At 47.1% G+C, this 576716-nt stretch overlaps 1 protein-coding gene across 4 annotated transcripts; it reads right to left on the bottom strand.

Annotated features, from left to right (window-relative positions):
• Positions 1-121953: 121953 nt before the first annotated feature.
• Positions 121954-520369, bottom strand: CLUH (CLUH binding protein of NUMT mRNA). 4 transcript variants are annotated; one of them, XM_085649931.1, is made up of 26 exons: positions 520118-520369; positions 395054-395232; positions 344730-344901; positions 333011-333154; positions 326279-326406; positions 324957-325111; positions 319480-319605; positions 307484-307631; positions 297574-297666; positions 296456-297150; positions 274773-274921; positions 269527-269631; positions 264127-264227; positions 248703-248855; positions 248531-248593; positions 222794-223038; positions 196097-196181; positions 194833-194986; positions 192896-193035; positions 178835-178915; positions 175274-175399; positions 167884-168005; positions 135417-135510; positions 133391-133525; positions 131702-131775; positions 121954-126770 (listed from the first exon to the last, which is right to left on the bottom strand). In XM_085649931.1, exons 1-26 carry the CDS (start codon positions 520158-520160, stop codon positions 126578-126580), a joined length of 3903 nt encoding a protein of 1300 aa, XP_085506057.1. In that variant the 5' UTR covers positions 520161-520369; the 3' UTR covers positions 121954-126577. The 4 variants fall into 4 exon arrangements, with proteins under 4 accessions (XP_085506057.1, XP_085506056.1, XP_085506054.1 ...); XM_085649930.1 differs by having other exon boundaries at positions 274695-274921; positions 520118-520310; XM_085649928.1 differs by lacking the exon at positions 520118-520369 and adding an exon at positions 404964-407771 and having other exon boundaries at positions 274695-274921.
• Between the last annotated feature and the right edge of the window lie 56347 nt (positions 520370-576716).

The following is a 576716-nucleotide window of genomic DNA, read 5'->3' as shown; positions in this document are numbered from 1 at the left end:
GCAAGTTTTATAGTACACTTCGGTGCCTTTTCATGCTGCTTCGGCAACAACGGTTCCCATGGTTCCGCTCCCTGGGGTTAGCCTCCTCTTCTGGATGCTTTTCTTCTTGGGGGTCTTGTCTGTCCCGTTCATGTACTAAACAGTCCCTCTCTTCTGTGGGGTTGAATTTCTCCTCCCGGTCGGAGGTGGTGGTTCCGGGAATCTGAGGATTATCTCCACAGCTCTGCGTGCACTTATGCACAGTTCCTATAGGCACCTTTGGTGCCTCGGATGACGCACCCTTCAGATGTCTTTTTTCCTTCGGGTTTCACCCTTATCCGTGTCTGGTGTCTGCGGGACAGTTCCTCTTCTGAGGGTCGTCCCGGGTGCTGTGCCCTGCATCTGTTTCCCTTTGGGTGCGTTCTTCCCCTTGGCCTTTCAGTTGCCTTTTTGGGTAGTCCCGTACTAGTCTTAACTACATTTTCTTGTGACTGAGTTTTGCACTTAGCGTGTCTTAAGTTTCACGCCTGTGCTTCTGGGACGTTGTTCAGTTCCTGCCTCTTGCCCATCGCCTCCGGCCTCCCTCACGTAGGCCCGCCGGGTAGGCTCAGATTATGTCACTCCATATTGTCCTTTAGATTTTGGTTGGTGCCAACTTGGTGCACCATTGGGCTCTGGAAGTAGTTATTCCTTCCTTCATTATGAACTCTCTTCCATTCTGGGATATGGCCTAGTGCCGTTATTCCATCCCGTATTTACACGGGTGTGGTCTCGTGCCCTTCAGGTAGTCTTGTGGTGCCTTTGGCTCCCATTGTCTTGTGCTCTTCCGAGCTGCTTGGTCGGCTGATTGGCTGCTCCGCCACAGCTTCCTTATAGTCTGTCACCCTGTTGCCGGCTATGTGCTCTTGGGCACTTTTTGTTGTTCTGTCGCAGACCCACCTCCCCCTTGGGATATGGCTGTGGTATCTATTCTAAGTTAAGGAATCTGTGGCTAGATGTCTCTATCAGATGTACGAGTTACTTACCTTTGGTAACGATGTATCTGGTTGAGACGTTGTCTAGCCGCAGATTCCTTAACGCCCACCCATCCTCCCCGTTCTGCGAGGACCTATCCAGGTGGGGTTCTCCACCTTGCCTCCTTTCAGTTGGCGCTGGTCTCCATACAGGGTGTTCAAGTTGGTGCAAGCCTCTCAGACTTTGCCTTCTGCAGCCGCCTCCCTCTGGGTGGCTTCTCTTCCGTTGGAGCGGTGATTTTTGCTTCGCCTTCACAGGGGATTTATTTTTCCCTTTCTCTGTATTCCTCCACTCTGGCCCTTCCAGTGTGGGGTCTTCTATTCTTTCTCTCCCTCCCGCCGCCTCCTTCGGTTTAGGGTTTGTCTCCCCTGCAGTCTCCTTCCTTGGGATCTGTTGGGCTGTGCCTTGGCCCTTCGATCTCTACAGGGGGAAGCGCCATTCCTTGTAGTGTCAACTCGCAGTGGATTGTTCTTCCTGTGCTCCACCCTTGTTGGCCGGCACAGTTCTGCATTGTAATGGCAGTCTTTCTGTTGTCTGTCGGGATATTCTTCCCTTGTTAGCCTCTAGGGAGGGTCTCTGCTTCGCTTTGCGGGGTTGTTTCTCAGAGCGATGCTCTGTCTTTACTTCTTGGTCTATTGGTATACAGTGTCTGACACTGCCTCTTATGATGATGTTATGCATCATCCGATCTTTGTTTTACGTATTTTTTTCCTTCTTCGCACACTGTTCCCATACTTTCAGTTTTGTTGGTGGCTCCGCGTTGTGCTGCGGAAAAGTTTCTCTGAAGAAAACTGACGTCAGCGCGCTGGTAGGGACTTGTATGACCTCACTGACATGTCCGTGGATGTCAGGGTGGGGTCATGTGGCGCCATCCCCCGGCGCGCAGAAGTGCTGCTGCAAAAAACTTTCTGATCCAGTCTGCCGCCTGGAGATAATTCTAAGTTAAGGAATATGCGGCTGGACAACATCTCTACCAGATGCATCATTTCCGAAGGTTAGTAACTCGTATGTTAGGGCTCCCACCTCCATGATTCTGGTCTGTCTACTCCAATGTCTGCCAGCCCCCATAGTGGTGCCATCGACACCAATCGATGCTCCTTTCGATGTTCAGTCGTCGCTTTCTCGACAGGCTTTGGTTACGGTCCAGATGCTTAGTCTAGTTTCGGTCGTACTGGATTTACTTCATTCTGTGTAATTAACAGACCCTTTAATTGGCGTTCTACATCATGACCAGTCTAACGTTCAGTCTTTACTTTCTTATAGTGCTGTCTTTTCGATAGCCTACTTGATGCGTAGGCTTAACCCGAAACAGGGTCCTTTGTGGATCGCTGTATTTCTCACAGGCATTGCTCGGCCACGGGGTATCCCTCCTGTCTCCTTAGACATCCCTCTACTAGGAGATTTGTAGGTCAGGCTGCTTTGGCCACTCAAAATATTGATTTTCTCCCTCCCGCCCCTCCAAAGCAAGAGGCTGGGAAACTTGATGCCTGTGAAAGGTGTATTTTCTCTTCTAGTGCTGCCCTGCACTCTGAACACTCCTTGTGTGTCCGTCTACTTCTCCCACGCATTATGGGATTCAGTGGAACGCCTCTTGCCCTCCCTTCCAGAGGAAACCCAGAATGCTTGTTCCTCTGGTAATTAATGGGCAGCAATCTGCCACTCTTAGCATCTGCTGTGCTATGGATACCACTGATTCTCCAGTATTCAATCTTTCATAGATTCACATGCTTGTATCTTCCCTGTCGTCATGATGGGAGTCTCACGGTAACAGAATGACCACAGCAGTACTAGAAAAAACTGCTTCGCAAAATCCCATAGGGAATCATAATATTTGGTAACCAAACCTCATAATTATTTGGTCCAAAACTCAGCCAATCAGCTGCCAGCCCTGACATCACACTCCCCAGCAGAGCCATCCTACCTCAGATTTCCAACCGCCTTCGTGTGAGGAGGAGTCTCCCTGTGCCTTGCTCAGTTTTGTTCCTGAGTGAGCTTTTGACCTTCTCAACTGAAAGTTCTTTCTACTGGATTTGAGGTACTGTTTCATATTTTGCTTACTATGGCTGAAAGCTCTAAAAAGAGGCCCTGCAGATCCTGTGGGAAACCTAGATTGTTTTCTGAATATCCCCACAAGGACTGCTTGTACTGTCTTCACCCTAAACATGTGCCTAAGGACTGCAAGCATTGCAGAACTTTTTCTGCGAAAACCCTGCGTGACAGGAAGGCACGGCTACTGTTGTGGCTTCAAAAGAAGGTCACTTCAGATTCTGATGAGGAAACTAAATCCCAATCATCTAAAAAGAGAATCTTCTGTTTCTGAGGAGAAGGTAGAGCTTGAAAAGCAGAAAACAAAAGACAAAGAGGGTTCGTCTTCTCTTCCTCATACTCCTCTTAAAAAAATCTTCAGGGTCTAGAGAAGTATCTTCAGCTCCGTCGACGAAGACTGGGGCGTTGCCGGCATTGATTTTAATGAAAACGTTGACAGCTCTGTCGACGACTACTCCGTCGACGACTACCATATCGACGACGACCCCGTCAACAGCAAGACCGGTTACGACCTAGTCGACGACTCCATTGTCAGCGACATCCACGACGACTCCGTCGAGGATGACTTCGTCGACGACCATTCATATTTCCTCGTCGACGAGCACTCTGTCGACGGGAGCTCCGTTGACGGCATCTTTTAAATCTCCCAAGGCAAAGACGACAATTTCATTAAAGTAGATTCCATCGTCGACTGGCTCGTCGACGATGAAGAAATCTTCAGATTTTACCGGCTGGACAAAGATTTCTCCGCTTCCTCCATCTAATCTGCTGGAATTACAGTCAGAAGATGAAGAGTCATCAAGAGTTGTTTATAGCCCTTCTCAACTTCAGATAAAGAGCCAGGAGACTGACGATAAAGAATATCAGGAAGTATCCTCTTTCCAGGATCGTCCAGTGCAAGAGTCAAAAAGATATGTGTCTTTTCAGCAGTCCTATGACTACGAGGAGGAGGAAGAAGCTCAATCTGAGATGTGAGAGAAAACCAAATCAATGCCAATTTCTCTAGTGACGGACTTGCGTCTCATGATTAACGATTATTGACGTTTCTCTGAGGCTAACACTCAAACCTCATCTACTTCTACTCAAATTCAACCACCTCAACCCCCTCCCAACATTTCAACTCAAAAGATTCAATCTCCTCCTATTGTTACTATTAGGGATGATTTAGAGGAGAGTGATGCAGATCAACCAGAAGAAGGGGAACTTCTTCAGGATAATCAGGTTGGGGATGAATGGGATCAGTACATTCTACCTACTACGCCATCACCATCGCCGGAGAACTCTCCGCCACAAGATATTGAAGGTTTCCATGACATTATGGAAAAAGCATCGAAGATTTGAGCTACCGCTTCCGGTACAAGAAGCTGAGTTTTGTCTATGGTTTCAAAGAGGATTCATGGAAATCCATTAGATCAATTACAATTATTGCTCACATTTGGGACGAGGGGATAAAAATGAGGAACCTGCCTTTGGTTGCTGCCTCGGTACCCCGGATAGAGAAAAAATATAGAGCCCCAGAATCTTCTCCTGCTTGTTTAATTGGACATCCGCGGCCGGAATCTGTAGTGATGCAAGCAGCTCAAAGACACTCCAACAATCCGGTTTCCACTTCTGCAGCTACCCTGGATAAAGAAGGAAGGCGAATGGATGGTGCGGGGAAGCGTTTTGCTGTGATGGCATCATCCTCCATTAAAGCTGCAAATGCTTTAGCTCTTATTAGTAGATGTAATAGGCAGATGTGGTCAGATATAGCACCTTTGCTGGCTCATCTACCAGAGGATAAGAAGGAGGAAGCGGCTGCCATTTTACAAGATGCAGCTAGGGCGGTTTCGGAATCCATAGACATTGCTATGGATTTGTCTTCGGTGGCATTCAGGCAAATGGCGGGTGCAATGGCCCTCCGAAGGCAAGGATGGCTTAAAGCCACTTCTTTTAGAACAGAAGTGCAAGCAAAAATAGTGGACATGCCGTTTGACGGAGAGAACCTCTTTGGAAAACATAGATGATGCCCTCCCAAGTATCAAAACTGACACAGACACTGCGCGTACGTTGGGGTCTCTTCCGCAGGGCAGGTTCCAGTCCTTTCGGAGAAGAGGATCTAGAGGTCAGTATAATCAAAGATCTTCTTACCAATCCAATAGATACCAGCTATACAATCAGCAGGGGTATCGCCAATTTTCCAATACTCAACAATTTCGATCCTCAAACACATATCAGCAACACCCCAGGTCTTCTGCGAGAGGTAAATCGCAACAATCTAATAGAAGACAGTGACCACATGTTCAAACGTCAAGAATCTTTACCTTTCTTCCCTTTATCTGGCTTGGCTGTCGATAACAACAGTCAGATGGGTATTGGACGTGATTCAGCAAGGCCATACCCTGGAGTTCATACAAAAGCCTCCAAATCATCCTCCTATACGCAGGAAACCAGAACACCTATCAGCCCTCAAGGTGGAAATTTTATCCCTTCTACAAAAGGAAGCAATAGCAGAGGTTCTGCGCTTTCAGCGAGGGAAAGGCTTTTATTCGCATTTCTTCATAATAAAGAAAAAAGACACATCAAAATGGAGGCAGGTAATGGACCTGCGAGGTTTGAACAAATTCATCAAAAAGAAATATTTTTGAATTTTATCCCTGCAGGAAATACTCCTTGTCTGCAAGGGAGATTATTTGCCATCCCTGGACCTCTTAGATGCTTATTTTCATGTCCCAATTCATATAAATCACAAAGTTTCTTCGTTTTATGGTGGCGGGGCGCCATTACCAATTCAAAGTATTGCCTTTCGGTCTGAAGTCGGCGCCAAGGGTCTTTACAAAATGTATGGCGCCAGTAGCGGCACATCTAAGACTTCAAGGTCACCAAATGTTCCCTTATCTAGACGATTGGCTCATAAAAGGTACTTCGTTAAGGGAAACCCAGCGCTCTCTGCAATGTTGCATGGACCTTTTCAGTCGTCTGGGTCTGAGAATCAATCTAGAAAAGTCACACCTCATGCCATCGCAGCCCTTTCAATTTCTGGGAGCTATAATTCGCACAAAGGAAGCGGAAGCTTATCCCTCAGAGGAGCGTATTAAAAAAATCATAAGCCTGGCGTCGCATATGCAAATAAAGTGCGTTTCAGTGAGAATCTACAAATCATTGCTGGGGATGATGTCTTCCTGTATTCCCTACTTCCCAATTGCAGACTTCACATGAGGCCTCTTCAAGAGCTTCTAGACAAACAATGGATTCAGTCTCAAGGATCCTTCGAAGATCGGATAGTTATCACTCCTCAGATCCTAAAGGCCCTGTCATGGTGGAAGTTCAGAGATCATTTAACAGAAGGTCTGACTTTCGAACCACAATCAGTTTTGTGATGATGACGGATGCTTGCTACAAGGTTGGGGAGCGCATCTCCAAGAACTCGAAATTCAGGGTCAGTGGTCAAAACGCGAAGCTCAACTTCACATCAACTTGCTGGAGCTAAAAGCCATTTTCTTGGGATTAAAAGCGTTTCTCCCCAGAATTCATGTTTCAACAGTACTTGTCAAAACAGACAGCTCAACACCGATGTTTTACCTTCTAAAACAAGGGGGTACAAAATCACAAATCCTGTCGAAACAAGTGCAGGAAATTTGGAAGTGGCTTCTGATTCACAACATATCACTTCAAGTCCAGCACGTTCCAGGAGTGGACAACACAAGAGCAGATGTTCTGAGCAGATTGTCCAATGTTTGTCACGAGTGGGAATTGGACCAAAGCCAGCTTCTCAGAGTATTCCATCTATGGGGCACTCCATCGCTAGATCTGTTCGCGAATCGCCACAACTCAAAATGCAAACACTTTGCAAGCAGGTTTTCACAAAAAGGTTTGTGGTGCACTGCACTTCAGATGTGCTGGACAGGGATGTTTGCGTATGCATTCCCTCCATTTCCGCTAATATCGAAAGTGTTGAGAAAGATGAAATCGGAACCGTGCCATTTGATTCTGGTAGCCCCAGCATGGCCGAGACAAGCTTGGTTCTCCGAACTTCTCAAATTATCAGTGGCACCCAGGATACAGTTTCCATTAGTGCAGAATCTAATCACTATGAACAACGGTCAAATTCTTCATCCAAATTTGAAATTGCTGAACTTTCAGCATGGAACCTCACAAACATGAGTTCCAATCTTTGAATATTCCTCAGGAATACCGGGATATTCTGTCACGATCTCGAGCAATCTCTACAAAAAAAACATATTTGGCTAAATGGAAGAGGTTTTGTCATTGGTGTGCATCTAAAAATCTGCATCCTTTTCACGCCGTCTCTGAACAAATTCTTCCATATCTTTTAAATTTGGCTAAATCTGGACTTTCTCATATGTCTATAAAAGTGTATTTGGCCGTTATCTCAAGGTACACGAGAGTTCCTGACCGCCCATCTCTTTGGTCTCAGAGTTATAAAAGAATTTCTCAAAGGGCTCTTCAGGATGTTTCCCCCGGTGCAACGCCCAGTAGTTGCTTGGCAGCTTAATTCGGTTCTTACACCGCTCATGAAACCGCCGTTTGAACCAGTACATAAGGCGGACTTACAGTTTATCTCATGGAAAATAGCCTTATTATTAGCTCTCACGTCGGCAAGAAGGGTCAGCGAGATCCAAGCCTTCTCAATTGCAGAACCTTTTCTACAATTCCGACAAGATAGTTATCCTTAGAACGAATCCAAAGTTCATTCCTAAGGTCCCTTCCAACTTCCATCTGAATGAACCGGTGGTATTACCTACATTTTTTAAAGATCCTTCATCTGCAGAAAGAGCACTACACTCTTTAGACATTAAACTGTGTTTGAAATTCTACATCGATAAAACAAAATCTTTCAGAAAAACAAACCAGCTTTTTGTAGCCTTTTCTGGTCCCAGGAAAGGTCTGGCACTCTCCAGATCTAGTATTTCAAGGTGAATAACTTCGGCGATCTCCTTGTGTCATGTCAAAGCTGGATAACCTTTACAAGCCAAGGTGCATGCGCATTCTACAAGAAAAATGGCAACTTCTACAGCTCTATTTGCAGGAGTGTCTTTGCAGGACATTTGCAGAGCAGCGACATGGAAAAATGCGCACACCTTCACTAGATACTATTGTCTAGATGCAGCATGGAAAAAGGATGCAGCAGTGGGACAGGCAGTTCTACGTCATCTATTTCAATAAGGTATTTATCAAGATATGTATATATATATATATATATATAATCTACTGGCAGTCGCAAGTAGATAGTTATAGTTAGGACCGAGTTCCTATAGGAAATCTGAAAATTCTATTTTGAATAACTTTGGCGCCGGTTGACTTATCTTCATGAAATTTTCGAAACTAATGGGGCGCTCCGCTCAGCTCCTACCCTGAAAGTCTCGGGGTGATTCGTCAAGCGGGGGCTGAGAAAAAAGGGGGGTCCCAAAACGCGTTTTCCCCATGCATTTTCCCATAGGACCTTTAGTCGAATGTACAGCCTGAACGGCTGAACAGAATTACTTGAAATTTGGCAAAGAGGTAGTCCTCAGGTCAGGCATGTGCCTTTTGCATATATGGTGTCAATCTGTTCAGTAGTTCCTGAGAAAATTGCAGTTAAAAGTACATAAACATCCATATGCGCGCACCAAATGTCCGCAAGCGTAATTCTGATTGGTGGTCAGATGTCAGTCAACATTCCAATCGGCCGAAATCAGGAAGTGTCGGACGCCATTTTGTGTGTGACAGTGAAAAAGAAAGGTGGAGAATGTGAAAAGGGGGCAAGGTTCCTGACCCCCTAGCCTTTGTCAGGGGGTCCCTGAAGGACCCCGAAGGGTGAAAAAAACATTTTATTTTTTTTCAGAAAATCGCGGGGTGCGCGCACCGTGAAACCCTTATAAACAGTTTAAAATGTTTTGTTTTTTTTAGTTTAAAGAAGATATTAACTGCTGTTCAACTTTATCCAAATTAAAAAAAAAAAGAGCTGAGCCATTCCATGTTACAGGATACAGTCAGTCTATAACTATATACATAGGTAGTTTATTGTAAAATAAATATATAAAAAATATAATAGTACATACATAAATTAGCATTTAAAAAACCTTACAAATTCACTAAAAAAACCATAGGTTTCACACCCGTTATAGTTGGAAATTAGCATTTAAAAAACCTTGCAAATTCACTGAAAAAACCATAGGTTTCACACGTTATAGTTAGCTGGACATTTGACTCGTAAAAAACCATTGAAATTCCCCCGTTATAGTTAGTTCAGCTAACTATAACTCTCGCGACCGCAATCCACTGCTGATGACGTCACATATTACATCACTCATGACATGGTCAGTGACATCAATGATATCTCAAATGACATCGCTAATGACATCCAGTGAATGTGTCTTTCTGAAAAATAAATATTTTTTATATATGTATATCTAAAGGTTAATGGAAGAATAAATGGGTAAATAAGTGTCTAAATGGATGGTTTTTTTTTGTAAAATTAATTGTATAACTGACTTATTAACAGTATCTTAGTGAATACAGTGATGTAATATGTGACGTCATCAGCAGTGGATTGCGGTCGCTCGAGTTATAGTTAGCTGAACTAACTATAACGGGGGAATTTCAATGGTTTTTTACGAGTGAAATGTCCAGCTAACTATAACATGTGTGAAACCTATGGTTTTTTCAGTGAATATATATATATATATATATGTTCTGGTATATATATTGCAAATGTATATGTTTTCTTAACTAATTATTTTCTAGAATATTTTGAATACTGTTATGCATGTTAATATTCTAGACAGAAGAGCAGAGCCCACAGACTATTTGGGGTTCTATCCTGGAAACGCAGTTTGGTATAAGTACTGCTCGCTAATCTGATACAAGCATGTGAGTCTATGAAAGATTGAATACTGGAGAAAAAACTAGTTACTTACCTATACACTATTGTTCTCCAGTATTATCTTTCATAGATTCACATGCGGCCCACCCACCTCCCCATTTCTCAGGTAGAACCTCTTTATCTCTAGATATATCCTTGTCTCTCACTTGGGGCTGGAAATCTGAGGTAGGATGGCTCTGCTGGAGTGTGTGATGTTAGGGCTGGCAGCTGATTGGCTGAGTTTTGGACCAAATAATGATGAGGTTTGGTTACCAAATATTATGATTCCCTATGGGATTTTGCTAAGCAGTTTTTTCTAGTACTGCTGTGGTCATTCTGTTACCGTGAGACTCCCACCATGACGACGGGGAAGATACAAGCATGTGAATCTATGAAAGATAATACTGGAGAACCATAGTGTACAGGTAAGTAACTCGTTTTTTCTGTTGGTCGGGTTATGGCCTCTTCTATAGTTCAACGTCGGCGTGCATGGCTGCGTACTTCCAGGTTTTCCGAGGCTGTGCAAACTACTTTAACTGACATACGTTTTGATGGTGCCTTTGTTTTTGGCACGCATGCCAACTCGTTCTTATGCCAGTCAGATATAGTCATGGTGGTGCGGAGTCTTCACTATTTGTTGTACTAAGGTTTTTATACATCTCTGCTAGTGCACCACTCGGATAGTTGTGTCTGCTGTAACAGTTCTATTTAGCTGGGACACCAGTCCCATTGATTGTTTGGATCCTTGTCTGGTATCCTTATTTCACAAGCAGCTGGGTTTCCCTTTTATCTTTCCTCAGGTTTTCGGGAAGCGTTGGTCAGATTGCGAACCAGTTTCATCCTACTTCCTTAAGTTGGGCAATGTGTGATAGTCCTAATCGACTATTTGTTGCTCTTAGTTTACGCCGGCCCTTCGCTTTCCCTGGCAGTTGTTTTCTTTTTCTTTTTTCATTGTGGACTTTTCATCTGCTGTTTGTGCTTTACTTCTCCTGCTGGCACCCTTCCTCAGTTGGTGGTGTTGGTTCCTGGACGGTTGCCCTTATTTTCCTGTAGTAGGCAACGCCTTCCTCTTCCTGCTCCATAAGTCATTGTGTTGTGGTTTCCAAGCTTTGTGTTTTTGTCTCCACCTCAGTTACTGTAGTCACCTTTTCTGTTACTATGGTTTTATGTATTATCTCTGTCCTTCCTTGGTTACCCCTGTTCTTGTAGTATCCATCGTTCCTCCACTTCTTGTCCTCCAGCTCACTAGCAGAGGACAGGAGTTGCCTTCAAAGGAGTAGATATACTGTTACTCTATCTTGTATGACTTGTGTTTATGGGGATTTCTAGGTTTTTCTATATGCATGTTTATAGCTATCTCTTGCATGGATCTCTTGTAGATGTATTTTACTTCAGATACTTACTCACTCTCACTCTCTCACTCTCACATGCTCTCTCATTCTCTCTCTCTCACTCACACTCTCTCTCACACACACACACACACTCACTCTCACACATCTGGACTTCTATACGGTGTATGTTGCTGCATTTTACCTGCACCCTTTTTGGTGACCTGGTTCAACCATCTTAGTTGTACTGGTCTGTTTCCTTCCCTCTCTTCAGTGAGCATCTCCATTGCATTATTTTGGAGGATGCTTTGTGTCTAACAAGGTGGCGGGCGTGTCTGCCAAGATGGAGGACGTGTCTGCCTAAGCCTTCATGTTCTGGCCTGATTATCACCATTCATCTGATGCGGTGGGGCCCCATGGAAGAGCAGCTTGGCGGCAGAACAATAGTGGCACACTAGCAAACCCTGAAATAGTAGGCTCTGGGGACTGAGAGAGAGGTACAATAGCACGAGGTGTCGGCGGCGTACTGCAACTATTACCTTTCTCTCCCTCAAATTGTAAGGCACGGTGATATCTTTTGGGATCATCTTTGCGCTATATAAAACTTTATAAATAAAATAAATCCTCCTCAAATCATGAGGAGACGGTGCTCAAATGTGGGGCCACAGGCTTCAACCTCAACACAAAACTCTTCCCTGCTTCTAATAATCATCACGCAGGTACTGCGGACTCGACTGCCCCTCCATGTCTGACAAACTGGATAGGGTGTTAGCCGCAATAGAACAGTCTAGGGTCACCATGGAAGGTAGATTTGGACCTCTAGGTACAGACCTCAGTCTTTTGCGAGATGACCACGGCAAGCTGGCTGACAAGGTCGAGGAAGGGAAGAAAGCCTTCTACTCTACAGCTCGTAGCTAAAACACACCTGGAGACCATGCTAAAACTCCAATCCCGGGTCTTATTGCTCGAAAGGAGAGCCGATGATCTTGAGCTGCGCTCCCATAGAAGAAACATCCGGCTTCTGAGCCTACCAGAGGGGTTAGACCCTGTTAGCTACGTAGAGGCTTGGCTCAAATCCTTCACATCAGCCTCAGAATTCTCATGTTTCTTATCGTGGAGACAGCGCACAGGTTCTGGTGCGGCGTCCACCCCCGTGGCCCCTGCTGCTGGTGAGGCTCCTCCATTTCTAAGACAGACTGTGCTGCGCGAGGCCAGGTAAAATGGGCCCATTTGCGTGGAGCACAAGCATGTTATGCTTTTTCCAGACTACTCCTGAGCAAAGCAGCGCGAGTCTTCTTCCTGGAGATAGAATGCCACCTCTGCCAAAAGGGGGTACAGTATTCCTTGCTCTTTCCAGCAGGTCTCAAGATAATACACATGGGGTCACCACGTTCTTCACAGACCCAACTGAGGCATACAACTGGATGGAGCTTCATTTGCAGTACAACTCTCCCCTGACACAGACACCTAGTACAACATCCCCCTATGGCTCTAAGCCCTAACGGACATCTTGGCTCGCCATGGGCCACACATTAGCTTTCAGTACACATACAAGCAGCCCCCATAGTACACTAGTACGTTTACAGCATGTTTTGTTTGACCTTCCTGCCGGTAGCGGTAGGTTCCCAGTATTGGGATCATGTCTCATTACAGTTGTCTTTTCCCTGGTTCCTTCCCAACACCCTGATCAAATGCTATCAGGGGGTGGGAGATATTGCCAATAATCATTGGCTGTTCATGTGGCAGAGGTTACTTCTACACGGGGCCTTTTTAACACCCCTCTTCCCCCCCCCCCCCCCATCACTACCAATACCCTATCATGACCTCCACCGCAGATACTGGTTTCACTACTCTGAATGGTCCGGGAATGCACACAGCGTGCAACCGTTATGCCGTTTATGCCTACATTTAAGCATCAACACGTGCAGCTAGCACTACTACATGAAACACATCTCACCACTGAAGAACTAGACCAACAGAGTAAGCACTGGCAAGACACCCTCTGCGCCACTACATACTCTGCATTTGCATGAGGGTGATAATCTGGCTAAGTCCCGGGGTCCCATTTCAGGAAACTCATAAGGCGGTGGTCACTGAGGAATGGTATGCACTCCTAGACGGCCAACCAATACTAATAGGCAGTATCTACGCACCGAACACTGAGCAGGGGGAATTTTGGGACTTCCTATCGGGCGACCTGGCCCAGTTCACATAACCATGGATTCTAGGAGGGAATTACAATTGTGTGTTAGACCTTTCCATGGATAAATCACACACTCCCTTCCCGAACGCCTTGGCCAGTGTGCAGACGGAATGGTACCATACCATACCTGGGTAAATCACTGGTCACTCCTAGACGCTTGGAGAAATAGTTATTTGACTTCCAAACTTTATTCATTCCACGCCGTCCCCCGCAAGCTATGGGTGCATCTCCACCAATTCCTGTGCCTATCGGTAGTTATCCCCTTGATTCAACGTGCACACTACCTGGGCCAGGTCCTACACCTAGTGACCCTCAGGTGGTGGCCTCCCCTGCCACCGGTCCCCACCTGGCGGCTGCCATGAGATTGCCTCAAAGACCCAGTGTTCCGCCATGAACAAGAAAATAGCATTAAGGACTACTTCTCAGAGAACACCCATACAGCATCCTTCAGTATGCTAGAATGGGACGCCTTCAGTGTAGTTACTAGAGTAGCATGTTTCAGACAGATAGCAGGAGCTGTATGACACTAAAACACAATCTACAAACGACGGAGTGCAAGCTAGCAACCCTGACCAAGGCTGTAATGCTGGCACGGCGTCCCCGACTCAAGTCGCTGAGGCAAAGACCGCGTATGTAGAAGCACTAGCAGATCTGCGTACATATAACTTCAAGGTGTACGCAGCCAAGACACACTAGGAGGGGGACCAGTCCGGAGCACTGCTGGCTTGGCTTGTCTGCCAAAACAGACACACAACCAATTAGAGATAGTCCGCCCTTTGGGTGCCGTGGTCAACTTGCAAGCGGATATCCTGCAGATCTTCTATCAATATTATTGCCAGGGTATACAGGACTCCAAGGCAGGACTGTTCGGAACTCGTAGTTTGATTTCTTGCCACCTTGGCCATACCCAAATAACTCCATCTGACAGGACCTCCCTCGATATGAGGATCACAGCAACATGTGAAACGCGCGTTCCAAGCTCTTTCACGCAACAAGGCCCTGGGTCTGTATAGCCTACCACTAGAATATACCAGCACGTTCTTCACACTGCTGATACCTTGGTTGGAGGACATGCCCAGGTCTGTGCTGGAGGGTGGGGAACTCCTGGGCTCACTCCGTGAATCTCTTCTGGTATTGTTCTTAAAGCCAGATCAAGACATCTCACGACTGGCCTCTTGTCGACTGATTGCATTGTTATCCGCATATTGCAAGATCCTCGTAAGATCCTAGTGGACTGATACACCCAAGTCCTCCCAGCATTGGTACACCTGGATCAATGTGGGTTTGTTCCGTGCTGGAATAACTCTAAAAATATCAGTTGGCTGTTACATGTCCAGAACCAGGTACGGGGTCGATACCCCTGTGCCGCTTGCCTGGTTCTGGACCTTGAGAAAGCTTTCGATAACCTGGCTGTACCTTTTTGCAGTGCTTCAGCGCATGGAAAGAGGTCCCACACAAGGTTGCTGTATACGGAGCTCACATCCCGAATACATCTTGGCCGCTATATCTCAGCCCCCTTCCAGGTGCCATGCGACAGGGATGCCCGTTCTCCCCCCTACTCTTTTCCTTTGTATTGGAACCCCTGGCGATTTGCTTTCGAGGGGAGAGTAGGGACTGGGGTGACCCATTAGCAGGCACTATCCACAGTGTGTCATCTGCTGCTATACATACGGGACATCACAACAAATCTTGAAAATCTCTGGGCCACGCAAGCAGATTTCACTGCCGTAGCCGGGTTAAGAGTCAACTGGGCAAAATCTACCATTTCTCCTCTACGCCCAGACTTGCCCCCGCAAGACGTATGCGTCTGAGATGCCTGGCTCACCTGGAGCAAACAAGCCCCTCTATACTTAGGAGTTAGACATAATCACTCTCCTAATGACCATTATGAGGGCAACCATCGTAAGTCACTAGCAGGCTTACGAGCCCCAGTGTGTTTCTGGAAGACCCTACCTTTCGCCCCTGTTGGGAGAATTACCCTAGCGAAGATGGTCACTGTGCCCCGCCTCCTCTACCACTTTGAAAATCTACCGGTTGTTCCTCTCCGCTCTTTTTTTGGGAACTCGACTTCCTGTTTAGTGACCTCATCTGGGGCAATGGTCGACGAAGAATCGCCCTGACCAAGATGCAACTACTGCTTGATCAGTTAGAACTAGGCCCCCCTCTTTTGAAGTGTATTTCTTGGCGTGGCAGCTCCTTTGGCTATCGTGCTGGACAGCAGGGCGCTATCTAGCAGAGGCGAGACCCTTGTCTATACTGGCACTAAGCTGCCTACTCCTGCCAGGAACCCGCCCTGTCTCGACACACCCACTCCAGGTAGCATGGGTAGGTCCTGCATGCTGCGGGTTCAGAGCCTGTCCCAAGGAACTCCTCTGTAGATTCCCCACCTTCTACCTTTGGCCGTCCTACCTTAGGACACAGGTCATTACACTGCCCAGGTCATGCAGACATGGACAGACCACTCGCTCTTCAAGATGGAGTCCCTGTTTGCGGATGGTCAACTTCTGTCATTTAACCAATTAGCAGAGACAAGTGGGCTCCCACAAGGACAATTCCTTTTTCACAGACAAATGGTCTCAGACTGTTGCCAACTCTAGGACCTATCGGAAGGGGAACTTGCAACGTACCCGGTACTCCACACAGTGTTACACATGGGTCCTGGATGTAACTTAATTACCTGATTATACAAAGCCATTCGAGAACTCAAGGCCATGCCACTCGCCCAACTGAGACAAATTCGGAGGAGGAATTCGAGCGGCCACTGCACAACAAGGAATGGGAACACACCCTAGAGTATCCTAAGAAAGTATCCTGAAACATGCTGTTAAAAAATAAATTCAGTTTTACATTCTGCACTGCACATACTTAACGCCGGTGTGATGCAATGCTTCTATCTGGAAACACAGGTTCGAGGCATATGAGCTGTAGATCACACACTTATGCATAGATCGCCATCTAATTTTGGGCCTGGATGTTTGCACTTTGTTGTTGTCCTGGAAAGTCTTTGGAAGTCACGAGATAGGTGGCTCCTCCTTTGGACAATAGTGCGCATGGGCATCAAGTCCATCATCAGATTGTTTTTTCCGCCAGTAGGCTCGGATGTGTTTGTCGCGCTCCAGTTCGGTGCCGCTACCGATCTAACTTTTGACACGCAATCCTTTACACTTTCTCCTGTATTGTCTCGATCGCGTTCCCTATTCGACGCGCATCTCTACAAAATTGAAATCGTCGATTCGGTTCTCGAAGCAGGCCCTCGGGCCTACCTACACCATTAGACCTGGCTCATGGAAAGGACTCCTTTTTAAAAGTGTCCTCAATGTGGATCCAAATTTTCACACACAGATCTACATGAGGAGTGTAACCTCTGCCTTTCGCCAGAGCACGAGGCCAAAGACTGTCCAGCTTGTGCCTCTTTCTGCTCCAAGAAAACTATCTGGGATCGTCGAGCTCAAAAGAACATGGCTCGATCCTCAACATCCATTCCAGACAACATCTTCCAAGAGGGCGTCAATGTACCAGAGCAAGAGAGGGACGAAGAACGCGTCATCAGCGCTTCCGAATCCGACGACTCCGACATCGAATTGATCACTCCAGGGCCTCGGGTCGTGAGTACTGACGGCGACCCCTCCCTTCCACCCACCCAACCCCAAAAAGGCTTCGGTAACACCTTCACCTTTGGGCCTAAGTGCACACCAGGACATAACTTCCCAAGCCCATCCTTTCGGACCCGGCAAAGAAGTCGACAAGCCTTCATGTCACTCTGGATCGAGTCAGCCTGTCGTCCATGCCAAAGCACCATCCCCGGCACCCAAAAAGAAACTGCCGTCCTGTTCCGTGCTGATGGCTACTTCCACATCGGCACATTCGGCACCGAAACCTCCTGGTACCGAACCCTCCACACCGAAAAAACCATCGGAACCGACCAAAAAAATGCTTCCGAAGAGCACAGACACTCAACCTTCGGAACTGTAAAAACCCTCAGTCAAACAAACAATTGGTTTCAAAGACTCCTTCGGAACCAAAGAAACCTCACGATCCCAAGCTTAAGCAATGTAAATAAGCTCCAGAACCGGTGCCACGTAAACATTCGGAACCAAATAAATCGGCACCGAAGCAACAACCTCCACAATAAGAGCTTTTCCTACCTGTCCCTAACCAAAAAACTCTTCTAAAAGACCCAAAAACAGGTCAACTCGTACTCAGTTCCAGGAAAAGGAAAGTGGACACGCCAGTACCGACTCCATTACCACCAAAGAAGAGAGACATTGCCACATCTCCTCTGAGTTCCTTCTCCACCTCCGCCTCCCCTTCCACACCACTCTCCTACCCCATCTCCACTTACCTCATCATCTTCTCCACCCCAGGATGATGATACCTCTGAGGACGGAGGAGACAATGAACCTTTAGAGGAACCCGGTCATCCTAATTCCCCAGGGGGACACATGGGACAACTATGGCACACCAGATGTCCCTGATGTACCACATGAAGATATATTTCCTTCTAGACCTTCCCCTCCAGAAGACACTACCGGGTTCACACAAATCATACACAGGGCTGCACATTACCATGGGGTAAATCTCCACACACACCCTGTAGAAGAAGGTTTTCTAATGGACACATTTGACACATCTCAAAGTTCCACTCCTGTTCTCCCTATGTTAAAGGGGGTAATTAAACACGCACCTGAGGTGTTCAAAGATTGCGTAATAACTAGGGTTATTAACCCCAGAATAGAAAAGAAATATAAATCTGCGAGGGGCGCAAGGTGGCACACGCACAAGATGGCCGCGCAAATGTGAGGCTCCTGCGGCCCGATGAAATTCTACTACATTTATCCTGCTCATCTGGTCTCCCCCCTGCCTGGAAGAGGTGGGGTCTGACACCGCTATGCTGGCTGCTGCTTTAGGGTGAATTGTGGCGCATTTGCAACACAATCGGGCGAGAACTGGCCCCGCGGTTTCCCGACCGAGAGGAGTGACGGAGCGAGTGGTTGCTCCTGGGGCGGTCCTGCTAATAAGAGAGTCCGCTGCTGCACGCGTGGTGACTGGGCCCGGAGGTGCGGCCCGGACAGCAGCGTGGACCGCGGCCAGCGACCACGATCTGGAGCTCCGGAGCAGAGTGTGGTGACTTCCCTGTCGGCGAGGCCCCGGGGTTGTTTCTGCGGCGGCGGCGGGAACAGTGCCGAGCTGTGTCGCGGAGGCCTCAGGCAGCTGGGAGATTGAAGGTAGCGGCGCCGCCATTGAGCCGCGGACGCCTCGGCCCGCATCGGTGGGAGGTACATCGACCCGCGCCGGGGGTGAAAGTTAGTAGTGACCGCAACTGGTAGCGACGCGGGGAGAAGGCGGAGCACACTGGGATACTGTGGATATAGCTACCCGCGGGGGGCTCTGTAGCTTGCTGGGTGCTGCGGGCGCTGTCGCGCGCCCCCGTGGAGCTACCGGGGAGGCGACTTTGTTCTGCACGACGGAAAGAGAGATTTGTGGGACGCTGCTGGCCTGGTGCCCGGGGAAGGCAGGAGCAACGAAGGACGTGTGCCATTGCCTGGAGGATCTGGAGAGCTGCGCAGGAGGCCACACGCATACGATCAGCGATCTGGCAAGTTCATCTCACACTTGTGTGGTTTTTTGTTATTTCTTTTGATCGGACCTGGGGGCCAAAAAGGAGAGGCTCAGAACGCCAGGGGCACAATAAGGGAGCGGGGGCCAGGAGCGACTGTAGAGTCATACGTGCCCTCCTCCAGCTAAAGAACTGATTTGTCGGCCCCTGGACTGCCACCGTCAAGCGCGCACTGGCGAGATTTGAGGTGTGGGGCCTTGAGGGACTCGCAGGAAGGGCACTGAACAATAGCGGAGATAATTGCGGAGCACTGCGTCCTAGCACTTGTCGCTTTGGGGGTGCTGCTGCGTCCTAGCACTTGTCGCTTTGGGGGTGCTGCGGTGCCGGATTGACCTAACTGGTGCTGATTGGAGCTAGTGTGCGTCCTCGAAGAGAGAGCTGCCGGGCCGCCTCGGAGCGGTACGGAGCGGACGCATACTCTGCCCACTGCACTGTCGCCGCCATGGGCAAGTCGGATACTCGACAGCCCAAATTGACTTTTGACACCGCGAAGAAGGTCCCTGGGGCTTCCCAGGACGACCGTCACTCACACAAGGGTTGTGGAGCAGGGAGGTGCGATGTCCCATGATACCGACGTCCAGAGTATACTGCAAGAAGTCAGGCAAGGGTTTGCCACTATAGTGGACAAAGTGGACAGGATGTCCACGCGAATGGATGCTATAGCTCATAAGCTGGAGGGGCACGACGATCGTCTAAAGGAAGCGGAACAACGCCTGTCGAATGTGGAGGACGCGATGACCAGCCACACGACTCAGTTAGCCCAAATGGACAAGTTTCTGAAGATCATCGCCGTGAAAAACGAGGATTTGGAAGCGCGCAGTCGGCGCAACAACATGCGCGTCATAGGTATTCCCGAGTCCACCAATATTGGTAAAATGGAAGAGTATGTTGAGCGGCTGCTGGTGACCGCCATTGGAGCTGAATCCTTTTCCAATCCTGTTCATTGTGGAGCGGGCTCACCGCTCGCTGGGGCCGCGACCGCCACCAGGCAGCAGTCCTCGGCCAATTATTGCACGTTTGCTAAACTACAGAGACCGGGATGCGGCCTTGAGAGTTGCAAGAAGCAAACGGAATTTGACGTATGATGGGAATGCGTTTTCCATCTACCCAGACTTCACGCCAATCGTTCAAGAGGAACGGCGCAAATTCGTAGAAGTAAAGAGCAAGCTGAGGAAGGCATAAATAGACTATGCGCTACTGTATCCGGCGCGGTTCAGAATAACTCATCAGGGGAAACAGCATTTTTTTACGAAGCCGCAACAGGTGGAGGACTACCTCAAGAGAATCAAGCGCACGCATCGCGCGGATAGAGGCGGAGAATCGTCACAGCATTCGTCACCGTTGAGAGAGGGGGAGGACTTGCGGGAACAGTGACTTTATTGTGGAACTGTGATAACCTTATCCTGTATTACACGACTAATATAGCAGTTGGACACATAGACTAGCTCGCTGGTCACTTCTACTGTATGATGGGGGGGGGAACCTGTTTTCTTGAGAATCACCCTATATACATCGGGCACCCCCTGCCTGTGTGGGCCCTGACTGACCGTCGGCGGTGGGCTCCACAGGTGGGAGGTATCTGTGCCGCCACCTAGTAATGTCCCTCTTTGGGCATACCCCGGGGAATGTTTTTTTTAGGCTCATGGTAGGGATGTTATTGGTGTTTTTGTTTAAGATGCAAGTAAGGGAGGGTGGGTGGGAGACTATTTCTGGCAGGTTGGGGTTGCTTCAGTGGGAGGGGGTGGGCGGAGGGCGAATTTGTGTTGGAATTTGTATGATACTCATTTCTCAGGGTATTCTTGTTGAGGCTCGGACAATGTTTTTGGTTGGGCAGCAGTACGAGCACACTAAATGTATGCAGGTAATTTTCTACATTAGTGTCCATGACATGGAGGGCCTTGTGGAGAGTAGCTTGCCAGATGACGATACAGGCAGTGGCATATGTCCGATACCTTCTCAGGTGAGCTGAACATCATCACATGGAATATTAGAGGCATGGGAGACCCACGAAAGAAGAGGCACATTTTAGCATATCTGGATAGGCACAAGATACACATAGCCATGTTACAGGAGACTCATCTCATTCCCCAGAAGCCAAATAACTTTGCGCAGAAATGGGCGGAGTATAGAATTTTCTCCTCATATCCATCGTATGCAAGGGGAACGGCAATTCTTATTAAGAAACAGTACCGTTTCAGTTGGCCGGCACCGCATGTGACGCGCAGGGTAGATATTGTCTGGCGTGGGGGAGATTGGGCTCGGTTTCGGTCACATTAGCTTGTTGCTATGGTCCAAACTCTGATGCACCTGAGTTTTTCACATCGTTGTGGGCTAGGATCTTTGATATTGGCTCCAGTCATATCATCTGGGGCGGGGACTTTAATGTGGCGTATGATCCAGGATTAGATAGGTCACATCCCGCGCCTCACCACTATACCAGGGCGTGCGCAGCTCTCCAGGATATCATAACCACCTATCAGCTGGTAGATGCTTGGAGACATACCCACCCACATGTTCGCGAGGGGACGCATTACACAGCGCAGGCAGCTTCCTGGGTGCGGCTAGATTTCTGGTTGTTGTCTCGAGGGATGGGACCAGCGATAGTTCAAGTACAACACTTTGCACGCACCTGTTCAGATCTCGCCCCCGTCAAGATCACGTTGGCGTCCTCCGAATTCTACATGCCCCGGGGGGCTTGGCGAATGCACGCCCCCATTTTGTTAGACACAGTCTTTCAGACAGAGTTGCGAGAAGAGATTGAGGATTTCTTAGTACGTAACAAAGATTCGGTGAATAGTGTGAGGATCATTTGGGAGGCGTTTAAGGCCACGCTCCGGGGGTTTTGTATTGCAAAAGGATCGGGAGTGCTCAAAGATATCACTAATACCCTGAATAGACTGAAGAGGGAGCTCAAGTCCCTGGAGGCCCAACTTGCCTTGACCCCGAGCAGTGATACCCAACTCAAGTTTCGGGAGACGCTTACGGAATATATGGAGCAGAGGGAGACCCGGTTCCGAGGTAAATATTGGGTGGCGCGCTCTTATGGTGAGGGAGATCGCCCTGGTAGGGCCTTGGCACAGACAATCAGGAAGCCTCGTTATTCTGGGTATGTTCTTGAACTGGAGGATTTAGACGGAGGGGTGTGTCATGATACTGACGGCATTCTCGAGGTCTTTACGCACCACTATACCCAGCTGTACGCCACTCGGGGAGGGACAGACTGAATTTGGAAGATTTTTTAGGAGATGTAACACTGGCCTGGTTAAGTGATAGGCAACGGAAATTTTTATGTGCACCATTTGAGTTGGATGAGGTCTGGGAGGCTATCATGAGTCTGCAGTCTGGGAAGGCTGCGGGATCCGATGGCATTTTACAAAACCTATATAGACCTCATGGCCCCCATTTTGCGGGAGGTGTATGAAGAATCCTTTGAAGTAGGCCGTCTCCCTGCCTCTATGAGAGAAGCTACTATTATCTCTCTTTTGAAGCCTGGGAAATCACCCCGGTAATGTGACTCCTATAGGCCGCTATCGCTTCTTAATTGCGATGCCAAAGTTTTGGCCAAACTCATTGCCACGCGCTTGAGTTTGCTTATGGAAAACTTGATTTTCCCGGATCAATCTGGTTTTGTGCCCGGCAGGGCAACCTCCCATAATTTACGCACGCTTTTCGCTGTTTTGAATAATGTGGCGCCGGAATTGCCCTTGGCGGCTGTATTTCTGGACGCCACTAAGCCGTTTGATTCCCTTGAATGGGATTATATTTTTGGAGTTCTATTGCGAATGGGCTTCCCGCCATTATTCCTGTCCTGGATTCGACTACTGTATCAATCGCCGACTGCCAAGGTGCTCGTTAACGGTCACATGTCTCAGACTTTTCAAATCACTAGAGGCACCAGACAGGGCTGCCCGCTATCCCCACTGCTTTTTGCCATTGCAGTGGAGCCGCTAGCGGCGAAGCTGCGCCAGCACCATAATGACAAGGCCCTGCGATGTAATATGCGGCAAATTATGATATCACCTTATATATACGAGACCCGCAGCAGAATATGAATCCGATATTGCGTGAAGTTATCATATTTGGTGCTCTGTCGGGAATTCAGATTAACTGGGGTAAGTCCTGCTTCTTCCCATTGACGGCGGCAGTGACACGATACCCGCTGGATTACCCATTGGAGTGGTGTGATGACGAGCTGAAATATCTGGGCATCAGAGTTACAAAAGATAAGGAGGAACTCCTACGCTTAAATTATGGCACCGCCATGACACGCCTCTCAAAAAAATGTTAATCGCTGGATAACACTTCCCCTATCTATGGCGGGAAGGGCTTCACTAATTATAATGGTGGTGCTCCCCCAGCTGCTTTATCTGTTCTTAAATGTACCCTATCATCCAGGGGCTTTTTTTTTTACAAGACACTAAAATCGGAGTTGGTACGACTCGTGTGGGGAGGGAAGCAGCCCAGACTACAATGGCAGGTGCTCATTAGGCCGTATGCTCAAGGTGGGTTTGGATTGCCGGATTTTGAGCTCTACTATCTTAGTGCGCAGGCTCATCATGCATGGTTCTGGTTAAAGCAACCAAGGTATATGCCGCAAGTTGCAGCTGAGCACTGGCTCGCGCACCCCACCCTGTTGGAGGGAGTGCTATTTGACCCAGCTCTGTCCAGGGAGCGGACTACACTTACAGGCACGGCGGGGGCTTGGCAGCGTATTGGCCGTATGTTGAATGCCGCCATGCTCTACTCCCCATTGATGCCTCTCCGCTATCATCCGAGTGGGCCCCTGTTGCAGGAAAAAGTGTTTCATCAATTCAGGGAGCGTGCTCGTATCGACACTTGGGGGGACCTCTTCTGTGATGGGCGCTTTCTCACTGCTGAGCACATCTTCCGGGACATGCAACAAACCTCGTTGGATGTCTTCCTCTATATCTGACTTCGATCAGGCATACGGGCGATAATCCTGGACTTCCCGGCGGAACCACAGGCGCTGGCCCCGCTCCAATCCATACTAAAAAATACAACGAATAAACTGCTTGTCTCCACAATATATAAGACGGTGCACGTGCAGAGGAAATTGTCGGCCGCGCTCTCTCGTTCGCGTTGGAGCGCGGAACTGGGTTTTGCACTAACTGATGAACAGTGGGAGTACTGTTGCCTGCAAACTGAGAGTGTTTCGGCTAGTAGCAGGCTTCGTATACTTCACTACAAATATCTTCACAGATTGTACTACACTCCGGTCAGGATGCACAAATATCAGTTGCAGGAATCAGATTGTTGCAAGAGGTGTCAGGCCCCAGGAGCAGACTTTCTTCATCTGGCCTGGGACTGCCCGAGCGTGCACGAATTTTGGGAACAGATTTTTGACGCCCTGCCATTATGACGAACACGCGCATTGAGCCCACGCCGTTGTTGGCGTTGCTTGGATATGTCAAATCAGTACAGGCGACACATTGCAAATACGTCGCTCTTACTTTACTTTTGGCTAAGAGGCGGGTGGCGTGCCGCTGGGGCAGAGGGCGTGCACCTAAATTTAAGGACTGGGTGAATGACTTGGTGGCTTGCCAGGACAAACTCACCACATATGCTGAATTGTTGCCAAGCGCCTCCAGACCTAGAGACATATGGGCTCCCCTAACATGCTACTTACTGTCACGCCCGCGAGGGATGGACCCCCTGATGAGGGGGGGGGCGTGCAGTTAAATTTGTGACAGAGATGGGAATGCTGCGCTAGTCCCTTATAAGCGTCCTATACTTCATACATGGATAGGCGACCCTCCAGAGTGCAGTTGGGGTCTTTGGTGCGGGCCACATACTGGTGACTCGGAATGATGTGTTGAGCCATTGGCTGAGTTACTGAGGGGCGATTGGGGAGGGGGGGGGGGCTGGATCACAGGGGTCTCTATGTTGTGCCTAAGGATATGATGTCAAAGGGGTAGCCTAATAGTCTCATGTATTGAAAATGCAATGCAATACTCTAACATATGCTGAAATGTGGTCTCAGACCTTCCATGCTGGAGAAACATGTCTATAGCTGATGCGCCAATTATTGCCTGTATCGGTGCTTGTGTAATTTGCTGCTGTGTTGAAAAAGAATAAACGGAATTAAAAAAAATATATATATATATAAATCTGCCTCAGCTGACCCTGTTTATATCAAAGGTCAGATCCCATTGGATTCCTTAGTGGTCTCCAACGCCAGGAAAAGGCCAACTCCCAAACATCAGACGATGCTCCACCTCCTGATAAGGAGTCAAAACTATTAGATGCCTCTGGCAAAAGGACAGCGTCACAAGCAGCCAACATATGGCGAATTGCAAACACACAAGCCTTGCTGGCTAGATATGATAGGGCACACTATGGCGAACTAGAGACCGTATTATAACATCTTCCAGATAAGTACAAAACCAAAGCCAATTACCTCATTCAGGAGGTTAAACGCCTAACCAATACCTCCATTTGTTGTGCTCTAGAGGTGGCAGACACCGCCTCCCGAGCCATCAACACAAGTGTTCTTTTACGTAGACATGCATTTAAGGGTTTAAACCAGACGTACAAACTTCCATACTCAACCAACTGTTCGATCAGGAACATTTATTTGGCCCTGCCGTAGATTCATCTTTAGAAAAGATGAAAAGAGACACCGACACCGCCAAATTAATGGGAGCCTTACAATCGCAAGCCCCCAGACGTTCTTTTCGTCGCTCCTCTTATAAAGGCACAGGTTATTCCTCTGACAACCACTCCATTTCCTACAAAAGTCCCACCGAAACAACCTTTACCAGAGGTTATCATAGAGGAGGCTACAGAGGCAATAATAACAAAGGCAGAGGCAAAACTAACAATACTCGCTGCGCCCCCACCCAGTGACTTCCCTCCACTCCCCCTGAACCATTCCACTCCGGTCGGGGGAAACTGCTAAAATTCCTACCTGCCTGGAGCAACATCACTACAGACAGGTGGGTGAGACAAATCATTCAAACCGGTTGTTGTCTAGAACTCACCTCTACTCCCCCCAAAATACCACCCAGACAGCGCCCAATGTCAACAAAACATTTATCGCTGCTAAAGCAAGAAGTCTTTCCCTCCTACAAAAACATACAATAGAACCAGTTCCCCTGCATCAGCAAACACGGGAGTTTACTCCCTGTACTTCCTCATTCCAAAGAAGGACGGAACCCTGAGATCCATCCAGGACCTCAGACCCCTAAACCTTTACATACAATCAGACCATTTTCACATGGTCGCACATCAACAGGTCCTTCCTCTGCGCACACAAGGCGATTTCCTTACCACCCTAGATCTCAAGGACGCATACTTCCATATTCCCATTCACCCCATTCACAAGAAATATCTCAGATTTGTAGTGGACAGTCAGCATTACCAATTTAAGGTTCTCCCATTCGGAGTCACCACAACACCCAGAGTCTTCACAAAATGTCTAGCAGTAGTTGCAGCTCACCTAAGAAGACAACAAATTTACGTCTTCCAGTACTTAGACGACTGGCTCATAAAAGCCAAGTCATACAGCCAGTGTGTAAATCACACTCACGCCACAATCCAACTACTTCACGACTTGGGATTCACCATAAACCTCACAAAGTCTCACCTACAACCGTCTCACATCCAACAGTATCTTGGTGCCACAATAAATACCTAAAAAAGGCCTTGCATATCCTAGTCCACCCAGGATAGCAAGCATACAAAGTCTCATTATAAAATTGAGCTCATAGGGGTGATGGCCTCTTGCATATTCATAGTACCTCATGCCATATTCATAGTACCTCATGCCAGACTCCACATGTGTCCCCTACAGTAATGCTTAGCACGTCAGTGGAACCAGGCTCAAGGTCAGCTGACAGATCTGGTGTTGGTGGACGGCCTCACGCATTGCTCTCTGCACAGGTGGAATACACAAAACCTTTCCAAAGGGTGACTGTTCTTAGAGCAGATTGTACTAACAGCAGACGCATCGCTCACCGGCTGGGGAGCTCATCTATTACATCATACCGTCCAAGGCAAATGGACACCTCACAGGGCTCGACAAATCCACTCGACCGCTCGCATTCATTTGCGAGGTAAATTTTATGAGGTCGAGCTATTTTTAGGTCCTTCACGCCCTTTCTGGCGAGTAGGAAAACGTACTAACTTTTGTCCTCCGTCTTTGAAAACGGAGCAAATGTGACAAGATAAGATTTAAAGGCCTTTTTATTGCTCACAAAGCAAATGAGCAATAAAAATGCCTTTAAATCTTGTTATCTTGTCACTTTTGCTCCGCTTTCAGAGACGGAGGTCAAGTAGGTCACTGTTAGGGCGAGGAGAGTTTTCAAGGTACTAGTCCTGCAGGACTAGTACCATTTTTCAGATTTTTCGAGCCCTGCCTCAGCAAAAATTACTCCACATGAATCACCTGGAGTTACTAGCGCTATTTCTGGCATTAAAATCATTCCAGAAACAAATATCGGGCAAAGCTGTCCTACTCCGCACCGACAATATGACAGTAATGTACTATATACAAAAACAAGGCGGGACACGCTCCCTACAGCTCTTTCAATTAGCGCAGAGCATATGGAGGTGGGCTATTCTTCAAAACATTTGTCTCCTAGCCCAACACGTTCCAGGAGTACAAAACAGCATAGCAGATCTGTTAAGTAATCAGACACATCAGATTCACGACTGGGAACTTCATCCACAAGCTCTTCAACCATTTTTCCAAATGTGGGGGCAGCAACAGATAGATCTTTTCGCCACACATTACAACACAAAATGCCCAAGCTTCGCCGCTAGATATCCACACCCATTGTCCAAAGGCAATGCAATATGGATGAATTGGTCAGGCAGATTTGCGTACGCTTTTCCGACTCTCCCACACATTCCATTGGTGGTGCGCAAACTGCAGCAACGCTCACTGACACTCATCCTGCTGGAACTATCAGTGGTCCCACACCACAAACTACACTTCACCCCACGCCTCTTAACACAGAACCGTGGAGAGATCAGACACCCGGACCCAGCACAGCTCAAACTAGCGATCTGGCTACTGAAGTCTTAGAATTTGGTTACCTTAACCTACCCCCTGACTGTATGAATGTTATCAAAGAGGCTAGACGCCCCACCACTAGAGCCTGGTATGCAGCTAAGTGGAAAAGATTTGTAGTATACTGTAATATAACAGCATCAATCCTTTAGATGCGTCTATTCAGCACATCATATGTTACCTACTACATCTTCAAAGGTGTAATCTAGCATACTCATCTATTAGGTTACACCTCGCTGCCATAGCAGCTTACTTACAAAATAGACAACACTTGTCATTATTCAGGGTACCTGCCATTAAAGCATTTATGGAAGGCCTTAAAAGAATCATTCCTCCTAGGGCACCACCCTCACCAGTGTGTAATTTAAACATTGCCCTCACAAGACTAATGGGCCCTCCATTCGAACCTCTGCATAAATGCGAGCTACAATTTCTTACATGGAAAGTCGCTTTCCTTTTGGCCATTACTTCTCTTAGAAGGGTCAGCGAGCTACAAGCACTAACTATTCAAGAACCATTTTTACAACTCCATCATAACAAAGTGGTTCTAAGGACAAATCCCAAATCCCTCCCTAAAGTTATCTCCCCTTTTCATCTCAATCAGTCTGTTGAGTTGCCAGTATTCTTCTCACAACCACAAACAGTCGCAGAAAGAGCTCTTCATACTCTAGACGTCAAAAGAACACTCCTTTATTATATTGACAGAACAAAACCTTTTTGCAAAACAACTTTTTGTATCCTCCTCCCCACCACATAAAGGCAATCCTATATCAAATTCTGGGATTGCAAGGTGGATTGTCAAATGTATACAAATTTGCTATACCAAAGCAAAGCGTATATTATCTATCCCCTAAAGCCCATTCTACCCGAAAGATAGGCGCTTCAATGGCATTTTTTAGGGAACATTCCCTTAGATGATATCTGCAAGGCAGCTACATGGTCTACACCACACACATTCACAAAACACTATTGTGTAGATGTGCTGGCAAAACAACAAGCTAGTGTGGGCCAAGCTGTACTTAAAACACTATTTCAAACTACTGCAACAGACATGGTAATCGGCGCTAAGGAGGAGTACTGCTATGCAATCTATGCATAAGTGTGTGATCTACAGCTACTATGCCTCGAAGGGAAAATGCTACTTACCAGAATGCATCTGTTCTTGGCATGTAGAGCTGTAGATCCACACACGCCCACCCACCTCCCTGGCTACCTTTATCTGTTCCAGTATTATCTTATTTAGATACAACATACTTGGACATCTTTTCTTTTTCTTACAAAGCTCCATAATTTCCCCTTCTTGGCGAAAAAACAATCTGACGATTGAGTCGATGCCCATGCGCACGATTGTCCAAAGGAGGAGCCACCTATCTCGTGACTTCCAAAGACTTTCCAGGACAACAAAGTGCAAACATCCGGGCCCAACACCAGATGGCGATCTATGCATAAGTGTGTGGATCTACAGCTCTACATGCCAAGAACAGATGCATACTGGTAAGTAGCATTTTCCTTCTCCTTTACCCTTTGGCAGACTCCCAGCACAATATTTCAGGATATGTTCTGGAACTCCCCAACCATACAACCCTATTGGAAGACAGTTCACAGCACTATAAGGGAGATCAAGGGCCCACTGACATTGCAATATGGGAGGCCTGTGCGCTAGGAGGGTTCCAACGCCGGAAACAATGCAAAGTCCAGATACGGTTTGAGTCACTGGCCCGCCTTCTGGCGAAACAGGGAACCACAATGCATTGGTGAGCTCATGCGGGCCCCCGCTGGTGGCCTGGGCGGGAGCGGTCAGTAAATGGGGTACAGCAGAGAACGTGATCAGATATGAGGGGTGTGCCTGCGTCACTTTTCCAAAGACTAGGCCGCACACCTTGAACGCTTCCGGCAACAGACGGAGGAGGCTCTACCCACCCCGGCGTTGCCAACCCTAACCGGGGTACCCGACCGGGAGCCCCCTACCGAAGCCCCCGGTGAGCTCCTACACCACACATGCATGGTCCCGACAGCCCCTACTCGGACAAATCCGTCCAGTGTTTTGCCTGAGCCTGTACACCCCCCAACATTGCCTCTAGTAACAAGTACTTGCCTTCCCACCCACATCTCCATCCCCAATTAGTCACCCCCCAGTTCGACCCCCAAGTTAGCAGTCAGTTAGCTGTTCCTATTCTTCCACCTTTTGGACATACTTCAGGGGAACAACCTCCTACCCCCCTCCCCCCCCCCCCCCCCCCACCCCGAGGGAAAAGCAAGTACCGCTGTAACAATCTTATACCCCAATTTATTATTGAACTCGCCTCTTGCTGACCTGTAACCATGACTCAAAGTTCACGGAATGTTAGTCAGTACTACGTATGTAATCTGGATTGACAACAATGTATAATGATTCTGCAATGTGGAAAACTCAATTTTTTTTTATTATTATTAAATGGGTAAAGCCAATACAGGAAGGGAGAATGTCGCCATGTCTCCTGTTCAATCATAATCTGGATCCAGCCCTAAGGGATACTCTTCGCAGCCAATAGAAACGTCCATATGGGTGAGACAACACTCCACAGGGAACCACTGCAGCCGAAGACTTGTTCCTGATGGGCACTCTCTTTCTTTCTTCTGCAATGGGCACGCACCTGAGCATTAGTCGGTTTATAGAAAATACCTTGAATTCTACATTCTCGAGTCCAAACTAACAAAATTTCATGGAACATTCCGTGAAGCTCAGCTACTCTCAAAGAGGATTATTGGACCAAAGAATTAAGAATTCTTAAAATCCAAATGGGAAGAATTTCAAGCGTAGCCAGAGTGTTCAGTACCCAGAGCTGACTAACCGTCCGGATTTGGCAGACTTCCTGTCCCTCAACAGTCTAGAGACACAGTTTCTAGATAAAATGTTACCAGACGTTAACCTTGGGAAAATGATGAAGTCTGTTCAAGGGAAACTAATGAAAGAGAAAGAACAACGTTTGGAATTACTCATCATAAACTTTATTAGTTCTTGCGATTCCCCAAAACCCAAACCAAGTAGACCAGAGTTGACCTTTGTCAGTCCAACATCTGAAAACATTAAGAAGTTGTTTAATGACTTCTACAAAAATAATGCGAACCGTTCCGAGAATGTAGAAAGGAAGCACATTCAGAACTGCTTCCTTGAGATGGTCACAGTAGAGAGAGTTTACGACTACTTGATATATGTTGGTCGAGTCATGTTTTGCATACCAGACTGGGTGCATCACATCATGATGGGCGGTCGTATCCTGTTCAAGAATACCCTCAAGACTTTGACGGACTGCTACCCGAACAATAAATTAGATCAGCTGGTTAAAGAACACCGTTTGGTTTCCCTGGTTACTCTTCTCGGAGACCTGTGTTCTGTGAGAGCACAGAGCCACGCTCCCAGCAAGAAAGGCAGCATCAGGCTAAACAATTCTTTGAGGAAAAGATGAAGTACATTCCAGATGTTGTAGTATCGCTGGGCACAAAGGAGACACGGACACGGGATCAGCTTTGTGCAGCTTCTTTATTCACGTCTTTCTTCAACCCGGGCTAACGGCCAACTCCTCTTGCTAGCCCTCTGCTCCTCCCTTTCCTACCCGCCCTCGTTCCCACTCAGGCCGGTCCTAGTGCCCGACCTGCTTGGTCAGGGTGCATCATTACATCTCCCCCCTCTGTAAATAAAAACAAAATATAAACAACACAGCAACTGTTTTAAAGTTCCTCAATGAGGCGGGACGGTTTTGTGATGACCCGTCTGGGGCGTGACTGGAGTTAAGGATTGTCACGCTCGTTCTCGTCAGCCAGCTCCATCAATGCCTGACTGTGGTGAGGCAGTGTCTCTGGTTCTCTCTTCTCCATTTTCGGTTCAGTCAGTAGTTCCTTAACGTTTGGTTCGCACTTTTTAAAGTACGTCACATTCCTAGTGAGTCTTCTTCCGTCAGTCTCTGCAGTGATCATTGTTCCTTTTTGTTGTATCACCTTCAGCGGAATGTGATGATACTTGCTATCAGTCTTCCGGGGCTGCTTTTGCCGCGCAAGCACCCAGTCTCCTTGTATTTGAGGGGGCATAGCACGTCGCCGTTCATCAGCATAGTCCTTCATCTTTTCTTTCTTTATTTTATCTCTGGCTGCTAGCTCCTCATGGTCAGAGTCGGGATACTGTTCGTTCGCTGCCATAGTCATCATTGGTAGTCTGGTGCGCACTGGGCGTCCCAGCATGAGGGTGGCAGCACATTTGCCTGTGGTGGAATGAGGCGTGTTTCGGTACGCTCGTAGTACCTCGTCGAGTGCCATTTGAATGCTCTTTCCGGAGAGTTCGGCTTGCTGAATGGCTTTCTTGATCGTGGACATGAACCTTCGACCATTCCATTGGCTTGAGGCCATAATGGTGTGATCTTGCGGTGCTTGAAATTTAGGTGTTGAGCAAAATCAGCAGTCATGGCTGTTGAATGGAGGCCCGTTGTCTGACTTCACCACTAGGGGAATGCCCCATGCGGCAAAAACCTCCTCTAATATTGGTATGGTACTCGATGCCTTCGTTGATGAACACAGTTGTGCTATGGGGAATCTGGAGTACTCGTCCATGATGACCAGGACATATTGGTTCGATTTTATTGGCCCAAAGAAGTCAATGGCAATGTGTTGCCAGACACCCTCCGGTAGTGGAGACATTTGTAGTGGTGCAGGAGGATCCGGACGGCTCACCAGTTGGCATTGCGGGCAATCTTTCAGGGTTGTCTCTACCATCATGTCTAGTGTCGGAAACCAGACTCTTTCACGGAGTGCTCTTTTTGTGGCTACTATGCCCCGGTGTCCTTCATGAGCAAAGTTAATGACCCCTTGTCTGAGTTGTCGTGGGATCACTATTCTGGTGTCTCGTAGGACGAGACCATTTGCCGCTATTGACAGTTCGTCGTGAACATGTTTGAATGCCGCCATTTCTTGGTCGTTTTGTTCATTGCTGTGCGTGTGTCTCCAGCTGTTTGTTTGAATACGACGTTTCACCTCTTGCAGGGTGGCATCTGTTTGCGTTGCTTCACAAATGGCTTCCAGTGGAACAGCTGGAGGTCTCGCTTGGTCTACCACGAAGTGGATGTATTCATCCGCAATTGATTGTTCTGATTTGCTGGATCTGATGGGGTGCCGAGACATGTAATCTGCAGGGTTTGCAGCTTTTCCTGGCTTGTGGACGATGGTGTAGGTGTATTCCTGGAGCCGGAGGCCCCATCGCTCCATTCTTGGTGGCATTTTTGCCCGCGGGTTTCCGAAAATTGTGGTCAAAGCTTGATGGTCAGTCACTAGTGTAAAGTGTTTCCCAAAAATGAAGATGTGGAAGTGTTCACACGCCCAGACAACAGCCAGGCTTTCTTTTTCTGGCTGTGAGTATGCTCTCTCCGTGTCTGTTAAACTTCTGCTGGCGTATGCCACTATGTGTCGCTGATCTTCTTCTCTCTCATATTGTGCTAGGATGGCTCCTAATCCTACAGGGCTGGCGTCTACTGTTAGCTCTGTTTTCTTTTTTGGATTGAAGTAGGCCAGATTTTTGGCCGACTCTACCGTTCGTTTGATTTCTCTGAACGCCCCTTCACATTGGGTGGACCACTGAAAAAGTTGTCCTTGCTTGGTGAGCATCCTCAGAGGGTAACTTAACGTGGTGTAGTCAGGTATGTACCTGGAACAGTAGCTGGACATTCCTAGGAACGATCGTACGTCACCCACGTCATCTGGGCTTGGTGTGTCATTTAGTGCTGCTACTTTGTCTGGGTCTGGTTTCATGCCACTTCCAGAGAATATGTGTCCGAAAAATTTCAACGTTGGTTTGTGGAATTCACACTTGTCTTTGTTGAGTGTGAGGTTGGCTTCCAGGAGTGCATGACAGACCTGATCGAGTGCTTTGTCGTGTTCTTGAGTCGTTGCTCCATATACAAGGATGTCGTCGCTGTAGTTTAGGACATGTGGAATGTGATGTATTGTTCTCCTGATTGCCTCTTGGAATATTTCCGCTGCTGATGACACTCCGAAACTTAGTCTTTTGTATCTGAATAACCCGAGGTGTGTCGAAGGTCGTGATATATCTTGACCTTTCATGCAATTCTAGCTGGTGATATCCTTTGTTGAGATCAAGTTTTGAGAATATCTTCGCTCCATTGAGTGACGTGATCATGTCACTGATGTGAGGGCCTGGATGTCTTTCTCTCTCTATTGCCATGTTGGGCGCCCTCATATCCACACATAGGCGGACTCTGCTCGTTTCCCTTTCTTCAGGACTACCACCACCGGGGAGACCCAGGGGGTCGATCCATCTGTTCGTTCTATGATGCCTGCTTCTAGTAAATCTCGGAGCTCCTTCTCCACGGCTTCCTGCAGGTGAAATGGGATCTTCCGGTGATGCTGCGCTACCGGTGTGACTTGTTCGTTTATGTGCAATCTTATTTGACAGTCCTTCATTTTTCCCAGACCTTGAAATAGTTTGGGGAACTTTTGGATGATAGCTGGTTTGTCAGCCACTCGGTATAGAATATCAACCAGTTTTAGTCGTTCTGCAGTGGCCAGGCTCAGGAGGCAGTCGGCCTCAGGTCCCTCGATGACATGGATGTAGGCTGATATTGTGCGATCTTGGTACGACAGTTCAGTTGCAAATTTCCCCAGACACGTTAGTGGCTTTCTGGCCATCCACGTGTATACTCGTACATGTGCGTTATCCAGCTTGGGAGGTGATTTCATTCGTTGGTATTCTGTGACGGGCAAGTAGTTTAGTGATGCCCCACTGTCTAACACAAACTTGGTGTGGTGGGCCCCAATTCTGATGTCTAATCGTGGGCTCTTTCAGCCGATCAGGGTCAGCTACACAATAAATGTATTCCTTTCGGTCTTGAGAAATCTGTGATGTGGATCGTGATTCTCCTGATGAGGACCATCGAGATTGATATGTCCCGCACGAGCGGCAGCTGGATTGTGACGACCCAGTGGATGAGTCTCGTCTATCCTGGACTGCTCTGACATGGTGACGACTGCTTGAAGGCTGATGTTGCCGGTGCCTTCCTCGTTGATCACCTTTGGGTACCGCCCCGCACATGCTTTCAAAGTGGTTGTCTCTACCACACTTCCGGCATTGTTGTCCTAGTGCGGGGCATGCGTCGGCATGCGGGAAGTCGTAGCCGCATCTGTAACATTTCAGTTGTCTGTCTGATCGTTCTTTGGTGTGGGTTCTGCCTTTGTGTCCTTTGTGTGACTGGTGGTGGTGTCTCTTGGGTCTGGAGGAACGCACCTGTGGTGGTGATCTTCCATGCGTTTGCCGAGACTGCATCCTGAATGCTTGTTCCCGTCTCTCCCCTTTCCCGGCTTCTATTTTCTTCGCATGTTCATCGGCTTGTTCATCTACTCTCGTAATTTCTTCTATCTCTTCCAGTGAGTAGCTTCTCTTGAGCAATTTGCGTCTCAGTGGTTCAGAGAGGCACCCTTCTATGACTCTCAGCCGAAGGGCGTCTTCAGTCGAAAACTTTTCAAAGTCCCAGTATCTCGCCAGTCATCTCAGACGTGTGACGAACACCCCCATTTGCTCACCTTTCTCTTGCGCGGCTAGATTGAATGTGTACCGCTCATAGTCAACGTTCCTTTTGTGTAGGAACTTGCGGTTTAGTGCTTCGCGAACTTTGTCGTAGGCACCAGAGGACTCAGCAGGCAGTTCTTTTATGATCCATCCAACTTCCTTGCCGATCATGTTCTTGAGGGCAAACAGTTGTTCTTCAAGGTCCGTCACCTTGGACGCTTTCATGAAGTCCTCGAAATCTTCTATCCATTCTTGCCATCGCGGACCCATGCCCCCACCCGATTCAAGAACAAGCGGCTCGGGGCGGCGCAGAAATGAGGCTCCAAACATACTCGCGGGGGCTGGGTCAGGCATTGTTCAGCTGTTGTTGCTGATTTTTTATATACTTTGTTTGCTCTCCGTTCCACTCACCAGTGGTTGTTTGTACAATTTGTTGCAATCACCAGTGCTTGTTTGTTGCACCTGTTGCACTCACCAGTGCTTGTTTGTTTGTTTTGTTGCACTTGCCAGTGTTTGTTTGTTACTTCTATTGCATTTACCAATGCTTGTTTGTTTCTTCTCTTGCCTTTGCCAATGCTTGCTTGTTCCTTCTGTTGCATTTGCCAGTGTTTGTTTGATACTCCTGTTTCCTTTGTCAATGCTTGTTTGTTACTTCTGTTTGCATTGGCTAGTGCTTGTTTGTTGTTACTATTGTATTCACCAATGCTTGTTTTTTTGTTTACTTCATCTACCAATGCTTGTTTACTGTTTCGCTCAGCCGCCTGACTTAAAGATGGCTGCCGATGGTCCCTGATAGGAGATCGGGCAAAATCTCGTGCCTGACTTCAAAATGGCCGCCGCGAGAATCTCGTGTGCAACGAGATTTTGTCATTCAAATCACCGGAGGCACCGCGAACAACAGCGCTTGAAACTCACTCACCGGGGCTCTGCTTTTGGGCACCGCTGCCACTCCAGGTGAGGTTCCTTTCTTCTTGGGCTCCTTTCGCTATTGCCGCCGGGGTGGGCTCCCGGTAGGCTCTTGTGATCTCGCGCTCCAGCCCCACACGCAGGGCGAGCTGCTCCGGGCCAGATGCCGCCGGGGTGGGCTCCCGATAGGCTATTTGGATGTCGCGCTCCAGCCCCAGACGCAGGGCGAACTTCTCCAGGCCAGATGCCGCCGGGGTGGGCTCCCGGTAGGCTTTTTAGTATCGCGCTCCAGCCCCCACACGCAGGGCGAGCTTCTCCGGGCCAGACGCCGCCGGGGTGGGCTCCCGGTAGGCTTTTTACTATCGCGCTCACACCTCCACACGCAGGGGTGAGCTCCGGATGCGTTGCCACCGGGGTGGGCTCCCGGTGTGCACTTTTGTCGTCACGCTCCAGCCCCACACGCAGGGCGAGCTCACGTGAAGGTTCTTGACACCTTCGTCGCCAGTTGTAGTATCGCTGGGCACAAAGGAGACACGGACACGGGATCAGCTTTGTGCAGCTTCTTTATTCACGTCTTTCATCAACCCGGGCTAACGGCCAACTCCTCTTGCTAGCCCTCTGCTCCTCCCTTTCCTGCCCGCCCTCGTTCCCACTCAGGCCGGTCCTAGTGCCCGACCTGCTTGGTCAGGGTGCATCATTACAGATGTTATAGGCAAATGCATTGGCGATGAAGCCAAGTATAAAGGCATTCGGCTTTTCTTCCATGGGCTGCATCAGCCAGTGCTGAATAAACAGCTCTCTTACGTTCTGCTACAAATTGTGATTCAAGAAACTGTTCCTGGAACTTAATAAATTTCAGAAAGAAGCCACTTCAGTTCCATCCTGGATATAACCAATTGAAAGACGGGTGTATGGCATTTTTGAACACCTGCTGTAATCTTATAGCTTCTCAAAATGAGGACCATAAGACTTTCTTATTGTATATTTACTGTAAATACCTGTAAAATTAAATGCTTAATTTTATGGTTTAAACAAAAAATAATGTTAACTGTTCTAAAAATAAAATAAATGTATCTATCAAGGTTCTTAGTATGAGAGATTTCTTTTTACCTTTCTTGTCTTTCTAGCGATGCTCTTCGACATTCATTGTTCACTCTTTCACTTTCTCCATCATTCTGTGATTGGATGTCCTGTTTTTCGAATTCTGTTTCTCAGACTAGTTTCCTTGATGATCAGCGGTTGCTCTTTATTCGCTGTATGTGTTGTTGGTGTGGAAATGGTCACGAAATAAACTGATGTCCGTGTGTCGGGGGAGGTCTTGTATGGACTATAATGACATCACATTGGGGGGGGGAACGTTGCTGCGGAGTCGCTTGTTGCCCTCTACCGACCCGGACAGGAATGGTGAAAATATTTCCAGATCCAATCTGGCACCTGGGGAGGTTTCTAAGATAAGGAATCTGCAGTTGGATCCTGTCTACCAGATAAGGCATTACAGAAGGTAAGTAGTTTATCCGTATAGAGTACTTTATGGGAGAGATATATCCAGCACTACCAGGAGTCAGGCACCTGAAAGTTGACTCCTCTCTTGGGTGCCCATAATGAGATACATACTACTCTTTGTACCAGCATCACCCCCTCCCAATAAGAAGCACCCTCATTATAATTTTGGTGATCTAACATTAATGTGGATGCATGCTTGGGATTAGCTCTTCCCTTCTGGTTAACTCTTTGAACTTTATTGGAATAGGTGACTTCTTACGAGGGAGCTAGGAAAAATTCAGGTTGGTCCTAGCACAATTGCCGCCACTCCTGTCCTTCAATTCTTTGATACAACTCTTGGATGAAGAGTCTTCTTTTGACGACACAAGTTGATCTGGACATTGCAAAGTTTTCAAAATCATCAGTCCATTGACAAATATTCATTGAGCAGAAAAAATATTCAACATGTTTATTTGTTTTTACATGTCTAATGCATGTCTGGACTCTGAACTCCATCATGTAGTCTTCATTCAATCCAATTCTGGAACACTCTACAGCTTTTGATTTTTGGAAGAATAACAGTGGCATAGATATAATTATAGCTCGTGTTGAACTCATTTTTTTCTGATGGATACCTCTGTCTGTGTATTCCTCACCTTTTGAACTACCCCTTCCGCAGCATCTACTGAAACTTTTTTCATGGCTCTCCCACGTCATCAATGATGTCACAATGGTACAGCTCTGCCCGTGACTCCTCATGATGTCATCGGAGCCATAAGGAGACCTCGTTGGTGTTTTGACGTCCGTTTCCTTTTTCATGCGCCGTTGACGCATAACGGTTTTTCTAGGACTCTCCATTACGTTATAGGTCAACATTGTTGCAGTCGATCTGTAATCGTAGCAGTGCGATGGCTACGCAGAAATGGTCAGGGTTCAAACCTTGTAGGAAATGTGGGGGACATATATCCATCACGGACCCCCACGATGATTGCCTTTGGTGCCTGTCGTCGGACCTCAACGTCTAGGGATGCTCTTCGTGTCACCGGATAAACTCAAAGGCCCTCAAAGAGAGGGAGGCAAAACTGTTCATGGCTCCAGTGAAGGAGCAGAAGAGGGGTAGGAAGAGGACGAAGTCAAGGTTGAAGTGTGCGACTCCACACACCTCGAAGTCCTCGAGGAAACCAGATGAAGCGGTGTAATGATACCAAGCGTCTCTCTTGCTTGGGGTCCCCAGTTCTACGGCATCACAGAAAGAATGACATCTCACTTTCCCCTCACCACATATGGCTCTGGTGCATTCTCCAACTCTAAGGGACTCTCCGGCATTTAGGGAAGTGAGTCCTTCGCCTCCAACTACTCCGCCTCTGGTGTCTCCGGCACCACAGCCAGAATCAGCCTTGTGACCTCGGACAGTTCCAGATCAGGTGGTTCCAGATCCATATACACCTTTTCCTGCTCCCGGTGCGGATCCTTCACATTTTTTCTTCACATTTTTTAAATGCAATGTATGGCATTTTTTCCAGGGAGGTTAACCCATCCGATGCACCTGGTGGCCCTGTGGGATCACTTTTCCTTTAATATGGCCGTACCCCATCATTATGCCCTAGCACCCTTTCATGCCAATGACTCCAATTTGGTCTCTCCCGACGCTGAGATGCTCAACACCGATCCCGTCCCAGGGAAGGATGAACTATTCTCTGGCACCGCCAGGCTTCGGTCTGCCGCCGCCCCGACTTGGTGTGGCTCCCCCAACTGCACCTGAAGGTCATTCATCGACGCCTGCTCCAAAGTCACCGGCACCTCCGACACTAAAGATATGATTGAGGTGGGAGACTCAGAGGCTTCTGGAAGAGGAGGAATTCCAGGAGCAACAGGATGAAGCAGAGGAAGGGGAGATACTGGCTCCCATGAATGTTTTTGAAGGGCTTCAGGAAGCTAGTGGGCTGGGCACATCGCCAGAGTGGGAACTCTCTTCTCCCAAAGCTCTTCCTTCTCAGGAGGTTTCTTCCTTTCATACAGTTGTAAGGAAGGTTGCTGAACTTCTGGATTTACAGGTGCCCACTGCAGAGGTTAAATCAATTATTTTGACGGAGGTTCTTCACTTCACTTCATCAGTGGTGGAACCTTTTCTTCCGTTCAATGAAGCCTTGACAGAACTCATCTTAGAAGTTTGGCAGAAGCCTATGTCTGCCCCAGCTGTATCCAGAAAGGTGGCAATGCAATACAAAGTTGCACCCGGGGATCCTGCCTTTTTGTCAACAAACCCTTCACCTGAGAGCATCATGGTTCGAGCTTCATGTTCCTAGAAACAATCCTCAGGTTCCATTCGCTCTACTCAGGGGGATAGGGATTCAAAAAAGCTAGAACAGTCAGCTAAAAGGTGTTTTCAGCGGCCAGTATGGCTTTGAAGTCGACTAACATCATGTGCCTGTTGGAACTCTACATTCATGGTTTGATGGACTCGGCTAAGGATGGGCTCATGGGTGACAACTAGGAGGCACGCCAGGCTGAGAGGATCAGGTTTCTCTCGGATGTTCAGGCCATACTGTTTGATCTTCCCTTTGACTATAGAATCTTTGGGAACAAGGTGGACTCTGCTGTGCAACGTTTTAAAGATAGTAGAGCTACGGCTAGATCTTTAGATTTGCAGTCCCAGGCTAGGGTTTTGGATACCAGAGATTTCGGGCCTTTGGGAAGGCTGCTCCATTTCGAGCCCGTCTGCAACAGCAGCAGCAACAACTGAACCCGCTGCATAGAACATACAGAGGGAAGGGAAGAGGTCGTCTGCGAGGGTCTGCTCGTCATCAAGCCTCCTCCTCCTGTTCCCCAAACTGGCTCCGCAAGGAAGCAGCTCTAGATCTGCCATCTTGGAGCATATTGGACCAGTGAGAGGTCGGGTGTCCCATTTTCTACAAAATTAGAAATCTGTTACATTCAATCTTTGGGTTTTAAATCTTGTGGAAAATGGGTACGCCCTTCCTTTCTGGGTGTTTTCCCCTCCTTTATCTCCCCGCCAGGGCTGGTGTTCAGAGGACCATCTGGTGGTCCTGTAGCAAATGGTACACTCCTTGCTACAGAGATACAATAGAGGTTGTTCCGGAGCAGGAAAGCGGTCAGGGATGCTACTCCCAGTATTTCCTGATCCCCAGAAAGGATGGGCGATAGAGACCGATCCTAGACCTCAGGATGTTGAATTTTTACCTCAAACAGGAGAAATTCAAGATGTTGACCCTACGTCAGGTTCCTCTGGTGCAGCAGCAGGAAGACTGGATGGTGGCGTTCGATTTATAGGATGCGTATTTTCACTTTCTTATCCTGAAGTTGCATCGGAAGTATCTCCGTTGTACGGTGGGATCGCAAAACTAACAGTTTGGGGTCCTTCCGTTTGGTCTTACATCCACACCACACATCTTCACAAAGGTGATGGCGGAGGTTGCAGCACATCTCAGAAGGTCTGGGATTCCTGTTTTCCCTTATCTGGATGACTAGCTGCTCAAGGCAAAGTCACCAGAGATGGTGCATCATCATCTGCAAGTAAAAAGACGGCTGTTGTTTGACTGTTTTTTTAATAAATGTCCCTAAATCTCACCTGATGCCCTCTCAGCGCTACCTGTTCATAGCGACAGTACTGAACACTACTGTGAGTCGTGCTTTCCTGCCTCCTCAGAGGTTTCTAGACATCCAAGCTATGATTCCAATGTTTGAAGATGGAGTGGCTGTTCCAGTCCTAAAGGTTCTGCGCCTGCTCGGTCTGTTTGCTTCCTGCATACGGTTGGTCAACCATGCACGCTGGCACATGAGTGCACTCCAGTGGTGCCTCCGCATGCATTGGTTTCAACACAACAGGGATCTCAGGGAGGTGGTCAGAATCTCCAGAGACACTGCCACGGATCTGTAATGGTGGAGTGTTCAAGGGAAGCAGTTTCATCCACCTCCTCCAGTGGCCTAGTGATAACGGATGCCTCCACTCTGGGGTGGGGTGCTCATCTGGGGGATCTGAAGATCAAGGATCTTTGGTCTCCAAAGGAAAGATTGCTTCACATCAATCTTCTACATTTGCAGGCGATACGTTTGGCTCTCTATGCTTTTCTCCTTCCTTTGCGGTCAGTAAGTTCTGGTCCTGATGGACAACATTACCAGGATGTGGTACATAAACAAACAGGGAGGAGTAGGGCCGTATTGTCTCTGCAGAGAGGCTCTGTGACTCTGGTCCTGGGCTCAGATTTATGTAATTACATATCATCTGGACGGGGTGCCAAATGTTCGTGTGGACAGTCTCAGTTGGCAATACTCGGCCAATCACGAGTGGCGGCTTCATCTGTAGGTGGTCCATCACATTTTTAGGATGTGGGGATTCCCTCGGTTGGACCTGTTTGCCACTCTTAAACGCGCACTGCCTGTCGTTCTGCAGTCTCCAGTATCCGATTCGGGTAGGGTTGGGGGATGTGTTCCAGTAAGATTGGGGCTCACAGCTTCTTTACACATTCCCTCCCATACCCTTGATTTCTTGGGTTCTGAGGAAGATTCACCAAGACCGGGCCCAAGTCATATTGATCACCCCGGATTGGCCAAGAAGGGTGTGGTACACAGACCTGCTTCACCTCTCATCGCACCCTCCGCTACATCTCCCTCTCAGGGCAGACCTCTCGCAGTCGCAGGTTCTACACCCCCACCTCTAGAGTCTGCACCTTCATGCCTGGAAAATGAACGGGGCAACCTGAGTTCTTTCTCCCACCGGATGTGATGGGTGTTATTTTATTGGCCAGAAGACACCCCACCAAATCTGTCTATTCTGGTAGGTGGGCCAAGTTTGTTAAATGGTGTGGAGAGAGATCAATTGATCCCTCACAGGCCCTTTTATCTGATATTCTGAGTTTTGCTCTTTCCTTGGCTCAACAGGGTTGTGCTGTAGCAACTGTTAAGGGCTAATTTTCTGCCATTCTTTGCTTACCAGACCAACCCTCTTTGTTTAAGTCTTCGATTGTCATGCGATTCATAAAGGGTCTCACTAACCGGTTTCCTCCCGCTCCATTTATTATGCCTCAGTGGGATTTAAATGTAGTTCTTACTTTCTTGATGGGGTCTCCCTTTGAGCCTCTACTTAGTTCTCCATTGAGGTTCCTGTCATTCAAGACAATTTTTCTGGTTGCGATTACATCGGCTACGAGGGTTAGTGAGCTACAGGCTCTTAGTTTTAAGCCTCCTTCCACCTCTATTCATGCAGATAAGATGGTTCTTAGGACCACAGCTGCTTTCCTGCCTAAGGTGGGCACTCTTTTCCACCTAGGGCAACCTATATTTCTACCCGCTTTCTATCCTACTCCCCCCTCACCTTTCTAAGGAGGAGGAGTGACTTCACTTCCTTGACCCTAAGAGGGCGGTCAGCTTCTACCTGGACAGGTCTAAAAACTTCAGGCTGGACGTCCAACTCTTCATTAGATATGTGGGCAAGATGAAGTACAAGGCTGTCCACTAGCGAACGCTGTCCAGGTGGATCATCCTCTGCATCAAGATCTGCTACATCTTGGCAAAGAAGAAGCCTCCTGGAGGTTTTCGAGCTCATTCCACCAGAGCCAAGTTGTCTTCTTCCGCTTTGGCTAGAGGTGTCCCTGTTGTAGACATCTGCAAGGCGGCAACTTAGGCCTCCCTCCACACTTTTGCGAAGCATTATTGCTTTGATTTAGAGGTGAAAAGGGATGGCCACTTTTCATGTTCTGTGCTGCAGGACTTTTTGGTATAGGTAGGTAGACACCCTCCTCCAAGAGCGGGACTGCTTGGGGATGGGATTCAATTCAATTAAAAAAGGTGAGGAATCCACAGGCAGATGTATCCATCAGAAGAACAAGTTACTTGCCTTTGTTAATGCTTTTTCTGGTGGATAGACTATCTGCCGGTGGATTCTTCACTGGCTCACCAGCCTCCCTGTTGTCTGCCTACTTATACCGAAAAGGATTTTGGCTATGACATTCTTGTATTTCATTGTAATTTGAAATTATATGATGCTTGTCGCTAGGGAATGTCTATATTTTAGAATTAATTTCCAGTTTACTTTAGTCTTGAATAGTATACTGTGTATATTTGTGCCTATGTTGTATACTTGTGATATGTTGTTGGTTCACCCGTTCGCCTCGAAGGCATGGAAAAAATGGGTAGAACGGACGTCAGCACGCTGAAGAGGTCTTCTTATGGCTTTGACATCACGCGAAGTCGCCCACGGATCCATACCTTTGTAACGTTCTAGTCGACGTGGGAGAGCAATGAAAAAAGATTCTATGGAATGCTGCTCAAGGGGTACTTCAAAAGGTGAGGAATCCACTGGCAGATACTGTATCCACCAGAAAAATTGTTACCGAAGGTAAGTAACTTGTTCATCTGTGTTAGATAAAGCTGGGACATCTCTGGAAGAGGAAGAGCCTACATCAGAGTTTCTCAAACTAGGTCGCAAGGCAATTTTTGGTGGGTTGTGAAAGTCAAAGCAAAAAAATGAAGATGCCCTTAAATTCTGTGTTTATCTTCTCATATGCTACATTGCAAAGCTAGAAGTCAAATGTCAGACCGTCTTCTAACATATTTCTGATCATATTTTATTTTTATTTAATAAAAATCACTGGGCTTGGTGTTTACAAACTCCTCATTTTGCAGTCGGAGAAAGAAAAGCAAAGTGAATTATGTCACGGTCTTGCTTGGGTACAGAGACTGTAAAAGGAAAGGCTGTAGGATTTCATTTTATTTTTGCAACACACAACCAAGTGTAAATACCTGCAAATGATCTGTACACATTCAGCAAGTAGGAAAGTGAAAATAAATAAAACAAATCCATAACTCTGAAGTGTGATGGAAACAAGGATTTTAATAGGACTGTAGAAATGTGGCTACTGGTTGGGGGGGGGAGGGGGAAGAAACCCTTCTCAAGCTGCAACTACAATTCTCTGTTAGAGTGAAGTCACTAGCAACTCCAAATTAACCTATGCTTAACCCTCTGGTATCTTGGCACAAAAATAGTCAGGCTGAATTTAGAGACAATGTGTAAAGTATTTATGCAGTACTTCAAACAGTAATAAAGTGCCACAACACAAGAAAAATCCCACACTAATCTAGAAAGATAGAGTGATGTTAATAAATAATTCATGACCAAAATGACAAAAATTCAATCAGTAGAACCAGAGGTATGCAATTTTAAAGAATAAAGTGAAAATAGCATCAAATAGCACAAATGGCCATTTAAGGCAATCTGGTTGTGCGAGACAGGATGAAACGCACAAGTTCAGGCCGGCCAGATACAGGGATCATGTTAGTCCCGCTGAAAGAGTTACTGTTACAGTCCAGCACAGAGAGTTCTGTTCACGGTGATAGAGGCTGTAGGGAGAGTGTCACAGATGGCCGTTGAAGTAGTGTGAAGAGCTGGCCAGGCATTGTGGTCAGTCATCGGTGCCATGCGAAGATCCTGTCAGGCGACATGGCTGGAGTTTCACGTTTGTGGACCCTGTGAGCTGTCGATGCTGTAAAGTAAAGTGGCAATCTCATGCTGCCAGGCGTCATTGGCGGTCTCTGTAGTGCGAAGATTCTGGGTTGCCTGAACTTCGCGTTGGCGGGCGGCAAGATCTTTCTGTGAGCAGGCCCATTTGTGAGGAGCCTAAACACTTCCGGGGAGCTCAACAGAGGCCTCACCAAGGGTCCAGGAACTGAGTGGTAACTCTTGGAGGGACAGGAACTTACTCCCGCAGGGCTTAGGCAGGTCCAAGCAGATAGGCAAGTTGCAGGGAGCCTCTGGAGCTTATGTCACTATAGGTCAGAACAGGGGGACAGCTGACTGACCCTTGAAGTCTCTTTAGCCTAGGATAAAGGATCCAGGTCCAATCTTCCTTTTCAGCAAACAAGGCAGCAGAATTGCAGTCCTGGCAGCAAAGCAGTCCTCCTTCTGTAGCATCCACAGGTCAAGGAGTGTTTTGAATAGTTGGGGTCAAGGACCAATATTTATACCTGGTGCCCACTTTGAAGTAGAAGCTTCTAGAGGTTTTCACCCTCCAGAGGTGCTTGGAATTTCCTACCGCCCTTCCAGAGGCTTATAATTACAAATCTTTAGACACCAAAGTCCATCTGTCTACCTGCTCCCAATTGAAAGTTATCACTTATTTAATATAATGAGGTAACCCAATGGTATCCTATTAGAGAGGTAGGCCTTATGGGAGTGAACAACATATTTAATAGTTTATTCACTACCAGGACATGAGAAACTTAAAAGTACATGTCCAACTTTTTAAATACACTGCAACCTGCTCTATGGGCTGTTCAGAGCCTACCAACCACAGGGGTGACATATGTATTAGAAAGAAAAGTTTGTGTCTGGCAAAAGGTTTATTTTGCCTGGTCCAAATGGCAGTTTAAATTTGCACACACAGGCTCCAATGGCAGGCCTGAGACCTGTTTGAATGGCCACTTAAGGGGGTGGCCCAGTAGTAGCATTTAATTTCCAGTCCCTGGAGAACCACTTTATTAGGTGCTTACAAGTAAATTAAATGTGCCAATTGGGTGTAAGACAATGTCACCATTTTTAGATGCTGGAGCCTCGATTGCTAGCAGTGGTAAAGTGCACATTCCCAAAAAACTGTTGCAGAAAATAGGCGGGTAAAGGCAAAATGTTTGGAGATGACCCTGCAGAAAGGGCCACGTCCAACAAGGATCAAAACAAATCAAGACACTGATAAACAAATGATACATTTGTACTGAAATCTGGTTTCCACACTACTAGTTTCAGGAAAACTGTATATCTATGTGACTTAAGTTGCCATTTTAATGGAAAATGTGCTATCTGCAATTGAAAGTGAATATCCGCTCTGTCGTGTAGTTCCTACTAATCCGTAATATCTGTGCATTTTTTGGACAACATAAACTAGACTGATTCTGGATACCCCCGCAGGATATGTTGGCCTGTAGACCAGCTAGCTCACATTGCCACCGTAAGCCCCCTAACTTTATCAGGGAGCAAATGGTTTCTGGCAACCACTAAACATGACAACCCTGACCTCTCATTGTGGAAACAGTACAGAACCTTTCGCTCAATTACTTGTGCTCACTTATTCTCAGAGAGGTATACAGAGAATACACAGTGGGACATTTTCAGTATATTTATTGAACCAACGTTATTCTTGTATACAATTACGTGTGCTGCAATGAGTACTAGACCGAATCAGATAAGTGATTACAAGAACCAAAAGCATAAATAGTAGATATAGTACTACCATGATGCCAAAACCATGTGTATATGCAGGTATATAAAACAAGGTAGTAATCAAGTGTGCTCCTACTATGCAAACCCTACTCGGTGTGCCTAGAGTATGTGTAGGTGTCGTGCCAAGGGACAATCCAGCCCCATTACCCGATGGGAGAGAATGAAGGGCCCTGTCTTAGGCACAAACTGCATACCCCTCACGAGATGTCGGATCACTGTGTGGTGAAGTCTCAGCATGCAGGGACCCTCCGTGTCCGCTGAAGTGCCTCCTCTACTACTCTATCGGGATGCTATTCTTTTATAATAGAAAAGCTTGATGTGTAGATAAGTTTAGTTTCAGGGAAACTAATCCAACATTGTTGCACACGCACATATGTGCAAAAGGACACTTTTGAAAAACAGGAAAATGTAAGTAATAAGCTGCTTCGCTACATGGGCCCTACCCAGGAATACTATGCCCACTCCTCATACTAAGGGTCACACGATAAAGCTATCTAGAACCATTCTAAAAAGGCAGCAGGCCATGTTAATATGAAAGCTAAAAAGCCCTAAAACTGATGTGAAATCATCTAAAAGCAAGCTTCCCTTAAGAATTTTTCATAAAAGCCTTAAAAGTTAGATGTTTTCTTTAACCAATCTGTTGATTCTTTAAACCTATCCATTGGCCCTTGGACAATATAGAGCAGTCCTGAGATGTGTTATGGCTAATTTGGATAAGAAGTCTGTTATGGACGAATAGGTGAATTTTACTCCATTGTCCATAACTATGGTGGCTGGAATGCCTTCTGTGGTGAAAGTGTCTCACAGAAAGTCAATTAGGGTCTGTGTGGTGATCTGGTTTACCATTCTTGTAACCACCCAGTGAGATTGGTATTTAATTAACACAAATGCAGATCATTTTGTGACTCCTTTTTTGTTGATAGGCCCTACAATGTCTAGTGTGAGTTTTTCCTAAGGCTTATCAGGTATGGATACTGGAGATAACAGAACCTTACTGATGCTTTTGGTCTGATCGGTAATGGCACAGTGTTGGAAAACGAGGCAGCATCTGTGAGGCCTGCGCAAATAACATGACTAGATTTGTTCTTCACTGGGAACCAAACACCCAATTGTAGCGCCTGCTTCTCAGAGGGTAGCGTTGCAGAGCAGTCTGAGGCTTACTCAAGGGAGGTGGTGTGGGCTATTTGCAGGTGCGCAAAAATAACACTCAATAATTGATTGTCCAGTCTGTACTTTGCTTTATAAAAGTAAGAGTACATTTATTAAACACACGCACCACTCAATACTATGCTCCAATTTACAAATATACATAAGCTGTTGGAATTACTTTGTGACATTGCATAACATCTCCACCCCTCCTGCAGGGGGGGTGGGGTCTAGTACCACCACTCCCATGTATGCACATCATCTTGCCCCCAATGCAGTTGGTTGAACATAGCCTGGGGCGAGGGCCCGGCGCACTAGCACCATCCCAGTGGCGGCGCCCCCGCCCTTATCTCCACAAGCATTTAAAATAGGTAACCCTGCCTTGGTGACATATAACCCTGACTGAGCATGTCCTACTGACCATAAAGTATGCACCTCTATATCTTAAGGGTAGCAGTCTGGGTTCTTCACCTAAGCGCAGCAGCAAGAATACATGTTTAAGCAACACTTTAGAATGACAGTTCTCATCACATTTGTGGATCACTAGAATGCATTGCAATTGCAGCCCCTAAAGGCATCACAGATAAAATCATAGGATTATGCATATACAGCCAGACACCCTAGGAGGAATGTCTGGCAACATAAACCCACTTTGCTTATGACATCACCTCACACAAGTACTTCCCATTACACATGTGACCTTCAGTGCCTCTAAAAGAAATAACATTAGTAAAAGCATTTAAGGTGCAGTTACATCTCTTCACCTCCAGGAGATGCCCTTCACTCCATTATACACTTCTCAACCCTCCTCCAGCTGTAGAACGAAACTTCCAGCCCAAGATGAGTTAAAATGCTGGCTGATCCCTTGAGGGGGTATTCCTTTCAAATCCCCAGGAAAATTAGGGTGACTTTTCTCTTCGTGCTGGGGGGAAGACTGCGCATTTCCAGCAGCTCCTCCAAGCACATTTTCACAAGTGAGGGTGACCCCCCCCCTCCTCTAGGAGCCACCGGGCACCAAAAACGCCATATTTCCCCATGCCTTGCAAGGCATTATGGGGCGCTTCAGGCTCCTTTTCCTGTATAACTTATGAGCGGCTCTCCCGCTGTGCCGGGGAGAGCAGCGCTGAAACAAGGGCGGCTTCGCCGCATCTTCAGCCCTCGGTGGGGGGCCCGGGCCCACCCGGACCCCCAAGGTGAGTCCATCTGCGGCTCGGGGAGCCCACCCCCGGCCACTCCGCTGGGTTATGGGGGCCCGTTCCCACCCGGACCCCTGTCGCTCCTCCTTTTGCTGGCGGGGCACGGTCCCACCCGGGCAAACCCACGCGGACTGCTGAGTGGAGTGCTTGTGTTCGGCCGCGGGAGCCGGCGGGTGTATTCTGGTCTGCCTGCTCCGGCGGGCAGCCGTGGAGGCTGCTCCCTCGCTGGCGGTGCTTCGGGGGGAGTACGACGGCACTCCCCCTACCTCCTCCTCACTTTTTTGGGGCCCAGTGATAGGGTCTCGGGCATATCTCCACGGGGGCGCGACGGCGCCCCCCTGGCTTTACTTCTTTGGGGCCCGGTGATGGGATCCTGGGCCCCTCCCCTGCACCCTCCACGGGGAGCGCGACGGCGCTCCCCGGCTTCGGTTACCGCGGGGGCCAGGGTGGGCTCCTGGCATCCTGCGGGCGGGCCTTCACGGGGAGCGTGACGGCGCTCCCCGCCTCCATCTTCGCGGGGGGGTGCGACGGCGCACCCCCGCCTCCATCTTCCATGGGGGCCAGGGTGGGCTCCTGGCCCCCTCTTGGGCACTTCCACGGAGAGCGCGACGGCGCTCCCCAGTTTCCCTTCTTCTGGGGGCAGCCCCCGGGACTTGACCCACCCCTGGGCCTCTCTGAGACCGGTGGAGGAGCCCCACGCGCTTCGTCGTCGGTCTTCTTGGAGGTCAAAGGTCGCGTACCTTCTGGGGGGCATATCTCAGCCCCTAGGGGTCTGATCTCCATTTTCGCGTCTTCTTGCTCCTGGTGGTGCCCCTCAGCCACTGGAAGCACTCTCCTTCGCCCTCCTGGTCTCCAAGAGGGTGGTTCCAGCAGGGAGCTGTCTTCACTGGCTCCCTGCATCAGCCTTTCGCTTGCTCTCCTCCTTGGCCTCTCTTCTCCCTGCGCTGAGGCCACTGCTTCTGCGCACCGGTACTGGGCTGTCCTTCTGGTGCTGATAGGGTCCTGGGGGCAGTCAGGGGTCTCTCCTTCCAACTGCCCATTGCGCCAGGCTCCAGCACCTTCAGCCTCAGCAGACCACACCCCAGAGAGAGCTTCTCTTCCTGTGCAAGCACTTTTTTTTAAAAGTTGAGTAGGGGGCCGGCAGGAAGTCTCTGTTGATCCTATCAAACAGCGACACATCACTTCCCTGCCCCTGCTCCCTCCTTCTTGTCCAGCCTCTGAGCTTGTTCAGAATGGCGTTGTCCAGGGTCTCTGGCCACATGTCTCTGAAGCCTCTTCCCCACACGCTGCCTTCCCTGCTTGGTGCAGCCTGGTGCCTAGCACCCAGTGACAGCTGCTAATGGATGAGCCAGTGGCCCCACCCATCTTCTCTTCGTGGAGAGGAGGCCCTAGCTTGTGGAAGAAAGGTTATCAATCCATCCAGCTGAGGTCAGCCCTCATCCTGGGTCTGGTCATGGCTGGCTCAGAGAAATATGACAGTTCTGGATGACCCAAAAGCAGTACAAATATGACTTTGGATTCTGCAGAATACTTCTTTTCACATCCGCTACAGTGGACTTAAGTGCGTGTCTGGAATCTGTAGGCCTAATGGAAGTTAATCTAGCCCATGGGTTCCACATTCCCATAGGGGAATAATGAAGTAAAAAAACAGTAAGACACACTGACTTTCCCTAGCATGTTTCTTTCCAGTATATAAAGCCTATTCCATGTCACCACCCAATACTGCATAAGTCCTGCCACACCATTCACTTTGTAGCTGCTCCTGGACTGCGCACGCTAGGAATCTCCCCTGCGCAGCCCGTACACGTGTGCACACGCATGTACACATGTGTCTGCATGTAACCAGCCCGGTGTCCCTTACTCCAGCTGCTGCGCAGTGGCCTGGTCAAGCCAGGGGGACACCAGTAAAATCCCCATGCAGTCTCTTAAATCCTGAGTTCACTGTGGGTGAGTCCCAACTTATGAGGCTCCCCCACAGTGAAAGCTCAACAATTAGGTGCTCAAAAAGCAAAAAATCCGGGCGGCCTATAGTGTCAGAACCACCTTCTAACACACGCCGCGCCCAGCTGATTCCTACAGGGAAGAAGTAGCCACTCTACATGGGTACAGTTCCCGTAGTCAGCGATAACTAGTTATAAGGGGTTCTGACCAGACCCCTCCCTTACTGACCAGTTATCCACTCAGACCACCTACTCCTCCCATCCATGAAATCTCCACCCATGACAGGGATCCCAGACTACCCTAAGAACCCTCCGGGCTCTAGGTTATATACCTCTAGGTCACTCATGGTCTACATGGACTCAGCCTAACTAGGTCCACCTTTGCCCTTGGGCATGCAACACTATGTCTACCACTTCTCTGGACAAGGGTACAGTGCCTCAGCACCGATGCGGTCTTCTGGGATAGGTCGACATCCCACCCCTTGGGTCACTAGCTGGTCTCCCTTCCAGAGTTTGTTCCAACCAGTACCCTCTCTCCGTATGGTCCTTGCACCCCAAAGATGCAACCTCTCTGGAGCCTCACCCTGCCACTGAGGTCATTCTGCTGTCACCACCCTTTCGGGATGACTGGCTTCCCTATAGAAAGCACAGCCACTTGTGCTTCCCCACACAGAAAAGCACCCTTTGGCCACTGGACTGGCTCCCTGATAGGACCTCAGACCGGCCTCACCACCACACTGGCAGTGCCAGGGAGGAACACTGAGGGTGCCTAATCAGACATCCTACAGCTTATTCCCCCCATCATTAGTTCCACACGGAAACTACCCCGGGAACCTAGACCCCTTCCTTGTTCTCCGCTGCGAGAACAGGGCCTATGCACCCTTCCCTCCGAAAGGCGCTCTCTCCTCCCGGAGTACCCATAGAGAGCCTGTGGGCCCCGAGTTAGCTAGACCCAGGCCCACCTCTCATGGCTCTCCCCGGTCTCCCTGCAGCGCCTTGGGAGACCACCCAGAGACCTACATGGTCCCTGGATGGCCTGCACCACCCCTTCTGAAGAGCAGGTTCCCTTCACTTAAGATAGGCCCCACTTGCCTTCAGGGTAGTACTACCACTCTCAGCCCAGGACCCTAAAGATCCCGGCTAGGCCTGCACCACCCCTTCGCGAAACACAGGGTCCCATCACTTAAGATAGGCCCCACCTGTGTTCAGGGTGGTACTGCCTGGCAGAAGTTCACTTCCTGCCTCGAGCTAGGGGATCACCCCCATGCTCCTGGTCCCGGGGTTCAAGTCCCACAGGGCCTACATGACTGGTCCCCGGCTAGGCATCGCCCCAGCCACCACTTCAGGTTCACACCACCAGCTCCTGGTCCTGGGGTTCAAGTCCCATAGGGCCTACCTGACTGGTCACCAGCCACCCGACTCTGACACCTCAGGGTCCACCACTAACCCTTCACCTGGAACTAGGGAGCACATCGCCCCCACTCAGATCTCCACTGGGTCAGTTACCTAGCCCACCTAGGGGCTACCACTACACACCATCACTCAAGAACTACCCTCCTTGGGGGCCTCCCACTACCAGGGGCCACCCCTGGGTTGCTTGCCTCCCCACCAGTAAACCTGGGGGACCTGCCGGACACCCAACTCTACCACATCCTCTTCCCACCATGATGTAGGTATCAGTTGCTGTCCCTATCTCTTGAGGAGACACCCTCCTCATGCAGGTGTAGTGTATGTAGTGTTAGGGTTCAAAGGTGTACAATATGGCTTAGAACATTTGTATGCAATCATTTCCTGGAAAGCACCATCCCGCTAGCACATGATAATCAACATAGCGCGGTCATATCAATACAGTTTACATTTAAACCATAATAACTTCGCCGCTAGACACCAATGTTGGAAAACGAGGCAGCATATGTGAGGCCTGCACAAATAACATGACTACATTTGTCCTTCACTGGGAACCAAACACCCAATTGTAGCGCCTGACTCTCAGAGGGTAGCGTTGCAGAGCAGTCTGAGGCTTACTCAAGGGAGGTGGTGTGGGCTAGTAATCGGCTTTTGCAGGTGCGCAAAAATAACACTGAATAATTGATTGTCCAGTCTGTACTTTGCTTTATAAAAGTAAGAGTACATTTATTAAACACACACACCACTCAATACTATGCACCAAATTACAAATATACATAAGCTGTTGGAATTACTTTGTGATATTGTATAACATCTCCACCCCTCCATCAGGGGGGGTGGGGTCTAGGACCACCACTCCCATGTATGCACGTCATCTTGCCCCTAATGCAGTTGGTTAAACATAGCCTGGGGCGAGGGCCCGGCGCACTAGCACCATCCCAGTGGCGACACCCCCCCCCCTGCCATTATCTCCACAAGCATTTAAAATAGGTAACCCTGCCTTGGTGACATATAACCCTGACTGAGCATGTCCTACTGACCATAAAGGTTGCACCTCTATATCTTAAGGGTAGCAGTCTGGGTTCTTCACCTAAGCGCAGCAGCAAGAATACATGGTTAAGCAACACTTTAGAATGACAGTTCTAATCACATTTGTGGATCACAAGAATGCATTGCAATTGCAGCCCCTAAAGGCATCACAGATAAAATCATAGGATTACGCATATACAGCCAGACACCCTAGGAGGAATGTCTGGCAACATAACCCCACTTTGCTTATGACATCCCCTCACACAAGAACTGCACATTACACATGTGACCTTCAGTTCCTCTAAAAGAAATAACATTAGTAAAAGCATTTCTGGTGCAATTACATCTCTTCACCTCCAGGAGAGGCCCTTCTGTAGACATCCCCCACTCAGCCCTTCACTCCATTATAAACTTCTCAACCCTCCTCCAGCTGTAGAACGAAAATTCCAGCCCAAGAGAAGTTAAAATGCTGGCTGATCCCTTGAGGGGTTATTCCTTTCAAGTCCCCAGGAAACTTAGGGTGACTTTTACATGTTTAAGCAACACTTTAGAATGACAGTTCTCATCACATTTGTGGATCACAAGAATGCATTGCAATTGCAGCCCCTAAAGGCATCACAGATAAAATCATAGGATTACGCATACACAGCCAGACACCCTAGGAGGAATGTCTGGCAACATAACCCCACTTTGCTTATGACATCACCTCACACAAGTACTTCACATTACACATGTAACCTTCAGTTCCTCTAAAAGAAATAACATTAGTAAAAGCATTTCTGGTGCAATTACATCTCTTCACCTCCAGGAGAGGCCCTTCTGTAAACATCCCATACTCAGCCCTTCACTCCATTATAAACTTCTCAACCCTCCTCCAGCTGTAGAACAAAAGTTCCAGCCCAAGAGAAGTTAAAATGCTGGCTGATCCCTTGAGGGGTTATTTCTTTCAAATCCCCAGGAAACTTAGGGTGACTTTTCTCTTCTTGCTGGGGGGGAAGACTGCGCATTTCCAGAAGCTCCTCCCAGCACCTTTTCACAAGTGAGGGTGACCCCACCTTCTCTGGGGGCCACCGAGCACCAAAAACCCTGTATTTCCCCATGCCTTGCAAGGCAGTATGGGGCGCTTCAGGCTCCTTTTCCTGCATAACTGATGAGCGGCTCTCCCGCTGTGCCGGGGAGAGCCGCGCGGAAACTGGAGAGGCTTTACCGCATCTTCAGTCCCACCCGGACCCCCAAGGTGAGTCCATCTGCAGCTCGGGGAGCCCACCTCCGGCCGCTCCGCTGGGTGATGGGGGCCCGGTCCCACCCGGGCACCCCGCGTGAACTGCTGAGTGGAGGGCAGCCCGGGGAGCCCAACCCTGCCTGCCCCTGCCGGCTCCCTCCCGGCCCGCACCCTTGTGTGCGGCCGCGGGAGCCGGCGGATGTGCTCCCTCGCTGGCGGAGCTTCGGGGGGGGAGTGCGACGGCAATCCCCCTACCTCCTCCTCATGTCTTTGGGGCCCGGGGATAGGGTCCCGGGCACATCTCCGTGGGGGGCGCCCCCTGGCTTTACTTCTTTGGGGCCTGGGGATGGGATCCTGGGCCCCTCCCCCTGCACCCTTAAGTTTCCGCGGGGGCCAGGGTGGGCTCTTGGCATCCCGCAGGGAAGGGCCTTCACGGGGAGCACGACGGCGCTCCCCCGCCTCCATCTTCGTTGGGAGCCAGGGTGGGCTCCTGGCCCCCTCTTGGGCACTTCCACGGGGAGCGCTCCCCAGTTTCCCTTCTTCTGGAGGCAGCCCCCAGGACCTGACCCACCCTGGGGGCAACTCTGAGACTGGCGGCGGAGCCCCACGCGCTTCATCGTCCGTCTTCTTGGAGGTCAACGGTCGCGTACATTCTGGGGGGCATATCTCAGCCCCCAGGGGTCCGACCTTCTCCATTTCCGCGTCTGCTTGCTCCTGGTGGCGCCCCTCAGCCACTGGGAGCACTATCCTGCGCCCTCCGCGTCTCCAAGAGGGTGGATTCAGCAGGGAACTGTCTTCACTGGCTCCCTGCGCCAGCCTTTCGCCTGGCTCTCCTCCTTGGCCTCTCTTCTCCCTGCGCCGAGGCCATTGCTTCTGCGCACCGGTCCTGGGCTCTTCTTCTGGTGCTGATAGGGTCCTGGGGGCAGTCAGGGGGTCTCTCCTTTCAACTGCCCATTGCGCCAGGCTCCAGCACCTTCAGCCTCAGCAGACTACACCCCAGAGAGAGCTTCTCTTCCTGTGCAAGCACTTTTTAAAAGTTGAGTAGGGGGCTGGCAGGAAGTCTCTGTTGGTCCTATCAAACAGCAACACATCACTTCCCTGCCCCTGCTCCCTCCTTCTTGTCCAGCCTCTGAGCTTGTTCAAAATGGTGTCGTCCAGGGTCTCTGGCCACATGTCTCTGAAGCCCCTCCCCCCCACGCTGCCTTCCCTGCTTGGTGCAGCCTGGTGCCTAGCACCCAGTGACAGCTGCTAATGGATGAGCCTGGAGCCCCACCCATCTTCTCTTCGTGGAGAGGAGGCCCTAGCTTGTGGAAGAAAGTTTATCAATCCATCCAGCTGAAGTCAGCCCTCAGCCTGGGTCTGGTCATGGCTGGCTCAGAGAAATATGACAGTTCTGGATGGCCCAAAAGCAGTACAAATATGACTTTGGACTCTGCAGAATACTTCTTTTCACATCCGCTACAGTGGACTTCAGTGCGTGTCTGGAATCTGTGGGCCTAATGGAAGTTAATCTAGCCCATGGGCTCCACATTCCCATAGGGGAATAATGAAGTAAAAAAACAGTAAGACACACTGACTTTCCCTAGCATGTTTCTTTCCAGTGTATAAAGCCTATTCCATGTCACCACCCAATACTGCATAAGTCCTGCCACACTATTCACTTTGTAGCTGCTCCTTGACTGCGCACGCTAGGAATCTCCCCTGCGCAGCCTGTACACACGCATGTACACATGTGTCTGCATGTAACCAGCCGGTGTCCCTTACTCCAGCTGCTACGCAGTGGCCTGGTCAAGCCCATGCAGTCTCTTACACCCTGAGTTCACTGTGGGTGAGTCCCAACTTATGAGGCTCCCCCACAGTAAAAGTTCAACAATTAGGTGCTCAAAAAGCGAAAAATCCGGGCGGCCCATAGTGTCAGAACCACCTTCTAACACACAGATAATACAATTTTTTACTTTTGCTTTCACTAATAAATCCATGTTGGGAAACCAATAGCATGCCCTGAGTGTAGATTTTGTTAAACTTCTCCCCAGCTGACCTTCATGTACCAGATATATAGATTTGTCTTTCAATTCCTTTGGGAATATTATCTTATCGTTCCTTAAAATAAGGTCCTGGTTCAGATTGATTTCATGATGAATTTCCCCCAAATTTCCTAACTTCCTCATTGACGTTACAGCATGACTTTCGCCAACTTGAAACATGTATGCCCTGAGTTGAACTAAGGTGGCAACATGGGCAGAACTCTCCTCCCACTCAGAGTTTATGGCTGAAGAATGCATTTCCAATATGGGGTATTCAGGTGTGTCATACACTTCCTCTTTGTTTAAAAGTGCTCTGGATAGGAAGTCCACTTCTGCATTGTGATTAGCTGGGACGTATTCTAACTTAAAGCAAAAACTCTCCAACCCTAGTACCCATCTGGCAATGCGTGGTGTGCTGTTAGGAGTGCCCTTGGAACTGAACATGTATGTAAGTGGTTCGTGGTCTGTTTGAACAGTGAATTGGATCCCCCATCAAACAATTTAGTGTTTGATGGCCCAAAAACGTGCCAGGGCTTCTTTCTCCACCACAAGTAACTTTCTTCATATTTATTAAGAGTGCGAGAGTCGAAGGTCATGATGTGTTCTTTACCATTAATGAGTTGAGAGAACGTGGCACCAAGTCCTTTGTTGCTGGCGTCCGTGGTAAGAACTGTTCTCTTGCAGGGATCAAAATTACATTGATGTAGAGCAGAGAGTATAACATCCTTTGTCTTTCCGAATGAGGATTGGTGTTTGTTTTGCCACTTGTATAGCGTATGACGTTTGGTAAGTTCTCTAAGGCTGCTTGTTAAGTCTACAAAATTCTTTGCACATTTTGCCATATACTCTGCAAGTCCTAAAAAGTACAGAAATTCCTTTTTTGATGTAGGGGCAGGTGCTTTCTCGACCGATTCAAGTAAAAACATTTTAGGTTTGAAGCACTCATTGAAGATGGTATGTCCAAGGTATTCTAAAGCTCCAACACCTATGTAACATTTTTCTTCTTTTAATGTTAGACCAGCCTCTTTGAATTTGGAGAGTAGCCACATTATTATGTTGTGCTCCTCAGTGGTGGCACCATATATTAATACGTCATCTTGGCAACATAAAGTTTTGGGTATTCCCTCTAGTATTTGATTTCTGGAAAACTAGAGCCGCCGAGGCTAATCCGAACGGCATCCTGCAGAAAATGAATGAACCCATAGGAGTAGTAAATGCAGTAATTCAAGGGAATCTGGGTGTAGTACCACTTGATGATACGCCATGGAAAGGTCTAGGACACTAAAATAGATTGCCTCCCCCATCATGCATAGGATCTCATGAATGCGAGGTAATGGGTGCCTTTCAACTAAAATATTGTTGTTGAGGTTCCTACGATCAATGCATTATCTAATGTCATCCCCATGAGCTTTTTGAGACATAACCACTGGAGCAACCCAATCAGAGCAATCTATGGGCTGGATGATACCTCAGTCCTTTAATCTGGCAAGTTCTTTTTAAAGTTGTTCCCACATGAGATAAGGTATGGGCCTTGTTTTGTAAACTAATGGTTTGGCATTTGGTCCAAGTCTTATTATATGTTTAAAACAATGTAGGAGTCCCAGGTTGAGGAACTGATTACATACAGATTTACCTGTTATAAAGCTGTCTGTGGTTAAGACCAGTTCAGGGTTTTTAGGATCTAGTTTGATTCCTAGCTCTTTTTGATGTTGGCACCCTAGAAGATTCGAACCTTCCCCTACTACATACACCTTACCAATGGTAGAACGGGCTTTAAATGTGATGCAGGTTTTGATCATGTCTCTAAGGGGAATAGGTCCCTTGTGTATCCTCTTGGTGAAATATCTACTGTAAATCCATTTTTCCCAGATATTCATGGAATTGAAATTGTCAGCGTTAATTAAGGTGAATGGGGAGTAAGAATCTGCCAACATTTTAATCTGTTTGCCATCTATACACACTACACATTCAGGATGTTTTAATTGGTTATTAGCGTTATGCTTTGGTATTTGAAATATTATTTTCTTCAAAGTTTGTGCTTTTTCATCAGAAGCATTATCTTCACCACTGGGCTTCTTGGAGAGGTTCAACCATACCCTTGCTAAATGTCCTTTCTTGTTGCATTTCCTGCACATACTTGATTTGGCTTGACAACAAGGATGCTTAGCAAAGTGGTTAATGCTACCACAGCTGTAATATTTGAGTCTATTGCTTTCCGGATCACAGGCTTAGCGCACCTTCTTGTCAGATTTTATTTTACATACGGTGTTTTCAGCTGATTGGTTAGTGATCTACGGAATTTGCTCAATATTGGAAGGGGCTTTCATTTATTTGATACACGTGGCGGTATGCTCAATGGATTTAGTTATTTCAATAGCATCGCAAAGGTTAGGCTGTTTTTGTAATAGCTTTTCTTGTATCTTGGAATTGTTCGTGCATCGTACCAAATGATCTCTTATGAGAAAATCGTTGAGGTCTCCGAATTCTCACAACTCACTTAAGCCTCTTAGGATTGCAACATAACTAGCAATACTTTCTTCTTTTTTTTTTGGACCGACTAAAAACTGTATAGCGCTCCAGGACTATGTTAATTTCATCACAAAAGTGTTTTGTTTTTTTAACTAAGTAGGGAAACTTCGTATACATCATCTTCGCCATACATTACGACCCTGTAAGGGATCAGGTAGCGTATCAAAAATGTCCCTGCCATGTGTGTCTAGGTTATGAAGTAAATTAAGATTGTTTTCTTATGGGGCTGAACTTTTCTCTTCCAATGGCTATTAGATACGATTCAAAAACTTTTACCCAGTCCTTGAATGTAATGTTCACCTAACTCATTCAGAAAAGGTGCAGGTTGAGCCATGCTTGCTGCCATTGTCAAACCTTAAAAATAACACCTAAGATGACTAAAGACCAAATATAATTCCCAGAAAACCTCTGATCAGAATCTGCCCTCTTTGCCATCTGGGATGACCTGAAGAACACAGTTGACCACAACAGGGTTGCTGCACTACTTCTCTTAGCCCGCTCAGCTGCCTTTGACACAGTTGACCATAACACTGCGATACATTCAAAGACTCTACGAAGTCGGCATAGAGGGGACTGCTCTAGACTGGATAGCATCCTACCTTTGCAACAGAAGTAATGTCATCCATACCCCACCTTTCTCTTCCAAACCGTTCTCCACTAAAGCAGGGGTCCCTCAAGGCTCTATCATCTCGCCCATGTTTTTCAACATCTACATGAAGTCATTACCAGTACTGATCAATACATTTCACCTCATGTGCTATAACTATGTAGATGACACGCAAATACGCCTTCGACTGGGATGCCATGAAGACATTGGAAACGCGCTAATTTTCACTTGTCTCAGAGCCATGGATCAATTGATGATGTGGAGCCATCTCAAATGATTATGAAACTATAAACATACTCCCTTCCTTTAAGATTATTTCCACGCAAAGCGTGTTATTAAGAATTAACATTTCCTGCTGGTTCTTATTTACGTATTTTTTTATTTTGATATAATTGAGAGCATGTCTTATACATCATGAAACACGCTGTGTTTTCAAAAGGTTTATGTTTCACCCTTACCTCGCTTTACCTTAATCCATTCCAAAACCTTAAAATCACCCTTACCTCCCTTTACTCCTACCTGCCCCATCCCGAATATCATATTTACCTCCCTTTACCTCTACCTACCACGAACCCTAAAAACACCCTTGCCTCCCTTTACTTCTAACCACCGACTAAACCCTAAAATAAACTTTATTTCCCTTTACCCACCCAAACTCTAAAATCACTCTTACCGCCCTTTGCCGCTATCAATCCCCGAAATTTAAAATCACCCTTTCCTCCTTTTCCCTCCACCCACACCTGTGCTTTCTTCCTCCTTAAGCTTTGTCTCTTTCTCGTGAAAGCATTCATGAAAATCATGCCTTTCAACCCTCTAAGAAGGTCCATCGTGTGGTGATCCACATTGTGGAGTTGTCCAGATTTCAGTAACTCTCTTTTTTTAGGCATGGACCAAGGCCTCTTGAGAGAACTGCAGAGGGTCCAGAACGAAGCAGCCAAACTGGTCCTCAGACTTCCACGCTGCTCTTTGGTCTCCAGGGCTTAAAAACTCTTTGTTAGCCTCCGATTGATAAAAAGGATTGCTTTCTAGTCTTTGTGTCATGTTTTAAAGCTGTTAAAAACATTGGGCCGCAGTCTCTATCACGAGAATTCATCAACTATACACCCTCTTGATGCTTACATTCCTCAGAAGCCATTTTGCCTCTTGTCCTAGAGTTAAGCAGTCTCGAACAGATGGCATAACATTTTCGCTGAGAGCAACTGATCTGTGGAACAAGCCTCCTGCAATCTCCTTACGATTCCTGTCTTAATGAATTTCAGAAAGGTCTTAAAGACCTGGCTTTTCAGGAATTAGGGTTTCTGTCTATTCCTCCTTGGTTTTTCCAATGCTTAGTCTTTTGGAGCCAGAACACCTCTTGAGGTTATCACGCATTGGACGTTTTACAGCAGATAATTTGAGCCCTAAACTCACACTTTCCTCCCAATAACTCTTACCACGTCCGAGACCTAAATTTATCAGTGCCTCCCTTTACCTGTACCCACCCCAGAAACCTAAAATCACCCATACCTGCCTTTGTCTACCCACCTCTGAACCCTAAAATCATCTTACCTCCTTTACCTCTACCCACCCTTGAACCAAAAATCACCCTTACCTCTACTGTTGGAGGCTGACTTAGTATATGGTGCACACTTATTTAACGTGATGCACCAAGCACTAATCCAGGCAACCCTTATGGGGATTTTAGTGGTCTTAGACAACCATAGAAAGCTTTCTTGAAGGAGTGTTAAGCAGCTTGTTTTTACCAGATCTAATCATGTGGTGTAGGTTAAACGAAAAAGAACCACACAGTGTATCCATAAAAATAGTTCTATTTATTACACAACACTAACACATTGGTATATCTCCCACCTGGAGATCTAAACACAAATGCACAATAATACTTCAACCATATATTAAGGAAGTGGAATGCGAACTGTGATCGTAGTCAGGACTTGGCCTAGGAGACTCAGAGGAGCAGGTGACACAAGGAACACCCAAGGTAAGTACCCAGGCACGGAGGCTGTGTGCACAGTGGAAACACAGCCGCATTTCCAATAAAAGTCAACGAAAAAGGCACGGTTGCAGTTTGGAAGAAAAAGGACCCTTCCCAGGGGACTATGAAGAGACTTTGTGGAAAGCCGAAGGTTGGAGAGTCACCGCACCCGTGGATACACCAGAAACCAGGATGCAGCCACCAGGGAAGCCAGGAGCATAGATGTGAAGTGACATCGGAAACCACCGTAGACCACAATGGAGGACTTCAGGAAAGATGCCGCTGGAGAAGACTGTGCAAGAGACGGGTGGAATCCAAGGGAGGATTCTTGAAGAGGAGAACCTTTAAGCAGAGGGGACAGTGCCTATGCCACCCACAGGTGACCAGGAGGCATGGAAGAGCAATGCCCACAGATGACTGGCGGTTCTAGTGACTTGATGGTGACCTTCTCTCTGCAGCTGTAAGGACCAGGCGATGGTGAGGAAGACCAGGAGCGGTGCACAAGCTGGACTTCGTGAACCAGGGGGTCGGTGTCCGGCAGGAACACCAAAAAGCCTTGACAGCTGCAACAGGCGTGGAAAGCAAAGAAGGATCAACATTGGGATCAGCAAGATCCCAGGAACTCACCAGAAGCAGGAGAGCCATAGAAAGCCCCAAGCAAGCAGAAGAGCCCACTGATGCAGTAGAAGACCATCAGGAGGACCCATAGGTCGAAGGCACAGGAGTCGCAATAGTACCTTGAGCAGCTCACCAAAAAGGAAGTCCCACAATGCAGAGGATGCAGTGAAGACGCTGTACTTGGCAGGAAGAGATGCTAGAGGTTGGAGCTTCTTGTAGCCCGAATATCTCTGGAGTGCAGAGCCAGCAAGCTGTGGCAATGGCAAGTCAACATGGTCCACAGTGGTTTGGTCCCAGCGGTTTTGACGAGGGATACTACCCTCAAAAGGGCAAGTCAGGCTTCGAGTGAGTTGCATAACCACCACCTGTGCTACTGAGCCTTTTGAAGTCAGCGGGATGGCAGGAGCAGCAGACCGGTCAGCTTGATGTAGTGCCTGCAGTTGCAGGGGAGTGACTCCTTCACTCCAAGGGAGATTACTTCGGGTGTTCGTGATGCCCTTGGGTCTGTTGAAGATCCTGGAAGAAGCACAGACGATGAAGAAGATTTGTAGAACAATGATACCAGGAGTATTCCTTGATGCAGTATCGGTTCCAGGTGTGGTCCCGCAAAGTCCAAGTGTCCAGATGGTCAAAGAATGACATGTTTCAGGTTTGAGTCTTGTCCCACGACGAATCTGAGGACCCACCCACTGGTAAGCCCTTAAATACCCTAGGTAAGGGGTTAGGATGACTCAGGGATCTCTCCCAAGAGAAGGGGCTTGACATAGGGGAGAATACTCCCATGTCCTTTGTCGAGTTTTGCACTAGAGCAGGTGCAAAGGCCTCCCTGAACTGGTGCAAACTGGAGTATGCAAGGAGGGAACCAAATGGGCCCTTCAAAGCAGTATGGAGACGCTAGCAAGCACACCCACCCCAGCCCAATACACTAAGGGGCATATTATCAAGCGGCAGCAATAATTATCGCTGGCCGCTCTTAGCGTGAGGATATTTATCGCCTGCTATCGCTGGAAATTATCGCCATGCTAGCGCTGTATTAACAACGCATAGCGCAATGGCGATAATTATTCCAGCAATAGCGGTGTTTTCCATGGAACATTGCTGGTTTTCCAGTGATGTTCCATGGAAAACGGCGATATCCTTGATGATAGGGCCTGTGGTCTTAGCCACACAATCCACCCCCCAATGTTAGGTATGCCTTAGTCAGGAATTTAGCAGACGTTAAATTCCTGCATTAAGGCATACTTAACGCGATTTCAAATATCGCTACCCCTCATTGATAATATCGCGAAGCTGTCTTCGCGATATTATCCCATGTTGTTTTCACAGCCACGCCTCCTTTGCATCTCATTAACGCGGCAAGGCGTGTGGAAAACGGGCGCTAAGTCAAGGAATCACACGCTAGCGTGTCCTTGATGATAATGCGATAAAAGTATTGCCGCTTTTCGCCCGAAAACAGATGCTAAAGCGGCAATAATTTTATCGCGGCCCCTTGAAAATATGCCCCTAAGTTCTTTCTGGGGAGGTGATCACACCTCCCTGGGACAGGAAACCTATTGTTCTACTTTCCCCTGCTTGAGCTTGGCTCAGCAGCAGGAGGGTAGAATCGCGTCTGTGGTCAGCAGCATGACTAGCTTTCTGTTATACCCTGAAAGGCTATAATCTTGAGTACAGAGGGGTACCCTAAGGGAGAACCCCAGTACATGGGCTTATACGTCCAGTGATGGAATCAGTGTTGGGGTAGGATTCCAACTTGTTTGCTAGCGAACATGACCGGGTTTGGTGCAGCCACTATATAGTCGGACATCTCATAATGACTGATGTCCACTATATGTATTAAAATGGCTGACTGCACTTACAAAGCCTGGAGAATTGACTTTGGGGTTTGTAGGGCTGTCCTCCTCATGCAGGGGCACTCTCACACGTATGACCACGGACCCTGCCTTCAGGACTGAAAGGCCTGCCAGAGGGGTGACTTATAGGTTTTAAGGGTAGTGACCTCAGAGATAAGGAAACTTCTATCTGCCGTAAGTGGTGCTAGCACAAGCTCACACAGGCTGCAATGGCAGGTCAGTGGTCTCTCATGGGTGGTACAATACATGCAACAGCCCATGGAAGACCCCTGGTGTACCTGTGCCCTGTGTACCTGAGTACCATATACTAGGGACTAACAAGGGTACACCAGTAGCCAATTGTGAAGGTACAGAGGTACTTACCATGGTCATTTTAGGGAAGAAGTACAGTGACTGGGGTCCTGATTAGCAGGATCCCAGTCAGACTAGTCAGAAAAACATACTGACACCAGCAAAAAGTGGGGGTAACCATGAAAGCAGAGCCTACTTTCCTACATCTACCCACCCCTCCGCTTTACCTCCCTTTACCTCTACCCATCCCAGGACCCTAAATTAACCCCTACCCTAACTTACCTCTACCCAGCTCTGAATTCTCAATTCATCCTTACCTCACTTTACCTCTACCTACCACGAACCCAAAAATCACCCTTACCTCAATTTGCCTTTACTTCTACACTCCTGAACCCTAAAATCACTCTTTACCTCCCTTTTTCTCTTATTACCATGAACCCTTATTTTGCCCTTACCTCCCTTTACCTGTACCCACCTGAATCCTAAAATCACCCTTACCTCTACATGACCTTGAACCCTAAAAGCACCTTTACCTTCCTTTATCTCTATTCAACGTGAACCCTAAAATTGCCCTTACCTCCCATTACCTCTAGTCACCCCTGAACTCTAAAATCACCCTTAAATCCTTTTACCTCTACACACCCCAAACCTTAAAACTACCCTTGCCTCCCTTTACCGATCCGCGAACCCTAAAAACAGCCTTTCCTCCCTTTACTTCTACTTACCCCGAACCCTAAATTCACTCTTACCTCCCTTTATCTCTATCCACTCTCACATCCTAAAATCACTCTTACCTCGCCTTTTAGATCTACCCATCCCGGAACCCTAATCCCTGTCAGGGGTATTTTTTTCCTTTTTCTCTTGCAGCCCTTCCATCCCTCTTCTTTCTGCATTGTTGCTTGCCCCGCTCCCCCACCGTGTACCCCATCCTGCTTCATTGCTTGCCCCTCCCATTCTGCCAGAAGAAAAGCGCCCAAAAACCTGCACGGTTTCGAGATGCTAGAAAAATACAGACAGAGCTGCGCTTCCTGCTCTGCTCGGCCTTTTTGGTGCTGTCTTCATGTTGGGCCAACGCGGTGAACTTCAGGTAGGAAAATTAAACACGCGAGTGTTTTTCCTTGAATTCCTTTTATATATTTGAGTTTCAGACATGGCAGTCATGCCATGATCCTTCTCACTTTTGGCAACTTCGGACCACTTTAAGTTAAGGGTGGGCGTAGTTCGCGAAGTAGCACTTCGCGAAGCTACGCAAAGTGAAGTTCGCACTACGCGAGCTACGCGTAGCACTTCGCGAACTGCGAAGTAACATGTTCGCACTGTGCAAGATGTTGTTTTCAATCATTGCACAGTGCGGACAAGCAACCGGCACTGTGCAATCATTGAAAATGGCATCTTGCACAGTGCGAGCTGTAGTTTTCTGCTGCTCGAGTAGATTTTTACTCGAGCTGCAGCTTTCTCAACGCGAACTGGTAGTTTCTCATCGCGAGCGGTCGCGAGCATACGCGACCCCTCGCAATGAGAAACCTGACCTTCTCGCGTTGGGAATCTCGCCGGGAGGTTTATTTTCCATGCTCGCGATCGCGAACAAGGAAAAAGTCTCGCCAGGATGTCATTTTGCTTGCTCGCGGTCGCCAACTTGACGTTGAGGACCGCGAGCAAGCAAAAAATGACCGCAGCACTACGCAACACTACGCTACGCGTGTTCGCACTGTGCTACGTGCAGTTCGCGTAGCGCGAAGTAGCGCGAACTTCGCAAACTACGCGAGCGTAGCGTAGTGCTTCGCCCAGGCCTACTTTAAGTAGGTTGCAGCCCCTGCACCCGTTTATGGATGGCGATTTGCATTTATTTTTTGTCTTTATTGCTTAATTTATGTTTTGCCCAGCACACTCAGACTTTGTCTCATATTTCCTGCCCCAATAAAAAGATATTGAAGCACAGATGTGTGTTTTAATGTTTTGATATACGTTTGCTGGCAAGGTGTTCCTGAAAGCATTTTTTTATTTTTATGAAGGCAGAAAATAATGCCCCTCGTGGTAAGCACTGGTCAAGTCAAAACGCTTTATTTTCTTCTAACTTTCAGCCACGCTACACAGCAGCTGCTTGCTGTAAAACATGGTTAAAATATATTGACACAGCAAACGGCTCTCACGTAGACACGAGCTATAGGTTTTGCCAATGCTTGTTGTAATTGTCATTCTATGTCCTGTAGTTCATAAACCAGCTTCTCAAGCCCTGTATTGCCAAAAGGTTTTTGTAGTCAGATATTTTACACTAGTGCTTCACCCTTCCCCCAAGTGTGAGCACAGCACGTTTAGCAAGTGAGCACATTAATATTGGTCTCCAGAGCGCGTGCTATGCATTGCATACCCACCCTGCAAGGGAGCCCCAGTCAAATCATGACTGGTGCCTGCCGTCATCCGGCCCTGTAATTCGTGACAACATTGTTGTGTTTCTGTAAAGCCTGTTCTCATTGATCACCCTCTCGCATGATTGACAGTCCTATTTCCCGATTTCTTTAGAATACATATAATGTGTGAGTCATTGGTTGAGTCTTACACCTTAGTGAGACAGCTTGCGTAGGAGCAGTTTGCGTTGTGACTAATGCCTCAAATGTTCTATAATCTTCTCGTGCATGACCTAGTGCCTCACCTCCAAGTATCTATTCTTCTTTCAAGCAACCAAATTCTTCGTTGTGTTGGAGTGTTTTGCTGAGACCCTATGGAATAGACAGCCCACCGCGACACAACCACTCCGCTTCCACACCTGAAACGCCCTATGGTCCATCCCCAGTGGAAAGACAGTATTGCCCAAGTAAGGGATGAAAGGTGAAGGGTGTCAAGTAAAGCGCTCCATAATGCCAAGTTCATCCCAGACTTTCCCAGACTTTCAGGGTAGCGTCAATCACTACACACTGTAGAGAGGGGGAACGGGGAGCTATTAGAATCAAAGTAGGTTCAGTACCATTGCTCCCAAGGACTAACATGGTATACACTGAGGGGTAGCTGTTCCTAAAGAAGAAAAGAGTGGCAACCTATCCGGTTTGCTCATACGTGTAGGAGTTGTCTGTCTCAATAAAGTTTGGATGTTAGAGAAAGGGGGAATTTCTCCTTTTGTATATAGTGCCCTCACACACCCTTGCGAGTGTCATGCTTCATCATCGGGCGTTGCTCCTCGTGGCGGGTGGCGTTGCAGACCCCCACGGGCCCCGCGAGAGGGCTCTTTATCGGAGATCTTTTAACGAGATGCCGCAGTTGTGCATGCGGGTGTGTGGGCCTAGAATAGGGAGTAAAAAGGTGAGTTAAAATTACCAGCCGGTACCCAAAACCTAGTTTTATTCGGGGGTCCGGATGATAAGGTTAAAAATACGATGGATATGGAGCTCCTCTTGGAAAAAATGTAGAGGGGGGATAAATGTAAGTGTAAACCCGTCGCTCTCAATATCCATGAGGGTGTATGAAAAAGAATAGGGTCAACATGTTTCGCGCATCATAAAGGTCCCTAAGGGATCCATGGGTGATTCGTCAGGACCAAAAAATGTGAAAATAATGATTATGAAAGGAAAGGGATCAGGGACAGAAGAGACCCCTGTATACCTGTGATACCTATAATTAGGTGCAGATGCGTCTCAGCGCTAGTAGGAACGTGTACTTCAAGTACCTTTGCCCAACCCCCGATTTGAAAGTGGAGGGCCGCGTCGGCACTCACAGCAGCTAAGAAGGAGAGTATAGCCACTCGTTCCCTCTGATACCCGGTACCTGCCCATCTGTCTGAGGATCGCCTGTGTGCACCTTTCTCTAACATCCCAACTTTGAGACAGATAACTCCTACACGTATGTGCAAACAAGAATAGGTTGCCACTCTCTTTTCTTCTTTAGGAACAGCTAGCCTCAATCACTTCCAGAATATAGAGCTGAGGATCGCCCTCTAGGTTCCAGGCAACAAGTAACCTCCCATAGAGCTCCATCCACCCAGAGGTGTGTGTGGTCCATGTAAAACCGTTCTTTGTGCATCTTGACAAGTGCCAACTCCAGTAACTGTCATTGGTGGGACGACAGACTACCTAAGCGAATAAGGCATTCACAACATATTAGAGGTCCATTGATTCCAACTGACCTGTGCCTGCTTCCTTTGCAAATGTAATTGACGCAGAAATTTTGTAGGTTTTCTATAATCATTTCTTGGGATCGACAGTGTTAGAGCACGAACCAGCTACGATATTTTTGGTAACGCAGGCATCCTCAAGATATTCATCGCACCTACAAGATTCAATGATTACACAACTTAAATGGTTCTGTCTTCATTTGTATGTGATCTTCAGAACGTTTCTTGTGGTCGCCAGTAAGGTTTAGCTATCAATGGGGCATATTTACAAGCTGGCGATAAAAAATTATCGCCACTTTTGCGGCCGTTTTCCGCCGAAAAGCGGCGATAATTTTATCGCCTAATTAGCAAGGCCACGCTAACTCGTGAAACCTTGCTTTAGCGTGAGGATTCCTAACGCCCAGCTTTGCATCTCTAATGAGATGCAAAGTGGGCGTTCCTGACCTATCAAGCCCCACGCTATGAAGCAAAGCGTCAGGAAAAGTAGCGATAACCCCTGTTATCGCTACTTTCCTTACGCCTGCTTCAGGACTGACTTAGCCATGATATCCTATGGAAGGTGGATATCATGGCTAAGTTTGTGAGTCCCTATCAGCAAGCTAACGCCACACTACGTGAGATTATCGCTGGGTTTCCAGCGATAATCTCACGTTAAGCAGTTAGCGTGAGGATTTTTATTGCTGAGGAGATAAGCTTTGCTAATAGCACGCTATCTCAGCGATAAAAATCCACATTACCCGGCGATAATTATCCTCACGCTAAGAGCGCTGAGCGATAGTTATCGCCGGTTGTTGCTGATATGCCCCATTGTTCCCAGGTATTCTAGCCAGGCGCGGTGCGTCCATTGGGGCGTGGGGGCATAGCCCCCACGCCCCCAGAACCCAGAACGCTGCTCACTGAGCCAGCTCCTCACGAGCCAGGAACACTGCTCACTGAAATTGCTCCTCTCAGAGCTGGAACACTGCTCTCTGGATTTTGCTTCTAAGACCCAGAGCCACTCGCAAATTACTGCTTCTGCCCGCAGCTCCCTCCTCGTAAATGTCAGTCAGCATGACGTCGGACCGTGGGCGGTCCGGCGTCATGTTGACTGACATGCATTGTCAGACCCCAGGGAAAGGCAGCACAAGTGCGCATGAGTGGGCATGGAGCTTAATTTTTACTCCGTGCCCAGTCATGCGTACTTGTGTTTTTACTGCCTTGCGCATGCCCATTAGGAGCCCCTCGGTCTCCTAATGGGCAGGCGGCAGGCGAGGAGTAGGCTGTGCCCTCAGCCAATCCTGGCGCTGCAGCAGCGCCAGGATTGGCTGTGGGGTTGCCACGCAGTGCTGACGTCGTGCTGTTCCAGTTCGAAGAGGGAAGAGGCGCCAACGCGGACCAGGAGAAGAGGCGGTCAGGTAAGTGTCTTTTAATTTTAGTTATAGGGTGGTTTGGCTGGGTTGGGGTTGGGAAGGTTTGGCTGGATTTGATTTTGATTTGTTTGGGTTGGTGTTGGGAAGGTTTTCCAGTGGTTTGTCAAAATTCGATCGAGTTTTGGCTGATTTTGGGGTGTTTTTGTGGGTTTGTGGGGGGCGCGTGTTTGATCGAAAAGTCGTAGCCCTTCCACTGGATGGATTTGTGTAATTCTTGGTGAGATTCTTCGCAGTAGGTGGAACTACTGTCCCAGTGAGTTTCAAGAGGATCGAAGTAGGGGAAGTTTGAAAAAAACGCTTATTGTTTTTGAAGGCTCGAAATGCAATGTTATCCAATGGGCGTTTTTGAGGTGGTGGAGAAGTGGTTTTTCGGGTGTTCCAGTTGCTCTAGAGGAACGGGGCTGCTGTGAGTGGTAGGGAGGGGGAATTCATGGGTGTGCAGGAAGTTTGGGAGGAATCCATCAATGGGAAGCGCTATGTAAAGTCACATATTTTGTGCAGGCAACTTGTGCAAGGGTCATGCAAGAGCTCCAGAGATACAATAGATTTGTATAGCACAGGATGTTGATTTTGTTAACTTTTCTACAAAAAAAACAATTTCTGAAACCCTAAAAAGCCCATCAATGTGAGGTGTGTGCTGCAACCTGTTTCTGGCACTCATGCACTGCATTATAATTGTAAAAAAATCTTCATCCAAGTTAAGTGGAAGGCCAATGTAAAACAGTTATATAGTTTCTGCCATGTGTAGGGCCTCAGAGCCCTCAAGTTCCTTTCTGGTTGTCTCTTATGAAGGGCTAAGAGCAAAGAAGTCATCAGGCAGTACAGGTGGCTTGGGGATGTATTTTCTACCTGCAGAGAGAGGAGATCAAGCAGTCCTAAAGTGACAGGAGGGGATTTGTTTGTATGTGTAAAGGACATGTGTGCACTACAGTATGCATTCTCTTGCCCGGAATGTAGGACAGCAGGGCCTAGGGAAAGAGACTGAGGGAGAGCGGGAGCTTGGAGGTGGCAGAGACAGAGGCTGAGAAGAAACTTGAAGGGAGAGACTGGCAGAGGCCATGGGACAGCTGAAACTTGGAAGCGAAGGAGAGAGTGCAGAGACGTGGAAGTGGAGGAGAGAGAAGCTGAGGGGAAGCTGAGGCTTTGAGAAGGATAAGAGAAAGGTTGAGGGAGAGTGGAAGCTCAGAGGTACATTATTAACCTTCTTGCTTTCTCAAATTTGCTTGAAAGTGGCCCCCCTTATGCCAGTAGGGCTCGCTCGTCACAGGCTATTCATCTACAACTTTTACGCCCCACCACTTTCAAATGTCACCAGCCGCCCCTGATTCTAGCTCTCTTTCCTCCTCATCAGAAGAGGGTGATGGTCAACAGGGCACATATCATTGATTCCGGGGAATTGAGATTCAAGTCCTGAATTTAAAACCAGAGAAGACTTGCAACTTATGAGGTTCTGTTATCAGTACCGGGAATGACATTCCTAGGTTGATCAGTTTGAGAAGAACATTGTCCAAAAAAGCGGTCACTGTGAATTCCTCTCTGAGTTTCTCTCCCTTCATTTTTGGATCACCGCGAATTGGCTACAGGAGCTATTTTAGAACCAACGCAAAAAAGTAGAGGAGTTCTGGGACACCCCTGTCTCATCCCTCTCTTCACATCAGACCTGGCCATAACCCTGCCATTGATCCTTGCTCCTGATTCTTTTTTTTGTTGAAAATATTTTTATTGATAAATTCAAACACAAAACAACGTACATTGGCATTGTATACATCAGCATTACGACCGTTTGATTGTGTACAGAGATTCAGAGAACACCTTCACAAGACAGTGGTACATTAGTGGCATCAGCATAGCAATTTATAATCAATTTATGGATAGGCCATATGATCTCAGTGACTCAGTTCCGATTCTGAGGTCTCACGCGGGGGTTCACATATGTTCCCTCTGTATGCATTCCACCCTCCCCATACCTGGGTCCACTTTTTGGGGCAACCTCTGTGAATGTATACTGTTTTTTCGACAACCATTGTGGTGTCCATGTCGCTGCACCATTGGGCGAGGGTAGGGGTCTGCCTAGAACCCCATCTTTGGGCTATATTGCGCTTTGCCAGCAGGAGTCCCAGTGTCACCCAGAGTTGCGCCACGCGGCTAAGATCTGTAGGCTCCCATACATTGAGGACACACCGCCTCGGTTCCGGAAGCGTCGGAACTTTTGTCACCTGGGAGAGTGTGCGCATTATCGCCTTCCAGTATTGGGCAATTACGGGGCAATCCCAGAGGGTATGGAAAAGACTACCGTCCATACCACACTGCCTGAGACAGAGCGGGGAGTCGGTCCGTTTAAGTTTATATAAGAGTGTGCGGGTGTAGTACATGCGGTGTAGAATTTTTAATTGTACCAGCTTCAGTTTGGACGATATTCCCACCTCCTTAGGGGAGGAAAGCGCCGCCTGCCAGTCCGTCTCGTCAAATTCCCCCAGCTCTGTCTCCCATTTAGCCTTAAGGGCTGAGAATGGGTCTGGCTGGTTGTTTATCACCTTCCGGTATGTCAGGGACGTCGCTCTCTTAGTCAGATGCTCCATGAGGAGTCTGTCTTCCAACGGCGAGGACTCCGCCAGCCAAGTCCCGGGCGGGACCGCCGCACGGAGTGCGTGTCGGATTTGTAAGTAGCGGAATCGTTCAGTGTCTGCCAGGTCATATTCTGCTTGTAGATGGGCAAACGTGACTATGTCACCTTTTTTCCAGAGATCGCCGACCCTCGATATTCCAATCAGATCCCATTGTAGAAACCCCTTGGTAGTGCACAGCACTCCCAACTGTTTCGCCTCCCATAGTGGCGTGGCCTGGGTTATCTTCCCATCCCAACCAAGAGCACGTTGCACCTCAAACCATATCTGCAGAGTATGCGCCGTGGGGCCCGTGAGGCAGCGTTTCCTCGTGTGATTATAGAGCGCTCCCATAACCCCCCCGGTCCCCAGCAGTTGACGATCCATACGGTACGCCGGGTCATCCCCTGGCACATGAAGCCACTGGTTTATTACCATAAGCTGAGATTCCCAATAGTATATCTTTATATTAGGGAGGGCGATACCCCTGTCGTACCAGCCTCTGGTCAGCTTATGGAGCGCTATCCGTGGCGTCTTATCTTCCCACAATAGACTAGTTACCTCTGCGTTTATGGCGGTAAAGTATGCAGATGCGACCGGGAAGGGTGTATTCTGAAGCAAGTAGAGAAATCTAGGGAGCGCCATCATTTTAAAGAGGGCGGCCCTTCCCAGCAGTGTCAGGGGCAGAGAACGCCAGTGTTTGACGTCGCTACGAAACCGAACCAGGGGTTTCGCCAGGTTTTCGGCAACAAATTTCGCTCTGTCTGCTGTCACATATATTCCTAAGTATTTGAATCCGTCTTCTACCACTCGAATGTCACACCCCCTAGGGGGCCGCGGCGGGGAGCCCTGAAGCACGTACAGATAGGATTTTTCCCAGTTTATCGTGTAGCCGGACACCCTCCTGTACAAACGCACAGATGTCCAGAAGACAGTGTATCGAGCGCGCCGGCAAGTCTAAGTACAGCAGGACGTCATCCGCATACAGAGAGATGCGGTCCTCCCATCCCATAGTCCACTTTAGGCCACGGATCACCGGGTCCTGCCGCACCCAGGCCGCGAGCGGCTCCAGTGCCAGAGCAAATAGGAGTGGGGAAAGGGGGCAGCCCTGTCGCGTCCCCCGCCCCAACGGAAAAGCGTTCGAGATATGCCCATTTACGACAACCTGTGCCAGCGGCTTGGTATAGAGAAGCTGGATCCATGCGCATAGCTTGGGGCCAAATCCCAGGTGGCGAAGAACGGCAAAGAGGAATGGCCATTCCACCAGGTCGAATGCCATCCGAGCGTCCAGGGAGAGGATGACCGCGTCCTCTTCTATCGAGGAGCGGTGCGCGAGGACCCCGTGCAACCGCCGTATGTTCAGGGCGGTATTACGATTAGGCATAAACTCAGACTGGTCCGGGTGTATCACGGCAGAAAGGTGGGGCTGCAACCTCGTCGCCAAGACCTTTGCAAGAATCTTTACCTCGGCGTTCAGCAGTGAGATTGGGCGATGGGAGGTGCACTCATGCGGTGGTTTGTTAGGCTTGGGGATGGCCACTATGGTAGCCAGTCTCTGATCCCGGGGTAGAATCCCTTTCTTCAGACTATCCGTGTACATATCCAATAGATGCGGAACGATGTGAGTAGTGGCTTTCTTATAGAATTCCACCGGGATTCCATTGGACCCCAGTGCCTTCCCAATGCGGAGGGCGGCTATTGCAAGTGTAATTTCCTCCGCGGTCAGGTCTGCCTCTAGGGCCGCCACCTCGGACGGGGCCAGCACTGGCATAGCAATGTCTCTAAGGAACGCCAGATTGTCCACGACGGTGGACGAGGCCTCCGGAGTGTAAATCTTTTTGTAGTGTGCCGACAGGGCCTCCGCGATTTGCCGCGGCTCCGACGTGAAGTCCCCCGTTTCCAACTGGATCCGTGCCACCCATCTCGCAGCACGTTCCTTTTTTTCCAGCCAGGCTAACAATCTACCCGCCTTATCCCCTAGTTCGTAGATCACATGCTGCGTTGTAACGTGTCTAGCCCGTGCCGCCTCCCAAAGATAGGACTTATATTCTTGCTGCGCCATGAGCACTCTATGTGTGGTGTCGTCGTCCGCATGTGTGGCATGGTCGGCCTCTGCCCCAGTCACCCCCTGTTCAAGTTTGAGTACCGCTAGTCGTTGGGTTTTCTTGTGGTCAGCAACCATCGAGATTGCCTGCCCGCGAAGGACCGTTTTGTACGCCTCCCACAATGTCGTTGGGCTTGTGACCGAGTCCTTATTTTCTGCGAAATACTGTTTGGTTGTTACCAGAAGGGCTTTATTAATTTTGGGTACTTTGAGGTATCCAGGTGTTGCAGGGATTCTGCTTATGCACAGAACTATGCGCAGGAAACCAGGACCTCAGAGAATTGTGGTGTACCAGAAACTCCCCTCAGAACTAAGAACCCCTATCCGACTAGCTTAGTGTCACATTCGTTATCCGAGATTTAGCTCGGCGGTCCCAATGTATAGACAACCCAGAACAAGCGACTTAGATACTCTCAGGAGTGGTGGGAATCCAAAGTACCCGTTGGTAGCTATATATCAGTCCACAACAGAATAACAAAGACACGGTAAAGTTTAAAGAGTTTATTTTATAAACCTCATGTCCTAAGATGCAGTACTTTGGCTAACACAAGCAGACAAATGGTTAGGATCAGCACCATCAGCATTGTTACAATACCATAGAAAATGAAAGGAGCAATCATAATAATAATGACAGTGGAAAGCAACCACCCTCCTTTCTCTAGCAACTAATAAGGTATTATTAGACTAATAGAAGGTCTCTTAGGCTTGCATGGGGGACCCCATACCTTATAGATCAGCTTAGTGGAATCACATCACAGGATCAGCTAGGCCATCTCCTGCAACAACTCTTCGTTTCGAATGTAACAGAAAACATGCTGCTCTGTAATATTAAAGGTCTCGTCTTTCAGGTATTGGCAGCTGTATGTATGTTATGGCTAAGAAGTGATACGATCAACCTGAACACAACAACCTGCCCCGTCTAGTGACCCAGACTCGTTCTCTACACGGTGTACAGACCAAGGTCACAGCTCGCTGTTAAGGATGTTAAACAACAGACGGTTCTCATGTGAAGCAAAGTCGAGTCAGCAGTTCTCGAATGAATAACATGTAACAACAGTGTCGCGTGCAAAAGCAGCAGAAGCAGCAAGCTGGCTTTCTAACAGCCATCGGGGTTATGCTAACTTAGCGTTGTACATAGGGCGTGGTTAACCCACACTACACAGGGTGAATTGGGAATACCCTACGTCTCTGTGGGGCGAAGGTTGCAAATGTAATGAGAACTGGAGAGTGGTCTGAGATGCCTCTGGGCAAGTGTGTGACTTCCGTCATTCCCCTCAACCCCGTGGCCGGTGCAAAGATGTAGTCTATGCGAGAGAGACTGTTATGGATCCCTGAGTGAAATGTGTACTGCCTTTCCTCCGGACTGCGGGTTCTCCAGGTGTCTATGAGGCCAAGTGCCTCCGTAAAATCACGCAGTTTGGGAGTAGCACCACCGTGATCTCTGGTGGACGACCTGTCCATTAACGGATCCATCGTCGCATTAAAGTCCCCACCTATGATTAGTTCCCCTTGTGGTAGCGACAGCAGAAACTCTCCCAACGCCCGGAAAGTATCCTGATGGAGTGTCGGGGGGACGTACACCGTCACTAAGTTATACATTTTCCCTTCCCATTGACAGGTCAGTGCCGCAAAACGACCCTGTTCCTCTCTACGGGAGTCAGCAATGATCAGGGGGAATCGCTTATTAACTAGTATGCCCACCCCACGGGAACCTGGCGTAAATGCGGAGTGTACCACCATTTTAAACCCCCATCTGTCCAGTGCCTTCGTAGTCGTGCCCACTAAATGCGTTTCCTGCAGGAGTGCCACTGCTGGCCCCTTGCGCTTGAGGTATTGTAGAACCAGCCCCCGTTTAATTTTATCTCCCAATCCATTCACATTCCAGGACAGTATTCTGAACAAGGGGCTGGGTGGTTGCGTACTCCCCACATTTGAGCTAGTATTTGCCTCCAAGGTGGGTTTTTGCTTTTCCCCCCGTCATGTAGGGTAGTAGAAAAGTGGCTGAACATGTACACTTATCCTCCGTTCTATAACAGACCTAGCTTGCATCAATCGCCAATGTGTAGTCGCAATACTTATAACAAAACATGAAACAACTTTCCCGTGGTGTCCCCGTCCCCCCACCCCCCTCCCTGCCTCCCTGCCCAGCGGTTTTGGAACTACCTGCCACCCCAACTTAGCAGAGTGCTTAGGTCTCATAACTTGGTACTTGCGTGTGGGGGAGGAGCTGCTTCCTGCCCGTCGCCCGCTCCCTTCACCACATGTGAGTCAATGCGAGAAACCAGTTATTGAGGACATCAAAGTTCAATCTTGCGGCGGCCCTGTAGTGGCCATGCCCCCTGCGACCGCGGGGGCCCATTCGGCACTCCACTCCACATTACCCTCAAAAGTCCAGTCGCTCCCCCTTCTGCTTCAGTCCGGTGGTGTGCGCTCCCTGTCGTCCGAGCCAGCGTCGTCCGGAGCCCTGGGGGACCCAGAATGTTGTCAACGATCACGCCCCGCGCGGCCAGCATCTCTCGGCGGCGCCACCCCTCCAGCCACTCCGTGGCCTCCGCCGGCGTGGTGAAGAACCATGTTCGTCCCCCCGCTTCCACCCGCAGCTTTGCTGGATAGAGCATCGCATATTTGAGTTCACGAGTGCGCAACTCCCTTTTGACAGCCAGGAAGTCGCGACGCTGCTTCATCACTGCTGTGGTATAATCCGGATATAGGGTTACCGTGCAATTGTCCACCTTCAACGGGGGGGCGGTACGCGCCACCTGCAGGATTGCGTCCCTGTCTCGGAAGTTAAATATACGCGCCAGGATCGGCGCGGGGGAGCCCCCGTTTTTGGCCGTCCTCCGGGCACCCGATGCGCTCTTTCCACGGAGAAAAATTTTGACAGCCCACGTGGCTGCAGCTGGTCCGTGATAAGTTTTTCTACGAAGAGGTCCAACGCCGGCCCCCGTTCGCTCTCTGGCACACCCACGATGCGTACATTGTTCCTTCTGGACCTTCCTTCCTGGTCGTCAAGCTTTTCCAACAGCTGCTTTTGGACAAGTTCCAGCGTCTGTATCTTTTTTTTACACTCTGCCGCATCACTGGTACGGGTCGCCGCAGCCGATTCCACCTCCGACAGTCTCGTATTCATTTTAGCGACATCGGCTCTCAACAACGTTATGTCTGTCGAGATCGTCCCTATTGAGACCTGCATCTGGGTCAGTGTGGCCATGACGTCCCGGAGGGTGATCTCCTTAGGTTTGTCGGGGCGGGGGGCGGGGGGGGGGTATGGGGAGAGCCCGCCTGGTCCTTCTGGTATGCAAATTTCTCGAGTTTGGCGTGTGGCCCCCCACGTTGCCCCTTACCTCCCATAGTGGCCAGTGCGAGTGGGATTTCCCCCTATCGGTCCGGGTCTTCAGGAGAGGGGGGGGTGCAGCAGTGATCCGGCGGTCGCCGCCGCCTGCCACGGGATCGTCCACGTGCGGCCTGTCGGTTTCACCGGGGTCCCGCCGCTATCCCAGAGTATCCGAGACTCAACTTCAGGTCACCAGCTGCGTTCCGGTCCACAGCCGGGACCCTCGCTGCCCAGTCCACACCGTTGTGGCCTCTTACAGCAGCCCACCGCGTTCCAGTCACAGGACACCGTTGCAGAGGCCCACCGAGGCTCCAGGGAAATCCTAGCACCCCTCCAGGGTTCCCGCTAATGGTGAAGGCGCCGCTACTCAAGTGCGCCGGCTTTCCGTTCCCGCGGCGCACTCTGTTCCTCCAGGCCGCCCCAGGCAGGTCTCCGGCGCCGAGAGAGAGGGGGGGGACAAGGACGCCCCGGAGCTCCGAGGCACCGTGCCCAGGTGGCAGCGGCCGCCATCTTCTCCCGTACGGGACACCACCGCCAGTCCCCAGGCCGCTCGGCCAGAGCCCCGCCTCCTCACTAGACTCGGCACCAAACGATGCGGGGACCCCCTCAAAGGGCTGTGCGGGTCCCCCAGAGCGTCGCAACGAGCCCAGCTTCAGGGCGCTCTACCTCGCGTCACTGGCAGCCACCATAGTCTTGCCTCCGGCGTCGGTAGTCCGAGGCCTCCAGGCTGAGGCCACGCCCATCCAGGCTCTCTAGGGCCGGCCGGCCACCACCCGAGGCCCCGGCGCCGCTCTCCTCTGCAGGCCGCACACACGTTGTCGGGCGGCCCTCTGCCACCACGTCCGCTGCCAGGCGCGTGTCTTTCCCGGCCGGTGCCTTCGGCACTCAGGGGATGTCACCGAGGATATTTCGCCGGTTTCGGCCAGGATCTGTGTCAGGATGATTGCGGGATCGGGCGTTAGGCACCGGAGCCGCACTAGGCTGCGGCCATCGTCTTCGGCTGCAAGCCACGCCCCCCCTTGCTCCTGATTCTTGATAGTTTGCCATGATTTATATCAATTGACTACCAAACCCCATCCTTCTGGGCATGCAGAAACTTCTGATGGATGAGTCTAATCGCAGATTCCCACCTCCCTGGCATCAGACTGGGAATGGAAGCTCAAAAGCATTACTCCTGCTTGATAATAGGTGACGTTGAATGGCTCTGTGTCAACCGAGATCCACTCCGGAAGTGACAAGCAGGGCCGTACATAAGTGCCACCCAGGCTCGCTGAAGTCAGTTCCTTCCTTTCCGTGGCTTCAGACGTGGATCCGGAGCATGCTACTCTCATCTTTGAGGAGTACTTTTTCTGCAAATTTTCTGTTCCAGTTTGCAAGGTACAATCAAGCTGCTGCTTCAGGAGTATCTCCTGTTCCAGCAACAGAGCAGGACCCTGCACCTCCATGCATGGAGACCGAGAGGCAGCAGCTAGTCTCCTTCAGTCTTCCTCCTGAAGTTGTTGATGTTATTCTGGCAGCCTGCTGTCCTTCAACACAATCAGTCCCCAGGATTTGGAACAAGATTGTGACTTGGAGCAACAACCATCGGATTGACCTACTACAAGTCAAATTCTCTGAAGTGTTATTTGTTTTGTCATTGGTCCAGCAAGGACTGGAGTTGGGCTCTGTTAAAGGCTATTTGTCATCTCCTTTGCATTTTTGATGTTGCCATAAGCCTTCTTTGTTTAAATCACCTGTTGTGATGAGATTTCTTAAGGGTTTACAGCACGTTTTTACTGAAGCCCTTTGTGATGCGACAGTGGGACTTAAATCTGGTTCTCACTTTTCTAATGTAGCAGGCATTTCACACTGGTCTCACAAACGTGATTCAAGACGCCTCTGCAATAAATTGCCTTACCACTACATTCATGGCATCACAGAGTGTTGTTATGCGGACTTCTCCCTCTGAATTGTGTTGAGAACGTGTTCTGTGACCTGGAGGGGCGTACCAATCATGCTCTTCTTAGTAACATGGGACTACTATCCAAGTCATGGGTTGATCACATGAAGCTGTGGTGACAGCATAAAGTGTTTTGTGAATTTTAAGTCTCTGCCAGACATTTTTTCTTTGTCAGAGGGGGTGCGGTCTACTGACCCCACTTGTGTAAAGTGGCCCTGTAGTGTGACCTCCAGACCCTTGTGCTGACATTCCCTTTTGAATTTCCTCAGGGTTACCATGGCAGAAGATGGATTGAGTGTACAAGCTATCCAGACAGTGTAAGTGTATGGACTGCATTCCTGTGGCTAGATGGTGGAGACCCAGACACTGATGTGAGGGAGGATGGAGACAGGTGTACCTTTAGAAATTCAGTACGGTCTATGTTAGCAAAGAGGCACTCATTAGTCCTTTCCTAGCACTGCCACTTGGTCATTAGTAGAGGCGAGGGGTGGGTGAGCAGATTCTTTAATTACAAGTGATAACATCTTTTAGGCAGAACCTGCTCTTTTGTCTGTTAATGATTATTGGTCCCGGAAGGCTAATGACTGTCAGGTGTAGAGATATCACACCTCATTTTGCCTTTGTTTTGGACATCCTTGCTTGGAGCCAGCATCATTGCTACATGCCGAACGAGCTGTCATGTTGCAGAAAGGGTGTAACTGAGCTACAGCCAGAAAATGACGTTGGGAAGGTAACGATCCCAGCCCAATTTCAGAAACTTAGTGTATCCACATCCCCAGTCTGGAAAATGAGTATAAAAGAGGGATTCAAACCACCCACTTTGTTCCATTTTCAAGTTCCTCTAGGCCAAGGAAGGGAGTATGCTGCAGAGTACTAAAAGCTGTGCTATTTGACCAGTGCTGCTGTTTCCATGACGCCCAGTCTCCCATAGGTGAGGGGACATCACTTGAAGTCTGCAGCTTGCTGAAGAAGCTGAGGGGTGCCTAAAGCCTAGAAGCCTGTCTGCTCAGAGTGAGGAGGAGAGTGCCTAGCCCTGCAAGACGATAGACTGTCCAGAACAAGCCCAGTGTGGTCCTGGCATGTGAAACAACCAAAGGTAGCGGACTGCCTTCAGGGTGCAAAGCCGATGTTGACCTGAGCCCAGAGGGTCCCCCATTTTCCCAGTACAGTTCCCGTAGTGAACTGCGTGAAGAAGGTAGCCATATGAATATCGTCATGCTGTCTGATATTCCTGAAGCAGGCAACCGTTGGTTGCCTCTGGTGTTCACCTGTGAAAAAATCTGCTCCGGCCTAAGGCAAGTACATTTCTGCATGGGCCCAGAGCCTACAACTCCTGAAGAAAAGTGCCAGACTGCACCAGCACAGATGCTACAGCTGCTGAAGACAAGTGTCCACCTACACCGGTCCCGCAACAACAACTGCAGACGGGGATGCTGGTGCAGGTTCTCACAGCCAACACCCCCACCATGTGACACTGCAAGACGTAGGAGAGCTTGGGGGTCCGGGGTCCTCTGCAAGGAGATTCTGTGCCTATGGAGTTGACTGGAGTGTCAGGGCATTTCTCTGACCATGAACAACCTGGCAGGATCCTTGAGTGCCAAGGCGGATGATATTAGACGGCAGCATGTGGTGGATTATGAATGGCCCCTACATCCCCACACAGAAAAATCTCTATGAAGATAAAATTGAAAAGGCAGATAATAAGCATTTGAAATTTTTAAGATTGTCAAAAAGTTTCTTAATCCCACTGCATGCCACTCAGTAAAGACCCTTTGGCTACACGGTGTGACCAGCTGGATTCTTTTTTTAATAACAAAATTGCAGACATTTACAGTGGTCTTGCAAAAATGAACTCTTTTGACTCTGGCCCTCACACTCTCGCGGACATTGTGCGCTTTCCTCATTTGACCCAATTTCATTAGAGGAGTCGGGACTTGTCATACTGAATCTGAGCTTGGGATCTCCCGCTGACCCTTACCCTCCATCTGTCCTAGAGAAGGGAGTGGATGTCATTAACCCAGTGCTAAACTCCCGTCTTAACAGATCTTTGGCATCTGGGATCATTCCCGCTACGTGGAAGCAAGGCAAGATTCTGCCACTCTTGAAAAAGTCCAATGTTGATCACAATAGCTTAAGTAACTACAGGCCAATTTCCCCGTAACCAGCTTCATCTAAAATTGCAGAGAAGTTTGTGAATCATCAGCTTTCTAGCTAGAGTCCATCAGGCTCCTTCATCCCAGCCAGTCAGGGTTTAGACCCAAATGTAGCTCCAAAACTGCCCTTTTGGAAGGATCGGAGTAGATCAAATATACCTCAGATGTGGGGGCAAAGCACTCCTGGTTTTATTAGACCTCTCTGCCGCCTTTGATACAGTTCCAAATTCCAGGCTGCTTGCCCGCTTTTGTGATATTGGTATAAGGCGCACAGTGCTGAATTGGCTAAGTTCTTTCCTTGAGGACAGATACCAAGAGGTCTGGATGCCTCCTTTTTTTTTTCTAGTAAGAGTATTGTCTCAGTGGGAGTGCCCCAGGGTTCGGCACTTATTCCTACCATGTTTAACATCTACATGACTTCTTTGACTTTGGGGACGAAATAGTGTGCTGTGCTGATGACACTCAGCTACTCTTCCCATTTAAGAAAGATGAGACATTGGATCAAGAGGCCATCAAACTGCCTATCTGCGGTCTATCAGTGGATGGTTTTAACCAACGCAAACGTAACCCTGATAAGACTGAGGGTCTCTGCTTTAGTGATAATTTTGCTCTGAACTTACAAGCTCATTGGCCAGATAAGACTCCTCCACCTAATGCCCAAGTAGAAGTAGTAAAGAACTTGGGCATTAAGACTGACAAACAGCTGACCCTTCCAACCCAAATCAAAACAGTTGTTGGCACTTGTTTTGGTTTGATGCGCATGGCCAACAAATTCTTACAATTCCTTTCCCTACCTGCTAGGACTACTGTTCTCCTCACCTTGGTAGTGCACAGATTAGATTATGCCAATGCTCCATATGCAGGACTTTCACAGTACCTGCTGCAGAAATTGCAGACTGTCCAGAATGCAGCAGCTCATTTGGTATTCCATGTACCTAGATGAGTGTCGATGACGACCATTTGAATAATCTACACTGGTTACCTGTCAAGGAAAGGATCACGTTCAAAACGTTGACACTCGTGCACAGGGCTCTCCGCCAGTCTGGTCCAGAGTACCTGTCCTCTAGGATTCAATTTTACTTCCTCCTAAGAACTCTGCATTCATTTTCTGGTCACTTTGCCGAAGTTCCTAGGGTAAAGCGAGCTAAAACAGGAGGCAGATCCTTTTCCCTCCTGGGCCCACAAGCTTGGAACAGCTCGCCGGACACTTTATATCAAGTAGTCTATGAATGCTCTTTTAAGAAATAGTTGAAGACCTTTTTTTCCTCTTCAAATGCAACTTTTCTCGTTCTTACTTTTCAACTAGCGCCGGGTTACTCCCGGGAGTAGCCGTGCGCTTTACAAATCCCACTATTTGTTCATTCATCCAACCCAAGGTGGCAATAGGCATTTTCTAGCAATGTGGAGAAACTTATCTAGATCTTTTCACCACTTTTGAGAATGAGCAGTGTCAAACGTTTTGTACGTTGGAGTTTCTACAAAGAGACTTGCTAGGAGATGTATTCCAGCTAGGAAGAAACACATGACTCTTGTTAGCATTCCCACCCCTGAGTCTTTCACCTGCAACTGCACAATCGAGACTTCCATGCGTGGAGATTGAGAAGCGGCAATTAACCCCATGTGTTCTGCCACCCACAGTGGTGGATATCATCATCGCCAGGCGTCCTTCCACAAAGTCCATTTACACTGGGTGCTGGGACAAATTTGTGGGCTAGTGTTCCACAAGACAGATCCTTTAAAAGGCAAACTGTAGGAGGTTTTAGTGTTTGTTTTGTCTTTGGTGGTGCAAGGGCTTGCAGTGGACACTATTAAAGATTGGTTGTTGGCCCGATGTGGCGTTTTTTTTTTTTTTGCCAGAACACGCTTCCTTGTTTAAATCACCTGTTGTGTGTCAAAATGGTAATAAGCAGCATCACATGTTCCCTCCCAAACCATTTGTGAAGTAACAGTGGGCCCTTAACTCTGTCTTGGTGTTTCTCATGTGTACGTCCTTTGAGCATATGAACAGCTGCTCATTATGTCTTCTAGCTCTAAAGACTGTCTCCCTCATTTTGATCATCTCTGCCCATCTTGTGAGTGAGTTTCAGGTACAATTGGTGCAACTGTTTTACACCACCTTTTTTCTCGAGAAATTGGTGATAAGAACTCAGGCTGCCTTTTTACCTTAAGTTGTGACTCCTTTCCATGCTGGGCAAGCCATCACCCTATCAGCGATCTTTGCTTTCCTCATGCCTCGAAAGAGGAAGAGAGGCTGCATTTTGCATGTATGCATTGATTTTGTGCAGGAAGGTCTCCTTTTCTGCACAAAAACAATACAGCCTGTAACGCAGGCAGAGTTGCAACATGGTGCAAGGGTGCCTGCTTTGCTGTAGGGAGCACTCTGTGCACCAGCGCAGGGAGAGAGCCGGAATGCATCCGATCTTAGCAGATATGATGCATTTCTGCTTTCTCCCTGTCAGGCAACACAGGCAGCAAGTTGTTTTGCTGCACTTCATCGTGTGATTTTTTTAAATCTGCCTCTGGGTTCTATCATTTATAACCTGCACTGCCATTTAACCTGGAGTGAATGACCGCTCTGCCAAAGCTCCAAATGTGTGAGTCTCACTCATGATGAGTGACTGGAGGCCTCTGCGTGTTCATGCACTTATTTACCCAATTCTTTCACGTTCTCCAGTACAATTGTCCCTCCATTGCGATATGCATTTCTCAACTTCCCTGGTGCCCCAAAGCATTGACCTAGATTGCAGCTCTGCAATGCTGGCCAGGGGCTTCAGCAGTCGGCATCCAGCAGTGCACCAGTGAGGTGACTTAAGACATTAATTCAGGGCCCGCTTCCCTCTGGCACAGTTGGCCCACAGGTGTCTGCTCCTGGTGGGTTTGGGGGGGACCCTCTCCCCTGGTGATCTTTCCCAACATAGGTTCAATTTCTTTTAAATAGCCATCCAGCATCTGCTTCAATTATTTTATGACAGTGTGCCTTATGGTGGAGGGCCCTCTTTTATGCACTTTGTAGGGGGGTGAGACCCTCAGGTTTCATTACATCACTGAGCAGGGCTTATGTCTGGGATTACTAAAGTGGTATGCCTATCTGATAGTGACTTTAACTCACAGATTCCCTACCTTCCTATGTTCCCCAGGCATCAGACTGGATCCAGGATGTTTTCAAACAGTACGCCTGTGTGCCAGTATGTGGCATTGTTCGGCTATGCATCAGCGTCATTTGCATCGTCCACGCTGGAAGTGTTGTGGGGGAACCTATATAGGTGCCACCCCAGCATGTTGACATCATTTAATTTATTTCCATGCCAGTCAGCACAGATCTGGAGAAAGCTACCCCCAAGTCACCTATGACTGACGTTTTTTCTCAAGAGACATTTTTTCCCAGTGTGTCAGGAATGTCCTCCAGAAACTGGCAGATTTTGAACCTGTGCTGCCTGTCACAGGCAGATGTCTGTGACAGACCCTCTCCTTGTTTGTCTTTGCTGCTTGGCTCTGGATCACTGCTCCAAGACCTGTGAAGACGGTCACTCCATGGACCCAAAGGCATTACGGGATTGGTCTCTGAAGCTCTTGGATGCCCTGCATCAGACGATTCCGTGGTGCTCCAGATCCCGGTCACATAGGTTGATACTGGGACCATTTTATGAGCCGCTCTCGACATTTGTCTTCACGGTCGAAGTCAACATCGGGGAAGTCCCACAAAAAGGAAAAGAAAAGCGTACTTCTACTTCTCCATGGTGGTTCAAGTCTTTGGACGAGGTGCAGGAAGGGCTTCACAATTCGAAGCCCTGCTCTCATGCAAACACTGAGGAGCTTGTGCCTGGGTCTGCTCTGCACATTTCAGAGCTTCCTGGAACCAACCTCTCCCCAACCCAAGAAGTTTTATGAGACTATGCACCTATTCGGGCAGCCCACCCCCTGTAGAGCGCCTGCGGGCCCCATAGGTTTGGGGCAACCCTCACTGGATTTCACTAAAGGGTTCCTCCTCCGTGCCAGTTGGGCCCCTTGGATCCAGTGATGGACCCAGAGCAACTCCACACGCAAGACTGCGATCTCTTTTGAAGCCTGTTCCAGTACCGTCATTTTCGGTGCCGCGGATGCTCCATGACTGGGCCAACCTCTTTGTCATACCTGACTCCCGACATGGAGACAGATGGGTGTTGTCCGATGTCAACTGGAACCAGACCTTCTAAATTGGAGCCAGTGACTTTCTCTTTGAGAGGTCTGGAGAGGGAGTTGATTGGGAGGGGTCTCACGACCCTTATGGTTACACTAACACCCTTGATGAGCATTAAGTCTAGTTGCGCCGCTGGTAATCACTGCTGCTGGACCAGTTAACGAGGTTAGTGACCATATTTAGTTTGAATAATGTGTATATCAGTTTTCTGACTTAGGAGACAGAATACTGGGTGCAGTAACACTTGATGAAGATTCTGAAACCGACACAAGGAAGAATCTTCATGGTTGTCCTCCCATGTGGACTCTGACACAACAGGGGCACAAAGAGGAGAGCTGAATTTTTTCATAATTTCTTTGTATTAAAATTTGACTTTGTCATCTGAGCACCAAAGTGACACATCTCAACAAAAAACATAGAAGTCAATTAAATAAATAAAATAAAAACATGACAATTACAATGTTTTTGTTGAATTGTTACTGCAGACTTGGGATAATTAGAAGGGATGTGGTATACTTGCAATCCTCTGTCACCAAGTCTTTAACATTCACAATGTTAGACACTGTTTTAGACTCAGGAGGGAAGGAAGTGTGGCTGGCACCATGCAATGGGCGTGGGTTCTTTCTTCTTCCAGGAGCTGCCAAGGCAGTCTCAGCAGCACTCAAGTAATTCCATATTACCCAGTCCGCTTTCGTTTGATGTTGTAAAGCATTAGGAAACCCCAAGATCGATTTCATAGCGACGAATATCTTGGCCCAACACGTCTTATCGGCAGGCAGACCCAATAAAATACTTTTTAGTTCTCAATGCACGCCACAACCCCTCCAACACAATGTGCTTGTGGTGGTACTACTGCAGGTTGGTTGGTGGTAAAAACCAGTTGTATATAATCTTATAATCCACCTCCCTGACTGGAACCATGAAGTGTTCCATTGACTATACTCTATGTCTTCCCCAGTGAGTTTGGCCCAGTGTTCTATAGGAGTGTGATTTTGGGGATTCAGCCTGCATAAGGATATTATATAATGTGATCATGCAACCTGCATAAGTATATTATATAATTTGGTGACGCATCCTTTAGTTTCTCCGGCTAATATCACAAATGTATCTACTGGGAGAGGGGGGATACATATCTTCTGAGTACTGCCTTTCTGGTTGGGTGCAGCAACATGAGCCTCATCTGTGTGTAATGAAAGCTTTCACTTTCTTTTGGATGGACTTTATGTTTGCATAATTCTAAGGGAAGTATTTACTGACTCCTCAATAGGTCTGAAACAGGCGGTCCACTAGCTTCAGTTTATCAAAGGGTCCAGGGTGTAAGGATGGAGTAAAGGTGGATTTGTAACGTATGTGTCACGGGGGGAGAAATAGGGATCACCCCTTGCCGCAGAGTTAGTGAAATATGGGCTTCAGACATGAACAGAGACACAGCCCCACTCCGAGGGAGTTGAAAAGATTAGTCAAGTGGGATGCTAGCCTATGGGCAAACGCTTCAGACATTTTTAAGAGTCTATCCATCTGGACCTGGAGCTTTGTGGACTTGACGGAGCGGATCCTCATACTCTATGTGCTTCTTATGTTCGGCATTTTATGCAACAAGTTCAAAATTCTCATTTGGAACTCCCCTGCATTATTGTTTGACCTACAAGCAGCCAGTTCTTGTATGTACTAATATTTGGGTTGCTTTTTCCATTTCTTGCACTTGTGCACAAATCATCTGCCGTGCGCCTTCACTGTGCACTTCACCTGCTGAGCACCTTGGCCAATGCGGATTACGCTGTTTTATGTTTGCATGACAGTGTTACCTATTAGTAGGAGGTGGCCAGGCCTTCCCTGATTGGCCCAAGGAGACCTCTAGATCACCGAGACACACAAGCTCCTCGACCACTTCAAGGTGATGAGCATCAATCAGATGTGTATTGAAATATTTTCCGCAGGAACAACTGTAAGTACACGTTGCTTATAATACCCAGGTTCTGAGGAATACAGGGTTGCCCCGTTCTTCAGGCAGACTGCAATATGCTTCCTGCTTCCCCTCATAGAAAGATCCTTCTGCATAGAGGGCTATGTACAATACTCAGAAAGCTCATCTGTCCATTTCTCATTCTGCTAGTTGACCTGACGTGAGCATTATATCACCAACATAAATACATTCCTGTTTTCAACTTTGTCTTGCTTAATGTGCACTAGGCCCGGACTGGCAATGCCGGGCACCGGGCAATCCCCCGGTAGGCTGCCAGGGGTGGGGGCCGGTTTTTTGGTAGGGGGCCGGTTTCATTCCTAGGGCCGATTTTTTTGGTCCAACGCGCGTACGCGACGACGGCGTTTGTAAGAAAATAAATTGGATAACATAAGACACACACTCGCTACAGCCGCTACTCTCTCCGTGTGGGTGCGGGACAGAAAGCACAATTATATCGCACACATCACTGTTCAAACTCTCAGGCTCAGGCTCTCTACACTGCCTGGGCAGCGCCGCCGCATTCGCCTGCAATCATTATAATCGCCTGCATTAATATTGGGGGGGTGGGTCGTCGGGTCACGCTCGCACGCTTTGCGCAGTCGCAGAAATTTCCGCCGTTGCCAGCCCTCGCGTGTGCGCGGTCTCAGTTCACCCACCTTGTGGTGACATGCGCATTGGGGTTCCAACAAAAGGTGCACGTGACTCGTGACCCCGACCGAGGAGACGGAGCATTCCAGAACAACAGCCAGCTGAGCCACTAAGAAGACAGGGAAGGAACGCATAAGCGGGCACCCCATAATTTATTTCTAGTAGACTGTCCATCCGTCATCGTCTCGTCGCCCGCCGCACACTGAGGTGAGTCAGTGCAATTATGTATTATCAGCAAACATGCAAAATTGGCACTTCTGTGGGCCGGGCCGAGGGGCCGGCCCGGGATTAACAAAGGGTATAGGCCTTTCCCCCGGCCCGGCCGGTTCTGCGCAGCGGCAGCGCACTAGCACCCTGGGCGGCCCCTGACTACCTACCAGGACGGTTCTTGTCTTTACGATCCTCCTGCTGGCTGCTGCAGTGCAACCATTTGTCTGTTGGTAGTTTTTAAATGCAGATAAACTGAATTGTATGGGAATAGCTCAGTAGGTTACGCCTTTGTCACAGATATCCTTGTGTTACTTGCAGTTCAGAAGTTGCTATCATTCATAACATAAGACAGTGACCTATGAACGGTCATCAAAGAACTGCATGCAAACTTCGCTTTTTTGTGTTGTGATGTAGTTAGAACTTCTCCATTCTTTCATTATTCTAATGTTACTAAAAAGAGTTTGGGCAGTTATACATTTTTATTAGTAAAGCCATCCCTGACCACTGGAGTACTCTTTAAATCCTGAGTTTGTGTTTCTCCCGACCAAACGAAATCCCCATAAAATATATTACCCACCAGAATGGATGAATTGATTTCTACACCTTATAATCCTCATTATGACATTTTGTGTAAACCGATTTATTGTCTCTGTATAATGGTGCTATGTAAAGTACTGTGACACCCTACCCTACACTCATATGAGTAGCGCAATACAACGAATGAAATGGATATGAGAGAGGGGCAACGGAGACATGAGGGGCACTAGTGGAGGGTGGCAGTGAGGGAATACCAGGAAGAGGTCATGGGGTGGGGGGGAGCTACGGGGAGATGAAGGGTGCGGGTGGCAGTGAGGGAGTCAGAGGAGGAGGTCACGGGGTGGGGGGAACTACAGAGAGCTGAGGGGCACTAGTGGAGAGTGGCAGCGAGGGAAGCCGAGGAGGAGGTCATGGGGTGGGGCGTGGGGGGAACTACAGACAGATGAGGGGCGCTGGTGGAGGGAGCAGTGAGGGAATCTGAGGAGGAGGTCATGGGGTGTGGGAGCTACAGAGAGATGAGAGGTACTGGTGGAGGGTGGTAGTTAGGGTGTGAGGAAGAGGCCATGAGGGGGAGTGACTACGGAGAGATGAACAGCACTGTTGGAGGGTGGTTGGTAAGTTATCTACAGAGAAAGAGGTCAAAAAAGAGGTTAAAAAGACTTTTGTACCAGCACTAAAGCCGGCCCTGTCATGGCCTTTCTGTTTGTGTTCATTTAATTAACAGTCAGGTGATTAGTACAACTGTTGAGCATACTTTAACATGCATGCTGATTACATTTACTGCTATATTCAATGTTTCAAGTTTGAAGGTGATTTTACTTTAGTTTTTTACTGGGAATAATGAAAGTGGAGCCCGATGGTGCCTGATATGGGGCTGGGTCCCAAGGTCAGCTGTGAGATAAGGTGCAATGGAGAGGGGTGGTAGAAAAGTGGATAATCAAGTCTGTAAGGGAGTGCGCTGCACAGTCATGGGTCAGGTGGAGGTAGTAATGAAGAGGGTTTCTCCCTGAAGGCTCGCACAGAGGGAGCCTGAGTAGAGTCACTTGCTAGATACTCCCACCTTAGAAACCTCCTCTTCCCATCAAAGGGACATTACATGGAAGAAAAGCACTTTTTTAGAGTGATAACATTTAGAAAGAGTGTGTTTTACTGTACCTTGTAAGACTAAGGAGAGATAAAAGTAGGGCCCAGAAGCAGGCCTGGCTAGATATACAAGCGATAAATCGGGCCAGCAGTGGCCCACCCGAATGTACGTTTGGCCCACCCAAACAAAAATTCCTGGAGCTGGGCCTGCTACCTACACCCCCCTTTTGCAGGCAACCCTTTGGTTCCTCCTTCCACCGGCGGAGTCCACTGCTGCCGGAGCGAGGTGGTGGTGGGTGGCTGGCTGCCTGCCTGTGCCTGCGAGAGTCTGGCTATGCTAGTGCAGCACTGTGGATATGTGTGACTGTGCTCCCATTGGTGGCGCTGTTGTGCTGCTTGACTCTTGGGGGGCTGTAACTGGGGCGAAGGTTGGGGTCAGCAAGTCTGCTTAAAATATATTTTTCAGCACAAGCCCCCAACTTGGGGCTTGTGCTGAAAAATATATTTGAAGCAGACAACAGGGCTTTCTAGAGTTTATTTATGTAATTTTTTTTTTTAACACGACTGAGTCCTTTTGTTTTGTTTTCCACTGGCCGCTGCCTGGTGTTGCCACTGGGCTCTGGCACTTGCGCCGCTTAGGCTAACGTGGGGGGCCTTTTTTAGCTCATGTTCAGGACAAAGGCTTTGTCCTGAACATGAAAGATAAGTCTGTTTTTTGGGAAGGAGTCCGAGCCATGTGGATTACCGAGTTTAACAGAACATACTGCCAACACGTGGCAGTCAGCCTGGTCGGCGCCGCGTTCAATCCTTACATCAGGGTGGTTGTTGTAGTGTAGTCCGCATTGTTTCCTGAATTAGGTTAGATGTTTCAATTCGGTGTCAAATTATTGTGTGGTGCACATGGATTTTTCTTGTATCTAGATGTCATTGTGATTGTGCAGTCAGTATTCACGCTAAATAACCGATGTAGTGTGCTGAGAGACAGCGCATCTTAACCGGCTGCTAACACGGTGCCTGATTTTGTATTCGCTGTAGGAAGTGTGCTTCGTATTCAAGGCACACAGCGACAAGATGATGAGCTGCGCACAATATTTACATGCCTTTACTTATCTCAGTAATTTCAGCATCGCATCGACAATATCGGCGAGTGACCTCAACATAGAAGAGGGCATTGCATTGAAACACAGACATAGGCAAGTCAAAGGTGGCAGCTGCTTTTCTTTAAAGATGGTGTTTATTTTAGGGCCACACCCTTGCAGCAACATTCTCCTCTCGCTACCATTATGGGGATACATTAAATAAAAACAGTACTAGACAAATCACATCTCTCGGGAGAGCAGCGTTTTATTAAAGCACTCCAAAGTGTGCCCCTCGTGCACGTTCTTATTAATAAAGTTTTCACCAACTAATGCGAACAGAATTTGAAGCTAGCCTACAAGAAGTGTCTTATGGGCTCCAGGATCATTCGCGATTCTGATATAGGATTGTAATTTAACATCTTATGGTGCAGGTTATAGAGTAAAGGGCTTAGCGCTGCTACCATCTTCTTCAATGTAACTTTTGACCTCTAATGGGTCTTTGTACCCTTGTATCAGTTCCATCTGTTGAAGGTCGCCCTCGGTGCGTTCCCTATGCGCTGGCTCAGTTGCTTCATGAATCATGACCTATATATTGTTTAATTTTCCGGATTTCAGGCCGGATTTCACAAGAAAGGAGTTTGCGCTGGTAAAATGCGCACTTGCGTGTTCAGTGCTAGTGTCTCTTTTGAAAGTCGCCTCCTGCTGCTAGGGCCTGCTCTTTTGCTGTGTGAGGAAACCGAAACGGCCCCAATCAGTTCCGCTTGGCTAGCAAGTTAGCACTTGGCAGCCATGTGCCAAACAACACTCTCCCTCCTGACCCTGGCGCACATAAACAGACACACACTCAGGGAGGCGGTGACGTGCTGGTGGGTGCAGTGAGGGAGGTTTGGGGGGGGCAGGGCGTGACTATACCAGCAAGTTAAAGCCGAAATTGGTCGCTTCAGTGTTGAAGGGGAGGAAAGAAGTAATACCTTTCCAGGAAAGGTATTACTTCTTTGTCATGATAAAACCAATTGCTATTGGACACTTCTCCAAGTAGCCGGGATCGCGCACTTCTATACGGTGCAGCTTTTTATGCGGTTGTACATTCTGAAGCAGCGCATTGATTCAACAAGATAATCTGCGACCTCCCCCAAAACAGTGGCTTCTATTTCCGCGCTGTGTTCTTTATCTCGCAAGTACTGCTACCTCGCTGAGGCCGGCAATCAAATATGTAATCACACAAATATGCGAAATCTATAGCAATTTTACACTGATTCACTTCATGTGGCCTGCCACTACAAAATGATATAAATGGAACATCATGCTGCAGTAAGGAGGAGAGCCTGAGGCCAGATCACATTCATCACTTAAGAGGCATTGATTGGCACAGGTACCGTACAGTAGCAGAAATTACACAGTCTCGTAGAAATAACACCGGCCTTCCGCATTGAAGTTTCTACCTAACTTTTCAAAACATTCCCATTACAGTTTGCATTGCATTGCCTGCTCAACAATCTCGTTGCTATCTCTGAATAATTGTAATACTGATCTGTTGAGAATGGGACCAGATTTACCATACCACACTAAATGTCCACCACTGTGACCCCCCCCCCCCCCCCATGGCATAAGATCACTAAATTGTACTGATAAAGGAGATAATTGTATGTTATGGTTACAAGGCCAGTGTCATATGTTGAAATCCCCCAGTGACGAAATTAAAGCCAGGAAATGCTGGAGAGGAGGGAAAGGAAAGGGGGGGAATAATGGAAATTTGGGGGGAGAAACTTGGAGGAGATAACGAGAAAGACGTCCTGTTCACTCATAAGCTTGATAAAGGATCCATTTTGCCCTTTAGGAGCAGGTCCATGTACACCATAGTACCCCCTAGTAATGGTTGCTCACTGCGCTTGCTCGATACACACCATGTGGGGGCTGGTCTCACTTTTACTTCTCTCTGATTTACTACTTGTGCCTATTTTTGGTGCTCTGAAAGAATGTCTATGGGTACATATGACTGGGTGGGTAACCTGGTGCTCTTGAAGGTCATCATCTACTATTTACTGTGGTTTGAAAGTTGATACAATTGAATATGTAATGAAAAATGTGCTGTAAAATTCACAATTTTGGTCGGTTGTTTTTCAAAATTTTCTGGGGGGAAAACCCCCCCAAATAGCGATCGTGCTCGCTCGCTACGCTCGCTCGCTACGCGCTGGACGGGGGCTGGTCTGCCAAATTTGACGGGGGCTGGTCTGCCAAATTTTGCCAGGGCTGATTTCAGTTCCCAGTCCGGCCCTGATGTGCACCCGCTTTATTGCCCTGAACATACATATGCTTTTTAATTCTCTCGAGTTTAATCCTGCCCTGGTTGAAGCTACTGCATTTAACTTCCTCCTCAATGATATAACCTTAATCTGCCAGTCTGGTAGTATTCTCCTTTTGGTTTGAGTGGGGCTTTCCTCACGTAGAGTGCACTCAGCCCTTCTCAGTTTCCTTATATTCGCAAGGACGCCTCTGCATTTACCCCCATATACAGGCCCAGCTAGAATCATGCAGTACTTCTAATTCTGACCTTAGTACGGAGTCTCTCAACACTGCTGGGATTTAGTATTGCAGGTTATGAATAATTTTTAGCAGCTTGAGCGAATAAGGAAATCTGGTGTATCAAAGCTTTCTACAACAAAGAGATAAGGGCATTGCTAACTAGTCTGTAATCTATTCCACAGTAAGACCTGTGAGTATCTGAAAAGAGTATCATCTGTTCAGTCTACATTGTTGTCTAACTGGGGGTCTTCACATAAAAATCCTTTAATGAGTTTTTGTTAGCTTTTATCAAGAAAGCCCCCCAAGTGTGAGACTGTAATATATCTGTTCACTGGGAGGATCCATACCAAAACTAAAGGTTGCAGTGGAATCAAGCCCCCCAAAACACTGAGAAATGAGAAAAGATAAGAATCTTGGCCTGTCTTGTGGACATACATTTCCCGCCTTGTATGTGGCCTGAGACCACGACATATCTGCAGCCTTGTCAGTAAGCAGTTTGAAACCAGTGACCCACGAAAGAATCGTGCTCTCCCATGATGCTTTGTCTTGGTTGTGAAATAGAAAGCACAGGATATAACTCATGTGGTGTTTCTCTTGTTTCCTAAAATGTGGCTCCTGCAGGGCTATAATATTGTATTGTACTTCCTAAAGCTGGTGCCAGAAAGTGGTTATTTTTAAGGATAATTTAGCCCCTTAGTATTTAAGTGTGATTTTAAGTGGCATGAGTATTTTAGGATATTGGCAGCATCTCCAGCACTGAAATATCAGTCTACTGTCCTACCTTTCGGTTTTACTGGCACATGAAGGTACTGGTCGTCGTTGGTTTATATCCCTTCTCTTTAAAACTTTACAACTACATATGTTTCAAAACCATCTGAAAAAAATTACCTAAAACCTATAATGCATAAGGTGTGGGGCTATCTCAGTTTTTTTTAAGTTCACCAACCTCTCTAGGGCATACTTTATAGCCTCCCACATGTTTGTCAATTACCACATGGGAGACAAAACTGGTGAGGAAGGTTTCGCAGTCAGCTCCCTCTGCCAGGCCTTTGACATGCACCGTGAACGGTTTTCAAGGTCTTCATATTTCAGTTTTCAGAAGAGATATTTCTGTTGTGATGGTCGATTTAAGTACTTTGATTTTTTAATTTTTGGCTTCAACTCTAGTAGTCTGGCGCCTACCACATCCACATCCACCCTGAGCAGGTCAAATCTGAAGGGTAAGCAGAGCAGTGTAATGTTGACTCCACCCTTACACGTCACAGAGATGCAATTACATACGAGCCTCTGACATTATTTTAACTGTGTGCCTTAAATTCTATAAACAGGAGTGAAACATTTAAATGCATTACTGAAATGTATTCACTGTAGAGATTAATAAACGTGCATGCACTAATATTTAGTTTAAACATAAATCACGTAATCTTAATTTCGTTGACACACTTCACATTATATTGCATATGTAAACATTTATTCAGTTAGTCACGTTTTGCTGTTCATTTAAAGTTACATGTGTGCACGGATTACCAAGTATTCGTAGTGCACATTAAATGTTCATTTAAGTTAGCCTGAATGCAGGCCTCAGTTAAGATGCTTTTGCTTCACCAGAATGTTTTCTATTTTTTCCCTTGCAGGTTCTTTATCATGATTTATGTTAGCTATTGAAAGGTTTATTGTCTGTGTTAGACGACTGAGAGATAGGCCTGTTCACCGTGTACAAGAATGGCAAGATGTTCAAGGTTGAGAACGGCCCCTTTAGTACGAGTCATTGGGAATTCAGAGCTATGTTGCTGGAACACATGAATAAGAGTTATGATTGGTGGGGGGGGGGGAGGGGGACAGAGATAATATGTTTGAATCTCATGTTTCTTTTATATTAATGTTCTCAGAGCTTTGCGTTATTTCTGTTGGAGATAGGCTTTAGGAGTGAACCCTTTTTGACTTTGAGAGTTACAGACCTCTCCGCTTGCCCTACTTTTGTAAGTGTGAAGCTTTATGCTAAACGCTGAGGGGAAATATTTATGAAAATTGTGGTGCAGCACAACAAGTCACCTTGCTGCACTGTGTCACTGGGAAAGGGCGTATTTATCCAATATGGTGCATTACTGTCATTTCTCCCTTTCGCTGGTGTCGTTTTAGCAGCCTAGCGCCAACACAAGCCCTCTGCCACCATGGTGCATGGGTACCTGTATTGCAGGCAGGATTGTTTTTGTGCAGGAAGGGGCACCTTCCTGCACAAAAACAATGCAGAGAGGTGTTTTCCTCTTTCTATGTGTGCTGCAGAATGCAGCACACATAGAAAGAAGGAAAATGAAGAGAAATAAAGATATTTCTCCTGGTTACACCTCTCCTGGGGAGGCATATATGTTTTTGACGTATTCCCAGTTTTTGTAAATATGGGAATGCATTAAAAAAAACACATGAGTTGCATGAGAACACCCACCGCAATGCCCATGGAATGCCTCCCTTGAGCAGAGGAGGGCAACACAGCATTTTGCGCTGCATTCTCTTACTCCAGATTTTTTTGTTTCACTTTTTTTTTTTATTTCAAATCGTTTTTTGAAATTTTTGGAGAAGACAAATATCATCACAAATAGCATAGAACACCAGATATGCATTATGTCATTATAAAGGTTCCTACGATAGCAAGAGAGTTGGGCAGTGAGTTGGAGTAATACAATCAGGTAGATTTGAGCTAAGAGAAGGCATCATGCTAAAGCTAGATCATATGCAAGGCTCACGTATCGCAGAACATAAGGCATATTTGGGTATAAAGCTCAGCACTGCACCGGTGAGGCAAGTGCAATGTTCGCAGCAAGTGGTGGAAGTTTATTAGTGATGACCAGATATCAATACATTTGGATTAACAAAGTAACCAGGGGGTGTATCAAAGACAGGGTGGGGGGGGGGGGGTGTTGATGGGGGGCGGGAGGGGAGCGAGCCTAGGGTCTGATCGGGGGGCTGGGTCAAGTGCACTGTTTAGGGAGGAGGAGGAGGAGGGCTTCTATCAGGGTATTTCGTCAAAGATTACCATGGGGGGCCCCCTAGTTTATGGCAAGAGAGTTTAATCGAAAGCTGGAGGGCCTGCAGCTGTGGGGGAGTACAGCGAGAGTTCTCTAATCGGGAGAAATGATGAATGAGCAACTGCCAGGTGAGAGATAATTTGGTGACCGTGAGATTAAGATGGGCAGTCAATAGTTCCAGTGCCATAACATGCCAAAGGAGTAGGAACCATGCCAAGATGGGTGTGGGAGAGGTTTTTTTTTTCCAGTGAAGGGCAATAGTTTGTCTTGCTGCCCCCAGCATCTGTGCGATGAGGTGCCAGTCAGAGTGGGTCATGGCGACTAGCTGCGGCGGTCTGATGCCTAGTATAGGGTCAACATGGGGGAGCTTGGGATGGGGAAGCCCACTATGTCTTTGATACGGCTAAGGCCCTCTTTCCAGAATATTAACAGGTTGGGACAGGTCCATCAGATATGGATAAAATCGCCTACGGCTGCTTGGCATCTCCAACAAAGTGGGGGGAAAGGGTTGGGCAGACTTTCTGGAGACACGCAAGAGTATAGTACCTCCCAGTCATTAATTTATAGACTTGTTCATGTTGGGGATGCTTCTGTAAATTTTTGGAATTTGGCGCCAGAGCCTTTCCCAGCTTTCTGGTGTCACCTCCTTCTCAGTGTCCATCCTCCACTGTTTCTGGTATGTGTGAGGCTAGATTTGGTGTGAGTGTTGTAGTAAATTTTATATGCGGGAGATTAAGCCCCGGGAGCCCTCGAAGGCTCAGACCAGGGCTTTAAAGGGGGTAAGCGATCTAGTTACACCCTGCATGCAGATGAGGGTGAGCAGCCAATGGCGCAGTTGGTAGAAAAATGCGATAAAAAGGAACAAGAAGGCCGTCCGGCCCAGGGGTTTCGCCCGTCGGAAGCTGCTTAAGTGCCCATCGTAGTTCATCTGGAGTGAATGGTTCCTCTAAGAGATGTGCATGTTGGGGACTAATGGGTTCTCAAGGACAAGTGCCAAGGAAGAATGCAATCTCCTCTGGCGCATGAGGGGAGTAACAAAATGCCTGCCCTTTATCGCACTTAGACGTGGCCCAGGAGTTATCAGCGAGTTTAATCTTAGGGATATGGGCTTTAGATGCTTGAGCCCGCAGGCGGCGCACCAAGCATGATTCCCCCCTTGTCTCTCTAAATGAAGAATTTCTGTTTAAGCGACAACAGAGAGCGTTCCACGTTATTAGTACGGTGAAGACGAGACTGTCCCCGGAGCACGGCAAGTCGCTTCTTGTTTAGGGCCTTAATGTCTTTGGCCAAGTTAGTTTCGACCAGGAGAGCTTCTCTGAAACGAGCAATGGCAATAGAGGAGATAACTTCCTGGAAGAGTTGCTTTAAAGGCATCCCACCTAATGGGTACAGGTGGCTCCAAGGTGTTGTTCTTGTTGACGAATGTCAGCTAAGTCTACCTGATCACGTAAAACATGGGGCGGGAGCCACCAGCGGATGTGATTGTCGTGATGTCTGCCTGGGGTGTGGAAGGTTACAGCAATATGGGTGTGATTCGATTTGGAAATGTCGGATATCACAGCGGATTCCAAGGATCAGATCAAAGAGAGTGAGAGGAAGCAATAATCAATCCGCGAATATGAGCAGGGGACTTGGGGAAAAAAGGAGTAGTTTCTGGTGTCAGGGAATAAATATCTCCAGGTGTCAGAGAGGCCGAGCTTAGTAAGATCTCCCTTGAAGGTGGCCCACAGCCCTGGTAGGAGTGGGCGCTGCAATCCAAGTCCGGATCCCATACCAAGTTAAAGTCGCCCGCAAAATAACCACTCCCTCTGGGGAATGCAGCTGCTCCCTCAGAAGTCCCCTCAGGAAAGTGTACTGCGCTTGGTTGGGCGCATACATATTGATAAGGGTTAGGAGTTGGGCGCCCAGGTGTGCCTGGACCTTTAGGAAGCGACCTTCAGCGTCCGAACCACACGGGAGGCCCATTTCCCAGAATGGCTTTTGTTAGAATTGCAACTCCCGCTGATTTAGAAGAAGAGCAGGCCCAGTAGCGGCATGGATATTTGGGGTGCGTCAGCGGAGGTCAAATGTGTTTCTTGCAAGAATATAATGTCAGGGTCGTTCATGTATGAGTAAATGTCGCCAAACCTGTCACCTCTTGTTGGGTGAGTTAAGCCCTTTTACATTGATGGAGAGGAACTTAACCTCTTCAGTGCCCCGCCCTTTCCCCGCCCTGTGCCGGGCCTTTCATTAGCGGGCGGGGTTCATGACGAGATAGTCTCGTCATGGGCACAGCGCAACCGCGCTCCATGACGAGACCATCTCGTCATGGGCACTGAAGGAGTTAATAGGTGGAGCCTCGGTCATCAGGGTCTGAAGTGATAGAGAGCATCGTTGGGGCTAGAAGTGATGGGGCTGTACTGTGCTGAGGATGGAGAATAGAGTGTGGAAGTTAGGAGTGGGAGCGTAATGACAGGTCGCATGTGCCTGGCTAGGTGGAAAGTGGTTTGAGTGGGCTGTGGGGGATTACCTTAAATGAGCTCGCTCCAATTCCAATATAGGGGGGGGGAACAACAGTATTCCCAAAAAAAAGAGCGGCCAACTGGGCCTGTATAGTTCAATGTAATTTGGAATAGCTCATAAGTCGTAAAAGGAGCCATTCTGAAGAAGTCACTCTTCTAGAAGACACGGTAGTTGGGGGGGGTGCGCGGTAGTTAACAGCGGCAGTCGGTCGGTCTCTAGAGTTGCGGTAGAAGACACCAGCTATCAGTCCCCCTGCGTACAGGAAGGGAGGCATATTATTTTGATCTGGAATACGAGATGAAACAGTAGTATCCGTAGAAGCCTCTATATGGACGAGAGCAGGCACGGCGTATAAGTCTCAGTGGGCTGATGCAGTGTGATGTATGCATTAGGTCCCTTACAGTTCCAGAGGCAAAAGGCTATGTATTGGTGGGATCAAAGCAGAGATAGCGCTAAGCCAGGCGTGGTTCAGTCCAAGGCTGAAGCATGAGCGATCAGTCCAGTGAGGGTCATTCATGGTGCAGAGGTGCTTGATAATGTCTTGCTTCGTTTTGGAGGAGTCCTGTTCTTTAGCTCGAGATCTATGCTGGAGGGTTGGGGGTTGGGGGGGTAGTGGACCACTCTGGCCGTGTTGCCTGCCTACGTTGGGCCCGTGTAGAGGAGGGGCTGACACCAAGGTTTCTGTTGAGATTTGGAGCAGTTGCTTCGCATCTCTCAACGAGCGGAGAACCCGACGCATGCCCTCTAAGGAAAAAGATCTGCATAACGGGCTGGCCCGATTGGTATTTGATTTTGAGGTCGCGAAGCTTGTCAGTGACCGGTTTGAAGTCTTTGCGTCCATTAAAGGTAACCGGGACAATGTTTTGAAAGAGCTGGATTGGGAAGCCATTGTAAACTAGGTCTGTGACTCCGTGCACCTTCTGTAGGATAGCTTCCTTCTCCACAAAGAAGTAGACTCGTGTGAGGATATCCAGAGTGAAGTCTTGGCGACCCTGTGGGCCAGTAACTCGATGGGCTTTGTCTATGGCCTCCTGGTGGGGAGGCATCGTCATCTGCACAGATCATCTCTAAGAGGTCTGCCGTAAAAGCCATAATGTCTTGACCCTCCGCTCCGTGTGGGACCCCCTGATGTGCATGTTATGTTGGCTTCTGTTCGATGCTTCATGTCAGCTACATAGGTGCATCGAATCTATTGAGTACAATCTTTGACTACTTGACTGAGAGATCATGTTTGTAAGTCCCAGGACACTCCAACACAAGCTTTTTGAGATGTCCGTTTTAATTGATTCTGCATATGTTGCACAGCAAGAGCACATTTGCAGCGGTCAATTTGGCTATAAACTGTAAGTCAGTCAAGGGAACAGGTGTTTTCAGTCACAGTGTCCAGCAGTTTCTTGGCAAATAAAAGGACAATGTTCCACAAGAGGATGAGCGGTCTAGCAGGCCTTGATTTCACAAGGCTCTCCCTACCAGTGGGGCCCTGCTCTCCTCTGCAGATGACTGTAGGGATTTCCTTGCATTGATAAGTCTCCTGCATGCTTTTGTCACCTCTGCTGCAGGTGTGAAGATATGAACCTTGTTGTTCAGTTTGTTAACCTGGCCCTATATATTGTGGTATACCTTAAACCTTTGGTACAGTGTGCGCCTCAACTGGACAAATTTGCACCTGGCCTCTTGCACCTCAAGTGTGAAGTCTGGATATGGATATAGATATGGATAGATATCTAAACCCTTGTACCAAAGGGGCCTCTTCTGTCTTGCAAGTTGAAGGATTGAGCAGCTATCGTGAAAAACTCGGGAAGTCTCGCCACGAGGGGCTGCCCGGGCCAGGAGCCCAGGGAATAATAGGCCCGCCCCACCAACAAGCCCCTAGGAAAAAGACTGTCAAGCAGCTCAGATAGTTTCCACAAAGGTGTCTGAGTGCCCCATGCTGGTCACCTCGGGAACTCCAATGATTCTAATATTATTGTGGTGTGAGTGTGCTTCCAAGTCCTTATCCGCAGCTGCTATTTTATGGACTATTTTCTCCAATTTGTCAAGGAATTGTTCTCTATGTCAGAAATCAGTCTTTCAGCTCCTTCCCGCTGTCAAGCTCGTCAATCAATTATTTCCAGTTGATGGTCCAAGTTTGGAGGTCACAGAATCAATTTTACTATTGACTGATGTAAAGCTGGCACCGAGTATCTATCAGTATGGCCTCTGTACTATTACTTGGGCCAGAGACCTTCATCTCAGTTATTCCAGTCGCCATCTCAGTTACAGTCAGCGTTCACCCTGGCATCCTGCAATGCTCAAACTTCAACTTACCTGGTTTTATCAGAAACCTCGCTCATTGCTGCCACAATAGGGGTCACAGGCCCTCCAAATCCAGCTCCCATTTAGCGTTGTGTCACCAGTGAGCAAAGTGGTCCCAGAATAACACACAAGGTAGAAGACATGGCTTAGCAGTTTGGGCTGGACTGTTCCCATGAGGCACAGGGTCAGACTGATTTGCATATGGCCATGTCTGAACTGGGGTGGCAGAGTGGGCTAAAGAACGGTGATGGATTAAACCCAGATCAGTTGACTGGGGGTAAGTGCTTGCAATGTTCAACACTCCGTCCATCATTTCCTTTGGTTTTGCTTTGTTCGCCATAAGTTGGCAAGGTATGCTCAGACGTGAGTCCCTTGCTCACTTTGCCACTGGATTCAAGCAAGCCTGGCTGAAGACGGCTCAAATGCCAGAAACCGGTCATAGTAAGCTTGTTTCCGGTCCAGGGAAGACATGGCTTGGCAGTTCGGGCTGGACTGTTCCCATGAGGCACAGGGTCAGACTGATTTGCATATGGCCATGTCTGAACTGGGGTGGCAGAGTGGGCTAAAGAACGGTGATGGATTAAACCCAGATCGGTTGAATGGGGGTGAGTGCTTGCAATGTTCAACACTCCGTCCATCATTTCCTTTGGTTTTGCTTTAACACACAAGTGATCAGGGGAAGCCAATGTGGGTTCAGGGTTCCCAACCTCATCAGAACCCTCCAGTAATGTTTCTTTAATTAACATGGTAAGACCTCAAATAATCTGGAATAGTTTGTGGGTATCAGGCCAGCTATTAACCGAGGACCAGCTGAGTCACAGCGCGGGGAGCCTTAAGTATATGGACAGGGTTAGTTCACATGTAAGGGCTCATAAACAGCCTAACATATCCAAGATCGCACTACGGCAGACAGGGTACCAGAACAACAGGGGAAGCAGACAGATCTTTCTGCAGGGCCCACCGTGTCCATTATCCAACCAGGCAGCCTACCTACTGAGGAAGCCTCTAATGGTGGCCAATCATTACCAGGCAGCTCAGGATTGGAGTGCAATGTAGAGTAGGCCCAGGGGACTCTGTGACCACCTGACTGCAGGCGCACTGTGTGAGTGGCCTCAAGCTCACCGCTGGTAACTGTTGCAGCTGGGCTTTTGAAGCATACCCACACGCAGAGGTTAAATGTCTGATTCACGACCCACACTTAAGGCAGCAAGCCGCTGGCGGAATTCCCCAAGGCCCAGCTGAATCAGGCACCTGTCAGATGCTCATCCCCCAACTCTGATACCCCCCCCATTCACTACAGAAAAGAATGCAGATGGAAAGTCAGGTCACGGAGCTCAAGGCTACATGGCAATCTTGGATGCCACATCCCTCTTTCACAGATTCCTGGCGGCTTAATTTGAATTTTGTATGCTCAAGTTTGGCAGAAGTCTTAGGTTTTTTTGCTGCACTAGTAGAATGTGTTCTTTATCGAAGCATAAGATTTTTCTTTTAATCTTTGAATAATTCTGGATCATATTGAAGTTGGGAAATATCAGTATCCAAAAGCAGCTTGGAATATGTCCCTTTTCTTTATATTGGCTTCATTCTTCTCAATGGTTACAAATTTAATTTTTGAGGGGTTTTGTCAATAGATAAAATTCAAGGTGGTGTTGGACTTTGTTTATCTCTATCTCTAGACAACTCATTTCTACTTCTTGCTTCTGTTCGCAATTGGTTACCATTTTGTTATTTTGACTAAAATGGTGCTTGTTTTCAAGTTTATTTCAGTGTTGTTCTATTTTTGCTTAAGAACATTGCTTTTCTTCTTTCTACTTTGAAATGTATGCAGCAAGATAATGCATATTATTTATCTTCCTGGCCTTGGCGTGCATTTGCTGGACTTGTATGCTCCGTATATAGAACCTAAGACATAGTGAATTAGCGATGAGGACACCTTTACTAGTCCTAATAAAATACAAACTTATACTGTTTATCAAGTTTTAAGTGATCTGACACTGATTTTCTTCTTTTATTTTCTTGATTCATGCATTTTACAAAGCGGTGCATATCCAGTTACTTTTACCGACTATTTCGACAGGTCATTATATTTGTTATTCATTCATGCGCAGTTATTCAAACTCATTAGCAGTGATTCAGTGACCTACTCGTATTCTTCATTACTGTTTAAGAGTCAGCCCAAAAACATTCTCTAGCGCTTTCTTCATCATTACATCATCATTATTTTCTTTTTACATTACCCTTATTTTTCTAGCCCCATATTGGCCTCATAACAGCCTTTTCCACCCTATGGTGCTGCTCTCTTCTCAACGTGCCACATACTGAATGCCTGGAAGCAGAGCAAAGCAAAAAAAAAAAAGTGATGGGCCAATCTAGACTCAACAAAATGAAGAATACTTGTAAGCGATCAGGTCATTAAATATCAACCAGTTTCATCATGACAGTCCTTTTATCTGAGGATGTGCCAGGCACGCCTATACCCTCTTTCTGGCATCCCAGAAAGAAACCACAATTTAAGGTCATTATACTATCCGAGCTCCAGTACTCAGTGGTAATAATAGCATAACAGCTTTATGTGCACATTATGCTGTTCACAAAAGACACAGAACTACCTACGCTCAGATACATCTTACAACGTAAAATGAGAAGACAGTGAGGAGATGCTAACCTGTCACCTTTTTACAAATCTCTGCCCATTGTACTGGTGGGCCTACTAGGAATAAACCATGATGATGAACTGCTGGCTTAGTCCTAGATTTAGAGACTGAAGGTGGTTATAGAAGGCGTTTATCATTTTCCTGCCAGCTCAATGGTAAACAATGAATCTGAGAGCATCAAAGATTGGGTGTGGTAAAAAAACAGACGGGTTTGTGTACATGGCTAGGAAAATGAAGTATTTTATGAGAAACTATGAACATACCTTAGTGGAAATGTGCAGGCTAAGACAGAGAGGGCATTATCATGAAATACAGTCACCCCACAGATTAACTGACAATTGGAAGGATCTGCAAGTAGAAGGAAGAAACTCTACCTGGATTTAGCTCTCGAGGTGGAAAAAAAAAATAAACTCAAGCTAGACTCGGAGATATAAAAAAATCTGCCAGCCTGAAGTCAGCTGTAACCACAATAATTTTATCAATTTACTACTGCAGGCCGCACAGCGTGCTATAGCCTGGTTCCTTACAGTAGCACTCTTTGCCACAGAAAGAACAGGGTATCTATTTTCCAGGGCCTGGAACTTTGGATCAGAAAGCTAGGTAAAGGCAATTCTATAGTGACGCAAAAGATTTTCACCAATGGGCTTTACAACCTGAATACTATTATCTGGAAGGTGTTGGGATGGTGCTGAAAGCCCACTGACATATGAAACATCACAAGAAGTCATGCTGCTTGAACACTGTCCTCTTGTAGCAGGTAATAGGACGGCCAAATGAGTTTGTGTCCATAGGTAGACTGAATAAATCAATTCCACAAGGCTAAGACCCCAGGAATTATTTCTTGGTTTATATGGGCTTCTGCCACTTGGTTGTTTATTCTAATACTAAATGGCCTTGAACAAGCAACAAAGCACGCAGTATTCATAACATTGCTAACAGCGCATTTCAATTGTCCCGAGTCAGAATGGGACCATTTGCCCCGCAGCTCCCAACCCCTCCCCATGCAATCTGCCATTAGAAGGCGGGTTCGGGGTAGAATAATGCTGCCTAGTCCTGACACTATCTGGGCTATGCACAAAGGTAACTTACACTTGTGTGTAATTTACATGTCTAATTTACTTCCACACTTAGAAGTATCTCTACTACTTATCCTATTCACAAAATCAGAGTGCATAGTTACTCAAACGTGTAGACTTGCATATCTTCACCCCCCCACCCTTCCCCCCCCTTAGAAAACAGGGGACGGGGGGCAAATTTACAAGTATACTACTTCCTAAAAAGAAACAGTAGTAAATTCAGCACCACACATGACCAACCACTGATACTGCAACATCCTCCCATAGAAAATAATGGAGTTAGGACCTTAAAATAAAACTCAATATGAGATAATGTTAATTACATTTATTATTTAAAATAGGTAAAAATAAATATGATTTGGTAAAAAAAATCTAAAAATATTAAATGCATTGTACGAAATATTTAAAAATGTAAAAATTAATGTACCACTGTATTAAAATATACATAATTAATTCTGTACATCACTTTTAACAATGGTTATACAAAGAATTCTATTTTTGCATTGAATGGGAATTTTTCAAACTTCATAATAATAATTGTAATTTAAAGTATTAATAATAAAGGTTCAATTTAAAATGAACTTAATGCTGTATCATTTATTTTTCTCAACATCTAAAGTAAATATAAAGGAAAATGCTACTTACCAGTATGCATCTGTTCTTGGCATGTAGAGCTGCAGATTCGTACACTGTGCATTAGATCGCCATCTGGTGTTGGGCTCGGAGGCTTGCACCTTGTTGTTGTCTTGAAAGAAGTCTTTTGTAGTCATGAGATAGGTGACTCCTCCCTTGGACGATAGTGCGCATGGGCATCGACTCCATCCTCAGATTGTCTTTCGCCATGATGGGAAATGATGGAGTCAGTAAGAAATAGAAAAGATGTCCATGTGAATTTTATCTAATTAAGATAATACTGGAACAGATACCTGTCCCGGGGAGGCGGGTGGGAGGGTACGAATCTGCAGCTCTACATGCCAAGAACAGATGCATACTGGTAAGTAGCATTTTCCGTTCGAGGCATACGAGCTGCAGATCGTACACTGTGCATAGACTGTACAGCAGTGCCTCCCCTAGCGGTGGTCACCTGTATCTGTTGCAGTGGTTTAAAAAAGTGTTTTATGAACAGCTTGACCTACAGAAGCTGGTTGTTAAGCCTGCACATCAACACAGTAGTGTTTGGTGAAGGTGTGTGGTGTAGACCATGTTGCTGCTTTACATATGTCATCTAAGGAGTTGTTCCCTAAGAATGCCATGGAAGCCCCTAGTTTGCGTGTTGAGTGCGCTCTAGGGGAATTGTTAATGTGCGTTTAGCCTTTTGGTAGCATATTTGAATACATTTTACTATCCACCTGGCGATCCCAGCTTTGGAGATGGGGTTACTCTTATGAGGTGGAGAGAAGGTTACAAACAGTTGTTTTGTTTTTGAAAGGGCTTAGTCCTGTCGATGTAATATAGTAGTGCTCTTATAACGTCTAGCGTGTGAAGGGCTCTCTCTGCTACTGAGTCTGGGTTTTGGAAAAACACCGGTAACTCAACTGATTGGTTTAGATGAAAAGCAGCGATGACTTTGGGAAGGAATGGTGGATTTGTTCTGAGAACCACCTTGTTACGATGTATTTGTAAGAATGGTTCTTAAATAGTTTAAAGCCTGGATCTCACTTACTCTCCTGAGAGAGGTAATTGCGACAAGGAAAGCTACTTTCCATGTGAGGAATTGAAGTTCACATTTATGTAGAGGTTCAAATGGGGGACCCATGAGCCTGGTAAAAACAATGTTTAAATTCCACACCGGAGAGGGTGGTATTCTGGAAGGAATTATTCTTTTAAGGCCCTCCATAAACACTTTACTTGCAGGCACTAGTGACAAGTGTTGTCTATTTTGTAAATAAGCTGCAAGTGCTGCGAGATGTAACCTTATGGATGAATATGCTAGATTACATATTTGCAAGTGTAACAAGTAACAAATGATGTCCTGGATGGAAGCATCCAGTGGATCAATATGATTGTTGTTGCAGTAGATGACAAATCCTTTCCATTTTGCTGCATAGCAAGCTCTAGTAGTTGGACGTCTGGCTTGTTTAAGAATATTCGTACAGTCCAGCAAAAGGTTAAGATAACTGAACTCTAGGACTTAAGGAGCCATATTGCTAGATTCAGCTGACCTGGGTCGGGGTGTCTTATCTCTCCATGGTTCTGCGTTAGCAATGTTGGGGAGAGGCGTCGTTTTTGGTGTGGAACTACTGAGAGTTCCAACAGGGTCGTGAACCAAGGTTGACGTGCCCATGTGGGAGCCACCAGGGTTATTTTGAGAGACTGTTGTTTGAGCTTGCATACTACTAGGGGAATCAGTGGGAGTGGCGGGAAAGCGTACGCAAATCTGCCTGACCAATTGATCCATATCGCATTGCCTTTGGATAACGGGTGTGGAAACCTGGCGGAGAAGGTTGGGCTTTTTGCATTTGCGTGTGTGGCAAACAGATCTATTTCTGGTTGACCCCACAACTGAAAAAATGGTTGAAGAACTTGGGGATGAAGTTCCCATTCGTGTATTTGCTGTATCTGTCGACTGAGCAGATCCGCAATCTGATTGTGAACTCCTGGAAGGTGTTCTGCAAGCAGTTATATGTTTTGTGGAATGGCCCATCTCCAAATGCTTTGTGCGAGCTGGCATAGCTGCAAAGAATGTGTGCCCCCCTGTTTTTGTACGTAATACATGGCTGTCATGGTGTCAGTCCGGACTAGGACAGTCTTGTGTTGTAGATGTAGTTGGAATGATTTGAGTGCTAGGAATACTGCTAGTAATTGATATGGAGCACTTTTTGTGGAGTGGTCCATCTGCCTTGAATTATATGTTTTAGGAGATGGCCTACCCAACCGGTGAGTGATGAGTCTGCTGTAAGCACTATCTGTGGAACTGGCTCGAGGAACGGCCGCCCTTTGGACAGGTTTTGTATGTTCCACCACTGCAGAGAGCGATATGTGCGGCCATCCACCAACACCAGATCTGTTAGTTGTCCTTGGGCCTGGTTCCACTGACGTGCTAGGCCTTCCTGTAAGGGGCGCATTTGAAGTCTTGCATGAGGTACAATAAATATGCAAGAGGCCATCATTCCTATGAGTTGCATGAATACCCTTGCTGGAGAGGGAGTGCTGTTGTTGAAATTAGGCAACTAGGGCTTGCATACTGGCTAGAGTGGGATATGCCAGAGCTCCGGAGGTGTCTATTGTGGCCCCTAGATACTGATGTATGTGGGAGGGCTGGAGATGTGACTTGGTGTAGTTTATTGTGAATCCCAAGTTGTGTAGCAGCTGGATGGTTTGGTAAGTGTGATGAACACACTGTTTTTGTGACTTGGCTTTTATCAGCCAGTCGTCGAGGTATGGAAAGACATGGATTTGTTGTCTTCTGAGGTGTGCTGCTACTACCGCCAGACATTTTGTGAACACTGTGGGCGCGGTGGTAACCCCGAATGGAAGGACTGTGAATTGGTAGTGTTGTCCGTTCACCATGAATCTTAGATATTTCCTGTGAGCGGGGTGAATGGGAATATGAAAGTAGGCGTCCTTGAGATCTAGTGTGGCAAGGAAGTCACCTCGTTGAAGTAGTGGAAGAACCTGTTGAAGAGTGGTCATGTAGAAATGATCTGAATGTATGTAAAGATTGAGCGGTCTGAGGTTAAGTATTGGCCTGAGGATGCCATCCTTTTTGGGGATTAGGAAATACAGTGGTGCTGTAAGGGAACTGGTTCTATCGCTTGCTTTTGAAGCAGTGAGAGAACCTCCTGTTTTGAGAGCGCGAGATGTTCTGTGGACATTGGACGCTATTTGGGTGGTATGGTGGGTGGGGTTGCTGTAAGTTCCAGGCAGTAACCATACTAGATAATTTGTCTTACCCACTTGTCTGTTGTAATGGAGTTCCAGATAGGCAGAAACTGTGAAAGTCTTCCCCCGACCAGAGTGGAATGATCTGGGAGGAGTGGAGGAAAGTCACTGTTTAGTAGCTGGGGAGGTCCGGGTGTTGTTACCTTGGCCTCTTTCTTTGTTGTTATTTCTCCTGTATCCTCCTCTAAAATACCCTCTATTTGGGGATGTTTGTGTTGTATTTTTGAAAGAAGTGGAGGTATTGTCTGTTCCCATGTTTTTGGATCCTCCTCTATAAAAGGAGCTGTTGAAGATTGCATTAATCTCTTAGCATGAGCTGAAAGCCATTTTGTACTTGGCAGCCATTTTAGTTAGCTATGTGCTGGACATTTGCTGTTTCCCTCTCCCAGAGTCTTGCACATGCACAGATGTGCTTAGCTAGTAGAGTGCACCTGTTCCTAGTATAGAACTGTCAGGCTGTTCTAACGGATATCAGCAACTTATTACTCCTCCTACTTGTTGACTGTGCAGTTTCTGTATGACCATCTATGTGCATAACTCTTCTCATGTGTACTCGTACCGCCTTTTTCAGCCCCTGTGTGGGTATAAAAGGACCATGCTTCTTCTGTTCAGTGTGCTACTTCACTCAACACCGAAGGGTGTTGTGTGAATGTAGTTCCACCTCATGAGGTTTATTAAACTTTGTATTTTCTATTCCAGTTTCTGTGCCATCTTCTTCCTATGTTATGTTATGTTATGTTATATAATTTTATATAGCGCACGGATGCCGCAGCAAAGTGGCGTCCCGGCGCTTTGGAGAATAGTAAACACAACATGACAGAAAAAAAGAAAAAGATGGGCCTAGATTGTGGTGAATAGGAAAGTTTTAAGAGCCTTTCTAAAAGGAAGCAACTCAGGGATGGAACGCAGAGGGGCAGGCAGAGAATTCCAAAGAGTAGCCGCCAACACTGAGAAAGAGCGTCCGCCCATCCTAGATTTTTGGAAACGTGGCACGATGGCCAGATTAGATCCAGCAGAGCGAAGAGCTCTGGCAGGAACATAGTGCTGGATAGTCTGTGCAAGGATGGGAGGGGAGGCTGCTTTGAGAATCTTAAAAGTTAAGCAAAGAGCTTTAAACTTAATTCTCTGCCCCACCGGCAACCAATGAAGATCCTGAATAGTCCGACGGGCCGAGACAAACTTCGGAAGGCCAACAAGCATCCTAGCTGCCGCATTCTGAACTCTCTGAAGACGAGATAACTCGGCCTGATTAAGACCCAGAAACAGGGAGCTAGCATAATCCAGCCTGGTGAGAACCAGGGCTTGGACAATAATCTGTCTGGTCTCCGCATCGAAGAACTTGAAAATAGGTCGGAGACACTGCAGGGTACCGAAGCAGGTACCAGCCACACGTTTTGTGTGGGAAGTAAAAGAAAGCTTATGGTCGAACCACACCCCAAGGTTTCTAACCTCAGTTACAGGGGAGGGAACGGGGCCAAGATCGGAAGGCCACCACTGATCTCCCCATAATTCACTATCCCTACCAAAAATAATAACCTCGGTCTTAGAGGCATTCAGTTGGAGTCGATTGTTCGCCATCCAGCCAGCCACAGCTTTTAGAGCTGACTGAAAGGTAGGGGCATCCATGTTGTGGTCACCATTAAGAGCCACCGCCAGCTGCGTGTCATCGGCGTATGACACTAAGGAGAGACCAAAACTATGGGCTACCTTCGCTAATGGCTGAACATATAGGTTAAACAAGGTAGGGCTCAGGGCCGACCCTTGGGGAACACCCTGGAGTATGGGGCGTGAAGCAGAAACAAAAGGGGGTGTGGAAACCTTAAAGGCTCGATCTTTAAGAAAAGAGCGAAACCACTCCAGTGCCACCTCTCCCACTCCTGCTTCCATCAGGCGGTGTAAGAGAATCTGGTGAGACACCGTATCGAAGGCGGCACTGAGATCCAACAGGATCAGTGCCGCCGTCTGACCCCGATCTAGCAGCTGCCTGATGTGTTCCACCACAGCCAGGAGGGCAGTTTCTGTGCTGTGGCCAGCACGAAACCCATTTTGGGAATTGTCCAATATATTAGCTTCCTGCAAGTGAGAAGATAAAATAGCGTTAGCATGAGCTTCAGCTAATTTAGCAGGCCAGGGCAGAAGGGAGATAGGTCGGTAGTGTTCGGGCTTGGTGGGATCAAGGGCGGGTTTTTTAAGAATTGGAATGACCGTCGCCTGTTTCCAAGCTTTAGGGACACTACCCGTGCTGAAGGACAAATTAATGAGACCATGAAGAGCAGAAAAGCAGCCTTCAGCGAATTCCCGGAATTGAGATGGTCTCATGGGATCATCCGGGGAGCCGGATTTAACTTTAATCGTCAAGGCAGAGAATTCATCCAAGGTCGGACTAGGAATAATCAGTAATGGTTTATGAACCAGTGACGTATGGCTAGTCTCTACAATAGGAAGCTGGGCAAATGACTTATAGATGGCCTCCACCTTTTCGACAAAAAATGAGGCTAAATCCTCACAATGCGTCATAGAGGGTAGAAGGGCAGCAGTATCAGTCCTTTTACTGGTGAGGTCCTTACATATCCTGAAAATGATCTTGGTGGGATTAATGCTATTCTTGATCTCCTTGGAGTAAAAAGCCGCCCTGGCCGCACATATGGCCCGATGATACACTCTAGTGCAAGCCCTATAGGCTGCCTTGAGGTCAGTATCATACGTTTTACGCCACGCGCGTTCTGCCTTTTTACAGGAGATTTTAAGAGTTGTAAGTGAATCATTATACCAGGGGTTAGAAGGGCTTGATCTGGTCTTACTCCACTTAACCGGGATAAGTGAATCCAATGCGTTATTTAGCCACTCGCAAAAGCAGTCATAGCCGCGGGAGACTTCAGAGGGGGGTAGGGGATGAAATTTCATCAAGAGCTGATGGAAATGCTCTAGATTTAAGTTTCTCCAAGGGCGTCTAAGACTGGCTGAGGGATTGTTTTTAGATGGAGAGCAGGAGGTTGTAATACGAAATTCAATGAGATGGTGGTCAGTCCATGCCATGGGTCTGGGATGAAGCACTGAAATATTCGTAGAAAGGTTTGTCAAAACAGGATCCAATAGATGGCCACCTATATGAGTAGAGGATTGTACCATTTGAATCAGTTGGAACGCCTCAAGATCAGCAAGCAGGCTAAGGATCGAGTTGGAAAATGGCGCGTCCATATGCAGATTGAGGTCGCCGACAATCGTAAAATTAGCAGATTTTAAAGCTAAGGAAGAAATTACCTCCGGAAGGCTTTGACGGAAGGCGGCCTCAGGCCCAGGAGGTCTGTAAATTAGAAGTCCCGTGAAAGTAAAATGGGGGTTCACTGAGATGCTAAATAGAGCACTCTCGCAACCGGCTATGGCGATAGATTTCCATATGCAGGGGTAGCAAGATTTTACTGCAACTGCAATGCCGCCACCTCTGGTCTTACGAGGGAGAGAGTGCATAATGTAGCCTGCAGGAAGGGCTAGATTAATGACCGCCATGGACTGGTCGTGCAGCCAAGTTTCCGTAAAGAAAAAAATATCCGGATTATCATCAGAAATCAGCGAAAGGACTTCTTGGGAGTGACAAGACAAAGATCTAACATTCAGATGCATAACTTTGAGGATGGATTGATTAACTGTGCCTATGATAAAAGTTGGTTGAGTGGCCACCGAGGGCCTCCACTGGAGACTATTAATACACATTGGTGTAGGGAGTTTAAAAAGACAAGTGGGGCATTGAAAGGGACCACTGAGAGGATCCAGGGAGCCGGGGCAGCAGTCACATACCTGGTGGCGTAAAAGACGCAAATTCGCAGCAGATATCATCCTGGAAAGTCCGGAGTCCCCTGCCAGGCCCTGCCTAGCGCTGACGGGCAGGACTCTGGCTGGACTCAGGCGCGATGAAGGCGCACCGCTGCGCGTCACCGCTGCACGACCGAAAGAGGCTCAAGTAGGCTCCAAAGGGCAAGATCTCGCGAGATTACGCGAGAGTGCCCCAGCCCAAAGCAAAATGGCGCTCAAAATCGTGGCCCCCGATTCCCCGTGATCCCGGACCCGCCAAAGGCGGTGTAGATGGTCCCCAGGGGGGTTCTATAGTGCAAGAATGAGGCCAGGGAGGTCAGTACTATTAAAAACAAGGTACAAATAACACAAATAAAATGAGATAAAAAACGGGAATTTTAAAATTCGAGAAAGCATCCAAAAAGCGCTGCTAGCGCTAGCGAGGTCTGTGTAGCCGGTCACCTTCTCCTCCAGAGTCCTCAGACCTTCTATTGGTCTGAGGACTCTGTGCAGAGAAGGGCGAACCCCTTGCACTGGTAGGCCTAGCTGAGGTCACCATCAACAGAGCGATGAAAGGAACCACGTGTGGATGGAGACTGTAAGGCTCCCGTGGACTTAGCAGTCTCCGTGTCCTTTTTCATTTTTTCCAGGGTGATGTTTACAGCCGGTCCAAAGAGGTGTTCTTGATTTAACGGCTGGTTGAGGATGGTGGTTTGTACCTCTTGTTCAAAGCCTGAAATGCTTAGCCAGGCATGTTGTCTGAGCAGCACACTAGTGTTAATGGACCTAGAGGCTGTGTCGGCTGCATCAATGGCACACTTGATTGAGGCATTGGTTATTAATTTGCCTTCCTGAATCAAGTCATTTGCCGGAGTCTTGTACTGATCAGGCAAGTGTTGTAATAGGGTTTCTAGTCTGTCATAGTGAGCCCTATCATACCTCGCAAGTAATGCTTGGTTATTAGCTATGCGCCAGTGATTGGCTGCTTGGGCGGCAACTCTTTTGCCAGAGGCATCTAGCAGCTTAGATTCCTTGTCTGGAGGTGGTGCGTCACCGGAGGTTTGTGAGTTGGGACATTTTCTAGCGTTAGACACTACTAGTGAGTCTAGGGGTAGCTGCCCTCCTATTGTAGGCTGGATCTTCGGGGGCAGGTTTGCATTTTTTTTTTTTTTAATCAATCCTGGGATTGAGAATTCTTGTTCTCACTGGGTCCTTGAATATGTCTGGGGCGTTTAATGACCCCTTTGAGCATTGGCAGTATTTGTACCAATTTTTGCTATTGTTTAAAAGTGTCTAGGAGGAAATCCTCCTCTGCAGGGTCTGAATACATGTGAACGCCACGGTAAATAGCAGCTCTGTTAACAAGCTGCCCAAATCCAATATTGTCATCCGGGAAGATGGTTTTGATATGGCTGAGGATCTGGGAGGTCTGGGGGATCTCTTGGGTCGTCATAATCGTCCCAGTCATCCTGTGGCGTGTCCTTATCTTTGTCAGGGTCAGGGAAAGGGTCATTGTTGCCCCACCCCCACATCGTCATCATCATCATCATCCTGTGGTGGTGGTATATTTGGAAGTGGTGTAGGCTGTGGAGGTGAGACTTTCGGCGTCGACTTTTTCGGGTCTGAGCGGGGTTGAGTTTTGTGCTCCAAGGCCTTAGGAGATGTTTTAGAGTCCTTTGGCTTGGCAATGGAGACTGAAATCTTCTTCGGTTCCGAAGTCTTTGGTTTTGGATCCAAAGGTTTTTCTTTTGGCGTCGAGGTGGTTGGAGCCGATTTATTTTTTGGAGTGCGGTGGTCACTTGGTTTCGGTGCCGAAGGAGCTTCCGGGACGGGGATATGCGGTTTGCTCTGTCCCGAGCTACCGGAAGGCTTTTCCTTTATCTACGGAGCCGAGACCGAATGCGGGGCTTCTGAAGTCTGTTTTTGGTCGTGACTGGGGCCAGAAGGCGAAGTCTTGACCAGGGCCTTTTTATTTCTAGGGTGGAGTGGGGGTAGGGGCAGTTGTACTCACTCGTTGACCAGGAGTGATGTGGTCGTCTGAGTAGTCTGCTTCGGACACGATTTCGAGGTCTTCGGAATCTTCTTCTGGGACATCTGAGCCTTTATCTAAGATGTCCGCTGGAGCCGGAGCTGCTTTCTGCGCCATGATGTGTCGTCGGGGCCGACGATCACGGATGGTCTTTTTGGATCGAAAAGAGGCGCTGGCCTGGCAATTGTTCTCGTCGTGTTCTGGTGAGAGACACAGGTTACAGATCTTGTGATGGTCACTGTGTGGGAATTTAGCTCCACACTGGGGGCATTTTTTAAATGGAGTCCTTTACATGAGCTGTAGGCCCGACGGCGTGGATGGGCCCAATGGCCCGCGTCGACGACCGGAATCGAGATGTTGAGTTGCGCGTCGAAGATCACGCGATCGATAACAATACTGGAGAGTTTGCGCGTCAAAGTTTGAAAAGCAGTTTCAAACTCGGAGCGCAAAAGTTACATCCGAACCCAATGGCGGAAAAAAACAATCTGAGGATGGAGTCAATGCCCATGCGCACTATCGTCCATGGGAGGAGTTACCCATCTCGTGACTACAAAAGACTTCTTCCAAGACAACAACAAGGTGCAAGCATCCGAGCCCAACACCAGATGGCGATCTAATGCACAGTGTATGATCTGCAGCTCATATGCCTCGAACATTAATATTAACAAAAATAATTTCATTATTATAATAAAGTTAAATAAACGTTATCAATGTTTCCTCTACTTTACTATAGGAAGATCTTCACACTCGAATGTGGAGTATCCCTATAGTAAAATATAGGGAAATGTAAAAATGAGTTATTTAATTCGGAAAAAAATTGTAAGTTAATAAGTTACACTGTATACATAATCAAGCAGCAAGGTTGGCCCTTAATAGTATGAAACATGATCACATTAGAGCTGTCCATGTACTCCCACTAGAAGACAGGATCAAATTCCAAATTTTATATACCATGGAAACCGTGTACCGGCAAAAGGGCGCAGTATATACAAAAGCAGAGAATCCTTTGCGTCCCATGGAAAAATCAGTGAGCCAAAGCTCATGAGGCTCAAAAACATGGGTAACACCTGCTCATAAGTAAATTACTGTAGCATAACTTTCACTTATTCTCCAGACTGTAAGAGCTATCTGTAAGATAAGCAGATCCCTGTTCTGTGCTGCCAAAATGAATTGTGCATCTATACAAAGACACAGCAAAGGAATTACCCTGACTAAACTAACTCTAATCTATAGCACACTGTGTCCCAAACATAATTGCCTCCTTTATAATGGATTGAATACTTGAAGACTGATAGGGGATGTAAAGCAGCATCATGGTGTTTTATACAACATTATGACAAAATAAATAGCGACTTAACCATCCTCAAGAAGTTATGAGGGCTGTATAAAGATGGCTTGCAAAAGGGACGGTAAGCGCTTCCTAGAACAGCGCCCCCTGGGTACATAAAAAAGGTGCACTGAATCCAGGACTTTAAATCTACAAATGGGTCTCAGCAAGTCCTATATCCTTCGAGGATGTTCACAATAGAAATTATATAAGTGACGCCTTCAATTATTAATTGCCAGATACTGAGTATTTTATGGGGGAACTCCTTACTCAAAGATGATTACTCATTAGCACTCCCTCCTGCATTATAAAGATCCAAAGGATTGAAACAAAAGTGGCCCAAACCTTCATTCAGGCAGCACCTATAACAATTTCTCTTCAGTCCCTGTGCGTCTGTGCCAATGAGGTCCAATAAATAATTTAATGCAGAAATATGTCAGCATGACTGGATGAAATTACTGAATTGAAAGGTAAAATTCATATATAATTCATAAAGAACATGAGCTTGTATTTCTCTATAATAGAAATGCTGTCTGATCATACTGAGATGCTCTAGGAAATATTTGTGTTTTCATATTATGAAAATACAAGAAAAAGACTATAAACAATATTTGCTTTTTAACGATGTATGAATATAAAACATGCCCTATTAGTAACCATTCATAAAAAAACCAGAAATTCAATATTAAATGTCAGTATGGTTATTCGGCGTGGTGAGGAGATTAACTTCATGAATAAAATGAAAATACATGAATGAAGCCTTACCATTAACTGAGTTCTACATACAACAAGCGATTTTGATTGATCCCCAGAAGGAAGTTCTCTACACCTCATAATTTTAAATCCAGATGGCCCTCGTTGATTGTATGATTCATTGTTCAGTCTTCACACTGGATGGGCTTCCAGGTTGCTCCCAATTTCAATTAGTTTTCCAGTCCAGATGAAGACCCGCCTTTGAGGCTTAGACTAGCCCCTATTCCCCCCACTATGCCGGGTCAAAAAGTCAACACTTTCTACAGCCTGGATTGTCATTTGGTTACACAAAGGGGCAATTTAGAATAGTACAATTACCTACGTATAGATGAGACTATGCTTATGCTGTAAAATAAGTATATATACGAACAAGGTACTGTACAAATAAGATGACAGATGTATTGAGTATATCTCCTTTCCTCTTTCTTATCTAAATTACTCCACACGAGCACTTTATCTTGAGCACCCTTTCATGTATTTCTTTGGAGCAACCACATATGTATATAATGTATTACCACTTATTATTTTTCAAAATGAAAAAATCATTACATTCAAATGTGCTTTTGTTCTTGGTGCGTGTGATGAAAAACGTTTACAATAATATAAGAGATTCTCCCTCCTTGTTTTGAAAAATACTTACCCCATCTCTAAATTATATGGTTTGGGCTTAATGTGAAATTGTTAAGTGGACTCATTTGGACCTTATCAAACACACAAAAAGAGCCCACGGGTCCTAATCGTAAGTCTGCTGTGCGCGTGGATTCTGCTTAACATGCTTGGGAGGGGATCCCTTTTAAAGGAAGGTTCACCTCACACACCAGAGGTGTCATGCTTCATCATCGGAGTGCCTCCTCACGTCCAGAGCCTAGTCGTGACGCAGGCTACAGCTCCTTTGCCTTGAGGGAGGAGCTCAGGGATGTTTTCATGTAAAAGAGAATGGTCCTAAAACCCCACGTGAGCGTGGTGTGTTTGAGGTGAAGTGCAGTGCTATAGTGAATGGTGGTTTAAAACTGCCTACAAGGTTAGCTTAGGCGAACTTTATTCTACTACCCTGTGACAGTATTAAAAACATAAAGCTTGTAATGTAGCTGCCTAAACCCAACAACGTCAGTATTTTTGACTTTGTCGTTACGTTTCAGTCTGTCAGACCACGTTTCCCAACATTCCTGGCCTTCCTATGGAAATCGAGTCCCGCCGGACTACGTTTCCCAACTTCACCTGCTACAGGAAATCGGCTCCCGCAATGCCTCTATTTTAGCTGATCGCGCTCCACACGTCCTTCCTCCCCCTGGTCCGCCGGATGTATGCGTTGGAGCACTCTGCTCACCTGGAGTGGTAAGTCTCTCCAAGTTTATTTGTTTCTAAAGGAGCTTGACCGCTTATCGAGCGGTTTTGTAGCGCAACTCACCCGGCTCATTTACTTATTTGAGTTGATGCACCCGCCATTATCGGAGCTGGCTTTCATGAACAAGGTGAATGACCGCCCGACTCATCTCCTTTTGGGATGCCATGTGCTCCTTGCACGCGCAACCTTTATTACTGCATACCGGCCTTTGCAGCTATCGTTTAGTTTGTAGCTCTGCTATGCGCTTGTCCACAATAGGCTTATCCGACAAGCGCAGGGCTATCTTACGGCCATTGCACGGACCCGATTAACTCCTAGTCGGGCTGACACGCGTCTCGCGCGCTGCAGCCCGGGTTACACCCTACCAGCCTCGGCTCCCGTTTAGCTGTAGCTTTGCCCCATGCCTGGCTCCCGTGCAGGGGTCTTCCTACGCGGCCATGCCCTTTCTCTTACCGAACAGTACTGCAGGCACCATACTTCCAGACTGTCTCTGTGTGATACACGCACCCTGCACGTTCATCATGTATCTTCCCTAATGAACTCAGGTGACCAGCCCTGGCCAGAGTTCTGTCCCCTCGTGCCCATTACTGGCAGGAATTACACAGCTTTTTCTGTTTCTAACCGCCATCGAATTACCACGCTGTGTCTCCACTCCTTCTGGAGGTACGCTTCCAGTACATGTTGACCCACCGGCACAGACACCGCATTGCGGAACAGTTGTCCACCATTCTTATCCAGCTTCTGGCAGGATAGCTCACATTTTGCCTCCTCTGTTCAAACTCCTGTTGAACACATTCTTTGCTATTTAAACCATATTTGTACTCTTCTCTCTTGAATCTAACGCCACCAACTTTATCCATTAGGATGGTTGGCGTATATACCTTTGGCTCAAAGCCCAGGACAGATGCGGTATATTCCCCGACTGTTGTAGGTGAGTCTCGCATTTACATCCACTCATTAATAGTTTAGGGTGTTTTGATTGTTTTAATAAAAGCAATGTTTTGGTTTGTCTTTTGTGCTGTGGTCTTACCATGCGGTATATGCTCTCTATCACATTGTTACTGGTATGGAACGCTATCCGTTTTGTTTCATCACAGATTCCACTGACAAATCTACTGAACAACAGGACAACTGGTGTATCTCATACCGGTGTCCATTGTGTTTTCCTTCACTTTTGTTGTATATACTCACCACTTTGGAGTAGCTTTTTTTTTTATCCTGACGAAGGCAACACTTTTATAGGTCTACAGGCCAAAACATGTTGATCGTTTCCGAATGCAGCTGTCTCTAATGCCGGCAGCTACATTACAAGCTATCTGTTTTTAATCCTGTTACAGAGTCATAGTATAAAGTTCGCCTAGGGTAACCTTCAAGGCAGTTTTAAACCACCATTCACTATAGCACAGCACTTCACCTCAAAGACACCATGTTCACATGGGGTTTTAGGACCATTCTCTCTTACATAAAAACATCCCTGAGCTCCTCACTCGCAGCAAGGGGGTTGTAGCCTGCGTCCCAACTAGACTCTAGACGCAAGGAGGCGCCCCTATGATGAAGCACGACACCTCTGGTGAGTGAGGGGAACCGTCCTTTAAAAGGGATCCCCCCCAAGCATGGTAAGCAGAATCCATGCGCACAGCAGACTTACGATTAGGACCCGTGGGCTCTTTTTGTGCGTTTGATATGTGATTTAGTGGGGAGACGGCCCACGCAGGTCCTTAAATCTCCTCATAGCCCCCCTAGTGTACATCCTCATTTGAATCTTACCAAAACAGTGTCATGTTCCATTTGGAACATTGTTGTTGTGTATCAGATAAATGCAACAGCAATAAATTTGCTTTTCAAAGAGATTGCTTCAAGTCCTATTCCTCCAGCGGCCTTTAAGCCAGATGTGAATAGTGTTTTTATGTCTTTGAGTCAGGCATTATAAAATCTTTGCAAATGACTTTACCGCGAGGCAACAAACCTAACACCAAAAAATGTTTTAAAGAGAAGTGAGTTATCTCATCTGGCAGTCTGAAGAAAGAATTTAAACCACATTTTTCAAGCAGCTGCTTGCTAACCATTTGTAATGATTTACAGTAAAGTTTCAGAAGAATAGTACCTCTGCGCAGGCAGCACCACACACCAATAATGTGGTAAAGAACTGAAGCCTGAAGTAATTAATATGGTCAGATCTAGCAATAATTGGGTAATCCAGCAATGTTGTGATAAATGCCCAGTGAGGCTGGAAGAATCCACAAACTGAAAAGGAAAAAAACTCAAAATGTAAGCAAAAAGCACAGGTCTCTACCAGAAGAGCTAGCAATGGCTGTCATTCTATCTAGGTGTGAAAAAATAAGACAACCAATGAAAAACGATTGAAACAATTACTTTATTGGACAACTTTTAGGGAATTTGTTGTTTCATTGCATGGGTGATGCCTTTACTCTTCTCTTAAGTCACAAAGAATTAGATCCCAAAAAGCAAACTGCTACAAGTAGTATAAACAGTGGGACCTTATATCGTCCCCTCCCCACTGTATGACAATACACATTATTACAGACAGAACAAAAACAGACAATTGACAGGAATCCGGATGTTGATATCAGCATTTCAAGTCTGACCAATTTATAATTGCTATGTACCCTTAGCAGCCGCCTGGCTTCCCGATTGCCTGCAGCATGAAGGAGGGCCTGAATAAAGTACTGCTGGAGGGTGGAGGGTTGTGCTAGGTTTTAACTCCCAGACAGTATACACACGCTCTTGGCACTGAGATTGTATATGTATGTGCAGCTTGGCAGTAATTATGACCAGCCATGGGAGAAATGACTGTCCAGTATGGAGCACGATACTGTGTATTGTAAAGCCTCAAGTACGTCCACAGTGCTATGTTCAACACACCAATATACAGAAACTGCCTCAAAAGGGGTGGATGGTCAACACCAATCGCATGAGCATCTATGACATGTAGACATCTGTATCTTTGGTTAGGAGTCTCAACAAATGGGTTAATATTTGCACCAGTAAGAGGTGGGAACAGAGGCTGCCCTTTCTAGGTACAGTTTATAACACAGGACAGACCTCTGGTCTCATTAGATTTCACATTCATAATACTAACTTCATGCAAGACCAGTAACAGCATTGGGGTGCAGCACGAAGTGCTATAGTATTGTTCTGGGGCTTCAGTAATTAATTTTACTGTAGATATAAAATACATTGTTTAAACATCCAAACACTAAAAAATGTTATTGCTCATTTTCTGTTTTGTAACTGGAAGTGATGTATACCTTTAGTGTAGCTAGCTGAGTCTACGTTAGCTAGACTAATCCAGAGCAGTTTATTCAGATTAAAAATGAATAAACATTTCTTTATGAATTAGAGAGTTGTAATGAAAATTGATTAGTTCCCATGGTCACCATCTAATGACTAGATAGGTCACATGCATGACTGTTACAAGGATAGTCCAGTTGTGGTGAGCTCTGCCTTGGTTAAAGAAAATAAGCAGGCCATTTGGGAGAGACCAAAAGGTGGCATGTCCTGTAAGACTGACCAGAATGGGAAGCCATAAGGACTCGAAGACCAATCTCTTCCTGGCACTAATACAACCTTTGAACAATGTGCCAATACAAATTCTTGAGAATCTGTGCATCACACACAAACTGGAGCTGGAGGAGAAACGGAAAAGTGCATTTTTCCATGAGACCACTGCTTTCTTCGATAGCTCACTTAAACATATGATCACCGCTCACTTCTCTTCAGTTGTTCTATTGATGTATTTTCAGTGCAATGAAAGGATTGGATGCATACATTAAAAATATACATTGGAAAGTGCTGATTGTTGAAAGAGAAGTAGAATACGGCAGAGGGAACGAGGCAGCAGACAAGCTCAATGGCGGCCACAAGAGTGTGGATGTTCTCAGGTGTATTGAATTCCATTGCCCATTGGCTCTACCGTCTATCTTCGCACTCAATTATTAAAGCAGCACAGGGCAACAGTAGACTATGCTGCAAGGTTGCAGAAAAATGGCTTTTTGGGATGTGGAAGACTACAGAGAGGAGCACCATGGGCAAAGAAGAAATGTGGGGGGAGACGACTGAAATGGAAAAAAGACTGACACTCAAGAAGGCAAGTAGATTGGGTATGGTGGTAATAGCAGGAACTGGTCTGAGTAGCTAAAGTCGTGAGGATGAGATGGAAGGAAGACTACAGAGATAGAAAACAACGTGGTGTGGTGTTATCGTGTTGGGCTGAGAACCAGGAAGACTTTGACGTGGAGAAGAATCACTGTTGACAAGGTGAAGGTGGAAAAGAGATGGTGAGAACCACAAGGGAAAACCATCTAAAAAGTACAGAATGTTACAGATCATTTAAAAAGGGCGGAACTGTACAATTCATAAATATTTCATCAGCCATATTTGGGTTTTTTACGGTGCAAGATTTGTTACAACATTCATTGCTCCGCCCATCTGTGCTACAACAATAATACCCATTCAGGAGTTAAGATCGGTAGTGAAACTACTCCGCACCAAGATGCTACTAGTTGATATGGCCTACCTCTGCAGTAATTATTGCATAACTATATGAAGGTAGTACAGGGCGGTGGGGTAATTTCTGCCATATGCACGTATTTGATTCAATGCCTACTGAGGGCAGAGATATCCATTTCTCCTCACATTGAAGCTAGTATTTCTGTACTAAATTGTCAATTATGTTACAAACTGTCCACCATCTGTACAACAGCGTCTTGCTACATGGTCACATGACGTGGTGTAACCAACTGCATTATTCAGTTTTCACGCACCATTTTATACATAATGTTTGGAAATGGACATTAACAAATGTATTTGTCAATGAAGTGACAGGCGGAACAATTAATGACTAATGACCAAAGATCAAATATCATCATTTTGTCATTTGCCAAAAGACACTACCAGGAGCAAAGGAAGGGACATCTTTGGTTTAGAAGGCCCGTTATGAAATGACTGCTTCCTTAGGTCAGTTCACAACAAAGACGACAACAAACCCTTGCAGTAACATTGTACTTATAACTGTAATTTTACTACAGATTAAATGGCAAGATTTCAAGCGTTGCTCCAAAAACATTCATCTATATAAACACATTACAAATGGAAAATGAAACGTGGCCCATTTATGAATGTGAAATAACCCACTTAATAACTCTGACAAAGTGTCATCCGAAGAGTTAGACAGTGATCGTGATGTGCCCCTTGCCAGTAATGATCCAATACCTCAACTTCTGCACACTGTCTGGGAAATTCATCGCACTGTCCCTTTTTTTTGTTGTTGCTGTAATTCAGAGTGTTTGAATCATCGATATTGAATGCTGAGAGAAAAACACAGCTACCGTACCTCGACCCATTGCACTTACCCAAAAGCAAGTATAACAATCTGTGAATTCAATATTATAAATTCCCAGGTGAATCTCCATTTCTTTCTCTTTCTATTTCCTGGACAAGTGAGCTCCCTCTCAAACACATCTTCAGCTGCAGACTCAAAGATGTTTTTTGTTTTAGAACAACGTGGTTTGAGAGCTGGGGATATGAGGGTACATTGGGGTCAACAGATTAGAGGCCTTGAGTTGGAACTTCCATGAGGCAATGTTCAGGCTGTCTGCAACATTCAGAATGTAGGCACTAGGGTTTAATGTATAAAGATATTGTCTTTTCTGTGCGCGTTGACTTCTTTCCTGTTGGGTGGTCTCAATCCACTGTTCCAAGAGGATACGAGATTATTCATTCCCTGGAAACGCATGTCCTTTTCTAGTACTCATCCAATGTCTCAAGGATATTTACTCGTGCAAATGGTAAGCAGAGTACAGGGGTTCTACGATCACCCCAAGTTGTTTTCCAATGCAACATTCCAGGTGTATACACACCTCCTAGACTGAAGAAACACTTATATTAAGGACTCAGGTAAAAGTTCCCACAAAAATAGGTTAACTTCAATAAGGTACCCTTTTCGTTTTAGAACAAAAAAGCACTGTAAAATTGTAGAAACCTAAAAACATCCTCTATGCTGCACAGGGCTCAAGAGGCGTTTCTCCAGAACGTAAATACAATGTTCAAAATAACGCAAAACAAATAGGTTTTGTGGAACTGGACGAATGAAACACAACTGTTAATAAAATGGATAACATTGCCACAGTGACCTGCGCTTTATACGTGGCCTTCATCTTTGCCCCGCAAATACTTTCAATTTCCTTTTAGATCTACTGCCACAAAAGAAAGACGTCTCAAGCACATAGCGACAGGGTGAAACACAATTTGGACACACGCACACAAACACATGCCATAAATCCCAATGAAAAATTACAAAACCCCAACTTTTACAAACTGTCGGCCAGCAGAAAAGAAAGAAAAAAATCTCACCGAAGCAAATGGCTATTTCCTACCATAAAACTAGCGTACAAAAGCTGTACATTCCACCACTTTGTAGAAGTTGTCATCCTTTTATTTTAGATCACAAATCTGTTGGCTCTTTCTGCCACTCATTTCCATTGTGGTTAGGTCTTGGGTAAGTTTGCTTTCAATTCACCTTTTGGCTCGGATTTCAATTGTTCCTATAAGATGTCAGTTCTTCTCTTTTGTGGCCACTCCCTTTCCTAGGAAGGGATGGCCTTGCAACAGCATGAGAATGACCTGAGAAATGTTTACTCGTCTGAAGACGAGTCATAGTGAAGTCTGTGTCTAAGTACACCACACACAAGAGGACTTGGTAATGAAGAAATGTGTACCCACTGTAAAGTCAGCCAGAGCCTACAAAGACCTTTTGCCTAGGAGGTTTCCCTGTCCTCTGCTTCACTGGGAATTTCTGAACTCGATGCAGTGGTCACCTGCTTGCTGACACTGATTACACTTGCATTTAATTATTAGGATTTTTCATGTATGTGATATATGAACCAGTGCAAAAACATTGCCAGGAAGAGCTCGTCCCCGGAGATGTCCAAGACCCTTGGATTACAGTTCAAGCAAGGGCTTACACTGCAGGAATAGTGACTGTGGGTGTGGCTGTGCTCTGGGCTGCAGGGGCTTCTGAAGAGGGTGTAATTCGCTCCGTTGGTTCTGGTTCAGTTACTTTGTCGTCATCATGTTCTTGGCTTCCTTTGAAGGCCTCCTGAAGTTGTTGGCGCCGCTGAACTTCAGCCTTGAGGTTCTCCAGGTCCTTTTGGCTAATACAAAGAATAGAAAAATGTATTATCCAGTAATTTCTACACTTTCCTTCTCATGTTACTGTATGGATTGCATTTATATAGTGCTTCATACCCCATATCACCTACTTGTGCAAGTGAAAAATAAGTAACGTTTTGTAGAACAGGCTGTACTACTATTCCTATTTCTGTCCTATTTCTTTGCTCCCCGCATTCTCCAAAATTTTAGAAAAACATATTAACCGCCAATTGACACAATTCGTGAACTCCCAAAACATTCTACATCCGTCCCTATCCGGTTTTAGAACAGGGTTTTCTACCGAATCGACACTCTTGGGAGTCACCAAAATCATCCGTCAGCGACTTGATAAGGTTGACACAGTGGCACTCATTTTACTAGATTTGAGTGCCGCTTTTGACACCGTGTCACATGAGACCCTTCTTTAAGTTCTGCATTCTAAGGGCATTGGCGGCATTGCACTGAAATAGCTGGCGAGCTTTCTAACCAATCGACGTTTCAGGTATTCTCTCCAGCGGCTAACTCCAGATCTCATGTCTCCCCTTATGGAGTGCCCCAGAGCTCTATTTTAAGCTCTTTGCTCTTCAACATTTACATCAGCCCTCTGGTATCCCTAGCAGAAGAAGCTGGGCTAACAATATATTCCTATGCGGACGACACCCAGCTTATCTTTTCCTTATCTACGAAAGGCACCTCTAAGGTATCCTCTCTTCAATCAGGCTTACAAAACATTGCTGGATGGATGCACACAAACAAATTGAAGCTGAATGGAGGAAAAACAGAACTCTTAATTCTCGGTGAAAACAAAGCTCTCTGGGGCCCACAACATTGGCTGCACCAAATGGGTGCCCTTCCACAACCTTCGCAATCTGTTCGCAACCTGGGCATTATTATAGACGATCAATTGTCTATGCGTCAGCAAGCGGTCAATGTTGCCTCAATGTGCTTTGTAATTTTGAAATGGTTAAAAAAGATCTTATGGATGCTGCCTCCTATGGCTCAAAAGACTGTGGTTCAAGCCCTGATCGTGTCCAGATTGGATTACGGCAATGTCTTATATTTAGGTGCCAAAAAGGAGGTACTCCGTAGGCTGCAAGTGGTTCAAAACTCAGCAGCCAGGCTCCTTTATCAGTTACCTCGAATGGCCTCCATTACCAGGACCCTCCGGGACTTACACTGGCTAAAGATTGAAAATCGGTCTAAATTCAAAGCCCTTTGCTATATGCACAGACTCAATGCTGGTACTGCTCCTCGCTATCTTAGCACCTTAGTTCACCAGTACATTCCCACTCACCGTCTTAGATCTTCCAAGCAGGCTAAGTTTGCGACCCCTACGTTCAAACTTGCTTGTATGGGTGGTCGGTCTTTTGCCGACTTGGCCCCCTCTCTATGGAAATCGCTTGCGCTCTCACTTCGTTTTGAACATAACTATGTCAAATTTCGAAAAAGCATCAAACGTGGTTATTTAATCTTTGAGCTTGACCTGCTGTTCTTTTCTTTCTTGCATGGCGCCGGGAAACCTCTGGGTCGCTGTTGCGCCATATAAAGTTAAATATTATAATAATAATAATAATAATGGTAGGCGACTGCTTTTTAGAGTGCTCAAATGACCACATAGCTTATGCTTATACTCTCTATACTTCACTGCTGTACAGGTGCAGCAACAAAAATAAGATAAAAGCACAACTCTGGTCCTCACGCATGGCATCTAAATCAGCCCGATATACCACATCATAGACAACACACTCTTCCTTATGCTGAACTGCCATGGAGCAGTTACTCAGAAAAAAATATTTCAACCATTTTAAGGGCTCTCTATGGTTTGTTGTGCTTCAGAGCTCGTGTGGGAACATGCATATATAGACACAACATATCCGTGCAGACATTCCTGAATATCTAGGGGAACAGTGAACTGTCCAGGTAAGGGTGGTGGTTTCAATCCATACACAGCTTGAACAGGAGCAAGTGAAAAAGGGTTATAAAAAATGAAAGTATATTAATTTCCTATAAGGTTTTTCTAAAGCAAAATTTGCTGAACAATAGCCAAACTCGTGTCCATGTGGTTCTCATCTATGCTTTTGAGTTACCAGAAAAGGAAGGTACACACTGGAAGTACTCCACAGAATTAAATCAACTTCACTACTTTCACTACAATGGAGTTATGGCACATAGGGCATCCACCCCTGCTTGGGGATAGGTCTGATACGAAGAAACACACAGGATAGTGTCTCTAAAGATGGGAGGCGCACTGCCTCATCTGAAGAGCTCTTGTAATGTTGAGAGATCTTAGTTTGCATGCATGCATGAAAATAAAAACAGATTTTAAAATAGGTTTTAATATTAAATTAAAAATGTTTCACGCCCTAAAACCCCATTCATATGAATCTCTAGCTCCTTTGATTTTACCTTCCACTGCTATGCGTATAGACAAATGCTCTAGCTAAAGATGAACAGTAGAATAATCACGATGAATGCCATGACTGACTGTTTGCTATACGGAATTCGATGCACGCTAATATTCTTAAGCTGAATTCTGAAAAGACATCAGTTATGATAGTATGAAACTGTGAGAAGCAGGGATCCACGCTGCTTGGTGTTAGAAACTGGCAAGTAACTAGCATTTCTAAAAAACACATGTTGCCTTTAATTTCACCTGACTTTGAGCAGCGAATTCACTGCATGCGGACCCGGTTTTGCCAGTGCAATTTATGCTGGCTTTCTAGCGTCAGTAACAAACTTCAATAGGGACAAAACATTACGGTGGGGCTAACCGCAGGCCCTCTAAGTCGTATATTGTGACGAGGACTTGCAGATCTTTTACTCAGACTCCCAGTCATTAAACAGATTGAATTTGCAATTATCATTGTGCTTACAGCCTAGGCCCATCCTTTCTGGTTGATAATCTTGTATAACTCAGTGCACTCCAGACACCATCCAAATGTATCCTGAATGTCCATATATTTAGACATACTCAGCTGGCATTGTTCTCACTATTCGCGTCCAAACTTTGGAACATGCTGTACCTATAGCATCTGCATCAGTGAGAAACTACTCTTTAGGAAAAATGTCTCATATTCTGGTAACCAAATATGGCTTTCTCCGCACTTGCCTTATTCTAGCAACCTGATATTCCTGGGTATACGTACACTCTCATTCTCTCTATGACCACACTGCAAATTTCCAAGTGAGATGCAGGACATCAGCAAATGAACAGGCTTCCCATCCCCAACTATTCCTGCTTATCTCTACCTTCATACACTCCTCTTCAACTCTTTTCCCCAGATCTCCCTTTAACCACAAAAACTGTACTGTGAACCAATCCTTTCAGCATATTCTTTTGATCTGTAACACATACATGCACAATCACACTCAGTACAGCGCCTCTTTTTTTCCTAAAAGAGTCATTCTAAACACTCGGATAACTGAACAACGTAGTCACAGACAACACTAGGGGGACTACAGACGAGAGACTAATGAGAGCACTAATGGAGAGACTTCTCTTGTGCCCCCAGTAGATGATCACAAACACCCCTTTCATGTTGAAGATGCCCTAAATGGAGGATGGATGCTGCCCGCACGAAAAACACACATTCAGTCTAACTCCCTGTACTTACTATGTCCTTCTCCATAGAGATGTCCTGATGGGACACGCAAGGGTGCCTGACACAATACTCTTGCCTGGAGTCAAACTGTTGAAACCCAGTACTCTCCTGCTTCAGCCAGGTAGAGAATTATGGAACTGGAAGACAAGATCCCACGAGTAGCTGTTTTAGTCCCAACACCACAGCTAACACCCTAGGGACAGAACCACACTACCCCAACCTACCACTATTACGAAAGACGCAGACTGCTCATAGCTGTACAGCCTTTACTGTAGGGCTTTTGTGTACGCTGAAATACAGCCGTTCCAAGACACAGAGCCTGTGACCCTAATTCTTGGAGTAGTCAACAGCTCCAATTTCTGGACAGCAAATAACAGTTCAAATGATAAAGTGGTTTGTTTTCTGGGCTATCGAGCGGGATGCTACAGATCCAAAAGACAGACTCTTTCACCAGTGACCAGTAGATGACAAGTGATCAGTATCGCAGTCTGGAAACTCCGAGAGGGACCACGTAAATTTAACTATAGACTTCTTTGCCTGAAATACTGAGACTACGTGTTATTATATAGAATCCAACTTTGATAGAACTGCATTTCTGCTTTTTGCCTTTGGATTATTTTACAAAAAATAGATCATAAGAAATTAAATTCAGAGAAGGGGTGAAGACAGGGAGACTCTCACCCAAAGCCACCTTTTAAATCAAACTGTTTTCTGGAAGGTATTCCAGGGCATCTCCTTAGATGTCAATGTTAAATTATTTCAGAACAATACACAGCTCCTAATCTATCCAACAGTAACTTCATAGTGTACTTCAGATGTGGGTCATAAACTACTAATGGTTTGTGCTGCCAACATCTGCGTTTCTTTAAAGTTTTTAATTTCGACTTTTTAAAAACATGTTGTGAAGGAGGTCTTCCTTTTTCCAACTAATAAATGTGGCTGGACATTCCCTCCTAATTGTGTGTATAATATGATTGTTATACTCTGGGGAGCCTAACCTTCACACCACCTCCCACGAGATGGGCCTCTACAGCTCTAGCCAGCTACCCATGGGGTTAAAAGAGGCACTTTCAAGCCTGCAAGGTTACAATGCATCATGTTGAGAAAGGACAAATCAAGTCATACAACATACGATTCACACATCCGGTCAAAGTAAAACTAAGGTATATTTTCGGATAAAATGTCACTTGCTGATGCACACTGTTCTCCACCTCTGGTACTCGATCATAGTAGGGGAAAGCTCACAAAGCATGTGACACAAATCTTTAGAACTGTAAGAGGAACTCTGGACCAGAAGGGTCAGACACAGGCTTCAGGCTCACCATGCTTACCTTAGCGGAATGAAGAGAATGCCGTTGATGACATTGAGCTGTTCCAGCACGCTGGACATACTGGGAGCAGTGAACTGAAAATAGAAGCAAATGAAATGCTATTACTGTTCTATTAACGAAAAGTGGTAAGGTGCCACTTGGGAAAACTTTCAGGCTATCCCCATTTCCTCATGAGAATAAATCCCTAAAAAGGAAGAGCAAGGAACTGGGTTTAAAATTACAATTCCGGATAATATACGGATCGGGGCACAGCAGACAAATCAAAAAAGTGTTTCTGAATTTAGTACGCAAGGACAATGGTCCCAGAAAAGGACAAACATTCATGGAAATAAAAGACAAGTATTCAAAACATTGGTAGTGCTAAGTGTTTTAATTCACACTCGGCATCTTTCTCTTAATGTACATACTCATATCATTATAAATAACAATGTCGCTAGAAAGGAACATGGTGAGGGGGAAGGGAGGATAGGTGTATGTGTTTCGTGAGGATAGGGTAGTGATTAGAAGGGCGGTGTTATTCAGAAACAATACATCACTTTAAACATACAAGGCTAAAACATCAGGCCTGACAGTTCAAATTTTAACAAAAGCGTTAGGCGGCCATGTTCACAACAGTAACATGAATGAAAAATCTGTTGTCTTGTACTGTCTCTTTGTGTAAGTGTCGACGTTTCGACCCCTAAGGAAATGTAGGCACTTTGATTCCTTAAAACGTGGCCTTCATCAGGACTGGATGCAGGGGGTAGGGGAGAGCACGATCGGAAAAAGCCTCTGCACAATGGCTAGTGGCTGAGGTGGGCCTGTAGGCTCCTATGGCGGAGGGAAAAATCACAGCACCTCCACTGGTTCGGAGAGTAGATCCGTATTGATTCGAGCTATTTAGAAATAATCTGAAGGGTGGGCAGTCCGAATGACGCGAACAGGCAAGAGTTTAGGGCAGAAACATGATGATGCAGATGTAGATAAATGAACAAAAACAGACAGAGTAAAGAGAAAAAACTGGGAGGGGATGCCCAGTAGATGGGGATTAAAAAGGCAGGTGGCAGTGAAGCTTCTGATGCAGTTAAAAACGCAACTGCAGATGAAACGGGTGCGAGAAGAGATCTGAGGAATGACGTTTGAAGTATGGGCTATGTGCAAGAAGATCAGAAAGGCAGCAAGATGGAAACATCAAAAACAGATTGGAGACTGAGAAAAAAGGGCACAGGAGTTAAGGGGTCACTGTATAAGAGGTGCTGTGAAAAGAAACAAGGTGAGGATGAGGTGGATTTTATAAACATGAAAGAGACATGTTTACAAGATGGAATATTTGAGGAGAAAGGAAGCAGGATTGAGAATGTTGACCAGACTATGTAGAGCTATATAAATAAAGTAGTAAAAGAGAAGGAGATGAATAAACAACCAGGAACGGAATAAGGATATGCAGCAAGGTGGAAAAAGCAATACCTGCTGGTTGGGGCTATTTTCAAAGTAGTGAGCACAAAGATTTAACAGAGAAAGAAACAAAGTAGCAGTAGCATGCATGCCATAATCTCCCTGCTTCGAGATATCCAATTACTTAGTCTTTCCTGAATGCATACACATGAAATACATCATGGCTGTCCTTTACTGTACTAATGCTCGTCTGGAAATGCAGGATGACTCAGTCTGATCAGGAGATGGACATTTGACCCAAGCAGATGCAGTTACCTTAAGAGGCATGATATTAGCATTGGATCCATTCTTATAAATCTCGTTCATTGTGCGCTGAAGAGACACTGCTTGTTGTGTGAGGTGTTTCAGGTACTCCGAGCTCTCCTTTGTCTTTTCGTGCAGTTCCCCAAACTGAAAACGAAAGAAAAGTATTTTGTTTCACATGAGGGTGAATTCTAGTAATAGGCAATATTAACATTCCAATGCAGGCCACTGAACAAAACTGAGCCCGTCTGTGTTGCCAAGCTGATGTCCGGTATTGGGCAATGTTTTAATCAAGCAATATTTTATAACTTTTGTTTTTCACATCCTTCATTGGAACTTGCAATCAGAAATATAAAAATAATCAATGATTTTAAAATCTGCAAAGGACCAATACTTTTTCTATTCTGAATCTTCCAAACAACCCTGCACTACATATACCAAAGGACAGGCTCCAGGTCTGTGGTTGTGCCTAAATGAAGTTCTGGCCATGCTCTGCTTCAGTGCTCCTCTTGTTACGTACAGACTCCTCTCAAAAGGCTACAAGTCTATAATCAATCCCATAACCTCTGACACTGAGGAACCACCTAGATACCCATTTCCCCTAAACTTCAGTGCAGGCTAAACATACTGTGCAGCATTGCCTTATGGATCCTCTGCCACACCCTAGTAGTTTGACATTTGTTTGTACCCCTTCGCTCAGGTAATCAAAGGGATCACACACAATTCTAGAAGTATGCTGATAAGACTTGTATCAAGGCCACCAGGAAAACAGAACTTGAAGCCAGCCAATATCATAAATCATCTGGAACCAGTCTACTAATAGATGAAGGAAAACTACAACTCTTGAAGAGACCATAACAGAGGAGATGGGCAGAGACTATGGACGCTGAGCAGAATGCAATACCATTCATTTGGCCCATAACCCTGGTAACAAGTCAAGAGTAAGGAAATAGTCTGTTACTTTTAAGGGGGGAGGAGGAGGATTCTGGCCTGTAGTAAGGTATGGAGGCTCGCTATAGCACGTGACCCTGGCACCTTCTGTGGACTCTGGGACATTAACATGGTCTGCGGTGCAGCGCTGACTCCTCCATACAGCAGCATCTACAGGTTTTAAGAGGATATTTGTAATGTGCGAACATATCACCTCCTTAACGGTTTCATGGAGCTGGGGGCCGTTGGGGAGACTAAGTGAGCTATTGCCCAGAGTCACACGATGCGGAGCTGTAGCCGGGGATCGAACTGTTAACCCCACGCTCCAGAGTCAGCATACAGTGACTAGTAAGTTACCCTTCAAGAAGAGGGACTAACATTTTAAAATAAATGGGGGCACATGCAAAAGAGAGCGCAAACAGAAGATTTCATGTCTCCAGTGGGCGCACATTGGACGTAGCTCTGCAGGTGCCTCATGGAGCAGTGCGTCAGCATGGCAGGTTTCACAACCCACGGGAGAGCTACCTGGCCCATACCACTGCATGGAGTGCTAGTGTAGCTCGACCCGACAATATTATTAGTTCGACTGGGCAGAGGCGGATCTCTACATCTTAGAGTAGACTAGGGTGAAGAGTAAGTCCATATGATAAACCTGTGACTGCATAACTGCCGAAAAGAACCTCTGAAAGTGTTTTTTTACTGTCTTTGATTTCAGTTACCCAATCTACATAACTAAGAACATGGTTTAGTTTCTGTTCTCCACTCTTCGATGGACCTCTGCATACTGCATGATAGATCGAATGGTCATTTCCATCCTTAATGGAACCTTAACTGCCACGTATTCACATGGTCTGTGAACTCCTGGACAAGCACGTAAAGAAAGGGACTTATGTTGATCTTGTGTGGCAGCTTTTGAGGCTCTGTGCTTTGAAGATGATGCCTGCACTAGTTAAGAACTGGTACTTCCCATTACCACACATTCACAAGTAACATGACAAAGTAATATGGGGGCACCCTAACTTTGTCCACGAGGCGCTCTCCACTACAATGAAGGACTCCATTTCACAAATCTACAAGTACAAAAGAGCACTGTATGCTGAAGCCAAACCTGAGTTTTGTAGATCGTGTATCCTTCCTTTTCATGCTGTAGTGCTGATCGAAATTCTGCTTTACTCTCATAGACCCGGGCAACAAGATGATGGCTGAAAGCAAATAAACACCCTTTAGGCCTTTACACTGAAGACTAGCACCTGCAAGACAACCCCTTGGTTGCGAGGGTTCAATCCTCCCAAAATGGGTCAGGTAGGACAATAAAAGCGGAAATGTGGTTAAAGTTAAGAGTTTAATTATTAGAGTGAGATGGCTAAATACGTTAACATGTGGTGTATTACATAGATTGTGCAGGTTTTCTGAGCAATGGAGTTAAAAGCAAGAAACTAAAAGCCAATATGAAAACAAAATATTAAACAGCTCTTTCGAAAAGTAGTTGCTAAATGGGGAAAACACTATTTTTCCAAAAGGGGAAAAAGAATCCCAAAGGCCAATATACTCAATGGTAAAGCCATGTGCCAATTGGAAAGTCATGCTTAGGGATCTCAGCAGATGGGAAGATTATCCTACTATGAATAAGGAATTTCGTCTTACACTTTATGGCCTAAAGGAGATATGCAATTCCTTTGTGTCCTACAAGAAATATGTGTTGAGTATAGTGACAACCCCTTCCCCGATAACATACTGTAATGTTTGTGGGAGGATCCAGCATAACAGCTGTAATTCAAATTGAAAGCCACTTCTCAAAAATGAATCGATAGGCTAACTGTGGACCACAATATCCGTGTAGCATTAACAATTTGTTTGTTATTTTACAGTACCACTGGGTTATGGCTTTGGATCACTAATAAAATAAATTTATGAACTGCAAAGTCCCTTTACCGCTTTTGCTGATCAGATAAATAGTTTTCCCAGATCAATAAACCAGTGCCAATTCATAAAGAACTAGTTACTTACCTTTGGTAATACCTTATCTGGTACAGACTATCAAGCCGCAGTCTTTAACTCAGAATTATCCCCAGGCGTCACTTGGTCTGGAAACGTTTTGTGAGCAGTACCCCCTGCACACCGGTAGGGGGCATCATTCGTGTCCACATGGCTTCGTCATCGTCCTAGCCAGAAGTGACATGCGCTGTGCCTATATAGGCACCACTTCAGCGTGCTGACGTCAGGTTTTCTACACCAGGACAGCGGAGAACGAAGAACACTGACCACTGATGTGGAAAAATAGGGCCCTGAAAGGGGAACAAACGTGTTCCTAGAAATCCGTTCACAGAAACGGGAGGATGGATGGGTATGGAATCCGCGGCTAGATAGTCTCTACCAGATAAGGCGTCACCGAAAGTAAGTAACTTGTTCACCTGATAAAGACTTATAGCTGTAAATTCCTTACCTCAGAATAGAGAACCCAAGCAATACTTTCCCAGAGGTGGGTCTGCAAAACTGTTTCACACTACAAAGTCCTGCAAGACCGAACAAGCAACATGCCTGTCCAGACAGACTTGACTGTCCATGATTAATGCTTGGTGAACATGTGTAAAGAAGCCCACGTTGCAGCCTAGCAGATATACAGAACCTAAACTTGCTGAGTGCTAAGCAGTGGCTGCAGCCTTAGGTTTGATCTTAATGCAGAGCACAATCCATCGTCAGATGGTCTGTTTCTGCATGGACTTTCCCTTCTTCGCTTCGACATACCCCACAAACAGTTGGTCGTCCACCTGAAATTTTTTGGTGTGGTCACGGTAGAACGACAACACTCTTTTTGGATTCAGTTGGTGAAGTTGCTCCTTAGAAGGATGTGGTGTAGTATTAAAGTTAGGTAGGGTGATGTACTGGGCTAATTGAAAAGGAGTGACAATGTTCAGCATAAAGGAAGCTCTAGTGGGGGCGTGGCCGAGCCAGCCAAGATGGCGGACTCCTTTTCCTAAGGCTCCTGCTCGGCGGCCCGTAAAACATTTATCCCTACCTGCCCCGGGCACTCATCGGTCCCGCAACGGAGCGCACTGCATCAGACCGCGGCAGCGACACACCCGACGGTCTCCGGAGCTCCGAGATCGGAGCCGGGACGGCGCTGACAGCTCCGTGTGTGTGGCCGCGATCAAGCTGCACATAAGATGGCGGACGGAGCGGACCGCGGCGGCGAAGAGAGGAGGGAGCCGCGGTGTCCCGGACACTATATGTGACCTGGCTGGGGGTCGCGACCGCCCGTGGTGGTGCACTGCGGCGCTGAAGTAGGAGTAGGACCCGGAGGATCCGAGAGCGGGGTGACGAGGGAACGCTGCTCTCCCTGCCCTTCCCCCCTGCGGCAGTGGATAGACGGGACTGCCATCGACCCTGCATACCGGTGCGTCCATCGACCCTGCAGAACAACGCACCGGGTACAAGAACAGCGGCGACCCGCAGGACCGGCCCTGACTCTACGCTGTCAAGGCTGTAACGACGCTAGAGACTCCCTGTGTGACTTCGGATGAGGCTCACACAAGATGGCGGCCAGAGCGGAGAGACACGGCGACAAGAGGGGTGACCCGTGACGTCTCGGCCGAGGTGTGTGGCCGGACAGGAGACCGCGACCACCCGGGAGGGTGCGCGGCACGGCCGAGGCAGGAGCGGGACCCGGAGGGTCGATCTGGGAGCCCCAGCGGCTCCGGGAGAGAGAGGCGGCGTGGATCCCCCTGCCCTTCCCCTCAGTGGCGGCGACCGGAGGATACCAGACGGGACTCGAGCAAGGACGAGGACGACTGGGCGGGACGCCCCACGTAGCAGGTGAGCCCCGAGCGGGGCGCGGGCACCGGAGCGACCCCAAGGGCCCCCCCCCTCAGCGCCATATATAAGGGAGGGAGCTGGAGCAGCGCTGGACGGGGGAGCGAGGGGTGGTCCGGCGTAGAGAACTCGCGACGAGGGACCCCAACCACGACCCTATCGGGAAACCTCGGACTGGAACACCGACGAGGGAGAGAGGGGCGCCCCGACCGTGTGCCGGCGCCGGACCGGTCCTGTCGAGCGGGCCGCGCGACCTCCACGGGACTGGCAGATAGGGAGGTGCGTGCAGCATATGGCCCTGAATTTAAGAGGCCCAGCGGACTCGACGGGCCTGGTTGTAACACCCGGAGACAGAGGAGGCCGGCACGCACATCTCCGACATAGACGCGGGATCAGCGGGGGCTACAGGATCGCGACGCCCCATACGCCAACCCCGTGACCGAGTAGGGGATAGGAGGACCACGGGTGGTGCACTTCCCGACGAGACGGTGAGACGTGACCCGACGGGGATGACCGCCTGAAGTGCCACGACGGCGTGAAGAGCGGACCTCTCGGACGAACCAGCGTGTGGACATCGGTGAGTGGCCGTGCTCACGGACGCGAAAGGACCCCTCCCCCCCCCCACGATGGGCCGTCAAAAAACGGCGGGGATGCCGCCGGCCTCTCATCAGACCAGGACAACCGAGTCGACACCGGCGAGACCCCCCCACGCCGCGGAGTCAGTCACAGATGACTCCATGTCAAGAAAACTGGACCAGGTCCTGGTAGCCATAGAACAATCACGAGTGGCACTAGAAGGGAAATTCGGCGAGCTGTCATCGGACCTGGGCCTTCTTCGCGACGACCACAGAAAATTGGCGGACAAAGTGACGCACAACACGCACGCTCTCCAAACACTGGAACCGCAGGTGCAAAAGCAAGACACCACGCTCCAGGACCTACTCGCTAGGGTAAAGGTATTGGAGAATAAGACAGATGATTTGGAAGGGCGATCCAGGCGAAGCAACATCCGCATCATGAACCTGCCGGAAGGCATTGAAGGGCCCAATCCGGTCAAATACATCACGGACTGGATAGCCACGTTCACACCCGCAGACACACTCACCGCGTTTTTCTCCGTGGAAAGGGCTCACAGAGTACCGGCTCGCCGACCGCCACCGGGTATGCCCCCTCGCCCCTTCTTGCTTAAACTCCTCCATTATCAGGACAGAGACGCTATCCTACGGGCAGCCAGACAGCGGGGACGGCTACAGCTGGAGGACAAACAAGTTATGCTGTTCCCGGACTACTCCCGGGCAGTCCAGCAGCAACGGGCCACCTTCCTGGCAGTGAAGCGTACCCTACGCTCGCAGAACATCCAATATGCGCTCCTGTTCCCGGCCCGCCTTAAGATCATCTATGGGGGTGAGACACACTTCTTCACGGACCCGGGCGCCGCGGCGGTCTGGGCGGAGCAGCACACACGACAACTTGGAGATAGCCCCGGCCCTCGCCTGCCCACGAAACCCGGTCGCCCGGGCCGCCGGACCCGTGGGACGTCCTCCACACCGCTTAACCGACAAACAGGAACTACCACCGCCAGCTCTCCAGACCTCGCTCAGATAATCGCGGAACGACGGAGGGCGCTCCAGGCGGTGGCCACCCTGAGTCCCCAGGATAGGGGCTCGGACTCGGAGCGAGGCCCTCACATTTTTAGCTCAGATGACGAAAAGAGCGCAACGCCAGGATCACGGGAGGGCTCGATGACACCCCCTGTGGTGACCCCCCAGACCGCGGACACGCTCATCTGACAAGGGACCCACGGATCGGGTCGGCGACAAAACAAGCACTACGAGGAACAGTATAGCCATGAGGCCCGACACTGGGCAGAACATGTATAGACTTCAATAATTTACGGATGACCGCCGGAGCAGGAATCGTCAGCCACTAGATTCACCACCCCCGCGCTTACGAACTAAAGCTACGCCAAGGCAACCAGTTTGGGCGCATCGCTTCGCACGATGTGCCCCCAGCATTGGGACTGTTTCCCACCCTTGTTACGGTTAATTTCCTTATCCCCTATGTTCCTTCCCCGTCATTCCCAGTGCGGACAGGATAACCTTCGCAGACGAGACAATACACAGATGGATGGTGGGTGGGGGACGTGCGACCGGGGGAGACGGCCGAAGGGCCCACACTATTACAAGGACGTATTCACATGACCTCCCACACCATATCCCACAACTCTTCCAACACGGACATAAAATTCCTGACACTTAATATTCGGGGGATGCATACAGCCCGCAAGCGTTATTCCGTCTATGCATACATCAAGCGACAAAAAGCCCAGATAGCACTCTTACAAGAAACACATCTGACGGCAGGGGAGGTGGACCGACTACAGAGAAAATGGCGAGGCATCATTTGTGCCACGACCTACTCAGCGTTCGCTAGGGGTGCGCTCGTCTGGATCAGACCGGGGGTACCCTTTAAAGAGCAAAACAGACTTGTGGATAAAGAGGGCCGCTATGCACTACTGACGGGACTGTTAGAGGGCCGACAACTGATGATAGGGAGTATATATGCTCCTAACACAGAGCAGGAGAGTTTCTGGGGCAAGCTCACCCACACATTGGCCCCCCACACATCGGTCCCATGGCTTCTGGGAGGGGATTTCAATTGCACCCTGGATCCACACCTCGACCGTTCACACCCGCCACAGGCTCACTCGCCAGCATACAAACAAGCCACGGACCTACGCAACTGGGCAGACAGATGGGGACTGACCGACATTTGGAGAGCACGCCATCCCACCACGAAGCTGTACTCCTTTCACTCGATCCCACACGATCTGAGGGTCCGACTAGACAGATTCCTATGTTCCGCGTCGCTCCTATCCTCGGTACAAGAGTCGGACTACCTAGGTAGAGTAGTGTCGGATCACGACGCACACACGGCGGTCCTCAGGTGGACACCCCCTCACCCCCCAATCCCAACATGGAGGATGCCCCGAGAATGCCTGACAGACCCGGTATTCCGCCAAAGCCTAGAGGACTTTATGCAAGGCCACTTTAGACAAAACGATAACACGGCGACCGCACGATCGTTTGAATGGGATGCGTTCAAAGTAAGCGCCAGAGACCACTGCATTCAACAAGTAGTGGGGGTCAGAAGAATGCTAGATAGGACACTGCAGGGGGCGGAGACCCGGCTCGCGGAACTCTCAAGGCGAGTAGACCAAGGAGCCGCCACTGCGGCGCAACTCTCAGCGGCCAAATCCTCCCATGCCTCGGCGATGCGAGATCTGCGCAAATATAACTTTCGAGCATATGCAGCTCGGACACATAGGGAGGGGAATAGGGCGGGATCCCTGCTGGCTTGGCTAGCCAAGCAAGACACAGTGTCGCGCCCAATCACTGAAATCCGGGCCCCGGACGGGCAACTCAAAAGTACACAGACGGATATCCTACACGTCTTCCGCACGTACTACGCGACCCTGTACCGCTCCCCCCGGGACGAGTCCTCGGGAGACCTTACCGGATTCCTGGATGGCTTGATTCTACCCCGGATCCCCCCCGAGATCGGAAAAGATCTCGACAAGAAACTCAAACCGGTCGATGTGAAACAAGCGATTAAAGCTCTGGCACGCGGGAAGGCACCGGGCATGGATGGATTCCCGGTCGAGTACTACCACACGTTTGCGATGATCTTAGCGCCGCGGCTGGTCTCCCTATACGAAGAGGCGGTGACCCGCCAAATGCTCCCGGACTCGATGCGGACGTCGATGTTAGTGACCTTCTTGAAGCCATATAGAGACCCCGAGCTCCCGGCGTCCTATCGGCCGATAACACTTTTGAACGCGGACTGCAAGATCCTCGGGAAAATCTTAGCGGATCGTTATCGCCAAATTCTTCCCGCACTGGTCCACTCGGACCAGTGTGGATTCGTTCCCCGGCGAAACACCTCACATAATTTGCGTCGCCTCTTCCACATTCAGGATCAGACAAAAGAACGATATCCCCGGGCGGCATGTCTGGTCCTGGACCTGGAGAAGGCGTTCGATACCCTGCTATGGCCGTACCTCTTTGAGGTTCTGCGGCTCGTAGGTGTGGGGCCCACGCTACTGGCCTACACCCGCCTGCTGTACAACGGCCTCACCTCCAGAGTGCGACTCGGCAAACTCATATCGGCGCCGTTTCCGGTGACCCGCGGAACTAGGCAGGGATGCCCCCTCTCTCCTCTCCTTTTCGCCCTAGCCATGGAGCCTCTGGCAATACGACTACGACGGGAGGGGGACGCATGGGGGATACCCATAGCGGACGTTACCCACTGTGTGTCACTATATGCGGACGACCTCCTGATATATGTCCGCGATATCTCGGCAGACCTCACGCCCATTTGGGCAACGTTGCGAGAATACGGGGAACTCTCGGGACTCCGGGTCAACTGGGAGAAATCGTCCATCTTCCATTTGGGCGCCCGCACGGAACCCCTAGAGATCACGTTGGGCGATCGGGCGTTGCGATGGGACGGGACGGCCCCCAGATACTTGGGGGTACGCCTATATCACTCCCCCAGTGACCTCTTTGAGGGGAACCACCGGAGGGCGCTGACAGGGCTGCGTTCGGCGGTAGGGTTCTGGAAGACATTGCCGTTAGCCCCTATAGGGCGCGTCGCTCTGGCAAAAATGATCATGGTCCCAAGGATGCTCTACTACTTCGCGAATCTCCCCATCATACCGCCACGTTCCTTCTTCCGGGAGCTAGACACGTTGCGGACGACCCTGATTTGGGGGGGCGGTCGCCACCGGGTGGCGCTGCGTACACTGTACCTCCCCACGACCGCTGGCGGCCTGGGAGCGCCATCCTTTGAATCGTATTTTCTCGCGGCGCAGCTCCAGTGGCTGTCACACTGGACGGCGGAGCGACAGGTGGGGGAAACGATCACGGAGGGCGGCAAACTTCCTCTACCGATGATCCGCCGGCTGCTCATGCCGGGCTCCAAACCGGCACGTACACACCCGCTCCAGGTTGCTATAGCCCGCAGATGCATGATGCGGATACACCGCATGTCGAGGGGCCAGCCGATATATTCCCCTCTGCTCCCCCTTGTGGGCTTCCCCCGACGGAGCGGATACTACACTGCGGAGGCCCTACGGGTGTGGACGGAGCACGGTGTCACTGAGATGGAGGCACTGTTCCAAGAGGGACAACTGCGGACGTACGCACAGCTGGTGGAGTGGCATGACCTCCCTCAGGGGCAGTTTTTGACACACAGACAGCTGCTGGAGAGTAGCGGCCAATTCTGGCATACACACGATGGGGAACCACCGACACACCCGGTGCTGCACACAGTGCTACGGATGGGGGCGGGCAACCACCTCATCACCTGGCTATATAAAGCGATCCGGGAGCTCACAGACGTCTCCCTAGACAAACTCCGAGAAGCGTGGGAAAACGACGCCGGCAGAGTATTCAACGACGCGGAATGGCGTAAAGCCCTGGAATCTCCTAAAAAGGTGTCCAGGAATGCGCGTTTTAAAAATATCTAATTTAATATCCTACACCGGGCATACCTCACCCCGGACAGGCTCCACCGGTTTTACCCCGATACGCGATTCGAATGTCCCCGATGCCACCAAGTAGACGCCGATTCGCGATGTACTGGAGGGCCCCGGAGGGGCCCTCCAGCCAGGCATGGGTTGGCGCGGTGCTCAAGTGGGGTGCAGCAGAGGAGGAGCTACTGCGAGAGGAGGAGGCGAACGGCGCCCGCAAACACCCGATATCTATGGAGTGGGCTCAGCTCCTCATCCTTTTTAAGCAAACGGGAGCAACGGGGGAAACCCTAGACCTAACACATTCCGCCCCCCACGCCCCAGTGGCCCCCCCGGTGGCCCCGATACGACAAGAGACACAGGCGACCCATAAGGCAGACAACATGCCTAGACGCGAGAACACGTATGAACCCGACCCCCCCGCCTAAGGTCAGGTAGCGGACCCGCCTCCCTCCCCCACCCAGGGATACCCGGGACACGCCACACACATCTACCACTGGTCCATACCCAATCTACCACGAGATTCTCTCGTCTGCCGACCCCGCACTCCCTCTTCCCCCCCATGCTCTACCCATCACCTCCCTCCCTCCCCTACTCTACCTGGTTACGAGACCCCTCCCCTACCCAAGAGCCCTGTTCAAGCCGCCCCGTAGGCAGCGAGAGCCCCAGTTAGCGGTTTCAACACAGTTGTTTGTAGTTACATGACATGATAGGGAATCCAGGAGGGAGGGGACCGCAGCTCGGACCTCGATAGGAAGGGGCGACCGTCCCCCGACCGAGGCCGAAAATGTAGACACGACTAGGTCGGCGAACATGGGGGCCAGACGGAGCCGACCACTGGGAAGACGAGTCTCTCAAGACACCACGAGGGATATGAGCCACTGACGGACTACAGCACATACACACGCTAACTTCCCTATAGATCCCTAATGTTATGCTGTGCCGTAGTACAAGAACTTATGATAATACCGATGATTCTTACTTGTAATGCATTCCATGAAAAAACCCTAATAAACACATGTCAATTAAAAAAAATAAAGGAAGCTCTAGTGTGAAGAACCAGTTTGTCTGGGTAGGGTAGATGTTCAAGTAAGGAGGCTTGGATGAAAAAGCCTGTAGGTCACTGACCCCAGCGCAGATGTTATTGCCACGAGGAAGGCCATCTTGATTGTAAGGAGCCCAAGAGGATAATTGTGCATTGGCTCTAAGGGAGTGCAGAACAGAAATGTACGGACGAAATTGAGGTCTAATGGAGGCATGATGAACGGTGAAGGTGGAAACGTTGTGCAAACCTTTCAAAAACCTATTCACCATAGGGGATTTGAACAAGGATAGCGTATCTGGCAACTGCAGGTAGCCTGAGATGGCAGAAAGATTGCCCTTTAATGTGCCCATAGCAGATCCCTGCTGGGCAAGAGAAAGGATAAAGAGAAGGGCCTGAGGGAGGAGAGCAGAAAGAGGGTAAACCAGTTTCTCTGCACCCCATGACACAAACTTGTTCCAACAGCAGGCGTATACACTCTAGGTAGAGGGACACCTGGCTGCCAAGATAACATTGCAGACTTCGGAAAGAACATCAAAAGCTGTCAACTGTGGCCGCTCAATCTTCACGCATGAAGGTGAAGCATTGACAGTATCGGGGGGAACCCTCCCTTGTTGCTGCAACAGAAGATCCTCCAGAAGGGGCAGCCTGATCGGAGGACCGATGGTATGCTTAGCAGCGCAGGATACCAAACTCTCCGAGCCCAGTCCGGAGCCACAAGGATGACCTGGGTCCGGTCATTCCTGAACGTCTTGAGGACTCTGGGAAGGAGTGGTATAGGTGGAAAGAAGGCCTGAGCTCCACTCGAGACAAAAGGCATCTCCAAGCAAGGGTTGACTTGGAAACTCCAGCGCACAAAAACACTGACAATGTGCATTCTCGGCAGTGGTGAACAGATCTAACCAAGGCTCTCCCCACTGATGAAACGTGCACCCCCTCCAGATGGAGATGCCACTTGTGATCCCCAATACATTTTGCCTGAGTTCATCCGCCCCGGCGTTCAGAGCAGTACCTATGGCAATGGTATTGTCTATGAACACCTGCACTAGCATTCCCTTGATGGAGGGCAGAAAGGATTTAATGCCAGCTGGATCGCCCCGGACTCCAGTAGGTTGATGTAGAGTCCCGATTCCGCCAGAGACTAGAGGGCTCTGATCTCCACCTCTCCCAGAGGGACACTCCGTTGCAGGAGTGACACATCTGTTACCACTGTCAGATCTGGTTGGGTGAGGGAGAGGGGTCTACCGCTGGACCTATCGCGGTTTGTTAACCACCACTGCAGATCTTTTGCAGTTCCCTCCGAGATCTGGACCATGTCCATGAGATTCCCGTTGCTGTACCCACTAGAACTTCAGATCCCACTCCAGAGCCCGCATATGCCTGCAGACATGTGTCACCAGCAGGGTGCAGGAAGCCATGAGGCCCAGCAGTCTTAAATCAGTCTCACTGAAATCCAGGATAGAGGCTGAAACATCGGTATCATAGCCTGAATATCCTGGACTCCCCGTTCAGGTGGATAGGCCAGAAACTGCAACATGTACAGAACAGCTCTGATGAAAGGGAGCGTCTGAGAGGAAGTCAGGTGTGACTTCGGTATATTGATAGTGAACCCTAGCGAGTGCAGGAGGTTCGTTGCAGTCTTAAGATGGGAGATAACAGCCTGGGGTGAGCCCACCTTCAACAGACGGTCGTTGAGGTAAGGGAAGACCAGCACCCCTGATCACCGCAGATGAGCTGCACCCAACGTCATCACCTTGGCAAACACCCGAGGAGCACCAGTAAGGCCAGAATGGAGCACAGCAAACTCAAAGTGCTCATGGCCCAACATGAACTACAGGCAACACTTGGAGGCAGGCAGGACGGCAATGAGAAAGTATGCGGCTTGCAGGTCCAACACTACCATCCAGTCTCCGGGGTCCAGGGCAGACAGACCTTGAGCGAGAGTGAGCTCTGCAAAAAAGGGGGAAGGTATAGGAGAGGACAAAGGCGTCCAACCATTTTGGGCCCCAGAAAATAGTGGGAATAACAACCATAACCTACTCTGGCATCAGAACACTCTCTATGGCTCCCATGAGAGAGCAGATACTCCTGGCGGTTGCTCAGAGGTGCAGGGGGGGTGGGAAACTAACTGTCCTGACCTCTGGCTGCCCAACACACCGGGGTCGGTTGGCCCTGCATCCTCAGCCACGCAGAGAAGCTTGAGCGGCCTGGTGCCTGGGAGGGTAAAGACGCAGCTGGACGCCCATTCGGTGGCCACGAATGGAGGGAAAGCCAGACTGAGGTTGGCGAGAGGCCATGAAGAGGGCCAATGACCTGAACAAAGCTCTGCTGTCCTTTAAGTGCTCCAGCGTGAAGTCCACCTTGCCTCCAAAGAGATGGGTGCATCACAGACCATTTACATAAGCAATGCTTGGACATCCCCAGAAAAGCCAATTGTCCTCAGGCTAGTGTAGCATCGCAAGGCCACTGACGAAGAAACCGCTCTGCATAGCGAGTCAGTCATGTCCAGCCGACATCCGATTGTGAACTTAGCTGCATCTCTCTCCCATCTGTCATTGCTTGGGAGTGTATGGCCCAGTCCTCTTCCAGGACCATGGGCAGTACCTGCACAACTAAATCCCACAGTGCATGGGAGTAACGGCTCAAAAAGCACCCAAGTTTGGACTGCAGTGCCAGGCTGGTGGAAGAAAACATTTTCTTTTCCAAGCTATCCAGCCTCTTGGATTCTCTATCCAGTGGAGTGCTAGGGAATGTGCCAGGATTTACACGGGAGGTGGAGCACTAAGCTGGTGGGAAATCGGGAGGTGGTGGCGGGAAATCCTCCTGTTCAAAGGAGCCCCTTTGCAGGATTTAGACCAAGTCCCAAGCAGGACGTCCATGAGGGCTTAATTAAATAGGAGAAGCTGTTATAAGGGTGTTACTCCCGGATGTAGCAACTCTGTCAAGACATTAGTCAAGACATGAGGGTAGGATAAGGTCCAGGAACTTGGACGCCTTCGTTACCACCACTGCAAAAGAGGCTACCTCCTCCATAGCCGTAGTAGGAGGAGAGGATTCCAGCATCTGGAAAAGTGTCTAGTTCCCTGGCATCCACCAATTCCTCACAACAGTCCATGTTAGGGTTTAGGGGCTGGTATTCCTCAGGGCCCAGCGAACCTTACCAATACTCCCCGAGTCGTCCATAGGAATAGGACTCTGGCTACAGCTGGAAGGCATGGCTGAAGTCGGCAACCGCTTCGGATGAAGTCCCTTCGGCTCCATGCTGTAGTTGGGAATAAAAATTGGGATGCTATCGGCTGTGCCAGGAAGGTTGGCATCGGGACCCGAGCAGGCGAGGGTCAAAGTGGTACAACTGGTGATGATGTAGAATCATTCGTCGATTCATGGGGCCCGTCTGGAGCTGGGGATAGAACTGTTGGTAGAGAACCAGTGGGGTACTCTACCGAACGTGCGGGGCCCAAAGTGGTGCCAGAGGAAATGGACCGCCAAATATGAGGTGCATGGCCTCTTAGAACTCACGAAGCTGGGCAGAGGTCGCTCCAGCTCCCAGAAACTCGAGGGGAGAGCAGAGCTCAACCGAAGTGCCTGACCTCGAATGACGACGCTCCCCTGTCTCGTCTAATGACTTTGATGGATGTGGTGAACTCAAAGATCTTTTCAACTTCATATTTTCCTTTCTCTTGTAGGGCTTATCCAAAGACATCTGCGAAGAGGATCTTGGGCTCTGCTACCAATCCCAGGACCTTGCTCTTGACCGGGAATGAGACTGGCCTGGGGTGTATGGCGCAGCAGTCAACTCAGGTCTTCATGTCGTGGTTGCTCTTGAGGCACCAGAGGCAAACAAGGTGCCGGTCCGTCAAAGACATCTGTCGGTGACAGGCACCGCAGGGCTTTAAGACAGAATTCCTCGTTGACACTCTGCCACACCAGCAGAAGATCTAAAAAAAGACTTCGATAAAAAGTCGAAAAAGTTCAGTCAAAAATGACTGGGTGTAGCTCTCTCTGGATCTGCGCTGACTGGCACAGAAAGAAAAGAACTGCCATCAGCATACTGGGGTGGCACCTATATGCCACTTCTGTTGCGGAAGACACCAACTACCGGAGTGCAGGGGTACTGCTAAGGGAAAAATTCAATCCAACGGATGCGGATAATTCTAAGGTAAGGAACCTGCAGTTAGAAGTCTCTATTAGATAGGTAAAAACATCATGCTACCATGCCTCATCTCTTACCCTGACCTCATTAACCAATTCATCACAAGGGAAAGTCACTACGACTTTCTGCTGTGCATTGATGAACACAGTGTACCTTGGCATAGCAAAAATATCATAAAGGGATATTACAGTTGTTATAAAATTCAACTGTTGAGCTAACAGCCAGCTGGAGAAGAAGCATCAACGGCCAGAATATCTGTTCTGGCTGGCAGTAAAGACTAGTGGTAAAATGAAATATTTATACATTTCCCAAATATGCAGATAATAACTACCACTCTACATGCAGGAGAAGAATTATGTTACTTACCCTGTAAGTAGCTGTTCTTGGCATGTAGAGCTGTAGATTCACATGCTTTGCATACTCCTTCCATCTAGTGTTGGGTCCGGGTGTTTGCAAGTTGGTTTTCTGCGAAGAAGTCTTTTCCAGTCATGAAGTAAGGTCACTCCTCCTTTTGGTGATATTGCACATGGGCATCAACTCCATTGTTAGTTTGTTTTCACGCAAGAGGGTGAGAAAGGAGTAAGTAAGTGAAGTATAGCGATGTCCATGGTTATGTAATGTAAATAATGAGAACTGCAACTAAATGTTTCAGGGGAGGTGGGAGGGCGCATGTGAATTTACAGCTCTACATGTTGAGAACAGATGCTTACAAGGTAAGCAACATAATCCGTTTGAGAGGTGTGCTGTAGATACACATGCTTTGAATAGACTATTTAGCAGTATTCTCCCAAAGCGGTGGGTACCCGTTAGGTGTTGCAGTTGTTTGAAAAAGTGTTTTTAGCACAACTTGTCCTAAATTAGCTTGTTGACATGCTAACACATCCACACAATAATGTTTAGTAAAAGTGTGTGGTGTAGACCATGTTGCTGATTTACATATATCAGCTATGGGAATGTTACCTAAAAAGGCCATAGATGCTTCTATTTTTTTAGTAGAATGTGCTCTAGGAGGTATAAAGTTGTTTTGCTTTAACATAGCAAGTTTGAAAACATTTAACAATTCATCTAGAAATACCAGATGTAGAGATAGGATTGCCTTTGTGAGGTGGAACAAATGTCACAAAATGTTGCTTTGTTTTACGAAAATATTTTGTCCTCTCAATATAGTATTATAGTGCTCTATCGACATCAAGTGTGTGAAGAGCCTCTCTGCTTCTGAAACAGGTTGAGGAAAGAACACAAGTAACTCAACTGATTGGTTAATATGAAAAAACAGAAAACACTTTTGGAAGGAATTTTGGGTTTGTGCGAAGATCTACTCGATCTTTATGAAGTTGAAAGAAGGGTTCTTCTAAGGTTAATGCCTGTACCTCACCAACTCTCCTTAATGAAGTGACAGCAATTAGAAAGGCAACTTTCAATGAAAGAAATTGTAATGAACAGTTGTGTAATGGCTCAAAAGGTGGACTCATGAGCCTTGTGAGAATGATGTTAAGGTTCCAAACTGGCGCAGGGTGTACCCTGGGTGGTATTATTCTATTAAGTCATTCATAAAGGCTTGAATTACTGAAACCTTGAACAAAGGATAAGTGTTGTCCGTTTTGCAAATATGCAGCTACTGCTGCATCCATATAGGCGAAGCCAGCTCACTGTAGACGCAAAAGGTAACAAATAATATTTGAATAGATGCATCTAGCGGAATAATAATGTTCTTGTTACAATATACAAGAATTTGCTTCCATTTTGCTGCATAACATGCCCTGGTGGTAGGTTTTGTTAAAGAATTGTCATACAATCTGGTGGTAAATTTAAGAATCCAAACTCTATGACTTCAGGAGCCAAATCACTAGGTTGAGCTCCTTGGAGTTTGGCTGTCTAATTTCTCCATGGCTCTGAGTGAGGAGGCTGGAATTGAGGTACAGCATTTGATGTGGAATCACTGATAGCTCTAACAGTGTGGTGAAACATGGTTGATGAGCCCATGTGGGAGCTACTAAAATCAGTGTGAGTGATGTTTGCCTGAGTTTCTGAACCAGAAAAGGAAGGAGGAGGAGAGGTGGAGGTGGAAACGGGTAAGCAAATATTCCTGATCAGTTCATCCATAGGGCATTGCCTTTGGATAGAGGGTGTAGGAACCTGGAGGCGAAGTTTGGGCATTTTGAGTTGTCTGCTGTGATTAACACACAAGTTACTTACCTTCAGTAACGATATATCTGTAAGAAACATTAGTTAATGATAGATTCCTTACCTTAGAATATCCCCAGGTGTCAGACTGGATCTGGAAAGTTTTGGTCCACAGTACCCCTGCACGTCGGAAGGTGGCGTCGTGCAGCTCTGCCTCCGTCGCTGGCATCGTAGGCGCCGAGATGACATCACGGAGACAACTTAGGCTCCACCCATGCACGCTGGCTTCAGTTCTGTGCACGACTTTCCGCGCCAGGAACGCAGAGCCATGCAAGAAACTGACCACTGGTGCCATGAAACTAGGGCCCTGAAAAGGATGACCTTAACCCTAGAAATCAGTTCGCAGAACAGGGAGGATGGGTGGGGCAGTAAGAAATCCATTACTAAGGAAAATGCTTCTTACCAGTATGCATCTGTTCTTGGCAAGTAGAGCTGCAGAGCTGTACAGTGTGCATAGATTGCCATCTGGTGTTGGGCTCGGACGCTTGCACCTAGTTATTGTCTTGGAAGAAGTCTTTTGTAGTCACGAGACAGGTGACTACTCCCTTGGACGACAGTACGCATGGGCATCGACTCCATCCTCAGATTGTTTTTCGCCATGAAGGGTAATGATAGAGTTTGTAAGAAATAGAATAGATGTCCATGTAAGTGTATCTAATTAAGATAATACTGGAACAGATACAGGTCCCGGGTAGGCGGGTGGGCGTGTACAACTCTGCAGCTGTACATGCCAAGAACAGATGCATACTGGTAAGTAGCATTTTCCGTTCGAGGCATATGAGCTGCAGATTGTACACTGTGCATAGACTGTATAGCAGTGTCTCCCCAAGCGGTGGCCACCGGTATCTGTTGCAGTGGTTTGAAAAAGTGTTTTAAGAACAGCCTGGCCTACTGAAGCCTGCTGCTTGGCCTGCACCTCAACACAATAGTGTTTGGTGAAGGTGTGTGGCGTAGACCATGTTGCTGCTTTACAGATGTCATCTAAGGGATTGTTCCCTAAGAATGCCATGGAAGCCCCTAGTTTGCGTCTTGAGTCTGCCCTAGGGGGAATTGTTAATGTGCATTTAGCCTTCTGGTAGAATATTTAAATGTATTTGACTATCCACCTAGCAATCCCAGCTTTAGAGATGGGGTTTCCTTTATGAGGTGGCGAGAAGGCTACAAACAGTTGTTTTGTTTTTCTAAAGGGCTTAGTCCTGTCAATATGATAAAGTAGGGCTCTTTTGACATCAAGTGTGTGAAGAGCTCTCTCTGCTACAGAGTCCGGGTTTTGGAAAAACACTAGTAACTCAACTGATTGGTTAAGATGAAAAGCAGAGATTAATTTGGGAAGGAATTTTGGATTTGGTCAAAGAACCACCTTGTTACGATGTATTTGTAAGAATGGTTCTTGTATGGTTAAAGCCTGGATCTCACTTACCCTCCTGAGAGAGGTAATTGCGACTAGAAAAGCTACTTTCCATGTGAGGAACTGCCGTTCACATTTGTGTAGAGGTTCAAATGGGGGACCCATGAGTCTGGTAAGGACAATGTTTAGATTTCACACTGGAGAGGGTGGTAGCGTGGGAGGAATGATCCTTTTAAGGCCTTCCATAAAGGCTTTAATTGCCGGTATTCTAAATAGTGACAAGTGTTGTCTGTTTTGTAAATAAGCGGCAAGCGCAGCTAGATGTAATCTTATGGATGAATATGCTAGATTACACTTTTGTAAGTGCAGCAAATAGCAAATGATGTCTTGGATTGAAGCATCCAACGGATTGATTTTGTTATTGCAGTAGATGACGAATCTTTTCCATTTTGCTGCATAACAAGCTCTAGTAGTAGGGCGTCTGGCTTCTTTAATGATATTCATACAGTCCGGTGGAAGGTTAAGGTAACCGAACTCTAGGACTTCAGGAGCCAGATTGCTAGATTCAGTTGTGCTGGATCGGGGTGCCTCATCTCTCCATGGTTCTGCATTAGCAACGTTGGGGAGAGACCTAGTTTTTGGTGTGGAACTACTGAAAGTTCCAGGAGTGTTGTGAACCACGGTTGCCGTGCCCTTGTGGGAGTCACCAGGATCATCTTTAGAGACTGCTGCCTGAGCTTGCGTACTATTAGGGGAATCAATTGGAGTGGCGGAAAAGCGTACGCAAATCTGCCTGACCAGTTCATCCATATCGCATTGTCTTTGGACAACGGGTGTGGAAACCTGGAGGCAAAGGTTGGGCATTTGGTGTTTGCGTGTGTGGCAAACACATCTATGTCTGGTTGGCCCCACATTTGGAAAAATGGTTGAAGAACTTGAGGATGAAGTTCCCATTCGTGTATCTGCTGTGTCTGATGACTTAGCAGATCCGCAATCTGATTGTGAACTCCTGGAAGGTGTTCTGCCAGAAGATATATGTTTTTTGGAATGGCCCATCTCCATATGCTTTGCACCAGATGAGACGGTTGCAAATAATGTGTTCCTCCTTGTTTTTGTATGTAATACATGGCTGTCATATTGTCCGTTCGGACTAGGACGGTCTTGTTGAGTAGATGTACTTGGAATGACTGCAAAGCTAGAAATAGTGCCAGTAATTCTAGGTGATTGATGTGGAGCACTTTCAGCTGAGTGGTCCACCTGCCTTGAATTGTATGGTTTAGGAGATAGGCTCTCCAGCCGATGAGTGATGCGTCTGCTGTTAGCACTACCTGTGGAATCGGTTCTAGGAATGGCCGCCCTCTGGAAAAGTTTTGTGTGTTCCACCACTGCATAGAGCGATGTGTGCGGCTGTCCACCAACACCAGATCTGTAAGTTGTCCTTGGGCCTGGTTCCACTGACGTGCTAGGCATTCTTGTAAAGGGCGCCTCTGAAGTCTTGCGTGAGGTACGATGAAAATGCAAGAGGCCATCATTCCTATGAGCTGCATAAACACTCGTGCTGGGAGAGTGTGTTGGGCTGAAACCTGTTGATGAGGGTTTGCATGCTGGCTGGATTGGGGTATGCTAGAGCTTTGCAAGTATCTATCGTGACTCCTAGATACTGATGTATGTAGGAGGGTTGAAGGTGTGACTTGGTGTAGTTTAGTGTGAACCCCAAGTCGTGTAACAGCTGAATCGTTTGATAAGTGTGGTGAACAAACTGGTTGTATGACTTGGCTTTTATCAGCCAGTCGTCCAGGTATGGAAAAACATGAATTTGCTGTTTTCTCAAGTGCGCTGCTACTACTGCAAGGCACTTTGTGAACACCCTGGGTGCTGTGCTCACCCCAAATGGAAGGAACTTGAACTGATAGTGCATCCACTGTGAACCTTAGGTATTTCCTGTGAGCAGGGTGTATGGGAATGTGGAAGTAGGCCTCCTTGAGATCTAGCGGGGCAAGGAAGTCGCCTTGTTGAAGCAGTGGAAGAACTTGCTGGAGAGGGATCATGTGAAAATGATCTGATTGTATGTTGAAATTGAGAGGTCTGAGGTCCAGTATTGGCCTTTGGGTCCCGTCTTTGCCTTAGGGTCCCGTCTTTTTGGGGGATTAGGAAATACAGGGAGTAAACCCCTGTTCCCTGATTTTGTATGGGGACGGGTTTTATTGCATGCTTTTGAAGCAGTGAAAGAACTTCTTGTTTGAGGAGTGTTGTTTGGGTGGTATGTTGGGGGGAGTAGCACTAAGTTCCAGGCAGTAACCATACTGGATAATTTGTCTTATCCACTTGTCCGTAGTGATGGAATTCCAGAGAGGTAGGAACTGTGATAGTCTCCCTCCGACCGGAGTGGAATGGTCTGGAGGGCGTGGAGGGAAGTCACTGCTTATTAGTGGGGGAGGTGCGAGTGTTATCTCGGTCTCTCCCTTTGTTGTTATTTCCCCTGTATCCACCTCTAAAATATCCCGTTGGGGGACGTTTGTGTGTTTTTTTTGTAGGAAGAGGAAGCAGTATCTACACTGATGTTCCTGGATGCTCCTCTATAGAAGGAGCGTTGGAAGGAACCACGTATGGATGGAGACTGTATTGCTCCCATGTATTTAGCAGTCTCTGTGTCCTTTTTCATATTTTCTAGAGTGGAGTCTACAGCCGGTCCAAAACGCTGTTCCTGATTGTACGGCTGATTAAGGATAGTTGTTTGTACTTTCTGTTTGAAGCCAGAGATGCGCAGCCAGGCATGTCGACTGAGTAACACGCTAGTGTTAATGGCCCTAGAGTCGGTGTCTGCTACATCGAGGGCACACTTGATTGATGCATTAGTTATTAATTTCCCCTCTTGAATTAAATCATTTGCCTTGGTCTTATATTGATCAGGTAAACATTGCAATAGGGTTTCCAGTTGGTCATAGTGGGCCCTATCATACCTAGCAAGTAATGCTTGTGTGTTAGCTATCCACCAGTGATTAGCTGCCTGGGCAGCAACTCGTTTGCCGGAGGTGGCGCATCACCGGAGGTCTGAGAGCTGGCCCGTTTTCTATTACCACTAGGGAATCTAAAGGGAGTTGACCTTTGATGTAGGTGGGATCATTGGGAGCGGGTTTGTATTTTTTGTCAATTCTTGGATTGAGAATTCTAGCCCTGACCGGGTCCTTGAAAATGTCGGGGGCATGTTTAATGACACCTTTTAACATTGGCAGGGTCTGTACAGTCCTTAGTGACTGTTTAAAAGTGTTTATTAGAAAGTCGTCCTCTGTGGGGTCCAGATGTATTTGAGCACCATGGTACTTAGCAGCCCTATTTACAAGCTGACTGAAACCAATATGGTCATCTGGGGGAGATGGCTTTGTTAGGTATGCATGGGGATCAGGAAGGTCTGGAGGATCTACGGGGTCATCATAATCATCACAATCATCCTGTGGTACGCCTGTGTCGTCATCAGGGTCAGTAAAAGGGTCATTGTTGCCTCCCCCATCCCCTAAATCATCATCAACCTGTGGTAGTGGTGAGTTTGGTGGAAGTATAGGAGAATGTGGAGGAGAGACATGCTTAATAGGAAGAACAGGAGAAGAGGGTCGTAAAGGTGAAGTAGCACAGTCTTTCCTCTTTACAGGCACTGCAGGAATGCCTGGGGTGTCCAACTTCCTCTTCTTGTGTGGAACAGTAGCCACATGTCCTGTTTTAGGGTCTTTGTGGAGAGTTTTTTGTTTCGGATCAATAGAATCCGGTCGGAAAAGTTCTTCCTCTTCGGTAGACGCATTCGGCGCCGATTTTTCAGGTCCGAGCAAGGTTTGTATTTCTGCTCCGGAGCCTTGGAGGTGTTTTTGGGTCCTTTGGCGTCGATGTGGAGGTGTAAATCTTTTTCGTTTCCGAATGTTTTGGATCCGATGCTTTTTGTTTCGGCGCCGAAGTGGTCGGTGCCGACGTCTTTTTGGGAGTAGGCTGCGATTCTGGCTTGGGTGCCGATGGCGCTTGCGGGACACTTATATGCAGCTTGCTCGGTCCCGAGCTGCGGGAAGGCTTGTCCATTATCTTTAGAGCCGGGCCCGGGGTCAGGGCTTCTGAAGCTTGTTTTCGGTCGCGCCTGGGGCCAGCAGACAAAGTCTTGACCAGGGCATTCTTTTTTCAGGTGGGGTTGGGGTAGAGGCAGTTGTACTCACTCGTTGACCTGGAGTGATGAGGTCGTCTGAGTACGAGTCGTCTGCTTTGGAAACGATTTCCAGATCCTCAGAATCCTCCTCCGGGATATCAGGGCCTTCATCGAAGATGTCCTTGTTGCGCCATGTTGTGTCGTTGGGCCCGGCAATCACGGATGGTCTTTTTGGATCGAAAGGAGGCGCAGGCCTGGCAATTATTCTCGCCGTGCCCGGGCGAGAGACACAGGTTACAGACCTTGTGGTGGTCACTGTGTGGGAATTTGGCTCCACACTGGGGGCATTTTTTAAATGGAGTCCTTTCCATGAGCCGTAGGACCGAACAGCGTCGATAGGCCCGGCAGCCCGCGCCCACGACTGGAATATACTATTTGAAGAGCGTGTCGAAGATCACACGATCGAGAACAATACCGTCGAGTTTATGATGGTTTGTGCATCGAAAAGGTTTGGAGAATATGGTGCCGAACAGTAGCGCAGAATTTACATCCGAACCCGATGGCGGAAAAAACTATCTGAAGATGGAGTCGATACGCATGCGCACTATCGTCCAAGGGAGGAGTCACCTATCTCGTGACTAAAAAAGACTTCTTCAAAGACAACAACAAGGTGCAAGCACCCGAACCCAACACCAGATGTCGATCTATGCACAGTGTACAATCTGCAGCTCATATGCCTCAAACCTAATGTTTACTACAGATATAGCATTACTGAAGGTAAGTAACTTGTACATCTGAAAGAAACACGTTACTGATAGATTCCTTAACTTAGAATAGATACCCCAGCAATACCAACCTCGGTGGAGGGTCTGCGAACCAAGATCACACCAGAAAGTCTCGGAGAACAGAACGGCCAAAGAAGCCGTCTCTCAAGACTTGGCTGACCAGGCAGTAGTGCTTGGTAAAAGTGTGCAGTGAGGCCCACATAGCTGCCTGACAGATGTCCTGCAAGGGAACGCCACGTCCCAAGGCAGTAGTGGCTGCCGTTGCCCTGGTAGAATGGCACGCAGCCCCACAGGAGGCTCCTTCTTAGCCAACGAGCAGAGAATGACCCACCGAGAGATTGTCCGTTTGTGCATGGCCTGACCTTTCTTGACACCTACGTAGCCAACAAAAAGTTGGTCATCCACCCGGACCTGTAGTGTGTGCTTCAGATAGAACGAGAGCGCACGTTTTGGGTCCAGACGGTGGAGCCTCTCTTCCTCTTTTGAAGGATGCGGAGGCCGAAAGAAGGTGGGCAAAGTGATGGTCTGCCCGATGTGGGAGGGCGTGACAACCTTTGGCAAGAAAGAAGGACGAGTCTTTAAAACCACTTTGTCCGGATTAACAGAGAGAAAAGGAGGTTTAGAAGAAAGAGCCTGGAGCTCACTCACTCGTCTGGCAGAGGTGATAGCTACCAGGAAAGCCGTCTTGAGAGTGAGAAGACGTAAGGGACAGTTATGAAGTGGCTCAAAGGGAGCGCACATCAGATATGTCAAGACAAGATTTAAGTCCCATTGAGGCATTATGAAAGGCACGGGAGGAAGTGTGTGTAATGCCTTTCAGGGAGTGATTAACAACCGGGGACTTAAAAAGAGAAGACTGATCTGGAAGCCGTAGAAAGGCGGAAATGGCCGAGAGATAACCCTTGATAGTGGCAAGAGCAGAGCCCTGCTGGGCCAAAGAGAGAAGGAACAGAAGAACCACGGAAAGAGGGGCCGAAAGGGGATACACATCCTTTGCCGTGCACCATGCCACAAATTTGTTCCACCTGCAGGCGTATACCGTCTTAGTGGAGGGCCGCCTGGCGCCAGAATAATATCACATGGCTGGAGGGGAGGACTGAAAGGGAAGGGAGTAACCCTTGCGGATGATCTGCAACACCCACTTGTCCGATTGGATATCGTGCCAATGGGGGAGGTGGTGGCGGATCCTGCCACCCACCGGCGTGGGGTGATCCACAAAGCTCGGATTAGGAAGGTTTGGCGGTAGAAGCAGCAGGGGTGGAGGTGGACTGACCCCCATGCTGATTCCCAGACCCACCCCTGCGGAAGCCGCGTCGAGGCTGGTTCTGCACAGGCTTGCTGAAGGAACGTGCCTGGACGCCTCTGCCGTGGCAACGAAAGGAACGAAAACCAGGAGTGGCCGGGCTTTTTGCAGAAAGACCCAAGGACTTGGCCGTGGCCCACAAGTCCTTAAAACGCTCCAGTGCACTGTCGGCCTTATCGCCAAACAGGCGAGTGCCATCAAAGGACATGTCCAAGAGCGAGCTTTGGACATCTAGCGAGAACCTGGTAGATCTCAACCAGGCGTGGCGACGAAGCGCCCCACAGTCGTAGAAATCGCCCTACCCAGTGAGTCTGCAGTGTCCAAACCGCGCCGAATGGCGAACTTAGCTGCATCCTTACCCTCGGCAACAGCTTGAGAACACCTGTGCAACTGCATCCCACACCACGTGGGAATAGCGGCCCAATAAGCAGGCGGTGTTCACTGACCACAGCCCCAAGCTGGCCGAAGAGAACAACGGCTTACCTAACTGTTCCAGCTTCGTAGAGTCTTTATCCAGCGGAGCCGTGGGAAAGGCACTCTGTGACGTCGAGACTTGGATAACTAGGCTCTCCGGCGTAGGATGAGTGGTCAGAAAAGCGGGGTCACCAGGCGCCGGGTGGTGACACCTGGCGACATTCTTATCCACAGGGGCCCCTGTGGCTCACGAGACCAAGTGCCCAACAAGACGTCAGTGAGGGTGTCATTAAATGGGAGCAGGGGCTCCGACGAAGTGGACGCCATCTGGAGCACCTCAGTGAGGAGATTAGTTTTGAGGACCACCGTAGGGAGATCAAGGTTGAGAACCTCAGCTGCCCGACGGAGCACCATCGTGTAGGAGGCGCCCTCCTCCATGGTAGGTGGGGGAGAGGCAAACCATGGGTCAGAGGAGACGTCGAGGTCGCTGGCATCCTCCAAGTCGTCCACCCAGTCCTGGGGAACAGACCGCGGTGGCAGAGCTGGGGCCGGAGAACGAACAAACGGCGCCGGGAACGGCACCGGCCGGGGCCGAGTCCCAATGCAGATCCCAGGCCGGAACAAAATGGTCCTGGAACCTGGGCAAGGGCGGGACGAAGGGAACCTACTGCGGCGCCGGGGACGGAGCAGAGGGTGGCGCCGGGGACGGAGCCGGCAGCGCTGGACCTAGTGGCACTGGAGCCAACGGCGCAGGATCCTGTGGCGCCGCAGCTGGATCCACCGGCAGCGCAACAGGATCTGGACACGGGACCGCGGGGCCCGAAGGCGCACCGGGGGAGCCAGAGGCCTAAAGAGGCGGTCCATGGTAGCAGGAAATTCTTGCACCTATTAGGGAGTCGCCGACTGACCCGGGTAAGGTGGGTAGGCCGCGGGACTCCCAGGCTCCAAAGGAGCCACAGGGGCAGAACCCCTGTCCCCCTCGTCCGCATCCGAGAACCGACGGGGGACATCGGAGAGCGAAGTCGCTTCTTCGACTTCTTTTTGTGTCGTCTCTTACCTGAATCTGAGGGTGAAGACTTGGAGCCCGAGGAGCGACGACTGCGGCCCCACGAGCATTGCCGGGAACGGTCCCTGGACCTGGAACGGCGCGGTGACGAGTGCCGGACCTTCAGCAGCTTCCATTGCCGCTCCCTCAAGTCCTTCGGGGCCATGGCCCGACAGGACCTGGAGTCGTGGTCGGTCTCCAGGCAGTAGAGGCAAACATCGTGGGGGTTCGCCACCGACATATTGCGACTTAAATCCAGGCATCCTGCGTGCACCAAGAAGTACAGGAGCCAAAAAGTCTCAAAAAGGGTAGTCAAAAAGCGACTAAGGTACGTGCTCTAGCCGGATCTGCGTTTGCTGGCGTGGAAAAAGAAAGAACTGACGTCAGCGCGCATGGGTGGCACCTAAGTAGTCCGTCATCTCGGCACTTACGACGCCAGCGACGGACGCGGAGATGCACGTCGCCACCTACTGACACGCAGGGGTACTGCTGGCAAAACTTTCCGGATCCAGTCTGATGCCTGGGGATAATTCTAAGGTAAGGAATCTATCACTAACTTGTCTCTTTCAGATATGGGTAGACATGAATTTGTTGTCTTTTGAGATGAGCTGCTGCTACTACTGCTAGACATTTTGTAAATACTCTGGGTGCAGTAGTAACTCCGAATGGGAGTACTTTGAACTGATAGAGATTTCCTGCTATCACAAATATGAGATATTTGTGATGTGTTGGGTGAACAGGAACGTGGAAGTATGCGTTTTAAGTCTAGTGTGGACATAAAGTCCTCTTGGTGTAGAAGTGGGAGCACTTGCTGAAGCGTAACTATGTGGAAATGTTCTGACAGCAAGTACAGGTTTAACATCCGTGGGTCCAAGATTGGTCTTAGGGACCCGTCCTTTTTGGGGATTAGGAAGTACAGTGAGTAAACACCTACCTCTTGGTGTTGTAATGGAACTGGTTCTATATCTCCTTTGATTGAAAGAGCTTGTACTTCTTGTTTGATGAGCTGTAGGTGCTGTAAAGATAGTTTGTGAATGCGAGGTGAAATATTGGGAGGATTGCTGGTAAGCTCCAGGCAATAACCATGTTGGATAATGTCTAATACCCATTTGTCTGATGTTATTGATTGGCAAATGGTAAAACAATTGTTGAAGTCTTCCCCTCGGCAGGTGTAAAATGATCTGGGTGAATTGTAGGCAAGTGACTGCTTATTGGGAGATGGGGAGGTACGCGTTTGTGTGCCTTTACCTCTAACCTTGTTATTATTTCCTTTGTACCCACTTCTATAGAAACTTTTAGAGGTAGAGGGTTGCGTGTTGGATTTATATGAGGAGGCATTAGGGTCTGAGGAATTACCTTTGGATCCTCCTCTATAGAATGAAGGACTAAAGGAGCCTCTGTTAGATGGAGACTGAAGTTCTACCATAAATTTTGCTAACTCTGTGTCTTTTTTCATTTTTCGAGTGCCTCATCTACTTGAGGTCCAAAAGGGTGTTCTTTGTCAGGCGTATTGAGGACAGATTCATGAACCTCCAGTTTAAACCCTGAGACCCTAAACTATTCATGTCGTCAAAATAGAAAGCTGGTGTTAATTCCCCCTGCTGCAGTTTCAGCAGCATCTAGAGCACATCTAATGGAGGACTTAGATATTAGTTTACCTTCTTGTGATCTCTTTTTATGCTCATCTGGGAGGTGTTGGAGCAGGTCTTCCATTTCGTCCCAGTGGGCCCTGTCATATCTGGCTAATAATGCTTACAAAAACACTGGGGTTTACCCAAATTACCCTCATATGCCTGGGTAGGAAACTACATACAATACAGAAAAGGTAATTACTGCGGACCCACGGTGCGGGAAACTTTTTGAAGTTTGGACTTTTGCCGCTTGTGGTTTTATGGCCTTTGAAGGGAGTGTAAGCTAGGATTGACCCGTGTTAGAAGCTTGAACCTTTTGCTGCTCATGGTGTTTACGGCCTGCGAAGGGAGTGGAAACTAGGATTGACTCGTTTCAGTAAACAATACCCGCCAGGATCAGAACACGTAATAGAGATCTCTCTGGGGTCCGGAGAGGTATCCTGCCTTATGGTGCACTTAAATCCGCTTACCAAGAGGCCCTACTGGCCTGGAGCACACCCGATAATCATTATTTGGTTGATTTAAAGTTGGTTGCCTTACCCTCGTCCTGAGGAGGCCCGGAAGAAATTGGGGGCCGAAACGCGTCCGCGTCAACAGTTTTGACAGGAGGAGTCCGTTTTGAACACAAACATTATTATTGTATTTGGTGAAGGCACACTAAATAGATGAATGTAGAGCTGTTAAAACCTTGTGTGCATAGAGGACTACATCGCAGTGTATTGCCCAGATTAAATGTGTGAACAGTGACTGTGAGAAGTTGGCCTGATGTATGATGTCACTAGTTCTAGTGTACACCTTATATCAGTCCAAACAACCCTTATGGTGATTGGTTGTAAAGTCAACCTTATAGACCAGCTATCCTAGTGGTAGCATGGACAAGAGCAGTCTTAGGCTAAACTCTGAATGGCATGTGAAGCCAGCTGTTATACCATTTGTAACCCCTTGAATACCAAATGAAAGGACACCACAACAGATATATATATAAAATAAAGTGTATTTATTCTAGTCAAACAGTCAGCACTCTTTATGAGATTCGAGGTAAGTACAACACAGTCTTATTCAAGCATACATTAAGTCACACAGGTAAGTAATACAGTTAGGCCCTAGGGGCCACGCAAACCATATACTAAGTAAGTGGTATAACGACCACTGTCACGGAAATAGGATAGGCCTAGGCCTAGGGAATCGCTGGGGCTACACTACACTACCAAAGGTTAGGAAGTGGGAGGCCCACGGGATTCAGGTGCAGAGTGGAAACACTCACGCGTAATGCGTATAATCGATAGAAATAGTACAGTTTAGAATTAATAAGATTTAGGACACTTCTGGAGTACCTAGGAAGTCTAGACTGGAAAACTAGACACTAGGATAGTCAATACCCTGATGAGCACCGGAGTACCCAAGTTACCTAGCCCACGGGCTGCGGGTGCATAGGTGTGAAGTTGCGTCGGGTTTCGTCGTCGACTCCTATGGATGCCTGAAGGAAAGATGCTGACAGGCAGTCAGTGAAGAGTGTCCGGTGGATCCCAAGGCTAGGATCAAGTAGGAAGGATACCTGCAAGCAGAAGGGACAGAGTCTGGGTCACTAGCCAGTGACCACGTGGAACCAGGAAGGAACCAGGCGATGTCGGGAGATTGCAGGTGAAGAGGTGAAGCTTGTCGCAGCAGCCACGGGTACCAGGAGACGTCTAGGACGACCAGGACCAGGAGGCGAGCTGTCCCACGAAGGCTCTTGCTGTCGGCGGCGTCGAAGTCGAACTAGGACTCACCAAGCCTTGGCAAGCGGAACCCACGAAGAATGGAGGGCTTGCTTCTGGTGCAGACCAGGAAGGTCTGGGGTGCGTCTCTTTTTCAGAAGAGCAGGAGCCAGTCTGGAGGAGCCAAACCAGCAGTGGAAAGTTAAAGGTGTGTCGTCGCAAAGGTTACTAGACAACGGGCCAGTGACCGGACAGACGCGGCAAGCAGGAAAATGCAGAAGGGCCCCACGCAGGACTCGTGGAGTGTGGGGGGCTGATCTTCGGTGCAGATGGTGCTTGGGGTTGGGGCTTCTCAATCCCCGGTGCACAACTTCGAGGGTGCCTCAGAAGCTGCGCTGGAAGATACTCGCCACTTTTCCCAGGTAGCCGGTCCCACGTCTCTCGTCGCCTCCACGGATCTCAGCTCGGCTGTGGATGTGGATCAGGGTCAGAGAAGTCTGGAAGTCAAGGCTCTGGTCGGGCTCTGCAGTCGGTCCCTCGTAGAACTTCAGCAAAGCAAAGGGTAATTCTCTTGATGGTGCCTGTTTGCACAGAGTGACCACTCCTTGGCCACAAGGGAGATTCTTCAGTCTTCTTCTTTCGTCGAATGTCGAAGGTCCAGAGTTTCTGTTCAAGTTGCAGGTTCAGGATAATCTAATCTCCTGGGGCCCAGCTACCCCACTTATACTAATCTGGGGGGCTGAGTTGCTTGCTAGGTCACGCCTTATGGGTGGGACCTGGGAGGGAGGTGGTTACACCCCCTTCCCTTTGTCCAGTTTCGCACCAGGACTGGGGCTGGAGTGCTCCAGCACCGGTTTGAACTGGACTATGCATGGGATACCTTGTGTGCCCCAGGCAGTGTCTCGTTTCTTTCATCCCTCCCTGCCCCAATACACTAAGGCCTGTCTGGGGTGGTGCTCGCACCTCCCAAGGCAGGAAACCTATTGTCCAAGCCTCCCGTGCCGGGATCACTCCCAGCAGCAGGAGGTCAGACTTGTGTCGTGGCAGCAGCATCCGTTTTGTGATGCTGGGGCTCTGGTTAACTTTAACCGGGTAAGTAGGTTTCAACATGTCTTCTCCCTCTAGAAGGGAGGGATAATATCCTCATCCCCAGAAATGGGATGGGGGTATTATTCCAAAGTGTTAGACACCTTACACAACATGTTTTGATAAAGCCAAACCATAGTTACCATAACCGTTTAAGATTATAAGGCACTCTAAGAGTATATGGTAGGCTATATCATAGAACAGCTATAAGGACATGGTTCCGAAAGCTGCAGACAGGCTCAGTTCATGCTAGAGCACCATCTCACATGTTACCAAGCACTCTGCCTCCAGGATTGTTAAGGGCTGCCATAGGAGTGGCTGATAGGTACACATGTGTCTATATATAAGGTAGGTATTGGAATACTACACCTAAGCAAGGAGTGATTACACGACCTTGCCCCAGGTGAGTGATCAGCCAGTTGTGTCATAATGGAAGGCCAGGCCAGGGTGGCACAATACATGCTGCAGCCCCTGGTAGGCCTAGGGTACACCTATGCCCTGGGTACCTAAGGTACACTGTACAGGGGCCAATAAGGTGATCCTATCCAATTGGGTTATGCACCTAAAGTACATAGTATTAATTTAGAGAGAGAACAGCAGGGCTGTGGGTCTGATTAGCAGGCCCACAGCCACATCTAAGTCAAAAACCAGTAAAGCAAAAGCAAACAGTGGGGGTGAACATAGAAAGCAGACCCTACTCTCCTACAGTGACTACCAGAAAAAGTTTGGGTAACGGTACCTCAGATGAACGGTAACACAGGTTTGGTAACTTGAGTTTTTTTTGTACAAGTGTTTGTGTTGCAATTGTCTATGTATATGTATTTGTATGTCAAAAACAATCAAAAATAATGATTTTTCACAGATTGTCTCCGTGGTATGTGTATTGGATGAATGAGTTCTTCATATACTGTAATAGGACTTTGAACTATTGACAGGAAAATCTGAGTCCCCTTTGAATAAGTAACAAGAGATATTAGTTCCTCCATGCCCTTTTTCTGTATTGTATATATCTGGCTAATAAGCCTTGGGGGTTAGCAATGCCCCATTGGTTAGCGGATTGAGCAGCTACTCTTACCTGATGCAACTATTAATTTAGACTCCTTGTCTGGAGGAGGTGCATCTGCTGAAGTCAGTGAATTTGCTCTTTTGTGAGCTTTAGATCCTACTAAAGAATCTAAAGGTAATTGTCCCTTAATAAAAATGGGATCAGACGTTAGAGGATTCTATTTTTTGTCAACCCTAGGTGTTAATATACGGGCACGTACAGGGTCTTCAAAAATGTCATCGGCATGCCTTTTAACATAGGCAAACTTTGACTTGTTCTAAACGTAGAACCTAATGTCTCAAACAAAAGTCTTCTTCTAAAGTCTTTGTATAATGTAATCCCATGGTAAGAAACTGCCCTGGAAATCAACTCCTGATATGCTACGTTGTCATCGGGAGGTGATGGTTTTGCAGGATATAAATCAGGGCCGAAATCAATTGGTGGATTGATATTATAAGTCATCCGATGGGTCTGTTGGTAGTGGACTATTGTCATTATCATCATTCCCTACATCAGGCTGTGTGTGTGGAGAACCTTGAGGTGTAATGTTTAAAGGGTATTAGCCTGGCAATGGTAGTAGTGGTGAAGATGGTGGAGGCGATTGAGGATTAGGGTTGATAGGACTTGTAGCCATGTCCTCCTCCTTATTTAGAGGAATTTTGTAGCTGGTGTCCTCTGAGATAATCTTTCTTTTGGAATGTGTAACACCTCTAGCCAATATATGTCCACCATCTGGATTAATATACATTTTCTTTTGCTTAGGGTCCAGTGTCTCCTTCATAATGTCAAAGCTAAGTTCCAGAGGTTTTTGAAGGGTAGCTTTTAATTTTGGTGCCAAAGGTTTCGGTGCCAAACCGGACATGTCCTTTTTGTCTTTTGGAGCTGAAGATTTTGGAACCGATGATGTCTTTTCTCAACTCTGTCCCGAGCCGGAGGGCTTGACTGACTGGACTGTTTCCGTGCTGGAGTGTTGGAAACAGCGTCTCAGTGCCGACCACAGCCAGAAGGGAGTGGTGGTGCCGAAGCCTTTTGTTTCAAAGAGAGTTTAACGGGCATAGGGGCTATGTTACTCCTGGCACACTGTCCTGGTGTAATGTCTTCAAGCTCTAACTCGATTTCCAGCTCGGAGTCAGATTCTTTGATAGAGAAGGCCTCCTCCTCTTCTGCTAAGGAGGCCTCCATCTCTCCATGTTGGGTGTCTTCCCCAAAGATGTCCTGAGTGTGTTCAATGTTTTGTCTCTGCATGTCCCTTCGTCGAGCCAGACGATCCCACAAAGTCTTTTTTGATCGGAATGATCGACAAGCGGCGCAATCCTCTTCTCTGTGCTCTGGGCAGAGGAACAAATTGAAGACTGTATGCAGGTCGATGGGTACTTGGAGTGGCAACGGAGTGCGTTCCATTGGCAGAAAACTGGCTAATACGTAACGGAGTGAAAGTCAACCGACGTGGCTAGGCCTAAAGGCCACCCACTATGTCTTCTCGATCGCAGATGGAGTTTTCTCATCTATCTGATACAAGAGAATAGTGAAACACGTACAAGAACAATACTGACGAGGGTACAGTGGATTGCGCACTGAGGGGAATCCAAAGGGCGGTTTTGAACCGGAGCACAGCAATTTACGTCCGAACCCGATGGCGTAAAGAAAACAATCTAACAATGGAGTCGATGCCCATGCGCAATTTCACCAAAAGGAGAAGTCACCTTACCTCGTGACTGTAAAAGACTTCTTCGAAGAAAAACAACTTGCAAACATCCGGATCCAAAACTAGATGACAGGAGTATTGAAAGCATGTGTATCTAAAGAACACATGCCTCAAACATTCACTGTCTACAGATAGGAACACTGAGAACATCCACTATCTCTCTTAGTTCTGTTAGCTTTCCTGATGCTGATCTTGGCGGATGCGGTTTCAACACTTTTTCCAAAACTCTAAGATTTCTCTCAATTACAACTTTGATCTGATCTATTGCATGCACAACTTATCACCCTCTTATAAACATGCATCTTTATGACTAAATCTTATAAGTGGGACTCGACCAGTTGCCCCCCACCTAACTCACAACGATGCAGGCAGACTTGCACATACAGTTTACGTTTAGTGATTAAGAGTCATTCACGGTCTCTCAAACAGAGGAATAAATCTTACAACATCCCTGTTCAAGTCACCCAGTACAGCAGTAAGAAGGGGAAGCGTATTTCCTGAATAATAAATTGTGTTAAAGTGAAAGTCCAATTGATTTAGCAATGCACAATGCGTGTGTGCTCCGAAGTTATGGCAAGTCCAATGGAAGTCAGTACACTCTTGGATTTAAGGCATAGAACGCCAAAAGCAAAGAACATCACACGTGCACATATAGCTAAATTCTATCTTACCTAAGTGCAACCTTCAGAGACTTTGCTCCATGGTACTTGGAATTGATGGTGAGGGCATTTTCTAAAAAGCGCAGGGATAAATCATACTCCATAACTCCATGAAGAACCAATCCAATGTTGCTCTAGAGGAGAGAACAGTATACAGTCAAAATCAAGAAATATAGAAGCAAACATAGGGGATTCACAGGTTTCTTTTTTAGGGCTAAAGAAACTCATTTATTTTCATTGAAAGTTTTTTTTATTACTAAGTGATTAACACACAAGTTGCAAAATAACCAGTTTAGTCACAACCAAATACACAAGGAAATTGTTGGGTAACATCAGGCAGCAAATAACTTGCTAGAGGCAAATACAATTGCAAAACATTATGTCTTAATAAAGATATTACTCCAATCTAGGTTAGTACTAGTGCAGCGAGTACACTGCAAAAGATGAAACTGTAATCACAAAGCAGCAGGGAAAGATGCAAGTACTCACCCATGTGTATACCCTCTCACAATAAACATCATCCATTTAACATTAGTAAGCAAAATATGAAAATATTTTGCAAAAAAGTGATGGAAATGTATAGTGAATATTCTATAATGGTCAGATGCAAGATAACGAGTATATTAGTTTTAGTACAGTAGAAATTGATAATTGCTTGGGGAGTTAAATGGTATTGCTTTAATATCTTTGGATCTGCAAGTCACAAGTATAAATTCCAAAGCCTCCAAACTACATACCATTAACGAGGGCAATAGGAATATATCTTGTGTATAAGTCTGGAATTAACACCCATATGACCAGAAGTACAATGATATTTACATTGTCATACATCTGAGGAGCGATCACTTTCTCAATACTCATTTTAAAGGCTACCAGGGGCACAGAGTGCATGGACTCTTCAAGTACAGTTGACAAAAGAAAGAGCACTTTTCAACTTGAAGTTTAGATAAGAAATCATGGTCACTGTCCAAGCACTGAACATCACACCTGTGATAATTATAAAAAATATATGTCAACTGCCCCAACCTGATCTCATTAAAATTCAAACATATTGCTATTATTTCACAGGAAACTATTTTATTAAAATCAGTAAAATATTAGCAAATTACCCCTCCCGCTTTTAGAACTCAGAATTACTTTAAAGAGACTCTAAACCTTGACCGTGATGCTGACACCAACAGTGACCCTGAATTGGACCTTGAATCGAACAGCGCTAACCTCGACTGTGATGCTACTCTTAATCAAGACTGTGACGCTGCCCTTAATCAAAGCAGTGACTCTCTTCACTACATACATGCCAATCCTATCTCAAGTCCTAATTTAAGGTTGTTTTATTTTATTGCATTTTCCGAACATTTTTCAATAAGTTATGAAAGCCGCCCTGCGTTAAGAGAAAATGAAATTGTTGGGAGACCTGAATCTTCATTTTGACGAAATGATGAATACTAGAGTGCAGGAGATCTGTCAGGAACTGGGTGCCCTCCAGATGACTCTAAAATCAGTACTCCCTACTCGTCTACTAGGCCACCTATTGGACCCAATTTTTGCCAGTTCGGGGGCATTAGAAACTGAACCCCCGATCGCAGTCCCTTGGACTGATCACTATATGGTTCCCTTCAGCACCTTGCTGCCACCGACACATGTACCCAAGATGTCTGGCACCGGGGAAGCGCACAGAAGGTGGGCTAGATTCTCACAAGCTAGCTTCAATCTGGCCCTCCAACAGGGTGTGCCAAGTGGTGATAATGATATTGACTCTGCCTGTAGCGCTCTTGACAAACGTATTATGAAGGCATTAGATAGTAATGCTCCATGGTCCTCGAGGGCGCCTGAAAGACAATTAAAAACAGCACCATGGTTTAACAGTGAGCTCAGGATAGCTAAATCCGCCTGTAAACGCCTTGAAAGAGCATGAAGAAGAGACTTTGCAGATCATAAGAGAACTGAATACAAACTCAGTCTCAAACACTATCACTCCCTCATTAGGAAAGTTAGGGCCACTTACTATAGTGATAGGATAGGGACAGCTGAAAACTCCTCGAAGGAACTCTTCACTATTTTTAAAGAGATCTCATCACTAGCAAGAACCACAGCTCCTAACATCAGCTCGGTGGATTCATGCAATTTGGTGGCAGACTTCTTTGCAGAGAAGGTAGGTAAGATCTACTCCACCTTCCCAGAGGTAGCACGTAAGGGGTGCCCGGGTAGTGATGAGACACCAGACTTAGCAGAGGCGGAATATCTCTGTGGATTCAGTGTTCCACCATGTGATAATCTCACAGATATAGCCTTAAGCATCAAGTCGGGCTCACCTAGAGACCCCACTACTCCTAAGGTGTTAAGAGGGAGCCTAGAGGTATTGGAGCCCTACATCAGACACCTTCTTGAACTCTTTCACCTCAGGGGCAGTCCCAAAAAGGTGGAAGGCGGAGATTGTCCTCCCCTTAAAAAAGAAGCAGAATGTTAGCATGAGTCAGCTGGAGAATTTGCGCCCAATTTCCCTTCTGCCCTACTTTGCCAAAATAGCAGTGAACGTGGTCAACGCTCAGCTGACAGCTCATATTAATAAACATAGCTTATTTCACTCCACTCAATCAGGTTTTCGTGCAACCTATTCTACTGAATCAGCACTGCTATCTACAGAAATCATTCGTAAACACGTGGATGAGGGACAGACGGTGGCTTTAGTCCTTTTGGACCTCAGTGCTGCTTTTGACACTGTAGCCCACCCCACCTTATTGCAGCGCCTCAGGAAAGGAGATTTGGCGGGACGAGCCCTGTAATGGTTGAGGTCCTTTTTACACTAACGCTGTTTTCAGGTATCTCAGGGTCCTTATTATTCCAGGAGTATTAGGCTGGCCCAAGGGATCCCGCAGGGCTCTATACTTCGCCCCATCCTCTTTAATCTCTACATTACCCCCTGGCAGAGATTACTGAAAAATGTGGCATTAGTGTTCTGTCATACGCTGATGACACACAACTAGTGGTGTCCCTAACACAAGCTCACAATGCGGCAGCCATCAATTTCTCAACCTGCCTACAAGAACTGACGTCTTGGATGGCTAATAATTGCTTGAAGCTTAATGGCAACAAAACAGAAGTGTTGGTGATAGGCAAAGTCCCCTCGATTTGGTTCTTATCTTGGTGGCCTCAGACACTGGGACAGACCCCACCCCCCTGAAAACAGGTTAAGAACCTAGGGATGTGGCTGGATACTAAACTATCCTTTGAGTGTCACACGAGGCTGGTGGCGGGGAAATGTTTTGGGGTAATGCGTGGACTACGGAAGACACTTGATGTACTTCCTATTACAGCCAGAAAAACCATGGTCCACGCTTTGGTGATGTCACATTTGGACTACGGGAATGCTCTCTATCTGGGGGCAAGTAGCAACTGTATACGAAGACTCCAATGCATTCAGAATGCAGCGGCTCGTCTCGTTGTAATGCTACCTAGGAGAGCTCCTTCTATTCAGGCCCTAGCCTCCCTACACTGGCTTCCGGTGAGGAAACGAATCCTCTTTAAAGCTCTGGGTGTCAGCCACCGCATCCTTCCGAGGAAAGGGCCCATCTATCTGCATGACCTACTCACCCCCTACGTTCCGACCCGTCAGCTGAGATCTAGTGGGATGAGGCAGGTAAGTGTTCCAGCCATCAGACGAGTAAGAATGGGTGGCCGTTCCTTCCGCTTCTTGGCGGCCAAACATTGGAATAAACTTGCCCCAGGTCTCCGATTGGAGGCCTCTGAGACAATCTTTCGGAAAAAACTCAAGCCTTAGCTGTTTCCGCCTTCAGGCCTTCAAGCCTAATTTGACTTCTGTATCCTATTGATTAATAAGTTGCCATTTAACAGTATCTTGGCTCTGCCTTACTTAGGGTCTCTGGTTTCTTTTGCCGCAGCACGGGGATACACTAGCTAGTGTAGCCTTGCGCTTTATAAACTTGATTATTATTAGTTGTCGCTTAGATTAATTGAGAGAGAAGACAGGAAAGTAAGTAACTCCAGCATAAACCTTCTATACTTAATTGGCTCTTAAAAATGAAAGACTAGATAGGAGGTATGGTGGAGAGAAACTCATGACAAAGGAATTACATTTTACTTACCAATAGGTAAACATTTTCTGCATTAGTAGGTTTAATATATTCACATTCCTGATTTCACACAATTAAAGGTGGTAACCCCTTATCGACTCCGTGACGAATGGAACATCTATGTTTCATGCCCCCTAGGCTCAGAGCTCTCCACCTGTCCGAATGATGGCCCTCCCAGACACCGATGGGTCCCTGGATGTAAGTGGGTTGCAGGGTAGAGGGTACTCTTCACCCATCTCCCTATCTGAGCCCTCCCGCACCTACAGGCCCGACTGTTTCTTTAAATGCTCATTAGTGCTGCACATCCCCTCTTTTTCATTGGTTTGGATCTGATTTCCTCACTCTTCTGGTTGGATCAATTGGCCACTTGGTGCTGCATGAAGTTAACGTATGTCTGAGACCTATCTATGAATTGCTACTACTGATGCCGTTGAAGTATCGATCTATTCCAAGTTACTGGAATTGTAATATTTATTGAAAATAAACAGACTAAGTAAAAAACACAAAAACTGGTAAATTGTAAAAGGTCTAACCCTGGAAAATAAAGTCTAAAGCAAATTACGGCAGATCACGAAAAATTTTCATACTCTTAGTATGTTATACACATGGAAAAAGGCAACATAAGTGGCTCTGTTATCACTATACAAATATCAAGAACAACCACCTTTTATCTATGCTGTCACCTGGTGTCAGCTCTGGGCACAGAAAAGATTTTAGATTCCAGTTTAAAACATGGGAAACTATGCGACATGAAGAAGCTGCAGAAAATATCCACAAACGCATTCCATTCTATCAAAGTCACTTTGCACTTCTAAAGGTCACATTTTTTTGCAGAAACTGGAATTCTGGCCCTATTAAGATTTAGAGATGTTACACTGCGCGTTTGTTAATTATTCTGTGGCCTTCAACATAGTAAAAGGATCTTTCTTTTGGCATGAATTTCTGTGAATGGTTGTATTGGGGACTAAGTCCTCATGAGTGAGATATACAGTAAGTCTGGAAGCACATGTCAGACTGTCTCGAAAACGGAATGGATGAAGCCATGAATGAAGTATGAATCAGTGGTTTAAAAAAGGAACATATACTGGCAGCGCTATTATTTGTTCTCTACATATGTGACCTAAGACAAGTGCTGTGGATTGGACAACATTGTAGTCGCATTTCTAGGGCATATATTACTAAGCATATGAGCTAGTAATCATACATCAATTAAGCTGCAAGGACAGTTTTAAGGAATTGTACCAGCATGCAGCATGTTACTTTCTGACAGGTAGGCATAAAGATTTCCATGGTCTATTGGGTAGTCCAAAAATCGACGAACCCACAGAATATAGGTATTTAGGTATGCTTTTTAATGAATAAATAACTTGGTCTTCCCATATTGAATCACTAAAGGCAAAAACACCATCGTCTAATGGTGACCTACGAAAATGTAAATGTGATTATGGCTGGCTCTCACTCCATCCAATAATGAAGCATTATTTCCGCCCAAAGTCCTATATGGAGTTGAAGTGCTGGTCCTAGGTAATATTTTAGATTGAGATAAGGTAGAAGGCTGTTGCTTAAAAAAATCTGCTCTCGCTCCCCATTTTCACAATGGCATCGGCCATTAGGGTGAAGGTTGAGGTCCAATCCTGGTCTAGAACTACAGTCATACAAACATTAAGGTTCTGGAGCACATTGATAACATCTGAACAACCCAAGCTAGCCATACTGCGCAAGGATGAGATTTTTTTAAGTAATCTTCTTGGGCCTATAAGATAAAGGAACAGTTGCAGGTGATGGCAGATGTATTGAGGATCGGTAATTATAAAGGTAGCACATCCACTAACCTACTCTATGAAAGAATTATCAATGTTGGGTTGGTTAGACTCAAGAGACAGGGATCTCCGATACTTAGGAGCCAAGTTCTCAGTGTACAACAATGATTGGTCTTCTTTATTCCCTTAAATTAAGACCAGTTAAGGGGGGTAAAGAAGATCATCACAATATCCATGCCTTAGAACTCAAGAATAAAGGTATCTATTGACTATCCTAGAGGTACTTTTAAAACCACACCCTGAGCACTCCTTCCTCACTCATAAAAAAACAAAACAAGCTCCGCTGTCATTCAGGCGTCGCAGCACAGCTGGGTTGCATTCGGCAGCCCGGCTGGGAACCCGATGATGAAGCATGCCACTGGTTGGTGGGTGAGGGCTCTTCTTAAAAAAACAAAAAACAATGTTTCTTCCCCCCAATCCAGTGTATGACACTGCGTCATCCTAGCTTTTGGATCCCCTATCGCGTCTGTCCACTTTGTTGTTTACTGATTGAATCAGGGGAGAAGAACGTTTCCTTTGTTTTCCTCGCTCTCTCTTTGTTGTTATTGCTCATTCTATATAGCCAAACAGGCCTGTGATATAATATATGTTATACTCCAAGTATACCTTATTCAAGCTTCTAAAACTTAGCAAGCACCTCCGTAAGAAGAAATGGTCCACATGCAACAGCCTACCCCCATTTGGAATGATGCATACACAGTCAAAGTTGATATTTTCATAGTGATTTTCACCAAATCAGATGTTGTGATGAACGTTTAACATTTCCAAAGCTTCAGCAAATAGTGTTCCTGAATGAATATTTGAAGGACTAGTTAGCTTAAATGACCAGGAGAAAGGGTTATACATGATCCACCTCTTGGCGAGGACTAAGACTGAGCTGTCAGGCATTATTTCAGTAAACCATCTTAAAACGTATGTTCAAAGCTACTGAAAAATACTCTACATGAATCTGCAAAAGTAACAGACTCTGAAGCCTCTCCCTCGTGTGAACATAAATAATTTAATAAACTCACACATGATAATTGACTGGTCTATCTGGAGTTCATTGCGGATAATAAGAACAAGAGAATGCATATGCGATTCAGAGTCTTTCAGTGTATCGAGGCTTGGGTGGATATAAACACTAAAATTGGCATCTATGTTTATTTCAATAACTAGATAAACAGAATGCCCATATTTTAGAAACATTAATGAAGGATTTCTTCTCCCACATTAGCTGTCAAAAACTATTAGTTGTAATTTATCAGAGTAGTGTGAGAATTACAGAATGTTTCTTGAAATCTCGCTAGTATCAGGCTATCGGACATTGCTGGTAAGAATTGTAAGCCTGTGTAATGTATGAGTGAATTAATAAGAATGTTTTTGAAAGGTTACATTTAAACCAGCCATAAGCGATTAATGACTAAATACTAAAACATTTAATGTAAAATTAAAAATATTTAATTTGTTCCACTCTTAGCATGCCAAAGGCAAAACCCAAGAAGCACTTACATCCAGGAGTGCCATCTCGGGATGGTCCTCTCCAAAGACCAGCAGCATGAGGTAGCGAGCTCGGTAAAGCAGGTTCAGTGCTGTAGAGAGCTGACTGTTGGCAAAGCTGTACAAAGCAAGATGCATCTGAAAAACAAAATCAGTAAATACACAATAAAGCTTATTATGTACATTTAACCCAAAGGAGCAGCTTCTATAATAATAATTGAGAAAAACGGGTTTGATTTAGAGCAAGTCATGCTTGTCAGACCATGTTAAGACAGAAATAGAGCAGGCAGGGGCTCCTTACTGGGCTACAACTGTGTGGGTTGGGTTCCTGTACCCCTGGGGTACATTCTACTACAGCCCTGCAAACTTAAATACTACACAATTAGATTAAAGTACAATCCTGGGCACTTATTTATTATACTCTCTATGGTGCCCTTCTCCCACCTCTACAATGTCACCTAATGTGTATGATGACTTACTTTCCCGTAATTCAATCTTAGGCACGATTAGGCATTGGTGCAAGTCTACTAAGCTTTTGCCAAATCAGCAACCTGTAGAGCAGCTCTAATAGTTCTTAAACCCAAAGAGTTATAACTGGCAAAGGTAACTTCTTACGGCAGAATTACCTTTGTGGGTTCATGACATATGCCTTCAGTCCTTTAAGGTCAGTCCTCTCATTATTTGCTCAAAGGAGACACGACCTGCCTGGTGCTGGATGGTATGTTGTTTGGGCTTGCATAATTGGCACTGCATAGCTCAACCGGCCTCGCTCCTCACTCTGACTGCAGAAGGGTTCAGTGCTGCCAGTCAGGATTAAGAGGTGCAAGTCTTCGTTGGTTGCTGCCTCACTTGAGTGGGCGGTTTTCCCACTTCAAAAAAGCACACTGATCCTCGGAGGAGAGCTCCATATGGTGGCAGCACCAGTCCTTTTCGGAATGCTGTAAAGGAGCTGGGTGGCACCCTGTTGTTTGGCTTAAAGTTTCCTAATGCAGTTTGCCACATGACACATGCTTTTGTAGACCGGACAACCCCTCATGACTCTGGTCAGTATCATTGGTGCTCCCACGTGGCAGCAGGCTTCTTCTAGGTGCTCCACATTCTGGAACAAGGCTGGGCTTCTCCACCTAGACAATTTCTCTTCTCTTTGAGCAGGAAGATTTCTAGGTTCTAAGTAGACCCACAGCGTTTCTTGCAAGTTATGCAGACTTCAGGTGATGTCCCCTCACCTCTGGAAGAGAGGGTGTCATGCAGACTCCAACCCTGGTATCACTGCTGCTTTTCCTCTACTTTGCAGAGCACTCCCTTCCTTGAGGGGAACTGGAACAAGTAAGGTAGCTTGGATCCCACTTTTACCTTCATTCCCAAATCTGGGGATGGGGATTCTATAACTGGTGATCGGTGGTCCTCTTTCTGGTGTAGTGCAGGCACAGCCTTTGTGCAAGGCCATGGCCGCCAAAACAGGTAATGATAATGATGGCTCCAAGCAGGAGCATCCAAAACATAGGCACAATGAAGTCTGAAGTCTCTGCACCCGTCATCAGCCTTTCTGGAGTAACAATCAAAAAAGCAGGCTCTACCTAAGAAGTTCCTCACCTTTGACAACCCCTAAAATCCAGCACACAGTGCTCATGACGGACTAATCAGCAATCCCTTGCTAGTTAGGTCCTCACAGTTGTTAAGGTAGCCCTGTCTCCATCCTCCTTAGTGTGTAGGAGTCACAGCCACAGGAATCCAGGCAATACACTTCTACTGCAGGGGAAAATAATACCCACCCTCCCATATTGTGTCATGCAAAACCAGAGACCATCCAGTATGGATTCCACTGGTCCCAGCAAACATACATTGTGTGCCCCACATGCAAAATATACTCACAGACTCAAGACGCACACAGAATGACAGTGCAAAATTCTGGTTGTCAAAATGAAGACGAAATTTTACCTAAGTGGGGCCAAACTCCTCTCTGACACAGACAAAAGGGCTAATTATGACTATTTTTTTTTTTTAAGTAGTCGCTACCACCACTGCTTCGTAACAACAACCCAGGAACCAGACAGTAACCTTGTATCGACAAAATAAGGCATGCTCGCAGTTGGGTCAGTCAGGGCAGGAGTGCACACCTATATACCATGCACAAGGCTCAATGTTAAAGTTCACACTGGGGTGCAGTCAAAAAATGTATCCATGACCAGCAAAATATAAAATCAGCCTTTCTCAGTTGTTTTTTTAGGAGATCCGACATTAACATTCTATTCTGTGTTGAAAGAATGTGATGAGTCGATGCAGAATATCAATGCTGGAAGAAGGAAAATGTTTCCCCCTAAGCAGTAACTCTGACAACCGTAGTCAATGTGTCGCTTTTTGGTTATTAAATCTGACATACTGGAAGCCGCACTGGTGAGAGAATGCATAGCGCAGGTTTCCTGCACGTTGTGCCCTCCTCCCCCATGCAATCATCATATCCTTTACACAGCAGTTGTGATTTCTAGTCAGGTAACAAAACATATATAGACATTTATAAAGGAACCAAGGACTAATGGTTACTCCAAACAAAAGTAATATGATCATTTTTAAGTCTTCGCCTCTTCAAACTCTTGGCCAGATTACAAAGCAGAGAACAATGAGAGGACAGAGACAAATCTTAGATCAAATCTAAGAGAAATAGTTTACAAAGTACTGCCTTGTCAAATTATGTTTATAGACAGCTGTGTTAAAATGAATGTGGGAAGGCCCACATAGTGTTCAACACACCTGGACACTGAGAAAGGCAGGATCACATCTGGAATCTTATCAGTGGTAGAAATTCAGCCATGGAACTGCTTTAACAGGAATGTGCCTGGGATCAGCAGAGTGCCCCTGGATCAGGGCCAGCAGTATCACACATTGGGATGTAGTGTGCCAGCTAAAACCCAATTGTGAGTGCACCGAGGGACTAGTAGAGGTGGGAACGTATATAGAGGTTGACAGAGTTAGGAGCTTGCACAAGGCTAACAGTATAGTACCTGGGATGGACAGTGGCAGTGATTTAACCTGAATCTGATGCAAGTGAGACTAGAGGCCAGTGTGAATGAGAGCAAAGATTGGATCGAGCAGGGGCCAGAATGCAACTGTAATGGGTGAGGGTGCGCTCTTGTGCTAGCAAGGGTAGGAGTGCGCTGCTGTTGGTGGTTGCCTACGGACACCTACAGTGTAGCACATGAGGCCAGACGGACTGAAGTCTGTGATCGGCAAGGGACTAGTCACTGCTAGTAGGAGGGGGACAAAGACAGTGGATGAATTACTTTGATTGCAATGATGGCTGAGAGGAGTGGTAATAAAGATTCATGAGATGTATGAGGGCCAATGAGCAACTTTGGCACTTGATTCACAAAGGATGTGTTGTGCAGACATTTTCCCAAAAAGATATGTACAGCAACACCACAGAACATTCACAGGAAACTGAACCAACCACTCCCATTGAAAATCCCAGATAAAACGATAGTACGAATCAATCTGGTTATCTGGCAAAGATTACGTTTTATAAAAAATCAAAGGAAATATGGTAGATTGTAATAAAATAAGGTACTGTGCACTCACATATTCCTGGACTGTGCTGGGATGTTCAATTCCTAGCACCCTTTCACTCATTAACACTGCTTTCTGCTGGTTACTCAGGGCCTGCAAAACAAAAGGGGAGAAGTTAGTGTGTATGAATCTGACAAGCATGTATTATGGCTCAAAGAAAATGTGACTCATGTTGCTCATTCAAAGTCCTCTGACCTATTGAAACCGGATATAAAGCTCTAAATATGCTATTTAAATGTTCTGTGTTGCAGACAACATATCAAAGAACAACCAACCTCTAGTATTAGTGAGTAGCAAAATGGGCATAATTCTTCCCACCCAAGGAAATACTATGGACCACCTCTTCGGAGCTCTAAATACTTTTACCACGGGAACTTCTCCAATGATCACAATGCATTATGACTTGAGCATGTGCGATTCTATAATTAGGAATTGTGCAGATGAACTACAAGAACCACAATGCATTTGGAAACCAAAAAGAGAGGAATTACTAATAAAGTTAAGGTACACACCTGATAGACTTTGATACTGGTTTGTTGGCGTACTGTGCGACACATTTTTGGACTAAACAGTAATACATCAGGTGTAAATTTATAATTTTGTATGACTCTACAAAGCTAAATCCATTATCACAGGTTCACAGCTAGGGATGCTCATACTAAGCGTACTGCAGGAAACTGGTCACGCTAAGACCAAATGACAAAAAACAGAGGTATTCTAGCAGCAAACATAGGGTGTGTCATACAGGTACAATTAACTAAATGAATTTTTGGAGGGTGGTTCTAGGAGCAGAGTCGGAGTTGGGAGACATTACTGCTCTTTTAAACGATCACAATAGTCATCTAAAAAATGTGAACTCTAAAAATAAATTACAGCTCCCAATTTGATAGCCCTGAAGAAATCTCAACTCCACTGCCCATGCCCATCTATTGCATCCAGACAATAATTTTGTAAAGGTACATAAATATCCTCCCATTTGTAACTTTTCATTTAGAGACAACCAATTTTATAGTAGGTAACACACTATGTGTATGTCATGGATTCTGTAGTATAGATGTTAGAAGGTTTGATTTGCCCTTATGCGATATATTTTTCATAGATGAATTGAAAGATGAAATAGGAATTAATTAACAAAATATATTGGGTTCACAGAAGAAGTGTTGCATTTACGATTGAGCGACAATCTACAATCTTATTTAAGAAGGTGGCTCACATACATTATGCATCATGATCATTGTTCATAAGTTCATATGGTACACTCAACTTAAGAAGTCCGGTTTGTCGGGTATCGCGCCCAAAACACCCCATTTACTCTGCCTCAGATGATAACCAATCATAGTGGAGAACAGCAGAAACCTAAAAGGAGGAATGTTAACAAAATGTATACTGCCAGGCCACAGGTCACTGCCAACAAATACTCTTGGACCACTGACATACATTTTTACTGTGTAGCTACAGCACCATACAGCCTATGTGCTTTGAAATTCCTCTTTTAATTAATATTAATTGAAGAAGATCCTATCATATATACTAGAAACCATAAGTAATTCAGAATGCGGTCTACAGAACAAGCCTAGCAACTACCAGAGGACTATCCCAGAACACTTGCATAAAGTAAAAACATGCTATGAGAACAACAGCATAGGCAACTTCTGCCTGCTACTTGTCTTCAGCAGTTGGCAATGTTGCTGAAACCACAGCCCTGATCAGCAGTAAGAGTTTGGCGAGCATAATGACTCCGCCTTCTGTGCCTTTCTTGCACTGACCACAGTTAAATGAGGTGCCGACAGAACCTACACTTCAAAGCTGTGAAAAAGTGCCTCTTTTGCATGGTTAGCCCCCCACTTTTTGCCTGGTTTTGATGTGGTTTCAGGTGTAATTCACAGAGTCCCTGGCAACCAGGTCATCTGTGCCAGTGCACTTTCCCTAAATACAACTCCCTAATCGGCACTTCAGCCCTCTGTAAGTCCCTAGTAAATGGTATTCTGAGTACCTAGGGCCTGGGATCCCCCTCACCGAGACCATGCCACTGCCTTTGCAGCCTGTATTTTATTTTAGAGGTTTAATATAGCGCTGGCTAGACCCAGAGGTATCAGAGCGCTTTACACGAGTATGAAGATAGTAACGGTAAAAAAAAAAAAATTCAATAGGATGGCAAAAACAATATATCAACAGCATGGAATACCAGCAGAAAACAAAAGAGAAACTGCATGAAATTATACATATCAAATAAACAGATAGACAGTACAATAGCTATATACATATATAACATGGAAATTGGAGATTAAGTGCAGGGCGCAGGTTAAGACCACCAATATTTATTGAGAAGGTGCATTTTGAGGTCTTTTTTAAAGCGGATATAGGAAGGGTTACATCGCAGGTCTTTGGGGAGGGCATTCCAGATGTTTGGGTCATTTCCGGAGAAGGAGCGGGATTGTGTGGATTTCTTTTTTAGCAGGGGTGGGACTAGGAGGAGAGTGTGCTGCCCTCTTTGCAGAGTTTATTGGTGAGGTAGGGCGGTGTATTTTGATAGAGGACTTTGTGTGTAATGCAAGCAGTTTTGTAGGCGGATCTGCCTTCGATGGGGAGCCATTTAAGAGATCTGAGGGCAGGGGAGATGTGGTCGATGAGCCTGGCTGCAAGGTTGAGCACAGATTTGAGTGGAGCTAGGTGGACCTTGGGGATTCCGGTGAGGATGGCGTTACCGTAATCAATTCACGAAACACCAAGTGACTTAACTACTAATTTAAAATCATCGGTTGGAATAAAGGGCTTCATTTTCTTGAGATGACGGAGAGTGAAGAGGACTCCTTTAGCCGAATTTTTGATGTGAACATTGAGAATTAGGTTAGTGAACAATTGAGGGCATTAAGGTCGGAGATCCAGGATTGAATGGGGAGAGGGTTATTTCAGTTTTTTTAGGGTTGAGTTTGAGATGATTTAATTGGAACCAGGATTGGATCTTGGTGAGGGTGGTGTTAAGGTGTATGATGTCCGCATGGGTTTGGATCTTGTAGTAGAGTTGGGTGTTATCGGCATAGAGGTGGTAGTTGATTCCTGCTTGTTTAAAGGTGAGGGGTACCATAAAGAGGTTAAAGAGAGAGGGAGAGAGAATAGATCCCTGGGGGACCGGAGTGGGGTTAGATAGACAGTCGTGAATTTTGATTTGCTGTGTTAGGTGTTTTAGATAGGAGACAAACCATTTGTGGGCAATACCATTGAGGCCATTGAGGCCAAATGATCTCTGAGCACATTAAGTAGGGCAGAGTGGTTGACTGTATAAAACGCTGCAGAGAAATCGAGAAAGATAAGAAGGCAGGTCTCGCCATTATCAAGGGAGTGGTGGATGTCATCGACAATATTAAGCATGGCAGTTTCGGTGCTGCAGCCTTTCCTGAAGCCTGATTGTAGGGGGTCGAGTAAGTTGAAATTTTGGATGTGTTTGTCTAATTGGAGCAGGACACATTTTTCAAGGGATTTTGAAAGAAGGGGGAGATTAGAGATGGGGCGGAGATTGTTTAGGTCATTGGGGTCGGCATTGGGGTTTTTAACTATGGTAGCGATTTGTCCAAGTTGAAGGGAGATGGGGGCACATCCCAAGACAAGGGATGTGTTGATGATTGTGGTCCAAGATGGGGTAATGATGTGCTTTAGGTCTTGGCCAAGGTTAGATGGTAGGGGGTCTTTCGTATGGGAAGACGGTTTAAGTTTAACAATGATGTTAAAGACTTCATGCTCAGTTACAGGGAGGAAGTTAAGCAAGGAGGCATAGTTCTTTAGTTGCGAGTTAGGGTGGTTGGTTTCAAGCGGTGTAGTTGAGGATAAGTGTGGGGAGTAGTTTAGGGGAGGTGTAGTAGTAGGTAAGTGTGGGGAGTAGTTGGGGTGAGGTGCAGTAGTGGGCAAGTGTGAGGAGGGATCAGGGGGTGAGGGGAATGTGGTATGAGCTTTGGAGATGATGTCAGGTGTATGTAGGGAGTTGGTTGGGATCTGTGTTAAACAAAAGGATTGATCTATTTTGGTAATTTTTCAGAGAAGAAGTGGGCAATTTCTTCACATGTAGCGGTCGAGGCCATCGGATTTGAAGGTGCGGAGGATGTTTGGTTACGAACGATGTTGAACAGTCCCCTGGGTCTATTTTTGGACCGATCGAGTTGTGTACGGAAGAAGGATGCCTTTTCGTTAAAAATGTGTTTCTTGTATGTAGATCTAGCTGATCTGAGGAGTGCCAGATGTGAGGGAGAGGGATGGTGTTTCCGTGTTCTTTCCATCAGTGTTAGTGAGTTTCTTTCATTGTTGAGCTCTGAATTAAACCATGAATTGGAAGGGATATTTCTTTGGTTTTTAAGTTTAGGCTGGGCAAATTGGTCTAGGATATCAGTGACAGCTTTATTGAAGTGTTCAGTAAGCAGGTTTTGTGAGGGAGGAGTGAGGAGAAGTTGAGCTTGGAGTTTATAACACAATAAACCCTGAGGTCTAAAATCGCCGAAAAGGAAGAACGAAAAGGTGGTGTGAAGATGACAAACAGAAAAAGTCCCACTTCAAGTAATGAAAGGGCAATCCCTTTTAAGGACGTAATCCCTCACTCACCCTGGGTGACATGCTTCATCATATGGGATTCTCCTCCCAGAGAAAAATCCTAGTTTCTCTGGGGGCTACGACCCCCTCTATGAGAGGGAGGAGCTCAGGGATGTTTTGATTGTATACTAAAGGATAGACTAAATCCACATATGACGAGCTACGTATGAGTGAGGGGTGCAGTGCTGAGCAATTGATAGTGCAGTGAAGGTGTATTAAAACTAGTCACGGGACGGCAAGGAAGATTCTCTTGACACAACCGTGCCGAAGCTAGATTAAAAACGTGGACACCACTAGACCAATGTAAGCCATGGTGTGTGACAATGGAAAAAGGTCGACATGTTTCAGCCTAAACGCCTAAGTGGGCTCGGCTTTCATCAGGACCAAAAGCTACTGCAAGATAAAACAATGTGTGCTGACTGCACAGAAAAAGGATACTGTGAACACCCAATAGTTGCTAACTGGGTGTGTGTCACTTAGTCATCTCAGGCATCACCTAAATAAGGAAAACTCAGTTTAAAAACCAAGTTGGTTCACAATGCAAAGTTAAACAGACATCAAACGTGAAAAATAATAACTAATTGCATGAACCACTCACCCGTAAACACTGGGTGCAACTCTAACCTCCACCTGGCATCCGCTCAGGAAGTGGAACACCGCCCTGAAAAATAATGTAAGAAGCTCAGAAATTGATATCTACATCTCAGGAGCGAATGTTAAAAGGGGTGGACTAAAAAACTAGAAATGAGGGAGACCGGTATCTTCACTAATTTCACAAAGTATTATATGAATGAAGAACCCAAGACATGCCAGGTTCTCTGAAATGTATGCGCAATTGACAAGTGTCGCTGTGTTAAATGCTTAATTAGAACACATTCAAAACAAAAACAATAAATCTAAGTTCAAACAATGAATGAACTCGATGTGCAAGCACACAGGTGCATAGTGCATAATAACGAATGACCCCTCATACTTGAAGGGGCAAAAGCCGTCAGAGGGACGACTAAATATAAACCAACACAAGAACTGAATGTCAGTTGCAGTAAATGAGAAATAATAATAACGAAGAGCTAATCCAAACGCTTACCTATCCGTCGGGGTACCGCGGCTGATATGAGCCTGAAGCCGGAGGTCCCGCGGGATAGGCAAACGTGCAATATGAAGCGTCAATGTCTTCGATCAGGGACCAATAGAAAAGCTCGTCCTACAGCGGTGGGTTTACACACTTAAAACGCATGTCAAAGGATTGAATGACGACATTCCTTGGTTTCCTACATGCACAATAGAACGTTTTTGATTGGTTTTTTTGTATACAATGCATATTCTTGTTGGCGGTAAGGATCCTCGTTTTGGACGAGCGTCCGTGCGATAATTACAGAGCGAATGCTTTGAGTAATTGTATTTACCCCGTTTCCGCCGCATGAGCTGATGTTAAGCTCATCAGTATTAAGTTTTTTTAATTGTTACTTTCCTAATCGGAGCCAGCACTTTTATCGAAGGTCTCCCCGATTTAGGCATTATTTCCAGTCCAGTGCCTAGATATACACGGCCGGCACTGGTGTTTTGTATTTAAGTTTGGCCATTGCGTCAAGTCCCTTTAAGAGGAAACCATTCCTTTGGCTGTTTTTACCGTTGTCTAGACTACGAGCACAGCGCGGCATTACAGCGGTGATTGGTTTCTTCATTTTGCGCATTGTGTAGGACGAGCTTTTCTATTGGTCCCTGATCGAAGACATTGACGCTTCATATTGCACGTTTGCCTATCCCGCGGGACCTCCGGCTTCAGGCTCATATCAGCCGCGGTACCCCGACGGATAGGTAAGCGTTTGGATTAGCTCTTCGTTATTATTATTTCTCATTTACTGCAACTGACATTCAGTTCTTGTGTTGGTTTATATTTAGTCGTCCCTCTGACGGCTTTTGCCCCTTCAAGTATGAGGGGTCATTCGTTATTATGCACTATGCACCTGTGTGCTTGCACATCGAGTTCATTCATTGTTTGAACTTAGATTTATTGTTTTTGTTTTGAATGTGTTCTAATTAAGCATTTAACACAGCGACACTTGTCAATTGCGCATACATTTCAGAGAACCTGGCATGTCTTGGGTTCTTCATTCATATAATACTTTGTGAAATTAGTGAAGATACCGGTCTCCCTCATTTCTAGTTTTTTAGTCCACCCCTTTTAACATTCGCTCCTGAGATGTAGATATCAATTTCTGAGCTTCTTACATCATTTTTCAGGGCGGTGTTCCACTTCCTGAGCGGATGCCAGGTGGAGGTTAGAGTTGCACCCAGTGTTTACGGGTGAGTGGTTCATGCAATTAGTTATTATTTTTCAGGTTTGATGTCTGTTTAACTTTGCATTGTGAACCAACTTGGTTTTTAAACTGAGTTTTCTTTATTTAGGTGATGCCTGAGATGACTAAGTGACACACACCCAGTTAGCAACTATTGGGTGTTCACAGTATCCTTTTTCTGTGTAGTCAGCACACATTGTTTTATCTTGCAGTAGCTTTTGGTCCTGATGAAAGCCGAGCCCACTTAGGCGTTTAGGCTGAAACATGTCGACCTTTTTCCATTGTCACACACCATGGCTTACATTGGTCTAGTGGTGTCCACGTTTTTAATCTAGCTTCGGCACGGTTGTGTCAAGAGAATCTTCCTTGCCGTCCCGTGACTAGTTTTAATACACCTTCACTGCACTATCAATTGCTCAGCACTGCACCCCTCACTCATACGTAGCTCGTCATATGTGGATTTAGTCTATCCTTTAGTATACAATCAAAACATCCCTGAGCTCCTCCCTCTCATAGAGGGGGTCGTAGCCCCCAGAAAAACTAGGATTTTTCTCTGGGAGGAGAATCCCATATGATGAAGCATGTCACCCAGGGTGAGTGAGGGATTACGTCCTTAAAAGGGATTGCCCTTTCATTACTTGAAGTGGGACTTTTTCTGTTTGTCATCTTCACACCACCTTTTCGTTCTTCCTTTTCGGCGATTTTAGACCTCAGGGTTTATTGTGTTATAGATACTTTAATTGGGGATCTAACCCTGTGTGGTCTTAAAACTTGTTCCCTTTGACCCTCCGGTCTCTGAACCGTCTTTGTATGAGCTTGGAGTTTAGACTCAAGCACACCAGGGGGGATACGTTTTAGATTTCTGGTCCATTTCTTAGGTTTGTTGATTTTGGTGGGGGTGGGGGTGGTAACATGGTGAACAGTATGAGGTGGGGGTCAGACCAGTCGATGGGTAGGATATTGGTCAGGAAGGTCAAATCTTTATTGGTAATAATGGCATCCAGGATGGCTCCTTTGGTGTGGGTTGGGGACTGGCATAGTTGTTTGAGGTCATTAATCTCAAGCAGATTAGTGAGGAGGGTGATTGTGGGATCATCGGTAGCGTTTCAGTGGGTTGAGATCACCAAGAAAGAGATTATTTGAGTTGGATATTAAGGATTGTGTCATAAGGTCGGATAATTCATCAATGAAGGGATGAGGGTCTCCAGGAGGGTGATAGATGTTATGTAGACAAATTGGGTGGAAACCTTGTGCTTTTAGTTCGGCTTCCAGGTATTCGAAGGTGGGGTGACCAGAATTATTAACAAGGGATAGCTGAAGTTCATTTTTGAAGAATATGGCTAGACCTCCCCTTACTCGGTCGGGTCTGTCTTTTCTAAGGATAGAGTATATGGGGGAGAGTAGGTCAAGTATGCTCGTTAAAAGGTCATTGAGCCAGGTTTAGGTGAGGAACGCGATGTCAATGGATTCACTCAGGACAGTTTCAGAGATTTCAGTGGCATGCCAGATGGCAGATCGATAGTTCACAAGCATACAGGCGAGGGGTTTGGGGTTGCTTTAGGGGGAGTGGGCAGGGGTGGATAGCGGTGAGTTGAGGAGGCGGTCTGGGGGAGACGGGAGAGGAGGGAATACTGTTAGTCCCTAGAATTACAGGGGATGTTAGAGTAGATGAGTGGAGGATTGGTGACTGATGAACTAGGAAGGTAAGAGTTGCATAGGTCGGAAAGGTCAGACGGGGAGAGATGGCTCAAGGTGCGGCCAGGCCTATGCATACGGCAGCGGAGAGGGGTTGTTCTTCAATGATTGTGGTTAGTGGGGTTTTTTCGGCAGGAGTGGGGGGAATTTGCATGGTTGGGGAGGGTTCTGGAGCTGAGGTAAATAAAATCTTCTATGACTCGAGGGAGTTTGATCGTCAAATTAGAGAGATCGTGTTCTATGTTGCGTAGGCTCTGGGTTATTAGTGTGAGGGGGAACACTGTTGGGGAGTAGGAGGAAGATAGGGAATGGTCTGGGTTAGCGGCGGAGGGAGGACTGATGTGTGTAGGGTGTGAGAGGTCAGTGGAAGCAGAATTGGGAGTAAAAAGGCTGTTGGGCGTGAGGGGTGGCGTGATGAGGGACAGGAGATTTAGGACCTCCGGGGATGTGGTCAAAGAAGTTATAAGGGCGTGAAGAGTGTGGAGAGAGACAGTATTAGGGTTAAGGGGTGGTGTGTAATTAGGGGGGGAGGGCTAATGGATTCGGAGAGGGAGATGAAGGGGCCAGAGGGGGCACGATAGGGGAATCAGGGTGGAGGTGTAGGGATTCAGGTTGGGGGGCAGGGAGGAAGGATGGGGGTTAAGAGTTTTATTAGGGGTTGGAGGGGACAGGTCATTGAATGCGTGTGTGATTGGGAGAGGGGGAGTGAATTAGGGATGTCAGGAAGAGGGAGGGTCATTGGGGGGAGAGAACATTTGGATGTCAGTGATTGGGGGTGGCATTAGCTGAAGAGATGTCCGGGGAGGTGGAAAGTGAATTCGGTGATTGGAGGATGGCGTTTGCTGGAGGGGTGAAAGGGGAGGGGGGAGAATGGGGATGGAGGTAAGGAGAGGACGGGAGGGCGTTGTGCGGTTAGGAAGATGGAAGGTTAGGAACAGTTTGGTCAAGTAGGACAGACAGGGTGTTGATGTAGTGCTCAAAGATGGTGAGGTGGGATTGAGCGGCTTGTATGAGGATGTTACACGTTTTGAAGATGGAGATGTCAATTTCGCCTAGAAAAGCTGGGGAGAGAGTAGTGGATAGTTTAAATCCATAAGGAATTTTAGTTGCATTAGTGACTGGGAGATGTCGTAGGAAGATGCTTTTCCATTTGGAGGGGTGTTTGGAATAGAAGATGTAGTTGGTTTTAATGGTGGAAGTGAGGCTGAGGTAGTTATCAACAATAAGTGTTTCAGGGTTTCGGATGAGGAGTTTGTGTTTAAAGTTTTCAGCATTTTTTGAGCGATTGGGGGGGTAAAGAATGGTCCATGAGTTGGGGCCATGTTTGGAGAAAGTAGAGTCCTGGGGGGTGTGGGCATGGATGAGTGGGGGCATGTTGGGTCAGTAATGAGAAAGAGAGAGTAGGAAGATGGCAATGCGGGTACTGGGGGGGGGGTAGGGCAAGGGAGGGGGTGGTGAATCCGAGGGAGGAGAGTGGTTAGGGGAGGTACACTATGAGGCTGTGTGAGGGGAGGAGGGAATCCTGGAGTGAGTAGGAGGTAGAGAGTGAGGTCACTGCTGGAGGGGCGATCGGAGGGGAGAGTTAAGTAGAAGACGAGGCGGGAGCTCGCAATCAAAGGGGGCACAGGAAGAGAGGGGGGTCAGTACTAGGGGGGGCGAGGGAGGGGTCATGTCAGAGAGTTTGTTAGTAGATGGAGGAAGATTAACAATCATAAGGGCATCAGAAAGAGATGGATGTCAATGGAAGGAGAGGAGGGGGGGTCAGTGTTAAGGGAGGAGAGAGGGGGCTGTGGTTAAGGAGAATGAGGGGCGGTAGTGGGCATAGTACAAAAGCATTCACAGGCAAAGATAATGGTAGAAATTACAGGCATAGAAATAATTAAAATTACAGTAGAGGGCCAAGTAAGTCATCAACAATGAGATGGTATTCTGAGAATTCAGTAAACAGAGCAGAGTAGAGAATACAGGCATAGAGAATAATTGAAAATGACATTAGAGGGCCTGGTAGGTTATCAACGGTGAGATAGTATTCTGTATTGTGACAAGAAGTTACATAATTAAACAGGATTGTTATAGGCAATTAGAGCCAAATCGGTAGCATCAACAATAGACAAGGCACAGCAATTTTGCCCGAGCTGAGGCAGTACGAGTGCTTGGGAGGGCGTGGTCGGTCTCGTTAGATTAGAAAATACAGGTATAGAGAGTAATACAAATAAAGATTACATTAGAGGGCCTAGAGGGTCATCAACGGTGAAATGTTATTCAGAATTGAGACAAAAAGATTACATAGTAAAACAGGATTGTTATTGGCAGTTAGAACCAATTCGTTAAAATCAACAATAGAAAAGGCTCAGTAATTTCACCCGGGCTGAGGCAGTATGAACGTCGGGGAGGCCGTGTCGGTTTAGTTAATGGAGAGGTCGCGGGTGAAGAGAGGAATGACTTGCTCTGGCCTAATTGCATGGCCACGACGATAGACATCTTGGGGTGAGGTGGGAAACATCGGCATTTTGGAATAGGCCGAGTACCACCATTTTAAGAAATAGCATATTAGCAAAACGAAAGAGGAAAATGAGGAGGTCTATCACCAGTGTCAAGGGCCGTGCGGCGTCAGTTCCCTCATAAACCACTACACCAATACTGAAATGGTTATTGCAGAGTTTGCCAAGGACGGGGGGCTCATCATACAATAGCACAAAGAGGGTGGGTGTGGCCAATGTCCGAGTGGCGTTCTGTGGCCGCTGGGAATCACAGGAATCACCGGAATCAGGGAGGCTCGTCAAGCCACCAGCTACCTCAAGGCAGCCAAAGGGGTCTGAAAGGATCGAGGAGCGGACGGGCCCCGAGACTAGTCAAGTGTAGTGCTGCGCAACAGCAGGGCTCCGACAAGACCTCCGAGTCTCATTCAGCTCACAATGTGGACCAAAGCGGAGGAAGGGCACGTAAGCCACGGTGGCAGGGAGCTGAGATGGAAATTGAGCCCTGTTGGACCATTAAAGATGGTCGGAATGGAGGCAGGGTACGGAGGTTTGGTCGACCTCCAACAGAGGATAGGGTGAAAGGGAGGACTCCGCTCACGCAACGAGGCCTCATCGGCGTCCTTTCATGTCGGTGTGAAGGCGGGGATCAACTCAAGCGGCGGCCATGCGCCAGCCCAGCAGTGTCTCTTGACTGGACCATCAAGGTCCAGGGCAAGGCAGCTACCAGGGAAGGACGTGGCAGCAGCGAGTCAGCGGGAGGGCTCAGGACATGCGATGAGCTGCACTCCGGAGGGGTGCAGATCTGCCAGCGTGGGATTTATTTTACCATGTACCCAGAGGGCACCTCACAGGTGCTCCTTTAAAACTTGCCAACCCTGGTGTGGTCGCTGACCAGTTGTAGGCAGCCAGCCACCACTAGACATGTTTCTGGACCCCTGGGTAGAGAGCCCCTGTTCTCTGTGACCGGATCAAGGCACATCCTGGGCAGGGCTGTCTTGTCTCCTCCCCCAGGATGGGCCAGTACTTAAAGAAGGGACCTTCAAAGGCCTGCTGTCTCTGTAATGGGACCCCCAGTCTCTACTGCTGGCACCAGATGGCAGCCCCTGGTTTGCACCCCCACTTTGGGCGGGAAAACCGGCGGGAAACATTCAAAAGAATACGCGGTGCGCCAACCTCTGTCAACCACACTCCTAAGTTGGGGGAGGCGAGGTGAAGCACAACTTTTAATCCCCGCCATCTTGAAGATGGGGAGACCCCACCAATCAGGGCTAGGTCTATACTCAACCACCCACAGGAGGGTGGCATAATAGAGGGTGTAGTCACCCCAGGTAGGTGCCCATTGGCCCTACCTGCTACTCCCCTAAAAAGCCTCCTAAATGTAGTATTTTGGTGGCTCCCCCAGACCTAGAACTCAGATCTGCGACGGCCCAAGAAGAAAGAAGACACTCTGCAGCAGATGCACAAAGACGACAACTGCCATGGCCCCAGCCCTACTGGCCTGCCATCAGCTTTGAGGACCCTGCGACCTGTCTTGCAACAGCGACCTCTTAAGCACCTGGGATGACTGTTGCCTTCAACAAAGACTCCAATTTCCAGTGGACAGTGGACCTGTCCACAAGAAACCTACTTTTAAGACTCCGGATCCAGGCTGATCAGCGTCTCCTGCTCACTCTGCACCAGACACCCACGGCCCGAGTGGTTCACCTGAGCAGTGAAGTCTCTCCGGCGGTTTTGACCTCGTGTCCAGTGTTGGCCGATTTCTCCTGCCCTCCACGACGGTTCCTGAAGTGAGAATCCAGAGGCTCCCCCCGATCGTGACCAGCTACGGTAAGAAGACTCAGACTTTAAAAGGCACCCCTGCATCCAAAGCCCCTGGGCCTTGGAGAGCTGAACCAATGGTGCCCCTATGGATCCCCTACATCCCAACGTACCTCTGCTGTAGTTAATCTTCCCCTTGCAACCTCCGGTGCCACGCCTGCAGCCTCTTTTCCGTCAGAAGAATCATCATTGAAAAGCATTGGACACCATGACATCGAAATTGCACCCTGCCCCCGGCCGCCGGTGGTGTATGTTTGGTGCTGCTTTGTATCCCCCCGTGCTTAACCTAACCCCTAAAGCTTGGCCCCTGCAACTGATCTACTCACCTGCAAGCAGTGTGGTGCCAGGCACTCCCCTGTCTCCCTTGGAAAGCATTGGGTTGAACTCCGATTTTGACCTCTGCCCCTGTGTCACTGGTAGTGCAGTTTTGGTACTTAACTGACTCCTGGCCCTTGCTAAATTTTGGCTCTGAAAACTGAGACTGTAAGTTTAATACTTGCCTGTTTCACCGCAATATGGTTTCCCTCACAGGGTAACATTGGACTGTGTGAAAAAGTTTCTAAGTGTCGATTTTTCAAAGTGAAAAGTATTTTTAATTAAAAACGTAGTTACTGGTTTACAAAGGCCTGGGTCTTAAAATAAAGTACAAACAAAGTATAATTTTGTAATATTTGTCTAGATTTCCTTCTTCAGTCATGTGTCCATTATTGATCACTGTTGTGCAATAAATGCCTTACACTCCTCTTTGCTACGCTTAAAGCGATTCGCAGACACTACCACTAATAGAGCACTTTGGGTTTTACATTGAGCCCTGTTTACTTTTGGGGAACCCCTGGGCTCTGTACCCGGTATTACCACCTAGTAGCAATATCATATACAGAGCCAGCTTCCTACAAAGGCAAACAATGAAAATAAAGTAAATAAATATCACCAAGGGTACATTTGTTACGGCAGAGTAAGAGCAAAAAAGTTAATTTCTGCAACACTACTGGATAAGGACTATGTACAAAAAATGAATTCAACAATCAGATTCTAACATCATGCATGTGTTAGGCCCAGAGGCTGCAGGATGGTCATATTGTGTACATTCACAGCACTCAAGCAATCTAGATTCCAAGATGACACCAATACCATCAGTTCATTTAAGCTTACACTTGTCATTTTAGATGCTTGTGGTTTCAATTATTAACAGGATGCAGCAGTACCTCTGAATAATCTCCCATAATGTAGTTGAGGCGAGCAAGGAGCCGCAGACATGCACAGATTTCCACGTGCATAGCACCGTATACATTGTTGAACAAGTTTAAGGCTTCGTTGATAAGTTCGCAGCCTTCCTTCAGAAAACCTAAAGCAAACAGTTGAGACAAAGTAGACACTGGTTATTTCAACTTGTGCACTTTGCCCACTCGAACTCTAGAACATAAGTTTTCCAAAGATGACCTCAGTCAGCTTAGATCTTGTGATTCAACTGCTTCTGCGCTTAGACTACTCTGTTTCATGGACAGCTTTTGGTTTGTGTACGTTGGTGGATCCAACAGACGAAATCACTGCCAGGCTCTAGTTCCAGTCTTGCTCTCTTGTTGCCTTCGAAGCAGTCTGGGTCTACAAAGATTGTGGCAATCCACCCTAATAAGGTTGCAAAACCCAGGCTCTACATTTTGGTTAAATAGGAGACTTGACGTCCTCTCACTGAAAGTGATACAAGGACATCAATTTCTATGCTTCGTACACGTCAGAACATGATGTCAACTGTGCAATCGGGTAAACAATGGCAGCCTGTAGTAGCATGCCTTAAATGCCAAAAAGGCAAAAACCATAAAGGGGAGAAACTTAAACTCTGTGGTATACTTTTGTATTCCCTTCCAGAAATCTGCACTTCAATGGAAATGTCATACCATGGGTTGTGAGAATTCAGCAGGGAAAGGAGGGACTAACATAACAGAAAACCTTAGATTTCTGAAAAATGCTTGGGAGTCTACACTGTATGGGTGCTTGTAAAGAAACCAAAACCATGACCTTTTCAGCAACATTTTGGGATTCAGCATACTCAACTGTGCACTGGAAAAATCTAAGTGGCTTTCTTTCGTGCTGGGGCAGTTTAAATGTTCTCAAAGCAGTATTTTTAATTTTGGTGTAAGACAGAAAGCTCTGGATACTAACTAGCCAATTTGTTCCTTCTCAAATCTATTTACTTTAGAGCATTCATACATTACTTGAGCCACTTATCTATTTACGGGGTACACCACAATGAAATTGGATTAGAACTATAAATCCTATGTGAAAAAACATTTCATATCAGAAAACGAGAATTTAAATATCACTTTTTAGGGCTTGTTAATTTTTCAATTAACTAAAAACACATAATTACCATATAGACACCACTTATTCTAAATTCTACAAAATACTGTTTCTGTAGCACAATGTATTGCAACAGTAACGTTACAGGATAATTGAGTATTAAGAAAAGGAAGGCGTGAGCACTTCTGAATCATACTTGTAGCACTAATTAACAATAAACAACTGAACACTAAAAACAAGAAAATATTCACAAATAGTTAACAATAAATAATTATGTGATTTTAATAGAGGTTTACAATCATATGAATGGTCCTTTGCGTTTTTGGAATCTTGACGCCCAATTTAGCTCCAGGGTGATTGCTAACTGAAGCTCATGGTTTGGTCGTATACTCTGTTAGTGTATTTGATTGTGGTTTTCACTGTTTGTTGTTAGATCATATTGGACAGGGGTGTTACATCGCACCACACCTGAATCTGCTCCACTGGCTCCCATAGACAACAAGCACAATTCAAATTCCTCATCCACACTTTCAAGGCACTATATATCACGGGCCCATCATACCTCAACAATCGCGTATGCATTAAAAAAATCTTTCGGACACCTCTTCTCATCCGGACTCATGTGCACATAACTTAACTTTTCTTCAAGCATACTATTGTCTTATCCTCTTTCAACCACACTGCTATTACTAAATACCAACAATAACTATTTTTTGTTTTAGCACAATATGAAGAAGTAAGGCTGAATGTCTGCAACATTACACCATGGATGACATGCATTAACAGAAGCGTAGAATAGTAGGAATTGTTGAACCAGAGAAATGTGGGGCAGAGGACTAAATACCTTGTTGTACTTTAGCCTGGCCACTCTGAAAGAAGTGGAATGCATCAGACGCTTTAGGGTTGACATGTTTCACCACAGGGAAAATGTTCAGAATGTCCTCCTCTGTAAATGTAGGCTTGTGCCGGCTCTCAAAGTTATATTCTTTCAGAAGGATCTGCAGGGGGAGCAAACCAAATCAGCACATACTACTGCATTGTCACAGCTGTTAAACCAATGGAATAGCTGCTATGTATATGTATCACAGGACGGAAATGTCCACGGTTAGAAATACAGGCTTTCATTACTTCTCACCAGCTTGCTGACCGCAATCGTACAGTATCTACCAAGGTTCCGGACTGCAGGGTTTGCATGCTAGAGGTTTCTGGCTCCACCCACTGAAGCAACCCAAAGGGTGAATCAGAGCACTTGCAAGGCACAGTATTGATGACAATGGTGAAAAACTGGCAAGTCCTTGGCAATATTTGCCAATCCGAGACAAAAACTTACTTTTCTAAAGAAATAGTGCAGACCATAATGCCGTAACTGTCAAGCTCTTTGGTTGTGGTTTTTCTACATAAACTTTTCTAAATTATCAGCTGCAATTCAAGCCGGGTTACAAATTGCACAATAGTGGCTCAATACTGTTCATTTACGAATCCATATATAGTGGTGAACATATAATAATGACTCCAGCAAATGATCTAATAAGACCCTCATCACTAGGTTAAGGAGGAGGGAATTACCCAATGGATCAGAGCGCAACCGACAACTCGTCTGAGCAAAGGGGATGCAGAAGATGTACTTATTCATGACAAGTGTAAGGTGTGAAGACGACCATAATCTATGAAAAGGTTGCAGTTTGGACAGGCCACTGAATGAGTACAGGGAAAGGAACTTGGCACTGAGCCAAAATTAAAGGTATACAGATTAATAACACTGGGCCACTCGAAGTCCTAGCTCTTGCAAATGCAGCATTTCACCATGGGTAAAAGAAAAGGGTGTGCAGGTAGTAGAACGAGATGGAATGAAGTAGTATTCAAAAGGGAAAGAGTCCATCTTCAGTATAAAATAGGTGACCAATGGCACAAAATGGGAGAGGAAAGCTCAGTCAGTGGATGCCAACACAGGGTCGGTACACTAGGACTAAATGAGGTCATTTCACTATTGCATGTAGATGACTGTGCCTTAACTAGCTTCAGTTTGTACACCACTAGTCTATCGGAATCGCCACTAGATAATGGAAATAGTCACTATAGCATAGATAATACATTTATACAGCTATTACCTGGATTCCCGTTTTAATGGATATCTCTCTTAGGAGGGTGATTTTGAGAAGATGATATGTCTCCACTGCTTGTTCGACACTCTCGCTGCAATAAAACAATTTGCATTCTTATACAGCTGACTGACTATACCAAGACTAAATAAACCAAAAATGTAAAACAAGTATTACTATTATCAATAAATGCCCTTAGAGGCTTTCATCTATCCCCACGACTTGGCAGTAAGAAGTTCTGTTATCTCCATTTTATCTTGTTTGTCAAAAGGGATGCAATTGATGGGGAATCTACCTGTGTGCAAAGCAAAATGATGTCGCTTGCTGCCACTCGTGTCACTGTAATGATGATTCTCCGTTAGGCATTGATTTGGGAAAGAGATTAATCCATCTAAATAGTATCTATTTGTAGTGCTAATATAGGTGTTCCCTAATGTTTAACCTTAACTTAAAGTGTGTCACTTGACATGATCAAAACAACTGAACTATGTCAGAAGACAATATCAGGACTGGGAAAGAACCACAGAAGGGGGCATGAAGGAGCTATTCACACTCTTGCAATATAATCTCAATCCCTTGGAAATTTCCTGCAAAAGACAAACGGTACTATAGCAACAGTTTGTCAGCGTAGTGACTGGAGGTGAATTTTGCTCAAGACTCCCTGTTTTGATAAATGGTATCCTTTCGTCTGATTAGAGAACAATAGCAGTAACTGATCAGACTCTTAATTCTTTTGTTTCTCCCAGATAGACCTTTAAGTATTTGTACACGGCCAGAGAGCAGATATCATTCAAGTATTGACATACAATCTACCTGCTAATAGTGGGAGATCCACACAGCAGAATTCTCTAAAGAACACCCTCTAACCAAATGGCCTTTTGGACACGGCGTGTCAGAGCGATGTTGAGATATACTACCTCTATGAGAAACCCCTTGCTTTACTTGAGGCAAGAGTCTCATGTTGCGATCATTAATAAACCACTCTGGTTTGAAGTGCGGTGTGCTGAGCTTCATAGGGAACGTGATAGATGGGTCAAATTCCCACTTGGTTAGAAGTTATCTGCTCATTAGCTACTGCTGTATGCTCTGCTTTGTGTTCATCTGCCTTTGTGCTAGCAGGCTGGAGTGGCCTTGGAGGTACCATGATAGCAGGCATAATTGTGAAAGCTACAAACCATTTGATACATAGATATAATTTTAATTGTCCTGAAGGTGTTCTTTATAAATGATAGGTCTAATCAGTGTGGGTATTTGTTCCTATGTGGAGAGGGTATAGAAAACGTTAAAGAAAAGGTGTGGTTGGAATATATGGTTCCAGGGGGATCTTCCTTTTTTGCAAGTGTTGCCCTAACACACCCATGTGGGTGTCATGCTTCATCATCGGGCGTTTTGCTCCTCGGCATGGTTTTTCTAGGGAGGAGTGCTCTCGGCAGGTATACGTGGCCTTAGATTTTTGTACTCACTTCTGAACCCTTCCTCTACAATCACAGAGTTTTTGCCAAACATTTCCTCCAGATCTTAAAATTCTTAAATATGTTATCTTGGTGAAGAAAACATATGAACCTCATTAGAGGATCATTAGAATAAATTCTCATTTTGCCACAAAAATAATCTGAAGGTATTGGGGGATGACTAAAAAACACACACACCAACACCTCTCCTTCTTCCGCGCACCATCTACCACAGAGAAGGTTCAAAAAAGGATTTCTGAAGTGAACTGCAGATGTATCTGTCTGAAGAGAGAGCAAAGCACAAACTCCCTTTCTAAACAACATGAGATAGAAATCAGAGTTGTGTTGACTTTTGGGAGGGAAAGAAGGTCCGAGCACGCTCTCCTCATTGGGAAGACTTTGGCTATATTGTAATGAGCTGATTGGGCTAACAAGGTGACACTGTTATTAGTGTTTTTAAGCATGTTAAGCTTTTCAATTACTTTTTAAGCTTAACCTGAGACTCCCAACTTGAAGGAGGGAATAGCAATAAAATTCAGGTACGTGTACCTCAAGTTACGAGTAGGGGTGTACCTTTGGATACGGGGAAAGAGAAACTCTGCACTGTTGCCACAGAGAGATTTAAAGATGATTCATGATTTAAAGATGATTCATCCCACCTTAAAAGCCGTTCGCTGTTTTACTGGCAGGGCGGTGATATGGCACCTCCTAGGTTGTTGGTAAATTAATCTGGCTGCCTGATTCTGTACCAGTTGTAATCTCCTAGACGCCCACGGCCAAGTCCCGGTGGGCCACCGATCCAGAACAGGTTCCCTAGCGATCCTGACCTGAAGTCTAGCATTGGCTGACCCGTGCATGCAGCCTGACTCCAGAAGCTCCTCCCTACCGCGACCGGCCCCGGTAAGAAAGAATGGACGTCCAAGGACACCCATGCACCCTTAGCTCCTGGGCCTTGGGGAGCCGAACCAACGGTGCCCTGAAAACCTACTATTTCCCCAACTTACCTCTGTTGTCGCTGGTTTCCTCCAAAGAGCCTCTGGTTGGACCCCGTCAGCCTGCTTGTTTAAAGCAAAACCTCCATTAAAAAGCATTGAGCACCCAACGCTGAATTGGCACCCTGTCGCCCCTGTGCCTCTGAGGGTGTATGTTTGGTGCTGCTTTGTGCCCCCCCTCGTGCTTACTCTAACCCGCAAAGCTTGGCATCTGCAGCCGATCTACTTACCTGCAAGCAGCACACCCAGTCTTCATTGGAACGCATTGGGCCGAACTCCGAATTTGACCTCTCCACTAAGTTGCCCCTGTGCCGCTGGTGGTGCAGTTTTGATACTCACCTGACCCTTGCCCCTTGCTGATCTTTGATCCCGAAGACTGGAACTATAAGTCGTATACTTACCTGTATAACCGCATTATTGTTTGACTCCACAGGATAACATAGAACTCTTTGAAAATTGAACTAAGTGACGACTTAGGAAAGTCTAAAGTATTTTTCCTGCAAAACTTACCTTATTGCGAAGATCTTGGTCTTTAAATAAAACTAAAACAAAGCTCATTTTTCTAAAATTGGTCTGGATCTCCTTTTGAGTCATGTGTCTCGTATTGGTCTATGTGTGTGCAATAAATGTCTTACACTCCTTTGCGTTAGGCCTAAGGCTGTTTGCACACACTACCACTATAGAGCACTTTGGGTTTACATTGAGCCCTGTACACTTCTAGTGGGATCTCTGGTCAAGGTATAACCATTTAGTGGTATGCCACATACAGAGACAGCTTCCTACAAATGGGCTGGCTGAAAACCCATTTGATGCGGGTCAAGAAAGTGGGTGACCTCGAGGAAGGAGAACTAGCAACATGTGCTTTCAAGACTTTTACTAAATGGCTCGAGTCATGATTCTAGATTGTGAATGTACTGAAAAACAAGAAGGTTTTCAGTATTTCTTTTTAAATGTGCGTATTGTGTAGGTAATGAGGGCTGGTTCTAGGTTAAGGCAATTGTAAGCAGTAGCTTATAGCACTATGAATAGTTTGATACATTCTTGCTGGAAAGCAAGTTATGCTGTGATATTCAGTTCGAAAATCAAACTTTGACCATTTTTCGCAACTTAGCTCCAGCAATCAAGTTTGCTATGACTGTAGCTAAAATAACAGCATTTTGAAGTTAATGGCTAAGAATGATGTTACAACTATAGAGGTTGTAAAAGAGAAAAATATTTTTACATCTAACTAAATACATTCAAACTAAGTATAACATACTTAATATTTTACTAAGTGTACTCAGAGCTAAATGTTTCAAACTATTCACCAAAATTCCTACAGAACAAGTTACTTACCTTCGGTAACGATGTATTGGTAAGAAACATTAGTAGTGATGAATTCCTTACCTTAGAATTACCCCCAGGCGTCAGGCTGGATCCAGAAAGTTTGTCAGCAGTACCCCTGCGCGTCGGTAGGTGGTGTCATGCGACTCCGTGTCCGCCTTCGCCGTCGTGATCGCCGCATCAGGAACGTAGAGCCATGCAAGATACTGACCACTGGTGCCTTGAAACTAGGGCCCTGAAAGGGATGACCTTAACCCTAGAAATCAGTTCACAGAACAGGAAGGATGGGTGGGGCAGTAAGGAATCTATCACTACTAATGTTTCTTACAGATACATCGTTAAGGTAAGTAACTTGTTCATCTGAAAGAAACACATAGTGATAGATTTCTTACCTTAGAATAGATACCCCAGTAATACCAACCCCGGTGGTGGGTCTACGAACCAAGATAACACCAGAAAGTCCTAGAGAACAGAATGGCCAAAGAAGCCGTTTCTCCGGACTTGGCTGTCCAGGCAATAATGTTTTGTAAACGTGTCCCGCGAGGCCCACGTAGCTGCCTGACAGATGTCTTGCAGGTGAACACCCCGTCCCAATGCAGTAGTGGCTGCAGTTGCTCGAGTGGAATGAGCACGCAGCCCCACCGGAGGCTCTTTTTTAGCCAACGAGTAACAGGCTTTGATGCACAAGACAACCCAGCAGGAGATAGTCCTCTTGTGCACCGCCCGACCTTTCTTGGTGCCAACGTAGCCAACAAACAGTTGGTCGTCCACCCAGAACTGTTGTGTGCAGTGGAGGTAAAACAAAAGCACACTCTGGAAGGATGTGGAGGCGGGAAGAAAGTGGGCAAGGTAACAGTCTGCCCATTATGAAAGGCCGTGACAACTTTTGGCAAGAAGGAAGGCCGGGGCCTGAGCACTACCTTGTCCGGATGAATGGAAAGGAAAGGAGGCTTACAAGAAAGAGCCTGCAGCTCACTCACTCGCCTAGCGGAGGTGATGGTAACCAGGAAGGCAGTCTTCAGAGTCAAAAGAAGAAGAGGACAGTTGTGAAGAGGCTCAAAAGGAGAGCACACCAGATAAGTTAGAACTAGATTCAAGTCCCACTGTGGCATCACAAACGGAATAGGAGGGAAAAGGTGTGTAATGCCTTTGAGGAATCGGTTTACAACAGGGGACTTGAAAAGAGAGGGCTGATCAGGTAGTCTGAGATAGGCCGAAATGGCAGAAAGATAGCCTTTAGTAGTGCCCAGAGCAGAGCCCTGCCGGGCCAAAGAAAGAAGGAACAAAAGGACCTCGGAAAGAGGGGCAGAAAGGGGATCCACAGCCTTTGCTGTGCACCATGCCACAAATTTGTTCCATCTGCAGGCGTATACCACTTAAGTGGAGGGACGCCTGGCTGCCAGAATGACATCACAGACTTCAGGAGGCAAGTCAAAGGGAATCAACTGCCGCCGCTCAATCTCCACGCAAGGAGGTGGAGATTGGACAGGTTCGGATGCAGGACCGTCCCCTGTTGCTGCGACAGACGATCCTCCCGAAGGGGCAGACGAATCGGGGGATCCACACTCATACTGAGTAGCTCGGGATACCAATCTCTTTGAGCCCAGTCCAGCGCCACAAGAATGACTTGGGCCCAGTCGCGTCTGATCTTCTTCATCACTCTGGGCAGAAGTCGTATAGGCGGAAAGGCGTACAATAGACCGCAACTCCACTTGCGATGAAAAGCATCTCCGAGCAAGCGCCGCCTTGGAAATTCCAACGTGCAGAACTGCTGACATTGCGCATTCTCTTCAGTGTCGAATAGATCTAACCAAGGCTCTCCCCACTGTTGAAAGAGACCTTGCACCATCTCCGAGTGAAGACGCCATTCGTGATCCATCATGCACCTGCGGCTGAGCTCGTCCGCCCTGGCGTTCAGTGAACCTGCCAGGTGTTGAACCACCAGGGAAATGCCCTGATGTCCTAGCCATGTCCAGAGGCGCAGAGCCTCCTGACATAGGGTCCACGATCCCACCCTGCCCTGCGTGTTGCAATACCACATGGCGGTGGTGTTGTCCGTGAACACCTCCACTACGCTCCCCTTGACAGAGGGAAGGAATGCCTTCAGTGCAAGACGGATCGCTCGAAGTTCCAGAAGGTTGATATGGAGCTTGGACTCCGCCGAAGACCAGAGGCCGCTGATCTCTGCCTCTCCCATGTGGCCGCCCCATCCCAGGAGGGACGCATCCGTCACCAACGTGTGCTCCGGTTGAGGAAGGGAGAGGGATCTGCCGCTGACCCAATGTTGGTCCATGAGCTACAACTGCAACTGCTGTGCAGTGCCCTCCGAGATCTGGACGTGTCCGGACAGGTCCCCCTGATGCTGCGCCCACTGGAACTTCATGTCCCAATGCAGAGCCCGTGTCAGGAATCCCCTCCCGCACATGGATTCCCTCCCACGATGCCACTTCCGTGAACCTGGTGCGCTTGGAGGAGAGCGGACTACAACTCCCAGAATGCCCTCCGGCAACAATTGCCTCATGGAACTCAAGAGTTCTGGTTACATAACACCAAGGGTAACGCCTAGTTTTCATGTTATGCAACTCAAGAGTTCTGGTTGCATAACACCAAGGGTAACGCCTAGTTTGCATGTTATGCAACTCAAGAGTTTTGGTTACATAACACCAAGGGTAACGCCTAGTTTTCATGTTATACAACGCCGAGAGTACTACTTAAGGAGAAGATCACTGGGACTCGGCGTCGGATATTCTGATCTTTGCCGGAGTACCTGGTTGAGGTACACGGACCCGTTGGAGAGTGGAGCGGCGGAAGGAACATTCTAAGGAGCGGAGGAGAGGTGCTGGCGTGTGCTTCCTGCCCGTGTCCTGTCCCGTTCTGAGAGCCGTATTCAACGTCATTGGGCACAAGTACCGTTGGTAGAGCCGAAGCTCCCAACGGCCTGACAATTTGGAGAAATCGAGGTTGGTGCGAGCCGAAGCTCCCAACCCTCGTTACTTGGGTGAACACACGCTTAGAGCTAAGACGCTATCCAGGAGGTGTTTCCGCGTCTTAGCCATCGACACTCGTAGGAGAACTGGGATAGGTAGAGCGGCTGCTCCCATCCATTCTCTGCACCACCTTGGGTATCATCACTTAAACCCGGATACAAGAGACGCACACTAGGAGGTGTTCCCAGCGTCTTTGTGTTGTGGCAGTACTCTGGGGGAAACTGGTAGAGCGGCTGTTCCCAGGGGGTAGAGAGCCCGGCCGGGTGACTCCCACGTGCCCCCCGTATATTCCACAACCTTGGAACTACCCTTCACAGCGGTCGAGTGGCATTGTCGGCCACTGCTTAGCACTGTGCCCTCCGTTGGAGCATACCGGGACCGGTGTGCATGCGGAGGACGGTTAGAAGAGCTGTGAATGGGTATCGTACTTTAACTGGTGATTCCAGTACCGGTATTCTTTGTTGTCTGTAGTTGTTTATCTGTTTATTAAATCCTCCTTAACCTCCCTTTCTCTGGTCCGTTGTCTGTTTGTCCCAACCCCGAGAAAGCCAGGACGTTACAGCCCGCATTTGCCATCTAGCATGGTTGATCAGCAGGATGCCTTGAGGCCCAGCAGCCTCAGGGTCATCCTGACCGAAAACCAGGACAAGGGCTGAAAGATCGGAATCATAGCCCAAATGTCCCGGACTCGCTGTTCGGGAGGATAAACCCGAAACTGCACAGTGTTCTGAACTGCCCCGATGAAAAGGAGCTCCTGAGAGGGTACCAGGTGTGACTTCGGCACACCGATGGAGAACCCCAGCAAATGCAGGAGGTCGTCCGTAGTCTGGAGGTGGGAGACAACTGCCTGGCGCGAGCCAGTCGTCGAGATAGGCTGAAACCCCCGATATGCGCAGATGAGCCGCGACCACCCCCATCACTTTCGGGAACACCCAAGGGGCGCTGGTAAGGCCAGAAGGGAGCACGGTGAACGGAAAGTGCTGGTGGCCAACCGTGAACCGCAGGTAACGCCGGTGGGCCGACAGGAAGGGAATATGAAAGTAGGCGTGCTGCAAGTCCAACGCTACCATCCAGTCTTGCGGGTCTAGGTCAGACAAGACCTGAGCCAATGTGAGCATTTTGAACTCCTTCCGGAGGAAGCCGTTGACGTTCCGAAGGTCTAAGATAGGACGCAGGCCCTTGTCCTTCTTTGGAACCACGAAGTAGTGGAAATAACAGCCGCTACCTACTTCGGGCGTCGGAACGCGCTCGATGGCCCCCTTGGCCAAGAGGGCCGAACCTTCCAGCTGGAGAAGTGCCAAGTGATCCCCGACATGCGATGGTACTGAGGTGTCATGGCTGGAGGGGTAGTCTCAAAGGGGAGGGTGTAGCCCCTTAGGACAATTTGCAGCACCCACTGGTCCGATGTGATGGTGCACCAGTGGGGGAGATGATGGCGAATTTGTCGGCCCACTGGCGTTTGATGGACCTGAAAGGACGGACTAGGAAGGCTTAGCAGTCGATGCCGCGGGGGAGGAGGTGGACTGACCCCGCCCGTTGGCCCCCTGAACCGCCTCGACGGTTCCCACGTCCGCGGCCACGCTGAGGTTGTTGCTGTGCCGGCCTGTGGCTCTGTGAACGTAGTGGGGCGACCCTTCCGCGGCCGCGAAAGGCAGAAGGCGGAGGAGGCAGAGTGGCCGACAGGCCCAAGGACTTGGCCGTAGCCCGCGAGTCCTTAAAGCGATCCTTATTGCCAAAAAGGCGAATGCCATCAAAGGGCATGTCCATCAGTGTATTCTGGACATCCCCAGAAAAGCTAGTTGTTCTCAGCCAGGCATGGCGCCTAAGCGCCATCGTCTTGGAAATCACCCTGCCCAGCGAGTCGGCGGGGTCAAGCCCGCAACGAATGGTGAACTTAGCTGCGTCTCTCCCAGCAGCAACAGCTCGGGTGAGGACTGTCTGGACCTCCTCCGAACAGCATGACAGCACCTGCGCAACCGTGTCCCTCAGAGAGTGGGAATAACGGCCCAAGAGACATGCGGTGTTCACCGACCGCAGCCCTAAGCTGGCAGATGAAAACAGTTTCTTGCCAAGCTGCTCCAGCTTCTTGGATTCCCTATCCGGAGGTGCGTAAGGGAACGCGCTTTGGGACGCAGAGGCCTGGACATCCAAGCTCTCAGGGGTAGGGTGTTGAGAGAGGAAGAGGGGGTCGCCCGGAGCCGGGCGATGGGCCACGTTCCTGTCCACAGCCCTGTGTTGGGCCTGGATCAGGTGCCCAAAAGAACGTCCGAAAGTGAGTCATTAAAGGGCAGCAAGGGCTCCGAAGAGGTTGCCGCCGGTTGGAACACTTCTGTCAGGATGTTTGTCCTGATGGCCACTGTAGGGAGCTCGAGGTGGACGGCCTCGGCCGCTCTACGCAACACCACTGCGTAACCTGCTCCCTCCTCCGTAGCCACGGTAGAAGGAGACAGCATGCCTGCGTCCGGCTAAGAGTCAAGACCACTGGCTTCCCCCAAATCCTCTGCCCAGTCCGGATCATAAGCACAATCCTGTGCGTGAGGGTCCTCAGACCCCTCCCAGTCCTCCCCTTCCTCCAAAGTCTGTGGAACAGGCTGAAAATACGGAGGACGGACATAGGGAATAAATCCTATCAACGCCGGAGTCGATCGACGCCGATCCGGCTCCATGTCCGATTAAGGCCTGGAACTGGGGACGTCGTCGTCCCGCAGAGCGGGCGACGACGGAAGCGGTGCCGGTGGAATCAACGTTGGTGGAGGTGTAACAAGGTCAACAGGCGTCGACCGGGGTCCGATCCAGGACCCCATGGGGACCTGCAACACTGGGGCTGGAGCCGTCGGTGACGCCGGGGCCGGAGCCCGCGGCGATAGAACAGGACCCCTAGTCGGGCCCGCGGGGCCCAGAGGCGCACCGGTGGGGCCAAACGGTCCAAAGAGTCGGGCCATGGCAGCAAGAAACTCTTGCACCTGGGCTGGCGTCGCAGCCAGACAGCGGAAGTGCGGGTAGGCCGCCAGCGACGTCGCAGGCTCCGTGGGGGTGGCACCGCCTGCACCCTCAGCCACGACGGGCGAGGGGAAGCTGAAGAGCGAAGACGCTTTTGACTTCTTTTTGAAATGCTTCGACTTACCTGACCCCGAGTGCGAAGACTTAGATCCAGAAGAATGATGGTGACGACTCCGCGACCGGTCCCTCGACCTCCCACTGGACAGGGACCTTGAACGGCGCGGACCAGACTGCCGGACTTCCAGTAACTTTCGGGACCGCTACCGCTAAGTTTTCGGCGCCATGGCCCGGCAGTCGGGGCACGACTTGGAGTCGTGGTCACGCCCCAGGCAGTAGAGACACACGCGGTGTGGGTCCGTCACAGACATCATGTGGTGACAGCCCCCACAGTTCTTAAACCCAGGCATCCCTACGGCACCAGGAGTTGATCGACTCAGAAAAATAGGAGACAAAAAGCCTCAAAGAACTCAGTCAAAAAATGACTGGGGGTACTAGCTCTTCCCGGATCTGCACTTGCTGGCGCGGAAAAAGAAAGAGCGGACGTCAGCGTGTGGGCGGCTTCTAAGTACTGCCCGCGACATCATCCCGGCGATCAAGACGCCGATGACGGATGCGGAGCCGCACAACGCCACCTACCGACGCGCAGAGGTACGGCTGACGAAAACTTTTCAAATCCAGCCTGACGCCTAGGGGTAATTCTAAGGTAAGGAATCTATCACTACGTATTTCTTTCAGATACATTTATTTTCCAATATTTCAAAAAATATCAAGGGTTGTCCTATTGCCATTGGAAAAAAGAGGCATCATGCAATTTAACCAACAGTGTTCAATGGAACCACTGACAGAGCACAGTGTCAATGGATGCACACAAAGGAACCCCTAAATAGATATGCTAGTTCAATTAGACCTGACCAATGACATCTGAATGTGCCTCATAGTAACAGTTCTTAGTATTGTGGTTCAGTGTGATAAGCTTTTGATTCTTGCACATAACAATGCACATGAACATAATCATGTGTTTTTTAAGTCTACTTAGCAGTAAAACACAAGAATACTGTGGCTGAAATATAGTATGGCAGCTTACTATCCATGCATATGAGAGGGACCTAAGATGTGAGGCGTAATTTCAGTTCAACACATTCATAGGACTGATCGTGATGAAAAGGCATGTCTTCAGCTCTGTGCAGAAACTCAGAAATCTTTTACCCAAAAGCAGGTACAACCGGGGCATGGCCAAGATGGCGGCTAGAAAGGATGCGCGACCGTGTCCCTCCGGCTCAGTCATTTCCGAGCTTTGCATTGCAGCCCATCCCCGGTTCCTCCAAGCAATTGGGAAGAACCGGGCACTTGTGAGGAGTGGCGGGGTGTAGGAAGGTGGAATCTGACTATATGCTTGCCCCCACTTTTTTCCTGGTGTTTTGCTGGTTTATGACTTAGTTGGACTGGGATCCTGCTATTCAGGGCCCCAGTCCATCTGCTTTCTCTCTAAAATGGTTTCCGTGTACATTAGGTACATATCTAATTGGATTCTGGAGTGCCTTATAAGCCCCTAGTTTATGGTATACTATGTACCTAGGGCATAGGTACCTCAGAGGCCTACCAGGGGCTGCAGCATGTATTATGCCACCCCTGGGAAGCACTCCAAAATGACACCACAGGTCTGCTACTGCAGCCTGGGTAAGGGTGTGCCTGCAACCCTTACTGTGGTATAGGCTACCTATATCAATACCCTAAACAGACACATATAAACCTATAAGCCACTCCTATGGCAGGCCTTGACAATCCTGAAGGCAGAGTGCTTGGTTTTATGTGAGAGGGTGCCCAAGCATGAGCCGAGCCCCTCTGTAGCTTTCTGAAATACTTCCTTATGGCTGTTCTGTGATACAGCCATACCATATACTCGTAAGTGCATTATAACCTCGCGATAAATGCTAACTTTGGAATGGCTGCATCAAAACATGTCGTGTTTGGTGTCAAACGCTTTGGAATACTAGCCCCCCGCCAGTTCTGGAGGCAGGGGTAGCATTCCACCCGCCTAGAGGGAGAGACATGTTCACACTGGCTAAACCCGGTAGGACTTTCCTGAGCCCTGACATCACATAATGGATGCCTCTGCCACAGACACGGGTCTGGCCTCCTGCGGCTGACCGAAACTCCGGCAGGGAAGGCCTGGATAATAGGTTTCCTGTCGAGGGGAGGTGTAACCACCTCCCCAGACTGGCTGATGTGTATTGGGGCTAGGCGGGAGCACTCTCTGGTGGTTTGAAGTCCTGCACTGGGGGCACACTTGGTGTCCCTGTGCATACTCCAGTTCAAAACGGTTGCAGGGGCTATGTCCCCCTGCTCTGGCACGAAACTGGACAAAGGAAATGGGTGTAACCACCCCTCTTTCCTGGCCCACCCATAGGTGGGGCCTTAGAGTTAGTCCATCCCCTAAACTCACTATAAGTATAGGAATCCAGTCCCTAGGACTTGAGATTACCCTGCACGAAACTCTGAAACGTACATCCTGGACCTTCGACGTTCTATCCTGACTAGAAGACTGAAGAGATCTCCCTTGGGGTCAAGGAGTGACGCCCCTGCGTGGCAGGCACCAAAGAAGCAACTGACCGGTCTGCAATTCTGAAGCTCCAGCCGGACGCCAAAGTCTCTGCATCCCCAGAGGTGGATTTCCAGACTTCGCCAAGGCTACCCTGAGTCCACAGCAAAGCTGAGGCCCGTGGCTATCGTGGGTGACATGGAACCATGACCCCTAGACACCGCACAAACACTATCTTCCTGGTCCTCCTCGAAGTTGTGCTTTGGGCTCCGAGTAGCCGAGTAGCCCCAGCCTTGAGCACCTCCTGCACCGAAGATTGTTGGCCTCCACTCCACGAGTGACCCGTGGGCCAGCTTCAAGTGCGATCGCTCGAGGCTCCTTCGCGATCACTAGCCCGTTGGCTAGTAGGTCCCCACGAAGGGCGACTCCTCTTCTGCTTGGGCTTTCCTGGTTGCTCCAGACGTGCCCTTACTTACCCTCTCTGGGTGAGTCCATCAGACCTTGCTGGTCTGCACCGCAGTCCTTTCTCTGATTTCCAGTGACTTGCCGTTGCCAAGGCTTGTTGGGTCCATTCTGGTCGCCGACACCGCAGCACTTGACAAACTTCATTGGACAGCTCGAATCCGGCTCGTGGACTTCGTCAACGCCTCCTGGACCTCGTGGCTGAAGAGTCAAGACACCCATCAACTCACCTGAAGCACCCGACATCTGTTGGCATTGGTCCATCCTGCCCTAGGTCACTGTCCCCTCTGCTTTCAGGTTCCTTACATCACAGATCCAGGCTTGGATCTCTCCGGACACTTCTCCTCTTCACGGCAGCAGCAGTTCTTTGCAGGCTTCCACTGAAATCGACGACGCGACCTGACACCAAAAGACACCTATGCACCCGGCTTCCCTGGGTGAGGTAACTCGAGTACTCTGGTGCTCTCGTGGGTGCTATCCCTAGAACTTCTTAAGTCCAAAAGGGTTTGGTCCTGACTCGATTAGAAGTGTCCCTAATCTTTAAAATTCCAACCACGACATTGCCCATAGAAGATAAAACGAACCCGCGGTTGCGTTTTCACACTGCATACAGCTCCCGTGGGTCCCCTGTGTCACTACCTTGGGTGGTTCCTTGGGGTCCCAGCGATTCTAGAGGCAATAGGCCTAGTGTCTATTCCAGTCGTGGTTCTTATACCACTTTTTTGGTATATGGTTTGGTACGCCCCTAGGGCCCAAACGTGTATTTGTGCTTTTACTGATGCTTGATCACTTGTAACTTAAGTACTTCGAACTCCAGTCTCATAAAGAGACTAGAGGGATGTGTGTTAACCTAAATACATATATTTTAAATATATTCCTGGTGTGGTTGTCATTTCATTTGATCATTCAAGAGATTATAGACTGGTAAAACAAGCTGCTTTACATTCCTTCAAGACTTAGCCTGAATGCTGCTCTCCATAGCTACCACTAGGATATCTTTCAATAAAGGTTGTCTTTAACCTATCACCATAAAGGGTTGTTTGGACTGATCCAAGGTGCCAACTAGAACTAGTGGACAGCATATATCAGGCCACCTTCTCACATTGGTGTGCAGCGTGTGGGATTCCAGCTTGCTATTGTTTTACCAGATAATCTCAATTGAATTGATCAACTGAAAACCACTAAAGGTACCTGAGGTACATATGATATCAAGTTTAGCTACAGTAAGTTCTACTGAACTTAGAGCTGTGTGTTAAGGGAAAGCACACCCTTTCTACCACTTAAGAGAATTTAGTAGGCCACACTAATGTAGGTAGTGCAATACACCACACCACATTAGTAATGTCTAACCAGCCAGGAACCAGTGGGTCCCTACCAGGAAACAGTGAGCTCCTTCCCTCTAAATATGAGGATCTCTCCTTTGCTCAGCTTAGGGCCTTATGTTCCATTAGGAAGCTGAAGACAGGCAAACGTCCATCCACCCAGCATTTCAAAGATACTGAAACTAGATGATATCACAGGGCCTAGTGGGCCTGATGATTTAGACAGTGTGGGTGGGGCAGCACCGGAGGGTGGGTCCAGGGGTGGAAACTCCCCTGACCTAACTCTAATGCTGACCAGACTGGTGACAATGACCAGACTCTGGTGAACACAGACCACCAGGATGATGACAATAATGCCACTTCCTTTATTCCTCCTGGTAGGCCTGACAACACGGCTAGAAGGGATAGATCTCTGTCATGGGGATCTATTCAGTCTAACTCCTCTATAGGAACCTCTGTTTTTTCTCACAGAGGGAAGGAAACCTCCCAGGAGAGGAGAGAGAGACTGCTGAAGTATGCGCAAGACAAATTCAACCTCAGAAAGCAGCAGATGGCCTTAGATAGGGTAGCCCTGGAGCTCTACAGAGCTAGTAAAAAGGAGGGACTAGAGTCCCTTGGTGGCAGCAATTTCCCTAGAGATAGGGAGAGGTCTTATGACCATAGAAACCTAAGTAAGATTGTCCCTCCCTACCAGAGTGGGGATGACATCCAGAAATGGATAACTGCCTTGGAGAGGGCCTGTAAAGTACAGAAGGTCCCTCAAGGTCAGTGGGCAGCAATCTTATGGCTCTCCTTTGCAGACAAAGGTAGAGACAAGCTCCTCACTGTAAGAAAAGAGGATGCTGATGATTACAAGGTCATGAAGAGTGCTCTGATTGATGGGTTTGGCCTAACTACTGAACAGTATGGGTTGAAGTTCAGAGACACCCAAAAGGCTCAGATCCAAGACTGGGTAGACTTTGTTTATTGTGCTACTAACGCTCTGGAAAGTTGGATACATGGCAGCAAAGTGCATGACTTCACAGGATTGTACAATTTGATTATGAGGGAGCAGATCCTTAATAATTGTCAAAACTATAGCTTTTACATCAGTACCTGGTGGACTCTGATCTGACCTCTCCCCAAGAATTGGGAAAGAAGGCAGACAAATGGGTCAGAACCAGGGTAAGGCTTAAGAATCAGGGGGATGACCAGAAGAAAGATTCTACTAAGCCCCAAGAGAAAGGTGGGGACAAATCCAAAGATAAGTCCACTTCTGGGGGTGGGTCCCAAACTCCTTCCTCTCCTGAAAAGAAACCATATTGCCATGTCTGTAAAAAGCCTGGGCACTGGAAAACTGATCCAGTTTCCCCAGGATTAGCAATAAAGAAAATGTTCCTCCAACAAATACTAACATTCCTCCTGGTACTACTAGTAGTAATCCTCCAGGTGGTAGTATTGCACCCAAAAAGTTAGGTGCTTTTGCAAATGGAACAGAGATAGGCCCCAATTTAGGTAGGGCCTCCTCACCTGACTCCTCTGACTGATGGTGGCATGGGATTTGCCACTTTTACCATAGGTCCCAATGCATTGGGCAAGTCCAGATTGGAGCCACTGATTAATGGTCAGAAAGCTGTGGCCTTCAGGGACACAGGGGCTAGTGTCACCATGGTGACAGGGAAACTAGTCCCCCCTCAGCAGCTTTTACCTGAGTTTAAATACCAGGTGACCAACATTGATGGTGTTAGAACAGATCACCCCATGGCTATAGTCAATCTCAGCTGTGGAGGGGTCACAGGCCCAAAAAGAGTGGCAGTGTCCCCAAACTTGCCTGTAGATTGCCTGATGGGCAATGATCTGGAAATTTCAGCCTGGGCTGAAGTTGAACACCAAACTCATCTAAGAATGCTGGGCATCCCTGAAAGAGATAGTGGGGCTGTAATTGCCACAGCCCAAACCCAGAAAATGTTTGGAGTAATAGAGCCTGAAATAATGGCCCACTCTCCTCCACAAGAGAGCACAAGGGTTGAAGAAAAGTCTTCTTCCCCCCAGACAATAGGTAAGGGTCAGCCTCCTCAGGGAGCTGATCCTACCCCTTGTGAAGGAACTGCCCCAGAGGTAGTCAGGCCTGGCCTGTCGACACCCCATTGTCAGTGGAACCTTCCAAGGTGGTACCCAGTCTGGAGCAGGTAACCTGCCACCCTCTACCCTGCCTCAGTCAGCCCAGGGCTGCAGAGGTCAGGAAGGTCAGTGGACCTCACAGGGCCCCCTGTCCAGAGGAACCCCCCCCATCAGCAGATTAGGGGCACGCAGTCTAGTAGCCCTAGCCAGGTGAGAATTCCTCAACACACTGAGGGATCCCCATTACCATTGTGTAGGGACCTCCCCCAGCAAGACTCTGTTGGGCAAGGGCAAACATGGGACCCAAAGGTTCCAAACCTGCCGAGCCCCTCCAGTGTTCCTAAGAAAGGGACCCAACCCCCAGCTGTAAGCAGCCAAAGGTTGAGCCTTAGAGCAAAGTACAACTCAGTCATGGAAAGTAAGGCATCCATGGTGACAAGTGATCTGAGGAAGCTGAGGCCAACTCTATTAGGGCCTCAAATCTCTACTCAGCCACCTCACCAGCCTTCTACTTTGCCAAAACACACCACAGGTAGTAATTCCCCATGGTGGAGATCCTCTAATGCCCTTAGGGTGAGGAATGGCTTAGTGGACCATAAGACAGGGGGTAACCAAGCGGGAGAATTTCAAGTTTTTTTGCCGCGAGATGGAATGGAATTGTGTGAAACATGAGTACAGACTTTGAAAAATGTTTGATTTGGAGAGAGAATAATACGGTAAGCCTGCTCGAGAGGATGTTAATATGCAATAGTAAGCACTGGCTGAAGGGGTTGATAAGGTGTCGTGAACCAGTGAGCATGGCATTGCTGTTTAGAGTTTAGAGACTCGGGTTATGGAGTAGCAGGGGCAAAGAGAGGTCGATGTTAAGATTGATGGCAGTAGAAATAGACACACCTAGAAATTGTTAATAGACATGTTTAAAAATCTAACAGTGTTGTACAAACATGAGTGCATACAGTATGTTTATCACATCATAAGCATGATAATTGTAATTATTGGTAATGTATTTTTTATTATCATAGATACCCCCGAAGAAGGATTCGTCCTGAAATGCATTGGGTGTTTTCCAATAAAGCGTGACATGTGGAAACATGCATCATTCCTGTGCTTATTTGAATAATACTGAAACGCAATAAAAATGGGTAAAATGAATTGAAGAAAACTAAGGATTAAAGAGGATTAATTTGAATGGACAAAATTGCAGAATATGCGAAGAGTTTCATGGATTTAATTCATTGGATTCGTTTTGAAGAAAAATGGCTGTGCAGCTTGATGGGGATCGTAATGTGGTGCCCTTGTGTTCTCACTGTTCTGTGATACAGCCATACCATATATTCTTAAGTGCATTATAACCTTGCGGTAAATGCTAAGTTTGGAATGGTGTCAAACGCTTTGGAATACTAACCCCCCCCACACCAGTTCTGGCGGCGGGGGCAGCATTCCACCCTTCTAGAGGGAGAGACATGTTCATACTGGCTAAACCCGGTTGGACTTTCCTGAGCTCTGGCATCACAACATGGATGCCTCTGCCACAGACATGGGTCTGGCCTCCTGCTGCTGACTGAACCTCCGGCAGGGGAGGCCTGGACAATAGTATTCCTGTAGAGGGGAGGTGTAACCACCTCCCCAGACAGGCTGATGTGTATTGGGGCTGGGCGGGAGCACTCTCTGGTGCTTTGGAGTCCTGCACTGGGGGCACACTTGGTGTCCCTGTGCATACTCCAGTTCAAACCGGTTGCAGGGGCTACCTGCCCCTGCTCTGGCGCGAAACTGGATAAAGGAAATGGGTGTAACCACCCCTCTTTCCTGGCCCATCCATAGGTGGGGCCCTAGAGTTAGTCCATCCCCTAAACTCACCATAAATATAGGAATCCAGTCCCTAGGACTTGAGATTACCCTGGACGAAACTCTGCAACGTACATCTTGGACCTTCAACGTTCTATCCTAACTAAAAGACTGAAGAGATCTCCCTTGGGGTCAAGGAGTGACTCCCCTGCTTGGCAGGCACCAAAAAAGCAACTGACCGGTCTGCAATTCTGAAGCTCCCGCCAGACGCCAAAGTCTCTGCATCCCCAGAGATGGATTTCCAGATTTCCCCGAGGCTACCCTGAGTCCACAGCAAAGCTGAGACCCGTGGCTATCGTGGGTGACGTGGAACCGTGACCCCTGGACACCGTGAACTTTTGCAGCAACACTATCTTCCTGGTCCTCCTCGAAGTTGTGCTTTGGGCTCCGAGTAGCCCCAGCCTTGAGCACCTCCTGCACCGATGATTGTTGGCCTCCACTCCACGAGTGACCCGTGGGCCAGCTTCAAGCAGGTCCCCACGAAGGCGACTCCTCTTCTGCTTGGGCTTTCCTGGTTGCTCCATACGTGCCTTTACTTACCCTCGCTGGGTGAGTCCATCAGACCTTGCTGGTCTGCACCGCTTTCTTTCTCTGATTTCCAGTGACTTGCCGTTGCCAAGGCTTGTTGGGTCCATTCTGGTCGCTGACACCGCAGCACTCGACAAACTTCGTGGGACAGCTCGAATCCGGCTCGTGGACTTCGTCGACGCTTCCTGCACCTCGTGGCTGAAGAGTCAAGACACCCATCAACTCACCTGAAGCACCCGACATCTATGGGCATTGGTCCATCCTGCCCTAGGTCACTGGCAAGTGACACAGACTCTGTCAACTCTGCTTTCAGGTTCCTTACATCACAGATCCAGGCTTGGATCTCTCCGGACACTTCTCCTCTTCACGGCAGCAGCAGTTCTTTGCAGGCTTCCATTGAAATCGACGACGCGACCGGACACCAAAAGACACCTATGCACCCGGCTTTCCTGGGTGAGGTAACTCGAGTACTCCGGTGCCCTCGTGGGTGCTAGCCCTAGAACTTCTTAAGTCCAAAAGGGTTTGGTCCTGACTCGATTTGAAGTGTCCCTAATCTTTAAAATTCCAACCGCGACATTGCCCATAGAAGATAATAGGAACCGCGGTTGTGTTTTCACACTGCATACAGCTCCCGTGGGTCCCGTGTCACTACCTTGGGTGGTTCCTTGGGGTCCCAGTGATTCTAGAGGCAATAGGCCTAGTGCCTTTTCCAGTCGTGGTTCTTATACCACTTTTTTGGTATATGGTTTGGTACACCCCTAGGGCCCAAACGTGTATTTGTGCTTTTACTGATGCTTGAACACTTGTAACTTTAGTACTTCGAACTCCAGTCTCATAAAGAGACTAGAGGGGTGTGTGTTAACCTAAATACATATATTTTAAATATACACCTGGTGTGGTTGTCCTTTCATTTGATCATTCAAGAGATTATAGACTGGTAAATCAAGCTGCTTTACATTCCTTCAAGAATAAGCCTTGAAGGCTGCTCTCCATAGCTACCACCAGATAGCTTTCAATAAAGGTTGTCTTTAACCTATCACCATAAGGGGTTGTTTGGACTGATATAAGGTGCCCACTAGAACTAGTGGACAGCATATATCAGGCCACTTTCTCACACAGGGTACCTGCAATGAGCTTCTCGAGCTATCCGGTTAATCCACGGAACTACTTTAAGAACAAGCCAGTACTGAGATTGGGCCGAGGGCACAGCGGGGGAAGCCGCCCGGGTCCCAGAGCGAAGGAGCAGAACAAGCTTGCTGCAGGTGCAGGAGGTGCGGCATCAGCTACATATCGCTCCTACCTGGCAATGACCGGAGAAGACGCTGGGCGAGGTATGCAGCGGCGTACTGGAGTGGCCCGGAGATAGCGCCCGCCATCTTGTTTGCTAGCGGAGAGGCCGCGGCGACCCTGGTGGTGGAGCTCGGACCGTAAAGGCGCTGAGGAGGGCGACTCTGGGACTCCGATCTAGCCGCATTAGCTGTGCCACTGACGAACTACAACCAAACAACAGCAGCTAAGTCGCTGACCCTTACACAGAGATCGGCTGCCACAGTGGGAAGAAAGAGGCCGGCCATTACATGACTACTGGTGGTGGGCCAGTGCTGCGTGTTACGGAGCTGCTGCCGCTTCAGACCCTTGGTTTTTCCCCATCCCCGGCCCCCACTTATGCACACGGGGACCGGCATTTGATTGCGCTTCCTCAAGTTCCGGTGCGGAGGTTGCTGGCGGCCACCTCGGCACTCCCTGCGTCAGTGCTGGCCAGGCCGCAGAGCCGCTGGGGCGAGCACGGCAGCGGACGCGGCTGCACTCCCACACAGACCGCAATAGTGATAAGCGGAAGAGGCCTTGAACCAGCGCACAAACTGATTACTATCCACAAGGATTGCAACGACCTGCAGCTAGAGTGCCTCCGGGGAAGCGCGGGGATACTGGGACTACCCTGCTGGAGGCCTACTGATTGCCCGCCATTTTGTCTCTTCTACTACCATGGATGGGCCCGCGCTCTGAGGGCCTCTAGGCCTGGGAGCACCTCTCCACGGGGCCCAGGAGAGCTACCGGACCAGTGGCCTGTCTGTCCTGGCGCAGAAGACAGCGCCCAACGCTGTTGTGGACCTTCTGGGGAGCACCACATCGGACATCTGGGGCACCGGTGAGTAGGGGCCTGCCCGCCATTAGCGATCCTGACCAGGGCGGGGGGCCGGCCTCGCATCGGCTGCTTTGCTGGCCTGGCATTGACTTTGGGAGGAGGCACAGCTGACCATCGCAATTTCCCCCCGCTGCTGACAGGGTGCAAAGTCTGAGGGCCTGCTATCTTTGCTGGTGGGAGAGCTTAGCCGAGCTTTGCTGGAGATGGGTGCCACGAGCCACTAGTGTGCCCTGCGAACGGCCGCGCTTCGCTCCTTGGCATGGGATTACACCGAGCCCCTCATTTGCCTGACCACACGGGCGGACCTAGGCCTCTCCATGCTGGCGCACGGACTCCGAGGTCTCTGAAGAGAGGAGGGCCATCTGGGAAGCGCGGGACCCAGTCAGGGAGGACTTGCAGGCCTGGGCACATCCTCGCTGCGTACCACAGACGCACATTGGCCGGGCACCAACCCGAGCTCCGGCCAGTACAGCGGAGCTGTCGCATCATTGGGCCTGGTGGGGATACTGGGCTATGTAATCACGGTCCTCCGATAGCTACCTTCTCTGGCACAGCACAACGCCATGGGATGGGCCTGAGCGAAGAGGGAGAAGTCCCTCAAGGACTTGCTGCTTAAACAGTCCAGTGGGCCTGACGCAGCAAACGCCGGGACTCGGGTCACTCAGAACACCTGGAAGGGACTGACAGCCCGGCTACGAAAGCCTTCAAGATGGACCTATTCCCCGCCATCAAGGAGGACATCCTAGACCTGAAGGGCCAACTCTCTGCTGATCTCAAAGATGTCTGGCAGGATATAGACGAAGTAGGCGATAGGGTTGCGGTCCTCGAGGAACACTAATTGAGCCGGGAAGATGACCTTCACCAGCTACAGCAGGAAGTACTCCGGCTGTGGGATCAAAACCAGGACTTGCAGGCCCAAGCGGAGGATCTCGAGAACCACGCACGGAGGAACAACATCCGCATCCGCGCGGTGCCCTGGCGAGCGGAGGGGGATGACCTCAGATCCTACGTCCTGGCCCTCTTTTGGCAGGTGTTGGGAGACGACAGCCCTCGGGAGGTGCAGATGGACCGAGTACATCGTGTGGGCCTGTCCAGGAGAGAGAAGGCCCACCCCGCCCGACATACCTGCTGAGGCTCTTGATCTGCTGGAGTTGGACAACACTATGACTACAGAGCAGAAGGAGGGCCCTAGCGACTGGGCCACACGAAGACTCCCAAGATGACAAACTGTTGGTAAACAGTCAGCTTCTGTGAAACCAGACCCAGAGGAAATGGCGAAGGAACGGAAGGCTGTGATCTCCTCTCTCAGCCTCATGATCGTCTGAGTTCCCCTTGAACATCTCAATCAATCCCAAGGGGCTGGGCGACACAGAGTGAAGCCGGGGGGCACTTGGGACTGTCACCTTTCCCAGATTAGCGGAATGCCCCTCCATAGTTCTTGGCTTTTCCAGACTCTTTGTTCTACGACTTACTGCCAAAGTCACGACCCCATTTGGTCTTTACTGACAGACTTATGTCTATTGTTCCTTTTTGGGGTTGAGTTACTGAGGGATGTTTTATTATTTGTAATTGTTGGTGTTCCTTTTAGGGGTTTCCCGTACCAGGCACTGCACTTCCATCTCCTTCCCATCGACCCACACTCACTCCAGCTCAAGACTTGTGCTTTTCTCCTTCCATTCTATGGCTGCGCCCCGCATGTTAACCCCCACCCGGGGCCTTGAATCACCCTGCAAAGCGCTCTGCGATCCTTTCCTTAGTGGAGCACTCCGAGGGAGTTATCTGTCTGCTTCAGGAGACCCACTTGCTTGCGTCCGCGGCGATTCCCTTGTCAATACTGGTCTTCCGAATCAGCGAAAACGAATGGGGTGGCCATCCTTCTGGGGGCAAAATTCTATCCACTTTTTATGAGTCCAAGGGCAGGGTTCTAGCTCTCCTAATTCAATGGGGGTCCACGCTTCTCACTTTGCTTAATATCTACACACCTAACGCACATCAAGAGCCCTTTTTACGCAGGCATGTCGCAGAAGGCCTGGCCTCCCCGGACTCTAGTGGTGGGTGGGGACCTGAACCTGGTCATGGAAAATGATTGTGACCGGTCGGGTCAGCGCTACACACAGGTGGGTGCCCTCTCTCCGGAGGGTAAGCAATGGTTGGCTGATAGCGGCCTTCATGATGTCTGGCGCCTTAAGCACTCGGACATGCGGGATTACACCCATCACTCTTCGGCTCACAAATCCTATGGAAGTCTAGACATGTACTTGGTCTCTACTGCGCTTCTCCCCAGGATCAGCGACGCCTCTATAGCCACACGCTCCCTCTCTGACCATGCACATATCTCTATTTTCATAAGACCAGAAGGGGTTGGACGCGTCCCTGCTGGATGGCGGCTGCGCATAGGTCTCTTATATTCCCCTAGCACTGTAAAGAGTGTACGTGCCAAGCTCTTGGACTACCTCCAACACAATGACACTGGCGAGACCTCTTTAGCCACCATTTGGGAAACTCTCAAAGCGGTGATCCGCGGGGAATTTATAGCCACCTCCTCCGCTTACACCCGGCACCTGGAAAAGGGAGTGGCAGAACTGGAAGCGATACATAAATGCACCGGGCCCAGAGGGTTTGGCGATCATTGGAAAAGAAGCGGATGCTTCTTAAACGTATAGACCTAGACCGGGCGGAATATGCTTTGCTTCGTCTCTGCCATAAGTTTTATTTGGGTAGTGATAGATGTGGGAGGATGTTGGCACAGATTGCGCACCAGGGCGGTGGCAGGGACCATCCCCTCCTTAAAACGGTCTACAGGCGAGGAGATCCACCAGGACTCCCAGATCGTAGAGGAATTTCAACAATTCTACCAATCTATCTATAGCGCAGATACGATTGGTCCCCCTGACGCACAAGAGTGCCTGGAGTCTAGTAACTTTACCCGCCTCTCCAAAGCACAGGCAGAACCCCTGAAGAGCCAATTCGGATGGAGGAGGTTATCTCAACTATCTCTCGGCTGAAACTCGACAAATCCCCGGGCCCCGACGGCTACCCTGCCCTGTTTTATAAAACATTCGGTCACAAATTAGCTCCCCTCTTAACCCGGCTGTTCAACTCTTTTCTAGACAGTGGGGTGGTTACGGATTCTATGGCAGCAATTTCCGTAATTCTTAAGCCTAATAAAGACCCATGGCTCTATAGCTCCTACCGCCCGATCATGCTGCTCGACATCGATGCGAAGCTCTTCACGGGCATCCTAGTATCTCGGTTGACCCCCCTAATGGCGGGCCTAATCGATCCAGATCAGGCGGGATTCGTTCCCACCCGCCAGGGTGACGACAATACCAAACGTCTTATGCACCTCCTGGACAGAGGTTATCACTCCCAGATAGGTGCCGTGCTCTTCTCCGTCGACGCCGAAAAGGAGTTTGACAGAGTATGCTGGAAATATCTCTTGGACCTCTTGCAGGGCTTTGGCACCCGCTTTGTACAATGGGTGCAGTGTATTTACCACGCCCCCCGGGCCTTTGTTAGAGTCAATGGAGTGTCCTCGTCCCCTTTTGAGATAGCCAGGGGCACAAGACAAGGGTGTCCACTCTCTACCCTTTTTTTCGCCCTTTACATGGAACCCCTCGCGCAGAAAATTCGTGACCACCTGGGCATCCAGGTTCTCCGGTTTGGAGGCGACACTCACAAAATAAGCCTCAATGCGTATGATGTCATCCTTTCCCTCGCGCATCCTCTAGCTTCCCTCCCCACGTTGGTTGAAAAACTCGAGGTCTTTGGATGACTCTCTGGTGCTCAACTTGTCCTTACCACAAACGCAGGTGGAAGGCCCTCCGGGAGACCCTTCCTCTGCATTGGTCTAGTGACCATTTCCCTTATTTGGGCATCCTCCTGACCCCCTCGCTCCCACGTACAATGGAGCTGAACTACTCAACACTGGTGACCCAGACTCGGAAAGAGCTGGACTAAGCTCAATTTGTCTTGGTTCGGGCGCATCGCCGCGGTAAAAATGACGGTCCTGCCGCGAATACTCTACCTGGTCCAGACCCTGCCTTTGGTAGCGCCACCTCAAGCCCTACGAGCTCTGCGGCTGGCCATGAACAAATTCATCTGGGGCAATAAGGCGGCATACCTTTCTGCGGCACAAATGTCGCGTCCCAAAAGTGACGGGGGGTAAACCTGCCGTTAGCCCACAGATATTTACAGGCCGCGCACCTTCGATATGTGCTGGAGTGGGACCGCCCACTCCGAGAAGCACTGGACCTTCATGGACCAGGCAGTAGCCACTGCAAATGTCTGGCATGAAATCTGGCTCCCTCGCCGATCGCGCTTGTGGGGTCTTTACTCCTCCCCAGTCACGGTGGCAACAATGAAAGTATGGGACGCGGTAGCGCTCTCGAAAGACCTCACAACCTTCCCCTCCCCGATGACGCCGATGGTCGACAACCCGGATTTCCCCCCTTGATGTAAGTCTGGGGTTGCCCAGCGATTGAGGGAAGCAGGCTGTGAGCGCTTGGGCCACTTATTCGACCTCGATGGGATTATTCTCTTTAATTGGGTTCGCCAAGACCTTGACCTTTCCCGAACTGACGAGTTCTATTACCCACAGCTCCGGCAATGGGCTACCTCTGGGGCCTATCTACCACATGTCTCTCCTAAGCTCACCCCTTTTGAGAAGTGGTAGCGAATAAGAAAGAGGACAAGCATCTCATAGAGGAACTTTATGTCCTCCTTGCCCCGCACAAGACAGGGAAGCGCTCACAAGGTCAACTTCGGTGGACGGAAGGAACTGGGACGGGCCCTTACGGACAAGGATTGGGACAACATCCATTATAGAGCCCACCACACGGCATACAACACTGCTGAGACTGAATCCGCGTTCAAAGTCGCATCCTATTGGCATCTTACGCCCGCTCAGATACACCAATGGGATAAGAATCACACTGAGGAGTGTTGGCGGGGTTGCGGCCTGACGGGCTCCCATGCCCATCTGCTCTGGCACTTCCCGAGGCTAGAGAGATTTTGGGAGCAAGTGTTCAATGATATCGACACAGCAATTGACAGTGAGATTCCTCGCTTCCCGGCATACACCCTGCTGGGACTCTCGAACCCACTCACTTTCCCATTGCGGTCACTGCGAGGCAGGCAGATGGTGTTAGCATTGCTCGCAGCGTGGCAAGCGATATTGGTTCACTGGGGTACTACCACTGTTCCGGATTACACGGCTTGGCTCCATAGGCTCTGGATGACCCTTGCCATGGAACGACTTGCAGGATCAAGATCAGAAGAGCGAGAAATATGCAGAACTTTGGGCTCCTTTCATAACGTTACTACCGAAAGACCTGCTGCAAGTTCTACATCTAATACCTCCAGCTCCGGGATAAGGTGTTCCCCACCTGGGCTGGAGGGAGGACCGGAGTCAGGCTGGGTGGGTGGATCGGGTCGCTATACAACTCTTGAAGACCTTGGTACACGTCCCCCTTTGTTTTCCCTTTTTTTCTGGGGGGTGGATGGGAGGGTGGGGTTTTTTGCTCCTTTTTTGGTGGGTTCTCGTTTCTGTACCTGCACTGCCCCCTTGCCGGTTTATGCTGTTCCTTATACCTTCAGCTGGATTTTGAGCGCTGCCAGCCTCCGGGATGTCGGCATTAAAGCTGTGGGTCTATATACACACTCTATGCATTGTCTTTTAGCCGCCGGCCCCTGTGGTTGTAGGCGATTGGCTGTGTACAAGTGTTGAGATAGCTACCAACTAAATCAATAAAAAGATTTGTTCCATAAAGCAGGTACATTGTGTGTGAATGATCTCCCACCACACCTCTTTATTCTTCATGTTTGTATAGATAGGACCTTAAATGTTTGCTTTTTTCTACTCAGATTTTCATTTAAAACAAACCCTTTTGTGTGGGAGTCCCCACAGTACCTACTACATATGACAGACTTCAAGGACTGCTTTTGAGGCATATGAAAAAGAAAAATGATTTATAAATTGGCCACTTAAGCATGCCAAAAAATGAGATTACCATTCAAGATCAAAGTCAAAGTAGCTCTTTGCCTCGGTGCAGATATTCTTCCACAGGTCCGGTGGGGTGGTGCTGGCCCATGTTGTGTTATCAGCACTGCCTAGATTCTTGTTCTTCTTCCTCTTGTTCTTCTTTCGGGAGACTAGCTCATCGGCGGGAAGGTGGGCGATGGGATTAGGGAAGGCACTGAGGAAACAGTTCAGGAAATGGCTGATAGCAGCAGACAGTCCAGACAGCTCTACACCCTGCAGAGACATAAAAGCCCTGAGTATCATATCATTTGTGGTTATCACAAGTAAGAGGCCAAGATCAATAGCAAATAGCAGTTTAGCAGGCACAAAACAAGGCAACTTGTACATATGCTACAGATTTTGCTGAACAGTGAGCCAATGTCAGTCAGAATTATCCTAGAAAGAAGAGACTGAGTTTGCAGGCTTTCAGGGGACCATGCTGAACATGTATACTCTATGAAATGTGCAGTAACGCACAGGGGTGTGGAATTTAAAAACATATCTACTTGTCCATGGGGCAGGTTGCTTGATAAATCTATTTGTCCTGTAACAAAATCCACTTGTCCCTTTGGTGCCATGTAATGCAGCAACAAATTATGGCCGCAATCTCATTATATAAGAGCTCTGATATAGCCTCTCTGATTATGCCAGGGCTCATACCATAGTAGTGTTTGAATACTTACAATCCCCTTCTATATATTTTTCTATAGCCATATTTTATTAAGCATTTACACTACTATCATTCCATCTCAACAGCGCAGAGCGAGTCTGCTGACGTAATTTCTGTAGAATTATTCACTGTGAATATTATCTAAGCTGTTCATTAAGTCTATAACATCAAACTTCCCTCCCCTCCCACCCCGCAAGTTCTCCACAGCAACGATGACATGCGTATACATAACGTGTAGGCCTATATGCATGCCCCTACTAGCGTGCAGTGTAGAAGGTTAAATATTATTGGGTTACTACTTAGTCTATAGGGATTTAGACTGTGTAGTAGCTACAGAGGTAGTCTCATTCTTATTTCCGTGTCCAAGGAGTGAGGTCATGCTCTATTCATTCTCCCTTCCGCTTCCTGAGTCTCCTGATCCAGATGTGTTAGTTAATGTAGTAGGGCCTCCCAAGCTCTGGCTACATCAATGTGTCGCAGCCCTCTCTAAGCCTCTCTCATCAGAATTCTTCCCTCACTTTCTGCCCATTTTCGGAGTTTTGTCTTCCAGGTAGTTACTTTCGGTCCCCTCGCTGATTTCTAGTTCCTGTTTATTTCACGTTTCGCTAGTACCAAACCCAAATCCTGGAATTTGCTAGTGACTGTTTTTGGCGGTGTGGGGGAACCACCCTAGTAGACAATAAGCTGGGGAGCAAGGGATCTCCTGGTCAATGACTTCTTCCATTATACATGTTACTCCCTCCCAGTATACCCGTAGGTGCACACATGTCCATAACATGTGAAAAACATGCGCTTGCACTTCCCCGCAACGGGGACAAGCTGCTCGCACCACCTGAAAGTACCTGCTTATGCGTTCATGGGTCAAGTAGGCCCTATGAAGGACATCATTTATCAGTCTAAAACGTGCATTTCTGGATACCTTAGGTATCCCCGTTAGTATGTTGTCCCAATCATTTGTTGGTATCGGGGTAACCCAGGTCCTCTTTCCACTGGAGGCACAACGCCTCCAGTGGGCCCAACCCATCCGTATGAAGTGCTTTATAGAGGCAGGAAACCGCTTTAATGGTACCCACAGATAAGGCTATGTAGTAACAGGTTTGTTGGGATGGGGGTTCTGTAGAGCCCATCTTCCAATGTTTCCGTATTGCTGTTGTGAGGGCCCTATGCAACAGGAAATGCCCCAATGGTAACCCAAACTCAGTGCGGAACTCCTTGAACGGTAGGGGATCATTATCTCTTTACAGCACAAGCAACAAGCGGGGAAGCGCCATCATTTTGAGTAGCACAACCCTGGCAGCTACCGAGAGCCGCAAGGTCCACCAGCAGTCTATAGATGCCCTCAGGCCCTGTCTTGCCCTCCCTATGTTGCCCTCAAAGATCCGTCCAAGTATGATAAATGTGAACTCCCAGGTATGGCAGAGAGCTGGGCTCTCATCGCAAGCTTGCGAGGTCCCCCGGGGGGGGCGCCCCGTCTGCGTCACTGGGAAGAGATGGGACTTTTGCCAACTCCCGTTTAGCCCTGGGATTGCCTCAAATCTCTCCAGTAGGGTCTGGCTGCAGTCAAATCCTCATTTCCCCCAGCTAAAAACGACAACAGATCATCCGCATAGAGTGCTATATGATGGCATATTTGCTCGATATGCTCGTCCTGTTCTGGCTGCCAGCGCAAGGGGCTCCATTGCTTGGGCGAATAGTAGGGGGGGGGGGGGGGGGAGGGGGGGAGAGGGAACACGGCTGCCTGGTGCCCTCTTTCTACTGGCCACCCCTGCGAGATGGTCCTTTCCGTGCGCACCCTGGCTGTAGGGTCAGTGTATAATAGTCTTGTCCATCTTGTAAACCTTGCCCCATGTTCACCATAACTTCGTACAAATATGTCCTATCTAGGTTGTCAAATGCTTTTTCTATGTCAAAAGCGAAAATCATTGCCGCCTCCTGGTTCTCCCAGTTTGCCTTAAGGACGGTAAGCAGGCGTCTGATTTTTGCCAACTGTGCTACGAGTCAGGATAAACCCAGCTTGGTCCTCATGTACCAGCATGGTCATAAAGGGCAATAGTCGAGTGGCAAGGATTCAGCTCAGAATTTTGTTATCAATGTTCAACATTGATAACGGGCGCTAGGCAGTCTTGTGTGCCTCTTTATTAGGCTTCAGTATGGGGATTATAACATACTCTCTTGCAATGACTGGGAGAAAGTCCGTCTCGCCAGCCGCCTCATACAATATCGCAAGGTGAGGGATTAATTCAGCAGAATATGTGGCATAAAACTCCACTGGAAGCCCCTCAGTGCCCGGGGTTTTATTGCCCGCCATATGCTTAATAGCAGCAGCTAGTTCCTGCATCGTTATGTCTCCTCCCAGTGTATCTGCATCATCCTCTGTGATCCGCTAGATACGCTCATACTTCCTGTGGTCCAGCAGAGGACATGCTAGTGTATACGGTTGAATAGTACCCCACAAATATCTCATTAATCCCTTCCTGCATATAAACTCTGCTGCCGTTCTCAGTTTCTAACTCTAGAATGGTGGAGCCTCTTTTAGCTGGGTTAGCCAGCCATGCCAGCAAAGATCCCAACCTATCTCTTTTGGCGTGCGTTTTGTCTATGTAGTTCTTATAGTTGAAACAGCAAAGCCTCTCCACTTCCAGCTGTACCTCAGGGTGACCCGGTCATCTTAGCTCTACATTCCGTAGGCACCCCTCTGCCTTTTCCATGTCAGTCAGTAGGGTTTGTCTAACCCCTTTGGATTCCACAATAGAGTAACCCCGTACCACATCTTTAAAGGGGTCTCATTTGATTTGGGGGGTTGGCGCCGTACCGGCATTATCAGCAATATAGTGAGTAATTTTGGATCTAAATGTTTCCGGGAAGAGCTGGTCCTCCAATGCCTCTGTGGTCTAAGTTTCCATGTCAGAATTAAAAGTCTAGAATGCCCCCATCGTAGCTGCAGGAACACTGGGTTGTGCTCAGAGATAGTGCGGGCAGATATTCAATCGTGTTGACCAAAGCATGCACATTCCGTGAGGAGAGGAACAGATCTAGTGTAACATAGACCTCGTCGAGGCCCGAAAAAAAAGGAGTAATCTCGGCTCTGTGTGTTTAGGCGTCTCCAGGAGTTTACCAGCCCCCACTGCAGTTGCCAATTAGTAAACATTTTGGCCGTGCGGGTAGTCTGGGAGCCCCATGGGGGGGTGCGAGCGGTCTAATCGGGTGTCAGCAATGCAATTACAGTACCCCCCCAAATAATGTTGTTTCTGTTAGTAGCGGGGCTAGGCATTGCGATAGTGTTTGCAAAGAATATGTTTTGGTCAGTTTTCGGGCGTATATATTTTTCAGGATGATCTCCTTACCCTCTAGCTATATATTTGCCCTCGGTGTCTATTATAGTATCTATGATTTGGAAGGGGATCCACAAGTTCTCCTCTGGCATATGCAGAGTATGTGGTGAAATACGCCTGATCCCTTCATCGCTTCCTCAGAGCCTTCCCTTCTTTATCAGTGAGGTGTGTCTCCTGCAATAGCACAAACTGCGCCCTCTTCTCTATAGGTAGGAGAAGACCATGTATCATTTCACCATGGTATGCATACCTCTGCCTTTCCATGTCAGACATTTATAACCCTCATTACTAATCATGTGCTTGTTAGGTAACAGGAAAAAGCCTCCCCGCCCCTGGTGTGTAGGCTTGCCTGCCCTTATAAAAGCGGACAAACTAAGTTCATGTATGTTGCTGTGTGACTCGCTATACCGCATTCCCAAAAACAAGAACAAACTACCTCAACTCCCACGCCCCAGGACAAGCAACAACATGCTACTCGCCCAAACCATATTTATGTGCAATACAGTTCATGGAAGAAATCCCACAATGTTCTTCAGCATATAGGGTGTTCCGTACAGTCTTTCAGAAGCCAGGCCTTCATCCAGTTCGATTATTCATAAGTCTGGGACACTGTTCAGGGCGGGTGCTCAAGACACGTCGTTACCTCCTGTGGGCGAGCTATTTAGTTTCAGTCATGGTCACAGTTCTTCATTAATCTCTGACCGGATATCCAACGTCCTATATGATGTCGTCCGCTGTGCCTGGTGTGACTTTGGACATCTCCAGGCTTGAACTTTCAGAAGCATTTGATTCTGGGTCTGAATCAGAGTCCCGGGGAAGGGAACCCTGCTCCGACGCCTCTCCATCTGCCTGACCGCCACTTAGCTGTGCTATCACTTCTATCGCCCTTGGCGTCCCAGGCAGGCCTCCGCTCGTGGCGGCGCAGCTGAGCTTCGTTGTATTAGATTTCTTATGCTCTTTTGGCGTTGCTGCTGCCTTTCTCCTCCTTCCACATCCGGTTTCGGTTCATTCCGAGCTTCTAGCCAATCCGATGCTTCTTGCAGCTCCATCAGGAGTTACCACTCACAGGCTTGCTGGGAAGAGAATGGAATATTGAAGTTCGAGCTGTTGCAGCTTCTGTTTTACCTCATGATAGGATGCTCTTCTTTTCTGGACCTCCCTGGAAAAAAAAAAAAACATTCGGGAAAGATGCGCACTGTTAGCTCTCAGCTCTTATTTCCTATGCGCCTGAGCCAAGATATAATCCCAATCCATAAAGTGCAGAAGTCGCGCTATTATTGGTGGTGGGGGAGTGCCCGGCAGAGGAAGTCTGGCTGGGACCTGGTGGGCCCTTTCTAGGGCAAAGAAAGCCGAGAGGACCTCGGGGGCCACAATCTCCCTCAACCATTGTTCCATATATTGTACTACATTGACCCGTTTGATTTTTTCGGGCATGCCCACGACCCGGATATTATTTCGGCATGACCGATTTTCAGCATCTTCTGCTCTATTCTCTACAATCTGTACTTTGAATTCCATAACTCTGAGCCTCGTCTGTATCATGGTCATGATTGGGGTGAGCTCTGCCGGCGTTCGTTCGTTGGTGGTAACTTTCTTATGATCATCCTTAAGCAAGGTAAGGACCGTGCCGAGGGCGTCAATTTTGAATTCTAAAGCTTCTCTGGAGGAAGTGATAGCTTGCAGTATATCCTGCCAAGTTGGATCACTCGTAGATCTTCGCGTCGCTGGGGCAGTCGCAGTTTTCTCTACAGCCATACCCTGCTCCTCTTGATCTAGCTCTTTTCACCTGGTAGATTTACCATTATTTCCAAAAGTCGGGGCCTGGGTGTGCACCACTCGGTGATATAGGGCAGATCTCTAGTTGGTCGTCTTCCGTTCTCTCAGCTAGGTTCCGGGTTCTCACCTAGTAATGTGCATTGGTGGTCACAGGTCTGCTCCAGGTAGTGCCCATATCTGCCAGGCTGGGGCGTCGGTTCTTTGGGGGCATGGGGAGGAGTTCTCATGCGTTATTCTTCCTGTCCCCATAACTGGCTATATCAACCATTCCTCTGTAGTGTCCCCTCATGGGTGTCGATCTTGTTGCCTTTCATGGATTGGTGCTGTAATGCACAAGTTACTTACCTTCGGTAACAATATATCTGTAAGAAACATTAGTTAGTTAGATTCCTTACCTTAGAATATCCCCAGGCGTCAGGCTGGATCCGGAAAGATTTTTCGTCAGCAGTACCCCTGCGCGTCGGTAGGCGTTGTCTGCGTCTCCGCATCCGTCGTCGGGATGACGTCGGAGTACTTAAGACGCTGCCCTCTTGCGCTGACGTCAGTTCTGTACATAGCTTTCCGCGCCAGGAACGCAGAGCCACGCAAGAAACCGACACTGGTGCCATGAAACTAGGGCCCTGAAAGGGATGACCTTAACCCTAGATATCGGTTCGCAGAACGGGGAGGATGGGTGGGGCGGTAAGGAATCTAACTAATGTTTCTTACAGATATATCATTACTGAAGGTAAGTAACTTGTGCATCTGAAAGAAACACGTTAGTTAGATTTCTTACCTTAGAATAGATACCCCAGCAATACCAACCCCGTAGATTTCTTACCTTAGAATAGATACACCAGCAATACCAACCCCGGTGGTGGGTCTGCGAACCAAGATCACAACAGGAAGTCCTGGAGAACGGAACGGCCAAAGAAGCCGTCTCTCCGGACTTGGCTGTCCAGGCAGTAATGCTTGGCAAAACGTGTGCAGCGAGGCCCACGTAGCTGACTGACAAATGTCCTGCAGAGGGACTCCCCGTCCCAAGGCAGTAGTAGACGCTGTGGCCCGAGTGGAATGGGCCCTCAGCCCCACAGGAGGATCCTTCTTAGCCAAGGAATAACAGACCTTAATGCACAAAACGACCCACCGAGAGATGGTTCGCTTGTGCACTGCCCGCCCCTTGTTAGCGCCCACGTAGCCAACGAAGAGTTGGTCGTCCACCCGGAACTGTTTTGTGCGATCCACATAAAAGGAGAGCGCACGTTTTGGGTCCAGACGGTGGAGCCTCTCTTCCTCTTTCGAGGGATGCGGAAAGAAGGTGGGTAAGGTAATGGACTGCCAGATGTGAAAGGCAGTAACCACCTTGGGAAGAAAAGAAGGGCGAGTCCTCAGAACAACCTTGTCATGATGGACAGAGAGGAAAGGAGGTTTAGAAGAAAAATCCTGGAGCTCACTCACTCTTCTGGCAGAGGTGATGGCAACCAGGAAAGCAGTCTTGAGTTAGAAGACGAAGAGGACAGTTATGAAGTGGCTCAAAGGAAGCGCACATCAGATAAGTTAACACCAGATTCAAGTCCCACTGAGGCTTTACAAAGGGAACAGGAGGAAACATGTGAGTAATGCCTTTCAAGAATCTATTGACAACAGGGGACTTGAAAAGAGAAGACTGATCAGGAAGCCTCAAGAAGGCTGAAACAGCTGAAAGATATCCCTTGATGGTGCCCAGAGCAGAGCCCTGCTGGGCCAGGGAAAGAGGAGAACCTCAGAAAGAGGGGCGGAAAGGGGATCCACAGCCTTTGCTGTGCACCGTGCCTCAAATTTGTTCCACCTGCAGGCGTATACCGTTTTAGTGGAGGGACGCCTGGCTGCCAGAATGACATCACAGACTTCAGGAGGCAAGTCAAATGGCATCAACTGACGCCGCTCAATCTCCACGCATGGAGGTGGAGGCTGGACAGGTTTGAGTGGAGGACCGTCCCCTGCTGCTGCGACAGAAGGTCCTCCTGAAGAGGCAGTCGAATCGGGGGATCGATTGACAGACTGAGTAGCTCGGGATACCAGTATCTTCGTGCCCAATCCGGAGCCACAAGGATGACTTGGGCCCGGTAGCACCTGATCTTCTTCAGCACTCTGGGCAGAAGTGGTATAGGTGGAAAGGCGTATAACAGACCGCAACTCCACTCGCGTTGCAAAGCGTCTCCGAGCAAGTGCCGCCTTGGAAATTCCAACGCGCAGAACTGATGACATTGCGCGTTCTCTTCTGTGGCGAATAGATCTAACCAAGGCTCTCCCCACTGCCGAAAGAGGCCTTGCGCCATGTCCGAGCTCAGACGCCACTCGTGATCCATCATGCACTGACGGCTGAGTTCGTCCGCCCTGGCGTTCAGAGAGCCCGCGCCAGGTGTTGAACCACCAGGGTGATGCCCTGATGTTCCAGCCATGTCCAGAGGCGCAGAGCCTCCTGACAAAGGGTCCACGACCCCACCCCGCCCTGTTTGTTGCAATACCACATGGCGGTGGTGTTGTCCGTGAACACCTGCACTACACTTCCCCGGACAGAGGGAAGGAATGCCTTCAGTGCAAGCCGGATCGCCCGCAGCTCCAATAGGTTGATATGGAGCCGGGACTTCGCCGGAGACCAGAGGCCTTTGATCTCCGCCGCTCCCATGTGCCCCCCCCCCCATCCCAGGAGGGACGCATCCGCCACCACTACGTGCTCTGGTTGGGGTAGGGAGAGGGGATCTGCCACTGACCCAATTTGTCCGTGAGCCACCACTGCAACTGTCTTGCAGTGCCCTCTGAGATCAGGACGTGGTCGGACACGTTGCCCTGATGTTGAGCCCACTGGAACTACAGGTCCGACTGCAGAGCCCACATCCGCCATCTGGCGTGATGTACTAGCAGGAGGCCATCAGATCCAGCAGCAGTAGGACCATCCTGACTGAAACGCGGGATAAAGGCTGAAAGATCGGAATCAGAGCCTGAATATCCTGAACCCGCTGTTCGGGAGGATAGACCCGAAACTGCGCCGAGTCCAGAATCGCTCCGATGAAGAGGAGCTTCTGGGAGGGACTCAGATGTGACTTCGCCACGTTGATGGAGAACCCCAGCGAATGCAGGAGGTCAGCCGTAGTCTGGAGGTGGGAGACGACTGTTCGGGGCGAGCATGCCTTCAACAACCAGTCGTCGAGATAGGGGGAAGACTGGAACCCCTAATCTGCGCAGATGAGCTGCGACCACCGCCATCACTTTTGTGAACAGCCGAGGGGCACTGGTGAGGCCGAAGGGGAGCACGGTAAACTGAAAGAGCTCGTGGCCTACAGTGAACCGCAGGTAACACCAGTGGGCCGGCAGGACGGGGATGTGGAAATAAGCGTCCTGCAAGTCCAACGCTACCATCCAGTCTCCAGGGTCTAGGGCAGCGAGAACCTGAGCTAATGTCAGCATCTTGAACTTCTCCTTCCGCAGGAAGGTGTTGACGCTCCTGAGGTCCAAGATAGGGCGTAGGCCCCCTTTACACTTCTTGGAAACCAGAAAGTAGTGGGAGTAACAACCCCGTCCTACTTCTGGGTCAGGAAGGCGCTGGATGGCCCCCTTGGCCAAGAGGGCCGTAACTTCCTCCTGCAGAAGTTGCAAGTGATCCCCCGACATGCGGTGGTACTGCGGTGGCTTGGCTGGAGAGGTCGCCTCGAAGAGGAGGGAGTAGCCCCTTCGGACGATTTGCAGCAACCACCTGTCCGAAGTGATGGTACGCCAGTGGAGCAGGTGATGGCGAACTCTGCCTCCCACTGGCGTGGAATGGGCCTGAAAGCTCGGACTAGGAAGGCTTTGAGGCAGATGCTGTGGGAGCGGATGTGGACTGACCGGCTCTCTGTCCCCCTGCTCCACCATGGTGGAATCCACGTCCGCGACCGCGTTGAGGCTGGTTCTGCGGCCTGTGGCTGGACGAACGTGCTGGGGCGCCCCTTCCTTGGCCACGAAAGAGGCGAAAAGCAGAACTTTGCTGGCACTGGGCCGGCAGACCCAAGGACTTGGCCACAGCCCTGGAGTCCTTAAAGCGCTCCAGCGCGCTATCTGCTTTGTCGCTAAAAAGGCAACGGCCATCAAAGGGCATGTCCATGAGAGTGCCCTGGACATCCCCTGAAAAGTTTGTGGACCTCAGCCAGGCGTAACGACGAATCGCCACCGTCGTTGCAATCGCTCTGCCCAGCGAGTCCGTGGTGTCAAGTTCACATCTAATGGAATACTGTGCTGCATCACGCCCCTCAGCAAGAGCCTGGGCGAGCCGTGTCCCGGCCTCCTCTGGACACTGGGGCAGCACGTCCGCCACCGTATCCCACAGAGAGTGGGTTTAACAGTCCAAAAGGCATGTGGTATTAATGGACCACAACCCAAGAGTGAGGAAAACAGTTCCTTGACAAACTGTTCCATCCTTTTGGACTCCCGGTCCGGAGGTGCGGACGGGAATGCGGTTTGGGACGTGGAGGCCTGGATAATCAGAGTCTCAGGGGTGGGGTGTACGGACAGAAAGCAGGGGTCGCCCGGAGCTGGGCGGTGGCGCCGGGCCACATTCCGATCCACAGGAGAGACTGTGGAGAGCTAGGACCAAGTGCCCATCAGAACGTAGGTGAGGGCCTCATTAAACTGCAGCAGAGGCTCCGAAGAGCTTACTGGCGGTTGAAGCACCTCAGTGAGGAGGTTAGTCCTCACGGCTGCTGCAGGGAGCTCCAGGCGCAAGGCCTTGGCATAAGTAGCACCCTCCTCCGTAGCCATAGAAGGAGGAGAGATAAAACCAGTGTCAGGCGAAGTGTCTAGATCACTGTCCTCCCCCAGCTCATCTGCCCAGTCCTGTCTTAACTGGCACTGCTGTACCAGAGGGTCCTCAGACCCCTCCCAGTCCTCCCCTTCATCCGTGTCCTGGTAATCAGGCAGAAATTACGGAGCCGGGTCATAGGCGAAAGGCTCACCCATCAACGCCAGAGACGGCGCCGCTCAGACGCGGGACCCGGACTAAAACCAGGGATGGCGTTGTCCGAGGACAGCAACGGGAGTGACACCATGGGGGTCGGCACCAGCGGAGGAGTTGTGAGGTCAACTGGCGTCGACCGGGATCCAGGCCTAGATCCCACGCGGGCCTGCGGCATCGGGACCGAAGTCGACGACAGCCCCGGGGCCGAAGCCGCCGGCTCGCTAGGACCCCCAGTCGGGGCTGTGGGGCCCTGAGGCGCGCTGGCAGGCCTTGACACCAGGAAGAGAGTCATCATGGCCACGAGGAAGTCTCGAATCTTGCCCGGAGTCGCATGAAGCCCATGGACCGGAGGGTGTGGGGCCGGATGCGACTCCTGCGGCTCCAGCAGAGCCGCAGTGGTGCCACCCGAGCCCACGGCCGAGTCGCGCGACCGGCGAGGGGAGTCAGAAGAGCGATGTCGCGTCTTCGACTTTTTTTTGCCATGCCTCGACTTACCCGAGTACGAGGACTTGGATCCTGACGAGGGGTGAGGACTGCGGCTTCGCGACCGGCCCCTCGACTTCCTCCTCGACCGGGACCTCGAGCAGCGCGGAGCCGACTGCCGGATCTAGAGTAGCTTGCGGGACCGCTCCCGCCTAGCTTTCGAAGTCAAGGCCTTGCAGTCGGGGCACGACTTGTCATCGTGGTCGGCCCCAAGACAGTAGAGACACCGATGGTGGGGGTCGGTAACCGACATCAGTCGGTGACAGACGTCACACGGCTCGAACCCGGGCATCCCTACCGGCACAAGGAGTCGAAGTCGACTCGAAAAAGATAGACAAAATGTCCAAAAAGTTAGTCAAAAAATTACTAAGGGTACGCTCTTCTCGGATCAGCTCTAGCTGGCGCGGAAAAAAGAACTGACGTCAGCGCGCGAGGGCGGCGTCTAAGTACTCCGACGACGTCATCCCGGCGATCATGATGCCAACAACGGACGCGGAGCCGCAGACGACGCCTAACGACGCGCAGGGGTACTGCTGACGAAAAATCTTTCCGGATCCAGCCTGACGCCTCGGGATATTCTAAGGTAAGGAATCTAACTAACGTGTTTCTTTCAGATCCCCGGATCTATGGACACCCACCGTTAAGTAGTGGCGGAGGTTGCACAGGAACTGGCAAGTCAATATTCTAGGTGAGTAGTACGATTCAGGGGGGAAGTGGCGGACACGCCTTAGGTCCTCCCCTCCAGCTGGCAGCAAGTAAGGGAGGGGACCTTAGGGGTGATATGTGCTAGGCACGCTGGATCCCCAAGTGTGGCTCCCGGTGAAGCTAGGCCCCTCGCAGCAGGGGCCCTCTTCCTCAAACTTCACAGCAAATGCCTCCCACGTGGTATCAGCTAAAGGCCGGTAGCAATTGCCTCTGTGATGCCAGTGCCCTGCCCAGCACAGCCGCTGCTCACAGCAGATATGGCCGGAGCCGCGCCAGGGTCGTCGCAGAGGCAGCAGACTCCGCAGGAGCCGCCGCTTTGCTATGCTGGGCATATAACACAGGGGAATGATTCCATTTAGGGTTTCAGAGGCCAGAATCAGTATAATGGCATTATAAACAACAGAATGCCTCTGACACCATTGATCACAATATTTCTTTTATCTCACTAGTCCTTTTTATTGACTATGAGCTTCAATTTTTCTTTTTCATCAACACTTATTTTCAAAAGAGAATCCCTTCATATAGATTTTCACCTCTCCGAGATTTCAAAACACATAAAACAAACATGTAACATATACACTTTGTGTTACTGATTAAACAGACTCAAATCATGTTATACACAAATTAACTTGAAGTGCTGTAAACATAAAATTACGTTACATCACACACTAGAAGAAACACGTTCTTAACAAGATTTATCCTGTCTCTTTGATGTTCAATTCACTCACTAAAGTACATGATAAGAACTCTACAGAGGCTATACATACACTGCTCGTTTTTTCAATGTGTGATCTTAGCAGGTTGGCCCATTCATGGCTCGCAATACTCGCAGGGATGGGGGTTGGGGAGGGGAGGGGATGGGTGTTGGAGGGGAGGGGGAAGGGAGGGAGGGGAGGTAGGTAAGGGAGGAGGGGAGGTAGGGAAGGGAGGAGGAGAGGGAGGGAAGGGAGGAGGGGAGGAGGAAGGGAAGGGAGGAGGGGAGGAGGGGAGGAAGGGAGGGGTTGGGATGGGGGGGTCGTGCGGGGGCATTTTAAAATAAAATAAAATAAACTTACCTGACCGGGACTGGGTCCGTGCCGCCTCTGCTCCGGGGTCCCGTTGGCGCCTACACTGGAACAGCCGCGTCACTGCTGGCAAACCCTTTCAGGCAATCCTAACACTGCTCCAGCAGTGCCAGGATGGATTGGCTTAGCAGGGCAGGGCTGCTGTACGCCCGTCTGCCCATTAGGAGACCGAGGTTTGTGCCTTTGCTGAACCCTAGGTCTCATAATGCGCAGCCTGAGAAGACACTAGTGCGCATGACTGGGCCGGTCAGAAAAATGTGCTGACCTTCCCCAGCCATGCGCACTTGTGCTCAGTTGCTGCATGCCTGGTCTGACAACGCATGTCAGTCAACATGACGTCGGACCGCCCACCCCCTTCAGACTCTGAAGGGGGTGGGCGGTCCGACGTCATACTGACTGACATGCTGGTCAGTTCTCCCTCGGCGTCTCTGAACTTAAGTAAACTGAGAGTTTACTTAAGTTCAGAGACGCCGAGGGAGCTGCGGGCGGCTTGTGGGGCAACGCCCCAATGGACCCACCGCCACTGACTGCCTCTCAAGGCCTTGGGCAGCCACATTCTCTTTCATGGTTTGAACCAGGTGGAAGGCTGACTGTTCTCACACTGTCTCTCTTTGTAAAAGACTACTGTCTGCAGTCTTAAATGCAGGTTTAACATTTTTTTCACACACTGCCCTACTCCCTCTTTTCTAAAGTAAGATTTCCAGGAGTTGATTTGAGAGTTTCCAGTTCTACTACATTATCCTGCCATGTTTTGTAGTGAGTGTTCTATAGTTTGTAGATGTAGCACCTTATGTCAAAGAATTGCTGGATATACACAAGAGCAGAGGATTTAATTTTGTTTTAGTTTTAAAAGTTCTTGGAGAGTATGATCAAGAGTCCAAAATGGCTCCCAATTTAATCTTCCTGAGGATGTTATGCAACGTTCAGTCTAACAACAATAACCTCTCTTATAAATAGCACTGTGTAGAAGATGTAACTGTGGGATGCAATTGCTGTAAAAAACGGATTATTATAATATGGTCAATGTAAAGACAACTGGATATTGGCAACAGCCTGCCTGCCAAGCGATTAAGATTTCCTTAAAAACAAACTTTCTTGCCTGATGGGTTAGAAGGGATTTGTTTACTACAAATCATTTTATTCACATACACCTAAATAAAAAGTCCCATCAGAAATAATGGCCTCAGTTCGGAACCCACAAAATAACCGAAATTCTCATTTGAAAGTGATTTTTTGGCAGGTGTACGACAATACAGCTCAATAGATGGCTTGTAGGAGGGTACATTTTACTTTAATCTCTAAGTGTCACTCTGCAGCTTTGGCTCAACGAAACCAGCGTTAAGACCGAATGAAGCAGCAATGTCTTACATTCATTTAATAGTGCATGTACTATTAATTACTGGAAATAGCTTAGAATTAAAATTAGATAGTTTGTAATCGATAATGCTGTTAAAACCAGCCGTGAGGAATCACCTCACATAGGTGGAGGGCACTCTTAAATCAATATCCCTAGGCTTTGATCATAGAAGGAAATGCTTAAAAAAGAATCAATAGCTTGGTCCCATCAAATCCCCACTGCTCAAACTCGAATTTGAAACCCTTTTATTTTTAATACAGAAACCAAGCCTGCTGTGAAATGTGGGTCAAACACAAACTAATCACGCAGCTTCTGTTGATGCAAGGTGGAAGGCTTCTTATTAGTAGCTGTGGAGTTGTTCTGAATATAATGGAATGTCAAGCTTGTTGCTAGGCTAGAATGTTATGCCTCGAAGTGCATTCAGTTATGTGAGTCTGTGAAGCTGTGCTGGAGCTACCTGTATTTACGCTACAATAAAGATCAACTTTTTCTCTTAATCTGGCCTGAGGTTGATCTTTACATCGGCGATGAGATGTTTTGATGCAACTTATCTCTTCCACCAATTGACTACTACATACCGTGTGAGTACAGGCGTGATATTGGCTAGACTGATACTACCCTATTACTAATTTCCTTCATGTTTGCCGCGATTTACACTGACTCTCCCTACTACTCTGGTGTGTGAAGGGGTTCAAAAAGTTGCAAAGAGATTTATGCGGCGTGACAATTCGATTGGGAGGATTTTTACGGCGTATTTAAATTACAATAGGGAGATTTCTGTGGTGTGACTGAGTTTCATTCAGAGGATTTTTACTACACTGTTACCGGAATGCTTGGAGATATCTCCCCGTTCTCGTACATAATACTGAGTGTATCGGTGTTTGTGAGGAAGTAAATAACATTACATAAATCCTGGGAAATGCTAAAGGCTGAATACCACTTTACTTGAATGCAAACACGTTCAACGTATCAGAACGTTGCTGACCGTTCATCCTTAGGCAGCACTGAGACTCGTGCGGTATCCATGGTACGGTATCCATGGTACGGTATCCATGCCGATTCAGATTTCTCATGCGGACTCCTTCCTTACGTCTACACTGACGCTTTCTCATGCCCAACTTCCTCTAAAAAGAACAACGTGAAGTGCACGTCCCTGCGGCCATCTTGGACAATTGGGAAGGATTTCCTGTATTTTCAATAGCAGCACAACTTTCTGCACCAGCTCATTTAAATTACTTAATACCGATATTGTTCCTTTCACGCTAAAATACCCAAATAACGTTTTACAGTTCAATGAGAAGGATTTCCCTTGTTGGCAATAACGGCACAGCTCTTTTCTAACGTTTCATGAGGAACTCTTCAAGCAACATTTTAACAAGACGACTAATAAGAAGACAACAATTTGGTTTGTTATTTTCTAATTTTTATTTTTGTTTATTATATTAGTTTCTTGTTTTGTATAACTTTTGCTTCCTTGCAGGTGAGACTGTTATCGTAACTGTTTGTTTATCATGAGTGACCAGGGAAAGTCTGCACCACCATCTTTTCTTCCCACTCCAGGTAATCCAGCTATTCTTTGGAAGAATTGATAGAAAATATTTTTAACATATATTCTTGCGACTGGTGCAGATAAGTATGGTCCTGTGCGTAGACAAGCCATTTTACTTCATCATTTAGGTGTTGAAGGACGGCGCCTGTACGAAAATCTTTAGGAACTCTCTTTGGGAATGGGTGAAGGTCAACCGAACAATGTATATGAAATGACTATGCAAATGTTAGATTTACGTTTTACTACTAAAGTGAATGTCGTGTAAGAAAGACATATGTTTTTATGCCGTACGCAAAAGATAGATGAGGGTATTGCCAGTTATGTTGCAGCTTTTAGAGGTCTTTCACTGCTGTTTCGAAGGTTTGACAGACTCTCTTATTCATGATCAAATAGTCAGGTGTACACATAATAACAGAATACGTGAAAAGCTTCTTATAATGGATCCAACTTTGGAGGATGCGATTCAAATTGCCAAAGGGTTAGAACATACTGATTTGTGGATAAAAGAGATGAAATGTTGTAGCAACTTGTTGGACCTGTCAGCCCTAGGGTGGTCTCCCCATCTATTTTTGATCGTGCCTCATTTTTTCCACCCTCATTTTTATGTTGGACTTAGGTCTCCGGGCGCCTTTTCATTGCCAATCAGTGTTAAGGTGCAGGTGCTCCCTTCTCCCAAGATGGCTGCCACAGGCCCCTGCCACTGCAGAGTGGTCTTCATTAGTAGCACCCTAGCTGCCAGGAGCTGGCTGGGACCCCACAACAATGTTGCGACACCAGGCCGCCTTTTTTGTCCCATAGGTAGAATGGGGAAGCTCCTGGAATGTGCTGGAACCTTCTAGAAGGGAGGTGTGGTTTTTACTTTTGCCGCCTTGGATAGAGGTCACCTGACCTAGGGATACTTAACAGAGGGAGGGAACTTTGTCTAGTCAGTTGGCCAGTGGGGTAGAGCAGAGCTGGAGAATCCACGCAGGAGTTTTAGGCGGTAGGGCCTAGCCAGGGACTTATGCCTCTGAGAGTGACAGGATTTAGGTGCTGCCTCTTAAGTGAGTGAGGGATCCTGTAAAGCCCACTGATCTTGCCCAGCAGTAGGAGGACCCAGGGACCCTCTGCCTACCTGACTAGGAAGGGCCTAGTCGCCAACTCAATCCCTACCCCCCAGGAACAGAACCCCCCAAGGGCGCCGGAAATATCTGCGCCATCAGGACTTCAGGTCACCCCTGAATGCTGAGACTTCGTGTCACGACTGCATGCTGAACCTGAACGCTGGCACTGAATGCTGAGACCTCATGTCACGACTGCATGCTGACCCTGAATGCTGAGACTTCATGTCAAACCTGAACACTGAAACATTAAGCTAAAGCTGATTGCGGAACGACCGGGGATCAACCAGGTACTAGCGCTGAGACCCCTGCGCTCCCTGACCTGGCCTGGGATCCCCGGCATCAACCCCCGTTGAGCGCGGAGCTCTCCCGCTTAATTTGACCCCCCCCTGGTGTGCGGGGACCAGAGCGCACTCAACGCTGCGGCCCGGAAGCCTGAAGTGTGCCTCGTCACCCCAGCGTGGCCCGCGGAGAAGCCCGGGGCCCCGTTGCTGCCGTGGCAGTGCCTGCAGAGGTGTGTAAGGTCGTGGCCTGCCCCCATCGCGGAAGGACCTACTGCAGAGTCCGGAGCGGAGTTGGACGTCTCCAGACGTCGAGATCAAGGTAAGCCGGGAGGCTTGGGGACTGACCCGGTGCGCCCCCTACAGACCGGGAGCGGCACCGCACCCCGACACCCGGATTCCCCCTCTGTGGGTGTTCCCCCGTTCACCCCAGACTGTGCCACCCCGCCGAGGGATTGCCCCTCTCCTCCGAGACTGTCGAGCAGCGTTGTGCCCCACGAACTGCACAGAAGCACTGGAAGCTTGATTCGTACGAGTAGCGCTATGTTCGCAGGCTCCGCTCCAAAGTGCTCTATGCTCCATTATTACGAGTAACGCTGTGTTGGTAGGCTTTGCTCTAAAGTGTTCAATGCTCCATCATTACGAGTAACGCTGTGTTGGTAAGCTTTGCTCTAAAGTGTTCAATGCTCCATTATTACGAGTAACGCTGTGTTGGTAAGCTTTGCTCTAAAGTGTTCAATGCTCCATTATTACGAGTAACGCTGTGTTGGTAAGCTTTGCTCTAAAGTGTTCAATGCTCCATTATTACGAGTAACGCTGTGCTGGTAAGCTTTGCTCTAAGGTGTTCAATGCCCCATTATTACGAGTAACGCTGTGTTGGTAGGCTTTGCTCTAAAGTGTTCGATGCTCCATTATCACGAGTAACGCTGTGTTGGTAAGCTTTGCTCTACAGAGTTCAATGCTCCATTATTACGAGTAACGCTGTGTCCGCAGGCTCTGATCACCAGGATTCACGGCGCAATTATCACGAGTAGCTCTGGGTTCTAGAGCGCTGTTCCAGATTGTATCAGGTACTCCCTACAGCGCTGTTATGGTTGATAGGTGCAACAAATGCTAATCGCTAATGAACTGCATTGACATCTAATGAATTTTTTTTCCCCGCTAATAAACTGCATTGACATCTAATGAATTGCATTTACCGCTAATGAACTGCATTGACATCTAATGAATTGCATTTACCGTTAATGAACTGCATTTACATCTAATGAATTGCGTTTACCGTTAATGAACTGCATTGACATCTAATGAATTGCATTTACGTATAATGAACGGTATTTACGTATAACTGCATAGATAAACTTGAGTTGTTAACATAAACCCTACATTGTGGCGTCCCTTATTGTGTGCGGTCCCTGCTTCAGAGGAGGTGTGTGTCGTATGGTTGCTTTACACAAAAGCCTTTGGGTGCCCAGCCGCTCGAGTCACGTTACCCCCTTAGGGCTTGGTGACCCCAGGTCTTACACAACTCCACGGTAAAGAAAGAGCAAGTCGCAAAAGGGGCCGAAATTCAGTCATGTACAGATGAGACTAAAGTAGTGAAACCACATGTTAAAGCTTCACCTTCCACTTCTCTCAACAAGTTCGGTAATAATTCTAGTAACCTTAGCACTAATCTTCATGCATTTAATGCTGCTCCAACAGGGGTTGTTAAATGCTATTGGTGTGGAGACCCTGGACATATAGCTTCCAGTTTCAAATGTGTGGCTAGGAACACATTGTGTAGAGCTTGTGGTAAGAGAGGCCATCTTGCCAAGGGCTGCAGGACAAAAACTCGATTTGGTCAAATACAAGAAGTAGATGATGCATGTGAGAGTGATCAAGAATTGATGCTAGGTATTGATGATTTTGATGTTCCTGTGGAGTTATATCATAATCACGCTGTCTTGTAGTGTGACATTTTCAAAGAAAGCAAATGTGTGTTAGAAGAACCTCACTGTATCATAAGTTTGGATAAAGCATGGTGTTAATAGGCTTGTTGATTCAGGAAGTTTGTATACCCTGATGTCAAAGGATATGTACTTTAAAGTATGGAAAGAAGAAAGCGATGTCGAGTCCTGGATCAAGCCTGATATCAAGGCTATTGGTTATGGTGGGAAAACTATTGATATTTTTGGACTGAAGTGGATGACGATATCATTTAGTGGAAAGAAAGTATATGGTCGGGTATACCTAACAAAGCAAGGGTCTAACTTATTAGGTTGGGGCCACCAAAAAGTTTTGAATATAATTCTCAATCCAAATGCAGATGTACCGGTCATGTCTACAATAATACATGATGTCAATTCAACGAATTTGATGGGAAAATACCCAGATGTCTTTTCTAATGACTTGGGCAAGCTTAAGAATTTTCCACACAAAATTATTTTAAAGAAAAATGCAATCCCGATAGTGCATAAGGTGAGAAATTTGCCTTATTTGATGAGAGGTCCATTGCAAGATGAGCTTAGAAAATTGCTTGCACAAGGAATTATAGAACCTATCGAAGCCTCTGAGTGGTTGGCCCCCATCGTAGACGCACCTAAGGATGGGGTGGAGCAGGGGGTGGGAGAAGATCCGCTTATGTGTGGACTTGCGCGACTTAACCTGGATGAAAAGTCAAGGCATCTCACTTCATTTGTTACACCACTGGGGGCATTTCGCTATTGCAGGATGCCATTCGGCCTAGCATCTGCCTCGGCGGTGTTTCAGAGAGTAATGCAACACATTTTTGACGGTATGGCTGATGTCTTGTGTTTTCAAGATGATGTGTTAGTTGTAGGAAAAGATGATGCACATCATGATGTGGTAATGGAAGAGGTTCTGAAAAGAATGAGAAGTAATGGGCTGACCATAAAGAGTGAAAAGTGTCAATTGAGAAAGAGTTCTGTAACATATCTGGGACATGAAATATCTAAAGATGGTATCAAATCCAAGAAAAGTATTCTTACTGCCATCAAGAATGCTCCCACTCCTTGTAAGGACTAGTTGAAATCGTTTCTTGGCTTAGCTGAGTATTGTTCATGAAGGGGTTTACAGAAATTGTCGAACCTTTGAGGATACAGATGAAAAAGGGGGTCACATTTGAGTGGACTAATGGTTGTGGTAGTGCATTCAACAAAATAAAGAATGGTATTGTAGAAGCTCCTACTCTAGGTCACTTTAATGTGAAGGACAAGACTTACATTACGACTGATGCTAGTGCCATTGGGATTGGTGCAGTTCTGACTCAAGTGTGTGATGGCAATTAAAAGATTATTGGATTTGCATCCAGAAGGTTGCGTGATGCAGAATTGTCGTATTCGGCAATTGAAAAAGAAGCCCTAGCATGTTGTTGGGGAATAAAGTTTTTTAGGTATTTTGTTTGGGGTTTGCCATTCAGAGTTCGTACGGATCAAAAACCTCTAGTGCATTTGTTTAAAGGACGGAGATGCCTAGAGGGTAAAGTCACTCCCATGATTTCCAGGTGGATGCTGTCAGTACTGGAATAGAACTTTGTGGTCGAATATGTTAAGAGGATTTAGAAATGTTGTGTAAGGAAGTGGGTTTCTGTTGCAGTAACTCCCCCCCCACACTTTTTGCCTGATAACTGATGCACTTTTCCTTGGTGTGCCCTGGGTCACTGCCAATCAGGTACCTAGGGTCTGTGTTCCTTCCCTAAAAACTGTACTAAAGCCTAAACCCAATTGGCATCTCTGGCCACATCAGCCCCTGGTATAGGGTACCCAGGGCATTGTGACCAGAGAAGACCCCTAAGGGCTACAGCACTTATTGTGCCACCCTTAGGGGCCCTGTACCCTGACACACACACACTGCCTTTGCAGGCTGAGTGTCCTGGTACAGAACTAAACAAAGAGTCGACATGGCACACATCCCTGTGTGACACGCCCGCAAACCCACCGCCCTGGGATACATCAGCCACCCATCTAGCTGGGTGCCCTATGCCAGTGGTGTGGGCACAGGTGCATGAGCCCTGTGCCCTTACAGTACTCAGGGCCATTCCTGGGCACTGTAAGTGCAGTGATGCCATTAAGAGTATATGGTGCTGGGAGGTTGTCATTACGAACTGCACAGCACCATAATGGCTACACTGAAGACTGACAAGTTTGATATCAAACTTCTCAACACATTAAACCCACACTGATGCAAGTGTGGGATTTAATGTAAAATGCACTACAGCGGTCATCTTAGAGATACCCCCTGAAACCTAACCTACAATCCACGTCTTGTCTGAGAGGCTGCCTAGGCTGCCACACAGCAGACATGTAGCTGGACCCCTGGGTGGAGAGCCCCCGCTCTCCTGGGCCTGCAACAATGCACATCCTGGGCAAAGTGCTAGGTCTCCTCCCCCAGGATGGGCAGGGGGAAGCTTCAAAGGCATGCCGCCTTTGTGAGCTTCTCCAGGCCACTTGCTGTACTCAGCAACTGGCCCCCACCGGTTCTGACCCCCACTCTGGCGGGAAACCCTACGTGAGGAAAGGGGGTGTGTCAGCCTGTGCCAACTCCACCCCTCAGGTGGGAGAGGCGAGGTGAAGCACAACTCCGGGCTCCGGCCATCTTAAGGATGGGGAGACCTGCTCAGTCAGAGATATGCTCCTGCCCCCCTCCCACACAAGAGGAGCAGGATAGGGGGTGTACTCACCCCAGAACAGGGACCTATTGGTCCCTGCCCTTCCCCGACCTGTAACGCCCCTAAATTTAGTATTTAGGGGAACCCTGAACCTTCCTTCCTCAGTTCCCGATACCGAAACAAGCAAGAAGAGCAAGAAACAAGAAGACCTGCTGTGCAGCTGCTAAGAAGATGACGACGACACCAACTGACTTGGCTCCAGCCCTACAAGCCTGTCGACCCTCGAACCAGCGCCTGCAAATCCCCGGCTCCTTCTGTGGTCAGCAACCTCAAAAACCCCCGGAGGACCTGACTGCCTTGTGACTCTACCAAGACTGGGACTCCCACGAGCAGTGGTTCTGCTCAAACAACAATAAACCCTGGTGCCAGCCAGGAACTGCAAATCCAGCCCACTCTGCACCCGCCGAGCCAGGCCTGTGCCTGAGTGAACAAAGACCCTGAAGACGTGCCCCCGGCGATTCTGACCTGGAATCCAAGGACCCTCCTCGACGACCCAGACGACGCCTGCAGCCTCAGGACAAGGGACCCCTCCAACCGCGACCAGCAGGGGTTAAGATTTTCCAGACCTCAAAAGACACCCGGCGCCCCACGGCCCCCTGTGCCCAGCTCCTGGGTGCCTACTTATCCTTCAAGATCCCAACTTACCCCTCGAAGTGTTGGTCGCTACAGAAGATCCTCCGTCCCCGAGCCTGCAGCCTTTGTTCACTTTCCAAGAGCTCCATTGAATAACATTGAGCGCCCAACGGCTCAAAAGCACCCTGCACCCAGCCGCCCGAATGCCCCTGGCAGTGCAACCTTTGTCTTAAACTACTTTCCCATTTGCCCTGAGCAAGTGACCAGGAGCCCAGCTCCCACAGCCGCGTGGCCTGCTTGCCAGCAGCCACCCACCGAAGGCCCCCTGCCTCTCATTGGATAACATTGGGCCTAACTCCCTCTGCAGCCGGCTGCCCCTGTGCCACTGAGGGTGTACCAACTGTACCTACCTGACCCTGGGAGACCCCTGAGTCTATGCCCAGAACCTTAACTCTGCCAGTCGAGTACTTACCTAAAAGCCGAGAACTCACTTTTTTCCATAGGCTAACATTGACTGGTTTCACTTGGAAATTCTTCAAAGTGTGGAGTTTTGGAACTTTAAAATATTCATCTAAAATCAGCCGAACAACGAATTCCGACTTACTCACCTGTTATCAGGAGAGACCTCAGTGCTGCATCTTTTAGCCCAGTACTGACCCTGAAAAGTAATTTTAACCGTACTTACCAGTAAACCTGAATTTCCTTCCATAGGATATCATTGCCTTCTTTTTGCTGAAAAAGTTTGTGTCGATTTTTTAAACTTACAAATATTCTTTAAAAATCGTGCCAACGATAAAAACGTAATTACTTGCTTGTTTTAGATAGATGTCCCAGTGCTGAACCTAGGAGCCCAGCACTGGATAACAAAAGTAACGCAAACATACTTTACCTGCAAACTGAATTTCCTTCCATAGGATAACATTGGTAATTTTACCTAGAAAAGTTTGTGTCAACTTTTAAAATACAATAATATTTCTTAAAAATCAAAATCACTATTGTAACCAAAACACTTTTACCTAACTGTTTACAGTGCATGTCCCAGGACTGAATCTAGGATCCAGTCCTGTGGTTAGTAAAGTAATCTACAAAGTAATTAATTGCATTTAACTAGAAATTCCCATTGAGCTCAATGTTGCATTGTGTTTGAAATTGTGTTGCCTATTGCAACAACTGTAGCTACTGTAATCAAAAAGTCTATTGCCTATTTGAAAAGTATTTAACTAAAGTAATTCATTCTGAGAAAGTATATTTTTATACCTTGTTGGTTCTAAAATAAAACTATATCTTTTGATATAAAACAATTGGCCTAGAGCTCAGTTCTTGAGTGTGTGAGACCATATGCGGACTGAGTGTGTACAACAAATGCTTTACACTGCTCTCTGATACTGCCTTACTGCTCGACCAAGCTACCACTTTAGAGAGTAAGGTTATATCTAACTTTAGCCTCTGCCAAACCTCTGGGACACTGTGGACACTGTACTTTACTTTGGTCCAGTATATACAGAGCCACTTTCTTACATGTTGTAGCTGAATATCTGTCAAGAATGCCTATAGAAGCAGCTGACATGGATGAAGTTATTAAAGAGGTGTTTCAGAGTGGCAATGGAGAGGCTACTTTTAACAAACAAGAATGGAAAGATGCTATGTTAAGTGATGATGTTTTGCAGTGGGTTATAAGGCTTTAGGAGTTTCCACCATGTGGAGGAGGAGCTTAGTGTTTGTGATGGAAAATTATTGTGAAGATGTCAGATTGTACCACCGCTGGGATTGAGGAGGAAAATTGTAAATACCGCTCATGAAGGGCATCTAGGAAGAAATATGACTACGAGGAGGGTATGGCAGTAATATTGGTGGCCCGGCATGGATGGTGAGATAGAAGATGTAGTGAAAGAGTGCTATGCTTGTGCCCAAGACTAAAGTAATTAGACAACCTCTTTTTGTGTGTGTGTCATTTCCCAAATGCACATTGGAAAAGGTTGCGATTGATTTTTTGAGTCCCATCACTAAACTTGGGTCACATAGCAAGTTCCTCATGGTTCTAGTTGATTATCATTCTAAATGGTTTGTGGTTGAATCCACAGAGTGTGTGAGTACATGAAAAGTAATTGCATTCATGGAAAGGACGTTCCTGAATGAGGGAATTCCAAAAATCTTAGTATCAGATAACGGAGTTCAATTGGTGTCAAAAGAGATGCAAGAATTTTTGTGCAGATTTAGAATCAAACACGATAGAGTTGCTCTCTTCAAGCCTCAAGCTAATGGCTTAGTTGAGAGGCTAAATCGTTTAATAATGGAAAATATCCAGTTATCACTTTCTAATGGATTGTCATGGTTTGAAGAACACAAAAAACTCATCTGGTCATATAGAGTCACACCACATTCTATGACAGGAGTTTCACCATTTATATCTCTTAAAGGTCGTGAGCCTGGTGTCAAGGAAGTTCCTGGATGGCTGAAAGATAAGGACTGTGTGTGGGAGGACAGGACTGCTGTAGAGAGTGATGTGGCACAACGACAGATGGCTGCGACGAGGTATTACAATGCAAAAAAAGGTGTAAAGAACCTTGATGTGAGAGAAGGAGATTGGGTGGTTGTAAGACGTGGAGGAATTGTCTTAAAAGGAGACAGCAAATTTTCTAGACCTATGCAAGTGAGGACATTGTTATTCTGTCAGATGGCTCTGCTTGGAGCACTGGAAACGTTTGTAAATGTCGTGCTCAGTTGCCTGTTTCTGATAACAAATGTTTTGTTACATTCTGTCAATGAAATTTCTATATAATTCTTGTTGGTTTATTATTATGGGGGGAAGATGTGTGGAGTTGTTCTGAATATAACAGACTGTCAAGCATGTTGCTAGGCTAGAATGTTATGCCTTGAAGAGCATTCAGTTATTTGCAGATGTGAAGCTGTCCTGGAGGTACCTGTATTTACTCTACAATAAAGATCATCTCTCTTCATCTGGCCTGAGGTTGATCTTCACAGTAGCCTTATCTTCCCTGTGTACCCCATCATCACATCTACTACTGAAAATGCTTCTGTTTTTTTATTTTCCCTTTTCAATTATTATGTCCCCCACACGCTCTCATGGGGAGGGGAGAGGAATAGGAAAGCAGTGGAGCGGGCATTGATAATGGCAGGGTTGGGAATGGGGGAGAGGGTTTGTGTGGAGGGATAAAAACACCACATGGTTTCTAACACAAACGTAACAAGAATCAGGTTTACCTGGAGATACTTCCTAAAGATGTGCTTTGCAGACCTTGTGATCAGTTCACTTACTCCAAGTTTCTGTGGAAAGAAGAAAAGAAGTAAACAAACTGTAATATCATTGTATAAAATAGAACACAGTTAATTTAAACTGAGAGAGTCCTTTTCAGATAAGTGCAGTACAACTTACATAGACATGATCCAGCTGGGTGCGGGCTGGCATCTTGGAGATGAAACTGAGCACTTTGCCAAGGTATCGCATGTTTATTCCTCTTTGGTGCATTGCTTCTGCTAAGGTGGACCCATCCATAGGGAGGACAGTATGATCAAGGCAATCCTTCACCTGCAAGAGCGTTTTATATTTCATGGTTAACATTTGTGATGTAAAACACATACAAAGCAAAATGTAATTGTTGTCATGTTCAAATGGCTATAATAAAGAACAAGTCTGCATTCCAAGCAATGGCCATGCAACTGATAGGAGGTACAAAAACAACACCATTCCTTATTAGTGGAGAGATCTTTTTTGTGATGCAGTTTTCTATGCAGAAGGCTCATTTTTGCCCCCTTGCTACATTTCAAAAGCATTGAATCACCAGATTCAGATGAGGTTTGTGTTTGGGACATAAAACAGACGAAGACACGTTAAACAATACAACAATAACCCATCTTGTTGGAAACCCCAAAAATCCCTAGATCTGGGACCTAGTTAAATTTTTAGAGAAACTGCAGCCCTCAAGACAACGCTTCTCTAGAACTTTCTCAAATATTCTAACAAAAAAAAGAGATTCAAAACAGTATCTAACAAGTTACTTACGTTCGATAATGCTCTTTCTGGAAGCTGTTTGAACATCAGATTCCTCACCTTGGGCATATTCCCAGACACCAGACTAGATTAAAAGATTAAAAAAGTAGTGATCCTACGTGCCAATAGATGGTGCTGCCCAGTCACGGCTGCTCCCGCAAAGCAGTAGTGGGGTGGGGTGGGGGAGGGGCTGGGAGGAATAAAATATAATAAGGAAGTCTTACCTGCCAGCCGGCCACCGTCTCCCTTCCGCCCTCTTCCTGGCCTCCCCAAGCCAATCATAACGTAGCATTGTGATTGGTCTGATGCAAAAACAACAATTGATGGCCAGAATGCACAACATGCCATACATTCACCCCAGTACAGAGATCTGGGCCTAAATCCATCTTTTTTTTTGGTCACCATGCATTCCAGTTTAAACAAAGCCATACAGTCTTGACCCTGTGCCCAATAGGAACAGTCCAGCCCGAACTGCCAGGCCAGGTGCTTCCTGGACTGGAAACAAGCATCCTAGGACCGGTTTCAGGGTCTCACCCCTCATCAGACAGGATCGCTCGACTCCAGAGGCATGGAGATCACAGGACCCACGTGTCTGGGCATACCCGTCCCACTCGGGGTGACAAATGCAAAAACAACAATTGATGGACACAATGCAGAACAATGTCATATATTCACCCCAGTACAGATATCTGAGCCTAAATCCATCATTTTTTTGCTCACCATGCCATTCCTGTTTGTACCCAACCATATGCAAATCAGTCTTGACCCTGTGCCCAATGGGAAGGGTATGCCCAGACGTGGGTCCCGTGCTCACTACACCACTGGATTCAAGCTAGCCTGGCGGAAGAAGGGTGTTGCCATGAAACCGGTCCCAGGAAGCTTGTTTCCAGTCCAGGGAGGACCTGGCTTGGCAGTTCGGGCTCGAATGCTCCCACAAGGAGCAGGGTCAAGACTGATTTGCATTTGGCTGGGTCCAAACTGGGATGGTGAAGTGAGCAAAAGAATGATGGATTTAACCCAGATCCTTGTGACTGGAAGTGAATGACTGCACTGTCTAGCATTCTGTCCATCAATTGTTTCTTTTGAATATTGTGATTGGTCTGAGTACCGTGGTTCGGCGCTCGGATTGGGAATGGGAGCCCTTGCATGTTCTCCACCCAGGCTGTAATTCAGCCTGGGTGGAGAACATGCAAAGTGCGCAGGAATGTTTGGCCAGCCCCAGCACTTAGGAGTGTGCCACCACTCCTTCCCCTGAGCAGCCTAGCCCCGCCCTACAAAACTGCCTCAGTACAGAAAAATAAAATGATAACACCATTGTGTTATCATTTTATTTTTCCTTGTTTGCCCTGCAGAAAGGCACTAGGGCGACTCTCTTCTGCCTTAGGGGAGGAGCCACCCCAGGTGCTGCCCGACTGTCCTGAATTTGTTCCACTTTGGAAGCGATGAGTGGAGCCGCATAGAAGCGCTGGCCATGCACCCTGACGTGAGTTTCATTCGGAAGCTTTTATGTGCCCTCAGGCATGAAGAAGCCCATAAGCAGACTGGAAGGAACAATGTGCAGATTCCTAAATTGGGACCTTGTTTGAAAAGGAGACCATTCCACAGAACTGTAGGTGGGAGGGCAGTGAGGCACCTGCAGTTAGAGTATCCACTGAAAACAGTGCTACCAAAAGTAAGTAACTCTTTCTTCTGAAGGATACTTCTACCCAAAGGTTCCTCACCTTGGTGGTGGGTCAATGGAATGGCACAGATTAAAAACTCTTGCAAGAACAAATGGGCTAAATGCTCATCCTGATTGACCAGACTGTGCCAGCCCAGTGCTAGCTGCTTTAGCTCTGGTGGAATGAGCTCTCAGACCATCAGGATGCTTTTACACCAATCCATGGCATATCTTAATACAGAGGAACTATACATCGTGAGATGGTCCGTTTGTCCACCACCTTGACCTTCTTTGCCCCAAGAACCCCACCAAGAGCCTTCTATGTATAGGATGTACAAGCTTCAGCATCGAGCACTATTTATACATTTCAGATAATCTTGCAGCTCCTGCGCCTCCAGGGAGCCATCGTACGTAATTTATGGAAGGCCAGGGGTCCAAAGATCCTTCCCATGGACCCGCTTCAATGGAGAATTGTGCGGCATCTCCCCAGTAATACAGTTAAATACTTAACGTCCTCCCTCGTCAGTTACGTCATGACCAGGCACCAGGAAGTGACTTCACCGCACTACTCACGAGCGTCATCTCTGCTATTAGATGCTCTCGCTGCATCTAGGAGCTATACTGTGTGACACAAACACCAGGCCGCTACAATAGCTTCCTGCATCTTCGGCCTGCCAAATTCATGCTAAGCAGTGTTCTATCTGTCTGTCCTCCCATCCATCAGTCCGTGTCCCACAGTAGCATTGTACATTGTGAAAGACATCGCATCCTGGATGAGCAGCAGCTGCCTGAAGCTCAACTCGGAAAAGACAGAGGTCCTTGTACCCTCCTCCTCTGCATGGGACAGCTCCTGTTGGCCCACCACCATCGGCAGCCACCCTACCCCCACGGACCACGCCCGAAACCTCGTCATCGTACTTGACTCCTCCCTCTCCATGAGCCGCCAGGTCAACCCTGTTACCTCCACCTGCTTAAACACCCTCTGCATCCTCCGAAAGACCTTGAAATGGATCCCCCCAAATCAAGGAAGAACGTCACCCACACACTCATAACCAGCAGACTGGACTACGGATACGCCCTCTACGCCGGGATCAACAAGTCTCTGCTGCGCAAACTCCAGACCATACAGAACACCTCAGCCAGACTCATCCTCGGCCTACCCCGACACATACACATCACCCAGCACCTACGCGACCTCCACTGGCTCCCCGTCGAGAAAAGAGTAACTTTCAAGATACTCACCCAAGCCTACAAATGCCTCCACAACACCGGACCCCAATACCTCCACGACAGAATCTCCTTCCACGTACCCAAGAGGAACCTCCGATCGGCCGACCTCGCCGAACCTCCACGTAGCCGCAGAGCACAAACAGGTGGAAGAACCTTCTCCTACATCGCGGCCAAGACCTGGATCGAGCTTACGACCATCATCAGACGAGCTCCCACTCTGCACATATTCAGGAAGACCCTCAAGACCTGGCTCTTCGACTGACCGGAGCTGCTCCCCCCACACCGCCCTCCAGCACCTTGAGACCCTCACGGGTGAGTAGTGCGCTTAACACTTGCCTGATTGATTGACGGAGTCTCCAATTCCAAGGCAAGTACCCTCTCTATAAGTCCTTTGGTTAAAAGGGCCTGCACCTCCTGGCGCTAAATAGACTCAAGGGTCCTAAGAAAGCTGCTCCAATATAGGTGGCAGGTGTGGCGGAATAAAAATGAATGGCAGGAGTAAACTACTTGGACAATTTTAAGAACTCACATGTTGGATGTAAAGCTCACCCACCCTATTGATCTTGGAAGGATAGGGCTTTGAAGGCTGACCACTGCAGAATTCTATTGGAAGGGGTGGGTGGTAGAAATAAGGAGGTTTGGTGTTGTTGTTGATGTGCTGTCGGATGATCTGCAATTTTCATGAAAATAAATTGAAGGCATTGAACATTTCTGTGGAGTGAGAGATAGGTGGGTCTGGCAGTGGGATGAAGCAGCGCTTGATTTTCTTCAATAGCATTCTGCTTCTTTTGGTGCCTTTGAGGGTGTTGGCACAGTACTTTGCTCTGGCTGATAGGATCAACTGCCTGCATGTTGAGTGGAGGGACTTCTGTATTAATAGATCCCTGGGAGTTCTGTTTTTCTTCCATTCTCTTTCCTGTTTGCGAGTGGATCGAAGCTCGAGCAGATGAGGAACTTAGCCGCATCCTGGCCATCCTGAATGGTGTAGGTCAAGGAAGCTTGTAAGTCTTCTGGGACTGACAGAAATATATCACCTTCTAGGTCCCAGAGTCCTATGTGTAATGTCATAGGAGGCAGCTGGCTTGACTGACTTCAACGCAAGGATGCGCAGCGAAAACATTCTCTTGCAATTTGCTTACATACATTTGGACTCTCTGTCAAGAGGAGTATTCGGAAAGTCGTTCGGATTCAATTTGATGGTGGACGCCAGCACCACCTAACGCTCAGGAATTGGATGTAGAGTTAAACAAGCATGTGCAATGCAATAGGTCTCGCATTTATGAGAGTTTGAGCAATTGGCATTGTACATGACAATGCCTTTTATTTATGTGTGTTTTTAAAACAGAATAGCGCTCGGAGGCTGTAATTAAAGCCTACCGAGAAACAACACGTAACAGCGGTGTCACCATAGGAGATCACAAAATGAGGCAAGGTGGTACTAAGAACGGACTACTAAGCCTTTTGACTAATGAACAGCCACAGTTTACAGTGGACAATGATACAAGCCAATGAAAAATGTGGGAAGAGTGGGCGGAGCTTTAAGTTCCTACCTCAATCCATCATGCCTCGAAAGGGAGTCCCTTACTCTAGAAGTCAGTTCGCAGAACGGGGAGGATGGGTGGGGCGGTAAGTAATCTATAACTAATATGTGTCTCTTACAGATATATAGTTACCGAAGGTAAGTAACTTGTTCATCTGAAAGAGACTATTAGTTATAGATTCCTTACCTTAGAATAGATACTCCAGCAATACCAACCCCGGAGGTGTTTCTGCGAACCAAGTTCACACCGGAAAGTCCTGGAGAACTGAACAGCCAAAGAAGCCGTCTCTCTGGACTTGGCTATCTAAGCAGCAATTTTTAGTGAACGTGTGAAATGATGCCCATGCCGCCACCTGGCAAGAGGACATTGAGGGGGACGCCACGTCCCAAAGCAGTAGTGGCTGCCGTAGCCCTGGTGGAATGGGGGCACAACCCTACTGGAGGCTCTTTTTTTGCGAGGCATGACAGATTTTAATGTAAAGAACGACCCATCGATAGATGGTTCTTTTTTGTACGGCCCGACCTTTCTTGGCACCCACATAGCCAAAAAAGAGCTGATCATCCACCCGGAATTGTTTTGTGCGATCCAGATAAAAAGATAGCGCACGTTGTGGATCCAGACGCTGGTGCCTCTCCTCCTCTTTAGAAGGATGCCGGGGCAGTAAGAAGGTGGGCAAAGTGTTGGCCTGTCTTTGGGAAGAAAAGAAGGTCGGGTCGAAGGACAACCTTGTCCGGATGAACAGCAAGGAAATGAGGTTTAGAAGAAAGAGCCTGAAGCTCACTCTCCCTGCGAGCAGAGGTGATGGCAACCAGAAAAGCAGTCTTCAAGGTCAAGAGTCTGAGAGGACAATTATGTAGTGACTCGAAAGGAGCACGCATAAGATAGGTTAAGACTAAATTCAAGTCCAACTGGGGCATTACGAAAGGAATAGGAGGAAAGAGGTGAGTAATGCCCTTAAGAAATCTATTTACAATAGGAGACTTGAAAAGAGAAGTTTGATCAGGAAGGCAGAGAAAGGCCGAAATGGTTGATAGATAGCCTTTAAGGGTGCGCACAGCAGAGCCCTGCTGAGCCAAAGAAAGAATGAAGAGGAGAACCTCTGAAAGAGGGGCAGAAAGGGGATCCATAGCCTTTGCTATGCAGCATGCCACAAATTTGTTCCAAGTACAGGTGTATACTGTTTTTGTGGAGGGACGCCTGGCTGCCAAGATGACATTACAGACTTCGGGAGGAAGGTCAAAAGGTGTCACTGTCGCCGCTCAAGCTCCACGCAAGGAGGTGGAGGCTGGACAGGTTCGGGTGGAGGACTGTCCCCTGCTGCTGCGACAGAAGATCCTCCCGAAGAGGCAGTCTGATCGGAGGATCGATGGCCATGTTCAAGAGTTCAGGATACCAGACTGCTTGCTCTTCTGCAGCACTCTGCGCAGTAGTGGTATAGGAGGAAAGGCATACAGAAGACCGCAATTCCACTTGCGACGAAAAGCGGTGCCGAGCAAGTGCCGCCTAGGAAATTCCAATGCGCAGAACTGCTGACACTGCGCGTTCTCTTCGGTGGCGAACAGATCTACCCAAGGCTCTCCCCACTGCTGAAAGAGACCTTGCACCACCTCCGACTGAAGAGGCCATTCTTGATCCATCATGCGCCGGAGGCAGAGTTCGACCGCCCTGGCGTTCAGGGAACCTGCCAGGTGTTGAACCACCAGGGACATGCCCTGATGTTCCAGCCACGTCCAGAGGCGGAGAGCCTCTTGACATAGGGTCCACGACCCCGCCCCGCTCTGTGTGTTGCAGTACCACATGGCGGTGGTGTTGTCCGTGAACACCTGCACTACTCTCCCTTTGACAGAAGGAAGGAATGCATTTCAGTGCAAGACTGGAGCTCCAACAGGTTGATGGTGAGCCCGGACTCCGCCGGAGACCAGAGGCCTCTGTCCGCCTCGCCCATGTGGCCGCCCCATCACAGAAGTGATGCATCTGTCACCACTGTGAACTCTGGTTAGGGAAGGGAAAGGGATCTGGTGACGACCCAATTCTGGTTCATTAGCCACCACTGCAATTGGTGTGCAGTGCCCTCCGAGATCTGGATGACATCGGAAAGATTCCCCTGATGCTGTGACCACTGGAACTTCAGGTCCCACTGCAGAGCCCGCATATGCCACCTGGCATAGCCCACCAGCAGGATGCAGGAGGCCGCGGGGCCCAGCAGCCTCAGGGTCATTCTCTTTGAAACCCGGGATAGAGGCTGAAACATTGGTATCATAGCCCAAATATCACGAACTCGCTGCTCGGGAGGATAGGCCCGAAACTGCGCTGTATCCAGGACTGCTACGATGAAAAGGAGCTTCTAAGATGGAGTCAGGTGTGTCTTCGGGACGTTGACAGTGAACCCCAGCGAGTGCAGGAGGTCCGCCATAGTCTGGAGGTGGGAAACTATTTTAACAGCTAGTTGTCGAGATTGGGGAAGACTGGAACTCCTGATCTGCGCAGATGAGCTGCGACCACCCCTATCACTTTTGTGAATACCCAAGGGGTGCTGGTAAGGCCAAAGGGGAGCAAGGTAAACTGAAAATGCTTGTTGCCTACCGTGAACCGTAGGTAATGCCTGAGGGCCGGCAGGACGGGGATGTGAAAATAAGCGCCCTGCAATTCCATCCAGTCTCCAGGGTTGAGGGCAGAAAGGACCTGAGCCAATGTCAACATTTTGAACTTCTCCTGGAAGCAGCGGTTGACGTCCCTGAGGTCTAAGATAGGACGCAGGCCTATGGTGGTCTATGGCAGCGTGTGGCATGGCGATTGACCGGAGGGCCTTAGACTACCATAGGCGACCCAACTTCTGGGCCCAAGAACGTATTGGTGAAGAACTCATTGAAGAGTAGAAGAGGTTCAGTCGTTACCTGGTCAGACTGAAGGACCTCAGTAAGAAAACTGGACATCAGCAGCACTCCTAATAACTGTTGCAAAGGACGTACTTTCCTCAGTTGCTGGTCTAGGAGGGTAAACAGCCCAGTGATATCTTGTGGATCTATGTATGAGTAATTGTCATCCTAGAGAGGACCAAACTTTTCCCCATCACAACCACTGTCGTATCCATGTGGTTGACTCTGGTCAGAGTCTGGGCCAAAAAGTTGGTTGTAGTGCAACTGCGAGGTAATGGCATAGTGTCTGAGTCAGAGGGATTCAGTATTAGATTTGCCATAGATGTGGCCTTGGTTGAGACAAATTTAGCTCTGAGTCAGATACCAAAATTGGTGTGGATCCTCCTCTAGTACTGGTAATAACTGTGCCGGCATCAATGTCCAAGGTACTGGAAAGAGCTTGTGCTACTTCTAGATGTAACTCCCACTTGTGATCCGCTAGGTGCTGATGACTGAATTTGTCTGTCCTGGCAATCAAAGATCCTGCTAACTGGCTCACCACCAGGAAGAGTCCTTGATGGTCTACCCATTTTCAGAGGCGATCGCCTGCAGGCACAGGGTCCGCGACCCCACACTGCCCAGCTTGTTGCAGTACCACATTGCGGTGATGTTGTCCATATACACCTGCACCAGCCTCTCATTGATGGAAGGAAGGAAGGCTCTCAACGTGAAGCGGATGGTCCTCAGCTCCAAAAGCTTGATAGAGAACCAGGACCATGTCCAAAATTGCTCTAGTGAAAGGAAGCATTTGAGAAGGAGTCAGGTGTGACTTTGGCATGTTGAGGTAAGAGGTTTGCCAGAATCTGGAGGTGGGTGACCACTGCATGATACATGAGCCCACCTTCAGCAGCCCTTGGTCGAGGTAGGTGTAGAGTGCCCTCTTAACCTCTGAAGATGTGCTGCAACCACTGCCTTAAATTTCGTGAACACCTGAGGGGGGCTGGTGAGACCAAAGGGGAGCACAGCAAACTGAAAATACTCCTACCTCAACACAAACCTCAGTGCCGATAGGACAGCAGGAAAGGAATTTGGAAATGAGCATCCTGAAGGTCAACCACCACCATCCAGTCTCCAGGGTTAAGGGCTGACAAGACCAGGCCAAGGCAAGCATCTTAAATGTATCCTTCTGGAAGAAAGTGTTGTGAGGGCACAGGTCTAAAAAGGACAAAGACCACTGAACTTCTTTGGCAAGAGGAAGCAGTAGGCGTAACAACCACTACCCACTGCCGATCGGGGCACCCTCTCGATCGTCCCTTTGGCCAAAAGGATTTGCACTTCCGGCTATAAAATGGACAAATGGACCTCCGTCAGTCATTCTACAGATGGTGGAAGGTGTAGTGGAGAGGCCAGGAACAGTAGGTCTCACCTATGGACAATCTGCAGAAAGGAGTAGTTTCTTACCTGTAACTCCAGTTCTGTAGTAGGGGTATCTCTGTTATAGTCATAATCTGTAAATAGTCCTGCCCATGTGCGTGGACGCCAGAGCAATAGAAATAGTCTCTTAAGTTGTCCTCTTCTGCAGTCCTGCATAGACACTTAAGAGAAAATCAAAGACAAATAATGCAGCCTGACATTAACAAGTCTACACTGGCAAGCACTTCATCCTGAAGTGACAAAAAAGATAGCCAAATAAATTTAAATTTACACATTTCGCTAAGTTTCACACCAAGAGAAACTCCCCTTCACAAAAATCCTTTGTCATGATAGAGAGGAAGGGTTGGACAGACAAGCCCCATAGGCTGCCATTATGTGTCTGGAAAAGGGATACCGTGCCTTTAAGGAACCCTCTAGAGACCCTCGGTATCCCATGATGCACAGCCAAAGGCAAGTTACTTTCAGTTCTTTTTGAAGGTGTATAAAGCCAGGCCTGTAGCATTCATGATGTCGTCGTTTCATCCACCGGGAAGGAGGGCGGGTCGCTTATGACTATAACAGAGAAAACCCTACTACAGAACTGGAGTTACAGGTAAGAAACTATTCCTTCTGTAGTAGGGGATCTCTGTGTATAGTCATAACCTGTGAATAGAATGGCAAGCGCATCCCAAACAATCCAAACCCAGCGGTGGACGAAACATATAGAATCACTACTGTGCAAATAAATTCCTCAGCGAAGCCGCCCAACCTGCGCATCTGCCCTGGCATCAGAGTCCAAGCAGTAATGCTTAGCAAAGGTATGGACGACCTTCCAAGTGGCAGCCCTACAGAGGTCTGCAATGGGAACATTACGCAGCAAAGCCGCAGTAGTCGCTTTGCCCCTGGTGGAGTGAGCCTTAGGCTTACCCCCTAGTCTTGATAGCTTTCTGGTAACACAATTGGATACAGGACACAATACACCTAGAAATGGACTGTTTAGAGGTGGCAAGACCAGTCCTGACCGAACCATAATTAACAAATAACTGATCCGATCTACGAATCTCCTTGGTCTTATCTAAGTAGAATTTTAATACCCGTCTCACCCGTCTCATGAAGTGACCTCTCCGCCGGAGAGGAAGGATGTGGAAAAAACGTTGGTAAAGTGATTGTTTGAATGACATGGAAATCAGATATCACCTTAGGTAGAAACTTCGGGTGAGTCCTCATGACAACCTTAGATGCATGAAACACAGTATAGGGCTCTTGGCAACACAGGGCCTGGATCTCACTCACCCTGCGAGCCGATGTTATAGCTACAAGGAAAGCTGCCTTCGTGGATAAATGCTGTAAAGAAGCCTTATGAATAGGCTCAAAAGGCTCCTTCATCAATCTAGACAGAACCACATTAAGCTCCCACGGAGGCGAAGTACGCCTAATGTGAGGAAACACCTTCTTCAGACCTTCCAGAAAATCTTTGATGACAGGGATTTGGAAAAAGGAAGTTTGTGAAGGGCATTTCCTATACGAAGTTAAAGCTGCGAGGTGAACCTTAATAGAATGAAAATTAAGGCCAGATTGAGCCAAATGCATTAAGTACGGAAGGATGACATCCTCCTTGCAGAATGTAGGATCAGCATCTTTATAGGCGCACCAAATGCAGAATCTCTTCCATTTGTATGCGTAGGAAGTCCTCGTTGACGGTCTCTTTGCCTCTTTTAGAATCTCCATGCAGCTCTCTGTAAGATTTAAAATGTCCATACTGCAGTAGTTCAGAAGCTATGCTGCCAAACTCAACGACGAGAGGCTGGGATGCACCATCTGCCCTCCGAACTTCGTGAGAAGGGCTGGCCGACATAGCAGCCGAAGACGCGGCAGGAGAGACCGGTGTAGTAGGTCGGTGAACCACCACTGCCGAGGCCAATCCGGAGCAATGAGGATCATTCTGGCCCGTGACTGGGACAGCTTGATCAACACTGTCGGGATCAGAGGAATGGGTGGAAAAGCATAGAGAAAGCTGTTCGACCAGTTGATCCACAGTGCATTCCCCAGCGTCCCCAGTTGGTAAAACCTGGAGGCGAAGTCTCGGCATTTGCTGTTTTCTGCGGTGGCGAACAGATCGATGTCTGGAGTGCCCCATCTTGCGAAGAGGTCTCTTAACACCTTGTCGTTTAAGACCCACTCGTGGTTTTCTTGAACGAGCCTGCTGAGAGCGTCTGCCTGAGCATTCTGCACACCTGGCAGATGGCTCGCCGTTATCGTCAGTCCCCTGGCCAACAGCCATTTCCAGATTGCTTGCGTTTCCAGAGACAGTGTGCACGATCTTGAGCCCCCCTGCTTGTTGAGGTAATACATCGTTGTTGTGTTGTCCGTCTGTACAAGCAGGGAATTGGTCCAAAAGGACGGGTGGAAGGCTTTCAGTGCCAGATAAACAGCACTGAGTTCCAGAAAATTGATGTGATACGTGGATTCTGTCTGAGACCGCGAGCCTTGGATCTGAAGGTGGTCCGAATGCACTCCCGAGCCCTGGAGAGACGCAGCTGTCACAATGGTCAGAGTCGGTATCTCCTTGCGGAATGGAATCCCTTTGAGGAGATTCTTCGGTGAACACCACCACTTCAGGGATTATAGAGCGTGTGGAGACAGTTGGATCCTGTCCTCTCAGCTCCCTCGTCTCTGGTCCCACCGATCCTCCAGACATTCCTGCAACGGCCTCATGTGGAGGCGTGCATGTGGGGTAAGTAAGATACAAGAGGCCATCGACCCCAGGAGAGAGGACACCGTCCTCACCGTCGGTGATGGAATGGACATGAGAGTCTGAGCTTTCCGAAGGATCGATAAGCGTCGCTCCTCCGAAGGACACACGCTTGCCTTGAGAGTATTGATGGAGGCTCCCAAGTACTGCAGACACTGAACAGGAGTCGGGACAGATTTGGATATGTTGATGTGCAGACCCAATTGGTTCAACAGAGCAGCAGTCCTGTTGAGATGTAGCTGCGCCTCCTGGAACGTAGATGCTTTGATAAGCCAGTCGTCCAGGTACGGGTAAACAAACACCTTGTTCTCTCTCAGGTGCGCTGCCACCACCGCCATGCATTTTGAAAAAGTCCTGGGAGCAGACTTCAGGCCGAACGGAAGTATTGTATAGTGATAGTGGTTGGTGCCGAACAGGAAACGCAGGAACTTCTGATGCTTCTGGGCAATGGGGGCATGGAAGTATGCGTCCTGCAGATCTATGGTGCAGAGCCAGTCTCCTCGATGCAGCTGAGGATAAATCTGGTGCAGGGACAGCATACAGAACTTTTCTCTGCGAATCCATTTGTTTGCTTGCCGCAAATCCAGAATGGGCCAGAACTCGTATTTGTCCTTTTTCCACAAAAGAAAGAACCTTGAGTATAGACTCTTTCTTCTCAGAGATGGAGGAACAAGCTCTATCGCCCTTTTTCTTAACAGGGTATCGGCCTCCGCTTGGAGTTCGCGTAGCAGGTATTGTGAGTGAACTGGTGAAATAGCTGGAGAAGGGCTGAAAAAAAAATAGACTGTATCCATTTCAAACAATATTCAGCACCCACTATAACCGAATCCGGAGGAGGATCCATTCGCAGGAACGCGGGGTCAGAGTCCGGGGGCCTGTACTTCCTTTGAAGCCGTGATGGAGCTGACTTCACAGAGGCAGGCGCCAGGAACAGTTCCATAGCCGGTTTTTCCAAACCGGGCACTAGAGGAAGCAGAGGACGAGAGAGTTGCTTCCGTTGTAGCATCTCGAAGATGACAGAGGTGGACGGGGCAGGCACAGCCAGTGCGATTCCCAGTTTAGCCGCTCCTCTCAACAGCACGTCTTGAAACGTGGCGATGTCATCGACCGGTGAAACCCTCGTAGGAGAAGAGTCTGAAAGTCGGTGAGTATCTTCCACCACTAGAGGAATCCGTGTCCCTAGTGTACCTGGAGCGTGACCTCTCACGGCGGTGACAATGTCGAGACCTGGTAGAAGATCTGTGCTGGCTACGAGAGCGATGCCCCGACCGGGAGCGAGATCTCGGCCTTCTGGGCACAGCCGGAATCACCGGCACAGGCTGCTGAGGCAGTGGTGGAGGCGGAGGAGGTGGTGGCGGAGGAGGAGGAGACGCCACCGTCCGAGGCCGTGGAGGCGACAGACGAGGGACCACAGGCTGGGCTGTTTCCAGAGACCTAGATGCTGAATAGGTTCTGGAGTATTCCGAGTCCGAGGTACGAATCACTCTCCTCCTCTTGCGGGCAGGCCTTGAAGAGGGTGCTCTGGAGGCAGTATCCCCTGATGGAGAACGCCGGTGCCGCCTTGACCTAGATGTGGAAATGCTGACCACAGAGTGTGACAGGCTTCTCGAAGACTACCTCCTTCCGACGTCGACTTTCTTCTCGACGCCGACTTCCTTCTTGACGTCGACTTTCTACTTGACGTCGACTTGCTCCTCGACGGCGACTTCCCTCTCGATGTCGACTTGCTCCTCGACGGCGAAGATATCCTTCTCGACGGTGACCTGCGCATCGACGTTGACGACGAACGGCAGTGTCGCCTCGACGGCGAGCGCCAATGTCTTCGGGACTCAGATCGACGATGATGATGTGTCGACATCGTCTGTGATGTCCTCGATGTCGACCTCGTCCGAGGTCTCGATGTCCTTCTCCTAGACGCCGAACGTAGACGCCGTTTAGACCCAGAGCCCTGGGTCAACGGGGAGCATATCATCGTCATACCTTTCGACATCGTAGCCATCGACGTCGACCGGGACCAGTGTCGTTTCTGGGCCTTCTCGTGACTGGGGAGCCCCCCAGAGGTCAAAGCACGGGAAGTGGAAGATGAAAGGTTCCCTCCATGCCCAGAGGCCCCACCTGCATCCTGATGTCTTCTCTGTTCCAGGCCTTGAAGACGAATCTTCTCCCCGTCATGTAGGGTCCTCCTGGAGAATGACTTGCAGATGACACAGGAGTCAGGAACATGAGAAGATGGAAGACAGAGTATGCAAACCCTGTGGGAGTCTGACTTGGCCTTCTTCCTGCCACACTCGGGGCACTTGTCAAATAGGGCTAGCATTTTGACAAAAAGGAAGTGGCTTAGCTGGCCAAAAAGGACAGCAAATGGAAAATAAAGGCCCCAGACGTCGAATGAAACACTAAAACTATCAAAAAAGCTCCAAAAATTGAAGAAATACCAATAAAGGTAGAGCTCAATGCTCCAGGGTCCTGCTAGCAGGAGACGGAAAAAAGAACTGAAAGTAACTTGCCTTTGGCTGTGCATCATGGGATACCGAGGGTCTCTAGAGGGTTCCTTAAAGGCACGTATCCCTTTTCCAGAGACATAATGGCAGCCTATGGGGCTTGTCTGTCCAACCCTTCCTCTCTATCATGACAAAGGATTTTTGTGAAGGGGAGTTTCTCTTGGTGTGAAACTTAGCAAAATGTGTAAATTTAAATATTATTTGGCTATCTTTTTTGTCACTTCAGGATGAAGTGCTGGCCAGTGTAGCCTTGTTAATGTCAAGCTGCATTATTTGTCTTTGATTTTCTCTTAAGTGTCTATGCAGGACTGTAGAAGAGGACAACTTAAGAGACTATTTCTATTGCTCCAGGGTCCACGCACATGGGCGGGACTATTCACAGATTATGACTATACACAGAGATCCCCTACTACAGAACCACTGGTCCGATGTTATTGCCTTGACAACTCAGTAAAAATCACTGGATCCTGCTTCCAACTGGATAGCTGTGCTTTGCTACGGGTACGGTAAAGGGTTTTGGCAGGTGAGGCAGAAGGGATGCGGAGCAGTAGACTGACTGGCCGCAGGACCGATGGGTGCTATACCTCTTCCACAACAAAGGCTGAGGCTGATGTGGTTGTCTGTATGGAATACCCCAGCCAGAGGAGCAAAAAAACCAAAAGAGGTGATGCACTTGGCATGGCCCATTGGCCACAAACTGTGAGGCCCTTACTGGTAGAGTATATGTACCCTAACCTTGGGAAGAAACAAAGGACCAAACAACTCAATAGTTTTAATTATGAATGAGACCCATGCTAAGCAATGGAACATTATCAGTAATGCATGTTCAGCATGGACAAGGATAATACATTTCTTACCAAACATGGAATCTGACTAGAAAGCAAGAAGGCAGCAGCATCCTTTAACAGTAGCTCCTGATCATGCACCTCCTCAAGGATGGATTCAGGGAACCGGACTCCTAGAGAAGGGAAAGATGAAAACTGATCACCACTAGCAAGAAGAATCTTGGCATTTGGGATAAAAGGCCCCTGCCCCTCAGCACACTTATCACAATCACTTAACCACCAAACTTATTAACATCCCTGAGATGATATCTACTCCCATAGAGGGAGGAGTCATATGCTAAGTTACTGCGTTTTAGTTATTTCATGTCTTACACAAATCTTCTCTGACATGCTGTCCTGCGAAATAGAGGAGCTCTGGGTTATCCCAGAGGCAAAAGTCATAAGAACTTTATTTTCCTAAGGGTTTCCCTTGAAACAAGGACATGAAATAAAACACAGTGTTACTATAGTCTAGCAGCCAGATAAAAGTGGATATCAGGACAGGATGTTGAAGCAACATCTTGTCACTGGCTTCGTCAATAATCCCAGGATTCTACTCCTCAATAGTGTCAGAAAAAGCACAATCAATAGAATTGATTCGCCTGCCTCCTTGCAAACTAGTGACAAGTGACTATGGAAACGTTCTACAATTTGGATTGCAGATTATGAGATGAAATATATGTGTCTATAGTTGTTCTTCAGTGTAGATCACACCACTGGAAGTCATAAAGTTCTGGCTATAACCAGCACTGATTGTGCCAGAGAATAGTGCATTAGGGAAAGCATCTGGGCCCAATGGGGTCCCAGTGAATGCTATTAAGTCACATCCTTCCTTATGGGTTACGATCCTCTCTCAAATCTTTAAAACCGTTGCAAATGGCTACTTCCCAAAAACCTGGACAGAGAGTGTGATTGTACCCATTTTCAAACAAGCATTGGCATAGCCAATAGGTCTGGCTTTTGGGACCTTATAAGTGTTTAGCCATGCAACAGTTGATGTTGTTGCACCAAGGATATTGTGCTGCATAACAAATACTTATAAGGTCCCAAAAGCGAGACCTATTGGCTATGCCAATGCTTGTTTTATAAAAGCTTTAGTCACCCCAACATCTTTTAATAACTTGCTACTTGGAGCTACAATATTGATCAACATTGCTTATCAGCATAATTGAAGACCTCAGCTCCCATAATCATTTGGACTAACTTAAACTCATCTTGCTTAACTATAAAAATTCACATTTAATGGCAGCTAAAATTGACTGCTATACCGGCTTCAAAAATGAGCGCAAGAATGATGATTCATTTTCGACAAAGCCCACGGGTGTGGGTGAAACCTTGGTTGGAAAGGTTACCACCTGCCCATCAATTTTACACTTTTTTTTAAACTCAGCTGATATAATATACAAGCATTTGTAATGCAATAGTGTCTCGCATTTACACGAGATTGAGCTATTGACATTGCAAATGAAAATGCCTTTTATTTTTGTTTTCGTTTTTAAAACATAAATAAAAGGCATTGTCATTTACAATGGCAATAGCTTAAACTCGCGTAAGTGCGAGGCCTATTGCATTGCAAATGCTTGTTTTCTGTGGTGCCCAGGCCCATATTCTGTTCCAGTGCAAATCCGGGCACATAATACCAATGGCAATTCTTTTACAGGATGTATGTGTGTCTGATTGAATTAAGCACGTAATGCAATTTATGCATTGTTTACAGTTTGTGTCTACCGTCAAACATATGATAGAACTAATGCAGTGTTATAGTTTGCGTGTGTGTTTGTCAGGTTGCACCATGTACATGATAAACATCATGCATTGGTTGGAGGCTGTCTACATGTCCCTTTAGCACATCATACACGCAGTGCAGTATTTATAGGTTATGTTCGGGTGTCTGGCTGCATTGTGCATATGATGCTCAAATTGCAGTGTGTATTATTTGTGTCTAAAGTAGGCACATTATAAAATAGTGCAGTTTTTACAGTGCATATGTCTGGTAACCCTGCACAGGCAACACCTAGTGAAATGTTTGCTGCCTCTGCACTGAGCATATCATAAACAGAGCGCTATTTTTAGATGTATTTTTGTGTCTGCACTAAACAAGATACAAACAGTGCAGTATTTAGGCGTATGTCTGGTGCTCTAAGCATGACACATAGTCCAGTGTGTGCAGTCTATATTCTGACTGCACTAAGGGAAAACTATAAACGATGCGTTGTTTACAGTTGTGTCTGGTTGCACTGAGCACATGATACAAATTGCGCAGGAATCAGTATCCACGTGGCTACAGTACGCACACAACGCTTATTACCATCATACACATACAGAGTGACCTACTGTCTCCTTTGTAAACGTAAATACATTGAAAGGTGGAGGTGGTACATGTAACGTGAAATGTTTGCAGTCGCATTTTCAGTGTTCTGAAGAGAAAGAAAGGGTGGGTGTATTGTGAAAGTAACACTGGGAAGTAGTGACGTGTGCGAGGAAAATTGTAGGAGCGGAGAGACGCATTCCCTGTTTGTGTGCTTAGAAATGCCACTATGGGCGGAGCCAGACAGCACATAGCATATTCGGCTCCCGGGCTCACACAAATTGCCCTATCAGGATCTGCACCGAGCGGTATAAGACAATGCCAGGGCAGAGGCAGAGGCAGAAGGAACAGGGGCATTTCCAGCACTGTGGTCGTTGTCACAATAACGCACACCGAGTGACTAGAGTCGCACGGCACAGGATGAGGAACGTGATCTCACTGGAGTAGACTCGGTAGGGGATCGTGGCCACTTACTGCTTGGTGGTTCCACAAAATGCTTGTATGGCGTGCCGTGCAGGCTCTTAGGGAAAGATAGCTCACTGGGTCGATGGTCGCGCTGCAGTGATCAGTGAGTAAACTACATCATAGTTTCAAACTCCATCCGAAACCTTGTATGCTTCCGAGGTCGGTAAAACACACCCAGAAGCGCCTGTTACACTACTTGCATATGTACCCTAGAGTCTGGCTATTAAATGAACAAGCATTGGCCGCGCGGCAGTAAATGTAACGCCACGTGGCCGTAAAAAAGCGAAAGTCATCGCGATCACTCTGAAAGCGAAAGTCATCGCGATCACGATGACGCGCTAAAGCACGCTAGGGATGCGCGCGCAGTAGCGGGGGAGGGGCGGAGATGGTGCTGAAGGCTGGCGCAGGAAAGGCAGATGGCAAGGGCGATAAGGGAAGGGGGAATGCGGGGGAACAGCTGTGCGCGTGCATGCCATCGTGAACTCAAGCTTGCAGCCAGCACAAAAATGTGGGTAGCACTTTCAAAACCCACCTACTAAATGTCTTGCCAGACCAGCGCATGCGCTGGGTCAGGCGAGACCTAAAAAAGGGGATGCTAGGTGTTATTGCCCCATATCACTTTAAGATACTTCAGTGAAATTAATCGGTAGAGTGATCCTTGCTAGGCTGGATAACTGGGCCAAAGAAAATGAGATTTTGACTGATGCACAATTTCGGTTCAGGGAAGAGTTGGGCACTGTAGAACAGGGTATTAACTTGCATCTTACTATAAGTCAAAATACACGCAAGCAAAGGAGGGGCACATTCATTTGGGTTTTGCAGATCTGTCAAGTGCTTTCAACCTTGTGAACCATGACAAATAATGGCTAGTCTTATGGATACGGGCTATTTTCTCTCCCAGTTATATGCCTCTTTATCATCATCTGTGCGTTATGGTAGTAACAAAACGCACAGATACGTTTCTGGTGACCCAGGGGATTAGGCAGGGATGCGTGCTTGCACCCCTATTGCTTTTCCTATAAATTAATGGGGTGAACCGTTTCCTGTAAAATGAGAAAGCTGATATTCCGTGGGTGGGAGCTCATCTTGCCCCTATACTGTAATACGCAGATGATGCGGTGCTCCTCTCCCGGACAAAACGGCCTTCAGCGGCTGGTTCACAACTAATTTATGTTTATGGAGAATAGTGAATTAAAACTAAATCTAGGAAATCATTTACTATGACCTATGGGAAAAATAAGAAACCTGTGATGCTTTTGTACCGGGACAAAAATTAGAAGAACTAAAACTTTTATCTACCTGGGTATCATAGTCTCCCAAAAAGGTGACTGGGCATCTCATATGGAAACTGATAAATTAAAATTTATTAGGGCTATTGCTGCAGTCTTTAGCTTTTCATAGGAAATAAGCCCTTAAGAGAAATGATTAAGCTCTAAAGAAGTAAATGTTTGTCGGTAGCCTTGTATGGCTCCCCGGTGTAGGGTAGGGAAAAGTGTAACCTGCTGCAGGTCCAGGAAAATACTTTTTTACGGAGGCTCCTGGGCGAACCTAGTTCGGCCTCTACTTTCATAGTGCTCAAAGAACTAGGCATATAATTAATTGAAGATAATATACATCTAAATACCTTAAAGAAGTGGCATAGTATTTGGTCATAGGAGGGTTCCAAATTTTTAAGGGAGGTCATAAGGAACTGCTTGGGTTTGGACATTCTGATAATATTCCGTGGTTGCTGAATACGAGATCCTTATTAAAAGAATTAGAGGAAGACTTAAACTACATAGAACCTTACAGCATCTTGAAATGTAATAAATCTGAAATTAAAACACTTTATCTTGCATAAAAAGACCACCTGTAGAGAACTCCAGGAAATTACTTACCCTATAATGTACAGTTACTGCATGGACAATGTTGTACAGGGGATACAAGAATATTTGATTGGTGTAAAAAGTGTTTATGACAGGTTTTTGCTGACAAGATAATGGTTTGAGTTGATTCTCATGTAGTGGTCTTCCCAAAAGCCGATTTGTGGTCCCGAATTTTACCTAGATGCCCATGTGATGGAAAGGCAACACAATCAACATCACATGTAATGCGGTTTTGTAATTTTTATAGTGATATTAGAACATTTCTATTACACCCTCTTTTTCTGTCACAGGGTGTGGTCCACCATCAGGCGGCTCTTATCTTTTTAAAAAATGTACCAAATAATAAAACATGTACGATTCTTACTTTTATTAAAATAGCCCTTCGTAGGCGCAAAACATAAATTTATTTAGATAATTTACGCTATGAAGTCAATTGAAAGGGTCGCGGGATTACATGTAAAATCCCTGAGTCTCCTTGCAACTCTCACACAGTAGCATTTTTAAGATTGTATTCTATTTTAAAATATCTGTATTGCATGGTTTTTTATTAACTTAACTGTGAAGCATTTTTAGTCCGAATTGTACAGTGCTTAGATTTTATATGTTTTTATTGTACTTTGAATCTTTTATGAATTTGCATATAATTTGAATAAAGATATCTTTGAATCAATACTATGGTTTTGTCATCGCCTTCCCTTACGATTCTGTATTACTGCACGCTATCCAGAAGAGAGCTTAAAAAATAAATGTAGTCATTTAACAAACAAAAAAGGATTTCTGCATTAATGAACAGACCAGGTGAGAAGATGTCTGGGTTGAAGCGGATATCGAAGGACGTTTCACTGATGGAGCCCACAACTTTACAAGCCTTCTGGATAACCTCTCTGCTCTTGGGATCCACTGAGAAGAAATAAGAAAAACATTTATTTTAAAAACAAACCCCATGAGTACTTTGTTAAAGTAAACAATATACAGGACTTTAGTTGGAAGCAGAAATCAATAAGGGAGGATAAAATGGTGGTTAACAGACATGCAGAAGGTGTTCATGCTTAAGGAAAGCAACAAGATCAAAAGAGTGACATGATATATATATCTATATATATATATATATCTCACAGCCCACAGAAGCATGCGCACATGAACAAAAACTTATTTTTGAAATCATTTTATAAGGTACCAGAATAAATCATAAATAGGTACATTATTGACAATTTTTAATCCAGTAAACATTTCATTTAGTAAAGCACATTTACGGTTTGTTTTGTTGGTACACTAATATGTCCAGACAGTAATGTTTTGTGAATGTGCAGTGGTGACCATGTTGCTGTCTTACATATGGCTGTTAAGATGATGTTCCCATGAATTCCATAGTAGCCCCTACTTATGTGTAGTGTGGGGTCTAGAAGGTACGAGAGAGCTCTCTGACTTAGAGAAACAGGTTTGAATGCATCTTACAATCCATCTTACAATGGCCGCCTTTGAAACTGCCTGACCGCTAGGTGTTTAGCGTTAGCAACAAAAAAGTTGAGTACTCTAATGAAGGATTTTGTCCTGTCGATATAATAAGAGTGCCCTTTCCACGTCAAATGCATGCAAAGCCCTCTCCGCAACTGAATCATATTGTGGGAAGAAACCTGGTAACATGAATGGTTGACTATGGTGGAAAGGAGAAACCACTTTGGGGAAAAAGCTTTGCATTAATACAAAACAGCACTCCGTCTCTATGTATCTGAATGAGTGCCTGTAATTCACTAACTCGTCTTAAAGACCTATTAGCTACCAAGAAGCCTACTTTTTATGAAATGATCTGAAAATATAACCATATTAAACTTTCAAGCAGGAGCTGAAGGCATTCATGGAGGAATAACCCCTTTAATACCCCATAAAAGCTTTAATTACTGGAACTCTAAAAAGGGAAAAGTGTTCCTTGTTCTTCATATATGTGGCTACTGCAGCCAGGTTGAGGCATATATAGGGTTATGCTAGTCTGTGTTTTGCAGATGTAAAAAGTAGGAAATGATAGATGGGAGGTGCTCCGCTAGAAGCTGTATGTTGTGATGAACTAGCCGTGGCTAAATCTGCTATTTGGCGTAGACCGAATAAGAGAATGTGTGCCTCCTGTATGTGCATGTAGTACATTGCTGTCAAGCTATTTGCCTTTGTACGGACAACATTGTCCCAGACAACTATATAAAAGGCTTTGAGCGCCAGGGAAATGGAGCACAGTTCGAGGTAGTTGATATGCCTGTTCTGCTTTAGAGGAGTTCATGTACCTCGCATAGTTATGTTACCAAGAGCTGCGGACCATCATATGAGCGATGCGTCGAAAGAGAGTACAAGAAAGGCCTGCCTAATAGGTAGTTGGTATTCCACCAACGCAGAGAGTACAGAGTGTTGGCTTTTATCAACACTAGATTGTCCATCAGATGCTCCCCTTGTGACCACTGACTGACAAGGCACAGTTTGGGGTTGGGGGGGGGCATGAGTAATCTGACATGTGGACAATTGCTATACATGATGGCATCATCCATAGCATTTTATTGACCGTTCTTACAGGCACTAGGCAAACTGACTGAAAATGAGGCAGCAGCTGTTAAAATGCCATTACCATCTGTTGGTTTGGGTTAGCTTTCCCCATATCTCTATGTGTTCTTGGGGTCATGAAAGGTTTGTTGTTGCCTTAGGTTTGTTTGTGGCTGGGAACCTTGGCCTGACTCCTCTCGGTATGTTCTATGAAAATTGAACCTTGTGGTGCTTGTTTGTTTGGCACTCCTTGATTTGTCAATATGCGTGTATTCTTTATTTTCTCAAACATTTCATCCACCTTGGAACCACAAACATGTTCACAAAATTCCATTCAATGTGGGAGGTACTGTTGCACCTCCACTTCAAAACCGGATATCTGGAGCTAAACCATGACCGTGTCGTCTAGTGCACAGCAGATAATGGTTTTTAAGATTTCCCCTCTGCAACAAGCTTCTTGTATGCCGCCGGCAGATGTTGCATTAGTGCCTCCACCTGCTATCAATGGAATCTATCATATTTTGATAGTAATGCCCCAGAACCTGCGATGCAGCACTGCGTTGTGGCACCCATCGCATCTTGTTTACCCACAGTGTCTACGCGCTTTCTTTATCTAGGGGTGGGACATCGTTGGTAGCCTGTGCTGGTGCCCTCTTTCTGGCTGTAGGCACCACCAGGGGGTTTAAGGAAACATGTCTTCAGGAGAGGACTTGTATTTTTCGATACAGGGTTCAACTACCCTGGGCCTGACACAGTCTATAACACTGTCAGAGACTGACTTCAGCATGTCCTTTAGCATGGGCAAGAACTTAACACTTTGTACTTTGCTATAGAAGGCCTCAACTAGGAAATAGTCTTCATCCTCATGATGTGCATTGTGAGGTTGTGATTTCAGGCTGTTCTCTGTATTAAAGAATGATATGCTGTGGTATCATCTGGTGGAGATGGTTTTGGAAGATAAGGCTCTATGTCATGATCTTCAGGAGTGCCAACATTGTGCTCTTCTCATGGCTCATATCCTACTCCTGTGGGTTGACCCTATGGGTCTCCTTCCCCACATGTGCTTCCTGGGTGTGAGAGGGAGTGAACAGGCTCCTCTGGGGATTCTGGTGGAGGAGGTGGCAGTCGTGGGTCTGGGGTAGGTAGCAGAGAAGGTGGTGTGCGAGGGTTTGGTGAAATAGATGATGTAGGTAAGCGTGCAGTGTGTGGTGCTGATTTGGTGTGGCAGGCAGGGGCTCCTTGCACTTCTTGTGCCCTGGGTGCTGAGGTGCGTCATAATAGAGTTCATCCTCAAAAGTCAGCTTACTCTTCCTTGGAATGGGATGAATCGTGGAAACTGACTTTTGCTGTGTAGGCTTTGCTGAGATTCTGCCAGTGTTCAGATGATTAAATAGACTTTTTCGATAGGCATTGAGGTCCACCTCTATTCTTTCGAGAAAGGGGGCCTCCAAAGTACTCCAGAAGGATACTGAAGGAATGTTCTGCCTCGCCTTCCGCTCTGACCTTTCTGACCTGATGTTTACAGCTCTGAAGTTGAAGGTTTGGGGCACTTTAGGCAGGATGAGGTCAAAGAGGTACGTGGCTAGTGTGAGGCTCTGAAACCTCATCACAGTTCAGAAGGGGGCCTCAAGGTTAGAAGTGGACACCCAGCTTTTTTTTGGGTTCAGGACTGGATGACTAACTCCCCCTGGTGTAGAGCTCTTTCCTACCACATGGCCACTTGTGATGGTGTGTTTTTTCCCTAAGCCCGGCTCAACACTCTCAGACCTCGGTACCTTCCTTGTAGGCCATCTCCGAAAGGGCCTAAACCACACCGTTTCAGGATTTGGTGTGTGCTCTTTGACTGGTGCCTCTGAGAGACTCTCCAGTTCTTTCTCAACTTCAAGGGAATCCTCTTCTCTGAAGAGGTTTGGAGTGTCCGACATGCGCCCAGGGTCGCTCTCTCTCCAGTATCTTTGCTCCATGCATCAGAAGGCCAAGCAGAAGTTGCAGTTCGACTCCTGGTGTCCTGGAGAAAGGAATAGGTTACAAACATCGTGCTGATCGAATCAGAGGTATTTAGCACTGCAATGTGGGCAGAATCGAAAAGGAGCCCACTCCATCTGCCTACATTCACCAAGGTAGAGACCCTGGCAACTGAATTACGACCGGATTGAGTGTTATCTATGGAGCTGACCACGCATATCCGAGCGAAGGAGATTGACCTCTTTCTCTGTTGAACTAAAGTCGTCATGAGCAACAGGGTCATTATCAGAGCAGACACTTACCATGCCAAAACTCAATGAAGGAAAAAACACGGGTGCAAAGTTTAAAAAAAAATCATAACGTTATACTTTGGGTGGAGTTGATGCCAAAGCGCATTGCAGACTAACTGAGCAGTCATTCTACATCTCATGGTTCGAAACTTCTTTGAAGAAAATCAACAGTTTCAACCATGTCTCCATAGATAGTCAGCTAAATGGGTGCAACGTCTACTAGGGGGATTTCAAGTTCAAGGCAGTAACACCAAGTAAGCTGTGGTATAACACATGGTCAGGAAAAGCTCTGGTAACCGTACCATGCTCTATTGTAAGATAAACCTCTTGCTACCATGGGCCAAAACCTAGAGTAAGAGCAAAGGGTCACCATGGGAGAACTCCATGTACAAGCTTCAGGGAGACGTGGAAGACCCTGAGAATAACTCCCATCTTGAATGAGCTCACTTACCTTACTGTTCTGCAGATGAAAATCCCAGTACTGCTGTGGAGGTGGGCACCAGAAAACACTTATTTCTTCAGGATATTATTAATAATATATACTGAAAGGCAGGCACACACGAGACAAGAAGTGGTGGTGCAATATGCTGATGCACCCAAAGCAAAAACAATGCGGGCAGTCGGAGTGAGAAGACGTGATGGGGGCGAGTTCTCAACTAAGAAGAACCTATACACAAAGAGTTGATTATTTCCAGAAGCCACACAAACGCCATACATCAAGGGTCTACCCGCCACAGTTGAGAGTTGGACTGGGAGACTTGGACGTTTGGAGAAGTAGGTGTGAGATGCAGCCAGGTTTAAAGGGATAAAAGACAGAAGCATGAAATGTAACCGGCTCTAGTCTCCCGGCCTCACAGCCAACCCCTTTCATGGAGTAAAGTGCATCCATATAACTCCATTGTATTCTTGTAACCCCAAAGTAAAGTCTGCAAAGTCCTTGAATTAAACAAGAAAACCACAACGCATGCATTTTACAGGAAATCAATTTTAAGACAAAGCTAAGGTGCACTGTACAGAATTACGGAGTAAGTTTGCAATCATGGTTTTTAACAAGATATCAGATTAAATAATGTTAGAGCAATTATAGTGATTTACACCAGTGATTAATATTCAGCCATTCATATTAAGCTAGCACCCCAAGCTGCAAGCCAAACATGAACTGCTGGTATCATGCTGGTGGAATACCTGTTCCATCTTGGGATGCCAGGTTGTCAGCCAGCTCCTTAACCTGAGCAAGATGCCCCACATTTTCTTCAACCTTACCATCTTCAGATAATGCATCTTTTGGTTTTTCATCCAGCGATCCTTCTGCTGTGAGAGAGATGCCATTCTGCAAAGAATTAGCGTTATCGTGTATGGTGGTCTTCTGCTGCATCAGCTGCAAGGCAGCTATCTTCATGAACATGAGGTACCTATCAGAGAAAGAAGGGAAGACTGTTCTTTAATTCAGCTTCACATTGTTTACACAACTGCAAGTAAAGGGCAGGCTGAAGTCTCTCTTTTTGAGGATTGCATTTAGTTTCTGCACATCCCTCGTCAACAAATCTGAGACTCATGCGGATAAACTCAAACTAAGTTCCCTCCCACTAAGCGAGCCACAAAATGCCAAATACTCAATACTCCAAGATGTTGTACTACATGGCACCCAAAAGGTAAAATGACATAAAACTATGCCCGATGATGAAAGAACTCTAGGCTGTAACTTTTAGTAGCAAATGAAATGTAGAATAATCTTTTAGGACTGGCATTTAGTCCTGAAGTAATGTTCATGAACCATCTGACCCCCAGTGCTTTCAGGATCACATACATGACTTAGTTATTATGATCTGCTAAAGTGTAAGCCAAAGAAAGCAATGATACTTAGACTTGTGGTCTGAGATGAGGCATTTCTCTAAGCTGACAGACTATATTTAGATAGGATGCTACTTCTACTGCAATGTGTTCTACGTGACATGGTCGTAAAGATGTAACATTTAACAGTCTTAAATAACAAAGAAAACATACACTTTTCTGACAGCAGCTTACTTGCTGAAATAAACTTTCCACTGTCAGTGGAATGTTGCTAATATGCAGTAAATAAATTGTACAATCGAGAGCAAAAACAAATACAGCCAATGTATTGCTTTCCTTGTTAAAGTATATAATGCACACACAATAAAATATAATATCTCATAGGTAGACTGAAAGGCGACTTCAGACACATATTAAGCAGAGCCAAACATAAAACTGAATTTTCCCTAAACCCAGAAGCCTTTAAGACATGCAACCACACTCTCCGTACCATTCATTACCATCAGGAAACTGTAATGCCCCTGCACCAGCGTGGTCATTCTGACCCATCCAGTAGAGCTCTCTTTTTTATGTCACGCCTTGCAAACGACCAATTGTCCTGACCAACTACTTACCTTTGGTTCGCTTTACTGTCACTCTAATTTGTTTGCTTCTTTTTTGTTGGCTTACCTTTCCTCCTTCTGTTGGTCTCTCCTCTAGAGCATTGCCTCTTAACCAGCCTTTTGATTTGGCAGACTTGTATCCTGTTATGTTAACTTCTAGGGAACTACTTTTTTCTTTCTGTTTAAGCAGTCTAAGAAAGTGCATGTGTTTTCCATCTCTTTCGTGTGTTTCTCCCCTGCCCTATTGTGCTTCATGCTGCTCTCTCCCTCATGTGCATCTCCCCTCGCACTCAACTTGCTCTCTCACTAGCCCCCAATGTTGTTTTCTGCTTCTAGTGCTTATTTTCTCCTCCTCCCCACCCGACCTTGTCCTCCCTCCCACCTGTTCCCTTCCTATATCCTGGTCTTTTTTTGCTATATTGTATCTTTTAGGAGAGCCAGGCAGCAAACTGCTGCTGGCCCATCACTTTGAACTACTCTAATTTCATTTTTTTAAAATTTATAGATTCAGCTCATATATGTAAATTAAAACAATTGTGCCTTTTTCATTTCATAGGCTCAAACCTATAAAACCACAGCTGCATCTTTTCGCCTATTTACTCTTTCTATTGGGCAAAGCTGCATAGCATCAACGAAAAATGCTTTTTGCTAATGCGGTTCAGCATTGATAAAAGAAAGTGGCAAAGCAAATAGATCTAAAAGGTGAGACCTACTTCGTTTTTCAATTCTTGCATTCATTGACGTTTGATATGCAAAAAAAAATTACTAACTAATAACAAACAAATTGGATGTATGCCAATGAGCACATCAGCCCCGGGACACACTGGGCGCAACATAGCACTAGAAAGAAACAAACATAACAATTTATAATGAAGGAATAGTCACAGAGGACCTCAAGGCCTCACTAATTTAAACAATGCATGATGGTCAGCATTTACCATCACCCATTTTCACAGGAAATGACAGCACTAGATTTCCCATCATCCATCTGCCCAGGAAAGGACATTACTGGTTTCCTGCCCACAGCACCCTGCGCTACTCCCACCTCCCAGGACCTACTTAATGGTGGCTGCAGTGTGGAAGTGCCAAATATCAGCACAGCACCTGGAATCCTAATTCTACCTCTACCCACTGATGCCCTGCTGCTCTCCTCTGTGCTCTCAAATCCAGCCGCTGCTCCCAGCACTCCACTAGTTCACACTCGTACAAAGCAGCCCCCTACTCACTCACAGAGAGCAAATGTCATCAACACAAAACGCAACACTTGCATGCATGCTACTCAACACCTGCTCACCAAAAATGTCACAAATATATGAGACCTACTGCACGAACATGCTCTTCCTCATGGAAATATGGCTGAGCCCCACCTCTGCACTGGACATCACTACAGCTATCCCCACCGGCTGCAACATCGTCAGGTTGTGGATTTGCCATCATATTCAAAGACACCATCACCTGTACAACTGACACGGACATCCCCACGCAACACCTTATATTGAAGTTATGAATCACAGCCACCTTCTCCCTAGCAACCAGACTAAGAGGGCTCCACACCAATTTCGCGAGAAGCATCATGGCCTTCATTGCCCTCCTCATTATCAACGTCAGCACTTTCATCGTCCTCAGAGACCTTAACTTTCGCCTACAAGTCCACACCAACCCAATGTCTACAGCCCTTCTCGAAACCTCCAAAACTTTGCCTCACTCTGCACCTTACCTAAACCTACCCACCCACCCACACCACCGGACACCTATTGGACCAGTTCTTCTCCTGAATCAGCAACATCAGTTCACAAACCTGCAACTATGACCGGGACAGACCACGCCTGTGTTAGTATCAGCATACCAAACCCACACCATCACAGACCTACCAAACCCGGAACTGCATGCAGCAGCTGGATAAGGATCATAGAAGATAAGTGGTCTTCTGCCCTCTCTCCGCTTCTACCCGAGCACACTTGTAACTTGCAGAAAGCCATGAAGAATCTCAACAGTTGGATCACTGCATGTGCCGACACCCTGGCTCCACTCAAAGCCAACCCAACTGAAAGAGCCCCACAACAAGCCAAGACACTACAGATAAAGATATCTTAAAATCAGCCCAAAGACACTACCACCAGCAGATACGAACACAAAGCGCAAAGCTTTGCAGATCGCACTGATACTGGCACTAACAGTAGCAAGGAAATCTTCAACATCAAAGATTTAGCTGTGCCTCCTGCCTCCTAGAGCCTCCACCTCCACCACACACACATATGCCCTTTGCAATAGGCTCTCAGAATCTTTCTGTACCAAAATCACCTCCCTATAGAGCAACTTTCATCATCAACCGGACCCAGTCACCATTGCAACTCAACTTCTTATCACTGCCGAAGAACGAACCCTGATCACTTGGCAGACCTTCGAAATCGCCGCTATCTTGAAGACCATCCACTCTGGGATCCATGTGACACTTGCCCCCACCATGCCTTCACCAATGGATACCTACCGATCAACAAAGCAATAACACCCCAATCCTCTACGTCCCCATCAATTTAGCCACATTACCGGACACCTGGAAAAAAAGCAATTTTCACGCCCCGTCTCAAGAACCCACCCACTGACAAACTAGAGACCCATCTCACTCCTTACATATCAGACAAAGGTCTTAGAGAAACGAATCAACTGATGTCTCAACAACCACCTGCTCTTCGACGCCATGCAGTCTGGAGTCAGGCCAAACCACAGTATAAAAAAGCATTCATCACCGCCACAGACTACATTTGCATGATGTTTGACAAAGGACACACGGCAGCCTCATTCTCCAGGGCCTCTCGCCAGCATCTGATTTGGTCTCACACCACATCCTCATCGGGTGCCTGCACAAGACAGGCGCCCAAGGATGCTCTTCACTGGATCTGTTCCTTCTTAACAGACAGAATACAAGCCGTTAGCCTTGCACCTTACTCCTCGGAAGCCTGCAAACACATCTGAGCAGTGCCTTAAGTTTTATATAATTAAGCCTCACCCTCTTCAACGCCAAAATGACACTTGTGGCCAAAATCATCTGTGCATATGACATCAACATCCTCACCTACATCGAGGACACGCAAATCACTCTTCCTCGCGGACAGGACCCCCAACAAAAGAAACAAGTTCACCGCATGCATGACTGAAGTTGCTAACTGGATGAAAGCCAACTGTCTCAAGCTCAACAATGACAAGACAAAGGTAGCAATCTTCAGCAAGAACACTTTAAATGGATCACCAGCTGGTGGCCAGCCGAACTCGGACCCAAATGCAACACCCACATCAGGAACCTCTAAATAATCATGAGCAGCAAACTGGACTTTACCGCACAAGCCAACGCTGTAACTGCATCCTGCTTTCACACCCTGGAGATGCTGAGGGAGATATTCTAGTGGCTCCCACCAACACTAAAACAAATGTCACTCATGCCTTGGTCACAAGCAAGTTGGACAACAGGAACACCCTCTACACCAGGATAATCAACCTACTCACTAAAAGACTAGAAACCATCCAGAACTCAACAACCTCTTATACAGAACTCACACCACACCACACCACACCACACCACAGGAAGCTACACTGGCTCCCAATACACAAATACGTACACATACATTCAGGGCACTACACTGCGGAATGGCCTACCACTCCACATCAGACCATGCTCCTCTCTGCTTGAATTCCACAAACAGCTGAATGCACATGTTACTTACTTGTGTAACGATATATCTGTAAGAGACATTAGTTAGTGATAGATTCCTTACCTTAGAATATCCCCAGGCATCAGACTGGATCCGGAAGGTTTTCGTCAGCAGTACCCCTGCGCATTGGTAGGCGTCGTTGTGCGGCTCCACGTATGTCGGTGGCGTTGTAGCTGCAGAGATGACGTAGTCGGAGCTACTTAGACGTGCCCACGCGCGCGGACGTCAGTTCTGTACATAACTTTTCCGTACCAGGAGCACAGAGCCATGCCAGAGACCGACTACTGGTGCAATAGAACTAGGGCCCTGAAAGGGATGACCTGAACCCTAGAGAACAGTTCGCAGAACAGGGAGGATGGGCGGGCGGTAAGGAATCTATCACTAACTAATGTCTCTTACAGATATATCGTTACACAAGTAAGTAACTTGTGCATCTGAAAGAGACATGTTAGTGATAGATTCCTTACCTTGAATACATGCCCAAGCAATACCAACCCTGGTGGTGGGTCTGCGAAGTGAGATTACACCAGAAAGTCACGGAAAACCGAACGGCCAAAGAAGCAGTCTCTCCGGACCTGACTGTCAAGGCAATAGTGCTTAGTGAAAGTATGCAACGAAGCCCAAGTGGCCGCTTGACAGATGTCTTGCAGGGGGACACCGCGTCCCAATGCTGTAGTAGCTGCTGTTGCCGTGGTAGAATGGGCGCGTAGCCCAACCGGAGGCTCCTTTTTAGCCACAGAGTAACAAGCTTTAATGCACAAGACAACCCATCGGGAGATAGTCCGCTTGTGCACAGCCCGACCTTTCTTGGCACCCACGTAGCCAACAAAGAGCTGGTCATCCACCCGGAACTGTTGTGTGCGGTTGAGATAGAACGAAAGTGCACGTTTTGGGTCCAGATGGTGGAGCCTCTCCTCTTCTCTTGAAAGTTGCGGAAAGAAAGTGGGCAGAGTGACAGTTTGCCCGAGATGAAAGGCAGACTACTTTTGGTAGAAAGGAGGGACGCGGCCGAAGCACAACCTTGTCCGGATGAATCGCCAGGAAGGGAGGTTTACAGGAAAGAGCCTGTAGCTCACTCACCCGCCGAGCGGAGGTGATAGCCACCAGGAAGACAGTCTTCAAAGTTAATAACCGCAAAGGACAGTTATGAAGAGGCTCAAAGGGAGTGCACATCAAGTATGTGAAAACCAGGTTCAAGTCCCATTGAGGCATCACAAAAGGAATTGGAGGGAAAAGGTGAGTAATGCCTTTGATAAATCTATTGACAACTGGGGACTTGAAAAGAGAGGGCTGATCAGGCAGCCTAAGAAAGGCTGAAAGAGCAGAAAGGTAGCCCTTGATAGTGCCCAGAGCAGAGCCCTGCTGGGCCAAAGAGAGAAAGAACAATAGGACCTCAGAAAGAGGGGCAGAAAGAGGATCTACAGTTTTTGCTGTGCACCATGCCACAAATTGTTTCCACCGACATGCGTACACCGTTTTAGTGGAGAGACGCCTGGCTGCCAGAATCACATTACAGACTTCAGGAGGCAAGTCAAATGGAATCAGCTGTCGCCACTTAATCTCCACGCAAGGAGGCGGAGGCTGGACAGGTTCGGGTGGAGGACCGTCCCCTGTTGCTGCGACAGGAGATCCTCCCGAAGAGGCAGTCGGATCGGGGGATCCACGCTCATTAGCTCGGGATACCAAACTCTTCGAGCCCAGTCCGGTGCCACAAGAATGACTTGGGCCCAGTCGCGTCTGACCTTCTTCAGAACTCTGGGCAGAAGTGGCATAGGCAGAAAGGCGTACAATAGACCGCAACTCCACTCACAACAAAAAGTGTCTCCGAGCGAGTGCCGTCTTGGAAACTCCAATGCGCAGAACTGCTGACATTGCGCTTTCTCTTTGGTGGCGAATAGATCTAACCAAGGTTCTTTCCACTGCTGAAAGAGACCTTGCTCCACCTCCGAGTGAAGACGCCATTCGTGATCCGACATGCACCTGCGGCTGAGTTCGTCCGCCCTGGCGTTCAGGGTACCTGCCAGGTGTTCAACCACCAAGGAAATGCCTTGACGTTCCAGCCACGTCCAGAGACGTAGAGCCTCCTGACATAGGGTCCACGACCCCACCCCGCCCTGCTTGTTGCAGTACCACATGGCCGTGGTGTTGTCAGTGGACACCTGCACTACTCCCCCCCTGACAGAGCGAAGGAACTCTTTCAGTGCAAGTAGAATCGCCCTGAGCTCCAAAAGGTTGATATGGAGCTTGGACTCCGCCGGAGACCAGAGGCCTCTGATCTCCGCCTTTCCCATGTGGCCTCCCCATCCCAGGAGGGACGTGTCCGTCACTACTGCGTGCTCCGGTTGGGGAAGGGAGAGGGAGAGGGATCTGCCGATGACCCAACGCTGGTTCGTGAGCCACCACTGCAAGTCCTGTGCAGTGCCCTCCAAGATCTGGACTTAGTCGGACAGGTCTCCCAGATGCTGCATCTACTGGAACTTCAGGTCCCACTGCAGACCCCGCATATGCCATCTGGCATGATATATCAGCAGGATGCAGGAGGCCCTGAGGCCCAGCAGCCTCAGGGTCTTCCTGACCGAAACCCATGACTAGGGCCGAAAGATCGGAATTATAGCCTGAATGTTCCGGACTCGCTGTTCGGGAGGATAAACCCGAAACTGCGCCGTATCCAGAACCGCTCCGATGAAGAGGAGCTTCTGAGAGGGAATCAGTTGCGACTTCGGCATGTTGATGGAAAACCCCATAAAATGCAGGAGGTCGGCCGTAGTCTGGAGGTGGGAGACGACTGCCTGGGGAGAGCCCGCCTTCAACAGCCAGTCATCGAGATAGGGGAAGACTGAAACCCCTGATCTGTGCAGATGAGCTGCGACCACCGCCATCTCTTTCGTGAACACCCGAGGGTCTCTGGTAAAGCCGAAAGGGAGCACGGTGAACTGAAAGTGCTCGTGGCCCACCGTGAACCGTAGGTAACGCCGGTGGACTGGCAGGATGGGGATGTGAAAATAAGCATCCTACAAGTCCAATGCTACCAGCCAGTCTTGCGGGTCTAGGGCAGACAAGACCTGAGCAAGCGTGAGCATCTTGAACTTCTCCTTCCGGAGGAAGCGATTGACGTTCCGTAGGTATAAGATAGGGCGTAGACCTTTGTCCTTCTTTGGAACCAAGAAGTAGTGGGAGTAACAACCACGACCTACTTCTGGCTTCGGAACACGCTCGATGGCCCCCTTGGCCAAGAGGGCCGCAACTTCCTGCTGGAGAAGTGCCAAGTGATCCCCCGACATGCGGTGGTGCTGAGGTGGCATGGCTAGAGGGGTAGACTCGAAGGGGAGGGAGTAGCCCCTTCGGACTATCTGCAGAACCCACCTGTCCGAAGTGATGGTGCTCCAGTGGGGGAGGTGATGGTGAATCCTGTCGCCCACTGGTGTCTGGTGGGCCTGAAACACCGCAATAGGAAGGTTTTGTGGCGGCGGTGGTGGATTGACCTGTCCGCTGTCCTCAGGACCCACCACGTCGGGTCCCACGTCCGCGGCTGCGCTGAGACTGCGGCTGCGCAGGCCTGCGGGCCTGAAAAGAACGCGATTGGGCGCCTCGACCCTGACCTCGAAAGGAGCGAAAAGTGGACCCCGAGGGAGTGCATGTGGTGGCGAGACCCAAGGACTGGGCCGTAGCCCGAGAGTCCTTAAAGCGTTCCAGGGTGCTATCCGCCTGGTCACCAAAGAGGTGTGTGCCATCAAACGGCATGTCAAACAAAGTGTTCTGAACATCCCCGGAGAAGCCAGTTGTTCTTAGCCAAGCGTAACGGCGGAGCGCCACCGTTGAGGAAAGTGCTGTGCCGAGTGAATCGGCCGTGTCAAGGCCACAACGTATAGTGACTTTAGCAGTATCTCTCCCCTCGGTAATGGCCTGGGAGAGCACCGCCCGAGCTTCCACAGGGCACTGAGGCAGCACCTGTGCCACCGTATCCCACACAGAATGTGAATAGCGGCCCAACAGGCACGCAGTATTCACCGCCCGCAACCCGGAACTGGCAGTAGTTCCAGTTTCTTAGATTCCTTGTCCGGAGGGGCAGAAGGGAATGCGCTCGGCAAGGCAGAGGCCTGGACAACCAGACTGAGGCGAAGGGTGTAGTGTTACAAAGCTGGGGTCGCCGGGCGATGACGGCGCGCCACACCTTTATCCACAGGAGCCCCTGTGTTGGGTTTGTTCCAGGTACTCAACAGGACGTCAGTCAGTAAGTAAGTAAGTGTGTCGTTGAAGGGCAGCAGCGGCTCCGCAGAAGAGGACGCTGGCTGCAGTACCTTAGTCAGGAGATTGGTCTTGATAGATACAGAAGGGAGCTCGAGGTTAAAAGCCTCAGCAGCCCTACGCAATACCACAGAAAAAGTCCCAACCTCCTCCATAGGCACGGAAGAGGGGGGGGGGGGGGGGGGGGGGGGAGTGTACCAGGATGTGGAGAGAAATCCAGATCCACTGGACCTTCCGTATCACCTTCCCATTCTGGCTCATCCTCGCATTGAGCTACGAGAGGGTCCTCAGACCCCTCCCAGTACTCTCCTTCGTCCACCGGTTGTTGAAGGTGCCCGGGGGAATGGGATAAACTCTCCACTCAGAAACAGAACCGGGGGGTAATAGACCAATCCCGGTTTTGCGCAGTATGACGCCGCATCCGGCGCCGGAGGAGAGGCCGGAGCTGGAGGCGCCGTAGGGTATCGTGCCGGCGTAGCCGGGGCCAAGGGCGGCGAAACGGGGGCATAACCACAGTCTGGCACTGCATCCGGAGCCGGAGGAGAGGCCGGAGCTGGTGAGCCATAGGGTATCGTGCCGGCGTAGCCGGGGCCAAGGGTGGCAGCACGGGGGCATAAACACCCAACGGGCCCACAGGGCCCGAAGGCGCTCCGGAGGGACCCGATGGGCCAAACAAATGGCTCGTGGCCGACAGGAAAGCCTGTATTTTGTCTAGAGTCGCGTGCGGGCCTGGAAAGGGTGGGTAGGACGCAGGCAACAACGGAGGCACCATCGGAGCCGCGGGGGGAGTGACCGCCCTCCACCACGTCCCGCGACCGGTGAGGGGTAGACTAAGAGCGACGTCGCTTCTTCAACTTTTTATGGCGCCGTGACTTACCTATCCCCGAGTCAGACGAGCGATGGTGACGGCTCCTCGACCTCCCACGTGAGCTCCCGCACAGCATTCTGCGCCTTGGCCCGACAATCAGGGCATGCCTCAGGGTCATGGACGTGCCCCAAGCAGAAGAGACAAGTCATGCAGGTCCGCTACCGACATGTTCCGACGGCAGGTCCTGCAGGACTTAAACCTGGGCATCCCTACTGCACCAGGAGTCGAGTACTCGACAAGACAAGAGAAACAGGATCTCTGAAACCAAGTTAAAATATTAACTAGGGGTACCGCTCTCTCTCGGATCTGCGCTTGCTGGCGTGGTAAAAGAAAGAACTGACGCCAGCGTGTGTGGGCGTGTCTAAGTAGCTCCGCGAACGTGATCTCGGCGGCTACGACGCCACCAACGTACGCAGAGCCGCACGATGACGCCTACCGACGCACAGGGGTACTGCTGACGAAAACTTTCCGGATCCAGTCTGACGCCTGGGGAAATTCTAAGGTAAGGAATATATAACTAAAGGGTCTCTTTCAGATATCTGGCTTTTCAATTAACCAACCTCCTACGGGGAGGGCTAGGCACACACATACACCTGCTTAACACTAGGGTATCCTTGCAGGTGATAGTGCGCTTTACAAATATACAGAACATCACAGGACGCAGCTTTGTCTCTCAGCTGGCCTGGACACCTGTGAATGCATCAGCAAAGTTATTGGCACTAGTGTTGCACTCAGAACGAATGCCTTGATGTGATCAACCGGGTTTTCTGGTGACGCGCAAGCATAACCAATGGACATGCCCTTCGAACGCTCCAGGCTTTTTGGAGAAAAGGTCAATTTGAGTGGGTTTCAGAGTTGGAAAAGTGTACTAATTGTGTTACTTTCTCATTCCAAAGAAGGATGGAGGCCTCTGACCTATTTTGGACTTTTACCCACTGAATGCTTTTCTGAGAAAGAATAGGTTCAAAATGTCAACTGGCTCGGGTCATTTCAGCTATGGACCCAGGAGACTGGATGGTGTGCTGGACTTGTGGGACACAGTTCCATATACCCATACTGCAAATATCCTTTAGAAGAACAAGTTAATTACCTTAAGTAAAACTCTTTCTGTGGACATTCTAGCTAAGCTCAGAGTCTTCACTGCCCTCGCATCTCCTTGCTCTGTGAAATTACCTCTTTGACATCTGAAAAGGTCCCAAGTTAGACATTCAGCACACTGCGCCAAACAAATTGTTCTATGTTCCTGCCATATTAGATGTGAACTCTCATACGTTCTCCTCAGTCAAGGAGGAAGGTCATCATGTAATGGAATCTACAAAGCCAAGGTCATTAAATTGTGCCAGTCTGCTCTCAGCCATCATCAGAGCTACCTAGAAGGTAAACGAACACACTGGCTGAAGAATTTTTTTTTTCTGAAAGCATCAAATCTAGAGTGCTGGCTGGACATGAATTTGGCTTGACCTTGCTTCTTGAAGCTTGAACAATCAGACTCTGCTGTTGGGTGCCTAGTTAGAAAGTCCAGATTACCGGGAATTGACTGACTATTGGTTATGAGCAAGGCTTAAACCATGAGGCCAGAAACTCATCAAGGACCTCATTAAATGGCAATAACGGCTCAGATGAAGATGGCTCTCGTTAAAGAATCTCAGTAAACACTCTTGTTGTTGTCTCTATAGTGGGCAACTGTAATTCTCGTTCTTCAGCTGCCCTCTGAACCACTATTTATCTATGTTTCAGGGAATGCAGAGGCAAGTCAGCAGATAGATCTAAGGTAAATGATCATAGATCAGTCTTTCGGATTCAGTGACTCCAAGAAAATGCGGTGTGGTTTATTTGATGAAGTTGTGCTGGCCACTGACCTACGATTGAAAATAGAACAAATATGAGATGTCGCTATTGGAGAGGTTGACTGTGTTAGGCTAGGGGAGAGCAGAGCACAAACTGTCAACCCTGGTCTGTTAAAAATCTGGATACCATGGTGGAAGGGAGCGAGTGTCCGAGTTGGACCAATTTTGAAAATAACCCTTGCAGCCAAACAATGTGCAGTCTGACCTATATTTTACAAGAAGTGTACGTCTGTAGTTTAAAGTAGAAAATGTGAAGCTGCTTAACTAAGGACACCAAAAATGTGCCTTCTTGGGTCCGGATACAGGTCCTAACGTGTATATGCAGAAAGAGACAATAAATTAAATAACCTTGGAGTCTACGGATGAGGTTATCCTACAGGGGAAAGCTTAGTTGGACTGTTTTCGAAATACTCAGATTGCTATGGCTTTCTTTACAAATTTGAGGAAAAAGAACAAAAGTGTCTGACAAAAAGCTAAAAATGTTCATGTAAGGTATACTTGCCTTTTGTACTAGTTTCACAGTGGGTCTTGGTGAAAGGGAGGGTAACTCAGTGGATCTGAGTACAAAAATCAAAACAATATATATAACCACAAACCTAAGGTGAAATGGTATTCCCATGCACAAAATAATTAGTTTAGAGAGCTAAGGAACGTGTTCGAAATTTCCAAATGTAAGATTCCAGAGTGTGTTTAAGGAGCTACTGGGCTATGGTGACTGGAAGGGGGCACTGTAAAGATTTCAAAAGAAGGCTCTTTACAGCTTGTCTTCAAAGTCAAAACCGCATCAAGTCGAACTACAGATTCTGGGAATGGACTAGAACCCACAGAAGGTCCCCAGTGGAACAAACTTTAGTGACCTATGCATTATGACCTGCTAGCCAAGATTTTCAAGCTACAGATACCAGCAGGATGACCAGGAACATCAATTCCTTTAAGATTGTTTGGCATGCGATACCAATATCTGCAAAGCCTTTGCAACTTAGTCACAGAGTGTGTGGAAGTTGTATGTGTCCTACTGTTGGTGGGTTTTCTCAGCTGTGCAAGTGATCAGTGCGTCACTAGAGATCTCCGATGCATTCTGCACCACAGCCTTATTGAGCAGTCCAACAAGTGAAGCATTTCTAGCTGCTTTTTGCCACACAAGATCCACATTTTTTCATTTGTGTCAAGTAGAACCTGTGAAAGGATTTAAATGATGCGTGTCTCAAGTTTCTTTGGGTGCCCATGTTTTCCTCTGGGGAAGATTGTGCTCCTACTGGTCGTAGGAAAAGACACACAATTGTTTTTTTCCCCTGAAAAATCACTTTGGAAAACTCAAACTGCCCAATTTGTCATATCCTGGGACACAAGCGTGACCATGCATTACATGCCATCATGACTAGCCAGGTAGGATGCTATCCACTAGTGAGATGGCCGACTGGTGAGGAGCTTGTAAGGGGAGCTCCGCTGGCTAGGGATCGAAAATGACCAAATATCCCTAATAGCCTCCAGCCATGCCCAGATACCTCAACCAGGGAGCATTGTGAGTTCCTGCCGCATCCGCAATTAACTATCAAGGACTCAGAGTACGGCAATCTACAACAACGGATTGATCTGAACATCTCACTCTCTTGCAGGGTCGTAGTCACAGTGTGGAAGATCTGCACGGAACCGGAGCAGCGCTGGACGTCGCTGGGACAGGATCTCTCCTTTCAGGTCAGGATCTCTCCTTTCGGGGCCAGCGGAGCAAGTCAAGTGGAAGAAAGGAGGTCGCGAGCCACATAGAGCCACCAACACCAGGGTGTTTTTCGCCAGACGCCTCTCCGACCGAGACGCGGCCCCAAGCCGACCAAGGCTTCTCCCGCGACACCGTGGTGTGAAGAAGAGGCAGATACGAAGCAAATTTGAGGCAGGCATGCTGTCTCCCACACCTCCTCCTCTTGTCGGGGGTTAGGCAGCAAAACAGCTTTCCTGTCTGCATGGCCCTCACACGTTCGGGCAAGCAAGCAAGCCCACAAACAAAACAATGGTCTCGGAGGCTGCGGAGACCAGCCCCTGATGCTAATACCCAATGTACAGCGAGCTGAACTACTTCAGTGAGAGGAAAAAGACCCTTTAGGGTTCCTCACCCAGTCAAAACGGGCCCCACTTCAGCCTCAAGCTCATGAAGGATGTTGGCACAACTCGAAGAATTGTGGGAGGATCAATTTGGTTTATTTTTCATTTCTGCCAGGAATCTGCTTGCCGGTTGGTCGCACCCCTGTATACTCAGAAATTCTCCTGCATTCCGACTGGCTCCGGGTGGCATTGCAGGGAACCCATTTTGGAATTCTTAACGAGGCCTTACACCAGATCCCCTCTGCAGGCAAAATGGCACTCATTCTCACACTAATAGAAATAGGACCAATCACTCCACACTGAATAAGACTGAAAGAGACAGAAGACTTCAGCTCACAATTCATCTCAGAAAGGAAGGAATGACCAATTACATCATATTGCATATAGAGAGGGACATAGGACCGTCCCATTCATAGAAAGAGCGATAGGGCCACCTCTCAGAGCTCAAGATATCCTCTGAAAATCAGGAGGCCATCTTGGACTGACCCCATTGTCATTGGGAATGGGTTATTTCCGAGCAGAAAAAGACCACATCAAACGGCATTCAAGCTCCCATGTTCACAGGGGAGAGTCTTACCTAGCAAAACCAAAGGGGATGATGGACGGAGTGTTGAACATTGAAAGCACTCGCCCCCAGTCAACTATTCTGGGTTTAATCCATCATCATTCTTTAGCTCACTCCACCACCGCAGTTCAGACATGGCCATTTGCAAATCAGTCTGACCTTGTGCCTCATGGGAACAGTCCAGCCTGAACTGCCAAGCCATGTCTTCCCGGGACCGGAAACAAGCAGCCTGTGACCGGTTTCTGGCTAATTAGCCGTCATTAGCCAGGCTAGCTTGAATCCAGTGGCAAAGTGAGCAAGGGACCCACGTCTGGGCACACCCTGCCAACTTAGGGCAAACAAAGCAAAACCAAAGGGGATGATGGACGGAGTGTTGAACATTGCAAGCACTCGCCCCCAGTCAACTGATCTGGGTTTAATCCATCATCATTCTTTAGCTGACTCTGCCACCCCAGTTCAGACATGGCCATATGCAAATCAGTCTGACCCTGTGCCTCATGGGAACAGTCCGCCCGAACTGCCAAGCCATGTCTTCCCTAGACCGGAAACAAGCATCCTGGGACCGGTTTCTGGCTAAACAGCAGTCATCAGCCAGGCTAGCTTGAATATGGAAGAAAATGGGGGTGAGTGCTTGCAATGTTCAACACTCCGTCCATCATCCTCTTTGGTTTTGCTTTGTTCGCCCTAAGTTGGCAGGGTATGCCCCGACGTGGGTCCCTTGCTCACTTTGCCACTGGATTCAAGCTAGCCTGGCTGATGACGGCTGATTAGCCAGAAACCGGTCCCAGGATGCTCGTTTCCGGTCCAGGGAAGACATGGCTTGGCACAGTTGGAAGGATTCTTTCTTTGATGCCACACAAAGCACAAAATGAGAAATATTTGTGTTTTAGTTCCCGGGCATAACAAAACAGTGCACCAGAATGGACTAAAAAGTCAATAGTATTCTTTATTATCTGTGACGATTGTAAAGATGCTTTCAGCATACCCTCTAACAAGTGGCAAGAATCTCTTACAGGAAAGCACTTCAGCTCAGGTATCGATTTTGACACGTCATCATACAACTCTTTCATATACATAGCTGAATCACTGCAAATACAAACAATATCAAACCAATCTTTGTTGAACTTGGAAAGAACCCTTTTGCAGCAGTGTTCCAATTGACACTGCCTGCGTTCCATGTTTTCCAAAACTCTGGTGTCATGTTTTTACCACTATCCCAGATGTTTAGTGATAACACTCTTTTCAGATATACTGGTCACTGTACCTTGCCTTGAATGTTTAAAGCCTAAGGTGTTGGCAATTCATCCATTATCAATACTGACTCACTAGAAACTGGGGGCTGATGTATGAAGGGTGTTTACCCATTCTCTGTGGGTAAATGTGATGGCACATATTGGAAAAAGGTTCTTATGAAACCACCCATTTTACCTATCAGTGGAAGAATCAAACACAGTCAAAATATCAAATGATTTTGGCATTTCCTGATTCTTTACAGTTTATAAAATAATTAAACAAGACCTAAAACATGCTTCTAAACCCTGCATCTTTGGACCAAAGGCCGCAAAACTGAAAAAAAAAAAAACAATATTTTAGTGACATCCATAAACAACAAATCCACACTCAAGCAGAACAATGTTAGCTCAGTCTTTCTGGCTGCTTTATAATTTAAAGTTACACTGTATTGGCCCCTTCAGGAAGAAAAAAAATGACCTGTTCACTTTCCTATTCATTCTTTGTATGTCATTTAGTTTGTGCCTGTGCAGGTGTTTTTTCAGTGTTTATATGTTTACACTGGTGAGTGCTATTTCCCTTTCGGTGGGGTTTTATCAGTTATTATAGGTTTAAACCTAAAACCTGACAGCCTATTTATAACTAATGACATCATTTTTTTACACAAAGAGAAGAGGCCAATAGAGGAAAGCTTTTTGCACCCGAATCTCCGTTTCCTCGTCCAGGAAAACAGCACATGGTCTCAAGATCTCTATCATCCCCGCGCCAGTCCACAGAGCCGCAGCAACAATCACCATTTATCATAATTGGATTATCCTCATGAAATCAGACCGCAATCTAATGTTAGATAACATCTTTCTGCTTATCAAGGATAAAGTCCTCAGACCCTTAACCCCTCCCCAGGCACCCCTATTCCCATAACACCCCCCAATTCCACTCCTGAATCCCCTTCAAGGCATTCACCTATTACGAGCCAATCTTTTTATACTCCCATCCCTGCGCCAGCAGCCACCCTAGGAAATGTGAAGCAACCCCTTACCCCTACGTCACCCAACCAACATCTATTTCTCAACCAAGTACCATCTCTTACATTAGGCCACCTAACATCAGGAATACTCCCATATCCCTAATCCCGCCGCTCACCCACCTGTTACATACATCACCACCTTTGGCTACTTCACCCCCCCCCCCTTCTCCGCATAGCCGTACAGGTAGATCTCACTACGCAGACTTAGAGCACTGTTACCCTCCAAGCACCATCCCAAGTCCATCCACCCCACCCCACCCCCCAGACTACAACAAGTTAAAGATGACCTCCAAATGCTGCGGGCCTGATTTTTCATCAACCTACGATTAGACAACATTCTGAACATGTGAATAGGTACCTACACAGTAACAGCCACCCGTACCAGTTGCAATTACGTTCTCCAAATCATCCGCTCCCAAGATGGAGAACTGCTCCCTACCCCAATGCCACAACCCGACCGATCCGAAGGAAGAATCCTCTATTGTCCAATGATATACACTCCCTTCTCCTCTCTTACGATCCCCCCATCCCAGCCAGAACACAGAGTACTCAAACAATCTGAACAAACACTGCTCAAACCAAACCATCCACTCCCATACACACAGAGCCCATAATCACAAAACTAAAGGTATAACCTTGGAGAATCTTTCACAAATCCCGCTGATACAGGAACCTCCAACCATCACCACCAAGCCACGTCTCAAATGTATATTACTAAACTGCAGATCAGCTTCAAAACATGCAGCTGACATAGCTGATCTTATATTCACTTATGAACCTGACCTCCTAATTTTGATCGAAACATGGTTAAGTGAGTCGTCCACGCCCATTCTCGACATACCGGTTCCCCCCTACCACGACATCACAAGATTATACAGACCCGATAGACCAGTAGACGGCACTGCCTGCATTTACCGGAACAGTCTCTCAGTGAACCGAGCACATTCACCAGCTTTATCTTCATGTGAATACCTCTGTTTAGATATCACAAGTAATAACAAACCAGTCTGTTCACTGCACACATTCTACCATCCCCCAGGTGACAACCTCACCTTCATCGAACAATTCATGGATATAGTGACTACAAATACTGGACAACAAAATACCCAAATATTCCTTGGAGATTGCAATCTCCATTGGAATGATCTTATCGACCCTGCAGTAAATAGCCTCAAAACATTCCTCTTGGACCTTGATCTTATCCAAATCTGCGACAGCCCCACACATGACAAAGGCTCAATCCTTGAATTGGTTATTACCAATGCTGAGGCCATTCAGTTTGACACTATCCTCCCCTGTAATTGGTCTGATCATCATCACATCACTTTCTTCATCAAGGAATCAGTAAAAGTACGCTCAGCACAACCTATGAGACCTAAAATATGGAAGAGGAACCTAAAAAACGCCAACACGATCCTACCCACAATTGCCAGTGTCAACCTCCTGCTCCCCCCTGAAGACTTATCTGATGTTCAAGATTTGACAAACCACTACTTTAACTCTATAACCACAATTTTAGACACAACTGCTCCATTACAACTGAAGAGGCTCTCCACAAAAGACTCAAAACTCTGGTATGACGGTAGACTCGATAAGGACAGACGAGCCCCAAGACTAGCGGAACGGTGATGGAGACCATCAACAACCCCTGACCACCTCAATCTGCTCTGAGCCACCAGAAACTCCTACTATAGTAAGATCAGACATTCAAAAAAATCAGTTAGACCGAGCCAAGAATTGACCCCAAAAACTATTTGAGCTAGTCAAAACTCAATGTATTGACTTATCAACAGCTAGACAATGCGCACCACTTAGCTGCGAAGAATTTGCCTCCTTCTTTACGAAGAAGATGGAAGATTTGAAGAAGGACCTACTTAATGACTTAGTAGCTCAGACTGACACTCAGAAGGACACGTCATTGCCCACTCCAGTAACCCCAATCACTTTCACATCTAAGTTTGCCCTCAAAAATAACACTGCATGGTCCTCCACAACTTTCAGTGAACAAGTAATACTAAAATCGTTCACGTTCTTGAACCCCTCCAACCACTTCCCAGACCCTCCTCCCGCTAATTATCTAAAAGACTTCATACCGCTGCTACTGCCAATTTGGAGAAAGATTATCAATGCCTCTCTATTCCAAGGAACCATTCCTGATATTCTTAAATCGGGGCAAGTGTCACCCATCCTAAAAACGCCTACAGCGGACCCCACAGACTTAAATAATTTCCGCCCAATTTCCAACATCCCAACTCTGGCCAAACTGCTAGGAAAATGTGTACTCACCCAGTTGGACAATCACATCGCCAACAACAACCTGCTCAATCAATACCAAGCTGGCTTCCGTGCAGGACATAGTACTGAATTGGCTATGACCCACATAGTAGACGACACACTAAAAATCCTAGACCAGAAAGAAGCATACCTGCTAATCCTACTTGACTTATCCTCAGATTATGACACACTCAAACATGATAATCTCCTAGACCGTTTGAAATACAGAATGGGTTTATTAGGGTCAGTACTAAATTGTGTCACCTGTTTCCTCCAAAATGTATTCCAAAGTTTCAAGGTCCATCAATCCCTGTGCATGGCCGTCCCAGTCATATTACGAGTCCCACAGGGCTCTTCCCTCTCACCTACACTGTTCAACCTATTCATGGAGCCATTCACTGATATCCTCAGCTCATCAAATATCCATTATCGCATGTACGCACATGAGAAGCAACTATATTTAAAGATAAAATCTCTCGAGGACATCAAATCTCTCAATCGAACGCTACAATAAACTCATTCTTGGCTGACCGAAAGCCACCTCAAGCTAAACTAAATTCCTACTAATCGCCCCACCTAACCAATCATCCATCACAAAATCGCTGAGAGGTACTCTGGACAGAAATCTAAACATGCAGAAACACATCAGCGCCACAGCAAAAGGAGCAAACTTTCAGATTAACACCTTAAGAAAATGAAAACCTTCCCCCCCGCAAAGGACTTCAAACTAGCAGTCCAAGCACTAGTAATCCCAAGATAAGAATATGGTAGTGCAACCCTCTGTGGACTCCGCAGATCTACAATGGACCCTCTAAGAGCTTAAATCAACTCAGCAGCCAGGCTCATCACAGGTTCCAAAAGAAATTGCCACATTTCCCCCAACCTTAAAGCTCTCAACTGGCTATCTTTTGAAGCAAGAATTCAATTAAACAAATCGCCTGCATGACTCACAAAGCCATACATCACAACACTCGGAGGTATCTGGCTCAGAAACTCGTGCTCTCATGCGGCAACAGATCCTTCAGGAGCGCCAGTAATCTTTTTCTGAAACCTCAAAGATTTGCCAAAAGAAATCATATAATCACGTCTTCTCTGGAATCACTCCACGAATTTGGAATGTACTACCAACAGAAACCAGACTGAATCCCTCTACTGCTTCTTTAAAAGAAGAAGTTACATTTCTTCCCATGACTAAATACACATGATCGTTGTTTTTCTAGCTCTCATAGCGGCTACCTGTATTGTAGGAAATTACTTTGACATACAGTGTTCTTTTGTTCTACTATCTTCCTTGTAAAGCACTCGGATACCTACAAGGGTCATGTGCGCGCTATATAAAACTTTCAAAATAAATAAAATAAATACTGGACCAGACTGAGTATAATATGAGCATGAGCACACATTCTAACACATGGGCTTAAGAGTAGAGAATAAGTCTGAATATATAAATTCCAACACGTGCTGGCATGAGTGATAATGGATCAGACGAAGAGTAGTTATGGACATATATTCTAGTCTGTGCTGCCACAAGGGATATTGCCCTAAACACACTTGTTCGAAATCTTTTAGATATTCTTACTTGGAATGTTTTTGTTTGAGGCTGGGGTCTGTTTGGTTTGAATCAGTTAGTTACTGCTGTGATGGATGAAGGATGGCGCATTTATATTTGAGAATAAACTGAGTCTTCTGTCTTGGATTAAGGAGTTCGGATTTTATACCTGCATGCCACTTAAGGATCAGATAAGGTATATACGATTGAACCAGTGCAGGGTAATTTTGCTCCAAGCAACTGGTAAAAACACACACTTTTTGCACCAAAGTATTGAAATGCTGATGCAAAATTGTCCTACTAGTGCACATGTATGTAAGCCGGACAAAGTGTACCTAAAAGCAAAATAAGATGGTAGAGGATTTTTCAATTGGTGCCGTTCCTCCTATTGGGATTAAGATCAATCAATGGATTCCACTGATATAACCCTTATTCTAAAGTAATTCACACCTACCCAAACAGAACAGTGGCAAAGAAAAAAGGCTTTACTTGTAACTGAAAGAATCTTCTGGAGCACTCAATTACTCTCCAGAAGACAAACTCTATTACTACTCCTTGCACTCATTCATCTTTTCATTCACCCACTGACCCATTCTTGCATTCATCCATGCATAATACCACATACAAAAGCAAACTCACAAATTAACAATTTAGGGTCACTTTTAGTAATGAGCCAAACATTTTCTTTTTTGTCAATGCTTGTTTTGCTACAATTTCAGTTGTGCCCTCAGTCAATTGTGAATGTATGTGTCCCATTCCTTCAGAAAGCCCCCCTTTACTTTCCCTACACCTATGTTATCCTTCCTCTTAATTCCCATCCTTTCTTCCTTTCCTTAACTTCTCTCTCACACATGCCTCTTCTCCTCAGGATTTCCTTCCTCCTCTTATTAAATAATGCTAATTTTCCCTCTCCTCTTATTTTCCATCTCTATCTCATGCTCAAATCCTACCTAGGTCTTTGTTTACAACTTCTTATACTCCACCTCTTTTCTGGGACTAAGCACAGTACATATGAGAAAAGACTACAGGACTCCTATTCCAAAGAATTATAATTTCTGGACTAAGTATTTTTCTATAACAGTTGCAACAGCTATCAACTACCATCAGTGACAATAAACAAATCACTAAAATGTACTGCTCTTACCTGTGCTCCACAAAGGCATCAACAAGTTCCTGCCGTAGACAGCAAAGCTTGTGTCGGTGCTGCTTAGGAAAGCCCATTTTCTGGCACTCCTCTGGCATTGCTTCTCCTTCCATGGGCAAAAAATTCATGTCTGGGGGAAAAGTGCGAAGCAAGTCCAGGATGTAATGGCGACCATCATTTCCAATGATACCCTTACATTCCACAGAGGAGCAAAGCTCCACCTCCTCATCCTTCTCATTCAGCACTTTATGTTTCTGTATCTTAAGTGGTCTGCTTGTCTTCTCCAACAGTTCTAAATATTTGGGATGGGAGACAACTGTTTTCCCAAAGTCTATTGACCCATAAATGACGCTTTGTTCCTGCTCACGCTCCAGAATTCCAGGAATGATGGACTGGGCTGTTACTCTGTACCCTCTGTAATCCACAACGACTGTGCCCAGGGTGTACAGTCCGTCGACGTCCACTGCACTGTAGGTACGTACCCCATTCAGGTCATTTGTGGGGGCCACAAATGCAGCATTGTCCCCTCCAAAGTCTTTGTAGTGGTCGCGGACATCAAATCCCAGGCTGAAGAAGATGTTGTTCCAGATATACATCTGCATTTTGGTTTCCTCACTAGGATTAATTGCCATTACATTGCCATCAATGACGGCCATAGCACCTCTCGTAGCAGCAGCTGTGAAATCGCTGTGCACCTATGGAGGGGGATAAATGATTTACTTTACTGTGGGTGTTTTTACAGACTACCTTTTTATGTTCTAGTGTTCTTTACTCTTTCAACATGAAAGATAATAGTTCCAAAATTGGTAATTGCATCTTCTGAACAATACTTTTACAGACAATACTTTTACAGACATTCATCAACTAAACAGGACTGCAAACCATAAATGCAAATAAAAATATAATCCCCCTACAGGTTATTTGTAAGAAATATTTAGACCAGTAAAGCAAGCTCTGCCGCAAATGTGTTTTTTGACCATTTTTTGACCATAGCTTTCCTTATTTATTTTTTTAAAGAAAGTCAAAACATATGGAAAAGATTACAGCCAATCCTTAGGTGCTGGGCAGATAACTTTGAAAGCACATCCCTTCGGTGGGAGAACAGACTATACCATTACCTTGAAAATTGCTCGTTCACGAAGGAGTCTTTCAGGCAGGTTTTTACGCGGGAGTTCCCTGGTGGTCTGCAGTTCCTCATTCCAGTCCCGAGTCTGAAAAAAAATTGTATCGTTGGCAAAAGGGTCAATGTAAGTTCCTCATGATTATATGAAGTGAAGACAAAAAATTAAGCATACATATGAACTGACCACAAAAATATTTGATGTGTTATAACACTATAAATATCAAGAAGTTCCTCTTTTTGAACTGACTGTTACTCAAAGTATTGACTTCAAAGATAAACCTCCCGTATTCAAAGTTGTGACCTGCAGGAGTCACAGATGCCAGCAAGGGGGGGGGGGGGCAAATGATGCAGCATTTAACTCTGATCATTTATTTATTTGTAACAGTAATGAACGAGTTACTTACCTTCGGTAACAATGTATCTGGTAGGGACATTGTCTAGCCGCAGATTCCTTAACTTAGAATATCCCCAGGCATCAGACTGGATCCGGAAAACTTTTCCTGCAGCAGCACCTCTGCGTGCCGGGAGGTGCGGTGCCATCTGGCTCCGCGCTGACGTTGTCCACGGACATGACATCAGTGGAGCCATATATGCCCCTCCCGGCGCACTGATGTCAGTTTTCATCAGAGAAACTTTTCCGTGTTAAAACGCGGAGCTAGTACCAAAAAACTGAGAATGTGGGAACAATGTGCAAATATGATGAAAAAATTGAAGAAATTGACAGGCGAGACAGAGCAGAGCTCAGAAAAGCCACCATGCAAAAGCGAAAATGCAATCAATGTGAAAGGAAGACAAGGATGATGAAAACAGGCTGGCAGACATTAGAATGCTGCATCCAGAAAGGAAAAATGCGAAGTTGAACCAGTGTGGAACCGAGGAGTAAAGCAAGTACACCATAAGACGTCACCAGAAAGAGACGTCCCTACTCAAAAAAAAAAAACAGAAACGTACAGAACCACAGTTCTGAAGTAAAATGGCGCAGGGGTGGGAAAGACCCCAAGGCAATGGAGAAGGGGAGAGAGGGAAGGTGGGAAAAATCCAGAAACGGATGCCACACTGTATAATTCAGGCTGGTGGTTTGGAAGAACACATGATGTATGAACACACCACATACTCCTGAGAAGGGGCGGAATGGAGTAGAGAAACAGAATGAAGCAGTTTGTGTTAGAGTGAAGAGAGTACGACACTGTTGAAAAGGGTAAGTCACTGTAAGGGAGGAGAGTATAGAATGCCCCAACCTGAAAAGGTCCTCGCAGAACGGGGAGGACGGGCGGGCGTTAAGGAATCTTCGGCTAGAAAATTTCTCTACCAGATACATCGTTACCGAAGGTAAATAATTCATTCATCTGATAGAGACGTCAAGCCACAGAATCCTAAACTTAGAATAGATACCGAAGCCATACCCACAGAGGAGGCGGGTCTGCGACTGAATCCCATGAAGTTCCAGAAAGAACTTAGTGGTCCATAAGGTGAGTTAACACCATAATGAGGACGGAGCGCAGGTAACCACCAGAGCATGACGCTCTAAAGGGAGCAGAAGCAGTGGGAGGCAAAGGCAATAGAAGCGGTCACGAACAGCAGGAAAGAACCCATTTATGGAAAGTGGGTTGAGAGAAAGAAGCCCAGAGCCAGAATGGCTTTTGCGAAGTGAAAGTTAATGACTTGAAAGAAGGAGATGAACCCACCCAAAGTGGTAAAGATCTCCAGGATCTGAAGTGGCGACAGAAGCCTAAACAAGTACCGGTCGACCAAGAAAACAGTGTGAAAGTACACTGAGGAACCTGAACCCGCAAAGGCACGTGGGACAGCAGAGTCAATAGGTTGTCCCTTACCCATAAAGCGCCAGCGCCAGCATGGAGAAGAAACCATATCCCACATATGGCGAGTTTTATAGAAGGAAGCGATGGTAGCCAAGTCGTGAGAGACGGCAGCCGGTTGGACAGAGACCTCGCATACTGGCCTAATATGCACAACAGCGAAAAGGAGCTCCGTGGAAACCGGCACCAATAAGACCGGAGCGACATAAGTGGCAAAATGCCAATTTATGGCGCAAGATGCAGCTGGCACGAAAGTAGAAGACACGCCAGGACCAGGCGATGGTGCCATAATATGTGAAGGCAGATTACAAGCACTGGGGCGTTACCAACCAGAGCAAAGACAGGAAGGAACCCAAGCACATTGTGTGGACACTGGAGCCATACGAAGGACGCAAGGACTTCGTGTAGGGTAGTAGAGCAGCCCAGAGGCACCCAACTGCAAGAAGGCAGCAGTCCAATAAGGGCACCAGGAAGCCGGACACCTTAAGAACTGGTGGAATAGTAGACCGGAGAAGGACCCACGGACACTGTGTGGAGGAGAGAGCTTGCACGAAGCCGTCGGGTAACAGCACCAATGGTAGCCAGCGCAGGAGGGAAAACGTTGAAACAATGAAAACTTGACCCAACAAGAGTCCCCCGCAAGACAGAGTGGGAGAAAAACGAGGCACAACCCTGGCAAAAGAGAGGCCAGACGTAAAGGTCCCCGAATCGAAGGAGCGAACATTCAAGGAAAAGACACCCCTCGGAGAGTGCACAGCATGAACCCAAGCAAAGCTTGGAAATCCCCATACGGAAAAAGCAGGGATTAAGGACACTGCTATAGGATAAGCTGCTACCAAAAGCAGGGATTAGTACCATGTATGACAGACAACCTCTGCTAAACCAGTAGCTTGGAGGACCAACCAGAAGGTGCAGGTGCACCAATAAGGAACATTAAGCAGGCTGCATAGCGGCAATAAGAAACAGGCCGCATAGCGGCAAACAGGGTGCCGTTTGCAAAAGAACAGTCACAACCAGGTGGTGCACCAGACGTGCGAGATAGACACTACAAGGCATGGGACCCACGCCAGATCCCGATGCCATACAGACAGACCAACCCAACTTGCAATAAGGCAAGTTATACGAAGAGTCAAGGGACTTCGAGCAGGACCTCTGCGCAGAGACTCAATAGGAGCGTACCAAGTCAACGGCAGAACTGAATGCCATCAAATACCCCACATAGGGTAAGGCAAACCAGTATGGGTGTCCTCTTAAGCTAAGCACACAGTCAGAGGACTGAAAAGATAGGAAGCAGCAAACCGGCTGCGCCAAACGAACTGAGAAATGGCTAACCAGCCATGAACAGTAGCCAGTCCCGAAACCCAACCTATGCATCAGAGCGGGTCCCGGAAAATAATGCAGAGAACACGGCAACAAGAGTTAACCCAAGCCGGACAAAAGACGGGAGACCGCCGAATCTGCATGGCGGTCAAAAAGATCCACTCGGAAGTGATCCCGAATAGGATCAGGGAAGCGACTTTCACGCAGCCAAGCATGGCGACGTAAAGCGACCCTTGACCCTGCCACCAGGCAGGGCGTTCCCCTCACCGCCACACAGCCCCCCTGTGTGCCCGCTGCTGCTGCCGTTAACAACTAGGTTTGTGCCACCGTTTTTGATTGTGACTGCTCTGTATATTTCTTGCTTCTGCTGCCTTGCCCCCTTTTGCTTGTGTCTCCTCTGGGCCCCATTTTATCTCCTGTCTCTCGTTCTGCCCGTGTCCCATTGCCTTCTTTGACCCCCCCGCTCCCTCCTCCGTGGTAGAGAGAGCTGTTAACAACTAGGTTTGTGCCACCGTTTTTGATTATTTTTGGTTGTGACCGCTCTGTATATTTCTCGTTTCTGCTGCCTAGCCCCCTTTTGCATGCGTCTCCTCTGTGCCCCATTTTTCTCATGTCCCCCCGTTCTGCCTGCGTCCCATTGCCTTCTGTAACCCCCACCCGCTCCTGCTCCCCCTCCGTGGTTCCAGCCGCTGCGTCCCCGCCCACCTGCACTCCCATTTGCCACCCCGCTCCCTCCTCCCAGCTGCTCCTCCCTCCCACACCCCTCATATGGAAGCCGCGCAGCAGTAGAGGGAGCGACCCTTGACCTTGCCACCAGGCTGGTCGCTCCCCTCACCGCCACACAGCCCCCCTGTATGCCCGCTGCTGCTGCCGTTAACAACTAGGTTTGTGCCACCGTTTTTGATTGTTTTTGGTTGTGACCGCTCTGTATATTTCTTGCTTCTGCTGCCTTGCCCCCTTTTGCTTGTGTCTCCTCTGGGCCCCATTTCATCCCCACTCCGTGGGTCCCGCCGCTGCGTCTCCTGCGGCCCCGCCCACCTGCACTCCCATTTGCCACCCCGCTCCCGCCTCCCAGCTGCTCCTCCCTCCAACACCCCTCATATGGAGGCCACCTATGGCAAGCCAGTCTGCGCCTGTCCGCGGCTGGACTGCGCCCAGGGCCAGGACCCCTGGCCCCCGCGAATCCCAGTCTGTTGGTCCGGTCCCTGGGGGTGATTTTGTAGCCATCCGGAATGGCTATGGCAACGTCGGGCGCCGATGAGCTGTTCATCCGGGTCTCCGTCAGGAAGGCGATGTCTGGGGAGGATAAGTCAAGCAGGTACCAGAGTTCGATGGCGTGCCTGTGGACGGAGCGGGTGTTGAGCAGTATGCATCTGAGGTGGTTGTGGCCTACCGTGGAGGGGGGGACAGTATGTGCTGGTGTACGCTGGCTGGTGAAGCTGCAGTTTCGGCAGGTGAAGGGTCCATGGGTGTGCTTCGGGGTGGCCTGGAAGCAGGTGGTAGATCGGCCGGCGTTGAGTGCGTGGAGGAGGTTGGCGTCGTAGTGGCGTCTGACGTTGTGGTGCTCGTGCGGACCAGGGGGTCTGGCGCTGGGCGCGGTCCAGGCGGGAGCAGGGTTAGTGACGGTATCGGGGTGGAAGGGGCTGCAGGGGCAGCAGCGGTGGGAAACCGGGCAGAGGAGGACGAGGAGGACAAAAAACAGGGGGGAGGAATAAGGAATACGCAGAGTAAACAAATTAAGCAGGCACAGTACAAGCAAACAGGCGCAATGAAAATTACGAGTGAGACTCAACAAATTAAGCACCTGCTGCCTGGCCGCCCCGAAGCGCACCCAAGGACCCTTCTCCTGTCGGAACTGCAAACACGCCGTCGAACTCTGGGACCTACTCGACATCAACGCCTCAGACGTCGCCTTCCTGACGGAGACCTGGCTGAACCCTTCTTCGGCACCCGACATCGCCATAGCCATCCCGGAAGGCTACAAGATCACCCGCAAGGACCAAACCAATGGAGTGGATAGAAACACTCTCAAAATCTCGACAGACTCCGACGACACCCTCAGCACCGCTGAACACCTGCACTTCCAGATCCACACCGACCCCAACACCACCCTCAGAGGCACCCTCATCTACAGACCCCCCAGACCCTGGCCGCAGTTCAGAGACTCCATCGCCGACGTCATCAGCACTCACGCCCTCGCCTCCACAGACTACATCCTCCTCAGAGACCTGAACTTTCACCTCGAGAACAACAACGACTCCAACTCCGCCACCTTGATCGACAACCTCGGACTCAGACAACTCGTCACAACACCCACCCACTCCGCCGGCCACACACTGGACCCCATCTTCTCAGCAAGCTCCCACGTCTTCTTCAACCGCACCACCGAACTCCACTGGACCGACCACCGCTGCATCCACTTCACCATCCGGAAACCCACCACACACCATCTTACCCAGCAGACACCTCGCCGCAGCTGGAGCAAAGTCACCGAGGACCAGCTAACCACCGCCCTCGCCCAAAGCCCACCCACAGACCCGACCGACCCAGACGCCGCAGCCTGCAACCTCAGACAATGGATCGACGACTGCGCTAATACCCTCGCCCCGCTCAAGAAACCCCCCCAACACCCCCACCAGCAAGAGAGCCAGCTGGTTCACCCAAGAACTCCAGGCCTCCAAGCGAACCTGCCGAAAACTCGGAAAAACCTAGATCCGTGAACGAACACCGGAAAGCTACACAGCCCACAAGAACGCCACCCGTAGACACCACCACCTCATCAGATCCGCCAAAAGGACCTTCTTCAAAGACCGCCTAGACAACAGCAAAGAGCTCTTCAGCATCGTGAAGGAACTCTCCAACCCCACCTCCAACACCAACGACATCCCACCATCACAAGACCTGTGTGACTCGCTGGCCACCTTCTTCCATCGCAAGATCACAGACATCAACGACAGCTTCAACGCCGTCACCCCCCCGGCAACCGCCAAGACTCCTGCTCCCACGACGACCACCACCCGTACCAACCGCCTGCTCGCCTGGACAAACATCAACGACAACACCATCAAGATCATGAACACCATCCACTCCGGATCCCCGGAAGCCCCTGCCCACACCACATCTTTAACAAAGCCAGCAGCACCATCGCACCCCATCTCCGGAAAACCATCAACATCTCCTTCGAGACAGCGACCTTCCCGGAGAGCTGGAAGCACGCAGAGGTCAACGCCTTACTCAAGAAACCCAAGGCGGACCCCAAGGAACTCAAGAACTTCCGACCCATCTCCCTGCTCACGTTCCCGGCGAAGGTCATCGAAAAGGCCGTCAACAAACAACTGACCAGCTTCCTCGAAGAAAACAACATCCTGGACCCATCCCAGTCCAGGTTCCGCAGCAACCACAGCACTGAAACTGCCCTCATCGCCGCCACCGATGACATTAGAACCCTGCTTGACAATGGAGAAACCACAGCCCTCATCCTCCTGGACCGGTCAGCCGCCTTCGACACGGTCTGCCACCACACACTAAGAACACGCCTCAACGACACCGGAATCCAAGAGAAGGCCTTGGACTGGACCACCTCTTTTCTATCAGGCAGAACTCCGAGCATCCACCGAGATCATCTTCGGCGTACCCCAAGGCTCATCCCTCAGCCCTACGTTGTTCAACGTCTACATGGCACTGCTCGCCCACGTCGCACAACCTCAACATCATCTCATATGCCGACGACACCCAGCTGATCCTCTCCCTCACCAAAGACTCCCACATCGCCAAAACCAGCCTCCACGAAGGAATGAAGGCCGTCGCCGACTGGATGAGAAACAGCCGACTGAAGCTGAACTCGGACAAGACTGAGTTCCTCATCCTCGGACCCACCCCCTCGGCCTGGGACGACTCCTGGTGGCCGGCCACACTAGGAGCACCCCCTACACCCACCGACCAGGCACGCAACCTAGGGGTCATCCTCGACTCCACCCTCTCCATGATGAAGCAGGTCAACGTCCTGCTTCAACACCTCCTCCTCCTGCTTCAACACCCTCCGCATGCTTCGCAGGATCTACAAATTGATCCCCACCGAAACCAGGAGGACGGTCACCCAAGCCCACGTCAGCAGCAGACTAGACTACGGCAACGCACTCTATGCAGGAGCCCCAGCCAAACTCCTGAAACGGCTCCAACGCATCCAGAATGCCTCCGCACGCCTGATCCTCGACATACCTCGCCGCAGCCACATCACACCCCACCTAAGAGACCTACACTGGCTCATCAACAAGGGGATAACCTTCAAGCTCCTCACCCACGCACACAAGGCACTCCACAACACCGGACCAGCGTATCTCAACAGCCAACTCAGCCTCTACACCCCCACCCGCCAGCTCCGATCCGCAGACCACGCTCTCGCCACCGTCCCCCGCATCCGAAGAGTGACCTCCGGCGGCAGATCATTCTCCTACCTCGCCACCAAGACATGGAACACCCTCCCCATCCGCCTACGGCAGACCAAATACCTTCTGACCTTCAGAAAACTTCTCAAGACCTGGCTCTTCGAACAGTAGCAGCATCTCCTGGTGCCGGGCAGTGCCTATGGGCAATAGCCCGATCAACCGGGTCACCCGAAGAGGGTCTGGACCAAGTGCCATGCAGGGTGTCAACTAGTGAGTCCCCAAAGGGCAGCAAAGGTTCTACCTCAATAGGCTCGAAATGGAGTAGATCCAATAAAGGGTCAGAAAGTAGAGGCACCACAGGAGGCTGTAGGCCAAGCACAGCAGCCGCCCCATGAATAGCTCGCGCAAAGGCAGCACTAGACTCAGTTGCCATCCGAGTAGGTGATGACAAATGGTCAGTAGGAGACGGTTGAAGGCTAAGTCTACCACTGGACATGAGGAGTGGCGAAGGCAGAGACTGACCCGCAGGCCAGGCTACACAAGGAACTTGCACCCCGACCCCTTGATCAGGGGAGTCCACAGAAGGAGGCGTAAATGAGAGCAGAGGCGTCAACGGAGGCCGCAGGGGACTACAGCTGCCCGAGGAGTCGGGGGGGGGGATCAACCACTAAGGGAAGCTGGCTAGATGCCGGAACCGACGTCGATGGGCGCCGTAGTGGAGTCACCGGGATGCAGACAAACTCCCTGGAGAGAGAACAAGGCGCTGGTGCAGAGCCTGTGGTAATACCCGGCGCCGAGTCTGGCGTCGCTTCGGACATCGGCGCAGGGAGCCCTACAGGGGTATGCGCTGAGCGACGGGGAGGTCCCTGCTCTAGGCCCTGGCTTGTCGGCGACACGTAGGCTCCAGAATCGGAGTAGACGCACACAGCCGGTGCAACTTCCGCAGACGATGACCCGGCAACGGTGTCTGCTACCTCTGTGGGGCCCGAAGACGCACCAGAGAGAGGGGGCGACTGAAAACAAGCCTGGAGTGCCTTAGAATAGGCCTCCATTTTGGCACGTGTTGCCCCAACACCCGGAAAGGGTGGATACGGAGGATGCCGTACGCCTTTACCCGGGCTCATTGCGAGAGGCAGCGGCACGGGCAGTGGAAGAAGATCTCCGTAAGCGAAGCCTGAGCTTACGCTTACCTGTTGTCACACGGTGGTCACGTGAGCGACCTTGGGACCAAGCCCGATCCCGAGAAGAGTGGCGACAGGAGGGAGCTGGACCGAACATACGTGCGGCCAGCAATTTCATGCGCCGCTCCCTCAAGGACTTTGGCTTCATCCGTTGACATGAGTCACAGTCCTTGGAGTCATGGTGCACTCCAAGGCACCACATACATATGAGGTGCGGGTCAGTGCCAGACATCTGACACGCACAGGCTTCACAAGCCTTAATGCCAGAAGACATTGCACACTGTCCCTAACCCCCCCCCCCCCACCCCGACACCCACGGTGTCGAGAAGGCCCAAAAACCAGGCTAAGGAACTGCTGGTTTTCCAGGATCCGCATTCGAATGCGGAAAAGAAGAAAAACTGACGTCAGCGCGCCGGGAGGGGCATATATGGTTCCACGGACGTCATGTCCGTGGACAACGTCAGGGCAGAGCCAGATGGCACAGCCCCCCGGCGCGCAGAGGTGCTGCTGCAGGAAAAGTGTTCTGGATCCAGTCTGACACCTGGGGATATTCTAAGTTAAGGAATCTGCGGCTGGACGTCTATCAGATACACAGATCGAAGAGCTTTTACTCCTCACCTGAAATCAAATAAATATTTGGAAGCCTACTCCACAGGAATTCTTGTTCATAGTTGAAATAGTGAACTGCAGCTGTATCCGTTTGCGCTGTAGTGCATAAAGTAGGGTAGTTGACGAGAAAGTTTAATTAGATGACAATGAGAGAGATTTGGACATCTGCCGGCCAACTGTGACATTCCGAGCAATAATTACCCAAGACCTCTGCCAAAGGTGACACTAACTCTAAACATTTAGATGCTTGATATGGCTGTTACAATTTCGATGCCAGTTTTGTTGCAAGCATGTTTTTCCACACATCAAATGACCCACCAGTTTCAGATGATGCTAAATGTTAATTGCAGATATTCACTGCATATATACAAGTACTGCACTGGCATAAAATGTGCTATATATTTCCTTTGTTTTTTTGTTTGACTTCTTTGGAAAACAATAATTTAAATGTGATTTTATAGCAATGTAACATTCTATAAATAAGTACAGTATTTCTAAATTACACCACTACAACTCTAGAGTTTGTATCCCATTTTCAATTCTGTTCTATCACAGAGGTTCACCAGCAAAGCAATGAGGTGAAATATTCTCACCTGCCCAGGTATGTGTTCTTCGTAGCCCAGTCTAGATGTGTACGCATCCTCTGCCCTGACACAGTCCATGCCGTGCTCTGCCTGGGGTGCCGTCCAGCTGTACAGTTGAAAAGGGGTTGCAATCCTCTCAAATGGATGTTTCTGGACTCTGCAGTGCAATGAAACCAGCTATCAGCCATTTTTGGAAGAAAAATCTCTGAGCACTGAATGTAGCATGCATAAGCAGACACTGTTAATAATGGCAATCTTTGAGCAATGTACTCTGATAACTGTAGGTTAACCCATCCGGCAGATTTCCTTATCAGGTTGTATTGAGCTACCAAGGAATTCTTCATCATCATAGAGGAAGAGGCTGTAAGACCTGGATCTCAAAGAGTTTGGTACCAACTTAGATTGCACAGAACAGGTAGTTTATCATATGCAATTACGGATACTCATTTATAGCTCAATGTGTTAATGTTATTGGGTGTGTTCCATGGTTTATAGAGTATTGCTCCGCTGTCAATATCTTCTGATTTTCCAAATCATTTAACTTGGCTATGTAAATAAAACACAAGTATGTGCCTAAATTTCTGCACTCAAATCAGAAGAGTCCTGCATTCAATATAGTCAATTCTAATCAAACATGGTGAACTCTTTCCTGAGGAAGGAAAGCCTTTCGCCACTGGGTCGATGGACAGAAAGCGTAGGTAAAGAATCAGTAAAGACTTATTTTAAGCAAGAAGTCTAGCTTATGTAAAAGATCCGAATGTGCTTCTGATCTTATGGGTATTGCTTACTGTTAGACCTGTCAGCCCTTTGGCTGTTCCCTCCTCATTTATATTTTTCTTTTTCCTCCCTTTACCCTCTCATTTTCTTTTCTGTCCACTAACTTTTTTTCCTTGGTGTTGATGTAGAGGCTCTGGGCGCCCCGTTCTCACTAGCTGAGGGAGAGGCGCAAGGTGCTTCACTGAAGAGACAGGGAGAGGGAGGTTAGTCTCACAAAATGGTGGTTCCAACTGTAACCTCAGCACCAGGGCCATAGACTGCCATGAGAGGTTCCGGAACCTTCTGGGCCACTCTGGCCAGTCAGGCCCCAGGTGATAAATAGAGGTGAGGGCGGGGCGGCCATTTTAGGGACTTAGGTGAGCTGTGAGGTAGACAGGAGTAAGGCATCTGAGTGGAGAGGTGGCTGCGCTAGATAGGGAATTGACAGGTCTTAGGGTCTGCGCGATTTCCCTCATCAACTGACATCACCCTCAACCTGCTGACCGGTCCCTGAACACCGCCGATAATTCTGGGGGTCATCGTTACCTCGGGGCCCTCAGTGTGGACAGAAACCCTGAAGGAGGACTAGGGGAAGAATCGCCGTCCGGGACTACCTTGGCCCTATTCCTGGTGTTGTCTGGGATTCTGAACCCATTTGGCCCCAGCGTCTGGCCACCGTCCCTGGCTGTAGTGGGGGTAATCGTGCCCAAGAATGCAGAGACTCGAGGGCCTAATCACCAGCTTCATGTGAGCCCAGCTCCCTTAATTTCTGCCCCTCCTGCCTGAGCCCTGCCTGGAACGCTCACCGTCGCGGTGACAGGTCTGTGGGGTTGCCTGTGGCCCCAGGGAGAGGCCTGGGATCGGCGGGAGGTCTGAAGAGGTGACGGGACCCCGTGGTGTACGCTGGCAGGCATCGCGTCAGTCGGCTGAGGAGAGACTCTCATCCAGGAAGTACGGGGCGGATTCGGCATTGAAGCCGCCGTCTTAGAGTCAGGTGAGCGGGGCAGACGCCGAAGTGCCGCTCCGCTGTTGCCAGCTGGGAGAGGAGGCCGCGCCCCCGCAAGCCGCGCTGCTACTGGCGGCTGCGGGAGCGCTGAACTAAGGACGCGGAGGTGGATCGAGACAGCACCTGGCCTGCGGAGTCCGCTAGGAAGTGAGACCAGCGGGCTGTGGGGAGCGGAGGAGCGAGGCTCCCACCAAAGGAGGAGAATCACCAGCAGGGTAGTCCTTGGGGGAGGTGGTCGGTGGGTGTGCCCTGTTTTTCGCCTTACCCCTTTAAGAGATCTTCTTGCCAGCGCAGTGAGCCCCGTCTGCCCCGAAGAGGTGGGAACTCGACTCCAGTTTCTGCTGAACTTCGTGAGAGGAGGACACCGAGGAAACAGTAAGCCTGGCATAGAAAGAAGGGGGGAGAGCACTGGAGAGCACGGGAGAGCACATGAGAGTACGCATCTACGGACAGATGATGTCCTTTTAGACCCGATTGCCGGTCCCTGGGGAAGCCAGGTTCGAGGTTATAAATACCGGTACATTGTCATAACCACACGTGAGACTGAAGTCTACGTAGTAGGAATCTCAAGCATAGTGCTGGAAATAGCAGTTTAACCTCCAGTAACAGCAAAAGTTCATGTATAATGCTTCAATGTAATGGATTAATTTCTAGTGATAAAGTAATCTACATGTAAACTGCCTAGATGTATCCGATTGATTGCCAGCAGCAGAGAAAATCTCCAGCTTAGCACCTAAATGTAATAGATTGATTATTGGTGACAGTATAAGAGTCAGAAAGTATAGCCGTTAGGGAAACCATCTGTCAGAAGAACACCGTGTAGACTAAATGATTCTCTGAAATTGTGGAATTTGTAAATGTTGTGCGGAGCGCTCTCTGGAAGGATTTAACTTAGCGCTCCTGAGTCAAGGCAGGTTGGGAATCTAGGGGGTGTTTACGTAGCGGCTGTACAAAAGTAAAGAAGGGAATGGTACTGTCAAATTAAATGCAATGTAATGTTTTACCCTGAAATGTGAACCTGAGTAACCACGTTTAAGAAGGAAAGATAAAGACTTCTGGTAAACTTAATAATTATCCGGTGTAGTGTCATTTTTAAGTGGTGTGGCGTTAAGGTGTGAGTTGGGTGTGATGCAAACACGATGTGCCGTATTGGGATAAAAGCCTTTTGATCTGAGCCAAGCTACCTCAAGGACGTTAGGTCCAACAAATTGGTGGTCAGCGGTGGGATCCTGAGTCTGTGCTTGCATCCACTCATTAGGAGTTTAGCGCGCGCCACACCCTACACCTGATTGTTTTTATTGGAGTTTTCTCCAGGTTGTCTCCCTGATTGGAATTTTTCAAAATTGTCCTATCCTGTGGTGTACTTCCTCTTAAAGGAAGGGTCTCCTATTGTGAAGTTCTTTTCTGCAGTGTTGGATCCCACCTGGTAGGATGGAGTTTGAGTTGGGTAGGCTGGAAGAGTATACCGTAACCCAACTAAAGGAATTCTGCCAGGAGAGGGAGGTATTTTTCAAGCAGGGGGCGAAGAAAATAGAACTCCAAACTAGCTTGAGAGCCTGGGTTATGGCCCACCCTAGCGGAAAACGGGAGGAGGAGGGACCAGGACCGGACATTACGGAAGGGACCGAATTACTTTCCCCCCCTGAGAGCGGCAACATGGACGTAGGACCTAGTGCCCCTTCAAGAGCGGGTAGTAGCGCTTCGGGGGGGAGCCTGTCTTCAGCTGACTTAGTTGACAGGAGGGAGGAGAAGCAGTTCAAAATGGATCTAGCCCGCTTGGAGAAAGAAAGGGAGGAGAGGAGGTTCCTCCATGAGCTCCATTTAAAGGAATTGGATCTCAAGGCCCTACAGTTTGGAACCCCCAGCAGTCCCGTTGGTGGCAGCATACATAGAGAGATCACCAGGGAGCCCAGACCCTATCTGCCAAAAGATGTAGTCGCCAGCTATGGTGTCGGGGATGACATTGCTAAATGGTTGGCTGCCTATGAGGTCTCCTTACGAGCCCATGGGATCCCTGAAGCTCAGTGGGGGGGTGGTCTATATAGGTATATGCCTCTGATGGGGAGGGATGCCCTGTTAGCTCTGGAGCAGCGAGAACAGACCGATTACCCCACCATGAAGGTCGCCCTAATTAGAAAGTTTGGGCTGACCCCTGAGAAATACAGGCAGAGATTTCGGGGTAGTCAAAAGCTGGCCACCCAAAATTGGGTGGACTTCCTGGACTACGCCAAGAAGGCCTTGGAGGGCTGGGTACAGGGCAGTGAGGTGAAAGACTACGAGGGGTTGTATAACCTGATTGAGGGAGCACCTCCTCGAGAAAAGTTTTCCAGAGCTGCGTCAACACCTGGTGGACAGGAAAATAACTAATCCTAGGAAGCTTGCAGAGGAGGCGGATATCTGGGCAAGTACCCGGGTATCCTCAAAAGGGACTGGAGGGAATTTCCAAGGGGCTGGACAGGGCGCCCCCCAGAAGAAAGAGGGGGGAGACAAAAAGAAGGAGTTCGCTAAAGGCCCCCAAAAGAGTTCGCAAGGAAAGGGATTAGGATTCCCTCCTAAGGTTGGCCCCCACAAACCCCCTTATCCTGACCGTGGTCAGCAGCCTAGGGTTGTCCGTTGTTATGAGTGTGGTGAGATTGGTCACTGCAAGGGGGATGCCAAGTGTCCCAAGAGACCACACCCTCCCATTGGAGGAAAGACCCCTGGGGTGGCGAGCGTAGTGCTCGGGGAGGAGTTGCCCCTAGATAAAGGAGGTGAGTGGGCAGGGCTAACCTTAGTGTCCCTAGGGGATTGCGAGATGGTTCCTAAGACCCATGTGCCCTCAAACTAAAAAGTACAGGCAATGGGTCACCATCAATGCCCAAAGGGTGGAGGCTCTGAGGGACACAGGAGCCAGTATGACTATGGTAAGGAGTCAGCTGGTGTCCCCAGAGCAGGTGGTTCCCAACGTAGTCCACCCGGTTGTGATGGCTGACAACCGAGAGGGTCACTATCCGGTGGCCCAGATTCCCTTTGAGTGGGGAGGGGTTGCGGGTCCTCTACGGGTTGCGGTAAGCCCTGCCATGCCGGTCGACTGTCTGTTGGGAAATGACCTTGAACATACGGCATGGAAGGAGGTCGAGTTCAAGGCTCACATGGAGATGTTGGGAACATCCGAATGGAATTGTGCTAATACACGGTCCGTGACTGCCCGAGGGGGGAGTTCACAGAGGTTGGAGCCTGGAATAAGGGCCCAACCAGCTGCCAAAAAGGGTAAACGGGGCCAGGGGAAACCTACCCCGGCATCTGCACCTCAGAAGGTGGAGGGGGCAACTGAAGTGGTCCCGGAGTCCACAGAGGGGGATGTGACTTCCCTGGAGGGCTTACCTACCCCTGCAGAATGGCAGGTGGAGGGAGGACCTACTAGGGAGGAGTTTTGTCAGGCCCAAAAGGAGTGTCCTACCCTTGAGGGTTTACGGCGTCAGGCCGAAGCCCAGGCAGCGGGTAACGATTCGGGGAACTTCCACATATACTGGGAAGATGGTCTCCTTTATAGCGAACCCAAGGCTCCGGTGCATGGATCATCCCGGGCCTTGGTAGTTCCCCAGCGTTACCGAGCCTTCCTTTTGGGATAGTCTCACGAAATACCCTTGGCAGGACACCTGGGACAGGATAAGACTTTTGCTCGGCTTGTCCCTCATTTCTACTGGCCTCAGATGAGGATTACGTCCGACACATTTTGTAGGACGTGTGTAACCTGCCAAGCTAGTGGGAAACCAGGGGTGAAGCTGAAGGCTCCCCTGGAACCACTGCCTGTCGTTGGCATCCCCTTTGAAAGGGTGGGCATCGACATTGTTGGGCCATTGGATCCACCAACGTCTGCCGGTCACAGGTTTATCCTGGTTCTGGTGGATCATGCCACCCGGTACCCAGAGGCTATCCCTCTGAGGACCATTACTGCACCTGCGGTGGCACGGGCTCTGATGGGGATTTTCACCCGGATGGGGTTCCCCAAGGAAGTTGTGTCAGACAGAGGTACCAACTTCATGTCGGCATATATGCGGGCCATGTGGAAAGAGTGTGGAGTCACTTACCGGTTCTCCACCCCTTATCACCCCCAGACCAATGGTCTGGTGGAAAGGTTTAACAAAACCTTAAAGGGCATGATCCGGAGTCTGCCCGAGAGCCTGCGGAGGAAATGGGACGTCCTCCTACCTTGTTTGCTGTTTTCCTACAGGGAGGTACCACAGAAGGGAGTGGACTTCAGCCCCTTCGAGCTGTTGTACGGTCACCCTGTTCGTGGACCCCTCAGCCTGGTGAAGGATGGATGGGAAAAGACTCCCAGAAAACTTCCCCCGGATGTGGTGAGCTACATGCTGGCCTTTCGTAGCCAAATGGCTCGCTTGTGGAAGCAGGCGTCTGAAAATCTAGAAGCCAGCCAGACGGTCATGAAGGAATGGTATGACCGAAATGCTCACCCGGTGGAGCTGGAGCCTGGCCAGAAGGTGTGGGTTATGGAGCCTGGGGAGCTTAGTGCCCTCCAGGATCGCTGGTCAGGCCCCTTTGAGGTGATTGAGAAGAAGGGTAAGGTCACATATGTGATGGACCTTAAGACCCCCAGGCAGCCCCATCGAGTGCTCCATATCAACCGCCTCAAACCCCACCAAGAGAGACCAGAGGTCACTTTGATGATGGCGACTGATGGATCAGAGGAGGAGGACAGTGAACCTCTTCCTGATCTGATTGCGTCCCAGGAAAAGGATGGGTTGGTGGAGGGAGTGATCCTTTCAACATCCCTAACTCCCGAACAGCGGAGGGACTGCCGTCAGGTTTTGGAGTGGTATGCTTCCTTGTTCTAGCTTATCCCGGGAAGGACTCATCTGTGTACCCATGATGTGGACACAGGGGACAGCCCACCTGTGAAGTCCAAGTCCTACCGTTTGTCGGATAAGGTGAAGGCTAGCATCCATGGAGAAGTCACCAAGATGCTAGAGCTGGGAGTGATTGAACCTTCAAGCAGTCCCTGGTCCAGTCCGGTGGTACTGGTACCCAAAGCTGCCCCGCCGGGCACCACACCGGAACTCCGGTTCTGTGTGGATTACAGGTGACTGAACTCTGTGACAAAGACCGATGCTTATCCTATCCCGAGGGCGGATGAGCTCATTGACCGGTTGGGAGCTGCCCAATATCTGAGTACCTTTGACCTTACATCTGGGTACTGGCAGATCTCCCTGACAGATGGAGCAAAGGAAAGGTCAGCCTTCTCCACACCTGAGGGTCACTACCAGTTCTGTGTAATGCCCTTTGGGCTCAAGAACGCCCCTGCCACTTTTCAGCGGCTGGTGAACCAGGTCCTCTCCGGGATGGAGGCCTTTTCGGTTGCGTACCTGGATGACATCGCTGTCTTCAGCAGCAGCTGGGAGGACCATTTGTGTCACCTTCAGGCTATCCTTCAGGCTTTGCAGCAGGCGGGTCTAACGATCAAGGCCAGTAAGTGCCAGATCGGGCAGGGGTCGGTAGTGTACCTCGGTCACTTGGTGGGTCGGGGCAAGGTGCAACCCCTCCAGGCTAAGATTGAAACCATCATGGCCTGGGAACCCCCCAAGACTCAGATGGAGGTCCGAGCCTTTCTGGGCCTCACTGGCTACTACCGACGTTTCGTCAAGGGATACGGTACTATCGTGGCTCCCTTGACTGGGCTCACTTCTAAAAAGCACCCTCGACGGGTAATCTGGACCGAGGCGTGTCAACAAGCCTTTGACACCTTGAAAAAGGCAATGTGTGTGGCACCTGTCCTCAGGACCCCTGAATTCTCCAGGGAGTTCATCGTCCAAACAGATGCGTCAGAGCATGGCATCGGGGCAGTGCTGTCGCAACTCTATGAGGAGGGTCTGGACCAACCGGTGGTTTTCCTGTCTAGGAGACTACTCCCCGGGAACAGAGGTGGAGTGCGATTGAGAGGGAGGCTTTTGCGGTGGTGTGGGCTCTGAAGAAGCTGCGGCCATACCTGTTTGGCTCGCACTTCCTGGTTCAGACCGACCACCGGCCCCTCAGGTGGCTGAAGCAAATGAGGGGCGAGAATCCCAAGTTATTGAGGTGGTCCATCTCCCTACAGGGAATGGACTTTAGGGTGGAACATCGCCCAGGAGTGGACCACGCCAATGCTGACTGTCTCTCTAGATATTTCCGCCTTAGTGAAGAGAACTCCCAAGGGATTGGGTAGCTCTCCCCACTTTCAGCTGGGGGGGGACGGGACGCGTGTTAGACCTGTCAGCCCTTTGGCTGTTCCCTCCTCATTTATATTTTTCTTTTTCCTCCCTTTACCCTCTCACTTTCTTTTCTGTCCACTAACTTTTTTTCCTTGGTGTTGATGCTTCACTGAAGAGACAGGGAGAGGGAGGTTAGTCTCACAAAATGGTGGTTCCAACTGTCACCTCAGCACCTGGGCCATAGACTGCCATGAGAGGTTCCGGAACCTTCTGGGCCACTCTGGCCAGTAAGGCCCCAGGTGATAAATAGAGGTGAGGGCGGAGCGGCCATTTTGGGGAATTAGGTGAGCTGTGAGGTAGACAGGAGTAAGGCATCGGAGTGGAGAGGTGGCTGCGCTAGATAGGGAATTGACAGGTCTTAGGGTCTGCGCGACTTCCCTCATCAACTGACATCACCCTCAACCTGCTGACCGGTCCCTGAACACCGCCGATAATTCTGGGGGTCATCGTTACCTCGGGACCCTCAGTGTGGACAGAAACCCTGAAGGAGGACTAGGGGAAGAATCGCCGTCCGGGACTACCTTGGCCCTATTCCTGGTGTTGTCTGGGATTCTGAACCCATTTGGCCCCAGCGTCTGGCCACCGTCCCTGGCTGTAGTGGGGGTAATCGTGCCCAAGAATGCAGAGACTCGAGGGCCTAATCACCAGCTTCATGTGAGCCCGGCTCCCTTAATTTCTGCCCCTCCTGCCTGAGCCCTGCCTGGAACGCTCACCGTCGCGGTGCCGGGTCCGTGGGGTTGCCTGTGGCCCCAGGGAGAGGCCTGGGATCGCCGGGAGGTCTGAAGAGGTGACGGGACCCCGTGGTGTACGCTGGCAGGCATCTCATCAGTCGGCTGAGGAGAGACTCTCATCCAGGAAGTACGGGGCGGATTCGGCATTGAAGCCGCCGTCTTAAGAGTCACGTGAGCGGGGCAGACGCCGAAGCGCCGCCCCGCTGTTGCCAGCTGGGATGGGAGGCCGCGCCCCCGCAAGCCGCGCTGCTACTGGCGGCTGCGGGATGAACTGAGGACGCGGAGGTGGATCGAGACAGCGCCTGGCCTGCGGAGTCCGCTAGGAAGTGAGACCAGCGGGCTGTGGGGAGCGGAGGAGCGAGGCTCCCACCAGCGGAGGAGAATCACCAGCAGGGTAGTCCTTGGGGGAGGTGGTCGGTGGGTGTGCCCTGTTTTTCGCCTTCCCCCTTTAAGAGATCTTCTTGCCAGCGCGGTGAGCCCCGTCTGACCCGAAGAGGTGGGAACTCGACTCCAGTTTCTGCTGAACTTCGTGAGAGGAGGACACCGAGGAAACAGTAAGCTGGGCATAGAAAGAAGGGGGGAGAGCACTGGAGAGCACGGGAGAGCACATGAGTACGCATCTACGGACAGATGATGTCCTTTTAGACCCGATTTCCGGTCCCTGGGGAAGCCAGGTTCGAGGTTATAAATACCGGTACATTGTCATAACCACACGTGAGACTGAAGTCTACGTAGTAGGAATCTCAAGCATAGTGCTAGAAATAGCAGTTTAACCTCCAGTAACAGCAAAAGTTCTTGTATAATGCTTCAATGTAATGGATTAATTTCTAGTGATAAAGTAATCTACATGTAAACTGCCTAGATGTATCCGATTGATTGCCAGCAGCAGAGTAAATCTCCAGCTTAGCACCTAAATGTAATAGATTGATTATTGGTGACAGTATAAGAGTCAGAAAGTATAGCCGTTAGGGAAACCATCTGTCAGAAGAACACCGTGTAGACTAAATGATTCTCTGAAATTGTGGAATTTGTAAATGTTGTGCGGAGCGCTCTCTGGAGGGATTTAACTTAGCGCTCCTGAGTCAAGGCAGGTTGGGAATCTAGGGGGTGTTTAAGTAGCGGCTGTACAAAAGTAAAGAAGGGAATGGTACTGTCAAATTAAATGCAATGTAATTTTTTACCCTGAAATGTGAACCTGAGTAACCACGTTTAAGAAGGAAAGATAAAGACTTCTGGTAAACTTTATAATTATCCGGTGTAGTGTCATTTTTAAGTGGTGTGGCGTTAAGGTGTGAGTTGGGTGTGATGCAAACACGATGTGCCGTATTGGGATAAAAGCCTTTTGATCTGAGCCAAGCTACCTCAAGGACGTTAGGTCCAACACTTACTTACTAATCTATTGTGCCGGTGATGGGAAGTTGAAAGTAAGCTGCTATTGCTATTACCACCACCACCACCACCACCACCAGCTATGTACACGCCCTGGGCTACACAGGTGAGAGTGAAGGACAGCACCGTAAACTGAAAACAATCCACACTCGCATTAGATCTTAGGACACAGCTGAATTGAGGGTTACAATTATTTTCACTGATGTTCCAAAGCCCATCACTTTTATCCTCATACCTCTTCAGCAATAGTCTCATTCCTTGACATTCATATGCCAAACACTAAAGACTTCACTAAGGACTTCAAAATGAAATAAAGAAGGGTCAAGTGGGCACTCCAATCTTAGTTGACTGGTTTGAACATTTCCTTATCACTTCTAGAATGTTTTCATCAATGGGCAAACCGGGGTACCTAAGCAAAAGACTAAAGATCTAGGAAACATTGATAAACCCATATTCGCTTCAGAAGTAGCACAAGTATAACAATATATCCCTGCGGAGCAGTTCAGCTGCAAAATAGTGTTATGGGGTAATAGGCATGACTGCCCAAAAAAATACTTTAAAGAAAACCAACTAAAACGTCTTTGCACAGGTACCTCACAGAACTGAATGAGGACAGGAAAAATGACAGAACATATTTTCAGACTCTAGGATGTTAAAAGAAGTTCAGATGTAAAAAAATCCAAGTGACAGAAAGTGTTGTTCTAAAGACTTTTCGGGCACCTTGATAAACTTAGACACCAAGAAGGATGGCAGTGTAACACTTGCTGCCTTGTAGTTCACCTTAATCTGGTGAAACCCGGATATACTAATCACAGATAACGGTATTAAGGAACTAAGGATACCAGCCCATAAGATAGGATAGGAATTTTTTGAGTGCAAGAAAGTCAAGTTACAACTACAAAAAATTCCAACGCTGAAGGGCTTTCCCACTTTGAATCCGCTTGAAGTTTTTATCCAAGGCGGAATCAGACAAATCACTCCTTCTCACATAACCATGAATTATATTTATTTCTATTACTGTAAATAAAAGGTACCCAATCAAGGATGATGCTGTTCAGGGGCCACAAAGAGTAGAAACCAAGAAATTTGTTTTGCAAGTAACAAATGATTGAGAATAACTATTATGATGATAGTTACGGAGGTCTTCAGAATGACTGGTCTTTGGGTCTTAATAATAAAAGTGGCCAATATTCCCTAAAAACATTTTTCAGTTCAGTGACACTGCTTTGACAGTTTCACCAAGCACAACTTCGGCAGATACAATGAAGGAGAACCGTTGCAAGACACTCACAAAGAGATTTGAGAATAAAACATGGAGTTCTTAACATTAGTGCACGCTGACCTTCAGCTCCAAATCTCTACTACCCACGAGGAAAGGGCACAGGGTCCATAGCATCTCAATCTAGATATAATAGACTTCCCTGATTGTCAATGAGTGGGGTATGAGACAGTAAGGACAGAAGTGGGTATATTTAATGAGGAGAAATAATTTGCTGCAGAAATGTCGAGACACTGGTTAGCTGAGAAAGGGGGAGTGAATACTGGCTGTTCATGAAAGTTTGCAAATGTGAAAAGGCACTGGAGGCATTCAAATGGAAGGGAATGAGGAGAGTTGTATGAGAAACAAACAATAAAAAAGGTGTAGATGTGACACTGAAAGGGAACTGACCACTTTGACTCCAACCTTATCAATGGCCCACCTACATGTACCTGTGAAGCAAAAGTTAATCTTATGAAGAGTTGATATAATCACTTGGCAAGACTCACTGGTGGGTCAGAGACACTGAAGACCTGAACAATTTCACCCAAGGAATACCAAAGCGGAATGTCTCCTAAAGAAAGAGCCCAGTACTCATTTGTCACTAATCACCAGCATACCTTTTCTTCTGTAGGGCTGCAAAATTCCTTTTGAATGTTGGACTGATCTGGTTCAATAACTCCACCAGGGAATGACAAAGGAAACTTGGATTGGTAGGTTTGGGATTAAAGCTGTATGCTGAGGATCTGTAAAAGAAAAATTATCAAGTCATTGTACCACTGTTAGGGCAACATAATAAAAATCACAAAAATAAGCAAATATCTGATTCCTTTGGTACGGTTACAGTTCTGTGGAATAACTGGCCAATGTTGTCAGATTGTCGGTATGCCAGTTATGTAAAAGGTCTGAAAAAAACTCTCCTACAAACATTAGTCCCATTTGCTTGGCAATGACTGCTTTTGTTTTTTCCGAGTGTCAAGGTCCCCATAGTGTTCATAGTGCCTCTGCTGTTGGAACTATTGGTATACTTAATAGCTTCAATCTAACACGGATAAGAGACAGAATATGTGCCAGTGCACGAGTTGGAAGAGAGGTCCTGTATGTGAAGCAAGAAAATTTAGTTAAGCACTGGTTTTAGAGACTGCATTTTATCTGGCATAACAACTCAGGACTTGAGACCCGGATGGGTTGGGCATTTATGCCAGCGGGTTAAATTTGAAAATTAGACCATAAGAAGGGAGAAAATACCCATCAGCCATTCAGTGCAGTGAAAAAAGCTACACAGCCAGCTGTGTAGTTTGTTCACTTCACTGAATGGCTGTAAACCTCCTCCAGATGATAGGAGCTACTTGTTAAAGACTGAAATACACAGCCTCCATTGAAGAAGAGTCGGATAAAACAGTATCTTGAAGTGGTAGTCTGAATAGTGCTCATGAGGGTCTGGAGAGACCTCTCTGGGTCTTACACTATCAACATGCCCTTAATGACTACCTATAGTGAATGGGTGATACAACAAAGAATGATAGGGGTGGCCAAGTGACTATGTAATATACATTTCTGATGTACAAGCTTCTCGGACTGTGTATTTTGACTCTGTTGAATATTAAGAAATGACGTTAAAAAAAAGAAACTTTAAAAAAAACACAGGCAGGGGCAACATCTGTGAATAAAAGTTACATAAATTAAGAAGCGTAAGCTAAGTCTTGGGGCATCTGTAGATGGAAGGAGTTAATATATGAAAGGAAGGCTGTACTTCTATCCTTCGCTCTTAATCTGTAAGAAAAGGCTTGATTCACTTTTAAACAACATTTCAAATACTTAGCTGCTATAGTCAGTCCAGTAAGGTAGAGTGAAGGGTGCTAAATGTTACTAGTAAGCAGACAACACCGCCACCATTAATTCCCAAAATCACCCAACATTGACATCATAACACTGTTTTGGTGCTCCAATTCTTCAAATTAACCCACATTAGTACACTTTGCTGGAAATAACAGATTATAAATTGCCCTGTTAGCACGGGGGTTCAACTGGGGCATTTTCAAAAGTGGGTTACCTCTGCCAATTTAATTGCAGAAGATATCTCAACCAAAGTTACCCTAAGTTTTAGGATTTTCCTTAGGCCTGAGCTTTTAAAGCACATATTGCTAATGCCTTAAGGTGTGCTGTTCCCCAAGCATTTCTTATTGTGAACCTCCCCATAAAGCTGCTCAGCTGAGTGAAATATATCACAACTAACTGCAATTATCCTGACATGAGCATGGTCCTTGATAAATGCATTTCGTCAGCAGGCAGGTCAGGAAAGGTTTGATCAAGGATTGGGCCTAGAGTACAGCCAATAAGACAACTTCATATCTTTTACCATGAAAAAGGTACTAACTGAAAAATAGCTCCAAAGTCTGAAATAAAACACCTCAGTATCCAACTCTGTAGCAGTATGTTGTACAAATTATCACTGGAGGATGTGGAGAAGATAGTTTGGGTGGTCAACTGGTATTTTCTTTTTTACCTAGTACAATATACTAAATAAATAAGGCAACATTCAGTCCCAAATCTTAAGAATTCGTACAAATGTTGGTACAAGCATGCGCTGTTGAAGATCATCAGCAAAGGAGGCAAAACACACACAAACTGGAATTGCACTGTTGTGACTCCACCAGGACCCCCAAATCTTTTTGTGCTTCTTTAACAACCCCAACTTTTACAGACCGATTCCTCAACCTTTGCACACAAATCCGTCCCTCTAACTCATTCTTCTAGAGTCATGGCTCATTAGCATTCAATTTATGGGCTATGTTCCTCTTGGCAATCAACAGTTGTATACCCAGGTGAGTCCAGGCCACTCTGAGCCTCAGCGTCCCCAGTCCTTCGTTATACCAAATTGGGTGACTTTAAGAGCAAGAGTGATAGGTTGGCCAAGTACAGTTGGGGCTCCTTGTTGGACATACTTCCAGTACTGAGCAACGGCCGGGCAATCCCATAAAACATCCATAAAGGTGCCGGTTACTGTTTTACAGCGGAAGCAGAGTGGGCTTGGAGCTCTACGTATTCACCACAGTCTAGTGTGGAGAAAGAAAGCTATGTGGAAGTATATGAACTGAATTAATCACAAACGTGTGGATAGACTCACCAATTTGCTCCTCCAATGTCACCCTTCCTCTTCTCCCAAAGATTTGGGAAAGTGCCAGGGACGTTAATCATCAATAATCTGGAGATTCTAGAGATACCCTTATTAATCAGATGTTGTGTTAACTTCATTTCTAGAATGCTGAACTCAGGCAGCATTGTTTGTTTAATCCTATATGTGTCGAGGGTAAGAGGCCAATTTAGTCTTAAGTTTGTATCACTATGTTTACATAGCGAAGGGATCTATAGAGATCTTCAGAATCCTGCTCTGTCGATTCGCTTTCTCTGTCGTCCTTTTGGCGGGGCGAATCTCTATCTTCCGTGCTCCATCCTCGACATGCCCTGTTCCTCATAGGTCAGGTTTTTTCCCCCCTGACGACATGGGAAGAAGGTCAAAAATATGTCATTGGGACCCTCAGGATTTTCTGCACCATTACCTATTCCCAAGGTGCATCTGTGGATCTTTCCCTAGATGATGACCCAAAGCTTGGTGGGGATAATTAGTACATATTCCAGCAGAAGTGCTCTGAGCTTTTGACTGACTGCTAGTAAAAAGTGTTTCTGCTGCTGCACTAAGTCTATGAATGTCAACCTCTTCTGGTGGTTGAAAATGACAGCATCTCTGTTGCACCTCTCCCTCAAAATGACATGTCTGTCCTGGTAATTTAAAAAGTGAGCAATAAAGGTCATGGTGGGAAGCCTAGAGGTTGCCTGGGCACCAGAGCTCTGTGTGCCATCTCAAGTATGAAACAAGGAAAGGACTTGTCAGCAGGAATCCAGGTGCTAAGCCAGTTCGTAAGAAAACATTTTATTGATTAGTCTGCTATACTTTCCATTTCCCCTTGTAAGGATGTTCTGGTTTCCTGCATCTCCTGCAGGATCATTTCAACACAGACAGATTCTCCCCAGCCCCATCACTGGGTGTGCCTCACCACCTGTGGCACATCTTTCTCTCTGAAGCTTTTTGCATATCTATCAATTTTGACTTGAGATCGGTGAGTCAATCTATCATTGCCTTTCACCATATTTGCCTCCGCAAGGAAGACTGCGTTTCTCTTAAGAGGCAGCCATCGGAGAGCAGAGGGAAAGGGCCTCCACGAACGACAAAGAGATGCTCAGGTCGCAGTGCTACACCACACCCCATCATCGATGGGCGAATCTAACAGGCGTCAAACCACCCACCAGGGCTCCAAGCATGGATGGGAGGCAGGGACTACGCTCCCCCAGATCACGGAGTGCTATACAGCGAGAGGTGTCATGGTACTTTTTGAGGGCAGGGGAGCAATGCAATGTAAAATGCAATCCTCTCTTCCACTCCCAATCTCACCAGCTGCACCACCCCTAGTCACACCAACCAAGTCAAGGAGTATTTCTTACAGCCAGGCTGGTGCTGCTGTCAGTCTTTGAAATGAGGCTCTGAAATGGGCTGCTCCACAACGCCCTCCAATACCAGGTGCAGTGGAAAGCGATTTTCTCAGGACACAACGAGGGAGGGAGAAGAGGGGAACCAAAAACAAGTGCCCACTTCACCCAATTCCCTTTTCCAGGCACCACCATTGACTTGGCAGCACCAGACTCCATCTATAACTCCTGCTCCAGACCCCTCCTCACTACGTCAACCTCCTCTTCCAAGGCGACACTGCCTCAGAAGCTGGCGGGCCTGGGGGTGGGGGGAATTGAGTCACCCACTTCACTGAATGCCACCACAGGCCCTGATCAAAGTGGGCCTCTCGGACACTTTCAGACTCCACCCACAGCCAGGATGAAGGGCTGTGGGGGTGCCAGGCATGCACACAGGTCTCCACGCAGCCGCCTCTGCCCCCACTGGTATTAGGATGTGGGGCACAAAACAGATGCAGCGCAGCCTCTCTCTTTGCAGCATGGCAACGTCCCACAGGCATGTGTTAGACAATGGCCTTCGCAGCCGAGCGCACCTCTAAAAACAGCTAGCCTCATCAATTGGGATGTCTGCAATAGTATGATCAGACAGGCTTTTCACTGGCTAGTTTGGGAGGCGTCCCAGGGCTGTTCTGCAGACAGGATCTTGGCCACCAATTCACTCTATCACTGCTTTTGTCTTCTGAGCCATGTCAGAATGGCCATTAAAAGCAGGGCAGCCATCAGGATGCCGACAGATGGTGGGGAAAACTGCCGTGACGTGAAATTAAGCGTTTATCTTGGCTTTGAAGCCAAATCCCCTTCAATTCTCTTCTCCTTGGATTCGAGCACATAATATGCCATACCAACACCTTCAGCTAAACCTCATGCCTTAAACATTCTTTAAAAACAGCAGTTTTTTATAACAAGAAAATGAAGAAACTCAGTGTTGTAGGAGCTGTTCAACTTGATTGTGACCATGGCCTACCTTTCCACATATTTCTTTCTTTTTTTTTTTTTAATCAGACCGTGGGTGTTACTCTGGAAACATTAGCAACCCACTTTGATAGAAGGAGCAACTATTGAAGAGAGAGCCTTGTTTCTGAGGTGTATTGGGACAGCTACAGAGATCTTGGTCTCTCTTTACTGGAAATCCACAAGGCATCGCCACACCCTTACAATTTCTGCAGTACTTGTCTGCAGAGATTTGAGGCAGGAGGCAAAAATACCCCGAAAATACATTTGAAAGCAGGGGTGATGATTTTGACAGGTACATGGCACATTATCTTAATGGAGACATACCCCTGAAATCTTCAGGTAACAGAAAAGTAGAAAAAGACAGAAAATAAGGAAAATTATTTGACATCTAAAAGCACAGCGCAGAGAGTAGGGGCACATATTCGCTGTGGAGACAATGGCAGTGGGCACACACTACAAAAGAGCATGTGATAAATCTAACAAAGACCATTGGCAGGGGCCGGAAGCACATATAGGAGTAATATAAACAATGAAAGTGCTCTGGAAGATGTGTACTCACAGTGGTAATTCAAGCAATGACAGTCTGCTGGGTTCAAGCTTACTGAAACCAATGACTTACTGGTTTAGGTAGAATCCTCGTGTGGATGCTGTGATGCTCACGTGCCGGTCCTCCATTGTTATCACATACAAGTACATGAGGTCTCCATGCATCTTGCGGTTGCCAGGCGGTGGATTCCAGCCACTCATGGTTAAAACTTTGAGGCACTGCAATGGCTAAAAATATGTACCAGAATGTGAAGCCAGTATCTATCTCCTATCTAAATAAATCTCCCGCCAATATCAACCATAACAAAGCAAAAACACAGACACGTGAAATGAGGGAAAAGCTAGAGGAATCAAAGACATTTCAAAGAGCATTTACCATTTATTGCTCCAGTGCCCTTAGTTCATAGGCTTCTCTTTATTACCAACTATTTAAAAACCTGAATTGTGCTATGATGGGAAGGAAACTGATGTGGGCAGTGAAATAGCTTGTGGGTAATAAACCTGCCCAAGAGGGGGCGCTGGTGGTGTCGGGGAGGTGGGGGATGAAAAGACAGTGAGGGAGAAAGAAAGAAGGTAAAATCAGTTATCAGTGCTCAGAGGCAGTTTAACTGTCCAACTTGGATGCATTGGAGGCTATGCACAAACACCTTTGAGGTGCATGGACTTGTTGCCTGCACCTTCTGTGACTCCATTGATACCTAGACCCTTAGCTCCCATGCAAGTCTCACCCTTCCGTTCAGAATATGTAAAGTGGTCTGAAAATACCAATATGGTTCTAACCTACATTGGGATGTTGGAAAGAGAAGGAAACACATTAATTTCCAGGACTATAGATAATACCTTTTTTTTTTTTACTCTTTCAACCAGCTCCACTACTCCAAATAAATATCAGAAAACACTTACCATTCGTTCAGAGTATTAAAAAACCCAAGTGTAGAACACACTGTTTTACAACATCCATATATATATTCACCTCCTTTTCAATGTATATGGCATCTGATTGGTCGGCTAACACATTTCACAATTTAATTAGCTGCTCAACTTTGCAAAATAATCAGCAGGTGTTCTTTTGAAAGAAAATGTTGAGTGTTTTGCAAAACTCCACAAAGTCCTTAGTAACATGCAAAGTATTCAAAATCAGAATGCTGCCAGGGGTTAATTGTGTGCACACTTAAATCAAATCTGCCCAGGTAAAGTAAGTGCAGGTGCCTTTATACTGGTGTGAACCCCTTGTTCTCGCCAACTACAAATTCCAGTGCAAATCACTAAGTGTATTTTACAAGCGAATTAAAGGATTTACCAAATAAGATGCTTGGTAAGGTTTGGATAAACTCAATAGCTTCTTTTAGTAGGTCATGCTGCCTCTGAAGTAGCATACAGTCTGCTGATGCTCACCTTGCACTCCCGGTTCTGTGGCTGGAGGGGGCAAAGGGGTAGCTCTTTACTGCCAGGCAGGATGTGCTCAGGAGGGGTGCAGTCGATCTGCTCCAATTCGATGCCTTTCTTCTTTCGTTTAACACCATCTTCAGAAACACAAAGTGGAGAATCTGTTAAAACAAATGATTGCAGAAGACATGCACCAGCGTTACTCGTGCCGCCCTCCTTTTGCTCTCCTTCACTGCGTTGTAAAGTATCAGTGATACCAAGCGTCCTCTGAATTCAAAGGGAGGAAAGTTTGCATACCCTCAACATTCCAGAATCAAAGCATCCAACCCTTCTGATCTACAGAATACATCCTGAGCATTTGGTCTTGGTGGTTTAGACCTGGCACCTTGGCGTGAGTCTCCCTTCCACTTTTTGTCGCTGTGCCTCATGTGTTTTTATGGTGTTGGCCGCTCAGAGCGCTGTGCCACTGCCAACCAGTGCCACAGTGCAAGTGCTCCCTATATAAAATGTATATGTTGGTTGGATTCCATGATTGGCTTATTTGGTTTACTATTAGACCCCAGTAAAGTGCACCAGGAGTGCCAGGGCGAGTAAATACAAATGCCGCTGGTGGGCTTGCAGCACTGGTTGTGCCACCCCCAGAAGCGGCCTGGTAAAATATGTCTAAGGTCTGCCATTGCAGAACCTGCGTGCAGTCTGGTACTGTCATGCTGACTGCGCAAGTGCACACACTTGCCAGCCCCTAAACCTTCCCTTAACTTCATATTAGTCACCCCTATGGTAGGCCCAAGGGCAGGGTGCATTGTAAGCATAAGGTAGGACAAGCCCTGATGTGTGTGGCATGTCCTAATAGTGAATTACAGCCATTTTCGTTTTTCACTATTGTAAGGCTACCTGTTCTCATAGGCCAGAATGGGCTGTTAAGATTGTTACCTCCTATGATCCTAACAGACCCAGGGAACATGGTAGAAAATCGAGTTTAGTATGCCTGAACTCAGAATAATAAGGTACATCTTTTAGTAAGGTTTATTTTAATATTCTGCGTTTGCAAATGCCACTTTTAGAAAGTTGGCCTTTGCTTGCCTAACCATTTCAGCCCGCCTCTGCGTGATGTGTATCTGCTGTCTGGCTTGTGTGAGTGACAGGGCTGGGGAAACCCAGATGGCAGGGCTAGGTAGCCTGGTGGTGAATAGGAGGATTGGCAGATAGATGGGTGGGAGGAGTACGCCTGGACTCTGAATAGGGCTGTGCTCTGCCACCACAATGCTGGCTCCGCCCCCTGTGGAGCGTCTGATGGCTCTGCCCTGCACCCTGAAAGAAGCAGCCTGCATCGCAGAAACAAAGTGCTCAGAAACCGGACTGGACTAGGCAAGGGCCCCACTGGCCTGGCAGAACAAAAGAATTGCTGTATAAATGTAGGAGCCCTGCTCCCAAGAAACTAGATCCTGTCCTGCCAAGAAGAAACCTCTGTCCGACCTGAAGGAACTGGAAAAGCTGCATGGAGGAGTACTGTCCCTGACCTGGGGGATTGGCCTGCAGTGGTTGCCTTGCTGCTGAAGAAGAGGAAGAAAAGACCCCAAAGACTTTTATTTGACTTCTGCTGAATATCTCCAAGGGCTTGTGAGTGAGCTTGCCCCCTGAACGAAGTCCCAGGAACAGTGGACTTCACCGCCGTGGAATCGCCTTGGAAAACGGACCGTTTTCCTCGAATCTTGGCTTCAAACTGCTGTGTACGTCTCGCTGATCGCGGCGTACTCCCAGTGAGCTGATATCCCGCTGTCCGGCACGAACAACGCATCTGTGGCCCCTCTACGAGCCGTAGCTCGCACCGCGAAGGAAGGTACTACCAGCCCGAGCAACGCGAGTTATTGCCCCTACGAGCCATAGCTCGCACCGTAACTGAAGGACATCACCGTACCAGCTCCCACCCCCCTACGGACCGTACTATCACTGTATGCGCCTCTCCCCTGCTTTGGGAAAGGCCGTGGTACGTGTGATGGTCGCGTACGTCTCCCGTCCGGAGCGTACTGTTCGCCTGTCTCATCAGCCAAAGTGAAGCCCAGCGATCCCGGTACGTCGCCTCCCCGAACGTCTGGCAGTACGGACCGTACTCTCGCCCCGTCCCCTGAGCCGTGCACGCCCAAGGTCTCCCGTACCGTAGTACGCGCCGCCTGGAGGACTTCGCACCGTACTGTACGCCTGCTGCCAAGGAAGTGTCCGTGATGAACTCACCAAGCATCAAGGTACTGTGCCCGTTCGCGCTGTAGGGTGTATGCTTCACCTGAAGCGCCTGCAGCGCGTGTACGACCCGTCCCAAAGCCTGTGTCTACCGCGTACGAAGAGGGACGACGCGCACAGAACTGTAAAAGTACGCTAAACCCAAGAACTCTTTGAAAATAAGTATTGTGGGCTGTTTAAACGTTATTTGGTCTTGTGCTAAGCCTGATAATTCTATATAAAGTATTTATATATATATATATCCTGTGTGGAGTCCATTTGTGCAGGTTCACTGTATTACTGTGTGGGTATTTACAAATGCTTAACCTAAACGCCCTGAGAGAACGCCTTGTCTGCTCGCGCCAAGCTACCTAGAGGGTGAGCAGGGGTTATTATTAGAGTGTATCCCCCTACCCTGACTAGAGGAAAGGTTCCCTGCTTGACACAAGTACCTACCTGTGACAACCAGAGAACCCGGATTCTAACAGTGGTTTACCTATGCCGATCTCATTTTCACCAATTCAACAATTCCCCAGTAGCAGAAGCTATAGCTGCCCTGTACAGTGCCATTCAGAATGGACCAACTGCCAATGATATAGTAACAATATGAACAAGAGTGAGTAGAGCAGTGTAGAGTATCTCCTGCTGCAGTTCATGTAATGACTGAGATGTAAGGCTTCTGATATGCCCACAGGCTACAGAAAAAGCAGGTCATACAACTTGTGGCACTATTCATGAGACCCATTCAACAGTAACAAAAGCTCCAAGCAAGTGTTTCACAATCACGTCAGTCAGCAGTATTGAAAGGTATACATTTTAAAATGGTAGAAAGAAAGAACACCCTACACACCTAGTGATTTATACAGTCATTGACCAACAGACTATTTTTCTAGGCTGATTAGATGCTTTCAGTCACTGGGACGGTCCAAGAATACTCAACAGTACTGTAGACAAGTCTTTGAAAGCATTGGGGCATACATACTCAGCCGAGCCCCAGCTTCACTGCTTTACATGCATTTTGGTTGTCACTAGATCTGCTTATTTTCATAATATAAATAATCCAGAAAGGAGGCTTGACTGGTGAGTGTCTACAATCCACTCAAAAAACGCCTCACTTCTGTCCAGTCTGATCTTTTCAACTTTGCACAACATACTCTAACCATCTCTCCTCAGAATGTTTTGGGAGCAATTTGAACATCCACTCAAAAGCCACAACAAATACAGTCAGCACATATGGATATGGATTCCCTTAGTTGTGTACTCTTGACCTTCTGTTCTCCCTGATCCCTGAGCTCCAGCTGCAACGATTCCAACACACGTACTCTGGATCATCACTACTGAATCATGTTCTGGAGTGACAGTAAGCCAGACAGCTGACCTAAGAATTTCCATGACAAGGACCAACTCTCTCTAGGGAGAAACTAAAAACAAAATATAGCCCAAAGAATTTGACTGCTCCTCAAAATGCCAGATCCACACCTGGAATCTGCACGAAACATTCTAATTACTGGGAATCTAAATGAATCACAGCTCTAGATACTCTGGCTCCCATCTCCACCCAACTACTAGGATTCTTCAGCAAATGTAGGTCAGCGAGAAGATGCCACACATATTCAACTAGCTCACACTGCACAGTGTACTGGTATCAACTTCAAATGTTTGCGATAAAAAGGTAGGTAATGAAAGGGTTCCCCGTGAAATGCATTGCAGGTCATGATGAATGAATTTATGATACAATTAAACTGATCTATTTTGCGTAAAGGTATTTGACTACAAAAATAGAAACAGTCTTTTAGGAATGGTCAAACACACCAGTGCTGGACTAGTAGACAAACTTCAAGTGTTCATTTGTGGTTTATATACTTGATGCTAGGATTCGAGGATGAAGCGATCAGATCCTGGTTACAAGCAAAGTTTATTTTAGAGAAAATAAGATAGTGAGCCTCGGGAGATCTTCTTCCTTAGACATTACGCTGGTCACCTCTGCTAACTCAAACAGCAAGGAAGGGTGCTAGAATGATGGTGCAAAATAAATTTCCATTCTCACCAAGACAGTTCACCAGGCACAGTCTAGAATCTACAAATGTGAATGTGCCAGAAAAATGAATGCTCATTTACAAACTTGCATTGATACGCCCTCAAATTCAATGTTCCCCATCTTCACAAAAAATGGGATCTGCAGCTTGTAAGCTAGCAGCCAAACCCTTCACCTGTGTAATAACCTTTTGTCATTTTCTTTTTCTACAACAAAATCAACATTAGTGCTTGCATAATCACATCTATACCACAGCTATGGAGATTGCTCTTGCCCTGTGCAACTGCACTGCACAAGTTGGCACCCTGCTCAGAAACAGATATTCGTAATGCACTTATCTTTTCATAATTACTTGGCATGACTTCACGGCGGAAGGCGTTAACTCACTTTTGCTCACTCTCCAGTGAAGGTCCTCAAACATGCAATCACCACTGCTAGCCCTAAAGAAAACTACTGCAGACCCACACAATCTTTACACCTACATGCTCATCTCAAGACTACTTACAGTTCCTAAATGGCTGGAAACGGATCTGCAATCATGTAGGAGGCCCATTAATGGACACCAAGTATGGACTCCAGATGCTAACATAGGCCTGGAATACTCTGGAATGGCCTGAGGTTTGTCTATCATCACTGATGCAAAACACCTAGTGACCTTAGGAATGTGGAGTGTAACAAAAGGTGTTCTTATGTGCATGCCACTTACACACAAAAGCTCAAATTCTGCATGAAACCAATGTCCCAACTGGGGGAAGTACCCTGCAAATTTGAAGGTGCAACTAGATTCTAGGACCGGACCTCTGCTGGACATATAGCTTACAAGACTAGTTCCAGTGCAGAAAGCATGAGATCAAAAGATATCCCACACACAATTTCTAGGAAAGGCAATCATAACATTAATTAAGAGACGGAGCCGACGGTGACTGTCGCAACTGATAAACAGAGCCTAAGAGCCCTCTACACAGAATAAAGATCATGCTGAGCTCAACGCGAAAAATATTTTCATTGAGAACACTAGTAAATGGTATTACTGAAGAAACCAGGTAGTGAGCCATGAACCTGATGTTTGCATATATTAAAAGTATTGTTATTTTGCTATGCAACCTTTTGTTTTACTGTTTCAGGTTTCTTGGTATAGTTATCTGCTTCTTCCTGCTCACTACTGACTTCGAAGCAGGTTGGAGGTGAGCGGGTTCTACAGAGCATTTGAGGTTACATAACTATAGCTCTCAAACTACTAAATCTCCCTACCGAGAGCACATAGCAAGCTATCCAGGTGAAAGGTGGAGAGTTTTAGGATGAGGTCTTGTGACAACTTCCCTGTTTAAACCTCTAAGGATCATGTTTCGCCTAAACCAGATCTCCTGTTATCTCATCTTCTACACTCTCCTTCCCTTTCATTTAACCTAGTACCTTCCTCCAACGGAAGCCCTTAACCTGATCACAGAGTATACCAATCATTCAAAAGCTGCATTTTAGACAGACTTCGTGTCCATCTTAATAATCCAATTATACTCTACTTACACCTAACTAGTGCTTGTTGGCTTGGATACCTGATGGCGATAAGACTATCCTAATTCTCTATATGTTGTACCGAGTAGCTCCTTCCTCAACCTTCACATGCACAACCAGAATATCTATTTTGCTTCAAGCCAGACCTATGCTGGCTTAAGAGTGCTTCCAGGTCCTGGGTACCTATGGTTTAACAATGGTTTCCATATGGTGTTTTATTGGTAGCTTAACTGTGCCTCCAGGGGTTGGGAAGCTATCGCCTAAGGATGGACTACATACAGTGTTCTATTGGCTTAACAGTGCCTCTAGGGATTGGGCACCTATTGTTTCTGGATGGACCATATCATGTTTTATTGGTAGCTTAACAATGTCTCCGGGTTCAACTCCTATTTACTTCCTGGTGGACTTCACACAAAGAGTTGTGCTTTTATCCCACGTAGGTGGATACTGATCAATCCTGCATTGGTGGGTGCTCCCCTCCTACGCAAACATGCAAGCACTGGAACATGCTACAAATAAGTTAAGGATTTTCAACAGCTTCCTTGAACTTGTAAAAAGACTTGGCTGCTTCTAGAACTGGGACTCAATTGACTTGTAGTATAATTTATATTGGTTTGTACATGCTGCCTGCAAGAATATCCTTCACATTGCTTTTGTTGCTCACTTCCTGTTTACGGTACCGCTACACATGCCCACAACAAGACAGGAGCACATATTCTTGGCCTCAGCAGGACAGGGAAACACACTATTCAAGGATGACACATTTAACACCATCCTTCTTTGTTCATGCACAACAGAGTAGTTTCTCTACCAATCAGAAGTGCTTCTGGTTCCATAAAGCAAAGGCGCTACACAAATGCTACATTAAATACAATATCAACCCGCTCACAACACTGCTTGACCGAAAACATGACCAAAATAATACAACCCCTGCAGTTGAATGTAGAACACTGAAATAAGTCTATGAGACTTCTCACCTCCTAGATCCCCATCAGTGAAGACACTCAGAAAGGAAAGTGAGTTGCAGTCCACACCATTGAAGGAGTCAGACGGATCTAGGCTCTTCAGAAGATCTCGGATGTGTCGGACGTGGATTCGTGCTTCACGCACTGTGTAGGGCTCTGCAAAATAAAGAAAGACAAGCTAACAGATTGCTTTTCCAGTGATTTTCCTTCCTTTTTGTCAAATGTATTTATTATTAATTAAAGGCCTTTACAAAGCATTTCAGGTCACCTTTCAGTTACTTTAGAGCACTTGGCAGGGGGAAAAAATAGTCTGACGACCAGTAGGGGATATACAAGTTCAGTCCAACATGCTGAAACAATGTTTGAAAATCTTCGAACATGACCCCTTCTCTACATAAAGTACAGTCAAAGGCAAATATGAATTATTGTGATTTCAAACGTTTCCTGAACCTCTTGTCGCTGAGTTCAGATCTCAAGTTTGGACTAAGTGGAGTTTTAGAGTTTAGCTCTTTATTACTTTCATGGTTCATTCACTTGAACAACGATTGGCTAATCAAGTGGGCAGGCAGAATTCTATGGTTGGGATATATTGAAAAGCAACTTTCTGCAGGTAGAGAGTGCTTGTGCCCCAGCATGCTAGATGGACATTGCACATGACTTTAAATGTAATTCTAGCATCTCTTGGGAGGCAGTGGAGTACTTTCAAGGCAGGCTTGATACATCCTGGTTGCTGGATATTTTGGATCCTGAAAAATTGTTTTGCTGGGGAGACTGGACGAGGTAATAATCAAGATGTTCCCTGATGAGGACTCTAGGCACTTCAACACAGTGGTCAGTGTGGATAAGTTAGATGATTTTTCGAAGAACCAAGAGCTGCATATTTGATATTTGTCTGTCACTGTATCAATTTGGGGAACAACTTGGCACAAAAAGATGGGACAGGTTCTTTACTTTTGATGAGGTGCACAAAGGGGTTGCAAGACAATGAAGCCAGTGACAGAGTAGGGGAGGAGGGCTCAATGAAATTTGAAACTAGTATCTCAGTCTTGACACCAATGATACACATGAAGTTCTCCTTCATCCAATGTAAGAAATGGGACAAATATGAAGAGTTGTTTATTGAATTGTCTAGTTTACTTTCGAAGCAGAAGGGGATTTGTGTATTGTCCTTATCAATTTTGAAGTTCATCTTCTAATGTTAAATGAGCTGCACCACAGATCATAGGCATACAATGAAAAGAAAGTATCACAGAGATAATCCTTGAAAAAATGTTGTACGGCACTGGTTGCATGGATGATTTGAATGATCCAAACATGACCATTTGGGTGCTGTGGGCAGAAGCACAGGTCTGGGTATGAATGCCCAATGTTTGATTTTATCCAGTAGGACTAAAGACATCAAGCAAAACCAGGACACAGCAAATATGTTGTTCTGAAGCAAGAAGTGCACTTTTGCTGTGATGGAGAACATTTTATTCTCTTGCAAGTCACACTCGAATAGCTATCTTCTTTCCTTACCCGGATTTCTCTGGGCATAGAAAATATGTGGTGAAATTAAGAATCCTGTGTGAGGAAGAATTACATGCTCTGGTGCAAGTTGATATTGTATGTGTGTCATTTCTTCTCTTTGAGCTGTTAGGGTTGTGAGTGGGAGGATACAGAACTGGGGTACACCACATTCTCAGAGAATAAGAGTAATCATTACGGTCACATATACAGGTCAACATCTAGCCTACTGGATTACAATTGAGCAGCATCCATTTAATCAAATAATATTGCTCCCAATTGCCAGGCTAGGCTTTAGATGACAATTTTAAGCCACATCTATAGCAAGTAATTATAACCTCAATTTATAGACACATCCAAACAAATACTTATCGAAAACAAATTATATGTAGTGTCCAGAATGCAAAAGAAAATAGGTTTTGCACAGTTTTGTTCCATATTTATTAGTGAATAGTGCAAACTGGGGTTTCTCCAATCTATATTTAGTGATTAGGTTTGTGCCATGTCAGAAAGTGAAGTACAGAAGGAAAATATAATTACCTGCAGTAACAATGTTTCTGGTGGATACTCTATCTACCTGCAAATTCCTCACCTGCAGAACAGTCCCCAGGTGTCAGAGTTGATCAAGAAAACTTTAAAGCCATGATGCCGCCAGAAAACGGACGCTAGACTCGGTCAGCACCAAAGTGACATTTGGCAACGCCCCTGAGTCCATAAAGCGCTTGCTTAAGCGCAACGACATCTGTTTCCCTCTGTTTTTGCCAAGCCTTTGAGGCGAGGGGGGAGTGAAAAGTCGGGAAGGTTTGCAGTACCAATAGACAGAATTAGAAGAACTTTATTAACTGTCTCTGCAAGTCATCCATCAAAACGGGGAGGCGGCAGGTAGATAAGCGTATCCACCAGAAACACTGTTTCTGCAGGAAAGTAACTTTTCCTTCTGATGGATACTTCCACCTGCAGATTCCTCACCTGTAGAGCAGATTTCGCAGCAATTCCCTTCCCAAGAGGAGGGTTGATGGATCATTGAGACCAGGAAGTTCTGGAAGACGGATCTAACAAAGTGCTTGTCCCTGCATACCTCTGCATCAAGGCAGTAGTGTCTCACAAAAGGTGTGCAAGGAAGCCCACGTTACCGATTTACATTTTCCTGCAATGTGAACACCCTGAGCCAGTGCCGAAGTTGTTAACTGAGCCATGTGGAATTGGATTACATTTCTTCAGGCAACACCTTCTGGCGAGGATGTGGCAGATTTTAAAGGTGTATGATCCATTGGGATAGAGTCCTCTTGTGAACTGCTTTTCCCTTCTTGGCTCCACAATTGCCCATGAAGAGCTGGTCAATGGCACGATAATCTCGGGTGCGATCCAGATAGTAATTAACCGCATACTTCAGATCCAACAGATGCAACTGTTCCTCCTTCTTGGAAGAATGAGGTGGTGGGGGGTAGAGGGCTAGAAGGGTAATGGATTGGTCTAGGTGAAAGAGTGATCACCTGGGGAAGGAAAGCAGCCCTTGTACGTAGCATCAAGTTGTCATGGAATAAAGTAGTGAACGGGGGATAACAACTCAAGGCCTGTAACTCACTGACATGTCTAGCAGATATAATAGCAACCATAAATACTGGTTTGAGAGTCAACATGCCAAGTGTACAAATGCGAAGGGATTCAAACGGAGTCCCCATTAAAAACATAAGAACCAAATTAAAATACCACTGACGAACTACAAATGGAGAGGGAGCATAAAGGTTAGTCAGTCCTTTGAGAACACATAAGACAACAAGAGACTTATATAGGGATGGCTGATCCGGCAGGCATAGGAAAGCTGGCAAGGTGGCTAAATAACCCTTCATACTGCCAACGGCACACCCTCTTTGAGCTAGGGAGAGTGCTAACTGCAGCACTTGGGATTGCATTGGCCTGTCACGGATCTACACCGCTGTCCACACACCAACCAACAAAGTTTTCCCATCTGCTGGAGTACACAGACGTAGTGGAGTGGTGACTCACAGACAATATAACATATACCACATCCGGTGGCAAGTGGTAGAACTGTCCCTGCTCAATCTCCAAGCATGAAGGTGGAGGCCTTGGAGATTGGGGAGCAGAACCAGTCCATTCGGCTAGGAGAGAAAGTCTGGCCTGAATGGCAGGTGGAGCAGGGGACGTGTTGAGAATTGCAGGAGGTCTGTAAATCACACCAGTCTCGGTCAATCCAGGGTAATAAGAATAACTTGCGCCCAGTCTTGGCGAATGTTCCTCAGAACCCAAGGAATTATGGATATGGGGCAAAACTAGTAATGCAGCGGAAAGTTCCACCTCAACTAAAACGCGTCCCGTAAGGCCGCCCTCGACTGCAGTTACTGAAGGGTGGAGAATTGCTGGCACAGAGTATTTTCTGAAGAGGTGAAATAAGTTCACCTGGGAAGTGCCCCATAGGCGAAGATGTCCTGGACTACCGCTGGCAGAAGAGTCACTCGTGTTCGGCACTGGCTCGGGCTGTCAGCTCTGACGTTCAGGGGAACCGCTAGGTGATTGGCGGTGAACCAGATCCCTTGGTAGTTTGCACAAAAGGACAGTCTCAAAGCCTACAGACAAAGGAGGTGAGACCCTACTCCCCCTTGCTTGTTCACATACCACATTGCAATTGTGTTGTCCGTCGAGGTCTGGACAGACTGACCTCAGATGGAGGGTCAAAGGCTTTGAGTGCCAGCCTCCCTGCCTCCAATTCTAGCAGATTGGAGGCTCCACCGGAGACTAGAGCCCTCTGATTTCCAGATCCTACAGATGAGCTCCCCACCCCAGAGTGGAAGCATCCATCACTAATGAAGTCATGGACTAAAAAGGAGCAAAGACCATTCCATATGTAAGGTTCACCTTGTTCCCCCCACCAAGCCACATCCACCACAGCACTGGGGGAGATCATGATGGAACCAGACAGGTCTCCCCCGTACTGTGGCCACTCACTGAGGAGGCACCACTGCAGGTCACTGCATGTGCCAACGTGCGTACGTTATTAGGAGAATACAGAAAGCCAAGAGACCTAGGAATCGTAAGATTCTAAGGACTGGAACCTTCACGCCAGACTGGAAAAGTGGATTTGTTTCCTGGATGTTTGTTATCCTCTGTAGAGGAGGGAAGGCTCGGAGAAGAGTAGTGTACAGTACCTATCCTATGAACTGAAGTTTTTGGCAGGGCCACAGGTGAGCGCTGAACACGTTGATCAAGGAGCCTAGATCGAACAACAGAGACATCATCGAAATACCATCTTTGAGGAGCCAGTCATCCAGGTACAGGAAGATCGGCACACCTGACCATCTGAGATGGGGCACACCGGACCATCTGAAATGGGCCACAACTACTGCCATCACCTGGGTGAAGACTTGAGGTGCCGATGTCAATCCAAAAGGAAGTAAAGCAAACTGGTAGTGCGTCAAACCCACCAGAAAGTGCGAGTACTTCCGATGGGACCACAGGATAGGAATGAGTAAGTACTCCTCCTGCAGGTCCAGAGACACCATTCAGTCTCCAAGCTCCAACGCCAGTAGACCTTGAGCTCGGCTCAGCTTTGTGAACAACTTCTTTTTGAGGATGAAATTCAGGCTCCTAAAATATATAGAATCGGATGCAGGTTGCCATTCTTCTTGGGCACCAGGAAGTAAAGTGCATAGCAACCTTGGCCTATTTCCTTTTCTGGCACTAACTCCACCGCTCCTTTCAGAAGGAGAGTAGTTACTTCTTGCTGTAGAATGGTCAAATGATCAGGAGGTGGGGAAGAAGGAGAAGGTGGGATGGAAGGTGGTACTTGGAGGTGGGAAAGGGTGTAGCCCTTTTCTATAATCTGCAAGGCCCACCAGTCTGAAGTATTGCCTTCAAATCAGGAAGAAAATGGGACACCCGCCCTCCAATAGGCTCTGAGTGAGGTTGGAGCAACAAAAAAGGTTTGCTTTCCTTGAGGTGCAGGGGAGGACGAAGAGGAGATGAAGGTTGCAAGTTGGATCTACAGCCTTCTCCTCTAGCATGATCCCTGTATTGCGGAATGAGGGTCTTAAGTTCTTGCTGGGGAGGCTGAACTTGCTTGGAATGGAAGGATCCTCTCCTAAAGCGACAAAAGCGGCGAAAGAACTGAAAATACTTGGTTGTTTGTGTCAGCTGAAGACCCAGTGAACGTGCCGTGGCCCTTGATGCTTCAAACCGTTCCAACACCAAATCTGCCCCATCACCAAAGAGGGGCACTCAATTTAAAGGAAGATCCATTAGACTGGACTGAAGGTAAGAAGAGAAATTAGAAGTCCAGAGCCAAGCATGGCAATGGATGGAGACAGAGGTGCCTATGGTCTGGGCAACAGAATCACTTGTGTCAAGACCAGATTTAATAATGTGGTGAAAAGTGTTTTGATCATCGGAGATGACCTCCTAAAATGGTCTTTCATGTCTGGAGGGATATGCGGCAGCATCATATGGGCCATGTCCCATAACGTATGGTTATATCTAGCCAGAAGATAATTGGCATTTAACAATTTTAAGGCCAGACTTCCGGCTGAAAAGGATTTCTTGCCCCAAGCCGCCGGTCTTTGCGACTTCCTATCCAATGGAATTGTGGGAAAAGCTTCAAACAGCTGCGTACTGGAGCAGGATACCTGTATCACTAGGCTCTCTGGTGAAGGATGTGTGGAAAGAAATGGTGGCTCGCCCTGTGCTGAGTGGTCAAGGCGAGCAATGAGCCAATTGATTTCCAGGTTAAATGATGGCTTCTCCCAAGCCGTCAGGACAACAACCAGTAATGCCTCAATAAAAGGCAACAAGTGTTATGATGTGGTCGAGGATGGCAATAAAACCCCTGTGAGGACATTCGTTTTTGTTTCATTCAATGGGTAGATCCAAGAACTCTGCAGAATTCAACATAATTTTTTTACTCCGCATCCAGCCCTGATGGAGGCAATGGTGGTGGTGGACGTGATGGTGGTTAACAAGTCTTGTAAAGTGCAACAGCTACCCAAAAACGGGCCTCCCGGCATTGATAGCAGGAACCAGCTACAAAATAGATTGAACTGATAGGTAAGTCACTATATGAAGAGGTGAGTCTAAAGTGGTTTTCGAAAACTTAAATCGTTGTTCAGCCTGAGTCGTACAGGTAGAGGGTTCCACAATTTGGCCACCAGGTAAACAAATGAGCAGCCACCTCCTCTTGCTCTCTTGATTCTGGGAACATCAAGAAGGGCAAGGTTGTTTGATCTCAATGTTCTGGAGGCTGTGTGTGGAGTCACGAGGTGCTGGAGAATATGTGTACCTGCAGAGTGTTTTAATCTATGTGCAATACCAAGGGCTTTTAGCTCAGTTATTTTTTTACCTGCAGCCAATGCAGTGCTGCAAGTGCTGGATGTGCAGAGTTCCTTTTCGGTGGGGGCGGGGGCAGAGGGGTTGGCCATGAGGATGGTTGCGGTGCAGAGTATGAGTGTACTGGATCAAAGCAGGTCAGAGGTAACAGATCTGAAGGTGCTGCGCCAAACGCATTGGATGAAACAACATTAACAGCGGAAGCCATGCTGGAGCCATCAACCCCGAGAGGAGCTCTGCATGACTTCGATGCCTTCGCAAAGATGTTGTACATGGCACTGAGAAACGCCGATGGATCCGAGCCTGGCATCGGAAAGGCAGGGAGCTGTGGCGTTGAAGGTTCAGGAGCCGAAGGCTCCGGCGCGATTGAGGTATGGCTGGAGCTAGTCATAGTGGAGGAGCATGGCCTCAAGCAAGATCCTTAGCTGGAATTTCGACTGACTCTGGTTCCGAGGATGAATTCCCAGTGTGAGTTGGAGAACGTCTGGAAGACTTGCCTTTAGACATTTTGGATTTCTCAAGCTGTCTCATCCGTTTGGTGGACGAGGAAGACTAAGAATGGTGTAGAGATTGCTTTTGGCATCGATGGTCATGCCTGGTAAGATCTACAGATGGATGTGTACAGATCCTGTCACATACAACATTGTGCACTACTCTTGCCCAAATGGTGCAATAATACTTGGATGAAGTTCAATCACAAATTCAATATTTTAAACATTTTAACCTTAGCTCATCAGACAATGTATGTACATTGCAACCAAGTACTCAACTCTTTTAACTAAAGAAAAACAATAAAGATATAAATGTTGACACTTCTCATGTGTCATCTGTGTTATACAGTATTTTATTTTCTTCTAGACATTATGCCTTTAACATGAAGCTTTTTTATGTGCTGTGTTCCCAATGCATTTCGAGTATCCCTTCGTCAGGGGAACTCTACAATAAACAATTAATACATAGGTTTCACCATGTTATATAATATAAATCAATATAAATGTATAGGCGCTTCTCAGGTGTATGCCCTTCACCGGAAGATTAAAACATGCTTATCTTTCGTGCTGTTACTGCAAGGTTAGTGCCTCCACCGCACGTGATATCTTAAAAGTTAAAATAAGTCCTCCATTGCCATCTTTGTACAAACATCTCCATAGTGTTCATGAGCGTGCATTATCTCTAATAAGTGTATGCCAGAGTGCCATGAATTAAGTTACCCAACCCTGCCCTAGGTGACACCAACCGAATCACATACACGGTAAAGAATGAACCTCAATAACCAATGTTGCGAGAATGCTATAAATTAAACGAACATAAACATTAATGGTCCATCCCATACCGCATTATAAAAGTAAAAGCGTCAAACAAAATTTAGTCCACCAGAGCACTTACTTCACGAGTCCTACACCAATGTAAGAAATAACGGTTAGACCAAAATGGGGATATGCTGTTTGTTCTGCCTAAAGAAATATATGTGATCAGTGACCAAGTTGCAAGACCCGCTAAATACCCCAATTGTAACCATGTACTAACTCAAACTTACTTTAATGAATCAAGCCGCTTCCGCATGTATTCCTTGTCCTTGCAAAGTTGTATGCGATCCACGCAATGCGTTTTAAATCTCTAACTGACCTCTCTACGTTACCCTGACCTTGCGGAATGTGTCAACAACATAGAAAGTGGACTGGTAGGAAAAATTCAACTAATGCTGAATCCCTGCGATAACAACTGGATAACGAGACGCTCGAGGACAGCGTATATGGTCTGAGTGTCCAATTTAAGGCGGTATCTGCTGTAGTGCGCACTCATATATAAACTCATGCATTTAGAAATATAACGCCCGGTGGGCAAACACAAAATAATGATGCTTAAATGAAAAAGATGTTGCCATACAACTGCGTAATGCACATCCTACTTGCATGCAAAGTACACAAGAATATTGTGTAATACAAAATCCTACCCTCAGACCAATGCCGTGTGGAAAAATTACTCAAATCATGTCAAGTGTGTACTGATTGCACCGGACTATGTATAAAAAAGTCAATGCAACCTTAAGGAGTTAGCAGCTTTGTGTGTACCAACATAAATGAGGCTGTTAACCAAATCATATCCATAATGCAAAAGGTCTTCCATCCTGATTGCTGTGTTATTGATAAACAACTCCATCATGAATTACAATCAATCAAATGAATAATATACTTCGTGCACATTCATAAAAAATAGACCATCTCAATGTTATCGTTCAGAACAAATGGTGTCATGGTGTTCAACCATTTTATCCATTATGTCTCTTTTTGCGCTAACTGTTTGGTACTATCTCTATGTGGTACAATCATTATTTTTTCCAAAATGGTGAACCTGATTTGGGGTAGGGTGCGTTTCTTTTATGCCCAATGTGTCACTAAGCATGAGTTCATGTTAACAATTTTGATCATGCTTTTGTGTTCTGTGTGACTTACTTTGGCTTTTCCACATTGTTCTGCCAACATAGACTACTCCACACGCACATTTGATGGCGTAAATGGTCATTTCAGAGTTACAATCTGATGTGTGATTCAAACTGATCTTTTTGCCTGTATGTGGGTGCGTAAATGTGTTCCCTACCATCACATTGCCACAGTGACTGCAGTTGAAGCATTTTCGCATGCCCGTAGTTTGAACTTCAGGTCTTGATGTTGGTCTTTGTTTCAGGAGTTTCTTCAAATTTTTAGAATGCGAGTGTGCAAACATGGTTTTTGCAGTGAACACTTCCTTGAAATCTGATTCTTACTCAATTAACTCCCATCTTCTCAATATGCTCCGTTTTATTTCCAGAGTAGAATGGATCACTTGTACCTGGAACCAGGGTTCAACGTGTTCTATCCGTCAGTACTCTTCGGAGTACTTAAAAAACCCTCATTCACGTATGCAGGTCGTATGGCGGTTTATCTTGATTCTCCGCCTTTTTTATTTACGTGACAGCATCATTATCGGGTCTCTTTCTGTATGCTTCTTCCACATGGAGGGAACCACTGGTTTTTACAGTAGTGATCAGAAATTGATGGCAAGTGAAAGGTGCTCAAGTGAGGTGTTATCGTTCTTGATATGGACGCAGTTCATGAGGGTTAGGTTTCAGGTGGAGTTCTAGAATTTTAATTCTTTCCATCACACTTTAGGCACCTTTTCAGTTGCAGAATCTCAACACCTCGTCACTCCATTGCTCAAGATAGTCCCCCAATGTCCATAATCACAGAGTTTTGGCTAGCTGTATCTATCATTCAACAGAGTAAATAAAACACCACGTGCAACAAATAACCCAGATTTTCCACCTTTTCTGGACCCTATTTTCGCTGTCTTTTATTTATTTAAACTCTGTGCTCTTTATCCCTGCTAAATAGGAGTAAAAGGCATGTGCTCTCCCTTTATACATGGTCAAATTGGCTTACTCCCGACTGACATATGTAAAAAGCCTACAAGTCCCTGGTATATGGTGTAGGAAATATACTGAGGCCCTGGAAGTTTAATGCCAACTGTGGACTATAGCACCTATGGTGCCTACCACTTTATTGGCCTGTAACACATGGCTTCAGGCCTACCATGTGTATGTAGCCTGACTACAGCAGCAGCACAGAAGCTGCTGTACAATCTGCAAAAATAACCCTTTTTGCCCGACGGGCAATATTAACAAGTCACCCTTAAGTACATCTGGTCACCCACAAGGTAGGGTGTCTGATATTTAAAAGTGGAACATGTGCACAATTAAAGATGGGATGTTCCTAGAGGAGTTAGACTACAGAGGTATTTTCAGCAGCAGTTGGAACACAAAAAATGTCAAAGTACAGATTATAAATTTTAACCTATAACTTTTAACAGGAAACTTATTAAATAGTAATTTGGTGACTATTTTTCTAACTTATTTGAAGTCCAATTCATTATTGAAGTTAGATTTTAATTATTTAGGAAAATAGCTTTTAGAAAAGCATGTTTTCCCTGTTTGAAGCTCCTAAAGGTTAATTTGCATTAGCCTGTCTGCATTTGCCCAGCAAGTGTCTGGCCTTAATGAGGTGTGATAAATGCTCCATGAGCCGAACAATGACTTAGGCCTGATGACATGATGGACTACATGTGGGACATTTGCTTCTTATCAGTATGGGAAGAACAGCTGGTGTGGACTCTGGAACTTTATTAACTTGAAATGGACTGAGCTGAGGCCTCATAGTGTAGTGTATGGAGAGACCTGAAGAAAGCAAAGCATTTGTCCCCAATGCCCACACTAGCCAGGCTGGCTCATAACCGAGTGGGAGGGAAGCTACCTCCAGAACTGGTTTGGAGCAGACGCAGTGAAGGAGACTGATCCTTTCCCAGGCTACACTTTGAGCTAGCACAAGGGCTCTGCACAAGGGGTAGTGTGGGTAGGAGAAGGGGGTGAGGGGCTCCAGCTTGAATTTTAGGAGTGAGGGCACTGAGGTATTCAGTAGAGCAAACAGGAACTGCTGAAAATGTGGGTATAGTTGGCCTTGGAAACCTTTACCCCATTGATTTGGGAGAAGCCAGGAGTCTCCCCCACTCACATACTAGTGTCAACCATAAATGTGGAATCCCAAAGCACTCTACTGAGAATGCTTTCTGGAACTGCGGAAATTCTGAAAAGGACTGGACCTGCTGTGTGAAACCTGGGAGGAATCCTCAGGGATTGGACCTGCTCCCTTTTGTACCAAGTACAAAGAAATGGACTTTAATGGTCAGCTTGTTGATATCCTGAGTGGCTACAGGGAAATAAGCCACAAAAAAGCCTTTTTTCCTGAACGAACTAGTTGACCAGTACCACTGGACCTTGCTGATGGCCTCTGTTGGAATAAGTCCTGTCCATAAACTAAGATAGTGCACTTATTACGATACCATAAAAGATAATACTTGCCTTCCACCACTTTCAACAGTGCCCCCTCCTGGAGCCCTTCAATGCTCTTAAGTTCTGAAAAGTTGTCAAGCACATTGCCGTCCAGCTGCAGGGAGAAGCAGGTGCGATGGCAGGTGTCCTCTCGGTCCATGAGCACCTGGTGAATTTCTTGCACCATTTCCTGGGGAGAGACCTGGTAGGGGAATTAGAAAACATGCTATTGCCTTCAATGAAAAGCAAAAACAGGAATTGATGCACAGTATAGACTCCTACTCAGGGGTTTCATACTTATTGAACAGAAGACTCTTAGAGCACATACACAGGACACACAATGTATTGCTTGTGTGAACATGTTAAGCATGATGCTGATCACACTTCAGTGAGACTTGAAGCAATCTTGCTCTAAACAAAAAAAAATGAATGAGAAGGTTATGTTTTAAAGTCAGTGATTATAGCAAGGTGTTCTACCCAACAGTGAGAACCACTTTTACGTTTTGGATTAGTGACTTTTTAAAGTTATTCCACATAACTTTAGAGCAGGGAGCATATAGAAGTCTCGTACATCGATAAATAGAATAAAAAGTGACAGAAAGGTGCTAAGAAAGTAAGAACACTACTCCTTTTGGTTAAAGTCCGCAGCTAATTTTGGGAGCACTTAGGTCTCTGGAAACCCAATGCCCAGTCAATGGAGAGGAGGTGTCACAAAGAATGCTGCCCACGTTTTCTCAGTGGATGTAAGTTGAAGCCACCAAGTGGCCTCGAGCCCATGTGGCAGAGAAAGCACAAAAAGTAATGCAATGAGCAAGCCCTCTACCCAGAATGTGCATGAGTATGTCAAGGTAGTGGTGAAAATTAATCATGGCTACAGGTAAATTCTTAATATTTAAGGCTGTGGGCACAGTCTAGGATGTGATCCATCCGGCTCCAGATTGGTCTCCCAAAGGCAATGTTTATCAATGGGGATTGACAATGGCAGAAATTTCAAAGACCATTACCTCAAAACTGTCCAATCGCCATCACAATTTTTGGTTGACAAAGGCACATGGGACAAGGGGCATCCACAGGACCCACCAGATCATCAGTTGGAACTAGTACTTGGTTGTGACTTTAATATGCAACAACTATGCAACCTTATGTTTTTGAAGGAGAAATAAAACCGTTCAAGAATTAGAAAGATCAGCCTCAGATTGCGATACTGTTCAAGAAAAAGGATGGTGCACTCGTTGCAGAGTCAATCAATCCGGCCAATTTTGTTCCAAAAAATACTTCTTTATTTAGTTAATCTTAAAACTGGCACACAACCAACGCGTTTCGTTCCCAATTGTCAGAGGGAACTTCGTTAGGGTTCTTGAATGTCCAACTGAGTAGTCGATATAATATGTATGGTAAGTCTGTGTGAACCTCAAGAAAAGTCAGTCTCAAATGAGAAATCGACATATGTAGCGGTATCTCGCACCCAAGAATTGGAGGTTGTCAAATATCCAGGATTAAATTGAAATAAACAAAGGTCTTCGAGGAACTTATTGATTAAAGGTTCCTAATATGCGGCCTGTAGAGCATAGGGGTCTCGCTTAACAGCATGATAACTGGCAGGTTCCTTAGACCTTTATTTCAAATTAATCCTATTGGAAACCCCAATGCACCTTCCATTTTTCTTGAACATTTGGCCATTATTTGCATCTCGTGGCGGCGGGGGCAGGAAGTGATTGCACCATCTACTAATAGATTGTACATAGGGATTTGATGTGCTTGACCCTGGTTAGCCAGTTGTTGTTTTGCTGTTAATTCAGATTGCGATACTACCTACAAAGTGCAGGATGAACAGTACAATTATGTTGGTCGCTCTCGCACTGTAGCAGGCATATATGGGCACCCATAAAGCCAGTAGAGGTGCAGATCAGGTATAACCACTTCTGTGCAGATCTTCAACTTCCTGGTTCAAGTCTGGCCAAGAGGACTGATTAGTACCCTTAGTTTGTGGGTGGCTTTCACATACAAGACAACCTGTGAAGAGGTTTCAGCCTGCTTGTTCCATCATACAGGTACTCATGGTCTGGAGCCTCCTCTTCCCACACCAGGCAATTTGGCGGTTTTAGTTTTCTAGGAGAACTCTACTTTATACACCATAAAATTATACCTATTTGCCACTTTCTTCAAACTCTTCCTTCATCCTTCTTGCTCCAACACTCTTTTAACCTCTCCTTTTCTATTCTCTATACCTTTCTACTTCTCTATCACTTTCTTTTCTCCAACCTTTCTTCGTTTACAATCAGCAACTCCCTGACCTCACCATTCCCTGCCTAACTGCAACTTCACCAGACGCAGGCTGTCCCCGCTGTCATTTATCAAATAGGTGAGGAATAAAGAACCTTGCATAGCAACCTGTACATCTACTGCACTGTACCTGAGCAACGGAGAATATTGGGGGGGAATTACTACTAACATACCCGTTGATTTACAGCTCTCATGTGGCCTTTAAAGATTTCCTGACCTCACTCTACAAAGCATTAGCAAGCACTTATCAAGCGCTTCCTAACCTAAAGGCATCATGGTACCACATTTTCAATTAGAAAACTGATTACTTCCACCCTAATTGCTCATTCAGTGAGGCCAAGGCATTTTAAGGGAAGGTCTGAATTGGTCTAGCATCATAGTATACTCACAACTTAGTCGAGGTGAGGAGATAAAGCTCCCACACACAAGACCCCATGTCAAACGAATAACGTGCCTCCAGTTCTGTGCTTTAGTGTGCATCAGGCTCTTCTGGGACTTATGCAACTAATTAACAGGACAGCAAGTCATGGAAACAGCACCTTCTCCCTGTCCACAATATATGTCAAAAGGATCTATTTTTTACACGTCTGTGTGCACTCACTAAAAGCACCCGCTGTCTAAGGGATGCGACCATATGGTCAAAGAATACTCATAACACAACTAGTGGTGCACCACTAATAGTATTTTCCAGAAAAAGTCCCAATCAATTTTCCAAATAATTTTTCCAATTCTTCTTTTCATTTTTGCTTGTATAAAACATTCAGTGGTTACAGCACTAAACAGCGTCCAAAGACTGGAATTCTTCAAGGCATAGTAATGTTGACTGCAATCCTGAGAGGATCAATGTCCATTCAACATCAATCCGCACAAACAATGCTTCTATGTCCGACGAAGGGGGAAGTGTCCAGATTGAAATTTATAATGATTAGAGTACCTGAAAGAGACAGTTATAGATTCCTAACCTTAGAATTACCCCCAGGCGTCAGACTGGATCCGTAGATTTTTTTCTTTTTTTTTTTTTTTTTTTTTTTTTTTTTTTAAAGACCTTTATTGGGCAAAGAAATGGTTACACTGCGTCACGCCAACAACCCGGAGGCAGGCCGCAATATCAACAGACAGTTCCAATTAGGGCGTACCAGATCAGGAGTCTTAAACAATGTCAGCATCCTAACAGTAAGGGAGAAGCACCCCCTAGGCCCTGGTGAGGAGGACAAAGGCGTACCCAGTGCATAGTGGATGGTCTTACATTTTTGGGAGTCGTGAACTGAAATCGAATCCAGGGCACACGGTCTCGTCCAGACACTCCGGCGAGTACTGGGACCGCCGCTCATGGAAAAGGTAAAGTACAGGTAAATCGTCCACTACCACCTTTTCACCCAACCCCCCCGCAACAATCGGAGGGAAACAACAAACTTCCGGTGCAGAGCTATGATAAAGAAAACCAAAGATATCTCATCTCATTCACGCAGGGGCACACGTACAAGTACCCTACCGTCATAGAGGGACGACCACGAGCAGCAGCCGTGGCCGCAGGAGGGCCGCAAGACAGCAGCCGCGGGGCGGGGGCGGGGAGGGGACGCAGCAGAACAAAGCAGCAGGACGCCTGGTTGGGAAGAGGGGCAACACGGCAAACCCGACAGACATGCAGCAGGCACGGGGTCCGGCAAGCGCAACACACCTCACAGCCCACAGGCACCTCAACCAAACACGTGTCCTTCCAACCGTCACAAGGCGCGCAGGGCGCAAAGGGCTCACCCCATGTCATCCGAAACACCCGTCCCAGGGGAGTCTACAGAGGCAGCCGAACCCGCCCGTTCTCTTGTCCACTGCAGGAAGGGTTCCCAGATGTCATTGGGCCTAGATGCGGTGGGCATCGTCTCCCAGTAGATCGTGAGCTGTGTCTGACCATATGTGACGTCGCGAACCCATGCGGCGAACGTAGGCAAGGCACCACGGCCCCAGTGTATCGCCACCTGGCGTTTAGCGTAAAGCAGCAGCATCGCGTGCAGTTTCCTGTCAGCGGGTACAGTGTCTTTAACGTAGCCCAGGAGCCCCAGAAGCGGAGTGGGCTCATCCATCCTGTGCAGAATGTGATTGATGGCCTCAAAGATGCTCGACCAGTACTCAACAAGCCTAGGGCAGCTCCATGCCACATGGAGGAAGGACGCGTCAGCTCCTCCACACTTCCAACAAGAAGCGTCAGTGCGGATTCCCATGCGATGCAGCAGCACTGGCGTGCGATAGCACCGGTGCAAGAATTTAAAATGCACCAGTCGTAGTCTATAGTTCGGTGACAGCGCCGTGAGCTGCGCACAGCAATATTCCCATATGTCATCCGACAGGGCACCGTCCAAGTCTATGTCCCAAGCCCGCCTGGCCCCCGGCACGGTGAGCGGGGCCTGCTCCTGCATGCAGTTATACAGTCTAGATACCAGTTTCGCGGGGGAGGGTCGCGACAGCAAGTTTTGAAGGGCATCCAGCTGCGGAGGCTCATCGGGGAATCGAGGCCACATCTTTTTGCAGGACTCTCGAAGAGAGTGATACAGAAGTGCGTCCGAGAACGAGGTAGGCCCGCCGTCCTCACGGACACCCAACGCACCAAATGTCCCATCAGGATAGAGATCAGCGAAGGTGGCCACCCGCCTCCCCTGGAGCGTGAGGGCATCACCCCTAGCTCCAAGGCAGGGCAGCATCGGGTTGCTCCGCAGCGGAATGGCCGGCGCATAGAGCAAGGGGAGGCCCGCCCTCCTACGTAGCTCCCGCCACGACCAGCGGATCATCTCCGCGGTGTCCACCTCTCTCGAGGGGCGGGAGACATTACCATACAACGCCACCCGAAGCGGCAGCGGGGCAACCGCGGCCAGTTCCACCGCCACATGTGGCTGGTAGGGGGTGGGGAACACCCAGAAATGTAAAAATTGAGCCTGAGCGCACAGCGAGTAGAGCTTAAAGTCAGGCGCTCCAAGGCCTCCCTGACGCAGCGGGAGCGTGAGCAAAGCCCAAGAGGTTCGAGCCTGCCGCCCAGCCCACACCAGAGATACAAGTAAGGAGCGGACCCGTGCGTGGAAGCATGCAGTCATGGGCAACGGAAGGTTGACGAACAGATATAGGAATTTCGGGAGAACTACCATCTTCGCCAGTGCCACCCTCGCAACCATGGACAGGGGAAGTTTGTTCCAGACCTCCACCTTCCGCTCCAGCCAGTCGACCGCTCTGCCGAAGTTAAGAGACCATAGTTCCTGCGTGTCCCGACTAATCCAAATACCCAAGTATTTGACCGCGTCAGTTTCCCAACGCAGGGGGTAATCCGAGGGAGGTGGAGCTGTCTCATCAGTTAGAGGGAACGCAACAGACTTGGCCCAGTTTATAGACACGCCCGCCAGACCCTCGAAACGTACAAATTCTCGGAGCAGTGGATTCAAATTCTCTGCGGGGTTGGAGACATACAGCGTAACGTCATCTGCATAGAGTGAGATCAGCAGACTGCGAGAGCTGAAGCCTATCCCTCTCGCCGTGTGGTGTTGGCGAATTCTGGCCGCCAGTGGCTCCATCGCAATAGCGAAGAGGAGGGGCGACAGTGGACACCCCTGTCTAGTCCCCCTGGAGATGGGAAAGGGCTCGGACACCAGGCCATTCACGCGCACCCGAGCACGAGGTCTGTCATATAGCAATTGGATGAGAGTGATAAAGTTACGACTGAAGCCCATCCTGCCCAGGACACGGAACAGGTACGGCCACTCCAACGAATCGAAGGCCTTAGTCGCGTCTAAGAACACGACTGCGGCCCGGACGGAGGGGTGGAGATAATGTAGGATGGAGAATAGTGTTCTGAGGTTGTGTGAGGTGGCACGGCCAGGGATGAATCCCGACTGGTCCGGGAGAGCAATGATCGGTAGCAGCGGCTGTAATTTGTCCGCGATGACCTTGGCAAAGATTTTAGCGTCCACATTTATGAGAGAAAGGGGGCGATAGGAGTCCAGGTATAATTCGTCCTTGTCGGGTTTCAATAGAGTGACAATGAGTGCCTCGCGCATGGAGTCTGGGAGGGCATTCTGCTCCAGCGCCTCCACGAATACAGAGTGCAATTTCGGGGCCAATTCTTCGGCGTATGTCTTGTAAAACATTGTGGTTAGGCCGTCTGGGCCGGGAGCTTTATTAGCTGGCATGCTTTTGATAACCTGGGCTATGTCGTAGGCCGAGACAGGCAGGTCCATGTATTGTCTATGGTCATCATTGAACCAGACAAGGGCTATGGAGTCAAGAAAACTGTCCATGAGAGATGGAGCAGCAGACTGCTTGGACTTGTACAGGGAAGCATAAAAATCGGCAAAGGCCTGCAGCACTCCCTCCTGGCCCGTGACCTGTGTCCCCTCGCCATTCACTATAGTGTGTATATAGTGCGCCTGAGCCTGGGGAGCAATCAGTCTAGCTAGTGTCCTGCTCGGTCTGTCACCCTCCCCGTATCTACGGGCCTCGGCCTGTTTCCCCAAGAACTTCACCTCCCTCTGCGCCTCCTCATTAAATTCCAACAGCTTTGCTTTAAGATTACCCGCCGCAGCCAACGTCGGGTCTCGGCAGAAGGCCAAATCCAGCTCTTTGAGTTCTTGTTCCATCTTAGCCAGTGCCCGACGTATGGTATGTAGCACCCCTACCTGCCGAGCTATACACTGGCCCCGTATTACCGCCTTAAAGGCGTCCCAAACCACGGCCTCAGAAGAGGCCGAGCCCTCGTTTTCGGCAAAGTATTTGACAATGTCATCTCTGATTTCTTCCGTGAACACCTGGTCCGTAAGGGCGTGGGGCGGCAATCGCCATGAAAACGCCCTTGGGGCCACGTTGGGTATCCGTAGGTCCAGCATGCAGGGGGCGTGGTCCGAGAGGGACCTGGCCTCAATATCCACCTTCCCCACCCATGAAGCCACCTCAGGAGACAGCAGCCAGAAGTCCAGGCGGGACCAAGCGTCATGATGGCTCGTGATACAGGTCCCCGTTCTCTCCCCAGGGTGACGAAGTCTCCACACATCAATCAATCTCCCCTCCTCCAACACATCTAGCAACGCCTGCCTTGCCCTCGCATGCGGAGATCTACTAGCCCCCCTCCTGTCCATTCCGTCGTCCAGCACTACATTGAAATCCCCCCCCATCACCACCAGGCGACAATCAAGCAACACAATTTGCGCCCAAACATTGCGAAAAAAATCAGGGTCATCCACATTGGGGCCATACACAGCGGCCAGAACCAGCGGCCTACCCTGCAATGAGCCATGCACCAGTACATAACGACCCTCCTTATCCAGCACACAAGAATGTTCTCTCCAATCCAACCCCTTCCGTATGAGGATAGCCACCCCCCGGGCATAGTTAGAGTAAATAGCTGAATATACATGCGACCACCTGCGGTGTGTCAGCCTGGGCGATGGGGTCGAGTTGACGTGGGTTTCTTGTAACAAACAGATGTCTACATTATGTCTGGCCAGCCTAGTATGCATCAATCTAGCTTTCTTATAGTCCCCAAGGCCACGAATGTTCCAAGTCCACAGTTTAACTCCCACCATGTCCGTGGCACGTCCAGGGAGACCAGGCCGCCGCCCCGCACCCCCACCCCCCCACAACAAATCCAAATCGTCGCTCAACCCCGTACAGCACAGTCATGAGATGATAGATTGCAATGCGCTCCACCAGCACCGGTAACCAAACACCCAACTGTCCCCCCCAGCCCCCACCCACGCCAACCCCCCAACCAGGTTGCGCTAGAAACTTTACATCTCCCTCCCTCCTCCCCCCACCCTCACCAACCCCCCAATCAGGTTGTGGTAAGACCCCCCCAAATACACGCCTAGCGTGTTGGCATCCTAAACACAAAAACAGTGGGAGACATCCCATGGGGCGTGGTGCTCCCAGCGTACACCCCCGTCTGCACAGGGTGGCTGCACTATAACAATCCAGTCACATCGGCAGCGTTGGTCCTTATCTCCAGAGCACGACCCGTAACCCAGGCGAGCCGCGCCATTTGGATTGTCTCCCGCAAGAGGCCAACAGGAGCAGCAGCATCAGTCCCGCACCCCCACTGGATCAGAAAGCAGGGTATATGGGCATCTACGGGTCGAAGGACAACCCAGGTTGACCAGCCGGGGGATACAGCCACGAAATAAAGTACATTCCATACACTTACTATGTGTTCAGTCATTGTCGCTCAGGTGGCCCTCTCCTTCTGCTACTCTTGGCGACTTCCTTCTCGCTCCAGCACCTCCAATATGTTTTGCAAACTGTAGGGCCGATTTGGCGTCAGTGAAATGATGTGTGGTGCCCTCATGCGACACCCTCAATTTTGCCGGATAAAGCAGGGAGTATTGAATGCCCGCTTGGATTAACAGCTTTTTGGCAGGTAAGAATTCTTTTCGGGCGGCTTGTACCGTGGGCGTAAAATCAGGGTAGAAGGAGATGCTGTTGCCCCTATGCGTTATCTTTCCTTTCTCTCGGGCTAGGCGTAGGATGAGGTCTCTGTCTTGATAGTTCAGAATCTTGGCAAGGATAGGGCGCGGCGCCGCCCCCACCGGTGGCTTCTTCCCAAGTGATCTGTGTGCCCTCTCGACCGCGAAGACCTGTGATAGCGCGGGATCGAAGAGTTCATGAAGCAGGTCGGACACATATACCTCCATTCTGCCAGTGTTCGTTGTCTCCGGAATGCCCGTTATACGGATGTTGGATCGACGAGAGCGTGCTTCCAAATCATCTGTCTTCGCCCGGAGGAATTCCAGCTCCTTCTCGACAGCAGTAAGAGCTCTTTTGGTATCCTGTTGGAACGCGCAGCATTCAGTGTGCTTGTTTTCCAGGCCCTCCAGTCTGGTTTCGTGCACGTCCACCTGCTGTTTTACTGATTCCAGTTGTGAGGACATGGCATCCAGCTTGGAATCAATGCTCTTCAGGCTCGATCGGACCTCCAGCATCAGAGCCCTGAAATCCACATCCGAGTCTGCGCCCTGCGATGGGGATTCCGCCACCTCCAGGGCCGTCGCCTGCTGCTTGGTGTGGCGCTTTTGGTCAAACGTGAGCTTGGGCTGCTTGGCGTCATTCTTTCCTCCCATCTCAGCGCCTCAAGCGTGCCCACTTGCCAGATTATACCGGAGGCCCAGTTATGTATCAAGGCGCCAGTGTCGTCCGTCTCAGCAGCGTTGGGCTGTCCACTTGGACGTGTGGCAGCTGCAGGTCGCCCCCTCTCACGGCCCCAAGGCCCCGACAATAAGGCGCATCCGACTCAGCACCCAGCGACCCAGGTGCGTCCCATGCGCCACGGCAGGGCAGCCGGATCCTCGCCGTGGTAGGATCGATTGCAGTGCACCGAGTCTCAGCACCGACCACAGGGCACCCTCATTTAGACGCCCCTCGGGGTCCGCATCCCATCTCCGCCTCGCCCTGGTCTCACACCCTGTGGCTGCGTCCTCGAGTGTGAACGGCTCGCAGTTTATGCATCGGGTGTTGGCGGTTCGCACATTCAGTAGAACGACGCCGGGTCACTGAGCTCCAGCGCCGCCGGGCAAAGGCGCCGCTTCCGGAAGAGGGTGCGGGGCGCCCCTGCGACCCCCCGATTGTGCCGTGCGATCACAAGGCAGCGCCCCAGGCTAGGTTCGTCTTGGGATCAGCGACCCACCTCCAGCCCGGCGGGCACCCCCGGGATGCCTCAGACGCTAGGGCGGGCAGAGTATAGGCAGTAGGGAGCCGCCGAGCGTCCAGTCCCAGCCGCCACCAGAAGCGCGCAAAGAGGGGACTCACCCACCACGGGACCGGGATGGGCACCAGTCGCTCCCCCCAACACAGGAGACGTTCTTCAGAGCATGTGGTGAGGTGAGGGTGATATCGCCTCCGCGCCCCCCGCTTACTCCGTCAGGGCGCAGATCCCGGACAGGCGCCCGCCCGCTTCCAGTCCACTGTCGTGGTCCCCGACAGCTTCACACAGGTCTCCTCCACAGTGTGTGCGCCCCTCTCCGGGTCTGTCCCTAGGTCCGGTAGGATAGATCGCTTTCGTGGGCATCCACCCCCTGGTCACCGATCCTCCCTACAAAATGGCGGTCGCGCTCGCAGGGCTCACCCAGGCCAGGTCCGTTGGAGTCCTTCGGGGTTCGCGCTCGCGCTGGGTGAGTAGAGTTTGTGAACGGCTCGTCAGTGCCGGTTCTCGGCGCGTCACACAAGTGGCCCGGCTGGCGAAGCGGCCTCCGGCATCCGCCCTCGGGCCTCGTCCCCCGCGGGCCACAGTAGTCTCGCGCTCCCGCCTCGGGTTCACAGGCGTCAGATCGCCGACTCCGTGAGGACACGGCTCGGGTTGTCAGGCGAGCAGCGCAGCCCCCTCCCGTCCGCCAGCCTTCAGAGTTTGCTCGGTGGGGCACCAGGACCTCCGACGCCAGCAGGTGTACAGCACAGGACGCTGTGTGTGTCCGGTCTAGGATTATGTGAGGATTAATGAGTGCAGCCGGCGGAGCTCGCTCACAGAGCGGCCATCTCGCTGCCCGGTTGGCCACGCCCCCCGTAGATTTTTTTCTTAACGGTACAGTACCCCTGTGCGTCCGTCGGTGGCGTTGGTCAACCCCACGTCCGTCATCGGCATCATGTTTGCCAGGATGACGTTGTAGTGCCTATTTAAAAGCCGCCCCTGCACGCTGACATCAGCTCTTTCTTTTTCTGCGCCAGCATATCGCAGATCCGGAGAGAGCTACCCCTTTAGTCACTTTTTGACTAAGCTTTTTTCAACTTTTGTTGACTTCTTTGGAGTCTTCGACTCCTGGTGCGCGAGAGATGTCCCATCCTTGGACTGGATTCAAGCCCTGCGAGGCCCGTCACAAACTGATGTCTGTGACGGACCCACACCTTGTGTGCCTCTGGTGGCTGGAGCGTGACCACGGTCTGAAGTCTTGCTCCGACTGCCAGGCCATGAATCCAAAGTCTTTGCGGGGGCGGTCCTGAATGCTCTTGGAAGCCCGGAGCCGGCTCTGCGTTGTTCCAGGTCTCGTTTGAGAGGGAGGTCTCGAGACCGGTCACGGAGCCCCCACACCTCGTTGCACTCAATGTCCTCCAAGTCTTCGAGTAAGTCGAAGCACAAGAAGAAGGCGAAGCAGCACCAGCGCTCTTCGCCTTCTCCCCATCAGTCAGTTCTTGCGACACAGGACATGGAGCGTTGTCGTTCTAAGGCTCCGTCTTCGGTGCCTGCTTCTGGGACGGCTCTGCGCCTCCCCCTGTTTCCGGGACTCGGAGCGTCCCCAGCCCAGCTTTGTGCATTTTAAGAAGTCCTCCATTCCATCTTTAGGCAATCAGACTCCGCTGGCGTGCCTTCGGACCCCGCGGAGCCGCTGGGGGTCCTGGGCCTTCGATGCTGGCAGCTCCAGCCCAGGCGGACCCCTGAGGATCAAGGCCTGGATCGGGATTGACGACGGTCGACCTTACTCGACCTTCCCCGGTCCGATCCAGGAGACAATGCCCCTGGTGTCGAATGTGCCCCGACTGACGCCATCCCTAACCTCACCTACGTGATGGAACCGGATCGACATTGGCAGACATCGAATCAGATGCCGAAGAGTACTTTTGTTCCCCTTTTCATCCTATTTTATTTCTTTGAAGATAGGAGGTGGTAGAGAGTCTCTGAAGCGGTTAGAAAGATTATTCGCAAGAAGAGTGTTGTTGAATTTGCTTTCAATGGGGTGAGTAAAGGTGTGCCGAGATGCATTGTTCTTGAGGCTTACACTAGGGGGCACGAGTGGCTCCTGGTGGGTAAATGGAGCAGTGATCCCAGACATTGGGAGAAGAACCCTCTTTGATTCAATGTCTATTTTGATGCTTTTAGTTTTCTGAGCAAAGGCGGCGGCAAATCACCAAAGGTCATGGCGGTTGGGTGCCTTGACTGATTATTGTTTAATGAGTTCAAAAAGTTTCTTAGGGCGGTTTTTGGCTTGATTAAGTTAGTGTCTGAAGAAGTTGGCTTTTGCAGACTTGTTTTTTGTTCTAATTCCTAATATCTCTAAGAAGGTTTAAATGTTCGGTGGATGGTATGGATCTCCAGGGTCTTTCTGCCGCACTCAGTTTATCATCATACCAAAGAGTGGCCAATACGGATAATCCATCAAAACAATTACTTCATTAGTGCATAGAAAAAAATCTATCACACCATCAAGCCTTATTTTTACTTATTTTAAATTTATTAAACCAATTTTTTACTTTTCAACTTGAAGTTATTATTTTATTCGATATGCCACAAAAATGTATCAAGAAAGAGACACACGAGCCGACAGCAATGGCCGCAGCCTAGGAGAGCTCCGCGCTCACTAGTCTCTTCCCCCTAAAATCCTGCCACTAATCCGCATCCACGGCGACGAGGACCGGCTGCGCGGGCTGTCGGGAGGTTCCGGTGCCGTCCGGGAGCTGTCTGGGAGCTGCTGGCGCCGCCACAGGGTCCGCATCAGCGAGGCCGAAGGTGCGGCCTACTTCCCGGGACCGCGACCGGGACTGGAGTGAGCGAGCGCGGCCGAGGAGGCGGCGCGCAGCGCGGACCCGCTCCGGGGACCGGGGCGCCGCGTAGGACAAGACAAAGAGGCAGCGGAGCACAGAACGGGGGCGCGCTGGCCGACGTGGACCCGGGCCTCGTGTCAGTGAAGACCCCACCGTGAGAAGCCTGGCTGCGGGACGGAGCACGTGCAGAGGAGTGAAGACGAGGTAACGCGGCCCGGTTACGGGGAAAGGGGTGTCCCGCCCCCCCCTCCTCCCCCCCTGCACTGACGAGTAAGGGGCCCTGCTGTCTGGATCTGCGGCCTGGAGTCCAGGCGTGCCCCGGTGTGCGGGTTGGTCGGGCCTGAACGAAGAAAGTGCTGGTGAGCCTGAATTCCTTACAAAAGTGGCCTGAGATCCCACTAGGCCTGCGACCGGCGAAGTGAGCGACACTGGTGACCCAATAAAGCGCCGACCCCCTCCCCCCCCCGCACAGTCCTACCGGGTTGGGGAAGGGACGCATAGCGGACACGACACACCGCAGCGACAGTGGGCTGCATATGGTGCTCTCTGTCGCGCTTTGGCAACGCGACCTGAGAAGAGCGGGCATATTCTGGACAACGGCTCCCTGCACAAGCGGAGGCGAGGAAGGGAGGGAAAACCGAAAGGCCGAGCGCTGACCTTTTCGGTGCAGTCTGGCAGCGGCGACTACCGACCTCCCCTACGCCTGCCCGCTACACCGCGAGACGGAGTAAGCACCATGGGGGGGAAAGGCCAGCGTGGGCCGCAGGCAGGCAAGTTAGACAAATATGCCTATCGCAGAGAGAGCTCGCAGACCCCAGAGACTCCCAGGAAGAGTGAGGACACAGCGCAGGCCGGTCAGCCTGGGGAGATTACCCTACCTGACGCAAATGCAAACGGCGATAGGTACGATCTCCACGGACATTACACTGTTACGAGCAGACGTGTCAAAAATCAATGAAAGGCTGAAGGAGGTGGAGGACACGACGGCCACCCTGTCCACGGAGACAACGCTGCTAAAAAACAAAGTAAGGTCGCTGGAACAGGCGCAGAAACAACTGGAGGCAAACCTGGACGACCAAGAAGGGCCCTCCCGCCGAAATAACATCCGCTTAGTGGGAGTGCCGGAGACCGTGCGCGGTCCGGCGCTGGACTTATTTGTGGAAGACCTCGTCAAGAATAAACTCCAACCTAAAGGTTTGTCGGGGTTTTTCTCAGTGGAACGGGCCCACAGGGTGCCAGGAGGGTCGCCCAAACCGGGAGCCCCACCATGGCCTATACTAGCAAGAATATTTAACTTCCGCTACCGAGACGCAATTCTGCAGACAGCACGAGTTGCTCCCCACTCCGAGTGGAGAATAGCAAAGTAGAGATATACCCGGACTACACAGCGCATGGTAACGAAGCAGTGCAGAGACTTCATGGAGGTAAAGAAAGAATTACGGAGGAGAGAACTGAAATATGCAATGCTATTCCCCGCGAAGCTGAGGGTGGAGGCGGAGGGCAAAACCTGGTTATTCATGTCCCCGACAGAGGCCACAGAATGGCTAGAGGGCTGGCGGAACACCGCGGGACGCAATGGAGCGGCGCAGAGACCGGACCGGTCCGCGGACAGGGCGGAAGATTTGGACTTATCGCAAAAGGGGGCAACCGGAGGACTATGACACCGCATCAAGCAGGATATGCTCGTGGGGCTCGACAGACAACGGCAATGGCACGACGACCTCTGTCGCTCCTGCGGGGTGGCCGTGGGGGTTGGACTTGGGCCGTCTCCCCGGAGCCTCTCACTGATGCTGGAACAAAGGGCCTGCGAAGGCTGAGGACGGTGCCATAATGAAGAAAGCTGAGAAGGAGGCTCGCACGTCCGGAGCCTGCGGCATCTTCACAGCCGTGGACATAATGAAGCTCTGAGGGGGAGACTAAGACTGGGTGCAACTGGCATCTCCCCCCTGGCACGCAAGTACACAGTTATGGGGACAAAGCACTCTGCTCAGTTGGGGTGGTGGGTAGTTTGGAATCCGCCGGGCAGGGCAGCAGGGAGGTGGGTCGGGGGGACGGGGTGTTTAAAAGGGGTTCTGGTTCACAAGGTTTTATCTGCATACCACAAGCCTAGTCAACATCTGCATAGACTCTTCTCGCACCGTTCCTCGTACAGCACACATACCACATACAATAGCACATGGGGCCGGACACGGAACAGACCTTAGGGACGACCGACAATCCGCATACCACTAACCACACCAGTACTAGCAAGCACCTAGCGGTCCTGTCCTGGAATGTCAACGGGTTGGGGGACAAGATTAAACGGGGGCTGGTATTACAATACATTAAACGGAAGGGGCCGGCGGTGGCGCTGCTACAGGAATCACACTTGGTAGGTTCCGCATGTCAAGCCTTAGACAGATGGGGATATAAAATGGGAGTTCATTCGGAGTTCACCTCTGGATCCCGGGGTGTAGGAATATTAATCCACAAGCGCTGTCCACTGATAATACAACAGACATGGACCGATGCGCAGGGCAGATTCGCCGCATTGACGGGCCAATGGGAAGGGAGAAGGTACAACTTTGTTTCAGTATGTATCCCGCCAGCATTACATGGTTCCGCGCTCCCAGACCTAGGCGCATTCCTGCTGTCACTCCCGCAAGGCGCAACGATTATAGTGGGGGATTTCAATGCTGTAGTTGATACCACCATGGATAGGCGACCCCCCAGAGGACCCAGTAGCTCCAGTTCGAAACTTAAGGATTTCATAGATACGATCGGCCTAACGGACACCTGGAGAGCGAAATTCCCACATGACAGGCAATATACCTTCCACTCAGGGGTGCACAACAGTGAGTCCCGGATAGATCACATGTTTACCCAGATGCTGGGGTTGGAACGGATAGCGGAGGTGACACACTTGCCCAGGGGAATCTCGGACCACTCCCCAATAATGCTCACATGCTCATCAGGCATCCCGGACAGGCGTAGGCTCTTCCCGATCTACCCATATTATTTAGCAATTAAAGAGATCAAGAAAACAGTCACCGCCACGAAACAATACTTTAATGAGAATGAACATACGGTGAAGTCGCCAGCGGCGCTCTGGGAAGCCTATAAAGCGGTCCTGCGGGGCCAGGCCATATCCTCCGTGTCGCACCACAAGAAGCGCCAGCAACTCCACTCGCTAGAGGAGAACTTGCAAAGGGCAGAGGCGGAATACGCCGCCGACGCTACGGCGGCGACAGCACATGGGCTACAACTGGCACAACAAGAATACAAGACATTTGTATGGGAGGAGAAAAAATCTAGACTACAGACCACAAGGCACACAGTGTACGAGCAGGGGGACAAAGCAGGGAAACTACTGGCCTGGTTAGATAAAAAAGACAAAGCTAATTGATGGATAGCAGAGCTTGCCACACAAAAAGGCGCGTCAATCACAGACCCCCAGGCCATAGTAGAGGAACTGGCGGCACACTATGAGGCGGACCTTACACAGGAAGAAACGACTCAGGCTATACTCGCACTCCACACAGGTAAAGCTCTGGGGCCTAATGGTATCCCAGTGGAACTCTTCAGACACCTGGCTACGGTCCTAACACCACACCTCTTAAACATGTATAATGACAGCTTAGAGAAGGGGGAACTTCCCAGGGACCAGCGCTTGGCTACGATAGTAGCCATACACAAGCCGGGGAAACCGACAAACAGTTGCATGTCCTACCGGCCCATATCCCTGATCAACGCAGAAGCAAAGATACTGGCCATGGTGCTAGCAATGCGGCTCCAGCCTTGTCTGGGGACGGTGGTTCACCCAGACCAATCGGGGTTTATGTCGCTCCGGAACATGGCCCTGAACCTGAGGCGAGTGCATAGTGTCATGGCACGCAAATCCCTCATCCAAGAGGACGCCATAATTCTTCTTCATAATGGTACTTTACCATTTGGGTTTCGGTCCCAAATTCATAAAATGGGTGGAACTGCTGTACACTAAACCTATGGCGCAAGTGGTGGCCAATGGGAGAATCTCAGGCACCTTTCCCCTGGCTAAAGGGACTCGGCAGGGATGTCCATTATCGCCGCTTCTATTCGCACTAGTTCTGGAACCCTTGGCGGCGTGGATACGACAAGACCAAGTAATCCGTGGGCTCAAATGGGCGCCGGGGTGGGAAGACAGAATATCGCTCTATGCGGACGACATACTCCTCTATCTGGCCTCACCGGCCCGATCCCTCAATTGCCTCATGGATATTTGTGTGGCGTTCGGCCGGGTTTCAGGGTATACCATAAATTGGACAAAATCACATATTTATATACTCTCAGGCGATCAGCCTCGACTTCCACGTAACTGTGCTGCCAAGATAGTGACTGATGGGTTCAAATATTTGGGCATCCACATCACGGCGCAGGAATCCCGCTTCATAGCTGAAAACCTCAAAAAACCGCTGGAGCGACTCTGCAGGGATGTGCAGTGCTGGCGTTCACTGCCGCTCACCCTATTAGGCAGGGCGGCCCTCTTTAAAATGATGGCACTCCCGAGGTTTCTGTACGCCCTACAAAATACACCATTTCCGATAGCCCCGGCATACTTTAGGGAAGTAAATAGTGAACTCAGCATGCTGCTGTGGGATGGCAAGGCGCCGCGTATAGCGATGCACAAACTAGTGAAGGGCTGGTATGATGGAGGGATAGCGCTCCCACACATTAAGATATATTACTGGACCTCACACCTGGCGGTAATCAACCAATGGCTTCACGCTGATCAGGGAGACCCAGCCTACCGTATGATTAGGCATCTGCTGGGTGCAGATAATCTTATGGGAGTACTCTACAACAGGAATCAACACAAGCATCTTATAGGCCCTACAGCTCATACAATTAAGATCTGGCACGCAGTGCAGAGGGAGATGGGATGGGAAGGCGTCATCACGCAGGCGACACCACTCTGGGACACTAATAAACTGGGAAGGCTAAGGAACACGAAGGGGTTCAAACAATGGGACCTGATCGGTATTTCGAAGGTGGGGGACGTGTGGAAAAAGGGGAACCCCGTCCCATTCGCGCAGTTGCAAAAGAGCTATGGGATGGCTGACACAGGCGTTTCGATACTTACAAATAAGGCATGCACTCACAGCACTCATACCACAAGGCACGAAACTTCCAGAATCCTCACCCCTCGAGGACAGGCTCCTTACTGACCAAATGATGAAGAAAGCTATATCACTCACATACAAAAAAATCATACATAACCAACCAGACCCAACACAAGCCCTAAAAGCTAGATGGGAGACCGACGTGGGTGAGTTGGATGAGACAGATTGGCAGGACGCGCTGGCATCCCCACGAGAAGTGGCGATCTCAACCAGATTTAAATTAATACAACGGAAGATTCTGCACCGTACCTACTACACCAGGACACTACTACATAAATTGCACAGAGCCGATACACCGCTTTGCGTCCGACAGTGTGGGAAGCCGGGCACGTTCTGGCACATAATATGGCAATGTGTAGACATCCAGAACTATTGGAAGGCAATCATGCGTACAATTGCGCAGGTAACATTGGTTCCTCAACCAAGGGGGTGTATCTTGAATGTCTGGGAGGCAGCGGACATTACACAGACAGTGCAAACATGGGTAGCACTAGGGATGGCCTTAGCGAAAAGAGACATTGCGCAACAGTGGGGAGCCAGACAGGCCCCGACCCTCCGAAAATGGTGTAATGGTATGGACGAACTAATGGTAACTGAAAAATCGGTCTACGTGCACAGAGGATGCCCCAAAAAATGGACTAAGATATGGGGGAAGTGGAATGACTATCGGGGCAACATCTGTGATCCCCGCAGGACGAATCCCTGTCAGACGATTCCGACTAGCTGGGGTGTGTATAGAGAGGCAAGACACGAGATGTTGGATATGGTTGAGGAGAAGGGTGCTGGGGTCCTGAGGGAACCGAAAGAGATCCTTAGTGCTCGGCAAAGGCTGAAACGAGAAAACTGTGATGTACATTGTAAAGAACGATATGGTATTGCAGTACTGGTTGAAAATGAAAATGTTAATAAAAAGAGTTTAAAAAAAAAAAAAAAAGAAAGAGACACACAAAAAAACTTGTTAAATACCCAGCCATACCATTGTTGAATAAAAAAAACACACATTCATTCCAATTGTTCCAACTATCTACTCACAAACTCCATTCATCAAGCATTTATACCCGCACAAAACAACAATCATACAAAAAACCTCAACCTGGCCAACCAGACCTAATTACATCAATTTTAGATGCCAGGGATAGTGACCAACAACCGCTACTTATTTCATACAATAGTCCTTATCAATGCAAACCATGACGAAACCTTGTTTGAAATATGAATACAATTTACAGTGCACAAAAAAGCCTCAAATAATGACCGCAGGTTGTTTTAGTACACAAACATAAGGTCGACGCGTTTCGAGCCCGCTTCTCAAAGCCTCTCCTCAGGACCAAAATAACTGAAATACAAAAAAATAACGAGATCCTATGATCAAAAACGACTTGTTCCAAAAACCAGCAACATACCACCGCCAGTGTATGCTTGCTTACCTCAAAATGACATAAATTGTAGACCGTGAATGAGTGAAGAACTGTATCTGAGGAAGGATAAAGAATGCGAAGTCAAAGAAAAATAGTTATGTCCCAAAATTAAAAAAGTCCTTGCTCACTATTAAAAATAAACAGCTGTTGCAATGCCACTCACGTTGGAACTTGTAGTCAATGGCCGTTTTCGCTGCAGCATTTAAGCGGAGCCAATCTCAAAAGGGGAAACCAAGGAAGAAATTACACAACACAAAGTGAACTGACTGTTACGGATGGCCTAACATCTGCTAACTCTTAGCAACTAAGCCATGTTTTACCTTACAAAGTTGCCAATATCCCATTGTGAATGTGGTTAAACCGGTATAAATCCCTCAAGATCAGGACCCGGAATGCGTTGTCCGGTGCCCCAATGCTTCTGAAGAACAAGATAACGGGGGGACAAGGATCAATAAAAATCCCTTGTTACGCCCGAAATAGAGCGCAATGTGTGCTCATATGAGCCACGAATCCTTGTTTCTCCACCGAGTGAGTCGTACCTGTAATTGTGCAGTCCTCTGCTTCCCAAGCGACGTGTCTCTAACGGTCGCTCATTACGGGCGGAGCTCTGTAATACCGATCTTGCAGGAAGTGTCTTGGTGGAAAACAGCCGCCCCTTTGCATTGTGGGGAATCCAGCAGTATTTGTGGGAAATGTAGTCTATCTGGGTCGATTCAACAAGAATCTGATGCTTTATTTGTACAATGTCTCTTGTGAGATAAACTAATACCTTAGATGATGTTTTTTTATCCCTTGTTCGAAAAACTGAGACTTTTTTAATTTGCTAACCATGTCACAAAGGGTGAAAAAGACACGTTATATCATTATAGTTTGTATAGTTCTGAAAATCCATTTAGGCCATTAAGCGTTGTGTTAAATTTCAAAATTAGCATTGCCTCACGCTGGTTACGTTTCTGATCCAAATCTCCACCTCTAGAATCTGGTTCCACTTTGGCAATGACAGTCCATTTCAAGTCTCTTTCAGTAGGTCCCTTTACTTTCCAGTGATTCACCAATGGTGCCGTTTCAACATTTTTTCTAATCCTGGATTTGTGCTGTGTGATTCTTTGACGAATTTCTTGATTTGTTTTGCCCACATATAATTTTGGGCATGGACACAGTATACCATAAACCACAAATTTCGATTTACAGTTTGTGAAGCTGTCGTGTGGATTCCATTATGGGAAAACAGTGATCCCTCAATAGTCTGCTCACAACAGGAGCAAGACCCACATTTATGGTGTCCAGTAACGGGTGCTAACCCCACATAGTCTCTGAGTGTTGGTGTGTTCATTTTTGGTAACATTGCGCAAACCACATGGTTGGCAATACTCTTTTCTCTTTTAAAAGCAAAAAGGGGGCCATTAGCAAAGGATAGATCCAAATTTCTGATCAGGTGCCAACTTTGATGAATGATCTTCTTAAAAAGATTTGAGTTTGGGCAAAATGTGGAGACACAAACCATTTTGTCAATGGATGATTGTGGTTGCTTTTGTAAAAGTGACTCCCGTGGTGTCCACCATGCCTTTCTCATAGCATTCTTCAATAATTTCTTGGGATAACCACTGTCAACCAATCTGCTGACCAAATTGCTGGCATGCAAGAAATATTCATCCTTAAAATGGCAATTTCGACGAATTCCTAAAAATTGCCCAAAGGGTAAGTTTTGCTCGAGACTCCTAGGATGATTACTTGTGAAATGCAGGGCCTTGTTCCTATCTGTGGGTTTTTTAAAACGATTGGTTACAAGGCCCCCTTCAGATGGATAAACTTCAACATCCAAAAATGTCATTCGTGATTTCGAATGATTGAGGCTAAACTTGATGTCCTCTGTCCTTGCATTCAGCCAATTGAAGAATTCAGTTAGTAATTCTTGTGTACCTGACCATACAAAAAAGATATCATCGATGTAGCGCATCCAATTGAAGATGTACTGCTGAAAAGGATTGTTATTGTAGATGCATCTTTCTTCATACATTGCCATAAAAAGTATGGCTAGCTCCGGGGCAAATGGACATCCCATGGCGACTCCTTTGATTTGATAAAATAAATCACTTCCAAACATAAAAAAGTTTTAAGTGCAAAGCGTGCCAATTGCACAATAAACTCAGTGGGTACCCTTACCGGTTTAGTTCTTAATTCCAAGTAGTGAGTCAAAACTGCTATCCCATCATCCTGTGGAATTTGGGTATACAAAGAAACAACATCAAGCGTCACCATGATGTCTTTATTTGTGTCGAAATTGATGGAAAAAAGCCTATTGCTAAAGGTTGTTGTGTCCCGAAGATGAGATGGCACATCATCTAAGAAAGGTTTCAAGAAATGATTCACATATTTTGAAATGGGCTCAATCAGGGATTCATAGCCTGAGACTATGGGTCTCCCTGGGGGACTGGTCTCATTTTTATGAACCTTAGGCAGAATGTAAAAAACAGGCACTCGTGGATTTTTTGTTGTTGCAGGAATTGATATTCTTTAGGTCCTAAAAACCCTTGGTCACTGCCATTCTTCAAAAGCTCAAACAACTCCGTTTTTGGCATTCCGAGTTTAGGTTGGCGTTGAACCAAGGTTTAGAGACTTTGTAGGAGACATTTTTATATTGTAATGGGGCTATAGCATCCGTAATACCAGAGATAGAGGAATTATAAAAATCTGTGAGGCTATGAACGTCCTTCAAGTCTGCTTGGAGAGACAAGGCATTTTTACAACAGGTAGCTAGCTCTTCAGTGCTGATATTTCGGAGGTTCCTTTTCCATTGCTACGTTTTCTTGGGCTGGACCACCTTTATAGCCACCTCCCTGCTAATAAAGTGGAGGATGCAGTACTGGTCGGACCAATCAGATGGGGTAATTGAGTCCAGTGTGATAGTGTTAACTTTGGCTATGATGAGGTCTAGAGTTTCAGCCTTGTTGTAAGTTGGGCTATCATAGAATTGTGACAGTTCTTGATCCAAAAGGAAGGATTTACGACAATTCACTACGTGATCATTTGGGTTAGACCAGTGGAGGTTGAAGTCTCCCAAGAAGATTTGGGACACTAGAGGGTTGTCATTGGATGAGATGGTTTCCATTAAGTGCTCAATGAAGGAAAGATTGTCTCCAGGGGGTGGTATAATGTATGTAATTTGCAGACAGGGCGGGTTTTGCGAGTTATGGTGATGCATAGATATTCGCTGGAGATAGGAGTGGGGGTTTCTGATTGTGAGACAGAATGTGTTTCTGTGTATACAAGCTATTCCTCTACCCTGTTTCAAAGATCTGTCCCTACAAATTATGTCATAACTAGGCAGGACTATAAGGTCAAGGATAGGGGAGGAAGAGCAATTTAGCCTGGTTTCTGTGAGGATAATGATACCCAGCTCATTTGTAAGGATGAGATCACAGATATCGGTGGTGTGTTTACTAGCTGATCGGCAGTTGAGAAGTACGCATTTCAGTTGGTCAATCAAAGGGGGAGTAGGAGTCTGGAGGATGTTAACACGCTTGAGGTTGTTGCTATTTATAGCTCTGGGGTGTGGGCAGGTTATCTGTCAGGGTTAGCGTGGATGGTTTGGATTTGACCCCGTAGGGACTTGTCGGAGTCTAAAGGGAGGGAATAAGATAAGAGTAGATCAAGGCTATCACTGGTTGAAAGATCATACTTCAGTCGTCTGGGTCGAGAGGAGGCTTTGGGAGGGGTAAAGTTTTAAAGGTGTTGTGAATTGTGTGCGTGACAGGGGCAGAAACTGTCAATAAGGACTTTAGGTTGGATACCTAGCGTGCTAAGAGTTTATGTTTAGGCAATTTTTAGAGAGCGCAACTACCCAGGGGTGTCTCGGCACTTAACTGAACAGATGATGGCTATGGCAGATTTTTAATGTGGGAACAGCCAAGTTTTTAATCTCTTCCTAAAGCTAAGGAGAGTTGGGGCCGTTTTGATGGTAAGAGGGAGTGAATTCCATAGTCTGGCTGTGGAAATCACAAAACATCTGTCACCTCAGTTGGCTTTCCTTGTGCGTTGGACATAGAGCAATTTTGCCGAAGATGAACGAAGAGTTCTAAGGTTTTCAGGAGGATGGAAGGCGTCTTTGAGAAACTGCGGTCCTGAGTTGTTAATAGATTTGTACGCAATGCACAGTGCCTTAAATATTGTGCGGCTTTTAACAGGAAGCCAATGAAGCTGTTGAAGATACGGGGCGATGGAAGTGAACTTAGGGATGCCCAGTAAAATTCTGGCTGAGGCGTTTTGTACCAATTGGAGCTTTTTAAGGACGTTTTCTTGTGCATTGAGAAGAAGGGCATTACAATAGTCAGTTCTAGCAAAGACGAGGGTGCTTATCAAAGTTTTACCAGATGAGGTAGGAAGATATGGGAGGAGCTTCTTGATCTTCTTCAAGGTGAAGAAGGAGGTAGAGACTACAGAGTTGACGTGGTGGTGGAAAAGCAGTCTATCGTCAAAGATCACTCCAAGGTTACGAACCTTGGTGACAGGTTCTGGTGGTGGTCCCATCTCATTAGGCCACCATAGGGGAGACCAAACAGGTTCCGGTTTCCTGAATGTCATCACCTCCGTCTTTTCAGAGTTCAGTTTAAGACAGTTTGATGACATCCAGGAACTGATGGTGAGCATTCCCTCCTGAAAATTTGCTGAAACTGTAGGTCCATCGTTGTAAACTGATAGGACCAGTTGAGTATCATCGACATAGGTAGTAAGATTGATGCCGTAGGATTTGATTACCCTCGCCAAGTCCGAGACATAGATATTAAATAAGGTCGGACTTAGCGAGGAACCCTGTGGTACTCCGTATGGAAGGGAGAATGTATGAGATAGGAAAGAGCCTAGTTTTACGGCCTGAGATCGATTTGCCAAAAAGGAGGCAAGCAGATCTTTGGCCTTGTTCTGAATGCCGATTGTTGAGACACGGTCGATCAATGTAGCATGATCGACCGTGTCGAAAGCTGCAGATAGATCGAGCAATATTAATATTGCCGCACCGCCTTTGTCTAATGTCATCCTGATTTCATCAGCTGCTTTTATTAAGGCTGTTTCAGTTCCATGTCCCTGCCTAAATCCGAATTGGGTATCGTCCAATAGATTGTTTTCGTCAATGAATTTGGAAAGTTGTATATTCATGACCTTTTCGAATATTTTTGCAGGGAAGGGAAGACATGCAATAGGTCTATAGCTGGATGGGGAGGAGGGGTCGAGAGTGGGTTTTTTTAAAAGTGGCTTAATGATAGCCTTTTTCCAAACAGTGGGATATGAGCCAGTAGTGAACATAGTATTGCAAATGTTGGTTAAAGCGGGGGAAATGGCATCCGGGATTAGATTGAGAATGGAAGGTGGACATGGGTTCAAGGGTGATCCTGATTTAGTACTAGAGATTAGGTGGGAGACTTGTTCCTCCGAAACGGAGTTAAAATTACAGAAGGAAGAAACATTAATAGCTGGCGATTGTTTAGGTATACTGGTCGAGGAGGCCTTGTGAAGAAAGGCTGAGAAGATAGTCGTAACTTTATCCATAAAAAAGTCTGCAAGGGAGTTGCAAAGGACCCGAGACGTTTCAGGAGGGGGAACAGATGGGTTAGAGAGATGATTGACCACTTGAAAATATTTTCTTGCGGAGTTTTGAGCTTGACAGATTTAAGAAGTATAGTAAATCGTCTTTTCCGAAGTAATGAGATCTTTGTATATAGATAAGGCGCTTTTATATAAGATCTTATCTATAGGGTTGTAGTGCCTGAGCCAATGCCTCTCCAAATTCCTACAGTATTGTCTTTGTAGATGTACGGATTCGGAGAACCAATGGGCAGAAGGGGATTTTCAGTTGCGTTGAGAGGTTTTGGGAGGTGCCAGTTTGGAACATGCTGTGTCCAAAATGTCAAGGTAATTGCTAGAGGCCAATGATGGATCCTGTGCCATAATATTAATGCCCTCTGTCAGCATAGATGTAAGCTGATCTGTATCAATGTTTTTCCAGTCTCGTGTTGTAATAGGAGGAGATGGTTCACTTTGAAGTGGCAAGGATTTCGTTTTAATGGAAAAACAGACTGCTAAATGATCTGTCCAAATGAGGGGAATGGGAGGGGAAATAAATTAAAATGTCAGGATTGTTGGTAAATATTCCATCAAGGGTGTGACCTGCTGTATGGGTAGGATGGTTGACAATTTGATGAAGTCCTACTGACGAAAGATCACTAATAAGGGCATTCGTGTTATTGTCGCTTAGGGATTCTAAATGAAAATTAAAGTCTCCTAAAATGGTATAATGAGGAGCTCCAGCTGTAACTTCAATTAGATTATTGAGACAGTTAAAAAGCTAGGTCTAGGACCTGGAGGGCGGTAGAGTAAAGTGCCTGTAAAAGACTGGTTGCCTGAAAGGCTTATAGAGAAGGAAAATGCTTCACAATCTCTGTAGTTGAGGTCTGTAATTTTTACTGTGTAGAGGTTTCTGTAGATGATGGCAATACCACCACCCTTCTTTTTGGTTCTATCCAATCTGTGAACGCAATAGTTTTCAGGCAGGGCTGCTTTAAAGTCAGGGCCAGACGAGTTATCACCCCAAGTTTCAGTAATAAACAATAAGTCAAGGTTATATGACACAGTAAACTCTAGAATATCAAGTTTGTGTTTTGGGAGTGAACGAACGTTTATTAAAGCAACTAGAACCTGCTTATTGGTATTGGTAGGGAGGGTCTGATTAGTACAGGCGGGACATTTAAATGGACCTATTAGCGGATTCGTATAGGTAAGTTGAGGTAAAGAGTGCGGTGAGTTAGCTAAAGGATTAAGTGCTAGTAGTTGAGAGGAGGTATATTTGATTGAGGTAGGGGGAAATGGGCCAGGGGTGGTGGCCCTGGGCCCGGTCTCGTCGCGGACGGGCGCAGACGGGCCCGCCTTAGGCGCGCCTTCGGCGTGCAAACGGCGCGCCCGCTACGCTCGCCCGCTGCGCGTCCGGTAAATACACATGATTTATAGAGGAAGTGACAATGAGGGGAGGCGTGGCCAACAGTAGTGGGCGTGGCCTGGGGAATCCCACGGTAATGGCGTCAAGGAGATAGATTGTATACCGCGGCAGCGATAAATCCGCTGCGCGGGAAGATGACGGTGAGTGCAAAATACAAATATAAGTGCCCAGGGAGAACGATTCAAGGTTTAAAAACACAATTTAGGATGCAATTCTTAAAATCTGCCAGCGATCGGTCTCCCGGCTTCCGCCTCAGGAGATGACAATAGTAATGGCCTCAATTCCTGGAGTTCCTCCATGAGAAGACGTAGGTGACAAGAGATCTCATAAAGGTGAACGGCACAGTCTGATTTTTGGTAGTTGGATAAGGGTTGTGTGGATAGTTCCAAGGGAGGAGGGAGGGAGGGAGTCCTTGAGTGATCGCTGCAGGGACAAAAGGTGGCATTGAGAAGGTTAGAGGGAGTGAATGAAGCAGTGCGGTCTTGTTGATTCCCTGTTAACAAGGAGAGGGGTGTCGGTGGTGGATGGCGGGTGATAGGGGTTGTGTGTGGCAGATGGGATGAGAACGAACAAAGGTAGAGTGGGTTGGGTGTAATAGGATCCAGGGAAGTTAGTCGCCTGGACATAGACTGGGTTGAAGGCACGTTAGGGAAGATCAAGCAGGGAGTTTCACCAGAGGAGGAAAGAGGTAGAGAGGCAGGAGAGGAATCCTCAACAAGGGATCCGATATGTATCCGTGTGGAGCCTGGGGAAGTGTGTGACGCTGTAGGTCCAATAGCTGCTTGATTCACTGGTAATGTGGACTGTGTAGGTTATGGTGATACTAAGTCAGGGGACTGGATGGAACCGATATCGCTTTGGGAGTGATCAGTTTGGACCGCACACATGGGGAGGTGTGTGAGAGTTATAACATTTGGAAGATTATGGTTTAAGAGGGTAAGAGAAAACTTAGAATTTACCGCTGTCTTGAGGGTAGGGAAGATATTATCCATCTTGGCTAAATTGTCATCCAAAGCTTGAATTAGGACAATACCGTGGTTGTAAGGGAAAGTGGGGGCGTTTGCATTGAAAAATGTCGAGGGCAAAGCGGTTAGTTTTAGGCCATACTGTGTTTTCCTGGTACCTGTTATACGAAGCATGGAATAGACGACGCTCCTTTATTATACCCGTTTTCTGGTGTAGAAGATAAGGTCATTGGTTCATTTCCCCTTATTGGCACAGAAGTAAAGGTCAGAGATAATTGTTTCAGGTTTGGTTTTGAGTAACCTATGTTTGTGCTTCTGGGCAGCATTTTTTGAGAGCTTGGGAGGGTAGTTGATCGTGGAGGCATGGAGACTGGCTGGGACAAGACCTGTATCCATTCTGTGATGGGCCATGGTGAAGCCTTATGAGGGGTGGAGCAGATTTAGGAGCACTCAAGCGCTTTGACAGTGAGAAGCTGAGAGGAGGAGTTCCTCAATGTGACATTTGGTCAATATTTGGAGTTCAAGGATGAGAGTGGGTCAGGAAATTCCTTTTGAATCTTCGTGTCGAAACAGGACAGTCAGTGTTCAAAGTCGCGTGGAGATAACAGGTATACTGTGACAAATGAAATTGCGCCTAGATAAGAATCATATTAAAGGGAGGTGGGTGGAAACAGAGCACCCTTGGAGTATGGCTACACGTTAGTTTTAATAAGATAGTGGAAGTGCTGAGGATGCAAAGGTGCGCTCTTTTTTTATAACATCAGATGAGTATTAAATTGCATGAGCCCAACTACGCATGAGGAAAGGGAAATCTATTTTAAAAAAATCTTTTTTTTTTGTTTTTTTTTTTAAAGCCTCGGACCTAAACAGTCCAAGATGGCCACCACAGTGGCAGAGTTAGATGCAGGTAGAGGGTAGTACTACTTTAGTTTCCTTTTTAGGTCGAGGACCGCTGGTCTGCCGAAGGCAGAACCGGAAGTCGGAGATTTAATGACTTGGAGAAGAGGGGCTTGAACCCGCCCCTCTTCTCCCCTGTTCTCCATTGGCTGGCCTCTTGAATGCTGGCCAGCCATTGGAGAAGAGGTCCGTCATTCCGTTTAGGCCCCGTCCTTTTCGGATCGGGGGCGTGTTTTTTTCAAAAAGTCTAATTATCTCCTCCAGCCAATGGCAAGGGGAGATAAAAGCAAAACACGCCCCCGAATCCGAAAACGCCACTGCGTTTCTCCGAGGCATTTCTGCTTCGCCTCGGAGAAAGGCAGTGGTGTGCTTGTTAGCTCATTCGTCCTCCGGCATTCTTCTATCGAGATTTTATGTTAGATCTTTGAAATAATAAACACAAATACTTGGCAAGCAAAACCACCCAGATCCTGATAATGTTATCAAGCAGGTATGTTTTTGCATTTTCTATGCCGCATAAGAGCGTCTATTAAACGGTTGTAAATTGCAGAGGAGACCCGAACAAATGTGTTGATTTTCTGAATTGTCTTCTGTGAACGATGTGTACGGTTACTGTTCTTTTAAGGGAAGGAAGCTTCTCTGGGAGGCTTTGAAAGGGAAACTAAAAATCAGCCCAGTCGCTAGCGGCTCGCAGTGCGTGAAGCAACAAGAAACAGTGAGTCGGCGTTGCTACCCCTCAAGTCCATCTTTTCGGAATGTACTGGAACTGATGCCTGAATGCATCTCAGAAATGCACGGAGCGTTTAAAGTGTGCACGCGTCCTTTCAAGGTAGGTGCTTCCAGTGACGTGCAGTCAATCAGACGGCTGCTGCTAGTAGCCTCACGCTGAGTGTTTGGGAAAAGATTAAAACTAACAAGATCAGACCATGCATGTTAACATTACTGCTGCTTCAACCTAAGCGTAGTTTATGGGACGGGAGCAGAAATAAATATATCTTTAAGTACTGGGCAGAGTGTGCGTGAACATTTCGCTATTACTTCAGTACGGATGCACTGTAGGAATGTGCGCGCGCTGCTCAATTCCGAACCTCAGTCAGTGACTGTCCTCGAGAGCAGCCTGCAAGGTGGCTTTTAATTACATGTCTAGGGCAGCAGGGAGTGCACCGGGAGGGTGCCTGTCTCCTGTGTGCGCCCGATGCCAGGCTGGAAAATAATCAATACAGAGATGCAGCGCAGACAAAGGCAGCTGAGCTGTGTTATCCTCGCTCTTTCCTCCACCTGGGCACGTAAAATTACACTAATAAAATTCGGCTCCCCCACCCCTTCTCGAGGTAGTTCTGTCAAAGCTGGTGTAATTGAACAGTGAATTCTTAATAGCTTTGTGCGAGTAGACATGCCGAACTGAAGGACACGCGTGAGAAACCTAACAATAAAACACATTTTAAGGAAAAAGAGGATTTTGCTTCGCACCGGTGTTGTGCGCATATTGCCTCCCTGCGTCGTTTTTAGGTCCAGGACCGTCCGGTCTGCCGAAGGCAGAACCGGAAGTCGGAGATTTATTGTTTTGGAGAAGAGGGGCTTGAATCCGCCCCTCTTCTCCCCTCTTTTCCATTGGCTGGCCTCTTGAATGCTGGCCAGCCATTGGAGAAGAGGCTTTGTCACTCCGAACAGGCCCCGTCCTTTTCGGATTCGGGGGCGTGTTTTTTCGTTACTTTTCTAATTATCTCCTCCAGCCAATGGCAAGAGGAGAGAAAAGCAAAACACGCCCCCGAATCCGAAAACGCCACTGCGTTTCTCCGAGGCATTTCTGCTTCGCCTCGGAGAAAGGCAGTGGTGTGCTTGTTAGCTCATTCGTCCTCTCTGGCCGACCCACAGGGCGCTCCTCCTCTCTTCAGATGCCACCATCATCCTCCTTGCAATTCAGTCTGCCGCCGCTCAGCTCGAGCCCCCTCCATGAACCAAGATGCTTACGGGCGTTGGTCTGAACCAGAGACAATTTTCTACCAGCTCCCGTGTTCTTTTTCTATCTTAAAGCCGGATATAGCGCAGAGCTTAAATAACAGAATTCATCTGTTCAAAGAGAATATTTTGGTCCATAATGTTCGAGTTTGTCGTCATTCCCTATTAGTCTTGAGTCAGAATGTGGCGTTAAGGCCAAAGCTGCCGACTTTGGATCTGGGAAACCGCATTCGAGTTTCGGCGTCGGCTCAACATCCCGTGATTCTGGGCAAATCACTTATTCTCCACGAGCCTAACAAAAATGTGTTCTCGTGTAATGTAACTTTTGCTCGTGTAAAGCGCTCCTATACCATCGCGTCGAGTTCACTTTATATAAAACTGCAAAAAAAATACAAGGACTCAGAGACAGAGAGACAGAGCACCGACTCGGCATTTCGTATTTTAAATTTTTGTTAGGTCCGCCCCTTGCATCCATCGGCTTAATTTCGCCCCTAGTTTGTGACTTCATCACGTCTTTCCTCGGCCTCGTTAGTCACCTCTCTCCTAAAGATATTTAGTGGCAGCCCTCTGCCTCCGCTCCTACCTTACAACTAAACTACAGCTAAAGCCCCGTTTGTCCACTCCTGCTGACTCTCTCCTGTCTGTCTCGCTTTAATGCGCTACTGCCGTATGGGTTAGGCAGCACATAAAAATAAGACCTGTTACCTTTACCAGTGCTTTTTTAATAGCCTCGTATTCTTCATTTTCCAGTGTCTGTTCTCCTTAAAGTACTATAGTGTTAGTGGGATTCACCCAGGCTTAACAACCCCATTTAATGAGCAGAAATGGCTTTCTTAATGCCGCAATGTCTGGTTCTGGTTCTGGTTCTTTAGGGGATACAGAGTCTGTCTGTTCGATGCATCTGGTGGCCCGAGTTCCGAAGGCTCCATTTCTGCTTGCCTTGAGCTATTAGCACAAAGTATGAAACAAGCATTTACAATGCAATGGTCTCGGCATTGGTAAAGTTAGAGCTATTGGCATTGCTCATGACATTATTTTTGTTTATGTTTTTGTTTTTAAAACATTTAACCCCTTCCCTGCTCATGACGGAACCGTTCCGTCATGAGCCACGGTTGCCGTGTGCTCATGACGGAACGGTTCCGTCATGACAATCCTGTCGGCGGCCGCTCCGCCTGCGCGGCGCTGTTTCCCCGCCTGTGCGGGGCGACAACGCAAATGGGCGGAGTCATGACGGAACCGTTCCGTCATGAGCACAGCTCAACTGTGGCTCATGACGGAGCGGCTCCGTCATGAGCACAGGCCCACCGCGCTGCCCCCCTGCCCCTCCCAGCGCTGCAGCGGAATGTCCGCAGCAGCGAAGGGGTTAAAGAAACGGCATTGTCATGAGCAATGCCAATAGCTCTAACTTTAACAATGCCGAGACCGTTACATTGTAAATGTTTGTTTATTCAGTTGCCTGTCCATATGAGGGGGCGCCTTCTTCTGTCAGTGCCCCAGGTCAGTGGTGAAGAAGTGCATTACAAAATGGAGGATTCATCACGAAGGGCCCCACCGATTGAACCGGGGTACCCCCGCAGTAGCCCAGCATGACCTGGGACAACTCTTTCTAGAAGACCTGGAACATAGATCAATGAGCTGGGGCACTATCTAACTGCTGTGCACACAGTCGCTTGATTAGAGGATGACTTGGAGAGCTGCCAAACCAACTTTGAGGTAGGCGGCCCCTCCCGGAGGCAGACACTGCTGGCAGCCCAAGAGCCGGGAGGTGCGACGAGAGCCTCATTGGCGAGTCTCAGAGGTGGACGATTAGTGGGTGTCCCATAACCAGCAATAGGCAGGAAATCTTCGTCGGGCAGCCCTTCTTGTTGGGCAACAGTTGCGAAGCAGAGTCGAGGTGGGATGCGGGGGCACTCACCAGCTCCTCGGGTTACCCAAGCAGCGATCCAGCCGCTGATGAGCCGCCACACCCACAATCTACGGTGACAGACCAGCATCCTTTCCCAGCAGAGCACAGCACCACCGCCACTCTGATAATCAGGCAGCGACTCGCGCCCTCCTCGTCTATGAATGAGGACCGTCCACCTCTGTGACGGTTAACAAACAGCACCGGCAGGTGAGTAGCAGAAGAACAAGTTACTTACCTTCGGTAACGATGTATTTGTAAGAAACATTAGTTAGTTAGATTCCTCACCTTAGAATATCCCCAGGCGTCAGACTGGATCCGGAAGATTTTTGTAGCAATACCCCTTGCGCGTCGCTAGGCGTCGTCTGCGGCTCCGCGTCCGTCGTTGGCGTCGTGCGCCGGAATGACGGAGTACTTAGACGCCGCCCTCGCGCGCTGACGTCAGTTCTTGTACATAGCTTTCCGTGCCAGGAACACAGAGCCATGCAAGAGACCGACACTGGTCCACTATGTAAAAAGGTATTCCCCGGTTAATTTAAGGTTCAAGAGGGGGGAAAGAGTCAAAAATATTAAGGTATAGACCTCTTAACCAACCCATCTTATTTTACTGGGTAAAAAAATCTCTAAATCAATATAACAAACCCCACAATGTTCCCCATAAATATACTGTCTTCACAACATAAATGCTTTTTCTTTGTTTTTATTATTTAGTCAAACGCAAAACATGATTTTTTTGTATCAAAAATATATATTCAAATAACATTTTCAATTTTTCTTTTTTGTTTTGTGATTTGCATGAATTGTCAAAAAATATACATATACATAATCAATAAATATAAACAACAATTAGATATAAACAACAATTAGATCGTTGCCTAAAGCAAAAACAATACTTGAATAGTTGACAGTGCCCCTCAAGGAACAAAAAAATGTTATGTACATGAAGGTTTAGCTGCCTAATCTCACATACCAACATCCATACCGCATACCACAAAATATACACAAAAAAAATTTGTAAAACATATTTTACAACTGGAAAGATCTTCTTTTAATTATTATCTGTCATCTATTATTCTGCTGACATTTTTCTCAAATTGACTTTTTCTTTTTTTCCTTCGATTTTAAGTTGGTCCATAGGAGTTTATTTTCCAGTTGTGGAAATAGTTGGTCTGGTCTACGCACGTTTCGGTGATAGAATGATTAAAATCACCTTCCTCAGGACCATCAAAGAGTTAAAAAACCGTAGAGGGGCTACTTTTATTCTGTTTCAACACAGATTGTATAGTTGAATCGCTGTGCTGGGACCTCTGTGGTGGCTATGTAATAAAATATGGGTCCGTAGTTCGTACACTCTGCACGAAGACTGTCTACTTGAACATATGCAGGGTCAAAGATTCTTATAGAGGTTCAATTTTGTTCTATGTGGCCCGTATTAGTCTTGCGCCGTTAGTATCTTCTTGCGTGAGAATATATCTCTTATCGAAGTGCAAACCGCCAGACAAGAGGGTTGTCTATTTTGAATTAGGGTGCCCGTTGTCCATGTTTACATTGTATATGGTGTTCAAGGTATTGGTTCTCTCGTGCTTCAATACAGCGTGTCCCTCTTGTTGCTCGATGTCATGCCATCGAGCAACAAGAGGGACACGCTGTATTGAATACAATGTAAACATGGACAACGGGCACCCTAATTCAAAATAGACAACCCTCTTGTCTGGCGGCCACATAGAACAAAATTTAACCTCTATAAGAATCTTTGACCCTGCATATGTTCAAGTAGACAGTCTTCGTGCAGAGTGTACGAACTACGGACCCATATTTTATTACATAGCCACCACAGAGGTCCCAGCACAGCGATTCAACTATACAATCTGTGTTGAAACAGAATAAAAGTAGCCCCTCTACGGTTTTTTAACTCTTTGATGGTCCTGAGGAAGGTGATTTTAATCATTCTATCACCGAAACGTGCGTAGACCAGACCAACTATTTCCACAACTGGAAAATAAACTCCTATGGACCAACTTAAAATCGAAGGAAAAAAAGAAAAAGTCAATTTGAGAAAAATGTCAGCAGAATAATAGATGACAGATAATAATTAAAAGAAGATCTTTCCAGTTGTAAAATATATGTTTTACAAATTTTTTTTGTGTATATTTTGTGGTATGCGGTATGGATGTTGGTATGTGAGATTAGGCAGCTAAACCTTTATGTACATAAATTTTTTTTGTTCCTTGAGGGGCACTGTCAACTATTCAAGTATTGTTTTTGCTTTAGGCAACGATCTAATTGCTGTTTATATTTATTGATTATGTATATGTATATTTTTTGACAATTCATGCAAATCACAAAACAAAAAAGAAAAATTGAAAATGTTATATGAATATATATTTTTGATACAAAAAAAATCATGTTTTGCGTTTGACTAAATAATAAAAACAAAGAAAAAGCATTTATGTTGTGAAGACAGTATATTTATGGGGAACATTGTGGGGTTTGTTATATTGATTTAGAGATTTTTTTACCCAGTAAAATAAGATAGGTTGGTTAAGAGGTCTAGAGACCGACACTGGTGCCAAAAAATCTAGGGCCCTGAAAGGGATAGTCTTAACCCTAGATGTCAGTTCGCAGAACGTGGAGGATGGGTGGGTCGGTGAGGAATCTAACTAACTAATGTTTCTTACAGATACATCGTTACCGAAGGTAAGTAACTTGTTCATCTGAAAGAAACACGTTAGTTAGATTCCTCACCTTAGAATAGATACCCAAGCAATACCAACCCCAGCGATGGGTCTGCGAACCAAGATCACACCAGAAAGTCCTGGAGGACAGAACGGCCAAAAAAGCCATCCCTCCGGACTTGGCTGTCTAGGCAATAATGCCTGGCAAAAGTGTGCAGCGAAGCCCACGTCGCCGCCTGACAGATGTCCTGCAAAGGGACTCCCCGTCCCAAAGCAGTAGTAGCCGCTGTGGCCCGAGTAGAATGGGCTCGCAGCCCAACAGGAGGGTCCTTTTTCGCCAAGGAATAACAGGTTTTTATACACAAAACGACCCATCGGGAGATGGTCCGTTTGTGCACAGCTTTTCCCTTCTTAGCACCCACGTAGCCAACGAAAAGCTGGTCGTCCACCCGGAACTGTTTCGTGCGGTCCAAATAAAAGGAGAGCGCACGTTTTGGGTCCAGACGGTGGAGCCGCTCTTCCTCTTTGGAAGGATGCGGAGGCGGAAAGAAGGTGGGCAAGGTGACAGATTGCCCAAGATGAAAGGGGTCACCACTTTCGGTAGAAAGGAAGGACGAGGCCGAAGGACAACCTTGTCCGGATGAACAGATAGAAAAGGAGGCTTGGACGATAGAGCCTGGAGCTCACTCACCAGTCTAGCCGAGGTGATGGCTACCAGGAAAGCAGTCTTTAGAGTCAGAAGACGAAGAGGACAATTGTGAAGAGGCTCAAAGGGAGCGCACATCAGAAATGTTAAGACAAGATTCAAATCCCACTGAGGGATTACAAAAGGGACAGGAGGGAACGTGTGAGTAATGCCTTTAAGAAAGCGTGAAACGACAGGGGACTTGAAAAGAGAAGGCTGATCAGGAAGCCGTAAGAAGGCAGAGATGGCAGCAAGATAACCTTTCAAGGTGCCCAAGGCAGAGCCCTGCTGGGCCAAAGAAAGAAGAAAGATGAGAACCTCAGAAAGAGGGGCGGAAAGGGGATCCACAGCCTTTGCTGTGCACCATGCCACAAATTTGTTCCACCGGCAGGCGTATACCGTCTTTGTGGAGGGACGCCTGGCTGCCAGAATGATATCACAGACTTCAGGAGGCAAGTCAAATGGCATCTACTGCCGCCGCTCAATCTCCACGCATGGAGGTGGAGGCTGGACAGGTTTGGGTGGAGGACCGTCCCCTGCTGCTGCGACAGAAGATCCTCCCGAAGGGGCAGACGTATCAGAGGATCGGTCAACATACCGAGTAGCTCGGGATACCAGTACCTTCGTGCCCAATCCGGAGCCATCAAGATGACTTGGGCCCGGTCGTGCCTGATCTTCAGCACTCTGGGCAGAAGTGGTATCGGCGGAAAGGCGTACAACAGACCGCAACTCCACTCGCGATGAAAAGCGTCGCCGAGCGAGTGCCGCCTTGGAAATTCCAACGCGCAGAACTGCTGACATTGCGCGTTCTCGTCGGTGGCGAATAGATCTAACCAAGGCTCTCCCCACTGCTGAAAGAGACCTTGCGCCACCTCTGAGTTCAGACGCCATTCGTGATCCATCATGCACCGGCGGCTAAGTTAGTCTGCTCTGGCATTCAGAGAGCCCGCCATATGTTGAACCACCAGGGTGATGCCCTGGTGTTCCAGCCATGTCCAGAGGCGCAGAGCCTCCTGACAAAAGGTCCACGACCCCATCCCGCCCTGTTTGTTGCAATACCACATGGCGGTGGTGTTGTCCGTGAACACCTGCACGACACTTCCCCGGACAGAGGGAAGGAAGGCTTTCAGTGCATGTCGGATCGCTCTCAGCTCCAACAAGTTGATGTGGAGGCGAGACTCCGCCGGAGACCAGAGGCCTCTGATCTCCGCCTCTCCCATATGGCCACCCCATCCCAGGAGGGACGCATCCGTCACTACAACATGCTCCGGTAGGGGTAGGGAGAGGCTCTTGCCCGTGACCCAATCGCGGTCTGTGAGCCACCACTGCAACTGCTGTGCAGTGCCCTCCGAGATCAAGACATGGTCGGACAGGTTGCCGTGATGCTGGGCCCACTGAAACTTCAGGTCCCACTGCAGAGCCCGCATGCGCCACCTGGCGTGATGCACTAGTAGGATGCAGGAGGCCATCAGCCCCAGAAGCCGCAACACTAGCCTGACCGAAACCCAGGATAGAGGCCGAAAGATGGGAATCAGGGCCTGTATATCCCGGACCCGCTGTTCCGGTGGATGAACCCGGAACTGCGCCGAATCGAGAACCGCTCCGATGAAGAGGAGCGTCTGAGAGGGGCTCAGGTGTGACTTCGGCACGTTGATGGAAAACCCCAGCAAATGCAGGAGATACGCCGTAGTCTGGAGGTGGGAGACGACTGCCTGGGGCGAGCCCGCCTTCAACAACCAGTCGTCGAGATAGGGGAAGACTGGAACCCCTGATCTACGCAGATGAGCTGCGACCACCGCCATCACTTTCGTGAACACCCGAGGGGCACTGGTAAGGCCGAAGGGGAGCACGGTAAACTGAAAGTGCTGCTGACCCACCGTGAACCGCAGGTAACGCCGGTGGGTCGGCAGGACGGGGATGTGGAAATATGCGTCCTGCAAGTCCAACGCTACCATCCAGTCTCCAGGGTCTAGGGCAGCTAGAACCTGAGCTAAAGTCAACATTTTGAACCGTTCCTTCCGGAGGAAGGCATTGACGTTCCGGAGGTCCAAGATAGGGCGTAGGCCCCCTTTGCCCTTCTTGGGAACCAGAAAGTAGTGGGAATAACAACCACGACCTACTTCTGGGCTAGGAACGCGCTCGACGGCCTCTTTGGCCAAGAGGGCCGAAACTTCCTCTTGCAGAAGATTCAAATGATCCTCCGAGATACGGTGGTGCTGCGGTGGCATGGCTGGAGGGGTCGTCTCGAAGGGGAGGGAGTAGTCTCTTCGGACGATTTGCAGCACCCACCTGTCCGAAGTAATGGTACGCCAGTGGAGCAGGTGATGGCGAACCCTGCCTCCCACTGGCGAGGAATGGGCCTGAAAGCTCGGACTAGGAAGGCTTTGAGGCGGATGCTGCCGGGGTGGATGTAGACTGACCGCGTTGTCCTCCAGTACCGCCTCGGCGGAAACCACGTCCGCGACCGTGTGCAGGCTGGTTCTGCGGCCGGTGGCTAGGCGGACGTGAGGAGGTGCCCCTTCCTTGGCCACGAAAGGAGCGAAAAGCGGAAGCTTGTGGCCGCGGGGCCGAGAGGCCCAAGGACTTGGCCGTAGCCCGGGAGTCCTTGAAGCGAGCCAGCGCACAGTCGCTTTCTCACCAAAAAGGCGAGCACCATCAAAAGGCATGTCCATGAGAGTGCTCTGGACATCCCCTGAAAAGGACGTGGATCGCAGCCAGGCGTGACGTCGAAGCGCCACCGTGGTAGAAATCGCCCTACCCAGCGAGTCCGTAGTGTCAAGTCCACATCGGATGGCATGGCGCGCTGCATCTCTCCCATCGGCCAGATCCGAGGAAAGCCGTGCCCGGGCCTCCTCCGGGCACAGGGGCAGCACGTCCTCCACCGTATCCCACAGAGAGTGGGAATAACGGTCCAAGAGACAGGCGGTGTTCAAAGACCGCAGGCCCAAACTAAGCGAGGAGAACAGCTTTTTACCGAACTGTTCCAGTCTCTTGGAATCCCGGTCCGGAGGAGCGGGCGGGAAGGAGGATTGGGAGGTAGAGGCCTGGTTAACCAGACTCTCGGGGGTGGGGTGTTGGGACAGAAAACTGGGGTCGCCCGGAGCAGGGCGGTGGTGCCTGGCAACGTTCCTATCCACAGGAGGGACTGTGGAGGGCTTGGACCAGGTGCCCTGCAGAACGTCAATGAGGGCCTCATTGAATTGCAGCAGAGGCTCAGTGGAGCATGCGGCAGACTGAAGCACCTCAGTGAGGAGGTTAGTCCTCACAGCCACGGCAGGCAGCTCAAGCCCAAGGGCCGCGGCCGCCTTGCGCAGCACCACAGAAAAAGCTGCACCCTCCTCCGAAGCCGCAGTCGGAGGAGAGATGAATCCAGTGTCCGGTGAGGTATCCAAACCACTGGCTTCCCCCAGTTCATCTGCTCAGTCCTGTGAAAGCTGGCCCTGAAGGGCCAAAGAGTACACGGACCCCTCCCAGTCGCCCCAGTCATCCGATTCCTGGTAAACAGGAGGAATGATCGGAGCCGGTCGATAGACAAAATGTGTCTCTAGCGGCGTCGGATGCGGCGTCGGGCGGCGTCGGGACCGGACATGGGCTGAACCGGGGATCGACGTCGACCGGAGTCGGCGTCGGAGGTGGCACCGGTGTCGACGGAGGAGGCGTGACGATGTCGACCGCCGTCGACGGGGGTCCAGGCTTGGGCCCCTCGGGGACCTGCGGCACCGGGGCCGGAGCCGCCGGCGCGCAAGTTCGCCCAGTCGAGTCCGCGGGGCCCGTGGGCGCGCCAGCAGGCGTCGACAGCGGGGCCAGGCTCCTCATGGCCGAGAGGAAGGCACTGACCTCCACCGGCGTCGCGTCAGTCCCAGGGACGTGCGCGGCGCCTGCGGCTCCGGTGGAGCCGCGGGGGTGGGACCACCCTGACCCTCGGCCGAGTCACGCGACCGGCGAGGGGAGTCCGAAGAGCGGTGTCGCTTGTTGGATTTCTTGGAGCGCTTCGACTTACCCGAAGACTTTGAGCCAGACGAGCGACGATGTCGAGTGCGGCTCCGCGACCGATCCTTGGACCTCCTCCTGGACCGGGATCGAGAGGGGCGCGGAGCCGAGTGGCGAAGCTCGAGAAGCTTACGGGACCGCTCCCGCCTAGCTTTCGAGGTCAGGGCCATACAATCGGAGCACGACTCTGCGTCGTGGTCGAGGCCCAAACAGTACAGGCACCGGCGGTGATGATCGGTCACCGACATCAGTCGGTGACAGTCGTCGCAGGCCTTGAAACCAGGCATCCTACCGGCACCAGAGTCGAGAAAGTGACCAAAAAGAGTCAAAAAAGTTAGTCAAAAAATGACTAAAGGGGTAGCTCTCCCGGATCGGCGCTTACTGGTGCGGAAAAAAGAAGAACTGACGTCAGCACGCGAGGGCGGCGTCTAAGTACTCCGACGACGTCATTCCGGCGCACAACGCCAACGACGGACGCGGAGCCGCAGACGACGACGAGCGACGCGCAAGGGGTATTGCTACAAAAATCTTCCGGATCCAGTCTGACGCCTGGGGATATTCTAAGGTGAGGAATCTAACTAACGTGTTTCTTTCAGATATGATCGTTCAACTAAGCTCCTCAAACATTCTTCGTTCCTGTGAGGATTGTTGATATCTTCGATGGCCAGCTTAATCAGAGGATAAATATCAAAAGTAAATCCCAAACCCAGGGAGCGACCGCTGTAAGCTCCTACGCAGTGGCAGTTTTCAACGTGCCGAAGTCGCACAACTCCCTCTCAGATGCTCCCTTTCATCGGAGTAGTTCTGGACACAGTGCAGTTTCAGGTCTATCCTCCTGAGCAGAGAGTCCGGGATATTTGGGCTATGATACCGATGTTTCAGCCTCTATCCCGGATTTCGGAGAGAATGACCCAGAGGCTGCTGGGCCTCATGCATCCTGCTGGTGGATCATGGCAGATGGCATATACGGGCTCTGCAGTGGGACCTAAAGTTCCAGTGGGCAAAGCATCAGGGGAATCTTTCCGACTAGGTCTGGATCTCAGAGGGAACTGCGCAACAACTGCAGTGGTGGCTAACAAACCAAGCTTGGGTCAGGGGCAGATCCCTCTCCCTTCCCCAATGAGATGTCACAGAAGTGACAGATGCGTCACTCCTGGGATGGGGCAGCCATCTAGGAAAGGCAGAGATCAGAGGCGCCTTGTCTCCGGTGGAGTCTGGGCTCCATATCAACCTTCTGGAGCTTCGGACGATCCGCCTGGCACTGAAGGCATTCCTTCCCTCTCTGAAGGCAAAGGTGGTGCAACTGTTCACGGACAACACCGCGGCCATGTGGTACTGCAACAAACAGGGTGGGTGGGGTGGGGTCGTGGACCCGATGTCAAGAGGCTCTTCGCCTCTGAACATGGCTAGAACATCGGGGCATGATCCTGGAGGTTCAACACCTGGCAGGTTCTCTGAACGACAGGGCGGATGAACTCAGCCGCCGGTGCCTGGTAGATCACAAATGGTGTCTTCACTTGGAAGTCGTGCAAGGGCTCTTTCAGCTGTGGGGAGAGCCTTGGTTAGATCTATTCGCCACTGAAGAGAACGTTCAATGTCAGAAATTCTGCGCGTTGGGGTTTCCAAGGCGGCGCTTGCTTGGCGACGCTTTTCGTCATGACTAGAACTGCGGCCTCCTGTACCCCTTTCCGCCTGTACCACTTCTGCACAGAGTGCTGAAGAAGATCAAGTGCGACCAGACCAAAGTCATTCTTTGGCTCTGAACTGGGCACGAAGTGTCTGGTACCCAGAGCTCCTGAGCATTGGCATCGATCCTCCACTTAGACTACCTATTCGGGAAGATTGTCTGTAGCAACAGCAGGGGAGGGTTCTTCACCAAACCTGCCCAGCCTCCACCTCCTTACGTGGAGATTGAGCAACGACAGTTGACAGCTTTTGACCTTCCACCCGAAGTCTAATGTCATCTTGACAGCTGGGCGTCCTTCCACTAAAATGGTATACGCTTGTTGATGGAATAAGTTTGTGGCATGGTGCACAGCAAAGGCTGTGGATCCCGTTTCTGCCCCTCTTGCAGAGGTCCTTTTGTTTGTACTTTCTTAGGCCAAGCAGGGCTCTGCCCTGGGCACTTTTAAAGGATATCTTGCGGCCATCTCAGCTTTCCTTCAGCTACCAGATCAGCCATCTTTGTTCAAGTCTCCTATTGTAAATAGATTCTTTAAGGGCATTACACATCCTCCATCTCCTTTCGTAATGCCCCAGTGGGACTTGAACTTTGTCTTAATATTTCTTATGTGCTCTCCCTTCGAGCCTCTTCACAACTGTCCTCTCAGGCTCCTCACTCTAAAGACAGCTTTCTTTGTTGCCATCACCTCTGCTCACAGAGTGATTGAGCTTCAAGCTCTTTCTTCTAAGCCCCCTTTCTTCTCTGTGCATCCGGACAAAGTGGTGCTGAGGACGAGACCTTCGTGCCTTCCAAAAATGGTTACACCGTTTCACATTGGACAAACCACTACTTTGCCCAATTTCTTTCCACCCCCGCAGCCTTCCAAGGAGGAGGAGAGACTTCACTGTCTGGACCCTAAATGTGTGCTGTCCTTCTACCATGACCGCACAAAAGATTTCCAGGTGGACTATCAACTCTTCGTTGGCTAGTTGGGTGCCAAGAAAGGTTGGGTTGTTCAAAAGCGTACCATCTCTAGGTGTGCTGTCCTGTGTATTAAAATCTATTACGCTTGGCGAAAAAGGAACCTACAGTGGGGCTCCGAGCTCATTCCACCAAAACTACGATTGCCACCACTGCTCTTACACGTGCAGTTCTACTCCTTGACATCTGTCAGGCAGCCACGTGGGCATCCTTGCACACGTTAACCAGACATTACTGCTGGGACAGCCAAGTCCAGAGTGACGGCTATTTTGCCTGTTCTGTCCTCCAGGACTTTCTGGTGTGAACTTGGTTCGCAGACCCTCCTCCGGGGTTGGTATTACTGGGGTATCTATTCTAAAGAAAGGAATCTATAACTCACTCTTTCAGATGAACAAGTTACTTACCTTCGGTAAGGATGCATCTGTAAGAGACATAGGTTAGTTATAGTTTCCTTACCGCCACACCCATCATCACCGCTCTGCGAATTGACTTCTAGGGACAGGGACTCCCTTGCAGGGCACTAGTTTTAGTACACCAGTGGTCAGTGTCTTGCATGGCTCTGAGCTTCTGGCGTGGAAAATGTTGTTTCAGAACTGGACGCACAGATGCTGAGTCGACCGACGCCACCTACTGACGCGCAGTGGAACTAAGAAAAAATTCTCCGGTTCCAGTCTGACACTTGGGGATAATTCTATGGTAAGGAATCTATAACTAACCTCTGTCTCTTACAGATACAGCGTTACCGAAGGTAAGTAACATGTTTGTTCGAGCCAATCTGCCCCTAATGTTGGTGCTGTATTATGCACCAGGCAGCCACAAAGGTATGCCTGTCACATCACGTCCAATGCTGTGATAAGGAACCTATACTCCTAGCTTGGGTCATTTTTTACCAGTTGCATTATAAAATTAGAAAATAATCATTTTTAAAAGGAAAGGTGTGTGCCCTTGACGTATAGTTCTCTGGCATAAACAGATAAGTACAATTTTTTTTTATATCCTTTGAAAAAGTCTATGGAAAACCATGCAACTTAATGAAGAGTACAGCAATGCACCATGCCAATTTGCAATTTATGTTGCACGCACCCTTATAGGACACTAACAAATCTGTTCTGCAAAACATTCGCAGAAAGCAGTTTTTGTCTTTTCCTGCACAATACCACTATACATACAAAATTCTAGTAATGATAATCTTCCACAGATTATAAAAAAAAAAAACAGCTTGGCTGGGTTTTATTACAGTGAAAAGGATCTGAATTTTCAGATAATAGGATTTCATATTTTGGAGAAAAAAAATACTTCACTCAAGCAAAGGCAAACCTAGAAACTTCGGAAAGTAGACAAATTGTGAAATCTGCCGCACATCCCCAATGGTAACCCTGTCCACCAGCGACCCTGGAGCTGCATGCCGAGAGTCCATGATATAAAACAAAGGCATCACAAGCGCCAACTGAGATCCTTTCACTAAACAAAAGCCCAATCTATTGGTTAGTTCAATGCTCTGTGAACACCAGCAAGCATTCGGATTGCTTGACATCCTTCAGTGCAAGGCATCTGGAAAATTCATGGGTCCTTTTCTCTCCCAAGATACCAAGGTGTGGAAATCAGAACAGAATGAAAAAGCACTGTGTTGTCAGTGACCCAGTTCAGGACAACAACAAGTTTTGGCACATAATTTTGTTTCTGGCAAAATCCAAGGAGTCGCTAATTTGCAGGTATTTGTAAAGTGTGTAAGTTCAGTTCTATTAAGGTGGCCACATATTGCCTGTGCAGTCTACTTTCACTTCAGCTCTAATTCAACCCGGCTGCTATGTTGACAAAACAATAGACAAAAGGTTCAAGAAGGTTGCCCATTAAGGATTTGTTCTTGGAACATAAACAGGCTATCAAACAAACTAGGGGATGAGGCCTCGATCTCCTACCTACGGTCATTTGAGATCATTTTGCTACAAGAGACATGGCTTGTGGAGCCGCAGCACTTGGAAGGGTTTAAAACTCACCACACTCCAGCAATGAAAATGAAATCCCTGGGATGAGGTAGCAGAGGTCTAGCCATCTATATATCAGCAAATGGCGCAATTACCTCATGGGCTTTTGCAAGCTCCTCCCAGTCTCTTCAGTCAGTGGGAATCTCTCTCAGAACCCACAAAGGTCAGCCCAGGACCATAATTTTTATTGAACGTGTACATCCATCCAAACTCAGTGTCCAGGTTACCTCTTTCTGGTGAGGTGACAGCGACAATACTAAAAATTAGATCTGAGATCTCGAACGCAGACATCATACTATCTGGGGAGTTTAACATGCGGCTGATGTCCGACTTACAAAAGAATGAGGTAACTAAATCACAGGAAAGCGATTGGGCCATACCACCGCAGGATCGTCCCGGATGGTGTATGGAGGACCCAAAGGGCCGCTTCCTCCGAGGTAATCTGGAACATCTAGGCCTTAGAGCCCTCAACAGGCGCTTTTTTCCTGACAAGCCGCCTGGTTTCTCATTCCTATCAAAAACTGGTGCATCTCTAATAGACTACTCCTTTGTCAGCCTTTCCCTTTGGAATCAGGTCTCTGGCTTTGGGTTTGGCAACAGATTAGAAAGCGACCACAGCCCTCAAGAAATACTTCTCAGTACCAGGCTGGTGCAGCATGTTCAGGCAGAGGCACAAGCTTTTGAAACCTTCACGATCAATCTAAAACGTATCAAGTGCTCAGTTAATAACCTCCAGCTTGTAGCTATGGAGGCAAAACACATGATTGATAACACCAGCAGGATAACTGAAGATCCAATCGCATCTTGGATAAGCTTCACAAGGAATTTGACAGCCAGACATGCAAAACCGACAAAGCATGAAAAAGCAGACAGGCTCCAACACATGAGCCCCTGGGATCCCGTGATACGATCAGCGAAACGCAGCATGAACCGGCTATGGCGGGAACTAAAAATGAAGCCAATGGACCCACTAATAATAATCGACCTAAGAGATGCCCAAAGTCACTTGAAGGCTGTAAAAAGGGAACATCAAAGGGCTCATTGGGACTCCTTTTGGGCCAAACTATACCATGACATAAGGACAAACAACTCTGCGAGGTTCTGGCGCACTATAAATGGCTTAGGGGGCAGTGGCCCTAAAGTTGCCTTGTCAAATATACTGGAGACAGAGTGGTATTTCTACCTGTATAGTCATTTCAACGACCCAAAAGACTATACCCTTAATGAGGTTATTGGTACAGGGGGCAGCAAAGCTCCAGAGGCTCAACCTTGGACGGAGGGGAACCTACCTCCAGAGCATTTCCACAAAGCGCCAACAATCGAAGAGCATTCTCACAAAGCGCCAACAACCGAAAAGCAAATTGACGGCTATAACGAAGTCAACAGCATAGAGCACAGTCCAGTCCCAGAGGACCAAATCCAAAAGCAGATCACAAAGGGACGAAAAGATGGGGCCCCAGGACCAGGAGGCATCCCTCCAGCTTTGTTTAAGGAGGATCCGGCCTTCTATACTTCCATCTAATGAGCTGCCATAAGCGGAGGTCATCAAAAGAGGGCAGCCTAGCGCAACATTTATGGACCAACCTGAACACATAACGATGGCTAGCGGGGTACCGCTACATGTCAAGCGGGCTAAAGGTCCTCGGCCTGAGTGATGTCTGGGACCTACAAGTAAGCCATAACGAGTTCAAGTGGCTAGCAAAAAAAATGCGAAAAAGCTCTCCTCAGCAGAAGATAGGGCAAGCCTCGCAGCTAGAAGTCATGGCTGGATGACTCTCAAGACATGATCAGCTGGAACCTCAGAGCTATTTAGCCTTCCCTTTCAGTGCACACACCAAGCTCCGCTTCTTAAAATTAAGAATGGGGGTGATCCAATTGACTTGCCATCGTCCCAAATGGAAAAGAGACCATGCCTTGGAACCATGTCGGCTTTGCGGCCATCACAGGGAAGACTTAACCCATGTACTGTGCCTGTGTCCTAACCTCTTGAAGGAAAGAAGTGCTTTTCTACGGAGAGGCTGGAACAACAAGGAGGTTAGAGCAGAGCTGCAGTATTGGCCTGTTTTGATCCCCAGAATATCAATCTAAACTGCGCACTGGTGAGGTTCATGGACCGCGCAGTAAAAAAAGACTAGAGGAGGGGATCCGCTTATCGCTACCTCGGCCAGAGATGCAGACCCCTGGCTCCTCGCATTAGTTGAACAACTCTTTTTGCGGGGCAGCCAGGTATAAGAAAAACAGATGGAAACATCAAAACAAAACATCTATTGGAAGGGGAATAACGTATAGGCTGATCAAATCTGGGACTTAAAAGCTATCTCAACTGGGATCATAATGGCTCCTAAGGGAATATCATTATAGGATTTGTGGGCAGTGCACCTACAAGAGAGCTCTTACAAGTGGGAGGTTGGGTGCTTTTAACTACAGGAACCGGGGTGCTTTTTAATGAATCTAATAAGTGCTGTATTTTATTTTTTGTATTTTGCAAAGGTTTTATCAAATCATGCAATAAAGTATTTACATATTTACAGTCTACTTTCACTTTGTTTCACGTGCAGCTTCCATTCCATCGAATATTAGAAAGGTGAAAATAGAAATAAAACAATAACAAAATTACCAATTAGAAGAGCCACTAGCTGGACTAACAACTGAGATAGCTTGGAAGTATGAATCACTATATAAAGCAGAAATGGAAGGTGTAATCACATCAGTAACACGACAAGCAACCGATGTGCTCTAGAGTGCAAAGAAAGTGTAACGTGGTGCTAGTTCAGTCCACGAATCTGGGCACTCCAGGTTTTGATACCTATTATTGGACTAACTTGAAATAAAATACCACGGCTGTCAAACACATGGAATTTCGAGATCACAAAACATCTTCTACAGGTGAAATTCAAACACAGGTTTCAGGGAATTAAAGAGTTCTGTTTTTTTTTTGCAACAGAACCAACAGTAGTGCAGAACCAAGAAATGAAATCAACTGTGTCATGTGGCCATTCCTCAGACCAATGCGCTTAGAAAGCTGTAAATGACATGGAAGTAAACATCATTTAGAGGAAGGTTGAAAGCACCTAAAGAGAGCGTCCAGGGTTTCCCTTGCAAATTAAACGCCTAATATTTCGGGGTTTAGAGATTAGGGCTGAATGTGTAAAGGTGCGCTGTAATGTTTGCTATTTCACCAACAGTATGCTGTCCGTGAGGCCGAACATGGCATGATCACGAGGAGCCCTGGTCCCGGACAAGAGAGGGCTGTTCGGTCTCAAAGAATGCTGATCACCAAGGACAGGGGTTTGGTGAGGAACAGAACAGTTACTTACCCCCGAGGCCCCTGAGAATCCCTGCAAAGGTAAAACGATAGGCAGACAGTCAGAGGTCCAGGCGATGAAAGTGCCACAGAGGTGGAGATTGCCTGTGGTCGGTAGGATGGAACTCCTTCATAGGAGCAGACAGCCTGGTTTCAGGGACTGGAAGTTCAGCAGAGGTGCATATAGCATGCGGTCCGCAGTCTGGAAGTGCTACAGAGGTGAAGATAACGAGATCTAGAGGCTGGAAGTGCTACAGAGGTGCAGATAGCATGAGGTGCACAGGCTGGAAGTGCTACAGAGGTGCAGATAACATGAGATCTAGAGGCTGGAAGTGCTTCAGAGGTGCAGATAACATGAGGTGCACAGGCTGGAAGTGCTACAGAGGTGCAGATAACATGAGATCTAGAGGCTGGAAGTGCTTCAGAGGTGCAGATAACATGAGGTGCACAGGCTGGACGTGCTTCAGAGGTGCAGATAGCATGAGGTGCACAGGCTGGAAGTGCTACAGAGGTGCAGATAACATGAGATCTAGAGGCTGGAAGTGCTTAAGAGGTGCAGATAGCATGAAGTGCACAGGCTGGAAGTGCTACAGAGGTGCAGATAATATGAGATCTAGAGGCTGGAAGTGATTCAGAGGTGCAGATAACATGAGGTGCACAGGCTGGAAGTGCTACAGAGGTGCAGATAACATGAGATCTAGAGGCTGGAAGTGCTTCAGAGGTGCAGATAACATGAGGTGCACAGGCTGGAAGTGCTACAGAGGTGCAGATAACATGAGATCTAGAGGCTGGAAGTGCTTCAGAGGTGCAGATAACATGAGGTGCACAGGCTGGACGTGCTTCAGAGGTGCAGATAGCATGAGGTGCACAGGCTGGAAGTGCTTCAGAGGTGCAGATAGCATGAGGTGCACAGGCTGGAAGTGCTACAGAGGTGCAGATAGCATGAGGTGCACAGGCTGGAAGTGCTCAAGAGGTCATAGGTGTGGGAGCTGGATGTGGTACAGAGGTGCAGATAGCATGAGGTGCACAGGTTGGAAGTGCTACAGAGGTGCAGATAGCATGAGATCTAGAGGCTGGAAGTGCTTCAGAGGTGCAGATAGCATGAGGTGCACAGGCTGGAAGTGCTACAGAGGTGCAGATAGCATGAGGTGCACAGGCTGGAAGTGCTACAGAGGTGCAGATAGCATGAGATCCAGAAGCTGAAAATGCTCAAGAGGTCAAAGGTGTGGGGGCTGAATGTGCTACAGAGCAGATAGCATGAGGTGCACAGGCTGGAAGTGCCTCAGAGGTGCAGATAGCATGAGGTGCACTGGCATAAAGTGCTACAGAGGTGCAGATAATATGAGGTCCAGAGGCTGGAAGTGCTTCAGAGATGCAGATAGCATGCGGTGCACTGGCATGAAGTGCTACAGGGGTGCAGATAGCATGAGGTCCAGAGGCGGGGAGTGCTTCAGGGGTGCAGATAGCATGAGGTGCAGAAACATGAAGAGCCACAGAGGTGCAGATAGCAAGAGATGCAAAGGCTGGAAAGTCTCAAGAGGTCAAAGGTGTGGTAGCTGGAAGTGCTACAGAGGTGCAGATAGAATGAGGTGCACAGACTGGAAGTACCTCAGAGGTGCAGATAACATGCGGTCCAGAGACTGGAAGTGCTTCAGGGGTGCAGATAGCATGAGGTGCACTGGCATTAAGTGCTACAGAGGTGCGGACAGCATGAGGTCCAGAGGCTGGGAGTGCTTCAGAGGCGCACAGGCATGAAGTGCTTCAGAGGTGCAGATAGCATGAGGTGCACAGGCTGGAAGTGCCTCAGAGGTGCAGATAAGAGGAGGTCCAGAGACTGGCAGTGCTTCAGGGGTGCAGATAGCACATGTGGTCCAGAGGCTGGAAGTGCAGATAACATGAGATCTAGAGGCTGGAAGTGCTTCAGAGGTGCAGATAACATGAGGTGCACTGGCATGAAGTGCTACAGAGGTGCAGATAACATGTGGTCCAGAGGCTGGAAGTGCTTCAGAGGTGCAGCTAGCATGAGATCCAGAGGCTGGAAGTGCGGACAGCGTGAGGTACAGAGGCTGAAAATGCCACAGAGGTGCAGACAACTTGAGGTACAGGACCAGGAAGTGAGTTCCAGGGTCTCGTAGTTCATCAGTGGTGTAGATTGCCTGAGGTCCAGAGGTTGGAAGTGCTCAGAAATGCACGAAACATGAGGTTCAGGAAAACGAAGTGCTCCAGAGGAGTAAAAACAGTGAGGCCCAGGTGCTTGAAGCTCTAAAGAGTTGAAGATATGAGGTTCAGAGGCTGTAAGTCCTACTGAGCCGCAGACAGCGTGACGTCAATGGGCTGGCAGTGCTACAGATGTGAACAAAGTGTAAATTCCACAGACTTCGCAACTAGCCCAAGAATCTGGCTCTTGACACCCAAGTTTCTTGAACTCGGGTATCAAGCAGCAGTTTATTTCCCCTGTAGGGTACACGATCAAAAGGCCTCCTGCCAAAGTCTAGATGCACAGCCATGCACTACTGCAGTCCAAAAGAGAAACTGTATTTCCTTTGCTCTTGACTGAGAGACTACACGGAGTATGCAAGGTTACCCGCCATAGACTTCCATTAGCGTAAATAATCATACTTTCTGGCCACAGCAACTCGTTTTTAAAGCAAAGGAATACACTCGGTACATTCCAAAATTACACAAGCTTTTTCAAATTTCACACAAGAAAAATAGTGTCACATTTGTAACACTTTAAGCACATTTTTCACATCGTTTAGGTTGGTGGAGTGGTTTACAATTTATTCGACACATTCTTGGTGGTGCAGTTCATACCTGTTCAGAAAAGTCTTATTGAAGCCGGTTATCATAAATCAATTGTTCGACGGAACTGCCTTTTATTACTTATGAACCACAAAAGCCATTTTATAGATTGTGGACCGGAAATAAGCAAAAAACCTCCATTTAACAAATAGAGAGACTGAAGACTGTCAAAGACAGCAGGAACAACATCTGGATTAAATGAAACAATTGGGTGTCTGAGAAGAGTTTACCTGCAGGGAGAACAGCTCGATGCCTGGTGCCTGGATCTTGACTGTAAAGCCTGTGTCCTGAATGACTATCACCTCCTGCTCGCTGCCATCATCGTCCGGCTCTCCATCCTCTTGGCCATTCTGTTTGTCTTCACAATGCACCACATCTCCATTCATTAATGTCAGGCCTGCAGACTGGTCTGTCACAAAAAAGAACAACCAGCAATTACGCATGTGGCATTAAACTGCCAAACAGCAGCGGCATCTGGGCTCCAGTCTATCTTTGTTGCAAAACCATCACACCAAAGAACAACACTGTGCCTTCTGTCACCAGAGGATCTAGCACCCCGTAATTTAATAGTCCATACGTACTGACCCTAAAAATCCGCAGTTACTTGGGACACACAACTAGCAACTCCCATGTCAATGGAAGCATCACCAAATCCGTACACATCCTATGACGCAGGCTACACCGCACACCCAAGCTTTCAACAACTAATCCTGCACTACAAGGCCTGGTCTCTGTACAGCCGGATTACCGACATCATGAACAGAAGCACAGGCGTAGCAATAAACCACCAATCTCAGTAACACCAAACTGCAGGACACTAATAAACACGAGGTCAGCACCACAATATAGGTAATATATACGTAAGCACTGTTAATAGAAATGTGTTTCATAAGCCGGAGTCCTTCACTAATCAAAGAGAGGGAGATAGGAGCAAAAGTTAGGGGGGGTCCACTCGGCTCTCAGACGGTATGCATATATAATCACAAGAGAGTGGGCCAGTGTCTATCAGGGGTTGCCGCAGAAACCCTAAAACCCTATTGCCTCCAGTAGAATGTATTATCCCTGCTGGTGCATTTTGTTGGGTGGCATCATCATCGGGTTCTGCAGCTGTGTACTCACTTCCCCAGGTGAGTGATGCCTCCTACTGGAGGGAGATTGTTTCGTAAGTAATATCAGTGGAATCCATGCAGTTTGGTTAAAATTACCTCCTATACTTATAGAAAATGTTGTTCTCAAAATCAAGGGATAAAAAGATTGTGGCGCCGTGGGACGAACTATTTATCCTTGGCACCAGGTGAGGTGGTCGGCAAGTTTCAGCCAGAATCGCCACTGGGGGTTGGTGATCTTCGTCAGGACCATAAGTGAACAGATCCCCATCAAACTAGTTTGCCAGGTAAGTACACTCACTTTCCTTTGTATTGGTTTTTCAAAACTAACCTGGGTTGCAGGTATTCTGGCCTGCAACCTTTTTTGGGTCACCTGAATAAGAGTGCTCATGAAGCAGCCTTGTGGAGCTTCTCGCATCAGGGACACCATTCTCAGGTGTTCTTTGCCGACGCCGGGAGCATCTGGGCATATCATTTCCCTTTATAACCGATGGCATGAAAACACGTGCCATCTCAAGAAAACAAACGCACGGTCCCCAATTTTAGATGATGCATTATTCCACAAAACGAGGGCTCCCTAAATAAAGATTATGTAACAATATGACTTTGTACTATGCTGTATTTTAATTTCATGCATATAGTGCTTACTACCCTGACCAGGCGTTGTCCAATTGACAAAATGATGGGGTTTCATGAATGACCATGCAGTTGGGGAGTGGGCCGGACACAATCACGGAATCGCAGTGTATCTGGTCTTTCTAGTTTTCTTCCAGATCAGCTGGCCCCGCAAGTGGATAAAATAATTCAAAATACACCTCAGGCCCCGACTACTTGCCTCCTTCTACCCTTGCGATGGATCACAACACTTCAAATCACTACACAGATTCCCATCAACATCCCCAGAGCGTCAGACAGAAACAGTCAAAGTCTGCCCTCTTCAAAGTCACATGTGGTATTCCAGTTCACCACCCAGGTGGAGGCTTCAACTGGTGCCACTGTTAAAAATAGTTATTTCCCCATCTCGAAATGTACTATTTCAAGATCACTCAATATTTTCATCCGCTAAAAATTAGACTACTGCCATTGGCCCTCACTGGACTCCGGAACTAATACTTAATAACCCTATAGAAAGTCCTAAACTTGTCACCTGCACTAAGTTTAACTTATATGAAACCTGCCTTTAGGCAACCAGGTGCAAAAGGAACAATTGATGGGCAGAATGCTGAACAATGTCAAACCTTCACCCCAGTACAGAGTCCTGGGCCTAAATCCATTGTTTTGCTCACCATGTCATTCTAGTTGGGACCAAGCCATAGGCAAATCAGTCTTGACCAGGCTCCCTATGGAAACAGTCCAGCCCAAACTGCCAGGCCAGCTCCACCCTGGACCGGAAACAAGCATTTTGGGACAGGTTTAGGGGTGTCACCCCATATCAGCCAGGCTAGTTTGACTCCAGTGGCATGGCAAGCAAGGGAGCCACGTCTGGGTATACCTATCCCACCTAGGGTGATAAATAAAAAAAAAACAATTGATGGACGTTTTTTATGGGGGGGGAGGTATCACCCCTCATCAGCCAGGCTGGCTTGAGTCCATCAACCAGGTGGCCAGAGCACAATGAAAATCAGACCCTGTACATATTCATCACCTTAATGTTCATGGGGCCGATGGCCTGGATATCCCCTCTTAATAGCCTGAACTATCCTGCTTGACCTACCAAGTACCCCGTTTAACAAACTCATTGATCACTCTAAATTCTAACTCAACCCCTCCTCTGGATACCCAACCACCGCCATATAATTGTACTAATGTTCCCTCCCCACCCTTTATTTTAGCCCGGTAAACAAACCCTGTTTTCATGCTTCCTGCCCTATCTTGTATGACCTTTCTCTCCCTATACTGTATGACTCTTCGCTGAGCCTACTGGAAACGAGGTAAACGATGCACATGTAATTCTTGTAAAGCAGTACCCAGTGGTTAGAGCTCTTCTAATCAATCATTATGTAATTCTTGTAAAGTGCTCGTATGTCCTTGGGTTGAGCTTGCACAACAAAAAACTCAAATACATAAATAAAAGTTATAAGTGTCTCCCCTAAAGCCAGAGTCATCACCTCCATTAGCAAGTCTGGACACCACTCCACGTCGCTACCTACCTCAAACCATCACCTTCATTCGAAAGTTTGGACATCCCCTCTGCCTAGCTTAAACCATCACCTCCACTTGCAAGTCTGCACACCTCCTTTGCCTAGCTCGAACCATCACCTCCACTTGCAGATCTGCACACCTCCTCTGCCTAGCTCAAACCATCACCTCCACTTGCAGGTCTGCACCCCCCCCCCCCTCTGCCTAGCCCAAACCATCACCTCCACTTGCAGGTCTGCACACCTCCTCTGCCTAGCGCAATCCCTCACCTCCACTTGCAAGTCTGAACAACCACTCTCCCTAGTTCAAACCATCACCTCCACTTGCAAGTCTGCACACCCACTCTGCCCAACTCAAACCATCCCCTCCACTTGCTAGACGAGCTACCTCCTCTACTTGGTTCAAAATATCATTACACTTGCTAGTCTGGCCGCCTCCTCTACTTATCTCAAAACATCACCTCCACTTGAAGTGTGGACACCCTCCTCTACCTAACTCAAACCATCACATCCACTTGCTAGCTTGGATACCCCCTCTACCTAACACAAAACATCACATCCACCTGCTTGCCTGGCCACCTCCTCTACCTAGCTCAAACCATCACCTCCACTTGCAAGTCTGGACACCTCATCTAACTCAATCTATCACCACCACCTGCAGGTCTGGACACCCCCCTCTACTTGGCTCAAACCATCAACTCCACTTGCAGATCTGGATACCTCCTCTACTTGGCTCAAACCATCACCTCCACTTGCAAGTCTAAACACCTCCTCTACTTTGCTCAAAATATGACCTCCACTTGAAAGTCTGGACACCTGCTACCTCAAACCATCACCTCCACTTTCAACTCTGAACACCCCCTCTCCCTAGCTTAAACCATCACCTCCACTTGCAAGTACGGACACCCGCCTCTCCCTAGCTCAAACCATCACCTCCAATTGTAAGCCTGGTCAAAACCACATCTCCCTACACCCGAAGCCACCACCTCCACTAGCAACCCCAGAAAGGGCTTTCTCGATTTGCTGAAGAAAATGTTTAGCTCTGGTTAAACATAGAACTTCTTGCTGTCAAGATGGAGTTCATCCTTCAAGAGGTAGTGTACTCAACTAGCAGATTTATGGATACTGCTTGCCAAGCACAAAAGTAGTAGGAAGTAGTGAGAAGGCAGACATTAACGGGCACTGAGCAAAGCCAATGATTGTGGCTTGAAGGAGCTGAAGCATAAAATACAGGCATGAACAAATGGAGTTTGCATAAATTAGTAAGTGATGGATAGGTCCGAGGAATGCACAAATATCTGGGCATGCACTTATGCTGTTCAGAGATCGACTGGCACGGCACAGGAGCCTACTAGAACCAGGTGGCAGAGATGAAAGGAGGCTCAGGAATAACGCTAGAACTTGTGTACACTGGAAGGGGTGAGGATATGCAAGAGCGCCAGTAGAAGTGGCCGAAGAAATCGTGAGTTAAAGTATTTCAGAAACTTTGACCGTAAGCAAGGGTTAATACCGAGACAGCGTGGGGCCTGTGAGAAAAAGTGGCTCTGTATATAATGTTCCCAAATAAGTACAGGGTGTACAGAGTTCACAGTCCCCAGAGGCTTGGCAGAGGCTAAAGTTAGATATAACCTTACTCTCTAAAGTGGTAGCTTGGTCGAGCAGTAAGGCAGTATCAGAGGACAGTGTAAAGTATTTGTTGTACACACTCAGTCAGCAAATAGTTCCACACACTCAATAACTGAACTCTAGGCCAATGGTTTATATAAAAAATATATGCTTGTTTTATTTTAGAACCAACAATTGGATTTAAAATATACTTTCTCAGAATGAGATGCTTTATATAAATACTTTTGCAATATGCAATTGACTTTTGTAAACAGTTACAAGTGGTTGCAATAGGCAACACTATTTTAAACACAATAATGCATTGAGTTCAAAGGAAGTTTCATGTTATTTGCCACAGATTACTTTTAGGATTACTTTTGGAATTCCAGGACTGGATCCTAGATTCAGTCCTGGGTCAGTACTTGGAATCAAGTGATAAAAGTCGACTTAATTACTGTGATGATTTTTAGACAATATTTTGCTATTTTAAAAGTTGACACTTAGAAAATATTTCATAGAAAACAGTCAATGATTCCCTATGGCAGAAAATTCAAGTTACAGGTATAGTATGTTCTCGTTACTTTAGTAATCCAGTACTGGGTGCCTAGACTCAGTACTGGGACCTTTATCCAAAACAGGTAAGTAATTACGTTTTCAGATATTATACGATTTTTAAAGAATATTTAAAGATTGCAGAAATTGACACTTGGAAGAAATTTCACAGAAAAACAGTTAATGATTTCCTATGGAAGAAAAATTGGGTTACTGGTAAGTACAGTTGTAAGTAGTTTTCAGAGTCAGTGCTGGGCACCAAGATCCAGCACTGGGAGCTCACCTAAGAGCAGGTGAGTATTTTAGTTTTCGTTACTCGGCTGATTTTTGGTGAATATTTTTAGTTTTGAAAAGTTCACACTTAGAAGAAATTTCAGGAAAAAGCCAGTCAATGTTACCCTATGAAGAAAATTGAGTTATCGGTTTAAAGGTAAGTACTCGACTGGCAGAGTTGAGGTTCTGGGCATAGACTCAGGGGTCCCCCAGGGTCAGGTAGGTACAGTTGGTTCACACCCAGTGGCACTAGGGCGGCCGGGTGCAGAGAGAGTTAGGCCCAATGTTATCCTATGAGGGATAGGGGGGCCTTGGTTGGTGGCTGCGGACTAGCAGGCCACGCGGCTGTGGGAGCTGGGCTCCTGGTACTTACTCAGGGCAAGTGGGGAAGTAGATAGGTGTAGAGGTTGCACTGCCAGGGCCACTCGGGCGTCTGGGTGCAGGGTGCTTTTAAGCCTTCGGGGGCTCAATTGATTCAATGGGAAATCTCCGGTTTAGAAAAAGACTGCAAGCTCGGGGACGAGGATTCTTAAGGTGCCACCACCACTTCGAGAGGTAAGTTGGGTAGTTGGAGGATAGGTCGGTACCCCGGGATTGGCCGCAGTGGGCGCCTTTTGATGTCGGGAAATCTTACCCTCTGTTGATCGCGGTTGGGGGGGCACCTTGTTCTGAGGCTGCAGGCTTCTTCAGGAGTGTCGAGGGAGGTCCTTGGGTGCCGGACTCGGGGTCACAGTCGCCGTGGGGTCGTCCTCGTGGTCTTTGTTCACTCCGGCACAGGCCAGGCTTGGCTGGTGCAGAGTGTGCTGGGTTCGCGGTTCCGGGCTGCTGCCAGGGATTGGAAGTAGATTTTGAATAGAGCCTCTACTCATGGGAGTCCCAGGAACTTAGAGTCAAAAGGTAGCCAGGTCCTCCGGGGTTTGTGAGGTTGCTGGCCACAAGAGATGCCGGGTTTGAGCAGGAGCAGGTTCGAGGGTCGACAGGCCGGCAGGGCTGGGGCCAAAGCAGTTTGTGTCTTCCTCTTCTTAGCAGCTGCAGGGCAGGTCTTGTTTCTTCTAACTCTTCTTCGGATTTTGGAATCTGGAATCTGGGGAAGGAAGGTTCAGGGTGCCCCTAAATACTAGATTTAGAGGCGTTACAGGTAGGTGAAGGGCAGGGACCAATGGTTCCCTGTCCTGGGGTGGGTACACCTCCTATCCTGCCACTCTCCTGTGGGAGGGGGGCAGTAGCCTAGTCCTGATAGGTAGGGCTTCCCATCTTCAAGATGGCGAGAGCCCGGAGATGTGCTTCACCTGATGGGTGGGGTTGGCAGGCTGGCACATCCCCTGTCCTTATTTGGGGTTTCCGGCCAAGCTTCCCGCCAGAGTGAGGGGGTTGCAGTGGCCTGGGGAAGAACACATAAGCGGCATGCCTTTGAAGCTTCCCCCTGCCCATCCTGGGGGAGGAGATTTAGCACCTCGCCCAGGATGTGCATTGCTGCAGGCCCAGGAGAGCAGGGGCTCTCCTACCCAGGGGTCCAGCAACATGTCTGCTGTGTGGCAGCCTAGGCAGCCTCAGAACAGACGTGGATTGTAGGTTAGGTTTTAGGGGGCATCTCTAAGATGCCATTGGGGTGCTTGGTACATTAAATCCCACACTGGCATCAGTGTGGATTTAATGTGCTGAGAAGTTTGATACCAAACTTCAGTCTTCAGTGTTGCCATTATGGTGCTGTGGAGTTCGTGTTTGACGAGCTCTCAGCACCATGTACTCTTAAATGGCAGCACTGCACTTACAGTGCCTAGGAATGGACCTGGGTACTGTAGGGGCACAGGGCTCCTGCTCCTGTGCCCACACCATTGGCATAGGGCACCCAGCTAGAGGGGTGGCTGATATATGTCATGGCAGTGTAGGTGATGGGCATGGCACACATGGATGTGTGCCATGTCGACTATTTGTTTAGTCTTGCACCCAGACACCCAGTCTGCAAGGGCAGTGTGTGTAAGGGTATAGGGCCTCTAAGGGTGGCACAATGAGTGCTGCAGCCCTTTGAGGCCTTCCCTGGTCACAAGGCCCTGTGGTACCTAGGGTACCATTTACCAGGGGCTGACATGTGGCCAGGGTTTGCCAATTTGGGTTTTGTGTGTTTAGGGAAGGAACATAGGCCCTGGGCACCTGATTGGCAGGAGTCCAGTCAAAGTACATTCAGCAAAAAGTGGGGGCATACCATGCAAGAAAGATGGCACTTTCTCACAGGGCCGGTCTCACATGAAAAGTTAATAGACACTTACAATGGTAGCTGCAAGGTGTCTTGAAATAACTCATGTCAAACAGCCCGCCCAATAAAGACGCAAGGTAAAATAGTAACGATTAAGCAAAGGCGTACCTCGAGATGAAAAAGCAACGGGGCATGAAACCAGGGACCATTCAACTGTTTTTGCGTGTAAAAGGCTAAAGTTCAAGTATTCAACACGGAATTCCTCCGAGTTAATGCATTAACTTTAAACAGAACAAGTCGGAAACAGTGAGCGAGATTGGCTCGATGTTTGCGACTTGTTCTGTCTAAAGGTCAAGCATTAGCCGAAGAACTTCCCAGGTATGTGTCTGAACTTTAGGCGCTATGCAAGGCAGGAAAGCGCTTGGCCCCGCGTGTCTAGGCGCAGTACAGATGCTACTACGGTGTATACATCATGAAGAAGGCGGGTGGGGGGCACACTGCATGTGATCGGCGGTCTTTTATTTACTATGACATTCTGTATTTTTAGGAGAGTTCTCGCACTCCTGCATCCCCCTGGCAGAGTTGTGCTTTACTTCTGCACAAGTAAACATCAAGTGCTATATAATTGCAAACCTTTTTCCCTCTTCTATCCCTCCTCTATCCTTCTCAATCCAAATAACGGACTAATATCCACCACTCAAATTACTTTCATATTGCACTATACTAATTCACCACTGATCCTTTATGGGTTCCAGAGTAGCATGCTACTCACCAAAAAAATCGCTTCAACACCCCATCAGGGGTAACAAGCAATATATAAATGTAAACCTTTTTCCTTCTGCTATCCTTCTGAATCCAAATAACTGACTAACCTATCCACCACTCAAATAACTTTCATATTTCACTATACTAATTCAATACTAATCCTTTGTGTGTTCTATAGTAGCATGCTACTCGCCGAAAAAGCGTTTTGACGCCTCGTCAGGGGTAGAAAGCGCTATATAAATGCAAATACAATACATGTGACTGAATATGGGCAGGGTGGAAGAATGCTTTCTTCATGCAAGTGTTAACCCTTTCATGCCCACTCCGTATTTACCCGCACTGCTGAGGAATGCACAGCTGAGGTGGGAAAGTAGTAGAGTGTCAATGTACATTCAATCACTGACTCCTCCTAGCAGAAATCGCTCTTTGCATGTTGGAATACTAATGGCCATCTAATCCTTTCCCTCCTTGGAATGATCCACTGTAGTAAACAATATAATGCACATTACTTGCCCATTCCTTCCTTTGCCTCTTTGCTGTAACCGTATACATGTTTTACTGCAATTAAGTACCTGCATCTCTCTAGGACTAACACATCATATTGATAGTTGCCAGAACACTCCTTGCACGTTGGAAAACCTGTATCCATTCCACTAACCTTTCTTTTTAAACCACTGCTATAAGTGTATCAGTCAAACTAGACCAAATAAAGCAAAGTGCACAACTCCTTCAAATCAATGGTTTGCTAAAAAGAAAACTCAATAATGGAACACTGGACTAAGCGTATATGAATAGACTTGTTTAAAATGTTTTTAATGATTTATTTGGTCCACAGCAAATTTGTTTAATACTTATTTTAACTCCATATATATTTATTGGTGCGGAAATGTTATATGTACTGTTGTGGTTTTATGGTCTGTTTACAAAGATCGAATAAAGCTGTGTGAACTGAACGGAATAGACCTGGTAACCTCAGCGGCACACTGCAGTTTGCAGGCACCACCTTACTCGCTTTTTAATGCCTTCCCCATACGTACAATTGGCGTTTACTACTGTGGCAACATCACTTAATGTGAACTGTTTTTTTTTTGCTTTCAAGGGAACAAGACCGTTTTGTAGTTGTGCAACAATGATGCTGGGCTACCTGGCGTTTCCTATCGGTCTTTGATAGTTAACAAGATTCACAGTAGTGACTGGGTTGCAAGCAATATATTTCGTCATGGGAAATACCTCTAAGCTGCCGAGCCATTTACCGCCAGAAAGGTGCTCTGGTGTGCATGCTGCTGTTTGTTGGCGCCAGACCCAATGAACAGAACAGACGCTATTTAAAGACTGTGGTACAAAGACTGAACTCAACCACCAAAGCGAGATGCGGGCAGCTCAATCAATGTAAAAGGACCCCTTAATCTGGCCTATATTGTTGCATCCATACAGCCAACACTAAAGCGCTGCGGGGACAGCACCCGCAGCTTAGAGGAGTAAAAGCCAAAGGTAAGTACTAGAAGACCTGGGCGAGAGGAACTGCCCTTCTGATCCGGACTCTCCTCAGATAGTCGTGTGCCCAGTCCAGGAGTGTTCAATGTCATGCCATCTCCTCCAGGTAAGGATGTCTCCGTGCCCACCGCTCTCTCGTGGCACACTGTCCCCGGACTGCCAGGCCCGCCAGGCCTGCTCCCTGCAGCGGTCTGCGTCTTGCTGTCCATGCTAAGGGCACCTGGAAGTCCTTCGGGTGCTCCAAGGAGGAGTGAGCCAACAGCTTTTATGCTGCCCCCACCTCCGAAGACCAGAGGGCTCCCACGCGCAGTCTGTACAGTGGCACCGGTGGCACCAGCCAGCGTCCCGTGACTGTACTCCTCTTTAAATGAGGGAGCGCCACAGCCGGCTGCAGCTTGGTCATCTGCTGTCGTGGGTTCTTCCGGACAGAATGTCTGGAAGGCCATGCCAGGCTCTTCAGGTTTCAAGGGCTCTGTGTACGGTGACCGGGGCCAGAATGCTATTTCCACCCGACACCCTGCCTCAAGGTCACCCGCCCAGCCCTTGAGGGCCGGTGGAAGGGTGTCACTGAGGCCGGCCTTCTCGGCATGCTCTCGGTTCTCATCTGTGGACACAGGGCAGCAGGGTGCCTTACTCGGTGTGGGCGTGGACGGCGATGGGCTACAGGCCGGCCTGTCCTGGGACACAAGGACGAGTGCCGAGTGACGGGCTGGAGCCCCTTTCGGCAGCAGTGGCGTCTTCTCTCCACCTGGGTCACTGTGTCCGAAGATCCTGTTGAAACAACGGCGGCAGCAACAATTGTTCCCCATGGTGTCTTAAGTTCGCCGCAGACTTTTGATGGTGTTACACCACACAGGCCCCGCATCACGGGGAATCAAGGGGCTGCAGAGACGGCGGAGGAATCGGCGGTCCTCCGTCCTCGGATCCACACACAGAGGCTGAACTCCGAACACGCACAGCACAGACCCACCGGAAGAGCGTCATTCACGGGACCTCCGAGCGCCCACCGCCTCATGAGAGGCGCTATCGGAGGGCTCTCGGTGCGGAACAGAAGTGATGCTGCGATAGGTACTATTTGGAAAGTGGTGCTATAAATAGAAGGGCCCCAGTCGCCCCCGCCAGGGCTGCAGGGGAGGGGACTGCTGCATTCCACCCCACGGACGGAGGCCCGCACAGGAGCACAAAGCAAGCCCGTTTCTATGGCATGCAGAGGCGGCCGTGCATACTGACGAGTGTGAGGCTGAGGCGCGCTCTGAACCCCGGCATTCCCGCCACCGCCCCCCCCTCCTCCACCCCCGAGAGTCAGACACCAGCAGGAATAACTGTGGGCACCGACCACCGAGCTACCCTGTCATGAGGCCAGCTGCCGGCCACGGGCTTTATACCAGCCCCCAAGCAGGCTTCCTATAGGAGCAATTGGTTGCATTGTTCTTGGGCGGTGGCCCCCATCTCTGTGCCAAAGAAGCTCAAGGGGCAGCACAGCTACAAGGCCCACCGAGGCTGGAACCGGTCTGGCGAGGCGCGGGGGCACCGACGGATGGCACATGACACAGCAGCTCGACCTTCACTTCTCCTTCTGAAGAAGCGCCAGGACTGATTGAATACAATGGCTGCAGGTCAGTAACGGCACGAAGAGCAAAAAAGATGGAATGGAATGCACCCTGAGCAGCAGCCAGTAGGTATGATTATTTCAAACATTTCTACCCACATCTTGGGAAATCACCGCAGCGCGACACACGCGTCGTAGGCTTCGAGAGCACCTTTGCTGCAAGCACAGAGAAGGCTGTTGGTAAAGGAGAAACTGCAGGGTACGATTTCACGTGTATGCTGAGAACATTCCGCTCATCTTTAACTTGTCGATCTTGTAAGACACTCCATCATGGACAAAACCTTCAATGGAGGATTCCCACCATGGCTAATAACTTATACAAGTTTGTAGTTCCCCAAATCACCAAGAAGCATGACATTCTCTCGCTCTAGAAATGAATGATAACATACCACGTAATGAGGTGACCAAATTACACCGAGCTCATCCTGGCCCCTAAAAGCCATCGAACACCACAGAGGAAGGACAGTATCCACTGAAGAGAACACTAATCCCACCCGAGATCCCCCTTCTCTTCATAGTCTCGGTCTCGCCTCCATAAATGTGGTTCCTGGTTCTCAACTTAATTGGCTACCTGTCCTGTTTCACGGGTGATGGCATCACACTGGTAGTGGAAGGCCAACTTGCCAAGACAAAACAAGCAAGAAACCCACTGCTTCCGAACACTGCACAAAATAAAACAAACAACAAAACGATGAAAGGAATGCTTGAATCAATCTCAGCTCCTGGTGATCACTTGGAAACAAGTGGTAGGCCATTGTTTTTCCAGCATTATGTCACTCTAGACAGCGACCTGTCATATGCACACCCGTCTCTGTTCTCAGGAACAGTCTAGGCTGATCTGTCAGGCTAGGTCCCCTCCCAACTAAAAACACACAAACAAACCTCCAAACCAGTTTCACGCTACTTGGGCTTCTTCACAAGGGAGGAATAGCTTGAGCCCTGTGGCACAGTGAACATAGCACCCACAACCGAGCCTTCAACGACCTAGATTCAAGGGGCACATCTACTGGAGAAGGCCCAGAGACGCAACCACGAAGGGATGCAGGGCCCAGCACCACCATGTTAATGCTTGCTCACCACTAAATGCAACTGGCAGCAGGTAGGACTGTCAGGCCAAGATATTATTTTAAGATCAAAGCTTACTTCCTGTTGACACTTCTTTAAATTCTGAACGCGTTCATAATTCAAATTAACATTAAAGACCTGTAAAGTGCTGGTAAAAAAATCTCAAACAATTTCTTCAATTTGCAACTAATCCGTGAAACACTTCCTGTATGGTCATCTATCAAAAATGTGCTATGTGGGGAATATTCATAATGCTGCATGAGGTACCATAGTGTATGCATCACTGAAATGCTGGTTTTACTTAAGAGAAAGGGTGAGGGATTCACAGGTAGTTATTGACCGGGATGGAGTTAGAGGGTCTGAAGCAAATCTGAAGGCCCTAATCCAGCCCAGTCATTGAGTACCTGGGAGTGCCCTACCCGTGAGATAACATACAGAATTACAGATGGGGAATTGTGAATAATGCGGATGTTATTCACTATGGGGTCCCGAGTGAGTGCCAGGGCACAGGAGTAATGGGGTGACCTGTTGATATGCATAAAGGGGGAGGGGGATACGTGGCCTCCTGCCACTCAACTCTACCCATCCTCGAGGGAGGTACCTTCCCAGTCTAAAGCGGAGAGCTCACACTAAGAGTGGAGAGCTGGCACCGTACTGACAGCTGCTCCGTGACAGCCGCTTGTTACCTCAACCCCAGAAGGGGTCTCTAGAGATTTGCGCTGATAAGGGAGGGGAGAAAGGTTGGCACATGCACAGTGCACCTGTATTCTCCCATCTCCTTTGGGTCTGTGGACATGGGAGAGGTGGGTGAGACAGACACCTACCATTCTGTCCTCATGCTCGGGTCTCTGGGGACCCAGTAGAGGCTCCAGAACAAAGGGGAAGCTAGTAGTTCCTCTGGGTGATATCACAACAGTGATAAACAGAGATGACAAAACACCCCATATTCATATTTTTGTCATCTAGAATTTTTGGCTGAATATGGCACTCCAACTCATCCGTCCCTGCTTCCAGGACATACGCTGGGGAAGAGGAGTCATGGGAGAGTCATTTATAACGTGGCCTGCCCTCCAAATGTTGAAAGAAAACCCCCGCCAAAATTCAAATATCAAATAAAAATACATGGCTTCCTGCCACCCACCCTCGAAATATGTCCTCCTCTCTTCCCAATTGCCATCCATAACCCCTACTGCCCAAACTGACATTTATACATGTCCTTCTGCCACCCACCATCGCCACCCTCACCCTCAGTGCCATTCCATCCCCTCACTGTCCAAATCCACACTCTCTCTCAAACTGGGAGCAGTGAACTGGTGACATGTTAACAGCAACTCTGTGAGAACCACTTGTTGGCATGGGATGTGTTCTCCTGACATGGCGAGTCTGCAGGGGCCCGCACTGAAAGGAGAGATGGATGGCACAGCTCTGCCCATGTTCTCCCACATCCCGTGGGCCTGGAGAGTCCGGAGAGGTGGAAGAAGGCAGTGAGACTGCCATCCATCATTAGGGCACCAAACTCGTGTCTCTGGCGACTCAGTCAAGGCAGAGGAACAAAGGGAAATTTAGTATCACAATGTCACTGCAGGGAATAACTGGATTTCGATTCAGTTCTATAGAGGCTTCCTCTCTGAGACCATATACAACACTGCTGTTGTAAATCAGACCCTTAACATTTACGGTGAAATTCACAAATGTGTCTATTACAGTGCTACTATTTAGTGGAGGGTTTCATGAAGCAAACAAAGTTGCTGGGTATTTTGTTATCAGATTCAGTCATTTGTGTTCTATTGCAATTCATTGTATTTAATGACCGGTTGTAAGGGCCAGAAAAAATAGCATATAGAAAGGGTGCCACAGTTTTTAGTTATAAATCATAATGGTGGAGCCATAGTAATTAAAATAATTGTGGTGATCTTTATTTTAAACAAGTGATCCTATGCTAGATTTGATGAGCCATCTCTTTTCCTCTTATGTTTTCGTCAAGGAAGATATGCTTCGTGGTTCAGAAGCTAAAATGACTTGTGTAAACTCCAAAATATCTTCCTCAACAATGTAAGAAAAAAAGTCTGACATGCTGAGCAATCATGACCTTCCAACAGCAGCAGCAGTCTGGCAGTTGATTTCTCAGTGGTTTTCTTTAGCTTCAACAGAGAAGTCTAATGAACAGCTAGAAAGCTAACATTCTATATTCCCGACACGTTATGCATACCACAACACCATTTTGCTAGAATAGGAGCTGCAGAAGGGGGACACTGCAGTAGTAAATTAACATGACAAGTTTAATTTTCTCACTCAAATTAATTATTTTAGTGCTACAGAAAATCAGAAGTAGGGCATATTTAATTACACATTTTCAAATGTTCTTCCTCATCCATGTGATGGTACAAAAAGTCTGCCATTGTGAATGTAACATTTATCTCCAAAAGCAGCATCAGCAGCTGCCGGTCAGTTCATTCCTTGGTGTTCCGCTGCGGCTTCACCTAAGAGTTCTAATGAGCAACCAGAGTGCTGGAACTCTATATACAGGACACCACTGACACTCCTGGATGCCAGATCGCTACAATAGGAGCTGCTGAATTTAAAGCCTTTTGAAAGAAGTAAAAGAACACTGAAGGGTTGATGTAGATAAGAAACTAGCGCAATAACAAATATGAGAGGGAGCATGGGTTTTTAGTCGCTTATGCCATAGCATATTTTTAAAGGACTCCAAATAATTCCTGAGAATTTACGGTAGACATTCCATCTCTCTGCCGCTAATACTACCTTCATTTTAAAGCACAAATATTCTGGTAGGCAGACACGTTTTTTCAATTTTCCAATTTTGTGCAGGGGAGTATATATATTTTTTGAGGTGAAGGGAGCTATTTGCACACAGACCTCGTAGTTCAAATGAACAGATTTGAGCTCCTGCGAGTAGCAAGACCCTTTCAATACACAAAGAGAGGGACGGGAAGTTAAGAAAAAGAGGTCCAGTACCCGTACTCCCCAAGTAAGACGTCTGAATCACTAGAGGGTAACTGTTCCTATGATTGAATGCGAGCCAAGTCAGCAGCATAACGTGTAGATAACGTGCAAAAGTGGTTGGAATCAGTCTGTCTCAATCACTGGAAGACTGTGGAATACAGGGGAAATCCTCAGATTTGAAGAAAATACATTTTTTACTGTTTAACACCCCTTTTTCCTGTTTTTAACTATACTGAACGGACCCCAGAATAAACTCTACCTTGGGTACAGTCACTGTATTTTTAATCCACTTGCACCACATACCCACACTCACCCCTGCGGCGTTCCTCTAAAAAGATCTTCATCAAAGAGCCCTCTAGCAGGGGCCGTGGGGGACTGCAGCGCCACCCCCACGAGAAGCATAACGCCCAATGGTGAAGCATGACACCTTAACGGGTGTGCGAGGGCAACTCTTCAGATCTGAGGATTTCCCCTGTATTCCACTGTCTTCTAGTGACTGAGACAGGCTGATTCCAACCACTTTTGCACTTTATCTACAGCTAACGCTGCCGACTTGTCTAGCATTCAATCATTGGAACAGTTACACTCGAGTGATTCAGTAGCTAAACCCTCTCAATAAGTTGCTCTATGGACACTTATTTTTCATGGTTAGCCTACCAAATAACGCAAGTCATCCGATTTTAAAAGAGCCACTGTAGACTTACCAAAAACTCACAGGGGCTCAACAGCTCACCCATTGCTTGCCGCGGATTGTCTCAATTGTCACTGCAATTTGTTTGCTTCTTATTGAATGGCTGTCCCTGTCCCAACTTGTCCAACTTGTGTTTGTCCTTCCTCTAAAGCACAGCCTCTTTATCATCTCTCGGATTAACTGACTCCTATTGTTCTACTATTCACTTTTAGGAAACAATCTTTTTTGCATAAGCACTCTGAGTGCATGGGTTATCAAGCTTTCTCCCTCGTGTACTTCCCCTGCCAAATACCCACCCATTTTGAAATGCAGCCCTTAGGCAAACAATGAAATCATGTGGGATACTAAGGAAAACCCAGATGTCGACATATCCGTATTGTTTCATTTCATTCAACAGAAAAGATCTTGATTTAGAGGGGACACGGGATCTACTATTATGAGATTTATCCAGGACTGGATCTAGAACGATGTTAAAATCTCCAGCTAATATAACTGGCTCCGGGAAGGACAAAAGATGAGAGAAAATCACTTCCAAAGATGTAGGGTCATCCACATTAGGACCATAGTATCCAACCACAGTAAATGAAGCACCCAAAATTATCATAGAGGCAATAACCTATCTTCCCGCAGGGTCAGCTTTAAAATCTAATACCCTGGCTCTAAGCTGCTTTTTAAAGATCAAGGACACACCACGGGAGGTCATAGACTGAGATGTCGATAATATAAAATCAATCCATTTATTCCCTTTTACCAGGGTATCGATTTCAGACTGTATCAAGTGTGTCTCCTGAAGAATGATGACCTGGGCATCGGAATCCCGGAGATATTGCATCAATATCTTAGCCCTAGGTTTGGCTCGGAGCCCGTTAATGTTCCAAGACAATTTTTAAACTAGCCATCTCCACTAAACCAAAACACTGCCAGGCCTGTCTTTATAACAAAACCAATCATAGATTGACCCACCTCCACAAGGAAAAGAGACTCGCAGCAAGATAAAGAAATCAACTAGAAAAAAATACAACAAAATGACCGATGAGGAATTTTTTTTAATTTGCCCGTGTACCCCACCCCACCCCACCCTCACACCCCCATAGAGAACCCACGATGTACCTAACCGGATCAAGTCCAGTAATGGCACCCCAACCTCAGGCTCCCGTTATTCCCCCACTCAAGACCCAACAACTAAACAGTATAAAGGTAGAAAATAGTACCGCATTACCCAACGAAAGAGAAATTATCCCTCACTATTATTCCTCCCTTTTTTTTTTTTTTTTTAATAGAATAATAGATTTTAATGTGTTATAATAGCTGTATGTGATCATAAAACCTAAACTCCAAAAAAGAAAAATTAAGTGCTATTATCTGATGACTTGCTGCCTATATTCGAAAGAAATTCATCAGCAGCTTGGACTGTTCTAATGTTAACCATCTTATTATTGTACATAACCCTCAGAAAGGCTGGGAACACTAATTGAGCGGAAGCGCCCAACTTCTTAAAAGCCTCCAACCGCCTTCCAAACTCCCATTGCCTCTCCAGTGTAACCCTAGATAGATCAGACCTGATGAGGAAGGTAAAGCCCTTACCAGGTAAGGACTTCTGTTTGAGAGCTGCATTCAAAATCTGCTCTTTGATAGTGTAAGTAAGAAAATTAACAAGAATTTTGCGTGGTTTTTGCCTTTGTGGATTCTGTCTAAAGGGTTCCCTATGGACCCTCTGAATATCAGTTGATAGTTGATCCAGGGAATGTTCCAAACACAATCCTTCCTTCAACAGGCGAACAACAAATTGCTTAACATCCCCACCTTCAGATCCCTCTGGAACATTGAGAATGCGAATATTACATCTTCTTGCACTGTTTTCTAATACCTCCATCCTATCTAACAGGACCTGGTCGTCTCTTTTAAGTTTGGTAATGTCCTCCTCTACCTTGTCTAGATGTTCTGACATTATAGTTAATTTTCCCTCCAGGACTTCTGTCCTTGTTGACAGCCCATCGATCTTATTATCCAATGACTGGCAGTAGTCACGAATCTTCTTCTGCATACCTGAAGATTGTTCGAACCCTCTTTTTATGTCTTGAGACAAGGCAGTAAGCATCGCTAGTAAAGTAACTGACGAGATATTTCCCGAAGATGCCTCTTCGCAAGATGGAATGGGAGGTATAGGAACAGGAATAGACACTACCATAGTTTGGTCGCCTGATGATTCCATAATACTAGCCACCCCTGCATCCTGCGTGATGCAATCATGAACATAGGCATCAGAGTAGCCTGGGCCACCCTCGCTTGCCTCTGCTAGATCAATCCTCACATCAGAACTAGTATGTATTAACCCCCCTCCTACCTCAACCCCAGAAGAAACTCCAATCTTGGGTATAATCGGGCATGGGAAAGGAACTGAATCTACAGAAGCAACCGAACCAGCTAATGCAGTCATCCCAGGATCTGAAAGGGGTGTAAGGACAGGTATGGCAGCCAAAGGAGGAGGGATTATAACAGACGGAGTTAAAGAAGGGGAAATCAGTTGGACTGAATCCTCTAAAGTAGCCATTGCCTTAGATTCCACAAGGCGCAAGACCTGGGGGACGACTTTAAAGTATGTCCGAAGAGATGGAGTAATTTTAGATGCAGACTCAGCCCCGACGATATTACGTAGTGCTTTCCCTCTGGCAACCTTAGACTTCACTTCCTTAGATAAATAGGAGGAAGTTCTTTTATCTGATTTATCTGTTTGGGATGAAATATCTACAACAAATGGATTATGTCCAGTAGCAGAAGCCCTTATAGGCACTTTAGCTTGTTCCTTACCTCGTCCTCGAGCGGATTTACCACCTCTCCCCTTACCTTTGGGTACTTTACAATGTCGGTATTGGTGCAAACCTTCTAGATCCTCTAGAACCCCACAATGAGGTAATTCCGGGAACGAGTTTCGTGCCTTAGTGTTGTTGTGTCCGCTATGTCCACTGTGACTGTAACTGTCTGTCTTCGTAATGGCAGTCTCTGTATTTTCGGCTATAGCTATAGCCTGGACGGGTTTTCCCAGATGGTGGGTAAGGGCGTCTCCGACTCCGACAGCACGCACCAAACTGCGCGCCTTCCTACCTCGCCGCAGCTCCAGGGCGGCTGAGAACCAGAACCACCGAATCGGTGAACTGATGGAGACAGAACAATTAAGGCAAACCGGAGCTCCAGCCACACCTCGAGGAACTCCAAAAGCGTCTCCAGCCTGAACGCCGCTACCGCCACCGCCACCATTGAGCCCGCAAAACATGGAGAGAAAAAACAGACCCAAGCGGAAAGGGAAAGAGGACCTGCGCCGTACGAACAGCCCGCAGGTCTGCAGCCAGCGCCAAGAGAACCAAGAACCCAGTACCCAGGTAATCCACACAAATCCAACCTGCCACCAGAAATCGAAGGGACAGGAAAAAACAGAGGTAAGGACCTAGAAAACAAAGCTAGCGTCCGCCATCAATAAGTCGGAAGGGGAAACGGGAGCCTAATTCGCGGAGCGCCGCGGCAGATCAGCCGTCTGCCGCCATGTTCTCCGATATGTCGACATCTGGAGATTAAGGGCTGGGCAGCAACAGGGGGTGTCCTTTAGAAATCATAAATATAACCATCAATCTAGGATAGATTTTATATTAATTAGCCATAGTTTATCCGATGCAGTTAAGGACATTCACTATCTCCCGTTACATTTATCTGACCATTCTGCTCTTTTTTTGGAACTTATGGTACATACCTCTGATATAGTAAGGACTTGGTCTTTTGACCGTTCTTTGCTCTCTCACCCAGAAGATGTTACTTTTTTAAAAACTGAAGTGGGATCTTTCTTAGAGGTGAATGTGGGTTCTGCAGAATCTGGTGTGGTTTGGGACGCACTTAAAGCCTTCCTGAGGGGTCTCATCACAGCTAAGATCTCATACAGACGGAGGGAATACAGAGAGGCTATTGCCTTAGTTGAGGGAAATCTGATTAAAACGCAGGTTGAAATCGATGACAACTTGGATTCCACAGATGATGTCTTAACACCTATACAGGCTAAATTATTGAGCCTAAGGGGTGAACTGACCTCGATCCTTAATCGGCGGCTTCAGGAAAGATGGGAGACCAGTAAAATCGCACACTTTCAGTATGGAGAATGTGCTGGTAAATTATAGGCATGGAAAGTAAAAACTGATCAGGCTCGTAACAACATTAGCCAGATCCATGTCAATAATGTTCCTCTCTCCTCTGATGCAGACATTAGAGCAGCATTCAGAGATTACTATCAAGACATCTATCACGAAGATAAGAATGTGGATTTTATTAAGATCAATGATTGGCTTGGGAAAGTAGATCTACCAAAACTTTCAGTTGATCAGTCAGGAACGTTAGATAGTAAAATCTCGGAAGAGGAGGTAAGGGAAGCCATCCAGGATGCCAGGAAAGGCAAGGCGTCTGGGCCTGATGGGCTGCCTGCTGAAATATATAAATCATTGGAGCAGGAACTTGCCCCCTTCCTGGCTGTATTGTTTAATCAGATCTTGATGAACGGAGTTCGACCACCAACATCATGGGATAACGCATCCATAACCGTAATCTTGAAATCAGGGAAGTCCCTAACTGCCTGTGGTTCTTATAGACCAATCTCTGTACTGAATGGAGACTATAAGATCTTTGCCTCCATTCTTGCAAAGAGATTGTCCTTGGTTGCTCCCTCCATCCTACATACTGACCAGAAGGGATTTATTAAGGGACGACAGCTCTTTGAATTGACGTATGACTTGTTTGGGTCAATTGACATGGCATGTTTGAGGTCTTTACCCTTGGCGGTTCTCACGCTGGACGCCACCAAGGCCTTCGACACAGTTAATTGGTTGTACCTGTCGGAGGCCCTGGCAAAATTTGGCGTGGGGGCTATATTTCGTCGGGCGATTAGTCTTCTTTATCGTAACCCTAGTGCTCGAGTCTTGGTTAATGGTATACTCTCTGACCCATTTGACATCTCGAGGGGTACCAGACAGGGCTGCCCTCTCTCCCCGCTCTTTCTTGTTCGACTTATATGCTGAACCTTTTGCACAGATCTTGAGGGATAGTGTTATCAAGGCATTTGCGTGCGGGGGCTGGGAGAGAAAGGTGGCCCTTTACGCCGACGATATTCTTATATTTACCTCCGATCCCCATGAGGCTCTCCCAGTAATATTCGAGCTGGCTTCAGAATTTGGGATGGTCTCTGGATACGAAATTAATACTTTAAAAACTGAGATGATGACCTTGAATATTGACCAAAGCACCTTTGTTTCTGAAACCCGGCCGGCAAATCGTATGAGATATTTAGGTCTGGATATTGTAGCTGATCTTGATCTGACTACTACTATTAATTTTACAAGGGTTGCAAAGGAGTGTCGTAAGTTGTTCCAGACCTGGGCCCATCTTCCACTTTTTTTATTGGGTAGGATCAGCCTGGTTAAAATGTCTATTCTGCCTAAGGTTACTTTTTTATTTAATACGATACCTTTATAATTTGATCCCACCTCTATTAGGAAATTGCAGTCTGATATCAGTACCTTTATTTGGAATAAACATCTTCCAAGAATCTCCTCGAAAAAAATCAGGAGGCGTAGGGAAAAAGGAGGGCTTGCTGCACCTGATCTCCAGGCTTATGCCTGGGCTTTCCAGCTATCACATGCCAGGATCCTGCTAAAGAGGCCAGTGGGGCATGGAGTGTGGTCTCTTTATTCAAATTTATTGGATGTGGAAGGTGTAAGTAAGTCAGGGTTCCTTTTTAAGTTTGGGAAACCCAAAGTTCTTCAAAAAAATTAAACTGAAAATGTTAAAGGGTATGGCAAGAATATGGGCTCAGATGTCTAAAGTAATTAAAGTGGGGTACTATGGAAGCAGGACACCGCTGTGGGACCTACCTGATGGGCCATCATGGTTGGGGGATGCATTAGCTATACCTATGAGAGAGGCTGGCCTGGAGGAGTGGGGTAACCTATTTGTTGACGGGGATCTGTACAAAGATTGGCCCACACTTCTCTAGGCTTAAGTATCTTCAAATGTTAAGCTGGGCTCGGGAATATTCCGTTCAACCACCATATAGTTTTAAATTTCCCTTGGGTGTATATAGTCATCTTATAATGCTTTTACTAGATAAGCCACCTGCCAAGAAGGAAATTTCATTATGGTACAATTTAATCTTAGAGGAAATGGATGGAATTTTTTCACTCCCAGACGACCTTTGGTCCCTACATGTCATCAATTCCGACTTGCAACATCTTTGGAATTCATCTTGTATGATGATGTGGGATATTGTTAAACCTGCATGGTTACGCAGGAATCATCTTTTCACGATTCATCGAGCATACTACTCACCCCTTCGTCTATCTAAATTTACTAAGGGGAGTAGTGTGGCCTGTGCGAAGTGTGGTCTGGTGGCTGCTACTGACATTCATATGTTTTTTGAGTGCCCGCATTTGGCCCAATTCTGGGAAGCTATCAGTAAGACCCTTTCACTATCTCTTGGAGTCAACATTACCTTGGATTTAACATCAGTAATTTTTGGTTGCTACCAAGGGGTTCCCTCCTTGGCAAAAAAGCTTATTTTTTTTTATACCATTTTGCTAGCAAGGAGGGAAATATGTATGAAATGGAAAGACCCTTCATCTCCTTCTATTAACGACTGGTATGCCTCTGCTCTGATGGTTTCTCAGTTGGAACTGGCTAGATCTGGTAATCCAGATACAAGATCTTTCTGGCATCTCCTGATTTGGTCTCATTGAATACCTGGGTTTTTTTTTCCCCCCAGGTCCAATGATTATGCCATTATCCTCATTCTGGGGGCTTCTTGTCTCACGGTACTAAGTTTAGCGCCGTGATGTGATTTTGGCAATTGCCTGTATGGTTATAAATTAGTGATCACTGTTGGTTGAAAACATTGTTGCTGAGGGGTGAGCCTTACGTTCCATTACTGCTCCAACCAGTTCTAGTAACTGAGGCAGCGCAATGTGTGTACACCAGCAAGATTGCATATTGAAACTTGTATGGCAGATGGGGACAAAAAAAACAAAACAAAAAAAAAAACTAAGGAAAACCCATACGGAGACTAGGAAACTGACACAGGGCATCAATGCGGTCACTGGTACAATGCAACAGGTGCACCAGCACTGGCATGAGGATGCAGGTATGGGTACCGTGACAAAGTAGAACGGACACCAAAACACCTACATGGGGACACTGACACAGGGGCATTGGCAACCCACAATGTTGTCGAACCACGGGGAGAAATGGCCCACTGATGAAGCATTCCACTCCAGTGGGTGAAAGCCTTCATCCTTTTTAGGGAACACGCCAACTAAGGTTAGAATTTTCGAGGAGCACCCTTACTTAGGGTTAGAGGAACCAGGAACAGTATTCTGATTGATGGCTTCGTATTTTTGTGATATAGTGACCCAAGTCACAAACTTTGCAAAAAGAACTATTGATGGATAGAATGCAGAACAATGGCATACATTCACCCCGGTACAGAGATCTGGGCCTAAATCCATCGTTTTTTTGCTCACCATGCCATTCCAGTTTGGACCCAGCCATATGCAAATCAGTCCTGACCCTGTGGCCAATGGGAACAGTCCAGCTCGAACTGCCAGGCCAGGTCCTCTCTGGACTGGAAACAAGCATCCTAGGACCGGTTTCGGGGTTTCACCCCTCTTCAGCCAGGATAGCTTGCCATGGCTTGGCAGTTAGGGCTGGACTGTTCCCATGAGGCACAGGGTAAGACTGATTTGCATATGGCCATGTCTGAACTGGGGTGGTGGAGTGAGCTAAAGAAAGATGATGGATTAAACCCAGGTCAGTTGACTGGGGGTGAGTGTTTGATTTGCTCAAACGCTCCGTCCATTATCCCCTTTGGTATCGCTTTGTTTGCCCTAAGTTGGCAGGGTATGCCCAGACGTGGGTCCCTTGCTCACTTTGCCACTGGATTCAAGATAGCCTGGCTGATGAGGGTTATGAACCCGAAACCGGTCCCAGGATGCTTGTTTCCGGTCCAGGGAAAACATGGCTTGGCAGTTAGGGCTGGACTGTTCCCATGAGGCACAGGGTCAGACTGATTTGCATATGGCCATGTCTGAACTGGTGTGGTGGAGTGAGCTAAAGAATGATGATGGATTAAACCCAGATCAGTTGACTGGGGGTGAGTGTTTGATTTGCTCAAACGCTCCGTCCATTATCCTCTTTGGTATCGCCAAGTCACAAACTTTGACACAAGGATATCAAACACTACCAAGCACACAGCATCACTTACATAAGGACACTGACACTTGAACAAAGAATAATGGGACAATGGCACAGGAACACCAACACTGACATAGGGATACTGACCTGGAAATAGACATCATGGAGAATACAGAAAAAATGATGGATAGAATGCTTGAATGAATCTCAGCCACTCGTAATTAATCAAAGCTGCATACCTGCAAATAATATTTTACCCACTAAGCCACCTTAAATTAGACCTAGTCATATGCAAACCAGCCATGAGCCTGCTTCTGTAGCAAGAGTACTGCCCAACAGCCAAGCCATGTCCTCACTGAACCACAACACAATAACCCAAAACTGGTTTTAGCCTATTTAGAAGTCTTCAGTCAGGAGCAGTTTGGTTCCAGTGGCACAGCCAGCAAAGCACACAAGTCTGGACATACCCATTGCAGTTAGGCGGTTATTACAAAGAATACAAAACAATCTTGGGATAGAATGAATCAGTGTGCCCTAGTACTCAAGCTATACCTCACTGATGAGACCCAAGTAGGTCAAAACCGGTCTGGGGTTGCTGGTTTTCCCATCTTATGGGGACCTGGTCTGGCAGTTTGGGCTGGGCTATTCCTATTAGAGCAGGACCAAGACGGATTTGCATAAGGCAGGTCTCTGTTCAGAATGGTAGAGATGGAGAAAAATGATAGTCTAGAATGCACCCAGTGCGATTGTCAGTGGCTGAGATTCATTCATTTATCTCTCCCATCACCTTGTTGATTTTGCAGTCAGAATCAGTGGCACTGGAACACTATCAGAGGACATAAGCATTGAAGCTCGGACATGGCATATTGACACAGACAAAAACAGGATAGTGACAACACAGGTACACTAACACAAGGCAACTGACTTGGAGGACAAGATTCTGGGTTACTGACCTATGGTTAGCAACATGGGGACACTGACCCTGAGAAACTGACCAGGAATCAGACACGGAGAAACTGACAGAGACACACTAGGGACTAAAGTGGACATGGTTACTGTAACACTGGGGTATTATTGCTGCAAGCCTGCCCAGTCGCAGAGATACACTGAAACCAACATTAGGCAATAACATAAATAACTGACATAGGGACATTGCGCTGGGACTCTGAAACTGGGCATTGACACTTGAATAAGGGTCAATGTGGAAATAAGGACACTGATATTACGTCCAGAACACTGACAGAGGAAAAAAACTGGGGGACACGGACACAAATGTACTAATACTGGCATGAGGATACTGCCTAGGAACACTAAAACTCCACAAACACTAATGCGTCAACTCTGACAAAAATGAATCAGCCTGTGACCGACAGAGGGATGCTATGAAGACACTGACAAAACACAAGGGCACCAGCATGGAGGCACGGATACTGGGTTGCTGACAGTACAGGGCCAACAGCGACACATGGTAACTGCCAGTGCAATACAGGTGCATCAAGACTTCTACATGAATACGGATAGGAGGGACATATAACGAGGATACTGACACTGGTACACTACAACACGAGTACCGATAGGGATTCATTGACACAGGAATTCAAGGATATCAATACTAGTACTGACACACTACATTGGATATTGCAAAGCCCATCGCTGCCACTGGGTCACAGCCATAGAGACAATGCAACACTAACTCTAGGTCAGTTTGATTTACAAGGGGGCACTGCCATTGGATTGGTGACACTGGCACAATGCCAGACATTGAGATGGGGATTCTGGCAGTGGGGCACTCAACTTGGCAAAGGGACCCATGTATAACATGGGGACAATTGCATTTGGGCACGAACCGACACTAGAATGCAGGGATAGAGACAGCAGGACTAGTGACTTGAGCACAGACACTTTAACAAGTTCACTGACACTGGAACAGGAGGACACAAGGACAATAATGCATGGACATAAAGTCTAGGCCAAGGAGGCAGACTAGAAGATCACAGACACTTGTATCATGGATATAAGAACAAGCACGTTTATGGACACACCTAAACAGTGTTCTTTAACAGTCTTCGGCACCAAGAGAGAATAACATTGGCAAAGACTGTTAATCAACAATACTCCCGAAACTCTATTCTTGACATGAGGCATCCTGGTAGCATCACCTGCATTGACCCATATGGCTGCCTAAGCCAATGCAAATCCAGAAAATACACATTTTCAGTTTCAAGCGATAGGAGAAGGCCACCGGCTTTGTTCTATCACAGTGAAAAACTGGGTTTCTTCAATCACATGCGGCATGCTGAATGTAGGTGAGAAGGGGGTTTCTTATTCCCCACCTTATTGGTAGAGCCTTCATCATTTAAATTGTACTGCCTGACAATTCCAGTAAATTTGGAAGCACTTTATTGGCAGCCACAGACAGAGAAAGTGACAAGTGCAGAAAGTGCCTGCCACTCATTCTTAGAGGCTTTAGGTCCAATCAGTACTTAATTCGCAAAAAAAACAAAAACAATAATATGAATAAGCGCTGGGGCCCAAAGAATTTTGTAGAAGTCCTCTGCCGGCAAGACTGAATGCTAAGGTTGCCCTATATCAAAGCAGACTACTGGGGTGTGTAATTTAATAAAATATCTACTTGTCTATGGGGCTGGTAGGTGTGCTAGGCAGTATCCCTCTCGACCTATCTTACTTTACTTAAAGTGGGTACAAATGGGAATGGATATCACAACTATATTTCCATTTTTATAACTTTTTTTTATTTACAGTTATTTTTTCATCATGATTAATACCTTCTTCACATTATTTTCTCATACAATACAATTCATCTCTATTTTAGTAAATTATTTTTTCTTTTTATACAAAAATATAAACATTTCTTTGATCATCAAACCATGTGAGTTGCATCGATAATTCACAGCAATTAGGAAGTAAGAATACCCCCACACCGATCACACCTCTAAGATATCTCCATACATGTCACATTCATACAGCACCTTGCATACAGCACCCCAAAGGAGAAGAACAACAATTATGGGGCTCGTCCAAGACAGGGCAAGCCGTTGAGTCTTCTGACAGATTACTGAACATTGGGGTGTCTCATACTATCCGGTCGACGCACGTTTCGGTGGCCTAACATTCTTCAGATGCCACCTTCTTCAGGACCTGTTGCTACATGAGTTAATCACGGGTAATAGTGGGGGCCTGAATTGTCTTATAACAGGCGAATTGGCTCCTCAGTTTTAATACGGAGATGTGTGGTTATCTGAATTTCACAGGGAATTTGCTTGACTCTGGCTGTTACTCATATTCATCTGAGTTACTCTAAAACTGTACAATGCAGCCGTAACTACGTCACGTAGTCGGTTTTCGTTATCTTGTAATTTAGGAGACTTTTGCCTTCAAGATGCCATTTTTCTCCTTTTTTTGTCGTGACGGAGCTGAACTACGCCAGGATCCACCAGAGAATACTATATACAAGCAAGCGACAGCGTTTGGTTAAGGCACCAAAACATAGACGTTGAATTTTGATGAAGATAGCTAATGCGGTCACGACAAAAAAAGGAAAAAGAGAACACCTGCAAGGACAAGACTGAGAATAGTCCTTACTAAGTTCCCCGAGAAAAATGGCATCTTGAAGGCAAAAGTCTCCTAAATTACAAGATAACGAAAACCGACTACGTGACGTAGTTACGGCTGCATTGTACAGTTTTAGAGTGACTCAGATGAATATGAGTAACAGCCAGAGTCAAGCAAATTCCCTGTGAAATTCAGATAACCACACATCTCCGTATTAAAACTGAGGAGCCAATTCGCCTGTTATAAGACAATTCAGGCCCCCACTATTACCCGTGATTAACTCATGTAGCAACAGGTCCTGAAGAAGGTGGCATCTGAAGAATGTTAGGCCACCGAAACGTGCGTCGACCGGATAGTATGAGACACCCCAATGTTCAGTAATCTGTCAGAAGACTCAACGGCTTGCCCTGTCTCGGACGAGCCCCATAATTGTTGTTCTTCTCCTTTGGGGTGCTGTATGCAAGGTGCTGTATGAATGTGACATGTATGGAGATATCTTAGAGGTGTGATCGGTGTGGGGGTATTCTTACTTCCTAATTGCTGTGAATTATCGATGCAACTCACATGGTTTGATGATCAAAGAAATGTTTATATTTTTGTATAAAAAGAAAAAATAATTTACTAAAATAGAGATGAATTGTATTGTATGAGAAAATAATGTGAAGAAGGTATTAATCATGATGAAAAAATAACTGTAAATAAAAAAAAGTTATAAAAATGGAAATATAGTTGTGATATCCATTCCCATTTGTACCCACTTTAAGTAAAGTAAGATAGGTCGAGAGGGATACTGCCTAGCACAGATGATATTTTGGTTTTTTCCCCCTGTTCCCTGACCTCAAATTAACTTACTAGGGGGTTACCTTTTTCTGCATGACTATGGGGCTGGTAGGCTCATAAATCTACTTGTCCTGTAATAAAATCGACGTATTCCTTTTGTGCCATGTAATATGGCAGCAAATTATCGCAGCGATCTCAATATATAAGAACTCTGACATAGCCTCTCTGATTATGCCAAGGCTCATACCATAGCAGGGTTTGAATGCTAGCAATTCCCTTGTGTTGCCACATTTCCGCAGATCTATAAAATTAGGCTGTAGGTAGTGGTAAGCTGTAGTTCCGGCGTCGGAATGCCCTTTTGAGTCTGTGCAAACCTACTAACTTGCATGTTTTAAGGGTTTTCACCAAATCTTCTGTAATCTTATCCCATATTGAGAAAGGTTGGGACTTTACTCTTGACAATGGCAGATGTGAAACTTCTCCCAGCGTTGGGAAAAAAGCGGTTGGAGGGAAAGTGAACTTGCAAACACTCAGATTTTCGCATGATCAAATCTACCCATGCCTATTTGCTTATGCTAAAACTTAGTTCACAATTATTTTCTAGGAGTACTATTTCTTGGCCTACTTCAGTACATTCTTGTGAATTCATTGCACTTAATGCAAGCACATATACCATGGTGCACTTTTGAGACTTCCTTTAATAATTGGGCCCCTAATTAGGTCTGGTGTTAATCATGGACTTTCGTGTTTATTCAAATTAAATCTCATATTTATTTATTTTCCTCTCCCTCTCCCCCTCCGTCCGTCCCTCCCTCCTATTAACTACGAGTGACCGCATTCTGCTCTTTCAAAAGGAGGGGGGGGCGCTAGAGGGCGCACAGCAAGATGGCCGCTCTGTAGAGCAGCTCCGCCGGCTGAGCCCATAATCCTCTCAATATCATTCACCATCTGGCTCTGATCACTGCTGTAACGGCTGGTACTGTGTTGAGTGTTCGTGCGGAACACTTTTGCTGGGAACTGCGGACACGACTTTGACGCCACTTGCGGACGAGTGAAGCCCAGGTCCTGTGGCGGCAATGTGGCGGGCCGGGATCAGCCTCACAGTGTGAATTGAGGTAGGCCGCGGAGCTGCCGGTGCTGAACTGTGGTTGGTGTGGGGGAGCTGCGTCGCTCGACCTCTGCCGGGGGACTGCGTGGTGTGGGCTGAGGGTCGGTGGGCTCCTCTCTGCGTGTAAATAGCACTGAGGGGGTGGGCTGCCCTCCGGTCCCGGCGCTGCAGCCTGCCGGTGTGGGTGTGCAGGTGGCTGCGCTGGCCCCCCTCTGATTGTGGCCGCTGATCGGGTCTCTGTGGGGCTGCCTGCGTTGTAAAAGTTGCGTTGTAAAGGTTGTTTACCTGCCTGCAGTTTAGTGCTGGGAGGCGGGTTTGCGGCCCCCGGGGGTCAGCACCGTGGACCTACCTTCCTGCTGAGGGGTGCAACGTCCAGGGCTGCACGGAGCGGAGCGGTCTCCTGCGAAACACCTGCGGACGCCGTCTTCTCTTGGCCCTGCTCCACCGTGTAGTGGCGGGCGGCGCCACCATTACTGAGCAGACACTGCTGTGACCTGCGGGTCTCACACTGGCGAAATACCTGCATTCAAAGCTGTTTCTGGAGTTCCCGATCCTTGAGGTGCTGTGACTCCTGTGGAGATTCGACCCGGTGCCTCTGCAGCGACAGATTACCCCTGCGTTGGGGCGCTGCGCAGTGCTGCTCAGTTGCGGGTCTCATTTGCTGCCTCCCCCCTCCTCTTTGTGATGGCAGTGTTGTTCGGGGTTGCAGCCCCCCGCTTTCGCTGCTCCTGTCCGAGTCATTGCTGTCCTGCCTGGCTTTCGCCTAAGACCCATTGCTTGCCTGCTTATGATCAGACAAACACTACTGCTTAAATTTTTTTAGCTATCCTTGCTGCATTGCTCTTCCCCTTGTGCGGCTGTGCCACTATACTGCAGTGTCTACATATCTCTTGCTCTGAGCCTAGCTGTTTGACTGGCATTTTTCCTGGGTGCGTGCCGGGCTGCTGATAGTGGTGGCGATCTGCGGGTCCACTGCAAATATCTGGTGCTGCAGACGGCTCTGTGCCTCCTTCCTCTCGCCATATCTTCATATCCCTGGGTCGTCCTGTCTGACTGAGAGGGTCTCAATTCCTTTTTTATTTTCCTGTCCGGGCTTGGCTCCAACTATCACAGACTGAGACAACATCATGGGTAAATCCGAACGCAGTCAGCCATGTCTCACGTTTGAACCACGCAAGACCAGCCGTGCCTCTCAACATGCAGCCTCTGATTCTGAGGCGGACGCTCCCGCTGACCGTCTCACTAATATTGACAAAACACTCCTTGCGGTCCAGGCTAGTCTCCAATCCATAGATGGGAAGATTGACCATCTGAACTTACGCATGGATCATATGTCCGCAAAGCTGGACAAACACGAGCAGCACCTGGGGGAGGCCGAGACACGAATCTCAGACGCGGACGACGGTCTGCAACAAGTCCATGCAAAAGCGACGTCCATGGAAAAGGTGCTGGTAGTTATACAGGCCCGTAAGGAAGACTTGGAAGCTAGGTCGTGTCGCAACAACATGCGCATTACGGGCCTACCAGAGTCCACGAACACGGGCCACCTAGAAACATACGTAGAAAATCTTCCTCGTGAGGTCCTCGAGGCGGAGCAGTTGTCCCAGGTCCTGATCGTGGAACGGGCTCACCGTTCTTTGACTGCCCGCCTGCCACCGGGTGCCCCGCTGTGCCCTATCATTGCCCGTCTGTTGAATTATAGAGACCGTAACACTGTGCTCCGGCTGGCTTGCGAGAAGAGCTCCATCACACATCAAGGGAATAACCTTGCCTTTTACCCTGACTTTACGGTGGCGGTTCAGGAGGCTTGGAGAGAGTATCAACCCATAAAGAAGCTCCTCATGGCAGCAAAAATACCGGACGCGATTGCTGTATCCAGCAAGATTGCTCATAGAAGACAATGGAAAGCATAAGATCTTCACCTGCCCGAAGTCGACAATGGATTATTCCAAGAACATTGCAAGACGCAGTCGATCACCAAAATCTGCAGCAGGAAGTGATGACGGGGGACCTAGTGAAATGCCAGATGGTCGATGATGCCTGTAGACCGCATGTGAGAACTCTGATTTAGTTTCTTGTGTTGCTCTCCTGGCTAGGTTGACGTTCTTCAGCTACATTGCCGCACTGAACTCTAACACCAGTGCTGTTGATATTTGACGTGTATTGATATAATGAAGACAATGATGTTTCTTGCTCTGCGCTGATGGCCTTTTTCCTTTTAGGAGATGCAAACTTCACAGTTGGCCACTAGGTACTATCATGATGGCTTAGCCACCTCCTTTCGCACCGGGAGGGATACTGTGCTCAGGCGCCCCCCTTATGGGTATTCCCCGCAACTGGTTACTCCCTTGGCGTTATGCTTGGGAATTGTTTCTGGTGGTTTGGGAAGGCTTTGGCATGTTGGGGCCGCTGAAGTGGGTGGGGGGTGCTAGTGGGGGGGGGGTTGTAGGGGTTGTTCACATGACTGACTCTTTTCTAACTCCTTTACAGGATGCATGTGTGCACTATAAAACAAACATAACCTCACTCCCTTGCATGGTGAGGACAGGCTGTCGTGAGGTGCTGGGCAATTTATGTTTCAGGAATAATTTGCTGCAATTATCCATAGCAATGTGATGTCCATCTCTTGTTTAACATGGAATGTATGGGGGCTTAATACACCAAAAAAGATCCGTCAGGTAATGGCGCACTTGGATCGTCATGGGATTGGCATCGCCCTTATACAGGAAACGCACCTGACACAAACCACTGAGAGGCTGGTGGGGTGTCGTTGGGCTTGATACCGGCTTGCTTCTTCCTATTCCTCCTATAGCCGTGGGGTTCTCATCCTCGTAAAAAAAGGCCTCCCCTTCACTGCAATCCACACTCATTCTGAAACTGCAGGGCGCTATGTCGGTCTACATGGGGAGTTGATGGGCACACTCGTTACTATTGTCAATACTTATGGTCCCCAACACAGATGACCCGGCACTGTATGAGCGTATTTTTGCTGTTCTACGTGGGCTCCCGGATGCTGTAGCTCTCTGGGGCAGGGACCTAAATACACACCTAGATCCAACTAAGGATAAATCCAGCGGCAGGGAGGGTCATTCTCCTGGGGCAGCTTGTGCGATCAACGATGGAATGGCGGACCTGGGACTGCTGGATATCTGGCGCCATAGACATCCTGACACTCTGGAGGGCACACATTTCCACAGTATATGGCAGCTGGTCCCGCCTCGACTACTGGCTAATAGCGAGGGGGCGGAGGGCTGGGTAACGGAGGTTGTTGGGTTGCCGCATACACTATCGGATCATTGTCCTGTCCGCCTCACCCTTCCTATCCTGCAAACTATCCCTAGGGCCTTCACGTGGCGATTTAGGCCTGAAGCGCTGTTGGACCCTATTTATATGGAGACGGTTCGTGAGGCCATCACACAATACTTTGCACACAACAAGGGGTCTGTGGATAGTGCTGGGGTGCATTGGGAGGGATTTAAAGCCACTATCCGCGGCACTTGTATAGGCACGACAGCTGGCATATTAAAAGACCTTCGAGGACAGTTGGCTAAGGTGGAGACAGGATTGAAAAAACTGGAGCAGGATTACGAAGCGGTGCCTTGTGAGGCGCCCCTGGCTTCTATTAAAGACGCTATACTTGAGCATGGGAACTTGGCAGAGGAAGAGATGAGATATATTTCTAAACGCCATGTAGCTCGGGCTTATGGAGAGGGTGGTAGGCCGGGACACCACTTAGCTACTAAAATTAAACACCGCATGGAGAGGGAGGTCATTACTAAGATCACGGATGCTGAGGGCCAAGACCACTACACTGTATCTGACATTAGAGACCAATTCCGGCAATTTTATGCGGAATTATACACCTCCCAAGGTGAGACTGACGTTGCCACACTTGCTGAATATCTCTCGCAGATAGCCATTGCGTGGCTGTCAGATGGTCAGAGGGATTACCTTAATCAACCAATCATGGTGGAAGATATTCGAATGGCGATAAATGCTTTACCCAGTAAGAAAGCTCCGGGTCCCGACGGGTTTCCCTGTGAATTTTACAAACCGTATGCGGAGGTACTCACCCCTTTTTTAATAGAACTGTATGCTCAAGCGTACGATCAATGTAGGTTACCACCTCTCTCCGCAAGGCACTTAACACACTATTCAAAAAAGATAAATTCCCCACTAATTGTGAATCATACCGGCCTCTTTCGCTTACTAATACAGATGTAAAAATCCTGGTGAAGATCCTGGCCACTCGTCTCCAGTCACTTCTGCAAAAATTGGTCCTGCCAGATCAATCTGATTTTATTCCGGAGCGCTCTACCTCCCATAATCTCCGGACACTATTTGCTATGCTTCACACTCTCAATCCTGATCTACCGGCAGCGGCGGTAATGCTTGATGCCGCAAAGGCATTTGATTCAATAGAATGGGGTTATCTTTTTATGTGTTGCAGCAGATGGGTTTTTCCCCTCTCTTTATTAATTGGGTGCGTCTCCTATATGCAGGTCCCACAGCGCGCGTCCGGGTAGAGGGCTAGACTTCTGACCCAATAAAAATCACTAGGGGCACCCGATAGGGGTGCCCCCTTTCACCGATGTTATTTGCCCTGACACTGGAACCCCTAGCGTGTCGTATTAGGCAATCCAACAAGCATGCAGCTCTCAATTTTTTCCATCGGCGGTCATCATCTCTCTTTACGCGGAGGATATGCTGCTTTTTATACGTGAGCCCCGCACTTACCTAGCAACAGTTCTGCGTGAATATATCCGCTTCGCTCATTTTCCTGGCCTCCACATTAACTGGTCCAAATCTGTAGTGATGCCACTGACGGAGAGCACTCTCCCACATGAACTTGAATTTCCCCTTGTGTGGGCCAGGGATTCGGTTAAATATTTGGGGGGGTGGGTTCACCGGAACTCAGAGGTCGTTATCCGTGAGAATTATGGGACTGCCACTGCGATGCTGGAACAACAAGTGGATAGATGGGTAAAACTCCCGCTCTCTTGCAGACCGCATTGCATTGATCAAAATGGTAGTATTACCTACATTTTTATATTTAATCAGTAACATACCGCTTAAACTCACACAACTTTTTTTAAAAACTCTACGCACTCTGCTGCTGCGCCTAGTCTGGGGTGGCCAACAAGCGCGGGTGAGCTGGAAGACTCTCACACTGGATTACAATTGCGGAGGTTTCAGTGTACCCGATTTTTATCTCTACTACCTTTGTGCACATGCACAATAGGCGCACTTCTGGTTCACCTCCCATGCCTTTGTCCCACATGTGGCTGTGGAACACTGGGATGCACATCCTCTCCCATTGAGTTCTCTATGAACACACGACCGTAGGCCTACGCCCCGCAATACCTTTAGCACTATTAACTAGACGATTGCCACCTGGCAGGCATTGGGCCGTGCGGCGGGTAAACTGCAATTACACTCTCCGCTATTACTGTTGGCTTACCACACGAGCATAACGGTAACACACGAATAGGGTGCTCTGCGTACACTGGCGCAGGTAGGCATAGACAAGCTACAAGATCTATATCCTGGCGGTACTTTTTTGGCTCATTCTGACACGGACTATATTCAGAATAAGACACCGCTCTTCATCTTTTACATGCATAGGCTGAAAAAGGCGTTGCATATTCAAGACCCCGCATTCCCGATGGAGCCACCGGAGACACTAGCGCTGCGCACACGGCTCCTAGCCCCCACCCGACATAAGCTAGTTACTAAACTCTACCACGCTGCCAAGGAAGACAAGCCCCTCTCATGTGATAGAAGCCTTAGCAAGTGGAATGAATAGCTCAACCCACAACTCACGCAGAAAGACTGGGAACACTGCTGCCAACTCACTAGCATCCTCACCCCTAATGGGAACTTGCGTATCATACACTTTAAATATCTTCACCAGGTTTATTATACTCTGCATAAACATTTTACATATGGGCTCCGAGACACTGATGCTTGCAAGCGATGCAGGGCTTTGGGGGGCGGATTTCTGGCATCTGGCTTGGACCTGCAGGCGGGTGTCGAAATACTGGGCTGCTGTGATTACCACGTTATCAAAGATTGTTGGGACTGTATTGTAGTGTTCCCCACAAATATGCTTACTTGGTCTTGTCCCCTTCCTAAAAGGTGTCGCGGGTAGGGTGACAAGAGTGGCACTGCTTATTGCCAAGCGACGAGTGGCGTTGGTGTGGGATAGTGCGCTGAGCCCCACAGTGGAACAATGGCTTAGAGATTTGGTATTTTGTTGAGATAATCTAGTCTTATATGCGGAGGAGCTGCCATCCTCCTCCAGGCCCAGGGACATCTGGGAGCCCCTGTTTGTGTACTTGCGTTCTGTTGCCCAGCCAGATACCCTGGACACTGAGTCCCTGTGAATGTATGTGCCACATGCTACATGTAATGATGTCAATCTGTTTAACTTGTTCCCATGTGAGTTTCATTTGTAGTCACGTGCTGTTCTTCTGATTCTCTTTGCATAGGATTGTACTGAATGCTGCTTTTTTCTCTTCAAATGTACACTGTATGAGACTTTATGAAAATCATTAATCTGCTCACAAGGTAGATTTGTTCAGTGGCAGGAACTACTGTGGCAATGTGTGCTTTTTGAGACCATAAATAATTTTTGCTTTTGCCAATGTTGCTTATAATGGTGAGGACCCAGCAGCCCCACACCAATAAGGTTTTAAATAAATCATAAGAAAACAAGTCACATATTGACAACATCAAAGGCTTTGCCAATGTTTGTTTATTTTTATGTTTCCCGTAATCTTATTGAAACTGGTTACACTGATTTTCCGTTATAAATATATTTGGGAAAAACTAGCATACATCAACAAACTTTACTAAATGATGCTGCAAATATACACTTTTACGGTAGTATAGCTAAATGTTTATTTCCTGCTTTCATTTTAATATGAACATATTATTTTGAAGCAAGGAGTCCTCAATATTGCTTTCAAGCTTCTGCAGATACTTACATTCAATCACATTTTGTACACATTTTTAAATTGAAACCACTGTCAGAAGTGCAGTCCGAGCTTACATTTACTAAGAGCGCTCACCCTAATAATAAAGCCTTGTTTTGATTCCATCGCAAAGCCAGTTACATTCACAAAACTTCACTTCCTGCCGATTCCGGTTATGTTCTTTTTCGTCCATGCTTTCCCCCTTTGTTGCTATTTCCTTTCTTTCTGTTCCTCAAATTTTTTTTTGCCTACATCTCTTTTGATCTGGGTCTCAACCCATCAGTATGTTCAGCAACAACATTTGCTGTGCTGTATACCATGTACAAAAGGGGGTGGTGATGGACGGAGCATCAAAACCAATCAAACACTCACACCCAGTCAACAGATCTGGGTTTGATCCATCACCGTTCTTTAGCCCACTCTGCCACCCCAGTTCAGACATGGCCATATGCAAATCAGTCTGACCCTGTGCCTCTTGGGAACAGTCCAGCCCGAACTGCCAAGCCATGCCTTCCCTGGACCGGAAACAAGCTTCCTAGGACCGGTTTCTGGCATTTCAGCCGTCTTCAGCCAGGCTTGCTTGAATCCAGTGGCAAAGTGAGCAAGGGACTCACGTCTGAGCATACCCTGCCAACTTATGGCGAACAAAGCGGTACAAAAGGGGGTGGTGATGGACGGAGCATCAGAACCAATCAAACACTCACACCCAGTCAACAGATCTGGGTTTGATCCATCACCGTTCTTTAGCCCACTCTGCCACCCCAGTTCAGACATGGCCATATGCAAATCAGTCTGACCCTGTGCCTCATGGGAACAGTCCAGCCCGAACTGCCAAGCCATGCCTTCCCTGGACCGGAAACAAGCTTCCTAGGACCGGTTTCTGGCATTTCAGCCGTCTTCAGCCAGGCTTGCTTGAATCCAGTGGCAAAGTGAGCAAGGGACTCACGTCTGAGCATGCACCGGTCCTAGGAAGCTTGTTTCCGGTCCAGGGAAGGCATGGCTTGGCAGTTCGGGCTGGACTGTTCCCATGAGGCTCAGGGTCAGACTGATTTGCATATGGCCATGTCTGAACTGGGGTGGCAGAGTGGGCTAAAGAACGGTGATGGATCAAACCCAGATCTGTTGACTGGGTGTGAGTGTTTGATTGGTTCTGATGCTCCGTCCATCACCACCCCCTTTTGTACCGCTTTGTTCGCCATAAGTTGGCAGGGTATGCTCAGACGTGAGTCCCTTGCTCACTTTGCCACTGGATTCAAGCAAGCCTGGCTGAAGACGGCTGAAATGCCAGAAACCGGTCCTAGGAAGCTTGTTTCCGGTCCAGGGAAGGCATGGCTTGGCAGTTCGGGCTGGACTGTTCCCATGAGGCACAGGGTCAGACTGATTTGCATATGGCCATGTCTGAACTGGGGTGGCAGAGTGGGCTAAAGAACGGTGATGGATCAAACCCAGATCTGTTGACTGGGTGTGAGTGTTTGATTGGTTCTGATGCTCCGTCCATCACCACCCCCTTTTGTACCGCTTTGTTCGCCATAAGTTGGCAGGGTATGCTCAGACGTGAGTCCCTTGCTCACTTTGCCACTGGATTCAAGCAAGCCTGGCTGAAGACGGCTGAAATGCCAGAAACCGGTCCTAGGAAGCTTGTTTCCGGTCCAGGGAAGGCATGGCTTGGCAGTTCGGGCTGGACTGTTCCCATGAGGCACAGGGTCAGACTGATTTGCATATGGCCATGTCTGAACTGGGGTGGCAGAGTGGGCTAAAGAACGGTGATGGATCAAACCCAGATCTGTTGACTGGGTGTGAGTGTTTGATTGGTTCTGATGCTCCGTCCATCACCACCCCCTTTTGTACCGCTTTGTTCGCCATAAGTTGGCAGGGTATGCTCAGACGTGAGTCCCTTGCTCACTTTGCCACTGGATTCAAGCAAGCCTGGCTGAAGACGGCTGAAATGCCAGAAACCGGTCCTAGGAAGCTTGTTTCCGGTCCAGGGAAGGCATGGCTTGGCAGTTCGGGCTGGACTGTTCCCATGAGGCACAGGGTCAGACTGATTTGCATATGGCCATGTCTGAACTGGGGTGGCAGAGTGGGCTAAAGAACGGTGATGGATCAAACCCAGATCTGTTGACTGGGTGTGAGTGTTTGATTGGTTCTGATGCTCCGTCCATCACCACCCCCTTTTGTACCGCTTTGTTCGCCATAAGTTGGCAGGGTATGCTCAGACGTGAGTCCCTTGCTCACTTTGCCACTGGATTCAAGCAAGCCTGGCTGAAGACGGCTGAAATGCCAGAAACCGGTCCTAGGAAGCTTGTTTCCGGTCCAGGGAAGGCATGGCTTGGCAGTTCGGGCTGGACTGTTCCCATGAGGCACAGGGTCAGACTGATTTGCATATGGCCATGTCTGAACTGGGGTGGCAGAGTGGGCTAAAGAACGGTGATGGATCAAACCCAGATCTGTTGACTGGGTGTGAGTGTTTGATTGGTTCTGATGCTCCGTCCATCACCACCCCCTTTTGTACCGCTTTGTTCGCCATAAGTTGGCAGGGTATGCTCAGACGTGAGTCCCTTGCTCACTTTGCCACTGGATTCAAGCAAGCCTGGCTGAAGACGGCTGAAATGCCAGAAACCGGTCCTAGGAAGCTTGTTTCCGGTCCAGGGAAGGCATGGCTTGGCAGTTCGGGCTGGACTGTTCCCATGAGGCACAGGGTCAGACTGATTTGCATATGGCCATGTCTGAACTGGGGTGGCAGAGTGGGCTAAAGAACGGTGATGGATCAAACCCAGATCTGTTGACTGGGTGTGAGTGTTTGATTGGTTCTGATGCTCCGTCCATCACCACCCCCTTTTGTACCGCTTTGTTCGCCATAAGTTGGCAGGGTATGCTCAGACGTGAGTCCCTTGCTCACTTTGCCACTGGATTCAAGCAAGCCTGGCTGAAGACGGCTGAAATGCCAGAAACCGGTCCTAGGAAGCTTGTTTCCGGTCCAGGGAAGGCATGGCTTGGCAGTTCGGGCTGGACTGTTCCCATGAGGCACAGGGTCAGACTGATTTGCATATGGCCATGTCTGAACTGGGGTGGCAGAGTGGGCTAAAGAACGGTGATGGATCAAACCCAGATCTGTTGACTGGGTGTGAGTGTTTGATTGGTTCTGATGCTCCGTCCATCACCACCCCCTTTTGTACCGCTTTGTTCGCCATAAGTTGGCAGGGTATGCTCAGACGTGAGTCCCTTGCTCACTTTGCCACTGGATTCAAGCAAGCCTGGCTGAAGACGGCTGAAATGCCAGAAACCGGTCCTAGGAAGCTTGTTTCCGGTCCAGGGAAGGCATGGCTTGGCAGTTCGGGCTGGACTGTTCCCATGAGGCACAGGGTCAGACTGATTTGCATATGGCCATGTCTGAACTGGGGTGGCAGAGTGGGCTAAAGAACGGTGATGGATCAAACCCAGATCTGTTGACTGGGTGTTGTACCGCTTTGTATACCATGTACAGCATCCTGCAAAATGTCCTATCAGCCACATAAAGGAAACCTTTCATATACAAGCCCTAGTAACACTTCAGTTCTTATCATGCACATTACGTTCATTTGCTGAGGCAATGTGCCCAACCTATTTTACGGTCTGAAGCGGGTCTCATGATTGAAAGAAATAAAAAAATTCTATTAGCGGTTAGGCCCTGGGTTGCATGGTGCGCTGGTATTTGCGGTTTAAATGGCCACTCTGCTACATTTTCAGCAATAGTCTTAGCTAACATCATTTGCTAGACACTGTTGTTTAATTTATTTTCGGTCTTCCGAGTTCCTTTGTAGGTCTCGTCTACGTGGCACATGGGCTGTTCCGTGGGACATATTGTTTACTATTCAGCGGGCTTACAACCCACCCACAACATACCACTGGTCGTTTTCGTTGTCACTCTCATCTTCAATCTTTCAATTGCTTAGCTCCCGTAGGCATCTTTCTTTCTTGTGTTTGCTCCTCCTTGGAGCATGGACCGAGTACATGTGTTATTCCTGTTCTTTATTCTTCCTAATCTTTTTGCCATACACTATTTTTTTTTAAATGGTTTTGGTATTATTTCTTGACATGCAATGTGTTTTCCTACTTTTAACAGTTGCATACAACTTATTTACGCTGTTTTCATCCTTTCTGCCTTCTCTATTAACTAGTTACTTACATCCACAACTACTCCACTTCACGCAACTCCACACACTGCCACTCCATTCCATTAGAGTGGTGTTGAGTGGAGTGGAGGAGTGGCATGGTGTAGAGCGGAGGGGCCTAGAGTGGAGTAAAGTGTCAGAGCGTGGAGTGGAGAGTAAAAAGTGGAGTGTGGAGAGTGGCACAGAGTCGAGTAAAGTGGCACAGAGTCGAGTAAAGTGGCACAGAGTGGAGTAAAGTGGCACAGAGTGGCTGAGTCGAGTAAAGTGTGTTGAGTGGATTGGCATAGTCGAATAAAGTGGGTTGAGTGGAGTGGTATAGTTGAATAAAGTGGCGTGGAGTAAAGTGGTACAGAGTAGAGCAGCAAGTGTCGAGTAAAGTGAATTTGAGTGGCATAGAGCAGTGTGGAGCGGGGTAGGGCAGAGGAGCGGCGCAGAGGGGACTTGAGCGGCGCAGAGGGGACTTGAGCGGCGCAGAGGGGACTTGAGCGGCGCAGAGTGGACATGAGCGGCGCAGAGGGGACATGAGCGGTGTGTCACAGAGTAGCATAGAGTGCAGTGAAGTAGAGTGCCGTGCAGTGAAGTAGAGTGCCGTGGAATGGGGTAAAGTGGTGTACTCATGGTGTTGTTGAGCACTACTGTTACAGGCCACACTTTAATTGAAATGACTATTACATTTGTCTGACATACCGTTTTACTGATAAAACTATAGAGCTCACAAACAATTGCGTGGAAAAGGCATCACATAGTGTATTGATTTGTTTTGATAGTATTAAAATATTTGTTTGCACCACACCTCAGAATTACAAAAAAAGTGCTTCATTTGTGGTTTCAGAATTCCAATATATTCTGAAATATTTGCACAGTTAATTTACAGACATTTACATTTTGTTGTGTGCTTAATGAAACCTTTCCCTTAGAACCCCTAATATCCAGCAAGATGGTCACATAAATCCTATGTTTCTAGTCCGTGAAAGAAAAGTAAACACCAAGCTCCCGCGGATGAAAAAGTCTGACACTGACCTCGGTCTTTCAATGCACAGCAAATGTGACAAGAGAACAAAATTTAAAGGCCTGTTTACAGAAAGCACGCATTTGTGGAAGAATACAAGGAGCGATGTTAAACAGGCTATGCGCCACGGGAGAAACAAAGACATACTGGACAGCCTAAAACAATTAAAGCCAGCGAATGGAAAGCAAGCAAATGTGATTTACATACCACAAAGTCAAATGGCAATCAATGGAAGGAATGCATTGACAGGTAAGCTTTCTGAATGTCCCCCAAGAATTATTTTCATAGTCAGACAGCTGTGCTATCTGGTAGGCTTTCAACAAAGAAAAAAAAAACTCCTCTCTCTCAAAGAGGGTAAAGTGGTCTCCCAGCTCAACTTGAGCACTGAAACAGAATTTAACTAATCGAAAAAAATGTATAAAAATAATAAAAAATAATAGACGTTAGCCTTGGTAATCCAAATGAGCACAAATCGACGTGTTTTTGCATACGTCTGTGAGGCTTTCTGCCAAATTACACATTACAAGACCAAAGTTAAAAGAAATGCTTTGCAATTAAGAAACTTATTTTCCTTGACTTTTATGTGCGGTGGTAGTGAGAGCAACACCACAAGGTGGACTTTAAACTAGTTGCAGAATGACCTCTCCAGAATTACAGCACAACATTGTGCTTGATCAAGAGTTTGAAAAGTTCCGTTTTTTGGCACATGGGCAATAGTGAGTTCATTAAAAGTAAGACAGCCAGCAATACTGGGAAACTAAACAGTGTTTGACTGTTCGAAGTTTAGAATTCCTGGAATAAACAAATTTCAATGAAAGTTCATTAACTGTTGAACACACACTAACACTGGGCGGAAAACTACGCTACGCTTGCGGAGTGAGCGCAACTACGCTAATCACACGTAGCACAGTGCAAAAACGCGCAGCGGGCAGTTTTTGCTTGCTCGCGGTCCTCAACATCAAGGGTGACCGCGAGCGAGAAAAAACAACATTCCGGCGAGACTTTTTCCTTGTTCGCGATCGGCAACATCAGGTTGCCGATCGCGAGCGTGGAAAATAAACCTACCGGCGAGATTCTCAAGGCTGGGAGGTCAGGTTTCTCATTGCGAGTCATCGCGTATGCTCGCAAACGCTCGCGATGAGAAACTACCAGTCCGCGTTGAGAAAGCTGCCGCTCGAGTACAAATCTACTCGAGCGGCAGAAAACGACAGCTTGCACTGTGCATGATGCCGTTCGCAATTATTGTACAGTGCAGACAAGCATCCGACACTGTGCAATCATTGCAAACAGCATTTCCCTACCGCACTATGCAGTTCGCGTAGCGCGACGTAGTGCAAAGTGCACTTCGCGTAGCGTAGTACGACTACGCGAACTACGCCCAGGGTTCACACACACCAGTTAACCCGGAAGCCACAATGATCCTAAATAAAGGTCTTAATTTCAGCACACATCTCTGCAGGGTGGAATGATAAAATTCACACATTTTGTTAGAAAAGCATTCCATCTTAAACCTTTAGTCCGATAACTTTTAGATATTAAAGAAAAGGTCATTTGAAGAACATTTGAACATTTCAATTATTATCGCAACCATAAATGAACCTAAAGAGTGGGCTCTCATGCCCAAATGTACTACTGCTGGTGTTACGATATTAAATCTGCAGGGGAAGTAATAGTAAAGCAAGGGGACGGGCAACAGTAAAGTTATTGCCAGGTCAAGGATGTAAATACAGCAACTACATAATTTATTTTAGAGCATTTTAGAATTTAAGGTTTTTAAACTAAAGCGCAACACCCAAACAGGTAATTTTGAACTGAAAGCTTCTCACTATTTGTTTCAAACTACACGTACTTCACACTAAACGTTTTGAACTTTGACCCTAGAATTGGTGGAAGAGCTAAGCATCGAATCTAGGTGAGTGGGTGCCAACTCATGTACACAGAGTCCACAGGCTTCAAAGATGCAGTTGCAACCTTGACCTACATCTCTTTTGAAGCTTGATACAAACTTTTTATAGGCTCACAAGTTCCTTCATACCAAAACACTGCAACAAATACGATTTATGTGCGTGAACTGACGGAAAAATGTCCAATGAGGTAATCTTTGCATGAAGTCAAGACCTTAATTTTTCTCGGTGATTTTTTAGCCAGTTAATTTAATTAGCTGAACGAGGTGCAATACTAGAGTAATCACTTTGACACACACATGAATGAGCACCTATTGAGGAGCAATCCTATTTAGCATTAAAACCCATCCTTTTTTTTTTTTTTTGGAGTTGGTGACAAGGGATTTTCCTAACATAATTTGTAAAAATACCTTAGAATAAAAGCACCCACTTGTATTCAAACTGTTCCAAAATGTTAGTGTTGTAGGCTTGGAAAGGATTCCAAAGGCCAACATGAATTGTCAAACTCGCCTTTCCCCTAAATGAGAGGATATTTATCTGAAACTACCGCTAATTCAATAACCAAGTTGCTCAATTTATCTCTCCAAAGGTTTCTAGGTAGAAAACTCAAGGTGTGTTCCAGGGGATATAGGCAGCAGGTTTGAATTTACAGCCAGAGGGAAAAACAAAACAATATTACCTACTGGCGATTGCCAGTAGGTAGTTATAGTTAGGACCTCGTTTCTATAGGAAAAGAGTTTATTCTTTGCGAAATTGTCAAAACTAATGGGGCAGTCAGGTCAGCTGCTGTATTGAACGTTCCAGGGAGATTCGTCAAGCGGGGGCCGAGAAAAGGGGGGCAGAGATCTCAAAATGCGGTTTCTCTATGTTAATTTCCATAGGAAACTTCAGACACGGCTACAGCCCAAACTGCTGAAAGGAATCACACCAAATTTGGCAAGAAGGTAGCTCTTGGTTCAGAAAGCACTTTTAAAGCACTGTTAAATGGTGTAAATCATCCATTCAGTAGTTCCTGAAAAATTTAAAGATTTCTCAGATATAAAACTGTGGTCGCGGTGGATCAGTGAATCCTCCCAATCTCGTGCCTGAGATCTGATTGGCTGCCAACACTTCAAACCAGGAAGTGATGGCAGCCATCTTGTGACTCGGTTGAACCGAGCCACAAGAAAAAAGGTGAAAAAACAATAAAAAGGGGGAAGGGTGGAACCACCCTGAGCCCCTAGTCCTGTTCCCACAGGAACACCCCAGGCCAAAAAAAGCATTTAAAAAAAGAATTTCGGCAGTAAAAAAAATAAGATAAAATAACAGCACGGTCTCCAGCACTTGGTTTTATTAGGCCCCCTGGTGGGCCAGGTCCTGGGACAACTGAACTAATTATGTGGGGGCCGCATGGGTTTCCGCAGCCCCGGGGACCACCACCTTCCCGGGGCCAATACATCAAAATGCAGGGGCCACGTTCACCCCCCCTGCACCGGGGACCCCCACTTCAATGGGGCAAGATTTCAACATGCGTGAGGAGGGGGGGCTCCAGCCCCCCACGCTGCCACGGGACTGCCACCTCCAACTCCCCGGGGCTGATTTATTGTAATATGAGGAGGCCACACAGCCTGGGGATGGCCACCTCCCAGGGGCACAAATTAAACTAAAGAAGGGGGTCCATTGCAGACCCCCAGCCCCGGGGACCACCCACTCCCCGTGGCTACAAAGTAGATGAGAGGGGCACCATGCGGCCCCCCTCCAGGAGCCCTCCATGGCCCTGGTGACCACCACCCCCCAGGGACAGCTCCAGCAATGTCCCAGGGTGCCCACCCATGGAACATTGCAGCTTTCTATGCACTGCTTCCACCAAGCCATAGCAAACTCTGCTTCGCTTCATGGAAGACAGAGCATGAAAAATGCTCTTGCTTCCATGAAGCGAAACAGAATTTCTTTTGGCCAGAGGGAGCTGTTACCCCTCCCGTTTTATTTCATTAAAATAACAAAAGGGTCAGGCCCCGGGGGATGAGGTCCTCTGAGCCCAAAAGGTTAAAGGTAAGGGGGGGCTTCATAAAAAAAAAAAAAAAAAAGCCACCAACTCGCCGGAGGCCCCGCCCCCTTTGTCCAGTACTCTGCAAATGTACCTCCTGGCACGCTCTTGGTTGGGGGATTTAGTCCCCTTCGCTGGGGAGGGTCCTTAGGGGCCAAGTACCCCACCTGTTACCTCCAGTAACCCGCACACAGTGAGACTTCTGAGAGGTGATCAGAGCTCATGCCCCTTTATCCACTACGCTGCAAACGTACCTCCTGACAGCCTCAGGACTAAAGTGGACTTCATCCCCCAAGCAGCAATGCGCCAGGAGGTGCGTTTGCAGAGTAGTGGAGAAAGGAGGCGTGGCCTCTGACCACCTCTCAGCAATCCCACTGTGTGGGGCTTACTGGAGGTAACAGATAGGCTAGTTGGCCCCTTAGGACCCTCAGCAGTGAAGGGGACTTCATCTCCCAACCAAAAGCATGCCAGGAGGCGCGTTTGCAGAGTGGTGGACGAAGGGTGTGTGGCGTGCAATCAGAACTCAGCAATCCTACTGTGTAGGACTTACTGAAGTTAATAGGAGGGGTAGTTGGCCCCCAAAGACGTCTTTGGGGGCAAACTACCCCTCCTATTGCCTCCAGTAGGTCCCACAAAGTGGGTTTGCTAAGAGGTCTTTGGAGGTTACGCGCCCCCCCCTTTCTCCACCACTCTACAAAGGTGCCTCCTGGCGCACTATTGGTTGGGGGATGAAGTCCCCTTTACTCCTGAGGGACCATGGAGGCCAAGAAGCGCTTCTGGTACCTCATGTAAGTCCGACGCAGTGGAATTTCGGAGAGCTAGCTGAAGGCCAAACCCCCCTTCTCCACCACTCTACAAACGTGACCGCTAGTTAAAAAACATTAGAAATTCACACAAAAACAAAAAAAACAAAAAAAGTTACAGGGACGTTACATTTAGCAAATAGAATTAAAAAAACCTTAGAAATTCACACAAAAAAAACAAAGGTTACAAGGACATTATAGTTAAGAAATAGAACTTAAAAAAACATTAGAAATTCACTACAAAAAACAAAGATTACAGGGATGTCATAGTTAGGAAACTGAATTTTAAAAAAAACAGGAATTCCCCGACAAAAACCACAGGTTTCAGGGAAATTATAATTAGGATTTATCATTTGAAAAACCTTGGAAATTCATAGAAAAAAAAACAGGTTACAGGAACATTGTAGTTAGGCTGGCATTTCACTTGTACATAACCTGTGAAAATCAGCCTTTAGAGTTAGTTGAGCTAAATAAACTCGCGCCCCCGCAACGCACTGCTGATGACATCCCATACTACATCACTCATGACATGGTCATTGACATCACTCATGTCATTACTGAAAAGATGAGGTCATAAGCAGTGCAGGGGCACAAGTTATAGGTAGCTCTGCTAACAATAACTGGTGAATTCCTGTGTGTTTTTTTTTTTTTTTAGTTCAAAACGCTATTTTTATCACCGACATTAAATTTCATTTTTTTAATAGATCCATTGATCAGACCCAACTATAATGTTACTAATATATATATATGTGAACAAGGCTCCACGGAGCCGAAACGTTATGGCCGTCGCTCTGGGCATTGAATAAATAATTGCACTATATGCAGGCTCGTGTACTTACTTCCTTGGCAGTTGGAGGATCTTCAAGGCTGGTGGGAGAAGTCTTTGAACATATATATATACATATATATATTCATCTTACTCTAGTGAGTTGCCATGCGAGTGCTGTCTCTTAATGCAAATGAAACCCCAGTGGGTTGCGATAACTTATCCTGCCGTTCAAATTGCCTCTTACAATCCCGCAATCAGCTGACTTGTTCTTCTCGCTGCAACGCCGGTTGGCGCTGTAACTAGACCACACCGAGGCATGGCGGAGCTCATTTGCATTAAGAGACAGCACTCGCATGGCAACTCACTAGAGTAAGATGAAGGACACTACAGTTACCAGCAGGCCATGCAGTTGGCCACGCCCAACCGGGCGGTGACTGCTACAAATTTCAGGTGTCTACAAATTGCCGTGACAAGTATCTGCCATTTGCCTGCAGCCCATGATAAAGTACGGACAGTACGAAACGCGTCGGCAGCATCACATTGTGCGGAACTTTTTCCTAGCTGTTTCCTTTGGTTTCCTGCAATAAATGGAAAGCCTAATCAAAATCGACTTGTTGGTGGTTCCCTTACAACAGGCAAACTCGTGTTGGATGTTTTTGCGGCCCCGCCTGAGTCGCTGAGGGAGCTCCGCCATGCCTCGGTGTGGTCTAGTTACAGCGCCAACCGGCGTTGCAGCGAGAAGAACAAGTCAGCTGATTGCGGGATTGTAAGAGGCAATTTGAACGGCAGGATAAGTTATCGCAACCCACTGGGGTTTCATTTGCATTAAGAGACAGCACTCGCATGGCAACTCACTAGAGTAAGATGAAGGACACTACAGTTACCAGCAGGCCATGCAGTTGGCCACGCCCAACCGGGCGGTGACTGCTACAAATTTCAGGTGTCTACAAATTGCCGTGACAAGTATCTGCCATTTGCCTGCAGCCCATGATGAAGTACGGACAGTACGAAACGCGTCGGCAGCATCACATTGTGCGGAACTTTTTCCTAGCTGTTTCCTTTGGTTTCCTGCAATAAATGGAAAGCCTAATCAAAATCGACTTGTTGGTGGTTCCCTTACAACAGGCAAACTCGTGTTGGATGTTTTTGCGGCCCCGCCTGAGTCGCTGAGGGAGCTCCGCTATGCCTCGGTGTGGTCTAGTTACAGCGCCAACCGGCGTTGCAGCGAGAAGAACAAGTCAGCTGATTGCGGGATTGTAAGAGGCAATTTGAACGGCAGGATAAGTTATCGCAACCCACTGGGGTTTCATTTGCATTAAGAGACAGCACTCGCATGGCAACTCACTAGAGTAAGATGAAGGACACTACAGTTACCAGCAGGCCATGCAGTTGGCCACGCCCAACCGGGCGGTGACTGCTACAAATTTCAGGTGTCTACAAATTGCCGTGACAAGTATCTGCCATTTGCCTGCAGCCCATGATGAAGTACGGACAGTACGAAACGCGTCGGCAGCATCACATTGTGCGGAACTTTTTCCTAGCTGTTTCCTTTGGTTTCCTGCAATAAATGGAAAGCCTAATCAAAATCGACTTGTTGGTGGTTCCCTTACAACAGGCAAACTCGTGTTGGATATATATATATATATATATATATATATATATATATATATATATATATATATATATATCCAAAAACAGTGTGCCCATGCACGGAATCGCACTCCAGCCACGTCGGTTTGAGGAAAACCTTTATTCGGGGAAAACTGCTGATGGCACAAGGAGTCAATAAAGTTCAAGGGTGGCGTCAGTTTCACGACGCGTTTCGGGCTCTTCCCTTCTTCCTGGTGAAACGCCACTGCAGCCATCCACACATGCGGTGATAGGTCCAATTTACCCTCCAATGGGCCAATCAAATGCACAGACCTCCCCAGATGGATTCTGGGATTTGCAGTGTGGATAAATCCTAATGCCTCAGTAGTCTTGCTGCATAATAAACATTTTTAGACCCTGTATGGGCCCCTCGTAACACCGGCAGTAAGCAATCCATCCCATAACGTGGCTTCAGAAAACTCGGCGAATTCCGAGCCTCCATGCCCCATACAATCAACCGGGTGGTGCGGCTTCCCGCGGCTGGGCGGCCGCGATTTACATCCAAAAACAGTGTGCCCATGCACGGAATCGCACTCCAGCCACGTCGGTTTGAGGAAAACCTTTATTCGGGGAAAACTGCTGATGGCACAAGGAGTCAATAAAGTTCAAGGGTGGCGTCAGTTTCACGACGCGTTTCGGGCTCTTCCCTTCTTCCTGGTGAAACGCCACTGCAGCCATCCACACATGCGGTGATAGGTCCAATTTACCCTCCAATGGGCCAATCAAATGCATATATATATATATAGATATTATCTACTGGCGGTCGCCAGTAGATAGTTATAGTTAGGACCGAGTTTCCATAGGAAATCTCAAAATTCTATTTTGAATAACTTTGGCGCCGGTTGACTTATCTTCGTGAAATTTTCAAAACTAATGGGGCGCTCCGCTCAGCTCCTACCCTGGAAGTCTCGGGGTGATTCGTAAAGCGGGGGCTGAGAAAAAGGGGGGGTCCCAAAACACGTCTTCCCCATGGATTTTTCCATAGGGACTTTAGTCGCAGCTACAGCCTGAACGGCTTAACATAATTATGTGAAATTTGGCAGAGAGGTAGCTAAAAGGTCCATGAAGTGCCTTTTGCAGGTCTGGTGTAAATCTGTTCAGTATTTCCTGAGAAAAAAGCATATAAAACAATATATATATCTGTAAGCGCGCAGCGTACGCGCTGGGTGCCCGCACTCGGCACTGCGCGAGCGCACTTCTGATTGGTTGTAAGAAGTAAGTAAACATTCTAATCAGTGGAAATCAGGAAGCGGCGGCCGCCATTTTGTCTCTCGCATAAAGAGGGGGTGAGAAACAAAAGGGGAGAACGTGAAAAGGGGGAAGAATGGGGAGATATTGACCCACTAGGCATTGTAAGGGGGTCACAGTAGGACCTTGTAGGGCAAAAAAAAAGATTTATATCTGAAAAAAAATATCGCCGAGTGCGCGCACCCAGCGCGCACCCGAAAAAAAACTTTTAAAAAAAAAAGAATAAAAAAAATCGCATTTAAGTGTTTAGATATAAGGTGGCTCTAAAAAGAGCCCTTGTGTTTATTGTGTGTTTTTTGGTACCTACAAGTAAGTACCGATGCAGAGTCTAAAGTTCAAGAGGAAGACTCTGTTGCCTTCATCAGTGAAGTGTACACCATCTCCTCTATAAATGTCTTGCAAGTTGTAACGCAAGTTGTTGTGGTATATAGAACCCATACCATAGTCTCTGAGGAAAGCAGAAATAGATTTGTTGACGTGCTTCCTTGCTTTGTCAATCTGTGGACAAAATTGGTTGGACCAGTTCCACTTTTGCCTTTGGCATATATTAGAATATACAAAGGCAGTTTGTGGAAAAAGCGAGATCAATTGCACAAAGGTGTCCTTAATAAGCATTTCCAGACCTACCCCAGTTAGAGTGCCTAGGTCATTACCACCACAGTGCACAATAAAAAGGTTAGGCTGTGGGAGATGTAGAAAGGTTTTCACCAAAGGCATTAATTGGTGCCACTTTAACCCTCTCTGACCAATCCATTTAATGTCTACATTTGGCAAAGCAAGGTCTCTCACCATACCTCTTTTTTCTGCAAACTTTTCACTCCAGAAGACATAGCTGTGACCTACAATCCACACTGTGAACATCTTCCAAGGAGATCTGGATGCACTCAGGAGGTGTCTTTCAGTAGAAAGGCAATTTGAAATGAAAGACAGTTGTAAAATGGAGGCATACATATTTTTTTAACATAAAAAGAACACATTGGCTGATTCAAATCTTTTAACAGAAAAAAGTAGGCTGTATGTGTATATTTTTAGAAGCATGTTTTGTATTGGTTCAGAAAATCGTGTTCACACAGAAGATTAGATTGGATTTGCTGTTAGGTTGGACAGGTGAACTACTCTTGCTCTTTGGATTTGAAACATTGTGTGCTGAACTTCTGACCTCTCTCCTCACAGCAGTGTTCCATGAGCTGTTGCTATGGTAGCAGGCAGAAGTCAAGTTGGGGGAAGGGTACATTTGGAAAGGGGTTGAAGTTTTCAACCAATAGAAATGTGTGATTTCATTTGAAAAAAAGTGGGAAGCACTGAGATTTGAAATTAACATGTATATGTGTGAAAAAAGAGAGGGAAATATTGCCATTTACTGGTTCTGGAGAGAGGAGAGAGGTGTAGAGCTCTGATATTCTGACTCTGATAGTCTGCTGTTTCAGTGGCACATTTCTTAAACAACTAACTAATTTTAAAGGTGAGTTATGAGTTTGAGAGGGAAAGTATGTGGTGATTTTTGAGATAAATATTAGAATTGTGAATCTTCTTCAAAAGTTATGTTTTACATTTTGTGGTTTGGGAGATATTTAACTGTCTTGAACTTGTAAGATATTATGGAGTATGTTTTCACCATAAGTTAACGTGTACTGGTAACAATGAGGAATACTGTTTTGTGCCTACCATCAAACCATGAGTCTGTGTGCAGAGAAGAATTGTTGACAGAGATTTAATTTGTGTTGCTGTTGAAAAGTAAGACTTGCAGTTGAAAGAAAAGGACAGCTTCTTTTTAATTGTGATGGTTAGGATTTAGCAGAAATCACTTTGAAAGAAAAGAGAGGAAAATGGCAAAACATTTGAAATTAGCATTAGTTCTGTAAGAATTGCAGTCCCAGGAAAGGGGCAGCCTGTGTTTTGTGCCTACCAACACAGCATGAGTCTGTGTGCATATAGGAATTGCTGTCTGAGATTTAATTTGTGAAGTTGTTGATCTGTAAGAATTGCAGACCCAGGAAAGGGGCAGTCTGTTTTCAAAACACAAATTAACTCTTACCACACATGCACTGTAACATACATCCCAGCAGTCTTCATGCAGTTTTGGAAGTCTCTTTGCTCATCTGTCTTGCACCAGACAATACACAGTCTCCAGAAACACACTCTTGGCACACACGCAGCAGCTTCTCCAACACTCCCATGCGTAGTACTCAGCTCTGTGTGCTGTTTCAGATAGCACTGTGTAACGCAAACACATTCAACGTCACCAAGGCTCATTTCCTTTGCTCTAGTGTAGTCACTCACCCAGGTTGCACATGCTCATGGTATGAAAAAGCAGTAAGGACATGTGCTCTTTTCTGCCTCTGTAATCTACAAGGAAAATGTGTGAGGCTGTAACAGTAATTATCACTTGCTCTACCACAGTAGTAAATGTGCTTTGAAATTGCCAATCAAATTCTGTTTTCTGCTTAGAATCACACCATAAGGTTGTGTGCGCACAGGAATTGTGGCCAGAGATGTAATTTGTGTTGCAGTTGTTCTGTAAAACATGCATTTGCAGGAAAGGGACAGCTTGTTTTCTTCAAATGTGGTGGTTAGCACTCAGCAGAAAACACTAAAACGCAAATGAGAGGCAAAAGCTAAAACATTTGAACCCAACAGGGTAGATTTCCCTTTCAAAATAGCAAAGGCACAGGTAGTTGCCATATGTTCAAAACTGAAAATAACCCTTAGCACACATGCACTGTTACATACATCCCAGCAGTCTTCATGCAGTTTTGGAAGTCTCTTTGCTCATCTGTCTTGCACCAGACAATACACAGTCTCCAGAAACACACTCTTGGCACACACGCAGCAGCTTCTCCAACACTCCCATGCGTAGTACTCAGCTCTGTGTGCTGTTTCAGATAGCACTGTGTAACGCAAACACATTCAACGTAACCAAGGCTCATTTCCTTTGCTCTAGTGTAGTCACTCACCCAGGTTGCACATGCTCATGGTATGAAAAAGCAGTAAGGACATGTGCTCTTTTCTGCCTCTGTAATCTACTAGGAAAATGTGTCCGGCTGTAACAGTAATTATCACTTGCTCTACCACAGTAGTAAAAGTGCTTTGAAATTGCCAATCAAATTCTGTTTTCTGCTTAGAATCACACCATGAGGCTGTGTGCGCACAGGAATTGTGGCCAGAGATGTAATTTGTGTTGCAGTTGTTCTGTAAAACATGCACTTGCAGGAAAGGGACAGCTCGTTTTCTTCAAATGTGGTGGTTAGCACTCAGCAGAAAACACTAAAACGCAAATGAGAGGCAAAAGCTAAAACATTTTAAATTATTGAAAAGCTAAAAAAAAATTTAAATGAATTATAATTACAAAAAGGTATTTTTTTTTACAGTTTCTTGCAGGTATTGCTGAGCAACAGTGAAAAAATAAAAACATGCCTTTAAGGACAAGAAAGAGGAAAGAAAAGCAACAACAACTATATCTGGACAAAACTGGAAAAAAAAAATAGGAGGAAAAGCTGGTGATGGCAAAAAGAAAAAGTCTACTGGTAAGCAGAGTAGAGATTTCTTAAAAAAGATCTTCAAAAAACAAAAAAATGGAAAAAATAAATGTTAAACAAACAGTGTTTTAGGTACAAAGCAACAACAGAGTCAACAGCAAAAAACAAAAGCTAATGTCAATCAGAAGTAAGTAACACGAAAATTAGATTTTAAAAACATTCGTCGAAAAATGTTTCAGAGAAGAGTGATGTTAAATTTGCTAAAGGATGTGAAAAAATATAAGAAAAAAACAATTTATTAAGAAAAAAAAATGTATAGAAAATATTGTAAGTAAGGCTTTGGAAATAAAAAGAAAACTTTTTATTTTAATTTTGAATAGGATGCGTAGATTAGATAAATTAGTCAATGCAATGAAGTCACAAAGCAAAAGGAAAAGAGAAGTGAAAAAAAGTAACTTTTGTAAAGTGTTCTTGGGAGAATGGAAGCACAGATCAAGTACTGAACCATTTTTAATGAAGAGAGTTATCTTCAAAGTAATAGCTTGTTGCATGCAGTTGACACCAATGGTAGAACATATGAAGTTAGAGATGGTTGTGTGATGGAAAAGGAGAAAATGGTTCCAAGAAATGAGGAAGAAGTGATGGCTTCTGAGGCTATGGGGAGACGTCTAAAAGCCCCAGTGTACACTTGGAATTGTAGTAGTATTTGTACTGTGCGTCAGGAATCTATTGATAAATTACGTGAGTTTCTAAGAGAATTTAGTAAAAAGAGTGTAAAACAGAAGATTAAGGTGCTTCAAAGACTAGATCCATGCAGAGTGAGAGAGAATACTGGTTTGCAAGGACATTCTCTGGCTTGTCTATCTAGGAAAGTGTGTCAAAGTGTTTTTCACCATTTTAGGATGCTGGCTGTTCATCATACTGAAATGAGAAAGTTTGTGAGAACATTGTATTTTGCTAAAAGTCCAGCAGTAAAGTTAAATGAGTTAAATAATGCTCTGTTCCGTGGATCTGTATCAGATGTAGTGAAGGTTACTGATGAGATTCAGTTTTGTTACTTCGGTCCAGAACAAGAAAGTGCAGAAAAGGACACAGTTAATGAGGAAAATGTGGAAGAGAATGTAGAACTCACTGTTACTAAAAATTTTGAAGATGAAATGACAAAATTTACTATCATCTCCAATGAAAGACCAAATATTACTTGTATTTGTTGCCGGAGAAGCCATTACAAAATTCAAACAAGGAATGTTGATCTGTATAAAAAAAGTGAAAATGAAGATAATTATAAGTGGAAGGATTTTGCAACATATATATTTCTGGAAAATTGTTATGAATTGGGTGAAGATCAGCGTATTTGTAAATACTGTTATAATAAGTTAGAAGAAAATAGAATGCCGACCAGAGCTGTACATAATAATTTAGAATTGGATGCTATTCCTGCCGAACCCTCTGATTTAAATACATATGAGTCTATACTCATTCAATGTGTTCATCCGTTCCAGACCATAGTACGTATGGAGCCCAAAACTGGTAAATTACCTCCTTCAGATTTACTGAGAGGGTTAAAAGGAAGAGTGGTGTATTTGCCATTGGATTTGAAAAAAATATGGAAACTATTGATGTAGATAGTTTGGAAACTGAACCATTAGTTATTCTGGTTGATGGTGTACCTACAAAGAATAAGAAGATTTGGCAGGAGCTGGTAGATGTGCGGAAAGTACAAAGAGCAAATTTATATTTGAAAAGGAATAATAAATGGTATGAATCAATTTATATAGATGAAGAAGATTTACAAGAAGACACAGAAACACCAACTGGGCAAATTGAAAAAGTGGACAAGTCAAAAGAAGAAGAAATTTATGAACATTTTAGCATACATCCTCTACATTCTAAAGAAGTTATGGGAGACACTATTGATCTGTTTCAGATGAAGAAAGCAAAAGGAACTCCCGTTAGTGTATGGGAGAAGAGCTTGGAAGCTCGATGTTTTCCCCAGCTGTTTCCTACAGGAAAAGGTGGACGATACGATGATCGCCCAGAACAGATGCCAGCTTCTGAGTATCGGACTACAAGATTATATGCAGAAGATTCAAGATTTCGTCAAAGTATTCCTTATTTGTTTCATCTTTTATTTGAAAGCGACTTGTCTGCACTATCTTATGCAGTAAATCACATTTTAAAAAGTGGAGTACATCTACATAATGTGTCTGCTAAGGATTTTATGGACAAAGTGCAGCACCGAGATGATCATTTGGAAACACAATTGATCAATCTCATGGCTTGTCAGCGTGGGACGAATGAATATTGGTACCGACGCCATGGAGAATTAAAATGCATGTTACGGAATTTAGGAACTCCAACATGGTTTCTTACCCTAAGCTGTGCCGAGTATGCTTGGGATGATTTACTGGATTTTCTACGAGAGGCAAATTCTAACATTAAAAACATCCAATACAAGACAGCAGGAGAATTGTGCTCATTGGATCCGGTTAATGTTTGCAGATATTTCAATCACAGATTTAAGGCTATGATGTCCTTCATCTGCAATAAAAAAAATCCACCTCTTGGAGAAGTTATGGATTTCTTTTGGAGAAAAGAGTACCAAGCAAGAGGTGCTCCTCATATTCATATGCTGTTGTGGATCAAGGATGCCCCAAAATTTGGAACAGATGCAGATGAAGCAGTTTTAAGTTTTATTGAAGAATATGCAACATGTGCTATACCTAAAAGCACACAAGAGAAAAAGTTAAAAGAGCAAGTTCTACGTTTTCAAAATCATCGGTGTGGAAAATACTGTCGAAGAAAGTACAAGAGCAAAGAAAAATTCTACACAAAATGTCGATTTGGATTTCCAAGACCTGTCCTTTCAAAAGGAAGGGTAAACAGTTTTATGTCAGCTGTGCGACATACTATTACAAGAAAATCGCCAAAAAATACCTATAACCTAAGAAGAAAAGAAGAGTTGAAATACATAAATGACTACAACCCAGTCATTTTATCCATGTGTAATGCTAACATGGATATTCAGTATGTGGCAGACAATTCTATTGCTGTTGCTCGGTATGTCACATCATACATCACTAAATATGAGAAAACAGAATTGAAGGAAATGTGGGAAGAGATTTCTCATGAGAAGACTGTCAGTAAGAAGCTATACAGTTTCAGTTTAAAGATGTTATCGCATCGAGAAATTGGATCCTACGAATGTTCAGATAGGTTATTATCTGCAAGTCTTAACTCGAAATCCAGAAGAATAATTTGGGCAAGTTTAGGTCTTGCAGGAATGCGAAATCGGGTACTGAAATCTATTCGAGAAATTGACTATTTAGCAGAGTTCGAACCAGAAAGTACAGACATTTTAAGAACAAACATGTTGGACACATATTACCCACAAATAAGTCATCACCTTGAGAACATGTGTCTCTATGAAGTGCTGCAGAACTTTATGTTTAAACGGAATGTCACAGAAGATATCAACAATGGAAAATATAAAGTCATTGGTGAGGAAGGATGTTTGGTGAAGCAAACAAAAGGAAGTTTGATAAATCACCGGAAGTTGAGTTGCGACACTCCTGATAAAAAAGGAATTTTACTACTTGGCACTTTTGCAGCTGTTTAAACCATGGCGTTCAGAGGACGAACTTCTTGGAGAATTTCAGAGCTATGAAGATTCCTTCAATGCTAGGAAAGACAGCATCGAATGTAGTACTTTCACAACTTATGTTCAAATGTTAAATGAAGAAATTGAACAAGAAGCAACAATTGCAGCTGAAGTAGCTAGAGACAGTTCTCAAGACAGTCAAAGTTCTGGGACATTCAGTCAAGATCCTCTAGGACAACCGATCATCGAAAATGAAGCAGCAATAGCTATGAACGAAGTGGAAACAGCTATGAATCAAGCTCAAGAAGAATTAGTAGACTTAACATATTTGGAGGAGCAATTGAATGAAGAACAAAAACAAATTTATGAAGAAGTCAGACAAAAAATTGATCACGGATTACTACATGAAAATAAAGAGTGCTCATGTACATCTTTTGAACCAATGAGAATGTATGTAAGTGGACAAGCAGGAACTGGAAAAAGTTTCCTAATTAACGTAACTAGAAGCTACCTACAGAAGAAAATGGAATCCATTTTGTCTTGTGTTGTTACTGCTCCAACTGGGTTAGCAGCGTATAACATCAAAGGAGTTACCTTACATCGTTTGCTAATGTTACCAGTAGAGCATGAGAACAAAATACAGTACCACAAACTAGCAGGAGAAGCATGCTTGGAAGTTTCAAGAGTATTGAAGAAAATGAAAGTACTCATTATTGATGAGGTTAGCATGGTATCAAACTTAATGCTTGCCTTTGTGCATTTAAGAATGCAGCAAATTCTGAAAACAGACTTTGACGTCCTATTTGGAGGAAAACACGTCATAGTTTTTGGAGATCTTTTGCAACTTACTCCAGTTAAAGGACAACCGGTATTCCATACTCTTACACATGAAGACACGAAAAAGTCATTAGGAAGTATAGGCAATGTAAATATTTGGACATATTTTGAGCATAAGGAACTCATTACCAATATGAGGCAAGCCAATGATGAGGACTATGCAAGTATTCTGAAAGATATAAGAATTGGACTACTCACAGAACATGGCAGAAAAGCATTACAGAGTCGATTGCTGAGTAATTTGTTTCCAACAGAACAAATAGTTCCAGAGAAAATATACAAGGAAATTGCGGAAAAAAATACTGTAATCTGCTTAATGCCAACACTACATGAATGCTCTGTATTCAATGAAGAACTTTTGAAATTGGAAAATGAAGAGATCATAAAACTGGAAGCTGTGGATAAAATAGAACATGAACGAATAACTGTTATATTGACAGGCAAATTGGGTACTAAATTGGATTCTCTGGAGAAAAACATTTCAAAAACAGCTGGTTTGGAAAAGAATCTTTATGTGTGTATGAACTGTAGAGTAATTTTTAGACGTAATTTGGATGTAGAGAAAGGTTTAGTGAATGGAGCTATGGGAAGAGTTGTGGGTTTTATTAATTACCAGAAAAAAGTTGGAATTGAATGTTTAAAAATAAAAATTGATCAGATAGAAGAGGTTAAAGACATTTGTCGTTGTTCAGTTCGTTTCTTGCTTGTGAAAGACTTATATGTGCGTAGGAAGCAGTTTCCATTTTCTCTAGCATATGCCGTAACTATTCACAAATCTCAAGGATTAACTGTTGACAGTGCTTTTGTAAACATTGGATCTACTGTGTTTAAAGAAGGTATGGCATATGTTGCTTTGTCACGCGTGAAAAAATTATCTGGGTTATTCATGATAGACTTTGATGATTCAAAAGTAAGTGCTGATGCAAACTGTGTAAAGGAGTATAATAGATTAAGAAGGAGCTATGCTCCTCATTTAGGTCAGTATCCTGTGTTTGAAAAACGTGTTGTTTGTCGGAAAAGGAGATTTGAGAATATCTGTAATGAGGATGTACAGAAGAGAAAACAAAAAGAGAGTAATGAGACTGCAAGCAAAAAGAAAAAGGACAGTGTGGAAGAGGTTGTTGGTTGTCATTTTGAAAATAGCTCTGGTGTCAACTGCTACGCAAATGTAGTGCTGAATGTTGTATTTTATCTTGATTTTTTGCAAGAGCAGATAATACTAAATCATGAAAAAAGATTCTGTTCTTTGCTGAGTCTCCTCTATGAGAAGCTGAGTAATGATAAAAACTAAAATAGAATGTGCTTCTGATGTTAGAAATCTTTTAGATGTATGTTCAGGAAGTACACAGTTTAGTCAAAATGTCCAGCAAGATGCACAAGAATTCTTAATATATATGCTGATGGTACTTGAAGATGAAGGAGTAGAAGTAGAAAACTTATTTGGTATCTCTTAAAAATGGGAACATTGCTGTGAAAACTGTATGAACACATGCAGTAGTAATGTTGATTCTGAAAGGTTCATATATTTACCATTACCACAAAGTAAATCAGTGACTTTTAGTAAATTAGTTAAAGATGCCAATCATAACATGGAATGTTCTGAATGTAAATCTGACATGTTTTCCACGTTATTTTCCACGTTATTTTTACAGGATGTTATTTTAATGATGCAACGTTGTAGAGCTGATGGTTCTAAATTGGATACTTTAATAAAGAAGTTTATAGGACAACAATTATCAATTTCTGGCAAAACTTTTGTTACAGTTGCAATAATTTTTCATGAAGGACCTACTGTAACTTCGGGACATTACACAGTTTATCTTAAATGTGAAAAAGGCTGTACATTGTGTAGATTCCCAATTGATTTTCAAACAACGTTTGCCTTATGATTTACCCAATTCTTACTTAATTTTTTTGAAACCTAAATTTAAAAAAATAAAAACTGCATCTGAAGAAAGCATTTTTTTAAATTTTAAAGGATTATAATTGAAGATATCACTTAAAAAGGATTTTGAAATTACTATTTGGACTAAAGGAAAAGTAATAAAAGGATTTTGAAATTACTATTTGGCCTAAAGGAAAAGTAATAAAAACAATTGTGGACTTCTTTGATAGATATTATTTTGCCATATGTGCTTTTGCAACAAGGTTTAAAGACGGAATATCTAAAAAAAATGTATTCATCTAGAAAGGTATTTGTAATATATATGTAATATTTGTAACAAGGTATAATTTAGTGTGGATAGTTTTGGGGCTTTTTTAAACAATCTTTCTGATTGTTTTTTTTTTGCCCGCTGTTAAATGATGAATAAAATTGTTTTCACTATTTTAAATTAAAAAATTCTGAAAACAGCAAAAAAGGGCAAAAAATTGCTTTGTAAAATATGTAAAAACATGTACTGCTTTATAAAATGTACGATTGAATATTAATATTTTTTTCTTTTTTTTCATAACTTGAAAGAAAAATTAAAAAATGAAATTCTGTTCCCTTGCAAATTATTAAAAATGTTTTTTATCAAAATAAGTTTTAAAAAAAATAAGATAACTAAAAAATATTTGTATTTCTTAATCCTTCCTTTTCATGATTCCTTTTCTTCACCTCTTTGTTCATTAAAATTAAAAAAAAAAAAAAAAAAAAATTTTAAAAACCTCCTCGGGTGCTCTGAAAAGAGCCCTTGAGTTAATGTAGGGAAACCGGAAGAGAAAAACGAAAAAAAGAAAAAACATCTATGGCCTAGAGCAATGATGCGCATCAAATTTTCGCTGAAGGAGATCAAGACTGGTCTCCCCACAGAAATAAGACTACCGCAATCAGTGCACCGTGTAGACAACCTCGCCAAACAAGGTGGTCCAACAAGAGGTGTAGAAAAAGGTGACGGCACCATCGCAGTAGAAGTGCTAGCCTGAGCTGCCGAAGATGTGCTCGGCTGAGCTACTGCAGATGTCGTCGGCTGAGCAGGTGGAGGGTTTGCTCCAGAAGCTCGACGAAAAGTCACTGGATGCATTTTGTCAACATGCCTCAACATAGTGTGAATGCTAAAAGAATACTTCTTGTTAGGATTCCCACGTGACAAGACTTTCTGACAAAGTACACAAGTAACTTTAGGTGCTGTCTTTCTGCTTCCTGTTCCTCTGCCTCTCAAGCGTGTCCTCATCACTCTCTGAAGATGGATGCTGCTCAGCCATTGTCTCTCAACAACAGATTAGCTCCTTCTCCAAGGGAATCAGAACTAATAATGAGGAAAGTGAGAGTGGTGTTGGAAGAATCTGGAACTGAAAGTACTTCAAACCAATCAAAAGTGATGATTCTTGAACACATGACTTGCTATGAGGGGATTGGGTGTGGTGTTGAAACAAACTGAAAGTAATGAGAACCAATTAAAAGTGTTGTTTTATTCATCACATACCCCGAGGTGCGCGCACCGCGCAAGGTCCCAGCGCGCATGGTGCAATTACGCATGCGCAAACGCGTATAGCGCATGCGCTTACGTACTATTCGCGTACGTAACGCGCATACGCGGCACGCGCGTATACACGAACGTCAGCGCACGGACTCTACGCGTATACGGAAGTGTACCGCGTGGAGCACGTACGACGCACGCACGCATGCGTACGCACGCATGCGTACTGGGTGCGCGCTCCGAACGCGCACGAAAACGTGTTTGCGTACGTAAATAACGTACGCCGAAATTCACAAAAAACGTACGCAAACGTACTAGGAGCGCGCTACGAGAGAGCACCCCAAGAATGTATAAAAAAAAATTTAAAAAAATGAACATAAGTTAATAGAAGATATTAACTATGTTGTTGTACTTCATCCTAATTGAAAGTAAAAAAAAAAAAAAGCCACACCAAATTAAAGGATACAGATAATATATAAATGTATACATAGGGAAATTTTTGAAAAACAAATCTATAAAAAAAATAATTAAAAAATACAAAAATTAGCATTTAAAAAACCTTGCAAATTCACTGAAAAAACCATAGGTTTCACACATGTTATAGTTAGCTGGTCATTTTACTCGTAAAAAACCAATGAAATTCCCCCGTTATAGTTAGTTCAGCTAACTATAACTCGCGCGCCCGCAATCCACTGCTGATGACGTCACATATTACATCACTCATGACATGGTCAGTGACATCACTGTTGACATCTCAAATGACATCACTTATGTTGGTGTATAAGTGGCTGCATGGTTTTGAGAACAGCTATATGAGTCTCTATATGGGTAATTGATTGGTTGTCTGAGTATCTGTATGGGTGCCTGAGTGTTTGTGTGGGTAGGGTGTGTGTCACTCTATGCACAGATGTGTGAGTGGGCGATTCTATGGGTGCATGGTTTTAAGAGTGCATCTGTGATGGACTGTATGGGTGTGTTAGGGATTGAATATATATCTCAGTAGTATATTTGTGATTAACTACATATGTGAATGCCAGTATATGTGTGCGTAAGAGTATATAAGTCGGTAGATATGAGAGTATGTGATTGTGAAAGTGACTGTATGGATGAGTGAGTGCTTGTATCAATCATTCTATAAGAGTGTAAGATTGTGAAACTATTTTTATGAGTCATTGAACTTGAGTGTGTTTTACTGCATAGGTGAGAAAATGGGAGTGTGATTATTTGCATGACTGAGTAGGTGTAACAGTAGCTCTATGGATACTTGTTAGTGTGTGAGTGTCTATATAAGTGTTTAAATGTATATAATAGTTTTGTACCGAGTGACTGTAAGTATGAGTGACTGTACAGTTGTCCTTGTGGAGGTATATGAAGACCTAAGATTTAATCAGTGGGTATGTTATGATTGGTATTGCAGTATATATGGTTTTGAGAATGGTACTCTTAAATTTTTAGTTGGTGTATCAAAGGTTATATTAGGGTGTGAGAAGATGTGGTAATTTTTTACATGGATGATGTCATCAGTGATGTCACTGACCATGTCATGAGTGATGTAATATGTGACGTCATCAGCAGTGGATTGCGGGCGCGCGAGTTATAGTTAGCTGAACTAACTATAACGGGGGAATTTCATTGGTTTTTTACGAGTAAAATGACCAGCTAACTATAACGTGTGAAACCTATGGTTTTTTCAGTGAATTTGCAAGGTTTTTTAAATGCTAATTCCTAACTATAACGTGTGTGAAACCTATGGTTTTTTCAGTGAAATATATTATATATATATATATATATATATATATATTTTATCTACTGGCGGTCGCCAGTAGATAGTTATAGTTAGGACCGTGTTTCCATAGGAAATCCGCAACATTCTATTTGGAATAACTTTGGCGCCGGTTGACGAATCCTTGCGAATTTTTCAAAACTAATGGGGCGCTACGCTCCGCTCCTACCCTGAAAGTCTCGGGGGGATTCGTCAAGCGGGGGCTGAGAAAAAAGGGGGGTCCCAAAACGCGTTTTCCCCATGCATTTTCCCATAGGACATATAGTCCGAGCTACAGCCCGAACGGCTGAACAGAATTACTTGAAATTGGGCAGAGAGGTAGTCCTCAGGTCAGGGATGTGCCTTTTGCAGGTCTGGTGTAAATCTGTTCAGTAGGTCCTGAGAAAATAGCATTTAAATCAATATATATATCTGTAAGCGCGCTCCGTGCGCTTACGGTAAGCTTACCGTACGCGTACGGTGCCGTGCGCGAGCTCAATTCCGATTGGTGGTTACATGACTGTAAACATTCGAATCGGTCGAAATCAGAAAGTATCGGCCGCCATTTTCTGTCTCTCGCACTGAAAAACAAAGGTTGATAACATGAAAAGGGGGCAACGAAGAGAGTTGCAGACCCCCTAGCGTTCGTCAGGGGGTTCACGAAGGACCAAAAAGTATGAAAAATAAATGTAATAATTTTTTTTAAAAATCGCGGAGTGCGCGTACGGTAAGCTTACCGTACGCGTACGGTAAAAAAAAATAAAAAAGAATTAACAATCACATTTAATATATGAATCTAAGGACCCCCAAGGGAGAAAAAAACAATTGATATTTTGTAAAAAAATGGCGAGGCGTGCACGGTACGAAATGCGCAACGTGGGTGCTCGGTGCGCGAAGCGCACCGTGTGCCCACAGCGCGTGCACGGTGCGCGAAGCGCACCGTGCGCGCAAAAATTAAAAATAAATACATAACTTAGCATTTAAAAAACCGTACAAATTCACTGAAAAAACCATAGGTTTCACACACGTTATAGTTAGGAATTAGCATTTAAAAAACCTTGCAAATTCACTTAAAAAACCATAGGTTTCACACATGTTATAGTTAGCTGTACATTTCACTCGTAAAAAACCAATGAAATTCCACGTTATAGTTAGATCAGGTAACTATAACTTGCGCGACCGAAATCCACAATGTGTAATTTCAGATGTCATCATTGATGTCATGAGTGATGTCACTGACCATGTCATGAGTGATGTACTATGTGACGTCATCAGCAGTTTATTGTGGGCGCGCAAGTTATAGTTACCTGATCTAACTATAACGTGGAATTTCATTGTTTTTTTACGAGTGAAATGTACAGCTAACTATAACATGTGTGAAACCTATGGTTTTTTAAGTGAATATATATATATATATATATATATATATATATATATATATATATATATATATATATATATATATATATATATATATATATATATATATATATATATATATATATATATATATATTACCTACTGGCGGTCGCCAGTAGGTAGTTCTAGTTAGGACCACGTTTCCATAGGAAAACCTCAACATTCTATTTTGAATAACTTTGGCGCCGGTCGACGAATCCTCGCGAATTTCTCAAAATAGGTGGGGCGCTACGCTCCGCTCCTACCCTGAAAGTCTCGGGGGGATCCGTCAAGCGGGGGCGGAGATAAAAGGGGGGTCCCAAAACACATTTTTCCCATGCATTTTTCCATAGGACCTTTAGAACGAGCTACAGCCCGAACGGCTGAACAGAATTACTCAAAATTTGGCAGAGAGGTAGTCCCCTAGGTCAAGGAAGTGCCTTTTGTAGGTTTGGTGTAAATCTGTTCAGTAGATTCTGAGAAAATAGCCTTTAAATCAATATATATATCTGAGCCCGCTTACGGTACGCTTACCGTACGCTTACGGTAAGCGTACGGTGGCGTGCGCGAGCGCGATTCTGATTGGCTCTTAGATCTTAGTAAACATTCGAATCGGCCGAAACCAGGAAGCGGCGGCCGCCATTTTGTGTATTTCACTCTGAAAAAAAAGAGTGAAAACAAGGAAAGGGGGCAATGAGGAGAGTTACAGACCCCCTAACATTTGTAAGGGGGTCAAAGAAGGACAGAAAAGTACAAAAAAAACATTTATTGATTTTAAAAAAAATCACGGGGTACGCGTACGGTAAGCTTACGGTAAGCGTACGGTAGAAAAAAAAAAAAAAGAAATGAAAATCAGATTTAAGTGTTTAGATATTAGGGGGCTCTAAAAAGAGCCGTTGTGTTTATGAAATGATTTTTTAGTGGTACCTACAAGTAAGTACCGATGCAGAGTCTAAGGTTCAAGAGGAAGACTCTGTTCCCTTCATCATTGAAGTGCACACCATCTCCTCTATAAATGTCTTGCATGTCATAACGCAAGTTGTTGTGGTAAATGGCACCCATACCATAGTCACGGAGGAAAGCAGAAACAGATTTGTTGACGTGCTTTCTTGCTTTGTCATCGCACCGCGAAGCGCACCGTGCGCGCACGGAACGAACTGCGTAAAGTGGGCGCGCACGCCACGAATGGCGTAAAGTAACTTAGCATTTAAAAAACCGTACAAATTCACTGAAAAAACCATAGGTTTCACACACGTTATAGTTAGGAATTAGCATTTAAAAAACCTTGCAAATTCACTGAAAAAACCATAGGTTTCACACATGTTATAGTTAGCGGAAATTTTACTGATAAAAAACCAATGAAATTCCCCCGTTATAGTTAGTGCAGGCAACTATAACTCACGCGACCGCAATCTTCTGCTGATGACATATGTGTCTTTATGAAAAAAAAATATTTGTAATATATGTATAGCTAAAAATGTATGGAAGAAGACATGGGCAAATAAGTGTCTAAATACAGTATTAGCATCAGCAGAGGATTGCGGTCGCGTGAGTTATAGTTGCCTGCACTAACTATAACGGGGGAATTTCATTGGTTTTTTATCAGTAAAATTTCCGCTAACTATAACATGTGTGAAACCTATGGTTTTTTCAGTGAATATATATATATATATATACACACACACACACACACACACACATCTATTCTGTAAAATGAGGATGCAGGCGTGCTGCCCAACCGTCATGGGATTGTTTTTCTTTCTTTATATTTAGTAAACAAAATGGCTTGTTTAATCTGGATCAAAGTAGCGGTGGGCTACTAAAGCGTGTTGATTCTGCTCGTTCTGTGAATAAATCATCACCTGTAAAAAATTCAATCATTCATTTTCGTGTCCCAATACGGAAACAAAGGGAAAGTTAGGGAAGAACGATTAAAAAACAGGACCAAGAAAAACACTTCTCAATAATGATATTTCAAGATTTATCACTACATAAAATGAAGGCAACCGAAGAGTCTATAAGTCTCTACGGAAACATTGGGAAGTTCTTAGCCCAGATACAGACATTCAGAAGCTCTTACCACCAAAACCAGTGGTAGTTTATAGAAAAGCACCTACACTAAGAACTTTACTGAGTCCTAGTGATACTGTACTGTATGCTATTGATACAGGTACAGAGGATGGGAGGGGTAGAGTCCTACCAAAAGGCTCTCATATTTGCAACAACAGTATATGTTTTAAACATGTAGTAGACGGTACTAACGACTTTACTAACAGACAATGTAGAAAGTATACCATTGCTTCAGTTATTAACTGTAATACATGCAATTGCTTATATGCAATGGCGTGCATACATGGAAAGATAAATGAAGGATCAACGGTTAGAAAATTGAAAAATCGTTGGCTGGAACATCGGAGAGCCATCAAAAACTGATATCAACTATCCGATGGCAATACATTTTCGAGACAATACGTAATCATAAGATTACATAAGTAGGTGGCATACGCTTCTTAGGGATACAGCATGTCACCTTAGAGAAAAGAGGGAGGGATATAGATAAAAAGATTAGAAGCAGAGAAACTCCTGGTGTTGTATTCCATATAGGTACTATAATATAGGCCTTGGTAAACTTGTTACCCTTCACCTATATTCTCTCCCTACATTACACTTCTCACGGTTTACAAGGACTGACCTTTTACCTAGATATTACACTGCATTTAGAACGCTTGTTTTGTCTACTTCGAAATCTCATACATTATACATGAGGGTTCTTGGAAGCAGAGCAGGACGGCCATCTCCTGTATAAAATCTATGTACAAAGTTCATGCTCAACGTCATCCTTAGGCCGACAGAGTCATACAGCAAGGTAGGACCCCTGGGGAGACCTATGGGTATATATACACATCACATCTTGCTAAGATAGATAGAGGAGACCGAGACTTCCTGGCCAACACACTGACCAGAGACGCTGAAGTTCCTGCATGCATATACTCCAGCTCGCAGTGGTCTGACATTCCTCGCAGTCTCACTCAAGGTAATGGGGTTGACTAGATCCTAGAGGGATTCTTGGCTTAACACCTACGCCTACACTTAAGTACATCTAGTTAGGGAGGCATCGTAGGAGTACGCACCTTTTATTATCATGCGTTTTATATACTTGAATGTATTCATGATTTTAGTACAATGGTAGAATTATACCATCCTTTTATTTCCATACTACTGTTACTCATTTATATCCTAAACTGTCTAACGGTTGTTGCAGCACATCTATTCTACACCAGAATAACAAATGTTCAATAAATGACTATTGAAAACGCCCAGCTTGTTTTATTCGGTGTATCTCTCTGAGACAAACTAAGAAAGCATGAGTGACTGAGCGAAAGGTAGTATATTATTTCCAGTCCTGAGGGATCAGGGTTGTCATGTTCTGAGGTTGCCAGAATCTATGCTCTCCTTGGTAAGAGGAGATTATAGTGGCACTGTGAGCTAGCTGATACAGATAGGCTAACATACCCAATGGGGGTGCACATAATCAAGCGATACCAAAGGGGATGATGGACGAAGCGTTTGAGCAAGTTAAACACTCACCCCCAGTCAACTGATCTGGGTTTAATCCACCATCATTCTTTAGCTCACTCCACCACCCAAGTTCAGACATGGCCATATGCAAATCAGTCCAACCCTGTGCCTCATGGGAACAGTCCAGCCCGAACTGCCAAGCCATGTCTTCCCTGGACCGGAAATTGAGAGAACAATGGTACATCTCTTTGTTCAATACAGTACGGAATGGCCTTAATTCAAAGGAGGAATGGGAACGCCTGATTAGATGATCACATCCGTGTGTGGCTTTGAGATCATGGGATATCGGTCCTCTCTCTTTTCTTCTCTTTTCTCCGGATTATTTTTAGGCACGTCTGTATGACAGCTGGGATTTACATTTAGGATTGGACCGCTGAGTGGTGTCCCTCGTTCCCTTTAAGTGCACAAACAATTTATGAGATGTTTTATACCATGAGTTCCAAAGCCCCAAAATTTGTTTGACGTTTTAATCAGTAGGGCCATTGGGGGTAGTCGCATCATTATGTAAACGGACCACTAAGTGTTGGAGCATGCATCTGTATAAGGGAATTTATGGGGTGTTGATATTTAGAAATATTTTTGGAGTATAAGAGCAGTGGGCTTTTCTTCCATTAGATCTGTATAAGACTGCTCAATGTTGAATCAAGTCCCGCTTCTGTTGGACCGCCATTTGGACTAGGATCGCCAGCGGTATATAGAGATTCTGTAGATAATACTATGGAATTATTATTGTAATCGTTTTTGGGTACCCTTGATATATAGTGGGGGGGCTTTGGCTTTATGGCATTTCCTTGTATAGAGTTAAGATAAAAAATGTTTTTCCCCGCAGTGGGGATGCAGGCATGTCTGTATCCGGCCACCTATTTGGGAAAGACACGGAGTTAAGGCGTACCCATTGGAATTCTAAGATGGACGCCATAGTTACGGTGTTCCATATTTTAGTTGTAGCTACTTCGGGATACAAGTCACGAGTCGTTAAGTATTGACATAGGAGTATAGTCAATACTTCACTCCTTACTGGGCCTGTGTTATCCTTAAGAAGCTTGTTTTGTCTTATCCCTTGTTACGGTTGTCACTGTGGGACATTTCAATATGTCCGCCAGACTGGAGGTCGGCCTGATGCGCTTGAAAAATTGAAAACAGCTGAGGCTTGCTGACCGAGCGGGCTGCTAAAAATTGCAGTATATAAGGTAGGTTAGTATGGGTGAAATCGTCGAGACGCTGGGACCTGAAGACTGCGAGGAGACGTACACGCGCGTTCAATGAGGTGAGTAGGACGAAGACGGTTGGTCCGGAGGTTTCGTGCTTTAGGGTGTTCCACGTTTTGAGAAGTTTATAGTAATAAGAAAAGGAGGATTATGGAGAGCTATCATCCAGGGCCCATTTGGCCGTAGAGGATATACCGCCCATTGACATTGTATTACGATGTTGGGTTTTAGTTCTTTACATAGGCTCTTGGATGAATATATCGCCCATTGATATTGCATGACGATGTTGGGCTTACGTTTTCTACATAGGCTCTCGGATGAAGGAAACGCAACTAGGGGGCCGTTTGAGATAGAGCTTCCCTTAGGGAGTAGGAGTAAATTAGTGACTGCTCCATAGAAGCCCTTGACTTATTTACCGAAACTGGTATTTGTCTTTTCAGCATTAAATGAATTTCGTGATCGTGCTGTGCTATTTTGAGGGAAGAAAAGAGTCTTCCCATTACTGCGTCTCTGTAAAAAGAAAAACAAGGTAAAAACTTGGTATGATCTAGTTTGCGATCCAAAAGATGGAATAGAAGGGATCCATTGAATTGCATTATAATAACACATATTGATACTGGCATTCAGTCTTTTCTAGCATTAAAAGAATTTTGTGAGTGTGCTGAGATACTTGGAGGGAAGAAAAGAGTTTCCCCAGTACTGCGTCTCTGTAAAAAGAATAGAATACTACATGAATTAATACAGGTAAATCCAATGTGACTTAGGGCATATCGTCTTTGTTCCATGTAGTGAGGGGGTGGTTTGGACAACAGTGGGAAATTTGATGTGCTATAGCTTCTGTGATGTTGAGAGGGGAAACTACTGAATATGATGTTGAAAACATGTAGGAGGAATGAGAGCATTGCAAGGGTAAAACCAGCCGTTGCCTGATGTTTTTCAAATTTCAAAGTACCGGATGTGGCCATTTTTCCATTCTGACAGCATATACGCACTGGCATTTCAACTCGGGTAAGAGGATACAGTCTTAAACAGGGGGCAGTCAAAAAAACCAGAAAAAGGTATTTTTGCATTTGATTACATGGGACAGCAAAGCTATGGGTTTATACAGAATGATGGAGGAGGGAGAATATTATGGAGAGGAGAGAATGTAACTGATAGATGCATGTTGAATGATGAGACATTGAGGACAATAGTTTTTACAGTATTCACATCACAGTTTAGTGCAGGATGCAGCTATTAATTTGGAAAGGTGTAGGCTTTATGTGAACTTGATTCTATGGGAGCATGTTATGGATTAATATTAGGATATATTCGCCCAGATACACCGCTCTGTATCAGGCAATGCGGAGAAACAGGCACATTCTACCATACTATTTGGCTCTGCCCGAAAATTGTATACTACTGGATGGCGGTGATGCACACTCTCCCAGGTCACACGTCACAATACTGCCAGACCCGAGATGCTGTCTCCTCAACATCTGGGAACCCACAGATTTGAACAGGGTTGCTCAGGACTGGGTAACTTTAGGCAGGACGGTGGCAAAGCGAAACATTGCACAACGCTGTGGATCCAGGCTTAGCCCTACTCTCAATCAATGGTGCAAAGATATGGACATGGCGATGATGGCGGAGAAGTGAGTATATATCCACCGAGGGTGTCCTAAAAAGTGGGGGAAGGTCTGGGGAGGTTGGAACGCCTATCGGGGCAATATTTGCGAGCCCCCCCATCGGAAGAGTCCGAGTCTGACACTAGTGAATGAACACACCCTGCTGAGGGTTCTTTAGTGCGCGTACTTAGGGGAATTACGTGGGCGCATGGGATACAACTGATAGGTCTGTACTTAGAAAACGTAAGAATTAATGTCTGCACAATGCTGGATTTATGTCTGCATACCATGTGAAGTGAACTGTCATTGAAACACGAAATGTTCAATAAAATTTAAAAAAATATATATATACATTAGGATATACAATGTATGTGTATACTGTAGATTGGAAGACAAGATTTCAAAACATATTAATCTTTTTAGGAGCCTTTATCAGGTAGATATAAATACCAAGGGGTAAATAATAAATCAAGTACATGCTGTGACACGATGCTTTTGAAGCCAGTAGCTTGGACAAAGATGAAACTTGACTTATACAGTGGAAAATGCTCTGGTTTTAGGATAATTGAGAATAATTTGCTCTGGTTTTAGGATAATTGACAATAATTTGAATAATATAGTAACACTATATATTCTTAACAGATATGGTGTAGATTTTTGGAGGTTTGGAATATCACATTCCCATGATTCTATAAGAAGGGGGAACAAACCATTTCCCTTTAGGAGACTAAGTCTACTCCATCCCTAGATTACATAGTAATGGTCAGCAATGAATTCGGTGTACAATAATGAAAAAGCCATGAATTAATATTTACACAAAATAATTTTATAGAAAATGGCAATATCTCAAATCCAGATTATACAAGAAATATACTTTCAGAGAGAAAGAAATACTTTTCTTAAGGTAATTATCCGTCTATTTGAATAGGAATAGATAAACCGGGAGGTAGATGCAGGAAATAGTCCATATAAAGCCCATGAAATCAAGAACGTATAATGAATATGTATAGTGAGTCATGATAAACAAACAGAGAGAAAGAACTTCTGTTTGCAATGACAATTACAAATGTACCTAAAATACCCTGATGCAATGGGAAGCTCAGTCACTGCTGCGAGTATTCAATAAGCCACGCTAGATATTCTGTCCCTTGGGTAGGCCCATACAATTGCCTTTTATTTTAGTGATTGTATTCCACAAATACAGTAAAGAATCCATTTAAGGATGTGGTAAAATGTTTATGACGGACAACGTAAGCTCACACAATATAATTATATGCTATAACTTTTTCCGTTCTAGTACATATAGATGGTGATTGCTTCTATGAAAACCAATGGATGTATAATTTTTGTTTTTGAGGACAGTAAATATTTTCAAGTATGGCAACATCGGTCTTTCCTTTTTGAAATATGAAGAACTTGATTTATTTTTTATTTTTATGTATATATACTGATGTATAATTTCTGTATTTTGTGACAGCGCTGAAGAAGCACAGTATGCGCGTAAAACTAGGCTGTAAAAAAAAAACCAGAACAAGTGATATAAAAGCAGACTGACTAGACGCCCGCAAGCAAAGCACCGATCCTAGTGCTGGCAATCAGATTGGTTTCGTACTGATTGATGGAATTGTGTAGAGTTACCTGCATGCGATAGAATGTTACTTATGTTGCTAGGATAGAATGTTATCCTTTGAATAGATTGTATTGTTGAAAGCTGTGAAGCTGAGCTGGAGGTACCTGTACTTACTCTTCAATAAAGATCCTGTCTTCCTAAAACCGTGTGGAAAGTGGAACTTTACATTGGCGACAAGGGTATGACATCATACTGGATGAGGTTTTAAGAAGAATGGAAAACAATGGACTGGCCATAAAAAGGGAGAAGTGAAAATGTAACTTATCTATTTTGAGCAGGGCAACTTTTGTGTTTTTGAATATTGGGCTGGAGGCGTGTGTGTGTTTATTGGCTGTTAGTAGTACCAGTGGGTCTAAGTTGTTTAGGATGGCGCGCTCGATTAATAGCCATACCGGCGTGTACCCTTGAGAGGGTGACATCTAGTGGGCTCCCTGCTTTGCTAGGAAGGCGGTTTGGAAGGTTCTGTAGTCTGCTAGGTTTAGTCCACACAGTTTTTTGTCTAGCCTTAGTTTTTTTTATACTTCTACGCGCTTTTTTACCCCGCCATAGGAATTTATTAATCAGCTCATCTATTTTGCAGTGGAAGTCGTCAGTGAGTAAAAGTGGCAGCATGCTCAGCAGGTAGTTAATCACTGGGGTGATCATCATCTTGACCGTTTCTATTCTGCCCCACCAGGTTATAAATATGGGAGACCAGGACTCCAAGAGAGTCTTTGTTTTCCCTAACAGTAGCTTCTCATTTTGGTCTAGTGTGGACCTAAGGTCGTTGCCTAAGTGGATCCCTAGGTATTTGATGAACCTCATTTGCCAGGTCAGGCCCAACCCCCCTAAGGAGTCCCTAGTGGTGTGTATGTTGAGGGGTTTACATCCTGATTTGTCCCGGTTGAGCTTATATCCTGAATGGTTTGAGTATGTTTCTATCAGGGCTGCAATAGAGGACCTAGGCTGCTCTGTCACAATGAGGATGTCGTCCGCGTAAGCGGCTAGTTTAATTTCCACGCCGTTGATACTGATCCCCTTCACTACCTCCTTAGCCTTGATATCTTTGATCAAGGGTTCCAAGGCCAGCAGAAATAGCGAGAGGGACACGGGACAGCCCAGTCTCGTTCTGCGTTGCAATGTGAAGAAGTCGGACAGTGATCCATTAACGACAATGCGTGCTCTGTGGTCCCCGTACAGTGCCAGTACCTTCCGTATGTATGCTTCCCCAAGATTGAATGAGCACATGCATTGTTCCAGGAAGGCCCATGAAACTATCAAAAGCCTTCTCGGCATCTAAGGTGATAGCCACCGCTGGCTCTGCTAGTATGGTGGTGTGTTCCAGTATATGGCATAGGAGTCTGGTGTTGTCGTTTGACATACGGGTCTTTAGGAAGCCTACCTGTGAGTTGCTTATTAGTCTGTGCAGTACGGGGTTTAGCCTTGCAGCCAGGATTTTTGCTTATATTTTGCAATCCACATTAATTAAGGATAATTCTTGGGTAACAGTGCGTCCTTGCCTTCCTTTGGGATTACGATTATGTTTGCCTCAGACATGGATTGGGATACTAATCCTTTCTCCGCACAGTGGTTGAACACCCTTTTCATGGTGGGTTTCAGGTGCACAAGAAAGGATTTGTAGAAAGTGGCTGTGTACCCATCTGGGCCTGGTGCTTTGTTGTCCTTTAAAGACTTGACCGCCATTTCAATCTCGGCCGTACTGATTTCTTGCCCTAGATTCTGTGCTTCTATATTCGTTAGTTTGGGGAGGTCGAGTCTGTCAAGGTATTTTGTACACCCTCCAAGGTCTGATCATTTTTATAAAGTTCCTGATAAAACTCTAGGAAGGTTCGTAGGATTTCGTCGTGTCTTGTGTATGTGTTGTTGTGTGAGTTGGTCATAGATGAGATGGTAAATTGGCTTTGTTTGTGCTTTAAGTAGGAAGCTAGGAGCTTCCCCGCTCTATTAGCCTCGCAAAGGTTGATAGCCTTGTATTTGTTCACCCACAGTCCAGTCCTCTCACTCATTATTTTGATGTACTCTTACTTTTTACTAGTGAGGTCTGTTAGGGTGCTAGTGTTATGTATGGCCCTGGCATGGGCATTTTCCAGTCTTTTGATGTCCTGCTCGAGTTGGGCCAGCTGTTGGTTAGCGTTTTTGTTGATTTTGGCCTTGATTCCCATTATTGTGCCCCTGACTGTCGCCTTGAGTGCATCCCATAAGATAGTGGGGTCAGTCTCTTGTGTGTCATTGTGCCTAAGGTAGTCATTTATGGCCTCTTCTATCTTGGTTTTGTTTACTGGGTCAGACAAGACGTCGCTATTAAAACGCCATCTTCGGGGGATTTCTTCGTTGTGGCACCCGCTAAACTTTAGGCTGATACATGAGTGGTCTGAGACTAGCCCAGGTGCTATGTCAGTATGCTCTATTAGGTGTGTGTGTGGGCCTGTGATTAGTATGTAGTCTATCCTGCTGTATGAGTTGTGCGGATTGGAGTAGAAGGTGTAATCTCTAGGGTCCGGTCTGATGGTCTGTCTAGAATGTGGTCCAGGGCAATGTTAAAATCCCCCACCACCACAGTAAGATCGTTCTGGGGGATGCCCTCTAGCTTGCGTGATACCCCCTCCCAGAACGCGGGATCGTCTGTGTTAGGGCTGTATATGTTGGCAACATGAATGATCTCTTCCCCCCTTCTCAAGTGTGTTATCAGGACTCTTCCTGCCTCGTCGCGTTGGTGTGCTTCTATTGTTAGGTTGGAGTTCCTAGTGATCAGTGTAATTACCCCGTGCTTTTTCCCTTCTTCTGGTGAGCACATCACCTGGGATATCCAGTTGGCATTCACTAGTTTGATATCCTCCAGGGATAGTTTGGTCTCCTGTAACAAGACCACATCCCCCTTACTTTTAGCCAGGTAGTCCTCTTGACTGGGTGGTTGAGGCCCTTGACATTGAGGGAGACTATCTTTAGGTCAGACGCCAGGTTAAGCTTGTTGGTTGGTGTCATTGGCTATGATAGGAAAGCGCTGGTATTCCTATTCAGCGTCCCAAACTCTCGTTTATTGCATACATCCCCCTCCTGCTAGGGTTTATTTCTTGGTGTGGTTCAGGTGTCTGACCCGTGCATGTCCCAGAGTTGGGTCTGCTGCTTCTCATTCTTGTTTTGGACACAGTGTAACTTCTTGTACAGAAATATATAGATAAGAGGGTGAAGATGGTATGGAAGACTGTGTAAAGATAAAAGGAAGATAGACAAAACAGGCGAGCCCCTCCCCTTCCCCTACATAAAAACCTCGTATGCTGAACCTGCGACGACAGGATCACGTATAGATATATATTTATTCTCTTTGCAGCTACGTTGTATACAAGGATAAAAGTCTGTGGTAGTCCCCTCCTTTTCCCGCCCTCCTACGTCACCCCCATCATAAGCAAAAAAGGATATGTAGTTCGTCTTTGGTTATTGCCGCTTGGTGCTACGATTGTCTGTTGTTCCTGACGCCTTCACTACAACGTTTTGTGGAGAGATCATCGGGGCATTCGTTGGTTGAGACCGGTGCAGCTGCGCAGGGCTAAGTCCAAGCACACCTGCGCACTGCCTTCTCTCTGATCCTCGTCAGACGTGGGTTTGGTTGTGGGGCACCTTCAGATGGGTGGCGTTGATAGACTTCATCTGGTCCTTAGAAAGATGCAGCCCATTGTGCCGGGAGCGTGGATTCCGGTGTTGTGGAGTGTCATGTTGTAGCTTATGCATACTGTGGCCTGTAGTGCCTTGAGGTAGGAGGTATGTTAGTCCAAACTTACTTAGAGCCTGAGGTAGCTACGGTTGTTCTTTCAGTTCGTTACTAGGTTTCCCTTTACAGTAGTTAAATAGGATCAGTTTTACCTAGTTTATGAGGTAAATAAGGTTGCCAGCTTACTCTACGAGGGTCTACGCCTCATTCACTCCACTCTCAGCTCCGGTGAAGCTCTCGTCTTGCTGGTCCCTGCTTGGGAGGTCTCCATTTCTTGTTGTGATGGGCCATTGAGGTATCTGCTTAGTTCTCTCGGGTCCTCAAAGATATGCAAACGCCCATTATCATTTATCCGGAATCTTGTAGGGCCGGTGAATGAGAACAGGATGTTCTTCTTCCTCATCTTGTCGCGTAGGGTCAGAAAGCCCTTCCTGATGTCGACTGTGGGGTTGGAGTAGTCCTGTGTGAGGATTATCCTCTGTCCCTTCCACGCAATATTTTGGTTTCTCCTTGCAACACTGAAGATGGCTTCAGTGTGTTGTGCCCTTAGTGGCGTGCATATTATTGGGCGAGCCCCTGACTGTCGCTGACCTGAATGCCGGGACTCTATAGGCTCTGTCCAGCTCAAAGGGTTGGTCAAATTTGAGGTTTGTGATTTTTGGTATCATTTCCTCGATGAAGGCCAGGCAGGACCCTGCTTTATCTTCTTCGCCCTGCGGCATGCCTATGATTCTTATGTTCCCCCTTCTATTTCGATCTTCCAGCTCTGCCGTTTGTTTCTGGAGTGCTGCTGTAGCCTTGGTTAAGGCCTTTAGATCTTGGTTTACTTTCCGGTCCGCATCTTCAATGTCACTTATTCTCTGCTCAGCTGCTGACAGCCTGTTGTTCGCCGCGTGCATGTCCGCCCTTACTGCTGCTAGCTCTAGCTGGATTACATCAGTAGTCCGTTTTGTGGACTTGGCCAGATCGTGAACATCTGCTAGCTTTTTTAGAATCATCTTCAGTGTGCTGTTCATATCAGGTTTCTGCTTGATAGGTGAATCAGTTAGCATGGGTTCTCCCTTGTTCTTTTTTAGCTGCTGTTGGATTCTTGCTTCGTTCCCCGCCATGCTTGTAAGCCCTCTTTTCGTCTGGTGGAGCTCAAATCTTCTCCCTCTTCCTGGAGCAGCGGCCAGCACTTTATGCTTTCGCGTAGTTTCTCGTTGTGACTGTTGGGTCTGTTTGGTCTCCACAGTTAGCTCTGCTGGGTGTGTTACCTCGCGGAGGCAGCAGTTTGGCTTTGCTCGTCGGGGGGTTGGTTTGCTCGTTGTTTGGCGCGTTGCCTGGTTACTTGCGGGTCCCTTGGTACCCTGCGCCACCTTCTGTATCTCGCTCCTGCCCCGCTGTTCACTGCAATGGCGCCGGCGCTGTTATGATGTTCCCCTGTTTCAAGTTTTATTGATGAGTGTAGTCGTTGGCTGCGTTTTGGTGTCTTACGTCCACACTCCCCACGCTCTTCTCTTCCGCCTTGTGTCGTTTGGTTAGAGGTTTGGTGTGCTACTGTGGTGCTCGTCTAGCGCCTCTTTACACTGTTCATGCTGGTGCCTTACCTATTAGGGGACTGCGGTGCTTTGCTCTGCAGATGGTGGTCGGGAGCCTCCCCCTGTTCTCAGCGGCCGTTCCTTTTCCTCTTGGTGTGCTGTTGTGCTCCTCTCTGTAGGCATTCTGCATGTAGTCTTGTTCCTGCACTCTATGGCCCCTCTCTCTTCCTTTAGTGCCGAGTCTGGCTCATCCAGCTCTCTGTGCCACCCCGCTCTGACCCAGACTATGCCTCGGGTGCTCTCGCCCGGCTTAGTGGCTCCTCTCTTGCGCTTGTTTCTGTGTCTGAGTTGCGCCCCTCTTCTCTTGTGAAGGACCCTCTCTTGGCTGTTTGGGGTGGGGAAGCGGGGGGTTTTGGGAGGGAGCTCCGTCCCGCTCGTTGCTCCCAGCCCGCCGTTTTCTGTGGGACCTCGATCTTGCCCCTCACCGCGCTACTCTCTCTTGGCGCACCTCTTCCAGCTCTCCGTTCCTGCCCCTCTCTGTCTTGCCTACGCGAGGTGGACCCTTGGTGCTCCTCAGCTTCGGCTGCTTGGCTCCGGGTCTGCCTTCGATTTTACTGGCGCGATGGCTGCCCGCTGTTCTGTCGCGTGTGTTTTGGGTATGAGCCTCGGGCAGGAGGGGCTTGTCTCCTCTTAGCGCTACTCTCCTCAGCTGAGTGTCGCCTCCCCTGCACTCGGTTATCTCGACTGTGTAAGCGGATGGCCTCGCTGCTACTTTTCCACCCCTAAGATGGCGGTTGTTGCTCAGTTGCGTTTGGTTTCGATTACGCCTAGTCTTGGTCCTGTTTTTAACGCACACCCCACCTTCCGTTCCAGTGACGCTTCCGCTCTTCCTTATACTGTGTCCGTTTTGCAGCGTTCCCCCATTTGTAGCGTTCCTTTGTCCTCCAACGGGCTCCGGTGTAGCTTCACCGCCTTACTTGTTCTAGCGTGCTGCTCTGGGCTCTGCTCTTACACTGCGCCATTGCACGTCTCCGTATGTCGGTGCTCGCTTACTCGTCCGCCCGAGTTTCCGCTATATGAGCCCTTGCATTAGGTTGTGGTTCTGGGACTGGGACTTTTGTGGCTCTAAGTGGTGTACGCTCTGCTCTGCTCCCCGCGTGCAGTTCCACTCGGTTAGAGCCCCTCTTGGTAGCGGTTTCATCTTTTGCGGCGCCATTTTCTTTCTTCTTTGCTGCCACTGGGTCACAGACGATAACGGTGAGTTTCTCCTTTGCTTCAGGTGAGAGCCTCGTGAATTTGCCATCGACGCCTTGGGCCGACCATCCGATGTCCATAGCTGTTCATTTTCCCCCAGTTCCCCCGGTGTAAACTCGTGGGATCGTTGTTTTTCCTCCCGGAAAGACGGAGCGGCTGATTCAGGCAAGCATCCCCTTGCCGTCCAAGCCACGCCCCTCAAGGAACTCGAAATGGGAGATTCTGTGGGCCAACAACAAGATTAAGTATAAGGTGAAATGCCTGTCTATAGAGGCATGGAAGATGAAAGGTATCGCCTACCCAGCCCAACTGGAGGAGGAAGGCAACCCCTTCACGTTCGCCACACTAAAAGAGAGACATAGGTTACCAGACATCAAGTTCTACAATTTCCTAAAAATCAGAACAGCACTAACAAAAGCCAAACTAGCACAACACAACCCGTCAATTATACAATATATGGCGAAACTTAACAGAATAGGCCACCAGGTATCGCACCTGTACAAACTCCTACGCCCAAGCACCACCAAAATTAATGATAAGCCATCGAATTACTGGGCAAAACAACTGGGCACCACACTAAATGCACATGACTTGGCTCTTCTCTGAGCCTCTCCCTCGCGGAACAAAATCTCCCCAGTACTATCCCAGACAAAATTCTGGCTACTACACAAGACCTACTGGATCGCTAGGCCTCAGAGAAAACGACCTGTGCTGGAACTGTGACAACGAAAAGGGGGGACCTAGCACACCTCATCTTCTACTGCCCCAAAATTAAAGAGTTCGGGGGGAAATCTTCGCTTTCATAAAAAAGGCACTGGGGTGCACACTAAAACCAGAGTTCTCTACCCTCACCACCACATTAATGACCTCAGAACTAGATTCACAGCACGACAGGGATCTGCTGGACCTCCTACTGACCTCGGCAGTGAAAATGGTCCTGTCCAACTGGAAAGATACGGCTAAGACGTCATACAAAGGCTGGCTCAATTGGGTGACGTACCTCAGCGGCGCAGATAGCACCACACTGCAAAACTCACCCTGGAGACCAGCTACTAGGGGGATGTGGACATCACTGGACGAATACCTGGACCCCTACGAACACCCGTGAGCTCACTTGAGAGGGGCGGCTGCCCACCAAACAAAAACGCCACAAGCCCAGACTAGGCCCACGGCCATAGTACTCTTCTTGTATACTATCTCCTCCCTCTCTTTTCTATTCTCTTTCTTTCTCTTTCAGCTGCCCTTAATCTCCTAGCATGACACTGAAAAGGGGTGCAACCAAACATGTATACCATCTACCTGTAACCATTAAAACAACAGCCAAGTTGGACTGATACCCTGTAACGGAAAAGCGTGCTTACCTGTCTGTAAAATTGATAAAATACTTTGATATGCGTTGTGCATGTAAAAAAAAAATTCTCATCTGCAATTGGAGTGTAAGCATTGATAGCTCGCGGAGAAATATCCACTTTAATGCAAACTGTATTAAATGGGCAACTGAGAGCTTCACCTAAAACAAGAAATACATAATGTGTTATTTTTGTTCCATCGAAGCTAGAACAGCGTTAACACCATGCACAATGTGTGGCTGAGCAAGAGGTGTACTTTCAGGTCTGTGTATAACTGTTTTCAGGTGCCAACCATTCAAGTCAAACTCATTTTTAGGTCTCGCCTAGCTATTGCGTTGACGCAATCGCTATGCGAGACTCTAGTAAGAGGGGCTCTCAAAAGTGCTCCTAAAAGTGGATTGCATGCGCACAATCACGTGCATCGTGCCGCCATGCAATCCGTTTGGGGAAGCGCTTCAGCCCACTGGCACTCTCTGCATCATACTTCAAAGAGTCCGCTCCCCCACCTGGAATGCGCTCCTCCGCCCCCGCCAAGCGTGCGCGCCACGCTCCGCCGTGTAACAAATTTGCTTTCACTTTCGCGGCTGGCGCTATCTTTATGCTGCTTTCTTTCTATAAGTGATTCAAGGAAATGAAAATAATATGTTTTACGTGTTTCCATCAACAATTCTTGTCCTATCTTGACGGTGGCCCTATACATCTCTTCCTCTCACCCCTGGCCTCTCACTCGTTAAGATACTCGTCTTGGTCTCTCTCTCGCACCACCTTCCTCTCTCTCTGTGCCTCTCTCGTCCTCTGTCTACTCCTCTTCAGGCGTCTGTCTTGATCTGTGTTCCTCTTCTCTCCTCCCACCTTATGTTACTCGTCTTTAACGTCTGCCCACCTGCACCCCCTTCCCCGAGCTCTCACTGCCTCTTTCTGTCAGGCACCCGTGTTTTTTGCTCCTAATGAAGTGTGGAAGACGGAGGGCGCTGGCACGGAGGAGTGGGGTGGGGTGCCTCGCTGTAGACCCTGGGGGTGAGGTGGTGTCGAGCGGGTGGGGTGCGGTTGGGGGGAGGACCGTCTGTCACAGCTGCTGCCCTCCTGCATCTTTGGTAATTGGAATTTGTAATTCCGAAGGCAGTGAAGGTTGATCAGCAGCCACTACCAGGATGCACTGTGAGCGCTGGCTCGGGACTCCAGGCATGCTTCAAGAGAGGAGGGGGCAGGGCATCGCCAGAGTAAAACGCACTATCATCATCACACACCCTGGTTTCGCTATCATCCTTTCTTTGATCTTTAAAGGTCCCTGGATGTCGACGGGTCCTTGGGCAGTGTGAACCGTGGTTTGCAGGCATACAAGAACTTGCAATTGTTCACCACCACCATGAAAGATCCTCACTGCTTTCTCTTCTCGCATGTTGAACAGCAGCATGGCACAGGTCCCAAAAGCGAGACCTATTGGCTATGCCAATGCTTGTTTTTTTTAAACTGCTTACTGATGCTGGCACATCGAGGAGGTGAGGTATGATCTATAGCTAACCGATCAACAGCTGTGAAACAGCATTTAAGGTCCGAATCACAAATACAGAACCAATCCATTCAGTACACAGGTTTTACACTTATGTGAAAGCAGGAAATCCTAATTAGAAGCATGTATTAATTAATAAGAGTCTCAGCCTATCACTACTAGCACAAATACATATCACCATGCAGGGATAAGTGATGCTCTTCTTCGTATGGTCTGGCCCAGTAATGTCACTGTTCCATGGAATCCGTAATCCTATCCTGGACAGACAAGTACAGATAGGAGGCCCACTGTTTAGCATGTCCGATATTGTAAATACCCTAGAACCCCATCCCTGGCAGAATGGTAAGCTGAAATGCATTAGTGTGCTAGATTGGAAGACCCTATTTACAAAACTAGAGGCTGTTCACATAAACATCGGAAGATCTGGGAAAATGGCGGAAGTACTGCAATCTTGACTTGTTGAAGTGAAGTAATGTGTCTTTTACAATGTCTCATAAACCATACAATAATGACTGCACTGTGTATCTGGTTTTGTTTAGTTTTCCGCAGAGAATCAATAAAATATGATGATTAAAAAGAAATACCATTGCTTTCCTGGATTTCGTGGAATTATTATAGGATCTGCAAGACAAGCACCTTCATTCTTTAATGACCCAGATGCAAGCTTCATATACCAATGGTATTCATACCATGTCTACAAAATGTCATGGCATTAACTTTATATAAATATATATCTCCCTCCCCAACAACAGCCACGCACATAAACACTCCCCACCAAACCCATCAGTGACTCAAACCACATTTATCTTTAACTTGTGTGCTCATTCCATATTAATATCTCTACACCCAATTCAAATATAGCTGTGGTGGTGCATACCACAGAAGATTTCTAAGCGAGTGCTACTACTGCGGTCCTACGGCTCATGTGAGGAAACAACTCAAAAGCACAATACATGCACCTAATGGAGAATGCTTCCAACTATCAAAGAAGAATGTACTACAAGGACTGCTTAAGTCCTGCTGTTTCAGATGTGGTTGCTTTCAACAGCTGTGGGCATAGGAATTGAACTTGTGCACGTTCTAGAACTTTTACAGACCGTATGGTCATTGAAATATATAACTCCGATGTAAAAAAAAAAGGTGAGTGCTAATATATAACTTGAAAGTACTGTATTTTACTATCATGCAGTACCCTCTTCACAATAAGCTTCCTTGAATCGCTGAATGATTTGTTGGAATCTTAGGAAATATACAAATTACTTCAATCACATCTGAGGTCCTTCTTTGCCATGGTTTCAATGTTCCTGGCTCGCAGTCTTTATAATTAAGATGATACACACAAAAACAGCAGAGGAAGAGTGGGCCTAGGAGTCTGAGATTATAGGCCTGTTCGGGGCAATAAAGTATGTCTACCAGCACGGTTTCCACAAATAACCCAGATTTGAATTCAGCATAGGAACTGCTATCCAATTCAGTACTGGTTCAGAGATCACTGCAAAAAGATATGGGACCTGATATGATAAGACAGCAGACCTCCAACGCTGCATTTGCATTCCTAAACAAGAAACATTTTATTTTTTAAAGGAAGTATTATAGCCTGTGTGCTACTTCAAAAAGTGTTTACTGTTTGGGAAGAGCTGGCAGTGATCTTATGGACTACTTTCTGCTCCCGCAAGGCCACTGTCACAATTCCTAAATGCAAATCAGATACCAGCACCTCGGAGGTAGCAGTATATGATTAATAGTTTGCAACCTTAATTGTAGTCACAAACCACTAATAAGATTTTTTTCCGAATCGCGCACAGGAAGTGAATGCTTCCTTGATATCCCTTCCTATTTGCAATTCAGACTGGATTGCAAAGCCCCTTTAACAAGTTGGAAATACTTTTGCCACTCATAAAAGAGATTTTGTAAATAGTAAAAATGTGCTTTTCCATCATAAAACCTGCCATTTTCCGAGTCACAGGCTTTGCAACTGCAAAATACCTTTAACTAGTTGCTGGTAAAGAATCAACAAAATATTTCAGCTGTTTAATTCGCTGCATCTTTCAATTCATCATTAGGTTTGCCAAATATGTACGTTTTTATCAAGGTCTTGACATTTTGGCACTAATCGTATTAACAGATTGTTTCATCTTTTAAATAAGAATTCTCAGAGATCTTGATAACTGTAGAATGTCCAGGCTTGCTTGTCTTAGGCCCAGTCCTGCCTTTTCGCTAATATTCGCGCTATAGATATAACACGTGTATGCATGCTGCTTTCATCTTTCATCAGTGCTGGTTTGGTGCATTCAGAGACTTCTTGCCTTCATTCTTAAGTGTAGCAAAAATAGATAACATCACTTTGTGGATCTTTATTCTCAATTTTCTTCATTTCCACAAAGGAAGACCAGGGTCCGTAAGCACTAGTATCCTCAAATTAGCAAGGACAAATCGATAGATCCAGAGTGAGACTCATTCAGTTTAATGGAGAATTCCACATTAATGGGATATTCACAGCTGTTGGAATGGTAAAACCATAAGATACTGCATGGTAGGTTTAAGATTCTTTTTTTGGGGGGGGGGGGGGGGGGGGGGGGACTGAACTCAGGCGCCACATGACTCAAAAATGCTTCTTAGCTTTGGAGTGCAGGTGTTCAAGATCTTATGTTTCCATTCACTAACCCCTTTTAGAGGAAAGATGGTTACTATACTACACCCAGACGTCCGAGTAAAGTGACTTGGCACCAAACAAAGATGACCAATCTTTTATGAGTACTGCAATCCTACTGTCCCTTTAAGGGGCCAGGTAAATCCGCATAGAACAGTGTATTACTACCATAGGACTTTAACCAACATCGAGCCCACCTCAGCTATCACCACAGTCTACCAAGTACAAAGTAACCTCTGGCGAATAGAGCAGAGTCCTCTCATATGCGCTGGTCAGTGCTCCTTCTGTGTGGTTTGGGTGTCCTGCATAAGCCGCTCATTATATTTTCCGCACAGAGAAACACTGTATACAGCAACTGTCCTTTTCCCTTCAGGTGAGAGAGAGAGGATGAAAAGGGCGTGGGGAATTATTCAGAAAAAGATTATTCAGGCTAGGACTGAAAAAGCTAAGGAACAGAGAGAATATTTCCAAACCAACCATCTCCCAACACTTTGGATAAACCCCGAAAAGAAGGATATAGTCATAAAAACATTACTTTTTTACACCACACTGTTAGGCAGGATATGGATTACCCTGAGCCACAATCTGTTGACCAAAACAAAGCCATCACCATAGAATACGGAAGGGAATACTGCATTGCTTCTGACCATGGAAATACAGAAGCCAAATGCTACTGCACCGTAACTATAAATGCCAAGTGCCTTTCTTTTAGGCCTGAACGTAAAGTAGGTAGTGGGGAAGAACATGGAAGGCTTTCTCTAGGAGGTTGGGGTAACATCTAGTTTATGCAGAACACGTATCAATAACAATCAACAATGTGCAGGTACTGTTATTCTTTTCATAAAAAGGAATGTCTTCTACGGAGCATTAGGTAAACATGCATTAACTTGAGGAGGTTCTAAGGAACCCTATATTGTCTCATAGCCCAATGGGGTTCTTTCTGGAAAGTTCTACCTTTTTCTATACTAATCTGGAGGAGGTAGGAGTTAATGCATATGTGAAATCAGAGTTACAATTACACATCAATTTAAGCTAGTATGAAGCCAGCACAATGTCTGCTTTGTCTCATGCACTGGTGTGAAGTATAAGTTACTTCCCTTAGGTAACATAATATCTGGTAGAGACACAGTCTAGCCGCAGATTCCTTAACTTTTGAATTCTCCCCAGACGCCAGTACCTCTGCACACTGTGGGAAGGCGTCGTATGGCTCCGTGATTACGACGATTCCGGTCATGACATAAGTGGAGCCATATAAGTCCCCTCCGGCGCGGGGCGTGGCCGGCAGCCAAGCATGGCGGCCGCATAGCAGAAGAGCACCGGACCTGTGCAACCGTTATCCTGACGAAAAACCCGCCAGAGACCGCAGGGCAGCCTCCTGAGCGATCAAGAAAGGTAGCGGCGATACTCGGGAGGAGCCGAGAACGACGGCGGATGAGCCCCTGACGGCCGGGCGGAGAAAACGGTGGCAGCGACTTGGGAGCTGCGGCGGGGGGACGGCCTACGCGAGACGGGGCCGCTACGCTGCAACATACACGGCACGCGGATGTGAAGACGCGGCCACTGATTTATTGAAGGCAGATCGGAGGGAGCGAAGGTGACGGCCGCCGTGACTGCAGAACTGCACGGCACCTGTCGGGCGGGCTCAGCAGCAAATTCAGACCGAGGACGGGTGCGGCCTATAGTCTCACCGGCCCGAGGCAACACGCAATGGAGCCCTGCTAGAGGGAGAGGAGGCGGGACTCTGCACCGGCCGGGTGAGTTAAAGCGCAGGCATAACGAAGGAAGACTGTGGGAGCAGCGGCACAGTTGGAAAGAATCTGGTGGCAATGAGTTAATGGATGCGCAGGAGGCGATGGCAGGACAGGTGAGATCATGAGCAGTCTGGGGTTTAGAGGCGGTAGACGCACGAAAGCGCCCGGAGCGATTCCTGTTCATAAACTGCAAACGCCACAAACAAGGGGAAGTGAATGGATTGTGTGGAGGCCAGTTGGCGCTGATTGGGAGAGATTGCAGGACAAGAGGCCCACCGCATGCTTTGGGCATCTACTCCCTCCCCGGCGACCACAGTGTAAGCAGGGAGAAGCTGCCGAGTTGGTGTTTAGGGCGGGCTGCAGTGGAGAAGACGACGACAGGCACCACCATTGGTGGCACCAGGGCACGGTTTGGGGGGGGGGGGGGGGAAGACACTGTACCAAGGTGACAGCGGGGGAAAAATAGCAGATTCGCTGGACAGGGTGACCAGAGGGCGCGCGCTGCGCAGCGTGAAGCAGTCACCCACGTTGTACATCGCTGTCCTGGCCTGAAAGATTGGACGAAAGGGAGTGCGACGACATGGCCAGGGCGGACAAGATTGCGTCCCGGACACAGCGGATCCTGCCGGAGGCAAGTCTGGACTAGAAGGCGCGACATCGGCAGCGACGTCCGGCCCAGTGGATAAACTAGACCTTATTCTGCAAGAGGTGCGTGACTCCAGGAAGGCACTAGAATTACAGATCGGGACACTGTCGGCTGGCCTTGGGTTGCTCCGAGCAGATCACACCAAGTTGGCGGATAAGGTGAAGACAAACGCAGCGGCGCTGGAGGAAGTTGTCCCGCGGCAGGCCCAGAGCGAAACCAAGGTTACATGAGTGCAGGAACAAGTGACAGCCCTGTTGGACCGCGTGGAGGATGCGGAGGGAAGGGCCCGAAGAAACAACATACGAGTCATTGGCCTGCCGGAAAAAAGTGAAGGTAGTGACGCTTCACTATATATGGAGCAATGGTTCCGGGATCATGTAACCAACGAAGGACTGTCTGCGCAATATTGCATAGAGCGCGCGCACAGGATACCAATGGGGCACCCGAAACCGGGTACTCCACCTAGACCGCCAATAGTAAAATTGCTGAATTTCCGGGACAGGGACCTCTTGCTGCAGAAAGCTCGCGAATTAACCCCGATAACTTTTGAAAATACGAAGATCTCGTTATACCCGGACTATACAATGCTGGTGCAGAGACAGCGCTCCTCCTTCTTGGCGGTTAAGAAACAACTCAGAGACCTGGGCCTGAAATATGCGCTCCTTTTCCCGGCGCGACTAAAGATTATGCATGAACAAAAAGCTTACTTTTTTGAAAGTCCAGGAGATGTAGAAGACTGGCTGTAAGTGATGGAACTGAAGAGCACTGCATCGGCTGGCTCACAGACATCGGCAAAGAGCGAGAACAGCAGGGTGATCTCACCTGGGAAACGACGGAGAAGAACGGACAGAGCACCTGCGAGGCAATACATCACGAAGCAGCAGATGGAGCAGACCAAGGCCGGGGCACTGGTTGCGGCGGCCGCCCTCACGAACAGCCTGGAGGTGACGGCTCGGCCCTCCTCAGAGGAAGAAGCCACGCACGAATCGGACTCTGAGAGCAGTGTTGCGCTGTTCCCCTCTGCGACCCCGCAAGTCATCAAAGACTTATATGGCTGATTGTATTCGCAAGTATAATTCTTCTTGTTATATGTAAATGTAAAGTGATCTTTTGTAATGTGCCCGCGAAACTGGCGGGTCGACCCACAAGATTCTACATCTAAACGGCTTAACAATATCATTGCACGAGAATACGCCACGTGTGGAGCGCTAGCAATGTCCCCCAAATGGCAAAGGCGCTATACATGACCAATTAGGTTTTTTGTTGTTTCAGTTCTATGGTCCGGTATAGTTGGATGACCAGACCGAGTATTGGGTTGTTGGGGGGAAGGGACGGTCTCATGGTACTGGGAACATTGAATGGGCTATTGCACTCGGCAGATGCATCGCTCCTCCAGCAGACACAAAAATAGCAATGACGACGCAAGGTAAATACACCATAATAACGTGGAACATACGGGGCATGGGGACAGTACAGAAAAGACATAGAATACACGCACAGCTTCAACGCTGCAAAGCACAGATAGTGTATCTTCAAGAATCCCACTTGACGGACAGCGAAGCGCTAAAGTTGCGCAAAAAATGGAGGGGACAGATCTTCTCCACTTCCTACTCCAGCTACGCCAGGGGTGCCACAATATGGGTGAGGCATGGAATACCATTCCAGGCAATGAAGCAGAGGGTGGATAAGCTTGGTAGGTACATTTTTGTGAAATGTACCTACCTGCGGTGCTTGGTACAGTATATGCTCCGAATACAGAACAAGAAATATTGGGAAGTGGTGAGCGGAGCGCTGGTGGGTTGGGAATCGCACCCCTGGATACTGGGAGGGGACTGCAATGCGGTGATGGACGTAACACTAGATAGGTCACACCCGCCGCTACATGGGGCGGGCGTTCTTAGACAAGCCGAAGCACTGGGCAGGTGGGCAAAAGGATGGGAACTATGTGATGTATGGAGACTGAGACACCCAACGCACAGGGAGTACTCCTATTACTCTGCAGTGCACGATCTGCACACAAGGATTGACAGGGTGTACTGCTCCACCAGAATAGCAATGCAAACGCTCAATGCCACATACTTACCAAAAACCTTCTCAGATCATAATCCACTTGAGATAACCATAGCATAGGGGAGGGTGCCCACACCAGTCCCTACATGGAGACTATGGCCACAGATGCTGGAAGACCAAGTGTTCCGCAGCGACCTTTCCGGGACTATAGAACACTACTTTGCAATCAATAGTAACACGGCGTCAAGTAGATTGGTAGAATGCGATGCTTTTAAATCGGTGATAAGGGGGAAAGCAATCAGTACGACAGTGGGTGTCAGGCAGGAAATACATAAAAAACTAAAGGAGGTAGAGGAGGAAATAGGTACACTAGAGCAGGAAGCAGTTACGCGCACTGACTGTTAGGGCCCGTTACAGGAAGCAAGGATACAACACGCAGAAGCGCTAGAGACACTACGGGTCATAGACTACCAGGCACACACGAGGAGAGCCCATGCGGAAGCGGATAGGTCTGGAACACTGCTTGCCAAGCGGATACGGGATGCTCCCTCTACAGCGGTAATACACGAGATAGAGACAATAGCTGGGGGAAAGGTATATACGCAAGCAGACATTAATACAGCCTTTCGCCATTATTATGCCACATTGTATAGCACCACAGATCATGATTTAGAGACCCGAACAGCAGACTTCCTTTCTGCTCTGACGTACCCAAGGCTCGCAGAGGAGGCGCAGAAAGGCCTCACCGGGCCCATTGCGCAAGCTGAGATTCGGGCAGCTATAAAGGCCCTACCGCGAAATAAAACCCCTGGTATGGATGGGCTCCCAATAGAATTTTACAGCACATACACGGACCTTATAGTTCCTCAATTGGAAACGTTGTACAAAACTGTATAGAAGGAAGGAGCCCTACCGTCCACAACAGCGAAAGCATTGGTTGTATCGCTACCAAAGGCGGGAATGGACCCTGCGGATATGGCAAACTACCGGCCGCTGTCCCTACTAAACTCGGAATATAAAATCCTAAGCAAGGTACTAGCTACTAGATTACTGCCCTCTCTGCCTCAGCTCATACACATCGATCAAACTGGGTTCTTACCTTCGCATAGCACATCCTTGAACATTAGAAAACTATACCATTTGATGTCGGAAGCCCCAAGTCAATATCCACATGCGGGCTGCCTCTCACTGGACTTACAACAAGCCTTTGACTCTATAAACTGGGAATATATGTTCCAAGCTCTGGGGAAATTTGGGATACCGGAGGGTTACATAGCGTGGCTACGTTTACTGAACAAAAACCTGGTGGCCAGAGCCCGCACGGGAAACCACATCTCTAGCGAATACACGATCCATAAAGGGACAAGGCAGGGATGCCCACTGTCGCCTTTAATATTTATATTCGCTTTGGAACCACTGGCCATAATGCTGCGGAAAGAATTCCTGACATGTGGCATGTTACTGGGACGCACGCAACACCTATTTTCGGCATATGCAGACGACATTCTCTTATACTTGCATGACCTAAGAATGCCTCTAACTGCAGTACATGATACATTCAGTCGCTTTGCCAAGGTTTCAGGATTAGCCATGAATACAAGAAAGTCACATTCCTTTTTTTTCCACAGAACACGCAGGGATTGAGAATGTGGCTTTTGGAGACAAGTGTATAGAAGTAGCCCCGGACACCTTTAAATACCTAGGTATACAAGTATACAGGACGCATGCGGACATGTTAGACGGTAACCTGCACAAAGCAATTCGCGCCCTGAGATCCAGTATAGGTTTCTGGACAACGCTGCCATTGTCAGTGATGGGAAGAGTGGCCCTTGATAAAATGGTAGTTCTACCGAGGCTTTTATACTATTTTACTAACCTACCATTAATGGTACCACACGCCACGTTCAAAATACTAAACACGATGCTCAATGAACTAATTTGGGGTAATGGCAGACGCCGCATCAGCCATAAAAAGCTACAAGTGGGTATACGTATGGGGGGACTGGGAGTTCCAGACTTGCAAGCATATTACTATGCCTGTCAGATGCAGTGGCAGTCTTACTGGACGGCGGGCCGCAACCTGCAGGAAATAGGGTACACAGAGGCAGACATAGAGAATGGTAAACTGCATGCATTGCTGCTGCCTGATGGCGGACCCCTAAGGAGCCTCCCCCCGTTATTAGACACGGCACTTCGCTGCTGGAAAGCGGCGCTGCAATACACACAATCGCTCAGGGCGTACGCAGGGAATATTCCCCTGCTGGGGATCCCCCTGCTGAGTGGCACGCTTACGAAACGCAAATTAATGCCGTGGCTGAACGCGGGGATCGCCATGGTGTCGGATCTGTTTGGGGATGGGACGCTATTGGCTCATGACACATTCGTTAACGAAACTGGGGCCCCGGAACAGTTGTATCTCATACACGCTGCACTGATACAATACGTTAAGAGGCACTGGGCCCTAACAGGCAGGAACCTCCCACGAATGAACTGGTTAAAATGGTGCATTAAATGGGAAGGGGGGTCGGCATCTTATCAGATGGCTATACACCGGCATCAGCACGCATACTGCGACCCCTTTGGACACCCTGAAAGCTGCATGGGAAGGAGACATCGATAGGTCCCCCACAGACAAGGAATGGGCAAGGGTGTTAGAGCACCCGAGGAAGGTATCACGGAACACGAAATTTAACTTTATACAGACCATGGTATTACACAGGGCCTACCTCACTCCGCATAGACTGAACAAAATGTTCCTCCAGACACAACACCATTGCCCGAGATGTTCATCAGAAGGCGCTGACCTACTTCACATGTTGTGGGCTTGTCCCAGAATACGAGAGTACTGGGACACCATAAGGCATAGAATAGAGGACGCGACGGAGCGGGAGGTGAAGAACACGGTGGAGGAGTGCATTCTAGGACTACATGCACAAGCACACAAACACAAAGTACAATACCGACTTATGGATCTTGCACTTATATTAGCCATACGTAACATTACAATGCGATGGAAATCATGGAGACCTCCAGATGTCTTGGCATGGCACTCGGAATTAATACGCTGGGGCACTGCAGAGAGTACAGCACTACACAGGGAAGAGCTCAAAGGGTTGCGGAAAGTACCAATAGCATTAGAGTGGGATGCCCTATTAGAAGCGCTAAAGTCCATAGCGGCAGCTGAAAATCAACTGTAGGTGTCACAGCCTAACGCACACAAAAACCGTGCCCTAAAGCCAATGTATATGCAGGAGGTATCATGACACACGAACGCGACCAGGCAGCAAGCACAGGCTGAAGTCCACACTTACAAGACTGTAAAGAGAGGTACGCATGAGACCGGGGAGGGTGGGAAGAGGGGAGTTCTGGGTAAATAGTATTAATATTGCAGTAAAATGTTAGTCACAAATGTCCACTCGTTTATTTGCCTTTTAACTCATTGTTAGACAATGCACCAGTTGTACCGCGATGTTGTATATACCTGGATTGTGGCGGAGAGCGGCAAAGGATTAATGTATACAGGACTGGATGTATTATATGTTACAGGCTGTGCACATTGTAATGATGTAAATGAAACTAAGAAATGCAATAAAATATGTTTAAAAAAAATAAAGAAATAAAAGTCCCCTCCGGCGCGCAGACGACAATTTCTTCTATGAAAACTTCCATGTCAGAACACGGAGCAACTCTAGAGACTTGCTGTGGAAACAGTGTGCCCAAAAACAATCAAAATCTTTTAAAACACCAATTACGAACAAAACAAAATGTTAATAGTAAGCCAATATCATTCAAAAGGTTTAAGGTTAAAAACCCTGCATTGATCAACAATGCTTAAATCACGTGAAACTCTGCACCCTGAAGCAGAACCATCCTTAACAAGTATTTGCGATGCAATAGGTCTCGCATTGGCAAGAGTTTGAGCTATTGGCACTGTAAATGACAATGTATTTTATTTGTGTTTTGAAAACCTGCAAGTGGTGAGGTTAAACATGCACTTTGTACTTATAGTACTTGCTTTTGAGAAACAAGGCTGGCAGTAAAAAAGACGCAGTTACTGCCAGCCTTACCGCTCGTAAGCAATGAGTACAAGTACAAAGTGCAGGTTTTCAAAACACATAAATAAAAGGCATTGTCCTTTACAATGCTAATAGTTCAAACTCTTACAAATGCGAGACACATTGCATTGCAAATGCTTGTTGAGCTCTGAGACAGAGACAGCAGCCATAGGAAGGCAGGTGACCATGATGCCAGGCCATGCGTTTCAAAAGCAGGAGGGAGTAGGGCGAGGCAGCTGCAGCCAAAACAAACCTCGGTCTTTGAATGCATAGCAAATGTGGCAAGATAAGGCTAAGATTTACAGCCCCGTTTACAACAAAGCTCTGTAAACCACGAGCAGGGGTCACCAGTGCTACAGGTTGAAGAAATAAATAGTGCTAACAAGCTATGAGTAACGACACATGTTACAGGGGCAGTCCTTGAAAATGGGCAGAGTTTTAAAGCTCATATCCTGAATACAGCATGTCTCGCAGAGACAGCGCAATCGCTGCCTAGGCGAGACCTAAATAGGTGGAACACCCATGAAACAACAACAAAATGCTTGCTAAGCCACCATTACATGAGATAGTGCCCACTGATACACAAACCAGTTTTGATACAGGGCATAACTCCTTGTCTCATAGGTCTTTCGCAGGAAGGAATTACAGGGTGCTAAGGAATCTGCAGCTAGACTGATGTCTCTACCAGATATTATGTTATCGAAGATAAGTAACTTGTACATCTGATAGAGACATCTAGCCGCAGATTCCTTAACTTTTGAATTAAATACCACAGTTATACCCACCAGATGAGGGTCTGAGAACTAATCATACAACAGTTCTCAAACAGAACCAGTTGGTCACAATCAACCAACTAAATGTGCGTAGGAAAAGAGCCTGGCTTTTCATATTACCTATGATCAAAATCTGAGAATTTATACATAACAAACACCTTATAAGCCCGAAAAAAATCGATTCCTGAGGAAAGAGGGGGAATCTCGTACCTGACGCGAGGGCCATTATCGATCCTTTAAACAGTTGAACTGCACAAATTCCACTGGAGGATATTAATTGATGGAATTATACCACAAGTTCCAGCGTGCATCAGGAAACAATATCTACCAAATAAGGCACACTGGAGGCCTATATAATGTGTACACGCAAGGAACTATGGGAGCCAAAGACACTGTGCGCAGCCAACTTGCCTCTGAAGAAAGAGCATGTATGCTCTGAAACACGTCAGGCAGGAGGATGTATACAAGTGGAATGAAAATGCCGGTTTCTGAAATAAAAACAATTTGAAAATTCGCCGGCTAGAGGAGTGCGTCTCTAATGCAGGGCATCCTTTGAAAAGATTATATATATATATATATATATATAATGAACGGTTAAGGCTGTTTTCAGTCATACGCCTGGAGAAATCCTGGCTGTTGCTTCTTGAAGAAGAGAATATATATATATATATATATATATATATATATATATATATATATATATATATATATATATATATATATATATATATATATATATATATATATATATATATATATATATATATATATATATATATATATATATATATCTCCAATCCTTGTGATTTATTATTTCACAGACACCGAAGCCCAAATCCATAAGCGTGGTTAAAAAAAAAAGGTTTATTTGTTACATGGCAGAACGCCAGACGCGTATATATATATATATATATACACACACACACACATTATATTATCTACTGGCGGTCGCCAGTAGATAGTTATAGTTAGGACCGTGTTTCCATAGGAAATCCGCAACATTCTATTTGGAATAACTTTGGCGCCGGTTGACGAATCCTCGCGAAATTTTCAAAATAGGTGGGGCGCTCCGCTCCTACCCTGAAAGTCTCTGGGGGATTCGTCAAGCAGGGGCTGAGAAAAAAGGGGGGTCCCATAACGCGTTTTCCCCATGCAATTTTCCATAGGGACCTTTAGTCCAAGGTACAGCCCGAACGGCTGAACAGAATTACTTGAAATTTGGCAGAGAGGTAGTCCTCAGCTTAGGGATGTGCCTTTTGCATATATGGAGTCAATCTGTTCAGTAGTTCCTGAGAAAATTGCAGTTAAAAGCACATACATATCTATAGCCGCGCACCGTGCGCGCACCGTGCGAGCACCCTAACGTGCGCGAGCGTAATTCTGATTGGTGGTTACATGTTAGTCAACGTTCGAATCGGTCGAAATCAGGAAGTGTCGGCCGCCATTTTGTTTGTTTTCAGTGCGAGAGTGAAAAAGGAAGGTGGCGAACGTGAAAAGGGGGCAGGGTAGAGAGTTCCTGACCCCCTAGCCTTTGTCAGGGGGTCCCTGAAGGACCCCGAAGGCAGAAAAAAATATTTTAATGTGCGCACGGTGAAACCCCCCCCCCAAAAAAAAGTAACGTTTTTTTTAATACATAGTTTATTGTAAAATAAATATATAAAAAAAAATAATACATACATAACTTAGCATTTAAAAAAACCGTACAAATTCACTGAAAAAACCATATGTTTCACACATGTTATAGTTAGGAATTAGCATTTAAAAAACCTTGCAAATTCACTTAAAAAACCATATGTTTCACACATGTTATAGTTAGGTGGATATTTCACTCGTAAAAAACCAATGAAATTCCCCCGTTATAGTTAGTTCAGATAACTATAACTCGCGCGGCCGCCACTCTATCACAAGGATGATGTCATCAGTGATGTCATGAGTGATGCCACTGACCATGTCATGAGTGATGTAATATGTGACATCAGCAGTGGATTGCGGTCGCGCGAGTTATAGTTATCTGAACTAACTATAACGGGGGAATTTCATTGGTTTTTTACGAGTGAAATATCCACCCAAATATAACATGTGTGAAACCTATGGTTTTTTTAAGTGAATATATATATACACATTAACATTACCTACTGGTAGTCGCCAGTAGGTAGTTATAGTTAGGACCTATTTTCCATAGGAAATCCGCAACATTCTAGTCCAAATAAGTCTGGCGCTGGTTGACGAATCCTCGCAAAATTTTCCAAACTTTTGGCCAGCTCCGCTCCGCTCCTACCCTGAAAGTTTTGTGGTGATTCATCAAGCATGGGCCGAGAAAAAAGGGGGGTCCCAAAACACGTTTTCCCCATGCAATTTCCCATAGGATCTGTTGTCGCAGCTACAGCCCGAAACGCTGAACGGAATGACACCAAATTTGGCAAAGAGGTAGTCCTCAGTTCAGACTCGTGCCTTTTGCATAAATGGTGTGAATCCGTTCAGTAGTTCCTGAGAAAATTAGAGTTAAAAGTACATAAATATCTATGGCCGGGGAGGATCCGCGGACCCTACCCGCACCATAAGCGCACCCTCCCCGAACCGAGCGCGCACCCTCCCGATCGCGTGCTGAATGCTAATTGGCTGTCGAGTGTCTGTCTACATTCGAAACCAGGAACTGTTGGCGGCCATTTTTTGCCTCGGTAGAAGCGAGGCTGAAGAAGCAAGGGGAATTAGTGTGTAAAACATATAAAGGGGGCAGAGTGGAAATACTCTGACCCTCTAGAGGTGCTTAGGGGGTCCTAGAAGGACCCCCTAGGGTCCCATTTTGTTTTTTAAACGGCGGAATGCGTGCACGGTGCGCGCATCCTAGCGCGTTGGGTGCACGGATTCTCTCGTGTTGGATGCGCGGATCCACATATTTTTTTTTTTTTTTAAAAGACAAGAAATCATTGGTTGTATGACTACTTTCTACACTGAAAGGTAGGGTGTATATTTCTGTTTTTTAAAGGTATGATTCTTATTGGTTGACAAAAACAGATTGTAAGGAACATTATATAGGATAAGCTGATATGTTGAAAAGTCAAGCACACTTCCTGTCTTGTTTAGCAACATTGTGTGCTGAACTTGTGACCTGTGTGCTCAGTGCAGTGTTCCATGAGCTGTTTCTATGGTAACAGGTAGAAGGCAGATTGGGGGAAGGGTTGAAATGTATTTCAGTTGGAAAGGGTTTTAATGTTTAACCAATAGAAATGTGTGTTTGCTTTTGAGTTTGTGTGTGAAGGATTGTGATTTTATGTTTACATGTATATGTGTGGAAAATGAAAGGGAAACTTTTCCATTCTTTGTTTTTGCTGAGAGGTGCACAGTGCAGAGATTCTGTAAAAGAAAATATGGTGAGTGACTGATATACTTTTTAATCTACAAAACAACTTGAAAGGTGAGTTATTTAATTGTGAGGGGATGTATGTAGACTATTTTCATTTTAATCAGACTAATGTATTTCTCCTGCTAAAGTGTAGGGAGTACTTTTTTTCTCTACAATCTTATTGACAGTGTGTGTGCATGTAGAAACCATTCTGTGATAATCATTTGTGTTTTTCATGTGTTTGCAGACAGATAACTGTGCTGTTTTTATATTTTGGTAGAATTAGAAACCAGACATTGTTTATGAATTTGTGAAATGAGTTATGTTATGTATCTATACTAAAACGTAGTACTTCTTCTAGATGAAGAAATGTGTTTTGGTATAGTGCAAGGGATAGTGTTGTTTGTCTAGAATCACACAGTATGTGTGCATTTGGGAACGACTGTGATAGAAGCATTTGGTAACATCGTGTATTTGCTGACAGATAACCGTTTTAAAACCTGTCATGTTGTCAAGTTTTAGTAGCATTAGAAGCCAGTGTTTGCTTATGCATTGATAAAATAAGTCATGCTTTGAGACTAATGTGCTGTACTTTAATATGTAGATTGTGTGCTGTTCCCTTACCACTTGCACTTTAGTGAATGAGTTTTGGTAAACTCCTAGGGATAGTGGTGCTTGTCTAGAATCACACTGAGTCTTTGTGCATTTGGGAACCACTGTGAGAGAAGCATTTGGTAACGTCGTGTATTTTCTGACAGATAACTTTTTTTAAACCTGTCATGTTGTCAAGTTTTAGTAGAATTAGAAGCCAGTCTTTGCTTATGCGTTGATTAAATGAGTCATGCTTTAACAGAAAGGTGCAGTCCTGAAATATGTAGATTGTGTGCAGTTCCACAGTAGTGAATGAGTTTTGGTAAACTGCTAGGGATAGTGTTGCTTGTCTAAAATCACACTGTGAGTCTGTGTACATTTGGGTAAGGATTGTGAGAGAAGCATTTGGTAACGTAGTTTATTTGATGACAGATAACTGTTTTAAAATCGGTCAGGTTGTCAAGTTTTAGTAGGTTTAGAAGCTATTCTTTGCTTATGCATTGATAAAATAAGTCCAGGTTTGACACTAAAGTGCAGTACCATGTACTATTCTCTTCACTGTGCCAGAACTGAAAATTTCAAAGTTTTACCCAGGCACTAGGCTAGCAGTAGTCTGATGATTTAGTCAGTTTCCAAGTACTCATGTTGTGAACCATACATTACCACATAGATTGTTTGAAATGTCTATGTAGTATGCATGCAGTCTTCTAACATACTATACACTTGTCTTTCACATTTTCAATTCGATAGTCAGTATCCATACACTTCCAGGAAACACCCTGTAACTCCCTTTGCAGTCCTCTAGTGACCCATTCAGCATCATGTACTAATCCATTCACTGTGCCAAAACCCAAACACTTATAAAATCACCAAGATACTATCTTTGGAGTACTCTAATCATTCAGTCAGTGCCTAAGTATTCATGCACTGAGCCAGGCCTTAGCACATGGACTGCTTCAAACCCCTATCCACTATGTATGCAGTCTTCTAACCACCTAGACACTTGTCTTTCACACTATCAATTCCCTAGTCAGTATCCATACAGTCCAGCAAACATCCTGTCACTCCCTTTGCACTCCTCTAGTGACCCATTCAGTACCAAGTACTAATCTATTCACTGTGCGAAAAGCCTACCACTTATAAATTCAACTAGGCATTCTCATTGCTGTACTCTAATCAGTCAGTACCCAAGTAGTCATGCAGTGAGCCAGGCCTTAGCACATGGACTGCTTTAAATGCCTATGCAGTATGGATGCAGTCCTCTAATCACCTACACAGTTGTCTTTCACTCCTTCAATTCCCTAGTTAGTATTCATACACTTCTAGCAAACACCCTGTCACTCACCCAGTGTATCTCCTTATAGTACTGTAATCATTTAGTCAGTTAGCATGTAGTCTTTTAGTGAGGTAGGCTTTAGGGCATGAACTGCTTCAAAGTAGTATGCACTATGCATGTAGTGTTTTAACCATCGTCACACTTGTGCTTCAGGGCTATAGTTTCTTAGTCAGTTTTTATATAAAATGTGTTTGTACAGTAATGGAATAGTATAAATTTGAAAGTTATTAATATACATTTATTTGGGATTCTTTTTTACAGCTACAGAACAGGAGTGTTTCTCATCTGTTTGCACTCTTCTCGTGCAAGATTGTTTGGATGAAGGGTCCTTAGGTGTTTCATCATACTTGCTGTGCCGCACGAGTATTTTTTGTTAAGATCCCCTCGTAACAGAACTCTTTAGCAAATCTTGAGCGTGACGAAGGTGGCATTGGTCTTGGTTTGCCCCTCGAGAAAAGTAGAAAATTTCCACATCACTGAAGGAAAACGTTGTGGGCGTGGTGCATCCTCCAAAAATTCATCCTTAGATTCGGTGAATATTTTAAAGTGACAACATTTACAGTTTTTGTAAGTTAAACTTCTAAAATTGTGTTAGCTGTATGCATTTTAAATATCTGTGATTTATATCTTGGTTTTTTTTGGGAGAATAGCATGTTGTTTTTTTTTTTAACAATCTTTGAGATTGGTTTTTTTTTTGCCCGCTGTTAAGTGATGAGTACGATTGAAATCACTATTTTTAGTGAAATTTAATATATTCTGAGAACAGCAACAAAGGCAAAAAAATTACTTTGTGGAAATTATACTGTCTTGTAAAAAATGTGTTATTACATGTTATAATTTTTTTTCCTTTTCTTTCACAGATCCAAATTTTAAAATAAGCAATTTTTATGAATCTAGATTGGAATGAAAATGTGAAAAAAATGTGTACCATTTTTTATTCCGATTACTGTGAAGGTAAATTTAACTAAGTCTCAATATGCAGAATGAGGAGGTCTGCAAGAAGCTACAAAGTTGAAACATGTTTCTAAAAACACTCTGTTTATACACCTTTGTAGTTTTGAAATCTGACCATAATCAGATATCATGTGACCTGCTAAAAAAGAGATTGGAGGGGTTCATAATATTTCCTTTTTTAGCTATTGAAGGACCGCAATTATTTCAATCATTCTTCTTTAAACATCTTTGCAGACAAAACTCTGTGCTTACCTTTAATCATTCGCAAGGAATTTTAAAACTGGAAATATGTCACTTTTTGTAAGATAGTTATTGTGCACGATACTATTTCATATTTACAAAGAGAGGAAAATGCACTCTGTGCACTTGTTATACTCCATGTAAATACAACCTCATCATGCAGACCACTTTGTGTTGAAAGGGTGTTCTATAAGTGTTGTTGTGCAGGATTGCACTTAATACTCATAGAACAAGACATGTCTAGATTTATCAGAAATCATAAACCTCAATATGTGTGTGAATGGTGCACCATTCTAAAATTGGTGTAGGAAAGCACAACAAGGAGAATTGTTTTAATTTCTCCACATTTGTATATCTTCAATGCATGCTGAAATGTTCAGCATACATTGAAGGAGAAAAATGCATTTTCTCATTGTTTTTGTGCAGGAAGGTGTGTCTTCCTGTAGAAAAACAAATAGCACATGACACAGATGCCTTTGTCACCACATGGCTGCAGTTTAAGTAGCCGTGCAGACAGAAGCATAGATTTGCAACATATTTATGTACATATGTTGCATCCCTGTGCTTCGGAAGTACTACAGCACACTGCAGTTAAAGAGGTTACTGTGTGATGCTGCAGCACTTCCTCATAGTTCTGCACTTATACATTCACCATACGCTACTAATACATTCATTCAGTCAATTATGTACTACACTTACATTCATCTAAACTAACAAAGAAATTTAGCTCTTTTTTTTAAACCAGGAAAGTTAGTTCTTACAAGAACTTTTTTTTTCTTCATTTTTTATAATTTTTTTTGAGTTTTCTGAACAATTTAAAAAAAAAATGGGTTTTTCTGCAAAAAAGAAAACAAAACAAAAGCAGGAGAAACCAAACAATGAACTTCAGGGAACAATAAAAACAAAAACGAGCAAATGTGACTTTCTTGCCGGCGGCAGATCAGATCGATCGACTGCTCACCATAGCACAAAGTCGCATTGCACTTAGTGCAGAGCACTTTTTTAAAATTGAAATTGAGGACGGATGTCCAAGGTTTGGGCTGATGGATGCACTCTTGAGGTGCTCTGCTGCGATGAGGTGGATGGCGCAGGAGCAGGAGTGTTTCTCATCCGTCTGCACTCTTCTCGTGCAAGATTGTTTGGATGAAGGGTCCTCATGTGCATTATCATACTTGCCGTGCCGCACAAGTATTTCTTGTTAGGATCCCCTCGCAACAGCACTCTTTTGCAAATCTTGCACGTGACCAAGGTGGCACTGGTCTTATTCTGCCCCTAGGGAAAAGTAAAAAATTTCCACACCACTGAAGAAAAACGTTCTTTGGGTGGTGCCTCCGCCAAAAATTCATCCTCAGAAGTATGAGGTGATGCAGGTGATGCCTGCTGCCCTGAAGCCATTTTTGGTTGAAAAAAGTTAAAGCTAAGTGTAAACTTAGTCTAAAAAATCTTCTTCACTCCAAAGAGATGGTGCTCTAAAGAAGGTCAAAGAAGAATGATTGAAATGGGTGGGGTCTTTCAATAGTTAGACGAGGAAGTGTAATGAACCAATCAAATCTCTTTTTTTGCCGGTCACATGGGATCCGCGCACCCTTCGCTTACGCAGCACGCACCAAGCGCGCATCCGCGAAATTGAATTGAAAAAAAATTATAGTATTAGATGTGAAAATATATTCGTTTTAAGACTAGTTTAGAGTTTGTCTTCAATTAATATTCACATGAAATACATATATATATGTTTTTTTTAAATGTTAAATATTTCGCGGGATCCGCGCACCTACCGCGTCTTAAACGCAGATGACGCATCGCGGAAGCGCGTAAACGTCGCGTTACGTACATCGAACGTGTCGCATATAGGCTGGGAGTCGCGTACCGGTCGCACTGCAATCGCGCACTAAACACGTACCCAACGCATACCATGCGCAGATGCTATCGCGTAGGGATCGAGAACGGTGCGCTTAGGGTGCGCGGATCCAAAAACATTGAAAAAATATATATATAAAATAAAGTTTTGAACATATAGTTAAACAAATATGTTTGAAAACCCATTAAGTTCAAATAATATTTTTTAATTTTTTAAAAGAATTAATGTATTTTAAAAAATACGTAATTAATGAAATTGACACACTGAATTTGAAAAATATACAAATCCAATGAAAATCATTAAACATGATATCTTCAGAGATAAGTTATAGATAGGAATTAGCATTTAAAAAACCTTTGAAATTCACTGAAAAAAACATAGGTTTCATGCACGTTATAGTTAGAAATTGCCATTTAAAAAACCTTTGAAATTCACTTAAAAAAACCATAGGTTTCAGGGGTGTTCTAGTTAGCTGGACATTTCCCTCGTACAAAACCCTAGAAATTCCCCTGTTATAGTTAGTTCAGCTAACTATAACTCGCGCCCCCGCAATGCACTGCTGATGACGTCACATATTACATCACTCATGACATGGTCAGTGACATCACTGATGACATCACTGATGACATCATCCATGTGATGAATTACTGCATCTTCTCACACCCTAATTTAACCTTTGATACACCAACTCAAAATTTCAGACGTCCATTCTCAAAACCATAGATACTCCAATACCAATAGCTACATACCCACTCATTAACTCTTAGGTCTACATACACCTCCACTCACTCACCTGTACAGTCACTCATACTTACAGTCACTCCGTACAAGACTATCATATGCATTTATACACCTATATAGACACTCACAGACCGCCAATCATCCATTGCGGTACTGACACACCTAGTCAGTCGTGCAAGTAATTAAACACAGTCCAATTTACTCACCTATACAGTTAAACACACTCAAGTTCACTTACTCATAAAAATAGTACCACATTCTTACGCTCTTATACAATCATTAATACAAGCACACACTCATCCATACAGCCACTCTCACAATTACACACTCTCACATATACCCACTTATATACTCTTACACGCATATATACTGTCTTTCACATATGTAGTTAGTCACGCATGTACCACTGAGATATACATTCAATCCCTTACACACCCATACATACACTCACCCAACCATACAGTTGATCACAGATGCACCCATAGAATCACCCACTCACACATCTATGCATAGAGTCACACACACCCTACCCACACAAACACTCAGGCACCCATACAGATACTCAGACAACCAATCAATAACCCATATAGACACTCATATAGCTATTCACAAAACCATGCAGCCACTTATACACCTACACACAGACACATACAGACATTCACACAGTTTAGTCACTAGTCCGCAGTAAGATACATTTAATGACTCACAGAGTCAGTTACGCACCTAGAAAATCATCCATTCACACACTTGTACACCCACTCATTCTTCCACCGGCCTTTCACTATAAATATATAAAATATATTTAAACTTTACAGAAACACACAGTCACTGGATGACGTCATCAGTGATGTCATTTGAGATGTCATCAGTGATGTCATGAGTGATGTCACTGACAATGTCATGAGTGATGTAATATGTGACGTCATCAGCAGTGCATTGCGGGGGCGCGAGTTATAGTTAGCTGAACTAACTGTAACAGGGGAATTTCTAGGGTTTTGTACGAGGGAAATGTCCAGCTAACTATAACACCCCTGAAACCTTTGTTTTTTTCAGTGAATTTCAAAGGTTTTTTAAATGCCAATTTCTAACTATAACGTGCATGAAACCTATGGTTTTTTATATATCCTTAACCGTTTCAGACACTGCCTCTTAGACAGTCTAAGGCATTGAGCATACACTGAACAAAGGAATTGCCTATGCTCTCCAAGAAAGGAGGGAGCAATGAACCTATGTATTCCAAAGAATACAATCATGGTGTTCAAAAATCGAAACATTATGAAGTCCGCTCAAGAAAAGAAAACAAACTGAGCTAAACACCTTGGTTAAGAAAAACCATATGAGAGTGAAAGGTAGCACAGAAGAAAAATAATAGCTATGAGCAAACCATAATGGTCCCTAAAGGGCATATAATATAGTCCAAGAAGGATCAATCTAATAGCAACCAGACTACGTAAGTAGAACACATACAAGCTATACATTAGCCGACCAATACTCTACGTAGAGGAAGACGTATAACATAAAAGGTATGACCTCTTGAGACTAAGCGCCTCATCAGAGTAAAATAAAAGAAAAAAACAGCTATGCAGCTTCAAGGACCATCCGGAGATCAAAAATAGTCAAATCCGGAGGCAAACACTCTCTCAGTAAGAAGGAAGTAGTGCTGAATACTTCAACACCACAAGGCACAACCACAGCAGAGGTAGTAAAACCTTTACCAACTTAAAGATCCTTGACCGTCGCTGTATAAAAGGGACAGCAAAAGACCTGAAAAGGCCACAATACAAGCAAACAGCCACGAGGCGTTGTAATGCTGAATCCACACGGCTTTCAACCAAACACCATCAAAGGTCTTACGGACCCGAACAGACTTGAGGAACCTCGTCTCCCGCAACAAATCGTGTCTGCAAAGAGCAGCAGAACGACCCTGGCTTCACCAATAGAATCGGTGGTTTAAAAATCATACAGACAGTCAACCCAGGCAAAAAGGAGGGAAGCCCGCAGAACAGAGTACCCCCATCAACGCAAATTGAAAAGAGAAGGAGGAGAGAGGCTACGGGTCTGACCCTCCCCAACTTGCCCGAAAATATGTAAAGTCGCATACGCATTTGCTCCAAAAAAAAAAGGTAAGGCCCATCAAATGACATGTCAATTAAGAGAGACTGGACAGCTTCTGAAAATCCAGACGTCCAAAGCCATGCGTGCCAGCACAATGCCACTGCAGATGCCATGGCCCGCTAAATGGAGTCAGTGGAATCCATTTTACACTTGAGCAGGAGGGCTGCCTGACAGCCATCTGAAATCAACTGATACAACTTTCCCCCTTTAGCCTCTGGGAACAAGGGTAAAAGTTGGTCCAAAAACTCCTACAAGGTATGGAGAAAACCTTTGAGGAAGCAGACAGACCATATTAGTGGAGCGGAAGATGGCAGTAGTTGAGGAAAAAATTCATTTTCCGCAAGAATCTCGTTCCCTGGACTCTTTATCAAGGAGGGTATGAAGGAGGTTCTCCATCTCAAAGGACGCCGCAATTGCCTGGACCATGAAGCTGTGGTGGTTCGGCTGCCGAACAAGGCGAGTGGGGTCCCCAGGGCAGTATGTGTGGGCAATAATGAGGTCCACTGACACACCTGACTCAGGTTTTGCCCATGCCCTCAATAAGATGTCAGTAAGGGCTTCACAAAAAGGGAGCACCGGCTCTATAGCCGACTGGCTGGGATGAAGGACCTCAATAAGAGGGTCTGTAACTTTTTCCACATTAGGCAAAGTGAGATGCAAGACATCAGTCACTCTCCTCAAAACCTCTGCCAAAGAGGAGTTGGCTTCCGAGGAAAGGCCAGGAGATGGCAAAAGGGAAGAAGCAGGGGACAAAACTAGCCCGCTTGCTTCACCCAGCTCCGCAATCCAGCTGTCCAACCTACAAGGGACCACTGGCTGCTCCATCTCCTCACAGGTCTTGTGGAGACTTGACAGAAATGACCAGCGCTGCAAATGGCTCCATAAACGTCGTTGAGATGACACTGTGCCGACGTCCACCTGGGAAGGAGGAGAGACGTCAGCTGGTATCTGTGCAGATATCCGGAGCACGGCAAAGCCAGCTCGACAGTGCGCACCAACTCCAGCTCGGACTCTACCGCAGCGCAACGACAGGCACCGTAATGGCGACCGACATCACGCCGGAGCCGGCAGATATCGCGCCGGAGCCGACCGACCGACTGATGCCATTGGTGGCCACGAAGGACCGTGCACTGAGGCCTCAGAGTCTGAGGCTGTATCTGCGGCCGAGGGCGAACCTGCCGGTGATGACACAGTTACGGCGTCTACGACCTTCTTGGTGCCCACAGGCGCTCCAGAGAGAGGTCAGGGCACAAAGGCCAGAAGGAGAGATTCATAGTACTTCTGCATCTGCTTCCAGGTCCCCGGCTCCAGGGAAAACCAGGAGGCTCGGGAGTGATGCCGGAGCGGGAGTCTCAGAACTAGGGCGAGAGACACCTTTGCGATCCACATCGCGAGTCGAAGACGTCATAGCGGGTCAGGCTTTCCACCTCTTGTGACGCCGCTTACTGTGTAATGTTGATGAAGACTGAGAACATCGACGTTGATCATGGGGTGAAGATCGGCGCTCATGGAAACAACTTCTGGCAAGGGAGGAAGAAAGACGACGTGAGTGAGAAGTCCACGACAACCGTGCTGTCAGAAGCATTATGCAACGCTAACGCAGCGCCTTTGACCGCTGACAGGCGTCACACTCGTCGTGGGGTCTTATATGGCTCCACTGACGTCATGACCGGAATCGACATCATCATGGAGCCGTAGGACACCATGCCCTGGCGTGCAGAGGTACTTCTAAAAATAAAAAATAATAATAATACAAAAATAAAAATAAAAATCACAGGACCCAGACTGGCACCTGGGGAGAATTCAAAAGTTGAGTCTGAGGCTAGATGTCTCTATCAGATTTTAGCTTACTGTTCACCGTCTCTCTTGATTGTTCAAAACACCAGGGCGTTGATGAACAACCCGGATCAGCAGAAGCAGGGGTACTGCAGCCTGTAGTACACACTACTTCCATGGTCAGGGCAGGTTAGTGATCCTGGCTTTGCCTTTAGCTGTACAAATGCACAAGCTTGTGCTGTGCAGTGGTACTGGGTGATGACAGGCATAGAATGCAGCTGAAGAGAGTCGCATTAGATGTGCTGACATTTGCAGGAGTGCAAGCTGGCCCGCCTTGGCCGTTCATCAGTAAACTTCTGAAGAGTTTAGTTTCGAGAAGAACATTGAACACTGTCTCTGCACTTGGTGGTACTAAGCAGCACTACAGGAGCATAGTCCTCAGGATCTGACAATGCAGCAGGTTTGCAGGACGGTTTAATGCTTTCCACAGCAGCTCAGCAGCCTAGATCTACTTTGTAGTTTGAAACCCCATACTGGAAAACAGTATCCAGTCTGTAGTCCTGGCTTTTCTCTATATGGGTGTGGCTATAGATGAATGCTCGAAATGTGAGAGGAGCTCTTTTATACCAAGAGCCAGGGGGAGTTGTGCTTTCCAAGTGTCCAACTGATTTCTAATTCGGCTCAAAGTTTTGTGTTGAACCAATCTTACAGAGTGCATTTCTTCTTTCAGGTAGTTACATGTCCATGTTAACAATTTGAGAGTCACCTTGTTTCTTGCAGGGAGATGGTCCCTGTGACTAGCAAAAGCCAGAGATGTGGGGTGGGAGCGTCAGCCCAGCCCTTTATGAGGTGTGCCTTTAGGCAAAGACAACAGGCCAATGTCTTTGTCTAACCACTGCGCTCTCTCAGAATACACCTGATCTCTGACTACCACTACCTTTGCCGAGCACCCACCGATTTTAGGCTCATCATACATGCAGTGGACATCACTTCACATATATTCAAGCACTCAACTGTACACGCAAAACAAACTCATAGGTATCCCCTACTACACAGATTTAGCAGGGAGATCCAACAGGCAATCACCACAGTAAAGGTCAGGTGAGAGGTGAAAACATCGCTAGTAGAATCAACTGCCACAAATGTTTTTTTTTTGCCATAGCTAAAGCACACAGACTGTTTAAATAAGTTCTACTTTGGACGGATCCCTAACCTAAGTAGAGCTAGCTCTCTGCTAGTGAACAACACAGTATAAACAAACACAGCACGTCAGGAGACTCGCAACATGTCTCATGCACCAGAAAACATACTATGTCTAACAGAACGTAACAATGAGGAGCAGGTAGTCAAGTGGACAATGCGCCATGCCCAAATCCATTTATTTTTACAGAATGAACGTTGGATAAAGTCCACCAGCATTTTTCATGAGACAACCCTCTCTTCTGTTCCAGTACCTGCGATGACACAGACCACTTTAGAAATTTCGCAGTGTTTCTTAGGGCTTATGGTATAGTACCAAACAGGTAGGTAGGGATGGCAATTCTTCAGCGTCCAAATCATGACATTCACTTAATTTACAATTGTCACCCAGTACTGCTCTCTAGGAAGAGATGATGACTAATGAATTCCACTGGACAGTCTGGTTTCATGTCATCTTGCTCCCTCTTTCACCTTTGTCACAAGCATCAATCTTTACTTTGAGATCTACCACCTGAAGTACAGCTACTTCACACATTCTTTGGCCTGTAAAAGGACTACTGAAATTCCACAGTCCAACTGATCTACTTCAGCTGCTTTCTAAAGTCATGGAAATCAATATAATAACTATGCTCATATAATTCTCCACAAAATTATAGTAATACTTGAGTCTTAGTCTTGGGAACCTGACAGCCCAGCGAAGCTTGAACTTCAGCTTATAGGGCGTGTTTTTCCCTCTGCCTACTAACCCCAGTCTGTTCGTGCCTTGATAACATTGCGAGCTTTGCTCTCGCAGCACCAGCAACTCCTTTTCAGGTGGTTCTTCCAGAAATAAAAATGCTATGTAATCAAAATGGGTGATACACCACCTCGGCCCTAAGCAAAAATCAGCAGTTCTGGCAAGGACCCATGGCCTAGTACCTAATCAGCTGCTAGGAAACAAGGACTCACCTTCGAGGAGGGAGGCAGCGCGGACCACAAAATAAGCACTTTCCCAGTACCTAGTATCCGAAAACCTGTCTCAGGACAGCATTGTTCTCCAAGGAATCTCCTTTTTCCTTGAGAACCTGGAGCTTTACCATTCAGATGAGAATGTATTACCTAATTCCAAACTACGCAATTGTTTTTCTACGACCTTGCTTTGCCTGCAAAGGGAATACCGACTCTCAACACATACGCCTCCTTTCTCACAGTTTAAATTCAGAGAAACCATTTCCGGATATCATAATGCAAATTCATGAAAGAATACAAACTTCACAAACCAACATCTATCAGAAAGCTCGAAAATATACAACCCAAAGATTTCCTATAGATATCAAGCAATTGTTTAAAATACTTCACAGTGGATAGCTACAGCTAAAGGTGTTTTGTTATGCAGATTTGTAGAGCGCTGAGGTGGATAGAAAAATAGAAGAAAAGGCCACTAACCTGAAAAAGACAGTGCTTTTATCTATAGTGCAACATCTTTAATCTAAATCTACCAATTTAGCAGAAATTAAATGATGCAAATGTCTGGTCCAAATATACGAGAAAATCCTGTATCTAGCAAGAGGTAAATAAAAGCCATATAGCTTTTGAAAAATCAAAGGATCCACATCTCAAATAGGCCTTAGATCACTAACCACACAAGAAAGTGTCCCAAACTGAAAAACATTAGCCTTAGAACTGGTTTACAAAACATAAACAACCCTGTGCAGAGTGCTTCACTGCCTTTTGGCTAGGTTTATAGTGTACAAATACTCGTCACATATACAAGGATCTACCATGTGAGGATACTACAGACAAGAATAGTGAGTACATTGATATTAACAATGACCTTATTACAGAAACTCCACTTATTACCACTGCACGCAAATGCGCAGCTAAAGTAATAACATAAAAAGTGAATTCCGCTACTCATCACACTGGATATCAACCTAATACTCACAAAGGATACAATCATTCCCACACCCTTCCAACCAAATACACACAAATTATTCCTCACTGCTCTTTACTTCACTGCTCGCTTAAGACATCGCCTGACGTCACAATAAGGACACCATGCTTGTCATCATGCACCACATAGGCAGATACCAAACAACAACTTAATATTCATCTAACCAAGCACTTGTTACTGTAAAGAGTGCCAATTATCCACGAGCCGTGCAAGTACCTTATCTGGCCCTTAACATCCTATATAAATGCAAACACAATACAATAACAAAATAGGATGATTCTTCAGTGGTCAGCGTACTTCCAATTTCAGTCAAATAATGGGTAAAAGGTACTAGAAGAGCTCAATGGATGAGAAGTAATGGATAAAGTGTTACATCGAATAACACAGTTATGAAGCCATACATTTGTAAAGAAGTTTATTAAACTGAAATCATAACAGCACACAGTTATCCCTGTTGACTGTTCCAGATCCCGCAAGATCTAGAACACTCAATCAGGAAACCAGTGTGAACATTCCATTGTAAAACACAACACGCATCTTCCTGTTAACAATAATGACCGTAACAATATGACGAATGAAAGATGAAAACACTGTCTCAAAGAGTAACAAAAGGTGAAAAACAAAACTAAAAAACAGGACTGTAAACAATATAACAAAATAGTGTAAACATATTCAGGGTGCAGTAATTACAAGACAACAAAAGTTGTGAAATAGTACTACAAAATTTTACAACATTGATAAGATAGACTCTTGCAAATATAACACGTTAAAACATATTCAAGTCATGACAACAAAAGTCGTCAATTGCACTATAATATTTAACAACATTGATAAGATAGGATTTTGCACTTAGTTCAGAACATAGACTTGCAAGTGTGTGGGACAGCGTGTGACCCTTTTGCTCATCCTTCTTGAGGAAATAGCTGCCAGTTCATGAACATGGATATTTGCATCAATATTGTTGTCATGAGTGGTGTATGTGCCCTCAAAGCCTGCCGGAAGAACACCATCTTTTACCCTCTCACAACTAGGTAGCCTCGACCTCATGACTTGTTCTGCCTCCGAATTATCAACCCCACAGAATGGTCAACTCCACACTCAAACCCAATTCACCAATCCAAAGAATCTCTCGAGCTACTAGACAGTTCTCCTGTGAAAGCACCATCCATCTTTTTGACTACCGTAGCACACCACTTGTTCCACCATTTCCACTCTCTACCACATTGCATGATTGAACATCTTCACCACCAGCGTAGCGGGGGAAAAAAAAACTTAGAAATGTTTTTCTTTTGACTATGCGGTCTCTTAATCTTCATATCTCCCACCTTAACTGTACATCCCTTACTTAATTTAAAAATCATACCTTTTCTTGCTCTTCTTCTGAACTTACTTCACCTTGCAACGCGCATCTTTCAAATCAGGCAATCTCTCAGCAGCAGCGGTTTTATCCAAAACCCAACTGGTTGACAATTTGCATGAGGAATACCTAGCCCTGAAAAACACAAATTGAGACACCCCAGTGGAGGAGTGTGGAGTGTTGCAATAACTGCACAACCTGTCCTGAACTAAATTCATCACCTAATTTCCAGAAGACACAGCAACCTGAAGGATTTCTTTCAACATCCTCTTCACCCTTTCCACCATACTGTTGCCTTGTGGGCTATATAATGCAACAGAGAAATTCTGGATACCAAATGAATTTAGGAAAGCTTGCATGGTGAGGGTCTTAAATTGCACCCCATTGCCAGTGACCAAATCCTGGGGCACGCCGTCCCTTCTGAATAAATTGGATAAGTATTCAATAACGGAATGTGTGGCAGGCTACCTCAGGAATTTGCAATTCACCCACTTCGAAAAATAATCTACTATCACCACGGCATACCTCATGTTTGCAGGCCAGCCAGTAAAATCTATGCCTAACTTTTGCCACGGTCCATCGGGAAGCTCAATAGAGCACAGCAGTGTCTTGAAAACACACAAAGATTTATCAGCCTCACTAAACCCATGCAGTTACCCAAAATCATCTTTATCTCATTGTCCATTCCAGGCCACCAATAGTAAACTCACACCCACTACTTGGTGCCAGTCATACCCATACGGCCTTGGTGGGCCAACTTCACCAACTACAATCTCAAAACCTACTCGAGGAATCAAAAAATTCCCCCGTAAAAATCCCCTTCCACAAACAATTCATCCCTGATCTTGAAATAGGACCTGTACTCATCCATTTCTCTCCTGAGGCCAACTCTTTGTAATGAACTTCTTTAAAGTTTTCTGGCACACATCACGTAGTGAACAAGTATTTCACTCCTGAAATGTCATCGTGCCTCCAGCAGCTACCTCTACCAACAACACATTTGGGTTTTTCTTCCTTTTATTTACTCACGTCACCATTCACAGGGCATCATGATAGAATATCAGCCCTGGAATTCCCCGCCCCAGGAATATATTCCACTTCAAAATTAAATTTATTTATTCTTGATAATAACCTCACCAACCTATAACCGGCTCGACTCAAATTCTTTTCAAATAATAAAAACACAAAAGGTTTATGGTTAGTAAGTAGCGAAAATTTTCATATGCAAGTAGAGAAATGCTTGGTTGCCCACACACGCTAAAGCTTCCCTCTCAATGGTGCTGTAGTTCCGTTACGCTTAAGACAAACATCTGGAAGAGAATGCTAGCATATTTTCCTTGCCAACTGAGTGAGGATTGCTCCCAGACCCACACCACTTGAATCCACAGTCACAATTGAAAGCACATCATCGGTGAAAACACAAAGAGCTGGTGTTTCTATAACCGATTTCTTCAAATACCTCACTTTCTCCTGCACCCCACACATACTTTTCACCTTTGCAAATAATTTTTTGAATAGTGAAGTTTGTAGGACAAACCTGTCAAACTGGAAATAATATTCACACATTCCCAAGAATCTCAGCTGTATCTTATCCTCATGCTGTGTACTTTCCCTGATGGCATTTAGTAAATCCGTCTTAGGCTTGATACCCGCCCTTGAGAGTATATGCCCCTAATATGTTACTTCTGGTAGCATGTTGCACTTTTTCTTTTTCACAGTAAACCCATGATCTTGCAGGGTACCCAACACATCCCTCACCACACTCAAATGACTTCACATTATCAGTGAGCACCAGAATGTCATCCTGATATGCCATTACCCGCTTGCTTTCTCCGAATATCTGAAAGATCAGATTTTAAAAAACTGACACTGCTGAAGCTAGTTCAAATGGCAATCGCTGAACACACCAAATGGAGTATTAAAGCAGTTAAGGGTCTGGATTACTCACATAACTCTATTGGGTAAAAGCTGACTTGAGGTCTAACATGGAGATAACTTGGGACCCCCCCCACAGTTGAGCCAACATTTACTGAATCTTTGGGAGAGGGAATCAGTACACCAAAATCTTTTTGTTTAAAAGATCTATGGTAAGGACACAGCCTCATTTCTCTGTTCTTCTTCTTTGCCACAACAATGGGTGAAATCCCTTGAGAGGAGTCGACTGGCTCTATGACCCTTTCCAAGCACAAATTATCTTAAGTGCTCTTTCAGTTGACTCCTAATATTCAGCTCCCAATATTCAACAAATCATTCCTGAGCACCACAGGTACAGCATTCTTATTTAACATAATTTTGTGTTTAATTCACTTGACTAGTCCTAGCTGATATGCAAACATAGGATTATGGATAACCAACAAATTATCCAACAACTGTGGCACAAAAGAAAGAGGACGGGTGGCAATTAATTAAATGGGGCATTCAGTATCCGGTCACAAAATCATTTCAAAAGCTGCCTGGTCCCTCCAACCAATGATATTATGATGATGGGAGAGTCAGAATCCACCGTGACTTCTACCTCCACATCACCTACACTAACAGTACAAACAGGGTCATCAGTATTCCTGCACACTCTGAATGCCACCTTTTTGCATTTCAAACATGTTTTCCCAAAGGCTAGGAATCCTTTGGCATTTGTCAAATGTGAACCAGAACCACATCTGAAACATGAGGGGCTTGAGTTTTCCCCATTTTTGCATTGTCCTTTGAAGCACCACAGTTAAGATTAATCTTTGAAAATTTGACAATAACTTGTTCTAATTCCGTAAGGCTTCCACGCTTATTCAGTTATATTGAGGCATTCACCAATATTTCAAACCTTCTGGCAACTTCTACAGTTTTATGTAAGTTTGGATTAAAACAGCATAACAATTTTTCTTTAATGAGTTTGTCATGAAAATAAACTACTATCTGGTGTCTAAAATTGTCTAAATTGCCAACAAATTCACACATAGAAGGCAGTACTCTTAATGCAGCTCGGAAATTGTCAATTGAGTCATGTAGCAATTGCCGAAGAGTGAAAACACCATGGTGTTCGACTATTACGCTGGTATCATCCTTAAAGTGGTTGTGAAGTCTGTTAATGGCTTCTAAATATACACTCCACTGTACTTCAGACAGAAGAATGGCAGGAGGCAAATGGTAAACATTTCTCTGGCCTTCTGCACTTATATAGTAAAGCCAGTTTCCTCATGGGGTCAAATTTAGCTCTACCGATAGCAAATAGATAACTGTCAAGGTTTTTGAACTATTGCTTTCATTAAAAAAAAAAAAGTGCACAGCTTGCTCTGCAAGAAAAGCTATGGGAATATTGGCATACCGTACAGTGAGCTTTCTGCATTTGGTGACAAAACTGTAAATAGACCAGTACTGATATCTCTGCCCGGACATGAGCAGCTAAAGGATTTTCATCAACCTCCAATAATGACTAACCAAAATTACTTTGAGCAATCAGAAGGAAAATACTAAATTAAATGACAGACTATACTTGTTTATTGAGAACCTTCTCCCAGTCCCCTGGTCAGATCATTTCTTATCCTGTTTCACGTGGTTAATGGGAGAAGGGGCCGCTGACCATCAGGCCAATTCCAGCCCTGCTGCCGCCAAAATTGATCCGGCAGCTTTCAAGTATATTTTAGAAACTTCCAGGGCCGCTCTTCCTGCCGATTTGAAAGGGGCTTTGGCCTGCTTTACGGATTGGATTGGGCGGGCAGTGGATAGTCTCTCCCCCCCCTTATGTCGTCGCCGCTCTAGGAATTCTCCTTCGAAATCTTGGTTCTCAGCCGATTTGAAAATGCTTAAACAGCATTGCGAAACGCTTGAACGTGGTTGGCGCGTCGACTTCTGCCCAGGGGCTAAGAAGACACTTAGAGAAGCCCAGAAGGTTTACTACCTGGCCATTAGAAAGGCCAAAAGCTTTTATTACGCTGAACGGATTGCGTCTGCCAGCAATAATTCCAGGGAGATTTTTTCTATTGTTCAGAGTTTCATGGCCCCCAAGGCTATGATCACTAAACTCCCTGTCTCAGCTGCCTGGTGCGAAAAGCTGTCTAACTACTTCATTGATAAGATCCGGGCCATCCAGGCGACGTTTGCTGGCGAGAACCTTCATTTGGACGTGGCTCCAACTGTAGTCTCCACGTTGTCAGCCTTTGCCTCTGTTGATCTGTCGGAGTCCCTTAAAATTTTGCATTCTATGAAATCTGGGTCTCCTTCGGACCCGTGTACGGCCAGACTTCTGGCCTCTATTGCCGAAGCGGTTAATTATGAGGTTAACACACTCATTAACCTCTCCCTCAAAGAGGCAGTTGTCCCTTCAGAGTGGAAACAGGCTAAAATCCTTCCACTGCTAAAAAAGCCATCGCTCGAATCGGGGAATCCAGGGAACTATCGCCCCATTTCTCTGCTCCCCTGCCTGGCGAAAATTTGTGAAAAGGCAGTCAACAAACAGTTTACTGACTTTGTTCAGGGGTTTAGTTTACTGTATCCAGCACAATCCGGATTTAGAGCCGCCTACAGCACTGAGTCCGCCCTGCTCGAGGTCTCGGAAGCTATTCGAGACGGTTTGGACTCGGGCGGAAGTGCAGCCCTTATAATGCTGGATTTGTCGGCTGCGTTCGACACTGTTCCCCATGCACTGCTCCTGGCTCGGCTAGCGGACATTGGCATCACTGGACAAGCCTGGAGGTGGCTGGAATCCTTTCCTGCGGGACGTTAGCAACAGGTCTGGCTCCCGCCTTTCTCGTCTCCTCCACAATTGGTGACCACAGGAGTCCCACAGGGGTCTTCTTTGAGCCCCCTGCTTTTCAACATATATGTTACTCCATTGGTCCAATTGGCGGAAGAAAGAGGTGCCAAGATCGTTGCTTACGCCGATGACACCCAGCTTTTGTTCACCTGGGGCAAATCGGAATTTTCCACCGCAAGGGTGCAGGAGTGTCTGACAGCCGCTTTCCAATGGCTCTCTGCCGCTCAACTGAAATGCAACGAGGAAAAGACCGAAATTCTCCTATATGGTAAATTTCCTTCTCGCTTTAGGGAATCTCTTTGACCACCTGATTATCCCTTGCCATCTTGTACAGGCCTTCCAGCTAAAAATGTGGGGGTCTGGTTTGATGAGCAGCTGTCCTTTTCAACCCAGATCAAAAAACTGGCGGGGAGTTGTTTTGGGATACTAAAGTCTCTCAAAAAATTCCTTCCACTATTGCCAAGACCAGCGAAGGAAACAGTGGTCCGGGCCCTGATCCTCTCTCGGGTAGATTACGCTAATGGGTTGTATCTGGGCCTTCCTGACTATATTCTTAAGTTGCAGGTGGTCCAGAATGAGGCAGCTCGGCTGGTACTGAATATTCCTACCAGGAAGAGTATTGAGCATCATCTGCGCATGTTGCATTGGCTCCCGGTTAGGAAGCATGTGGAGTTTAAGGCCTTGGTCATAGCGCATCGCGCTTTGTATGATGGAGGTCCTCCTTATCTTAGAAAGCGATTTGCTTTCTACTTGCCTACCAGGCATCTGAGGTCGTCGTCTCAGCTGCTTGCGCAAATTCCCTGTGCGCGTCTCCAAAGAATGGGGGGCAGATCACTGGCTGTTAGGGCAGCTACGGCTTGGAATTCGCTGCCTTTCTCTCTGCGCACTATCCAAGAGCTGGTTACGTTTAAGAAACAGCTCAAAACTTTCCTGTTCTAATCTTTTTCTTTTCGGACCCTGCAGGCTCGCGCTGGGACACGCCTAGGAGTAGCTGTGCGTGTTACAAAATCCAATAACATAACATAACATAAAGAGTTACACTAAAGTTACAGCACTGACTATTTTCATGAGCTTGTACCAGAGCCAGTCAATGAGAAGCTACAGCTAATTTCAGAGTTGCAGCTTTGACCAAACCCAAATGCTCATAGTAGAGCCAATCGTCAAGTAGATATTATTCTGTGCTAATGGAATCACTTTTGTACTTCGGAGAGGAAGAATAACCACCGTTCCAGGTGACTGAGATTGATGTCCAGGCTTCGGCCGCTCGTGCGATGCAGTAGCAGCCTGCAAAGTGCTTTTTTAATTTTATCTCAGCGTGAAGAATAAAGCATGCAGCCGCTCATGAGGCTTGTATGGCACTCATCTAATGGAAGCGCATGTCATGCAGATCATGACACAATGTGCTGAAGCGTCATGCCAGGCAGCGAACGTGCGATTTTGTTACAAATAGAAATAAATTGTGGCAGCTCATCAGTACTACCAGTTGAATTATTAGGAAATTCTGTTCTTTTGTTGTTCTGAGCCACAACTATTGAAGCAGAAATGTAGAAAGTGCTGTATTGGTGTTGTACGGAATAGCGCTTGGGCCAAGTACATCAACTTTTCGCTAAAACGTGTTTCATCGAATAACATGGTCAGTAAGCCATAAACTTGTAAAGAAGTTTACCAGATGGAAATAACGTACAGCACAAAGTGATCCCTGTTGACTGTTCCAGATATGGAACACTAACAGGAACCCGGAGTGAACATTCCATTGTAAAACACAACATAAAAGAAAGAAGTTCTTAGTGGCAAGGAATATCTCAGCACAAGTACGAATGGCAGGTCAGTTTATGTGTACTCCTGTTCCTGAAAAGACCACTTGTTGCAACAACCAACAGAGAAAACCTATCACCACTTCCCTTCACTCCTCAAATTCAAACGGAAATCTATACAATCAGACCAGTTTCTACAGATTCTGGGCAGAGAACTGCACTTTTCTTCTTCTATCAATCACCAGACCAAGGGATGAAAGCAAGCACAGGTCACACATCAATCAATCAATCAATCACAGCATTTATATAGCGCACTACTCACCCGGAGGGTCTCAAGGCGCTGGGGGAGGGGGTCCGCTACTGCTCGAACAGCCAGGTCTTGAGCTGCTTCCTGAAGGCGAGGTGGTCCTGGGTCAGGCGGAGGTGGGTCAGGAGGGAGTTCCACGTCTTGGCGGGCAGGTAGGAGAAGGACCTTCCTCCTGTGGTGGCTCTTCGGATCCGGGGGACGGCGGCGAGGGCGTGGTCGGTCGATTGAAGTTGGCGTGAGGGAGCGTAGAAGTTGAGACGGCTGTTGAGGTATCCTGGGCCTTGGTTGTGTAGGGCCTTGTGTGCGTGGGCGAGGAGGCGGAAGGTGATTCTCTTGTTGACCGGGAGTCAGTGCAGATCTCTCAGGTGTCTGGAGATGTGGCTGCGACGGGGGATGTCCAGGATGAGTCGTGCTGAGGCGTTCTGGATCCGCTGGAGTCTCTTCTGGAGTTTGGCGGTGGTTCCGGCGTAGAGAGAGTTGCCGTAGTCCAGACCTTCGTGAAGAGCACCACTGCCACTTGAGAAAGACCTCATGTGAATACTTAATGTCAGTGGCTTATTTGTAAATTAAGTTTAAAAACGCACAGCTTAATCAGCCAAATTAAACTAACAAAACAAATCCTGAACATCACTGGATGCGCAAAATCCCTTCAATGAAATATTGGCAGGTCTCCATGAGATATTCCACTAAGCGACAATTAAGAAGAAACATTTACACACAGCAACACTCTTACTTAACTAAGGCCCAGTATGAAGGGTGTGACAGCACCAATTCTAGTAATTCCAAACACTCCACCGTTAAATTGGCAACAGTGGAAAGAAGTGCTGAGGCATAGATAGATCCATAGATTAAAATGTTTTAACTGAAACACACAAAAAAGCACAAGCCTTAATGATACACAACCTTCAGGCCTTCCAGCATTTTGCGATTCAAGAAAAAATTGCAAAATCGGCTGACTAGCAACATGGCCGCAATATTTACTATTTTGGCTTCTAAAAAAGGTCTCCTGGAAGAAAGGCAAAAAATGATGGCTTCTTATTGGCTGCACGCACATACGTCACTACGTGCAGCCGTAAAATATCTGCTTCTTGCTGCCGCACTGTGTCTGTAAGACTGACATGTACCATTCTTTAGCGTTGCATAACCTAAGACGCACGCCATTAAGTGCGGCAGTCTTGTTTGCCAGAGAGCTGAGAAGGACTGTGTGCTCCTTTCACGCATCTGCCTGGAGACATCATTACCCTTAGGCACAGTCTGCTGATCTGTTGGCTTACAGGAAAAACATTTCATTCTCTGAAGCATTTAACACACACGATGGCCAGGGTGGTGCAGGCATTGGATGCACGTGAACCTCCCATGCACACAGGTGCAGCTGGTGGCCCCTAGGCGTGATGGTTCAAGGTTCAGTGTCTGTGCCTCCTGATCAGGGGATGTAGAAGGGCACTGCCAGGCCTGTGCTGGGCATACACTGCCTTACTCCTCGTTCGATCCAGTGAGGAGTTATAAAAGGTGCTACCATTACCCAGGTAGCGCCAGACAGCCTCCGCAGAAGGCTGGCACGAGCTAGGGTCAGGAGGCGGAGATGATACCCCAGGAATGAGGCTAGTGAGTGGTCCACTGGCACTCGGACATGAGGGTCATCCTTGGGGCCTAGAGAGAAAGGAGCAATTTCTTAGGGAGTTAGTCAGGTTTTAATGAGCACGTCAGCATCATTCCCAGGGCTGTCTCCCAGTACGGACTGGCTGGAGGTACTGAAAGGTCATGGCTGAGCCCTTTGGTCCAAGTCAGTGCCATGTATCGCCGTCACCATAAACAGAGCGCCGATGCCCGCAGGAAGTGGTCATATGCTGTGCTATCTCACACGTACTACACACACCTGTGGAAATAGTGAGATTCCCATGAAGGGTGGGATGCGAGTCAGGCGATGTTCACATCCTGACGTGTATCTTTCACAACTCGTTGCGATTCTCTGGATAATGGAGACCGTAGCAAGCCTAGCCCTGGGTGTCAATTATTCTTCAATTACTGCTGCCTCCCCAAAGCTTCACACCTTCCAGAGCACCAGTATCTCATCATGACGCACTTGCCTTAAGAGGTGGCAAGTGAGTTTATTTGGAGGGCATGATAAATACCAAATTGTGTCAGAAACCGATGTTCAGCAAGAGCCTACGAGTGCAGAAAGAACAAGAACCAGATAAGTGGCAACAGTATTTAAAGTGCTTACATAAGCTGTAGCAGTGTACCTCCACCAGCTACGATCCTGCCTCAAAGGCGCCTGAAGAAGAAGAGGTGCCATGCCTCACGGGTCCAGGAGGCAGCGGTGCCCTGGCAGAGGCGCATAAATGGGCGCTAGAACATCCCAGGGAGAAATAGGGCCCCCTCTCACAGGGTTAGGATTGGAGCTGAGCTTTAATAGAGTTGCAGGCACTTTAAACATGCCTATTTTAAAGTGGAATACTCGGCTAAAACAGTTTCCATTGATCTAAGGCTGAAAATGAATGATTATGAGTAAAACCGTTGTCTGTTCCCAATGTATGCAAATAAAGCGTACCTGCAATAAAGCCACACAAAGACTTTTACCAACGACTTGTTATTGTTTGCCAACTTCTATACGTTGCATCTCTTTACTTGTTATTCGTGCATATTGCCTCTCATCCACCCTGTATAAATAAATAAATAAATAAACAAACCTTGGTTTTCAAATCAAAACAAAGACTGGATCTATTCAGAGACCACCCCCAAGCTACATCTAAAGACTGCAATAAAAGAGCCACTCGCTCAGTGCTACAATGAAGAGGGAACCAGTCGGATTGTATCCAGTAGCTATTATTCAGCCCGACGGGAAACCATTTGGCCTCAGTAAAATATGCTGAATTTGTCTCTGTGTAATTTGCCAACACCAGGACACAATCAGCAGTACCAGCACATTGTCTGCTTTTTTGTGTATTACTTTATTTATTGAGTTTTCCCCACAATAACAAAAACATTTTCACATCCATGTTGTGTAATTGTTAGTTTATCAGCAGGGCCACCCTATATTTAATTTATTTTGTATATCAATCAATGCTCCATCTCACAGCAGCCTATTTCTGGACGTACACAAAAATGTGACAGAATGTTCTCCCCACGCTCTTCAAACATCTGGTTTGATGAAAAGCGGGCCTACACCTGGTAGTCAGGGGGGCACTTCTAAGAACTGACCCGTGAAATAGAACAATTAAAAACCGTTGCGATATGACAAACTTGCCTTTATATTTACACAGAATACCACTTGGTATTAAAAACTAACATTGGAAAAAGGGGAACTAGTACCCTATCACCACTCACACCAACAAAATGTTTCTGCCTGGTGGCTCATGCAAGTCTCTGACATTCTTCAGGACAGAAACACAGGATTCGTGTGTGGCAAACGCCCATGTGCATGACACTTATATCTGTAGGGATGGTCTTTGTCGACCCTTTCAGATATTAGGCCCCTAGTTATCCCGATATATGGTCAACGGGGCCCCATGGAGCAATGGCTCAGGAACCCCTATATTCACATTTATCAGGTGCGTTCCTCTCGGTCAACCTGTTGGCATCAGCTCCTTCCTCCAGGCTAAAATTAGAAGGACTCCAATTTAAAAACTGCAAATAATAAAAGGATCTGTGTGCCAAAAGCAGTAACCCAATTTCCCATCTACATAAAATAAAAGTAGGTCATCTGCATGTTACTTAATGTGCTTTGCATGAGACACATTCATCCTCTCCGTTACTTTATGAGCCAAAACTGTTACTAGACAAAATACAGTTATCTCCAGCAAGTGCATTAACTATCAGAGTTATCTTACCATTATTATTTGATGGGATTTACTGGGCACACAAAGCTCTTTGCAACAGGTGCCTTAACCTCATAAGATATTTTAAAATGCAGCCTTTGCAACCAATTAAGCTGGAACAGATTTACTGTAATGTTTCTCCTTGTTGCAGATTTCTTTGTGGCAGACATTTAATAAAATAAATGTATAAGTGGACTGTCAGACTGCTTTTCACGACTCTCCCCTCGAGACTGAACCCCCCCCCCCCTTTTGTTGCTACACCTTAACCCCCAATTTAGGGATTCCCGCAGCAAAGTTTTTCCAATTCCTGCACTGCAATTGTCAAAGAAACTTCAATCTGATGCACCTTCAGAGAGTAGTCCTTAAATGGTTCCCTATGGGACACCCCTTTGATGCATGCCTAGAAACAACTCTCTGGAGCGGAGACGGCCGCCCAAGGCACCATCTCCAGAGATGCCCATCTCTGACACCACCCCAAGAAACGGTGGTCCCCAAAACGGTCGCCAGAGACAATTGCCACCTTTGCCAGAGATGCCCACCCCCCAGAGACTACTGCTCTCAGGCGCCATCCCTAGAGGCAACATCACCGACAGCTTCCTCCCAGACAAATGCCGACACCTTGCCAGAGACAAACACTCCCACATCCTTCGTACAGATGAATGTCCCATCATCCTACTCAGAGACAACTGCCCAGAGACAACCACAACTGGGCCTACCCAGAGACAATCAGTTCTGACCTCAATATCATCCCAAAGACTAGATCAAACATCCTCAAGACTAACGACATGGAGACTAACCCCCAGAGACTAACTCCCAGAGACTAACTCCCAGAGACTAACTCCCAGAGTCATCCTCAGAGACTAACCCCCAGAGACTAACCCCCAGAGACTAACCCCCAGAGACTAACCCCCAGAGACTAACCCCCAGAGACTAACCCCCAGAGACTAACCCCCAGAGACTAACTCCCAGAGACTAACCCCCAGAGACTAACCCCCAGAGACTAACCCCCAGAGACTAACCCCCAGAGACTAACCCCCAGAGACTAACCCCCAGAGACTAACCCCCAGAGACTAACTCCCAGAGACTAACTCGCAGAGTCATCCTCAGAGACTAACTCGCAGAGTCATCCTCAGAGACTAACTCGCAGAGTCATCCTCAAACACTAACTCTCAGAGACAAATTCACCAGAGATACCAACAGAAACAAACTACCAGAGACAAACTCCAAGAGTCATCATCAGAACAAATACCCCAGAGACAGCAACAGAGAAACTCCCAGAGACAGACTCCCAGGAGTAGAGTCAAACTCCCAGAGACAAACTCCCAGAGTCACCACCGGGAGACAAATTCCCCACAGAGTAACTCCCAGAGACAGCATCACAGACAATTTCCCCAGAGACAGCATCACAGACAATTTCCCCAGAGACAGCATCACAGACAATTTCCCCAGAGACAGCATCACAGACAATTTCCCCAGAGACAGCATCACAGACAAATTAAATTCCCCAGAGACAGCATCACAGACAAATTAAATTCCCCAGAGACAGCATCACAGACAAATTAAATTCCCCAGAGACAGCATCACAGACAAATTCCCCAGAGACAGCATCACAGACAAATTCTCCAGAGACAGCATCACAGACAAATTCCCCAGAGACAGCATCACAGACAAATTCCCCAGAGACAGCATCACAGACAAATTCCCCAGAGACAGCATCACAGAGACAGCATCACAGACAAATACTCCAGACACCAACAGAGACTAACACCCAGAGGCACCGTCAGATATCCTCGGAGACGAACTCTTAGCTGCACTAGCACCTCATGTATGGCCCAACGCGTATCACGACACTGTAGCCAATAAAGTCCAATACATAACAACACATATCAACACACTATAGCCAAGGCACATCATGAGATCATCGCCAACCCATAACTACAGACAGTCCCGCAACTCTTCACAGACTGTTGAATTCTTATAGCCACCGTAACAGTTTGAAAACACTGCACGTTGATGTAGCAGGATGGAGAATTGTTCTCTGTGAGCTCTTTGTTAGCTTTATGTGTTAACGTCCTCACCTAATAGATGTAAATACAGCAATACAAAAGGACCCAACTGGAACAGTGAAACAATCTCTGCTCAGCCCTGATCTTCCCCAGTTCTGTCAACTGCATAAACTAGATACTCGATGGCACTGTAACGCCCCCGATCTCACCGTAGACTCGTAGAGGGTAGTTTGAGCATCCACATGTACTTATACCCGAGTACGTAATACACTCGGACCATCCAAGCAAGGCCAGCTCAAAGCTCCACCAGCCACTGTCCCAATATATTCCCAGTATTTAAAAAAAGGTCTCCCCCAACCCGAGGATGCCCTAACGCCCCCATCCCTAAGACGATGCCTCAATGAACTCACAGAGACTGCCTCAATGAACTCACAGAGACTGCCTCAACGAACCTCCAAGAGTGCCTCATCGGACCCCCAAGAGTGCCTCAATGAACCCCTCAAGAGTGCCTCAATGAACCCCTCAAGAGTGCCTCAATGAACCCCTCAAGAGTGTATCAATGAACCCCTCAAGAGTGCATCAATGAACCCCTCAAGAGTGCCTCAATAAACCTCCTGAGACTGCCCAGTAGATGTCTAGAGGCCGAACCGGGCATGGTTGGAAGGCACAAGATTATAAGATGGACTTGCTGCACACAGCCATTGTGTTTACCCCACGTGCGTGTCTCTTTTGCCCCCTGCCAGAGTCACTGCCAGATTTTCCCGATCTGTTACACTCTCTCCCCCCCCAAAACGACAATTCTCCCCTTCCCCTTTCACACTGGCCCCTACCTCTGCCCTCGCAGGGCTCTCCTTCTCCGACGGTGCTGGGCATGGTTCAAGAACGCTAACCTTCACCCTTTCCTCCACTGATGGGACAACCTGAGCACCTCCGTGTCCGGAGCCGTTGCTGCAAGGACACGGTGCACGTGCTGACCTCCGGCGCACGACCTTCGACCGGCGCTGACAGGGGACGGGAGCCGGACCGGGACACACTCTGCCGCTGTCAAGAGAGCACCAGGGGCAGAGACATAAAAGAAAGACTGTCGGACACAGTCACCTCAACAGTACACCATGAACTGCCGCGGCAATGCGCATGCGCAAAATGCACGCCTGCCGTCGAAATAGTAGGCAGTTATGTCATCGTATCGGGGCGATTTGAAAGTCCATGCACTTCACATGTTCGTTGTTGACTTACAGCGCACCGTGAAAACATAGACGCAAAAGATTCCCATATAAAACAGCTGCATTGTGTACGAACCCGAAAAGATAAGGCACTTTCTAGAAAAGTTTTGATTTCACAAATAAAACAACATTGAATTGATAAACGTGATATTTGCCTGAAGCTAAGATGGCTTCCAAAGTTGGAGGTCGCTGTTGGCAGGGTTTTGCTGAAGAAAAAAGCACAAGTCGCCGTCAAAAGAAGCCCGAGTCCGTTAAAAGTATGCAAAAGAAAATAACAAAGTCGAAACGTCGACGCATACTAAGAGTCTATGGTATGCAACGTCTAAAATCCATTCACATATGAACAGGAGGCGTATGTGATCAATCATATGGACTTTACCAAAAATCGCACCTTCCCAACTATTACTTTATTTGTCATACTAAGTGTATTAAGTGTATTGTCTGTATTCACTTCTACATGTCACCCCTCTTTCACATTTCTTTCAATTGTACCATTGTAGCCTAAACCATTTATTATTTCTTAAAATATTGATTGAAACTTTCGTTTGGGTGTTGTTCTTTTCTTTTCCTGAATCATGGATACATGTTGCACTTCTTATTAAAACAAAAGGATTTAAGTGTGGGTGCATTAACAATCTCTTTTTTGATTTCTCTGAAAGCCATTTCTTGTACATCAGTCCAAATAAATTCAGAAGATTTCCTAGTTAACTCGCTGAGAGGCTCCATTTTAGTAGCAAAGTTCTGTATAAACTTACTGTAATATTCGCATAAACCAGCAAAAGAAAGAAGTTTCTCCTTATTGTTAGGAGCTGGAGCATTTATAATGGCATCTACCAATGCTTGTTTTGGTACTACACCGTCACCAGAAAGAGTATGACCTAGATATTCTACAGATTTGCAAAAAAAAATGCATTTGGTAGCTTTAAGTGTTAATCCACTTGTACTCAATCTGGAACATACTTCTATTAAGTGATGAGAATGTTCATTCACATTTTAGAAAAGATGAGAATATCATCCTGGAAACACTTAACAAACATGTTCACATCTTTGAAAATATGATACATCGATCTCTGAAACACAGATGCGGCCGAAGCCAAGCCAAAAGGCATTCTGTTAAACTGAAACAACCCATGAGGTGTGATAAATGCTGTGAAATGTTTGGAATCATTGGTGAGCTCAATTTGGTGATAAGCAGACCGAAGGTCAAGAGTAGAGAAGACACAAGCACCATCTAACATGCATATCATTTCATTGAGATTGGGAAGGGGATGACAGTCAGTAACTAAATTAGCATTTAACGCCCTCAAATCAACACATAGCCGAATACTTTTGTCAGGTTTACGGGCCAAAACGATGGGAGAAACCCATTAAGATGACTCAATCTCTTCAATTATATCCTCTTTAATCATGGAGTCTAAAATGTCCTAATACTAATGGGGACACCCCTTAACTTTTGTTTTACTGGAACAGAATTTGTTTTGACTTTGATCCTATGGCTAAAACCTTTAAGTTTACCTAAATCATCCGAGAACACTTGAGGATATAAATTCGTAATTTCTGTTTCAGATAGTGATAATGCAAGTACTGAAACGGGTTCTTTGTTTCTAGGATTTAAGAAAATACCCAACTTTGCTTGGTCACGCCAACCTAAAACATTGACAACTTTGAGGGCTATATACAGTTTGATGACAGCAGAATTGCCTTTAAATTTGATAGGTACAACCTTGAATCCAACAAAATCAATTTTGGAACCATCAAAATTGAATGCAATAATATCTGGTTTACAGAGGGAATCACAATTGATCAATTCTCCTAGGCATTCTGCGCAATAATCTTGTGTAATTATGGTCCAAGGGGATCCAGAGTCTGCCATAAGGTCCAACTCTTTTTCCATGATGTAGACAATGCACTTGGGGGAAGGGATTTTGTCAGTTTCGGAATCATCAAGGTTATCTTGAATTGAAACTACAATGCCAGACTCTATACCACCCTGAGACTGATCCTCTATAGAGATATTATGAGAAACACAAGAAACTTTACCTTTACTTGGAATGGATGAGGAAGATTGAAGATTTTTTCCTGAACTGAATTTAGGTACATTCTTACACATCTTCGAAAAATGTCCTGTACGTCCACATTTATTGCATTCCCTACCAATTGCCAGACAATGTGGAAAGGAAGCTATATGATCAGGGTTACCACATCTATAACAATAGAACTGTTTAGGTTTATTGCTAATTTTGTAACTAGGAATTGATTTCGATGTACTAGGGTTAACCACACTAACTTCGCTAGACGTAATAGGTTTGGTTTCTTTGTTGAGAGACAATCCATTTATCGGATTGTTCTAAAGCCTTGGCTGTACTGATGGCTAATTTCAAACTGGGATCACCCAAAATCCACAACTGTTCTTGAACCTTTTTACTTTTGACTTGAACAATTATCTGGTCTCTGATCATTTCGTCTGTCATCAATCCGAAATTCCAATGTAAGGACAATGCATGAAGAGCTGTGAGAAATTCATCAAAGCTTTCATTTTCATCTTGAGCTCTAGTGTAAAATTTGAATCTATTGAGTGCTACACTAGTGGTAGGTTTAAACCTACCTTCTATACGTAAAACAGCTTAATCATAAACATTATAGTCACCACCAGACCTGACTGGAGGGAGAGTTCTGTACACAAGTTGACCTTCTGAACCTAGAGAATGGAGCAAAATATTTTTTTTTCTCTCGGCTGACATACGTTCACCATCTATAGCTTTAAGGAATGTGAAAAACTCCTCTTTCCATCTTATCCAAGGGATAGGTGGTTCCCCTTTTGATTGTAAGAATTTTGAAGGTGGATCAAACTGCATTGTAATAGAAACACAACACAACAACTTAAAACATAAGAATAATATCAGTTAGTCTATGCAAGTATACAGTATAATACTGGAAGTCCAGGTGTGCCTGTCACCGAAAAGAACAGGCTTATTTCTTTTGCAAAATGTTCTGTTAAATGTAAATATAATACGCAAAAATCACAATACCTTTAAGTATATTTGCTACACAAAATGACAATATGAAAAGGTAAACTGATTGTCATGAAAATATACTAAGGAAGTGTATAATATCATGTGCACTTGTTGAAGTTATTGAGGGGTGCACCAACATAAGCAGAGTAAATAATAGGTGTGCACATCACTGTGAAAAATAATAGTAAAACGTGTTATAACTGGGTTACTACCTAGATATAATTTTGTCACTGTAAGAAGAGAGGTTGTGGACTTTAGTGCTGCCGCTTAGTTTAGTTCAAACGGTAATTGTAGACTGCAGCAAACTCAAATAGTTATTATAGACTGCAGCGAACTCACCAGCGCTACCGCCGAGTACACAATATTACCATATTTTGTTCAAACAGTAATTGTAGGCTGCAGCAAACTCGCCAGTGTTACCGCCGAACATACAATATTGCCACAGTGTGAAGGCTTTGTTTAGTATAAATAGCAAATGTAGACGGCAGCGAACTCACCGCCGCTACCGCAGAGCCGACAATTTTACCACAGTTTTAAGAAATGTTATCTCTTCTCTTCTGCCGCTCTGTCCCATGATTGAAGACTGCCGTGACATATAATCCATTGCCGCTGACAAGGAACACATAAATATTTTGTATTTGTTCCTGATTAAGATGGCCGTCGGCGTGATGACGTGTGACGCAGCCAATGAAAGGACGACGCGTAGTATCTGACGGAACCGCTGTGTTGACGGATGAAAAGCGTCACAGCCGGTATCCAAGCAACATCGTTGGCAAGGTGATGACGTCTTCAGGAATTTGGATAGAGACTGCAAACTCTGGAAAGACGTTAAAATTCCTCTAAATCTTGAAGAAAAAGAGTAGAAAAACGGGATTTCGCCAGGCCGGTACAGCGAGTGAAGCAAGAAACTAGTGGCAATTAGCATCTTACACTGAGGTCGAAATCGGGTCTGGAAAACTCCACTTGACCTGTGCCTCATAAAACGTGGTATGTAGAGTCTTCTTCCAATTGTCGCCAAAATTGTTGAGTAAAAAGCACCAAAATGTAGATAAAAATGGATATATTTATTTGTAGTAAAAGGAAGAGGCACAGCACGAACAGGAACCAAGGATACACTGTTAAACTGCCGACCCTGGAACATGGAACATCAAATGTACAACGCAGGTACAGTGTTCCATGTTCCAGGCAGAGAAAAGGAAGGGAGGGAGGGATACAGGGACAATTAAAGCAAGAATGTAACACATGGACTTTACCCAAAGATGTCAGAGCGCTTTACAATAGAACCAAGAACATTACATAAGGAGATTTACATACTTACATGTCACAAAGACAATCGGGTTAGTTAAAAAAGTAAAATAAACAAGAGGTGACAAACACAATAAAAACAGCAAAAAACAGAAAACATTAGGTTAGTACAGGCAATAAATACATATTTACAACGATGGGCTCAGGTGAATGCCATGAAAAGGAATGTATTAATTCTGGAAATGTCTTTGGAAGAGAAGATATTTGAGGTCTGTTTGGAAAGTCCGGTTAGAGGTGGTGATTTGGAGTAATGGTGTATGCGAGTTCCAGATTCTAACAGCATTGCCTAAGAAGGATTGAGCCATAGATCTTTCCCTTTTGAAAGTAGGGGGCTCAAGCAGTAACTATTCAGCATTGACTGAAGGTCTAGAGCAGCCCGAGATTTTAAATTTATTCGCCAGGTATCGAGGGGAGGAAGTATGCAAGGCTTTGTGGGTGATACAGGCAGTCTGTAGATTGACATTGCTTCGATGGCAAGCTATAGAAGAGAAAACAGGGTGTGATGTGAGCATTTCTTTTGGCCCCATAAACAAAACGAGCCACTGAATGGAGTACGGATTTAAGAGGGGAAAGGTGGGATTTGGGGAGGGCAAAGTAAAGATAAAGAAAGTATGCTGTTCCTAATTACGAGACAAGGAAAATCTAGGGGAACCGGTTTTGCGTGGTAATGAGATGTAGGAGGACGGGGATTCCTCCTCTTGGAATTTGGGGCCCTCCTCGTCAGGCCGGCGCTGCAATACCTGGCAAGCTCCCTATGAGGGGCTCTTTGGCAGAGATCTTTTATTCCAAATTGCCGTTTGGTGCCGTGGGGGTGAGGGGCCTAACCAGTGTAGATGAGTGAGTGGAGGTGTGTAACCTGAAGGAAGTTAAAACGGGTTTGGAAGTACCAAGGAAAACAAGTTTAATCAAAAGGTCTCCCAACCTAATTAAAAGAAACAAAGGCGCATGTCTGAGGTTATGTCTCAGGTAGGGCGCTCTATTGTGTGGTTGAGGCCAGCAAGGAGAGAATTGAAATAGTCCAATATAGAGAGAACCAGAGATTGGACCAAGGTTTTTAGGTCATGCTCCGGAAAGAAACGCCGAATCTCCCAGAGAAGGCGTAGTTGGTAACGTGCATTCTTGGCAATGGAATTGATGTGGGAGTGTAGATTGAGCCTTTTGTCTAGTATGACACCAAGGGATTTAGCGCTGTCGACAACAATAGGTTTGTTGTTTAGTGAATCCAGCTTATCCATCCAAGACTGAACAGGAGGAGGAGAGAGTGCGATAGATAGAAGGAGAAATTCAGTTTTGGAAGGATTCAGAATGAGTTGATGAGCTGACATCTAATTTTGGACAGAGTTGAGAGTGTAAGTAAGTAAATAATTTATTGTTTCTGATTAATTAAAACCATTTGAAGATCATAGTAAGTACATATTTCATCAATTTTTGAATTTGAGAGCAGTCTTAAAAGGGAAATGGGTTAAAAAAAATAAAAGTTTAGGAAATGTTCATAATTCCTTGTTTTTCTGTGCGCCTTCATCTGTTTTAGGTTGTTTGAGCTTAACTAGTTTCAGAAATTTTACCAACAGACCATTCAGATTTAAAAGTCTTGGGTCAAAGCATGCAATGACTGCTTGTCTCCGGGTGCGTATGTTAAGTTCGTTGAAGGTGGTTTTCAGGAGAGCTACTCTCTCCTCTTTTAGCTTTTTGCAGGAGCATATCAAGTGTTCCATATCTTCTTTCCCTGAGCCACACAGCCTACATGTGGGCCCACAATCTTTTCTCAGCCAGGGTTGTAAGTGGGGTGTGGTGTGTGGCTGGTAAGATTGAGCCTATGTTTTAAAAATGCTTCTTTTGATTTCCTGCAATAACCCAGCCCGAAGTATGCCTGTAGCCCGGGTGATTTGTAAGAGCTTAGTATTATCCATGCGTGGCGTCTGTGGGCAAAGGTAGCTTTGTCCTCTATAAAGGAGAGTCGCTTTATGTTCTTATTTACAACACGTTTAAATTGTGCGTTCGAAAGGGAAGTTTCCCATAGGTCTTCTAGACCTGTCTTTGCTAGTGACTCCTCTAGGTAGTTTTTTGCAAGTGCGGTGGAGCTGCCACGCAGGTTATCCCAGAGCTGGTGATTCAGTGTTTTTTCAGGCGAGTTCTTTATTTTGTACCAGCATTTGATGTATGATCCTCGCCTAGCGAGTAGTTGCTTGGTTAGATCAAATTCTAGCCGGATTTGAGCCTGTGAGGTGTATGATGGTAGTTTTAAGAGAACTCTGTAGGCTTTTGAGATGGTTGTGTCCAGCAGTTTTGCGTCTGTACCTCTGTACCTCTTAAGGCTTCACTACCGTAGGTAATTGATGACTCGATTTTTGCTTGGGCAACACGCAGTAGTGGCAGAAGAGTTGGCCCAGACAGATTGGTTTTAAGTTGTCTGAGAGTTGTTGCGATCAGCATACCTTTCCTCTTGGTGGCCTCGAAATGTCTTGAAAACTGGCCGCCCCTATCGACAATGACGCCAAGATATTTGTATTCAGAGCAGTTCTCAATTGCCCTTGTCCCAAAGGACCAGGAGAAGGATTTTTTTTTTCTTGGATATTGTCAGTGTTTTGGTTTTTTCAATGTTGACTTCGAGCAGATTGTCCTCAGCATAGCCGTATTGTACGTTGATAAGGTGTTGCAGACCTACCTTAGTGTGACTGATCAAAACCACGTCGTCTGCGTAGGATATGCTGGGGAGGGATCGACCCTCTAAACGAGGGGCGTGTGCGTTGCAGGCCTCTAGAGCTGGTGGCAGATCAGCTTTATATAGGTTGAAGAGAGTTGGTGCTAAAACGCACCCCTGCTTGAGGCCTTTTGTTGTTGTTATGCGCATTGAAAGGTGGGTGCCTTTTCCAAGCTTCACTTGGACCCATGTGTTGGAGTGCAGTTCTATCAGAAGATTTAAGAGTGGTGCTGGAATCCCCCATAAAGCTAGTTTCCTCCACAGATTTGCTCGATTGACGTTATCGAAGGCTGCTTTAAAGTCTATGAAACAGAATTGGAGGCTTTGTTTGGTCTGTTTTGCTTTATCAATGAGTAGTGATAAAGCTAAGAGATTTGTGGTTGTTCCAGCATCTCTGCAAAATCCTGTTTGGCTGGGCAGAATTAAGTTGTTCTTGGTAGCCCAGTCACGCAGCTGAATCAATAGTAGCCCTGCGAAGTACTTTGCCTCGATGTCCAATAAAGCAATCAGGCGATAATTTTTTGGAAGAGCTCTGTCGCCTGCTTTGTATATTGGTGAGATGATTGAGCCCTTCCATGATGCTGGGAGACCCCCGGACAGGCTGGCCGAGATGAAGAGTGGGGTCAGAATTTCTGACCAGTACTCCTGATCGTGTTTAAAGAGAGCTGGTGGTATTCCATTTGGCCCTCGCGCTCCATCTTTCCTCCCTTTGGAAATTAGTTCCCTGATTATAACAGCGCTGATTTCAGGTGCTGCCTCTTCATGTAGGGCCCGATTCACAGAACAAACTTAAGACAAAATCCTAAACTTAGTACCATTTTGGTATTCACAGAATGCACTTACTACTTCTGGTATTCACAGAATGAACTTACTACTTTTTTGATTCACAAAATGAACTTAGGACTTTTGCTATTCACAGAATCCATTTACAACCACTAAACTTACGTCCGCACTCGGGCCGGAATTTCCGCACCCGGAGCGGAATTTCCGGGCCCGGAGCGGAAAGTCCGCACGCGGGCCGGAAAGTCCGCTCCGAACGCGGAATATCCGCTCCCGGGCCGGAAACTCCGGCCTCGGGCCGGAAATCCCGCTCCCGGGCCGGAACATCAGAATTGGGACCAGACTACATTAACTGTTGCCATTGATCATTTGAGCCAAGGGGAAACACCTGTTCGAGTCCCTACCATCCCCCACCATGCATCAGCTGACGCACTCCAGCCAATCCCAGCCAACAGCTCCAGTTAGCCATCATGTTGCTAGTGCCTACCATCCCCCACCATGATCCAGCTGAAGCCAATTAACACTCATTGACCAGCAGCAAAAAACATTTAAAAGCAGCACACAGTGAAGGAACAGGTTTGGCCACACACAGTTTGTATTTGCAAGCAGAGACCAGCTAAGGAAAATGGAGCTCCTGAAGAGAAAGAGGAACTATACAGCAGAGGAGACCACCATGCTTGTGGAGTTCATAGTCAGGCACCACAAACGCCTCTATGGACTCCCACCCTACTGCACCAGTGGGACCCAGAAGGCAGCCCTGTGGCAGCAATTAGCCACTGCTGTCACAGCATTGGGGGAGGAGAGGCGCACTGTCCAGGACCTTAAAAAAAAATGGCAGGATGAGCGGCTGAGGGTAAAGGAGAAATACTCCAGGATGGAATTACAACGGATCCTCCCAGCCGCACACCCTGGACCACGCATCCGCCTCACCACACAGGAGGAGGACATCCTGACAACCATACACCCCCACTTGGTCCATGGGCTGCCTGTCAGTGACGTCCGCTACGTGGTACCAGGTAAGTGGGATGAAAAGATAAAGTGCATGAATAGAATGTCTGTGTTGCACTGTCAGTGTGAATGAGGAAGTAGTCCAAAGTGTATAAATTAATCCGTCAGTCAGAGACTCCTGTGTCACCCTCTGTATGTAGCACTACAAGTCCCACAATCCTTAGCGATGGAAATGGCAAATCCCTCCCCCACTTCTGAAAACATGGCCACTGTCCAGTTGCATTAATACACCAGCCCGCTAAGTAGCAATTGACAAATGACAGCAGAGATGCGCCAGTAACAATGCCACACCCAATCCAACTCTTGTGCAACCGCGGATGCGTCACATTTACAATGCGGGGCACTGTGGCGCTGGGATAGACAGATGGGTGTCGCAACTGATGGCATTAGGGGGATGCTCTGCTGGAGTAGTGTTGCAAGTGTGACGCAACTCCACCTATGTCCATGGACCGCCTACACCAAACGTTCAGGGCAACTCATCACAGGTGCCTCAAGCTGGTTTAAGTTTGCATGGCAACACCCTATGAAAAGTCACTAAGTGAAATGCCGTTGATTACAATGCATCACTTGTACGAGGCATAACCAAATAAACACACACCCTGCCTACATCACAGCTGATGCATGTTTAATGTTGCGCAGGACCGCACACCGTGAGGCATCCCCATAGATGCATAACATTGTGAATGAGTCTAAATGTGTCACCTGTATTACCCCACCGCTGTGTCACAGAAGTGACGCAACTGCGGTGTAAATGTATTACAAGGGGCGTGGAAACATGCCACTAAATCTCTAAGAAGTAAATCACCCCGTGCAAGCTTAAAGCACAAAGCAGAAGGTGAGAGAACCATCTGGTCCAAAAGTCAGACACCTATTCTGTTGTACATTTCCCACCCTGCCACGCCACTATGACCCCAATGCACCACTGCTCCTACCTGCCCAGTCAGCAGCAGTACTGCATAACACTGTTAGCATGCAGAAGAAATGGGGAAATCACAGAAATGTTCCACAAGCATATATTCCAGATGTTTAGTTTTCTCTCTTCTCACCCATTGACACATTCAGCCAGAGCACAGACAACTGCCGCAGCAGAGGTCCCTGCGTCGACTGGGAGGCATCGCCACCGTACACCCTCACCGACTGGTAAGTCAAAGTGGCCAGGAGATGGCCAAAATGCATACATTGGCAGGAGTGACCGAGGGACATGTAGTGCCCACATATGAAAGTCAACCAGAGATGTACAAATAGCTGCATTACTATTGGAGTAGTCAATGGACATCCACCTTTAGCTAATTATAATTGTGAACAGCTGAAGACAATATATTACATGTCTTGGCTCATCAAACCTTCGTAATTGCGGAACATGACATGTTTTACAGCAACAGGCCCAGACCTGGGAATCCAATCCTGTCATCGAGTGCCACAACTACTCAAAAGGGTGCCCCCACTATGTTGTAATGGTGTCTGTAGACGTAATCAATCAAAGTAATTGACTGAAATATGGCAATGATGAACAAGTGAGATCCCAGGGTCATTAGTATTGACAATGCATACACTGTCCAACTTTGAATGTTTCCAATATAGATCAAATTCCCAGTCCACACAGCTGGTCAAGTACCACTTACATTGTCTGGCTTTTGTGTTGCCCATCAACAAAACACGATAGTGGACCTCACATCAGGATCCGTAGACATGTCATTGTGATATAGGTTGCATCCAGGTAGTGGGCCCATTCGAAGTTATGTGGGAGCAATCATGATATTACGTATAACACACTAATGCAACGCTGGTGCCCACAACTGCTTGTGCTCATCCTTTGTGCCAGAAATCTAGTGCATCACATGTGGCTGCCGGAAAGTTAAGTAGCAAAACACACTTATCATTGTAGGTACAACGAGGTCCTCCCAGAATCAAAGACACACACTGACTTCTGCCACAAGTTTGGCTGTGACATCTGTTCAGGGCCCACACACTGTCCCCGTGCTGGGCCAAGGGAGGGGAACCCAAGAATATATCAGGCTGACTGCTCATGAAATGTGCCTTTCACGTCCGCCCCGTATGTTGCATGTGTATTACAACACTGTTGTTCTGCATCACAATATACTCACATATGGCATTTGAACCCATGCAAGATCAGACCCTGGTGGCTAATGAAAGGATGACACAAAATGTATGCCAAGTGAGTGCAGAATGGACATTCAATAGTACCATGAGTCATATGAAGTGACCAAAACACAACCGGCTTGCAATTCAATGATAGGAAACACCATGATGAAAATAGCATGGCTGAGGCCAACACTGATGCCAGTAGTGTACCATTGAGATTAATGTAGGGGCTGCTAAGGTGAATCTTCATGCAGTTACACCTGCTAAATGACTAGGCAGAAGTGCAACACGCTAATCCAGTGCAGGCAGAAGGCATCAAAGCCTCTCAGCCTATCCGCAATGTGTGAGTATAAACCAAATGTTACATTCCGCTTGCCTCCTCTCCTACTGTATTCACATGTATAGGTGAGTGTTTTTCACATATGAGGTTTGGATGTCTGCTGTAAAAGACACCAATCGTCGTCAGCTAAGTAGTACCATGATCTGGGAATTAGAGTACGCCAAGAGAGGACACTCAAAGGATGGACATAAGACATCTGTGTTCTCTCATACAAATATGTGTGACTTCATGCGTGGGGAAGCACAAATGAGCAACATCATGTCCCTGACTATTGTAAATCTCACACATGAAACCCTTTCTGACTTGACAACAAACAACATGAGACTCTGGAAATATGTAAGTCTGAATGGCAAAGGTGATAGCAGTGTAATGGGGAGGAATCCGGGTCATTTATCCCTTCCTATCAGTAATCTTCTCATACATGTGTGTCTGTTGATGTGTCATCTGATTGATGTCACTGCTGTGTGGAGGGAACGGCTGGCAACTGCTGCATGTGAGCAGGTGCCCAAATGTAAAGTTCAGGAGCTAAACATGCTGCACATAGTTCTGGATTACCCACAAATGGTCATTGAGAATGACATGTTGGCTCTGAGCCACCATCTGTTGATGCAAAATATTGACCTGTATGTCTTATCACAGCTGCTGACCGGATTACACCCCAGCAGCATGCACCATCCCGGGGACTGGATGACATCCAACCCTCGCGCAGCCGTCCTTCAGGTAATTCTAGCAAGAGGTGTCTGTTGATGTGTCATCTGATTGATGTCACTGCTGTGTGGAGGGAACGGCTGGCAACTGCTGCATGTGAGCAGGTGCCCAAATGTAAAGTTCAGGAGCTAAACATGCTGCACATAGTTCTGGATTACCCACAAATGGTCATTGAGAATGACATGTTGGCTCAGAGCTACCATCTGTTGTTGCAAAATATAGACCTGTATGTTTTATCACAGCTGCTGACCGGATTACAGCCCAGCAGCATGCACCATCCCGGGGACTGGATGACATCCAACCCTCGCGCAGCCGTCCTTCAGGTAATTCTAGCAAGAGGTGTCTGTTGATGTGTCATCTTATTGATGTCACTGCTGTGTGGAGGGAACGGCTGGCAACTGCTGCATGTGAGCAGGTGCCCAAATGTAAAGTTCAGGAGCTAAACATGCTGCACATAGTTCTGGATTACCCACAAATGGTCATTGAGAATGACATGTTGGCTCAGAGCTACCATCTGTTGTTGCAAAATATAGACCTGTATGTTTTATCACAGCTGCTGACCGGATTACAGCCCAGCAGCATGCACCATCCCGGGGACTGGATGACATCCAACCCTCGCGCAGCCGTCCTTCAGGTAATTCTAGCAAGAGGTGTCTGTTGATGTGTCATCTTATTGATGTCACTGCTGTGTGGAGGGAACGGCTGGCAACTGCTGCATGTGAGCAGGTGCCCAAATGTAAAGTTCAGGAGCTAAACATGCTGCACATAGTTCTGGATTACCCACAAATGGTCATTGAGAATGACATGTTGGCTCAGAGCTACCATCTGTTGTTGCAAAATATAGACCTGTATGTTTTATCACAGCTGCTGCCCGGATTACACCCCAGCAGCATGCACCATCCCGGGGACTGGATGACATCCAACCCTCGCGCAGCCGTCCTTCAGGTAATTCTAGCAAGAGGTGTCTGTTGATGTGTCATCTGATTGATGTCACTGCTGTGTGGAGGGAACGGCTGGCAACTGCTGCATGTGAGCAGGTGCCCAAATGTAAAGTTCAGGAGCTAAACATGCTGCACATAGTTCTGGATTACCCACAAATGGTCATTGAGAATGACATGTTGGCTCAGAGCTACCATCTGTTGTTGCAAAATATAGACCTGTATGTCTTATCACAGCTGCTGCCCGGATTACACCCCAGCAGCATGCACCATCCCGGGGACTGGATGACATCCAACCCTCGCGCAGCCGTCCTTCAGGTAATTCTAGCAAGAGGTGTCTGTTGATGTGTCATCTTATTGATGTCACTGTTGTGTGGAGGGAACGGCTGGCAACTGCTGCATGTGAGCAGGTGCCCAAATGTAAAGTTCAGGAGCCAAACATGCTGCACATAGTTCTGGATTACCCACAAATGGTCATTGAGAATGACATGTTGGCTCAGAGCCACCATCTGTTGATGCAAAATATTGACCTGTATGTCTTATCACAGCTGCTGACCGGATTACACCCCAGCAGCATGCACCATCCCGGGGACTGAATGACATCCAACCCTCGCGCAGCCGTCCTTCAGGTAATTCTAGCATGAGGTGTGTCACTGGCTTCGACTCCAAAGCCATGACAGAGATCCTGATTCCCCTCTGCATGTAATCAGCAGTTGTTGTGTACAAAGTGAAATACTAATCAGGAGTGGCATGTGCCTGTCTGACAATTGGTGATGCAGATAATTGAGAATGTTGTCACTTCCCTCTACAACTGCTGGTTCAGGGACAGCTAGGCCCGTGAGGAGACAGGTCCAGCAGGTGACACTAGGGGGGAACACCAAGGGACAGAGAGTTGTGGCTGGAGCTGGTGAGTTTGCCTGTATCTGTGTAACACCTCAGTGCTATGGTGTGAGCTGCCATTTGTGGTGGTACCCTACACAGGTCACATGATCCTCATCTGTTGATGCAAAGTACAGTTGATACAAACCCTTGTGTTGCACCACATGTCATACCAGGTCAATCCCTAATACGGTTGCAACCTCTGTTCCAGGGGATGCTGATGACGAGGATGACAGGCCTATGACCAGTGCGGGCCGACGTGGAATCAGAGGGGAGAATCCCCTGATCCTCCAAGCTGTGATGTCGGCTGCAAGCACTGCTCAGGAGGAGGAGGAAGAATTTCCTGAGGACCTCTACTTGGTGGATGATGAGGACTACATGTCTGACGATGAAGATGCCAATGCGCAATATCGTGCCAGATTGGCTAAATCGGTCAGGGCATCAACTCCTCTGCCAAGCAACGTCCCTCTGCCTCCTCCCAGGCATACCATGGCCTGTCCCCAGACTCGAGCAAACCAGCCACAGCACACACACATCACAACACAGACATCACTCCCTCACAGTCCTCACGTCCAGGAGCAACATGGTGGTTCCCCTACCCACTCTTCCCTAGACAGTGTATCCCTGCCATCCTCTCCACCATCTGGGGGTAGTACCAGCCCTGTTGTGCTGCTGGAATCCCCTGGGCACCATTCACCTGCCCACAGGCTCCCACCTCCCACCTCCCACCCTACCCCCTGCCGTAGGACCTGCACATCCCATCCATGGCAGACAGCTGCAGAGAGGGCCTGCACCTGGCTGTGATGACCAGTGGGAGCAGGACTTCTTCCAACAGCAGAGCGATGTGAGGCAGGACATTAGTGCCATAGGTGCTACCCTGTCCGACATGTCGGACTCCCTGCAGGACATGTTCCACTTCCCTCAGGCGGTGGAGAGGCTGAGCCAAGTGTTGGATAGGATGGATAGGACTTGGCAGGACATGTCCAGAAATATGCGAGACATGCTATCCATCCAGAGGGAAGAGAGTGCAAGACACCATGCCTTGGCCATGAAGATGATGGAGGGCATATTGAGAGTGAGCCAACCTTTCCCTTCACGGTCAACGCAGGGAGGGGAGCCATCATATCTGCCCACAGGACAGCACATCCCCACACCTGTAGCAACTGCACACCAACACAGCAAAGGGAGACATCCACACCAGCGGCCTGGACTGGCACTCCCAACACCACCCCCTGTACAGGCACCCCCACCACCTGCACAACCACCACCACCACCTGTACAGTCACTCCCGCCACCTGCACAACCACCACCACCTGTACAGTCACTCCCGCCACCTGCACAACCACCACCACCTGTACAGTCACTCCCGCCACCTACACAACCACCACCACCTGTACAGTCACTCCCGCCACCTGCACAACCACCACCACCTGTACAGTCACTCCCGCCACCTGCACAACCACCACCACCTGTACAGTCACTCCCGCCACCTGCACAACCACCACCACCTGTACAGTCACTCCCGCCACCTGCACAACCACCACCACCAGTACAGTCACTCCCGCCACCTGCACAACCACCACCACCTGTACAGTCACTCCCGCCACCTGCACAACCACCACCACCACCTGTACAGGCACTCCCACCACGTGCACAACCTGCCCTTGTCCAGGCACAACCATCAAGTGTGCATCCACCATCTGCCCCAGCACATGTGGTTGACCCTGGACAATCCCTTGGACAGTACCCACCTCCACGTAGGCGGCGAGCCAGACCTGAGGACTCGGAGCGGTCATCCCCCCCAAATTGCGGCGTCGCACTCACCAGTGACAGGAACCCAGGGCAATGTGATCACGTGATTGTGTGTGCACCAAATAAACACCTACCAAAAATAAAAATCTGTTGTGTATCCTGTCCTGTGTAACGTTGCAGGTGGCCTCGAGATGTGAGAAGGTATGTGTGTGTGTGACACAGTTACAAGTGTAACCCATCATTGCAACCAGCCATTATGTGCATAGCAGGTGACTCACCAAATATGTGTCCATATTCAGAACCAGACATTCAGAATGAAGTCAAACAAGTGGAAGTTATTAGTATTCCGAATTGTATTTTAGAAAGGTACAAAAGAACAACCGTCCGTTTGGAAGGGAGAAAGGAAAACAAATGATGATCTTAATGCAGAGGGAGATGGGAACCTGGATTGGGGTGGGGCAAAAAAAATATAACACGTCAGGGAGCGTCAGGGAAAACAGTCTATTTACAAGGGGGATATGAAATAATTGTTCACGTCAAAAGTCAAGTGTCCTTCTGGTCATCCTCTAGGACCACAATGTCCAGATCCTCCGAGTCCGATGCAGGCACACGTCTGGCGGGTGCAGGAACAGGCACCACTTGGGTTCGTGCCACACGAGGAGTACGGGGGGAAACAGTGTGGGCCAACGGACAGGGGGAGACATTGACAGTGGTATGGGAAGGGATTGGGGAGACAACAGACGAGATGGCTGCGGTCAGTGAATTGATGCTGGTGGTGAGGGTGGCCATTGTTCGGAGCATGTCCTCTCGTATCATGCGTACCTCCATACACACTTGTAGCTGGATGCGAGCGGACATGTCTGGCTGACCCTCACACATCCACATCAAGTCCACTGGCACAGCCACAGGAGGAACAACACCGGGAGGGGCCTGGGGGGAAAAGGAGGGATGTGGTGCCTGAGGTCCGGAGCAAATGATGTTGGGGAGCTGGCGGCTACGATGAGGGGGACTGGTTGCAGGGGATGCAGCTGGGTCCCCCGATGGAATGGGGAACTCTAGAGGTAGGGAGGGGATGATGGCAGGCCCAGATTGTTTGTTGGCCTGCCCCGAGGACACCTTTTCAGGGACCACAGGTGAAGAGTCCTGAGGAGAGTAGCTCTCCAACACCTCATGGTCTGAGGTGTCGTGTTCACCCCCCCCCCCGATTCAATGTCTGCAGCCTCCACCCGGGATGTGGCACCAGCATCAGGGTGTCCCTTGTCAGTCCGGGTGGGCGCAATCCCCTTGCCTCTTGATGTTGAGGGTCCCTCCTCATCCTCCTCTTCCTCGCTGGTGGAAAGAGGGTGTAGCCGCCACCGCACTGGTGGCCTCTTGCTCCGGACCTGGTCCTGCTGCCCTTCTGTTTCGCCAGCTGTGCCTGCTGAAATGTAAGCAAAATCCAAATGTTATGTTTGTGTCATGCAGGACGAGACACATTCATAGGAGCCAAGGTCAGACTTATTTTCCTCTGATCACACTCAATAGTTGTCAGTGTCTATGAGCTGACATTACGTGTATGTTCACCGTCATTTACTGGATTGAGTCTGACATGGCCATCTCACGTGGATGTGTGTGGCTGACACAACTGTATTGGCCAACCCTCAACCTGGCATTCTGGTGATCTGTGTGTCCTGCCACAGCTACATGTGCAGGTTCCAAAAGCAGTCCACCAATGGAGAACATGAAGTCCCGAATCTCAGATTATGGCCATTCATAGGGAGTGGCAGCTATTGAAGGTCTGGACAAGTGTCATCTGCTTTGTAGCATTGTATGGGACACGACAAGTGGCGAATGTGGGTCACACATGCACTGAGGCTCTGGCCTATTTCTGTAGCTAAATTGTGAGTCTAGCCTTTGGCTGTCCCCACACATGTACTGACAATCCAGTGGCACATATTGGCTTTGGTGACTGATATGGTCATGCAGTACACCGCTGAACACTGGGGGAATTTAGTGACGGCTACCTGTACATGTGAAATGTGAAACAGGCCACTGAGGCTGAGACGTCTGTCAGTGGACACCCCTTGCAAATTTAGAAGCGCTTAAGAGTGATGCAAGGATGTCAAAGTCTGTCTTGACTCCATGGCACATGATGTTTTGTCACAATTGGAACCCAAACTCTAAAAATGCAATGCAAGTCATAGCATCCAATACCCTTTGGCCTGCCATGCGCACACTGGACAGTGTCTGTACCATTGCTCATCCAATGCACACATGATTTCCTAGTGCCAATTGTAGTGGTGCGGGAAGAGCTGATTTCAGTCCAAATGCACAATTATGGCTCATTTAGCCAGTTGTCATGACGAGACTCCAACTCCCAAAATGCACTCTGCCCTGTACAGTCCATATGCCACAGTGTGCCTTTTTAAGCTTGGTGACTGCTGCATGGACACGGAATCTGTGAATGGAGGCATCGGACACACAATGGTACAGCACTGTTTCACTCACATCATACTCCCAGACACATTTAGCATATGATGTACTTACCATGTCCCTGCTGCTCATGCTCCTCCAGCTGAGCATGGAGGGTCGGCCAAGCTGATCGCAGGACCCTCCTGTACAGTGGGGATAGGCGAGGACGATGCACATGGTGCTGGGAAGACTGGCCCACCAGCTCCTCAGCCTTGTGCCGGGCCCACCGTTTTAGGTCCTCCCAATGCTTGCGGCATGCCCTCGCACTCCTGGTGTGGACTCCCACTGCACTGCAGTGCTCGGCGTGAGGTTCCGTGGGAATCTGACTGACATTTTGGGTATGTTCGAATATGGACGAGTTTGGCATCTACGAACCGCAAATGACGAGTTTAGTGGGTGTACGCGTTTTCGCTACGCTACTATGTACGGGTCGTCTCATTCCTGGGCATGCCCATCTGAACCCTTGGGTTCCATTTTAGATACGGCGTCCATTTTGTCTCTTGCCCTCAAGTAGCCAGCGAACGGACACTGTCCGCTTCGTGACCCTGGGATTCCCAAGCTTTCGTGGAGGACACATGTTCCTTTGAAGGTGTTTTTATGATGAGGGGGATGACACGGCAAGGGCAGATGGCTCCGCTCAAGGCTCATCTTGCCGTGCCAGTTTATTGTTTCAGTCGTGCATACATTAGGTACGGGTTCTTTGATCCTGCAATCAAGTTCCCGATATTGCTCTCTACACTGTTTTCTAAACTGTTGTGCATCTTTGTTTTCCTTTTCATCTGTTCCTTCCTCTAATTCGTTACGGTCAGAATGGAATGTGCTTAATGTGGGGATAATGTGTTTTTACAGTTGGGAACCGGCAATGCTGCTGTAATTATGTTTCGGGTTTCTGAAAACATGAATGCGACTTTTCTGAAGTTTATTGTGGGAACTGAGTTGTAACCTTTGTTCGCCATGCTGATCAATGACGAAAATGTGTATAAAAGGAGCGATCCACTTGTACAATTTGAAGCAGTCTCTCAGAACCTACACGCTGTGTACTTCTTGCGATTTCTGTATCCCTGCAGTAAATAAATGCTGATCTTTGACGCCCCAGGAAGTGTCCCGTGTCTCTGTGTTTTGTACGCCGGAACAGGTAACCCACGAAGGTTTCAGGTGTTGTCCCCTGGCACCGCTGGGCCTTAGAATAGCCCAGTCCTTCAGTTGGCGCCCAACGTGGGGCGACATCAGCGGTACCGGTCCAAAGCCCGACGATCGTGAGGAACTTCGTGTGAAATCTCCGAGGGAAGGTGCACCCCGCTTCATCGATCCAGTTGTCGAAATAAGTGGCCCGAAGACTTTTCCCGAGAAGATTCCCGCCTCCTGACGGCTGCGACGGACTGATGCCCTGACTGTCGACCTGTTTTGGCGCCTGGCGTAGTCCTTTGTACGGCGAGACGATAGACGGGCCTTCCTGGTGACGCCATTGCTCTTTCAGTTAAGTATTTGTGGGTCGCTCCTAGAGTAGACCTGGTTGTTTGCATGGTTCCATTGCATTTGTGGTTCTTAGTTGTTGGTTCTTAGTTGTTGGGTTTTATTTGACAATTGCAATTGCCAAAAACCGAGGGTCTTGCATTTTTTTGCGAGGACATCGTAATTCGATAGCCCTTGAAGTTTGTAAACTCGGTTAGTGTGCATGATGCCTGGCCGTAGTACTTTGTTTGGTTTCTTCAAATGTTGCAGCACGGATTCCCGACTGGAGGATTCATGTCCGATACCTCCAGTTGGAACTCCAATTTATGAGCTCTATAGTCGCCACGGAGTAGGTCCTATCGTATATAATGAATATTGGATTCGTTATACTAAAAAGGATGGTGTTCTTAGTTGGGCACCACATGGTAGTTTCGAAACTGCAATATTGGATAACCTTGAAACTAAATTGTTTAAAAAGAAGGCAAGGCCGGCCATGTTTTATTCCTTTCGGTTATGGCGTAAAGAGGCCAAGCAGAAAGAAATCAAACAGTCTAAGAAAAATAAGAGAGAAGGTGTTATTGCGGTAATGCGAGATGCAGAACAGTATCAGCGAGACAAGGATGAGAAGGAGCAGGAAGTTTTTGCTAGATTGCATCATATGGCGGTGGATAAATGTTATCCGGTTTTACCGTCTAGTCCTGATAAGACGGGAGAAGAAGCGGTAGAGGATCCATTACTGTCTTATCTATTGAAATCACCACCTCCCTATGCACCAGATACTGTGGGTCCTGTGATTCCTCCTGCTCCCCAACCTGCTGTCTTGGCGGCTGCTGGACAGCCTGTCGTTCCTCCTGTTCTTCCGAGTCCCTTTGTGCCGCAAATTGTTCATCCTCCGCTACCAGCTCTTTTCCCTATTGCTCCTTCGCTTGTACCTCTTCAGCCTATTGTTCCTACTACTCCTGCTATCTCGACTACTTCTACTATTTCTACGGTTACCCCTAATGTTGTTGCTCCTGTACTCCCTTCTTCTTCCCCTTCTGTTCGTAGTCGTATATTTAATGCCGTCGCTAATCTCTATTCTCCACTTTTTGGGCCGATACTTGGGTCCGATCTTTCTGATGTCTCTCAGAGGCGCAGTCAAATTCCTGACGGTAGAGAGCGCGAGTCGTTAGTGAAACTGGCGCGTAAATGGATTAGTCATCCTGTGAAGTACACTTCGCGTATAGTTTTCGAGACGTTTTCTCAGTTTAATGAGCCCACACAAAGATTTGTGTACGAGGAAATGTGTAAATCTTTGAGAGAAGAGTGGGATAATGATGCGGTAGATAATGTACCGCCCGAGATCACTGAACTTCAGAATCAATTTTCGAGTGGTATGATTGTGGGCAATAATGTTCGACGTGCTTTAGAGCGTCTGTTATCTTTTCGATCTACGGTATCACCTCGAGCATTGTTTGAGGGTGAAGCTGAGGAGCGGACGGCACAATCTGGTCAGTACCCTATGCGGGAAGTTCCCCCAGTGTGGATGCCAGGTGATCCTGCTGCTAACCCTGCTATTCTACCACACTCTCAGAGAGTTTGGATACACCTCCCCTGGAAGCGATCGGAAGTTTTGCAGGTGAAGCAAACTTTGCCTGACCCCCGCAAAAATCCGGCAGGTTATTATAAGGAGTTATCCCAATTAGTGGATGCTACTATTATGAACCTTGCCGATATCGACATGTTGTTCGGTAATGTAGTACCTCAACCGATTTGGGCGAAAATCCGCCAAGAGACTCACGCAGCTGAGTTAGGCGGTGATTGGGCTGCTCTTGCGGCGGCTGACGCACGGCAAGTTGGTGGGGCTAAACCTGAACAGCTCATTGAGAATCTGCCCCAGAGGATAATCACACTTATGAAGACGCTTATGCCAGCAATAAGAGTTAACTGGGATAAACTGTCTGCGTGCAAACAAAAGAAGGACGAGAGTGTCTCCGATTTCTTTACGAGGTTTGAGGAGGCATTCATCGATCACAGTGGTCAGGATATGAGCACTGAGGGAGGTCAGCGACTGTTTGTTGATAAATTCGTATCGAATCTGTTGCCTGAACTAAGTAACAAATTGAAGAATTCTGAAAGTTCGTGGGCTGTTTCTACCACTGCGCAAATTTTAGCTACGGCCCAATACTACGAAAATAGAGAGAAAGAAGAGAGCGAACGTGCAGATAAGAAAACGAAGGATCTTAAAACTAAGGTCTTATTGCAGCAAGCGTATCCCCCGCGCGCGATTCCAAATGACTCGCAACAGCAAAATCAATTACAGTCACAGTTTCCTAGGTCACAGCCGCGTACTGGCTCCTCTACACCACGAACTCTGCTGGGGTATAATCAATGCGCGTATTGTAGGGGTGAGGGCCATCTGAAGTTTAATTGTCCAGTCTTGCGTGACCGCAACAATGGTGTTTCGGCTCGAGGAGGTCGTAGTGGTCCTCAACAAGCCTCACGTGGTAGTGGTCGCGGTGTTACTCAGAATCAGAATGAGCGTTTTTCCACTTCAGCAGACTCGCAAAATTGCTTTGATCGGCGCGATTTTTCGGCTGGTAGATCTGCACAGTATCATGTGGACGACTATTATGTCGAGCCTGATGTTGCTGCTGACGGTAATTATTAGGACAGCCATAGACAAAGAAAGGGAGTGGTATCGGTCCCGGTTGATCAGAGAGGGCCTTATGTCGCAGTTGCCACATTGGGCGTAGTTGAACCTTTTCTGTAGGATACTGGTGCAGCGAAAAGCTCCATCATGCATTCGAAACTCCCTGGCGCGTCTTTGTCTGGCTTAATGAATGTTTCTGTTGGATTCTCTGGCGCCCCCGTTCGCAATCCAGTTTTTTGCCCGTTGCCCCTTTCAATTGGGTCTTGTGAGTTAGAAGCTCCTTTGCTTTTGACTACTGGTTGTGGTGAGAATCTTTTGGGCCTGGATTTGTTGAAGCGGTTATATGCGACTTTGTACTGTTCTCCTGCGGGAGTGGAGCTTACGTTGGGTCGGAAAGTGATCTCTCCTATGTATTTGTCGACTGATAAGCTCCCACCGGAATTGAGTTCTCTTCCTAAGTCTTTGTGGGCGACAGGTCCCAACGATGTGGGCCTGTTGGATATACCACCTTATGTTGTTCAACTGAAATCAAATGTGCGCTTACCACGCATTCCCCAGTATCGTATCTCTCTTGATGGAGAACGAGCACTATTAGCGATCATTTACGATTTGATCGATAAAGATGTCATCGAAGAAACTCGGGGTAACGTGTGTAATAGTCCCGTGTTACCTATTTTGAAACGAACTGATCCATCCAAGCCTCCTGTGTATCATTTTGTTATTGATTTGAGGGAGGTAAACAAAATTGTAATTCCACAGTTTCCCGTGGTGCCTGACATTACAGCTTTGCTGCCTCTGATTCCAGCATCTGCATCATGGTTCTCGGTAATCGATCTGAAGAATGCTTTCTTTAGCATTCCGATTGCTGAGGAAAGCAGAGATCTATTCGGTTTCTCATTAGGTGGTCGTAGTTTCAGGTTTAAACGCGCACCTCAGGGCTACTGTGAGAGTCCATCGATCTATAGCCAAGCGCTTAAGAGCCAACTTGATGCGTTTGTGTTACCGGCTGGTGCGGCCTTGATTCAGTACATTGATGATCTGTTGGTAGCTGCTGACACTGAACAGATTTGCAAAACTGCTACAGTATCACTGTTACAGCATCTATGTGACTTACATCACAAGGTGTCACCTTCTAAATTGCAATATTGTTGTCAAGAAGTAACCTATCTAGGTCACTTATTGTCAAAGGAGGGAAGAAGGTTGACCCCAGAAAGAATTGCAGCGATCGCTCGAATGACTGTGCCAACAACTCAGAGAGATGTGCGTGCCTTTCTAGGTATTGCGTCATACTGTAGACAGTGGATGCCGAACTTTTCACTGTTAGCGAAGCTATTGATAGCTCTCACGTGCAAGGATGTTTCGACTCCTTTGCCATGGACGGAAGAATGTCAGAAAAGTTTTTCTGAACTGCGTGACGCGTTGTGTTCGGCTCCTGTGTTAGGTACTCCTGATTACAGTAAGCCATTTACACTATACGTTCACGAGAGAGAAGGTTGTGCGTTGAGTGTTTTGACGCAACAATTTGGTGGTAAGCAGCGTCCATGTGCATATTTTTCCTCGACCTTAGACCCGGTAGCTAGAGCGTTGCCGAGTTGCTTGAGAGCGACAGCGGCAGCTGCGGTGTCTATTCGACAATCCGCAGGTCTGGTTATGGATAATATGCTCACAGTGATGGTTCCGCATGCAGTTGACACTCTCCTGAATCGTACAAAAACTCAACATCTGACGAGTGCAAGGTTGTCCGGTTACAAGTTGACACTTTTGGCAAGTCATATACAGATCAAGCGTTGTAATGTGCTGAATCCGGCGACATTGTTGCCGACTAATGTGGAATCAAATGATGTACCACCACATGATTGTTATTTACGAACTGAGGAAGAAACGAAGGGTCGTGTGGACCTGAAAAACACTCCATTGGTAGACCCCGATGGCACTTTGTATGTTGATGGTTCATGTTTTAAGTTGCCGAATGGTAATATGACGACTGCGTATGCTGTAGTGACGTTGAGTACGGTTGTGGAAACTGCGAGATTGAGTCAGAATTCAGCGCAAGCGGCAGAGTTGATTGCGTTGACGAGAGCGTGTGTTTTGTCTAGAGGAAAGCGAGTGAATGTGTTTACTGACAGTCAGTATGCGTTTGGTGTTGCACATAGCTTTGGCCGATTGTGGAGAGAGAGAGGATTTATGACATCGCATGGTACGAAGATCCAACACGGACAGCTTGTGAATGATCTTTTGGATGCACTTACATTGCCTAAACAGGTGGCGATCATTAAATGTAGTGCGCATCGAAAGGTTACGGATGATGTTGGTCGTGGTAATGCATTTGCGGATGAGATTGCTAAGGAAACGGCTAAGAATCTTGCGTCCCGAATGTATGTTACAAGTTCAGTGCGGTGGCCGACGGAGACTGGTATGTGTGAAGACACTGTTGAGAGCGTGAAAGCAATTCAGAATGAGGCCACTAAAACTGAAAAGACCAAGTGGAAGGAAAGTACGGGAAAGTTAAACACCCATGGATGTTGGGTTGACTTGTCGGAATGTCAGAGGTGGATGTTACCGGATGCATATGTGCTAGCCGTTGTGACTATGGCTCACGGCTTGTCACATATTAGCGCGAAAGGTATATGTAGGTTATTGTCTCCGGTATGGAAGAATGATGGTATCGCCAAATGCGCTGAGAGAGTGGTTAAGAATTGTATGATATGTTTGATGTATAATCCTGGCAAGGGCACCCCCACTCCACCTGGCCATTTTGCCCCTCCTACGTGTCCCTTTGAGGTCATCCAACTGGACTTCATTCATATGGAGAGATGCAATAATCTGAAGTACGTTTTAGTTGTGGTTTGTGCGTTCTCCAGATGGATAGAGCCCTATCCTCTTAAGGATAATACTGCCCTGTCCACAGCGAAAATCCTACTGAAGGAATACTTTCCTCGGTATGGAATGCCACGGATTGTGTGGTCAGATAACGGAAGTGAGTTTGTGGGAAGTGTGATGCAGAGTGTGTGTAAGGGCCTTGGAATTCGACAGAAATTCCATAGCGCCAATCATCCTCAGGCAGAGGGTTTGGTTGAAGGGTACAATGGTACTCTGAAACTGAAACTTGCAAAGATACAAGCTACGACTGGTTTGTCATGGCCTGATGCTTTGCCTCTGGCTCTCTTATCAACCAGGGCGACTGTGCACTCTCGAGTAGGGCTTAGCCCATATGAGATTGTGTTCGGCCGCCCTGCAAATATTTGGGGAGTCCCGAGGCCTAAGGCCTTTGATAGTCTTGAGTATCCAATGTTAATTGATTATCTTCATGATCTGACTGCTAAACTGAGGTTAATTCATCAACAGGTCTTTGAAGCTTTACCGGCACAGACAGAGGGTCCTGGACATCGGCTCCAACCGGGTGACTGGGTTGTTACCCGTAATTTTGGCAGAAAACGCAATCTGGAGCCAAGATTTGTGGGTCCCTTTCAAGTGTTGCTAGCTACAAGGACTGCAGTTCGGTTGGAAGGCAGAAAGAACTGGGTGCATGCCACCCATACTAAAAAGGTTCCGATCCCCTCACCAGCAGAAAATTGGGTGAGAACCGGTATTGCGACAGCGGAAACCGAGACCCCTCTATGTTACGTGCCGTTTAGCGATGCTCAACCTGTAGTAGACAATTCATAACAGCCAGACACATCTGTTGAGTCATCAGTTTTGGAGAAGTCAAGGTCTGAATTGTCATCTGATCGACTGAACATTGTTTCACCAGCAGAACAATTATTTGAAGAGCAGACTCGACCTGGAAGAAGTCGATATTTTCTTCGTTCACATGACAAAGACGGATAAAATGTTTCTATATTTTCCTTTACTGTTGCCACGAACATTATGAACAATTGCATGCTTTGCTGATTTTTGAGTTTCTTTCTACGTGTATTTTTTACAGCTGAGAGATTTTTATTAAGTTGGATGTTTGTCTAAGAAAACCTATCATCCGGGTTAACCGTAGGGCCGTGCGGGTACTTCCTTCTGTTTAGCAGGTTCCTGATACTAGGTCAGTTACCTTTTGTCGATTCCTGGGAACTCCTGGGGATTGATAATCGCTACTCAGAACGAAGTGCGTCAAGGACGTCACAGACGGTTTTTAGAGGATGGCGTTCTCTAAGCTGTTGTAAGTAGAAAGGATGTCGGCGCAAAGATCACAATTGCATAAAATTGTACGAACGAAATGTTTTTTGTTTCAGGTATTTCTACTGTTTTTGACTGTTTCTATGCTATTGGTGGGCGGAGTTTATTTTGGAATACAGTCGTTATTGCCTTCCATTTCACCTACCTTTTCTCCTAAACTAGGCTCCATTACTACTGTTTCTCCACATTCCTTTCATCCTCTGCCCCAACATGAACAGGTTAGACGTGCGGAATTCATGAATAACTCCTTCGTTCAACTCCTACATCAGCATCAGTTGGTGATGAATAATACCAACTGTTGGGTGTGTGGGTTAATGCCACATACCATGGATAGAGGTATTCCGTATTTGGTTCTTCCTTACAGTTCCCAGGGGTCAGCTCGAGCATTCCAAACTATGTTCCGTAGTGCACTGGATTCCTACCCCAGTCGAGAGCCACGTTCTGCAAACTTTGGTTCTGGTCCGTACCACAAGCCTTTGGCGATAGCGATTGCTGATCTAGATAGAGATATTTTTGATGTATCGCTTATTCCAGATGAAGAGGTACGAGCATATAAAGATTTGAGTGAGGTTGAGTATAGTATGTCAGTGGGTGATAGACAGCTCAAGAGCTCGTCTCCAATATGGATCGTACCCCACCTCGGTAATTTCTGCTTGAAAGGTCTTGGTCGAAATCCGAGAGCCCAGCTTGGTGAGAGTGCTTGTACTGACACGTACGTTCTACCGATGCTCTCTTCCCCTGTTTTCCTGACTGCCAAGGGTACCTATTTCGTATGTTATGAGCGTGCATATACGTGGTTGCCCCGTGACTTCTCGGGAACCTGTTATATTGCGAATCTTTTGCCACCGACTTTTTCGGTTGCCTCAGACTATCACAAAACTAGAGTTGTGAGAGGTGTTATTAGCGAAGAGGACACCGCTGGTCAAGAAGCAGGAGATTTCTTTAAGGGTTTCTTGCCGTTTTGGGGACCTATGGTTAATAGTAGGAACCTGAGACAGTTGACCCGTGTGGTAGAATTGACTGCTAACATAACTGCGAGTGCTCTTGGTAATTTAACAGCGGAACTTCAGGCGGATAGACTTATGACGTTGCAGAACCGTATGGTTCTAGACGTTGTTCTTGCAGACAGAGGTGGTGTGTGCAAAGTGATTCATTCGAGCTGTTGCATTTTCATTCCTGACAACGCTCCAACCGTTTACCAAGCCATCTCGAAGTTGCATAAGATCTCTGAGTCCATACACGTGGACGAAGGTAATTGGACGCTTCTAGGATGGTTTTGGGACCTGATATCAACCTGGGGTTGGAAGATTCTGATGATCGTAGGGGTTGTTGTAACGTTTCTGTTCACGTGTTGTCTTTGCGTGCAGTGTGGTCCGGCCTTATGTGGCCTCTGTGCTACAACGTGTATAAGACGGCCATCAGTTACCAAAGAGACGTTGATGAATAGAATGATGTTCCAGCAGCAACTGAACGATTTGATGAACATCGAAATCGATTCTGATCTCGACTAGTGCTTGCCTACATGAGGGCAAAAGGAGGGTCTGAGGTTCCGTGGGAATCTGACTGACATTTTGGGTATGTTCGAATATGGACGAGTTTGGCATCTACGAACCGCAAATGACGAGTTTAGTGGGTGTACGCGTTTTCGCTACGCTACTATGTACGGGTCGTCTCATTCCTGGGCATGCCCATCTGAACCCTTGGGTTCCATTTTAGATACGGCGTCCATTTTGTCTCTTGCCCTCAAGTAGCCAATGAACGGACACTGTCCGCTTCATGACCCTGGGATTCCCAAGCTTTCGTGGAGGACACATGTTCCTTTGAAGGTGTTTTTATGATGAGGGGGATGACACGGCAAGGGCAGATGGCTCCGCTCGAGGCTCATCTTGCCGTGCCAGTTTATTGTTTCAGTCGTGCATACATTAGGCATGGGTTCTTTGATCCTGCAATCAAGTTCCCGATATTGCTCTCTACACTGTTTTCTAAACTGTTGTGCATCTTTGTTTTCCTTTTCATCTGTTCCTTCCTCTAATTCGTTACGGTCAGAATGGAATGTGCTTAATGTGGGGATAATGTGTTTTTACAGTTGGGAACCGGCAATGCTGCTGTAATTATGTTTCGGGTTTCTGAAAACATGAATGCGACTTTTCTGAAGTTTATTGTGGGAACTGAGTTGTAACCTTTGTTCGCCATGCTGATCAATGACGAAAATGTGTATAAAAGGAGCGAACCACTTGTGCAATTTGAAGCAGTCTCTCAGAACCTACACGCTGTGTACTTCTTGCGATTTCTGTATCCCTGCAGTAAATAAATGCTGATCTTTGACGCCCCAGGAAGTGTCCCGTGTCTCTGTGTTTTGTACGCCGGAACAGGTAACCCACGAAGGTTTCAGGTGTTGTCCCCTGGCACCGCTGGGCCTTAGAATAGCCCAGTCCTTCAGGCGATGTTGGCCCATAGCCTGGCCCGGGCTGCATTGCTCAGCTGGTGTTCAGGGTCCCCATATAGCTGAGAAAATTTGGCCAGCACCCCCTCAGCCAAGATGTCCAACTCACTTTCAGTGAAAGGGGGTGCCTTCTCTTCGTAACCCTCAGCCATTATGGGGATAATGAGAAGGATGAGAGCAGCAGGATGTCAGAGGATCTGTCTGTGATAGAGGATGACTCAGAATGAACACAAAATGGCTGCCAACTATTTCCTGTGATGTATTTCCTGCCTCCCACTTCCTGTAAAACATTTCCTGAATGAAATTATGTGTTCCGGGTCATTTTCGGAGTTTACGGCTCGCGAGCGCAGTTTCCGGTTCCGGAGCGGGGTGTCCGCACACGGGCCATACGCTCCGCAATCGGAGCTTCCGCACACGGGCCGTACGCTCCGTCATTGGAGCTTCCGCTTTTTGGCCGCAAACTCCGAAAATGACCCGGAACATATAATTCCATACAGGAAATGTTTGACAGGGAGTGGGAGGCAGGAAATACATCACAGGAAATAGTTGGCTGCCATTTTGTATTCATCCAGATCCATCCACAATCTGGAATCACATCTACTGCCATCCTGCTGTTCTGTTGTGGATAAAAAAGAAAAGACAGTGCATGTGAGAATTATTTAAATGTGACAAGAGGGTGAAGAGACCATTTCAAGACATTTCTGCAGTTTCTGTTTCAGTTTCTCATGCTTTGCATTATGGTACATGTAGTCCATATTAGGTGCTCATTTGCAGAGTTGTGTTCCGGAAGATTGTGTTTGAGAAGTGTGGATATATCACAGACACATGGGGACAGATTAACGGCTTCTGGCGCATCTCTGTTAATCAGAAGAGATGCGTCAGAAGAGTTGCGATGCATCTGCCCACCCGTGCGCCAACACAGATGCGCCGCTTTGACAATTGGGTGCACCGTGCTGCTCGGATGTGCAGATGCGTGACGCATCCCCCGTTGGAAAGGCGGCGCATTAGTGGAGTTGCGTCGCATGCACAACGCAGCTCCAGCAAGGCTCGGGGGTGCCCTATCCCTATGATGCTGCGTCAATCCTTACGCCTGCTTCAAGCAGGCGCAGGGTTTAGACGCAGCATGGCCTTAAAAGTGACTGAGTGAAATATTGTAGATTTCAGCCAGCCACTTTTATGAGGCGTTCCTGCGCCGGAAGCCCACCCCCCTGCGCCAGAACGCCTACATGTGGCGCAGGCCTTTACAACGTGACGCATCTCCCAGATGCGTCATATAGTACATACCCCGCAGCATGGCGCTGGCTTTGCACCGCCGCTGCGTCACAAAAGTGACGCAACGGCAGCGTGAAAGGGCCGCAAGTCCCACATTAATCTGCCCCATGGTGTCTGATTGACCCATTGCATCACTCACGTCGTGGGCGCATCATTTGTGGGGGAGTCACATCTGTTGATGGCACAGGGCCGACAATGCTATGTTTATGGCCTTTTCTGATTAAGAGACCCATCCTCATGAGGTCCGGCTGTGTCTCTCAGTACATGTATCATCTTGCATCTGCGGCTATAGATTCTTTCGGGACATCCACTACACTGATCGCTGACATGAGCACATGTGCTGATGCAGGCTCAACCATTTGACTACTGTCAAGAGCTGTGATTAACATGCAGTTAGTGTGGCTTGCAAAGTTGCCTCAGGAAGGAATTTATTGACACAGTCGTGTATATCCAAGTTTCATCATTGGCAACAGACAGCAATCCACATTTAGTCCATTCCACTACAGGTTGCTCATGTGAAAAACGTGGCAACAAGCTGCTCACGGACTTGCATGCCCTGGCCTCGGTTATGCGCCATGGCCCGGTTTCCCAGATTCATAGGTAGCCGAGGTTACAGCGGTATCTGTAAGCCACGCGTTAAGGCAATGTTGTGCAAGACACAACAGGCTAAAATGATCTTGCACACTACTTCTGGGGAGTACTGCAGCACCCCCCCTGTACGGTCGAGACATCTGAATCGCGACTTCAACAGACCAAAAGTGCGCTCTATGATGGCTCGAGTCCGTATGTGTGCCCTATTGTACCTACGCTGTGGTACAGTGTCTGCACGCCTGTAAGGGGTGAGGAGATGTGGGGTGAGTGCATACCCAGCGTCACCTGAGGAGAGGGGAATGGGCAGTTGGCTACATTTCCCTCTTTGACTTGCACAGGACATGATCTATACTGTATTACATGCATTGTCAGGTGGGCCCTGTATCTAGCTTTATGATTCTTATAGTACAATGGTAAATGTTGGGGGGCATTCAGACATTTCAATAACACATATTCCTCCTTTCTAACGCTTGGTACTTACCCAGTAGCCACATGTTGCCAAATTCTTCCGCAGCCATCCGCCGGGCAAGAGGTGACATGCGGAATATGAAGCTGTCATGGGTACTGCCGGGGAACACCGCATGCACATCAATGAACCTCCCTCTGGCATCACAGACAGCTTGCACGTTGATGGAATGCCATCGGTGTCTGTTGCAGAAGATGTGTGCAATGTGGCGGGGTGGCTGAAGGGCCACATGGGTACAGTCAATTGCACCCAGCACACGTGGAAATTGTGCAATGCAAAAGAAATCTCGTGCTGCCCTTTGTCTCAGGGCCAGTGTCGGTGGCATATGTATGTGGTGGTGGGATCTTGCAGTGATGCATCGCAGTAGCTGATGCAGGCACCGCGACTGGCTCGCCTGGGATACGCCCACATGGTCACTGGAGACCCTTTGGAATGAGCCAGTGGCGAAGAAATGGAGCGCTGATAGGATCTTTAGGTATGCTGGTATTGCATGTGAGCAGCAGGTCACGGAGTCAAGTTCCTGCTCCCACTCACATACCATATCCAAGATAATTTCTGGAGGGAAACGGTACCTGGCCCTTATATCTTGACTGGACATTCCAAATAAGTTGATCCTCTGTCTGAAGATCCTCTCTGCTCTGGCTCTCCTCCTCCTCCTCCTCAAGTGGTTTTGATGCATGGCAAGGGGCAGTGCAACAAACACATTCAGTGACATGTTGAAAGGGTTTGTGTGTGTCTGCTCTGCAGTTATACGTGCTGCCGAGCTAGGATTGGCTGGAGTGTGTCAGCTGATGCATGGTGGGGGATGGTAGGGACTTGGACAGGTTCACCCTTGGCTCACATGATCAATGGCCACCACCCCGGATTTTCCGGCCCGTAATCGGAAGTTCCGGCCCGGACCCGGACTTTCCGGCCCGTGACCGGACTTTCCGGCCCGTAAGCGGACTTTCCGCTCCGGGTGCGGAAATTCCGCTCCGGGTGCGGAAATTCCGGCCCGAGTGCAGACGTAAGTTTAGTGGTCGTAAATGGATTCTGTGAATAGCAAAAGTCCTAAGTTCATTTTGTGAATAGCAAAAGTAGTAAGTTCATTCTGTGAATACCAGAAGTACTAGGTGCATTCTGTGAATACCAGATTGGTACTAAGTTTAGGATTTAGTCTTAAGTTTGTTCTGTGAATCGGGCCCGTAGTGTTTTTGTTTGCTGTGGGTTGGTCGCCTGGGCATCGTGGCGCTTAATTGTTCCTACAACCTGCTGATTAAAATGGGTAGCTAAAAAGATTTCCCAGTTACATAAGATGTTATACCTCCATGTTTGGGGTTTAAAAATGTGTTCAGGGTGGACCAGAAGCGCGCACTGTTATTTGCTTTAATATCACAGTGAAGTTTAGCCCAAAAGTCATCTTCTTGGCATCTTTTGATCTCCCATTTGAGTTTTTTAAGGTCAGCTTTTCGTCTGCGGAGCTGTTGGAGAGTGCTCGTGCCCCCCTGATGTGTGCTCTGCAGCCTTAGTAGTCTATTTATGGTATTTGTTTGATGTTTCAGGGCCGATTTCTGAGCACTGGATATCTTCCCTAAAGTCATTGAGCCGTGAGATGGGTGGTGCCGAACTGTGGTAGCGTAAAGGTTTGAAAACACATCCGTGAAGGTCACCCATAGGGCTATGGGATTGCCCATGGGATAGCTCAGACTGTTTAATTGAGATTTTCCTACTGAAAGTACCTCCTTTGTATCTACCACTGAGGCTTTGATTCTTTTAAGGTTTATTGTGTGGCAAGCCTGAGATCCTATAGGATTGGGGAGGGTCAAATCTGGAGAGGCCAAAATGGAGACTTCCTGAGGTCGATGGTCACTGTCTCCTGTATCTCCTAGGCTGAAATTTAATATATGTTGGAAAAATGGGAGAGATACTAGAGTGTAGTCGATTGTGGAGGACATATTGCTTGAGTGGAATGAAGCGGCAGATGGTGAATCGTCTGCAAATCTTCCATTTAAGACTCTCAGCCCTAAGTGCTCCAACTCTTCTAGAAGCTCCTTTCCCATTTTGGGGATTTTTCCCTGGCCATTGGTGGATTGGGTTGGAATATTCCAGTAGAAGAACTGGGCTTGAATGTCATTGTTTGTGGATGAGCCTAGAATATGTTGATCGAAGTCCCCCAACAAGTAAGTTTAGAGGTGGTTTGCGTGGACTACAGATGGTGCAGGTAGTCCAATAGGAGTTTCGACTCCTGTTTTTTCTTTTTTGGATTTATGTAGGTGTTGATCACCAATACCTTTTCTTTTTTCCCTTTAAGGTTTAATTTGATCTTTACTGCGTTTATAGCTGGGGATTGATGAGATAATTCCAGGGCACTTTGAATTTTAGTAATTTTGATGTAAGAGGCTAAGCCGCCCGCTAGCCGGCCATATTTACTTTTCCTTGTGGCTAAGGTGTAAAAACATGTATAACCCTCTATTTGCACCGGGTTTTCTGACCATGTTTCCTGTAATAGGATGATGTCAAATCATCTTACGTATCGAAGGAATTCAGCGTCTGCAGGCTTATTGTTTTGCCCGTTTATGTTCCATGAGCACAGCTTTAGTGGCGTAGTGTCTAAATTTGGATCTGTCCTTATCAAGTTGCCCTGTCATTGTGGATAGTTCATAGCATTGATTGTCCTAAAGATCCGGATGTTTTCGAAATTTTCAAAGTGGGGAGCCGTTGCGCCTTCTTGGAGGTTCAGCACCTGCCTCTTTAACAGTGGACGACCCTGGGTGCCCCTTAGGACTGACGTGGTCTGTGGGTTCCTCAGAGGTAGTCCTTCACGGGGTCTCTTGAGCAGGGGGAACGGATATCCTGTGTTGTAGTATAAGGCTGATTGGATCCCCCATGCTTTGAGGGTAGTCTGCGACTCCAGAATTTTATTAGCTATTTCGGACAACCTCCAGGTTGCTTTTGTGGCTTCCAAGTTCTGTAATTTATCCACTTTTATAAATTCTACTGAAAGAAGATCAGCTGAACATAAATTGCTTAGGTTTGGCATGGTACGTAGGAGTCGAAGTAGGTTACCCCTATTTAAGATGTCGAATGGGCCTTTTGATTCAAACTCTGGAGTGAAAACAATAATGGAGGGATTCGTGGTTTGGGGTCCCGGCTGAGCTATTGGATTATTGCCACCCAGGTTGGTTCCTCCATTGTTTGATATAGACTGTTGTAGAGGTCTCAGATTGGTTTCAAGAGTTGGAGGGTCTTGAGACCTAGAAACTGAGGGGGCTTTGGGGGCTCCGTTTGGGTGGAGAGGCTGTTGAGTACGGAGACCCAAAAGTCCAGAAAGTGTGGGCTCCTTGCCCGGTGTGTGGAGCGAGAAGAGGATGGACGTAGATTCAGGTACTGAGTCAGTGCCGTATGTGAGCGGCGCCTCCTTTGGCATATTTGTTGGTGGTTGTCTTGGGAGGTTAACAGCTTCCCTGTTGCTAGTCCCACTGAGGACCATGGCACTGTAAGAGCCGATGTGGCTGCTGGACTGGGCCCGGCCTGCCCCCAATATTGGAGCCTCTTTGAGGGCTGCCGGGTTTCCCCCTATTGTAGGATCATTTGTCTTGATAGGAATTTGTTCTGCACTTGTGGAGAAAGCTGTGAGAGTTTTTGGTTCAGATTGCTCCTGTCCAGATTCTGTCTTAAAAAGGGGATAGACTTCAAGGGGGGCTAAGGTTGGTTTTTTGTTACGGCTGCTTGGCATTCTGAGTTGGATTTTGGTGGCATTTAGGAGAGGTGCTCTCTGGAGTTGACAAAACAGATTTGTCAGTTGTTTTAGCTGTAGAAGGATCCTTTTTTGGGATTTCGAAGCTAGTATTTGTGCTAGTGCTAATGTCCGGTCCCTCTTTATTAAGCCCCCTTGGTAAACCTTCAATCAAAGTAGATACTATTTCTGGAAGCGACGATAGTTTGTCAATAATTGGACCGCAGCTGCAGATTAGCTTTGCTTCCTGCTGAGCTCTGCCAATTAGAAGGTTTAGTTGGCCTAATTTTTCGTCGATCCGCCCCACAAAGAGGGCCAAGGTGTCGAGTATGGTCAGTTGTAGATCCATTTTGTCGGACTGGTAATGTAGAGTGTCAACCATTCGTTGCATTGTATTTAAAAGAATGTCCCACGTTTTAGATGCGTTCGATGTTTGGGTCCCTAGTTCAGTCTCAGATAAGCTTGGGAGGCCTGGGGATTCCAAAAGGGCTGAAGAAATTTGTTGGTTTGTTAAGTTTGGAGAAGTTACCACCTGATAGAAGGCCTGGTTAACGTGCTGATTTTCTTTGGTTTTGGCTATAGACAGAGGTTGTTTGGCGGGGGTGACCTGAATCAGGGAAGGATTGAGTCCCCCCATTCCTGAAGCCCCGAATAAGAAACGTTGGTGAGCCTGTCTCGCCCTGAGTTTTGTATGGTTTTCGTGGCCTCCTGCGGCTGCTTGAAATGGCCCTCTTCGTGTACTATTGCTATGGCTTCTGTAGGCAGTTGAGTGATCTTGGCAGTCTCGGTGGTCTCTGGAGTGTGGGGGGAGGCGTTAATAGACTTAAAGAGGTCATCTGAGTTGGAGCTTTTAAGCGCCTCCTGCTCTTGGTTTAAAGCATTACCTAAGTTTGACGTAGGACTAAGCGAGGGTTGTCTTCCTTTCTGGTTGTATAAGGTGATTGGGGTAATTGTGGGCTTTTGAGCAGACTGTAAACCGGAGGGGGGCTGCCCTCCCTTAACTTCCTTTTGCTGGGCTTCTTTGCTGGTAATACCCCTATTGTCGGGCGCCTTTTTATCGTTTTTTCCATTAATTGACAGGGGAGTCGTGGAAGGGGATGTGTTGGCGGCGTAAGGGGAGACCGGTCCCTGCAACGCTGGTGCTGGTAATTCTTTGCAAGGTAGAGGGAGAAGGGGGTCCTGGAGGCCCAAGATTTTGCCACTGGATGAGAAGATAGATAAAGGTGGGTCTTTTAGGAAATGAAATTTTGTTGTAATTTTTGGTTGACGAAGATGGTGATGATGAACTCCGGCCTGATAAACTGATCCACTACTGGACCCTTCTGGGGATATGACCAAGCTCCCGCTGGCCGAATTGTTGTCATTAGTTCGTTTGGCTTTAAGCTTGGGCTTAGTCACTGGCTGGCCTCTTTCCTTGCCCGACCTCATTCTTGAGGCTGCGTCGATATGCTCCATATAGTGACCTGGGGTTCAGAGGTGGCTGTGGATGGCGGAGAGTGGATAACTGAGAGTGGTTGAACGCTCTCTGCTGCGGTGCCTCCTGCTTGAAAGGGTTTTTTTTGAGCAATTAATGGTTCAGGGGCGCTAGGATGGACACGGACTGATCCTGCGAGGTGAAAATGCAGCAGATGTCGCCAGTGGGGGTATGCCCGCAGCTTCTCCTGCCGCTGAGGCGCTTGTCCACTCCCCGCCGCTGTTCCTGCCTCCTGTCTCTTGAGGGAGAGTCTCCAGCGGCAGTGGGGGCGCTGGTGCGGCTCCACCGCTGCGCGGGGCGCTGGCTACTGCCTGCTGCCTGCTGCCTACTACCTCCTGCCACTAGTGCGGCACCAGTGCAGTTCCCACGGCCCTCTCGGCACCTCCTCCAGCAGCTAGGTGGACTGCAGACCAGCCAGATTCAGTCTCTCACCCTCACCCTCTCACCCTCACAGCAGCCACCCACTAGTGGCGGCCTGCGCTTGCCGTTGCAGTGGGGGATTTGGGCTCGTTACGGTGGCTGTTTTCAGCTTGGTCCCGCCTAGCTCACTGCAGGCTCACCCCCTGGTTGCGGCCGCACTTACCGCGCTTGTTGCTCAGAGGGGGATCGCGAGCCAGTCCAAACACGGCCAAGGGACCGCTCAGCTCCACTAGAAATCGCAGCTGGCTCCTTTGCGGCGGCTTCAGGCGACACTAACTGCGAGCACTCCGCACTCTGCACTCCTGCAGCTCTCTGGAGGGTCCGGACCAAGGTAGCCAAGCACGTGATGTGGGGGCCAGGGGCTGGTGAGACTCAAGGAAGTTGGCGGAGCCTGGTGGCGCTACACGGGAGATTGCAGGCCGGCCGGCCGATTGTTTGTTTAATTGTTGATTCGAGATTCAAGATTCAAGATTGTGGAGCCGCTCACTATGGATCCCACATGAGAGTGGTGTTGAGGATTGAGTTGTGGTGGGCGGAAGACACCTTTAGGTATATTTGGGTGTCATCAGCATAGGGGTGGTAAAGGAACTCAGATTTACTTAGGAGATTTCCCAACGGTTCCAAGTAAAGATTGAACAAAGTGGGTGCGCGGATAGATCCTTGAGAGACGCCTTGACGTACCGCTATTGAAGTTGAAAGTCTGTTAGATATTTTGATCAATAGAGATCTACCCGAGAGGAATGAAGCAAACCATTTGAGCACAGTGCCTTCCAAGCCTATTCTTTGTTTTAAAATGTTCAGAAGAATGTTGTGATTAACAGTGTCAAAGGCTACAGAAAGGTCAAGAAGAATTAAGAGAAAATACTCCCTCGAGTCAAGTACACACAGGGCATGGTCGATCACTTGCAGCAAGGCAGTTTCAGTGCTGCAGTCTTGCATGAAGCCAGATTGGGATTCGTCGAGAAGATTGTTATCCTTGATATGTAGGGAAAGTTGTTTGGCTACACATCTTTCTGTGATTTTTGCAAGAAAAGGGAGGTTGGTGATAGGGCGAAAGTTGTTGAGGTCATTCACATCACCGGAGGGTTTTTTAAGAAGTGGGGTAACCTGTCCTGTTTTAAGGGCAACAGGAAGGGAGTCTTGGCTGAGGAAGAGGTTAACCAGACTGGTCCAATAGGAAAGAGTTTGGGTGTTGAAGTCAATGGCGATGTCACTAGGGATGGGGTCAAAAGAATGGTTAGAGGGTTTTGTTTTAAGAATGCTTTTAAGGAGGGCATCTTCAGTGATGACCTACAAATACTGCCAAATGAGTAAGGATTTGCGCTCCTCTAGGGGGGTAGGGTGAATGGCCGGATCCACCAGCTTTTTCACTTTTTCATCAAAGAATATAGTGAATTCTGCTGCTATCTTTGGAAGATCGTCAAACTTGATGGTTGAAGGAGAAATGTTTGTATTTTTGATGGGGTCAAATAGTTTTTTGTGTCTGTTTTTGAGTCAAGGCGGGTTCTGAAGTGCGATGCTTTTTTTATGGAAGATGTCGGTGGTAGTTTGATCTTACTGAACATAGATTAGAGAGATAATTGGTGGATGGAGATAGTCTCCATTGTTTCTCCAAGAATCTCAAGTTCTTCCTTTCTTCATAAAGGGATTTATTGAACCATGGTGCAAAAGGAATAGGCCTTTTCTTTTTGCTTTGAAGTGGAGCAACATTTTCAATTTCGACTGCAGGACTGGAGAGGCAAAGGGAGGTAAAATCATTTACATCAGAGTTAGGGTCTAACATCGGAAATGATAGCATAGCAGAATTGCACAGAATGTCAAGGTTAATGCTTTTGCTGTTATGGAACCAGGTAGTAGTCCTTTTAGGTTGGCCAAGAGTTACAGAGTGAGATAGGTGCATAGAGAAGGGGATGAGGAAGTGGTCGGACCAGTCTACTTGAATAGGGTCAGCAATAGTTAGCACATCTGCTTTGGATATAACAAGGTCCAGAATGGAGCCCTTATAGTGTGTTGGTTCCGTGCAGTGTTGGATAAGATCATTTACTGACAGAAAAGTGGCAAGCCTGTTGGCAGCCGAGTTTTCCAAAGAGCCACAATGTAGATTAAAGTCCCAAGAAAAATCTGTCTGTCACAGACGGTTCACTGACAAAATATTGATGTAAAAAATACAGAATGAAAAAATATCAATGAAAAAATAAAGAATGAAAAAATATCGACTCCCTATACAAGTACAAAAAAATAGGAAAAAAAATATTGATGTTAAAAATATAGTTGGACAAAATATCGATTTCTATATCTATATAAAATAAAATATTACATATTACATGTATTAAATAATAAAATTAATATAAAAAATAAAGTGGATTTTATATACATTTTAACAAATATAACAAATAAACGTAATTAAAAAATAAACAAACATTCATAATAATCGATATATATATATAATATACAGATTTACTTTAAAATAGTTAATAAACTAACAATTTTAATTTATTTTATAATTTTAATATTATATAAAAATATACACATATAAAACATAAAATCTTTAAAAAAACATTTTATTATAAATTAAAACATTAAACGATTTAAAAATCTTAAATTTGCCACTCCAGTCAGTGCAACAGTAGGTAAAGTGTTAGATAGTGGAGGTGTAAAAATTACTATTCTCACTCCAGTGAGTACAAATGTAGGGAAAGCGTTGGATAGCGGAGAGGTAAAACTCACTATTTCCCCTCCAGTGAGTGTAACACTACGGAAAGTGTTGGATAACAGAGGGGTAAATATTACTATTCCCACTCCAATGAGTGCAACAGTAGGGAAAGTGTTGGATAGCAGAGAGGTAAAACTTACTGTTCCCACTCCAGTCAGTGTAACAGTAGGGAAAGTGTTGGATTGTTTAGGAGTAAAAATTACTATTCCCACTCCAATGAGTGCAACAGTAGGGAAAGTGCTGGATAGCAGGGGGTACAACTTACTATTCCCACTCCAGTGAGTGCAACAGTAGGGAAAATGTTGGATAGTGGCAGGATAATATTTACTTTCCCACTCCAATCAGTGCAACAGTAGGGAAAAAGTTGGATTGCAAAGGGGTAACACTTAATATTCTCACCCAAGTCAGTTCAAAAGCATAAACAAACAAAATATTAACAACAAAAATATTTAAAAAACTAAATAAATGAAAAAAGATATAACAAATTTAATTACAAATATATTTAATATTACAAATTTGAAAAAAAACATATTATAATGTTTAATGCATATGACAAATACCTGCAAATATTATATTAAATAAAATAAAACAATATTTTCAATCAAACAAATATTCTTAATTAGAAATTATTTAGAATCAAAAACATTAATTATTACATAAATCTACTTTTTTTAAATTTCATACCCTATAACACCACACAATTCACAATCCACATTTAAATTTTATAAAAAATGTACTTACATAATTAACATAATTAATTACCAGTTAAAGAAATGTTATTAATTAAAAACAAATTAAAACTCATAAAAATGTATAAACGTCCCACACTTTACCCGTTATAATCCCCATAAACTACTGTTAAATTAAGCTATAAAATTAATATACTCCCCACCATTTACCCCTAAAAAAGTAAAACCCACACACAAAAAATATCAACAACAACCCTAATTAAATATCAATTAATTAGTTAACATTAATGATCAACCATTTCTTAATTAGTTAAACAAAAATTACTTCCCACACTTAACCCCTATAAACCTCATAACCCACACCTAAAATTAATTACACAAATTCCATATTTAATATTCAAGTAATTAATCAAGATTAATTAAGAACTAATTATTAATTAATTAAAAATAAATTACTTTCCACCCTTTAACCCATAAACCCCACAACCGACATCTACAAAAATCACACACTTATCATAATCAATTATTGATTAATTAATTAATATACATTAACAACTAATTATTAATTAATTAAACATACATTTCTTCCCACCCTTTACCCCCATGAACACCACAACCCACATCTAAAATGAATTACACAATTTCCTTAATTAATTTTTAATTAATTAATAATAATTAGGGCTCCCGGTTTTATGGTATTTATTTTTTTGACATTTCCGTCTGTATTTATCCATATTTATTTTTGGCTTATTTTATCTGTATTTATCCATATTTATTTTGGGTTTTGTGGAAAAATGAAGCTGAAATTAGTATATTTCCACATTTTTTTAACCAATAAATATGCACTCATGCTTGAATGCCTGCCAGATTTCAGTGATATGAACACCCGCACAAGATAAATCAATGCACATATATGAAAATATGCACATTTCAGTATCAACCTTGTGCATATCTACTGGTGTTAAAACCTCTATACTAAGATTCCTTTCTTTTTTAACCCCCTCGCCTATCAATTCACACAGCTATTGGCCTGGCAGTCATGGCAGACAGTATTTAGAATCACTCAAAAAGCAACCCAATTTCCGTTTTTATCCACATTTAAAAATAAATACAGCCAAGAAAAGAAATGTTTTCTGTCTGTATTTATCTGTAAAAATCAGTAAAAACAGAGAACAGGGAGCCTTAATAATAATTAAGAACTAATTATTAATTAATTAAAAATAAATTACTTCCCACCCTTTATCCCATTAGCCCCACAACCCACACCTAAAAGAAGTCACACAATTACCATAACCATCAATTATTTAGCTAATATAAATTAACAACTAAGGTGCCGATTCCTATTGGGTAAAAAAATTTCCCGTACGACTCGTATCCGTATCTTTTTACGTACGAATCGTACAAGTCCCGTCCCACCGGTGAAGTACGATTCGTACGTGAAAAATACATACGAATCGTATCGGGAAAAGGTCTACGAGACGTACCCGGACAGTTTCACGTACAAATCGTAAAACTGAAGTCCGAGCGCACAAGTACGATCCATACCGCCCTTCCAAATACACAAGTGTATGTAAAACGTCCCGTACGTAGCGAACTCCGTACCACTCGTATCCCGGGTAAACTTGTGCCCGGGATACGAGTCGTACAGCCCCCCTCTGCCCCGCGTATGTCCGCACGTACCCCCGTATGTCAGCACTGTACCCCCCGTATGTCAGCACTGTACCCCCCCATGTCCGCACCGTACCCCAGCCCCATACTTGGACGCACCGTACCCCAGCCCTGTACTTGTACGCACCGTACCCCAGCCCTGTCCTTGTACGCACCATACCCCAGCACCGTACCCCAGCCCCGTACTTGTACACACCATACCCTAGCCCCGTACTTGTATGTACCGTACCCCAGCATCGTACCCCAGCCCCGGACTTGTACGCACCGTACCCCAGCCCCGTCCCCCTGCCCCGTACTTGTACGCATCATACCCCATCCCCGTACTTGTACGCACCATACATCAGCCCCGTCCTTGTACGCACCGTACCCCAGCACCGTACCCCAGCCCCGTACTTGTACGCACCATACCCAAGCACCGTACCCCATCCCCGTACTTGTACGCACCGTACCCCATCCCGTACTTGTACGCACCGTACCCCAGCCCTGTCCTTGTACGCACCATACCCCAGCACCTTACCCAAGCCCCGTACTTGTACGCACCGTACCCCAGCACCGTATCCCAGCCCCATCCTTGTACGCACCGTACCCCAGCACCGTACCCCAGCCCCTTCCTTGTACGCACTGTACCCCAGCACCGTACCCCAGCCCCGTACTTGTAAGCACTGTACCCAGCACCGTACCCCAGCCCCGCACTTGTACGCACCGTACCCCAGCACCGTACCCCAGCCCTGTACTTGTACGCACTGTACCCCAGTCCCGTCCCCCAGCCCCATACTTGTATGCACCGTACCCCATCCCCGTACTTGTACGCACCGTACCCCAGCCCCGTACTTGTATGCACCGTACCCCAGCCCCGTCCCCCAGCAGCGCGTATGTACGGACCTTACAACAACATTGCGTATACGAGCACGGTACAACAACATCACGTATGTACGCACCTTACATATGCGAAAACGACTCGTACTGAACCAGGACACTGTAAAACAGCACAAGGAGGGTCAATTTGACTCGTACAACACCACAAAACACGTCTACAGTAGAAAAAACATCAAAATGACTGACCTGGCACATCCAAACAGGTAAACAGAGGCCCAAACTCACAACCACCTCTTATAACACACCCACCAAAATTTCAAACTCAGGCACACCCACAAATGGACCAATAAAAAGGGCCCACACATACAAACCATGAGCCTTTGCAACAGACTCACTGCAGCTACAGAGCACACCCCAACAACTGCACCCATACACCTTAACATATACACCTTCACACAAACTCCTTCACACATACTCCCTCTTCACATTCCCACACACAACTTCACATTCACACCCACACACTCACAACCATCCACACCCTCACCCCACACCATGCCCACAGACAAGAATCCAAAGTTCACAAGGGAGGAGCTGGACATCCTTGTCAATGAAGTCATCAGAGTCGAGCCACAGCTCTTTGGAACATTGGTCAGACAGACCAGCATAGCCGAAAAAACATGCCTGTGGCAGAGGATCGTCAATAGGGTGAATGCTGTTGCACCCATCAGAAGGACCAGGAATGAATGCCAAGCCAGGTGGTACGATCTGCGGAGGGCAGTCAAGCGCACAATGAATTTGGACCACGCCCAGAGCAACATCACTGGAGGTGGGCTGCCCCGCAGACCGGTACATTACCATCCCTGGGAGGAGAAGGTGATGGCCCTGCTTCCGCCGATGGGAGTACACGGACTTCAAGGACTTCCAGAGCCTGGTGAGTACACAAACAACTCATGGAACATGGGGGGAATGGCATCCACACCCCAACTACACAAAATGCACGCAACTACCCCCAAGTCCTCACCGGACACAACCACACTCAAAAACAATGCTCATGCCACTAACATGTGTATGCCCCATTCACAAAGCAAGGCCATGCCATGTCCCAGGCTACACGAAGCACTAACCCAAGACTGGATGTCCGGGATGCTGGGAGGGTGGGGCTCACAAAACACATTGTTCAACTCTGAATCAGACACCATTGCCCTCAGCCCATATGGCCCAGGTACATACCCATGCACCATGCTCAATGCACATGGACTGCCAAAGTACTGACAAGGTAGCTGACACTTGGCCCTGCTGTAGGCAGCACACGGCCTTCCTGTGACCACTGCAAACTCAAACACCAACACAACAAGCTCAGATATCTAGGACAGGAACTCACACTCACTGTCATGGCAGCATGCTCCATGGAGGGACAGATACATCACCTGGGAGACCCACTGCCAAATCACACTACACCCACCAGCAGGCCCTGTCACACACACCCCTTACACAAGCACACACCCCCGGGGCAGGCAATGGATTTACCCACTCTCACAATGGTCATGTGACACAACAAGATCAATCCATAGCCAAAGAAGCATCCAAGCCAAAAATCTACATGTCAAACACTCAGGAGAACATATCAATCTGTCCCCCGCAACACACCCATCCACAAGTGAACATTGAGGAGAATGCTAGGCACATACAACTACCTGGAGGAAATGTGCCAACTTGAATATGTATGAAACATGGATGTCGCATGAAACAGCATTAACATTGTCTCTCACTCTTACACACAGGGCGACGTGATGGATCTCCCCCCAACAATGGGGGGGAAGAATTACAATCCCAGGCTCGGGAGGAACCTGAGCCCACCGGCAGCGACGCCTCTCAACACTCCGTGGATGACCCCAACCCACCTGGACCCTCTGGTGTCCAAGCCCCTGCAGCACCTGCTTCTGGAACATCTGTGCCAACCAGCACCCCCATTCCTGCCACGTCCCAGGAGATACCCAGGAGCCCTGCCCGCACTAAACAACTGAGCCAGTCTGACCTGGAGGGACAAGGTTCGCCGGGCACCCAGGAGGAGGCAGACAACACCGCAACTGCCATCCCTCAGGGGTCCCGTAGACCCGATGTGCCCACAACGGCAGGCCAGGCTCGTGTGGGCAGGGGTGGTGGGAGTGGAGGCAGGCAGAGGCGAGAACCTGACCAGCCAGCTGAAGGGACCGGTATGTCACACATACACAACATCATGGATGCATACCGGCGTGACACCAGGGCCATCAGCCAGGTAGTGGAGACCCTCACAGAGATTAAGAACTAGCAGGCCGAGCAACACGCCAGTCAACAAGAACGGATGGAGGCAAGACTGGCTGAGCTCCTGGCGGTGTAAACGGACATAAGCCGTTCACTCCGTCGGATCGCCGACAACATGGGCAACCCTCCCTGTGCCACCAGGCGAAGACCACCACCAGCCACAGGGAGGGAGGAGGAGGAGGATTCGTCCGACGGAGCGTCCCAAGCATCGTCAAGGCCTGCATCTGAGGGTCCCCCGAGGAAGGTGGGTCGTCCACGAAAAAGACCGTGAGAGGCAGCGGACCATCCACATCTCCCAGGTCACCTAGCCTGGCACCTGGCCTTAATGCGCAACAGCATCACCTCATTCACTGACACAGTCTGACCAATGATGACAAACACTGTGTTCTGGACTCTGATGACTTCAAATACCAAGGATCCCATCTCCCCCTGTGAACTTTGGATTCTAGGCACACTGTATAGCACCTATTTGTTCCCACAAAACACGCCCCCCACCGAGAATGAGAATAAAACTGAATTTCTTTAAATTGATGTTGCAGTCATTTTGCATGAGTCCACAACATATGTGTGGGGAAATGTCAAACTATGGCTGAGTGTTGAACTAACTCCAGCCATCCATACCCTGGGATCTGAGTCCGGTACAGGACACACATGGGTCACAATGTATCATCCAATACAGACATGGAGCACAATACTCACCCGTGATGGCCTCAAGCTGCTGAGGGGTGGGCTTGCAATACTGTGCGGACAGACCAATTTGGAAGAGGATCATTAAGGCGTAGAGGTCATGGCTTATGTGGATGTTCCCGGGGAGGGAGTCCCAGGTATGTTTGGCCAGGTGGGAGAACTATCTCCTGCATGCTGGAGTTCGGTGGATGTGAAGAATGGTGTCCAGGGCAAGGTTGGATGCACGGAGTTGGCCCAAAGGGGTCTTGGATGACAGACGTCCAAGGTTGGTTTGGGGTCTCGGGTTGTGGACTGCCTCCTGAGTGTGGGTGAGGAGTGTGAAGGTCATCCTGCAGCACACAGTGATCCATTGCAGCTATCTCAGGTGGACTTTGATGTGGCTGGGGCACGGGATGTTGAAGCTGAGGTGTGCAGATGCACCCTGGATGTGGAGACGTTTTCCGGGAGTTTGGCTGTACTTGCTCCGTAGAGGGCAGGGCTGTAGTTGACACGGCTGGTGTCGTGGACCTGGGGGATGGTGTGTCTTGCCTTGGAGTGGATCTATCTGTGGATCATGTGCATCATGCGGAGGGTGTTGCAGCATGAGGTACAGATGCTGGTGAGTTGCATAGCAATTGTGAGTGACGAGTCCAGGATGCACACCATCTTGTGTGCGTGGTCACTGGGTGCTGGTGCAGTGCCCTGGCGGGTGGGACACAAGGAGTTGACCCAGCTGTAAGGGGACAATCCTCAGATGATTACCTCAGTCCTGGCCAAGTCCTGCCTCAGGTGGCTGATGTTCAGCCATTCATCAATGGACCTCATGCCTTCTTGAAGGTTGGAACTGGCAATGGCTGTGTCTTTGGTGAGGGTGAGGAGCAGCTGGCTGTCAATGGCATACGAGATGATGATGAGGTTGTGTGCGCATGTGATGGTGGAGAGGGGGTCATGTACACATTGAAGATTGACACGCTGAGAGATGAGCCCTGGGCCATGTGCCAGATGACGCCACTGTACTACATGCTTAAGGCTTGAGTCCCACTCCCATGGCCTTGCTGGTGAGCTACTTGGTGGTTTCATCCTAGTCCATCCCCTGGATACCAGTGTTGGAGATGTGTGAGCTGACAGTGTGTGAGCACATCATGTATAATGCTGTGGAGAGGTCAAGGGGGGTGGCCTCACCATTGTTGAGCAGGGCAAAGTTGTCGGTGTTGGTGGCAATGATGACGGTTGCAGTGGGGTGATTACTGTGGAAGATGGTCTTGTGCAGGTTGCCTGGAGCTCTTTGCATGGAGGAAGTTTGTCAGTTGCTCGTTGCCTGTCTTCCTGATGACATTTGCTGGCTAGGGAAGCACGGTGATGTTCCTTGAGAGCCTGCGTTCCTGCCGTCCGTTGTCTAAGAAGGGCCTGGGTCACTGCATGCCTCTATCTACCATGGAATGTGGCTAACTCCAATGATACATACATGACGTGCTGGACAGGGGGCTACAAGGATGGGGAATGATGTGGTTGAGATGTTGTGTGGGAAGGGGCCTGATGGAGATCCCCAGTGGAAGTTGCACGAGCCGGGTGTTGTATCTCCTGATGATGGAAGTGCTAAACCTGAGGGGGGTTGGTCCCGCGTATAATAGTGCGTTCTGCCTCTGTGTGCCAAGGCTTGCGTGTATGTCCATGAGCTTGCAGTGGTAGAAAGTTGCAAGGGATTGGCTCAGCCTTGCAAGGGTGGGCTGTCTTTTGGATGGAGAGCTGATGTCAGTGCACTCACAATGCTGATGGGCTCCTTGATGTCGTGCGCTTTTTTGGCCTCGGCACCATCTGAAGGATCTCCAATTGTCCTTGCTGATGACATGGTGATGGCTGTGTGTGCCGTTTTCCAGGGTTGTAAGGCCACTGATGGTTATTTGTGTTGCAAGCTGTGCACAAGAGTCCTGCTAGACGTGTATGAGTCCAGTAGGTCTGCCTCGTCCCAGGTGGCTTAATTGTTGATGTGCGTCACAGGAAAGTCCTTCAACGTGGCTAGATTGTTGGATCAGTTGGTGATCCAGTGTGTGAGGTTGCAGGGTGTGGCAGTGGTGTTGGTTCCAGTGTCCCACACAGCATATCTGTGTTGACTTACATCAAGCATCTTTGGGGGATTGGTAGCGGGGTGTGTGGCAGTGTGTTGCTTGTCGGAGACGTGGATGCTAATGTGGATGGACCAATGATGGATGCTGGTGTGGTTCTCATCCAGCCAGAAGTTCCTGGCCCACAGCCACATGTATCCTGTGGATGTGAGGGCGTGCGTGAAGATGGACGTGTTTATGGCTTTGCGGAATTGTGGATGTAGGCCTGGAGATCTGTAGATGAGTGTTACTTTGAGGGTTTCCAGGGGGTTTGTGCCAAACCGAATTTGTGACCCTGAGTGCGTACTTGGGAATAGATATCAATTCATCCTCCGGGATTGTCAGTGCCGTCCCTGCGGGTGCTCTTGTATCCTGTCTGAGATGGCAATGAAGAAGTTGTGTGCTGAGGACGCTTTTATCCAGGTCACTGTCATGAGGTGATGTGTGGGCCTGTTGTGTTGAGGAGGTAACAGAGTCCAATGGCGTGCTGTTGGACGGAGCCGGTGTGGAGTAGGAGGGACATGACCTGGTTGGTGTGACAGGGCCTGGAAGGCGGGGCAGCGCTGTGTAGGCAGTTGGAGTTGCACACTCAGCATGCAAAGGTGTCGTGTGTGCGCTTAGGGTATGCCTGAGAGCATGCGGTTGATTTTCGGTTGGACATTGCTTGGAGGGTGGCTGCAACATGAGACTGTTGTGTGATGTCGGTCATGCAAGGACATGAGGCTCATGCAATGTGCATGTTGCATGCGCTGACGGTCCTGCCTTTGCCACCGCGTGGCCGCAACAGTGGCACAGACAAGCTGATGATAGCCTAATGAATGGGTGGAGGGAGGAAGGGAAGAGCATCTTGGAGGCGTGTGGGTTGCAGAATCTGGGAACTTGGTGGGCCCTTGTCACAGGGGCCGCAGCAGCAGGCGGCATGTACTGGAAACTAGGCCGAAAGTAGCACACAAAGACAAGGAGGTCAGAAAGGACAACTGCAACAGGCGTATGTAAAGGAAGGAGTGTCAGGTTACTCATGGTTCACCCAGAGAAAATGGATGAACAATCACCAAAGATGACTGACACAGGATCAGGAAACAGAAGGCCAAGCTGCGCACAGGAGACACAACCTCAGCAGGCGTGGACGGCCCGTTGGGGGGAGCAACCTGCCCAAAAACATACACAACCATGGACTTCATGCACAATAGAGATCATTAGCCATGAAGAACTGCATGCATGTTGCTGAACTACACATACACTCATATGCACAATCTTTGACAACTATGCCAGAGATGACGCATGCAAAGTGGCAAGAGACCTGCATTGACAGAGATGAGGCACTTTGGAGGGTGAGGAACACCTTTATTACTCAAACTCACACTAAGGGAAATGCATCAATATGAACAGACTCACAGGTCATTTGACTGAACATGTGGGACCTACGCTGGACACCCCCTTCACAACACGGATGTTGTAAATCCAAATGAACTGGCACACAAGTTAAGGGGATGAGCCAAACACCTCCTGCTGCACACGGAGAGGCTGCAATTCCCCATTGAGCCTGTTATGGGGATGTCCCACACTATGTCCACCCGTAGCATCCCGTATGTTTCAGAGGGAAGTTTTACACACATTGATGCCTTCACCAGAAGCCAAAATCCATTACAGATGACTGTCACAAAGGGTGACTATCAATTCATGGGAGTCATGCTACATGTTATGTGCCCCATGGTGAGTCGACATGTATGCATGGTAACACAACATGCAAAAGAGCATTCCCCACACATTCCAAACACGTACCACACCCAAAATGCCTTGCTGCAATCCTTACCCAAAATGACATTTCACCATGTCCGTGCATGGAACGCTGATTCAGCACACGTTGCAATACTCATGAGGAATAGCAGGAGGACAACGATGACATGAGCAGACAACATGCGCAAGAACCTGGGAAGGACAGACACATAAGTAGTCAGCGCAAAGATTTTTCTCCGCATACATGGTCATTTACTAAACATGAACAATGTTGTCCCCATGCTAATTTAAAAGAAAATGTCTCTGCTAAAATGTGTGGAATTACATCCTCACTTGAGTGACACATCAGAACACACATCTAAGTCACTTAGCATACAGTCAGCTGGACACACAGATTGCAACACATGCCACCCAAGGATACAAGCGTGCACACTCAGACCCAGTGACTCACCATTATGAGAAGAAGTTGCGTATGAGCTGACTCCGGATATCCTCCTCCTCCTCCTCACTTGCCTCGTGACCAAGCCCTTCATCCTCCACGGGTGGATGTTCCTGCTCATCCTGCTCCAGGATGAGTGGCACTGCCTTCTCCACTGCCATGTTGTGCAGCATACAGCACACGAGGAAGATTTTGCAGACCTTCACTGGTGCATATGGGAGGGACCCGCCTGTCTTGTGAAGGCACCGGAATCGGCTCTTCAGGAGGCCAAACGTCCTCTCAATCACTCGCCTGGTCTGCCCGTGTGCATTGTTGTACCGGTGATCTGCAGCTGATCTTGGGTTCCGGAGAGGTGTCATCAGCCATGGCATGTTGGGATAGCCAGAGTCCCCTCATGGAAACATCATGTAAATAAGTGCATCAGGAGATGCCGTAAGAGCCATATAAATCGCAACACACAGGACAAACAGAGTATACCCACCAACAAGACATGCTCGTTCGTTGTGCAGCCGCAGCATCATTTTTAGCACCCTGCTACGCCTCATGATGTAGGCATCGTGTGCTGACCCTGGAAAACGTGCACAGATATGGGAAATCAGCATGTTAGCAAGACACACCACAAGGGCATTTATAGAGTGGTAATGTTTACGGTTGTGATAGGCTACCTCCTGTGCCTGTGGTGGTACCAAAGCCACATGTGTCCCATCAATGGACCCAATGACATGGGGCATCCCTCCCAGGGCATATAAATCACCCTTGACACCTGTCAACTCCTCAGGAGTAGGAAAATGGATGAATTCATCCAGGTGCTCCAACATGGCTGCCAAAACATCATGCAGGACACGGCTGAACATTGTCTGTGACATGCCACCAACATCAGCTATGGTGAATTGAAACTTACCTGTGACAAAAAAATGTAGGGCTGCCATCACCTTCATCTTGGGGGTCAGCACAGTAGGATACCTGTGTCGCGGTTGGAGGTGTGGTGCCAGCTTGTCGGTCAAGTCCTCAATCAACTGTTGAGTGAATCTGTAACGTCGGATGCAGGCACGTTCCCTCATGGCACCCAAGTCTGGCATTGGTCGGGGGACAGTCGGTGCCCTGCAGAAAATTGTATTGAATAACGAAGATTTAGAGCATAACAACATCAATGTCAATGAACAGAGCACATGCTAAACTGCTACTACACATCAGATAAGTACAGAGTCTGGTCTGTGCAATACATCCAGGACACGTATGCCAGTTTGGTGATACTCCTACAAAAAGCCAGATACACCCGTTCATTGGCAAGTCTACATGACATGCCCTGAAACGGCCTGGGGGCCAGTCTGAGTGAACAGCCAGAGACATCACAGGAGTGACATACATCCACATAGCTGCATTTAAAGGATGTCATCTCATACAGACAGCTGACGGGAAGCTAGACGCACAGGTCACATGGAATGTCAAATGTACAGATCAAACACATTGCAATGTAGGGGTACACGTGAAAACAGAAAACACAGACATTGAGACGACGCAGATATGTCCTCATGTGAAAATATGATGTCCGATGCATACAGACCCTGCTTACGTGGGAATCCACATGTGGCATGGTGTGCGTAGATGTGTGCCATGCCCATCTCCACACAGACACATGTTGGATGCAGCAACAGCAGATGTAGTTGACCAAACACTAACAGCAAGCTCATGGGAACACATGACACACACATGACATAGTCACATCGGGGCACGCTGATCGTGAAATGTCAGTTGTTAGTGTCCCTGTCCCTGGCATCAGGGGACAGTTGCGGGTGGTGGTGACTGTGCCATACCAGTGATGGTGTGCTTGACACGTTTGTACTACAGGCACACATGTGCAAAGTGTTAAGGGGAAGTGTGCCACATAGTGCCCCATCACACATCACATGTGTACACAGGTCATCACACATCAATTGTGCAACTACATGAGAAGACATGTGCAATATTACTGCCTGACACACCTGAGAGTCTGCAATGACAATGACTTGATGTACAGCCTTGTGCGAGTCGGAGACCTCCATTCCTTTCGTGTGCGCCTCCTATCACCAGTGTAAGCGTGTGAAACGCCCCATACACCCGCTCTGAGAGCGTGGGTACGGTCAGTATCACTAGAGTAGTGGTGCCGTATGAGTATGTGTGGTACGGACCGTACACATGCTCTCAGAGCGGGTGTACAGCCCGTATCACTGGAGTAGTGGTGCCGTAGGAGTACGCGTGGTACGGACCGTACACACGCTCTCAGAGCGTTTGTACGGTCCGTACCACGTGTACCCCTACGGCACCACTACTCTAGTGATACGCACCGTACTCACACATCCATTGCGTGGGTACGCTCCGTATCACTAGAGTAGTGGTGCCATAGGAGTACGCGTGGTACGGACCGTACACACGCTCTCAGAGCGGGTGTATGGTCCGTACCACGCATACCCCTATGGCACCACTACAATAGTGATACGCACCGTACTCACACATCCATTGCGTGGGTACGGTCCGTATCACTAGAGTAGTGGTGCCATAGGAGTACGCGTGGTACGGACCGTACACACGCTCGCAGAGCGGGTGAACGGCCCGTATCACTAGAGTACTGGTGCCGTAGGAGTACGCACGGTACAGACCGTACACACGCTCTCAGAGCGGGTGTACGGTCCGTACCACGCGTACTCCTACGGCACCACTACAATAGGGATACGCACCGTACCCACGCTATGGATGTGTGAGTACGGTGCATATCACTATTGTAGTGGTGCCGTACGTGTACGGGTACGTGTGAAACGCACCGTACATGTTTTTTGGATTCTAAAATCACATAGGGGACAAGTATTAGGCCCAAAATGCATGCTGGTTGTCATGGATACAGAGATTTCAGTTGCAATGTGGCCATCATGTGGTCTTGAAAAGTCAGTTGGGCCAAAAATTACAATGTTGCAAAGTGGTGTTTGCCTTGCTCAGATGCTCAAAATTTTAACAATGCAAATTTGTGTCATTGGTGTAAGTTTAAAGGGATTGGAGGAAACGTAGGATGCAAAAGAGTCTGACCAATCACTCTGTACTCCTGTAAATGAAAGCCCCCAGCAAGAAAGATATAAGTCAGCCAGAACCCAAGAGAGGGCACTTACCTGTACAACTTTCCTGTCGACCACACTGCTGCTGTCTGTGCTTCCTCTGGTACCATGTCGCGGGCTGTGGCCAGCCATTCACACTTGAGGAGAATGAGGCTTTGCTGAATGTGCTCCTCCCACAGTACCCCAGCCAGTATGGGAGACCAGGGGTGCAGGTGAGTGCTGACTCCACTAACTTTGACTGGGCACCTTTTTTGTGACTGTCAATTCTGACATTGTGTCCAGGTGTGACAGACATGCAATGTTGTTTAGAGTGGGTCCCGGGGGGGGGGGGGAAAGGCTTATGTCTCTCATGCAGAGCATGATGTATTTCCTGTGTGCACTCCTCACTTGCATTGTGCTTACTGTGACATTCACCGCATGGTGCATGACACATTCAGCCTGGCAAATCCATGGTGGCATTTTTTGGCTATTGTCCTGAGGTGATTCAGTGGTCCCCCCGGTGTGACAGGTGACTGTACCCACACATGTGTATGAGTTGAGTGGACCTGTGGTGAGAGTGTCCAAGTGATGTGTACGCCCTCCTGGACATTGATGTGTGTGAATGTTCCTTGTCATGTGGGTGAGTGTCTATGTGAAGTGTTGCACTACAGCTGCATGGAGGAGGCAACAGCTCTACCCATCTGATATGAGATGTGAGCCGTGCAGTGTGTCTGACTTGCTGAGCTAGCCCGACACCTGTGACACCCCACAGGCAAGTGGCACATGTGCAGAGTGAGGTTTGTATCCGCTGTTGCCAATGGCAGGTGATTGATCTGTGCCTGTGTGTGTCTTTGTACTCTGCTGAGGTTGCGTCAGTGGCCTGGGGCATGTAACTGCTTTGAGGTGCTGTCCATCAGCCTGGTGTTGCATGTGATGCACAGTGTGTGCCATGATCAGGGAGTGTGTTGCACCCCACCTGCCACCTGTGTACTTTCAATGCCATGTAGTGCAGTGGGGCTTCCACAGAGGCCAATGGCCATATGAGAAAGAATCAATTCCTTGTCAGCATACTATGCCCTGTTCAACATATCAAAGATGTTCAAATATGTGTCTCTGTGACATGGAGCAGGTGTAGTGATGTTGTCTCACTTTGTCATCCTCACAGGTAACTGCCTACGAGAAGGGGGTCATCTGGAAGCGGATCGTCAGGGCCGTGAGATCGGCGGGGGATCACAGTCGGCGCCTAGCCCAAGTCAGAAAACGGTGGCAGGACATCCGGTGCTGGACCCGGTGGATCGCCCGGGTCCAGCTAGGGCTCTCACCTCCACGCCCCCACGGCGGGCGCCGATGCCTGACCCCCCACATGACTCGTGTCCTGGCGGTGGTCTTCCCTGACCTGGATAGGCAGTTACAGGAGGGACAGCAGCAAGGAGGGGGTAGGTACATGTCTGTTTGTTGTGTTGTGTGTCACCAGCTTTTGGAAGTGCTCTGTAGCCTGGATACACTGCCAGGGTTTATATGTGCAGTACATATTCTGTTCCCCAAAGTCAACCGGTGCCCTTATTCATCCCTTCCCCTCCTTGACATGTGTCCCCTGGTCTGTGTGTAATCACAATTGCACATGGTCATCTAGGCTGCCAGTTAATCCAAGTGCACATTGCTTTATGCATCATGTGTGAGGGTGGTCTGTGACATGTGTTGGTACCTTGCCTGTGCCCTGTCCTGTTCACTCTGTTGGTGGGCCATATTTTTTGGCACTGATGATGAGTCTCAACATAGGAGTGTGAGGTTTCAAATGGACACACTTGCAGCATGCATGACCAATGTTGTGGCCTCAGACATGATGTGCATGAGTGGGAGATATGCATAGTGCCAGGTCGGTTGCTCATGTTACAGTCAGATCATTCCAGGAACAAGGAGCAGTTTGCCCACTACAGTCCCCTGAGAGACCCTTGCCTCGTAATCATGTGTGTCATCCAACACTGTGCCCATTCTCTGTGTGTTAAGCATAGGTTGGCCTCTGTGGCATTATTCCCTGGCCTCATTTGTATTTATCCAAAGTGTGCTACATGTGTCCACTGGACAGGGAGACCCCATTTGGCTTGTGCATATTCACACTGGGCAGTGCCTGTGTGTCTATTCACAACTATCTGTTGATGGTTGTTTGTCACAAATATGTGTTGCCAGCCTCACAAGGTGATGTGGAGTACATTTGGGAATTCTTGCTGCACATTTTTGTAAAGCCTGATTAAGAGGTGTCACTTCTTGATCTGTCTCAATCACATTGTCTCAGGTATGGGGGGTTTGTGCGGGCGAGGCCTACATGGCCAAACCTTATGTCTCCTTGCCAGGTCTGACCTGTGTGTGATAATTGGCTGGACAGAGACTCAACGTGCAGTGACCCAGTCATGTTGTGCAGGGTTTAATATTTGTGCCTTGCAACATGTGTCAATTGTTTGAATACATGATTCCTGCTCATACATTTTTTGCACCAGTGTGTGGTCCAGATGCCACGTAGTTTGGTCTTTGTGTGCTGACATCTGTGTGGACATTCTGGCTTGCCATGAGGGTGACTCATCAGTGCAGGTATGCCTTTTTACAACACAATTGCAGGCCCATTAGCTTATGCATTGTCCTGGGTTTGGACATGTGTGCTACTCCACATGACAGGCAGTGGGTCAGATGTGTTGCCATGTGTGTCATCAGGTAACGGATGGGCATGTGACAACTGACATAATTCAAGTTGTTAGTCAAAATGTATTGTACCTTGGCACTCACAACACTTGTCAACAGGTCTTCGTGTTTTCTTTGCTTTAGTTTGATGCTTTGTTGTTAAGTACAATAATGTGCCTGCATGACAGATGTCTCCCAAGGAAGTGCACAACAAAATGCCTTTACACTTTCAGGGAACACGCTGGCACATTTTAAAAGAAGCCACTGTTCTAATAAGACTGTTTTGCAGATTATACATATACATGTTCCCACAGTGTTGTGGAATTTGAGTAAGTCCTTGGTTGTTGGTGATACCAATTTACGAGTGTCAAGTCATCAAGACCTCCGTGGGCCCATGTATATGTACTTTCTGCAACACCATTTCTTTCGGACAGTGGCTTCTTTAAATAAGGCTGCCAGCTTCTTCAATGACTGGGTAAATGTAGTTTTGTGTGCACCTCCTTGGGAGACATCTTCTATACAGGCACATGTGTGTTCTGTTCACAAAATGGCACATTCCCACATTCTAAACATGTCGATTGTGTAAAGTATTGCTATTCCCAAGGGACAAACATTTTTTTGTTTTGTGTTCCAAAGTATTTACAGGTCTCTGAGTCTGGGGACACCTTTAGTATTGAGGTCTGTCAGTTTGCCTTGGGTCCACCACTCCTGTTTCTTTCAGGGTAAACA

Source organism: Triturus cristatus, chromosome 3_2 (genome assembly GCF_964204655.1).
Source record: "Triturus cristatus chromosome 3_2, aTriCri1.1, whole genome shotgun sequence".
In the NCBI taxonomy this organism is placed as follows: Eukaryota; Metazoa; Chordata; class Amphibia; order Caudata; family Salamandridae; genus Triturus; species Triturus cristatus.
The sequence above is the reverse complement of the archived record's forward strand: the minus strand, read 5'-3'. Positions and strand labels throughout refer to the sequence as shown.

What these genes read in the sequence shown, in the direction of transcription:
- CLUH (XM_085649928.1), bottom strand. Translation starts at nt 405,759, where the DNA reads ATGGGGAACAATTGTTGCTGCCGCCGTTGTTTCAACAGGATCTTCGGA. An exon ending in ACTGTTGAAAGTGGTGGAAG is followed by an intron (nt 333,155 to 344,729) that starts GCAAGTATTATC and finishes TTTATTTTGCAG; the next exon opens with AGCCCTACACAGTGCGTGAA. An exon ending in ATTCTCTTCATTCCGCTAAG is followed by an intron (nt 126,771 to 131,701) that starts GTAAGCATGGTG and finishes TCTTTGTATTAG; the next exon opens with CCAAAAGGACCTGGAGAACC.